Source organism: Pogonomyrmex barbatus, unplaced genomic scaffold (genome assembly GCF_055798465.1).
Source record: "Pogonomyrmex barbatus isolate J1 unplaced genomic scaffold, ASM5579846v1 scaffold6, whole genome shotgun sequence".
Classification (NCBI taxonomy): Eukaryota; Metazoa; Arthropoda; class Insecta; order Hymenoptera; family Formicidae; genus Pogonomyrmex; species Pogonomyrmex barbatus.
In genome coordinates, this window is record NW_028297160.1 from 1,294,380 (window position 1) to 1,815,281 (window position 520,902).

The 520,902-nt window shown below is 40.1% G+C and overlaps 7 protein-coding genes, 7 long non-coding RNA genes and 1 pseudogene across 25 annotated transcripts; 5 read left to right on the plus strand and 10 right to left on the minus strand.

Annotated features, from left to right (window-relative positions):
- Nucleotides 1–25,268: 25,268 nt before the first annotated feature.
- LOC105423713 (uncharacterized) lies at nt 25,269–31,909 on the minus strand (annotated as a pseudogene). Its single transcript, XR_016140654.1, has 3 exons — nt 31,277–31,909; nt 29,040–30,026; nt 25,269–26,545 (listed from the first exon to the last, which is right to left on the minus strand). The product of XR_016140654.1 is annotated as an uncharacterized LOC105423713 (transcript).
- Nucleotides 31,910–47,981: 16,072 nt separating this feature from the next.
- LOC148935075 (uncharacterized) lies at nt 47,982–50,571 on the plus strand. The gene is made up of 4 exons (XR_016140661.1): nt 47,982–48,763; nt 50,014–50,121; nt 50,184–50,218; nt 50,443–50,571. It is a non-coding gene; the product is annotated as an uncharacterized LOC148935075 (long non-coding RNA).
- A 13,206-nt stretch (nt 50,572–63,777) lies between these two features.
- On the minus strand, nt 63,778–114,272 carry LOC105423712 (uncharacterized). Its single transcript, XM_089082710.1, has 10 exons — nt 113,928–114,272; nt 113,465–113,742; nt 98,380–99,172; nt 97,801–98,091; nt 97,018–97,341; nt 96,128–96,732; nt 95,411–95,893; nt 72,363–72,554; nt 68,755–68,932; nt 63,778–64,086 (listed from the first exon to the last, which is right to left on the minus strand). The coding sequence occupies exons 3-10, from the start codon at nt 99,151–99,153 to the stop codon at nt 63,877–63,879; spliced, it is 3,057 nt and encodes a 1,018-aa protein (XP_088938836.1). The 5' UTR covers nt 99,154–99,172; nt 113,465–113,742; nt 113,928–114,272; the 3' UTR covers nt 63,778–63,876.
- Nucleotides 68,351–72,515, plus strand: LOC148935076 (uncharacterized). Its single transcript, XR_016140732.1, has 3 exons — nt 68,351–68,572; nt 68,740–68,868; nt 72,388–72,515. It is a non-coding gene; the product is annotated as an uncharacterized LOC148935076 (long non-coding RNA).
- A 167-nt stretch (nt 114,273–114,439) lies between the features above and the next one.
- tio (zinc finger domain-containing protein tiptop) lies at nt 114,440–267,141 on the plus strand. Of its 7 annotated transcripts, XM_089082705.1 has the most exons (5): nt 114,440–114,557; nt 115,135–115,819; nt 214,605–214,736; nt 256,779–257,022; nt 259,212–267,141. In XM_089082705.1, the coding sequence occupies exons 3-5, from the start codon at nt 214,670–214,672 to the stop codon at nt 262,900–262,902; spliced, it is 4,002 nt and encodes a 1,333-aa protein (XP_088938831.1). In that variant the 5' UTR covers nt 114,440–114,557; nt 115,135–115,819; nt 214,605–214,669; the 3' UTR covers nt 262,903–267,141. The 7 variants fall into 7 exon arrangements, with proteins under 7 accessions (XP_088938831.1, XP_088938834.1, XP_088938832.1 ...); XM_089082708.1 differs by lacking the exon at nt 214,605–214,736; XM_089082706.1 differs by lacking the exon at nt 114,440–114,557 and having other exon boundaries at nt 114,619–115,819.
- On the minus strand, nt 200,247–212,839 carry LOC148935077 (uncharacterized). Of its 2 annotated transcripts, XR_016140730.1 has the most exons (3): nt 207,666–212,735; nt 203,518–207,458; nt 200,247–201,897 (listed from the first exon to the last, which is right to left on the minus strand). It is a non-coding gene; the product is annotated as an uncharacterized LOC148935077 (long non-coding RNA). The 2 variants fall into 2 exon arrangements; XR_016140729.1 differs by lacking the exon at nt 200,247–201,897 and having other exon boundaries at nt 203,223–207,458; nt 207,666–212,839.
- LOC148935078 (uncharacterized) lies at nt 221,613–240,370 on the minus strand. Its single transcript, XR_016140731.1, has 2 exons — nt 240,230–240,370; nt 221,613–224,104 (listed from the first exon to the last, which is right to left on the minus strand). It is a non-coding gene; the product is annotated as an uncharacterized LOC148935078 (long non-coding RNA).
- A 4,503-nt stretch (nt 267,142–271,644) lies between the features above and the next one.
- On the minus strand, nt 271,645–330,179 carry LOC148935079 (uncharacterized). Its single transcript, XR_016140733.1, has 3 exons — nt 329,310–330,179; nt 284,179–284,333; nt 271,645–273,451 (listed from the first exon to the last, which is right to left on the minus strand). It is a non-coding gene; the product is annotated as an uncharacterized LOC148935079 (long non-coding RNA).
- A 34,953-nt stretch (nt 330,180–365,132) lies between these two features.
- Nucleotides 365,133–394,546, minus strand: LOC148935080 (uncharacterized). The gene is made up of 3 exons (XR_016140648.1): nt 394,358–394,546; nt 381,250–381,409; nt 365,133–367,619 (listed from the first exon to the last, which is right to left on the minus strand). It is a non-coding gene; the product is annotated as an uncharacterized LOC148935080 (long non-coding RNA).
- Nucleotides 394,547–400,066: 5,520 nt separating this feature from the next.
- On the minus strand, nt 400,067–401,355 carry LOC148935081 (uncharacterized). Its single transcript, XR_016140739.1, has 2 exons — nt 401,105–401,355; nt 400,067–400,728 (listed from the first exon to the last, which is right to left on the minus strand). It is a non-coding gene; the product is annotated as an uncharacterized LOC148935081 (long non-coding RNA).
- Nucleotides 401,356–457,055: 55,700 nt separating this feature from the next.
- Nucleotides 457,056–460,072, minus strand: LOC105423709 (uncharacterized). Its single transcript, XM_011633565.3, has 5 exons — nt 459,947–460,072; nt 459,372–459,458; nt 458,910–459,179; nt 458,003–458,161; nt 457,056–457,380 (listed from the first exon to the last, which is right to left on the minus strand). The coding sequence occupies exons 1-5, from the start codon at nt 460,011–460,013 to the stop codon at nt 457,232–457,234; spliced, it is 732 nt and encodes a 243-aa protein (XP_011631867.2). The 5' UTR covers nt 460,014–460,072; the 3' UTR covers nt 457,056–457,231.
- A 31,136-nt stretch (nt 460,073–491,208) lies between these two features.
- LOC105423717 (U11/U12 small nuclear ribonucleoprotein 48 kDa protein) lies at nt 491,209–493,818 on the plus strand. Of its 2 annotated transcripts, none has more exons than XM_089082465.1 (5): nt 491,209–491,545; nt 491,600–491,768; nt 491,854–491,916; nt 492,244–492,388; nt 493,052–493,818. In XM_089082465.1, exons 1-5 carry the CDS (start codon nt 491,408–491,410, stop codon nt 493,707–493,709), a joined length of 1,173 nt encoding a protein of 390 aa, XP_088938591.1. In that variant the 5' UTR covers nt 491,209–491,407; the 3' UTR covers nt 493,710–493,818. The 2 variants fall into 2 exon arrangements, with proteins under 2 accessions (XP_088938591.1, XP_088938592.1); XM_089082466.1 differs by having other exon boundaries at nt 491,211–491,539.
- Nucleotides 493,819–493,913: 95 nt separating this feature from the next.
- Nucleotides 493,914–496,308, minus strand: LOC105423708 (high choriolytic enzyme 1-like). The gene is made up of 5 exons (XM_089082467.1): nt 495,985–496,308; nt 495,721–495,873; nt 495,239–495,565; nt 495,040–495,176; nt 493,914–494,297 (listed from the first exon to the last, which is right to left on the minus strand). Exons 1-5 carry the CDS (start codon nt 496,208–496,210, stop codon nt 493,914–493,916), a joined length of 1,227 nt encoding a protein of 408 aa, XP_088938593.1. The 5' UTR covers nt 496,211–496,308.
- A 1,533-nt stretch (nt 496,309–497,841) lies between these two features.
- Nucleotides 497,842–502,744, plus strand: fu (STKc_STK36 domain-containing protein fused). Of its 3 annotated transcripts, XM_011633561.3 has the most exons (9): nt 497,842–498,212; nt 498,291–498,404; nt 498,476–498,621; nt 498,692–498,871; nt 498,966–499,110; nt 500,637–500,830; nt 500,926–502,115; nt 502,198–502,382; nt 502,460–502,744. In XM_011633561.3, the coding sequence occupies exons 1-9, from the start codon at nt 498,078–498,080 to the stop codon at nt 502,508–502,510; spliced, it is 2,340 nt and encodes a 779-aa protein (XP_011631863.2). In that variant the 5' UTR covers nt 497,842–498,077; the 3' UTR covers nt 502,511–502,744. The 3 variants fall into 3 exon arrangements, with proteins under 3 accessions (XP_011631863.2, XP_088938584.1, XP_088938585.1); XM_089082458.1 differs by lacking the exon at nt 497,842–498,212 and having other exon boundaries at nt 498,483–498,621; XM_089082459.1 differs by lacking the exon at nt 497,842–498,212 and having other exon boundaries at nt 498,492–498,621.
- A 53-nt stretch (nt 502,745–502,797) lies between these two features.
- LOC105423707 (seminal metalloprotease 1) lies at nt 502,798–504,545 on the minus strand. The gene is made up of 5 exons (XM_011633563.3): nt 504,366–504,545; nt 504,015–504,194; nt 503,402–503,704; nt 503,032–503,165; nt 502,798–502,965 (listed from the first exon to the last, which is right to left on the minus strand). The coding sequence occupies exons 1-5, from the start codon at nt 504,517–504,519 to the stop codon at nt 502,798–502,800; spliced, it is 939 nt and encodes a 312-aa protein (XP_011631865.2). The 5' UTR covers nt 504,520–504,545.
- Nucleotides 504,546–520,902: the final 16,357 nt, after the last annotated feature.

A 520,902-nucleotide genomic window follows, 5' to 3' on the forward strand; every position in this document is an offset into this window, starting at 1 on the left:
TATGACAACTTCTGATAACAGACAACGAGAAAGATTTGAATTTTCGAACAAAAGAAACTCATTGTGTATCAAACGCAAAAACTTGTTTAATTGGTTGTAAAAGAAAATTTTTAAAAAATGTTAAATTGTTTTAAATTATTTAATTTTATTATAATAAAATTTATACAGAAACATACAAAGTGTTCTAATACTAGGAACATAGTAAGATGTCGGTCAATCGGATTAAATTTTGGTATCTAATAATTATTTTTGAAGAATATGTATAAATTTAATAGGTTTTGTTTCTGCCGCTATTTACATACCATTACTTTTTTGAGCTTACGACTAGCTAAAATTAAAAGGATGTACACAGAATGTTTAAAAAATTGTGATACAATCAAGAAAGAAAGATGATTCTTCATATAAAAACAAGTCGAAAATATAGAAATTGTTTTCGTATAGCTCTGTTTTCGATTGAGTTTGAATATACGTTAAGTATGCGTTCGCTTGATTAATTACAATTTGCTTAATTCACCCAATTTGATTATTCAACGCTATTTCTATGTTTGGTTTAAAATAATTAGTTTAAAATAATGCAATAAGTTTCAATAATATATTTATTTTATTAATTGTAAAATTATTGAAAGTATCCTTTATGTTACGAACAAATTCTTGCTCGGCGAATTAAAAACACATCAACTGCTGATAATGTGTCCATAATGTGTTCTTCACTTTTTCGAACACTTATACGCTTATATATCTTTTAATTGAAGATGATTTGGATTGGCGACTTAGAATAAATTATTTTCTTAATGTGATATCGGGTAAACTATTATATTAATAAGAATTTTGATAGTATTTACGGACAAAAATGACGAGAGATAGCCAGATGTTAGGTCAAACAAATTGTCACGTACTTAATCAAATATACTTAATATCTAAAGTTGATTTTTTCAAAGAGAATTTATTATATAAAATATATAAAATATATTTATTATTTATTATATAAAAAATTTTTATTCTATATTTTTGCATCTTTATTTTCATTTACATTTTCATAGAGAAGAATTATCATCTTATTTTCGGTTGTATGATTTCGGAAATATGTATGTCATCACATCTCAATAATCAATTTAATAATATCAATTAAAAATTCTCTACAGAATATATCTTATTATGAAAAATATTTTAACTAAAAATTAATTTAATTTTATTTAAAAAATGTAATTTTTTTGAATAAGCATAAAAATTTATTCGATAAATTTATTATATATTTTGACAAATTTCTCTAAAATAAATAGTTTCAATTAAATATAATTTTATCTATGTATGACATAAATATTATCGGAAATTTATATTATCAGAGTTTGTGTTTCAGTAATCACGCGAAAATAATGATTTACGCAGAACATCCATTTAGATGATCAGACTTTTTGAAGGATCTTATTCTTCAAATCATTAAATTATTGTACATCAAATTAAATTACTTTCTTTGAAGAGTTATGTATTTTTTTTAATAAAAAAAGGTAGATATTTTTGATCTTTTTTATTCTTTTCATGAAAACGTACTCTGTTCTTTTCCTCTTAATGTAATTCGAGCACATGAGTAATAGAATTATATATCAAGAGAATTAACATTAGCTTTGCTCTTTTCTGTTGCACAAAAACATCAACTACATTAATTTGTAGGCTTGAAGACTTGCCCTGTGACATTAAAATGTTATTATAAAATTAAGAAGGGACACCAAGATGATAGGTCAAAAAGTATCTTTAGTATGTAATTGTGCTGTTCATAATTTATTTGTTAAGAATTAATTTTATAAAATGTATTAAAAAAAAAAGTTGAAAAATATTAATTTTCGACTGAGATATAACACAATAAAAAAGATGTTTTTTTAAAAATCCTCCTTCACAGTTGGTATGCTAATTTCTTTTGTAGGCATTTAAAACAAATGATTTTAAGACAAATGGTTTTAGTATCATTTTAATCTTAAATAATGTTGCGCGCTCTCTCTCTCTCTCTCTCTCTCTCTCTCTATATATATATATATATATATATATATATATATATATATGTAATTCTACTGTGGCTTTTTTAAAAATAACAATTTTTAACAAAATAACGACGATCTAAAAGTTAAAATTACAATTTTTTGGTAAAAATTTCGTCCTTTTTGACTTTAAATGAAAACGATTTAAAATATTACAAAAGCTACGATCAAATGACAAACAATATATTCTAAAATATAAAAATTGAAAGCGATAGATTCAATACTTTTTGAAAAATCCTACTAATAAGTTCAAAAAATTCAAAAAAATTGAGAAAAATTTGAGAAAAGCGTATTTAAAGTTTCAAGTTTAAATAATTTTTTGATAAAAAGTAATTTTGTTATGTACCTTAGTCTGCTATTCCAAGATCACATAATAAATTTTCTGTGGACCGGATACTCTCCTCTGTTCCATTATTTTCTGGTGCTTCACTTTTCTACTCAACCGTTTTTGAATTAGGATTTATTATCTTTTCATTCGATCTGTTCTTTCAGAATTTTTCTAGCGACATTTTCTATCCATTTTTTGTATCACAAAAGTCAACTATTATGTTGCAATAGTACTTCTTTGATATATAATATACAATTGACGAAATTGTCTTTCTGATACGATTCTATAAGTTTTTGTTAGAAAACATTTGCTAAAAACAAACAAAACATGCTTGAACAAACAAAAGAATCTTAGAGTCAAAGAGATTCATATAGATCGATGCAGATAAAAACTAATTCATTTCAAGTTCGTGTAGAGCGTTCGTGAAAAGTTCTTGTTGTACCGCTTATAGAACGACGTGTTGAAATGGCTAAACACACTCTCAGAAATATACAATAACTTTATTATTTTTTCTCAAGTCAAATTAAACAGTAGAAATATATTCTTAAGAGTTGAACTTTCAGATAAAAATAAAAATTAAAAAAAAAATCGATTTTTTGACTTGTTACTCTCTGATATCCCTCCTTAATTAATTACATTAAATGTATAAATTATTTTATATTTATAAAATATTTTAAATAAAAAAAATATTGTTTGGTTTTGCATAATTATCCGCATGTTAAAGAAATACATACTTAGATTCTATTAAAAAATAAAAAAAATTTGAGAATCTTTTTCAGAAATAAATAATAAAAGCTTAGATTTTTTACAGATTAGTAATATAACTTTTAACTTCATTTCGTATTTTTTTGAAAATATTGAAAAATGGTGGAATAACTAAATATTCTTGCAACCTCTTTCATTAGAACACCGATGGTTGACAATGATGTGGAATTTTTAATTTTTCTTAGCTGAAGTACTAAATAACATTATTAATACTGATTTTAAGAAAAATAAAATAAAAAAAAATAATAAAAAATCAAAAAGTTTATATAAGATGCAAAAACGTATTGATATATTGAAGTATTTTTTTGAATAACATTCTTATAAGAATTTCTCAAAAGTTTCTACTTAACGTTTCTACTTAACGTTTATTAGTCATATTTTAAAGTTGTATGAAACATCCATAATTAATCCATACAAGCTCCATGAGATATCTACAAAAACATCTCTAATGGAGATCTAATAAAAGTTAGAAACGTGGAACTATGGATCTGAATACATAGATTTAATAGATGTCTAATGGAGATTATATGGACCTCTAATAGAGGTTACAAACCTCCATAGTAGACATCTATTAAAAATATCCATTTCTGTTCTGTATGTATATGTACATTCCATCGAACATGACAAAAATGATAAATTTTGAAATGATAAATTTGAGAAATTTCGAATTTTGTTACAATTTGTACATTACAATACTTTTATATTTTATAATTTGCCACATTTTTGCCATATTTTTTGATTAAGATATAAATATGTTCTTTAAGGAAAGATTTATTTGATTACAATATTTATTAGAGATTTATTACAAGTTATTAAATACGCTAAATTCAATGTGGAAGAGTAAATATGTATATATCACTAATGCACCTAAAATTCGCAACCCGATGAACAGCGATGTGTCGAAAAAGAGGTATTATTCGCATAGAATAAGATTGATGAAATACAAAGAGAAAAAAAAGATTAAAAATAATTAAAACTGAAATTGAAGAATGTTTTGAAAATACAATTATTGTTATTGTTATTATTGTTAAACTTTATTTTATTAATTACTTTAGGATAAAGTCTTTTAAACGTAACAGCATTTATAATAAATTTGAAACTTAATTAATAAAATGATAAAAATTTAAAAATATAAATTAAAGACAAAGTTTGGAGCAGATTAAATGGCTGTGGCGCCCAAAAGAATAAAATTTGTATAAGTTAGAGAGATAGAGAAAACAAACTATGTAAAACAAATGTTTTCGAACATAGCTCCATATTTGTGTCTAATAATTTCTTTTTTGAATTTATATATATATATATATATAAATTCAATAGACTTTATTTTAAAGTGCTTGTTTTATATGTTTTTTGTGTTAAAATGCTTTATGCATCTTTAAGTGATTATATATTTGTACTATATAAAATATCTTTTTATTATAAATCTTGCAAGAGAGAGAGAGAGAGAGAGAGAGAGAGAGAGAGAGAGAGAGAGAGAGAGAGAGAGAGAGTAAATGGTTGTAAAAAGAGATGTTAAAATAAAATGATCAATTATCAATCTTATTAATTACATTATACAGACTGATAATGAAGTTCGCGGTCAAAGCTTTCAATCGAGAAGGAACCGATCGAGATGCACAAGCGAGCGCATCGGGCAGCAGCAATTTTTTAATGGATCCGTGGGTATTTGTCCGGGCGCGCGCGCGACTCGAAAATTCCTGATCGAGACCAGCGAGTAAATCGTACCGGGCGGACAGCCAGAATGCGCACAAAATAACAGACACTGGAGAGCAAAGTAAAATATACTGGCCGTTTGGCGGGAACACCATTCGTTATCGGCTGCGCCCACGCCGATTAATTTTCGGATGCGTGATGGCGGTAGCGTTCCTTCCGTTTCGAACGGTGATGATACATTTTATGTCTGCGCTGATATTGAGCTGGATAACTGAAAAAAAGTGGAAAAATTTCCTTCGGAATATACGACGGCCGGCTGGTGAAATACAGCCGCGAAACGCGCGATAAATCCATGCGGATCCGTCGCCGCAATTAATGATAAATATCGATTAAGTTTTTTTTTTTTTTTTTCATGAGTGAGTTCACCGATCGAGAGATGTGCTGGATCAAGCGTCGCGTTTTTAATTATTCCAGGGAGAAGAGGAAAGGGTAGTCGACGATCGATCCCCTTCGCATCACTGTTTTATATACGATCTTGTTTTTGTCGCACTGTCGATGGAATATGTATCGTCGCTTCCAAAGCTCATAAAATATTGTAAAAGCAACGTTTTATTCCAACAATTTATCACAATCCGAATGCAGATAGAAGATAATAAACTTAAACTTTATTTCGAATCGGTAATGCACATTCGGCATCGCTAGGCCAACGTGTCGACTCGCGCTGTAAAATACACGACTCGTAATTACGAGAAGTAACGGTAATCCGCGCGCGAATGGTTGGCAGATATTTATCATAAAGATTTGCCTTTGATAACCAACGATAAACCAGCCAGTTTATCGCACGCTACTAGATACTACCTATCTATTCTCTCCTTTTCTTCTCGCCTCTTTTATACGCGTATATTTTCGCGCCGTGTGGAAAAATGTTTGATATCTGGGAGGACTTAGTGCCGCGGACGTAATTATATACCTGTTAACGAATGAAATATCACCGAGTCGAGGAAAGACACTTTCTGATTTATGAGCGGGGTCTTATTTGAGAGGGTAGAACTTCGCGCGGCGCTCTGATAAGTGTCGCCGATAATATGCTAATAATGATTTGTGGTGATGGGGACTTCCGTGTTAATCTACGTAAACGCCACGAAGTCGATCCGCGCTGGGAATTTAGAGTGTTCAAACGTCGACGGGGTGAAAAATACCGCGGCGAAATCTTCATGCCGAATTGAAGTGGCTCGTTAATCATCGACGTACGATGTGCCGTCCATGCGTCTTCTTGAAGCCCTCAAAGAGATCCAATTTTACACATTTACATTATATTATATTATTCCAGTATTTTCTCACACTTTTACCTTCTTATCTTCTTATCTTCTTCATACGCCACATTGTATCCAATTTGCTTAAAAATATGTCATAAAATTAGAAACATATCGCACGTAGAAGGAAAGACATTCGGGAACACATATATTCTTTTATTATAAATAGATCCAAATTTCGGTGGATCGATACGAAAAAAAAGGAAATTTTTTTCTGGGCATTATGTATAAATAAATTACTGGGGAATATTCGTTTAAATGCCGGATAGCGTGTCCAATAAAATTTGCTATATGAAAGAGAGAATTATGCAGTGTATCAGACAAAAGAGAATCACGCTTTCGTCTGGAGGAGATGCTCCGCGTAAGTACAATATATTGAACAGGCGAACACTTTTACGATGATTCACATCGAGAGAAGGAATGCATGCACTTTTTATATGAACTGCCTATTTATTTGTACGCGCCACTCCGCCGTGCGGTATCTTCTCGTAGGTTTCATTTATTTACGAGCCTAAAGGGGGAGGACGATCTAGCCCACGCCTCGCCATATTGAGCGCATTGCTCCCTTTATTTAGATTGGCAAAGTCACGCGTACCTACTTTAAATTCGGTACAGTGACACGGGATAAAATCATCGCGATCGTTTATTACCACGCGCTTTACCAGCTGCGCGTTTGCGCGCACCTTTCGTGTCGCAGGATATTCCGATAATAATATTGTCGAAAAGACGTGACAACGAAAATGCATGTTGTTTTGCGTTTCACACTTGCACACGACGATTCTATACTGCAGTCCATTTCAATATGCATCTTGAAAATTAACGAAAAAGGTTGTGTTGTATTCTCTAGTACATATACGAGAAATTTATTGTTTTATTAATTTTATCCTAAGTTGTAATAAAGTATTATTATATAATAATAATATAATGATAATTTGTTTGATTGAGTTTCCTAAAGATTTCATAAAAAGGTACAAGTTGAGTTTTAAAATAAAATAAAGGATTGTTTTAAATTAGATGCGCAAGGCAAAATTCTGCAAAATTTTCTCTTTACTCATTACTCTTTCTTCTGTAAATAAGATATTATCTGCCACTCGTTGTGACATTTCTTGAATGTTGTAGGATTCTCCGTGACAAGAACTTGCAATGTGCTATGGATGGCCAGGTCGGCACTGTCGTGTGACAGATGCCTACTCAATGGTGTGTCTCCCCACCTACGCAGAGCACATTGCTGACACGGGCGTTTATGTCTGCATAAATTCTCATTTGAGACCCGATAATAAAGTATAGGCACGCGAGATAGGAGGGGAGACAAACACATGTTGCCCGATTCGACGAACGCGATCTGATCCATAGATCACTACGAAGCACGAGACAAGAAATCAGGCTTGGCTTGAAAGATACTTAATTCATATCTGAGCAAATCTTTAATCCATTATTTTTGTATTCTTACAAAACATGCATTAATAATAACTTGTAATCTTTATAATAAAAAGGCAAGCAGAAACGTATCATATACGCATATTGAAATAGAGAAATAAATAAAAGTATTAATATCTCTGCAAAAAAGTATATCAAGAAACAATATAGAAAATTGGGATGTGTAAAATAAAATATTATTATTTAATATACAAAGCACTCAAAAAACTTTTTAAATTCATAATACTTGATACAAACCAGTACATGTTAACAAACAACAGCTAGTAACATAGCTGGTTTCGTGGCAAACAGGATCTTGGTTGCTAAATTTTTATATGAAATAAATTCAATAATTATATCACTATATACCACTTAGTTTGTAGACTTTCAACATAGTGGTTCTATAATAATTCGATATCAAATAATTTTTGATATCGATTAAAATCCCTTTTATTTCCCTCCCTCCTTTTATTATCCCCTTTTTTATTATCCCTTTTATTATATTATTTAAGGGATTTTAATCTGGCTGAGGTGATATTTTTCGCAATATATATTTCCTGTGGGAGGGAGGGGAGGAATAATAAAAGGGATTTTCGATATCAAAAATCGATATCAAAAATTATTTGATATCGAATTTTTATAGAACCACTACGTTGAAAATCTGCTAAACTAAGTGGCACGTAGTTGGTGATATATTTATTGAATTTATTTCATATAAAAATTTAGCAACCAAGATCCTGCTTTTTAAATTTATTTACATGCGCGCGCGCGCGCGCGCGCGTGCGTGCGTGTGTGTGTGTGTGTGTGTGTGTGTGTGTGTATGTGTGGTGTGATACGTTTGTATGTACAAATACACCTTTGGTAAAAATGATTTTAATTAAAAAAATATAAGAGAGATATAAAGAAATACTGCTAAATTATATTTTTTTAAAATTTATTTATTGAGAAAATGATATGTTGCAACACCTTTCTTGTTACATTTCTCTACATTTGAGACGAGATAATATCGCATTCTTTCTTTAGAAGATATCTTAAAAAGAACAAATATTATTTAATATTACATATATGTAAATAAAATATCGTATAAATATTGATACATCTATTGTGATTATGTAAAGCGGATTATAGCAATAAAAAAGTCTACTATTCTGCGCTTTTTGCAATGATTAGAGGACAATTACCGAAATTATCATTTCACTTTGTTTTTGGACTATATTTTTTTAAACAAAAGCTAAATATGAGACTTTAGAAATGTAAATACAAACTAGAAAACGTTATCTATCAAATGATACAGCAGTTTTTATAATATCGTTTCGTATTTTGCAATAATTAACTTTTTCATAAAATAATCAAAAATAAGCATCTAAAAAATTGAGCCTCAAAATTGATACAGTAAAGAATATTGCCAGAATTCAGATAATAAAAGGCCCTACGATAAAAGAGTGATAATGAAGTAATATAAAGTACATAAAGTTAATAAAGCACATTAATTTTTCTTTTTGCTATTCTGTAAGATACACATAATAGCTGTAAGAGCAAATAATTAATCATAAAAGTTAAATTAGATTAAATTACCATGTCTTATGGTATCTGTTGGATCAATAGCTAAAAGGAAAAAATAAAAAAAATAATTTTAGAAAGCTACAAATGTATAAAATGTTTTAATATTATCAATATTATACTCACTATTAATAAAACTATAATTTGCAAAAAAATATCGTAAGAAAAAATATCGTAAGAATTTTATTATCATTTAAAAAATTTGTTTTTAGCTGATTTTATATAGACATTTTATATAGGCGCGCGAAAAATATATTAATTATGAGTTTTTATTACTTTAATCTACGTAAATCATGTTTCTATCAATATTATTAATATTTTATGTATTTATCAGTAATATTATTTCCGAAAAATAAGAGTGTCTCTTTAGAAAATCCATGTCATAATTGACGACTTTCCTCTAATAAAATGTTAATTTATAAACATCTGTAAATGATTGTGTATTCGTATGAATAGACAGCCTAATGTTACGCGCAAGATATTTGAAAGGGTGCTCCTTTATCATTTGTAGATCATATTCCCAAATCGCGTGTAACACTGGACTGTACTTTTGCGTCTGTGCACGCTCATTCTTTCTAATATTTTAAATTAATATCTCATTAATTATTGCGAAAATCGCAAATTGGTAGACTTTTTTATTTAGTAAATTTGCTTTACCTATTCACGATGAATACATTAGTAATTATGGAACATTTTGAATATATTTCTAACAAATTTAAATCTATTCTTCTTTTTTCACATAAACATATACAAACATTAAATATAAGACGAATTCACGCAGATTTCGAGATACGTATAATTAAACACACTATGTCTAGTCATGCACTTGTGTGTGCATGTTTGTGCATATACATGCAAGAAACGTTTTCATAAAATTAAGATAAAAGAAATACATTTAGCGTATCAGTTCTGCGAGAAACAACAGAGTGAACGAACGAGAATTGAGGATTGGTAAGGATCTATCGACAAAACTAGGTCTATCTGCGCATATTTATATAAGACAATGCGTCGTACACTTTATGAAAACGTTTCTTGCATGTATATGCACAAACATGCACACACTAATGCATGACCAGACACAGTGTGTTTAATTATATGCATCTCGAAATCTGCGCGAATTCATCTTATATTTAATGTTTGTGCACGTTTATATGAAAAAACAAAGGAATTCTGCGCACTGATTTGTTTTATTTATGGATTTTTTTCGTATAATGTGAAAATATGAACGATTTTATTTTCGTCTCTTTTGTCTTTTTTTCTCGAGGACTAATTTTAATTTTTTATATTTCATGTTAAAAATCAAAGGTTTACGAGCACAGATTTAAAAAGAAAGAAGTTCTTTTAACAATATCGATTTTATATACTCTTAAGATATATAATCAAATAAGATATAATTTTGGCAATTTAATTTTCAACAATATATCGAAAAATGTAATTAAACAGCAATCGCTTCATTTGCATGAATAAATAGAATACAACAAAGATAAAATTTAAATTCACCAGGATTTTATCGATTGCACTCGCAAGTTTCAATATAACGAGCTTCCTTTCGACGGGATGCTTGTTTTGCTCCAACACTCGGTTAATTATCTTTACGGGCTTCGAGAGAAGCCTTTCGCGCAACTTGCGGAATCGGGTGTACTGAGAGACGGTCATTTTTGCAGCAAGTCCTGGATAGGTGGATAGGTGGAAATGACCACTGGTTTCCCGCGGGACATGAAGGACGAGGGGGACCGAGGGAGATCAGGCCTCCAACAGTCGTATCGTCTGGCGCACTTGATGGAGTAGTCTCGCGGCTAATGTCGAGCGAAGGTGAGTACAAGCCACGACATGGACGACGAACGATGCCTGATTCATCACTTCGCCCAGTAGACGCTCGGAGTGTGCTCACGCTACTCCCAAGACGCAGACAAATCAACGTACATTCGAAAATCGGAAGAGGAAGCACTCGCGCGGCAGACCCGACCAAGTACCAATGGCCGTCAGGATCGATTGTAACTAGCATTCCCGCGAGAAGGAATCTGACTGTCCACTATATCTTTGAAGAGAATCAGACTTCGAGCGTATCGACTACAGGATTTATAACAAAATGTTTCAAATTAATATGATTTCTTTGCTCGAATTTCTTATTTAGAAATATATTAAGATACACGATCGTGGATCGCGTCAAGTGTGCACGTAAAACGGGCGAAATGGGCGAGAGGACCGTGTATTTTTACACAAGCGATTCAGTTGCGATTATCTGAGATTATCAGATCACAGAAACGGCTGAATCGATTAAATTACTCGTATATCCAATTGATAGCTTGAGTAAGAATTATAAAAAATCTTTTTATCTTTTTCTTATGTGCTTCATAGACGAAGATATTAACATGCAAAGTTGAAATGTGAAAATTTTATTTTAGGAAATGTCTCCGTGATTTCTCTCTCTCTCTCTCTCTCTCTCTCTCTCTCTCTCTCTCTCTCTCTCTCTCTCTCTCTCTCTCTCTCTCTCTCTCTCTCTCTCTCTCTCTCTCTCTCTCTCTCTCTCTCTCTCTCTCTCTCTCTCTCTCTCTCTCTCTCTCTCACACTCTTTCTCGCTCTCGCTCATTCCCTTTTGGCCTTTCATTGTTCTCTACTATTCTCTTTCATTTTTCACTTCTCTCTTGTTCTCTTTTACTCTTTCACTCCCTCTCTCTCTCTCTCTCTCTCTCTCTCTCTCTCTCTCTCTCTCTCTCTCTCTCTCTCTCTCTCTCTCTCTCTCTCTCCCCCTCCCTCTCTCCTTCTCCCTCCTTCTCCTTCGTTCTTCCTTGTTTATCTTCGCTTTCTCTTTCACACATAAATCGTAAATAACGCTATTTTGTATTTTAAGCTATTGTAAACTTTTTTGGACGCCATTTTGAAAATTTTTATTTTTAATCGTATGTACTTCAAATTCAGCATTTATATATGTCCATTTGAAACTAATATTTTGGTATAAGTATAACCTTGAAATTCCAAAAATATTTTCAAGGTCATTTTTCATTTTCATGATCTATAGACCTAGAGGATCGTGAATAACGCAATTTTGTACTTTAATTTTAAAATTTTTCTGGCGCCATTTTGAAAATTTTTATTTTTAATCGTATGAATTTCATATTCGGTATTTATATTTATTTAAAACTAACATTTTGACATTGGCATGAAATTGGACTGAAATTCTAAAAATATTTTCAAGGTCATTTTGTATTTTAATGATTTATAGACCTAGAGGATTGTATTGGGTTGTTGGAAAAATCATGACGCATTTTTAATATAGATGGCGCTAGTTCATTATTGGAAAAGAATCATTCTAGAGTCATTTGCATCTATGTTATTGCTATGTCATTTGACAGCTGACAGTTCTAGCTTTATTCTAAAAAAAATTGAGCGATTTGATTGAGTTTTGGAAATTTTATAACAAGTTGAAGATGGAAAACCAAACTGTGCATTTTTGCCATATATTACTGTTTTCGTAAAGGAAAGAACGCGCCTCAAGCTTGTGAAAAGTTGTGTAAAGTTTACGGTAACAATGCTCTACAAGAACGTGCCAACGATAGTCTCACGAAATTCTGTGCCGGTGATTTTGACTTCAATGACGCTCCTCGATTAGAGAGGCCTACCGAGGTTGATAATGACAAAATAATAAAATAAAATAAAATAAAATAAAATAAAATAAAATAAAATAAAATAAAATAAAATAAAAGATTGATCGAGTCAAACCCACGTTACACGATACGAAAGATTGCAGAAACATTGAACATCCATCATTCTAGCGTTCATGACCACCTGAAAAAACTGGGATACGTAAGCAAGCTCGATATTTGGATTCTTCATGAACTCAAAGAAGTTCATTTGACAGCACGTATAAACATCTGCGATATGCGCATTAAACATAAGGAAAAAACATAAGCAACGAACCTTGTTTGAAGCGACTGATAATGATGATGAGAAGTGGATTGTTTACAACAATGTGGTGCGCAAACAGTCTTGATCCCGATGTGATGATTCGCCTCAAACGACATCAAAAGCAAACATTCATCAAAGGAAGATTATGATCTCATTGTGATGGGATTTTAAAAGTGTCACATTTTTCGAGCTCCTATCAAGGAACCAAACAATCAATTCGAATGTGTATTGTCGGCAATTGGACAGTTTGAACAAATCCATCATCCAGAAATGTCCAGAGCTTAATCGTAAAGGAGTTGTGTTCCATCACGATAACGAGAGATCACACACAAGTTTGACTACCCGTCAAAAATTATTGGAGCTTAAATGGGATGTGTTGCTCACCATACTCGCCTGACCTTGCGCTGTCAGACTTGTTTCGCTCTTTTCAAAACTCCTTGCATGATATAACGTTTAATTCAGATGAGACTGTAAATCAACACCTTGTTCAGTTTTTCGTCGATAAAGACAAGTCTATGAACGAGAAATTATGAAACTCACTGAAAGATGGCAAAAGATTATCGAACAAAACGGACAATATATCATTGATTGATCCTTGTTTTTTATATAAATAAATGACCTTTGAAAAACATAGAAAAAATACGTCATGACTTTTCCTACAACTCAATAAATAACGCAACTTTGTACTTTAATTGTAAAATTTATCTGCCGCATTTAATTTTGAAAATTTTTATTTTTAATCGTATGAATTTTATATTCGGTATTCATATATGTTTATTTAGGACGTTTTAGCACAGATGTGACCTTGAAATTTCAAAAATGTTTTCAAATCTTATTTTAAAAGTTTGTAGACGTAAAGAATTATAAATAATGCAAATTGGTATATTAATTTTAAATTGTTTCATCACACAATAAACTTAATTGTTCATAAAACACTAACCATTGTGTCCATAAAACATTTACCAGACTAACCATTGTGTGTGTGTGTGTGTGTGTGTGTGTGTGTGTGTGTGTGTGTGTGTGTGTGTGTGTGCGTGTGCGTGTGCGTGTGTGTGTGTGCGTGTGTGTGTGTGTGTGTGTGTGTGTGTGTGTGTGTGTGTGTGTGTGTGGTGTGTAAAAACAGTTTTATGTAATGAGGCTTGCATTGCAATTATAAATTTATAAATTAGTTTACAAAATGAAAGAAAATGCGTTATATATGTAATGCGTTATATGAATATGTTATGTATAATATATATGTATATGTAATATGTATAATATATATGTATAATATATATATGTATAATATATGTATAATAAAATTACCTTTTAAAAAAGATAAAAAATAACGCCAAGTTTACGCGCTCCTTTTCGTATTTATGTAAAAGAAAGAATTTTATACAACATTTCCATCTACAAAAGTCTTTTTAATAATAAATTTCATATTGGTACAAAAGATGTGATATGAAGAACTGGCGCCAACTTCTAATTTAATAAAATAAGAAGAACATTAAACATTAAAATACATTTTTTTTGTAGTTTATTTTTATTTGAAAAGTTGTTTTATTATTTCTATAAAAACATTATATCAAAAATTGGCACAAACTTTTAATTATATAAAGTAAAAAAGAAACTTTGCAAAGATGAAAAAAAATGTTATCAATCCAAAATTAATGTCAATTTGTAGTTGCCAAAAAAAATTTTATTGAATTATTGTACTTGTGTCTATATAAAAATACAATATAAAAGAAAATCTGATGTGTAAGAAAAAAAACGACGTACAAAAACTTGACACGTCCGGGTCGCATTAAAATTACTTTTAATAATAACATTGAATTATGTGGCAGACAAATAGAAAACAGTTTAAATTAAAATTTAATATATTTTAAGATTTTTTATTTTTAAACTTATTTCTTTTTTATAATTTTTTAATATTAACTAAATAAAATTAATGAAATATATAATTAATTATTAATTAATAAAATATTTTTTACATAAATAATGCAAGAAACTTAAGAATTTACTTTGTTAGAATGTTATCCAGTATAAACGCGTTTTAATATTTATTAATATATTTTTTTTAATATTATATATTTACATACAATGTTAAAGAAAAATATATAAATAAAAATTATATAAAAAATTTATTTACAAATAATTTGAAAAGTAATATATACATTATTAATGTAAAGATAAATAGTAAGAGTGCAATATAATACAATAAGTGTATGGTATGTATAAGTGTGTGTGTACATGTTTTAATGCGGACGCGCCAAGTTTTTGTACGTTTTTTTTTTCCTTACACATCATTTTCTTTTATATTGTATTTATATTGTATATAAACACAAGTACAATAATTCAATAAAATTTTTTTGGCAACTACAAATTGACATTAATTTTTAAAGTTCTGGAAAAAAGATTTTCTGCACAAAATCATTGCAAGCGATGAAAAGTGGATTCTTTATTATAACTCTAAATGTAGAAAATCATGGGTTGACCCTGGTCAACCTTCGACATCGACGCCGAAGCCCAATATCCACGCCAAGAAAGTTTTACTCTGTATCTGATGGGATTGGAAAGGTATGTTGTATTACAAGTTGTTACAACTGGGTGAAACAATCACGGCAGACCGCTACCAACAACAATTGACCAATTTGAGCGATGCATTAGAAGAAAGGAGGCCATTTATTGGCCAAGGACGTCGTAAAGTGATCTTGCTTCATGACAATGCTCGACTACATGTTGAGAAAGCAACTCAGGACCATATCTTTGCGTTAGGCTGGGAACTTTTCTCGCACGCGGCGTATAGCCCAGACATGGCGCTTTCCGATTACTACCTATTCCGGTCGCTGCAGCATCATTTGGCTGATACACATTTCGTGAGATTTGAAGAGATACGAAAATGCATTGATGACTTTATCGCTTCGAAGCCGGTGAGCTTCTATCGTCAAGGAATTCGCAAGCTACCCGAAAGATGGCAAAAGGTCGTTGATGCAAACGGGGAATATTTCGCTGATTAATATTTTTTTGTTTGTTTTTGAATAAAGATTGAATTTTACAAAAAAAAGCTCAGAACTTTTTTGTATACCTAATATAATATACTTACTATTAAATGTGACACACGTTATATCTTCTTTTTTATTAATCAATACAACTTCACATGAAGGACATCTGTCAAAGATATATCAAATAAAAAAAATGAATGCTGCAAGAACTGTCATACAGAGACGTTCATTAGCGCCTCTTGCGACAGAAAAAGGAGAATCACGGTCAACGACGACCAGGACGTTTCTTAAATTTATCAATTTGAACTTTGCGTCACGATATCTCAATTTGTAGAACGGAGAAAAGAAAATAAAAACACTTTTCTGATATAATTTGATACTCAGCTATCGATTAAGCGTAGTTAAAACTTAATCGAGACAGTCATTGCTGAGATATGAAAATGTAGACCGAATTCATCTCGCGTAAATAAAGCCACGGGCGTCTCGCCGCCGTTCTATGCGACTTCGCTGCGCATGAATTTGGCGTCGAGACACCACTCGTATCTCTTGATTCATATGTATAAAAGCAGTTTTATGTTATAAAGTATGCGTTAGGGTTGACCTTAATTTTTAAACTAAAATCTAGTTTATAACATATAAAATAAGAAAGTGCAATGTATGTACGATGCATATATGTGTGTATATACGTATATATAGAAGCGATTTAATGTAATATGCAATATAGTGTTATTATAAGTCAGTTTATGAAATATAAAGTGTGTAAATTTTATATATACGATGAGTATGTGTGTGTGTAAAACGTATAAAAATAAAGTGATGTAATAAGCATGCGTTGAAATTAGTTTTAAAATCTATATTTTATTTGTAAAATATAAATGAAAATGCGTTACAACCAAGATCAATTTTGATTTATAAGTTATAAATATCCTTTTCTATATGTTTTCTAAACAAGATGAAGATTATTTATCTTTATTATTTCATTACATATCTAGCAACGCCAAGACTTTTGTCTTAATATTTAATATTTAATATTTAATATTTAATATTTAATATTTAATATTTAATATTTAATATTTAATATTTAATATTTAATATTTAATATTTAATATTTAATATTTAATATTTAATATTTAATATTTAATATTTAATATTTAATATTTAATATTTATTTTAATATTAAATTATTTAATATTTTTTATTTTTATTTAATTGTTTTATTTTGTATTGCTACCTCTTATATTCATTTTAATTCCTTTACAGAGATGCTATCACATAGACGCTTACAATTAGACCGATCATGTATTCGTCGCTTCGCCGCTATATGTAAAATGGCGCAATTATTTTTATTTCATTATTTTTTTGTAGAAAATTAAACCATTTATATTAAACAAACATTCTTAACTTTTATATAATAAATCACTTAAAATATTACAATCTTTCATAATATAATAATAAAATGATATAATATTTTCTTTTCACAATTATGGTAGTATTTTGAAATAATAAGTAATCACATACACTCAAATTATGTGATATATTTACAAATTACGCATACATGTTTACTAGCCAACGAAAATTTGACATCACTTTTGTCTCTTTCTATATCTATACATTAGATACTTCTACAATAGGTATAATAGATATAATAGATATAATAGATAAAATAGATATAATAGATATAACAGAAATATCTAATCTATAATCTGTGCTTTTATATTATACAAGTTCTTTTAACATGTAAATTTAAATGATATGTTAATCAGATTTTAGATAATACTCTTTCTATCAAGTATTTGTCACCATACATGTGAAGCGCATAATTGACGCCATTTTTTTACCATTTTGTAAAATGGTTTTATGTTGTATTATATACGAACGCAACGATATTATAATATCCTCTTTTTTTTTCAACCTATGATCAAATCATTCATAATTTTAAATAAATTTTAATTAAAAGAGAGAGTCGGAGAATAATGTGCCGGAATAATTCACTTTTCTTCTCGGTTTATTATATTACATTTTAAATTTTGCGTATATATTTCCGTTGTTTCTATTTTGTAAATAAAGCTAGTATTCCTCTCTCCTTCCCTCCTTCTCCGTCCCTTCCTCCTTTTCTCCTCCTTTTTTTCCCAAAACATACATACCAATAGCGATAATCATTTTTGTGTTAAAAATGAATATCAATACATCAATTCTCTTCAAATCTAATATTACTTTGGATTATATGTAAAAGGAAAAACTTTTTAAAAATATTAAAGCTGTCAAATATTTGATAAACTCAAATCTAATGAAAGTTTCAATCTAATATTTTACATATTTTACAAAAATGAAAAAAGTAATTTTATTTCTAATAGTTTTATTTGTTTACATTGCATGTATTCAAATATTTACAAAAAAATTTTTTAGATGAATAAAACTTTAAGAATTTTAATGCGTATCGTTTCTTTGTACATTTTAATTGTAGTATTACTTTTTGTGATATAATAGTATTCTCATGCGTTGAATTTATAATTTTTAAATTAAAATATTTACTTTGTTTTGCACAAATTTGAATCTGTTAACATTAATATAACGATATAAAATACAAAACAATAATAAAATTAAACAACAATTATTATGTCAAAATATATGTTCATAATAAATCATTAACTTTCTTCTTCTTCTTCTTCTTCTTTTTTTTTCTTTTTCCTCTTCTTCCTCTTTTTCCTCTTTTTTCTCTTCTTTCTCTTTTTCTCTTCTTCCTCTTCTTCCTCTTTTTCTTCTTCTTCTTCTTCTTCTTAATACAGGACAAGTTTTATTCACTTCTTTCTGCCTCTTGTGATCCTGATATCTAACTTTTGTACCATCTTTTCGGAAGTCTCCCTGATGGACGAGGATTAGCTTTATTAACTTTGACCAGGCACACCGCCGATTGTTAATATGTACTTGCATCAGAGAATAATTTTCTGCGGAAGATTGTCAAATTGTGAATTTTTGTCTTCGAGTGCGTTTCAGTTGTAAACAAAAATTAAAATCACATCCTAACGTTGAATATCAAAGTAGATCTGGTAGTGCGACAGATAGATATAACAAACTGAGAGCAAATTAAAATCAAGGAATTACAAGCTTGTGAAAAGAAAAGGACAAGAATAAGAAAAATTAAAAGGAGATTACAAAGTATTAAAATATTTATGAACTTTTTTTTCCTTTCCATTTCTGATAAAGAATATAATATTAATAACATATCTAAGTTTTGTGCACTTTCTGTCTCATTCCAAATTGTCTGTATTTTATTTTCTTTTTCTTTGAGTACGTTGCTCCGATCTCGCCCAGTACTTTGGATGCTTTATAATGCTTCGAATATTTTTTTGGTGCTCAGTCAGTTGTGAATAATATTGAATTGTAAAAACAGTAAAAATATTCTTGAAAAAAAGTGTTTGCAGTTGGAAAAACGTTTACAACGTATCTAAACATTCTACAATTCTCGAGTGTTTTAAACTTCCTCAGAGTTCCCGATTGTGTCTTTTTGTAATATTATTGTGTCTTCTATTAAAGAAACTTTAGAATTTTTCACTTCAGATATTATAGAAATTGACTTTAGTTTTGTTTCATTATCAAAATCAGTATTAATTTCAGAAAATAAAGTATCTAATTCATTAGTCTGTTCGTCAAAAATATTTATAGAAGCAACTTCATGTAAAAGATCAAGTTTATTCTCCGAATTCTTATTTGATGATTTATAAATAACAGTTATATTATATTTCTCTAGGAAATCTCTATCAATGATTATGTCAGCACGATAAATGCTATTGCTCAGAACATGGAGTTTAATTTCAGCAAGAAAATCAAGAACTAACACTAATTGTATATTCGTTAATACAGATCCACGAATATGTAAAGGCAAATTATTTAACGCTGTATGATCTTTAAAAATTTGTTCATATATTGAGGATTTAATAAGAGAAATTGGACTACCTGTATCTAATAAAGCCACTAAATTGCAAAAAATACTATTTAACTTAATTACAACTTACAACTTACAATTTTACTTAATTACAAGTGATGTATCTGTAATATTAAGTTTCTTATTAGATATATACGCAATAATGTCAGATGGACAATTTTCCGGTTTAATTTCAACAGCAGAATCTGGATTTAGAGATGAAGTTCGCGAAGAATTGTTCACTGCTCTTTCCTCTTAAGCTTGAAGCAGTCGGCTCGTATATGTCTTTTGACATGTCCGACAATAAGCGCAAACTATTTCTTTAAAAAGGTTTTTTATTTGAAAATTAGAATTTCCGTATGAATTTCCGTATCATTTCCGTGAATTCGTAGAATTCACATCGTTGTTTCTATCTGATTTTCCAAACTGCACATGAAAATTTCTTAAAGAATCACCATATGAAGCAGAAATATGATGCATCTCTTCCAGAAATTTATTCAGCGATTTGACCTGTAAAGCAATACCTTTTAAAAATTTACTGCCTATTGCATTTATAATTAATTGAATTGAGTCAATATCTGAAAGATGCAAACTTTGCATTAGAAAAAGTTTATCCATCGCATAATCTTGAAAAGATTCTTTAATATTTAAGATTCCATTTTCGAGCTTCGATTCATTGCAACATTAAAAAGAATTCTCCTTCTGAATTTATGAGTAATAGCATCTTTAAAAGCAAGTCATGTCTTATTAACAGATCTAGTACATAAATTGTACCAACGAGCAGATTTGATCAGTTTTCCAGAGGCAGTCAATAACGGAACATCATGTGAAACATGAATATACGTTCAACTTTCTGTATCCATAAATCAATGTCATCCTCTTCCAAACCTGAAAATTTTGAAATCTGTATTGGAATAAATTAACAGCTTGGGCAAGTGAAAAAGAGGCTAAAGACATATTTCTTATTCCATATGATTATACTGAAAGTTAGGAGGAAGGATTTTGGTTGGTCTTGAGGAGAAGGGATGGGGATTACAGGATCGAGGAGCAGGATAAACTTTAGGAGCTGAGTTTTCAAGATTTAAAGCAGATAATAATTGAGTATTACCTCTTGTTGTTGTCGCATTTGTTCAGATAACAAGCAGATAACTTGTGAAAGTGAAACTTCAGGTTGCTTCGCAGAGTTTGAATCATTAGCCTCAGAATTAGAAAATAAATGCAAAAGATTATTTTGATTTGCATCAGGAGAAGGAATTCTGTGGACCACATCTTTTCCGCAACTGGAATCCTTCTGATTCGAATGACGCATATCCATCAAAGAACCATTTCTTTCCAAATGCGACATTATAATATCGATGCACTCATTTCTATTATCCGACACTTTCAAACCATAATGAGCTGCTTTTGCACGAAGTTCTTCTAAAGATAAGTCTTCCAAAAGAAACCTATCCATTATTTTTCTTCACAAAGGCGGAAATTGCTCAAGGAGGATGGCAATCAAATTCAAATGCGTTGTATAAACGAGAAGGCATACAAGATAACTTTTATCTCACTTCTGAAGAAATAACTGTAGTGATCTTGTTTATTATTTAATCAATTAAGAACTGATTCTTGTATTTATCCAAATTTAGATTTATTTAATACATTGTTCGAAGAAATATTATCATGAATTTTATATTACAACGCAACATTTCGTATGATTATACAAAATCACGTCTTTTTTCAACAACTATTTATTTATAATAAATCAATAACGATAATATTATGTTGTCATGGAAAAAAGAGAAAAGCAACACGCAAAATACATTTGACATTCAAATTGAAATTCGCGCGACAAATTATATAAACATATCGATATATATCGAATAATCGATTAAGATTGAATAAAACCATCATACGAAATAAGATTATATACTCATATTTTACATAATGATAGCTATCTGAAAACTTACAATTCACTTTCTACAAGCTTCAGTTTCAGTAATATCACAATGTGCCAAACTTTGACATATGTGAATATATCAAAGAATGGAATTATCTTGCCAACAAGATTAGGAATATTGCCTAATCTTCCCCTGGCTTGATTTGTCATACAATAACCTCGGACTTTCCAAGAAAATGGTGTAGTCATGGATACAACAAATTGCCATTAAAATACATTGCTTTTCCTTGATATAAGTTATAATTTAGTTTTTTTATTTAATTGTTCAAATATCAGAAGAACAATTAATAAAAAGGACTCTATCTAATTATATATAAAAATATAGTTAATGACACATTGATATTATTAATAATTCATTATTATTCATAACTAACCAGATTGCCAATACATATCTAGAAGCTATATGCTGTAGTGGAATTAGAAGTTCATCATAATAGTTTAAAATATACAAATAATAGTTTAAAATACACATTTCATATCATAAAAAATGCAAAAAAATCTTAAATATTTGAATGTGTCAATGGATTAAAGTGGTTTCCACGAAGTGTCACTTCTTTGAACTTGAACTTAATAATTGCTATTCAATCCTCTTGATGCATATCTCTACGTTTTTAATAGAATTAAAGATATATCAAGTATACAAAATCTTACTAATTTATCTGTTTAACTGTATCAGTGCTGCGACAAAGATTTGTTGTTTCTTTGAAATTATTATATACACAGAATTTTTTTAATTTAAAAAAAAGTGTCAAACAAAAATTATGGAGTTCAAGGGACCATTATACAATATTGATTTATTTGTCGATGATGCTGTCAATATTTGTTCATAGACGTTATTTATTTTAATAAAATTTATTTTAATAAAATTATAATTTTTTGTATAGAATGCATAACTTTTTAAAAATAATTATGCTGTTTACATCGATTGACTTATCTTATTATTCTGCATTAATGTATTAAAGTATTAAAATACATTGCACGAAAAATAAATATTTTACGAGATTTTTATACAATTCAAAGTATGCTAGAATAAAGTATAATATATCTTGTCATCTTCTAATTTTTTAACAATTTTATTTTAATACTTTTATACATAATATAATTAATGATAACTTAAATATAAATAAAAAAATCATATATTATATAAAAAGTTATGATTCTATTTAAGAACATGAATAAAGAATTGAAATACTTCAATCTGTTTAAAAATTATATAAAATTTACTATTTAACTATTTAAAATAAAATTATATTAAAAATTTACACTAATATTTATTAATATTAACATCAAAATTTTTAATCGATTGATCCGTATAGTTTTTAAGAAAAAAGATAAAGTTAATGTTTTATATATAGTTATAGCAAATACATTAAAAAATGATATATCACATTACGTTACGTTTTTAAAATGATTTAATCTACACAAAAAATACAAATAGAATAAACTTTTTTTCTTGCCAAAAATTAAATCTATCCACTATGGCTACTTTTTTTATATACAAGTAAAAAGCTGGTAAAAGTACGCCTTTGTGCATAAACAACTGAGTATTCTTAATATTTGACAACGCATAATTTGATCAGGAATCACTCACTTTATTTTCAGAATGCAATATTACTAAATGATCGATAAACATGAAATAATATTAAATTTGTAATTTCTAATAATATAATTGAGAGATCGAACGAGCCCGCCAAAGGCGAAGTTCGACTCTGATATATGAAGAAGTCATTCGAAGATGATAACAAGTATAGTTGTCTGATATCTCAACGTTCAGAGTATGAAAAAATAGATGGCGCAATCTGTGGCCCCTCTGTAAAGCCCTCGCCGTTCGCGCCAGCCCCCGTCATATGTTTAGAGACTGAAGAGAGTTGTCGTTCTCAATTCTTGATGATCCTAGGCGATACCAATGAGCTACTGGTCCAGGGCCAGTAGTTATGGGATAGATAAAGGATTATCTTCAAACAAGACTTCTTCGTCTAATCAGAGCTGAACTTCGCCCGGCAGACTCATTTGACCCCTCGATTATACTACAAGTCTCGTTCTCGATCATAACAAGTGTAGATGTTTAGCGATATGACAATTCTGAGTTTCTTTTTCTTTTTTTTTTTACACTTTTTTTATACTATCTTAAAATTGCGCGTATAAATGTCTTGGACAATTGCCTCGGTTTATTATAAAACTTGTAAAAAATGTTTGCGATTGGATAGACCAACCTGCAGTGTGTCGTATCATATCTATATCGCCTTTCTGGAAGGCTGCAGACATGACAGCGTGTATTATATGCAGAAAACTGATCTATATCTATTTCTGCCTTAGTAAGGCCTCAATAAGAATTTAATCTAGTGGCCAATAGTCTGTGCACTTACAACACGGTATGGTTTTACTATCGATATTAATAATCTTGTATTATTATTATTTCTTAACTTTTTAGTATGTTCTAAATATGCTAAAATAGTTAACGCTGTACACAAACTCGGTTTTTCTCTAAAATATGAAAATCGAAGTTCTGGCCAAAAGGATTCTGATTTAGAGGTTTTTATCAGGTATCTTGATAGTTATTCCATCCGACAAACATTTTCAACGCGAATCAGTGCTAAAGTTTACAAACGATGTGCCGTCGTTAGCGCCGGCAATAAAATCACTATCTTCTCCGTTATTTTTTTGGATTTCAACTGGTTTTTTGGATTTCAACTGGCTTAGAGGCGGAAGCCCTTTCAAATATTTTAGAACCGGAATAATATCCCATGTTGAAGCATACTTGGGCTTCGACAAGTTTTTCTTATAAATACCTTTAAGAAAACATGCTATAAGTCCATCTTGTAAAATATTATGAATATGATGAAATATATAAGGAAATAAGAGTAATCGCTGATCTGGGAGTCAATCATGTAACTTTACGTGAAATTTTTCACTTTTCATTTTTCACTTTTTACTTTTCATTTTTCACACCTTAATATTTCACGTGAAACTTTTCACATACAGCGATTATGTATGTAGCTTGAATGCGTGGAAAGTGAAATCATGAAACATAATTTCATAGGTTTTATAGCTAATGAAAATTATTTTATTTTATTGATACAATATTATATACATCTTTTAATAACCAATTGTATGTATATTACGTACACTTAATCCTAACGCAGCCCTAATCTTCTCTAATTCTGAAGCATTATTAATTCCCTAGATTTCCGCCTTTCCGCCACCAAGGTACATGGCGAAAAAGTTCACGTGAAAAATTTCACATTTTCACGTTTGAGAGAGTTACATGATCTCGCAAAATCGTACATGATCGTAAGTTCACGTGAAACTTTTCACTTTTCGTCCTAGGGGAAAATTATATAATTGACCCCCCTGACATTTTACGTGAACTTTTCACATATAGCGATTATATATGTAGCTTGGATACGTAGAAAGTGAAACATAGTTTCATAAGTAATGAAAATTATAGCTAATGAAAATTATTTTATTGATACAGTATTATATACATCTTTTAATAATCAATTGTATATGTACTACATACACTTAATCCTAACGCAGCCTTAATCTTTTCTAATTCCGAAGTATATTTATTAATTCCCTAGATTTCCGCCTTTCCGTCACTAAGGTACATGGCGAAAAAGTTCACATGAAAAATTTCACATTTTCTCACGTTTGAGAGAGTTATATGATCCCCCAAAATTGTACATGATCGTAAGTTCATGTGAAACTTTTTACTTTTCACGTTTCCGTCTTAGGGGAAAAGTTACATGATCGACCCCCTGATAATGTTCAAGGTACTATAATTCATGTCTTCTTTAAATCTTTTAGTCAAAAAGGCTAAGATTATTGTAGATGTCGCACTAAACTCGAAGTTGCGTTTTTTCGCAAAATTTATTTAAATTTATAGGCTTAAGGAGGCTCTCATATTGTTTGAGTGTCGCAGGTATTATAGAGTTCAGCATAATGTCCGCTGATTCTTCTGCGACTTCTTTTAATAGAAAAGCTTCCCTGATAGTCGTGCTGCTATTAATGAAAGTTTGGTCTCTAATGGATGCTTTCTTTGTCTACAAGATAATAACAGAAGATTTTCACATGGAAAAGTAAGAGGATCTGCAGATAAGAGTGACTTAAATAGTGGAAACTACAGTTGACTGACCCACAAGGGCACTACAATTGTGATCTCCGCTTTATCTAAAAGAAATATCCGTAATGTCCGTAAGATTAACGTGAAGAAGGAAATGCATAACCTTTCTCATTTTCCCGTGATATCGCAAATGCATCCACATTTGCCGCCTGCAGATCAGAAAATCTAGAGCAAAACTTTTTGTATTTTTTATTTAATCTTGATTCGCAAAAAGGTAAAGAAGTTCTTTTCATTTTCTTAAAATACTGTGTCAGATAATTCCCATTCGGTATCAATATTAGTGATACGTGATGCTACGTCTGTCTTTATATTTTTGATCAGATGGAATATACGACGCCATAATCCAAATTTTTCTCTTTTCACACCACTACCATTTTCCGAGCTATATTGCTGAGGTAAGGAAATTTGATTCCTCCAGCTTTGTTAATATAAGCTATTGCTGTCGTGTTATTTAATCGTAATAAGACTTCGCAAGCAGACAACTTGAATGCGAAACTCATCAAGGCAAAAAAGGCCACGTTAAGTTTTAATAATTTATGGTGCTTTTTTTCCTCCTCATTTCAAAATCCATGACAGTGGGCGCCCATCCAGTTAAGGAAGAATCTGAAAATATCGCCATTTTAAATTTCTGCGTTCTAATGAGCCCCGATGACACGTTATGTTTCTACCATTCTAAGTCTTCTTTACCAATTTTGTTATATACATTCCGCCATCGAAGTCGTTATTATTAAATGTTAATGCTAGAACTTTTTCCCTCTCTAATTTCTTAACATATATTTTGCTATACCCTATCGCAGGACAAGCTGCTATTAAAACACCTAGCAATCTCGCTATTTTGCAGATCCTGTATTACTTTTCCTCGTCGGTTCAATAATTCTATAATCTGCACTTTCTTTTTATTTGTCAATTCCAAACAAAATATTCAAATTAATCTTAAAATCTAAATAATTACATTCTTGATTAGGTATTAATTAACTCTTTCAATAGTTTATAATGAAACCTAAATGAAATTCTAAAAATTTCAAGGCATAATTAATATTACTTTGACAGATCTCTTTAGATTCATGTATAAAAAGAATATCATCTAAGTATTACCGCTATTATTCCTTGCGACCTTAGATGCTTCATAACTGATTTCATCAATTTGGTAAATACATACGGGCTGGTACAAAGCCCAAAGGGGAGACAAGTAAACTGATATAGTCTATCAAGAAATTTGAATCAAAAGAATATCCAATGTTCTTTCCATATAGAAATAACATGATAAGCATCTTTCAAGCCGAAAGAGCCCATATATGAGCCCATATATGATCCCTACGATCAACAAATCTCTTGCCGATCGAATATCCTCCATTTTAAAATGTTGAGTATCTATAAGTGTCGGTCCACAATAAGTATTTAATCTTTAAGCCGTAAGAAATTGACTAATCATAGTCGAGTATTCTTTTCATATTCGATTATAATTGGTCAATTTCTTACTTCTTAAAGCTTAAATCACCTATTGTGGACCGACACTTAGGTGTACAAAAAAGTTCTGAGCTTTAGATTTCATACAACCGAAATAACAATTTAAATTTTATATATCTTCCCGCCCTTTTGCGGTTTTAAAGCGTTGACATTTGGCCTTCTAAAATGCCATATGGTTTGGCGTTTGATGCACATAACTTCAAAAATCAGTAGTGTGGCACGATGGTAATAACAAAAGAGCATATTCGATTTTCCATCCACTTCGCGTTTCATCTGAAGAAAAATGCTGCTGAAGCCACTGCAATGAGTTGTGCTGCATGTGAAGAGAACGCTGTAAGTCATACTACATGTAAAAGATGATATCAAAAATTTCGCCAAGGAGATTTCAGTCTTGAAGATGAACCGCGTGCTGGACGCCCTCAAAAGATTGAAACGGACGAATTGCAAGCACTGCTGGATATAAACTCTGCGCAAACTGAAGAGGAGCTTGCAGAACAGCTTGGCGTTACGCAGCAAAACCATTTCCGTACGTTTACATACGATGGGAAAGGTTCAGAAGGAAGGCAGATGGGTTCCGCATGAATTATCCGAAGACAACAAAAATCGTCGGCGTGACACTGCACTCACTTTGCTTTCAAAGTTCCGGAAAAAAGATTTTCTGCACAAAATCATTACAGGCGATGAAAAGTGGATTCTTTATGATAACCCTAAACGTAGAAAATCATGGGTTGATCCTGATCAACCTTCGACATCGACGCCAAAGCCTAATATCCACGCCAAGAAGATTTTGCTCTGTATCTGGTGGGATTGGAAAGATGTGTTGTATTACGAGTTGTTACAACCGGGTGAAACAATCACGGCAGACCGCTACCAATAACAATTGACCAATTTGAGCGATGCATTAGAAGAAAAGAGGCCATTTACTGGCCAAGGACTGGTCGTAAAGTGATCTTGCTTCATGACAATGCTCGATCACATGTTGCGAAAGCGACTCAGGACCACATCTTTGCGTTAGGCTGGGAACTTCTCCTGCACGCGGCGTATAGCTCAGACATGGCGCCTTCCGATTACTACTTATTCCGGTGGCTGCAGCATCATTTGGCTGATATACATTTCGTGAGATTTGAAGAGATACGAAAATGCATTGATGACTTTATCGCTTCGAAGCCGGTGAGCTTCTATCATCAAGGAATTCGCAAGCTATCTGAAAGATGGCAAAAGGTCGTTGATGCAAACGGGGAATATTTGGCTGATTAATATTTTTTTGTTTGTTTTTGAATAAAGATTGAATTTTACAAAAAAAAAGCTCAGAACTTTTTTGTACACCTAATATAAACTCAATTTTTCAATTTTTTCAAATTAAAGATGAATCTATTTGATCCATCCGATTTTTTAACAAGAAAATATGACGAAATAAACTGTCCACTAATTTCCGCACATTCCTCTATGATGTTGTTACGCAGCATCTTTTCTAACTTCAATTTCTAACTTCATTATTGTTAATTGATCCCCTGCAATATTTCTATTCATTGGAATTCTATTTTGACACGGAATTTCTCGGAATGGAATTCGATATTCTTTTAATCAATTTAGAATGTGTTTATCTGACGTAATAGCTGTCCAGTTCTACCTATATTTACGAAGGCGACTTATATTGTTATCCTCGTTATTTCCCCGATGATGATTCGTCATCCGACTGTTTAATCTCACTAATGAGTGTACCATCTTCTGATTCTTGGGTTTGAAACGAATCACATTCTTCCACTGATCCGGTCTCCGGTATCGTTGGTAATTCAGTTGCCGATATTTGACAAGTAGGTATTTAATGTTTCCCTGATTCCGTTCCATTAAAAACTTTCGTGAACTAATACCTTTTCCGGACCTTTAATGCTTTAAGCACAGGCTTTCTCTGAGGATTTTGCTTCCTTTACTTGTCAGCAAATTGTTCACCATACAGCCACTGATCAAATAGTTCATCATACAGCCACTGATCAAATTTAGCTGTATCTAAAGTCGATTTTACAGATTTATTCATCAGAAGCGTAATAAACACCCTCCTTGTCAGTGACAGCTGGTGATGCATCTCTGTTAATAATTGGCTTGTATCACAAAGATATTTTGTGAATTTCTCTTTATGCCTTCTTCGGGTACTAATTCGGTTTCTAATAGCATAGACCGCTGCTAATGCTGAAATAGCCGATCCAATAAAATTCTGTGCTTCAACGAAATATTGGTCTCTCTTAACAGCAATCTCTGTTAAGCCTTATCTTTAAATTTTAGAGGCTTCAGAAAAAAGATCTCCTTCTCTTGGATATGATTCCAAGATCGTTTTCTTATTGCTCTTTGGCAAATCTTCTCGCATCCATTTCTGCCATCTATCCTTTAATTTAGGATGAAAATTCATCTCTATTAGTTTTGAAACATCCTGATCTCCTAAAATTTTCGAGATTTCTTCTAAAACCACTTCCCTTTCAAGAGAGATATATTGCATTAATATTCACTATTGGATCTATCATTTCATTTGTTTCCAACAAATAAATACTATCAATCGTTGTTGAAATGGTATCTAACAATCTATTGTCTTTAGTTGTCAAATTTTCTTGTATAATTAGGTCTCCTGAAATATAAATATATATCCATACGATTTCGACAGGCACGGAAATACATGATATAATGGATAGCCTATATATTAATATATAATTTATAGTGAGTAACCATAACCATGATAGACCTTATATGTATGGATTGATAATATGATATGATTATGTCCGCGGGGAGTTGGAGAGAGAAATGTCTCTCTTTTTCTAAAAGTGTCCGGAAATACATTTTGCGCATGCTTGACATATACTATACATTAATGCATTTCTATTGGTATATACTTGTATGCAAGTTGAAGGAAAGTTTGAGATTATTTGTACGTTAATCGTATTTGTGGAATATCACATCATATTTCTAAAAATAATGATTCGAATATTAGATTCGCGTTGCTTAGAATTTTCAATATTTAAAGCAGGATATATATATTTGTAAATTTGTAAATGATGGAAAAGGAAAGAATAAGAAGCTTAAATAAAATAAGTATAAACAACACGAACCGCCTATTTATGTAAAACCATTTATTAGTCTCAAAACATTTATTGTTAACATATTATTGTTAATATATTATTGTTTAAAATAATTATTAAATTATTAAATAATTATTAAATAACTATCATATTTTTTCAAGAACTTGCATTTTTAAAAGGAAAATTATTCTTCTATAATTTCATTATTTAAAAAACGAGTGTATTGTGTGTCATGTATATAAAATAAAACAAAATTGGAAACAACATTAAAATCAAAATTCAAGTATGTAGCAACTATGCCATGCATGATTCATTAACTATTGTAATTTTTATTTTACTCTATTTTTTATTATTTTACAGAATTAAAAAATAAAAACTTCGATATAGAATTACATATTATTTATTTTAAAACTTTTCACAAATTAATCTGAAAGTTCTTGTTTTATCTGATGTTTTTTTACTTTTCTTATATATTTTTTATTTTATTGCATTTTTATGTTCGCCTATAAAGTCTTTCATTCTTCACTACAATATATGTATATAGTTTTTGATCATATTATATTAATCTGCCATATGCTTCGAACTCATGTGCAATACATATTTCCGGACATCTTAAAAAAAAGAAGTACCAAAAAGTATGTCTCTCTGTCTAATTTCCCGCAGACACTGTTTCTTATGCAGAAACTAGCAATTGCTAGTCCATATCTAAAGTTTATGATGAGTAATTATATATGTGTAATAACGATATATTGTATGTACCATGTGATAGCTGTTAAAAAAATTCATTACAATGTTTATTTACCTCATATGGTAATATCAAAATAGTATGGATTTTCAACGCTCGAAACTGCATATAGCATTTTCGAGTAATTTTGAAAACATATATGAGTCTTCCTTATTGCGTCACGTATTCTACGTGCTGCACTCTCTGTCGGCTTCGTATGGATTCGTATCCGACATTCGAGGATTTATATGGAATCGTCGAAGAGAGAAATCTAATATTAATAGTTTCGTATGGAAACAATTAACGAAGTGAGCATACCAGTGCTAATTTCTGGAGATCCCCCATTTGATTGGTTCGCATAGTATGGGATTCCCGCGTTTGCACCAATGATTTTATAACAGTTGTGAGGTTATCTAATTAATTTTGTATTTTATGCAGCTTTCTTTCCGTAACCTCTTGTTTCTTACCATTGTCTTTCGATTTTTCTCTTGATCTCGAATAATCCCTTTTCTTTACTTTAGACATTTTTCCCACTAACTTATTCTTATAATTCTTAGGAATTAGCAAGAACGTCCGAGATATCAAGCACAACGAAACAATATGACGGGGATGGCGCGAACGGCGAGGGCCTTAAAGAGAGGCTACAGATTGCGCCATCTATTTTTTCGCACGTGTGAGATATCGAGTATACGGACAATTACACTTGTTATCATCGAGAATGAGACTTGTAGTATAATAATATTGTTGTGCCCACGTCTTCTATGGCCGAGCAGAGTCGAGTCGCGTTTGGAGAAGGAAGCGGAGCGCTCTCTGGAGCAACGAATGCATTGTTTATGATGTTTTAGGCTAGTATTACATTTGTCGTACGACAAATTTTTCGTCTTGATTGATTGAGTTTCTAGAGCTCGAAAATTTCTCTATTCTGCAGCCAATCAATACGTTTGAAAAATTTGTCATACGGCGCATGTAATAGCATCCTTATGCCGTGACGTACGGATGTGTCCGTGATGTTCTGATTGTTTTGTTTCTTTGAATAAAGTTCTTGTTGAGTTTCGTAAAGGAGTGTTGATTATTTCCGAGCGCGGCTTTCGGATTGCGCGAGTGCGCGGTGATGCGAGTCTGCGCGAGTAGTATTAGTAATCGCCGCGGACGTAACAATATTATGATCCGAAACTAAAAATTACTACTCATTATTCTTTTACTATAATAAATCATAAAATAGCTTTTCTTATTATCAAAAGATTTTTATTTACTAATTGATGTTAATGCACAAGAATAGGCATACCCTTCTTGTTACTTGTCTTTGCAAATTATTTTCTTTAAAAAAACATTCATTCATATCAATTATAACGCTATCTGTGAATAAATCAATATATAATTATGAGTCTTTTCTATAATTTTTGTTAAATTCCTAACTTCTAAATTCTATAACTTTTGTTTGTTTTACTTTCTTCTAAAATTAAAAAAAGATATTTTAAAGAGAATTGTATAAAATGAAATATTCTGTATATATAAAGTGCACTTTATCATTACTTGTTATAAATTTTCTAGTCAAGTCAAAAACGATCTCTAATAATAATGTTCTTGCATCCATAATTATAAATTGATAAGAATAAATATATCTTTTCATCAATTAAACTTTTTGATTAATTGCAAAATTACATTTAATAGATATTTTTATAGAATGAAACCACATTTAATAAATAATTCTAAAGATATTATTTTATTTAAAAAAATTTACTATAAATTTTTTATTTAATATTTAATATTTAATTATGAAAACTTATTACGCAAAAATTGAAATATTATTGTACTTAATAATTTTCTGTATTATTTACATGAAAGATGTATTTTGAATTAATCCAAAACTCCAAAATGTAAAAAAGCATGCAAAAGTACGTAACATATATTTTATAAACCGTAGTTCAATAATTTATTAATAAATCGAAATAATATTTTTGTAGAATATCATACAATGTAGGTTTAATACCAAATTCATTGATTTATTTGGATCATATCGAATTTTGCATTAATTGTGGGGATGTTTGCACAACGAAATTTAAAAATTATTCCTAAACAAAGTTCAAGCAAGATCATCTAAATGAATTGAGTGTGAGATTTAACATGGCACTACTCGATAATCTTTTGCTTTCTCATGATGTTATCCACAGTGCAAGTTGAAATTGTGCACTGATGAATATAACATACACCATATTATTTACATTTATTTTTATTTCGAGATAATGCTATGAAATCACAATTTTTTTATTAAATCGTTAAAGGATGAAAACAATACTTATTTTGTTAACTTTTATCATATTTTAAACAATATAGTATGTGAAGTTGTCAAAGATTAAGTATCAGATCGCGCCTGAGAAACGCGCGCCAGCCCTGACCGCTACGCACATACGCGCGCTCATTCATCATTTTTAATCTAAGCCACTATAAAAACTACTCATTGCATGCAATTTTGTTAAAAGAAAAAGTTGTTTCTTAGCATAAAGAATCACGTAGTATACTCCAAATGCGGGAGTTTTAGGACACCGTGTATGTGTGTGTGTGTGTGTGTGTGTGTATATATATATATATATATATATATATATATATAAAATACATATATTATATGTGTGCGCGCACGTGTATGTATATCTTTGCATGAATGATTGATATATAATACATATAACATACATGTATATATGCAATATATTTTTTTGACATGCATATTTTTAATACTTTTTGTAGTATTATGTCTCTCTATTATTATTATATGGACCATTGTTATGCAAATAAATCATGAAAGAATAAAGCAAAACTATTTAACAATTTATGTATCTAGATAAACTTTATACATAAACTTTATACATTAATTGATATAAGCTTTTACATATTCTATTACTTCGAACTGCATACTATTATTGTTCTTAAAGTAAAGAAACGAATAAACTCCGACAAAGACGTCAACACATCTGTTCACATCTGAACACACATTCATGTACATACACATACATATATATATATATATATATATATATATATATATATATTTATGAATAAATTTTCGTGTATACTTTTTGTATCATATTAAGTATCTAAGCCTGGAAGGAGGGAGGACCGTGATGTGTTGTTCTGTCAACGTTCCAGCAACGTCCCCCCTCCCACTCCCCAGCAACAATCGTTAGGATAGTAGAGGAAATTTTAGTGGGTAGGCAAGGCTGAAAGGCTTTTCGTTTGACGTGCCCCTTACTTGAATCCCACACTCTCCGGCTCATCCACCAAGAGTCTTTGGAAGATTTCCTCCTCTTTAAACAAAAAAAAAGATATTTAAGCCTAATTCTAAAAACTCAATTAGCGATACCAATTTTGTAAATATAAACTGCAAATTTTTATATAAGGCAAATATTGATATGACTTGATAATTTTGGACATCATATTAAAATAACAAATGGTAAAAAAAATCTAAATTAAAAAAGTTTTTCTCAACTTCGACATGAATTTCATATAATGGACATGTATTAATGTATGAATTTTAATTGTGGAGAAAGATTTCCAAATATATAAAAGTTATACCTAAAGAAAGTTGATACGAAAAATAGCATTCTGTCGGTAATGCAGACAAAGCCAGCATTCCGCCACATTAAATGAAGCAGGTATTCAGCATTTCATCATATTAAATGAAGCAGGTATTCTAAATTTATATTAAATTGACCATTAGTTTAATATTATTAATGTCTATAAGCATAATATTGCAAAAATCTTATAATAATGCAAAAAAACTTTATAAAAATTGTGAAAAATATCATCTCAACCATTGATTTGAACTTGGATGTCTCTTCTTTTCGGAATGAGTCTTTACCAATTTATTAATTTATTTGCAATTTTTCGGAATAGTTTCTTTCTAAATTTGTAAAATGCTTATAGGCATCATTAATGTTAAATTAATTATCAATTTAATATTATGAATTTAAAATTACAGGTACATAAGTGTTAATACTTTTAAAACTAAAACGCAATTGAACCACATAATATTCGCAATTGAAAGAATTAGAAAATATATAAAAATTTAAACAAAACTAATTAATACGTTTCCTTACTTATCGGAAATGATCATAAAGTCTAAATCGTGTTACAGGATCTGCCACTACTCCATACAAATTTAAATTTGAATTTTCTGCCTCATTTGGCTTCGGCAATAGGTCGTTGTTGACGTTCGGGCAAGTCAGATGTTTGTAGTAAGTGTGCATAACTTTAAAATGTCCGAGCAGATAAAATTGAGTATACAATATAACCGAAGAGCGACGATAATCGAAGACTTTCGATGAGCATTTCCAGACTAAAATTATTCGGTTCTTCGGATATTTGAAATCGATTGTATATGATGTTACGGCTAAATATTTGACTTCGAAAACGTCCGAAAAAAGTTCTACTAACCCGACAAGAGCCATTCGAAAGAAAAGTTAATAAGGATTCTTCAGCAATTGTCAAAAGAACTCAAGAGTTCATCTCAGAGAACCCAAGGCTGTCTTTGAAATTGGCAAAAACATTGGGTGTGAGTGACATTACAATGCGTCGAATTGTTGAACCTATACTTCAAGTTCTATGTGATAAAAGTTTGACAAATGCTCTTCGAGGCTGCCAAGATGAACAGAATTACTTGCTGTAATTTGCTTCTGTGTTCGTTGAAAAACAAAGCTGCGGGATGCATCAAATCTTTTTCGAACAAAAAAATTTTTTCTGTCAATGCCAAGGATTGACCGGGATTGAAGGAATGACCGTTGGCTTGCCTACGATCCCCGAGATGTCCTCATAATAGCTAAGTCGAAGTTTCCACTTCCTCTCTACTTACATCCTAGGTGCCATCTCCAGTAAAGGTCACGTCATGCCGCCACATTTTGTTTCCTTTAAAATAAAGAAACAAAAAAAATCATAAAAGAAGTTTATTTACGCGTTTTAACGAGAATAGTGAAGCTGTGGATAGATACCGTGGCCACGGGGAGGTCGTACATCTTCCAGCAGGACAGCGCGTCGACATACACGAGTCAGTTCAAAACTAGCTGTCACATAATGTGGACATGTTTTGGTCCAAAAAATTTTGGCCTTCGAACAGTCCAGACTTGAATCCATTGGACTACTACGTGTGGAGCGTCATTGACGAGTAACCAACAAGTCGAGACATCCTAACATGACATCTCTGCCGCTATCGAGATGGCATTCGCCAATATGGATAAGAATGTGTTGCATTGAGCGTTTTGCTAACGCTTCAGGACGAGGATCGAAGCAGTCGAAAAAAAAAGGTTATATAGAATAATTTTACTCTAAAAGGATACCACTAGTAATGTACAAATCAAATCAAATCAAAATTACAAATGTTTTGTAATTTTTACGAATTTTGACGAATAGAATTTTTTTTAAACAAATTGTTCATTTTGTCCGGATTTTGATGCCGGACTCTGTATATTATGATTATTTACTTATTAAATTTTTATAGGATGTTCAATAAATAGTGATATTTTTCGCGTACAAGAACAAAATAAACTGAATCGACGTTCTGTATAAATTTAGTTTTAATTCAAGTTTTACAATTAATAATCAATTATTAATTAATAAAAATCATTAAATAAACGCGTATCCGGCTTGTAAATGCAAGTACGTGATATAACCGTCCAGTATTACGTATTCGCGGTTGTTAGAATTATGATGAGATATTTAGAAGTATGATTATATTATGATTATATATTGATTATATTCGCGGATGGAGCCACCGTTGAAATTCTTTTATAATCGCCATTTTTTCTAATAGATTTTTTTTTTATATGACTTTTCTATTATCTTAAATATAAAAGTATTAAGATACAATTGTGTCAAAAAGTCAACATTTTATATTTTATTTTGACATAAAATATAAAATATCTCCTAAACTATTTTAATAACCGTATTTTACAGAAAAAACTTATACAGAAAATAATACACGCGCGTACACACATGCACAACGTACACGCATACGCAGCAACAATTATTATAACTTTTATATTATACAGGGTGTTCAATAATGATCGGCATGGATTTACTCGGAAGGATGACGTTTTTGGAAGAAATTTCATACAAAAGTTGTAAGATTTAAAAGATTTATTTACTGATCTTATTAGTTTGATCTTGAATGGACATGTCAAGGTCATATAGAAGTCAACTTTGTTTTTTTAATGCTGAGTATTCAGCTGAGAACTCCGCGTTAACAGTAGCGATGTATCATCGCGGTGAAAAATAAAAGTTCATCCATGTTCATCTTTATGTAAGTAACGTGCAGCAATAAAATTTTTTATTGCGGCTATTTTCATTATTATGTTCTTAATCATGCAGATGTGACTTGCTTCGTACTTATCAAAATCGTAAAAATGGACGGCAGTTAAAATTATCTTCGGTTAAAATTATCTTCGGATCTTCGGACATTACATAGAAGCATTTTTTCCACTTCTTTCAACAACTGTCAAATGTGTATTTTCTGCCTAAACAGACTTTATTTTACGTGCCTTTTACAGCTATTTATTGACTATTAGGAAGGGAGAAGCAGCCACCCATTTTCACAAGTATTTTAAAGCTATATTAGATGTTATTTTAGTCAAATATCTCTTTATTTGCACTACTACAATAAATTTTATTGTGTCATTTCTCGCCTATGACGTCACGATTCCAATATGGCCGCGGTGACTACTCAGGAGCTTTTAATGGAAATCCTCATTTTTTTATTACATATTCTTGTAGCTGATCTCGAAAGCTATTCAAAACATTATAATAAAGTATTTTTAAAGTTAATAAGTATTTTTAAAGTATTTTTTACTTTCTGAATTATGAGGCTTGAATTTGATATGCAATTTGATATAAAACATCTTGTAAATTATTCATTTTTTGGCAACTACATTTTAATATCTTTATACACAGAATAATGAGACAAATAAATTGATGTAAAGAAAATTCTTCGTAGTTGCTAGTTTAAAAAAAAAGGAGATTTGCAATGTATGACGACATATCTTTTTTAAAAACAGTTTACGAGATATTTTATACTTTATATCAAATTGCATATCAAATTCAAGCCTCATAACTCAGAAAGTACTTATTAAAAAAATATTTTATTATAGTGTTTTGAAAAGCTTTCGAGGTCAACTACAAGAATATGTAATAAAAAATGGGGTTACTGACAATCTTAATTGCAATAGGAATCTGTGTGTTAACAATTGTGAGACATGTAAATATTTCATACGTGATGACATTTTCTCAAAGAAAAATATTTTAAAATAGAAAATATAAATATTTGATGCATTACATTTACTGGCATATTCATAAGAAACGATCCCCAGTTTGAAAATTTAATAAAATTATGAAACTTTGATGATACATAGATAATAATTTGATATGTAATACATTATTTTTATTTACTTAAATTATTTATTTTATTTTACTTTCCTTTATTTGTTCAATTCCATTTTTTATCTTTGTTTTAATAATAAAACCTTCTTTTGTTAATAAATAATAGAATTTAAACAAAATGGACTACGTTTTGAGAATTAATTTTATTCTTTTAAAATGATTAATTTCGGTTAATAAACAAGAAAAATACATGACATATCAAGATATGTTTCAAATTTTTTTAAATTTCTGAGTTTAAGTTTTTCCTTGACAATATCTTATACAGAATTTAAAAAAAAAGTATTTAGCATTTATATGGAGATAGCATACTGAATAAAAAAAATTTAATAAACATAAATGGAAATTCAATCATTGAGATATGAATCATTTTATATGTTATGATTACAATTTATTAGGACACTGAATTATTGGCTCCAAAATATTAATAAGCAAGCAAAATATAAATAAGCAAGTACAATAATGTAATTCAGTAATTCAGTCTTTTATAAAAAAGAAGATGTTAAGAAGATGTGTAAGTTGATTACTCGCATTTCTCGAAACTTTATTGTTGCTGCTCTTCCTGCTTGGTTCTCTCGCTGCGCAATTTCCTGAATAGCCGTCATTGTATTGATCTTACAGCGACGATTGTGTATTAAGAAATTAAAATATTATAATGTAACAGTAGTATAATATTAATTGATATTAATTATGTATTAGTGTAACAATGTATTATATTAATTTTTACTCTTGTGTTAAAAAAGATAAATAGTGCGCGCGTTTATAATATCTAGTATTTATAAATATTATTAAATTATGATAACTTTATATATTGTATATCTTATTTATATTTAGACATAATTTATTTTGAATTATAAGATATAACTATTCACATATATTACAAAAAATATATTCAAATTAATTTTGACTATATGCAACGCTGATTACATGTGCGTGCGTGCATGCGTGCGTGTACACTTCGTATATATATATATATATATATATATATATATATATATATATATATTACATTTATATTATGTATAGTACATTTTTTACATTCTTATATATTGTAATTCACAGTATTTTTGAAATATTGGATTGTCATGTAACATATGTGTTACTATACATATGTATCTCTTACATTTCTTATTAATTAATATATAATTAATATATAATTAATATATAATTAATATATAATTATATGTTTTTACGCGAATAATAAATTTTAAAGCATTAAATTAAAGCTGAAAAGTTCACATGTAGACATAATAAACTAAAATATATTTAAATCAACATAAATAAAGAATATGAATAATTTAATTTATTTTCATTCGTTTATGTTCAATTTACCTTTAAAATTAAAAAAAAAGTTTCGAGGGTTTATTTATTCACAATATTGCAAAATTTCAAGTTAACGCTTTCTGAATACAGAAAAGGTACTTGTGAATTGAAGACCGTAATAATGGTGCGGATGTAAACTTCGACAATTGTCACATTAATTTTGCGTTTTCAATTCTAAAATAAGTATTTTCTATTTTCGATGTTACGTTTGAAACTTAAGCTCGAAATTTTCTCAGCAGTTCACAAAATTAATATTAAATTTAAATATTGTTTAATGAAATTCGGCAAAGAAATCATCATTGTCGCGAATTCGCACATTTCCTGGCATGCCGATTTTCGCATGTAAAGAAATCAGTCGTGTTCTCCATGCGTTTTGTCGTCTAAGAGATCGGCCGATCCACGAGTCCACGGTATGTATCGAGGGGAAAGATACTGCGGGACGCAGACATCACTGATGAGCCAACCCACATCGTGTGCGACAGCGACAAACAGGACAGCACCGGGACAGGACGGGACGGAACGGAACGGAACGGGTCGGGACGGGACAGGACAGGACCGTCTCTTGCTCGGTATCAGGATTATAAATCCGGGATTTTATTCGCCCGGTATCGAGGTTTATAGTGTCCTCAGCCGACCGCGGCCGTGTGCGCTGTACCCTTTGCATACGTGTGCCTGAGTTATGTCCAACCGTCGTGCAGCAAGACGTTTGCATATCTCCGCTGCTCTACACGGTGTCGACCGGAGGGAGTGAGGCGTACGCTGGAAAGCATCCCCCTGTTCCCTCCTTCCCTCATTCCCGCCCCCGTTCGCCGCCATCTCTATGTCCATTGAATCGCCGTCGATTTCTCGACTCGGCCCGTCATTCTCTGCCTCTCTGTCCGCGAAACGAGATCTTCGTGAAAAACGTGTGGTTTATCCTGACTCTCCCAAATACTCCCCGCTCCCCTCCTTACTACTCTCCTCGAACCTCCTGTCGAGTATTAACCGGCTGTCCGGCGAATTGAATTTATCGGACGGTCCCGCTTTATCGAACGCCCCCACTTAACGTCTCGCTTAATTAGACACCGGCCGCATCGGTGTGCTTAATGACGTAGAGGACTCCCGGTGATGCCGGGTCGACCGTGGTCTCTCATGGACGAACACTCGAGAGATCAGCGATCGCAGTTTTCGCAATTCGAAGTGCAAAAAATGCATCGATCGTCCTTGTTGATTAATTGCTATTAATTCAGCGATTTTAATTTGAACAATCTTTTGTTTTTTTTTTTTAAATATTCAAACTAGATAGAATTGAAAATGACATCGAGAAAATGTTGGGTTAGATGCTGATAAAAAAAAGAAAAAACGCAATAATGTCTTTCCTCAAGAATAAATATTGAAGTACTTTTTATACAAATAAAAAAAAATATTTAGAAACTGTGATGTGTGAGGTTGCGTCTGCTTTATCCCGGTTTTATCTGTTCATGACTTTACATGACTTTAATATGATAAAATCTAAAAGTTTATTACGTATTAGACGAACGTTCAATGCATTTATTGACTACTTTCGAAACTAGTTTGACCGCGACGTAGACATTTCTGTCGTGTAATCTCCGTGAGAACGCAGCCGTGAGATCGCGTAGTCCCGCAAAAAGATGATGCCAATTCGCAGCTTCACATTCTCGTAGAGTATTTTACAATATGCCGGGTGACGAAAAAATAATACCGATTGCCTGTAAATATCGAGTCGCCGGCAGGACTGGCAGTGCTAGGAAAACGAATTCAGACACATTTTACGAGAATTGTGCGAGGATAAAGACGGAAATTATTGCATCTCGCGATGCAAGTTACTCAACAGTTATAATACGATGATTCTCGTCTACGATTCTCCAGTTCTCCTCTGTTTAATTTCACGCTTGACGTGCATCTCGTGATAAGGCCAGTCGTATCCAGCTGTAGCGGAAATATCTGAAGGAGCTTCTTAGAGTCATCAGGACACGCTACTGACACAAACAGATTAAATTCACCGCTACGTTTTATGATATAATTTTAGAGTTATAGCGAATTTTCTGTCCGAGCTTGCCGCATAGGCGTCAGCTTCGGTAACGAGCTTACCAATCCGTAACTAATTTGTGAAACGTCATCATGTATTCGCTCAATGTTTTCTTGATATGGCAAAGAGAGTCCGAGCTATTTAATTTTCCCTTGATTCTTGGTTTTTGTCAAAGTACTTGAATTCAAGTGAATGATTTACCAAAAGACGAAAAGATTTTTAGAAATCTTAATTATCTATTCTCACGCATATGACTGAACACTCGAGAGCAACGCTACGATTGACCGAGGGATTCGATCAGCGACGTATGTACTTAAAAAGACGGAAAGGAGAATCCGACTAATCGAGAATGGATTCGTGTGATTTTCTAGCGTATCGCAAACGAATCGGTCGACTCTTCGACCTCCGACTATGATGATGGTTTCGCGATTCCGAAGATAAAATAATCGGTAGCGCGAGCATACTATCGGGCGATCTTAATAAAACGGAACGATAAAGCTAAACGCCTCGTCGGCGGCATCATCGGGACGCATTACGCGGCAATCAGAGAACGATAATTTTCGCGTTACGTGACAGCGATCGGCCGGTGGCGCCTGTGATTCTCGGGGAATTCTCTCCCCCTGTTACGGAGGCATCTCTTCTCGTCCATTTGCAAGAAATAACAACCTGCGCTGATAATCAGGGACATTTGCAATGGTATTAAAATTATGAACACGCGTATACGCTATGCCGATTCCTTTGATCGTCCCTGTAGTTCTGTTACGATCGCAAACTCCAAGAAATACAATAAGATACAATAAGAGAAACGCGAACATGTATCTATATAGTATATGGACTAGGGCAATTACAGTGTTGTTTATTCAAAAAGTGTGTAGCTTCATATCATATTAATGCAATGTATTAATTTTTATATTTTAATATTCTTGTATCATTGTTTCGATAATGATATAAAATTGAATTTTTAGGAAATTTGAATTACATATGAAAGGATTCATTTTGATTATTTGTAAGTAACAAAAATACATATTATTTTATTAAAGAACATTAATAAATTAACCAATTATTATTTATAAATTTGAAAAAAAATCTAATTGGAATAAAAAAGAATTACTAATAAGACAACATTACAATCATGTTAATAATAGTGTTTTTCTTTATTATAATGTCATAATTTACGTTTATGAATTTAGAATAAAAAAATAATACCGAAACAAAATGTACTAAAAATGTATTTCGATAAACGAAGTATTTTAGTTTATTGCTACTATTATCACTGGAATTATTAAAAATTGATAATATTTAATTCTCAGATCTACAACTTTGTTCAGTCATGTTACTACTTTTTGTTCTTCTGTAAGGATTTTTCAGTTTGAAATATGTTTTATTACAATTTGCTGAGTTAGTTCAAAAGATATTTAGATATGGGCAATAGTCTTTGATAATCAAGAATCTTGTTGTGTTGAATAATAAAATTATATAAAGTAAAATGTAAAGAAGAATTGATTGTAAATTTGATTTTAAAGTGATGACACTATTTTTTTCGATATTCGTTAATATTTATTTTAATCAGCAGACTTTACGTACATACAACAACTTTATATACATATATACATACATACATACACATACACAGTATCGGTAAATAAAAAAAAATGTATTTGAAATTCTTTTGAATAATTCAATTTATCGATTGTTTCATGTATTCGAGTTTATTTATTCGCTTTGTTATATCGTGAAATTGATACTTCAACGAATTTGATATTGATGTTTGATAATCCAAAAGCGCAATCTCAGTTCTTTAATCTTCAGTCTCTCTTGTTCATCGCCATTCATATTTCTCTCAAGCTCCGCTAGAGAATTGCGTGGCTATTGAGAATTTGTGAATCAATAATAGTCTGGCAGGACACTTTCATGCATCGCACAACTCGATCTGACCAATAACTAACGTCATGAATAAAGAGGATGTGTGAAGCACATATTGCGTGTCTAAAACTATTCACTGTTAAAAAAAAAGAGAGAATCGATGATTAATACCATTGCCAATTAATACATCGAAATAACTCGTGATAAATTGTAGTCATATATGTGCGTGTAAGATATGTATATGCTTAGAGAAATTAATGCTAGCCTTATGCTATAGGGTAAATCCTTAACGTTATGAAAGCAAACGGCGGTCATACCACTTGGTGTAGGAAGAAGATAGAAAGTTTATCACGCGGAAGGGTAACGAATATCGCGCTCGCCGATAATTATTACGCTAACTTCAACTGGTAACAATAAATTATCGCGACGGTACCGGCGATTGATTACACGCCGTTAATTACTGGAACGCCAGTAAATATCGGTTGCACGACGATAAATTATCGGAGATTAGTGGCAAGTACTTCTCCGTTCTTCCTGCTCTCCCGCCACGATTCGGATTCGCGCTCGCGAGCAAATCGCGATTTTACGTCTAGAATTCTTCTCCGCTCCATCTCGTCGCGTTCACTCTTCGAGCGGAAATTCTTTCGAGGGTCGCGAAACATGAAATGGGGATGAGTCTTAGCACGCGACGCCGTGCGTCGCGACGGGGGTTGAATGATCAGCGGAGTATCGGTGACCGCTCGAGCACAAATGCATCCAAGCCGAAGGAAACGAGACTTATAGAAATAAATTCAATTGCAAGAATAATTATCGTCGCTTATCCGCGTATAAAGTAGGATATCCTACGGCAGGTTTCGTGACAGGTACCAATTACCTTCATAAATGAGAAGCATTCAATTCAATTTTCATAAATAAGGGCTATTCAAATGAGCGGGGCAAGGAAGGGCGGCAGTTCGATGGAAGGAAGAAGATGAAGAAGAAGAAGAAGAAGAAGAAGAGGCAACTGCAAAAAAGGAAGAAAAAGAAGAAGAAATGAAGGTGGAGAACGTTCATGCGGTAGCGGGGGAGAGGTACATCGAAGAAACGGTCGCGCGCAGGACGGGGGCAGAGGGTTACGGGGGAAGAGAGAATCGGTCGAAGAAGAGGAAAGTGGAGAATGGAGAAGGCGGGCTGAGCAGGGAGTTTTGGTGGCGGGGAAGTGATCTAAGCGATGCGACAGCGGGGAGTAAGCTGGATATATTGCCGCCTGAGAGCGCGCTGTTTTCAACCAATTATTTCTACTTGTGGTTGCATGACGGGTATGGGCATGGTTGCGGCGGGGTGGGTCGGGGGCGGCAGCATACGAGAAAGAGGCGAGTTAATGCCATAAATACATCAGCGTTATGGATGCCAGCAATTATATGAGCCCTGGTGAGGTGGAGCGCCTCTCGGTGTGTACACATGTAGATATACGCACATACATAGGTATGTATAATATATAATATATAATGTATCATGTGTGTACAAATGTATCTATATAGAACATGTATGTACATATATATATATATATATTCATATGTCTGTCTGTCTGCTGTCGCGCGCGCGCGCGCGCGCGCGTGTGTGTGTGTGTGTGTGTGTGTGTGTGTGTGTGTGTGTTTATATTTATATTTATATAAAGAAACATATGAGTCGGTATAGTACGCCGGTATGTATACATGTGCATAACGTAATCCTTCGGCCCTGGTTACCTCGATCTCACCTTGGTCACGACTGGTTCGGTTCTCACGTCAGATTAGATCGAATCCACCGATCGCGTCATTTTCCTCAGTCGTTCACGCCCGAATGTGCGTACATGTGACGCTCTTTCGCAATGGCACAAACGGCCAGCGCGACAATACGGTGACTTAATATAATATCATTGTATATATAAAGATATTGTCACGCTAAACGGTTTCTTTATATGAGAATATATATAAATATAATGTGACGCACACATTTTTTCCAAACTTTATTATCTGGTCAACAGATTTAAATGCCTTTCTTTAGAAAGTTATAATTGCGTTAAGTTATAATATATGAATATTATCAATCTAATGGTTCATTCTCTTACAGCGAGAGCTTATTTTCTTTGGCTAAAATTTATTATTTGAAAGTACATATTTTCACTTATTTTTTTCACATTAAAATAAATACGCCAAATTCTTCGTTAAATTACGTATGAATATTTAATGTCGCATAAATTTCATCGTATATTTTAATCGCTTCTTATACTATTTTTGTTGTATTTGTTTTTATGTATTTTATAAAAATCATTCAAGTTTTTTGACTTTCATAGACATAAGAAATGAAAACGAACGAAAACGATAAATTTGAGGAATCATATGAATCATCTGACAACTCTGAATTACTTTGAAAGTTCCGACGATACGACCCGTGTTTCGGATAAAACTAAAGAAGGTGAATTTGAAGCTATCTGTAGATAATTGAGCAGTTGAATAAATATTTTCGATGACATTGCGAGTACGAGTTTCATACCTGGGAGATGTCAAATTTCCGATCATTTCCGATCCAATGTACTCGCTAGATAAAGCGGCTGCGTCGCGACCATGGAGGATTGTGAGTCGTGCGATTTTATTTGCGACACAAATCAGAAGATTATTTCCTTTCCCTGAATTCCCGGAACGAAGTTGAGATCTAGCGTGGTCAAACCATGCCGACTGCTCCGCGGTCTTGTGAAATTGAATCGTTTCGCTCGCAGCCTTAAATTATACGTCGTCGTCGACACCCACGCGCGTTATCCGCCACCCCACTCGATATGTTCACACGCGAAGAGAGCCTCAATTCACGCGAGAGTGGATGACGAGGAGGAATAAGGGGAAGAGGAGGAGAAAAGCGCTTCCGGATTAAAACGTTTGTTTCGATGGAATTGCCTCTAGCTGCGACTCCTTTTATTACTTTATCCCAATGCCTTTAGCGCCTACCTTTCGCTCCTGTTCATACTCCTTTGATATGTATCCCGCTTTCGTTTGTAAGCATCTTCGAAGAGCAAAAGTGGCTCCATGAATCCTTGATTTTTTCCGCGCAATCATGACCATATGCTGTACTTTTTAATTATTTATATATTAATTCAAAATATGTAGTTCGCACATCATATACCATTAATGCCATTTTATTAGAAACAATATTATATACGTGTATTGTGACTAAGAAATCACTTATGTTTCATTTTACTAATTATATGGAGGAATCAAACATAACTTTCTTTGAAAATAATTTCTCTTTATACATGAAAAGTCCGTCATCTGTTAACAATTTTTTCTCAGCTTTACTTTTCTCAAAGCTAATTATGCGGATGAGAATAATTATCACGCAATAATTAACGACGTCGCTTGGAATAATATCGCAACCTGATCTGTGCCGCTCGATAAATCAACATCTCTTTCATGCATACTTTGCGCGCGAGTGATCGCAAAAATGACCGTCCGACACCGGTAACGGGACTTTCCGCGAAATGTTCTCCGTCCGCGAACGCAGCGGCGATAACTCAGCCATTATCTCGTGGGATCTCCCTCCATCGCGGTGCCGCCGCGACGCGCCATCGTGGCTCGCCGCGCTTTTGCCGGGACGTCCCATCAGTCAATCCCCGGCAGAAGTATCGGGGTCCGGTGGGCATAAATTCGCGTCTCGCCGATGCGCGTGAAACTTGGCGAGAGAGTCGTTGCGCGCGCGATTCACGTGCGAGGAACCCATATTTCTGACTCTCCGTCCATCGATGCCGTGCCTCCATCCGCGGAGGCGATTGGCCGTAGCCGCGGGTGTTCTTCTCTATTCCGTCTATCTCCCTCTCTCTTCCTGAGCCTCTTTTCTCTCCTTCAGATCCCCCTCCTCCGCTTCGCCGTCGTTACTCGGGGGGGGGGGAGGGTCCACGCCACCGCCTTCCGAGATCTCTCTTTTAATTCTCGGCTGCTCAATTAAATCAGGGCCAATTTTTTCTCTCCCCCCCCCTCTCTCTCTCTCTCTCTCTCTCTCTCTCTCTCTCTCTCTCTCTCTCTTCGCCTTGTCTTTCTCTCTTTTTCTTTCTTTCTCTTATTTCCGCACGCTCTATTTCTTGCGTATTTGAAAGGTATCGTTGCGCTTTTATGCATCTCACGGACGTGATAGCTCCCTCTCTCGGCGAGAGGTTACTATAAACCGTCTCGCGTTAGATCAACGATTCCGTGGAAGCGATTCCGTGGGCTCGTCGATAAGTGCTCTCCAATTAATGCGAAAACATTTCTTCTCTACTGCCTCGCTCACCGCAAACGGGTCACGACGATGCATCGAGAGAGGTAGGAGAATCGCGATAACGATCTCAGAAACGAGGATTTCATGATTCTGACTAACTTTCGCACGCCTTATTTCTGATAGTGAAATAAGTAGCCACCAGTATACCTGTCGGAATCTGCTTTCCGCAACATTCTGTCGTCGATTGCGCATTTATCAGAATTCTCGACTTTATTATCATCACTTTGTCGAGCATGGATTTCGAGATAAAGAATATTCGTGGAAATACTTTTAAAATTGTTGACCGCAACATTTCCGCAATATTTTCGCTCAATAATTGAATGAACGATATCATGAAAAAAGTACGATAAATTGAAGCACCGCCGCGAAGCGTGACGATCACAAACACGCCTACGAACCTTTCTCCTTCGAAATATTCCATTGCGGGATTCACGTGCGTAAAACGACACATCATCGACAAGTTGTATACCGACAGTTGACAGTGTACCCGTAAATTGCAAGGGAACGTCCATTGAGCCATGAGAGGACCCCAGCTATTAGGGCCATCGCCGGCATGCTAAATGACATCGGTGGAGAGCGCTTAGTCGGGCTAAGGATGACATAAAGTTGCGTGTACGAAAATGAATGTTTGCTGGAATTTATTATTGCCGGACCCGGCTCGTAACTCAAAGGTAGGCTGGCGTTATCTTCATCAGGGGCTGCACCAGACCCAGCCCGGCCGTAGCGCCGCGTGAGCCCTCGCGAGATGCTCGCAGCATCATTCGTATTAGGAACATTCGCGCACTCTCGCATCCCGTGCAAATACCCATGCGTCCGGGCATTAGTCTGCGTAAGCACTCGCATATATCTGCGGCTGATGCGTGTCCGTCCACCATAGTCCACCATAGTAACGTTCTTCGGCGACGTTCGTGCTTGCCGTCGAATCTTGAGGGACTACACGAAAGTATAGTTTTGCCTGTCGAATTAGTTTGAATATATGGCAACAATCCGAAGCCTCATTTGAATATTATTTGAAATTAAAGAATTTTGAATAGCTTGGATGTCTTCAGAGGTATTAACATTGTAGAAATATTTTTTCCCTTCATAACATACATGTACATGTACATTGTTTCAACTCACTGTTTTACGCAGGTATAAATAATATAATAGATATAATAACAAAAGAATTTTAAGAATTCTAAAGGTTTTTTTTTTTATAAAAGGTTGAATTTATTTTTCAGATTTTATAAACTTTATAGATAAGAGACTTTCAAGACATTCGAGATTTTCAAAATTTTTTAAAATTTGTAAATATATTCAGTTTCAAATAATTGTATATATATATATATATATATATATATATATATATATATTATATATATATATATATATATATAAACATATGATTTATGAATATTATTTGAAACTGAATAGATTTGAGTTTTGGAAAATTTTGACAATTTCGAATATCTTGGAAATCTCTTATGAGACTTTCTCTAAAAAAATCTGAAAAAGTTGAATAAATTCAAACCTTTGATATATGTGATTAAATTGTTTAAAAATTAAAAAAAAAAGAATTACTAATACATATCTGTTTAATTCGCGATTATTATATTTACAATAAACTTATAATAAAGAAAAGTAAATAATTTAAGATATAAAATTAGATAAATAATATCTAATCTTAACTACTTTTTAAATAAAAAGCTATATAATTTTTCTTTTTTCTCTCTTCAAATGTTAGCACTGTTTTCTTATTCTTACGTTAAAATTTGAGATATTAATTTAGAACATAAGTTATTTATAAAATAATATAAACGAAAATATAAGAAATCTTTTTAATGAGGCGAAATGGAATCCGCTGTGCAAAATGTGCGCCGTTAAATTATGAAAGCGTCTTGCATGTCCGACTTCTGATGTGTCGAGAGATGCTTTTCCACAGGTATTCGGGATCTGTCGATAAGCGGAAAAGATGCGAGTGGATGTGGCAGCCGCTTCGCGGAAGTGTTCTCAATATTTACGCCGCCGTTCGATCGGCCGTCAGGAGCAGGTAAGGCCAGTTGAAAATAAGAGCAGCGGAAGGCAAACTGACGTGGGAGTTATCCGCAGCAGAAGAGGAACAGACGCATCAGATGAGCAAGCCACAGGTTGGTCGATTTTCGTTGAGATGGCGCCAAGGGTACTTCGGAGGTTGATTCGAATGAATTTTCGCTTCAAGCCATCATACGACCTCTTTTTCGTCGCGTCTTTTTTTCTATGAATGTCTTATTTGAATCGATAAATCTTAGAATTCCTGCGATTTCTAACTTAGAAAAACTATTTTTGGCAGAGAACATGTATTGTAATTGTAAAAACGCATTAAATATTGTAGATTGAAGAGAAAAAAGAGAAAATATTTTATCCAAAATATTCGAAGGACGCGAAGGATATGCACGAAAGGAATACGAATACTAAAAAAAAAATGATTTACTTTACTTGAAGAAAACGAGAAACGATAATGATAGTCAACATATATATATATATATGTATGTATATTAATATATATATTAATTAATTAATAAGAAAACGAGGATTTTAAATAACTTAATCATAATTTACAATTAAATTCGAACAAAAATGAACAAGAAAATAATATAAGATTGTTTGAAACCGGCATGATTGCCAATGTAAAGACTAATTTTTCATTATAGCTGTTTTGGGAATTTTGCAAAATAGAGAAAATTTTGGTTAAGACTACATTTATGATTTATGATATTTCGATTCAACAATTAAAATCTTGACTAAAATCTCGAACATCGAGAAATCTTGATGAGATGGATATTTACCATATCTCGTAGTGAATAAGCGCGTAACTTGCGACAAGTAACATAGGCAGAAGATCGGCTCTTCGAACAATAGGGACGAGCTTCCATATGGAAGCGGCACGATACCAGAGCGAACGAGAAGACCTCGAAGCAGGGTCCAACCGAAGAAGATGCATCGAACAAGAAGAAAAGGAGGAGAAGAGAGGAGACGATGGAAGAATAGTCCGTAACAGACGAGAGGCAAGCGAGCCTGAGGAAGGCGAGAGCAAGGCACGGCAACGAGGGACAGCAGGTGCTTTGTCACCGCGCGAGTAAATCCGGCCAGTTCTGGTACCCCTCTACATAGCACTTTGCGAGTCGCGCGGCCCGCCAGCTCTCTATACGCGTGCGCGCGCGTGCTTTTGTCCGATGACGTCATTGAAATATGGTTGTCCCTTTCTTTGCGGTAGGAGCAGAGGCACGAATACAAGTGGGGAAGGGACGAAGAAAAGGACGCGGAGGCGCGGATTCCGTGCGGGGGCCCGCGCGCCGAGCCGTACGGATCTGCTTACGTACAGGCCTACGACCGGAGAAAAGAACAAGGAGAGGAGGAGCGTTTTTGTTTCCTGGTGACATTTATTTCGGCGCTAGGGAACGTCGGGGTCCGCGCTTTGCATAAGTCAGGTGTAGCCGTGTGTGAGTGCAGGCACCGTGATATAAATCCTGGCGCGAGGGGACTGCCCAGTGGCTACCTCTTCCTCCTCCATTTCTTCTTTATCAGTCCAGTGTCCTTTCCTAATCTCTCTCTCTCTCTCTCTCTCTCTCTCTCTCTCTCTCTCTCTCTCTCTCTCTCTCTCTCTCTCTCTCTCTCTCTCTCTCTCTCTCTCTCTCTCTCTCTCTCTCTCTCCTCCCTCTCCCTCTCCCTCTCCTCCCTCTCCCCCTCCCCCTCCTCCCTCTCCCCCCTCCCCTCCATCCTCTCCCCCCTCTCTCTCCATCCTCTCCCCTGCCTCTCATCTCATGTCGTTACCGCAAGATTCTCAAGCGCAGTATGGTGCACTCTATTCTGCATATAATGTGCGCAACCATTCTTTTTCATCCGTTGCTCTCTTTTGTTTCCATTCTTCTCGCTTGACCGAACTCGCTTCCTTCCACGAGCATATGTCCGGTACAACATTGATGATCCACGAGAGAATCAGTATCGTCAATTATCAACGAGCACGTATCCTTACTGGGCTTCCAAATGAACATAATCGTCTCCTGCTCTAAAAAGATTCGCTCAAGTGTACCGAAAATTAACAACTTAATAAAATATTAACAAAATGGCAAAACAAGTTCGCGCAATTATATGATTGATGTAAATGAATGTGAAATTTACGAAGTGCATTTTCGTACACCGTTTTGATCAGATCTAAACTTTTATAAATTTAAGTTTATAGAACATTGACGGATGATCTTAACATGATATAATCAATGTTTAAAATAATTTATTATGCTTTTTAAGTATGTTAGATATTATTTGCCTTCGAAAAATTGTCAAATTGTACCAGCAGCGTCATAAAATAACGCTGAAATTTAGGCGTCGCTGGGGTGGATCGAGGCCGCATGGATTTCCTAGTGAGATCGACTGTAAAGACCGATTCACGAATCGCAGTAATCTTAAATCGATATCTCGGAGTGTTTGGTAGATTTACTGGAGAACTCGTGCACGGAGCGCACATATAATCCGATAGTAACAGCCGATGGTTGATGCCGTGCCTCATCGTAACGAACGGTCGCCGCGCTACCACTGCACTCTACGTAATACGTTTCAGATAAGCTAAGAACGCAGTAACTCTCGCGTCGTAATAATTTTAACAGACGTAGGAAAAAGCCACGCCGGATTCGAGTTTTTCAAGCGCTGCCGCTTAAGAGATCGACGAGGATACAGTATTGAAGTGTTCGACATGAATAAACGAACAAAACAGATGATTGTAATTATAGCTGTTACTTGAATATTAGAGCAGATATTGAATCATTATTTATTCTCACAAGAATATATATATATGTGTAAAATTACATTCAATGGATTTAAAAAAGAATTCAAGTTAAATGAATACTCTCTATTAATATAAAGATATATATATATATATATATATATATATATATATATATATATATCTTTAAATCTAATATTTAAAATATCTTTTTTGTACAACAATAAAACATAAAATTGCGAATCAAAGACTTGCTTGCGAAAATGCATGTGTACATACGACTTTTTCTATCTTCTGAGAAGTATCTATATAATTGTTTTAGATTCATATAAATATATTCAATTGAACGTTAAATCGACTTCATCGATGTGCAATAAGATTGTCGGTTAGTCTGTTTCTTTAACGAAATCAAATTGACATCAAAACGCGCGCGTCTTGCATTTTATTCGATTGGAATATCGATCGCAAAGGATAGAGCGATAGAGAAAGAGAAAGAAAGAAATGGAAGGAGGGGAGCGTAGAGAGGCGCCTGGCTCGAAAAAAAAGAACGCGACGACGACACTTTCGGTCGCGAATAATTCAGACGGAGGAGTCGTTTAAACGTCCGAGCACGTCGCTCGACAGGTGTAGGCATCGATTAGCATAAGGTAACGACGCCAGCGAACACGTAAACACGTCTCGGCCGAGCGATCGATGGATCACGATCGCACCGATCGACCGTTTCCGGCGATCGTGATTAAAGTGGATCTTTAGGGTGCTCGACGCAACGGATCGCTTGTTCGTCGAATGAAGCGTTCCTTGAAGAACAAACGAACTTCATATATCTTTGGACGGTCTCTATCCCTTGCGCAGACCTCTCTGTGCGGGAAGTCTGGGATGACCCTGACTGTGATTAACACCCAAGGCAAGCAGAAACACGTGGTTCGCATATATACGTCGACCCGCCGAGCAAGTTCAAGGTCTTTTTTTCTTGGAGCCGATCGACAAATTTTGAGGAAATTCCACAGACATTGATCCCGCGTTCAATGCCATACGCGTTCACAAAGTGGCAGTTCAATTGTCATTGATCTACGTTGTCGCATCTTCTCGCTTTTTATTTCACGTCTCGAGTTCGTAAAGATAAACGGATTTGAAAGCAAAAAAAATAAAATTTCTGTTTTGTCCCGGCGTGGCGATAAAAATTTACCGGATTACAACACGGACGTGCGCCAGAATCGATTCTCATGTGACAGATTCAGCCGTTGGTATCGTCCCCAACCTCGAACCAGGCCAGGTGATCATATTGAATTTATGTGCTGCTCGGTATAATAGCCCATTACCGGTGCGCATTGTAATGATCGGATCGACCGATGCTAATGGGGATAGCGGGATTTTTTCAGTCTTTTTCTTTTCTTTTTCTCCTTGCGATCGTGTAGCACCGCGCGAAACCGCGCGGCTTCGCTACCGAGTTGCTGTTGATCGTCTGCCGCGACCTCCACGCGTGTAATCCACGGTAGGACGATCCTTATAAGGGCTGTCACCGTGGTTGCCTGGATAGGATAATAAGATACTACCTCCTTGCTCTTGGATCCCCTGTTCTCGGACAAGAGGCGGTGGCTGTCCCGATCGTGACCGTCCTGTCACGAGGTAACGCACATGTTGTCCGTTGTTGCCCAAGCTAGCGTCTTCCTTTTCCCCGTCCGGACTTCTCTGTGGCATGCCCGTGCGTATCCTTGGATGTTCCCGACGCCCTCCTTAAATCGCGCTCGACGGCTAACCAAGAAAGATGGACCTCTCTTGGAACTTATGCCGCACTCTCCGTTTGACAAATCGAGGATATGAGGGGAGAAAACCGGGCGTTCGCGCTGTTGCCGTGTAAACGCGCGGATTTATGTACCCCGATCACAGGATTATTTAAGGGATTATATCATTTCAAAGCGGCAGAGACACTTGATACCGGTATCTTAAGCTTGTGATATTTTGTTCTTTAGAACGCGCTAGTTATCGCGTCGCCAAGAGACCAGATCTTTTTTAAGCGCGATATAAATTGCATCGTTATGATAATTAATCAGGAGGTACTGCTCTTACGAGATAGTGGTACCAGCTCCTGTGAAACTGATGAAGTTATTATGTGCAGTAGAAAGTTCCCAGATACTTAATTGATGCTTTAGTTGTTGGCTCGCGCGTCATCGAATATAGCGGTTGACATAAAGAAAGTATGAAAAACTGGTTTCCAAGGAAGTTAATGTATACAAGTCAACCTTCCTCGTTTATAAAAGATAAGCAGCAACACATTCTCCTTCGTGTTACGTTCGTCAACGAAAAAAAGAAGACGTTTTTGTTAAAAATTGATTCTTTAGAAGCAAGCTGCCGGTGTATAACTACGATGCATACATCTAACAATAAGATGGAGTTATCACTTAAAAAGTGTCAGTAATTGTATATTACACAACGTATATTAAATTAAAATAATATTACGAACAAATTATGAATTTTATTTCAAGACCTAATCGAATAATATGTTAAAATAAATTAATTTGATAATAAATGATATCAGTTTCTATAAAAAGATTGTGAATTTGAGAATTCTTTATTCGCTCGTAACTTATTAATATAAATATATTTAATTTTAATATGTATGGTGAGTGCCTATTCCGAGATCTATCTGACAAAGCACCGATAGTCTCGAGAGCGACCTAATCCCACACGTTTACACACACACACACACACACATATATATATATATATATATATATATATATATATATATAGGTCGGCACAAGCATCGAAGTTCACGAGGATCGAACCGGGGCTCCGCAGATCGTATCTGGCGAGCGAGTTTACGTAGAAATCCGCGTTCTACCGGAGGAGAGCGAGCAGTCGAGCCAGAGCAGACCAACCTAACTTCACCGTTCTCCAGGAGTTAGACCCCTCGAACTGCTAGTATCGCACTACGAATCATTTCTCCTGAATCTTTGCCGCATACATTATCGCTTGGGCCACGGCGAAAGCTCCGCCGGTAGATCGAAGAAATAATTTTGGTTACAATTCTAGTGGAGATACTTTGATCTCCGAAAAAAAATCAATTTGACTACCAAATTATCTCATCACATTGGGAAATTTAAATTATTAATCGGGAATTAAATGTTTTAAGAATGTTTCCTGTTAATTTATAAAATATTGTTGCAAGTGTTGGAAAAAAATATCATTCCAGTTATAAGATAAGAACAAATAAAATGCAATTAAATAAAATTCATTTTATCAAAATATATTATACATCTATTATGAGTCATTGTTTAAAAAAATGCTACATTTATGGTACAACTTTTGAACATAAATTCAATAATTTTATTAGAGAGAAAGAGAGGAGAGGAGACAAGTGCATCCATTGTCGAATGACAATAATTCGATCTTTACTACCACCCACGCAGTGACTCCAACAGCCGCATACGTCACGCACAAACCGCACTCGCGCGCGCTCGGAGTTGTGGAGCGACGCTTATCCGAAACTCGATGACATTTATGGGCCCGTACGGCGTTTGCATTGGAACAAGCTGATCGGTTCATAAACTATCCGAGCCGCGATTCCTTGGTAACCACAAATCAACTCAACTGGATCGTTTGGGCCCAGTGTTTCAACGATCGGCGATATAACGCAGAGAGGACGTATCACCGGAATGTACCGATGAGTCCATGCTACCGCACCAAGACGGACGCAAGGAGACCAATGCGAGGCGAGGGGAAGCCAACGTATATCCACGTCGGTTAGGAGTCGGAATGGAAGCAGCACTCGTACCTTCGTCTTCTTCGTGGTTTCTTCCAATGAACGCGGTGTGATACACGTAACGCAACGCCCTTAAATCACCCAAACCTTTCTCTCTCTTTCTCTCTCTCTGCTTCTCTGTCCCTCCCCGACTTTCGAGAAAGACTGGCTCGAAAAAAAAAATGAATTTATAAGCCACGAGCGATCTGGCATTTCGGAGATTCTTCTCGTTTGCGATTCGGGTTCGAACGTATCGCCGTCGAACTGTGCCTTATGCCTCTTCCTAGGAGCGCCCTATCGATTTAAAGATTATGTGCGACTTCGAGCCAACTGCCGCAAAGTGTCAGATTCGGTCCTTTTTAAAAAGACACATGCATTAGTCATCCCGTCTTTAAATTTATCAATACATTTGAGATTTATTGCACGTATAAGTTAGATGTTTAAAATAAAATATATATCTGATTTCATTTTCTTTCTACGTTAGAAATATGTTTCATATATAAATCATTTTAAATATTTAAAAAAAAAAGAAAAAACATTAGATATATAAAGAAGGAAACAACATTAATTTTGCAGCGAGAAATTGTATTGAGCGTAAATTATTCGAATGATCCAATTGCGTTTAATAATAATTCTCACCGGGACCCGTGACGCAATTATTGCAGAATGCATTTCGCATGTTGCGTACATGCTTGCACGTGTGCCCCGCAATCCTGCGGATCTCCGGGATGGGCGCGCGCGCTCTCGAAAGAGGGAGGCCATATTGCGCGATCTTGATATTTACGATTGAAACAAATCGAATGTTATCAAGCATTCCGAACCGGTGATAAAGAATACAGAGCGGACGCGGAGGCATCCGGGATTCCCAGGGGAGGCGTCATCGAGAAATCCTCCTCGGTAGCGCCTCGCGCGTTAACCCCAACTCATATTCACAGCACGCCGTCATACATTGCGCCGTTGACGATTATTGGGTGACAACAAACATGTTATTACACACCCTCTAAAAATTTACGAGAATTATCGCTCGTCCCGCATTGGCGCACGCGAGATACACGTATGCATTCGAAACAGGATGTTTTCGTGACGTAAATCATTTTGTACGGAAATAAAACGACACATTATAACAAAATAAAATATTGAAACAAAACAAAATATAATACTATAAAATTTAATGCAATTGTTACAATATTTTCTTGTTTACTCTGTTTACACATTGTTTTATCGATTTAAAATCTTAAAACTTTTATTTTTTTCTTTTTTCCTTTGTACTTTTTTCTTCTCTTTTCTCTTTTCATTTTTCGTTTTTCTTTTTTCTCCTTTTCTCTTTCTTCCACTCTTTAGAAATGTATTTATTATTTAACTTGTGAAAAAGAAGAAATATTTGAAAGATGTAATAGAAAAAAATTTTACTGCGAATCTATAAATATATAACCAAAGACATTCTAATATTGTTAAAGTCCTCACACGAGATAAGAAATGTAATGAATTGTAATAAATCTCTTATTATATTAAAAATTCGGTATATTAATTGCTTCGAAAGAACAAAAAAATGTCACATATACTTGAAGTATACTTGAAGTGTTCACATAGTGTATCACATAGAAATCGATAAATAGTTTTTGCAAAATCAATTACCATGATCTTCCGCAGTTCGTCTAAGGTCGACACGCGACATTTATCCCGAGGACGTTCACCGGCACTCGATAACTCACGATTAGCGTAACACGCTCGAAACAAGATATCGTCGCCGCACACGGGAGCGCGAAGTAAAAAGTCTGGCTGTTTTGGATGCGTGGATGCGCTCTTAAATCCTCGCACGAACGACGCGAGCGGCAAAACGAGCAGAAAGCCGAGCAAGTTTGAAGAGAGAAAGAGAGAAAAGGACGAACGTGTGCGCACAGTGCGCACGCACGAATTGTGGTTTTTCAATCGGGTTTCGGCGCCTTTAATTCGTCAAGGATAACCCCTCATCCCTCCGCGCGCGCTCACGCACACGCACATATGCGATATTTGCATTCTCGGCCTAAGTGGTGAACTTGCACGCGCGCGCACGTACGACAAGCAGCAGACAGCAAGCATCGAATGTTTAATTCAAGATACGCGGGAAAGGGCCCCATGCGCAGGAATGAGAGAGAAGTGCGTGCGTGCGTACGTGTGCGAGCGTGCGCGGAAGAGAGAAGGAGAGAGGGTCGAGCGAGAGAGCGTAGGGTAGCAATTGATGGGACAGGGTGGCGCGTTTGTTGAGCTAATTACTGTAAGGCGAGGCGTTTACTCGCGCCGCTACATACAAACGGCATTAAAGGTGGTGGTCATCAATCCTCGGTAGGGACCCTTCGCCCGCCTGGCGAGTTGGCCCACCCCTCCATCCTTCGCTCTTCTCTGTGGAGAACTCTTCTCCTTGCGTTCCTCGCGTCCTCTTGAGTCGTGACATTAAGGATGCGACCAAATCAATGCGCGTTCTCCATCTGAATCAATCGCTAACTCCAACAAATGGTCACTTCGATCCAATTGTGGGATTAAAAGCCAACATACAGCACCGTATCCCAATTTTTGTGAAAGATAATATTATACAATCGTAAAGAGATAAGCCTGACACTTAAGAAACGATCCATTCGATGTTGCGCTGGCTATTCAAGCATCTGAATCCGAATTGGAATCGAAAGAAGATCTTTATAATTAATTTGATGCGCGATAGAAACGATGCCAACGATAATCATTACGTTTGCGCGGATTTGAATATCTCGCGTCACTTGATTCGATAAACGACTTTCGCGGGACATGCATAGCACTCGTTTAATTAACCGGATTCTACGATGCCTGCGAGTTCTCCTGAAGGAAGTAGGCATCGATATTTTTGACACCGAGGTAATTAATATCGTCGTTTAATTGTATAAACTGCAATAGGGAAGGATGCGCATTTATTTTGCATTTGTTTAACGCCAAGATGGATTATTATTGGCGTTATACACCCGATAGGTATGTATTGCTGTACAGGATACAAATGATGCAGCATTAATTGGCCGAGATCCGCGTTGGTCGAGTCTGTCGATTTCTATCGAGCTACATGCACTAGACTGAACGAATTAATATCCCTCCATCTCTAATTAACCGGTTTTCTTCCTTCAGTTTTGTTCAAACAGCAAGTTGTATTCGAGTGTCGCCTTACATTTAAGTATCCTAAAATAAAAATATTCAGATGCGTAAACATGTTAAATGCACATTATATAATATTATATCAGTATCGTCGAGGATATGATGAGGACAGAATCATTCATCTATTCTTTTTCCTAAATTCAAAATGCGAAGATTATGCTCTACAATCTGAAATTTCCGAACTTCGAGACTGAAGTCGGTTCGCAAGTGATTCTCGCGTGTATGTACTACGTTTCACATAAACGTATCATCAGCAGCATCATTCATTGCGTCTCCGCCTCCCGATCTCCAAACGTCGAACGATAATTTCCGAGTCCGTCTTGGAAGGACTTCATTAACCGCGCGGAACGTTGCTTCGGGGAGAGCTCGAAAACTGGTGTGTACATCATCGCGCCGGCTGATTGGTGCGGGCGCATAAGACCCCGCAGGATCTGGTCTCGCACCGCAGGCGAGTGCGCTCGCGAGGGTGTCGCGGTGTCGTGTATCGGGTGTTTCGGTCTCGGGACCGATGCGTCATCGCTCGGGCGTCGCGATATAAATAATACCATGGCTGATAATTAAGACGGCATTTCGGTTTCGGCACGGGCCGACACCCCCCGCTGCCGCCTCGCGACGCGACGCGATATCAGATTCGCATGCGTGTAGACACACGAGGCCCCGCGTCCGTGCCACGTGAGAACGTGAGATGTATCACCATAGATCCGCGACCACGACGAAATTCCCGCGAAGGGCGGAGGGTGAGTGGCGAGGACCAATGGTATCGGTAAGAGTCCTCGGGCTTTGTATCCGCCTTCTAGTGTCTCGTGGGAAAAGAAAGCAATAGGGAGGATCGGAGGATCAGGAGGGCGGGAGAAAATAAAAAAGACGCGCGGAAGAATCGCGCCATGTGCGAGGGCTCCGCCGCGATAGAAAGTATTGCGTAGATTCATCTGGATAAACCGCGGTGCGATCAATCACTTGGTGATTAACTGCGCTACCTACGGAATCGAACTCGCCCTCGTAATTTATGGCGGTTTTTCTAGATAAGATATAAGAGACGTGTCGAGGTGTGTGACACAGGTGTTCATGTAATACGTTCGTTATTGAAATAACAGGCTCGCTATACCCATAAGCGACTTCTATACGTGTACACATTTCGAACATGTGACGAGATTGTGATGGAAACGAATCAATTTTAATTTGATACACACACGTATACACGTCAGAAACTATTTTCTGCATCGAGAAAATCTTTTCTCTAAAAATGTATTTTTACCATCTTTTAATTTGTTTAATATTACGATGAGTTTCAGATTAAAATTAGTAAAAGTCCACCCTTTATAGAATAATCACATTACTTTCTATTCAATTTCACAAGGTTTTTTCGATCCTTTAATAAAAATTACTGCTTATACTTTGTATTTATTTACTTCTCTTTTTAATTACTTCATAAACTAAACATTCAAAATTAGTATAATTATGTTTGGAATAAAATGTAATATATAAATTGTAATATATAAATATATAAATTATGTCCTCTTACAAAATATAATTATGAAAGAAAAAAAAAAAGGAATTAATTTTTGTGACCAAAAGGAGACAAGGAGACAGAGTTAACTATCGCGCACGATGCTCGGATGAGCGCTATTGTGAATGCGTGGCTCCTATGCCATCGATATAACTTCCCAAGTGTAATTGAGGGAATAAAGTTCGCGAAATTTCGCGAGCTGCGACGTTGGCGTGTGGATCGTAAAGAGGATGAGCATGTCCCGGCGTAACCTGAGGCTGCGAAGGGGCTGCAGTAACGCGACGAGGACACGTCGGGAAATGAAAACGAGGGGCGTCCCGGTGCCGGCGACGTCCTACCAACCCCACGGGGAGCCGGCACGTTACATCTTCATTAAGCAGTATACCTAACCGTCCTGTCGCGCGACTTCTTAGCACTTCGCAGTCCGCGCTAATTCCACATTAACTTCTTCTTTCTACATATCGGTTTCTGCCTTCTCCGTGACGTAGTCACATAAAGATGCTCGAAGAAAATCGCAAATCGCAAATTGTTGTTTTTTTTCTACATTAACTGCGACGACTTTTTTTTAGAATTCTTTTCCTATTGTATAATTTCGTATTTTACTTCGACTGTTATTAATTTTCAATAATTTTTGTTCTTGAGATATTATTCTATTTTTAAGGAAATCAATTTGTGAGATTTCTTTTTAAGCTTAACATATTTAGCTGTTTTAGAATTAACATATAAATCTATGTTATTTTTTTTTAATGTTTTAATCAAAAGATATCAAGAATGCAGGAACTAAGTTACTTTCTTCTATTTTTATATCGATAGTGATATTTATTCTTTTCGCACAAAGAAATATCTATCCTGTTTTCCTTCTTGTTTACGCATAAATCTTTTTAGAGATAGGACCTCCCATGTGCGCGATCGAGCCGAGTGTCACTCAGCCTTTGGTTTTCATTAAATCGGATAACCTTAACAACCTCCTTTCGGCAATGGAGGAACCATTCCTCAGCGCGAGAGCAGCCTCCTTAAGGATTTGATCGCGACCCTTTGTCCGCCGAGTAACGCCCGCGAGTCTCAGGATCGTATCGATGTACCATTGAGTCCTCTCCGGCGGGTGTTGCGGAGGAAATTCCAGATCCCCGAATCACCGTAAGATCGGGACGCATCGTTATGGGTCCGCGCGCTCCTTCGTCCGCCTCTCTCGCTCCCTCGCTCGCGGGCGGTATCGGGCCGGTCCACAAGGAGGACGCGGTCGTAAATATTCGGGCGCCAAATAATGCCGGTTCCGAGCGAGAGCAAGCGACCACGACTGCCGTCCGACCCGTAATGAAGGACATCCTCGTTAATTAGTCAATAAATTATCCTTCGCGCTCACGCCCGTGGTCGGTCCTCCCGTTCACTCGCCACCGCGCCACCCGTCTCCTCTCATCTCCGGACCGTCGCCTCGAGAGGGCTGCATACTTTACGACACCTATCTCATGCGACAGCGCGATACATTTCTCACAATCAGTGGTCCTCGAAAGACGGAAAACGCATCGTCTCGCAAGACGATCTACGAGGTGGTCCGGCCGAGCGTCGTTCGGATCGCCGTCGTTTCTCGAAAGGCTCGCCGACGTCTCGCGGGAATGCGTTCTCCCTGATAGCGAGATTACGGTCAATCACGACGAAAATACATCCTCGAGCTCACGCGAACCTGTTTCGAGACGAAAAATAGTTGAGAGATAATCAGAGAGAGAGAGAGAGAGAGAGAGAGAGAGAGAGAGAGAGAGAGAGAGAGAGAGAGAGAGAGAGAGAGAGAGAGAGAGAGAGAGAGAGTCGGGCATTATAAAAAACAGTCCATGTCGCGAAAATTAAATACAAAATGCAAAAACTGACCTGTTCACAGATATATTATTGAATCTTTGCAGTAGCGACAACGGAATTGGCTCGTTTTCCGCGCACGACGGGAATCAATAAGACCAATAATATGCCAGATTGTGCAATTATCATTGAATTCTCTTGCTGATGATTGTAAACGCGCGTTCGTATTCTGGTAAAAGCATGCGTGTGTTACGGCAGCGAAATCCTTCCGTAGTGTCTCTAGCGTGGCATAATGTCATGTGCCGGCATAAAGATCCGATCCTATATGTGTCCGAGTTACATACCGTGCCACGTGACCGTACATCACTTTAACTACTTCCTGGCTCGGTACAATTCTGCCAGCTCACGCGGCCGCGAAGGATGGTGCTCATCTTTTCCGAGAAATCTCGATGAATTACACGATGTGTCGATGATAGTTTAAAATTCGAGTATATTGATGCATCTTGAATTATTTTGAGAATTATTAATGGTTAAGAATAGATATTCTTTTTTACGATATCACGCATACAACATTTACGTTTAGAAGAGAATTTATCTTTAAAAATTTACATTTAAAAGAGAAAATTTACTTTTAAGAATTTTTATGTGGAAAATAATATTGTCTTTTTTTTCTTTTTTTACATATAATCAGAAAACAAGATTTTTTAATAAGAAAAATATATGTAATCGGAAGGAAGATTAAAAAAATCGTACAAATATGTGATTTGGTATATTTATTTATTCAGTATATGTGTCTAAATCAGACTGGTTTGATAAAATTATATAAATTAAGTAAATGTCTTTTTCTCACTTTTTTTGATCAGTTTAATGCAAAAATGTTATTTGTATAATTGTTCGCATCGTTTGGTGTCGGAAAGTTTTCAGCGTGAGCTTCCAACAAGTGAGCGCGAAGTTCCTTGGCGAAATTTGTGCAAAACGGATCTTCTTTTTTCTTCTTGCAAAATTGGCATTCGTAAATCGTCTTACCAGGATGTAGATTCGTCATTAGTATATGCTTTCGGAGATTTTCCTGCGAACAGAAGGATTATTCATAATCTAAGCGGAAACAATTGATTAGATTAGCATCTCATAAGAGAGGCTGCTGACAATCGATTAAAATCCCGGTGTTTTTAACGACCGCGTAATTAATAGCCAATCAATAATCGATATTTCCATATTCTAACGGCTTTTATTAGACGAGTCAAGCACGTTTTACGAGCACACTGTTCGATGGTTTTACGCAGCCCTCCAATTCCCATTGAGTTTCTCTGAACGGTCTAGTGGCCGTTCGGGCATCGCTATTAAAATTTCATTCGAGCTCGAAGATTACGCACGCGCGCGCGTGCGCATACATACAAAGAAATCTTTCAGTGCGATCGAGCAGTGATCGAGCCTGACGCCGAGTTGAATCTCGAATCGAGTTCGCATTTGTTGGATATACCTGGATATATCTTGGTAGTGTACGACCGGGGAATCGGTTCGCCGCAACAAACCGAACGCACGCGCTCATTGGCTACGCCGTTGGCGCATTTAAAAGCGCTTTTACCCTCTCCGGGCTAAGTAGCCGGCCATAGTCGTAAACATCTTTCTACCAGGCGGGCTTATACGAGCCGCTGATGGCAACGCGGCAACATCAAATTTAATTTCTCATAAGTAAATCTTTCCGCGGGCACTGCTCCGTGACGGGCGCGCAGATTAAGCCTCGTTCACACCGCCATGGGCGGTCGCGCGAAACGGAAAGAGCGGGCATACGCTGTCACGCAAATCTGGCATGATGCCGGTTTCGTTAGGACGATCGATTCGGATTGCCACAAGTTTAATTTCCTCCCCCCGTATCGAACAACCGCGTGCTACTGTAGGCAGTCCGAGACGGAAGGATGTACGGCGCATTTACGACCGCCGTGAGTGGATGGTGACTTTACGAGCCTAATAATTTTTGGGTACCTGCAGAAGCAGCAAGAGAAGATGTTAAAGGAAGATGTTAAAGGGAGCAAAAGGATATTAGAAGAAATGTATTCTGTTTTTTAATATATTACTTGGCAATATTTGATATTGGAATATTTCAAGTTTTAACATTTTTACGACTATATGTCATATATGTATGTATTATATTAAGACTAGAATTTATCAAAAATTACGCGGTAAATAATTTTTGCCGCGTAATTTACTGTTACTAAAAAATAAATTATATAACTATAATTCTATAACTATAATTCTGTAACTATAATTCTATAACTATAATTCTGTATTTATTTTAAATTTTATGCTGGTATTTGATAAATCTGTAAAGTCATATACTAATCTGGAAGTCATATATTGTGCATATTTCAACTTTTTCTCGCACATTTTTTAAATTACTGTTAATATTAATTTTCTCTCGCAGGAAAGAGAAAAAAGTGATTAATAAAGCGATTAAAACATAAACGAATATGTGACTGATACAAAAATCATTCAGAATGGGCAAATCAATTGTATTCTCAATTATATGAATAAATTATAAATTTATAAGAAGAGAATATGAGAAGGAGAAAAATAAGGGATCTGATCTCATCTCAAATTAATCCTTTATCGAAGATCAAGATTTAATTTGTTCACTTTTTTTTTTCTTCTTTCGCTAAACATTTTATGAATAAATAAAAAGTAATCGCGTATTATGCGGTGTAATAACGTTGATATATGATTCTTTGTTAACTCAAGTCACAAGATTGCGAAATGTTATACTCAATGAAAGGTACAAAGGAACAAAATTTGTAGATAGCGGCATTCACAAGACATCGATGAGCGATGCAAAACATTGAATTGTAAAAACAGTATGATCATTTTATACAAATCTAACAGATAATTAAATAAATTTAAAGAAATGAAATTAAATAAATGTTAAAGAATGTTTATAATAGAAATAACTAGAATAATTAGAATAACTAGAGTAGAAATAAGGCATTAATTGATGAAATCAAATTATTCTCATCATATCTACAGCATAATAATAATAATGATACATATAAAACAGCTGAAACTGTTTTCTATGTAGCATTATTAATTCACAAATAATAAAATCATCAGGAAATACGATACGTTACTTCATCCTAATATTCGTTTACCACGGATTGTAGTTTATCATGATAAAAGAAGCGACTTTTCGACAACTCTCAGAAAGATGAGGGAAACAGAACTTAAGTTCCGGATTCAGCGTTAACCGATGTCGGCTCGAGAAGAGTTTACCACCCTCAACGAAAGTTTTCCAAGTGCCAGCGGTAGCGAGCCGATGAGCGAGATCCAGGGGGATGACTTCGACACGAAGGCGAAAGTGTCGGTCGACAAAAAGAGGCCTGTAACCATCCGAAGTAAATCATAGCGCGAAAGGAAGCGGGAAGGAAGAGAAAGGAGAGCGGCGCGTGTAATCTCGTCGATGCAGGGCGAGCTTTGTGCTCCTCTTGAAAAGAATCTCCTCATCAAATCGTTCCGCAATGTGCTGTTTCGCACGTTTCTTTCTTATAAAAAAATATTGTGTAAACAGCTATCGTCAAGTACGATACGAGCTCAGGAAATCTTCTTAACGGATTACATTTTTCCATCGCTAATCATATGTCATTAGCAATTTATTAATAATTTGAAATAGATCAGAAGATGCCGATTTCACAAATGTGTGAAAATTAATGTGTTTTTATATAAACGTATACACATAAACGCGCACGCATCTCTTAAAGGGAGCTTGCTAAACTCGCTTGTATCACTGACAGAGTGCAGTATTTTTCGTAAAAATTTTTCTTACAGTTTTTATAAATTTATAAATCTTTTTCTATAATTAAAATTTATGTATTAATACAGTTTTATTGCGTGGATTTTGTATCAATAATGAGAACAAGTTTTTTAAGTTAGATCTTTTTTACTATTAGCTACTTTATTATAGTGTTCAGAGCTGTCAACTTGCTCTGCACAATACGAATTTTTGGTCAATCTCGAGCTAGACATTATTAAAAAATTTAGACATGGCCAGCGAGATTGATAGCGCGCAAACTCGGCAAAACTCGATACAACAAGAAAAACAATAATCCAGTTCAAGTCGGCGAAAAGGGCCGTCTGCTCGCCGAGCGATTGAATATGATTTTTACCTGCAGATCCAACCAATCATGTTCTATTATGTTCAATCGTTTGGCGAGCCACTTTGTCAGTTTACCCGATAATACGAGACACGATAGCGAAAATGCAGAGAGCCAATAATATCCGATACAAAATTAACAGACATTTCTATCAATTTTATTAATGTATCATCCGAACGATTCTAGGCTGCATCAGGAGCTGCGCATAATTGACAACATTTTTTTTCCTCTAACGCATAACGAATTAATTAACACTCATTAATAATAAGCTCAGGAAAGATTAACATTATATTAAATATATTTTACTCGAAATATTCGAAAAATTAATAAAAGATCAGGGATTATAGGAGAAGGAGAATCAGCGTAATCAAAGAACAAGGAGATATTCAGATTATTCGTCCCATGGACACCAACACATTTAGATATTTTATAAAATAAAGTTCTGTTCACCGAATTGACTCCGCATTAATTGTCTTGATTGCTTAATACTTTAATCATACACGCTAAAATAAAACAAATGTTGTAGCTACAAAACTGGCTCGCTAAAGATAGAGCTCGCTAACCAATAGATTATATGAAGAATATTGAGTTTTTAAAATTAGGTTAACATTAGACATTTGATACGATGCAAAAAGTTTATAATACGAAAATTTGTGTATCTATGAATGTATATATATTACATGTAGATGTGAACGCTTGTCCATCGAAATTCGCTCGTCTCTCCAGCATCCCCCTTCTTTTAATATCTAATAAACTCATAAAATGTGCATATATCATACATTCAAGTAGGAATTATTTTTGATTCTTCAGTTTCCATTTTGAGGTACATCGTATCGACATAGAACACGGATTATTGTTCACTGCCTTTATATGCCTTTATCGTTGTCGAGAATGACGACAAGGAACAGCCGATAGACGCGAATGCGAATGAGAGCCACTGGAATGAGTTTATGTCGCTATATCAAAGAGACACGGAGAGCTCGTATGCGAGTCGCATCCCGACTCAAGCTTCAAAGGGCATTAGCATACCGGCCGCGCGGTATGACTGGGCGTGCGTGTGGGCATCCAGTGGGCACAATTAACTCGTTATCTTATCGCGCCTCGGCGGCGGCAGAGGCGGCGGCGCGGCCCAAACGTTAAGGTTGTACAATCTGCTTAATTTACGCTACGGAGTCCGGCACCGGCGGAACAAAAATTGGACCGCGTCGGGATCACGAGTCGCGAGTCAACCGCCGCGAGAGAACCACGCCACCGCGGTTCGAATATGAAGGCGAGCCAAGAAGCTTTGAACCCCAATGACGACCGTGTCGCGCGAGAATGCGTGTGCGTATGCGCGCGGTAGGTCTTTCGAAGGCAAACGCGCACGCATAACATACGAGCAAAGTGCACGGATGCTACTGGTTTTAGCCATACAAAGTAAGAATGTCTCGCGACCTTCGTCGCTAGAATGACGCCGCTGAAAAATCTAATCTCGAATTATGAGACAGTATGTGAGATAAAGTCCCTATCTCGCGGTCTGCGCGGCAGCGTAAAGTCACCTGAGTTTGATTATGTTCGTAATATAAAAAAATAATTATATTTAGCAGATAACAACTTACCAAAGTATTGCTGGCATAGGAACAATGTCGACACTTGTACGGTTTGGCGCCTGTATGCAGTCGCACGTGTCTCCGCAAGTTGGAGCAGAGTTTCGTCTTGAAATTGCAGCCATTGTAAGTGCAGGAATAGATTTGGATTTTCTCGGTACTCGCGGAATCCTCGTGTCGTATCCTATGCCTATGAAGAATTAATACAATCGCTTTAAAACGGAGCAATGTCAGCGGTAATCGACAATCGTAAAATCTCCGACGCTAACTCGTGCGATTTTCATGGAGGCCATCGTTGCGTGTTTCTTCCGTTAATTAGATACCCTCGGTGTTGAACCACTGACGCACGTAATTAAAGCGTAATGATAGGGATTTACGTATCCGATATACACGATTATTATGCCATTAAATGAAAATTCCCATTGGAATTGAACGGACGCGAAATTTATTGAAACCAATCGAAGCGTTTTATGAAAGTCTGATTAACGCCCGTGAGTTAATACCGGTCAACGCGGCTATTAACGCCAGATAAACTTTCCATGCTGAGGTAAAGTCGATACCGAGTACCTAATCTCGGAGATATTTCTGTTGAAGCATCATACCGGTCTCGCACATAAAGTACCCGTTACCGCGATAGCCGCAGAGAGGAATAGGTATGAGTTTGTCATCAGTAGGGAAACCAGCTAAAAGGGAGAAGCAATACCTTTTAGAATATTTCCAGTAGCAAAAGTATTAACAACATCGTACAGGTCAGTCAATTTATAGCATCAGATCATACCTGTCAGACTTTAAAATAACAGTTGCAATCAACAATTCATTAAGCCCCAACAAGTGATCTATTTACATATGCGAAGCGATATCGAGTTTTTTATCACTCTTTTAGCACGAAATGATAAAAGAGAGTGACGGAAAGTTAGTTGAAATTCGTGCACAATGCATTAGGATTCAATTTTCTAGGACAGCGGATCACGATCAACGAAGGTGAAATAATTTAAACATACTAAAAATAATCGGGGTCGTATTAGTTAATTTATTTATTAAGACTTTGACGTTTCGCGAGCCTCTCATGTTCCCCCATCCCTTTAACATCTGTGGACCAAAAATATCTTTATATAATCAGCGCGCGACAGAGAGGCGCACACACCGAAGTATATATTTTTTGAAAGGGGCACAGAGATCGCATCAGAGGTGTGTCTTCCTCATCGTTTCCCCCTCCTCTCCTCCTTCTTTCCACTGTGCTTCGCGAAGTTCATCGTCGCAGTCACGGCCCGGTGATTATGAACGATATGCGATATGCGTGCACGATATTACGAGGGAGCCGTTGGTCGCGACTACGTGTATATCAGGTTCGAGATGCGTGACACGTTTAATTAAAATCCCGTGTGATTTACTCCGCCGAGCTCAGGCGGCAGGGGGAGAAACGGAATGAGAAAGGGAGAAAAGAGAGAGGGGAGGTGAGAGAGAGAGAGAGAGAGAGAGAGGGAAAGAGAGAAAGCGAGGAATAAACGAGAGGGGCCGATATGAGAGGACGTACGCGAAAGAGGAGCGTCGATGGAGGAGAGTCCGAGCGACACACTCTGCGGCTGCGTTGAGTTCGACTCACGTAGTAAGTACTCAATTCGCGATGAAATATCGCGGCGACCATCGGCCATGCGCGGACGATCATAACGGGTTGCCCGCACTTAACCGGCTGCCGCACGCAACTTCCGCTTTCATGGTCCTCTATCTCGATCTTTCTCTCGCCGTTGCCGTCCGATCCCCCTCTCGTTCGTTTCTCTCGGCCTCTCCTCCCAACCCGCGATATTCGTACTTCTTTACTTCTCAAGAACTGTCTCGTGGAGCGGGGAAAAAGCGTGGCGTCAAACGAAGAGAAATTTATTAGGGATGCTTCCTGCGTCACAATGGTCTTAATAAGGCTTAATTTAAATACAATTTTTTTCTATCTTTTTTTTTTCTTGATTTCAAGCACATTCGTTGCTAAGAGAGGATCGATTGCGCGATTGTTGCATGATCAAGTTGAAAAAAAGATTTTTTGATCGTTAAAGTAAAACTTGTCCGGATTCTAACGAATATGAGAAAGTGATTATTATTATTTAACTTTCAATTGGCGAATTGATTTACGGGACTCTTTTATTTTATAGTGAATAAATTACTCATGCGATAATCATGTGATCACTATATTAACATTTTATATTTTCGATAAAAGGATATCAGAATAACTTAAAAACTGAAGAGTGAATCGATTATATACTTGTCATATTATCGATCATGCGCTGTCGTCTGCATCGAATTGAATTTTAACTTTTGAGATTAGATGAGCAATTGGAGATAAATATAAAGAACGCTAAAATTATAACACATTCATATTTGTTTCAGTTATTCCGTTTAATTATTCTGTATTTTACTTCTTTAAAAATTGCTGCATATACGTAGCATGTCAGGCACAGTGAAGCTGAATAGGATCAAAATACTTGGTGTCTGAATGAATCATTGAGCCGCGAATTAATTCAGATACAGATCCCGTCGTGAGAGTACGGATCTTAAAATAACCAGAGAATAAATCTAGAAGGTTGAGATAAAAGGCAGTACGAAAATTGCCGCGTATCGAGGCCATGCGCCGCGCGCACCGAGATGCAATCGGATTTTCGATAAATTACTCTTCAAATTATATCCTCCCCATTGTCTCTATCAATAATCCGCGAAGATTGATTCTTTCTACTGTCCGTGTCCTCGCAATTATGTATGCGAGGCGGCGCGCAAACGCGAGTACTTGCGTCCTCACAATTAATTCTCCGCTTCCTCGAAGGCATCGATCATACATACGCGAGCCGTGAGCCGCGCGATTAATGGCACAGGAATGCGTCGTTCCCGACGGAGACCTCAATTAAAATTAATGTCAATAATATCGGCAGTCCGAGAAGTCGTGCCACAGCGAGACGGAGCCGTGTGGATCGCACGCGAACTGAATTGTTAAAAAGACCTCGCATCTCACTACCCGCGTCATCTAACTCTGCGTTTCGGCTAAGATTATTAACGACTTCAAGTATATCGAGATTTCGTAATGTTTCAATAAAAAAATAGATATTACTACACCGTTAATATTACGCAGTGATGGGATTGTTCGTATGGGTGCATTTAACATTTCTACTACAAAATTGATATTTGGAAAGAATGAGTTTGTTAAAACATATAACATTTGGTTAGACGTAGATCTAAATAATATGGTAATAGATCAAAATAATTTGGTGGATTAAAATTTGTGCAAAATGCTTAAATACGATGCTATTATACTGCAAAAGTTTTTGATAGCAATCAATTTGTACGCGCATATAAATATTTTGATCGATAAAATTATTTTCAAATCTGTATTCCTGTAACAAATTTTTAGATTCTTCATAAAATTGCTCATTTCGTGTAAATTTATAAGATTTAAAATTTTCAGATTTGACCATTAATAATTTATGAAACGCGTTTTTCGCGCTATCTAAATCTGTACTTATATATATATATATATATATATTAGTTAGGTATAAGAATATAATGTAATCTATCTGTTACAATTTACATATATTAAACTGCAGTGAAAGCAATGAATGGTAATTCCAATAAATTATAATTACCTGCGCAATTGTGTTTTTGTTTTAGCGGCATAAGAGCAATCGGGACAGGAATACTGTTTCTCGATGTCGTCGTGGACTAATCTTCGATGAGTCTTCAGCTCAGATGCGGTACGAAGAATCGTGGGACAACCCGGAAGGCCGCACTTGTACTTCTTACCAGCGTGTCGCAGCATGTGCTGTCGAAGAGCATGTCTGTAATACATACATAACATATATTACTGCAGAAGTCACATATGAAACATATTTCTCGGATATAGTTTTCACCATTTACTAATGAATGTCATACACCACGAGTGAAAAACACAAAGAAAGAATAAAAAAACAGGTTGTTAAATATTCATTTTTTATAATTGAACTTCCTGAATAAGCGAATTAGCGAATCTTATGAGTAAAATGTCAAGAAACATAATTGAAAGTTCAATATCTTATATATCTCTATTACCTATCATTCAAAAAAATGTTTCGCTGATCCAACTAGAATTTTATTTAATGTTACAGTTAAAATGTATCACTGTTTTTTGTATCTGCTAGAAAATTATGTCGTACGTAGAATTTATAGCAGCAACATTCTAACAATATATAAAGGAAAATTTAGGTTCATATCCAACCAAATCAAACATTTTTATAAAAAGTAACTGGCTATTATCTGACTGAATATCACAGAAAGACTTTCTTGCTAGATTTAAAAAATCATTTCGACAAATTTTGTCTCTGTCATATTAATTAAATAGAAAACATATGCGATATCGCATTGCTTGCTAGTCATTTATCCATTTTAGTTAATTTTTCGTATTTAGATAACTTTCACTATAACTGCAAGATTATTTTTTTCAGTGTATTATGCCTTCTGCCATAATACGCTTTAAATAATATCAACAATTTTACTAATGCATTTTCCAAGTTCCAGAAACGTATCATTAGAGATCCGCGCGACTTTTGGAGCATCTATCGATTAGGATAACATGTTGCGAATAATGATTTCGTAATAGCGAAAGATCGCCCCTTCGCTTTCGTTATATCCAACTCGTAGTAAGACAGTACAACAGTCGCGAATGTATTTGGTACCCGTGTGATTATCGGCCGGTTCGCACGACGTACGATCCGATCACAGCTGTTGCATCTTATATCAGCCTCCGGCGCGGCCGAGCGAGAAGAAGCGGCGGGGAGAAGCAGAGAGCACGGCGCGCATCGCACTTTAAATAGTTTCTGTCAGGAGGTGACGATCTACACGGTTAGTGAACTTGCTGTGTTGCGCTAAGTGAGTCAACAAGACGTATTGAGGCCGGATCTCTAGATTTCTGCGCCGCGTTTCGTCCCGCGTACCTCGTCCGCCGCGCGTGGAATTCCCCATCCTTTAAGCGTAAGTGAGATACGAGTGCAATACGGCTGCTTTATAATTAGATGGAAGCGAACATTTCGCTCTCCGCGTCGTTCGAGGGCAATTTGAATTAGCGGAAGCCGAGCCGTGCGTGCTCGTAAAGGTGATAAACACGTGGCGGCACTTTTAATTAACGGCCGCCTCGCCATCGCGACGATAAATGTACGTCAATCTGCTTGACCACTTGATGCACTTTAAATCTAACGCGTGTCGTTAATGCAAATTATCGACGTGTTCTATCTATCGTACAAATAAACTTAGAGAAAATTAATTTATCACTTTTTTTTCTTTTTGAAAAAGAAGATTTCATACTTTCCGACATAAGCAAAATAATATTTGTGTGTCAATATAAAGGCATTAAAAATTTGTTGTTAACATAGCGTGATTCATACATGATAAAAACATGATAAAAAATCTTTTTGAAATGTCTACTTGACTAGATACAGATCATCTGAAAATAATTTCGTTAGGCTATCTAAATTATTATATAAGACATTTAAAAATGATAATACTACACAATACTACATAAATAATACCACATAAATTTTTATTTCAGCAATCCATTTAACTATCCTATATAATTATTATATCAATATTAAATATTTAATCTGAATTGTTAAATATTTTAAATATTTTAAATATTTTAATATTTTTTTTTAATATGTTAAAATTGTTCTTATTATATAGCGATTTAAAAATGTATTTTGAAAGACTGCATTATGACATTATACGTTTTCCGTGAAAACCCGAGTAAGGAAAGATACTGATTGACCAGTCATGCCTGTCATAAAAACTTAATTCGAACACGTTCATCGATGTTATCGAAATCAGCAGCAAAAATTCCGAATGTGGCGCGCAACATCTTTCATATACGTACTTCGTATATGAAAGAACAATTTTATTGTAAGATTTAAAAATTTGGCCAGATACAGATCTGAAAATTCATTTTATTAGACCATTAAGATGTTACGTAAGATATTTAAATATGAAAATATTGAAACATTTTTATATTGCAATAACTAATTTGAATATCTTATATAATTATTTTGATGATCTATCAAAATTATTTTTCAGCAAAACTATTCTTTCCTCTCTTTATTCTCCGCCCGTTGGTGGATCTCAGAAACGAACGCAACTGAAAAAAAAACGCAGTAGCAGGATGAAAGACATAGATTTTTCAAGATGATAATTGAACGATATCGAGAAGAATGCAAGAAGAAGCTACGAGGGAACGAAAAAAAAGAGAGAATGGAAAAGAAAGAAAGATCGGCGAGAAGAAGAGAAGACGAAGCTGCTGAAGAATCTGGGCCGTCCTAGAGGGAGTCGGCCTATCCAATTGGCTACACAAATGTAACGTCGAGTTTTACAATGTCAGGGATATACACGCCCCCGCACGAGGCTGCGAACGTGTCCGCAGGCTTACACCTGCGAGCGAGATAGTCTGTCTTGGAGTCGGGAATGCCTGTGCCCCTCTGCGAGAACCAACCACTGCATGTGCTTATACATTTCACTTGCGTGCAGATCAGGGGGCGACAGCTCCTGAATAAAGATACGGATCACAAAAGCATGTGATCTTACTTCGTCATCAGATTTCGAATTTCTCCAGCGAAGGTATGGCAAAAATGCATCTTGTAGTTTCCAATGTTGGCCAGGTAACGATCGGAAGACGATCGAACTGAGCCCAAATTATTAAAAAACAAATTAAAGAGGGTATTACTCGGTAGATTAGATCTTAGAAGTCTAATCTTTTTATTACTGAATTTATATAAATTCAAAATATAAATAAATAAATAAATATATAATATATATTATTTATATAAATAATATATAATAAATTCAAAACAATCACTTTATATCGCAAATCATGCACCGTTATTTTTAAACTTGAAAACGCGGCAGCTTAAAGTTAAAGTCTTTAATAAATCGGCGAAAAAAAAATTTATAAAAATTTATAAAAATTATCAAATTTATAAAAATCGATTATGTTTTACCCTCTTCCCTTCTTCTTTGGAAAATCTTTTATTGCGAAAAATATCACTTCTGCCAGGATTATTAAACCTCTAAGATTTAATCAATCGAGTAATGCCCTCTCTGATTTGTTTTTTGAAACTTGTTACTCGGCTTGTTACATTATTTATCAAATTATTAAAATTATTAGACCGAGGTAATGGGATTTTGACACAAAAATAATAAAGACGCGAAACGCATTTATCATAATGTATGATTAAACAATTTTAGCTTTTTGTTTTGTTATGTCATATTTTCAAATCCATTTTATAAAAAAAGATAAACAAAGACATGATAAAGAACGGAAATTATTTTATGGTATCACCAGTGATTTCAATGCTATTCAATACAACGATAAAAATCAAGTAATAGATTGATATAACGATTGACCATGTATATGTAATGTATACGTAAGTGAACAAATTTACGGTAAAGATACGTGGGTGAATAAAATCTCACATTTCGTTATCCATATGAAGATTCCTTAAAATATGCTCTGCGGAAACGTTAAACCCTTTCCAACGTTAAGCTGTTTGGCAACATAATGTTTGGAAGTTTATGTCCGATGGATTAAGCGTTTTCGGCTTCTTTGACTGTAAAGATATTTTGATCCTCGATTGCACTCTTCATCATGTACGACGCCAGCCCTTTTTTATTTTTTGCGGCAACTGTATTTATTATTTCAATATTTCAATATTTCAATTGTAAAATCTAAAGAAAGCAGAATCTCCAGTGTTAACAATTCATTAAGCCCAAACGTAAGACCATTGCGCGTGAAGGTAATTTTTAAACGTTCTGATTAAAAAGTGTAAAGTAGCAAATAGGAAATCACGGTAATTTCTCTTAGACATATCAGATGCATGCCTAACTAAATGCAAGCTTAAAATTGAATTTAATTGCAAATTCAAAAACTGCCAATTAGTATATTCGTTTGTATAGCACCTGTATAATCAAGTGAGAATGTTGATGTACGCTTCATGCAGTGCTCATAAAGAAGATACATAATTTAGTTAGCCATGGAAGCAGTTGTTCCTTGTTCACAGCGCATCATGTGCGCCACGAAAATAATAAAATCCTCGTTACAATAAAATCAAAGAGATTAAAGAGTTTCCTACGTAGTATGAATCGCGGTAAATCGGTTCAAGGCTCGCTTCATGAACGTCGTAATTGCGGTGAATTATGACAGCTGTGCATATCCGAAGACAAGACTTTTCCGCCGGATTGAAGTCGGTGATAAAAATCTAAAAGTGACAGCAACGCGGTAATATTTTCATATTTTCTCACATCGTGGCATCTTGAGAGATACTCCTCTCGCAATAACGTGAATTCTCGCATAGAGAAACGTGAAATATACGAAGTTCTACTTACGAACATAACGCATAAAACAAAACTTATTCTCGGCTTATCGATACGCTTATACATAGATTTTGTTGTTTGTAACCAATGATGTAAAAAAGATCTTTTATTCTCAATTAAAATTTAGCTAAAACATTTCTATTTGGCAAATAGATATATTATAATTGCACGTATATTTTTATGATATAAAGCGTGATTTTAAAAATTCATATAGCGGTACACTTATTCGATAATAATTTTTCATATTACTATTCATAAGTCTGTGGAATACTTGTGCGAAAATTTCACAATTGCAATTGAATTTCATTGGCCGTAAATGAGTGCGTGACGTCGACCCCCGTGAAAATTCAGATTGAAAAATGTACCGCAACTACCCATCAACGTAGATCGATCTCGCCCGATACTCTCGACATTTGAATTATGAGAAATCATTGAGAAATCCGCGCGCGCGAAACCGGGGGAGTGCGACCCAGCTGGAATTCTGATAGAACAATATTAATATCGGTGCCGGACGAGAGAGAGTGGAAATGAAGAAGAGGATTAAGAGTAAAAGGAAGAAAAGGGAGAGCGAGAGAGGGAGAGGAGGAACGTCTAACTCTGCGTTTTTCGGTGGAATGTCGCAGGCGTGACAAGAGGTCGTTAAGAGGAGCTCTCCGGTCGCTCGATTGGGCAAGCGGATGCGGTCACCGGCGGATGATTTAGCGCGACGTTCGCCGTCATCTCGTGAAATACGTACCGAACCGATGCCGGCGGCGATCTAGGATAGACCGCCATCTAAAAGTCTAATTCGTGTCGCCGCATGATCGCCGTTATATCCACGTCGTCGTAAGCGACGGCGATGACGCGCGGGAAACGTTTCCCGCTCGGGAGGAACTCGAAGAAACTCGTCTTGCGGCAGGCGGCCGCGATTTCCGGACGGCCTCGCAAACTGCCGCCTCCTCCTTCAGGGTCACGCGATCCCTTCGGAGGATCGAGCGCATGGTGCTGCGGCCGTTAACGGCCTGACGACTTTATAGCGCTCCGCGCGAGTTTTTAACGCTTTTTATTCCGCCCAGATCCCGCGGTTGTAAAAGCGACGACGAGCTTCAGGTTTCACTTTACTTCACGCGCCCGTTAATCGGCATTTGTGGCCGCGCTTGTACAAGCTCGTCCTCGTTGTCCTTTTCTGACGCACGGACTAATAACATCAACGGATTTACGAGATGAACCCACCGTCAAATATCTGGATAGACAATATCACGTCAGATGACTCAATTTCTTTCAAATAAAAATATTATTTTTATCAGATATATTTTCGGTATCGAATAAACTTTAAGTTTTTTTTTTTAAATAGAAGGAACTTTACTTAGACGCCAATTGACTTCATTCTTGGATTATATTATTCATTAAACATATTACGTATACGTTTTAGCTCTAGAATTAGCACTAGCGGTTAACGTTAATTAACAATATAATTAAATTCTTCGGCCAGGTTGGCATATTTATCTCATTTGTTCAAGATCCGATTTTCCTCAACATCGAAACATCGCGCGTCATTCGTGAGGAATCCGACAAGCCGACGAGCTTCTCTTCCTAATTACACAAGTCGTGTAACCGGTTTATCATCTCATATCAGAAATTAGCTCGAACAAATCTAATATATATATATATATATATACGTTCGTTGCAACCGAGGGCACGTAAGTAACTATGATGTTCCATACAAAAAACCTGAATAACATTTACGGTTTCGAATAAACGGCAATAATTTTACAATCTTCGCTTCGTCTACGTCGGTAATTCAGCTTTATGATCGCGGAACCTCATAAGGCGATTAAGATCTTCGCTCGTCGGCATTCGCACAGTATACAAGGTCTACGCAGGAACGAAAGATGATTTTTCGGAGCCTGAAGTTAACTAATTTTTGAAAATATTACTTATATTCACGTGCTTAAAAATTTTTTTATAAAATTGTTAAAATTGTTAAAAGAAAAGATAAGATTACTATCTTTAATACGCAATGCGCAATTCATTTCAAAAACTCATAAATGTTTCTGAAAATTGTTCTTGACTTTGAAACTTTATCAGTTTACATAAACAACAATAAAATATAATTTTACAATTTATTTCAATCATCGAAAGCGATAAACGTTTCGATATTTGTTGAGGGAAAATCAATAATAATAATGATAATAATAATAATAATAATAATAATAATAATAATAATAATAATAATAGTAATAATAATAATAATCGATAATAATAAAGAAAATTCAATTATTATTTAGAATAATACATCTATGATTTATAAAATTCAATGCTTTAATATTTTAATATTGTATTCCAAATAATTTAATAAACAAATTCTTTTGACAATATCTGCATTGCAATATTGTTTATTTTTTATTACAAATATAAATATAATCTACGTTGAATTAAAATATAAAAATATAAAATAAAAATATAAAAATACTATTATAATTTTATAATTATTTTCATATTATACAAAAATATAACATAAAAAAGAAAAATATTTATTAATTTACAAATAAACTCATAGATAAATCCCAATCCGCTATCATCTCTGTAGCCTACAGCCACTTCCTCTTTCATTTCTAAAACTGAATGCGACTGCGTCATGCAAATCGCAAATAAATGTGGATTTCATACTCAAAATGACGATATTAGAATCATACTTGATTTTCCTTCGGACAATTATGACCAATATACGAGACCGCGCGAATGTTGCACCGCACCAGTTGGCAAATCGCCGATCTGGAAACGTGTAATTAAACAGGAAAGCGTTGATCACCGTGCGAGAGTATTTAACGGTTGCATCTCTGAGTCAGCATCCTCGAGCGATCGGGAGAGGGAGAGCATAAAAATTGCAACATTCCTTTATTCAGTTCAACGACGAACTATGTATTGCTACTCGCATCTCTAGTATACGGCTAATAAATATAAATCTTCTTGATAGAAAGGCCGATCGGTGCGGAACAAGAGAAGGTAAGAAAAGTGAGAGGGAATGAGAGAGGAGAGAGAGAGAGAGAGAGAGAGAGAGAGAGAGAGAGAGAGAAAGGGTAAAAACAAAGAACATAAACGAAGAGAAGAAGAAACGCCGCGGTAATGCCGAAGCGAAAATTCGTATAATTAAAATCAAGTAGCTAAGTATAGCAACCTCGCTAGATTGGCTCGCCTTCGGTCGGGACTGTAGTAAACGCGAGCATATACCGCGCGAGGAAAGATAGAGTCAGGCGGGATATAGTGACGTATAAGTTAATATAGCTCTACTCGATCGCTCTGGGATGGGAATGGCAGAGAGCCGCGGCTCTCCGAAGCGATCATGTACTACGCGCGCGGAGGAGGGAAGCGGATGGGAGCGAGCAAGCACGGGCATTAATTAAAAAGGTTGCGCATTAAAATGATTTGTTTTAATTGGCTGAACGCGCTGAGGTATTTATGGCCTCGCGGTCCTTCGCTCGGTCTGTCGGTCTGCGGCCTCTACACAACGACCGAGTCGAGACTTCTTCTTCTTCTTCTCCTTCGGCCCCCTTTTTCCTCGCCCGCCCCCTTGCGGCTCTTCCTACCTTTCTGCCTCTCTCGCGTCTTCCCGGCCCGCTAAGTCCGCGCCCTAGTCCCCTCCGCCCCTGACCTCTTCGATTATCTCGAAATCGGACGATCGTTCATCCGGACCGACGCGAGAGCTAAAAGGTGATTCTCTTCTTGGCGCGCGGAGAACCGAGGGCGATTCATAAATATCCAGCCACGACAAGTGGATCTTTATTACCGCGAATGATTTATGCATGACTTCGCTGTATTGTTCAACTTCGACTCGTGTGTCACTGACGTATCTTCGCGCTTAGAACGCCGTCGTATGTTTTTTCTCCTGCTTCGCCTTCGGTCTCATCCGCAATTTCGGGACCGTTCGGGAATTGCCCGACGAAACCCGAATGACGAGATATAAATCGAAAATCTTGCGAACAGATGAGGTTGATTAGTATTCGAGTTTCTTCGGAACTGTGTTTTCGAGAAAACACACTTTTATTATACGTTTAAATTGGGCTATTATATTCATGATCCCTCGAATATCAGCTGATCGCAGTTCAAAGGGCAAATAATGTAATAAATCAGCTCTTTTTTATTATAATTTACCTTTATTTTTAACATTTTAGATCTCACGTATATTTTTTTAATCAAATTCCACTGTTTTTGTGTTAATATCAACCCGAAAAAAGATACATTTGAGCATTTTTATGTTCCATGTTGTTGATAAAGCAACGAAAATTTGTTCAATTCCCATACATATAATATATAAATAAAATAAATCAAAATATTATTTAGGTTTTGAAATTAATAAATATTTTGAAAATATAGATATAGGACAAATATAAGTAATGAAATATATAAAAATAATATAAGCGAATGAGTTACCAAGAATTTAACATAATGATGCCGTTGTCAGCGATGATTGCGAAAATCGTAAAAGAGTATGATAAAAATGATAAGATGTGATAATAAAATGTGATAATAAAAACGAGATGGACAGAGAGAGAGAGAGAGGGGGGGGGGGAGAGGAGAGAGAGAGAGAGAGAGAGAGAGAGAGAGAGAGAGAGAGAGAGAAGAGAGAAGTCACGCGTACGCTTACGGTCGTAATTCGCGCGCAACGTATTATAATCCCCCTCCGTTCACCCTCTGTAACGAGAAAGCCGAGAAAAAAAAAGCATCGATGGAATCTAATGAGCAAGGAGGCAGGATCCCGATGGCTCCACGTCGAGCTCGTACTTCGCCATGATCAAGATCAGCCCTCGACGAGAAGGGAGATACGTGAGATACGACAGAGAGGAGTATGGGAGAGGGGGGTAGAGGGGAGGTGGGGAAAGATGACGGCAGAGGAGAGAGACAAATGCAGGTGCAACCTGCACCGGTACAGGACGGACGTACGGACGTACGAGCGGACGAAGGTGGGATTGAGTTATGACAGCGTTTGCTCCAGGGGGCCGGCTCTGGACCCGGCGAAGCGGATATTCTTCTTATTCTTTATTTCTTCGTCTGCGCGGCCCCGCCGTAGGAACCGTCGGCCATGCATCACCTTCGGTTCACTCCGGTCCGGCCTCCTCTTCGGCATCGTTGCACGACCACACCGCCATCACGGCCCATCACGATCCCACCTCAGCCATCGTCCTGGCTGGAATTGTCGATTCCACCCACCTTAGCAGGTCGAGAGTGCTCGGCCAGCTCCAAGTATTTACGTTTCGTGCATCGTCCGTCTCGCCTCCTCCTCCTCCTCCTCCTCCTCCTCCTCCTCCTCCTCCTCCTCCTCCTCCTCCTCCTCCTCCTCCTCCTCCTCCTCCTCTACCGCCTCCGCCTTCTCTGTCGTATCTTTTTCTCCTTCATCTTATTCTTTTTCTTCTTTTTCGTTGTCGTCCTTTATAGTCGAATCAAACGACCTGGACGACTCTCTTCGTTAATTGCATCTCAAGTGACGCTCCGCGAAACCTTGAACTTCGGCATCTCTTTCTTTCGAGACAACAACATCACGACAATGTTTTTTCCCGATATCTTAAGACTCGACATAAGAAGCTCCAAGCAAATATAAAGTTTCAAGGAAAATTTCTTTTTCTCCATATTTGTCCACATTTATTTATCCATAATTATTTGGAAAAGAATTCATGTTGTACATTTTTTGTATATTATTAATATCTGTCACGTAGTTTTATACGTATGTTATATGCGACATATAATTTTCAAAATATGGCACTCGCAATCTCTATCTTTCATGTTAAATCTTTATATTTTTCTCTCGTTTTAAGTTCATTTTTAAACTTGACCGTGAAACTCGAGAGATATTTTTATAGTCACATCATTGTAAGCCTGTTTGACTTTTTAAAAAGTTGCCGATATCGAAATCTTGACTTGAATTTATTTTCTACCGAGAGTTTAACCAGTATGCTGATTTCGTCACCTTCGCTACCATCGCTGCCATTGCGAAACCGGTTTAATCAATGATTCACAGACGTTACTGAAATTGTATTTATATATGTTCATTTCGCACACGGTAAAATAAAACTGGAAATAGTCCAGTCCACTATGTGTAGATCACGCGATTAATTATCGATCTATGGAATTTATATAAACAAACAGATAAAAATCGTCAACTTTTAAGAATCAATGAAAAACATTTCGTTTCTTAACATCTAACAAAGTATCTTTTCATGTGCAATTTTAACTAAATCATTCCGCAAAAATACGCTGGCCATTAATCGCAACTAATCGCAATTATCTACAAAAGTGTCAGAGATATTTTCCACGTCTCAGCGAATACGGTAATGATCCTCTAATCGGGAGCAATCACAAATCACAATAAAGTCGTGTCCGCGCATGCTATTCCCCACATAAAAGTAGGTTTCATTAGCGCACACGTGACCGCGCGTCGGAATAACTCGGAATTAACGCGGGTCTCCCAATCAAAGACGGCCGGAAACAAACAAAACGGAACTTCGTTTCCCGGCGATACCCCGGGGGAGCGGTTGGTTAGCGGCCCAGGCATTGGCGCTGCTGATGCTGAAAGTCGAGGCGAGAGACCATCTTTCTCTCTCTCTTTCTCTCTCCTTCTCCTTCTCACTCCAATCTCGTCGCGTCACAAAGATTAGGGGGTTGCAGGGGGAGGAGGGGCAGTCATGGCCTAGCCGGTATGGAGACGCAAGCGGGAGAAGGTGAAACGTAGGGGTGGTTAACGCTTCGCAGTCGGGGCTCAGAATAAACAACAATATTATAACGCGAGCTTAATTGCGCCAGAGGGCTCGGTAACGGGCGCATAAATCGGAGCAGCGAGCGCGCGCTCGCGCGTGCAACCACCCTCCGAACTACCCTTATCCTGTCTTTCTCTTTCTCATTGTCTCTTGACGGTTCTCTCTCTCTCTCTCTCTCTCTCTCTCTCTCTCTTTCTTTCTCTCCTTGCTCGCTATGACTCTGGGACACGTAGCAGTCCTCCACGAACCGCCTCAGCGAAGTAGAGGATTCATTTACAATAAACATGTCCCCCGCTAATTTCGTCGGCGGAAAAGGAGGAATCTCCGGAACAGAGGAGCACCTTAAGTACGATATACGTTGACATTTCCCGCCGTCCCGCTCCGAAAGGAGGATCGCCTTCGTGAAAGGATCCCCCATCGAGCTCCCGCGATTCTCGGTCCTCTAGACTATCGATGACGATTACCGATTAAATTCGCGGTTAATTCATGTCCATATATTTATGTTTTTGACAATTTCAAAGTTTATCGATATTGTATCTTGTTTTTTTTATACTGTAATCTTGATAGCTCACAAAATTCTCAAATGTTAATGAGGAGAGATTTGTGACATAAATTTTAACAATATTCTTCCGATAATGACACACGAGACATTATAAAAAAAATAATAGAGTTTCTACAATGAAATTTTTTTTAGTGTATGTTACAATGCTTTAATATATTATATAATACTTTATCAAAATGATAAACATATATGAACAACAAAAAAGCTTAATGCAAATACAATTGTAAAGTAAATATGCAATATAAATTTTATTTTTACTATCAATCAATATTATTTCGTTTATATACATATTCCTTTGCATATTTTATTTACATAATTTACTGTACGTGCCTTTACAACGTGGCATTCTTATGAGAGGAACTTTCCGACGGTAAGCCACGTTTCGCAACCATTCCCGTGCGCCATCCGCAAGTGCGGATTCCGCGACGAAATGTCGCAGCGGTGGCCGAAAAATTTGGACGCGCGAGAAAAGCCGGCGTTACGACGCTTGTGGTTTGGCGGCATTTCAGCCGACCGTGGATAAATGTACGAACACGTACGGCAAGAGAAGACTGAAAAGGAAAGAAAGAGATAAAAAAAGAGAATGGAAAACGGAGGACTAAAATGATACGGAATGCACGCAAACAGGCCCGAATTACTGTTTCCGGAAGTCTCGATTATGCGCATAATTGTACCTCACATTCATAACTTCAGTTTAATCATGGCTGTATAACGCAGTCTGATAATAAAATATGTGCGCAAGATATAACTTAAATAAAAATTTACAAGGAGACAACTTTCATAAATAAATTTCGGAAAATATTCCACCAATGATATATGATAGGCACTATTAAATATTCCACTAATGATAGGCAAGAATATTCAAGGGAAACAAAATTAAGAATAAAAGCGGATGAATAATATTACTCTGATAAATCACCCCACGATAAGTATGATGATAATACTAATGTAAGATAATTATACAGTTAGAGGTTTTAGAATTAATGCCGGTATTACGACGATGCCACTAATTATTTTCTATATTATGCGAGCGAACTCCTCAATTAATTAGAACGTCGGCCGGTAGAAAACGGCATTTTGAATTTACGCATATCGTCGCTATTTTATTCCACTATTCCGAAATATTTTCGATTGCGCGCTCTTTTTACGATTCCCCAGGAGCCCTCGTACCCATTGTGCCCAATGGATAATCCAGCGACGGAAAGAAAGATAAAGAACTGGGTACAGCAATGCAGTTGGTGGATCGGGAAAGAAGGGAAGCGTATGGAGAAAGAGAAAAAGAGATAAAGAAGAAAAAGAGAGAGAGAGAGAGAGAGAGAGAGAGAGAGAGAGAGAGAGAGAGAGAAAGCGAAAGGGCGAAGGAAGGGAGTGTCGCACTAGTCGAGCAAAGAGAAGGGCTACGCTAGAAGGAAGAGAACGCGATGGAGAAAGGGTAGAGAGAATGAAAAGAGAAGGCGGTGTAGGAGGAAAGGAGGGGGGAGGGGGAAAGGAGGGAGATGGAGGGTGAGGGCTAGGACGGTTAGCGGCCGATGCGGCTATATGTACGCGTCCTCGACCGCAGGCCTGTTTTATTTTATGAATCGCAATATTTCATGCGACAACTGGACTCGCGGGGCGCGGCCACCACTAAACTGTCTGCATACGGGGCCGTGTGCTTACCGCGTGTGCCACACACCATATACCCCGTATACGACGCACGCACTACCACTGCCACCACTACCACAGTCTCCAGTACCGTGCCGCGTTGCGTCGCAACCGACGCATCGCGACCGACGCCACGGCATCGTCACTCGATGAGGATGGCACATGCGACACGGGTGACGTAAAAGTCTGAAAGATTTCTGAAGAATTAGGACGTCACTTATATAAACATATATTCAGATTCGGATCTAATTCAAACCTCATCTTTATTCTAATAATTTAAATAAAAGTTGTTAGATTGACCGCCACTACAATTTGTCATAGAAATATATAGAATTTATTTAAAATAAATTGTTTAGTAATATTTAACCAAGTATTTAACTTGAAAAAAAATCAATGGAATTTTATATATAAGACAAAGTTCGGAGAGAGAGAGACACACAACGTATTCAAGTACGTATGTGTGGCGCATAGTGCGTGAGGAACGAACGAGAAACGAACGACCTGGTCGATGCATCTGAATGCGACGAATGCGACGCAACAGCGTCTCATTGTTTCGCGCGCGGGAAGAGAGAAGCGTACATCTCTTCCTGCCTTTCTCTCCCTTTCCAGTTTCCACGCGAATCCTCGAGTAAGGTTCCCCTTGCGGGAATGATCGCGCATGATCCTATAAGATGCGTTAAAGTTTCTACGGGGTGATCTGTAAAGACGATATCGCGCCTCATTATAGCATTATTCGGCAAATAACACAAAAGTTAATGTATTTGAATCTGTTTAATTTTGTCAACTTATATAAAATCAATTTTGTTGTAAATGTATTAAATTAAATGCTAAATCCTGCTTATAAAATCACATATAAATATAAATAAAAAAATAACTATAGTGCCTAAATTAATATACTGTTTAAATAGCTGATTAATAAAACGAATGAAATAAACTTGAACTTTGCAAAATTATTGAACGTAATAGAACTGATTAAAGCATTGCTAATGATTCACATTATAATTATGAAGATATTACAAAGTAAGGCACAGGAAATGTTAAATATAATAATTAAACAGTTTGAATTTCAAAATCGAATGTCAAATAATTCCAATCTTACGAATTAAAGATATATTTAAAATATTTCAAATTCAAATATTTGAAATTTATTACAATTCAAATTTAATTTTTATAAAATGCATAATATTGTACAATTATTTGGAATATATATATTCCAAATAATTATACAAGTGAAATATAAAAGCAATAAATAAATAAAATAAATAATATTAAAATAAATGAAAAAATGCAAAGTAACACTTTTTATACAAATATGCATTTTCAAAGAAATAAATGGTGAATACAATATATTAACAAATATATTTTTAATATTTCTTGTGTATTACACCATATTTCGCGTTATGTGGAATTTATTAAAATAATTTCATATTTGATTTCTTCTTTTTATATTGTGTAAATTATATTAATTGTAAAAAAAAAGGAAAATATGTTATTATTGTATTAGATTTAAAATATTGTATTAGATTTAAAAATTTACCTTTTTAAAAAGAGATAAAAAAAGGTGTCAAATAGATGTACCCGATATTCTACAAATAAAACTTTTAATACAAAATTTTAATATCAAAAAAACAGCGTCAATTTACAATCATTAGTAAAGTATAATATACTTATTGTACTTGTGTGTATATTATACAATTGCACTTCTACTAAATTCTGTTATTAAATTTTAAATTGTATAAAGCAGTCTCAAGATCAAATTGTGACAAAAATTTGGCGCATCTAGATCGCATCAAAAAATGCATGTATGCACTGAATTATTGAATTATATCATATGATTTATAGCTCCCTTAATATAATAATTAAATGTATTTTAAAAAATACAATAAGAATATTTTAACAATTATAAATTGATGAATAATGAACAATTGATGAATAATTGTAAAATGATTAGTTCTTGATTAAATTTTTAAAAACACTTTTGTGTACAATGTTGAACGCTTATAAGGATGTATTTGGCATATTTTTCTTTTTTTTTTTTTTTTTTTTTTTTAAAAGAAAAGTACATTTTTATAGATATTATATTATATTAAATTTTTTTTAATACATTAAATAAATTCAAACATTTTCATATAACGCATTAAGATTAATACAGAAAGAATATAGTATCAATAAAATAAAATATCCGGCTACTTTTAGTGGCATTTATATAATAAAAATAATAAAACTTATATTCAAGATTTAAAAAATAAATTATTTTTTTTATGAACAATAATACCTTTAGATTTTTACTTAAAATTTTTTCTAGACTACATTATTTCTTTATAGTAGTATAGCAGTAGCAAAAACACTCACAGAATCACATAATTTATTAATAATAAATATGTATTATTTTGATACATATTATTTATATAATATAATTTAAATTTCAACTAAATTTTATACATAATATAAGTTAAAATATATTCCCCGGAAAGCAGACGATCCAGGTTCGATCCCTGGCTGAGATGATATTTTTCACAACATATATTTCCGGTGGGGAGGATAAAAGGGATTTTAATCGATATCAATAATATTGATTCTCGAATTATTAGACTCACTACGTTAAAAGTCTGCTAAACCAAAGCGGCACGTAGTTAGTAATTAATTGAACTTATCTTTAACAAAAGTAAAAAATTAGTTTTACATTATATTAAATTATATTATATTACACATTGTGTGACCTTTCTTTCATAACTTTTATAGTAATTTACAAACTTATAAAGCTTATAAAGCTTCGCTTCTCGAAAGACATCTGTCAAAGATCTGTCAAAAAGTGAGCACACGTGCTATTTAAAAAAAAATGCTTAGTATCAAAAGAAGGAATATCATAAAAATTTGTCTGATCCACGACAATGTGAATGTTTCTTAAAATTTATCTATTTGGACATTGCATTGCATAGATTCATAAAGCATGGGGAGGAAAAGTATAAACACTTTTCTAAAATAATTTAATCTTCAGCTATCAACTGAGCCTAGTTAGAACTCAATTGGTGCAACCGTTGCTGAAATATGAAAATATGGGCTCTGTTTATGCCGAGAGAAAGAGAGAGAGAGAGAGAGAGGGGGGGAGGGAGGGGGAGGGGGAGGGAGAGAGAGAGAGAGAGACAGACAGACAGGGAGGGGGAGGGGGGAGGGAGAGAGGGAGAGAGAGGGAGGGAGAGAGGGGAGAGAGAGAGAGAGAAAGAGGAGAGGGAGGGAGGGAGGGAGAGGGGGAGGGGGAGGGGGAGGGAGACGGAGGGAGAGGGAGGGAGAGAGGGAGAAGGGAAGGGGGGAGAGAGGGGGGGAGGTTTACATGTATATAGCACAAGACGCGTCTGCGTTCCACGCAAACTTGGCGCGAAATTACCCGTGTTATTCCCGATAAAAAGGAAAAACTCATAATAAATCTTTTATTTCGAATGAATATATACGTTTTTAACTTTTTTTATCGTCCAAATTATTCAAATTTCAGACATAACAAATTGACAATTCCAGACCACTACTTAATTCAAACTTGACATTCCTTTTTATGTCGTATTATTTTGTATTATTACAAACAGATCGATCATATAGTATGTTCAAATTTTGTATCTAAAACCTATTACAAAAATTAAATTTAAATGCTAAAATATCGCACAAAGTTATAACAACAAATCACATTTTATACAAAATTTTAATTAAAAAGTTTATATTCATTTTCTGAAATAATTAGTACATAAAAGAAGATGCGCGAATGTAACTTGTTATATATTCACTGTAGGCTCGCATATACATAACAAATTTACTATTCGAAAATATAACGTCGCACTCCGTCATGTCGTATTTTTCATGTCAGGACATCAACACATACGAGACGGCAGAGATTACGCCAATCTCACCCAGTATGCCTATCTACGCCGATGTTTACTTGACCAGGTACAGAGGTGGACGCGCCATTACTGCTACGGGAGATAAAAGATACGCGCGCACCAAGCCGCGGTCCATATATGTAAATACCTCTGGGGATCTCGCGTATACGTCGTGAGACCGTGAGTAAGAGAGGGTTGCTGAAGGTTGCGAGTCGAGGAGGAGGAGGAGAGGGAGAGGACCGAGAGGGAGGAGGACACAGGGGAAGATCCTGCGGATCCTGTCGTGGATCGTGGGACGGAAGGCGAGGAGTGAGAGGGTGGTGGGACACGGGGGTGGACGAAGGAGCGAAACGTACGGTCAGTAGCCGCGTATGTAACATACTATCTTGAATATGCGCATACATCGCGGGCCGGCCGCGTATTCCGAGAATCGGTTAGGCGATCGGTTAGGGTGCGCGGGAGCTGCCCGTCTCTCCGCGCGTAATTATCTTCTTTCTTTCTTTCTTTCTGGATTCCCCCCACGATTCGCCACCCGTAGTGCAAGTGTGGTACTCCTTTTCTGCCGTACCCTCTTCCCTCCTCCGAGTGTGGACCTCGCGGACTCCGCCATCGTCACGTTCGCCCCGACTCCTTTTATACCCCTCTCCCCCCTCCTCTCGCGCTCTTCCCTCCGCGCTGCGTCACCCTCGCATGCAGCAGCTACGCGAGCACGCGTCTTGTTCTACAGGTAACGAACCTGGCCGACGAGGAAGGGAATATCACGCTTTCGTTGGACCAGAAACGTTGAACGATCGATCGTGAAGCACCGGACGTTCTGCCGCGAGTTAATTAGATTATTCGGAACAATCGCGTCCACGTAAAGCGGCACGAAGATACGTATGAATAACAATTAAATCGTTCGTGTTAAGATCGTGACGCTAAAGTAGAAGCTTAAAGTGAGAAAAAGGAAGCCATTTAATTCACAAAAGAAAAATAATTAATGGATTTAAGACGATCGAAAATACGATAGTAAATTATTGTAAAATATATGGGTAACATAAGTAAAACATAAGAAAGAGATTTGAGCGAATTTGACTTTGTTATCTTGTATTTCTGAACCGAGATGCGGCGTCATTAATTTATCCCGCTAAGCAACTTGTCGGACAAGTTGCCGAACCAAACATTTTATCGATAACTCCGGCCGTATTTTCGCTCAGTAGGATTGCTATTTTGTCTATCTATCGCGAGATGGGATAAGTTTGATCGGTAGTGCATTAATAACTCTGCGGAAGAGGTGTGAAATGATGTACCTCGCGTCTTCTCATCTAATTCCAAAACCGAATAAATCCCGCCTTTATCCGCTATCAGAACCGATTGCAACGCTGCAAAAACTGAGTATCACATTTCTCAGTTAAATTCCATTTTTTTCGTTATTGTTCATTAGGATCAATTTGCCATTATTTCTAATTTAACAGAATGTGTGTTATCGTTACAATTAGCGTTTTTTTGTTACAGTTTCGTTTATTATTTTAATAAAAACCCAAACGGCATATATGAAACTGTCTTGGAAATGTTCCTTTTGAATATTCTTGTTGCTTTTCCACTTCTTCCTGCGAGAGGAAATAAATCGTGCAGTTAGTAGCCTGCACGTATGACATACTATCTTGAATATGCGCATACATCGTAAGACGCATGCGTATTCTAGGAATCGCTTAATGCGCGATCTGTCGCTGGGCAAGCTCGTCTTCTCGTAATTGATTTCTTCCTTTATTTTCTTCCTCTCTAAATGTCCACTCGATTCATTATAATTTTTTTTTGTCCACCGCATACCACAGCACCGATATGATTCGCGTGTTTTTAACTTTATGCGGATATTTTTGCGCATCTACATACGGCAAAATCTCGCTACGGATTTTCGAAAATCTGGCTTTTCAAAAAACTATTTTCGAATGAAAAGCGTATCACGAGCAAAAATATCCAAATTTTTTCATGTGTAATTTTTCCAAATAAATCTAACGTTGCGGCAATTATTTTAAAATATTAATTATAAAAATTTTAAATATCCGGAAAAATTTCGATTTTCAAATACTTATTAACACACTTTTATTAATAACTTAACGTTAAATGTTAGAAAAATATATTTTAAAGCACATCTCTTGTAGATTACGGAAACTATTCTACTTAGCTGTAGGAGGATCAAAATGAAAATGCAAAAGAGATGTTACTAGAGTTCTTGATGAAATTCTCGCGTAGACGTAGAATTAAGGTACGTCTTAACGATAAAGGTCAAGCAGCAGGACTTCCCAGATGTCGCCTGTACAAGGTTTTTCTCTCGCCATCACCGCTGCGACGGGTTACTCTTCCGCGAACACGCCTTCATCTTGGAGTTAAGGAACGAGCTTGCCAACTGGCCCTCGTACAAGAGATGACGCATATACTCCTTCCTGGTCGGCCCTTTTCTATTACAAGACGAAGTAGAGGCGACAAGAAGAGGTGGAGAGAGAGTTCTAATCAAGGTGGCTTGCTGGAACTTTTAACTCCTTTCGCTCGGAACGAGATGTCGAGTTCCAGGTACGTCGATCTCGCGCACCGTGCTGCAGTAAGCTAAGCTCCAAGGAAGATTATAGGGTGTCTGCATAGAGATGGTCCGAGTTTGCCGCGGAGATGATACCGGGAGCCTCTCGTCGAGATGGCGGTGGAGAGTGATTTTCGAGGATAAGCCCGAGCAGGATCATAAAATTTGTCGATTAAATAATTTGAAGGCTCGGAACTTTACAAAACTAGTTTCGACTTTCTTAAGGCATGCTACCACATAATCGCGGTCTTCGTAATGGAACGTACGAGTCACTCGGGTTATACACAAAAATGAACTTCTCCGTTAATATATATATATATATATATATATATATATATATATATATATATTAACGGAGAAGTTCATTTTTATATATATATATATATATATATATATTAATACGATACTTTAACAGCAGGACAAAAATCTTCATCGCACATATTGGTAAAGAAATTTTAATAGAAATTTTAAAAAATTGTCAAGCAGTGAAACTCAACAATACAGAATTTGTCGGTTTTCTTAAATATGACAAACGCGAATAATTCTGACGTAAGATGAACTTTCCGCATCGGGAGAAAAAAGGTACCAACTCGGTAGGAAAAAGATACCAACACGGGAGCGTGTACTAAAGGATGTCTCAAATGACGATGGTCAAACGTAATCCCTCAGAATGGTTAGAATCGCGGCATTAAGCGAAACTCTCGTGGTTCGGAGCTGCATGTCGAGACTTCTGGCTGGTCGTTCGGCTTCGGGGACGTCGGGTATGAGAATAGAACGGTGGCTGGTTGTTGAATAGGCGCCGTTACAGAAGGTAATGCGTGTACAGCGCGGACTCCGAGAAGGTGGCGGAGGCGGAGGAAAGACACCGAGAGAAGAATCGAGACGGCGGAGCCAAGGTGTTAACATTTGCTTTATAGCGGCCGCTCTACAGCCGGGCGATGGTTTAATACTTGTGTCGTACGAGCGGCACACAAACACCACCACCATCATCACGGAGCGACCGCAGAGCCGCCTCACCTGGCGCGCGTGTAAAAGAGACAGAGTATATCCGTAATCCATATATCGTAATGCGAGCCCGTTAAACACCGAAATGATCCATGCTTTAGAAGCCATGCATTATTGGTTTCCTATTGGCAACGAGTTTGTGCACGCATTGAAAAAATGAAATTACTCTTACCTAACAAATTGTTGAATTGGTGGGAAGAGCAGATCTGCGAATTCGTACTATTCGTTTCATCATCGGTATATATATATATCAAAAACAATAAGCAACATAATGAATTTATTATTTAGAAAAATTAAATTATTTTTTAGAATAAAATTTTCTTAGCAAAAATGTAACATACAATAGAAAAGAAAATGTATTTTTAAATGTCATATATTTTTCTACAAATAATGGAGTAACAAAATATTAAAGCTTATCGACTCACTGTATATTTAATTTTATGATACGTCGTGTGTTAATGCGCGTATAGACACCTCGCTCCCATATGTCGACATCGTAGAAATATACGATGTGTACCACCGCTATATAATGGAGGCCCGTTAAATAGCGAAATGACCGGCGGGTTCATACATTGCTATGAGATGTTAATACGACAACCGTTGTCGGGCCAACGAGCACGTGTCTCTTCCTTCTAACTCATTTGCTTTCTCTCTTTCTTCCTTTTCAACTCGCGTCGCCGCGCAACTTGTCTCGCTTCTTTTCTCTCGCGTTTTCGATCCGCTCTGCCTGGTCTCCTCCGCGTTGAGCCACGCTCCTTTATTTTATAGTTATGCAGCGAGGACACTTTTACTATGACCGCGCGAACATTTCGTGGTTCCGGCGCTCGCGATGAGCGCTTTTATTGCCCGAGGGCGTTTTTACCCCCGAATACGCTATCCTTTATTTATTACGGAGCGGTCATGTTGCGGAAAAAATAGTGCATGTCGAATGAAGAATAATTTCGAAATCAAAGCTAGCAATATTTCAGAGGATAAATTTATCTTGATCAATTTAAATCGATTTAATTCAAAACAGATCTTGATGAAAAGAAGATTACTTTGCTTTGCTTAAAACTACTGTATGCTACTTGTACATTCATCATTTTCGTCATTTTCATTAAACGTTTAAGATCGAAACACGATCATTTATCGTTAATTACAAATGGAAATAAGCTCTTTTTCTTTTGCGAATATGGTACGTACTTTTTACAACATAATCATCATACTCATACTGCTGTTCAATTTGCGGAATATGACATAGTATGGAAGATAGATGAAAGATTCTTCACACACACACACACACACACACACACACACACACACACACACACACACACACACACACACACACACACACACACACACACACACACACACACACACACACACACACACACACACACACACACACACACACACACACACACACACACACACACACACACACACACACACACACATACACAATAAATTACAAGTTTTTGTTAAAAATAGATATCATGCAATTCTAATAAACGAATTACTGAATTAAACTATCTATTTATCGACTTTTTCAGTAAAGATTAGAAAGATATTTATACATCTGTGTACTTAAGTAAAGATGTAAAAATACAAAATTTATAGTTCTCATTAAAAATTTTTAAAATCTAAGTATGTAATCCAAGTATATAAAAATTTTAGAAAATAATTTCTATGTATTGATTCGTATGTATTGAATCGGTATGTCTGTAAATAAAATCCGATTTTCATCTCATATATTCTAAGAGAGGTTAAGATTTAAAGAATTGAACATTGTAGTAAAAAAATATAAGTTGTGAAATATAACCAGGTATTATGACCAAGTATATAATCAGGTCTTTCGAGGTATATTAGTATATTAAAATTTTAGAACAAAAGTTAATAATTATGTCATTTATAAGAAACATTTTAGTTTGAATAATAATAATTAACAAATTGAATGATCACTTACTTTGTGTAAAAGCCTTCTTTGCACTCCAAACAAATAAAGCTTCGTCGACGACCAGTTTTATCCAGGCCTTTCGACAAAGAACTGCATATCTTCTGATGAATGATAAGATGCGATCTCCTCGAGAACGAGATTGAACACTTCATGCAAGGGAAAGGCTTTTCACCAGTATGCTGTCTGATGTGGTTTCGTAGCGATGTTTTCGTAAAGATTTTCGCACAAGTCGGACACTTATATTTCGGCAACAACTTGCTCGAGCCGGACGTTCCCTTGTCCATTTCATGAACAGCACCGGCATGGAGGGCCTCGTGAAAAATAAATTCAGCTTTGGAATCCGTTGAGAAGATGCATTCTTTGCATTCCCATTCTTTCTTCACGTTCATTTTATCATCCACGTTCGATTTGCTATTTTTGATACAATTACCCTCTCGCGTGTGCCTGGTGACATCTTGTGACAAAGCGAAAAGCGTACCACATCGAGGACATCTGATCGAAAAGATTACAAAATATATTACTACAATTATATTGCAATATCTAATATTGTAAATTGTATATAAAATTTATAAGTTAGAATATTTCAAAATGTTAAAGAAGAAATTTAGAATACTTTAAAAATATTATATAACTAAACAAATGATAGTCTTTGCCATCTTGTAGAAATAAAAGAATTTTAAAGATAATAAATAACGTTGTACAATCATCAATAATTCAATTTATTACCTGTGGCAAAGTTTTGGATGGCAATGGAGAAGATGAATCTTGTGCGCCGCGAGATTCGGTTGCTTCCGCTCGCAGTGAGGGCACTCCCGCACTGTCTCCAGCAGACCCTCCTCACTTTTACGTACTTTCACAGCTTCCTTGTGACTAGAGGTTCTCCGATGCAGAACCGCTTCTTGGGCGGTGGTGAAGTTCATCGAGCAAAAGGAACAAAAATATGGCGCCGGTCGCACGACTGTCGCGACCTCGCCCTCCTTTTTGTCCTTGACGACGTGACTAGTCAATTGATGACGTTGAAGAGCAACTAGAGACCGGAAAACTTGAGAGCAGAGCTCGCACTTGATACGCTGCTGGTACTCGTCCGATGCGGTGTAGCCCGCGTTGTGACCGGTTTCCTTGGCGTGCGATCGCAGCTGAAAGTTGTATCGAAACTGCCGATCACAACCGCCGCAGGATAACGCACATTGACGACTAATTACCACCGGCACGGTGGAGCCCTTCATCATCGATACTACGTCACGATGACTCGTACTCAGCAGGTGAGATTCCATTGTCGCGTTGTCTTCGCACCAGAAGTTACACGGATTGCATCTGCAACTACCGCCGATCTGAGAAGGAAGAAGTAGAGAAAGAGAAGTAACGAGGAATCTCTTTCGCCGAACAGCCGAACGTCCAAGTTGCGCGAGAGTCAATTACGTTCATTTTATCCGTTTCTCATTTACTATCTATTTAATGTTCGTTGAGTAATGACTCGTCGACAGGTGCAAGAATCATACGCGTGATTGTGCACAATGGATGCACATCGATGAGGACAAAAAGGCGGATATGCAGATTCTAATCTTGACCCGAAAAAATTTTTTGCGTCTCGCTTCGACTAACGAGCGGCCACTCACCTGTTCTACAGTCTTGAAGTGAAGACCGGAACGCCAATGAAGCAGGAACGTCTCCTCGGTGTTGCAGTAAAAATGACAAGGAGCGCATTGGAACGGGCTCTGTCGAACCACATTCGCTATATGCTCCAGGAGGAAGCGGCGTACACTTGGATTGCGAGGATTCACGAGGACACCTGACACACGGCAATGGTAATGGGAGAGCAAATGTTTACCCATTTGAGGCCTCCTTACACGTGTGCGGCACATTTCGCATAGGAGAATCTCCTTCTCCCGTCGACGCAGACCTTTCTTAACTTTCTTTCGCTGTGGTTCTTCTTTCATCCTCTGATAATATAAATGTGACTTAACCGGACAGTTTGCGGTAACAACATTAGAGATTTAAAGAAATTCCCTCTTCCGTTCAGAGTATTATTATTTACATTTGAAAAAATGTTTCCGGTCTCAAAGAATTAATATCAATATTTTTATATTTTATAAAAGAATGAGTAGAATTTTTTTATAAAACTCTTACGAGTTTTAAAAGTATAAAGAGGCACATAGATCCGGTCTTTCTCTTTTAATCGTAATTTTAAATCAAATATTTTTTTCGTTAGATCCAGAAAATTAAATATTTTTTTTAATCAAAAAGACATTTATAAAATAAAAATATAATTAAGACGTCTGACTAACATAATTAATAAATTCATTGGAATTATGATAATTATTATTTATTTAATAGAATAATTGATATTTAAACAAGCTAACATGTCATGTGTTAACAGGTCGTTAAAGGAGGCTTATTACCGCTGCAAGCGAAGCCTGTCTACGAGTGGACACTCTTCTGGACACTCTTGCGTGAGAATTGATACCGCGTCGTGGATGAAGACCGCCGTCGAGTTCTCTAATGCTCCTCCTGGCGTGCAAATCAGAGCGCAGATGCCTGTCGTAGACCAATCGTGAAGCGAGTTTCCTGCCGCAAGGATTGCACCAATATCCTGACTCGATATCCGTTTGTGCACCCGGTACCCATTTTCCTCGCGTGTGTCCCGGTGGCGGCTGTCCAGATGCGTTCTTACTTTCGTATTCCTCGTCCTTCTGTAACGATCGATGTCCAACTCTTAGTCCAACAAATCGTCATCACTCGCGGCTCATGAAATTATATTGCATATCAAATTCATTCAGAATAAAACGATTTTTGCATTTCTGTGATTTAAATGCATTTGTTATTTTTTTCCTTATTTATTTATTTATAACATTATACTAGAGCAACTGTTACCTAAATATTACTTTTTGAAATAAAAATGCTCATTTTCAAATTATTTATGATTTACAATACGAAATTTCTCATATTTCTAGAGGAAATTTTTTCTTTTTTCTTCTTACTTGCGATATCTCCGTAGGTCGCCATTTGCCGCCGGTATACGTCGGCGGAGGATGTTCGTGATGATCATCGTCGGGTTCCACATCCTCCTCATGCATATGCGGCATGTCCTGCGGCAAATCGTCGAGTCCGGGTTTCCATTTTCCACCGGTATGATCTCTCGGTGGACGCTCTCGATTTTCACCATCGTCCGAATCCGAATAAGAATCCTCCCCCAATTCCTCCCCCAGCATATCGTCATCGGAGTCATCGTCGTCATTCGGATACTCAAAATCGTATCTCGCCAAATCCTTATTTGCGTTATTCCCCAAAGCAAGATCGTCGAGAATGGTATCATCCAACCAACTCTGCCTTTTTCGTTCGGAGGTAGTCTGCTTGATGGACTGGATGCACAAATCCGATGGTTCGTCCAAATCGCTGACAGGTAACATGCTGTGAAGTTTATCTTTCGCGCCAGATTCGTCGCCATCCTGGACTTTTTGATACTTCTTCCTCTTGTCATCTTTCTTGAATTTTCGACTGTTATCCAATAAAGTCGGGGCTCTTCTAGTGTTTGACTTTGCACTACTTTGTAATTCCAGCGAATTGAAGAACGCGTCTGCATTTAGAATTTCGGGATAAGACACTGTCGGTGTCGACGGTGGCTCGTTAACAATTTTAACATTGGGTGGTCGGCAGCCTGATCGACGGTGTTGCACATAATTGTTAAGACCGTTAATTGTCAAGTTACATTTGATGCAAAAGTGAGTATCATCGTCTTCTTCATAGCCTTCCATTGATCGAGTTCAGATAAAACTATGATGAAAGAATATTCTATTGTGACTCAAGTTAATTCAATAATAACTATTACTCACTACTATTTTTTAATATTATTATTGCGATTTAACATGAATTTGTGAACACGTCTCGATATTGTGAATATGTCACGACTGAAATACGAAATTGTATGATATACATCTTTTAATAAATTTTTTAATAAATGTCTCTTTTATTCTAAATTACATAGAATTTTATTTAAAGATAATTCAATTGTTTTCATAAGAATTGTTTCAAAAAGACAAAATTATAATTCATAATAATATAATAATGTATTTAAAATGCTATACTACAAATGTTTATTTTATATTTTATTAAAAATTTTTAACATAATACTTGTTTTAATTTCTAAATAGCACTAAGAATCTAGTTTGAACAATTAAAATTTTTAAACATGTAATCTGAAGGAATACGTATCTAAAATAATAAAAAAATATTTATTGTGTGATTGTTCATGATAATTTTTTAATATGAGTTCTTAATGAATGTAAAGCAGTATAACCTCTTAATTATTTTTCACATTTTCCTGGCATTATCTTTAAAATATATCGCATCGTTTAAATTGATTTTAGGAAACATTAATAAAAAAAAAGAAAATACATAAAAAAGGGACTTTTTACTTATACTTTTCAAATATTATTGTATCCTGTTTCCTAATTCGACAGAGAGTAGGAATTCATTTGCTCGCGATTTCGAGCGCGTGCACCGCCACGAAGTGAATTCGGGAAACGTTTAGCCGTCATACCCCGATCACGCGTCACGCAACAACCGCGTCATGGACAGCTCGCTGAGGACAATCGCGTTAGCGAACCGCAGTGGGCAAATTGAAGGTCCGATATTCGCGCAGCAGAAGGGAAACAAGTTGACGCTTCGTACGGGCCGGGGGCAGGAAGATCGGTCGATGCCGCTTGGCCGTTATTCGGACGACGACACTTCGCCTCCCAGTCCTGACCGCCCCTCTGCATCCCCCGCCAGTCCCCCTTTTCACCGCCCTCCCCCCTTTTACCACCGGCAGCCCGTGCGCGTCCTCTGCATCACCCCCGCCCTTGTTGCGCCCTTTCTCTGTTTCCCCTTTCCGAAGTCTGTAAACCGGCAGCGATCTCGTGGCTCCGTCTCTCGTCTTATTAAGCGGAGAAAACTAGCGAATGAAATTTCCATCCGGCTCCGAAACACGCTCGTCGGTATCGTCTCGTTTCCTTCTCCTCTCCTTCTCCCCCTCTCATTCCACCGTCCCTTCCTCTTTCTTTCTTTCTGTTGATCGACTAATATCCCCGATCCCGGTTTCATCGTCGTTCGTAGTTTACCCTTGACGTGACCGAAATTCGATTTGCATACAGTCGAAAAGTTGCAAAAATGTTTCGGTTACGACATAACGAACTTAGCGCCCGAATTAACCACTCCCGATCGGATATCACGCGTAGCCGCAACAGCGGAAGGGAGCCGAACGAGTGTCCTTCGTGGATTATTCCCCCGTCGCCGATATACTTTTGAAGAGTAAATTTCAAATAAAATTCCATGGAGAATTTTTTGCAATTCGTTCTCCCGATATCAAACTGTGTAACGAAAACTGTTGAAGCAGAGCAATGTATTGTAATCTTATTATTCGTAGCAGCTGTAATATTCGATAATTTTTCCACAGGTATACCAAAAGATATCTCTTGGCATTCTACATATGTATTTTTGTATACTTTTCATGACGTTCCGTAACTACTTTGGAAGAATGCATTTGCGGATATACATGATATTTTTTCATCAAGAATAAACGCAGAATATGATTGGTCATTTACAAACACTCTCTTGTATCATAGATTAACTTTTTTAAAACATGATTCTTTAAGAAATTTAATTCTTTAAGAAATTAATTCTTCAAGTAATCTTTAATTATTATTATTTGTATATAATATAATAACTCGACAAATAATAAATATTTTATTATTTGCCGAGTTTTCGATGATGAAAGCCAAATCGTTAAAGATAACACGCCCTTAGTAGAAATGGTGGCGTCCCGCATATTCGCGTTAATTACATAACTAATGGATCGAGTGATTCGGACGTCGACCGAAAGCAAAACTACGTCCAACTCGATAAATCAAAATAAACAGGTCTTAACAAAAGACGCGTATAGCACAACGGATTAGAGATCCCTTGAAACCCGAACGATTTCGTGCAAATACATCGTATCACGTATGTAACACGTGTACGACATTAATAAGGAAGATGATTGCTCGGGAAGACGGGTATCGCGGATAAACCGAGTAGACAGATTCATGTTGAGATTTACGAGTATTTGCCGAAAAAACAAGGATAGCCGTTAATTGGGCAATGTCCGTGAACGTCGCTGAGACGCCGATATGTCAATGTAGTATCCACGATCGAGGCATCGTGCGGCACTTCCAGCTAACTGCTCGTTGTCGCCGTTGATCGAGGATCGCCGATGACTAATCCCTAATTACCGATCGCAATACGAAAAAAGGATCTGCACCTGCTTCCAACGAGAGGTACGTGTAAACGCGAAATTGCCTCTTGAAACGACCTGACGGTCTGATCGCGAAGAGAAAGACGGAAGAAATAAATAATATTTGTTGAACAAATTTAATGCGCTGTTGTTCGCAATTTTATATCAATTTAGATGTAATAATACCAATATTCCACGCGCGCAGATTTTATGTCAAAATGTTACGTAATACATTTTTTCCCGTAACTGTGTTATTTTAATCCATAAGTTCTTCTCCTCTTAAAATTTATATTTTTAGGAGAAATTTTGGAGAAGGGGAGGTAAAAATGTATATAAATAATTTGATGTTACAGGAATATCATGGTATATCTCATAGAGAAGTTTAATAGTATCGTACGTAAAATTAAGATGTAAAATTAAAAGATAAAATCTTCATACTGTAAGAAAACTAATTATATCATATAATAACGTACTACGTATTTTTAGTTGCATCTAACAGGATTTGCTAAAGTAAAAAGGCCAGCGCAATCTCCGTGGGGGACGGCATCCACCGCGCCTTCGATCATCATCGCTAATCTGGTCAGAATGATCAAGGATCCCACACCCTCCCTCGCTTTTAATACCCGCTATAATTAACAATAATCAGCGCGATCCCTCGGACACGAATGCGTCGGCCTTGCACGACCCCGTCACCGAAATTGAAGCCCGAATAGACCCCGAGTAGAAGTCGACGAAGACGAGGATGAAGACGATGGAGAGAAAGATCCTTGCGGGACTCGTCGAACGAAATTAGACGATCTCAATCCGAAGCCGTAAGCGGCCACGAGTTCCATTCCCGCAGACTCTCTTAACCTCCTTTTCATCGCTCCTCATCCCGGTTCAGGAACGATGAGATCCACCGAGTGATCGTATGAAATCGACTGAATCTCCCTAACGTAATTCTACTCGACTTGTTTGTATCCGTAAGAGCAACGACGGACGTTCCGTTCTCTTTGCTTCCAATTACAATTTCCGGCCAGCCATTTATTGTCCCGTTTCGATCTTTCGTCGTTAGAATTGGAACTCGATCGGGAAAACACGCGAAGATAGATCCTTTTCAATTTCTGATTTCGTCACATAATGCTCCTTCAATTTACATTCAATCAATGCACACATATAGCTTCGTTCGAAAAAATTTAATTCTGAATTTTTCTTACGTAATAAAATAAATAATCGATTCATTATATTGCAATTTATATTTACAATTATGCTCAATGTGATTCTAAAGTGAGAATAGCAAGAAAAAATTTCACTTTTTAATTAATAATCTCTGTAAGACTTCGACATCGCACGCGATGTATCGATAAGTTTAAATTTCCAAGTTCGTTTCCAGGCGGTGTCGACAACGAAGCGGTGTGTGTCGGACAAAGGCCCGCGTTATCGGGCGGACGGGCAGTGTCCGAGAGCTGGTTACGCCGCAAGTACCATTCAATGTTTCGTACGTTCGCTAAGAAGTGGCGAGTACACCCTTTCGACTTCGGTCGTCCGAGGCATATCAACTAGGTGACCCTTCATAGGGTCAACGGAGGACCTGGAAACCGTAGCAAGGTGAGCTCGCCGCATGCGAGCGTCCGGCGGGCCGGGGGGAAGCGGCTCCGCTTTGCCCGAGAAGGGAGATGGACCGGAGGTAGACGCAGAGGGATGCAAGGTCCGGGGAATATTGAGCCGCTCCGTTAATGTTTATAACGACGTTAGACGTTGGTGTCCCCGATGGCGCGTGTGTAGGTGCCACGGGATAGGTAGAGAGGTGGCTTCGGCCACCCTCTGCTTTACGCGCTGTCTCTTTTTCTCCTCAAGCCCACTGCTCTCGCTCTCCGATTCTCCGTGTCTTCCTCTCTCTCTCTCTCTCTCTCTCTCTCTCTTTCTCCTTCTCTCCTTCTCTTTCTCTTTCTCCTCCTCACAACGGTGGCGGCGGCGGCGGCAGCGGCGGGGGCGGCGGCAGTGGCAGCGCCGGCAGCAGGACAGGAACTGACATAAGCGCGCGAGTGTGTATGTAGAGCACGTACTCGGGGGCTCTCCAGTTCGACGGAGTAGGTGGAGGGTTGGATGGTCGTGGGGACCCCCCTGCGTCGGAGGGGGAGGGGAGGACCAGGCGGGGGGAGGCGGATGGTGGGTGAATGGGTGGTTGAAGGTGGCGGTGAAGGTAGAGGAGAGAGTGGGCTGCATTCTAGCAATGGGATGAGGGAGCCTCTGTCTAATCGATGCCGCGGCGGTGCGCGTTCGCCCCGCTGGCTATTACGCACCTTAATGTCCTTTTCCCTCGACCCCCTCCTCCTTCGCCCGCCGCCCCCGTCCGGCCAGCCACCCACTCGACGGTCCTCGCCGCGTCGTCCTCCTCCACCTTCGACGCCGCGCCGCGCGCCACCCGCCGCTATGCCGCCGTTGCCGCCGTCGTCGCTCCTTCTCGCTCCCTTATTCCGCAGCTTCTCACGGTGGCCAACGTCCTTCTCTCGCCCGTTGCCTTCCTTTCGTTCTCTCCGGCACCGAGAGAGAGGCGGCCATGACACGTGTCAATCTACCGCAGACGCCCGATCGATACCGACGGACCTCGGCGTCTCTTTCTCTTACTCTCACTCTCCCTCTCTCTTTCTCTCTTTCTCTTTCTCGGCGCTCCTCCACCTCTTCCTTCGCCCTACTGCCGACAACTGCCACCCCCCCGTCACCCTCCTTAACTTCCCTTCCCTCCCCCCTTTATCACTTCCCCGGTAGCCGCCGCGCACTCTGCAACGAACCTTCTACGAATGCTGGCGCTGTATGCTAGGCTAGCACTCAACGTCTGACCTGCTGTCTCCATCGGGATGTTCTCTATCCGGACGCCGAAGGAGCTTCAAATTCAGTCTAAATGTTTTCGAGTTTGACCAAACGGGTCTTGGTTGTCTAAATGTACGTCGCTTGGTATCCAAATGGGACGATGTATTTCGCTAGCTTGAGGGTGGAAAGAGATCTTCTCTTTCCGAGGGTGGAAAGAGATCTTCTCTTTACGCGGAGGCATTCGCCCCTTTAAGGATATCATTTAAAGATGTTCGATTCGAGGGACGTTCGGCAGCGGCCGTTGCCGAACGTCCCTCGAATCGAAGGCAAGGAATGCGACTTTCTCTGACAGATTTAATACGGTTACCCCGAAGGACACCAGATTCTAAGTTAAAAGGATGTTAGGCGGTCAGTAACTTTGCGGAACAAACTTCTTGCGTGGCCAGAACTTTCTCGTAAAGTGCACGATTATTCATAACGGCTGAAAGAAAAGAGTCACACGAAACAAGTGTTCTGCATTCTCATTGAGAGTAAGGTAGTTTCCATAGAGAGAATTCCATAGAAAGTTGTCATTTCATTAGATGTCAATTAAATAATATAAGACAATGAAGAAAAAAATCAAATAAACACTTTATGTGATACGTTATTATAAACCTGGAAGATAAAGTTATCGTAAATGCGTGAATTTCGATAACTAGTGATAAAAAATTTTTTGCAAAATATAAAAAGTAAATTTTCATAAATGTAATTTATAATCTTTTTCTTAATATGTTATGTGTATTATGTACGTTCAATATCATAATTTTATTATACATAGAGGTATATAATTAATTCTTTAGTCTCTGAAAGTGGAATTTGAAAAATATATTATATTTAAAATATTTTTATATAATAAAAATATTTTTTACTATATTTCTTGACTATGCAGATTAGATATTTTTTTCATAATTATTATCTCAAGATAATAACATTGCACCAAGTTTTATAGATGTGCATAAAATAAAAATAAATATATATAAAAATATAATGAAATAAATATAATAGCTATAGTTTTAATGGCTCTAGTGACTGCAATCAATGACATCGATTGAGTCATAAAACATTTATTTTACACCTAACGAACGCGAATGCTTATTTATAGTGGCATAGAAAGAAACAGACTATTTTAACTATGTTATAAAAAAGAGAAAAAGAGAGAGAAAAAGAGAGAGAAAAAATCTTTGTTTAATTTTAAAAAATATTGATTTGTGTGTGTGTGTGTATGTGTGTGTGTGTGTGTGTGTGTGTGTGCGCGCGCGCGCGCGCGCGTGTGTGTGTGTGTACATATACATATATATATGTGTATAAAATATAATTTAACTGCAAAAAATGTTTTTTTATAAATTTAAGAAAATTATTTAAAAAAATAGAAGAGTTCTTTAAATCCTAAGTATTCAACATTAAAATAAATTTTACGGCGTAAATTGCAAGAAACTATTAGAATTAAAAAAAAAATAAAATAATAATTAAATATACTTCAGTGTTTCTTTCATTGCATAAATTAATTCTTTTATCTCACTTAAATTGCCTTTAGTATCACAAGCGGTGTAAAAATTAAGTAGTATAAAATTAATTTTTCTTTGATACCGAAGTGTTCCTTATACAAGTAGAAGGATTAATTGCGTTAAGAGAATGTCGACGTGCATGAACGAATTACAGTGCGATAACGTTCCTTACAAAAGTGGAGAGATAAATTAACGTCTTCCATCCACACCAACAGTTCGCTTGCGTTTCTGGTACTTTACACTCGCCAAGTTCACAATATTATCGCTCGTACCACTATGAAAAATTGTACCATGTCGCATGTACGAGCTCGGATAGAGTCCGCATTGCAACCGTAACTTTTTAACGCAGACAAAAGTATGCCAGCGCTTAAACCAAGACGTAATAAAACATAAAAATAAAATCTATAAAATCATAATTAATTATAAGAATTTAATTTCCCCACAATTAATGCTGTTGATGTTTACAATTTATCTTGAATGTATCATTGATTGTAAATAGATGTTGTTAGAAAATGTTAAATGAAAAACTGCATGGATTTAAATATTTTTGAGAGAGATAAATGCGTATTAAAAAATTCTTATGAAATTTATATTTCTCAAAAGTAAAATTTCTTCTTTCTTAGAAATCTTATAAAAATAAAGTTAAAATTAATTAAGTAGCAATTTATCTTGCTTTATACAAATTTATAATATTTTAAATAAATGTGTAATAATACTATTTAAATTATTTCTTCCAAAAAATGAAAATGTTATTTTTTTATTTATTTTTTTACTTATTAATATATGCACACACGGAAAGAACAATTTTGTTGGACTATCAAAATTCGCATGTAAGGCATTTAAATAATAATAATATTGCAAAAATTTTTCATCTTCTAGTAAAAGTATATTTGAATGTCCTACGTAATAATTTTGAAAATCCAATAAAATGATTTTCAAAATTATATCAGGCCAAATTTTTAGATTTATCAGAAAAAGTGTCCTTTCTGTATATAATTTGTTACATGTAATTATTTCTAACTATTCAATATTCAATATTTAAAACCAATTGATTCGAAATATCAATCTTCAACTTTTATAAATCGAGACATTAACCCTCCCCCCCCCTTCATTTCTATCAATATAAATTAATTTCAATTTCAATTAAATTTCATCTTTTATTTTTATATAATTCTAGAAGAAGATAAAGATAAATTGAACAGAGATCAAAATTAATTTATGTTGATGGAAGTGGGGACTAAGTGTTTCATACTAAACTTTACGATTTATCATTTCTTCTACATGATATCAGTAGAAAATATCATCAAGATGAATATTAATTTCTAATTACACTTCCAATCCATAATTATGGATATAATTCATTCGATTTTCGAATCATCCATGTTATCGTCAAAAAGTCACGCGATAGACAAACTCTATCAGTGATCTAAAAAAAAGTGAGCCGTAACGAATGGACCGTGGGGGTTCATCTGCGACTTCTCCACGTCGAAATATCACGGCAATTATTTTCAAACAGGCCGCCTCCGGTCGGTCAATCTTCTCATCCGGTACTCGTAGGTATTCTAATCGTCGACTCGATCGCTCGCTCGAGCTATTTTTGAGACTACGCGAAGGTTACTTTGTTGGAAATGCGACCTCCCATTCCGTCGCATCTCGCTCCTGCCCCCCTTTCGCTCGAATTCAACGAACCTTTCTATTCTACCTCGCCCTTCTCGCTTACCGACTTTCCTTTCGACGCTCGAGAACCGAGTGCGGGATAATTCATGGAGGTCTCGGGGAAAAGGAAAAATTTGGTAGAATAGGGAAGAAGATGGAGAGAAAGAAAAGAGAGAGATATCGTGACGTTTTCTTCACACGGCGCACCGTACAGAAGAAGTCCTTGTCCTTTGCTCCCTTGCCCAATTTGCGCACGGATCCGAAAATTGCTTCTCCTGCTGAGTGATGCATTTCTAACAACTTCATGATTTCCCTATCATCTACGTCTCCCGCTGCATTTGGAGATAACAGGAAAAAAATATGCTCCACGAATTCTTCTGATAGGATCAAGAAAAATAAGAAGATAAAAATTAGCGAGGGAAAACAGTATATGTGAGACGCGATAAAAAAATAAATATAAACGCTGTAATTCTCGCGCAGATGCAATTCGATTCGGCAACAAACGGCGGCGTATTTAACGGCGGCAATCGACGTCTGTAAACTATTTCGTATATGCGATTTTTTTCCAGCCGAATTTATGGCCGCGAGAAGCGAAATGTCGATAGTAGATCTATTTTCAAGCGTGCCGTGCGTCGTGTGATATTATCCGCGATCACGCATATACCACGCATACAAACGTAATCGCCCACGCAAACGTCAGTTCGTTATTCGTTGGGCGATTCTTATTGCGCCACTGTGTTAAAATTTTTCAAACATATCAACGAGGAATTTGTCGGACGTGCCGAATGCAAAATTCCATAGCGTAAATATTCATTAGCATAAATATCGCGATAAGCGATGCAGAATCTTTGCTCTATCTACATATGTGTATTTAACTTTATTCTTATAACATAACTTTACTCTTTAATTTTATTATTAAATATATTACTTCTATTATCAACAAAATAAATCATAAAAATTTTCATTCTAAAAAAAATATAAAATAAAAAAATATATATATTAAATTAAATAAACACTTTCCTCGAAATACTTTTATGCATTTATATCTCTGAAAATATTTCTAATATAGCGTAAACTTTCGGACGAAACTGTAAATACATTCGACGATCCGCGCAAGTCTCCAGTGAGGAATTAGCAAGAGCGCAAAATTGAACGGTTGACAGAGTAAGTCTCGTCAGTAGGTACATAGTAAAACCGAATGTTACTTCGTCCTATGCTATTGTCAACCAACGTCACATCGGGATTATCGATATCCCCTATCGCTATCTGACAGATTGACGGCTTGGACTGACAGCTAACACACGTTCGCACGTTTACGCGGATTTCAACGCGCGCGGGGATCGAGGTCTAGGAGGGATTGTCGCGGTATTGTAAGATCGACGCTGCCATCGCAGATACAGCAAATAGCTCCGAGAGGAGACTTTATTTTACGAGGTGCACTTATATTTTGGTCCCACGGGGAGCTAGATGTACCGGCAAGCAAACCCCACGTACATACGCGCATACACACGTGAATCTACGCGCGATGGACTTGTGCACTGACCCACATTGTCGTTGCATAACGGGCTGCCTTTCGAAATATTCGCAAGTTTAGTGCCTCCGGGTGCGTCCACCGACGTCGGCAGCGCTCGTAAAAGGAACCCCCGCAGTCAACAGTAGGAGACACATCTAGCGTATTGCACAAGCATACGAAACCGTTTTTCGGTCATTCGTCACGTATAATTGTCAAAAAAGTTCATCTTTTCATTAATTATTCGACAAATATTTTATATATATATGTGTGTGTGTGTGTGTGCGCGCGCGCGCACACACACACGTATATAATAAGATGTTTTATATATATATATGCAAGAAAATTATTTACGTTATCTGGAAAAAATACATCTCTTAGATATGAAAATTAGATCGAAATATTGGGAACGGCGTTACATGGAAAGAATAGTTTTGTTGAAAGATCTAAAAATTGGCTAGATACAGCTCTAAAAATAATTTTGTTCAAATTGGAAATATAAAGACTAGAATAAAATAATTATAATATTATCATCATATTTAAATGTTCCAATTTCGATTCCAACAAAATTATTTTTCAAATCTATATCTTGCCAAATTTTTAAATACTTCAGCAAAACTATTCTTTCTGTGTATTTTTGTTCAATTTTATGTTTCTCACAAATTATATATATCCGTTCGTAAAGATTCTATACGCGCCGAGTTTTTGGCATTAATGATTAATTCTGTTTTTAAGAGCAGTAATATTTTAAGAGAAACGAAACGCATAATCGCGACATTAGCTGTTTTCCTTGGGGAACGCGGCCATATCGTTTTCCGCGATCCGTACTGACCGTGTACAATGCTCTGAGAGTTGCACTGGTTGGATAAAGTTTACCGTTGGTAAGACGTCGGAAGAAATATTAGCCTGGACGAAACCTTTCGCACAGAGAAAAGTTATCGTAAAGTTATGAGAGCCGTCAAACATACAAGTTAATGATTTATTGAGGAATTTATTTCATGAATCTAAGGTGACTGCGAGGTACGTACTTTCTTCGGCAAGTGGACGTTGTTGTCGGCACACTCGGCTAGCCTTTCACCTCTTTGAGCCAAATATCGCGAATGCGATATCGCGAATGAATCTTACATCACATCGCAACGTTCAGATAAGAACAGAAATTCACGTATGCTCACGATATTTTTACTATAAGTCTTAGAAAACTGAGTATCTTTGTTATTAAAAAATCAAATGTAAAAGAACATGCTTGTTTTAAATTTTAAACACTGAATAATATTAATAATTTTTTTATATATTATTTAGAAAATAATAATATAAACAAATAATTATAAGTATCGTTTTTTTTTTACAATCACATTAGTTTTTCATAATCACATATATTGTTTTATAAAAATTGTATTAAAATTGAATTTTAAGTAGTGAAATATTTTTAAAAGTATACTCAACAATAATATATTTGTAACAATCAAATTTGCTTAATTATTAGTCAATATATTGATCGTTTCATTAAAAAATAAATTCTCGCGAGCATATAAACGAAAATTTATATTTGGTCAATATACTATATCTTTGTATTTATTATTTCTGACTATTTTTCCGCAAATTTCAGTATAGTTGATTCATTTTGTAATTAAATTCGATATATATTTTAAACCAATGTCGAATTGTATAATATGCATATAAAATATAATCTCTTCGACTTTTCCGTGAAATGTTCCGTCATTGTTGCCATAATAAATAGTCCTTATAATATCCTATTTGTTGCAAGAGATATAAACTTTTTTTATTTATAAAAAAAAGGTTTAGTAATTGACATGTATCATTAGAAAATAAATCTGATATAAATTAAAAGTTATATAAAGTTACATAAATAAAAATTCAAGTCCGAAATATCCTATATAAAAAATATTTCTTCGTTCAAATCTCATTTTTAATTATTTCCAAATTTAGATAAAAATTTTTGAAAATCAAGTAATCTTATTTTAAAACCAACACATTTAAAATTTAAAAACAATCATTACAATCATTAGAAATAAAGAAAATTAATTAATACTTATACTTAATAAGTAATCTGTAAATTAATTCATTATATTTTATTATAAAATATTTTTTTATTTACAAAAGATAGTGTGAGTCAATAAAAAATATAATTTTGTGAGTCAATAAAAAATATAATTTTTAAATATACTACGAGTTAGCTTCAATTTTTTTTAGGAAATCAAGAATCAAATTATATGATACAATTTATATGTAATCATAATACTTATAATAAAATAATAGTTATGATAGTTGAGATAAGATTAAAGATATAAAGATATAATATGTCTGAAAATTATCGATATATTTCCATTACAAACAACATGTGTCTATATTACATCGTCCTCATCATCAAGATCTATTCCGAAAAAGAGCTAGTATTGCATTGCGGCAAAATACTCTCTCTTGGAACACTTCGGTCTCCGTGAAAATGAGAGCCAGGTGCCAGAATCGTAAACCAAGGTCTGCATGCGCGCTAACGAAAAGCTCATAAGTACGGCTACACTTTCTTGCTTGTGAATCCAGCAGGAAGTGTGCTAGGAAACAAAAAAGAGAGAAAAGGGCAAAGAAAAAAAAAAGGGAAAAAAAATAAAATCCTTGGCTAGTCTCGTTAATATCCAATCCACGGGGCGAATTCAGCGGAACGACAGACGACCGCCGGTAAATTGGGCGTCGGTGCACTTTTAATTGACAAAAATATTTAACGGTAATGAACGCGCGCCGAATGGAAGGAACGAAGGATAAGCTGGGAGCGTATGCCGACGGTAGCAGTAGTGGCGTCAACGACGATGACGACGACGACGACGACGACGACGACGACGACGACGACGACGACGACGACGACGACGACGACGACGACGACGACGACAACGACGACAACAGGAGAGAAACAGCACAGCGCCAGGACCACGACTAGATAGAGATGCGACGGCAAGAGCATAAACATCCTTGGCCCTCAGTGGCGGCAGTGGCGGTGGCGGCAGCGGGGGTGCAGCGCGCACGTTCCGCACTGTGGGCGTCGCCGTTCGATTCCTACCACGACGGCAAGGGTGTTCTATGACGCTATAGATCATGCGGGCTCCGCCTGGTAGGCGGAGACTGCCCGCCAGTTGGTACGGTTCATCTCGCAACACCGCCAGTGTTGCCAGCGCCTCCACCGATGCCCGCCAAAACGAGCTCTCAAACTGAGAGAGTACGGATCATCGGGTTCTTTAAAAATAATATTTTCGAGGAATCTTTTCGGAACTAAAGGGGCTTCAGGAAGACTTGGAGAGAGCAACAAATTATTAAGTGAAGAGTGTGATGAGAGGAAAGAAAGTAAATGTTCAATGAAGAACGAAGATTTTCAAGAAATTGCTCATTAAAACATGTTTTTCGTAAAAAGATGTTGAAGATTATTCAATATTATTATTGCTTTACATGATTCATATTGTGATAAATGATTTATCGATAATAATTTATCGATAATGTAATCAAATACTATATGTTATTTAATTTGCTTGATCAAAATTATAAATATAAAACTTTTGTAAGTTGTATCAAATATAATACTATACCTGAAAATATCAATTCCTGGCATAAAAAAAATCGTGAAAACTTAAGGATGATTCATCATAAATCATATATATATCAAAAGATAATGTACCATATCAATGTATCAGACATATTGTTTTTCATCATATTTGAGATAATATGAAAAAATAGTGCAATTATTGAATAGTTTACATTGTATATTTGTTAAGTCTTCGTTAATTTTTTATGTGTTAAGCAAATATGATTTTGCTCAACATATTAAAAAAATGTTTAATGCATATATTAATATAGATAGATATAATTTAATAAAAATAAGAAAAGAATTTTTAATATTAAAACTGATAATAAAAATAATGTAATAAGTTTTAATTTAATAATATTTTTCAATAGCTCACATACAGTAGAAGAAATAATTTTATATTATCTAATTTTTTATTAAACAATCATCTAATTTTTAATTTCTTATTTAAATTGGCATATTTTTTTGTATACCACAAATATATTTATTGATCCTATTATATGATGAAATGTGCATCATAATACTTATGTTGCTGCTAATTTGTCGAGAAAAGAATATTAAGCATGTACAAATCTTCAATACAACAAATTTTATAGTTTTGTAAAGCTACTGTGCATTTTGAGGTTAGATTTCGAATTATTCAGTAATATGCTCGATAACCTTACATCCCAATCTATCCCACGAATTGCACTCTTAGTTCTCTAACAAAAGATGCCGATCGAGTACTCACCTCGATCAGCAGTAGCCTCCTACACGGTTTTCCTTGCGAAAACCTCGAGAAACTCCTAGGTGTGGCTCCGTGTCGCCGTAGTGCCGTGGTTTGTTGTGCAGCAGCGCCCCTAGCGGTTGCAATCAGAACGACCACAGCTAAGCGTCGTTCTCCCCTCCCCCCTCGTGCGCCACCCTTGCGTGCCAACATAGTCGAGGACCCCGCCTCCTTTTCCGACCTCCCCTGTGCGCGCAAGTGTGCCCATAGTCCCATACGTTTATCGGCCGGGTCCTCTCGATCTAGTATATATATATATATATATATATATATATGTGTGTGTGTGTGTGTGTGTGTGTGTGTGTGTGTGTGTGTGTGTGTGTGTGTGTGTGTGTGTGTGTGTGTGTGTGTGTGTGTATAGATTCCTTTTTTTCATTCAGTATCTCGCACAGTTCGGTTCGAAAATCTTGCGAGCTGCGTGGCGAACCTGAAAAAGCGGGAACGAGGAAAATCGCGACATTGGCCGCGCGACAAGAGACGCGTGGGTGCCACGTTGCAGCGGGCAGCACATCCGTCAGCGTCTGGTGCATTCGCAGACGAGAGTGGCTGGCTTTTGCGCCGTCGCTGGCGCGGCGAAGCCCTTCGCGTTGCGTTGCGTCGCGTCGCGACGCGAGTGTATGGGTAAACCGAGAGAACGCGACAGAGGACAAGACGCACGCCTCCTTCTCCTCTTTTTCCTCCTCTCCAACGGTTTCGCTCATTCACTCGATGCACTTCGCTTGGCGGATGTCCCTTCGTCGATCCCTTTCCGCGTCCCTTCCCCGCCTCCTCGCGTCCTCACGTCGGCCGCCTCGTTCGCGGGCCGCGGACGCGATCGCGGAGGAGAAAAAGAACGAGGGCGACGGAAAGCGGGAAGGAGAGATCGAGCGGACGCGAGTGAGACTGGCAAGGAAGAGCGGGCGAGCGAGGAAACGAGAACAGGCGCGTTGGAGGAGGGAAAGAGGACTACTACTACTCCTGGGGTCCCCCCCACCACACGGCCTGCCGCCGCGACGCCAGTCCGTAGTCAGTCAGCGCTGGACCGCCGCCCGCTCGATTTCGTGATCCACGAACGACGGTAGCCATCACCTTCTCCACCTCCTCCCGCTTCTTTTCCGGATCTCTCTCTCTCTCTCTCCCTCTCTCTCTCTCTTCTTTCCTCTCTCTCTCTCTCTCTTTCTCTCTCTCTCTATCTATCTATCTATCTATCTCTATCTTTCTCTCCCGCGCATATCTTTCTTCTCTTTTCATTCGTCCGTTCTCCGCTGCCACGTTTTTTATCCTTTTTATCCATCACACGTGTTCTCTCTCACTTGTTTCATAGTTATTTGTCCGATTATATATGTACATCTCTCTTTATCTTTCTCTGTTTTTCATTTTAAGATCTTTCGATATTTACATACGTCCATACGTACACACACGGAACGCCGTGCGTGCGCCGCGAGTGAATGCGACACGTCGTCGCGAATCACGCATTGTGGAGAGATCATCGCGTGATTATCGAGATTCCCCCTTCCCCTCCTTTTGATCTATCCGCGATAGCTCTTGGCGCGATGTTCCCGATAGCGGTCGTCGAAGACGAGAGTATTGCGTACTTGGTGTGAATACGACGACCGATCGGGAAGGTGACGAGTGAGACTGATGATTGCTTGCAGAGAAAAGTGGTGAACCATCAGAGTTGGTGCACAACGGAGTAAATCGATCCAGTCCATTACGAGATCGAGAAATTACCCGCAATTTAGTGCGACAATATCGACGAAGAATGTAGTGACGATAATCCGGAAGTATTAATCAATATATCAATATATCAATATAACCATCGCTACATCGGCACAAAGTCATCAATATTGATTACTCCGAAATGGCGACACGGATATGCGGGATGAGTTTGCAGGAGTGAGAGAAAGAGAGATCCTTGGAACTTGGCGCTCCGTGATTTGACAGGTGCATCGTTGTTTCGCCTCATGCTCGGTTTCGTGTGAACATAGCCATAGATACGGTGCACAGGTGTCGCGAATCCCCCGTAAAATGATGACGATCGTGAGGATCGCGTCATCGACGACGAGCGGGTCGTCGGCGATCACGATGAGGTAGTGGTCGTCGGGACACGTGCCGGTTGGATAACCGCAAGTGTGTAAACGGAAGACGAGGCAAGACTTATCCCGAGGGAAGAGATACTTCAAGGATACTTTCTCTCGGTGTTTTTGACCGCTTGACTTTTTTGGGGACCAACCGATTGCAGTCGAAGGCGAAGAGAACTGGAGGCGACACGGATAATCGAGCACTTCCGAAGGACGCAGATGCCCCGAAGGAAACAGCACGCCCCGCAACGCATGAAATGTGAGTCAAGACAGAGTCAACGTGAGTCTTGATTTGACAGCGATGGTGGAGCGAGTAAGAAATTTGCCGATCGAGACGATGGGAAAGCGAGGAAAAAGAACGCAAAATGCAAACCTTTTCCTCCGAAATTTTTTCATTTCGATTTCAATGAGAAATAATAATTACAATATTAATAATTGTCACTGACTTTTGCAAATTGAGAAATTTGTTAATTATTTGAATTTTTATCTGAACTCGATTTCCGTCAAATTTTTCTCGCGCAGAAAAGATGCACGGAGCAATGCACGTGTGAACGAAGTTCGATCGAGAAGCCGGCGTTCCACCGTCGCTGATTCGTCGAGCGAACTCGCAGAGCCACGTGGAATACCACGTGGAATGCGACGAGATTTCGGGAATAATCGCAGAGAATTCCAGGCGCGGGATTATCCGCATTTATTTTCTCCCGACGTGATTAATTATTTTCTTCATGACATGCTTATATATATATATATATATATATATATATATATATATATAAAATGTGTGTATGTGTGTGTGTTTTGTGTGTGTGTGTGTGTGGTGTGTGTGTGATGTGTGTGTGTGTGTGTGTGTGTGTGTGTGTGTGTGTGTGTGTGTGTGTGTGTGTGTGTGTGTATGTATACGAGAATGTGTACGAAAATTCAAGCAATGTGAGACGGCAAGCACGATTGAACTGTTGTCCGATGACCGTCATCGAGCATCGATCGCCGTCACGCTGGGATAAAATTCTCGACATGCATAGCCAGCGATTTACTGCATTTCTGCAGCGCGTGTTTATGGATTAATTAAAACGAAGAAAACGTCTAGACGATCGTAAGAGAGCTTCCATAAAGTCGTAGAATGTCTTTTACTGCCAGTTTAGCGTTCACGCGTACCTCACTGCCGGAGTTCCTAAGTTACACCGCTGTCGTGTACGGTGGATATTATCGCGCAGGAAACTTTTAACGCGAGGATTAAAGAAATAGAAAATACCTGTTTCGTTGAACCAAAGCGATTTCGCATGCTGTTGCATGCTCGAAGAGCACACAAAGAGCTTTGGCACTTTGGCTAAGCGACAGCAAGATTTACCTCTTTTTCCTTTTCTTTTTATATAAAATTTACCTGAATTTTCTCATAAAAAATTGACCTTACCAGCGATAAATTAAAAAGCATTATTTTTTATTGTTGTAAACAGACGTATAGTGTCAATTGAGAGTATTTTAATGTATAGGAGGTAAAACGCCACATTTAAAATATGAGAGCAAATTTTTTAAGATATTTTTTTTAAATAAATATTATCGGCAAATTAACGATTAACGATTGATTGGGTAACAATCTACAATGAATTTATTACGAAAATTTGTGCTACGAATTTTATAAACAACATGCAAGATATATAATTTAAAAAAAAATAAATATATCGATTACGTACAATCCTTGACAATTGCTATAATTGCATTATTTTATTATATTAGATATATATATTTCTCACAGATAAATTCATATTGAGAAAGAAAGTTCAAGTATTTTGTATTTTCAAGAAAAATGTATTTAAATTATAATTTGTCTTATATATTAATTTCTTTTTAGAATTTATAAATTTTGAAGTATTTTAAATAAAATTACTTTTTTATACAAAATTGTGTTTTTATTATGCTTTTAGTATACTAGTAAATATTTAATAATAATAAATGTAAATTTACTGTGTTTCCTATATTTATTTCTACTATGTTTCTCAAACTGTCTGTTTGCATATCTGTCAATTATGACTGAATTTTTAATATTACTATTTATTAAGGTAATTAAATACATTAAGTATTTTATATGCATGTATATTATGCAATCACTGTCTATTAAAAGGTTAAAAAATTATTTATGAAATAAATAATATTTATTTCATAAATAATTTTATGAATTATTACGTGTATCAACGTAATAAAGAAAAAATTAAAATTATATAAGAATTTTTATTCAAGCATAATTTCTCTTAAAAAAGATAATTTAGTATTATAATATATTAAAGTTATAAAACACATATGTTTTAAAAGAAAGAGAATATAAATAAAAATTGCAAAATATATTTTTCTTTCAAATATATCTTCAAATATATCTTTCTTCTTATAAAGCTAACTTAAAAAATGTTTTTTTTTTAATTTAAAAAATATCGAGACACACTAATAGCTTTAATGTTTTCTATCTTGACATAATCTTTTGAAAAAAGGTCACGCACAAGATGTTTGCAATAGTTTGGATTATACATATATGTGCATATCAAAACATCTCATTAATTTTTATTTTGTAGATTATAGTGTTTTACAATTAATATGTGCATATGTAAACAATCATACAAAATTTATATGTTCAATTTAACAGTTAAAGTGGATGAAGAATCGCACGTGTAAAAGTTAAAAAAGTTTTCTCATATTAGCGCGCTTAGCGAATTTGTTGCTGGAGAAGTTGAAATATATCCATCTTCACCTCCGTTGAGTCAGGTCGAAGACAGACCGAAGGCGTGCACGCCATTTCGTTGAATCTCCCGACAGATGGGCAGAGCGACGGCGGCGGCGGCGGCGGCGGCGGCGGCGGCGGCAGCGGCGGCGAGGTCCACGTTCAGGCCGAGGCGATTTGTGCGTTTGAGGCCGCGACGCGCGCCATGCTGCCTTTCCCACGTGGGGAGTCATGAGGCGTAAACAAACTCGCCCCCGGTAGCGGAGGGACGCCATCTTGGTGAAGTTCTGCCCGGAAACATTTACAATTCACTCAACTTACCTTACCGAAACTCGGCCAAGCGCCGATAAATCTCGTGCGCGGGCGCGGCGCGCATACCCCGCGACGCGATGCCAGGGACCGCGTACCATAAATTCGCGGCAGTCCGCGGAGTTTCACTGACGTGTATGTTACAGTTTTTTTCGCCGAGTGCCGACAGTTTCCGCAAGATCAAGACGATTCACGATTCCGATGATTTTCCCCGAGATGTAAACGATTTCGATTTGTTACCGGAAACCCATTTTAAAATCTATTATCCGCTTGAGAAAGTTTATCGTAATGTAAATAGGAAGAACATTATTTAGAGAAACAAAGAGAACCATTTATTTTAATTTTTATTACAAATATAATTTTTCTGTAATATTATAAAATATTTTCGATACTCTTTTTATAAGAACACATCAAAGTATTATGTTAAAATAATGTGATTATAAAAGAAATATTTTACGATAAATATTTTATGAAAAATAGAGTCATAAAAATTATTCCGATGAAATCAGGAATCAAGAAAATTTGCAACTTGATATAAAAAGTGAAATACAAGAGTTAAAATATTTGATTATGAAGTCTGCATAATTTAATTTGATTTCGGATATAATTTCTAATTCCTATATTTCCCTCTTTTGTTAATTATTTTAACAAAAAGTCGCCGGACGAACTTATTCGGTTATCTAATTATTATTTTCCAAGTAATATACGATTGTGCAAGAAAGATATATTTCTACGAATCAATGTATTTTTTAAATTCTGATAGTTGCCAATCAACAGAGCTTATCTGTACCGGAAGCAAATGCGAATGTTTTTAGCTATGCGAAACGATAAGGCCATCAGCGAAAGTAGACGTGCGCGAGTTAAAAAAATAACAAAATATGGCCCGGTGAGCTATGACGTGGCTAATTTCTCCGTTTAATTTACGATGCTCCGGTGAAAGGATCCGTAAAACATGCTGATTCCTACAAATCGATCTGCTGGGTATCGATCGCGCGATCATGCTGCGCTCTCGATAGGCTTGGGAATTTAATTAGCAATATATTATGGAGAAACGATCATCGCCTAGCTGTATTCTTGTCTTTGGATTTATTCTATCTCGTGCAAAGCAGTTGCAGTATATCAAGAGCGGTACAAAATAACACGAGTTTCTAACTGCAATTGGAGATAAAGATGAAAATAAATGTAAAGATGAAAATAGATCATTTATTCGATTATTCACGATTATTTACATATTAGTGTTTCATAAATATTGGAAAATATTGGAAAATATTTACAATTAAAATTAAAAATACAATATTATATAAGTAATAATTTTGTTAAAAAAATAATAGTTGTATCAATTAGCTAAATGATTATAAGAAGAAATGCTTTTATACCAGATTTGCTCCATCCAAAGCTGCACCTGCGAAAAGTTATATTATATCGCTACATATTTACGTGTATTAATATTAATTTCAGTCTGTTTAAGTTATTATTAGTCTATATTTATCTATGTTTATATTTACTATGTCTATGTTTATATTTACATTTACAACTTTGCAAAGTTCCTTAAAATTAATGTCGGTTAGGTGTACCATGTTTTTAATACTTGAATTGATCTTTAAATATAATTTTCCAAATTGCTTGCCAGGTCCTGGTGAAGAAGGTATATATAGAGCATTTACTAACATTCGCATTCGATGCAACAGGTGCAGCCTCGATGCCCTCCTTCGGGCCTCCATGCCCGAAATTTGCATTACCAGTATTTCGCGTCTTCATCGGCTTGTTGCATAAAAAAGATTGGTATCCCACCGATCATTAAAAGTAATACGACAGAGAGACAAGAAAGCGTTTTTGTTAAGAGATTTTATTTTCTTTAAAGATTTTATTTTTTTCTGTCGAACACGACATCTCAATTTTAGCATTCAAGATTTCAAAGTTGTTAAGATATATAATGAAAAAGTCTCGCAGATTCTTTGGCTTTATTCCTAAAGAAGAAAACATGCTGTCACGTGTACTTATGTTCTTTTCAAATATTTTCAAGCAAGATTTACAAAATTAAAGGCGATAACTACATAATATGACATTTTTGTTACGACTTATCGTCAAGTCACGAAATCGAGATAACTAAATGAAGATGATTGATTTACCAACAGACGCGTCTCATTTATTCAATACTGAAATCCTCGGACTCCAATTATATTTAGAGTGTCTCGTCGTTGCTATTACTTTGCTCCTTCTCTTTCTTTCTATTCTTCGCAGAGGAGAAAAATCGATTTTTGACCGTTCCTGAAAAAGCAACGTCGCATCAAATTTAAGACCTGCGAGACATATCGATCCGCGAAGTGGTCGCGGAATATATCAATCTGAAATCTTGTTAGTGGTCAGACTCAAAGTTCACATCTCTTCTTTTGCAATTTTGATGAGACGCATTCCTGACTCGTAAGTGATGCGAATAAACTAGGCATTTTCGAATTAATACTTCACCTATTATATCCTGAATTGGACAACTGTCTGACAATTTTCATCATCTGTGTCTGAATTCTGGAAATTATGCAACCGCTTATATATATATATATATAAGATTATCTGTGTTTTTTTACAATGTAATTTAAAATTTTGTTGCAATCTTATTTAATTCTACATAAAATAGCCACATTTTTTTTATTTTATATTATAGCAAACATAAATTCATATTCAAGTATCGATTAATATGTATATTTCTTAAATTTCTTAAATTTGTATTAAATTCTAGTCATAATGTGAACTTTGTGTATTATATAATTTTAATTTCGTTATCTATAACTTAGATTAAATAATAACTTAAATAATAACTTAAAAAAAAGATAATAACAATTTTATATATACGAAGGTATATGCTACACTGGGTTTTATGATTATATTTTAAAGAAATATTATTAAATTGAAATTAATTCTACTAAATCTTATACGAATATAAATTATTCGGTACTTCAACGGCCTGCTGTGACGCATTATAATAAATGTGCCATAAAAATCATTAAAAAAGAATATTTTCATAAGCGATCACTCGCATAAAATTTCTATTGATCAAAATATATTTTCAGCACATTATCCGAATATATAAATGTCTCCCATATTAACTTTATAAAATGTATTTAAATGTATTTAAAAAAGATATTTTATGATATAAAACCAACATGTTTTGTAAAATGTTTTAAGTAAAATTAATAAGTCATTAACAAATATCAAAAGAAGAAAATTATGATATGTACTTTTAGTCATCAAGTTTTGCATATGTTAACTAAATGATTAGAAACATTTGGAACGCAAAGAATGATAAAAATAAACGTTTGCGTATCGCCGATACAGAATATACCAAAAATTGGCGTCGGCACGTCAGGAAATTACAGAAAGCGCAGAGAAGCCTCTCACGAAAAAGTTTTTAGCGAAAAGTTTTTCCAGTTGATTCGCGAAAAATACGTCGCTTTTCGCGTTGCGTTTATCCCCAAAACTAAACCTATGTCGTTAAAGTTTTATGGTAAAGCCAGATCGTGGAAACGCGCGTCGAATTGTGTATTCTCGTCCTTGTAAGAAGAAATTCCACCAGTGGTCCTGGTAAAAATCAACGACCCATGGCAAACGCCTATTGCGCAAAACTTTCACCTCAAACAATAGCGGCGCATTTTCAGGCCTTATGGGTCACCCTTATACCGCTGCTATAAATCCTTCAATCCAATGAATAAGCGACGCGTCGCTCGTTCGCATAAATTCTTTTTTTTTTTATGTAACTCAAAAAGGAATGATTATTCAGAACAAAATGAAAAGACCTTTTCCTTCGTAAGAAACCGATTATTTTGACTAGAATGTTTGAAGGTCTGCACACAAATGATTGAATAAGAATAACTGAATAACAAGTCTTAACAAAATCCGAATAACATAACCAAAATATTGTTGAAAAAAATAAAGTACAAATCTAAATCATAATTTCTGTCAAATTCCACACCAAATATTATTTTGGTATGAGTTTTATTTATAAATTATTTATATCATACAGAGAAAAATTTATTTTATTACTATTTATTATTTTTACAAATAAAGTTTTGATGTAAGAAATTATATGACTGCACAAATGAATGTAATTTCTAGAATATTTAAAATTTATTAATAATATTAATTATCGAATAAGTGTATAACAATCTTAGTATATTCTCACATGTAAATTTCTTTTCACATTTGATGCAATACTGGATATGGATGTTTACAAAAAATGTTTTATACGTGAAAGCAGTTTGTGAATAGAAATATGTTAGTACGTTTCAGCAAGAGAGTTAAGTGTAATTAAGGTTAACGTGTATTTATCCACTTTGCAACGGATGAAAGCTAAACAGACGGCTCCTATATGTTCAAGATATGATCAATTTTATAATACTTTCTGTGTAATTGAACGTTGTCATTAATTGTATGAAAGTCGATGGACACGTCCAACGCGATCTTCACAAAATAATCTCGCGCGATTTAATTACGGCTGTGATGTATTTTATATACCTGATGACTTCTTTTTTTTCGTTCATCGTTTTGTGATCGAGTAGATACGAAAATCGAAAATGGAAAATCGTATTGATAACACTACAGAATACGCTTATTAAATTTTATAAGGACATTTAAGTGCTAATGCTTCGAGTTTCCGTATAAAGGATATAAATTAAGGTTATTTTGATGTAAATGCACATAAATTTGATGATCAAAGTTAACATTACACCAATACAGAGAGAGATACGCATAAAATATCTCTATATAAAAATACTTTATGTACAATAAAGTGAGTGAATAATATCCATGTGATAATGAGTTGATATGCAATAACTCTGAACAAAACTGAACGTAGCGATGGACCGAGGAACGAAATAATTTTTTGCGGTAGACGAATGCCGTTAGATGCGCTCGGTTACCGTTGCAATCATACACTTTTATACACGCTGGCAGAAGCTGGTTCTCGAGAATTTTCGCGCGAATACGAGCATGAAAAAAAAAATGATGACGAATGGAAGAGCTATCATTCGGCAGAGATATTAAAGACGTATTCCGCGTGTGAAACGGTTCGACGCTTAGATTTCCGCGTTATGCCCATAGATCAAGCGCGGAGTCAGCTTTCTAATCGGCTCCCATTATTTCCGGTGATCATGATTTACACGCAATGCCGCATCGACGGGCAAGTACACCGAATGCAGCGTGTCTCGAGATAAACGAGACTTCGCTCAAGGAATCCCGCGTGTTTTTCACTTTGCAATCTTCGGCCGGCGACGATATCTCGGCAACTAACGTTTCGAATTCGCTCGCGTATGCAAATAATAAGTATGATCGATGACGGCCACTAAAGAATTCATGCGGCAGAAACAGACACTTTACAATTTTCATTGCCCCGTCACACGGAGTCGGGTCATTTGGTACATGTGCACTTAAACCGCACGTCGCATCGGTTACCGCATATCGATAAAATCTACGGAGGAGTAATTGATGGACTGATGTGTCCCAAATCGCGCGTTTATATAAATTGCTAGGCGAACTATATTCGCGGGAACAAGCGATATCCTAATTTCGAAAAAATTCAGCTTGCGCGACCTTATCAAGTGTTTAAAATACAGAACGACATTTTTTTCGTAACGACAAGAATTATATCTGCCAATAAATCTTGAGAATTTCTCGATGTGCACTGTGATCCTTATGTTCGCGCGGGTTAAAAATCATAGATATTATAGAATCTTATAGAACTGGATACTTCTGATTAAAATCAAGGTTATCGAATTGATAAAGTGAGAGAGCACTATCTTATGTCCTGTTTTTAATGATAGAGCGAGAGAGCAATATCTTTCTTTATCGTGTACTTTTGGAAAATGAAGGATAGAAGATACGATACATCTATTGTCTTTTTCCATGTAAAGAAAAAGGCGTATCCAGTAATATAAGATCTATGTTAAAAGTATTGTCGCCCTTTTGACATGATGGGACGTTATAATCGGCGATGCGAGGCGAACTGACGCTCGTCATCGTCGATATCTCCGTTCGAGACGACTCATTTAACTGACGCTTCTCGTCGCTGTCTCGCAACGAGGACTGGGGAGAGGGGGAGGAGGGGAGGACGAGCGCTTCTCGCACCCTATTTTCGAGACTCGTAAAATCCGCCGTTTTCGTATATCCGACCGATCCGTCTCCCGATTTATACCGCCGCGTCGCCCGCGCCACCACTGCCGTTGACGACGCTGACGTTGACGCTGACACCTCGCGCTTCTCCTCGCCGTTCGTCCAGCTCTCTTTCCCTCTCTTTCTTTCGCTTTAAGCTGCTCTAATAAATTAGCCGCAGAAAAAGACGGTTGCGCGCGCGCGGGCGACAGATGCCCGATGGGTGCCATAAAGGAGTTTGCTGGCGACGCTCGCGGGTGGTGGCGAGCGCACATCAAAGCACATCCGCGCGGTCTCATGCCGATCCGTACCGGCATACGCGTAGTTTTATGTTTACCGAGTGATTTGTTGCCCCTCGCCATTCGACTGACGGGTGCGTCGCGCGTTCTTCGTCAAGAGAAAACGCGCCGGAATAAATGCGCTGTTCTTATAATAGAGGCCGAGGGAATGCGCAACTTTGAATTTCTTTCAATAAACATGATAAATCAAGCAAAATAATATTCACGATCTGTTCCGGAAGTTACGTCCGACACGTTGGAAATATTCGAATCAAAGGCTGATCGACGTGACGCACGCTCCACTGCTACGCTGGCTTCCATATTTCAGCCAAATCAATAGCGAGAAATTATGATCTTTCTGTATACTAGTTTAATAATAATATAGTGCATATTATTATTATTATCACTGGTACCGTCCAATTATCTTATCATTATCTTACGATTAATTATCAAGACATGTGTTCACAGTTTAATTTTTTTACACTTCACGAAATAGAGTTTCGCGTTAATGCCGCTCGACTGAATACGGCGCGGTTTAATAATTAAGGAGCGTATTGCGCGAGCGGACTCTCCGACTTGAATGCTGGCAACGCGCGTTTTCTCGGTGATTTTAATTGCCTGTAAATAAGGAACCGAATTGCACCGCGGCTAGATTACGAGGACGCGGGAGAGACCGGAATCCGGATGTCGCGCTGCGTTCAACGCTAAAGTGACGACGATTGTGAATACGCTAAAATGTTGATCTGTTATTAGCACGCATTATGCATTGTTAGAACGCATTAATAATGTATCAGGATTGCCAGTGTTGCTATGTTATTCGCACCAAATGCATTTCATACACGAGAATTTCAATGCCAGAGCTTCAACGATTATCATGACGCATCGAATCACTCCATATTGATATTATAACACTCCAAAATGCATTATTCTTCTTACATAATACGTTATTATTATATCTAATCTTTATAATCAGATTGATTTCAGGAAATCATTGCCTTGATAGATTAAAAAGAAAGAATATTTTTCTCGATGATTTCTTTCCAGGCAATTTTATTTTTATTTTCAATAGGTAAAGAGTTACCCACCGCGCGCTACACGTCGAAAGCAAACGCTATCCACTTCTTCGGCTTCAGGCTTCAGGCTTGAGGCGAACGACTGCGTTGATCACCGGACGAGAATGCGCCGGTGCTCTCGCGTAAGAGTTGACAGGCTGCGCCACTCGAAAACGAACCACCGTTCGTTGCACGCCGGCAGAGGCACGCTTAAGTGACTTTCGGTGTTTGGCCTTTGCACGCGGCGAGAGCCTTTTGCCTTCGCGACAAGTCCCGCAGCCGGCTGCGGAAGAAGTAGATGGAAGTCAATGGTGGTGCGTTGGTTTTTCCTCTGTTTCTCTCCTCCTTTCTATTTCTGTTTCTCTACCCTCGTCGCTCTTTACTCGAGCGCGCTCCCTCCCTCCCTCTCTCTCTCTCTCTCTCTCTCTCTCTCTCTCTCTCTCTCTCTCTCTCTGTCTGTCTGTCGCGGTCTGCATGCCACCCCCCGCGCGCCGCGTACCACGTATAATTCAACGCTACCAGCAGATAGCTAAATCACAACGACAAACCGGCGGTAAATGCGCGAAACGAGATTCGCCACCCGCAAGATACGCCACGAACTAGAAAGCGACCATCCCGCGTTTCGTACCCGCGATTCGTGTTTATTATTCTCCCGGAGTTGGGCGGAATTTAAAGAACTGGATTTAAAGCCCTAAGAAAGATTTAAAATTTAAAAATAGCGCAACAGACTGAGGCAATACTGAGTGAAATGTAGTGCCATCTAGCAGTCGCTGGTAGCTCTCACGGGGAATGAGGGAAGGCTCAGTCAACATTCAAAGTCCGTCGAAGAGAGTCGTAGCAGAGAATACTCGGACAAGTTAGGATACGTCGTATCCTTTCATTTAACAGTCTTTTTTGTCAAACTAAACTTTTCGACTTTTCATTTTTATCAGTTTCTTACGAAACAGTAAAAAATAGAATTAAAAAATTTTTTTATGTAAAATCATTTCTAATACAATAAATCAAAACAGATTTTGCGAATATAATTTGCATATAAATCTCAAGAATTAAAAAAATGCATTTTACGCGAAAATAAAATTACGTGTCTAATAAAAAGAAAAGAAAAATAATGAAAAGTTTTATAAGAAGGATGCTGTCGAGTTTGCGTGATTAAAATATCCGGACACGCTACCAATAATGCACGAGACAAGGCTCGGGGATAGCGGAAGGAGTACTAGGAAGAGCACGATGATGGGAAGAGCGAAGAGGAAAGAGCTAGTTGCGGGGGCGGCGGAGACGAGAGAGAGAGAGAGAGAGAGAGACAGAGAGAGAGAGAGAGAGAGACGGCAAGCCGTCGCACGTCGGTGGCTTCCGCGGGATGAACTTTACAGTCGAGTAGACGCACAGTCAGCACGCACACCGTCCCTAAACGATAAGTCGCCGCGTCCGGCAAAGCGGATCCTGGATACCCTGCTTCCTCGACTGAGTACCTTTAGAGGGTGATTGCGTTTGACATTCGCTTCTAAACCTCGTGCGTGGAACCTCGCTTTGTATCGGATATTAATGCACGCAACATCGACTAAACGAAACTCGAAACTTTTAGGCCGATCTACTTTGATGTTTTAAAGATAAGGAAATTATTGGAGCTACGCTTCTTCTCAATCTACAGATTTGAAATGTGAAAATTCGTGAGATATTTGAAAGCGTACATTTTGCTATAATGTTTAATATATATTTAGTGTGATAATATTATAAAATAACAATGATTTATGCTTAATATTGTAGTGCAATTATTTCCGACACGAATAAAAACTTTCCCTCTCAATAATATATTAAATTTTAATTAGGATAATGCGTTTATCGTACCTTTTCGTAACATGAATAAAATTATACTTTTACGAAAATTCCATATAAATATATAAGAACTGTGTTTTTAATGCGCTTTATTAAATAAATTAATATTTATTAAATAAAAGGGAGAACCCGCACAGTTGTGAACGTAACATGTAACAGCAAACTTTAGCAGCAAGAAGACTTGAGACTGACGAGCTTACTTCCAAAACGCTTTAAATCCATATTTTTAAAAAGCGGAGATTACACGTTACAAAGCTTTCTGTAATTTACTTTTTAATTGTTTCAAACATAAAGCAGTGTCTTGCTTGATCTCCGTTTTTCAAAAGTCTAAAACAATGATATAAATATTTTTTTAAATCGCCCAGTATTCTCCAGTATTCTTAGTCCGAATCTATGAAATCATTAAGTAATTAAAAATTGACAAGAGAAATATCGGAAATTCTCGTGGAGTGGAAACTCTCATTGGTTTTCTTGTGAGGGAAAGATCCATCGACCGATATACTGGCAGAACAGCATTTTCACTGAGAAAGAGAGAAAGAGGGAGAGGGGAGGAGAAGGAAGAGAAGGGAGGCGAAGGAACGCATAACCAAAACCCGTAAACGTAAACCCCTACGGAAAGTCCAAGGGGTGAAATGCTTCGCGCGTAAAGTACTCCCCACGCACGCATGTACACTGACGCGCTGCCACATATAAGGTGTACTTGAGAATTTTCAAAATGGAATAAAAGCAACAACGCACGCGCGAGAAATAAAGTTTAATCAAATTTTTTTATCGTATATTGTTTCTTATAAAATACATTTGAAATGTTATTTTTGTTAAAAACGTACAATTTTATTTTATGGTAATAATTTCCTTATCTTTAAAACATCAAAGTAGGTCGGCCTAAAAATACAACAATAAGTCGATATATAAATTAAAGAAAAATTATTAAGTACTTTAAGTGAAATACTAATATCTTGAAAAGTCACAATTTTCGATTTGAAAGTTGAATAGAGAATAATTTAAAGAATGAATCTTATAGCGAATTTAATCACCCGCACTATATCTTTTAGTACACTAAAAGCTATCATACTTAATTAAAAACTGCTTAAAATTATTGAAATGTCAAATTACATAAACAGTTTAAATGATTATAGATATATAGATACTCAACAATAATTTAGTCATGTTATTTAGCAGAAAATATGCATTAATGATTTCACTATCAAAGAGATAATATTATGTATCGTTACTTTTAGATATTTCAGATTTCTTAGATATGCAGCAGTCTTTAATGTGCATTAATTCAATATAGTGCGGATGATCGAATTCGCTACTAGATATTTCAAAATTTTTTCCAGTACTAAAGTATAAAATTTCCAATGACTTCTTTGTCTGAATATTTGCTTAATTGATTCTTGACCGTCGCAAGAGAAATATCGCGAAAGTTGAATTTCTCATCGATATGCACCCTGAGAGATTAGTAAAATTCCGTAAGGATTGAACCTAAATAAAGAAGCGAGGCGATGGGGAGATTCAGACGAGACACGTCCATCCGCATCTCGTCTCGTCCGAGTGAACTCGATGCAACTTTTCCGACACCATGTACACGCGCGCGTGCACGACACGCGTGTCGCAGCAACATCGACGGCTGCAACATCGGCGGTCGAGCTGTTCGGCCGTGTATACGTACAATCTAGATACTGTTTCGCGGCGAGGAGGCCCCGAAGGGGAAGTAAGCAGTATCTCTCACGCGCCCCTCCGTCTCTTCGCCGCCCTCCTACGGGACGACCCACCACCCCCGCCGGCTCGCTTCTCCAGAAGCCGTTAGGCGAAAGAGGGGCGCCGCGCGGGGATGCGGGAAGGTGAGGGGAGACCTTCTCCGTCCGTCCGTCTCGTCTCGACTCGTCTCGCGTGACGGCCTCGTCAGCCGTCAGCCAAGCTCCGTCCGGATCGATACGCCTGCCACCCTTACGACCCCAACTTCCTCCACCTTCTACTGCGAAAAGCAATGCACCTACCACCCCGCTCCCGCCCCCGCCACCTCTACTTCGTCCTCCTCCTCCTCCTCCTCCTCCCTCGCACCGACGCTCTCACCTTCTCCGCGCGAGAGCCTTCTCTTCCTCGCCGCTCTTCCTCCTCTCGCTCTGGCTGCTGCCTCCTGCCAGCGCGCGCTGAGTCTAGTTGAGTCGAGTTGAGCCACCGGCCGGGTCAGAAGACGTCTGCTGCCCGGGCGAGCGACAGCTACCCCCCCGTCCCCCCGGGGACCGACCCCTCCTTACCGTCCCGAACCCCCCCCGGGTTTGGCCACCCAAACACCCCCATTTTACCACCCTCTCCTCCTCGTCCACCTTCGACCAACCGAACACCCACCGCCTTCATCCCGTAACCCCCCGCGGCCGTCCTCCACGACTCCATTCTACCGCGACGTGCCGCGAGATGGACAGCCTCGCCTCCACGTCGAATCCGCACTACACATACATACGCATACACACGCTCATACACTTTCAGAAGTACACACGCATACAATCACACGTGTATCGCGGACTCCGTCTCGTATTCCGGCTCAGTGTTGGTGAACCGCCGTCGATGTTCTCTACGACCATCTCCTCCTCCCTTCCTACGTTTACCCCTCGTCGTTTCCCTTCCTACGAACGCGCGTATCTCGAGTCCGCACTTTTCGCGAGTACTCCCTCGGTATCGAGCGGACTCTCTCCCTCTCTCTCTTTTTCTCCGACACAACGCTGTCGGAAACCATTGCCGCGTCATCGGTGCCGCGGTCCGGATGGACAATGGGTTCAACGGACTATTACGGTCGTCTACTTTTCGTGGACCGAGACATCGTTGACGCACCCTGTTTCTTCGCGGCATTGTCCTTTTTAGGACTCGCGTAAATGCGCATCTCATGAATCGCTGTCTTTTCGCGAGTACCCGGGGCAAATGATCGAGAACATCCCGTTTAATTTTTTTTTTCTTATGTTACGCACGTTTTACTTTTCTTTCGTATTTATTGGATTTTCTGTAGACATTGGATACTATCATTCGTTGCGAGAAGATGAAAAGCTGCACCTATATATGCATCATGTAAACACATATACAATATTTACTTAATATCTAAATTTTAATTTATATATGAGAAGAATATATTGCATGTAAAATTATCCCTTCTGTGAAGAAATATTTCTCATTAAAAAATAGATTTATTGTCTTTTAATTAAAAGTTAAATATGATATTATGTATTTGTTAAACTTGAAATAAGACTAAATTAAGAAACGCACGATTGTATGATCAGCACAAATGTAACTCGGATATATTAACTTTTATATTTCAGGATGAGATTCTCCTTTTTAAGCAAAGTTTAAATCAGACAATATTACATTTGAAATCCATACGTAAATTATACTACATCGCTTGTATTAAACCGTACCTCAATTAGTCTTTGCTTTCGATTAGTACCTAGCAATAGGGTAACATTTAACAATCATGAACTTTCTGCGTTTCTTTCCTTTCCTTTAAAGTCGTTTCCGAGCACGTAAAGATTTCATAAAGTGCAGTTGATAATGAAAGTATTAAATTCACATTTGCAACTGAGTTTACTTTTGATGTGGATATTATAATTCTTCATTAAACATGCGCTTCCGCGTTTTTATTACGCGGTATCATTTATGCTCAGTGAACTACTATTATTTCCAGATCCACGATCTATTTCCATACCTCTACTTGCGCTAATGTTTAAGTAATGCTCGAGGCGCATCGCATGGCGAATATAACTCGACAATGGAGAAAGATAAGTTAAGAGTGGGGGAGGGGAACGGCGGAGGGTAAATTCTTTCCTTTCTCGCCAACGGATGATCGTTGAAGAAAATACAAAAAAAAAAGGAGGAAAAAAAGGGCATATGGGTCAAAGGAATACGTAACGACTGAAAGAAGAGATGAGGGTTGATTGGTAGCACTCTAATATTCATATAGCAAAACGCGTGCGCGGCGATAATTGTTATTCTGTTCTGTAAGTTATAATTTGAAGCAACATTGCCTTCATTTACGTAAGCAATCGGTTTCGCTAAATAAAATGGTAAACATGAAATATATGAAGTACTCGCGCCGCGAGTACAATATTGTTACATTTTGATATGTCTATAGGCCTTTACCTCTTCGTTAAATGAAATTATAAACACATAACGTATCGCACGTACACGAAATGGTGTTTTATATTCAGTTTATGTACCATAAACAGTACGATTGATTGTTCGATATGTTGGACAGAGGAGAGACAAATAAAACGCTGGCAAAGTTTATTTCAATGCGTGGATGGAAAATATTTGCGAAAATATATAAAGTTGAATAGACTTTTCGCGATCGGTGCATTAAGCAAATGCGATTATTACCGCCGGCTCATAATCGCGCTAGCATTTCTCGAGACAATGTATGCGACGACACCTAGCCCTCCTCGCCAAAAGTAATTAAAATTATTCCAACTTTTTATTTTCCTTTTTCCTTTTTACTCTTGTAATATTGAAACCGCATCGTTAGGAGGCACGATTTTCTACCTTCGATTTCTTTCCTGTCGAGCACCTCTTCTGTGTAAAGACAAAGATCCCCGAGATAATGAATCATTAGTAGTCGAGAGTCAATCGAAGATTAATTAATCGTTCGGATTCGAGAGCCAATTAAAGTTTCCTCGACAACAAATCCAGCCGGTCGCAACTACTGGACGGTATAATGCGCCCCGTATAGATTCTCGCTTGTGTTTCTCACTTCATTCCTTCGTTTCCGGTTCGCGTTGGCGCGAATTCATAATGACGCCGAGCTTAATACCGGCAATTAAGATCCTTCGATCTCCAATTCCCAACATCTTTGGCGAAGATTTGCGTTTATGGTCTATGCATCAATGCCCTTTATTTTATTGATTTTATGCTGAATCGTGTCGCTATCGTGTCGCGGTTCATTAAATACGTCAATTACAAAAATAAACCAATCGATAATTTTATAAACCTTCTCAACTATTTACCTCTTCAATTATCAGCGGATATTCAATATCAATTATTACGAAGTATACGCGATCGAATTGGCTGAGAAATTGCACACACGTTATTATTTAACTTGCATTTCGTGCAAGAACAAACGGTTTAGAGATATACACCAAATTACGTCTTGCCGGCCGCTTTCCCAGGCACTGAAATATAGATAACGATAAAGGAAAAAATATCGCACGATAGCAAATTCAACATTTGACAACAATGAGTTTTGGCCACGAGCTTCGAGGAGAGAAGTCGCGATGCGACGGAGAGAGCGGAACGATCGCGGACCGGCGATTCACGCGCGGCACGAAAAGAGAGAGGCGGCGTGAAGAGTGGAGAACATATTTGGCACGCTGACAGTTCGGTGCACTTGTCGCTCTTCCTGCCAGAGAGCAAGGTGGCGGCGGCGACAGCAGCGGTGGTAGCGGCAGCGGCGACGGTGGCGGCGAGGGGAGGAGGTGGCTCGCAAACGGAGTACGTAGGAGAGGGGGAGAGGGGTTGGCGCGGACACGGCCGACGATTGACAGTGACGCGGAGCGACGTTGCGCGCTTAGCCAGCGCACGTGTAAGCGTGTCCGAGGCGTGTAACAATGACGGTCGCGCAGACACCGCCAATCAATCAGCTCATTACACCAATTCAATCGATGTCGTCGTCGACCCTGACGTCGTCGACCGACCGCTCGATAATCGTCGCGACGCGCTTGCTTCTTCTCGTATCCTCTAGTGATCCTCCTCGTTGCTTTTTGATTCGAATTTGTCGCGGATCGTCGTGTTGCGCGTTTATTTTCAAGTAAGAAACGCACAAATTGATCAACTTTTAGTCGGTCTACGTGTACGTAGTTTTGCCATCAATTTTACAGGTGACCGTACAAGTGCATATTCATTTCATGTCCCTTAACATTTTTTGTACGGTACACGTTCGTCATAAATGGAAAGAAATTGATAGTTAGCTACTCGCATTTTACATCGATTTTCATTAATATTGGGAAAAAATATTCGTTATGATCTCGATACAAATATATTCGCTAGACGTTCACAGAAAAGAGTATATTTAATGCAGGAAAAAGAACGAGAGAAAGAGAAAGAGAATGGTACGAGAAAGCGCCAATTTTTACTGATAATCGGTGGTACCTCGTTCACCAACGGTATTCCAAAAGTTGAGCAACTAAGTCCTGTCGAGATTAATAGCGTTCCCAGTCTTGAGATATAACCGACCGATCTGCGTTCCACGCTGACGCGCACGTCTAAATCTAATATTGTTTAAAAGTACCGCCAGCGCGGCGCAGCAATAAATACCTATCACCCGTTCGGTAATTAATAACCGTACCGTACCGCATTCAAAAGCCACCGAGTACAGATTCGAAACACAGTCGAAACCGGGAGAGGTCAGCTGGAACGCTCGTGTGATCCTCCGAAGCTGGGGTATCCACTTCTTCTCTCTTTTTTTTTTCCTTTCCCCGCCATGACATACGCTGAAAATTATTGCCGTCGTCCGCGCTGTCCCGTCTGCCTCCTACCCCGACCTCACCAACCCTCCCTCCCGCATGTCCCTTCTACCTCCCTCCCCACCGACCTTCTTGCGCCCCGTGGACGAGTCGGAGGCGATCCCGGCCTCCCGCGATACGGCACTGACGCCATCGTAGAGATGGGTGCCAGAGCTATCTAAGGGGTGATTTCTAATTTATGAGGCTGGGGCGATGTGATGAACAGACGTCATAAAGCATGTCGCGCCCCGCGTCTGCAGCCTGCCGTACACCCTCTCTCCCTCCCTCCCGCCCTTCCTCCGACCACCCTCTGGCTTCCCTGTCTCCTGACGCCAACGGTGCTCCTCGCCCTCGACCACCCCTGTTATCGCTGCGCCTCCGAGCTCACCCCGCTCCCCCGAACCCCCACGGCCCTCTTCCACCTTCCAGCGAAACCTTCCTCCCAACGACCGACACCCCCGTCCCGTGATTTGTGGCCTCTCGAATTCTCCTCGCGAGCTCTTCTCCTTCGCGAAACTTGAATTCCCTCCTCCTCCTCCGTTTCTCGCTTCCTCCACCGTCCGCCTCTCTTCGTCAACATTTACGTCCATCCGGAGATTCGACCGAATCCTTTCCATCGAATGAATTCTTTTTTTTCCTCGGACGGACAACGCCATACATTCTCTTTTGACGATAGCAATTCGACGCAGTGTAATAAGCGGTGAGATTTCTTGAAATAGTTTCATGATTCGCGTATGTAATTAATTAGGTTAGAAATTTATACATTGGCGTAAATTATAAATAATATTGTAAAAAAATTAATAATATAAGCTTATTAATGCCAAATCTATCAACATGATACATTTCCTTAATATATCGTAATTTACACATCTTGCAAAAATATCTTTGCAATTGTTATTTTATTCACATAATTCGTTATTACATACAATGCAATATTTGAAAACAGTTATATATATTTGCAGTCATATAATCGTTCCTCTTCGGAGAGAATATAATTGTACGATAATTGTGTAATAATTCGATTAATATCTAATTGTTCGTTAGACTTGATTAAATTTCCTTTAAAAATAACTCGACTAGAACGATTGGGAATTTTGATTTAGATCGTCCGCATTTGCAATGCGAACCAAAAAAGTATTCCGTCCTAGATATTTTTTTACGTCTCGTTGCAGAAGCTTCTATTTTTCAAGAATAGTACCTTTTCAGTAAGTGTCAGACGTCGCGCCAATTTTCACCTTAATTTCCTTCTGGTGCGCGAAATGGGATATATTTGCTGGATGACCTTAATACCCGCGTCTGGATATACCGATGTATCATTGCGCCTGTCCATCACAATTGACCTGTGATCAAGTGCTACTCAATCTTGTATATCAATGATCAGCAAGAGATCTCGCAGATATTTCTTTCCATATCTTCTACGGTATAACTATTTTTCCTCGCGTTCGAGAGAGGTTTGAACCGGATACAAGCATATTAAATCATCCATGAATTTATTATCTTAGAGCACTCTGCGACATTTTGTGAAGTAAAAATATCAATTTGACATGCTTCGTAGAAAATATTTGTAATGATTCTATAACAATATAGCAAACGGCTATTAATAAAGTAAAACTGTCAATATATATGTACCCTACAATGTTTTATAATGCAACGTAGAGGTAATATGTTACATTATATATATGCAATATTACGTACATTTTCATTATTGACTGCACCCGTTGTTCTCTTGGTATTCTTTAAAATTATCTATGAAGAAAATATATTTATAGTAAGTATAGAGCTAAATCCATCGCAGACAAGACTGTACAGCGTCCTATTATATTATCGTGAAAGGTTGCATGCATTATTTCGCAAACGATCATTGCTGACTGCCATCTAGACAGACCGCCAATAATACTCGTTCTCGATTAACAACTAACGTGGAATCAATTTGGGAAAAATCGAAGCCAGACGCGGCAACAAGATATAACAATAGTAAATTGTCATAGTTTTAGATTGAACTTAAAATTAGAATATTATATAATATACGTCATAATATAAAAAAATAATATAACCGATAAAATTAATTTGCCAGTTTAAACAATCTATTTGATAATTTATTTGCTTTGAAAATTTAAATCGACCTATATCAACATACTTTCAGTTCTCTCTTTGAAAAATTATGTTACGAATATATATTAAAATCACATTTAATATTCTCAAATTGTCCTGTTTCTGTATTTTAAAGAACGTGCCGTCTGCATTCATCGATTTGTTGGCGAAAATAGGGATACACACACGCATACATACACAAACAATAGAACTGCGCAAACCAATGGTAAAATGTAATAAGACACATACACACACACACACACACACACACATGCGCGCGCGCGCGCGCGCGCGCACACACCATACATATTATATAAATATAAGTATTCAAAGTCCTTTTTTTATAAAAAAATATTGAAAACTACAGTATTGTCTACAAAAAATGCATATTTAACATTATCAGTCTGACCATTGTTTTCTTCATGATATATACACATGTTACATCGCTCGTATATTTATAAGAAATTTGTTACCATTTCTGATAATTGCATATTGATTCCTACAAGACATTTAAACATACATATAATAAATCACGTACAACCGGTGACGTGATTTCTGGCGAAACAAGCCAAGTGGACAAATATGAAATATATTCTTTTTATAGCTCAGTTCTGCTGAAGAACAATTTTGAGTATGCATCGCATGCGTATAGATCGCATATTAAGATATGCAGAAACTGTTTACGTCTATTAAATTAGATATAGCAGAGAGGGTGATTTAATGGCGAATATATATCCTTGTTGTCCGCGTTTAACTGACGCCTACGTATCGCGTCGTGTACACATACACGGGACCTACTTCACGTTTTCAATCTGTACGAGGACGCGAATCGATGTGCGGCGCCGACAAGTCGACGAAGAAACGGAAACACGACGTAAGAGCGCAGAGCGCGGCGCGCGCCGACTTCGTCCAAGTCACGGCGCCGCACCTGGCGCGACTTTATGCCCGCGAAAATCTGCCGAGTAATCGACTCTAACATGGCCGTAACATCGTGCAAATTGTCGTGCTATACCGTGCGCCGGTGCCGGCCACTCGAGACGCGATGAAACGATCACGATCACGATCACGATCAAGATCGGGAGAGTAGGCAGGCGAGCAGGCAGGCAGGTATCATCGAAACCGAAGCAGGTAGTTGCCGACACGGCGGTGGAGAAAGAGGGAGCCGAGTGAGAAGCACCGGGAAGACGTTCCCGGAGGGTGAGGAAACGGTTTGAAACGTGCGGCGCGGCCCACGGAACCTTTGTGAAAAATCGTGTTATAACCCTAATTTAATTTTATGGCCGGCATTACGGCGGATTGTGTTGTATATCGGGGCCCAGGCATAATGGCCGTATATGGCCGCGTATAATAATGGTGAAAGAGTGAGTGAGAAGGCGGAGAGGAAGGAAAGTGCGCGAACGGACGGAGAGAGAGAGAGAGAGAGAGAGAGAGAGAGAGAGAGAGAGAGAGAGAGTCGACGATGAGGAGAGAGTACGAAAGAGGGCTAATAATCAGTTGTAACGTGAACCGTCGTAAACCGCAAAACAACGAGAATCGAAAAAGAGTGCAGAGGAGAGAGAAAAAGGAAACGCGCGACCAGACAGCAGCGGCGATTGTTGCTGCTGCAGCGGAGAGTCCGGAGGATTGTATGTTTATATTTAAAGGATTGATGGAGGAGAGAGATTGAAGAGACAGAGAAGGACGGAGGGAGAGGGAGAGGGGAGAGAGAGAGAGAGAGAGAGAGAGAGAGAGAGAGAATAATTATCTTAAAAATAAACGGAGAACGGTGAGACTTATTCGTTCACTTTTCTCCCCGGATCCTCGTTTCCACTCGCGGTTCCCTTCGATAACTAAACGTAACCACTTGGCGCCACCAATCGTAAAGCTCTCCCGCCAATCAAGTCACACTCGTCTTGTTTGGCATAACTTCCAGTTATTTACTTCTCTTTCTTGTAAGCTACGTAAATTATAATTACACACCTTGAGCACGGGATTTAAATAAGTAGACTATTTTGTCTTCCTTTTATATCTTGGCGCATGTAATAAGCTATCTATCTTTCTTTTCCTTACTGCTTTTCTCAATTTTGCTTTTATTTCAACTCGTATGAGCATCCTCATTGGAATTTTTATTCTATTCGTCAAATCCGTAGCAATAATTAAACAGCAAATTAAATTCTTAAATCCTTAATTCTACATATCATTCTATATTTTTTTATAATCGGCATAGACTTTTTTGGATTTTCAACAATAATAAATGATTATTTGTTTTTTTTTCTTATGAAGAGATAAAAATCTATTTTCAGAAAAAATTTGAATTTTATATAATTACAGTACAATTACGGTACAATTAAATAAATATGTAGTATTATGCATATAAAAAAAATAAAAAATCTATCCGTATTTCTAATTTATACTACAAAATTTCTTTCAATTTATATTTTTCTACAATTTATAATACTGTCATATCATCAAATCTTTCTATTTTTATTCTCATTATTATTTCTGCATTTTATGGCATTATTTTATGTCTGGAACATTAATCTATATTTTTCCGATTTAATTTGTTTTTGTACTTAAAGAGACACTGTGAGCATTTAAGATTGGAATATATATGTAATAAATTTTACATTTTACACTCTCTATTCTGTCTGCCGATACGCGAGAAGGCGATCAACACGTTCTTGCAAACTCTCGATTTCCAGCGCATCGATCGCGGCGACCGTGAAAACGGCCGATAAACTCGCCACTATCGCGACTTTGCGAAATATATGTTAATATATACAGTGCGTAAAGTTATCAATAAGTATATTCAATGAATGGATAGACCGTAAAAAATTAGAATAAAATAAATCGTTGCGATATAAAAATAAACATAATAATTACTGTCGTGTTTTTTTTATACAGTTAAGTTAAGTTTTTATACAAGTTAAATATGTTATATTATTAATTTGATGCGACAATATAATGAGTTGTAGCCTCATACGCGTAATAAATTGAAAAATAATTGTGATTATTTCAAAATTAAATATTGATATTAATAGACTTTATTTCACATCCATTTTAAAGTATAATAGATTTATGAGATGTTATATTACTTATAAAATTTTAATACTGGTATATTTGTGTATACATCTACGTATTATATGAATATCTAATATATATCTAATACAATTCTCATAGATCTATTTTCTTAATTAAAATAGAGAAGATAATTTGTCACTGAGTTGTAATACTACGTTGTAATACTACGTTGATTTGTAAAATGTAATTGATTACAATCATTTGTAAAATAATTAATATTTTAAAAATATTAATAATTATTATTATTATGCATAAAATATAAACTATTAATTTCACAAGAAGCAAATAAAAGAACAAATAAATTACTTATCCCGTGGTTGCACCGCCATCACCCGATGCCTGTCAGGCCTCCTTTCTCATTTCTCGTATCTTGTTCCTTCGTTGTCTTGCTCCTTCTTTATGGCACTAACGCTTACTCGCGAAAACACGGTTAATTACGATCGCGCGCATACTAATTACACCAGAATACGACGATCGCGCGGCACTTTCCGCAGTATTGCAGACGTTAATCGCACATGATGCACATTTCAGTATACCGCGAAGAATAATGCCAGAAAAAGATGCGATTACAGAAAGATATAATTTGTTTAACTGTTTAATATTACTGTATTTATTACACAATACATTTGCTTCGATATGATACGAATTGTTATATCACGATTGTTGTATAATTTTAATAATTGCTAATTTTAAAAATACGTATGTATATAATGAGAAGAGTGAGCATATTTGACACATCCCAATATAGTATGATAAATAAACATGTATTCGTTGTCGATTAAATATTTAAAGATAGATCCAGACAAGTTAACAAGGACGAACGATTCTTCTTCTTTAAAATTTTTTGACACCGCGCCGCTAAATTGCAAGTCTCTATTTGGTATATGACGAATGATTACGAACGAACATTTACAGACGTAGATAAATGTAGCGAGCTCTTTTTCTTTTGATGTATTGAAAAAAGATGTTGTATTTATCGATGTAAAAAATTTGTTTAAAAGGTTTTTTTATGACATCATCGATATATTCATTGAAGCAATTTCTCATTCGCAATCGCAATAGATTATAATTTGTCACATTTAAATTAGAAAAATATTAGATAATTTATATTATTACTTTTTTGTGTGTTTTTTTGTGTGTGTTTTTAATTTATCAAGAAATATAATTTTAATAAAAAATATGATTGAAAATATGATAATAAGTTTCTTTATTTATTAAAAGTAAGCAATGTTATTTTCCTTTCGGGACGTAACAATATTAGAGAAGAAAAAAGAGATAAATTAATTGCCGTTTTTGATAATCCAGAAAGAAGAACAATTTATTGTTCAAAATGGTTTTAATGTTGGATTTAATAATTTCATTCAAATGGAATAATTAACTTTTTTAGTTTTATGTAAAGTTAAATTGAACACTCGAATCCCCATTAAGGAAAATATAAAATAATTTTATGTAATACTACATTAGTATTTGTCCGTGCAACGGTTAAAATAGAAAGCAGATGTAGATAGATAGATAGTTAAAAATATAGAAGATAAGATCTATAATGGCTTCGGAAAGTCTTCGCCGATGACCTTCCAGCAGCCGATGGTTCGAGACCATCTTCGCATTGAAAGAAGGAAACCGTATTGCTATGAAATTACTATAATACGTCGCTCGTATCGGCGTCGAGACAAGAGAGCCGCGTATATTCCGTTATTATTATTGATCGGCTCGAACCAATATTAAAGTGGCTAGGGGGCCACTCTCTATGTTTACGCCGGTTCGCCCGAAAAACCATGAAATTACTGATAATCGGCGTAAACGGCCGCCATGCGGCAACGACGCGCCTTCAACAATAACCCCTAGCGCTATAATCGCCCTCTCTCCCTCCCTCTTCTCTCTCTCCCGTAATTCTATATACGCGCGAATGTTCATTTCCTGCCTTTCTCTAATCTTTTACTGAAAAAAGAAATGATGTTGCAGTCATAGCGAAAATTATCTAGATACGAAAATTAAAGTTAAAATGGATAAATGATTAGCAAGCAGTACGATAACACATGTTTGATATCTAATCGATATAAACATATATAATAATAGAGACAGAATTTATATTTGAACAATTTGTCAAATTTAGCAAGAAAATCTCTCTGTGACGTCCAATTAGCTAATAGTCAATCACATCTGTCAACAAAAGTCACTGTGTGATTTAGTTATGAGATTTAAATTTTCTTGCATATATTATTAGAATATTATAAGTTCTACGTACGACAGACAATTTTTTAGCAGATACAAACAGCGATATATTTTAATCGTTTAGAATTCTAATTGGATTAACAAAACATTTTTTTGAGTATTTAGTTTTAGTTTAATATACTTGAATTTTTCTTCTGACTGTTTATTTTTACACCTGTGTCTGAAACATAATTTCTAAAAATTTTAATTTCTTTATAGAAATGAGATCTGAACGTTGACACATTGTAAATTTTTTGCTTGTAATTATGGGAAGTATTGATTTCTGAAATTTGATTATTAATGCTATGAAGTTTATTTGACATGTATGTGACAAAATATGTGTCTATTCAATCGAAATAAAATCATGTTACCGCGCATAATTGTATATTCGCTTATTCGCGCCAATTTTTGTTTTCATATCGTAATAGAGAGTATTTTCTATTATATTGATTTCAATATTTCGGCTACATTCTTGAAAAAACTAGATATATTGATGTAAATCAAGAAAATGAATTATCACATTTTGAACTATATTTTTTGATTTATGAAAAATACAAGTTATTTAATTACGAATTGAGGTCAAAATGATTTCGATAAATGCAAATTTTGTTATTGTTGTAGATATTCGAAAAAAATTTTTTTATTTGCAAAAATCGATACATTAGAAAACTTTGTACTTACATAGCGCCATATTTTAAACTCGTCAAAAAAAAAAGACTTTTATCCTATAGTATACAACACAAAAATGTACCAATTTTGTAGCATGATGATTGAAAAAAACTTTGCTGCTCCGTATTTGCTCGAGTCATACAAAAGCAACATTGCGTCCTTGATCTTTACGAGAGGTCTCTTTTTCCCCGATCACGAGGGAGCGACTCAGGGAAAATAAAGTGAGGGGGCAGAAAAAGAGGCGCGAACACTACGAGAGCGGAGAGTAAGGATACGTCGTGCGTGTACACGCGTATTCCCGCGAGCGAACAAGGCGGCAGGGTCAGGCCGGGTGTAGGCAGGAGTTCGACTTCGGCTGCCGGCCGCCGTAAAAACGTCAATTAAAGTGTTTTATTTGATCCTTCGTTAGAACGTTGAAATGGAATTTTGATTTATGGCTGCACCGTTCTGTCTCTCTTACTCTTCCCCCTCTTGCCCCTCCCTCCCCCTCCTCCTCTCCCTCCCCTCTCTCGCTCTCTCTTCCTCTTCTTCCGCTCTGGCCTGCGTATATATGAGAACGAAGAGTGCGTCCGCGCGCATACGCGTAAATAAAATAAATAGGAGGCTATAATTAGTCGGCGGGTATCGGCCGACCACTCCGCCACGATCGGTATACACGACCGGTTTTGTGGGCTCGGTTAAGTTCGACAAACAAATTCCACGACTCGTTTTACGCCGATCCTCAGAAAATTTGGACCGGCGAACGAAAGCCTCGAATGTCTGACACTCGACCAGCAGAGGTATCGGCTTGAATCTCAGATCACTTGTGCTCTTTGGAGCATTTTATATCGAACCGCTATTTCTCTCGAGCGCAAAGACTACAAGAGTAAACAAAATTTTTATAGATTCTCTCATTCGAAAGCGACTATGTCATAGATAATTAAGAATAAATCACTGGAGATATTATAGAAAATGTTATTAATCATAAGTTTTGTATTTTATGATAACAGATATATAACACCACCCTAAACTTTCAAATCATTAACTGCATCTTTAATTAATATTTATACATATATTTCAGTTATATACTACTTAATATTTGAATAAAGATTTGTTTACGCAAAATATGGATACAGATTTTAAATATATAACATTAATCAGAATAAATAAGATTTTTTTATTTATCTTCATCGCCGATGTCTTTGATTTTTAATATTCTAAAACATATGAATCTATAGTTGTCGGACAACCCGAAATTTAAGTACATTTCTGAATTTATGCAGAATTTTATTTAAATAAAGAAAATCTTCAAAATGGGGTAAGGAATTCATAAAACTTAATTTTATATTGTATACTGTAGATTATTGTATAAACTTTTCGATAATTGTCATAGAAGAGTCTTTAACGCTGAAGACGACATAGCGAATATCGATCAACGTAAAGGACAACAGGTCGCGTCGCCTAAAAATCGATCGTTCCGCGTAAATTTCGCAGCATCGAGGCGTTCGCGCAAATTCCTCTATGGAATTCTTGCGCGCGTCCGTCGCGCACCGATCGATTTATTATCGCGCGAAACGGCGCGCATTCAGGAGGACCGAGGCCGGCGAAATAACACGCGCGGCGCGAGCGAATGACCGAGTTAAGTGAAGAAGAGTCGCACCAGCCGTCCCGCCAGCCGGCCGTCCGAATGTTATTGTTTATTGTAGCCGAACGACAGCTTGATTTATCATGCGAGCCGGTCACATCCATGTGTGAAATAGTGGCATAATCCCGTTGATTTGTGGCGACCATTGTTCGCATCGGCACTCCGCTGAAGGTATTTTTTCTCCGCTTTTTTTTTTTTGTTGTCGTTGTCTTTTTCGCTTTATTTCGGATTATTGTCTCTTTCTCGTCGTTCCGATGATTTCCGTTTTTCGCTCGTCGCTTCGCGAGACGCGTTTAAAGGTCGCATTAAATTGAATGCGGTCGGTTACGACTCCATCGAATGAGATCTCTCTACCAAAAGTACATAAAGATTTGTGGAAAATTTTGTTGGAATGATAAATAAATTAATGTTACGACTCGCATATAAGGAGATACTTTGTTTGGTTTGTTAAATCTTAAACGCAAAACGTGTGATGACAAATGTCTTTGTTTCTTTCTCATAAGGCATTTAATGTCTTTGAATATAAATTATCAGAATCATCACTTTATACATTGATAATCACAGTATTATGTCGAATCATCGCTAAATATCATCTTGATCTCAGACCTTTGAAACTCAAAATGTCAGCACTGCTATAAAGAATGTTCTTGTCGACTTTCTTAAATTGGTACACCTGATTAAAAGCTTTCTAGAAACCAAGAGAAGCGGTCCAGGAAAAGAGATAATTTCTTATCTTAATTTCTTAGATTATTACGAACAGATTAATCTTTTTTTATTTTTTTTTTTTAAACAAAAATTTATTTCTTTTTTTTTTTAATAAAAAGATAATTTTAAATGTTTCTTTTTTTCTTCTACTCCCGTTTTAATTTCTGACTAAATTATAAATACTTACTTTTGTCTGTTATATTTTAAATTTATTCGAAAAGAAAAACTTTGATACATGTTAATGATGTTTACATGAATGATCGAGTTTCTTTCAAATAACTTCCTATTTACAGTAAAGTTTTACATTTCATTCTTTATTTTGTTCAAACACTCTATTCTAAGTGTGAGAAGAAAAATCTAATCGATTCGGACACGTTGAACTGACGGCACTGGAAATTTCAGAGAGATGCGAGCTACGAAATAAGTGGATCGTGCGTGGGGCCTGATTCCGTCGTTTTACGAGGTGCTAAACGTGAGAGCGGTTTTCCCGCCGACAGACGCTTCCTGCTTTTTGCCATCACAGATTTTCCTTCGATTTCTTTTTTCTCAGAAAGCGTGTCGGCACTAACGGGTGTCACGATCGCGGTGGCGCTGCTTAATTTTCCAATTAGCATTCGGCACGCTGATAAATTGTCGAGATAACGTGATAATGATAGAGCGATGTCGAATAAAAGGAAATGTGCCGTTATTTCTCGATAATAGATGCCGGATATTATCGTCGCCGGGATCTCGGCCGAAGAATTTTCCCCGAGCTTAAACGCGTGAAACGCGTATGTCGCGCGTACAGTGCGTTCTCGAAGCATTTATGACGCGTGTCGAAATCGATTCAACAATTAAGAAATCTTTCGCCAGCCCCCGCACGCTTTCAACCGTTATTTTTACTTTTATCGCTTTTCTCCGTATATCTCTTTTCCTTTTCGCACGCGGGAATGTGACTGACACGCGGAAAATAATATGCGAGAAAGATCGCTCGCGATTAACGCTTTCACGGCCGAGGAAGTCGAGGAGTTTTATAAAGATAACGTGTCCGGTTTCACGATGACGCGAGGGGGAGTCAATAAACGCGGCGAATGTAGGCGTAGCATCAAACAAATTTATTGCGCGAAAGATATATAATCATCGCGTATTTATCACTGTGTGTTTGAACACTCCGTTCTCTTTGCGATGCCGAAAATATTGGAACTCACTCATGAATATGCGCATCGAGGAAAGAAAAAAGATTTGTTGGATAATATTTTTCAATTACGCATATCCAAGGTGTCGGTAATTATTTGTAGGAACGTATAGCAAGCTAAAAAATTAATTCCTTTTTTTATCATCAAATCGATAACGTATATATAATTAAGAAAAAAAGATATTTTTAAGTGTTATATTTTTAAACGCTCCCAGCAATTCGAGAGCAAAGAGAGTAACTTTATTATGTTTCAAGTAATAATTGATGTTCTAATTTGGTACGAGTGTTACTATTTAAAACCTCACGGTACACGGACGGTGAGCCGAAAAAGACCGGGTGGCAGACAATTCCGTGGGTCTTCCGAGCTTGTCGGTAAATATCTTGTTCTCTCGTAGGTAAGTAGCCGCGTGGTCATCAATAAGCCGACCTACTATGCCTCTTACGCGGACGAGTATTATGGCGCGAAACGGCGGGCGGTCCCTTCCGTTTGACGAGAGCCATTCATCCTCATCCACCTACGTTGATACCCACACATCCGGGCGGCGGTAACATGCACGCGCGCACGCGTGTTCTTCCATTGTGCATCCATCTATCACGTGTCAGAAGTAACGCGGCTTAGGTGGGTCGATCGGGGCCGAAGAGGTAGAGGCTCCGTGTATATCCTCGAAGAGCGAAGTCGCACTTGCAAACTCGTCGATCAGACCTGTCGCTAAATACGCGGGGAAACACTCGCTGGTAAGCAAATGCGAGTAAACAACGGTACGATTTATGACAGCTGCCGAAGCACGATCTCGCGATTAGATCGGTCCCTTTGACAGCTTTTATCGCATTGGAAATATTATTCCTATTTAGAACGCGGCATATGAGTTAAACATGTGAGATTGAGACATTTATGTATGTAAGTTTTCGAGAAATAACCGTAATAATATATATATTGTTATTATTAAGACTTTTTTATTATTTTACCTTTAGATATGGTAATAAATTGTTAAAGAAAAATGTAAATTAGTAAAATATCTTTTCTTAAAACGTTTTCGAAAATTTCATCGTGTTTAATTATTTGAAGATTTGACATAAATAATTAAAGGCACCTAAATTTTTCATGTACAATGTATAAGATTGTAATTGCAAAAGATCAATTTTGGTGAAGTTTTCATTCCGTACGATTTTCAATTGCGACTTTTGTTCAGTATACAACGTCTAATTCATGTTTCTGCAAACGTGGCAAAACGCATAACGCATTGCGCTACGTTAACGGGATATTCGACTTTAGTTCCCGGCGTTGTCCCTGACGCGGAAGGGCCTCTAGTGGCAGGAAACTCAGGGCCCTTTGGCGATGACCTGCCAACGGCTCGCGCATTAGCTCGACAGATAGCGGTGCCTAATCGGGCCTCATAAATTACCAAATTAATATCCCGCGTTGCCGACGCCAGGCTATCCGTCAGGTGTCAGCCACGGTGCAGATAGCAGCCGCCTCCACCTATTGCTCTCCGTCTCCCTGTACCATCCTCTAACGTCATCTTCCGCGCTTGTTACTGACGGACGGACATTCTCTTAACGAACACCCGCGACGGAGAACGACCGACGACGCCGCGAGAAGTGTGAAAATACTCTTGACCGATAGTGGAGGTAGGCATCAGCCGCGCAAAATCACACATGTTGAGAAAATTACATAACAACTTCGATATTAATAGATTTAGTTCTAATGCGCTAAGAGAGATAACTTGAAACAGAACAGCTCGACAGCTCAACATTAATGGATATTAATGTTGAGAGAAAAATATAATTTTAAAATCCATTGGTTTTGACTTTTTGATCGATTAATAGATCGATAATAATAGATCGAAAATAATAACAATTTTTAATTAAATTTAAAAAATATATATGGTATATCTATATTTGGTTTTCGTTCTTATCGCTATAAGCGGTTTAGTAATATTTCATTTTTTCCAAGAAAAAAAAATTACTTTTGCAATATTAAAATTGCAGCGTTTCTGGAAATGCTTGTGAGTTTTATGCGGACAAGTAGAGAATATTGCTCGATAAAAATATGGCTCATCGGTGAATAGCGAGCTCACGTCACGTTGACTCGAAATTAACGGCGAGAGTGGCTCCACGCCGGACCGCGAAGGCTTAAAGGTTTCTATCAATCTTAAGTTGCCGACGACAGGCCATCCGTCCAAAGCCGGTAACACACTGAAGTAGCCATCTCTCCACCTACCGCTTTATATACTATACGCTCCAACGTCATCTTCCGCCTCTGCCGGTGACGTTCAAAGTTCTTCGAGTGAGCGTTCTCCGCTACACGCATATTACGGCACCGTGACGCATGAAAGCTCCGCCGAAGTTGCGCCGCGAAAAAAAGAAAGAAAAGAAAGCAAAACTGCCGGCTCTCACTGTTTCCGATGCATCGTGCGCCCCGACATGCGAAAGATGACGGACAAATTACTCTTTCATTAATGACTCGACCTAATACTCGATATGGGACGAGCGGCATTAACAAAAGGTGCTTAAAGGCGCCTGTCAATCTCGAGACGTCGCGAACATCCGAACATCCATCAGCTTTCAGGCACACGCTGCGGTTTCTACGTATCGGAGCTGCTGCTTTCCTACAAACGCGCTCTCACATTTTCTACGGCCAGATCAATATCCAACGCTGCAACAATATACTCAATCATATCTTCTCTCATACATTCTCGTATCGGCGATTTAGTTTCGGATATCAGTCTCGAGAAAAACTTGTCCGATTATAAATTAATCCATCAGCGTCTAAATTTTATTTCTATCGTTGATATCAGTATAAATCAGTATTTCTCTCAACGCGCGTTTCCTCATTTAACCGTTAAACGGTTTCAATTTCATTTCACGTCTGTGACACGAATATGCAATAAAAATAATATTTTATCTGGAAAACTGAAGAATGAATCTGACTTTTCCAACGCGATATACCTCCCGTAAATTGCGGTATCCCGTGTGTAACTACCCTTTGCGAACGAAAGGTGCTTAAAGCACCCCGCGTCAACGTTGACGTTGACGACTGATAGAAAAAGCATCTCCAGGTTGACCAGGAAAGACACTCGCGCGTGTGCGTATGTGTGGGGACGGATGCGAGGGGACCACCCAGGGTGTCCCGGTATCCTACACAAACGTGACGGCGCTCGTAGGTATGCGAGCGAGAATACGTTGTCTCGTCAGCTCACGTTCACTCCCGGCTTCTTCCGCCTCCTCCGTCGTTATCCGTTCCGTTGGAATCGCCCACGCGTCATCGTATATAAATGCATAGAAGAGAAGCGTGATAGAAAGGTGCCCGGATAAGCGTATCTACGGGTCATTATGTCGCTCCTCCGTAACATTTAAGGTATTAGCTGTAGCTGCGCGTAAATCTTGGGACAATTTAGATGCAGCAGTGATGCGTCTAACTTGTCGTGACGCGCCACAATGTTGGATTGGCCTCCTGCAGTTAGCTCTCGAATTAATTAGATGCCGGCTAGAAATTATATTTTTATTATTATGCGTATATAATCGTGAGTAGCGAGGTGAATTATTGTTTTAAATGCACTATTACATGGAATTTTACACGAGTATATTTGGAATATTACCGCAATCGCGATATTTTATGCCGCATTAACGACGTTTGTCTGCGTCATTTATCATAGAAGGTTGTTACTTACGATAATGACAATATAAATTGACGATAATAAATTTTGTATATAACGGATAATCGGAAGATACAGGCGCTCATATTAAATTACAGCTATATTGCCGTAAGCGACAGTTTTAAATTATTCAAAGTCCTATATGTCGCTATGGGTCGTAAAACGTAACTAATTTAATTGTGTTTATCATCTAACTATGATCTATGTTTTTAATAATGATTATACTAAATCTTGCAATCGATAATTTCATAAAGCGAAACTTTCAAACTTTAAGCTAATAAAGTCAATTTTGTGAGAATTTAGTTTAGGGATCGATACTCTTGCGAGTCTATTTCGAAAGGATATTAATGTTAAATATACGATATTTAACGATTTCAATTTCATAATAATATTATTGTTTTTGCTTCGTAGATCCAGCACTTATTCATTAGCTTTTATCCTTAATTATCCTTAATTATTTTTCATTACTACTTTATAATTGTCACATTGTCATGCATGCATACTGTTCAATGATATTTACGTTACCGACAATATTTAAGAAAAAACAAACGCATCGATGATTTATTACGCTATTTTCAAAATGACCCCGTCTATCTCGACTTCTCGCGTCGAGACGCGATCATACATATATCGATGGAGGTGGCCTGACGAAATTGGTAGCGCGTTGTGGCGAAGAGGTAGTCAAAGAAGGTGGGAGGGCAAGTTAGTGGAGAACCGAAGAGGGTCGGCGCGCAGGAGAGGAGCAGACGCGCCGCGAAAGAAGGGGCAAGAACCGCTTACGAATTACGCGACGGGCAGCCAGCTACACAAACCGGCTCCGGGCTACCTCTATGCGACACGGCTGCCAATTAGCGGACTGACATCGACCTGACTGACCACCGTACACTGCCGACCAGTCGTTTCTTCGGCTCCCTCCTCGAGATTTCGCGTCCGTACCACCACCATCACCGTCATCATCACCATCTTCTCCTTCTCTCTTCTATCCTTCTCCTGTCCCGTCGTCGGCGCCCGGTATACTTTTTTTGTCGCTCCGTTTTCAAGTCCCTTTCAATTTTTCTGTCTTCATGCGTGCCCCCTCCTCGTCACCATCGCGCTGATGAGTGATCGTCGAGGTGTCGCGGCGCCTGTCGGGCCGAGGCTTTTTATGTGCGTGCCATCGGACGTGCGCGGCCTCGAAAATACGGGGCCTAATTCGGGCCCGGACTTTCCGCCTCTGGTCCGGCAGCCGACGTGACCGGACAATGGACGCGCGTGGCACTTTGAATAAACCTTTAAATACGATCTCGGCTATGAAAACGCTGGATGTGCTAGAATAGACCGCTCCGTTTTTCATTGCGGATGCATTCAGCCAGTAGTAAGTAGTAGTTGTAATATGACGATTTTGGAATTATGGAAAAAAAGTAACATTAAGGAATATTCAAAATTTTCTGTTTTTTTCGTTCTTAATTCGTTGGCATATATTTTCGATACAAGAGACACTCTTATAACGTCGCAAGTTGCCAATATTCTAGCCAATTTACACGCTCTGGGTGCTCATTAGAGCTTCCAAAAAAGTATATACATTCTTTAAATTTACTAATTAATGCACGGCCTAAGTGCTTGCGACAAAAATTATAAAGTTAATATTTTAGAACTTTAGGCCGCAGTCATTCCTTAAATATTTTCTTTTAAATGTGTGCAAAATGCAAATCTCGGGTTTATTCGCTTGAATAAATTACAATGCGCATTTTTGAGGTAGCCAACACGTATACGAAAAGAATTCAATTAAAAGTCACCCTTCAGTTCACTCCCGAATCAATGAGCGGTCAGATTGGCCTGGTCGAATAATCAGCGCTCTGCGTAATTATCGGCTGTGCTCAGTTCGCTTGGCGTCGTACGAAAATGCAATAAAAAGCGATCGCGCGTCTAATAAATTGTTTCCGGCGCGCAGAGCGAAAAGCGCTTTCGGGCTAAAATCCGCGATATCGGTAGACGACGATCTGGTCCGGATCGACGAGTTTCTCGGCAAAAGCGCGACACTTCGCGACACTGGCAAAAATGGTAATGAAGAAGATACAATCGACCGGCGTGCCGATTGTGCGTTTCGTCCAATCGATTCGGTACACCTCCGAAGCAGAACCATTTACTTTATGAATATTAACGACCTCCGGTTTTGCGAGGACCCGCGCCGCGCGAGGACACTACCGCGATAATTGTTTCCTCGCTCATTACGTCGGGCGTGAGGTATTTACGCGATTCGATCGTGCCTTCTCGCACTACAAAAAGAGGAGAAGGGAGCGCGCGCACAATGGACATAAATAAGCTTAATTCGCACAAGAGTCGCACATTTGCGTCCCTTCGGCGCAGCGCTGCGCACCTTCCGGGAACGGCCGTCAAGACGCGGTTAAGTAATTGACCGTTACATATGTAATTTACAGTGCGTACTGTCGCGGATACACACGACCATGACGCTTCGAAGACTCCCGGGACGCGCGCGTTTAAACCGTCGGATCGATGCGACTTTCGACGCGATGAGGGGATGGGGGCGGGGGCTCGATCGTGTATCGATACAACGTGCATCGCCGCGACAATAATTATTACGTACGTCAGTTGACATTATTCGCGGCTTTCTAAAAGTCCAATAAAAATTTTGTACATTTAACTTTGTACACTTCTCTTCTTTATCTTTATCTCTTTCCCCTCCCTCCCTCCTTTACTCTCTCTTTCTCTCCTAGCTTTCCTCTTCCATCAACGCTGACTTTTTTCTTTTCTGTCTGTTTTTTTTTTTTTTTTTTTTTTTTTTTTCCGACGCCGATGCAGCTGCACGCTTTTCAGTGGTGGGCCCGCGTCACGTCGCATTACGGAATGATATTTGCTAATTGAGCACGAAGATAAAACGACAACAGTGGCCGGTTAATAACCGGCCCCACCGTCCCAACTCCTCTTCGTTCCTCTGCTCTTTTCTCTTCTCTCCCTCCTCTCTCTCTCTCTCTCTCTCTCTCTCTCTCTCTCTCTCGGCTCCCGCGGGAGCGGATAATCATACCGTTGAACCACGTCGCACCTAGCTGCGACGCTTTGGGATACCACGGGGCTCGCGTCTCTGACTATCTCCGTGTTTTATCGGTTCGTTTGCTCGTGGTACACTCGTCCTGTAACTAGTTTCACGTATGAAATGCACACGATCCGTGCGCAACGCGATCATTGCGATCACAGCTCGCAATGAACACACAGATCTTGAAAGTAGACGCGGAGAAGTAGCGCGGAAATTTTTCGCACGCTAAATATTATACACACACGAAGACCGCGCGATAACTGTTTCTTTCTTTCTTCAACATGTTGATTCTTACCGTAAACAACAATGTCTGTGCAGCAAGATACATGCTTCATGATGTTCGGTCGTTCGAATCTTCGTCTCAAAAGCAATTTTATTTCTGTGAATGATTAGTTCGCAAATCGCACGTGCTGCAAAGGCACTATTATTGCGACGAAGCACGCGATAGATATCGCGATCGTATGAAACTATAAATTATTGACTTAAATGGGTCATGGATCGAACAAGACACCGAGTGTCTGCGTTAGGAACAAGTAAGCTGGCATAAAGTGAACGAAGCGGAAGTCAGCGCGCGCATCGTTATCGGCACGTCGTTTTTAATACCGCGAGCTCATCTACGCGCCGATTAATTATAATTGCTCCTTTCAGATGGTCGCGAAAGTGTGGTCGCGTCATTTGCGACTATTTCGCGCGTTTGATTTCAAAAAGGCGAACAAAAACATTACACATTTATAAAGATATGTTAGACGCGAATATTTTATTCAAGTAGATTGGTTATTAAAGTAGGATAATTTTTTATTAGTAAGTTGTTAAAAATATATACATAGTAGAATATACTGTTATTTATTTGTGTATACATGTTCATATGAATTTTATAATGAAATCACTGTTGCATAATTGTTGTTTTATAATGAAATCATTGATTCTATAATAATATCTAAAAACATTCGTCACCATTCGTTTAAACTTGAGAAACAACCCGTCACACCGATGATATTTAACTCAGAAAACGTGTCGCGAGTTACAATGCAAAATGCACAGTTTTAACCGATTAAACTTTCAGGATGCATCACGAATATGTCAATTGCGCGACGCTGAATTAATGTCGTTTTATTTAACTATGCCATACTGAAGCCGACAGACGCCGTGAGTCAGTACGGTCCTGGAATGGTAATAAAAATGAGAGAAGCGAAAAGCGTGTTGCTCGATCTGACGGTTGATGGAGACGTCTTCGTTCCAGACAGACGCCTCGGACGCTCGCGACGTTTGATCGACAGTTTCTTTCCTCCTTTCGCATGCGTCGCGCCCGATCAAGTTCTCTACTTCCACCTCTCTCCCTTCCTCCTTCCCCGTCTCTCTCTCTCTCTCTCTCTCTCTCTCTCTCTCTCTCTCTCTCTCTCTCTCTCTCTCTCTGTCTTTCTTCCGTCCCACTTTCATCCTTCTCATCCTCCTGCTTCTTCTTCTTCAGCACCTTCTCATCTCCTTCTCGCACAATCTGCAGCCTCTTCCGAAGTCCGAAGGAGGCACTTCGCGCCCCGCCGTCGTCATTCGTGTTTTTGTCGGGGCGCCTATAAATAGGTTTACCACGCAGCGCCTCTGGACCAACCGGGGCCAGCTTCCTCGCGTCACACGGTCGTCATAAGATCCAAGGTCGCGTCACCGACGGACCCGAGATCGCCCTTTGTCTCGAGCCTCATGCAGACCGCTCGAGGAGTTCGGATGACCGCGTGACGTTAATGCAATCGTTGGGTCTGATTTGCGAGCCCTTTGTGATCATAATTTGGATTTTCCGTTCTGTAGAACTTTAATTCTGCATCTTGCCTCTCTCGCGCAGGCTCCCATGGATTTACATTTTTGTAATTGACTTTTTGTACCTTTCTCATAGATAGTGGAAGTGCCTTACAGCATGATCAAACTTGGCGATTCAAACTTTGACTTTCCTGTCGAACATCAGTTGAGATATTTTTGAACTGAGCTGCACGTATGTATGATTTCCAAATAGAGTTTGTAGAGTTTCTATGGATTGATATATTTGAATTGGAAAAAGTATGCTTGAATTTTATTGAGATTCGACGATAGTAGAGATATCTCTGGATAATTATAAAAATTTATATTCTCACTCTACATCTATATTCTGACTCTAGATGAGGATTTTTTCTACTTGTAAAATAAGACAATTTATGCGTTTGCAAACTTCTGCATTTCGCTAGAAATGCCTAGAGATCTATTCCATGTCTCATTGGCAATTAACTGTACATTATAATTTCCTGCTATATTATCTATTTACTAAGTCTTATAATAATCATTACAATTCATTACACGCTTTATTATACTATTTGATTCGTGAACATTGCCGATCTTGCTGACTGACACGTTAAAGTGTATTATTAAAAATATGTTCGCTTTCTTACCTCTTATTTGTTCTATTTAACAGCTTACCACTGTTATAAGTATTCGGTACAAATCTTGCGTAACGACGAGATTGCAAAAGAACCTAACACATTGCACTTAAGAAAGAGGTCTAATGCCACAGCCGTATGATCAACTTTCTATTTTATTATTATGTCGAAATACATCTGCATACCCGCGATTTATTAGTATTTTAATAAATATCTAAGAGCAGTATAGAGCTTCTTATCAAACGTAATATAATTATGTCGTTAAACCTGGCGAAACACGTTTGAGGACTGAGAAGTAGGACAGAAATATACGAGCGATTCGCTCTCGCGCGAAGGTAAAATATTTCTCGACATCATCGTGAATGGCGAAAAATATGCCTGAGAATAACAAGTTGCGGGGGGCTTAAATACCGCGGTTATTAAGAATTGACTTTCCTAAATTTCCGACAAAATGACGGCGTTTCTATCCCGCGGTGTTATCTACCTCAATGCCATGCCGCCGTCTTTCAGCCTGTCGTGAAACGGGAACGGAGGAGGCTGCGCCTCCTGTTTCATTCAAAACCTCTTCATAGCAAAGATAGAGGAATCTCTCCTCCCACTATCTCTTTCTTCGCTGTCTCAGAAAATCAAGAATACCCGATAATCATCGGTAAATCACTTGGATTGGTGTGTGTGTGTGTGTGTGTGTGTGTGTGTGTGTGTGTGTGTGTGTGTGTGTGTGTGTGTGTGTGTGTGTGTGTGTGTGTATGTGCGCGCGCTCGCCTGTCAGAACGCACACACGCGCGCGCTCTTACCTGTGCGCATCCCACAACGTGGGTCAATCTTTATGGCGGACATAACTCGCCTGATTTCACTGGAGATTATCTCGTTATTTATTGGGAAGGTGGACACGATGTCCGCGGCTGCCCAAAAACCTCCTCTTCATCGTCCTCTTCTTTCACCTCCTCTTCATCGTTCGCCCTCGACTTGCTTATTTATATCTGAAATGCGTACATTCAGCGACAGGTAGAAGCCGATCGCCGATGATTCACGATGATGCGAAGCCGTAAAGATTATCGGCGCGGCGGCTTTCACACTCGGCCAGCGGGGAAATTCGCGCTCGCTCCAGTTTATCATAATTATTTTCAATCGCGCGTTGAAATTTTGATGGAACGATGTTTATCGCGTCTGAGACACGAAACGTCACGTGGGCTTGTTCGAGTTTCCGAGAGATTCGATGACACTTCCAGCAGAAATAACATTGCTCTCACAAATTAGGAAGTGGCATAAATGTCAGTGGCATAAATTGAAATACACAAAAAAAGGTTAAATTTAACATTCGAATTACTTTACGTATTTTTATAATGTTGAATTTAGGCAACATTATAAATGATAATTTCAATTTATATCATTGATACTTCCTAGTTTGTGAGAACAATGTTATTTTAGACTGGAAGTATCATCGAATCGGAAACCTTATCAGGCTCACATTGTTGATATTTTTAAAAATCTTGTTAACAAGATAATTTTAAGAGTATTTATCGAATACGAATGTGAATTATAGTAGTCATTGCGATACAAAAATTTTACGAAATCGTCGCGGTCGATATTTAACGTCCTCGAAACATTTAAAAAAAACGGCCATGCAGATACACTTCGCAGACGACGCACGACTTCCGTTCGTACTTAGGTAAACACCAGGCGTTAATTCTCATAACGGAAACTTCCTAAACGCGAAGTTACGCATACAGTTCTACGGGTCGCGCAGAAGCTGTACGGGGGATGAACGGTGGTGAGACGCGGCGGGAAACGGCGGGGGTGGCTTTCGCGTGTTATACGTGCCTAAGGTGCCGTTGGTATCTTGGGAAGCTTGGTGCGGGGATGCGGAGGGATGGACGAGAGTGGAGAATGCAGGCTGCACAACTTGATAATAATAAACTGAAAAAGGAGCAAAGGGCGTTATTTTAAAAGGGAAATGCAGCGCCGCATTTTTATGTCTTCGCCAGAACTTTTCATCTCCCGTGCCTGCGCTAAAAGGTATCGCGCGCGGGGGCAGCGGAGCGATCCGCGAGATGGGGGAGGCGAGAGGAGGGGGAACGACGCGGCAACGGCCAGCCGGCTCGTGGAAGACAAGATGAAGAAGAGGATGTAGGAGAGACAAGGCGAAGAGACGAGGGGACGGGGGGGCCGACAGGGGAGGCTAAAACGCGGAATGAAACGGCAGACTGCCGCTGATGAAATTCATAATTTAGATCCAATGCGCTTTCTGTACCTCGTTTAGAATACACTGCTATTTATAGTCGAAATTTTCCTTCCGCGTGATCCCGCCTCCACCCGTCTATCCTCGCGAAAGAACGCGAAGCCGTTCTCTCGCCTCCTCCCCCTCTCTCCCTCCTATCACCCTTCTTCTCGCCTTTCCTCGCAGATTTTCTCAGACAGACAACGATATGCGCCACGTGGCTTCGAAATCGTACTACGAAGAAGATAGATGTTCGTGGCTTGATATATAACGGCAAATTATCGAGATGCACGAATACATATTGGAGGACATATGGAGGGAGAAGAATGTTCTTTCTTTCGAAGAAATGCGAGACACGATGAACGATGAATAAAAAACGAGATTAATTATTGTAATTGGAATTAGGCGGGATTAAGCAAATAATAAACTTTTGCGGTGCCGATTGTTCACGCGATAAATTAATTTGCAAGATCAAATATGTAGATGCATTCGCTTAAACATGGCGTAACGCTTTCGCTTTCGTTATGGATTATTACTTAACCCCCTGGATACACGATGTATGCCATGAAACTTCGGTTGGTAAACAACGCGGTCACCCCCGCATAGGAACGAGGGCAACAGGATGAAAATGGATGCGACCGGCGAGCGTCAGCTTGCAAATTCAAAGAGGAAGCTAAAGATCGCATAGTCTCTTAGTTTAATCTATCTCTACAATATTCTTAGAAAAATATATTATTCTAAAAGTACTAGTAAAAAATACATCTTATATCTTTTAAAAAGTCACTTAACTCTTAACTTTAAAAAGTCTCTTAATTAATTCTAATTGAGTCAAATACATGTTCAAACAATTTATATATCAATTAAATAAAGATGATAAATATTGTATTTGCGTTAAAACTTCCGACATTTTTAAATTTTTACCGGCAAGTTTCTTTGATTTTTGCAAAATTTATAGACTTATACTTGTTAACTGAGAAAATCACAACAATTAAAAGGGGCACATCTCACCTTTCGAAGGATCGATAAGCAGTAGCGGGGGAATCGAGACGGCCTAATCAGCGCGATCGACACGATATGGCGGTAGGGGCACAAAAGGAAAAGTAATTGGATACGTTAACAGGCACGAGTACTCGAGTACTCGGCGGCGCTCGGTGAACGCATGACGCGCAAGGTACCCGGGCCGTAATGCACGGCTAAATAGGTGGATAGCGGGGCCATACGTTAGCCGCGGAACGTCATATTACTCCGACGTGTGACGGCTGGGTGGCACGCATCTTGAGGCACTGCCTCTTCCGTTTTATCGTCCGCTGTCGCGTTTCGCCCAGCAGTTACTCTGGCCCCTAATAGGATGTAATATTATACGGAGAGTCACGTCCACTCGAATCCGCGGGCTTTAACGGTGACTGGGCACGAAACGGCCTATACACCCGACGCCGGCTATCTGACTACGTGGCCCTCATGCCACTCTGCGCACGAGAGAGAGAGAGAGAGAGAGAGAGAGAGAGAGAGAGAGAGAGAGAGAGAGTGTGTGTGTGTGTGTGTGTGTGTGTGTGTGTGTGTGTGTGTGTGTGTGTGTGTGCGTGTGTGTGTTTTAGAGAGGGAGGAAGAGAGAAACAGAACCTCACGCTCTCCTCGAGTTTGCGTCGATACCGTGACTGAAAGGAGTCAAGATGAAAATTACGAATCGCCGCCTCAGCGTGGCCGATTAGATTTTTGCGACCGGTTTGATGGTCGGAGGTGCGCGGATGATTGCGGAGTCTGCGAACATCAAAGATGAAATGGCATGTCGCGTCGATGACTATCTCTCTGCCGGCTTTGTTCGACGATTCGAACGCGAAGGAATTAATTTTATGCAATATCTTATCTTAACGTCGCGCTGGATGTACTAGACAATATTAAAATCCAAGCTGTCGTGGTTGCAACATTTTAATAAATTATATAACATCTTCATTGTATGTATCATGTGTCAGGATAAAAATTGAGTAGTTTTAAAAATATCGTATCTCTCGTTTTGCTCAAGATAATGCTCGCGCAAATGGTTTGAAGAAGCTGATATATCATTTTTAGAAATAATTCGATATATATTACAACAGAGGCAATTTTATCCAATCAAGTAACCTTTCGAGGAAGCAAAAATCAAAAATTCAAAAAACGTAGCGATAAAACACAATGTACGCGTGTGCTCGTATTCGCGTGAAGCGATGCGTTTTTTTTCCCCTGATGGCTGTATTTTCTCGCCGGAACATTTGGTTACAATTGCCGGAGTTTAGTTACAATCGGTTTAAAACGTTGATTCACGTTAGACGACCGATACGAGCGTTGCGAGAGCGGGCGCTTAACAGGCCGGTGCTCCCCATGAAAAATCATAACAGTCCGCGGTTGCGTTCGCGGACGCTCACGCCGCACTCGCGTGCCGGCACATTAATTGGTTGCGTTCTCGCAGTATCGACCGGAATCCCGAAAGCGATCGATATGCGGCCCTATCCACCATCTACGGGCGATTACCGGGCCGACTGCTCAGTGGACTGCGCGGCCCCCCGGGGGCGGGGAAGCGAGGGAGAAGGGAAAAGAAGCATTGTAAATTGACCGTAATTGCGTTCAATGTTACGCGCGCACACGGATCAAAGTCAATTGCTCGAAGTGACGCTTGGTGCGCTCCAAGAAACCCAGCCAATTGGCTTTGCGCACTCGTGCGGTTGTCGCGAAAAATTCACGATCGGGAATTTACGATGAGAAGGAGTAGTTCGCAACGACAAAAAAAAAGATTGAGCGACGATTGATTCGCGGTTAATTTGATCGCCCTCGTATTCGATATACATATAATATATTTGTAAGTTGTGTGCATGCCATTGCCTTTCGAATTTTTTCAAGTGAGAAAAATGTTTTTATATTTTTATATTTTCAATAATTCTCTTATATGTGATATATTAAGATTAAGATTTAAAAGATATTAAGATTTAAAACATATGAAATATGATAATTTTTTAACTTATTAATTTATTTTAACTTATTGTTTAAGTTATTATTGCAATTATATTACGACGATGAATATGCAATTCCTATGAAGAAAATTGATATCGTCGAATAATTAACACATTTTTTTTTTTAATATCAGAAAGAAAAGATTTGAAACTTTTACTTTTCTTATAATTTTTAAAAAGCGTGACTATTCAATTGATTAATCATTGACGAAGTATATCGATCGATTATAACTTTGGCCGCTGATTAAGCAATTTATTCCGTAGATCGACTATGTCATATCAAATTGCAATTGGTCATGCGATTATTATATGCTAATCGATAAATTATTATTGAAAATAGAATGTTATTTATCGTTATATCTCTTTTTATATTTTAATTTTCAATTGTTTCGAAAATTTGAAGAAACACGTTTATAATAGAATCTTTTTGAGATTTAAGGATGTATACCTATATTTTTATAATTTTTATATTCATAATGAAAGAATTATGAAAAACTTAGACATTATTCTATATTTTAAAAATAATAATATACAAAGAAGTTTGATAGCGATTTAGAACCTGGAAAAATTATTTAAATAAATAATTAGAAATGTGTTCTAATGGAAATGTAATTAAAACATATAATAATAATGATAAAAATATCAATTGAAATAATAAAAATAATTTTTTATACAAATACTTTAAGTGTTCAAGATTTATGTAAAGTTTCGTTAATTTCTGCATCGCAATGAAACATGAATTGATGTACTTATATAAAAAAAAAATTGAGATTTTTATCATTATTTCTTAATTACATTTTTATTAAAGCACATTTTTTTATATAATTTTTGTCCAAAAAAAATCGGCGCAAAATTTTTTACTTTTAAATATAATCTAGAATAATCTATAATTCTTTCGTAATTTTTTTCATTGTAAAGAAAAACAGATGTAATCCTTAACTTGATGACAATCCCGTAATCATCGACTCCAAACGATAACCATCGCTTGTCGCGGAAGTGGTAGGTAGTACTTCTTACAACACGAGAGAGTCGGCCCTGAATGTCGCGCCGAGAGATAATCCGTGGAACAAGTTGAGTCGGCGTTGAGTGTACAGCCGCGACGAGTGCATACAATAAGTGTCAAATGCCACATCGACTAACGTTTCAAGCCTTGCTCGTAAGAGAAGAGAATCCCAGATCGTGTCTAAGTTTTGAAGAGGCGAGACAACGCGTCGATCAAACGCGCGATTTGTCGTATCAGCCGCATTGAAAGCTATCTTTTCTCCCGGTAGGCAGCTTACCGATCATTAGGGAGCCCGGGTGTCAAGATATCCGGTTTGTCACAGCTCGCTTGTCCCCAGGTTCCATCATATCGTCGCGTTTACATTGTTCGTAAGGTGAACATGAGATTTGCGGCGTGCCACTGCCGGAAGATGAACCTGGTCCGATGATAGCACGCTGTTGCAACGAGCAAGAACTCGAGAACTGGTTTCCGTTCGAGTGTGGACACGACTGCGAAAGCCAGCGGATCGACTAATTACCGGTGATAGTACAGGTGACGTGGACGTATATTTTCGCGTTGACGCAGGCTGCAGGCTGAAATTTAACCCTTCCTAAACGATGCCCGGCCCCGTTTATGTCGTGACAAGTATTAAACTCGATTGTTAATCGATTATTGTGCCAACCGTATCATATTTTGGAAGCGTGGGAGGTGGAGACAATTCTTTTGACAGTTTAAAATTGGTATCTATCTGCGCGTGAAGCCTATTGGCTGTTTACTGACGACGAAACGCAACACGCGCCACGAATATCCACAGAAATTAAAAACTGACGTGAACAGTAGAAGGCGATTTTAATTGTCATCAGCAGCACGCAAGGTATTTCGATAACCAAAAGGTTAAAAGTGATCGCATTTTTATCACGTGTAAAGTGATTATTTGGAAAATGTAAAAAGAGATTCGGTGAAGTAACGTCATTGTTTAATGCGTAAATCGTATTGTAGTTTGATGTGAATAAAACACTTCATTTTTAATCGACAAAGATTTACAAAAATTGTTTACAAACGGATTCGAATTATACACTATGTAGATAGAGAATAATAAATTGTGCGCTAAATATAGAATATGGATTACTTCGAAATGTCTTATGAGAGTTTATGAGAGTTAAATTACGCCAGGGCTACCGCAAGATGTTCAGGATATTACGCTTCTAGGGATCAACGCGGTACCAACGTGTCCGTTAACTATTTCCGGATAACGAGGTTTCGCAACCGATGCTTCCGCCGGTTTCCGCTCTTACGAGAACGCTGCGTCTCGCAGCGCCCTCGAATTCTCAGGGGGGAAACGAATGACAGAAGGAGAGAAGAAGAAGGAAAATTGCAGGAATGCGAAAGAAACGTGAGTCGAGCGGCAGACACACAAACGCGCATGTACACGGTGCGAATCACGCGGAATAAATTAACATGCAAATTTCGCGGCGCAACACGCCTACCGCGAACACGCTCTCGCACAGACGCGCGGTTAGACGCGATTGACCTTCTTTGCCGACGCGCCCGCGCGCGCATGTGTGTGTGTGTGTGTGTGTGCGTGCGCACTGAGAATTACCCTTTCGTCAAACGAGCTATCAATCTTGCGGTGAGACACCGATAGGTCGCCATTACGATTAAAACCACTCGCCTCGCCTCGCTGCTGTGCCCCGCCGTGCCGCGCCGCGCCTCGACAATTCCGACGAGATTGACATGTAAAAAATCACTTGGCACCTTGTACGAGTCGTGCTCGCATGATTTGCGATCACGCGGCGAGTATAGTATACTAACGAACCGATGATCAGCTAATGCGGGGCAACGCGAAAGAGATCGGCGTAATCTGGGACGGGCATATTATAACTCAATTATTCATTCGATAATGAGCCGCTGACAGTGATGCAGTCACGCGCCGCACGATCTGTTAATCCGCGAGAAGCGGTTTTTATCTGAGAGACTGTTTTCGTCGAGGATAATTAAAGCGAGACCGAGGCGTGCGCGCGCGCGCGCGCGCATGAACAATGCGCAACCGGAAATATTTTCGTACGTGCTAGAACGGGGATATCGAATGTGATGTACGAGCCGGTCCGTTGTAACGTACAACCGGCGCGGCATACAATTCGATAATATCAATTTTTTGCCACATCTGGCGAATGAAAAATTACGACGTAAATATCGAAATGTAAGATATTTGATGAAACGCTGCGAAAGCGCGCGGGAAGATGAAGACTTTGAATCGGCGTGACTCGCGTGATTTCGCGCGAGATAAGTTATACCCGCGCTCCACAAATCGTATAACTTCCGCGCGAAATCTATCGGCCTCTCGCGATTAGGTAACGGCGAGTTTTCTGAAACGATTTCTGAAGTGCAGAGGATCGCGGCGTGAATGTTAGAGTACGAGATGTCCGATAAGACATTTCCCACAAACGCCACGAGAGAAGATAAAGACTTCAAACGGCATTGTGATCGCACGGATGATAATTGCAATCGCATGACTTCTATATAAATCTACTTCCACATTGAATCGCGCAACATGCATGCCACGTGTTAACACGCATCACCATGATTCCAATCTTTCTCCTCGATCGAATAGACTTGATCGGCCAATCAATACTCCAAGTTAGAATCGCGCTGCTCGCGGCTTCGCCGATTCTATTCTGAAACCTCCATCGTTGTTACATCGTTTTGTGACTCCAGATTGAATTGCGTCGATTTTCTCATTGCGCTTAAATCTGTTCATCTGCCATGCTTCTTACTTCCTGTAGCATCCTCTTCTATGATATTTTACTAATAAGCTGTTTAACTTGTATCAATTAAGATTCCTCTTGTAAACTCACATAAGACATTTTTCATAATGTGATACGATATGGCGTGCGCAAATTATATTATATGTACGCAGCTACTTTTAAATCTCTCGTGCGATACCGTCGTTTAGACAGGACTGCATAGTCTTTTCATTCCTTTGCATTTCACAACGGTTAATCATCGCAGCAGTATTTTTTTCCCAATGCAACCTGCTAATTGCTGTTTTTCTCAGCTTCGTCGAGCGGCCGGGCCGCAGCGAGACGCTTACGAATGGCGGAAAAAACCGAGTAGGTTTTACCCACGATAAATCTCGCGACCACAGGTATAGGAGATGGATCTCGGTAGAACGAACGCGCGATAATATCCGTCGCGTCCCTTCCGCCGCTTTCTTTTCTCTTCACCCTTTCTCACCCTCACGTCGCTTTCCTTTTCCTTCATTTGCCTGATTACACGCGCGCTCGTTTCTTCATGCCTATCGCGGTGGATAGGACGAGTGGGTCCTCGAACGAAAATAAGGAGGTACGCCACGACGAAGGAGCCTACGGAGAATCGGAGAAAAGAGAGCAGTTCGAAGGAAGTAGAAAGGGTTGTGAAGATTGGGCAGGCGATAACGCTCATAATGAAAGGCATTCATTCCACTGCGAGCCCGACGGTGAGCTTGAGTGACGTGGTTGCAGACAGCTGCCTAAACCTGATCGGTCCGTACATACGTCCATCTGTCCATCCGTTCGCCGCTTCTTTTCTGCCTCTCTCTCTCTCTCTCTCTCTCTCTCTCTCTCTCTCTTTCTCTTTCTCTTTCTTATTCTCCCCCACTCTCTCTTACACATGTGATTTTTTTTATGATATCATATAACCGGCCGGACCGGCGGTAGCGGCGGTGGCGGCGGTGGCGGCGGCGGCAGCGGCGGCAGCGGCGGCGCTCCCTCTCGATCGGACCCGGAGACAATCTTCATGGTGCACGCACCTTGCAATTGGCTGATCCACGAGAAAGAATGTTTACCGTTGCACGCGGCCCGTGTGATTAGCCCGGTATAATTCGACACGACAGGACTAATTCTGCCAAATAAGCGTTGCGTCAGAATAGATCGCCGGATTTCTGTTTGTTTTCGCGCAAGCGGAAATCGGCGTCGCGACACTACGCGTGGTAATTTTTCGCGGCGCGTTGGCGCTCGCCTGACAGTCCCCATTCAAAACGGTACACAGTGGCTCGAAATTAATTAATGGTCTGAATTCTCGCAGCGATACACACGGGAAATATTAAAAATAATATTTCACTCGGAGGTACGGGAGGGCGGGCTGATACACGAGATTTTTGGCTGGCAATGACATGTATATAGGATGTATTTGCGAGGAGGAGAGAGAGAGAGAGAGAGAGAGAGAGAGAGAGAAAGGAAGGCGCGGCATCAACGTGTAATGTTCATTAATGTCTTTTGAAATCGATAATGCAATTTTACCGCATTGGTTTACCACACGCTCTCTATCTATCGTATTCGTGAGAATTATATAGTACTTTTATTGATAACATTGAACGCATCAACGAAGATTCAGAAAGCGTTTGAGATTTTATCAGGCAAAAGTTTTTTTTTTTAATGTAATTGTTGTATCTTTCAATAAAATTGTGTACTATTGTTTATAAAGATCACAGCAAGAATCAAATTTTTTTCGTTAGAAAAATTTATAACTATTTCCTAAAAAAGAGATAACTAAAAAAAAGATATCTTCGTTTCCTGTGTCTTAGACTAATGAATAAAGAAATTTTTATAGCATTAAACGCCAAAACTTTCTAGTATCGCGATTTTTTTTCACCAATTGACGATGAAAAAGCAAAGTTTCGAATTTGATATATTATTTATTGCAAAATTTAAGTCGTCGAAAGCAAATTTGGGATGCTTGCTGAATTAATGATGAGATACAAGATCTCGCACAAGAGATGACGATACAGCCGTCACTCGATACCTGCTTTCAGTTCCTAGGTGCATCTATGTGTTCCCGTGAGTGGCACACCAACACGTAAGCAACGCGAGTCGCTCTCACTCTCGTTCGCTGTTTATGTCGGTTATAAAACGTTTTACGATATTTTCATCGGGATATCCTTTTCCTCTCTTAGATACTTTCTCCGGCGTAAACGTGGCGGCCTTCTCACGCCATCGACTTAATAATTAAAACGAACCTCAAGAACTTGAAAAACGTGGATTAGCATACGTCATCATATTTGGTAATACGATCCGTCGCCTTATAAATATATATGCGATTATATTAATTTAAAAGAGTGTTTTATGGATAATAATAATGTGAAGAGACATAGGTCACGAGTAAATTTCTTGTTTCTCATTTAATTAATTTGCTAATTCAAATTTATATTAATTTGCCTAACGTAAATATTAAATAGTAACAAATATAATATCGTGTCGTTTGACATTTCGGAGTATTTGATTAAAAATAAGTCTACGAGGTAAAATAATGAGAAATATCACTTTCGACTGACATAATTCCGATAATACGAGTAAAATAATAATACAAGCAAATCTTCTAATGCTAATTTGAGTGGTAATTGCGCGATATGCTTTGCCAACCATCCGCGACAAGATAAATGCCTGGCTCGCAGCGACTAGAATTTAATAACGGCGCATTATATTCCGCGTAAACGGCGAGTTTTTGAGAGTTTCTCCCGCACGGTGCAAGATACCACGATGACGATTCCGTCATCGCGACATTTAGTTAACCCACCCACGATGTGCAACTCGTTTCTCATACCTATAATAAGCGACGGACGATAAATCTCTTGACTCCCTGGACCTCCTCGAAGTGCGCGCGGGCTTCGAAGTTCACCATGTAAGAAACGTAACGAAAGCCTCGGGAAGAATCTCCTCTCGTGGTGAGCATCTCGATGCGATCTAAACCGGATGAAACGTAACGTGACTGTCGCACGGAGCAGGAAGTCTCGGCGTTTCGAAGGCCAATGAGCTTGGAATAAATGCGTAACGCGCCTTCGCGCGGCCTCGTTCCACCTGTTCAACAGGCTTTTCCAGCCCCGTAAGTTAAAAGGGTTGCGCGCGCGAATCCGCTCGAGTCGCAATAATCTTATATACTCATATACCGCTTATATCTTATATACCGTTGCTCGTTTTATTTGCGTGTTGATATCGAGCTAGCGGTAAGACGGACATAAGGAGAGACTTGGTGTTGTAATAAATCGCTAGCGATCTCGACTTGTGCGTGTGCGTGTGGAATGAAAACAATAAGAAGACTACGTTAAATGAAAGAAAAATACGATTTATGGCATTCAATTAAAATAGTTACGTGTCTACTTGCGTCAGAACGTTGATGAAACGTTAATCTAACTGCAAAATACTAATTTTTAGATAAGCGGGGAGAAGGAGAGAACCCCTTTAATTGATCTTATTAATAATATATAGTATTTTCTCTTTGAGATTATTTGGACACTGTGATTATCGCTGAATTCAACTGCCAACAAGATTTGCCGCGACACGTCTCTCGTAGGTTTTGCAGTTTAGCAGTCGCCAGGTGGATTGACAATACCGTCCATTGATATTGAGCTCCATTCACGCGTTAACTAATGGCGAGCTCGCGTGCCATGTAATCCCGACTGGCTATAAAGAAGATACTAAAGATTCGCCGGATCGGAGAGAGTGCCGTGTAAATTTGCGAGGTTAACGCTACCATGTTACCTCAATGGACAACCTTGACTGGTGATATCAGAGGTCGCCGTTACAACGTCTTACGACGAGGCTCCCCTCTCGTTCGCTAACAACGAACATTGCTGGAAATGTTCCAGTGACTTTTTTTGCCTCTGCCTCTCGCCATCTCTCTTCTCTAGCTCTCGTTCTGGGTATCTTACCTCCTCTGCGGGTTTCTTCCTTCTTCGGCATCTTCCTCGCTGACTTCTTCGAGCTTGAGCGTGACGCTGACAGAATTACGCTCGGGTCCTGCTTCTGCTCTTCGCCGCATAGCGAAGAGTCGAACCCCTCGGTCCTCTATGGCTCGCCATAAATATCGACGGTGACGTTTGGGGAGAAAAAAGAAACTGGCGGTTGGGAACTGTAGATGACCTCCGTCTATGAAACGGGAGTCAGCCATGGCGGTCTAACTACCGTTCGTTCTTCCTGAAGCTGGAGCGGGTCTCGTCCATTACACACGTCAGAGAATCGTGGTCACCAGATGAATTTATTTATCTGTAGTGATATTGCTACCGAACGATCTTGTACTTTATACTTTTCCATATTTTGGATGATCATGGCGGTATTCTTTTTTACGTGTCTTTTTATAATAATAAAATATTTTATTTCAAAAATGTTTTCTGTAACAAAAAATCATTTATCAACAACGAATGTTCTTCTTTGTACAGTTTGAATTATCGCGCATTCTTTGGCAAAATCAAAATTTTAGAAAAATATGTCTGATATGATTGAGTGAGGATTAATATTTCTTAATTATTTGCATAAATGGAGATTATATGCAATTATAATTTTAATAATAGTTTGTTTCTTACGTATCGAGAAAGCAAACCGTCATCGTGACGTTTCAGTATACATAGTGTAAGAAGTATTCAACTTGAGCTTACTTCGTTTCGATTGAAGTGTAGCTTTGACATGGCGCCAGAAGAACTCTGTCGCGCTCGTGACACTTTTGGCGAGAAGCGTTGAGACGCTCGAAAGGTTAACCGTTGGCCAAGCCCGACGTTCCTTGCATTTGTCCAATGCATCTACGGTGACGAGATAAACGATAAGCAGCGCCATTGCGAACTTCGAGCGACGATGCTGTGATCGATAGCACAAAGAGTTATACGCGACAACGACGACAACGACGACGAGGGTTACACGATCGAGGTCGCGTCTTAATGATTCGGAGAATCAGCATGACGAGGCTATGTTCTTCGTCATGCACATTGGTTCGGTGCATTATGCACGTGGTCTGATGATGATTTAGTAAATTTCACATTTATTCGGAAAGAAAGGAAAATTACATTTATGCAAACCAGTTTACTATCATATCAGTTTAACTACGAGCGCGTCAATTTCAAAAAAATTTTCAGAAATAATATAAAATACTTAATTTTATAAAGTATTATTAATTTAATTTTTAGATAGAGCTTAGAAATATATTATGCATATAAAATACAAAATTTACAAGAATATTCGATTGGTATATTACGTCGTACTTTTACTATGCTTTAATTAAAATTGTAGACACATACATTGTTAGAGCGTTAGCAATTTTTGCATGTTGTAATTAACATTGCTGTAATCATATCTAACACTGCTCGTTCAACCTTGATACGTTGAGTTATATGTGAACAACCATCAGTATGAAATGTTTTTATACGTTAGATGAGGTAACGAATTTGCCATATGAAGTACGAATAAAATCGTCCTTGGATCGCTTTCAATACAACATAAATTCTATGCCCCATAAATCCTGGCAAATACATCGCTTGTTTTTATCGTCGCGTTTAAGATCATAACTCATGTTGTCCTAATTAGACTTTTCCACCGTCCAAAGAGACAGATTCCCGCCATGGCATGACTTCACGATAAGGTCGCGTTGTAAATTACAACATTCCGATTATCGAATGACGCACATATTGACGCTTCAACTTTCTTCATGTTCGAGTAAAACAATTTTACGGAGATAAAGATGATTTTTCCACAATCGGTTAATCTGAACGTTGGTATTTGGATAAGCAATAGCATTGAATTATTAAAATTTACCTTTTTAAAAAGAGATTAAAAAAGAGTGTCAAATAGAAATACGTTGTACAAAAAACATTTTTAGTACAAAAGATTTGATGCAGGAAATTGATGCCAATTTACAATCATCAATAAAGTGTAATATACTTGTTGTACTTGTGTGGTACAATATATAATTGCATTATTCTGTGACAGATTTTGTTATAAATTCTAAATTGTATAAAGCGGTTCAAGAATGAATTATAAAATCTTGTTATATTTGGATCGCATCAAAATATACATTTATAGTATAATGGATTAATTTAAATATTTTTATATTAAATCGAAAGAAAGAGAGAGAGAGAGAGAGAGAGAGAGAGAGAGAGAGAGAGAGAGAAAGAGAGAGAGAGAGAGAGTTAAAACTAATACGGAAAAAATATGTTTCCATTAAAATAAAATATCCAAAATAATTTTAGCGGTAATATAAATAATAATAATATATACAATAAAAATAAAAATTATATATAAAGTTTATTTTAAAAATAGAGTAATTTTTTATAAACAATAATGATTTTATAATTTGTTCAGAATTTTATGTGGAATAGATTTCCTTTATAATATAAGAAACTTCTTACAGAACATCACAAACATCACTATTATTAATAATAAATGTACTTTATATACCTTATATATTAAATGTTATTTATATAATATGATTTAAATTCCAACTATCTAATAAAGTTTAGTTAAAATTTATTTGATTTATATAAGAATTATTTATACAAAATGGATTATTTTTTTATAGAATTATAAGAATTTTCGACAAAAACATTTTAGATACAGGACAATTTAATAATATTGCGTTTCTCCCGTAATCAGTATATTCGTGTTTCGCCGTTTATTAGCTGCTGAACGAATTGATAAATCCAAAAGAAATTCTATTCTTATCAACAAATCGTCAAAAATATCAAACTAGAGAATCGGATCGGAATTATCAATAAATTCGTGGTGACGCTCAGTTTTCATTTATTATTAAACACGCTAATTTTTGTTCTTTTTTAATAAGGTTGTATTATTACTTGACATATCTTGTTTATTTTGCGTTCGCGAAGTTTATTTTGAGCGCGAGTGTTGGAACGTTTTTTCCCTTCCCCGAACACGACAATAATAATAAATATGTTCTATTATATCTTTTATTTATTTTACTTTAACGAATTTTTTAAAGTATACTATCACGTTGTAACTTCTTTCTTATAATTTATAAATTATAATCTTGTCCATTCATTTTTGCTTTTTGAAAAACATCTGTCAAAAATCTGTCAAAAAAATGAACATTGTATTATACGTACAATAAAAAAAAAATGTTTCTTAAAAAGAAAATGTTGTTCCTTCGTATCAAAAAAAGAAAATTGCGAAAATTTGTCTAATGATGGTAACATGTTTTTTTACAATTTACCTATTTGGACTTTGTATTTCGAGATTTCCGTTCATAAGACACGGAGAAGAAAATACTTTTGTAATCTAATTTAATCTTCAGCTATCGATTGAGCCTAGTTAAAATTCAATCGATGCAATCATTGTTGATGAAAATATGAACTTATCTATTTATCTGAGGAATTCATGTATATAATCACGGGCATCTTGCCGCCGTTCCGCAAATTTCACTATACATGTTCCTTGACAACATGTAAATAATTATACATGTTATATTATAATGCTTAATTATTAAAAAAAGAAAAAATGATTAAAGTAAGAGTAGAGAATATATAGTTCTTAAGAGTTCTTTTATAAGGTTACTTTATTACTTTGTACATTTTTTTTTGTACAATTATTTTATTTTAAAATTAGAATTACATATTATATACATACCCATAAAGAAATTACATATTGGCAATGTGTTATACGTATACCAATATGTAGCTCTTTTTTTCTTTTGTCAAATAATTTTGTTTACTCTTTATTAAATTAATCATAAAAATTTTTTAGGATCGAAATTATAAAATAACAAATGGAGAAAAATGAACTTTTCAGACACACTTCCAAGGACCCAATAATTACTTCAACGATGAAATAAATGATATTAAATTGCTTAATAACATTCAACTTTACTTTTCTCTTTACATTTCGTATCTGCATATTCTTGTTCGTCCATAAGAGAAGGTCGCTCGATGATCGTGGTCTCCCGTACAGTAACTCAGGTCGGTAGGCCTGCACGCGAAATACATCGTCGCTTCGGTATCGTCACTGAATAAGCGACAATTTGTATAACAATTCCCCCATGGTTTGGTGCATTGTGCCGGCATGTGAAAGTATGGAGGTAGGCATGCTGCATCCCACTATGGCAGTTCCTATTCTCCATTGGTTTTTTCTCTCTTCATCATCGAAAATCATGAGTGGGTGACGAGGCTCTGTGAATAAAGTATCGGAGCAAGACAGAAAAAGAGAGCGAGATAGAGAGAGGGGGGAGGCGAGAGAGAGCAATGACGAGAGAGAAGGAGAGAAGGAGAAAAGGCTCTTGGAGAGATCACGATCTGTGAAGCAACGGCAAAGGTCGATCCGTGCTGCACAGTGCGGCACGACGACAACGACAACGACGACGACGACGACGACGACGACGACGACGAAGAGGACGATAGGACGAACGTTTATTAGAAGCGGAGGAAGCGCCTCTGTGACAAATGGCATGGTTTCATTGTTGCACGCCGGGACCCCCGGGCCCGCACGGCAAACGGGGGCCCCTCGCGCGACGTCGTAAATCTGACCGACGCTGACGGACAGAAATCAGAACGGACGGCCGCACGCGGGTTTCACGGTTGGAACGCGGGCGAAAGGAGCAGCCGTCGCGGCGAGGAGGAGCGGAGTTACGCCGACACCGACCAAATATTTACGAGCTAGATGCAATTGGGTGAGAATCCGCGTGCCCGGCATCTGGGATCCGACGTCGGCGTATAGCCGTTGTAAAAATTTGACGGATCTCTCGCCGACGAGAGATCCGCCGCGCCGAGTGAAATATGTTTACGACATGTCATCGTTTTTTCAATCATCCGCGAGACACTTGTGGGTAAAATTATGCTGGCAGGGTGATTCGAACCATTTGAAAACTCGAGGAACGTCTCGTAAAAATCTGAAAAAATGCCTGTTGTAAAGTATTCTTTGAGGCACATTTAGTTTGTTGTTCCGAAAAATATTGTCCTAAGCAGGTATCGATAGCAATAAAATTTTCGTCAAGCTAAAATTTAACGTTGCAGACACAGAAAGATGATCTTCACGTTTACTCGTGGAAATGAAAACGAAGACAACTCTGACGCTCCTAGACAGCTCGTACGTAGGCATCGACACTTGACCTCTCCTTTATTGAAATTACACCGGTGTCAATTTCTGTTTTCGCAAATAGCTAAGACTACCCGAGACCGTTCGTAGCACGCGTGTTTAGTCCATCCATTTTTAAATCCGGAGTGTGTTCCAGTAACCTAGAAGGTAAAAAAGCACAGACGAGAAGTACGATACTAAAAGCCGAGAGGAATTAACTTCTACAAATCATTCCTGATCCATGCTTTCGAGCCGAAAGGTTAACATCAATTGCCGGCGGCTTCAGTGAAAAAATCGAATATCAATTTCCTCCCGCTGCGAGAGGAGGACGATGACTAACAGAAACCCGGGAGTAATCGAGGAGATAGAGTAGGGACTATAGAAGCAAAAGACGAAGAGAATGGAAGGTGTCTTATTGTTGAGAGTAGAGCGCACGGGGAAGAAGAATACGGAATGAGGAGGAAGAGAGGAGAAGGAGAAGGAGGCGAAGGTGAAGAAGGAGGAGAAAGAGGAGAAGGAGAAGGAGGAGGAGGAGGAGGAAAGGACACCGGTAGTGGCGAGTAGGAAAGCGTCAGGAGCGTGGCGGAAGGAAGGGGGAGTTCGTTAAGCGGCGATCGACCGCGGGTCTGTCAATCGGTTCGAAGGCCCGGAGAAACGAGGGGAGCCCAAGATGGCCGACCGGCAGCGTGTACACGGGGCCCCTGCTTCGCCAGCATCAGCGACTTAGCATAAATCACTCCCGCTCCGCTCTCCCGCTTGCTCGCGCGCGAGTCTGCCCGCTCGTTCTCTCGGCTAACAGCCTACAGAAATGTGACCGCGCCGCAAATGCGGGTCTGTCTTTGCGTCTACGTGGCTCGTTTCGCAGCTATGATCGCATTTTGCGGCTCGTTGCGGTCGCGGGGCGGCACGCGATACTGCATGCAGCCCGGTCCTTACGCTTCTTGCGCCGATACGACGCAGCCAACTCTGGATGACATTAATTAAATTTCGTCATTAAGTAATTGCTTTTGTAGGACGGATCGATCTAATTGAACAGTGGATAGTCACAGTGATAGTCATCTTTACTAACGTAGGAAAATTATGGTATATTATTCTCTCCGTTCTTTTTATATTACGAACGAGTCTTTAATCATCGATCATTGTCGATCGTTGTCTTTGTCTGGAAAGAAATTAATGCAATACTTAATGAATAAAATAAATCAACTTGAAATGATAATGATTAAGATATAAGACATATATAAAACCGGCGTATCTCGCTTTTGCGAAATTAATTACGTTCTTCCTGCAATCGGATCTGCATGTGCGTCACTCGTTGCAGTACTTTCGCAAAAAGTTCAACGGAGCATAGTTTTTAGTGTCGACTTCTCGAAGTTCGTATGAGCGATGTACGCACGTACCAATAACGCGACGCTATCCGCAAGTGATAGCAATATGCATATTATTCGCGCAATAGCCAGCGATCATAATTGCACAAGTATCGACGCCAGACTAAAAAGACAGAGAAGGAGGAAATAAACGCATCGAGAAAAGAGAGGCACAGAAAGAGAGAGAGAGAGAGAGAGAGAGAGAGAGAGAGAGAGAGAGAGAGAGGGAGAGAGTGAAAAAGTGAGCAAACCAGTCGGTCAATCAATCACGGGAATTGATCTCGGTGGCAAGTGCAGTCACGATCAGCCAACCTGAAATATGTCGGACTAAGAATTGATTTCGTAGAACGTGCACAGTCCATCGTGGTTCTTTCTCTGTCCCTCTCCTCCTCTCTCTTCACGAAGGTCCGTCCCCTTCCCCCCTCCCCTCTTGGATTCTGCAATGCCGTTGACACGCACGATCACTCGAAAGAGTGATAGGCGTTGGACGACGACGAGATGTGGAAGCGAAGAAGGAGAAGGGCGATCGTGATTTTTCGTTCTTCCGTGATGGTGAAATACTTCCTCCGGCGATTGGCTCGCTTCGCATGACTCCGATATTACGACTGCAGGAAATTCAGGAGCGGGAGGAGGGGGAAGATGGTGAAAGAGAGACATAAGGAGAGAGGGAAAGAGAGAAACGATCTGCGTGGAGAGAAGAAGGAACGAAGGAAGAAAAAGCGAGCGAGATCTGCGAGGAGGGTTGGGCGAACAGAGCAAACGGACAGGTCGCTTATTTATGGCGACCATACTTCAGATATATGAACTGGTTCCCGTCGAAAGTTCGGGACGCCGCGTCTTTCCAGTTCAAAATGTATAGAGAGGTGTCCCGCCACTCGCCTTCAAACGGGAAGATTTGCGAGGGGGTCACCCTTACTCGCTATCATACGAGCTTAATTCTGTCTTCCTACTGTCGTACCGAGGTGAACGCCGGCTCTCGGTTACTACCGGTTTTATAGCGGAACGATGGGACGGCCGAACGCCGTGAATATTTGATTACCGTAACCCCACGTCTCTCGCCGATTCACGAACCGCGATGATTTAAGCATTACTTAAAACGTTATTGTTGCGTCGCGATTTCTTATTACCACGTCAGAGTAGCGTGACTTTGAATGGCTCTTTGAATATGATATATATGTAGTATGTTGTACTTTTTGACAGAGAGAGAGAGAGAGAGAGAGAGAGAGAGAGAGAGAGAGAGAGAGAGAAAGCGGGGGGAAGGGGGGAAAGAGAGATGTATCTTGACGAATTTGAAGCTGGTTCCTTAACGAGGACTTGACAAAAGATCTTGTTGTGAGGGTTACTGTCATCGAATATTAAAAGATTTTGCCTAATAGAATTTCAAAAGAAGAGATAGATAAAACAATACACTATTTCTTGATTAATCTAATAATAAATAAATCTAATACTAATAGATTAATCTAATAATAAAATAATTACATTATATCCATTTTATTAAAAATACTCGGTTATTATTAATTATGTTATGGTAGCATTGCAAATTGTAGATAAATGTGCAACCTAATATAACACGAACGATGTAGTTCAACAATCATTCTTATAGCATGTCAGCAACACGCAAATCCGTGCGTACGACAAATCGCGCGCAGTCCCAATCGTCCTCCCCGCTTCCCTTCGTTTGAGAATCAGCGAATCTCCGCGGGATCAGGGGCACCTAGGAATCGACCCCTTTGTCCTGCGTATCCCTCGTGTGCAGCGCGACGTCGGTTAATTTTTATTTATCCTCTTCTTTAGTATATGCGGGAACCTGCAGGCCGTTTCCGATATTCGAGCGGCGTTTGGAAGAGAAGCGTTTACACGCTGGGGGTGAAGGAGAAGGAAGCGAGAGGGGGAAGGGGGGGGACGGCCGCGAAAAGGGGCGAAACGACGAGAAAGAGAAAGAGAGACAGGGGCGATGGAGTAGATAAATAGATGGATGGGCAATATTATAACTCACCGGCTGTCATCCTGTACGGCCGAGTCAGGCTGCTAATCAGACCCCGGCGCGCACTCGCCCCTCGACCGACCCTTCACGAAAAATGGATTTATTGCCGTTCGCCTCGACTTCGGCACGCTATCGAGCTCTCTGATCCATAGAATGTAACCATCGTCGTACTATTCGCGTCGGATCCTCCCTCCGGGCCGAGTCTCTTTCCCTCCTACCCTCTCGATCTTGGCCTGCCGAAAACCGAAAACCGCCTCCCGAAGCTCTTTCGATTTCAATGTGGCGGAAAACGCTAGAAACTCAAAATCAAATTTTTACACATAAGTTGTAAGAAACGAGAAAAACGATGAAATTATCAAACATTTAATTGTGCGTAAAAGCAATCGTCTTTGGAAATTCAATCGTATGTAAAAAAAGATAATAATATCACATAATTATCATATATATAAGAAGCTATATAAACATTTACATTAATTTATAAATAATATAATTGAAAGATATTCTATTTTTACTTAGATTATATAATAATGTAATGAATATTTTTATTTTATGAACATTATCTACCTTTTCATCTCTTTAAATTCTTTATTACGAATTTGGTTACAAATACATATGAAAATTTCCTATTTATTCAAAATTACAAGTTTTTATTATGCTATTGTACTCGAAGTTATGTTTTTGAGAATTTTAAATCCTTCCTAATCAAATAATTTTGTCATATTTGGAATTGTATCATCCAAAATCAATTGTTTCATGAATTTCGTTTATAAATATAAATATGGAAATGGTAATGCGCTCTTTTTCTCGCGTGCATCATCATATTGTGCCCATGGCGCGTAACGCATGGTTTTCTTCTTCCCATCACCCTTCAATGGACTTCTCATCTCACCGCGCCCGACTTGTGTGCACGTGGGTGTTCTCAGTTTCCACGAGAACGCGCCGCTTTCACCGCGGTCGATGACGATGAGAGGGTTGGATCGCGGGTAAAAGGAGGCAAGGAAACGTTCGGGGAGAGGGGGACAGTCGCGGAACGACAGGAGGAAGAATGGCGTGGAGCGGAAGGCGGCGGGGCGGAAGGAGGGGGGAGTAAGGGGTCAAGTGAGGACCAATGCATCAAGCAAACCGTGACACTCGCCTCCGCATGGCGTGCATAGATCATGCCGACCTCGTCGGTACGCGACGGGGACGACGTGAGACGGGGAGACGATCTAAGCCGTACACTGTAGAAAGAGCAAGCGAGAGAGAGAGAGAGAGAGAGAGAGAGAGAGAGAGAGAGGGGGGAGGGCAGAAAATGAGAGAGACGGACGGAGACTTCGTCTCCTACCTCTCTTGTTCCTTTCCCGCCCTTCGATCACTCTTCCGTCTTTCTCTTTCTCGTTCGCGACTGCGGCGGGAGAGCACAGATGTACGAGCCGAAGTACGAGATAGACGCGAAGAAGAGAGCAGAAGTGCCTGTGCGAGACCTCCGGTACGCGACGTGCGCGTACACGCGTGTGTGAGTGCGCGCGAGCGTTTTTTCAACGAGATTTATTACCGAACTCTTAATGCTCCGGGACAAGAGGAAGGGGGGAGCCGGCGTCCTTTTCCCGCTTCCACTTACTCCTGCCGCCGCCGCCGCCGCCGCCGCCGCCGCCGCCGCCACCGCCGTCGTCGCCGTCGTCATCGACGACGTCGTCGTCGCCGCGCCGTGTCGACAGTACTTCGTACCTTCTCCTGCCGTGCCTCCGCGCGTCTCCGCGCGTCGCTTAATCCCCAGCTGCCACGCTATTACGATTTGATTTACATTCTCGTGCTAACAAGGGTTGGGATAGGGACCGAAGGCTGAATTCGGTGGCTCTCTCGATAGGTCGCGGAAACCGGCGGACTGGACTGTCCCAGATGACGACATTGCATCGATCCAGCACAATCTTCGAATCTGACGAACGATAGCATCGATCATTTTTTTTTTCCTAGAAATTCCGATAAATCTGTAATCGTTTTTTGCGATTGCTAATCACTGTCCGTGTTAATGAAAAATTCAACTAGTATCACGCGAAATAATTCAAACTAACGGCGACTCCCGGCATGTTTAATTCGTCATAGAAAAAATTCAATAATGTAGTTGGGCAGTCGTTAGATTTTAGAAGCGACAAGGAGATCTTGTACATAGGCTCGAACAATAAACGTCTACGGCTATGAAATTTATGGCTACAAACGGCGTCATAAGCGCGAAATAAATCATTATTAAGTAAATCGTATTACTGTTTGTAAATTCCACTCTTAACCAGCCTAACTTTAATGAGATCATTATAAAGGGATTATATAATTGCGACACGACGTGCGTTTTACGCGCCGGAGCGCGCTGTAACCGTGGCGATCGCGCGAGGAGCCGGTCTCCAGAGAGATCAAGATATTCGATCAACGTTCGATCGGAAAGATAAAAATCCAAGCGGAGAAACACGAGGCTGCACTTTGTGCGGCTAAATGTTATGGGAAGCGGGAAGTCGGTTAAGTAGAAGCCGCTGCATCACTGTCAGACGGGGGAACGTTCCTACTGAATCATTTTACATGTGGGATATCAAAGAGCATCGGCACAATGAACGCGAAATATATTTGTTTCGCAAATGATGTATCTGTATTCATTTGTAAACTTAATAATTTTAGAAATGCTTGGGAAGATTCTAAAAAAAGAAAAAAACAATAATAAAACTTTCAGGAAGATTTATAAGCAGACAGGAATTCTTTAATGTGCTGTGTCTAATAGTAATTTAACGCGTTCACTTAGCGAATAATTCAACAAGTGGAAATTGAAATACTTAAAAAAACGAAATTAAAGTTTTTGCAAAAAGAAGATGGAATTTTTTATTACGCTCGCGTAAGTATAATAATGTTATGATTATTATCGACAAAATGATTAATACCGCCCTCGTATTAGTACAATATAATTTTCATCTTACCTCATAATTGTTCTCGTTGAGTAGTTATCCAAAGTTATCAAAACTTTCGCGAATGAGTTACCACGTCACTTTTACACGTCGTTTTTCTCATCTGCGTTACGCACTCGGCATTTCTACCGAATATCTTTCGAATAATCGGATGGTACGTCGATGGTACGCGTGTCGTTCCGAAGAAATCGCGGACGGCCGGACGTACGAGAAGACGCGAACGGGTGAGACGAATCGGGAAAGACTTGCGAGAAGGATTGAGGAAAAAAAAGAAAGACAGAGAGGCAGAGAGAGAGAGAGAGAGAGAGAGAGAGAGAGAGAGAGAGAGAGAAAGAGAGAGAGAGAGAAAGCTAAAAAGGAATCAGTCTCGAGACACATCACCACAGAAGACGAGAAGGGCGACTCGCGTGAGGAAGAAAGACTCTCGGGAACTCCGAAGAGTGGGATGGGGGCGTGGGTGGAATGGGCGGTGGTGGGAGACGGGTGAAACACGGCGCCCCGCTAGGACTCGCCTCGGTGGTGGGGACAGTTCAGGGCCGCGGGGAGGGAGACGACGGCACCGCGAGTAGGGGCAGACGACGCTGCGATGGAGGGGGCAGAGGTGGGGAAGATGACCGCGGAGCCGTCAGTGCGCCACGTGCTGCCGTCGCGAGTGGGTTTTCGCTTTTGCTCCGTTTCGTCGGCGGGCCATGCACGCTGTCGCGACACCGCTGTGACTCCTCTTCTCTTTTCGCGGTGAACCGATCCAGGAAAACTCGATCGGGAATCGCGGTGACCGGTGACAGTCGCGGGGTGTGCGGCGGAATCGTCGCGGCGATGCGCGTCTCCGCACGGTGACGGATGACTCGAACGGAGGAAGTAGTGACCCTGCTGAGGACCACGCAGAAAAAAAGAGTTCAGTGAGTGGTGATAGAGCTGTTGTCCCCTCCTCCCCCCCCTCTCCCGTCCCCACTGCAACTCATTTTCCTCGCCTACTTCCCTCGTTGAGTCGTGCTGCATAGCGACGAGTTGATCGCGTCGTGGAGATGACGACGTTGTGATATGGTGCCGAGAATCTCGCACCCGAGGCGCGTCCCGATGCTCGCCGTTCCAACGTCGCGTTCCTCCTGTCATAACTGCTGGACAAGGATCGGCGCGTCTGTGGTGCCGGCGGTGACGGCACGCCGGGATCGACGTATCCTGCCCGGTGGAACCACTACTTCGTGGTGAGTGTGCCGTGTGATTCATGCGTTTCCGGAGACCGCCACGGGCGACATGTCACGTTGGTTACCGGTACCGTTCGAGGAGCTAGTATTCTTGCCGAAGGCCCTGCGTGAACGCATCGGAATGTGCTCATCCGTCGAGTGCTGTCACGTACGGTCCATTTGGTCGCTGGGAAATAAATAGTGAAAAATGCGATACGTCTCTTCCGAAAAGTATAGAAACTAGAGTGTGGATTGTGTCGAGAGGCCTTAAAGGCGTTTATTATTCCAGAGCGGTGTTATTTTACATATAGTGTTTACACGTGAATAATTTCATGTTTTTTTTACAACACGCACAAATAGAAAAAAAAAGAATTTATTTTCTCAATTTTTCTCATGTGAAGAGTGAACAGTTCGCTCCGAGACGCGTGACTTGAGTTCGCGCCGTACTCGGTGAAAATCCCAAAGTGCTATGCATGAAAATTTGAATTTGTAAAATTTTAATTTCATTAAATCTCCTTTTTCTCACGACTACGTAATCGCGATGATTCCGTAGAATCCACCGCATTCCGTAGGACCCACCTTGATTCACTCTTGCGAATTTTCGCGCGTAAATAGTTGTCAGGAGATATCCTACGAGATATCTTCCCGCGCGGTTGCTTCTTATCGGAGAAAAATTTCGCGGGGAGTGCAACGCGTTCCACGGTTGTTTTATAAACAACAGAGGCAAAAAGAAATGGAAAAGAAGAAAGATCACTGGCAGCGCGGGTACGCGCGAGCGCGTGGCTAGCATAAACAAAAGTGCAGTGCGCGCAGCAGGTGGCGGGGAATCGCGTGTAATCCTCGTGCACGTCCGCGGAGAGCGCGTTGCTTCTACCCCTTTGGAAAATTAAAGTCGCGCCGCATTAACCTCGATCAAGCGTGCGCCGGCCGCGTCAAAGCGTAGTCGCGGATTAAATCGCGCCGCGCGATTCTATTTTCGCCCTCGTGCCACGATTTGGATTTTCTCTGTCGTGCACCTTGCTCCTCCGCGTCTTCGTTTATCCTACACGCGTTCGTCTTTCCTACACGTACACAGATATACACACGTATACGCGCGTACGCATGCCACACAAAATACACACATACACACACACACACACACACACACACACACACACACATTTTCTCTTTCTCTGTCTGTATATCGCCATCTCCGATTCCGGAATATCTTACAAGCTGTCAGGATAAAAACGCCATGATTTCCTATAGCGCGAGTGACACATATTAAAGCGTTCAAACCTTGTAAAATATGATATTATATCGATATGATGTGATATGCAATATGTGAGATTATCGACACGTACTCGACGGGCTAATTTCGATTTGGGTCGAATTTTGATTGGTAAAATGTCAGTGTGTGACTAGACGTCACATATGTCATAATGCATGCGACGATTAGAATGAGAATAGCGAATACTATATTTGTTATCGGGCTGGATTACGGTCGACAGGATGAAACATTAAGTGAAATTTATATCATTAGAAAAAGAAATTATTTGTGTGAATCTTATTTTTTTATTAAAAAAAAAGTGCCAGAATATTATAGTTTTATATTATAAATGTAGGGAAAATACGAATTTGTTGTTTCATTTGTTGTTTAATTTTTTGTTTAATTTGTTGTGCATATTTATATAGAATGATTGATAACGTTTATATTTTCTTAATCGTCTCTTTTTCGTCTCTATTAAAAACGATCGTTTCACGCAGTTTATTTCTTAAAAGTTTTATTCCGATTTGTTTTTAGGAGGCTTAATTATGTATCGATTTTATCAAGAAAATTTAATTTTAATTTTGAATTTTGTAAATTTTTTATCTCTTTCGTGATTAAGTATTGCCTGTAATTAAGTGATCAGACAGAGATAATGACTCTGTAATTAACTATAATTAAACTATAATTAGCTATAATTACTGCTGATTGACATCGCATGATGATCGCCTTCAAATTTATCTTCAGTTCGGCTCTCAACACCTCAACATCCTCAAACCTTTTCATCTTCAATTGTTCTTGCTTCCTACTTGCGTCAACCCGTGACACGAAGCACGCAAAAGAGAGAGGGAGAGAGAGAGAGAGAGAGAGAGAGAGAGAGAGAGAGAGAAAGAAAGAGAGAGAGAAAGAAATAGAGCGAGAGAATGAGCATGTCTGTGCGTCGCGCTGCGTGTGGTTTATCCCATATCCGCGCTAATTGTCAGTTCATCAATATCGCGCCTGAAAAATGCATTTTTGAGCGAACGCACTACGGGAGAGCGTGGAGCGTCGAGTGGACGCCTCCACCCTTTCGCCACCCGCCATGTCAGGGAGGGGGTTGAGGTGGGTTGGGCCGCTTCTTGACACGCTTTCCATCTTCGGTCTGATGGATGCGGTAAACGCTGGCGTTGACAGTGCGTTTTAATTGCGAGGTCCGCGTTACTGAAGCCATCCGAAGTGGGTCTCGGCTGACGGGATTGAAAGCGCGCGTCATCGCGACGAGAGATTTTTTTCTACCGTGCGGTGCGGTGCGGTACCGGTACCACCGGTACCACCAGTGCAAAGCGACGGATCTTTTTTTCGATCACTTCGATCACGATCCATCGCGACGTCGGGTCTTGGCGGCCTTCGATTTCGAGTCGATGGCTCGACCTGGTTCTTTCTTTTTTCCTTTCTTTTTTCACATCTTCTTTTTCTTTAACGGGAATATTTACTTTGCGCGCTTCTTTTCGCGCGAAGCAAATTACGCGCGCGCGCGCGCGCGCGCGCACGCGGAAGTTTGTGTGGCGAAAGGGACACGGCGACGTCGCGTCTTTATCGTTAACCTTATTTCGGGTCGAGAGAGCCCGCGACGCAATTAACGGGATGCATCGAATAAGGCGCGGGCAGCGCGATCGGAGAGAGAGCTGATCTGTCAATCTTATTCCATCCTTGGAGAAGTGGTGCATTAACGCGCCGAGTCCTTCGCTACCATACGATGATTCGCAATTATTCGCGTCGATACTCAACGATTATGCTTTTTCCTTTCGACTCCCTCTCGAAGTCACTCCGAATCGGACAGTCGATTTCTTTTTATTATTGCAAATGCACTGTCCAACGATCTGTATAAGGAGACACGTTTCGGAGCAATTACTGTAGTTATGTAATTTGGAAATATTGGATTACGATTTTGTCTTACGTTGCATTATCGGTTTCCTCTCGCGTTTATAGAGCACTTTGGACGTTAAGAATACTTACGATTATGCATTATAAATTCGGAGGAAACGTACGGCGAAGAAACGAAAACGAGACAACTTCCGTTTGCGTGCGTGTTATTTTAACTACTATGCTTATACGTGCGCTTGACGTTCGGATGTAAACGTGAACGCGAATTAGTTTATTATCTTAGTCCCGGACACCTGAAGAGAGAAAGAACTCCTCAGGATTGCGTAGACCGAGAGAAATGTGTTCGCATATTGCGTTCGTATTAATATAGACGCATAATTTATCGCATGCTTGATGCGCATCAGTATGAAATGAGACAGACTTTGTTGTGTTTACACAGATATCACGTTTAACAATTTATTATTTAAGAATTTTTTCGAGAGCCTTTTTAGGCAAAATTCGATGATGTTAACGTATTTCTCAATTTTTTTTTTTCATTTATTGCCTGTTAGAATAAAATTAAAATGCGTAAATAATATAATAATATAATACATTATTTAACAGTTTAGTTAAATGATTCTTGTATCACATAAACTAATGAAATTTTATAATAACGTACTGTACGAGAGAAAGCTGTGGAAAACAGCAGTTGTCATCTGACGATTTTGCTTCTTACGCCGTGGAAGCTACAAAAAATTATAGATATCGTCGCGCATATGTCTTATGGATGTGTATACATTTTTCACGTTCATCAATTGTTTTTACACTAACTCGCTGTAAACGATCCGCTTTTGCACGTCACACGCATGTGGTGGCAATTGCCGGATATTTACGAGACAATCCAATGTGACAAACATCGTACGGGACGATAAATTCCCTCGCGTGTCTCTCGTCATTAATTAAATAACAACTTTTTAACAGGCACACGCTTAAACAATTAACCAGCTTTATCGCGGTCGGATATTGGAGAGTCTAATCGACTCGCCGATTAGAACGAGAATAATCGCGTACAAATTCATAAACTCGTATATATTTTAAATACATATATGTATAAATTTACTCTCAATCGGTCATACGACTTAAAATTCGTTGACTTGCAACGAAGCGGACATGATGTCACCGGACGGCGACATTAAATCCGCCGTGTCATCGTGAGACGTTCCTGACATACGTGTGACGAATCATTATGGATTCATGGCAATCGAAGCAGTCATGCTATAAATATTGTTTATTGCATCTCGCCGATTGTCAAATTAATTCATGAAATCATTAATATAATTATTACCGTCATCCAGACGCTTTCGTCATTTCTCCGAAGTCGCAATCGTGACCGAATCGTCCGACAGATTGACATAAATCGTCTGCTCTGTCTAGAACGCGCGCGCGATAGAATGGAAATCAAGGCTAAGCCAAAACTACAACGAGCAAGGATAAAAATCAACCGATTAATTTTCTAACGCGTAAAGTTTTTGTTTCCATCAAGGCAGTTTCTTCTCGCACGTATTTCTATTTCGCATCGATCGACTCGCCCGTCCGCTGTCGTGGATTTCGACAAATTGTTGTCTAATCGCAGCACGGCTGCGATCGGCTTACGCGCGGAATGCGCAGTGAAAATTTGTCGTCGTCGTCGTAAATCCACGTCCACGTCCATAGCTGTTCCTCCGCGGAGAGTCTCGTTGCATCACGTTCGTCCGCGTCCACGATAGGGAGTGCTACGACTCTCTTGATTTATGAGTCAGTTTCGTAAGCGTAATGACGAAGAGGATTAAGATTCCGCTTTTACGTGTCGGCGGATAACGGCAGATCGAAGATAATTATCGCGTACGTTCTTTTTTCCTTCATCGTGGGACAGACTCTGCCTTGACTGCCCGTCGCCGTTATAATTTAACGCGCGACCGATCGGTAATAATACCACGGCTACAGAAATATCTGCTCTCTTGTCATCGCTCTCTCATATTTCGACGCTAATGCGGATCGCGAGGCGCATGATTGAGATGCTCGCGTTCTGGATGAATAAATGTTTTCTTCACATCCGTGCGTTACGTATTCGCGATTTTATCTAAATTTATGAAATTTGAATTTTACAAATAATATTTATTCGCTCTTTTTCGAGCCACAAAGCCACGTAAATTCTTTTTAAATTAACTTTATGAGATATGTTATATTACAAATATTGATATAAATATTTGATATAATAATTGAATTAATTTAATCTCTAATTTGTTTGTAACTCTTTGTTACATTTAATTTTTGAAATAATGAAATCTGATTCGGCAGATCTACCTTGACGCGTATAAATCGGCAGATAGCACGGTATACCCGATTCGATCAATCTGAATTGACAGATCTATTCTAGCACGTCTGACGTAACAGATCTGATCTGTCTCGAATCTAAAAAAAGGGTACTCTCTGATTTTTAAGGATACGACTCGCGTCAGAAGAAAAGAGCGTAGGAAGGACGAAGAACATGGTATATAGGAGGTTCAGAATGCGCATCCCCCTTCCTGTCCCCTTCTCTTGTAACTATTTGCTTGTCAATCGTCTATCCATCCAGGTGAATGAAGATCCGTCAGGATACCCAAGCAAGATACATCAAGCTTGTTCCCCTTATTCCTCGTGAACGGATTAATAATGGAATCGTTGTAAGCTCACCTGCCAATGTCGTCGGGTTAAAAGGTCCCTTTGATGTCCGCCCGCAGGATTTCGCGAGGCAAATGAAGGATGTTCTCCCTCGCGACAGTCATGGCATGGCATCACCAAACGTTAATGAGACACGTGTGCGAGCGAAACATGAACGAGCGGTTAATAGATATCATTAAAACTGTTCATCGCGGGAACGTGAAAAAATTGTATACGTCGCATTTAAATTGCAGGTCGATTATCGGATGCGCCTCACTCGTAGTCATTAAAGTCGCGTTAACATCGTGTACATTCATGAATATTTTACGTGTAAACAGATGCTCGTCCCAAAATTTTACACGATGAGATATTTCGTTCTGTTAATACACGCGGTTCCAAAAGTTCATGAGAGGATTTCAATGTTACACTTAACATTTCTATTTATTATTAATAAAGTGAAAAAAAAATTTATTACGTTCATACAAGTATGTTGTATACATACACAATCTTTTTTGTATATAATATATATATATATATATATATATATATATATATATACGATACATAGCTGCATCATTGCAACATTCATTGTAATTATTTTTTATATGTATTCGGTGCTTTGTGCTATATCGTAAAAATATTGTCATTTTAGATTGGCATCTTGGATGAAAATCTTAATTTGAATATATTAATGTTTAATTCACGTACAAACGCCATTGTCGTCCGTAATAATTTTCTGTGTGTGTTTCTCTTAGATGTTCGCCATTTAATTTCTACGAGTTCCTCATAGTGCATCATTAGCTCGGAACACAGTTTCCAATCGCTTCTTTTTTTCCATTCCTCCTTATATCGTATCGATGAGCTCTCCAGCGGTATTCGTTAGTGCGGGCGTGCAGCTCCTAGATAGCTAATGCGAAATGCAAAAGGGAGTAGTTTCGTCGTGTGCATGTATGCGAGTGTGTGCCGACACGTGTAGACACGCGCCTAACGAGGACGCGAGACGCGCATGTTGCGCCGCGAATGCGCGGATCCGCAAACAGACTTCGTACGCGCTGTGTGTGTACGTGTGTGTATGTGTATGTGTATACGCGCGCAAAACATAGCTGTTGTATACACACACGCGCGCGCGCGCGCGCGCACACTTACGCACATACATGTCAATAGCACACCCCCGCGATCCAGTACCGCCTATTGAAGTCCGCGATGACGGGGCCCGTCTGTCAGCAGATCAAAGCTGAAGTAAGCTCTCTTTGTGATGCTTTGCCGGGTTGGTATTTAATTATGTATGAGATCGATATTCGGGCCTTCGGGGCTCGTTGTCCCCCTCTTTCACTCGGCTTTCTCTCTCTTCCCTTCCTTCTCTCTCTTTCGCTCGCGATCTCTCCTTTCCGCTTTTCCCTCCTTCTCTCTGCGCTTTTCTCTCATCTTCTCCTCTCGGCTCGTTTTGGTCGCGATCAAACTCGAAGCTCGCCCAAGCAAATGTATATCTTTGCTACAACTTTATTATATCATGATGGCAAGGGAAGGAAAGGCATTCGCTCTTTGTAAGGATATATAGAATTCAAATCAGTGCGATAGTTTTGACTGCATTCGACGATATATCTGTATTTCGGAAAATGATAATAATTGTTTGATATTTTTTTAAATACTTGTATAGAAATCTCGTCTGTTTGTATATAAAGAATATCGAGTTTGTTGATTATTGATTATGTTTAAGCTGTTTGTTGATTATGTTTAAGCTGGTTTTACGAAGTTTGTTGATCATGAATCGTGAGATATTTACCCATCTCTCGTTTTCTCTTCTTCCAGTGAAATGTTGAATCGAGTAAATTAAAAATAAGCAACTCCTTCGAGCAGTTACTCATCAATTATCTCTATTTAGAAAACACGTGATTCTTTGGACATACAAACAGATATGAAGGAAAGGCAAAAAGTAAGGAAAGATAGAAAGATCGAGCTTGTCGATAAAATTAATTAATATTCGCATTCGTTCAGTTTGCACGTGCAGTTCAAAGCGCCGACACCGCGCAGATGTACTTTACGCGCGCATTCGCGTCTCTCGCTTCAATCGTAAAGATCTCGTAAGCGCCGGATGAATATCTGTCGAAAGGAAAGCACGCAGAAGTACCGGGAAGACGAGATTATTGCCAAAGTAAACGATCGAGACTACTAGCTGCATAAACCGGCGAAAAACCGCGCTGCGCCGCAACATTACGAAGAGCGCGCGCTTGTCGTCCATGTGATATCTTAGTATCTTCGAGGTACATCTCCTTTTAATGTTTGCTAATAAGCATAATGAAAGGTCAAGTCTTGATGATGATGATACGAGCCTTCTTTGATAGAGTCTCGTGCTTGCCAACATCCGTCGCATTTAATTAAAGAAGCGCGCTCGACTGTCGCGTTTTCTTTAGTCTTTAGTCTTTCGATTAAAATTTCTGAAAGAGACTGGTGAAAGAGACTTCAATGTGTCCCGGATTACTCTAAATCATCTCTTTTCTTAGTGACTATTAAAATAGGATTTAAAATAGGATATATTATATTATTGACAATATCGTTTATAAGTTCCTGGACATCTTTAAAAATAAAATAAAATGGTAAATTTTTCAAATTCGTGACAGATATTTTTGTTATTTTATAGAAAGAAGATTTTATTGAAAGAAGATCAAATTGTTGTAGTTATTTTGTCAAAATAAAGAAATTTCGCAAAAATGTTTTATTTTAAAGAATATATTTAATTTATGAATGATAATGTATATCCACGTAATTAAAACTTCCTTCGACAAAGGAGCGATTTGTTTCATCGCGAAGTATGTCAATGGAGAAAATTCGTAAGCGCGAGCTGCGAATAAGAAGAAAAAGGGAAAGAAAAATATTAGCCAACCACGATGGCGCTAATTTGGCGCGAGCGACGATGTTTCGATAACTCGCGCGCTTCTATCATACGGCGCGAACGCGTCACGTTCATCCCCTTCGTCCCTTCCATCGCCACACTTCTCTCCCCCCCTCCTTTCCCGCGCGTTTTTTCTGAACGAACGAATCCATTTCGCTCGATTTCCATTTTCACGCACCGATTGCACGTGTGTGCAATCGCGGCCGCGCGACGAATGGCCGCGAAAGATTATCGCTGCACTTCGAATTACGATCAATGTGTACCTTTCGATCTGACGATTCTGTTTTCGCTGCGCGTCCCAATGCCGAATGAAAAGTGCAGTCGGCTCTCACCCCGTGATAATCTGAACGAAATGGTGGCGTAGTGAGGGGAGAAGGAGAGCTAATAAAACGCTCTTGATTTACACGCGGTTTTCGCCCTCGTTGCAGTCCGATTTTTCGCTATGTTACCTCCTACTCTTTACTCCGTGGATTATCCATCTACCCGAGAGATAATCGAACCTCATGTATTAATTTCGTTTTTTAATTTTTAAGCCCCGCGCGTTAATCTTTTATCCGTGCACCAGGGAAAAAATTGATTTAAATTTCCTATCTGTTGTTTGAGACTTAATATTTATTTAATTTAATTTTGCCATGCTTCTTTTTATGACTAAATTGACCACTTCGAATCTTTTTTTATACGCCTGTAATATCAACAGAAAGGCGTAGTTTTGTAATCGAAATATTTACACTCGTGTTTTATTTCACTTCTATCCAAGATTAATAATTTATTTCCGCGCTGCGGAATACACACGCGCCTCTCTTTCTCCCCTGCGATAAATAACATTGTGAATCTCATTGTTTTCAACGGGCAGCATTTCGCCTCTTCTCCCATTGTCGTCGGGGGGTAACCGAAGGCTCGTTTTCCATTTCATACGACCCGGTTCGTTAGAGCACTCTCTCGGTCGGCGGTTGAGAGAGGATTGTATACGGGCAGAGCCCGATCTAAACGGAAAAGCAAACGCTAGAGGCGTGCTGATGATGTAGACACACGCGGCGAATGAGGCATAACGCGGCCAGGACGGGGTCGAAGTAGCAAGCGGCGAGCGCGCGTGGCGTTTTGATCATTCGCACAGAAAATTGTATTTTCGAAATCAATTAATATCCGTGCGAGTAATAATACACTGACTAATGATTGCGCAACCGTATACACCATAGGTCGGAACTGGCCTCGCCATTCCTCCCCCCCCGTCCTCCTCCTCCTCCTCTCCCCCTCCCCTCCCGCCCTCCCCTAGCTCCCCGTCGCCCTCCGGTGAGTGTACCCCGCGGTGACCCCCGGGCTACTTCCAACTGGGCTCCGCGCGCGCTTCGACTGTGATGCGCCCGCACCGGCCAAAGTGCATTTGACAATTTTTAATTATCGATAACGAGCCCGACCGCACAACCGTAGGTTCGGGCTGAAAAACAATGCGTCGACGGCTAACTGAAAAGCCGCTTTCCCCTCCCCCTTTTCTTCCTTGCCCGTGCTCCTCCTCCTCCTACTCTTCCTCTCTCTCTCTCTCTCTCTCTCTCTCTCTCTCTCTCTCTCTCTCTCTCGCGTTCTCGATAATTCAATATTAATTCTATTACTTGCCGATGATCGCGCGAATTTCCCATGTAACTTAACAGTGTTTAATTTTTATCCGTCCCCCGTGATTCGCCGTTTAGCCCGGGATGGATGCGCGATGCGTCACCGTGTGCCGCCGTGTCCAACGAGGTCCGTACCACGTCGCACGATATTTTTGCGGCGAATAATGAACAGCGTGCACGGAGGATTGTATTTCCCGCGCTTATATATATTTTAGTGCGTTTTCGCTAACAATGCGACGTGTAAGCGAGTGTAAAAAATTTTTTTATTTGCAAGGCAATTGATAATCAGAGAACTTTTAGATTATAAAATATCTACATATGTATTCGCGCAAATGAATGTGTGGCGTGGTTTTATAATAGACGCACGTTGTGAAAGAAAAATGCATCTCTTTGGTGGATTAATTAATAAATAATCACCTCGCGGTATAATTACATGCGACAGCGACATGTATTCTTATTTTGCGCTTTTGATTAACGTAACCGCGTCCGCTTTAATTATTTCTTTCATTGCGCGCAATAATGTAGTCGCGTAAACAAATGAAACGGCTGAATAAGAAAGTACGTGTACGCGATGACATAATCCGGCGCGTAATATCAGAATTATATGGTTCACGTATTTATGCATACGTATGAGGCGCGAGTATTTTATTTTAGCTGCTCTTTGAATAAGTTGGTAAGCTGCGATGTATCATATTCGTCAAACGCTCTAAAAAGAACGTTATATTTTTGTACCTGATAAACTCCAGGTATGACGGTATCCGAAAATGATTCAAACAAGTATCGCTTCCCATTGAGAGTCGTGATATCAGTCAGATAAATAATTTTCCAAGAAATTCTCGATTTCTCTCTGATATGATCCAACCAATTCAACGACGATTTACAATTATGCATAGATATTTTCCATCTACACCAAAGATCTCTCTTAGTAGAAATTATATTAGCGAAAGTGGTACTCCTTAGTTTGCAGACGAAAACAAAGACATTGTACTCTCGGAAAATTTTACTCGATATTGTATTCTTCCTTCTGATTCTATAATCTCTCTCTCTCTCTCTCTCTCTCCCTCTCTCTCTTTTCCTTCGTAATAATCACCCGAGATTAGTCTAGATGAGACAAGATTAACTGTACAACAAGCTTTTGTGTAACATTAGCTTTTTTCACAAACTTTTCCAATTGTATTATAAGAGTAGGCAATTCTTCGATTTTTTTTTAACAAATTTTAAGCCACGTATTAGATTATAATGTATGTTTATAGACAATATATATGTATAGTTTATATTCTTGTTTATAAATATATTAAGATAAATATATTAAGATTTAATACATAACTAGATTTTTTAGAATTCTAATAAAAATTATTCGGAGTATTATATATGTATTAATATTTTCTTATTATCACATCTTGTTGACAAACATATTTATAATCATTTAAATAAAACTCAATACAAAAAACATTGGCAAAATCGTCTTTAGATAATCGTCTTTGAGCCAGTTACGTACTCAATATTGAGTCAGTTGTGTGGTCAATACTAATTTAATGCTAAATCAGCACTAAGCATGGCATGATGTTATTCTTCTGGATCGAATCTATACTGACACAATAATAAGGGTCACAACGATACTATCTTACACAATATTGGGCCATTTTAGCATTTCTACATGAGGACATTCGATTAGCAAATTGCGAGCTGCGAAATGACAATTTGTATTTGTATTCGCTTTTCGCTCGCGGGTTCGGAAGTACGCGGAATTCTGGGGAAATCGACGCGCCTTACGAACACTTGGTACAAGGATACTGCGATGTGACTGCAGCGTACTGGGCGCCACATCGATCAAAGGAGCCGCCAAGTTGACGGGCTCTCGTCGTAACTTATGTGCTACACGGATATCTGCATAAAACCGGCGCCTACCATTGTCGAGTTTCCACTGGGTTCCTTTCCTCTCCTCCTCTTCCCCCCCCTCCCTCTTGTCTTCACCATGTTTTTGGGAACTAAAAAATTGCGGCCCTTCCTCTCGACGGATTTCTAGAACTCGAGTGCGCTTGCCTCTCGTATATCGTGCTCTCGTAACCGTCGTCATTGTCATCGTACTCTACATCGTACTTTACATAACGCTGTTTAACGCAGGTCTCTCCTTTGTTATTTCGACGCCTCGCATTTTAACGTCTCGCCGAATCGTTCAAGTTGTTGCCAGTCGTTCGTTCTGGCGTTCGAAATATCTAGCGTTTGAAAATAAACGTGAAATATTTGACGCACTCGCGTCAAAGCGTCACGACCGCGACGTATCACGCCGTTCGTCGAAGAAACTGTCGATTTCTCGTGCCGGCGAAACTACTTTACCGCCTTACTTCGATTAATTTGCGAAGGTAGGAGCAGTCGATGGTCATTGCAACGATTTGTCATCGCTCTTTTTCACTTACGTACAGGCTCAACCTAAGCTGACGCTGACATAAGCGTGCGCTCGATCGAACCACTTTCTTCGTCGCGGCTTTCCCGGCGGTTTATGAGCGAAAAGTTACGCAAAAGAGTCGAAAGCTCAAAAGATTTACGATATTCCATCCATACGCGCGTGAATGCATCGATATTCATCGAGGCGCAGCGTGACGCGTCATCGGGACGGACATGTTAATTAATTAACGATGGAGTTATGAGCACAGCTTAGTGGTCATCTAGTCATTTTCTACTTTCTCTCTCTCTCCTCTCTCTCTCTCTCTTCGAATTATGTCGTGCTTGCGGCACGATCAGTTTCGCACTCTCGCGGCATCGCTCAAAGTTACGGCTAATTCGTTCTCAAGAAGAGAGGGATTGCGTTCCATCGTAATAATTCCGCAGATGTCGAGAAACAGGAGAATCGACACGGTTCGTACGTGTCCTCGCAATGGACGATAAATCTATGAGCCACCTCTGCACGCGCGATCGTAGGAAAAATTCCTCCGTGAATCACTCACTAGATTACTCACATCACTGCCTTCCAGATTTTGCATGACAGAAGTGTTTCGCTATGCGAGAGCCGAGGAATTGCTTTGCCAACGCAATACTCTGCCCGTGTCTCTACGGTGACTCTGTCATAAATCATCCCCTCCTCCCTCCCCACGTTGATCCGCGCTTACGTAGGTACTTTGCGTATCCGCGTTACTTTCCTTAATTTCGTTCGACAGTCCCGCACGCCGGAAGCGACGTGGCGCTTGCGAGTTGACCGCCTTGAAATCAGGCACTCTAAATCGATTTTTCCAATCGACAAGACGTGAGTTATCACTCTTTCGCAGAAAGGCATTGTCCGCGCGCGTAATATTCGATGAGTCATGATGCGCGCGGATCCTGGTCCAATTCCGCGTGTTACGTGTACGTGCGTACGTACGTCATGTTACGTCCGAGGTGACGTGATCGACTAAGCGCACTTGGATTCTGTAATTGGTGTAAGAACAAAATTGCCGAGTAACGTTCGCACCGATTATAACGCGCCGACTCACGCGCGAAAGTATTGTTCTAAATCGAAAAGGCATACAGAGTGTTTCGTAGATATTTTTCATAGATATCATTGTGCAATTATGTAAATGCGAAACATTAAAAAAAATGTCCAATATTGTACTAGCATAATTTTTTTAATATTTCAAATTCAACGGTAAACGTTTGGAATATCGTGTCCCATTTAGCATATTTTTCTTTTGACAAAATTTTCGGAAATTTATCAAGAATTCACAAATGTTTTCGAAACATTTATATTATTTTTTAATATACAATATTCAATATGCAACATTGCTATTTTTCGATTCTTTTATTAAAAAATTTGATAATTTTGATTTAATAAAGAGCCTAATACTTACATTATTTACATGATGAAATATGGTGAAAGATTTTATTTGAATTTACATCATTCATTAGAGTCGGAACGTAGTTATATTTAAACTCAATGACGTAGATATGAAATGTGAATGTATTTTGCGCAAAACGTACATTTGATATCTTGATGCCACACCAACTGCTTTACACGTCTCAGCGTGTCTATACTGATGACTCAATCTTCGAACGTAGATTGTATCCACCTGTTCCTTATACGGAATAGATAGATATGACACGGTTTATGCACTCGTTGCGCATTGAGCGCGATAAGTGGTTCTATACTATTGATGGAATGTTGCGCGACGATGAATTACAACGTCAGTACAAAATCACATTTATCTTTTATATTGTTACGTTAGCGCTATGATGAAATATCCCGATGTGCGTTCACAAAGCATTCAGTGGAAACGTGAATAAGAGATATCGAGCTAAGAAATTGATAATCTCGAGAGAGTATAATTAATATATCCGTAATGTTTACATATTTATTATTATTAATTCATTGATAATTCAATTTGTCTCGGAGATGTGCGAGATATGCTCTGGATCGTCACGAGGTAACGCACGATACCCGCCGGTCTCAACATCGATTTATCGATTGGTTATTGACGGCAGCGTTAACGATCGCTGAAAGATCAACCGGCTCTCGGCGCATCGCATCCCGCGCGCGCGCGCGCGCGCGCGCGCGACACGTGATCATCTCGTGCAACGCCGATATGGTAATTTTGCTCATAAAACGTCGCCGAGATGCTACGGCTGCGTGTTCATTCACACTTTTCTCCGCAATGATCGTACGTGACAACGCGGCTACGCATCTCGCGCGCATTGCAGTCGCGCGAGGAAGTCACGCTGATAATACCGGATAATAATTGCGTGCGTATGTCAACGCGGTGCCAGCAGCGTAGCCCGTAGATATTTCTCTCGATCTATCTCTCTCTATCTCTCGATCTGTGTCCCTCTCGCTCTTGCTCTCTGAATGATATTCTGAGGAGAATTAGGAGATCTCATGACGACATAGTGAAATGTCTCGAGCTGGTGCGTACAGTACCATTACAGCTAAAAATTAGAGATCTCTTGCGAGAAATATTAAAATATTACGAGGAGATGGTCCATATTAAATTAAATATCTAATTTGCATAAGTTGTGTTCGAAAGAATTTGCTTTCGTCTCTTTTATCTTTCTTCGTATTGCTTATAATACAATTTGAAAACCACGTCAAAATAATTAAAAAAAGTATATAAAATACAAAATCTTGTATTGTTTGTCGTAGAGATTAGTTTACACGCATCTCTATTTGAAATAAAAAAAAAAAAAAGTTGTATGCTAATATCGTTCGACTTTCGATCGATATTAGTAAACGAGCAGTTGCAGGAGCTATTGCCTTAGCGAGAGCATGCCAGTAGTGTGCTTCCATCCGCGTGAACTGCACACGTGTAACCCGCTGCGTGTCCACACACGTATAACGGTACCGAAGTCGCGTGTAAGCTGGTGAATCACTACACGGCAATGCGACGCGACTCGACTCGACGCAACGCGACGCGACGCGACGCGACGCGACGCGACGCGACCCGACGCGGCGCGACGTGCACGTATGTGGGATGTTTCGAAGCGGGAGACGGCGGAGGCGCGTAGCGGAGTCGGTTGTCTTCCGAGGACGTGGATCACGCCGGAGCGAGACGCCGATGACGACGACGGCGACAACGACGACGTTGTCTGGGTGGAGCTGACGACGCTACGAAGCGATTGCCCTTTCCTATTGCAAGACAGGTTGTAATGGGATGGGAGGGGGGGGAGGAGAGGACCCGTGGGTTTAGGGAGAAACGCGCCAAGCACGCGCGAGCGTGGGTGCGTGCCACCTCTCTGTGCGCGACATTGAGTTATGTCTCTCTCTGTGCTCGTCCAATCCAATCGATCGCCCGATAGTTTACGATCGAATAGGATGTATGCTATTTGTATTGTAAATTGAGCCCAGTCGATGATGTAACTTCCGTTTCGACACGGAGTTTCTTTGTGAGAATTCTTCAGTCGTAGTGCTGACGTATCGATGAGTAGAAAAGTATCTGTTTTTAAACGGATTTGAATTTTTTATTACTTTTTTTCAATTTATTTGGCTCTTTTTTTTTTTTTTTTTTATAAAACGAGCATTTAAAAAATGTAAAAATTACGAGATTTAATGTGCAGATTTAAATGCAAATTTAAATATTTTGAGAATGAATTTTAAAAAAGATATATATATATATATATATATATATATATATATATATATAATTGTAACAAATGAAAATTTAATTGACTTTAAGAAAATATATATTATACATTAGAGCTGAAAATAAAAGTACAAATAGTACAATAGTAGTACAATATTTTTGAAAGTTTATTATAATACAAATTTAAAAAGTGTAATACTAAGCACTATGATTTTAATTGTACAGTGCTAATAAATTCTCATTTCTGAAATGGAGCAGATTAATATTTCAATGTAATAATGAGGGATATTTTAGTAGGTTGTGTAAAAATAGATATTACATATGTATTATACGTATGTACATAATTAGATAATTAAATCTAGATATTAGCAGAAAAATGACGCATTTTCAAATGCGTATGCATTTAACAAAACGGAACTTGTAATCTTAACTTGTAATCTTATCGGTTGGCGCAGTGTATTAAATAGAAAAATGTCACCCTGTATATTTGTGACTCGTTCTATTACGTAGTCGAACGAAAACGCGTGACCGGTCTGGCTTGATTGATTGGTTACTTTGGTGTTTGCTCTGGTTCGCCGGCACCAGGCGAGTCAGCTTCGAATTGTCACGTCGATCGATTATTTTTGACAAGGTTGATTGATAGGCGGGCAGGATCGATCGATTGACGTACATTGTACAACGCCGCGGACCTCGCCCCCGTTATTGCGTCGCCGATAATAATTCCAGGTAATATTATTGTCACCTTCAGCTCGCCTTTCTCACATAAAATGGCAACTGATGGCAGGCTGTGCGCGGTACAATGCAATCGTACACAATAAAATTACGAACGTCCGATCATTATCAAAATGCTCCGATGGATAATAATCATCGTGCGCATTTTAATTAAACGAATTATTCTTCCCTCCGTACATTAATGTAATTTCGACACCTAGCATATTTATTTACTTTTAGATACAGACGGAATGATCTATTGTCATTCTTACAACGAGCACTAAAGTGTGACTAACAACAGTGTGATTGAAATCAAATTTAAGTATAAGAACATACGATACTATGAAATCTTTAAAATCTCGTACATATATATATTATATTTTCAAAACGAAAAGAATGGAATAACTTTCTTTTATTTAGAAAGAACAACCGGTAAGAAGAATCGGTAGTACAAAGTTGGAGTAATTTAGCGCAATAATGTTATAATAGTAATTTTATATTTTAACGCAAGATGAGAGAAGATGTGCCAATCATTCGCAGCTGGATTTTTATTCAGCATTAAGCAATCGCGATCCGAGTGGTATGTTTCATCACACACTAAGCGTAACGTCAGGCCGGTATAAATTAATCACCTACAATTAAGATGATTCGCCGCATTCTGTTCAAGTATTAAAAGAACTGACGCGCAGCATCTATAAATCTTCATCGCGTTGCGGCACAACGACGCTTTTGTCTCGAATTTTTTCCCAAACGGCGAATTCTTGGGACGCGAGAGAACGATCGCTCGAATTTACGGCGCGGCGCACCGATGGTCGATCGCTCCGGTGCGGCTTCGGAGCGATCGACTCATCGACCGTGTAACCCAATTCCTCGAACGACGAGAGACCCCGCCGTCGTCTTGAGGCCTCGTCACGAGGTGCCATTCGTCATAATTTTATCGATTACCCCGTCGGATAGCCGACGACCGACCGGTCTATGCATCGGACCGGTATGATCGATTCCGCGTCGACTTCGCGAGTACGATTCCAATTAACCCGCTTCCACGCATCGGTGATCAGATACGATCCGTGGATTTCATAATTTCGAGTGTAACCGACGTGCGCTACTATCAATAATTGTAATCGATCTCGCGCGCTATTTTGACGTATGTACGAGAGAGACGACTGGTAAATTTCCACGCGATTTTCCTAGGATATAATGGCGTAGGAGGAAATATCCGGGCGATGTGATGCGATGCGATGCGATGTGGCTAGGAATGACAACGAGTCTGAGAAACTGCATAGTTATTACTTTCCAGTGGGGCTTATTTTCTATGCAGATTTGCGGTTGTCATCAGGCGCACATGATTTATTATTTCATTGTGCATTCCCACCAGCGTAAATTACTTGCATAATGCTATTTATCACGTAATAAACCGTCATCGATGACGTTTTTACTAATGGCAGATCCGAGGAGGAATCTTCCTTTTCCTCCGCCTGCGCGATTGTATCTGTTTAAACAATCGAGTTGCTGAGTAAGTGGCAAAAATTCTCTCCCCTTCATTTTCCCGTGTAACTTAGATCCTTGCTGGGAACAGTTGGGGCGCCTAAATCATTTCTGCTCACCGACCCCAACGGCTAGACCGTTAACTACCGGCTGCTTCTAACGATCAACGATTGCTCGACATTGATATAACGGATCGCGGACGGAAAGACCGTCCACGACGGCGCATTGATAATAACAACAATAAAAGCAGTCGTCAACGATTGGCTTCGAAGGAACGGTGAGGGGGCAGAGGAGGTGACGTGTCTCCTCCCGGAGGCACATTTCTCATTAATATAAACGTCGTCGTATATTACATGCCACCTATTCTTCCATCCTGTTTGAAACTCGTTCGGCGCAACTGAACCGATTGCATCGAGACGATCGGCCCATTCGCGTCTCTCGTTCGCTTCGAGTGAGTGAGTGAGTGAGTGAGAGTGAGAGAGAGAGAGAGAGAGAGAGAGAGAGAGAGAGAGAGAAAGAGGGGGGAGAGAGGTAGAGAGACTCGCGTGAGTCCGACTCTCGATCGCTTTCCTTCGTGGCCGGCCGGGTAGTCAATTCGAACCGCAGAATTCATTAATAACGCGATCACCGGACCGACCATATATCGCGTCGCAGGCGGGGAGGGGGGAGGGGAGGGACACGTATTGCGTCGCTGCGCCGATGGCAGCTGATGAAGTGTGGCCGCGCCAGTAACCCGTGCATCTGCATGTAAGAGCCGGATTGATGCGGCTGCGCGTGCGATCGAAGGACGACAGTTTGGCGCGATCATCACCGCCCGAGGAGACGTCCGCTCGCCCCGATCTCGCGCTAATTATTTCTGATTTAACACTGCGGGCATACGGTGGGAGCAGGTGTCCGCGTAACTTGAAAATTATCCTTTCCTCTCTCTTTCTCTCCTTTGTATATTGCACAAAAACTTTCCAGCTTCCGAGAATGAGAGAGAGAGAGAGAGAGAGAGAGAGAGAGAGAGAGAGAGAGAGAGAGAGAATATGGAATATTTGTTGGATACGAGTCAGCGATTATTACGCTTAATATTGCTGTGATCGACAGTTGAGAGTTAAAAGATTTCGATTAGACTAGCATTAGACGTAGATTTTTTAATATCGATATCCGGATCTCGTTAGAAATCGTGTAACGTTTAAAAGTTTATACTCACGCCGCTCTCTAAGATGCGATGCAATAGACGCTGTTCCGTAACGGGACAGATTCATGGGATCGCGCGCGTAAAAAAAGAAAAAGAGGAGAAGAGGAAAAGAAAAAGGAGAATCGACGTAAGACGCGGCGTGCGCAAATCCGAGTTTCGCGTGTGCGAAATCTGACGTACGCGCGGCGCAAAGGAGGGAAGAAGGAAGGAGCGATCTCTCGCGCATCTCGGGTACCTGTCGATACGCATTATGAAAGTTTCAAGAGCTAAGAGAGCGAGCGGCCTCTTTCGCGTTTAGCTACACGCGGCGGATATAAAAAGACCTCTTTGCCGACGATGCATTACATAATGCGCGCGCGCCCGTTCATAACCGTCGCCGCTTAAGTATGAATGGAGGAGAGAAGCCTATGCCCGGCTCTCGCGCCCACTTCCACTATATATCGGTCGTACGCCAGCGTAACCGAGCGCCGATCTTGACCTGCCTCAAATCATGTAAATTCTAATCCGTCCGTATGTATGCACGCGTCACGCATACACGTATAAACGAATACGGGCTCGCACGGGCGGACGTATTTTCAATAATTAAAATATTAATGAGTAACACCGACACACACCTGCCGCGCCTGGCCGCCAGTTAATTATTGATAGCCGATCCGCGTATTACTTCGCGTTAACAATTAACGATGTACAACCGGGAAAACAATTTATTTACGCGCGGATCTCATGAAAAATTCATCCGGCGCCAATAATCCCGCGTTCGTGATCGAGCGCCACGCAAGCTCGATTTTTGTCTGAATTCAGGTCTGAATTTATTATCGCGCGTACTTATGCCGCATAAATGTTGTATCGTATCCGGCACATTATTTATAGCGTTATTTTAAGTTCGATAACTTGGACAGAGCGATGAATACATTTCAAAATGTTAAAACGAGTTTTCTATATTAGAATTATATGCATTGTGTGCACATAATAAACTGAGACTTGACCGATTGAATTATTAGAACTTTATGTTTGTTTACTTTTTTTTTTGTTACTAATATATTAGTTCAGCTATTAAAAAAACGCTATTTTCCTTTATTATTATTACATATACTAAAATTATGAAAGAAAGTATTACATATTTCGAATTCGAAAGTAGCCTGTAGAAGTTTTAATCGCTCATCTATGATGCTTGCAACTTGAAATTCTGTAACAATGCGCCTCTTTTCTTCTTCTTGCTGAAGGTGGGCGACCTGTTTAACTTGCAAAAGAAATGTCTAAGAGGCTCAGGTGCAAGTATTCTGCGATGCAACGTCCGGCTTGGGAGATCGAGTTGCCTGATGTCTTCTCAAATACCTGGGGAAACTTAAAACGGCTAAGCCGCTGACTTTTCGTCCCCGATGTTACTACCTTCTTCACGTATATCATTTCGCCTTTATTTACAGATTTTCAAGAAGTGACCATATCCAAGTCTCATTTCTGATTGTGATTCATGATTCTTTTTTTCGTTCTTCTGTAGTCATGAACAGTTCGACATACCGTTGAAAATATAAAAGTTTTTCTTATATTCCTTTTTTTTTACATTCCTTTTAAAGTGGATGAGGATAAAGGATTGTTATTAGGTAATTAACGCCTAATGAACTTTGAGCTTATAAGCAAGCAATTTCACTGACGATTGACGCGTGTTATTATTGTTTTATTCTTGCACCGCGGGAGGATTCTCGAAAGCGATTCACCGAAGAAGCGGAATCGAAGATACGATCGATCTTGCTACACAGATGAATCACTGGAGTGTGACTCTGCAACAAAATGAGAGACCTCATCTGAGGAAGGTCACGAGCAATTTGAACTTTTTCTTTTTTTCTGCTGATTTAACTCTAAATTCTTGATATTAAATTTACAGTACTGTACTGTACTGTATTGCACAATTAAGAAATTTTTAATATAAAGTTTAATATAAAACAAATATTTTCAATATAAAAATATAAAAAATAATCATTAAATAAGAAACATTTGGAGTAAAATGTGATAGATAGATAGATGAATAGATAGGGAAAGAGAAAAAGAGCGAGATAGCGTAATAAAAATAAAAAACTTTTATCTATACATAAAACTCTTACATGCAAGCGATCTTTTACTCTATTACGGATTTTGTCCAAAAAGAAATAAGAAATTTATGTTAAATCAAGGCTAATCTAATGATTAAATGTGTTTTTGATATCGAGCAATCTTGATCTTAATTTCTTGATTTAATCTTCTCATCGAGGAATGCTTCGGAGATAGTAGGAGATATCTAAATAAATTGAAGAACCGAGTTTCGATGCGACCGCGCTATTTATATTACGTATCGTAATCGTTATCGTAATATGATTCACGCGCTCTTTTGTAGGAAAAAAATCACTTCCGCCGTTTGCCACATAAAATCGCCTGTCCCGTAATAAGTTTTGTTTCTACGAGCGATTTCTTCATAAGTCGGAGTAATCTCCGGATTAGTATACACGCGTGCGTGTTTAATAGCGACTGACTGGCGTGTATGAGCCGCGGCAGCCTTTTGCCGTTAATGCCTAACAGAATTCATTACTCGTTAAACATGCGGCGCATCACGAATTACTGTCGGCGTCGGTCTAAGGACGCCGCTTCTCTTTTTTCCCCTTCTTTCTTTCGCTGATGAACGCTGGAAACGCCGACGCGAAATTGCGATAGATATTATACTCGACCTCGTCGAGATATCTTGGCGTTTGGAACCGAACAACAGTCAATGGCCTATCGACGGAAGCTGTCGGGCGAACGGCCGCCCAAGTGTCGAAACGTAAAATGTCGTCTGAAAAAAAAAACCTCTGAGGGCCTTTCGAACTGCCCACTCGTAAGAGAATCCGCTATTACATTTGAATAGACGGTTGCACTAACTTACGCGTGCAAGGCGGACAGCTGTAAATGCGATTTAACGGTAAACGGAATGTCCTGCGAGTGCACTTGCTCATAATTATGGGTACGTGTTCCTCACCTTTACCACGTATCACATCTTATTCATTGCTAATGATACGAACGACTAACATTAGTATACAAGCGAATAACATTGATATAGCGAATAACAAGAAAATTTAGATATCATACTTCTTGACAATTGTTATCAGCAAATAATTATTTTATTACTGATGCTATCTACATATTTAGATATAAATTGTACATAACTAATAAAAATTGAATTATTTTGGAAAATTGAAATCTAAGATCTAAAGTTAATAGATAAGAACATCTTGTCTTTTAATTATTTTAATTTTTTATTATTTTTATTTTTGAAAGGAATTTTTAAATTTATCAAAGTATTCAACAGTTATTTATTTCTATGATTTAGTATCTTGTCACTTGTTATTTAGCTCGATATATAAATTATTGCAAATTTTTTTGTAAGAGCACACCTGCAAATTACAAGTTGCGATCTTTCTCGCAGATAAATGACGATCTGCTCTCTCGAAGAAGATCGTCATCGCGACGTAAGTTCGTTGTCTTTGACGAAGTAAAAGTTTCTTGATTTATGAACGTGATTTCCATCCGAAGAGAGTCTTGCCCTGACGGCTCAGTGACCAACCAAGGTCTTGACGTCCCCGTGGTTCTACAGGATTGACAGCTGCAGAGAGTCATCCTCTACGTCGTCATCGTCATCGTGGTATGACGATGATTGGCCGAACGTGCATTTGTTCCGTGACGCAGCAGGGGCGATCGCAAGGTTCGCGCAGTCATATGGACGCCTGTTTGCGTGGCTGTATTTGTGAAGGGCCGATAGGGGCGGCACTATGCATCAACCACCGTCTCCTTTTGTTGTATCTGACTCGAAAAGCGAAGAACTATAAATAACCTTTCCTCGAAGTTTTGCCGAAAAATCAGGGATCTATTCGACTACGGTTTCGATTTCCTTTTTCCTTTTTCTTTTCGCGAAGGAAGATCATTTTTGTGAAGTGTAAGAATATTAGGAAAAATTAGACGAAAGAAAATACTCTTGCAATATATTTGAACAATTTTTATCGTTTCTCATAAATTGCATCTTTGATGACAAAGATGCAATTATCTATATCACAATTTTGCACAATTATGCAAGCGTATTAAACGAGCAATCGGTTTACCGACATTTAAGCGCCACAAACTTCGAAAATTCAATTTTCCTGAGTCGTACTGTCGCGACGAATAACTCGCGATAAATATCCTCGACATCGTCTCATCGTTTTATGAGATGAAGTTTGCGCATAGCGACATAGCGTGTGTACCTTATACCTGAAGCGTTGCTTCGTCACTGGCCTTTAGACCCGCCGATGCGCGAGAGGGAAAGAAAGAGAGCGCCCGAGGAGGAGTATCCGCAACGGCAGGAATAATAAATAATAAAGGTATAGGTACGGGAGATTGATGGCTGCACCATGACTGACGTTCCATCCATCACCTCTTCGCTCTCCTCACGAAGGATTGACCGGATACCTTCGCTGCACGTCCCCCTCGTCTCCCTACTTCTTTCTTCCTCCGGTCTCCTCTTCTCGACTCGTCGCCGCGCCGCTCTGCCGCTCGCTATTATCGCGCTCGTTCTTATTACCCAGGCTGCCCCTGCCCAAGCTCAGCCGAGAAAGACTACCTACCGCGATTTCAACTTTCCTCGAGTTCGAACTACGATGACTACGCCATTTCCGAATCCTCTTATTTGGCGTCCACCCATTAAGGATCCCCTGGGAGCACCGACATTATGATTCCTAATTCCCAAGCGTTTCAGAAGGAGATTCGTTTTTATTACCCTCCGTTCTCCTACCGTGATCCTACCTGCCAATATCTACTCGAAACGGGAATCAGGCTGACGCGATATCTCACGCGATATGTCGAGCGATGTTAAATGAATTTCTTCTAATAAAAGGTATAGGTTTAATCGCGATCACGTCGTTCTCTCTCTCTCTCTCTCTCTCTCTCCGCATCATCTGGCATTGGCTGTATTTTATATCGAGAAAAGAGACGCGGCTCATCTATGTCAGCTTCTAGTTAAGAGAACCTTGACGTTTTCGATTCCCGATATTTCGCGCCGCTCATCTCTCTCCTCGCGACCCTTCATTAAGCGGCTATCTGTCCACTTTAGAGCACCCGGGACGTCATCGGCACTCGTTCCAGGAGGTTTGCGGAAGGTATTCGGGAAAGATTCCGGCGCGATCCCCGACGGGGCGGATCGGACCGCCGGCCGACTAATCCGTCCCCTTCGGCGTATGGTGAGTGGCCTGGACGGATCAATCGGAAGGCCGGTATAAGTTTCCGCCGTTGTGGTTCAGCGGTACCGAGGTTAGCTGTCGCGGTCAGTTTCGAATTGCGGCGATGTCAGTGACAGCTGTGCTCGAGGGCCACGTATTGAACTCACGTCCAGTTACGCTCCTTTATACCTACTTACCTTGCTCTCTTCTGTCCTTCCCTCTTCCTCCCTCTTCCTCTTTCTCTTTCGGTCTCTCGCTTTCCGTTCTCTCATCCCAATTGCCCCTTCTCGCGCGAGCTACTCCCCCCCTCTCTCTCTCTCTCTCCCCTCCCCCTTTTCTATCCCCTTTCTCTCACTTGGTTCCTTCCATCTCGATTTCTTCGTCTCGTCCGATCTTCCATCGTGGCCACAACCGACCAGTCAAATAATCGTCCACGTAATGGGACACGCGCACAGAATCGAGCCAACCGGTAATAATAAGGTCGAGGGCAGCCTATCCAAGCCCATCTACTGCGATTAGGACGTACCACGAGACTCTGCAATCACCAGGACGCGCCGGGCATCTTATCCTTCTCCCCCCTCCTCCTCCTCCACCTCCATCTTCTTCTCCTCCATTTCGTCGGCTTTACGCGCGACGATTAGGTATCGTTCTGATCAGTGACCACAAGGAAGGAACCTACTCGCACGTGTTATTAGCAGCACTTTCGACCGATTCTATTCTGGAGTAATGATCGCGGGATCGTAAATTATACTCGATACTAGCATACGTGATTTTGCAGCTAATTATTACGGAGGACCTGCTGCTGAAATTTTATGCGCTGCTGTCTGGGAACATAAGCCGTGTTTATCGTAGATGACTTGTCAAACTCGAGTTGTATTTATTAAAATAAAAATAGAAATCGATTTCATATGTTTCTAATAAACGGTATTGATATTTACGAAGTACAATGTTGAGAGGGAAATATCGCTAAAGCCTTATTTATAGTCTCTTTACAATTAACAGTGACAAGTTATATAGAATTTCATAATATCCTAATCCTTTCATTTCTTTTTGCTGGCAAATAGAAATTTCGATTTGGTTTCTACTTCGTGACGTAGACGAAGACGGTTACTCGTTACTCGCGACCCTCGCCGCTTGAGAAGCGCTTGACTTTTGAGAGGAGAAGAAGAACGATAATGGTCTTAACCCTCGGTGCTCTTACCTCGTAGAAGCTCCTTGACCCCAAGAAGATACGTACCTTACTCTCGAAATCGTGAAAGGATCTTTCAGGCACTCGATCCGCGCCGCGACGGGATCCTCGAAAAGGTGGGTTCGGCTTCTTTAATTAGCGCACTTGCCCCCTCACGGGATGATACCGAGACTCTCTTCCTCCTGAGGGCATTCTAGAGTTGAGGAAACCTGGAAAGTAGAAGACTTTCCCGACTGGCACGTTCTCGGTTGCCATCGCGAGGAATACGGAGAAAAGGATCGCGCCGCCCGGAAGTAGGGGTACGAAGAGGGATCCCGGTGCATGTCGGAGGGCTGTTTTACTTCCCAATTACTCGAAACACTCGGCTATCAGCGCCGAGTATTAAAGGGGCTTCCTTCCTCTGTGACCTTCGTATCTTTCTCGCATACACACACGTCCCCATCTTTTACCTGTCTCCCCTTCTGTTTCTTTCTGCAAAGACTCAGTAATACTTTGAAGATTTCTCCTCGTCTGACGTGAACTTTTCGCGTAGGCGAATGTGCGTGCGCGCACTCATCGTCGACGTAGACGCCGAGAAGTCGGGATAACGACGGCGGCAGGCGCGAGCGCGATATTACACGGGGGTCGACGATGCTCCAGGATTGGTACCGTTGACGGTCGTTATGCGGGACGCGGCTGGGGAGGTGGAACGTCGGGACGCTTCGGGACGGCTACCTAGGGACGCTTCAGCGCAACGAGCGCCTTATCTTCGCTATACCTTTACCAGCGAAACGCAGCGGACCTATCTGGCCCGGTTGTTACGACTTCGTCCCCTCACTCACCCTCTCCCCCGTCTCTGTTTTATTCAACGCAACGGGATGGAACATCCAAATAAACTGCTCGCGCGGATATAATTATCAGCCAGCGAATACATCCTTATTTTTCCTACCAGTGACTGATTTTGTTGTCCCTTGTACTTCTGTTCATGGAATAAGAATTATAGTTAGAATAGCTGGAATGTAATTGTTACTTATAAAATGTACGAATAATTGATGATTTTATATTATAAACTTTTCTTCGTATTTGAAAAATTAAAAAAGTTTACAAATTTATTACTATCTTTTTTCTTCTTATTGCTAGTAATACAAGTGTTTCTCTTTTGTTGAAAGTTGACTATAAAACTTACCTCCACAATCAATGATTAACATATATTATTAATCGTATTAAATTGCCGTTGACTGCCGCATGCATGTTTCACCTGCTGATCGTATGGCTTCTTCGTTTCGATATCCAAACTTTTTCTATGCTTGAATTAGCATATGCGATCACAGATCTCTTCCTCGATTATCTTGCTTGAAATATTTCCGAGAGGAAACATAGGAGAAGATATATAATGATGAGATATACAAATTATCTACATGTACGTTAAATTGGTGTACAGTTAATAATATGCAGATATGTTTATCATTAATGTCAAATTAAAAAAACTCCAATTAAGATCTATAAATTAGATATGCGATAATCATATATTGCAACTTGATATATGTTAAGAAAATTATTCGATGGCAAGATACGTATTATTAACTCAAGTTACATTTTATTAAGAGACATGTGGCATATATAATCATCCATTCTACTTTGGTCATTCTGTCAATGTTTTATGTAATCGTCTTCCTTATTCTCTCTGGTGTAACGCGAGCTAGCATAAATTGTAATGTTTCAGTGTCCGTATCTGACTTGTAACTTGATTTCTACAAAGCCTTTATAAATCGTGCTAAACTTTGCGAGAAGGAATGCCCACATATCACTTACTATATTACCCGAAAATCTAAGTTTCCCTGGAAACCTGATCCGCGTTGGTGGGCCAAGTCTATAGCTCGCGGTGTATCAATTTATCACGATACAATCGTCTTATCTTCGTCAATCAAGGCTCGTCTGATCCATGACGGAAGCCATGTTACCATATAGTACAGTAGTTAATATACCCTGTCAGTATTATTGTCTGTGATATGAATATTCGTCTCTCTGTCTCTCTGTTGATTCTGTTCGATTCTGCTTCGTCTACACTAAGCATCAGCTCAACATCAATCCATCTCTCAGGAGCTGAGATGGCAACATTTGATACTTGGTTTTAGGTCGCGATGAGCGACGACGACGATGGCGCGTCGTTCTTTGCGATGAAGCGACGGAGGACAACCGACGACGTCCAATAAGACGGGAAAGGGAAAGAGAAAGAGAGAAAGAGAACTTGACGATTTATAATCGGTGACGAATGGGCGCGATCGCGGAGAGTTCTCGTCTCTTACCCGGCGTTTTATAAATGTCGCGTAGCAATAAAGACGCTGGATGGATTAGTCGCGGACTTGGCGTGCCGAGGCAGCGGTTTCTATTCTGGTGGATTGAAACCAGGCACGCGCGTCCAATGAATCAATTGGATGCCATCCGCCGCACCGGATCTTCACTATTTCCCCTGCATCCCGCGCCTTTGATCTGCCGGACACCCTTAACGCAACGGCGACGATGCTGTGACGTTCGCAATGAACTGTTCTGAATTTACGAATTTCTTGTCGTTCCTTTTTCATTGTTTCGAGATCGCGCTTAACGCCCGATAACATCAAGAAGCGTCACGAGCACCGAACGTTCCGCTATTTTGGGGCCATCCCTCGCACTTATGTTTTCATTTTTGTTCTTTATTGGAGACAACTCGCGTTTTTCATGTCTTTCTTTCTTTTGTCTTTGTACAAAATATGAAATATAAAAAAAAAATATAAAAATTTAAAGATTTGATAAAAATAACAACGATGCACCTCATCGTAGCAAGTTGCGTACGAGAACTAGTGGAGCTTTTAAGAATTAGGATCATAATAGCCAGTAAATATTCTGATTTATATATATATATATATATATATATATAAATTTTTTTAAAAACTATATATTGTAAAGAAAACTGTTTATTTTATATATCTGACATATTCATACCCGATTATTTTTTGGAATTCCCAGAAATTGTGAATTTTTAACTCTGAAAAGTCACTCCATCGAGCTTTGCATTTGTGAATAAACATAAGAGTAATCAATTTTTCAATCTGGAAGATTGTAAAATTTTTGTTTCTTTATTATTGTCTTTATTATTGTTAGTTGCGACATTTAGAATTGCACGCGTGCGTTCACGTTCGCCGAATCTGGTCTTCGCACAAGTCCTATGTAGAATCTTGGACCTTGGAGGTGTTCACGTCTTCCTGGAGCGTCCGTTGCTCTTTTTCCACAGCGATGGTGTGACGCGAACACGGCGTATCCCCCGTAATGTTCTCAGAATTCACGTACGCGTCATAAATAGTGCCCTACTCGCACTCCACCGTCTTTCGGTCTTTCTCTTCTTCGGCTTCTCGCAGGGACCGATTTTCCAATATTCCGAACTGCACTGATTCCATCTGGGGTCCCTCCGAATCGCCTCCGACGTCGCTATTTTCCCTCCTCTCCTCCTACGCTGCTTCGTCGAGTCTCATGTATCGATCGTCGCGTGTATATGAGTTCTTTTTACGTTTTCATGCTGCCTTACGTTGCCGCGGGTCGCGAATATTACACAGATGTGACAATAATAAGTAACGCGACAGTATTCCTGACTATACTGCCAAAGACGCGGTGCTGATATTTTTGATAAATTCCAGCCTGTTATTAAACTATTCACAAGTCAGTCTTCAATTTATCGTCGACGAGCCTTTAATAAACTATTCTTCGTGGCATCGATAGTCAATAGGCCATGGCACAATCGTATATTTTATATCCTGTGTCTACACGAATTTCTGCGCTTGCCAATTTTCAATATACCTTCGTAGAAATAGCTCCAACTTGACGGTAACGCTCAAATCTAAAATTTATCGACTTGTAATAATATCTGCTTATGATAAATTATACGCTTTAAGTAGGTGAACCTAATTCTCGCGTCGATCTGTATATTCATTTGCAGTTGATTATTCTTCCATGTCGAACGCGACAGCGCGGAGTCGGCTCTTTCAAGAAGACCCACTCGAGATATCCCTCCGTCAAACGAATCCATTCCGTTGAATGGAATTGGCGCCAAGCATTTTACGAGCATGCGCGCGCAAGTCGGCATGGGACTGTTGTGCGTCGACCTTTACCTAACAACCCTCCCATCGTAGCCACCTCGCTTCCTCCTCGCTGCAACCACCGCGGCAGCCGCCCCCGTCGCCAACCCTGACCTGATTTATGAGATTCTGGAAGCGTCTACTCCACCGACGCGCGTATTCGGTCCGTCTCTCTCTTCTCTCTCTCTCTCTCTCTCTCTCTCTCTCTCTCTCTCTCTCTCTCTCTCTCTCTCGTCCCTCTCGTCTCTCTCACCCTCGACCTCTATCCCCTTCTACCCTCGTAACGTAGACAGCTGGCTAGTGTTTCCACGAGCGCACGTACACGGAGACGCTCTCTCGCACGTGGAGCAGAGCAAGTGGAATTCTCGCTGCGTTCCGTTCATTTCCGCCTCTTTGTACGCGCGCTCGCGAAAAGCCAAGACTTATTTCGCACTCGTATCTCGCGATGTATGTGTCGAAGGCGGCGCTCTAATTAGTCGAGTGACAGGCCTTCGATTGCGCATATTAGATACGGTTGTCCCGGCGTCTTATCAATTCGTGTTAGTCAAAACGTGCCGTGCGTACTTGCCTCTCAGCCGGCAAACCGTCGCACCTTTCATTCTCCCACATTTACAAAGCTCCGTCATTTTCTCTCGATTCTGTTTTGACAATCGGAAAATTTCTTGAATCGATACATATAGAAGCTCGTAGGGCATTTTTAGAACGGTTGCTACAGTATTAACGTAATGCAATTTGTTGGAGAATGCGCTGCATGGCGCTCATTGTTTGGCACGATGAGGCGGCGCACATAATCTATTTCACATTTGTAAAAACATTTGCGTCTTTGCAAACTAAAGCATAAACTTCGAACCAACTCGCGTTAGCTTTGACGCAATTAAAGCGACGTCGAGTCCGAATGGATTTTTTACCACGGAAAATTAAACTTGCTCTTTCGATGGCGTCATTCACTGAGTAAAGAAAAATTCCATGGCGATGAAAAATCCAATTTTTAGAACAATCCCCCTCGCGCGCTGGCACGCTGACGTTTAGCAGGAATCTCTTCGTCAACAAGTAAATTTTCTTTACCCCGGGAAGAAAAAAATTCGAGCGAGGGTTGGGTGTCACACAAAAGCCGAGTGATTTGTGACGTTCGCCATTCTTTTGACCGTGCGGCAAGGTTCGCCCTCTCTACATCCCCCTCTTCTTTCCCCGTTCTCGTCCCTTCTCTTCTTCGCCGTCTTGCTCGTAGATATGGCCGAGTAATATACGAGCCCTGCATCTGTTCCCCGAGTGACGCAACGTCCCGCCATAGATCACACCCAGGCTTTTAGAGAGTGAAGGCTGTTAAGGAGAGCGCGCACGAGAGAGAGAGAGAGAGAGAGAGAGAGAGAGAGAGAGAGAGAGAACGGCCGGAGAAAGGAGATAGGGCGAGACGCCGCTAGGAGAGAAGAAAGAGAGGGCGAGAATGAGATTGAGGGAGGAAGAGGGAGGGAAAGAGTGACAGGGTGACGTACTGTTACTGTTAAACTCGCCTGCACGTAAAGAAGAGCATGAGTGCGGCTGCCTCTCCAGCGTGTCGTGGCACGAAGGGGGCTGAGGGGGATGAGGCAGAAGTGGTTGCTGGCAGAAGACCATGGAAGGTGGACGGAGATGTCGGTGTGTTGTAAAGGGAGCGGGCTTGGATCGTGGGTCAGAGAGACGAATGTAGTGTTTCTAAAAACGTGCACTTAGTTGGAAGTCATTAACGCGATCGTACTGACGTATTTTCAATTGATCGCTCTTATGAAGAGACACGTTAAAACGCTTCACCGACTTAGATGGCTATTCTATCTCCAAATATATGACGGAATATATCCGATTGAATAGTTACATTTTTTGCACTATGTATGTTGCTAAATATTTTTAAAATTTAATGTGAGAAATATATCACTATGAAGGAAAATAAAAAAATATATGAATTATTTGTCATGTCCTTAATATTAATAGATTATGAAATAAACGTAATTATAATATTATTATTATATATATCTACAATTAGGAAATCTTGTATCTGCTTCATTTTTACTTTGAAGATATTTACATTTTTAAAGTTCATGTGTTTTTTAATTCACAAACTTCAATCACAACTGTTCTTTTTTTGACATCCGTCGATAAAAACGAAGATCTTAAGATATATATCTTAAGATATATATTCTTAAGATATATATCTTAAGATATATATTCTTAAAATATATCTATAGAGAGATATATATATATATATATATGTACAACGTATCCAATTGTAGCTTTCACTGCAAGACTATTTTCGTATGCTTAAAGGATCGTTGAGGTAATTATGCAAAAAAAGATATTATCCAATAATTTTTTAAAATATTAAAGTTGATTTTGTAATCAAACCGAGGACTGATTAATGTAATAAAAGCAAAATTCGCTTGCCTGCGTTACATAACAAGCGAATAATCCAGAGGAGGCAAATAACCCGCTCGATTCGCATCTCATTGTTGAAAGAATATTATGATAAATCAGTATATACCGGTTGTGAGAGCGATATATCGTTTGAATATGGGTTAAGGAATTCTCTTGGCTCGTGAAGGATCGAAGGTGGGCGTAGAGGGTAGCAAGGGCTTTAAGAAGGAGGAGGGAAAGGAAGGGGAAGGGGGGGGGACAGAAAAGTGAAGCGGGGCGACGGTGGCACGATACAGTACGCCCCTGGCGCACCGACGTAGAAACCATTGAGGCGAGATATACGAGCGAGAGTTTGTTTGCGCTTATGGCCTACGTCTGGAAAAGGGAAGGTACATAGGAGAGGAAGGGGGAGACGGGGAGTTGGCGTTTTATCGGGGCACCCTTATGCCTATTATACCTTCGCGCCCCGCTCCGTCACGCCGTGCAGAAACCCCGCGCTAACCTGCCCCCCCCCTTCCCCACCCCCTCTTTCTCCAGTCCCCGTTCGGCAACCCCCCGACTGGGTGACGCGGCGTGCGAATTAAAACGCCTCATAAATATCTGAAACAAAGGCGGCCGCTTTCGAGGGCGTACGCCGGAAAGATATACGGCTGGTTACGATGGTCGGTACTGGGTGGTTAAGGGTGGAGGGGGCGGCGAAGGGCGAGTGAGCTGCGACGCGATCCTAGGTTTTGGCACCCTTCGTAAAAACCCGTCGAGTAGGGTGGCTCTCCACCTCCCAGAGAATCACAAGAGCGTCGCGTCGATTGGGAAACTCGCCATGAAAAAGTGTGGATTTTCTTAGAAGCTATCAGCGTTTGCTGAACGATATATCACTCATTCAATATCAGCTGTCTTAAAAGTTGCATGTTTTTTTTTCGTGTCATATATATATTCCAAAAGTTAAACTAAGAAAAATGGTGGTTATAATATTCAAGCGTCGATAGCTTTTTAATAATAATCAAAAATTACAATGATTTCAAATTTTGAAAATGTTTTTACAATGTAGCTTGTTGTTTAAACTTTATTTGTGTTGATATACATCACAGAACGATTACGAGAAAACAGAGGAAAATTATGACGACATGAGAATTTATGATGTTTCGGACTGACAGGAAATGATATTTTTTTATGACCTGAAATCTGGACAACACTACTTGGAATAAGATTTATTGACATATATTGTTTTGAAAATGTATAAACCTGAAATTTGACAGCATAACATTCCTCTGAGTTTCAAAATACCCGTAACGGGATGCTACAGAATTGATTGACTTATAGCTGGCCTTACATCGGTTAGACATCATTTAGCCGCTTTATCCTGAACGATCGTATATCTTCTTTCTATTTTATTTTGCATTGTGTCTCTACAAAAGAAAGTTGTCCGGGAAATTTCTGGAAATTTGAGCGACACTTGACATTAACGACGACTATAGCTGTAGACTGACCCTCCGAAAAAGCGTTGCTCGCAGAAAACTAACAGTCATCGAGACATCGCGTAGCGATCACGTTATTAGTCTCACGTGAGCTTTAAGCACTAGCATATTCGGTTTGATTGTTTGAGATTTTGATTGTTTTATCTTGTTTTCTTTTAGGTAAGTAGTGGTCTCCAATCGTTTGAAAAGCGAGCGGCTCGGAGCCGCCGCACAGGACGGGAGATATGCGCAGCAAGCAGCAGCCCAGGCCTTCTTTCCGATGGCCTCAGCAGCGCGGTGATAACCTTACCGGTAAATATCCATATGTAACATCTCACGCACGCACGCACGCACGCACTTCGTTCTTTATTTTGCATCCTGCACTTTCTCACATCCCGATAAGATACCGCTTCTCTTCGCGTGCCGCGTAGCGGTATACCGTTCGTTCGGAAAAGAAGCGAGATCGATCGGCGATTAACCGATATTGCACTCGTAGCCACTTGGAGATATTAGTTTCTAGATGGTTCTTTGCTTGTTTTCGCGAAACGCACGGTTTTATAATTTGTACAATTGTCGAAAATTAACTCGGACTTTTTTTTCGTCTGCTCCTCTTTCTTTGATACACTTCAGTTATTGGTTGTCTAAATGAAACATGCTGAATCATATACATGTTTGTACATTTTGAATACGTGTGAATACTCGATGTAATTGTGAACATTTTTTTGCGAATAAAGGTAACGTAACTACGGAATCCAGATATCTCGGGAATCACGGATGAGTTCGTTCAATATTGGAAATACTAGAAAACGTGTACTTATTGCGACTCATTAATCGATTATCGCTGACGGACCGGTCTGGTTTAGTCGAATATTTACAATTGTTACAAGCGAATAACAGAGCAAAAGCAATCGATAACGTGCGATAGGGATCGATAAGTGCGACCAAGTGTTATAAACGACATTCTGGATGAACAGGTATCGACTGAGGTTTGTGCTCGTATGTCCTTCGACCGGACTATCCTTCATGATTATGATGTTCTTAAGTAACATTCGAGCTATTACCTTGAAAGAACTCAGTAAATCATGATTTCTGTCTCTCATTTTCCTCTCGATTTATGTCTCCGCATCAGAACTCGGTGTCGTTTCTTGGAAACGACGTGTGGCATTTATTCCCGCATTCCCGGCCGAAGTACATGATTAATTAATATCGATTAAGTTAAAAAAAAATATAAAAATCATAATACAAGTATTGAAGATATACAACGTAATATTCTCAAATTGTTGACACGACTTTCAACTCGGATTCGCATTGTACAAATGACATTTGATCGTACGACGGTCGTTACATTCCACTACTATATACTATGGATACTATATACTATGGAAAGTAAACTTCATTGCGGAATCCACAAATTTACATTTGCAATTTATTCATGGTTGTTAAAAAGTCAACGATTTACACCTTGTTGATTCTGCCGAATGACACGCACACGACATATACGTTTATAATCATGATCCCTTCATCATCTCGTACCTTAGCATGCAGATTTATTTTACATGATTACAAAGAATAAGTAGTTTCTAAAAAGTATATCGGTGCAGCTGCTATATCATGTCAATCATGATAAATATCTGCTAACATATCCTCTTTCTTTTCTTTTTGTATTAGACTCGTGAGTCTGACGGAAGATTTACCGGAAGGATTTTGTTTCCTTTTTTCTTACTTCATAAAATAAAGATAATTAGGGAGATGAGAAATCCTGATACATTATATGCAACGAATGCATCTTATCATAAACAAATATACATATAAAACAATGATGAATTTGAAATGATGAATTACGAATAATATTGAGCGTGATGAATAGCCGATTATATGTGAGAAGCAAAATGAAATTTTTCCTACGATAACAAAATAAAGTATATAGAAAAATATAATAAATTAATATTCTAACTTGGTATTTCTTTATGCGAAGAAGATGATAATATATATATTTACCATATATACACTTGCAAGTATGAACGGAGAGATTGAAAAATTTATATCTATTATTCATATCTATTTATTAATAATATGGAATAGTATGGGATTTTAATCGATATCGATATATTTGATTATCAAATTGCTACAATATATATATATATTTAGCAATCAAAATCCTGCTTGCCAAAGAATTGACTATGACCCTATTTGTTTATTAATAATATGTGTAAATCTCGGTAAAAATAAACAATGGAATGGATATATATATATATATAATGGATATATATATATATATATATATATATATATATAATATATTCAAATAATTTTTTACTACCAACCACGTGCTATTATTTTTAACAGACTTACAACGCAGCGGTTCTGTAGCAATTTGATAATCAAATATATCGATATCGATTAAAATCCCATATTATTATTCCATATTATTAATAAATAGATATGAATAATAGATATAAATTTTTCAATCTCTCCGTTCATACTTGCACAGTTTTGATCGCGTAAATGTACGTTTACACATACGTTTCATTGGCAATATCAGTACTGATGGAAAAGCACAAATATAGCAAGCGGAATAACGAGCTCGAATTCAACGGGCGTTATGCGAGTTGAAGAACAGGGCAAACAGAGCAACTGGTTGGACTCTTTTCACTTGCAGATCCGTAACTCATACGTACGTATGCGCGACGCTGTGCGAAAGTCGCTGTTGGCTTTACAACGCCAGAATTCCTGCGATGGAAAAGTAATTAGTGAGACAGGAGAAACTAATAAATCGAACGATAAATCGAAAGCGGTATTGGGTAACCCGATCGCTCAAAGGCAAAGACAATCCAAACTCAGCAACTGGTTGACTCGTCTCACTTGCAAATCCAACGTGACGCCGTAACTCATTACGTCGCCTGAACGTCGTCTTGAAATGGAGCCGCAAAGCGACAACTAGACGACTTTTCTGATCTATCTGAAGCGCGTAATCAGTTCCTATTCCTCGGGTCGGGCAAATCTTGCCGGAAATCCATGTATTATTGTGAGTTTACAGCGAATAATGTTCATATATATTGTTAAGAATTGCGTGTTCTTTTCAAATTAAATTCTTTGATAGAAAAAAAGTTGAGATATCAATATCAAATATTTGAAAACCTTTAAAAAATATATATAAAAAAATATATATAAAATTTTATAAAAAATAAGTATATAATCAAATATTTAAATAAATAACAGATATATGTGTGTGTGTGTGTGTGTGTGTGTGTGTGTGTGTGTGTGTGTGTGTATCTGTTATTTATTCAAATATTTAATTATATATTCATTTTTCATACTAATATACTTTGACGATGAATTTAATTTATGTGATGTTGCTGCAGGAATATTAACGCTTATTAACATTTTCAATTATTGTTATCCGAAACATACATGTATCTAAATACATAATAGGAAGCGGAAACGCTTATTCTCTCTAAATCAATCACCGAAGCTCTCTCTGGTCCGCTCTCGCTGGTCTGTCATTCTTCTATGTCGTCCAATTAATTATTTATGACACGATATTGTATGTTAAATAAATTTCGCATCTATAATAAATTTACATTAAAAGTTTGCACGGAATACGTCACGAATCGTCCACGTGGAGACTCCTTATGTTTTTTGTAAAGAATTTTGGCGTCAGTTGAAGAGAGATAGAATTCTCGGTTATTTTCGTTTTATTTATACGAGATACATATCTATAAGACATATCTCATTCGCAATAAAGCATTCGGTAGTGCATACTTTTCGCTTTACGATCCACTATGTTGCGTTTGGTGTATTTGTTGCTGACTCTGCAGAAGTTCGACGTCTTTGGACGTCGCCAGATTCGAAGAGATTTAGTTGCAACAGTGTCTTCGAAAGTTGGTCGACTTCCTTTGCCGGATATAATCTCAACTAATGTACCTCGTAGTTGGACTCTTTGTAAATGCAGCTCACGAAGAAATTCTCTGCGGACGAACTTCGTAAAGGGATTCTCTTCGCATTCGCTTTTGAGAAGGATGTTCGCCGTAGATTTTCGCTTAACAAAAATATCGTTGTCTTTGCGTTCGCGATGATAATCGGTCAGCGGGGATACAACTGAAGAAGTATTTGCGTGTCGTCGGAACTTCGCAGGCAATTAAGAATAAATCACAACCCGAATGAAATTTCCGTAGTGGACGTAGCGTTAATTGAAATTCACAAATTCGAGAAACGATAATAATCGCATGGCTTCGTGGCGCTTATACATTATTGCGCAATACATTTCGTACTACGATACTTAATTTTTTAAATGAAGTACATTCTTTATCCCTTATCCCCCGAGCAAAATAACATTCGTACGAAATTATGTTTGAGAGGATATATAATAATAATAATAATAATAATAATAATAATAATAATATAATAACTTTATATATTACATATGTTATATATGTTTTTGAGAATAACAGCTTTTAACTTTCTCCGATCAAATTGCGACTGATATTATTTTTGCCGCGATGTGTTCTCCTTCTTGTCTTTTTATTTCCCATTCCCGGCTCGATCTGATATTATAATTATTTCGCGCCTGTTCCGAGCAACGCTTTTAACGAACGCGTCGAACGCGATGTATTTAGAATAATAATAAGTTTCGCGAAATAAGTATTTTAAAATGAAACGGGCGCCGAAGAATTTACGAGGCATATCAGTTTCCTTCGGATCGCCCTCGAGGCGCCCCGGTGCGTACGTATTTAATGGTTAATAATTTCGTGGATGCCCACCGTCGTAAAAACGCGTTTCGCGGTAGAAAATTAACGTTTCGCTTTAATCAGCGAAATACATCAAGAGGTACTTGAAAAGATTCGGCCGTGTATCCCGTGGTCGAGATACAACGGTCGTCGGAGACGGCAATAAATATCGTGCGAAACACGTCATCGTAGTAGCTTCGAGTAAAAATTACAAGGGCACGATCGGCCGGTAACAGCGCCGGTCTCATTCTAGATATATCATGACGACCTGTCGCGCGCGCGCGCGCGCGCATACATATCCTCGTCCGCATCCGCGTTCTAGCGGTAACGATGCAGATGCACCTGCCTATCGTATCGTGTGTGGGCACGGGCACGCTTTGCGTAGGTACGCGCATGCAATGGCTCCGTGAAAATTAGCGGCGTAGCCCAGGATTTATTGCCGCGTGTGCTCTCGCCTGGCTCTCATCGCCTCGGAAAAAAAAATATATGGCAGCCGTGTTCATCGCTCGATTATGGTACATTTACCGAGCGCGGAAATTCCTCTTTGCTATCGCACTGCGACCGATTGGGGTTATCAGTCATCAGCTCGGTGCCGGAATACGAGCCTTTTTCCTGCTAGCTTTCGGCAGAAAAAAAAAATTTGCGAGGTCCCGTAATACTTGGGGAAGAGATCGCTTTATCTATTATTTAATATTTTCCAGAACACGCAATGGTTCAAATTGATTTTTTTTTATACAATGTCATAATAATTAACAATTATTTTTCACGAACACACTCATATTAAGAGTAATGATATCTCTGATAATAATGTATATATACATTATATACATTATTATATATATATATATATTTTTTCTTTTAACTATTATATATTTATATCTTTTTGAATTTTCTGTAATGATAATCTTGAAATTTTATAAAAATTCTAACCGTACTATTTTTTCTCGTTTGTCACAAAATAATGACGACTTGTTTAATACTGCATTTCACGACAAATCAAGATAAATATCATCATTTAACATCGAATTTTTATTTGATAGTTAGGAAAATGCAATTTAATTCTTTTTTTCATATCGCATTGAGTAAAGATAAATTAACATGAAACCACTGCTAAGGTTTTCTCGGGAAATCGCTGTCAATCCGGAGTACGATAATTTATATTTCCGTTGATGTAAATCTTCCTACTTGACAGCTGCGGGCCCAACGTAAGCATATCCAAGTGGTGCAGCCGCGCTTTCACTTTACAGAAGGCCCATTAATTCTAATTTCGTGTCATTGATGGTGATTTTACTCCTCGCCGTTTCATATTTTTCATGAATGCCAGTTTCAACTAACCTACGTTTTACCAGTTTATCATCAGCATATTAATGTTTTATCTCGATCAATAAATTTGCCAAAGACACATACGACTTTTTCTATGAAACTGTAATTCCTACTACGAGTCATAATGTTGGATTCTGCATAATTAATTTAAAAAATACTAAATGGATTTTTTTCTAATCAACTATTCCTCATGATTCATCTTAATCATACCATTTGACAATTATCATTAATTTTAATAAAGATAATTTATCTTTTTTGTTTTTTATATATATATATATATATATATATATATCTGTAAAGATATTTTATTACAGGGAAACAAGGAAATTCAGATTAGTAATTACGAGAAAGATGGGAAACATTACTGTTTGACAAGTTCGTAATGAGATCGCAAGAGACGTGCACATCGAAAACGGGGGCGGGGGGGAGAGGGGGGAAGTACGAGGCGTGCGTGCGACAAACGAAAGACAACCTTCCCGTGTCACCCTCGGCCGGCGATCGTCTCTCGCTGGGCGATAACCCGCGCGGACGACGTGACAAGTGAAATTCTGTATCCACGAGAACCGGTCGGCGGGGGATATCGGCGCGCGCGTCTAAATGAACCGTTGTGCCTTCTGCTTTGATTTCAAAGAGGACCCCTAACAGCCGAGGAATATTCATTTAAATATCTGTCAATACTCGGGAACGCCCGACGCGGTCCGTCGCCCATCCTGGGGATGGACTTATGTGCCCCGACGTGGCTCTCCGTGTCCTTCCCTGTGCACGTGCACACGCGCACACGCGACGCCGAGGTCTGATCTCTGTCGCAGGTACTCGCAATCCACTTTTATAAACTGACTATCCGCGAACATCCCTCGATTCAGCGTCTGCATCATTCGACTTTCCCGCCAAGGGAATTTTATGTGTACAGACGCGGCAAACTTTCAACCGCATTCGCAAAGTTATACACGTTATTGACTGCATAATGATATCTTGTAGAAAAATAAAATGAAATAAAATAAAATTGCATAAATGTTCTAATTATTTATTATGAAATATATAGATATGAGATTAGTGTCGTGTAACTATTTAATTATTGTTTTACTGTTGAGTTACATATATAGTCGATTACTGTTGTGTTTTAATAGATATTGCAGCCTTCTTTCTTTCGCTCGTTTCTTTATTTTCCGCGACATATGATCGTGGTCGTATTAGATAGATATAGGTACAGACATTATTTTGTATGTGAACTATTATTATCTTATAGTAGCGGGATATATATATTCGATCAAGTGTGTCATGTACATAGATCATATTGCATGCTTGAGCTTCATGTTTCGCTCCATATTTTACAATTCAAACCTGAGATCGTTGATGCGTCATGCTAAAGATTAAATCTCGATTTGGAAATACTTGACATTAATCATCATTGCATATTTAAAAGTATTTTATATTTATATAAATCGTCCACTTATTTACTCGTGAAGAATTCTCGTGTGTGTTTAACTTACTACTTACGCAAAGTAACAATTATATTTTCCATTGATTAACACGTAGCAATTTTTCGGCTGTAAAATATACCATTTCGCCGTCAATGGCATTCCAAGGCGAAAAGAAATTGTCAGTTTAAATCTATACGCGTGGACAGATAGATATTAAAGCCAGGAGGAGGAAGACGGGAGAAGGAGGAGGTGGCGAGGATGGGTGTGAAGTGACTGGGTGAAAAGGTGATTTCGCACGACAGGAAGCAGCTTCTTGGCGGGTAGGTGGGTGGACCAGGATGGTTAGCATCCTGGCCAGAGGTGGATGGGGGACGGCCAGAAGCACTTTGCGTGCGTCATTTAAGAGAAGCTTAATGCCGCCGTAAAACGCGCTAACGGCCGACTCTCGTCGCCCCGCCGTCCTCCAAAGGGGCGCCCGTCGTTCTTCCGCTTCTGAACCCCGAAGTGGCGCGCTCACGATCGCGCCTCTTTATCGCGCTTTCGAACTGGTCGTTCTTGCCGGCCGAATAGCACAGCAAGGGGGAGGTCTTTGCGGCGATGCTGCAAACGGTGTGTTCATCGAGGTAATGTTATTTCACCATTACTCTCGCCCGTGCAGGATTTTATACCGGGATTTGCGAACGACGTACGCGTAAGGAGGAGGCGTATAACTTTTGCATGTTGCGAAACGAGAAACGAGACTAAACTAAAAAGATATTTATACGATATGTATAATCGAGGTCTGTAATTGAATAATAGCAAGTCAGCATTATTTCCCACATGCCACATGCCCATACAATCCCACTCGTATGATCATCGATCTACTATTAGACGCATTTGCGATCGATCGAGAACTTGTTCAATCAACAGTACGTAATAATATTTATTTAACCGTTTGTAGGTATATCTTTTGCACGAAACAAGCTTATAAAGCGATTCATATGTCATGATATTCGTGCTCTTACCCGTGTATACATAATCAGACTTTTATTGGAATATTCAATGTACGTATTCAGATTTTTACTGCAATACTTAAAGTGCTATTTTACATAATCATTATAATGCGATTAACGATGATTGGTCGGCTGTCTTTCGTTGTAACTTGTGTGTACCCGTTTTCATACGCTACAACTACTTTTCTCATTGGCTTTCTGTGTTTTATGGTGGCCATAAAATGTCGCATGAATTTTTATTATTATTACCGGCGAAGAAAACGATCCTCTTTTCGCGCGGTAACATCCGTCGTTTGCCGCGTGACATCTTCGATTATAACATAGAAAGTCGAATCTCGTTAGCTGTCGCTGATGATATAGCATGACTATATGTCAGTATGGACATACGCAAAAAAGATACAATCCGCCGTACAGATTATTCCACAATCACACATATGCGATTATATTGCACTCTTTCTCTCATTGCTCAACTTTTCAACTTTAATCGACCCGATTTCATTATTGACGCCATTACGACGCCTAGTACGACCATGTTACAATTGCATCTTTTATTATTCAAATCGTGTTTCTAGTTCTGTGATTTACGTATGATTCTTGCTTTATCTAGGAATATATTAATTTTTTATAAAATTATATTTGTATATTTGTGTATTTAGAATATCTTCTAAAACTGGAATGTATACAAAAAAATATTTATATTTAACTAAATATTACTTGTTCCAAATATTTCAAAAGTTTGTAAATCTATTATAAGCTCATCATAAGCATCAAATTTATTCAGAATATATTTTGCATCTTAGCAAAAAGAAATAAAGAATATCTAAAAAAAAAAGGAAAAATAAGAAATAAATTAAACTAAAAAAAAAAAACAATTTTTTTTATCGAATATTCGGCGAAGAGAAACTTATATGAAATATTAAAAGTGAGAAATAGTATATCGCTACGACGGAGATAATAGATCCAATGATACATCAAGGTAACGTCAGCCCAGGAAATGAAGCGGCACGCAGCGGTAGGGCACGGTTTCGGAAGAAAAGCGGCAAGGACGAAGCGGGATTCTCCCCCGAGGGTGACATCCGCCGCGTTGCGACCCTCGTTACAGTTGCTACAGCTCCGGTAGCCAGCGAACATTTTAATCCGGCCGACCGACGTCACTCTACCGCCTCGAATAATCAGCCCGAAATTTGTCGCAAACGCAGGCAGGCAGGCCGCAAAGCCTGCAACAAAAGAATAAGATATTAGTCGGCCGCGCGGCTGCTGCTGGTCGACGAGAGAGATGGTTGGCGGTGCAGTGCGGTTTATCCGCACAGGGTTGGTTCGACGGGGGGTTATTGCGAGGCGGACTGACGGCAGGGTGGTCCCGCGCTCGACTCGCTTCTCTCCCGCTTCGCTCTCGCACTCGACTCGAGTGCGTAATTAGGCCGCGCATCCAAGGAACTGGCTGTCCTCGTGCTTTAATCGCCGCGCCGGCGATCGCTTAGATCGGATCGCGATCTCCCTCGCGGCGGCTGATTGATTAACAACGTCATCTCCCGGCAAGCGCACCCGACACACGGTGCGGCGCGACAGTGATATATCGTTCATTTATTCGAACATAATGATCTTGTGTTTAATGCGAAATCACACAATGTCCGTGAGCGACACGCTCTTATTGCTTAATATGCGCATCGGGAATTAGTCTTCGGCAGAAATTAATGTGCGAACGATTTGTAAGTAAACCCCCGTTGCGTGCCGACAGTTCATTGCCAAGTGTCTGCTTTCGCGTGCGCTTATTTTATGCAAGACGCAAATTCGCGAATTGATATATTCCGAGTACCTTCTCGCGATCCCGACACGCCTGCGTCGGCCGCGCGTTTCCCTAATAGAGGCTGACAAACTGAGGAGGAGCCCACCATTGTAGAAATTACGTTGTAGAATTGCGAAATCGACCGGTTAATAATACGCGAGAAAAGCTAAACATCGAAACGATTAACTGCGAGCCGAGAAACGGGACGAGGCGAAGAGAGCCGTCGTGCCGCCACGCTCGAGCGAGCGTACAACGCGCGATGGGAAAATCGCGATTTATGCCGGCGGGCACACACAAAAATCGGGCCGAACGTGCGCGACTTTTCACGCACGATTGATTCTCTCATCCCGCGGGTACAATGAAACGTCATAGCGCGCCGTTATGCGTCGTATGTCGGAAAGTCCCTGTCGAAAGTTCAGGATAAATTATCGTGATGACTTTACGACCGGGCGCACTATTACCGGGAAAGTTATTTGGTTTTCGCGGGGAGTTCGCGCGGTGACCTAGTTTCGACCTAGTATCTAATGGATCACTGCGATTTCGTTTCCGATAAATACGGTAAATACGTATAATACGCGCGATTTTTCGTTTTCATTACGCTATTACGAGACAAAGATTATTCGCGCGCGGTTAAGAAAAAACAAAACTCTCGTGGAGGGAGGAACTCGAGGATGTGCGATGCGATGACGGGCGCAAATATCGAGCGAAAATATCCCAATGATTTCACGGGGTGCTCGATAATACCCCGAAACACTTTTTACTTTTCGTCGAGTAAGTATGTACGATTGTAAGTGCCGACAACTCATGTGCATACGCATCGACAGAACATTCACTTATCATCGCTTCATCTGACACGATGCAAGCGCTCGAGCGAGCAGCACAGTCGAGCAGAATCGGTCGCTGCCACTCGAAAAGCCAATGCTGCACTCTGACGGACTGGCAAGGCCACATTCGTACATCGCGCGCGTTGCAAGATTGGGAAATTTATCGAGGACACTTTCATCATCGTCGTTTTCTTCAGCGCAAGAGAAAGCAAGATCCTCGTCGAGAACGATTTATGCAGGAGATACGTTCGACCATCGCGTTATACCCTCCTGTATAACAAAGTAGACTATCGATAAAGGATGATGTTGAGAGTAGACGTGCATTATTGATAATTTTGCGTTTGCGTTTTATCTCGATTTTTTATCTCGTTTGCAATGTCACTCGAGAGAGAGAGAGAGAGAGAGAGAGAGGGGGGGGGGAGGGAAGTCGAGATTTTATGTAACGTCAGTTTCAATAACTCGACCTGTGCGAAAATAGCTTGGCGTTGACTTTGAAAAAGAAGGACTCGTAATAAAAGCGGCAAGTTTTAATTTTAACGTCCGTAGGGTTATTGCCCCGGCGATCGCTTATTTTAATCATTTTCTTAGGCACGGGGTTCCGTAAACATTTTTAATACGTCGCGTAAGGCTATCCTGCGCGCGCGAGGAACGTGTAATATCTCTCGGCTGCGCGCCGTGGCCAGGAAGTGTGTGCACACGTCTGCGTTCTATATAGATAAAAACGAAGAGCGAGAGAGGGTTTGCTCTCGCGCGCGGTGGACTCGGGAACGGCGGGATGCTTGTCGAGCGCGGCTGGTTGCGCGCATCACGGTAGTGGACGCGTATATCAGCATCGCGTCTTCAACGTCACGACGTTCCAACTCGGCCTTGTCAGTCCATCCGCCGCATCCGACGGCTGTGCTCCTTGAGTGGCAGCGATTCATTCCGCTCTCTTATACCGCTCGTCTCGCTCTTCGCGCGGCGTGACAGGCGATGTGAGCGCGCCGGGAGAGAAGGATGCACGTGCAATATGTGTGCGACCAGTTATATCTCTCGTGTGCGTCACACGTGAGACGCACGGCACGGCACGGCACGGCACGGCACGGCACGGCACGGCACGGCCGGTTGACGTCGTCGATGAATTTTCGGGGTGACAGTATGCAATTCCGTCGCGCGTTCCTCGCCTCTAAATTAGCGCGCGATGGCGGATACATCGCAACGATTTACATTCCTCGGCCCACGTCCAGGCCGCGTCTTCGTCGCTGCATCGCGGCGCGATGAAACAATGCCTCCTTGAATGACGTTGATGCATTCCGCCCCGCTCTGTGCCACCGTGGCAGACTAAACAAATCAAAGCGTATCTTTCACTGTCTTCCTACATCTTTCCTCGTCTAGTTTATGTGCGAAGAAGCGTTTTACTTAATCGTTTATCGCTAAATTGGTACGCCATTGTAGATGTTGGAAATAATTTATATTCATCGCTCACACACAATCAAGTTGTGTTTTTCACCCATAGTCTATTGTTTTATATTGTTGTAGCAAATTTTAAGACGCAAATGGACTTTTTTTAGAATCTCATTTAATTTTTTACATTTTGTTTTACATTTTTTAACTAATATAATTTAATATAATTTGTTTTACATTTTTTAACTAATATAATTTAAATATAATTTTTCCACTATTTCTTGATCGTACATGGACTTTCGTTATCGATTTATGAACTATGTACTAAGTGCAAAAAGGCAAATCAAATAATATTTTCTACCACAGTCTAGAAGGAAATGATTTCTACAAATAAATTCCTTTTATATCTATTTAAGAAATCAATCAATCATCTTACAAATTGCTAATATATGAGTAGCTGATGAATTAAATGTTGACGCATTTAAATCCATCAAATAAAATACGTTGAATTTTTTTACGAACATGCAAACAGTATTATTCTTAACAATTGAGTTATGCCGCCTTACACCACTATAATCTTCAGCCCTCCTACAACACATTTTCTACATTTCATGCCTTAGTGGTTTCGGATCAGAGATCATTGAATGAAGGATATAGCTATTTTACTTTTCCGGCTCGCTCTATCTTGCGTGTCCCGCACACATTGCACGTGCGCCATACCCTCTTGCCGCTAGCTTAATTATAATACCGTGATATTTATTGCCAGACGTATCGTTTATTTCTGTCGACGGTCGTAGGAGGACCGGGTGAACACGGCGATCGCGTGAAAGCGACGGCACGAGCTTCGTGGATCAGCCAATTGAGCCTTGTATCCTTGCATTTGCGACTGCGCGTATGCCTATTTCTAAAAGGTCGTCACTTTGTATCGACGCATTCATGAGGATTTATTTATCTTTTATAATTCTCCAAATTTTTTATTTATATCATTTATTTCAACTGACTGCAAAAGTGCAAGCTGTCATTACGTCAATATTGATAATATAATCTTGTAAAAAAAAATTATCATCTCTTAAGGGCTTAATGGAAAATTTTGGAAATCTCAAAATTATTCTGCAAGTTTTTTCACGCTTACATTCGAAACCAAACTCGATTAATCAGTGATTTGTTTCAGGAAAGAAATATATCTTTTTTTACGATGCCACGTTTTACGTCATAACTTTTTGAACATGTAGCACGCGTACTCATGCATAATTGCATTTCCATTTACGTTTGCATTATCTACGAGTTTAATTCCCGCTCGCGCGTTTGTCGCGGTGCATATTAATTCTATAAAACTGTCGTGTTTTAAGAGAAACAGCCGCAAAATAAATATTACCGATGATGATCTCTTCGGAGGAACTGAGAACGAGATTTTTTTTTTTTTTTGAGATCGTGGCAGGCAGTTAAGCGTGACGTTAATTAGGATAAAAACAGAATTATGTTCTTCGATGATGGGTTTATACGATATACACGTGGTAATGCTTTAGACCGGGGATTTTAAATTGTATATGGTTGGCTCATTACATTAGCAATGTGATTTCCGTGTGTATCTATGCGTTTATTACATGCGCTTTATTACGTATATCTATGTATTTATTGCACGCGGTACATCGTTCCATGTTGCGCTCTATGAAACACGTATTCCTAAACTTTAAAAAATTTTTTTTTCATTTATCCTATCGTATTGAATTGGAACTCCTTACCTCGATATATGTGACATTCTGTGCGTCTTCACCTCTCTATAAGCTGTATATTTACTTATCTTCATTCCAATTTCACTTGTAATAAATAGTTTGTATTTTCTTGCTCGAGGAATCCGACAATCCTGTCACGTAGAAAGAGCAAAAGTAATTAACTTCTTAAAATTCCTGTACAAATATCAGCGTCTTTATTCCACTCGAGATGGATCGGACATGACGCAATTCTACTTGTACATTCACAACTGATAGCTTATCAATTTCGTTGTGGCGAACATGATTACAGTACTGATCGGCGATTCTCAGAGAAATCCCCTCGATCCCCTCAAACAGTCACCCTTATAAATTCGTTATCGTGGATCACTATATTGTCTTGAAGGAGAGGATATTTAGAGAAGGCGATCGGCGACGAGTCGTCGAGAAAGACGCGGGGACGACTCGAGTGGTTGAGCGATGCCGGGTCGTTCCGGCGGGCGCCCGGGTTAATAACGGACCACACTCTTCTCCAGACGAGGGAGAAAAATTCATCGGTGTTTCAGGGCCGTTCGTGGTGAGGGTCCTCCGTGCGGAAAGTTGAGAGAGCGTGAGGATAGCTTCGGCACTTTACGCTTTTATCTCACGAACGTTAAAAAGGAATCACGCGCTTTCTCATCTCAGCCGCGGTACGCGGCTTTAAAAAATTGACTCCTTTTTTGAATAAAATTGTTCATCGGTGGTCTTTGCTCTTGCGAGAAAAGCACGATGTATATACTTTGTTGCCTTCCATGCGAGTCCATCCCTGAAAGTAGAAGAGCCAGATTGAGGAAGACGCGCGATCGCAATCCTCGGCGTACAGGCCATGGCATTCGTGTGTCCTGGCTGGATTTATGCGAGGCCGCGTGATAAGGACGACTCGGATAATACGGTCCTCCTCCGCTTGCCAGCGGGCGTTCCACCCTCATTTTTAATTCCCCACGGGACAGCCGATTTCGTTAGATCTTATCGCGCCACTGGCGATTCCAGGTGAGCTCAGTGAAAAGAAGGCACAATGGGGTCCCCGCACTTGCCGCCGAAAGTGCGCAGGTGGTACCCTCACGCCGGAGGACTCATGGCATTTGTCCTTGTAAGACGGTGGGAGTTATCGAGTCCACGCTAATGTCAAGAGGTGACGCGAGCCACCGTTTCTCATTTCCTCTTTCTCTCTCTCTTTTTTTTTTTTTTTTTTTTTTTTTTTTTTTTTTAAGTCATAAACCATCGCTTTTAAACTCCAACGTGACTACGGCGTGCAGCATGGGTCATCGTACTCGATTCCCGATTCTATAAATAATAAGCTTACCAAGCTGCGGAGCTTCGCGTTAATGTTACAAATGAGAGACTTACGTCGTACACGTCAGACTAACGTGTCCGTGCGAAGATGGAAAGGAGATCCTCAACGTCGATCATTATTATGGAGCTAAGCTCATAATGGTTTACGGTGTTTTACATTGATACGCGCTCGCGCGCAATGGCTCAAACGTTGCATATATGCGAAGGGATGCCGAACTCACCGTTACTCGTTGTAGCGATCCCTAAAGAATTACTATCTAGCTCGTGTCAGCCATGAATCATCTCGTGAACGTAACGTGAATTAATTGCGCTCGCCACGCGATGCATCGGCGCAGTTCTTTCATTCATTGTAATTAGGAAAATTGCGACAGTATCGCTCTGACCTATCCATCGCGATGCGATTTTCTGAGCCACTAGCCACACAGGCAAGCGTTATGCGCTCGGTCAATCGCGCTCGGTCAATCGCGCTCGGCATTAATTATTCCGATTATATGCAGTCTGGCTATGTCTGTCGGGATCAATCGATGCAATCGAGCTCGCGGGGAGAGAGAAAGAAGCATCGGATCGAAGAGAAGACGCTCTCTCGCTTCTTCGCTCTTGCTGTAAGTGTCGCGTCGTGTCGCAATTAACATCCTCGTCGAGACGACCTCGATCCGTCCCGATGCACCTGGCTTTCGTCTCGCGCCAGAGCAACAGACGACGACGACGACGACGACGATTCCAAAGTGAGAGACTGAAATTAATATTCGGAAATGGACCACTGGGACCGAAGTTACCTAGCTGTCAGCCTCTCGTTACCAACTCGTGTATAATTCCTGACGACTTATTTTATTTCCTTCTGCCGCGCGCCTCCTCCCTCTCCTTTGCCTTTCACGTAATACGTGACTCGCAAGAGAGAAAATAGTAAGCGGAACCAGGAGGATACGGCGACGCGCAAAATATCACGATTTTCGAGTCGGAATTTCAGGGAGATCGCCGAATCGTCGACGACAGCGTCATTGTTTTGTTCGGTGAAACACGCCAGCCGAATTGTCGACGTACTAACGAGTATTGCATGACGGGGATCTATCGGATTTTACACGTGCGACCCGTTTCACATCCACGCCTTTCTCACATAGCGGGTTGGTTGCGTTGTCCGTCCGCGGCGGCGCACGCAAGCGGAGCGACTTTGCGGATATAAATCCTGATCTCTCTCGTCGCGACAGCCGCGTCAGGCCGGAGTGACGTCGGAGCGAAAGGTTTCTCCCAGGATTGCGATGGTCTCCGATTTCGTTTCCTCCTTCCCTCCCCCCTCCGCTTCCCCCTCCCCCCTGACGGTCTCTCCGACCGCCGCGTATTCTTTTTCAATTTCTGGAAAGAAGGGAAAAAAGGCGATACGTACGTATGCTTGGGGAAGAACAATAAATGTTACGGGTCGTGCGTTGCGGAACCAGCGCCGGCGATAAATCACGTTAGCCGCGTGCTTAAATCAACGTCTAAATTCTCTTTTAAGTCACACGCTGTACGTTTTATAAAAGAGCATTATTGATCGCTCCTTCCTTGTAACTCATGTACACGTCGCTCTGAGATACGTGCGTACGTACTTTCTCCGTTTCTTATCTCCTCTTTATCACTGCATCTGCCTCTCATTACTATTCCATGAGCATTTATTATTATCCTGTCGCTCCTATTTACATTTCGCCTACTCTACGTACTCTATCTCGCTTCGGCGGATTGGATTGCATCGTAAAGTCAGTACTTAATCCGCATCTCTCGTTTTAGAACGGCGCCCCATAAAGAGCTTTAACATTGGCACCGTCTCGCGAAAACAATTCTTATAAAATTTTTATTTTTCACTCGATGCGAAGATTATAATATTGGCCTCTTGAGAATTATGGTATGATATATCAGGAAGCGGCAAGCAAAAAGTATAACGACGTAGACTACAGATTTTAATTTTGTTTCAAATGATATATTTACTTGAGTCTTCTCAAAATTTAGTTAGTGAATCATAAATGTTAAAAAACTTTAGCCAAGGAAAATAATAATATTTGCTTTTATATCGGTGAAGACTCGTAAAAATATTGAATGTTTATCACCTACGTTAATATAATCGAGATTAAAACGTTTTGAAATTTTTTTAGACGCGTGCTCGTTTTACGCCTTTACTAAGGAGACGGACGGATATTTCATCCGTGAAAACGGGCGGCATTTAATACAAGCCAGTGTGTCTTGCATTAGCGGAGGTGCGGAGACGAGCGGAGACGAAGAAGGAAAAGGAACGGCGGGAAGACGTGAGAGTTGAGGGCGAAGTGGACCGTTCGTTCTGTCCATCACGTTGCCAGCGTCAGATTATCGTTCTGACACTTTCCGAGTTACTCCGGCCACGCCGCTGCGCCCGCGTCTCCCGACTATTCCCTGGTAGACGAAGATCGCTGCCGCTTCTTCCACCTCGTCATCTTCTCTCTGTCCACCGCGGAGAGACGGACTTTCAACCGACGTCCGACCACTTGAACAAAACTCGGAAGCGGGGAAGAGGGAAGGAGGGTGATGGAAGAGGAGATGGAGGCGGGGGCACGTTTGAAGTCCGGTCTACTCGTTTGACCGGTGTCGATCAAATTTCCGAGGGCGAGATCATTCAAGGTCGTCGTCGACGAGATCGAGACAAAGCTCCTCCCTCCCTCCCTCCCTCCCTCCCGCCCTCTTCATAGCCTGTACCGTCTCTGAACGCGGCTCTTTTTTTTTTTTATTCTTTTCCCTTCTTGTCTCGTCCTCTCGCGTTCCGCGCCTCATCCATCTCAGAAGCGCCCGCGTTAATTCCGAAGTCGATCCGAAAGGAGGATGTGTTCGACGTTGCGACGCGAACCAGGAGCTCGCGGATTATAGCGAGTTTCGTACGCGTTAATGTCGAACGGACGTGCCGGGGGCGACGGGGAGAGGGCATCTTGCACGGCTTGTCCGATACGCGCGATACCCGATCTGTCCGACATGAACGCGCATTGTCATAATTATATATAACGAAAGAAATATCGGATATACATTCATCGGGCGTGCTGATAAATTTTTAATTGAAAATCGTACGCACAGTTGGGAATTTAAAACGAAATCTATTTTCGCGTATGCGCTCGCGCGCCTGCCTTTTGGCGTGCTACTGTGCTGCAGTAAAAGCACGGGAAAGAGGAGAAATTTAATTCTGTCGGTTTATCGGTTGTCGATACATTTTTCGAGACGCATTAAAAGGCACTAGCTGCACAAGCCCGACGAATTATTCGCGATGAGCAACCGTCTCATCGTTGCGAGAGAGAGGTTGCATACGCGGCAGCACGCGTGTGACCCCCAGCCACGCGCGTCATTCAATTAATAATTCAATCATCGTTCTCGATTGGATTACCTTTTGGGCGGAAAAAATAAAAAAAAAAAGAGAGAGGGAATGGGAGGGGGCAACCGGCAGAGTGTGACGCCCGGGGCGAAACGCAGCGAGAGACTGTCATTACGCGCAATGGCCCATGCATTTATCAAATTATTTTGGTTTTGTATCGACCTATCGATCGGAGGTCGATGGGAGGAAAAAAAATTTATCGACGATAAAATTCCGGATTTGCACGACGCATCGGTAATATGGAGTCCGTCAAAGCCTTTGAATCAACATTTAACAGAAAGATCCGCCTGGTCGCACCATCGAATGTGGATGATCTAGTAAAAATTAGGGGACGAGGGGAAAAATTCTATACAAGTGTAATTAATATTTACAATCAAATTTTTACATTATTATGATTTTAATTCCTCTTCTTTTCGCGTACTCGAAATTTTTATTAAAAGGAAAAGTAAATTTTCGAAAGTGTGATCTATTTGCGAGACGATACGCGTCTGTCTAGTTTGTGATCTTTTTCGTTGTCGTAAGTAATTTTGAGACGCGTTTTGCGATAGCAAGTCATAGGACACGACTCATACGGGTTTGTGAGCACGCCGAAAAAATACTCGCGAATACAATCCGCTGCTAATTATTGACCGCTAACCAATACAAGGGACGCGCTCGTTACGCTCCTATTATTAGGTAATGCGAAAGTGTTACCGTCCCGCGTATTAAAATGCAAACACTACGTTCGGTATGGACGGTTTAATGCCCCGTTCGGTTTGAACGCGTTGGCCAGGTAATTAAATTGAATGAAATTACGGACGATTAATGGCCCGGACACGCTCCCGTGACTCATGCGCGAAATCACGAAGTCCCTGACAAAAAGTGTTTCGTGCAATGCCATTTGATTGTCCACGATCATACAATTGCTCGTAATAAAATGAAAAATTTCATCTTGTGCATGCTCAGATATTTTCATATAGATTATATTGTATAACCCGTTTATGTGAAATTATATTTCTAATCCCGCTTCTCTATTTCTTCGTGCGCGTTTATCACATTATAAAATTGCAGAAAATTGCTTTATAATTCTCCATAAGTAATTTCACACTTTTACATTGAAATATTATAAATTATCGAAATAAAGCTTTAACTCATAGATTTTTATTCTTTTCAATATATTTCTCTAATATCAATAAATACTATATGTATGAATATGTAACGATATACGATATTAATATCATATTATATGCACGCATAATAAATGTAACATAAAAACTGCTCGACAGTAACATGCGATTCGCAAACATCCAGCATACATTTGACTAGGCGACACGCGAGAACGCATTATATTTTTATTATATATATATCGTAAAATTATAATTACATTGCACGAGGCACGAGGCGTTTCGCCCCTATCCGAGATGCACCATTATCGCGAAATACTGCAGATGCATCTACACACACGGTCGCATTCCTGGACATTAGCATTGCCACGTAGCATGCACGTATACATGACATAGCCCTTGTGTGTAGGTTAATGCTGGTACTCGTGAGAGTGGTGCGACATTCCCCTGATGAAGTTGAGCCGCGACGTGTAATAAGGGTCGCGAAAGGCAAGGTGGGGGGGAGACGAGCCGACGGACGGACGCTGGTAAAAGGTGGGGTTGGATGAAGTCAGGGACGGATCGGTCCTCGCGGTCGCTTCCGGAAAAATCTATGCTTCCGAGATGTATAGTGCCATTCTTCTATCTCTCTATTCGAAATCTACTTGCTACTTGCTAAATCGTAAATATCTTTGACCTATCGTTCTTTCTGAATATCTGGAAAGTTCAGGATTGCTTTTAATGAGCAACATATATTAATATAGTAAGAAAAATAAGACTGACTTTGCTCCCTCTTCCCGTTCCGTAAGCAATTGAGGAACAGATATCGAATCTCCGAATTCGCGAACACGCGAGATACGCCTGAGTCCGAAAAAGACCCTACGCCCCTGGATGTGGTTGACACGCGGGGTGGACCTGTCGAGGAGGAGGGTTGAGGCTGGAAGCGGACGTGACACGGTCGTCTTGTGACCCATACCCTACCACCGACACCACTCCTTCCCCGTCTTCTCCTGACCCCTTCTCGCTGACGTCCACCCCCGGTCCACATGCCACGACGGCGACCGACCGCCGCTAGAGTCCAGCTCTATTGTTGTTATTATTAAAGGGGGTCGCTGGGGGCGGGCGGGGGGGGGGGTGGCTGCCGGTCGGGTGAGAGGGACGATGACGGAAAGGAAGGCGGCGTCTGCAGGTGACAGATGAAACAGCCGACCTCTCGCTCGCTCCCGTTTCAGATCTCGGTCGTTCTCTCTTCGCCTCCGTCGAATATACACACGCGCACGCACATACACCTACACATATATGCCCGCGTGCACGCAACCGAGGCGGCCGGGGCTTTCTCTCTTTCGTTACTGCAAACTCACGTTCACCCTTCACGTACCACACCCCTTGCCATGTCGGACCTTCGGATCGTCGTCGTCCAGCTTCCTTCAAACTGTCGGGCTGAAACGTTTCGACACTGTCTTCGACGGATGCTTTAATCGATCCTTTAAGCAATCACTTTGAACTCTTTCTCTCTCTTCCTCCCTCTCTCTCCCTCTCTCTCCCTCTCTCTCCCCCTTTCCCTCTCTTTCCATTCTTTTATCGCTTTTTTCTCTTCTTTTTCAATTCGTTCTTGTTCTTTTCTTCTCACCGGCACAATGCGCCACTTTTGTTGTCCCTTTAAACTGGAAAAATTCTTTCTTCGCCTTTGCAGCGAGAAATTATCAACAATTACACGGACTGTGTTTTTAATAAAAACGATTAAAATGTAATACGTATAATGCTTTATATTAAATTAGAGTAAACTCGTTTTCTTATATAAAATAGTCTTGAAAAATGTATACTAACTAAAAACATATATTTATAACAAACAGACGAGTTATTCAGATTCGTTCACAAATGAGAGTGTGTTACGGAATCTCATTATCAATCCGCCGGCGAAAGCAATTTGATAGCGTGTCTTACGTACAACAAGCCTTTCATCGACAAGCATGATCTTAGGATAAACCGTGCCAAGCTCGCTTTCAAAGCCCGGCCCCGTTCATCCATTCGAGGTTTACGTCTATATTACGTACCTCGATTGTGCGTTACGGAGATTAGCGCGAACTCTGCCGCGTTACATGTAGGATATTCAGTATCTGTTCCCGTCTGCGAATGTACGTCCTTCGTTACGGATGACTGGCAGAGAAGTGATTCTGACGTCCATTGAGACGCCAGTCGGGAATTACGTGCACGTATTGGCTCGACGTCCTCGTAACCGCCGAGAGCTGAAGTTAGTTCGCGTTTTGTCCGCATTTATGTGATCGAGGCAGTCAGTCGCGCGTCAATTTGCCGCCACCGAGTTCTCCGCGCTCTTCCTCCCCTTCTCCCCCCCCCTCTCTCTCTCTCTCTCTCTCTCTCTCTCTCTCACTCAATCTTTTTCCTTTTCTCTCTTTCTCGATTCCATTGGCGTCTGTTCACGCCGTTGTCGTCGTCGGCGTCCGTTGTTCGGTCGAATCCGGAGAAACACGAAGAATTGGAGAGAAGACAGGACAAGATAGGGAGACTTCGCACTCCACCGAGATTAGTTTTATCGCGGTTCGCGTCCTTCCCTCGTTCCCGGACGATCCGCTGAAGTGGACACTCCGGAAAACGCGAGGAATGTATGTCTCCTCGTCCACCCGGTGAAGGAGGGACAGCGTAGTTACATACATATGTCCTCCAAGCCGAATTCTCTCCTCTGGCTTTTCCCCGCTTTACTCTCGAATAACTCGGCGTCACCACCGGCATCACCACCCTCGTAATCACACCCGCCGCGCTTCAACGTTCCTCGTCTTTTCCTTCTCTCTTCTGCCCAACGTCGTACGTGCCGGGGTCCTCCAGGGATCCACCGGAAACAAAACCAATAAACCGCTGCAGAACGATATTCTGAAGTCCCGTGGACGGACTGACTCCTTTCCGAAGTCCAATGGCTCGTGTCGTGGAACCCTCCCGTCGCGCGTTGACACCTCGCCGTCCCTCCCTCTCTGGATCTTGCTCCACACGGAGTTCAAGACAAAATCCTCCTGCCCGGATGGTTCCACTCGTTGAATATGCAATGAAGTTTACGGGTGCGGTTTCATTCGTCCGTCTGTCCGTCAGCTTGCTCGCGCGACGCACCTACGCTCTTTCGAGGAATACTTTCGAGAAGCAACAGATATCGTTCATCGATCCTTTCGAAAAACATCCTTTCGTTCCGTCTTAAAATTCTTACACTCTGAATAGGAATTTCACCATGATTATCTATATTTACTTTCCCATACTTTTACATAATTTTATTTCGAGTGTAAGTATATCAAGTGTGAACACTCATTTTTCCCGTTACTTTGCATTATAATGAAAAGAATTTCTATCTAAACTGTCGAAAAACTTAACGTTTTAATAAACTTCAATTATAATATTTACATATGTAATCACACTTATCACTTTTTAAAGATAAATTTTGATATTGAAACAATTTTCTAACCAAATAATGTTACGTAATATTCTTTCAATTATCATAACTCTATTATCAACTTTATTATCAATTATTTGTTGATAAATAATGATGGTCTTAACACATTTCGTTTTGGCAACTAACAACTTGGTTTTGGCGGACTAGTTTCGGCCGTTAATCAGTCTCTACAATGCTGCGGTGGTTCTCGAGCGACCGAGTGCGCACAATGGTTCTTTGGAAGCAATCTAGGTTGGGTCCTGCAAAGCCATCAGCCGATTTTCGAGGGTCCGTCTATGTCCACCCGTCCGTCCGAGGAGACGTCGGTGGACGCCCAGGCGTCGTCGCCGCTCACGGCATTGATCTGTCGGACGGCAGTCTTGATATCGACGGTGGGGAGGGTCCGGAAAGGCGGCTAGGAGGGTGCCTACTCCTACAGACTGCCACCTCTCCCCCTCCGCACCCTCTCGGACAACGCAAGTGTAGATGTATATTGTACGTGGCTCTCGCTTCCATACCTATCAAGCTCGATCGGCGAGAGGGGCAGAACGTCTAGAGTTGTTGAAGTGGGGGTGGGTGGCGAAAGTGAGCATTGAAAAGGACGGGTCGAGAAGGAGAGGACGAAGAACGCTCGTGTCCAGTCGTCATGCCGAGAGACAGCGACTCGTCACCCCGCGTCCGAGAGACTGATTACATCTTTTCCTGCTCTCTCGTTCTTCTCTTTCCTTCTTCTTCTTCTTCTTCTTCTCTTCTCCGTCGGGACACTCGTCTTTCCCTCTCGCCGTCTCCGTTCCGGTGCCGATGCTCCCACAGCGCGAGAGAAGAGACGTTAATCGAAGCAAATTGAACACACCGCGGTTTTGAACGCTCAATTAAGTTCCCCCTTGACGTTTCCACCCTTTTGCGAGGTGAACTACACGCGCACCCTGCATTTCAATGTAGTTCATTGTAGTGTGCAACGGCACGTAAATGCTTCGTGTGAAGTTTTGAAATTTTGCGAGCATCCGAGATAAGCGAATTTATGTGATACGATGTGCTCTAATCTTTCTCAATGAATAGTTCTTTTCGAGGATGGTGAAGATACATCCTTTCCGAGAGAAAAAAACTAACGGGCTGTTAATGACAGCCCTCGGTTTATTGTCTTGGACGAAATTCTACGAACCCAACGAGAAATCGTTATTGCCCCACAAATTGTAAATGGAAGTTGTTTTTGCAAAACCTGTATAAGTAAGCTGCGGGGTCGAATTAAGTTCCGAATTTTGCTTTATTATCCTATAATTATGAATAACCGCAATTTAGAACGCCCGGCGCGTTGTTGGAATTAGAGTGAAGAAATTTACTACGAATCCCGCGAAGGCCAACGAACGAGATTTCTAAATTATTTTACTAGGAAAAAAAAATTGTCGCGATTGCTCGTTCTTCTTTGTAATTATTCGTCATTCTTTAAAGTAGTTATCTACTTTATGTTTCCAATGATAAAAACAAAATGAATCAGAGGGGAGGAACGGACAGGAGGCAATTCGTTGCGTACGTGAACGAAGGAACCGCTTGAAGAAGAGGGGTTCTGAAGTTCGGGTTAGGTTGGTTGGCTGACCCGGTTGACAATCGATTGACGGCTGTCGCCAAGACCTCCACCCTTGCCTCTTTCTGTTTCGACGACCGTGTTGAACCCTTCGCGTCACCTCCCTTCGCATAGAACCTGTCTGGTCCGACAGGTCGAATAAGTCCCACTAATTATTCTCTTCCATGGGAACAGGAAATCGAGCCGTCCGATAATTAGCTACGTTCCATATTTCATAGCGCTAATTTCTAATTCATTATCATTTTTATCCGTTCTACCTTATTGAATTGATGCCACGTGGGTTAGAGGGTGCATACTGACGTGGCATATGGCAAGCAGATGATGTCCAATTTATGTTGACGATTATTACTGTGTCCATTAATTTAAATGTTAGGATAGTAACGGCGCTACGGACGAGAATGTCTTGCGAAAAAATACGCATCCAGTTGTCACGATGGACAAGTCTTTGCAACGGCAATAAGATAATATCACGGAAATATAGAATCGTGGAGTTTTGTCTGGTTAATATTGGGGGAAAGATACTTTTCTCTCTATGCGGCGAATACAGTACAATACATTTCCCTCGTTCTATCTCCGATCCTGAATTTAATTAAGGAGTTGCCAATGGCCGCCGATAAATTATAGCTCCACCCATACCCCCGACGCAGCCGTCGAAGTGCGAGAGGCTCGATGACGAGGGTGGCGAAGATGGGAAGGCAGTCGTGAAGTAGCGCCGCGAGGTGTAAAGCAAGACTGCAGCGCGGGGTGAGTGCGTTGAACGAGAAAATGTACAACGAACGACCATCTCTCGTAGTAGTGGTGCGGGATGGGTATATAGGATATCTACACGAATGCATAATACGAAGCCGGTACGAACACTAGCTCGCTGGTGCACTCGCGGGTATACACACGCGACTTCCACTGCGGGCCTTTCGTCCTGAGGAAGGTTTGCGGAGGCGGTGGGGTGGGTGTGTAACGGGCTGCGCTGGATATTATTTGCCGAGGACAGTGACAAACGCCCGTCAACGTCACTTCCACTCGCACCCTCAGCTTTCCACCACTACCGCTGCCACCGCTGCCGCTCCGTCACCCGCGTGCCTTCCACCGCTAGTTCTGCCTCCTCCTCCTCCTCCACCTCCTTCACTCCCACCTCCGTCGTTCCTCTCAGGAGCCAGAAACGTGACGAGCATATCTAGCTCTGGACCAACTCGTCATCTCTGCCAGCCATCAGAAGGCGCCTCTGGTGACTGCGATGGCACCACTACTACGGCAGCAACGACACTACCAACACTTCCACCAACGTCGACTCTCGCACTCACGCTACGGTACGTGAAATCGAAGAAGGTGAGAGGTGATATGGAGAGGCGCGGGTGGAAGGTCGGTACGGGAGGAAGAGAAGGAAGAGGAGGAGGAGGAGGCTTGACGTATCGCGGCCTCACGTCATCCCGTCTTACTCGACGCTGTCCGTCAGAACTTCTGCTGCACGGAGAATATACGAGCGCTTCTCCGCGATTTTGCTCCCGTGAAAAATCGTTATTGCTTGAGTCCTCCGAGATGACGACCCTCCCGTGGTTTCTACACTCGAATTTTCGGACAATCTTTTTCTACTTATCGCTTTATCAAATAATCTGCACCAACCTATCCTATTCGAGCGTTCGCTCGCTTTTTCTCGCTGCGGCAACGTGCAAATAACTCAATCGTAACTTAAAAATAAATTTCATCGACTATAAAAGCTAATGTTGTATTATATGTCTGTTCATGCAAATTATATAATTAAAAAGTTTTAAATTACATAATTTATTAGATAAATTACATAATTACATAATTTATCATGTTTTTTTTCCTATTGTGTGTTTCTTAAATATATAAATTCAAATAATTTTTATGAAATTAGCATTCTATTTTTTTATAGAATTTTAATAGAGTTAATAGATATCTGTAACTTTTTTCAAAAAAGTTTTAAAGTTATGATACAATTCGACAAGATTTCTATCGTTAAATAAATTAAGTAGATAACTGGCGCGGGTAAATTTAGGATTTGCAACATTATTTCTCACGAGAGTAAATTCTTTACAGGTGAGAAATATATTAGCAAATGTTAATTGCATAGTAGAAGTCGCAGGTGTTCGTGTGCGCCTCTAACCACGTTAGCCCGCATCGTTCATTATCTTACCTTCGACACAGGCAAGTAATATCGTATTCCAGCAAACTGGAAGTATAATATAACTAGACGAATGCTCTAGTTGGCCGCGCGCAAGGAGAGTGGGGTTGGTTACGCAGAAGGGTGCACGCTTCAGTACCGAGACACACGGGCCAGGGGGGGCGGTCGGAGGTTCGAGGGGAGGGGAGGGGGTGTAAGGGGGGAGGATGAGGAGGAGGAGGAAGTAGGATCGTACGGAGGGGGAAGGAGTCAGGGGCGTAGGTAGTCATTATGTGGAGGGAGGTGACGTCACTGACGGTGACGGATGGCTACACGTCAGGCAAGTATAAACCCCATGGTACCCAATAAATTATTGCAACTATAAATTACTTCTGTGCTCACGATATAATGCTACGGCTACTGCGGCGGACGTTGTGTGCGTAGGACGTCGTACGTGCGGACATGTGTGCGTGCGTGCGTGTGTGCGTGCGTTATGTGGATTTGCGTGCCGGTCCACTGTGTACGTACGGTCGTGACGATACGCGACGGTGGGGCGAGCAAACAAAGGTGGTACGATGCCAGACTAACTAGGCTCGGTATGGACATAGGTAACCCCATATACAGGACTTTCTTTCTTCCCCCCCCCCCCCCTCCCTCCTCGGTGCTCTCTTTCGCTCTTTCTCTCCGTTTCTCTCGGTCCCTTTCGTGCGGTGAACGCGCGCAAACGGGCTCCTCGATTTACGAACGTTTCTGACCACCATATCCCGCTGCACCGACGTTTTTATTCGCGTTATGGGAATATACGCTAAGCCGACGAAAGCGAGAAGTCCGCGGGATTTACGGGAGCGTTAGCGCGCAAAAAGCTTTTTCTGCGATATCGATGATTCTGGACGGAACGTTTCGTTGCCAAGGAAACAAGCGAAAATAGCGGCGTGATTATTTAAAGATATAGCGATATCCCAAATCTCGATGCGAGTGTCCAAAACGCGATTCAATAATAGCTTTTTAATTAAACCGATTGACCTGTTTGACCTGATTGCCACCTAATTAGCATCACCTTTGTTTCTAATCGAACGATCGATTTCTTTACATTCGAAATTAAATCATCGCATTAATGTTTCAATATCATTTGCTTATGATTATATTTAGTTGACTGAATTAAGATTCTTAATATCTACGATTCGGAAATGTCTGTAAAACGATTTTTAATGTCTTCTGTGTCTCTTGATGTACTCAAGAAGATGATAAATCCGGATTTCGCGGTATATATAGCGAGAGTTTTAGAGTTTAGAGTGCATTCCTAGATCTTTCCGGGCGGAATCGTTTTTCGCGCGTTTCCAGAACGTTCAGGGCCCCGGGTCGCGATGGAAACCACCGGGGTAACATAATCCTGATACGTAATAAATATCGCCACGTCGGTCTCGTTCGACAGTATTGGTGCGTCTGTCTCTCATCTGGATGCCTTTGGGGGCTAGGAAAAGAGGCAGAGCGGGATTCAGCGGGGCCCGGGGAGTGGATATTATGGGCGAGCGAGTGAGTTATACGCCTTGCCGCATGTGTGTCGCATAAATCTGTTCCAACCTCGGTCCCGGCCCCCTTACGACTACGCTGGAACTGCTCTGGCTTCGAGCGACGGAGAACTGAGTGACTGACTGACTGCCACCTCCTCTCCACCTCCTCTGGCCATCACCTCCTTTCGTCCTCTGCCTTTCGTCCTCTGCCGCGTATTTCCCTCAGCGAACTCTACTCCTCTAACTTCCCCCGACATTTCCAACTGCACATACTGCCGAATGCCGGGCGCATTGGGGGTAGGGGGTGCACGCAGTTCGTTTAGTTTAAAATACGTGTTACACGGTGCGCCGGCGGTATTTGAGAAACAGGAAAAACGTAGTGATATATATCCTTCCTATTTTTCACATTTAACTGCAATATGCTACAACAGAAGAATTTTTAGACAATTACCATTCAAATGCATTATTAATAAGCGAAGCACTCGGTACTTGAAGATTTGAAACGTATATTGATTATATATATATATATACATATATATATATATATATATATATATATATATATATAATCTTACTATAATTTTTTATAAATCTTGCTATATGATACGATTATATCGTAAATTAAATTTCTGATGCTAAAAATCTTATTTTAATTTAGGAAACTAAATGTTACAAATCTATTATGAACACAATTGAGTTTTGATAAAAGTATATGATATTAATGGTCCGATGACAAGTTTTACAACAATAACTCTGCCGTCGCGGCAAATTTTAGGCCGCTTTCCTCGTCACCGTTTGAACTGTGATTCATCGGACAGGCCATCGGGATGATAGTTGGTAGCGCTTCGTAAATCGCAGTCCGCGGCATATTAGTAGGGCTATATTTAGGCGGCTGTCCACTGATGAAGTGGTACTACCCCAAGTCCTCCGCGATGCAAGAAGGTAACTTATAGACTTCGAGGGACATGGTGTACGGTGTAAATAACTCTCGCACGGTTGCGGAAAGCAGGCGAAGCGGAAAAACGATATAATATACACGACAATGCCAAAAATTAAACGGGCGTCGTAACTTTAAAATATCCAGTTTATGTACAAGTGATATCCGCGCTCTTCGGCCGCACGAAGACGTCGGGTGCTCGACGTTCTCGAGAGGATGACAAAAGTACAATGCGCTCCCTGTGCAACGATGATATTCCATTCGAAGGAGAGTCGTTTGTGCGCGCGCGCGCGCACACACACACACACACACACACGCACGCGCGCACACACACACACACACACACACACACACACACACACACACACACACACACACACACAAGAAGACTAAAAATAATCGCTGTCGCTATTAGAAACGCGTGTATAAAATGCCGCTTGGGTTACGAGATACTAAGTGCGAGTTAAGGCGCGAGTTATTTGCGTTGGGGAATCGAAGCTTGTCGTTGGACGTGAATTAACTGAGGTCGACCGCGTGAGAGAGAGGAAGATTGAGAGATGCACCTGCCGTTTGCATCACCCATCCGTTACTCGAACGACAAGAACGCTTCTCTAATTTCCATTCACACCAATCCGTAACGGAGCTGTACGTGAGGAATCTTAGGAATTGATGCGTATAAATTATATAACGAGTATGCGCGCGCGTTAATTAACATTCCGCTTTGGCTAGCGATTGAGGCGCGATAAGAGGCGCGATAACCGGACAGCTCAGACGGCGATCCTAAAATCCCAACTGCTCTCTGGCAGCGATCGCGAGAACTTTGCGATAATTCTCCTTCTTCGATTTGACGCGGTCGTGAGAAAACGCTCAAACAACATCTGCCTCCGTACGCGTTTATGTGCAACACGTCGCTACGAAATCGTTCGCGAGCCGCGTTTCCAAGCGAGAGCGACGTCAAGGCGAAGCGAACGCGGCGAGAGCGACGTTCGGGGCGCAAGAACGATTCGGTCGCGGCGGGAAGATAAAGTTAAGGAGAACGAAAGAGAGACGAGAAGACGAACGGCGGACAGACGGCACGGCAGAGAGAAGGAGAGAAGATCGAGAGGCGCACCTGTCCTTCTGTACATCAGCCGTCCGTCATCCGCGCGACAGATCGACTCTGTCGGTGCGCCGCCGCGTCGTTCTCCACCTTCTCCAACCGCTCGCCGAGCACTCGCGCGGAGTACCACGTGGCATCGCACTTATTTATGTTGACACAATATTTATTAGGACGGATCGGTGAGTCGGCCGTTCGCTCATTCGCGCGGCTCGTCAGCCTATTTCGGGACTGCCTTCCCTCTTTCTTGCCCGCGCGCTCCGACACGTCGACGACGACGACGACGACGACGACGACGACGGAGTTGTCGGCCGTTTCACGAGAGACACATCCACTCTTTTTTAGGATTAAGATGCGAACTGGTCATGCGTCTTATTTTCTTCCTGTCCGTCAAGACGCGCCTGATGCGCTGCCACTCGCTTCGCCAATTGCATCCCGCCGTTGAACGTTCGTCACGGAAGTTTTTATTTCGGACCGTGACGGCGATCGGACAGGCACATCGTTGATCTACATATATCTTATATTATACTTTCCAACTGCGTGATTGCTGCGTTTTAATGTCCTTGCCAAAATGAAGTGATACTCTCCGTGTGAATTTTTGTCGTCTCTCCATCCCGTCAAGAAGATTATTATTTACTTATATAAGATTTTGTAATATCTGTGCGATGTTTTAACATAAATACATGAAATGCATACATATTTATTGAATATTTTCTGATCAGAAATTGTCAATAATTCATATCAATTATTTTATTATTAGGACATTAATTTTAAAAGAAGTTAAATATTATTTAAATGTTTTGCAGTGCCAGCATACGATATTTCGTATGCGCACATTTTCTTATTTTCCTTCTAATTCTGCAACATTAATGGATTTTAATGTAAATTTAATGAATCGGTGAAAATGAAATTCGTGCAATGAGAGCACGAATTGTTTTTGTGCGACAAATCAAAGAGAAGCCATACGGTTTCGGTTACAATTCGTCCTTTGTATTTCCGGAAAGAAGTGAATATTCGTGGTTCGCGCTACTTCGCGAGAGGATATGACAGGGGCTGTGTAAACGCGGCGATAACCGGACGGATCGACACCAGCTGCTCTATGTTTGTTGCCGGTTCTATAAATAGGCCAGTCGGCCCTTTCTCCACCTCGCGCTCGCGCTCGCGCTCCGCGCCCACCACCTCGCCGCCACCTTCATGCTCTTTCTCTTCCTCGCGATGCTTGAGAGATGTTACTTCGCTGACAATTATTGTTGTCACGGCCTCCGCTCCGGCAGTCGGTAACAGGACTGACACTTCGAAAGGCAGCGTGACGGAAAGCGCAAGAAAGAGCGGCGGAGGGCGAGAAGGCGCCGAGCGGCATGACAGGGAGACAGAGAGAAAGAGAGAAAGAGGAGACGAGGAGCGAGGGACGAAGAGGAAGAGGAGGCGGATGACGAACGAGGGGGGAGGAGAAGAGTGACGGATATCGTGATGAAGGCGTCCTCCTGTCACCTTCCTCCCACCCCCCCCGTTCTTCGTGGCATCGTACCGCACTTGCACGGCTTCTCTCTCCGGGCCACGTCCGGTTCAAGACTGTCAGAATTGCGCGCGAAGGGCCAGTGGACGAAAGAAAAAAACCGAATCCATGAAATCCTATATCTTTCGTAATATCGCTTCTTACAGCTGCGCAGATCGTATTCGAAACTGCTGCGAAATCGATTTAATGAAATTAATCGACGGTCGACGACTAAAAACAATCGACAAGATTAATATTATTCCAAAAAATCAATTTTTAACATTTTTATTAAACATCAGTTTCCCCTTATTAGCGACTTATTATTTCTAAGAAAGTCTTACTTTTTTTTCTTTAGAATCAGAAATATTCTAAGAAATTGAGAATAGAAGTAAAGGTAGAAATAAAAGTCTTTTACCAAGACACAATCGCTCGACTTTTTTCCATATCTTGGAAAGTCAAGTGATTATTGTCGTAATTATGTAACAATGTAACGCCAACTTTTATGTATTAGCTCGTAAAATGACAGAAATTAATCCTCAAAGATCCAAATTATCTTATCCATGGCCAGAAACCGGGGATATTTCGAGCTTGGAAAAATCCGTTAATTTCCGTTCCCGATGGATAATATATCATGATAAGCCACGCGACGTCGAGTCGACGTTCTGTGCCGCCGTTAAGGGTTAAAGAGAGAAATAAGCGTGTCGCGATCCTCCAGTTCGGGATATTAATCGCGCTCCTCACCGATCCCGACTTTCGCCTAATGCAAAACGCCGTGGGGACGGATGCTACTAACGAAGAGCGAAACGAGTTCGCGGATTTCGCCTTCCTGAGCAGCGGGAGCAGCGACGCATCGATCATCACTGTCGCCTGTTGCGCGATTGGACGGACGGACGGACGGTCGGTCGGTCTTACCGGACGTGCACACCGTCCATCCATCATTCAGTCGTCGTACCTGCATCAACGGACGCATCTTCGGCGCCTCCGTGTGCGCACGGGCATTAATACCATTCCCCGAAGAACGCGCGAGACGATTAGCCCGATCGGTCTGCTATATTTCGGGCCGCGTCGTAAATTATTTCGCGCGGCCGCATTAAATTTATCGCGCGGCGATGCCCGAGACCAGTTTCGAGACGAACGAGTGCCACTTAACTCTGGCGACTTTTATTTGCGATCGAGACGCGATTGACGTGAGAGATCGGGATTTCTCGTCTCTTTAAATTCGCAAGCAGTCGCAGACAGTGCGGTTATTTCGAAAATTAATTTTATGCTTCGACTTCATTATAAATATATTTTTCTCGAAGGAGGAAACGGAGGGGGGAACAATATTCATCACGTTTGATCGAATGGCGATATACGTCCACGTATAGAACTAAAAATAAGAGATCATAAAACGCTTAACTCATATCCGTTTTTATCTATCTATATTTGAACGTGACAAAATTTTAGAAATTCGAAGAGTCTCTAAAATTCATTAAATTCTATAAATTACTGAGATTATACTTGGTTAAGCTTTACATTAAAATGTTAACGTAACTATTTTTGCGTAATCTTTGCGTTATCTTGCGTAATCCATCTCGCAAAAGTAACAAGATGATTACTGTTCAAATATTTTATCCAGTGAACAACAGGCAAACGCATCTTCAAGTTATTTGAGTAATTGACAATACGTGTAATAGTGCGTCTCTCGTGTTATTTTCACGAACTATGCCACGGAGTCTAAGAATAGTCAGTGGACTTTGCGAGTTCGCATTGTATACACTGATTTGTGGACACTTTTAATCGTTACACTTGCGAAAGAGAGAGAGAGAGAGAGAGACGCCATGAAGATTAACGTTTCGGAGAAGGCGACGAGGAGGAAACGTAGACTGACAACGTCGAAAAATATCTTTTACCAGGCAAGTTATTCGCCGTATGTCGGGCAGATCTCTCTCTCTCTCTCTCCCCTTCCCTCTCCCCTCTCCCGGCATACAATATACACTGTGCAAAGACTGTCACTAAAATATGAACGTTAATAACTCGTACACGCGTTCGAGCGGCAGCGAGCGGCATTGCCTTGCCAAAACGCCAACCTTTTTTTCGCGAGACACGGCTCTCGCGCGTCGCCGGAGAGACCTTCTGTCCATCACTCACCTTCAAGCCCAAATGTCTTTGCTCGGTTATCCCCCCCCCCCCGCCGCTCGTTCGTGCCTCTTCCCTTCGTCGAATCGCTCACTCTCGTCCCGAATCTCCACGGATGTTTCTAACGCGTCGCTACTGCGACGTTGGCGCGACGTCTAATCGCCCGCGGACAATCCGCGCGTCCGCGCCAGAACGAATTAATACACGAATCGAGCCGCGCAAATTGGATTAGCGCGCGCCGGGAGAGCGAACGTGTTGAAGGAGTGGATTTTATTTGGATGGAATTTCGTGGAATTTCGCTGAATTGCGCAGTAGCGATGAAAGCGGCTTCGTCGATGACTCTGTTATTAATTTTTCCGTGATGGAATCAGGAAGTGAAATTAATTCTGAGCAGAATTAACATTATTTATGTAGAACGTACATCTATTATATAGCAGATTATATCTTTCCTATGCCTAATATCAAATTTGCGTTTACTCGTCCATTAAGGTGAACTAATTGCCGTTGTGCGTATATTCGCGCTATTACTATCATTAACGGTAAATTAAAAAGCATCGTGATAGTGGGAAAATTATTATAGCTGAGTTAGTTATCTTAATAGAACTTTAGACAATGATAATTTTAATTTTTCTTGAAATTACTTGTGTTATTTATGGATTTCTGTTGCACACAGTTTACATGTGAATGTTTTTGATCAAATCGAGATATGTCGATGTCACCGATAAAATTATATACGGAAGTGTTAATCTCGCAAATGTTAATTAGCCATTACGCCATAATCGTCAATAGTAAATTACGAGTTATTAATGGACAGCCTATCGACGGCGTGGATCAATGAAAGGATCGACTTTAATTTAACAGTTTATGTGCGCGATGCACACGTAGAATAACGTGCTATCATCCAACGCGCGCGCGCGCGATGTAGCGCGGGAATGATCGCCAACAGGGTGATAAAGTCCTCACGATCGGCCTCTACGATAAATAATCACTCGGTGTGCGATGTTTTTCACCCCCGCCGCGGTAATTTATTGCCACGCGTGAACGCGCGCGGTTAGGCGAGCTCTATATCGTTGCGGTAGCATTGCTTCTTATCCATCGTACGGATAATATTATTATCACGAGATTGATAAACGCGCTCTTGCCAAGCAACGATAAGATCTGTATGTTTGTACGTAGCTGGCTCTTTCTTATTCGGAATGCCGAAAAATATTGTGTCGCATAAGCCGTACGACAAGCCAAAGGGATGCCGAATGTATCTTAATAAATTACGGCGCAAGTCGGCTGAATGATTACCAACCATCGGAAAACGACAATCAAAGCTACCGAGATTTTCGTCTAGAGACTATTGTTTGAGACTAGCTTTGGTTCATGACGAGCACCAGTCGAATCAATGGATACCAGTCGAAGTCGCGCATAGGCAGCCGTCCTATAGACGTCAGATTTCGTAGCTCCCGATCGAACGAAATGAAAAGCGCGAACGAAGCTCCGTGGATTGCGGCGCGTAATATTCGCGGTAGTTCGCGCGATTTTGTTACGAGGCAGCACGACAATTTCGCAGCGGAAACACCGGCCCCGGAAATCCAAGATCTTCGGTATTTCAAGGCGGACGCATGAGAGAGAGCGAGAAAGAGAGAGTGAAGAGGGGGGGGGAGGGGGAGGAAGAAGTACGGGGAAAGATTTTGAGTACACATAGAGAAGGCGACGGCGGCAGCAGGGAAAAGCAATCGGGCGACGCGGATTCGGGGTTTTCACAGCCCTTGTCGATCGCGCGAGATTGAACGAGGCGTGTCCAAGTGCCGCGACTTCGGAATATCCGTGGAAAATTGAAGGAGAACATGCTCCATGCGGATTCCGCTTCCAACGAACCTTGCAGCGTGTCATTGCTTTCGTCGATCGCTTTTTAAACGTTTAACCGATGGCAGAGGCATTCCATATACACGTTTAATGTATGTGACAGATTGACTCGAAGCTTCATTTGATTAAACGCTCACACATTTCCGAATGAGTAATTTGAACTGAAACTTGTATATATTTACGTAGGAGTTAAGTTTTATCCAGCTAAAAAGAACTGAGCTTTTTCAAAAGTACTTTTTTCAAAATGAATATCTGTGTGTTGTGATAAATTACTTTTTAAAATAATTTTTATAATGTCAAGAAAAAAATATCCTATATATTTATCTTTATCGTTTTCTATTTGCGTTTCTAATGGATACGGAATATCAATATCATCAGCAATTTCTTTTGATGAGCCGTCTCGGGAATTATACATATAGATGTAGGATTTGATCGGAGAACGTCGTTTACGATGACGCGAGTAGCAGCAATGGAACGCAGCAATGGTTCGTAGTAGAGGGGGAAATTCGACAGACTGATGGAGTGAGTGTTGACTTAGGATAACAGTCGCCTCATCAGTCAATCAGTCAGGTAGACAACGGTAGGAAGGTACTCCGTCTTCGGTTGGAGCCTGTCGTCTTGTTCTGTTCACGTCGTCCTAAAGAACACCTAAGTGAGTCACGAATCTGACCACCTGACATTCAAGGGACTTAAGATCGAGGGCCAAAATAAAAACGAAAAAAAAAAAAAAGAAAGATAATAAGACGAGTCTGAGAGGATCGAATGCTAAAAAAGTCTGTCTGTGGTCTCCAGTACCAAGTGTATTGATCTAATTCTTCGGATGTTTCTTGATGCATTTAACAGCGATATGTCGAGAGAACAGTTAGCAGTTTAATATTCGAAATAAGAATATAAATTTTTCCGGCATTTTAAATTAAAATTGTAACTTTTCTATTGAAATGAATTCACAGCGGATAATAGTGTTTAATTTGATCTTCCTTCTTGCGATATCTTCAAATACTGAATAAATTAAGAATTGAATAAATTGAATAAGTATAAATTGAATAAGTTGAATAAATTAAGAATTAAATATAGCAGTAATTTCCAATAATGTTATTAAATATTAAGTCGAAGAAAATTATACCAATTAACCAATTGATCAATTGATCATTATCCTATTTTTATCACAAAAACTGTTATTCATTTTATTTGCAACGATACTTCAAATGTATGTTATTCTAAGAATATCTTATGATCGTCTTTGCTCTCAAACTCTCGAAACAAGAGTGATATTCTTCTGGGCTCGGAGCGCGACCCTCCCAATCGATCTGAAAAATCTGGATCATCACTTGAGGAAGTCGTAAATCAACGTCTTGTATCTCTCGAATACGGATTGAGTATGAGGCTTTCAAAGCCGGTTGCTCCGTGAGGAGGAGGAATCGCAGGGTGTACGCGGGAGGGAGGCAAGCGAAAGAGACACGGAAAGAAGGACAGAAGGCACGCGCGAGGGAGAGAGGAAGAGGCGCGCGGAGGAAGGAGAAAACGGATTCATCCGTCAGTCACTCTCTGGCAGACCGCGAGAGAATCACAATGCGAGGCCTCCCTCTTCTCGCCGTCCCTCTTCGTCCTTCTGTCCGCCCGTCCGTTCGTCCGTCTGTCTGCCTGTCCATCCGTTCGTCTCTTCGTCTGCCTCCTGTCACTCTCCCCGCCAGCCTTCCGACGGTTCTCGCATCAGAAATTCATCTCCTCTCCTGTCCTCCTCCGGGTTCTCCTTTTGTTCCTTCCCTGCCGCCACAGCCGCCGGCTTGTTATTATGTACTGTTTTATTGCCAGGACGTTGCTAAAGTTCGACCCGGTTACTTGCCCCGGCGTGGCGTCATTGCCGCCGAGAGAGAGGGAGAGAGGGAGAGAGAGAGAGAGAGAGAGAGAGAGAGACCCGCGCCTCCCCGGGATATTCGCCGAGATAACCGTGCGCGAGTAGTACTACTTATCAAAGATCCGTCTCAGAAGGCGTCCCAGCAACTTCGCTCGGCCGTCCCGACGTGAAAGAGACGAGAAATTAACTTCGTGCACTGTGAAGCCCCGTACGGCTCTCGCGGAGAAATCTTTTCTGATGTACGCAGCTCTACATTTCTAACACGGTGGTTATGTAATTACCGGTATCCACCGACGGCCTGTCCGACAATGAGAAACAGAGTAAAGCCCGGCGGATGCTTATGCCTGCAGTAGCTCCCACACGGTGATTATAAACGCCTAGTATGTTGTATCGTTAAAAGTAAAGTAATTTTCGAGGAAAGGTTCTTTGTGTTTGATATATCTCTCACATTTCGTTCGGATTTCAGAGCGATTAATTTATATTGATATTCCGCGGAAGAGTGCGTTAAAAATAATTTTTTTTGCTAATAACTTTTTTAGTACTTATTATTTTATTGACTTATACTTATTATTTCATGATATGATGTATTATCATATGTTTTAATGTTATACGAAATTTTTTTTAATTGTAATTTTAACCTCTGGTTTTAATCTTGATTTGTGAGCCTGTAAGACGTATTTACACAATTTTCGGTTATCTCACGTCGCTTTTAGAGCTGCCGCTATGCATATCAGGTTTCTTACAAACAATTAAACAGACACCTTGCATTATAAATTTTCTTACTGGATGAACGTTCGGCGTAGATGCTAATTACAAGCAAACCTAACTGATTTAGCTCGTTGATTGCACGTAAATCACTAAAGTACACAAGCTGACATTAGTGCGGATGCCTATGCACGCTAAAATTTACGCCTTACTCACGACCGCAATTTATGAACATGCACTAAAGGATCCTTGTCTTAACACCTTATTTTTCGTTCTGCCATTTGTAAGGCTTACCGCGTTTCATCTCGGCGACTCGTTCCGCCTTCATACGTCTAAGAGTGACAAATCGTTTTCCAGAAGAATGGCCTCAAAAGAACACGTTCAAAAATTGACGGAAAATAATCAGTTTCAGTCTTCGTTTTAAAAGATGTATTACATTATATTATATTATATTATACATATTACATCACATTGCAGAAGATTGTGTAAGAAATAAATATCTCAGATTGCAACTAAATTTAGGGAAAATCTCTAACTAAATGATCTTTTGATGCTTGGATACATATTACTAAATAGATTAAATTAAGATTTCTTATAAGATACGGCAGAATATAAACAATATTCATTGCAAATTTTGTATCGCCGTTTGTGAAATATTAATATATTGTTTTTTTTTTATTTGCAATAATGAAATTTATGTATAAAAATGATTAATTCTTCTATCGATTAACGATATTAATTTAATTAGGCTAAAGTCAATATAATTATATCTTGCATTCTCGAAGCTTTACTGTATAGAGAATCTGTGAATTTATCAGCAATTAGCAATAGCTCTACACGAATAGCGAGCGTGACTGAATCGGTTGTTCGGCTTACGACCAGATCGTCCTTACGACTCAGCTCATAGGATAAATAGCTAATACCTTCGTGGTACCAATACCAGTTAGCTCTTGGTGCATCACCAACATGTGTACGCCAATATATGCAGGTGTCTGCTATCTATATCCGTAATTCGTGCAGGCAAAGAGAGGCACGACAAAGGAGCGAGGGGGCACATAGGGAACGCGCAACGACACACATTTATAAAAGAGAGAGAAAGAGAGGGAAAGGGGAGCGAGAGAAGGCGCGGAAAAAATCAGGCAGGGATCGTAACGGTCTTGCAAGCGGATGCTTCGCCGATAACGCTAATTATTGTTCTGGACCGGGAGTCGTAGGCGGGCTATTGGCGCAGAATCATTGCCATCGTAGATAGCACGGACCCGCTCTCTCTCTCCGCATAGCACGGGCCGCTAATACGCCGCGCTTCTTTTCTAACGTGAGGAGGTTCGAGTGAGTCAAGTACAGGAGGAGCCGGATATCGGCCGGTAGCATCTCGCCGAGTGTCGAGACTCGGCCGCTTTTAAGCTCGGTACGCCACGCTCCTCCGAGTTGCCGAGGCGTATCTTACCGGCGGGCTACGTCCGGGATGCGCTACCCGGTGCGGTCCTTGTTAGCGGCCTGCCAATAGCCCTGCACGAACTCCTCGCTCGTGCAGAGCATTTGCATCCTACTGAGCCCGACATCGATGTCCGATCGATCCCGATTGCCGAGTGGAATACTTTCGATTCGCGGAATCCTCGGTGATCCTCGTCATTACGATTGGTATTCTACCAAATTATCAAAGTCGCATGACTTCGGAATACAATCTGAGTACGTTTTACTTCTTTCAAAAAGATTAAACGCATCTCGGAGAAAATTGACTACGCAATAAGAGTGTCGCCGAAGTTGCCGAAGAACGTTTATAAAAATGATTCTTCCGGTATAACATGTCACACACCTGTGCGTGTAATCGAGGTACTATCTGCTTCCAGGAGCCCTGTTAAAGTCTCTGGTTACAGATGAAAATGTATGATGGTAACAGTTACGATTGAAATTTCAAAATGGTATCACATCGAATTTTTTTTTTTTTAAATAAAAGTGGTAGGAATAGATAGGGAGAGATAGAAGTGAAGGGCACGCAAATGTTAGCTAGATACTACGGATTCGCGACAAGAATCCGAAGGGGGCCTCCCGGAAGGGTAGAAGACGGACCGCGTTCACATAGCGGGCGGGGCTGTCCGCCGGTGGTCCGCCCGCTCGGTTTCTCGACTTCTTGCATTCCCCTCTTCGATACGCGCCTGGATCCGAGCGATCCTCCGAGAGGTCCTCCTTTTATCTCCTCTCGTCGTCGCCTCGTCGTTCTCTCCTTGGCCGTGCACCTTCTCGCCGTCCTACGGCTAGTCCCGACCGGATCGGCCGGCCAGTCGCTTCCATCGAATGGTCCGCGCCGGGGTACCGGGAGAATCGCTCCCGGTAGAGAGACAATGGACAATGGGGACATAAATCTGCGTAATTAGTTGCTGATGCACCCGCGGATCAATGTGCGATCTCCTTTCTCTCCCTCTTCCGTGGCCTGTCCGCGAACAAACGATCGTTTGGTTGGTCACTCGGCAAAGTAGGACGGTGCTCCTGGTTGTCCCCACCCTCTATGAGGGGAGGTATGCTGACCACCTTCCGCTCTCGCCCTGCTCTTGCGCTTGGCTTGGCGATTGCTCGCAACCGAGGACACGGCACTCCCTTCTTCAGAGAGGATGTCGGGAGCAAGATGGCGAACAGAAGAATTCGCGTTAGAATTGGGTATTTACGTCCGAGTCTATCAAACGTAGCTTATTTGATTGTCGTGATTAACACGCAGTTTAATGTTATTATAGATACGAGAATTTCGGAACATCCAAATAAAATTTATGCGACGTGATTCCTCCCTTCGCAATTATTTATTAATCTTAGATCAGGTCATGTTCTCTGCACAATCACAGCACGACAGCTCCCCGTCGTTCATTACTAAGGGTTCAAATGGAAACGATTTGATTAAAACTCATAATGCAGATGATGGAACTCCTTGTCCCATCACACAATACCTCGTCGTCGTCGTCGACGACGACGTATCCGACATAGTTCGCATTTTCTCTTTCTTCCTCTCCTTCTTGGACGTCGCATTCGTCGTCGTCGTCGTCGTCGTCGTCGTCGTCGTCGTCGTCGTCGTCGTCGTCGCTGTCGTCGCGAAAGGCTGATAAATGAACCGATAGTGCCATTGTGTTACTCGCCATCTAAACCTTTATATCACTCCTAGGTACTTAGCTTCGTCATTTCTCAGTATCTCCACTCCTAGGTCGTACGTTCTTCTCTGCTCTTCTATCAAGATACAGTGTGGGTGACAGAAGGATTTGATTCGCGTCCTACATCAACGATCTTCCTGTAGAAAAAGCGATACATGATGTCGTCAACTGATACGTATTCGCGTTTGATTTCTTTGACTTCTAAATTACTTGATAATACATAAGTACGTCCTGCAATACAAGTTTGCTCGCTTGTCACACGAGATTATACGGACAGGGAGTATTTTCCTCTCCGCAAAGATAGAGTCATATATCGTATTTTTCACGTCCAACGACTTATCGGCAAGCGTAATAGAAAATTCGCCGATGGGTCAATAAGATATCTGGATTGCCAATGCAACATAACTACTATTCCGTTATACAAATGACAAAAAGTATCAACAAAATGTATATCGTATAGACATTTAATAGAAATGTAATAGCACGCCGTTATTTCAGAAAACGTGGCATGTTATGGAATAATCCTTTTAAATTACGATTGGTAATAGCTACTAATCCACTTCTTCGACGAATGATTTCAGGGGAGGACGGCGTCGAAGGCTCTGCGCCCGGTACGGACCTCCAAGGTGAGGAGGGCGATTGCGTCGACGAGGATGGTCCTATTAGCCCCAGCGAGAGGGGCTGCGCGCCCGCTGCGAAAGAGGACGAGGATGCCGAAAGAACGGACGAAGAAGACGACGAAGAGGCATCGCCACCTACGCCTCCGCCTTCCGCCACCTCAAGGTTAAATCCGGCTATTCTGCGAGACACGGGACCTCCAGACAGGTGAATTTTGCATCTGTATAATTTTCTGCCTATTTATGACCCGCGACGTTTCGTCTATATAATTGTTCTGTCTTAATGATTACCGAGAAAAACAGTCACAAGACCGCACGAACAAAACAGGTGCTCGTGTTTTCCTAGAATAGATTGGCAAATGTTGATAGAGATAATTATTGAAACTTGAAAGACCTGATTATAAAGAAGAAACTAAGAAATGTACTGATATATGATAATGACCAGAAACATCACTCGTGTAAGCTTAAACGTGTTGCAACGAGTAATAGCAACTTTTATTCGCACTTTCTCAGTAGCAATTTATCCGTATCAATTTTCTTTGGTCATCCTCATTACATTCGTCAGTCGCGCATGTTTCTACACACACACACACACGTGCCTATATACATGCACACGTGTCTCTGCACGCCCGACACGTGGATATTACGTCCGCGAAGAAAGAGATACACGACGTCAAACATTTCCATAACCTGTGCGAGGCAAGCGACCCATGCAAATCAGCTGCGCGGATAGCCGCGCGCGAGTGACGCTTCGGCGCAAATCACCTATGGCGGTCGTAGAAGCGACGCGTAATGGTGGGCATAAAGTCGGAGGCACGTATCTAAATTTCGCCCGACGTTGTCTGCCGGCGACTCATTAGTCGATGCTTTATCCGGGCGCGGAGACTCTTTATAATAAAGCGTCTAAATCATCGCGAGCCGCGCCGACGCGACAAGCGCGCGAGCTTTTTGATGTTCGCCGTCGTCGGGCGCCCCTCGTGTGTACACGAGGCACGTCGTTGTTTTAAGAGCAACAAATCGTCACGGTGCCTCTCGCGTAAATACGTGTATGCGCGAAGTAAGCGTCGGGCGGCGAGGGTTAAGTGGTAACGGAGCGAGGCGGACGGGCGGGGACGGACGGGCGAGGCCCCGGATAGGGATAAATAAGCCGGTGTCGGAGTTGATATCGGTGTCTGCCGCGCGCGACGTCACACGGCTAATAGAGATAGGCACGTGTTACACATCGTCCCACACCGACGATGCCCCACTAGCAGGCGCTGCCTCCTAACCGGGGGCGGCAGTGGCGCTCCCGCTCCCCCGCACACCCGCGCCGTCCCGCCAGCCCCCAAAAACTTCCCCTGCATGCGTGGCAGCGATCCCCTTTCATCTCGCGGCACGCATTCGGCATTCAGTCAGGAACAGTCAGTTACGAGCGAGCCGTCGACAGGCCTGGAACGTAGCCGCGCGCTGCGTCGCACCGCGCGCATCGCGTCGAGGCTTACAAAACCATTACGACGACCGCGCTGGCTCTAATCGTTCCGGCCACGTGCTCCCTTCCGACAGTCGATCCTCGCGCGCGTTGATGACGTTGCGACAGGTATCGATCGCTCCTGCGGCACACTCGGCGACTTCGACCAATCCGCACGGTTTTTGTCGCGAGCTGGATGACTAACGTTCATCGCCAGAGTGTGCAATTAATTGTAATCTGTCCGCGAACGGAGAGCACCGTTAATTCACGTTACGTCGTATATGCGCGGTACCGCACAAGCGAAGAAATACTTTAGCCGATGTGAACAGGCGTATTCTCAGCTCGACGAGTAACTCATCTTTTAGCAAAGTGTATTTTTGTTTTCGATATTGATAACACGCGGTAATAATCTATCGTATTCCGTTGTATAATACGTTCGTCGCGTACGCGCTTACATGATACGTTTGTGTGTTGTGCGCATTTCGCATGTGCGCATAAGCGTTAGCAACGACAGACGTTTTCATGCGTGAATTATCCATCGCTGTTACCATCGTTGCAACACGCTAACGTCCCTAGGCTCTATTTATCACGCGAGTCTTTTTTCCGTTTACATCTACCGATGATCCGTCGTTCCCATCATACACAGTATGGCGAAAGCTGTTTGCGTAGTAATTTCTATGGCGGACGCTTATGAAATATTAACGTCACGGCGTCACCTGCGTTGTGTAGCGGTGCTCGCGGATCGGTTACAAGAAAATTATCGCGCGATTATCATGATTAATGACCACTGCCCGACTGCGAGTCTCACTGAACGCGTATCTTTACTTGTCAAGGTCCGATAAGATTCGTTTCATCCATCATAGCCACTTCGAATCCTAAAGAGATCTCGAAGAGGGGTACGCGCGTCCGTACTCCAAAATTATAGCGCTCGGTATCGTTTGCAATTTCAGGGAGCCAATGAGTCCGCGCTGTCCCTCGAGAGATTCTCGGGAATCGTCCGGTCCAGCGACCGGAAGTCCCCCACCACCTGCTACCAGGAGCAGCGCGAGCCCAGTCAGTCCAAGTAGTATTGTGCCTCTTGGAACTCACTCCCTGCTACCATCTCATCCTGCAGCGGTCATGGCGGCGTATCTGCAACAGACTCATCAGCGCCTGCTCCTCGGCCATTCGCCCTTGTCGCGTGGTTCGGTGTCGCCACTGGTTTCCTCCTCGTGCTCGCCGCCAGCCGCCACCCCCGGTCTCTTAGTGTCGCCTACCAGCGTCGGAGAGATCTCACCGTCGGCAACACCCTTGCCGGCTGTATTGGACTTTAGCACGAGGAAAACATCCTCGACTGAGGAGGACGAGGAAGAACAAATATTAAATCTCAGTAAACCACCTACACCGTCCTCCTCGACGGAAACGAACAATGGTCCGTTGGATCTTTCGGTACCCAGCAGAAAACGACCCGGCCCAGAAGACTCGCCGCCACCTCCGCCACGCAAGTCATCGAGACTGGCTTCCACGACGAGTTCCACGAGTCATCAGGAAACGGCGTCGCCAGGAGTCACGCCATCCAGCTTCAGTAGGCCACCCGTGGTGTCTCCATGGACATCTCCGGTAGTGGCCTCGCACTTCCCATACTTTGCCGCAGCGGTAGCGGCAGCGGCTACTAGTCAGCAGCAGCTTTCGCCGAAAAGTACTGGCGGAGTGGTGGATCATCATCAGCTTTGGAACGGAAAGATGAAACCGCCAGCCGCGCTGGAGAAGCCGTATCAACCTAGCGAGGCTACGAAGGCGCTTGAAAAGATGAGCGAACTGAGCAAGCTGGGTGGCGAGGATCTCTTCAGATCGTCTTCCGGAGGAAGTGGTGCTGCCTCAACGGGATCCAATGCACCGGCGACAACATCTAGCAGTCGTCATAGCGCCTGGCAATCCCACTGGTTGAATAAAGGTGCCGATCAAGCGAAAGACGTTCTAAAATGCGTATGGTGCAAACAGAGCTTCCCGACTTTAGCCGCGATGACGACGCACATGAAGGAGGCGAAACACTGTGGTGTTAACATGCCGGTACCGCCACCGGCTCCAGGAATTCATTCACAGCAGACGACGATGCCAAGCATACCACCGCCTCAACAGCCGCCTCATCAACCACAAACCTCTACCGGCAATACCGGTAGCAACAATTCGGCCACACCCAGCAGTAAACAAAGTCCATCCGATTTGAATTTATTAATCAAGGAAACAATGCCACTGCCGCGAAAGCTCGTACGAGGCCAAGATGTCTGGTTAGGCAAAGGAGCCGAGCAAACGCGACAAATTTTGAAATGCATGTGGTGCGGACAAAGTTTCCGCTCGCTAGCCGAGATGACTTCGCATATGCAGCAAACGCAACATTATACGAACATTATTTCTCAAGAACAGATAATATCCTGGAAGTCGTCGGACGAGAGCAAGGGCACTAACGCTACCGGCACTGCTGGAAGTGGCGGAAGTGTCACTGGAAGTGGAGGGGGCGGCGCGGGAGTACAACCAGGCGGAGGACCTCACGGAAACAATGGTGGTCCTGGTGCTGGCGCCACAAGCAGTCACGTTAGCGCTGTACTGACCTGCAAAGTTTGCGATCAAGCGTTCAGCTCTCTGAAGGAGTTGAGCAACCACATGGTAAAGAATTCGCATTACAAGGAGCACATAATGCGCTCGATCACCGAGACTGGTGGACGTCGGCGGCAGACGCGAGAGAAGCGGAAAAAGTCACTGCCTGTAAGAAAATTGTTGGAACTAGAACGCGCGCAAAACGAATTCAAAAATGGCGACGCCGCGGCTGGACTGACCCACACTCTTGGCAAGCATGCCGGCAGAATTACGTGCGAAAAATGCGGCGAGAAGATAGAGACTCCACTTTTTGTCGAACATATACGTCAATGTATCGGCGCGGGCACGGTGGGCGTCAATCAGCGGAACTTCCTGAAGAATGCGCTCATGTCCAATCATTTGTCCGCGACGTTACCGCCAACCGAGAGCGGACGTAAGAGCGTCAACGAGGAAACGTCTTCGATATCGTCGAGGCATCATCGGTCTCCATCCTCGGCCAGCGACGCGACTACACCGGGAAAAGATACTCCTACACCGACAACCACGGAGACTACCGCTCCGATAGGTACCTCGCCGTCGGTTTTGAACGCAATAGAAAAACTCATCGAGAAGAGTTTTGATTCTCGCGTGAGACACGGCACGCCCGGCCTGCATCACGCTCAGCCCGGCGGCGCGCCGATGGGTACAAGTATCCTCAAGCGATTGGGCATCGACGAGAGCGTAGATTACACGAAACCTCTGGTGGATCCGCAAACAATGAATCTACTTCGATCTTATCAACAGCAACACCAGCAGCAACATTACAATGCCAATGCCGCGGCGAGGAGAGAGCGAAGCGGCAGCGAGTCCAGTTCGATATCGGAACGAGGAAGCGGCAGGACGGATACTATGACACCAGAAAGACGCATGGATCTATCTAACGCGAGCCATGAAAGACACTCTTTGCCTCATCATCATCGCGTCACTCCCGAGAAGCAGGCCGCTCCGTTAGTTCCTAGTCGCCATCATCAAACTACGGAGGAATCCGGTGACGAGGAATCATCTACCGTGGTAGTAAAGAAAGAACCGAGAGATGAGGAGACGGAGGAGCGAGGCGCGAACGAGGAGGAGCAACAGTCGCAGTCGACGAGGGAGGTATTCGTGAAAAAGGAGATAGTGGACGACTGCAGGGACGAGGAGGATCAGAGTTCCTACAATCACCGACGAAGCAGCCTCCACGAGACGCCGGAGGATGGACGAGAGGTTCTGTCACCTCGAATGAATCCGCCTACTCCCCGACCGACCAGCCAGGTGGAACAGGTCGCGCGTAGTCCCTGTAGGAACAGCACGAGCAGTCCTACCAGCAGCGACCGATCTGTCACGCCACGGGGTACACCTGACACTAAGGCATCCAGTAGCCTCGGAGCGCTCTCCTCCATGTTTGACAGCTTATCCGGCGGTGGCGGTGGTGGCGGAGGCAGCAATGTCGACTCGCAAGGACGCAAAACGAGCAGCCATCCTCTCGCGGCGCTGCAAAAATTATGCGATAAGACGGAAACGCGAGGTCCCAGTGCCAGCGGTGCCTCGAGATCCGGGGGTGGTTCCACAAGTAGCACCATCGGTTCGAGCAGCGGTAGCACAGTAGGAGTGACCGGTCCGGGTCCTGGACCAACACCAGGTGCCATCTTGGCTTTTAGCTGGGCATGCAACGATGCCGTGGTTACCGCAGATTCAATAATGAAGTGCGCATTTTGCGATACGCCCTTCATTTCGAAAGGCGCGTACAGGCATCATTTGTCCAAGATGCACTTTGTCAAAGATGGCGTCATCCCGGATCCATTGACCATCGGCAGATCGGCAGCAGCGGCCGCAGCTGTGGCGGCCGCGGCGGCATCCCAGGGCACTTCCGGTGGGCCGAGTCGCAATTCCTCGTCGCCGCCGACGTCGCAGCGCAACAAGTCGCCGCCGCTTCCGCAAGCGAACGGTAGCCCGTCGCAGTCAGCGGCCTCACCCCTCGAGGAGAGTCCGCACTCCAAATTTCTCAAGTATACGGAGCTGGCAAAGCAATTGTCCAGCAAGTACGTATAGTCCGAGCCCCGTAAGTAGCGGTGCCATTTGTACATAAATGTATCTATACTGTAACGACTGTAAAACTAGCGATATGGTTGAAAATTTTCATCCCCTTCTCCGCGAACACCGCCGCGCCGAATGACGTCGTCGGCGCATTTGACGTCTTCGGGTTTATGCTTAAAGAGGCTGTGTCGTGGCTATATCGGTAACGTCAAAGAAATCTTCGTGCAAACAAATGAAAAATAATTTCTCATAATTAAAACATAATTGCATTAAATTACATTCTATTGCATATATTATTGCCGTAAAACAAGATGGATCAAATTATAATATTTGTAGTTTTGATCATTAATTTTCTTGTGATTGTACGATATATAATATATATCGTACACAACATATTTATGGATGAAGGATTGAAACTAATATACATTAATTAGAATAAAATTAAGTTAGGTAAAATTATATCAAAATTTAGTATAACTTCAAATGAGCAGAACTTTGCGGAAAATTGTCGTATTTGAAAGTTTTCTTTGCATTTTTAAAGATAAAATTTGTTTAAAGAATTAATCATCGTGTTTCGTGAATCTACCTTTCCTTCATCCCTCCACTTTTTAACAAGTAAGGACGTTTCGCAAAAAATTGCATGAGTTGATGTATTATACGGAGCAGAATGAACTTTTTCGCAAATATCATGGTAATCATCGTAAAATTTGGATTTTTTTTTTACAAATTAAAGAAGAAAGAAAAATTCGTACCATTTTTTTCGCGAAGTTATAGCATGTCAAAGTTACCCATGAATTTTTGCTTGGTAAAGGAGTTTGCGTACGTCGCATTCAAAATTGTGTATTGCTATAGTATTGTTATTTTTGTATGTTGTCCGAACGATAACAGTATTAGTAAGTAGTGCGCTTAATAAGTTAAAATGCAATCTGATTTATCAACCATAATTAGAGCCTGCACATTATATGCTACAGCGTCTACGAGAGATTATTCGAAAACGAGGCGAGAATAAAAATCGCCTCCGCGAAAAAGAATCGTACGAACTTTTTTAAGTTTGTGAGAAAATTTTATGGTTACTATGATATTTGCATAAAAAGTTCATTCTGTTCCATACAATATGTCAAATCATGCAATTTTTGAGAGACAAAACACGTCTTTACTTTTTAAAAAATGGAAGGATAAGGGAAAGATAAATTCAAACGAAGACTAATGTTCTTTAAAGTACAGATTTTACTTTTGAAAATGCAAAAAACTTTCAAATACAATAATTTTTCGCGGAATTTTGCTTACTTGAAGATTTTATGCTAAATGTTGATCCAATTTTATCTATACGTTAATTTTGTTGACCAGTGTAAATCCGCTGAGTTTTGATTTCGATGTCATAAGAATGCAAGAGCGATTTTTGTATTTAAATGAATAATGGAAATATGATAAAATATCTTTTTCGCGCGTTTATACACTGAAAATTGTACTTATCGTATGATTATATATTTCAACTCTTATGATAAATTTCTTCTTGTGATGATTCTACATTTATTAATTTGATAAAAAAATAAAAAATATAAATAATATGTTAACAATTGTGCTACGGGGATTAATCTTTAACTAAAAAAAAAAATTGACAAGAGATCTATATCACATATATTTCTTATATTTCATTAGAAATATTATAAAATTGTTTATTAGTTTTATTGATTACAAATAGTTAACAATACAAATAGAATTATTAAAAATTTATTTCATTATAATTAGTATTTCAATTACTTTTTAGTTCGCATGCAAACAAAATATAGAAAATCAAAATTGACGTTTCGAGATGGGGATAAAAAGTTCCGCGTAATTTGAAGATTTGTCCAGAAATGAGCTTCGCCACCGCACTCTTTCAGCCTAAATGTGGATATCTCCGTCGAAAAGACTTTGTCGTTGCGACGATATTATTATAGTAAGAGATTTCGTTCATTCGCAGAATAAATGCAAACGCAACGCAACGCAACACGCAATGCGACTCCTTTTCCGTTTTTTGGCGATCGTTTTAGTCTGTCATCGAGGACGCATCTTATCATTCCTGGGTTGGTGGCACGATTAGCGTGTGTAAGACCCTTCAAAAACTCTACATTGGAGAGGGGCCTCAAATTCCGTTTTATATACATCTGTCTCATATTGTTTTCTTTTATACTGATTCCCCTCTTCTTTTCCGATTTACTACATTTTTAGTCGTTACGAGAAGATTATGCTCTAGAATAGACCTGCGCGCGTAATTGTTTGGAACGTTTCCTTCTCGTTATAGGATATCACGTGCGACACGTGAGAAACATCGCGAGAGAATTTTTCCGCTTCTCGCAACTTTTCTCAATCACAATCGAATATATGTCCAAGGTAGGACGCGCGCAACTTTATACAATCGACATTTCCGTGTCGTTAAGATTTTTCCGCAGTACACGTTTCGCCTTCCGTTTTTTCGTATCACTTTCCTTCCATCGCTATGAGAATTAACGAATTGTACCAGTGACTCTTACTTTCTTTCGTGCCCAAGGAACGTTAGAGGATGTGACGAAGATGTGGGTGTTGAACGAGCGTTAATTAAATTGTGATGCCACCATATCTCGCGGCACTGCTGAGTCATGGGGCTCGGCACGCGGCCAAGTTTGTGATTTTATAAATACTTAAGGACGTTTACGACGTGAGATGAGCAAGATTGCGACGAGACAAAGGAAACAGCAAAAATTGCATTAGAGCAAGGAGAAATGAAGAGATGGAGAAAGAGAGGGGTAAAGACGAAGACGGAAAACGAGAAAAAGAGAAAGCTTACCTATCATCTGTCGTAAAATCGTCAGCATGTATACCTCTAGATCGTAAGGCCGTAGTTTATTAGCGTATAGGATAGGCTAGGGTTCGACCCTGTATAGGAATCTCTTTGTTGATACTTATTATTACGAAAAAAATCGGTGAGTTTGCTCGCGGGGACGGACGAGAGCCGTCTCGAAGAGTGTTACGACTGCTACGAATCGAAGGTATGGAGATACACGAGCGAGTGTAAAAGCGACAAGAACCGAGGGATGCGGAGACGCGCGGAGGTGCAATAGCGAGGCTCGCGATTAATTGAATAAGTACACGCGAGTCGAAATGCATGCGTGAAACAGAATGGAGAGAGAGAGAGAGAGAGAGTGTGTGTGTGTGTGTGTGCGAGAGAGAGAGAGAGAGAGAGAGAGAGAGAGAGGGGGAGAACAAGAGAAAGAAAGAAAATGAAAGACATGTGAAAGAAAGAACGTTGTCGAAGAACACATATTTTTTCGACACAAATGCGTACATGTAGACCATTGTAAATTTTCTTTGTTCAAATAATATTTATTGCGTCGTGAGCGAGCTAACGCGTCATTTTACGTGTAAAATATTGTCATTATTATCACTCGAATTATCGCGACTACTGTGTATATTGATTATATAATTACGATTATTATATTACGATGATGCGTGGCATAGTGAGTGTAGTGATAAATGCGGAGCATAGGGCGCGAGTGCAGACAGAGATATGAATATTACGATTATAAGAATAAGAGAGAACGAAAGAGCACATGTATGAGAAAGAGAGAGAGAGAGAGAGAGAGAGAGAGAGTGTGTGTGTGTGTGTGTGTGTGTGTGGTGTGAAAGGGAGAGAAGTGAGGAATAGAAAGATAGAATGACAGCTGGGGAAAAGAAAGAATGCTTCCGAGAGATTGAGAGACTAGAAGCAGACCGGAAAGATGGAGCAGCTGTATGCGGCCCTCAACAACGAAGGCCGGAAAAGAAACGGAACATAACTTGTATACGTATTTCTTGTAAACTCTAATTCTTCCATCGCGGACTTTAAAAGTATTTATCGACATAATAATAATATTAATATTATATTGTAATTATATACGACTGCTGAGAGTGTGAAGAACGTAACGCGAGACGATTACGTGGCTGCGACGTACATACACGCATACACACACACACACACACACACACACACACACGTACACACACGCACGCACACGTACACATGTGAGAAACATGTATTCACCGTCGCAGCAACACTCGAGAAAAGAAACAGCCAGCCGTGCGAATGATACGCTCGAAACGTACCTACCTACTTACAAACACGCAACCACAAAGATATGCATCATGTATACGCGACTCTTGAAACCATTTTACCAGATTTGTCATTATTTAATTATTTCGGTTGTATTTTAAAATGCAATTAAAGCTCAAATAAATATATATGTTATAAACTAAAAATGTATGTACGTGTTTCGTGTATCTACTTCCTTCCTACCATCCAAACGAAGTTTCAGCAATAATAATCTCAGAATTTAATGAGAGGTATTCACCGTGAACGATATCGTATCTTTCCGGAGATGTTTCATGGAAATGAGATATCATTAATTTTCCTACAAAAACGAATCTTTTACGTCATGGTATAATCATTAACTTGAATTCGCGCAATGCTTTTTTGTAGAAATCAAGAGAAGCATGAATTGCAAGTAGCAGACTCTCCGATCAAGAAGCTGAAAAAACAATTATTCGAACACGACTTGCAACCGATCATTCGACTAAATGTTTTACATATTTCAGGAAACTAGCGCCGTAATGAATCTTGATTAATTCTTATTAATCTACGCGTATGGAATGTGAAAGAGAGAGAGAGAGAGAGAGAGAGAGAGAGTACCATAGGTAAGTGTCAATTGAAAACAATTTGTCACTATGGCGTGTCCCTAAGTAAACAACTGACAGTTCGATCGTTAAGTGTCTAACTAATAACGCGGTTTCGCGTTATCGACGCGCGATCGTTAAGCGTGAAACTACTTTTCGCTTTCTTTCGACAGATGCCTGCATTAATTAGAAATACCGGTATCCGTCTGCATTCGCTTCGCGCGCGGCTTATCTCCTCACCTTCTCACGGCGAAATGGCACTCAAATTTACGTCCGTGAACGTCAGACAGGGACAGGGAGAAAGAAAGAGATAGAGATAGATAGATAGATAGATAGATAGATAGAGAGAGAGAGAGAGAGAGAGAGAGAGAGAGAGAGAGAGAGAGAGAGAAGAGAGAGACAGAGTCCTTAATATAGCGGAGTCCGGAGTGCACGCTCGCTAATTCGGTGCCATACAATACCACATCGAATGTATCCGCATCAGTATCAAACTCACCCCCGCGTACGTTAGCCACAAAGAATAGACATGGTCGGCGGATAAACTAGATAAACCGGTGACTCTGTATACCACATTACGAGCGCACGATTTCGCTTATCAGCCGGGAGACGTTCGCGAGATATCATCTCCCTCAAGGCCGCCGCTCGCCTTCGGACCCTCCGTTGAATCCAACGAATTCCCCGTGATCATCCCACTCGTCCGTCCCCTCTCTCTCGCTTCCTCCTCGCCCCAACTCTCCTCCTCACCCACACTGGCCGTATTCGCGCGTTCTTTACCTCCTCCTTTTTTTTTTCGCCATTTGCGGTGCATAATGACGACTTCGAGTCGCCGGATGGTGGTCGCCCAGCCAGCAAATCACGGTGAAGGTCGGTCCGATGAAAAAGCCGAAGGGAGAACGGGCGACAGAGGGGGACATCGCGCGAGAGACAGGGGCAAGGAAGTGGGAGGAAAGGTGAGTAGAGGAGCTGCAGAAACCGGTCGGCCACTACTCGTCTCCTCTTCATAAGAGATACGCCGCATGCCGCAGATACGCGGATACTTTTATTTTAACCGTAATGCGCTAATGAATTGATACAGCGCCGAGCAGCTGCCCCCTCGTTCCCCGCGCGACCGCTCGTTACGTTACTTTGCTCCTCGCTTATTCCGCAAGGGAGGATCGGTGGCTGTGATGCCGTCGCCGGAACGATCTCTCCAAGCTATTCTCGATTCGACTACGCCACTAACGAACGATTAGTATTGGAATGAAGAAATTCTTTCCAAGTATGCGGAGCACATTTTCAGAACTCTCACAGCTCTCTGATTTCCGCTTAAGTGCAAGCGCCGATCTGACGTGATTTCTCTGATATATCATGAGATAAATTTTAATTACATTTAAATAATATATACAGCTAATACATATAACAAAATATAATGTAAGAGTATAATAAAGATAGTGAAGATACAGAAGAAAAGAAGTTTGAAATATCGAGATGGAATTCTAATGTTTTCTAAGAGATGTAAACATTTTTAATATGTACTGACATAATTTATATTAAACACACATAAAGTCCGAAAGATACATAGTGTAACCCACAAAATTGAATATTTCATTTTCACAGGTCAGAGTTTTATATTTTTATCTTCTTATTATGAAATATGATATATATAATTGCAAACTGCCGTGAGTCATCAATGTTCATAAAATTAAGTAAGAAATTCACGATTAAGGATCGACTACGAAATATACGGTCCAAATTCGAAGGTAAGCTCGTCACGAGCTCAATAGCGGAGGAAATCGTAAAGGAGGATTTGTGAAGGGCGAAAAAGGGAGTCGATGAGGCCAGTGAAATCCGAGAGGAGGACGGAGTCCAAGACGGATGGGTAACGGTAACGATAAAGAATTTAAATCTTGCTCTATCTTAGCGAACGCCCAATAAATCCTCGATAAGACTTGATTCCACGAGTCGGGCTATTAAAGCCGCCGCGCAAACGCCTGATTGCCGGAAGTCGCCCGTTACGTACAGTCAACGGAGCATAATTATTCAAGCATAATGATCGCGAGTTCGTCGATCCGAAAGAAAGTGACCGAATGATCTCGCACGAGCGCTAAAACGTTGCGTCCGATAATGCGCTCCCAACGGAAAGAACGACGGTTATCGTCGCGCGCGCAATTGCGCGCGAAGATAGCCACGATATATATTGTAACAAAAACCGTCGATCGAGCGTACATACACGCTCTTGGTAATCGCCAGTGCATTCAATTCGAATCGGTGCATCGCCTCTGATTTCCCTATCTAAATCGTCGGGTGCATCAGCCGGCGCATCAATTGGACGACGTTATCGTAAACATAGAGCGTACATATACGCCCGATCGGCGTTCGGATTCGATCGACCATTCGAATAATAATTACGAAGCAGTCGACCTCTTCGGTCTTCGAAGCGGGCGGGGGAAGAGAGAGAGGGAGAGAGAGGGAGAGAGAGAGAGAGAGAGAGAGAGAGAGAGAGAGAGAGAGAAGAGAGGAGGGGATAAGTCGTCGATTCAGGACGAAAACGATCAAGTTCCGTGCGCGCATAAGGAAAAGGGTGAAAAGAGAGACGAGAGACGGAGCGAAAGACAGAAAGATAGGAAGGAGGGAAGAGAGGAAGAAGAGAGGGATGAAAAGAAGGGCGGGAGGATAACTGATGAAGAGAGAGAAAGAGGGAGAAAAGAGAGCTTATGGACCTTACCTACCTATTGCCCGGGGCTGGTAATGAATTCGTCTAATGGGTCGTAAAGAATGCGATCTTATGGAGCGAAGAGGATAAAATAAAACATCGCCGGAGAGGCTACCGATTCTCGAACGGCCCTTAAACTAACCCTCGTCTTAAAGAAACGAGCTCTCATTCCTCCCAACAGTATTTAAACGCTACCGTCGATACACACATCTTCGCATCGATAAAGACTGTTGTAATGTAAGGAGGACTCTCGTCATCGATGATGAGCGAAATCTTGTGATGGAGCAACATCGATACAGATACATACAAAATGGCAATATTGCCTCAATCCTACAGTTAAGACAGTGAAAATGTATACATTCATATTCATAATAGCATTTCCGGTATTGCATTAAACGGGTATTCGTAGATATGAGATGAAAAATGTAGAGATCTCCTAAGAGCTTACTATATAAAATTATCATGACAACACCACTATCAGGAGTCCGTTGACGATATCGAAATCGGTAATTCTTCGGCGATTGGCCCGCCGATGAACTCGCGCAGGTCCTCTTTCTTCCTCTTTCGCCGGGGTCTGGATTCATTCTTCTTCCTTTTACCGATATCCTCGACCATTCCTGCGCGATCTCCCTCTCCGCTCGCCATCTCATCCTCGTAGCACAATCCGCGACCGCGTAAGCGCAGTTCGTCTTGAACACGTCTCGACGTTTCTGTTCTTTATGTGCACCACGCCAAGAGCTATGGGGATCCCTAGTTACTATCTATACCGTCGGTGTGACTTCTCTTTCCCTCACTCTTTCCCGCCGTGTTCACAAGTACCATCGCCGTTGCCGATTCCCATGTTCCCTTTCCGCCACCGATGGGTATATATGGGTACCGGATATCCATCGAAGTCCAACGAAGTCCCCTCCTCCGTTCCTTTACCCGTTCTCTGCCTCGGCACACTCCCCCCCCACACACGCGCGCGCGCACGCGCACCACACACACACACACACACACACACACACACACACACACACACACACACACACACATACATAGAGACACATAGATACGCGTGCTTATGTACACACATATACGTAGATATACGCATGCTCTCTTTCTTTCTCTCCACAGTAGTCGACGGTCCCTCCCTGAGCATTCGCGATGTTCGAAAGCGAGAGCAGAGGCATTAGAGAGCCACCAAAAACCAGGAGAGATCCGGCGATAGCCCAAGATTTGTAGCGGTCGCGACCGGCCGATAACCAGCGCGCTGGTTGTCCGTGTGCGAAGGACTATTCGTTCCATACCCACTTCATGCCCGGCCACGTCGATGACATCGAGGCTTAATCCTCGCCTAGTGGTCATCCTATAATACGTAGTTATGTCGCAATCGACGACTATCTGCAACCGCTCGTGCGCCCAGTTCGAATTTCCAGCCCTGACCCTTAAGAACGTAAAAAAAAAAATAGGAGGCACAGAAAATACTGGAAAACAAAATTATGTATTTTTTTTTTTATATATTTCATTCTACTTTTCTGTTGTTTGCTTATTTTTGTTCTAGCTTTGAATAACTACTTTTACTAGAATTATCATTTAACGCGTGAAATAAATTCAAATCAATTTTTCTAAAATATTTAATATAAAAAATAAATACAATATTCCTCCAATAGGAATATCGTGTTACATGTGATGAAAATTTATAAGGGAATTACGGAAGTTGTCTTCGACTGTGTCTCGATATCGAGCAACGCGTCGAAATTCGCCACACCGATACCACAAAATTCACGGAAGGCACTGGCCGCCGATCCGATTTCAAGGATGGCGGAGGGAAGAAGACCCAGGTGTTTTTTCGACGGGTACGTCCTTCGAGGTGGCTGCGCGCAAGGATTTTAATCCTGTTACTACGTGACTCCGGCGGCGGATGATGAAGATGTCAGTTGGCCGAGAGCGCGTGGGAGAGCCAGCTGGATATGCCGCGCCTGGCCGGTGGGTGTTCGCACTCTCGTCGTTCTCGTGCGTTCTGTGCACCAAGTTTCTACCCGTCTTCTCATTCCTTCTTCTTCCCTGTCCTCCGCCCGCTGTCTTTTATCTCTCTCTCTCTCTCTCTCTCTCTCTCTCTCTCTCTCTCTCTCTCTCTCTCTCTCTCTCTCTCTCTCTCTCTCTCTCTCTCTCTCTCTCTCTCTCTCTCTCCTATCCCTTCATTTCTATCTCTCGGCTCTCTGCCTTTTTTGTTTCTCCGTTCCCCCCTCATCTCGTTCCAATTTAGTTTCGTAAGATACGCGCGATCTGTACATCTACTTTACGACGGTCGCACGTGCATACTAAGAGGGCCCCCGCAAAAAGAAGTTGCGCTTAAGGGTAAGGCGCGCCTGATCAGGTAAGCTACTATCTGAGTAAGACGCGACTGCCTCGTTACATTTGTTCTTCACTTTACACAAGCCCCGTGTACCGTGAACAACAGGCTTAAGTTCATGTCGCAATAATAAAAATTCCGCAACGACGCACACACCGCGGAATCGTGCGTGGCATTTGCATTTCAGATTAGCGAACTTTATGTCGCCCGTTGCTGCGGTTGCCTCTTCGTCATATATACAGAATACGAGTCGCGATCGATCGACTGATTTGACCGAAAATTTCGCCAGAAAAGCTCCCGCTTGTTGCTCCTGAGTGAAATAAAATTGCGGAGCTCAGCACGCCGTGCACAAGGCCAATCTCGATTTGTCCACAACGTGGCGAAGTACGAATGTTACAGATCGAAAGAAATTTATGATTAAACAAAATATGAAATATTGTACATCATTTTCTGAAAATAAAAAGAAAACGTAATGGAGCCGGACTGAGTCTTTTGTTTGGGGCACACGATAAAATCGTCTTCGAATTATTGCGTGAAAAAAAAATCGATCAAAAAAAAAAAATTACGAAGATTTTGTGAGCAGTGATTAACGATGCTTTACATTTTACGCCTGTCGGTGCGTCGCCTCGTCAGATATTCGGGTTAACATAACATCGTAAAATACCTCGACGTAAGCATAGCAACACCACACGACGAGCACTTTGCGCGATATCCGCGCGTGAGGTACGCGCTTTCTACATCAACCGTCAGATCGAAAATCGCGGCGGGATTGCTGTAAATAAATAGCTGGCTGACGACCTCACAACTCCTCTTCGTTAAACATTTGCGTTGGCACTGGCGCAGAATTCATCGCGAATGCCTCGTCGAACCTGTAAGAATCGTGATAAAATAAACGATGCGTGTAACAAGAAATGTAACACTATAATTTCCAATTACTATACATTACGAAATTATATTATACAATCATTAAAAAAAATCTATTGTATTAATTTCACTATTTTGCCGTACTTTCCTATTTATTGAAAAATTTTATTTATCATAACGGATATAAACTCAATATAGCGGATACAATAAAAGCATATAAAATTGAACATAACTCAATTGTTAGGAATATTCTTCCTTGCTGACAATATTTTTAAACAGTTATGTATTCATAAGCCTTGCTAATATAATACAGAACACTGTAATATAAATAAAAGTTCATGTGCAGCATATAATAAACACGAATATAATAAACACGAGGAACAAATGTATGCGCGCATGTATATCGCATAAGATTACTACTGTGTGCAACTGAAACTCGCGATCCCGTGGAAAGGACGTAAACTTTACCTTTCGTGACATTCGTAAGAATATCCGCGATAAAATTTGCCGAGTGTATTAATTGCGGAGATATAATCTATATTCGAATACCTGGTTCACACGGCGCGCGACTGAAAACCCCCTTAAAACCTGATCTGAAATTATTAAAGTGGTACATTAACTCTTATCTAAAAAAAAACACCAGAGAACTGGATCTAAGACAGTTCGCGGCGTGTGCGGAGGTGGGCGATAAATACATCTCGAAAATCTTTTCGTGCCCTTACCTAACTGCATACAAATGCGCATAAAGTAGAGAGCTCGCGCAATCGATGACTCGTGCTAACGATCTCTTTTCGAGGAAAGGGGAAAACGGGTGGTCAAGATCCAACGGCGTCACGCACGCGGAGGAAGAGAGAGAGAGAGAGAGAGAGAGAGAGAGAGAGAGAACCAAGTGGAAACGGGACTGGTTAAACAAAGATGTCATTGCCATCAAATGAATGAAACGAGATCCGCCATTCGTTGCCGACGATCGGGGCCGCCCTGGCAAGCGTATATCATTTGACTCATCTTTCTTCTTCTCATTTTCTCCCTATCCTTTCTCTCTCTCTCTCTCCTTCTCTAAATTCATAACAGATCTGATTCGAAAAGTACGCAAGGGCAAACTATTATCTTCCGGCGTGGCTCCTGCGCATCGTTGAGATCGCGGTACGTCAAAACTGGTGCAATCTTACCGCGAAGGTCGTCGCGAACGCGACGACCTCATTATAAGAGACTGTTCGTCGGCAGAGTCGAACAGCGGGGATGACGGGGGGAGGGGGGGGTTAGAAGGGGGCGGGCAAAGGGGCGAGAATCTGTCAGGGCTGCCGCACTCGGGCACAGATTTACAAGGCTGACGCTGTTTTACGATCCCACAAAGTGCCGCTCGCTCGCTGAGCACCCGCGCATTACACACAGACACAGACACACGCACACAGACACACGCACACACACGTATGTTTTGCTCGCATGTGCACGTGTAGGTACCAGCACGCGCGCGCGCGCGAGTACAGATGCACGAAGGGCACGTTCGCGACCGCGGTTTGTACGAGTGCAGGCTTATAAACACGTCATTCTATCGCCTCGCCAATTCTCTCTCTCTATTATTCAGAACTTCGCGATATATCAGCGCCGCTTCGCGTCTAATAAGATTTGACCACGAATTATCGATTTTGTCGGGCGATTTGCTTCACGGTTTTCCCCTCCCTCGTCACTGATACGCGATCATGCAAAAATGTATGGACGCACTCACATACAACTGAATTATAATCTAGTATCTTCTTCCTGGTTTATAGCATTCTCCAGATCGTGAAGCGGAGGAATCTGGAGAACACGTTGCATATCGGCCTGTAAACATCAGGCCTGTTGCAATCGAAATTATAGATAGGCAGTGTCATACTCGAACTCGTGTACGAATTATTCACGAGACAGAATTACGCCGGCTCGTTGTAAACAGTAATTTATATTTTGCGAAAATAGATTTCGTGACGCTGTTTGTGAAATGCAAGTTACGATCCGACGTAATAAATCGCGAGCGTTTAAACGACATATTTTGCGATTATTCGCAAATTCGTACGTCCATTGCGAATTGCGTATTGGCAAATTATTTATTTTATTATATGGACGTAGCTAAATGATAAGCCGAACATCCATTATAATGAGCCCGTTACCTGGCTCGCCTTTGACGTCAAATTTTTCACGAATTATCTTCCGCCGTAGTCATCGTGACAAATAACACGGTTGATCGCGAAAGAGCCGCATGATTTACGGCCTGGGAGCACAGCGGCAATCTTTGTAGTCATCTGAAATAACATCTCGAAAGCAGCTTCTGATTACCGAGCATGTTTTATCGAGTTCCCTACTTACGAACTTAGACGATAAGCTAATGTCGAGTCTAACGACCACTTACGCATATCAAATAATTCTCTTTTACGAATCAAATATGCTCATTTCCAAAATGAGTAAAACCGCGGAGATCAATGTCCTTCGCAATGTCCTCTCAGTCTTGTTGTTTTTTTCCTTTACATCAGAGTCCATATAAAATTAATCTTTACAATATATTATAAGTATGTTACGTACTTTGCGCAATAAATAATATTCCTTTTATTTATAAGGTACGCTTCTCTCCGGAGACCTTCATTCGCGCTTAAGCCGAACGAACAAAATTGAGGCTCGTTTAGAGATGTACATCTCGACGCACTTAATTCACGGATTTGCTCACCGCACACATCCAGTTTTCGCGAGAGTAATGCTTAACGAACGTGTCCGATGACAAGTGGAAGCCGAGATAGCGCGGGAAAGCGCCGCAAATTGTAAATGTAAATTACTTCCGGCTAACATCTATACCTCCCCCCTTTTTTCTTACCATGAAGTATATCCCCGAAGAGCAATGTTCACACGGTCAGAAGTTATCAATCCTCGGGAGGCATGCTGCGATTTTTGCACGCACGGCCGTCCCTCGAAGGAATATAGAGCTGGCTTTGTGGATTCGTTATCAAGAGAAGGAGACAGAGGTCCCTATCGAGCCCGCAGGTGTCAGGACGGTGTTTTATTGCGGTGTAATCGAGCCGACGGAGAGACGCCGGAAATGGTCGTAGATAGTCGACGGCACAGGAAGCAGTTATGGGACCTCACACGACGCGACTGTCGAATATCTGCCATGGTTTTCTATTAAGTTGACAACGTTACGCTATAAAATCTCAAATGTCGTATTTCACGACGATGGTTAATGTGTTTTTTTTTTTTTCAGTTTCAATGACAAATGGCAATATAATCGTGTCTCCCGAGTAGGCAAGAAACTCATTACGTAATATATGAATAAAGAAATACCAAAACGTAATTAATAGTTTACAAGAAATATATTTTTGCATAAAGAAGATGAAATTGAAGAAATAATTCTGACTTCTCAACATCCACGAGGGGATATAAAAAAATATAAATTTAAATATGTGTTTACGTCTCGTGAATAAATAAAACAGTATTTCATATTTATGACCATGTGTTATTCCTATAAAATCTATGAAGCTGATGTTTATACAATTTACCTTACGCACGACTAGTAACGATTCTCACAGACAAGAAAATCAAGTCACAGAGAAAACGGACATCCATCCGACGCGCCTAAGTTATTACTCGATAACTTGTTTATACGCATACCAATGTGAGGCGAGGGGCGCGCGTGCGGGTACCGCACTTTACTTTAATCGATACACGCGCACACGCTCGATATTAATCCGATCGATTAAATCAATTACGGGAAACGTTACTGGATTTAGTGCTAGACCGAACGCCCGACGGGACAAGTTGCTCGAATAAATTAACTGGATATAATCGTCGGACCGTTAGCCGTAGGCGTATAAATAATATCGACAATATTCTCTCTTCTACAAGCGCCATATGATAAAGCGCGCGTCCTCCGTGGCATTAGGACTTTGTGTGCACCATATGTATAATTTCGAATATTCCAGCGAACTTCGTAACGCGAACGTTTAGCGCGAGGCAATTAACATTGGTAGAGACTAACGAACACCTGATGTCTTTACATTCCAATATTTAATAGTAGATAAGGATATAATCGAATATAATATCTATGCTCTTCGTATTCGAAATATCTCATTTAAATTTCTCATGATATTTTACATATCTAACTGACATATTTCATCCCTAAAGAGTATAATTTATAAAACATATTTATGAAAAAGATCTACTTTTATGTTCATTATCTTGTCATGTCATTATCTTAAATAATGTTTTGGAAAATCGCAGCTCGTGTTTTTAAATTAAAATTTTTTATTATTTTTATTTTTTCATTACCTTTTTATTATTTATTTTTTTTCATTTTATTATTTCTTTTTATTTCAATATATTTAAAAAATTATTACAATATATTTAAAAAATTTTAAATATTATATAATAGTTTCTCTTTCAAGCAAATTTTATATGTCTAAAGTTTGCAGCTAGAATTTAGCGGCAATAGAAAAATTAAGATGTCCTATATTATAATTTTGATAAAGATTTCATATTTTAGCGATAACTTTAGCAATCGCGAATTTTATATCTATATCGAATAATTATATGATTTTGTAATGCATGAAAAGAATGATCTAATCATATCAAGAAGACTAAAAAGGAAAAACAGAGAAACGGACATTCTGTCGAGTCAGCAACTGACTGGAGAGACGCGATAGCATAACAGGAGCGATTCTATATGAGCAAGAGAGAGAAAGAGAAAGAGAACGAAGAAGGCTACTATTTCGCAGTTTCTTATAAATATTCATTCCCCCTTGCCGATGAATCAGGGAGCCCCATCCTCGCACTCCAGGCGGTAAGTCGCGTTAAGAGCGCTAACGAGCGACCCCTCCAACTGAGCAAGAGAGAGAGAGAGAGAGAGAGAGAGAGAGAGAGAGAGAGAGAGAGAGAGAGAGAGTTTCGCTTTTCTCACTCTTCTTAACTCTCATTGCCGCCGCTGAAGAGAGAAAGAAGCAATGAGAGTACGATGGAAAGAGAAAGAGAAACGACGGAGGGAATAAGATGGTCCTCCCGCGCCTCCTCCTCGAGCAATTCCGCGCGACGCGCTGAGTTGTGCGAATTTGTTTAATTAGAAGTTAGGCCGGCGATACATTAGCAATGTAAATACCCCCTTCACCTTCTTCCCTTCCTCTTCCACCATCGCCACCACCACCACCACCACCACCACCACCACCACCACCACCACCACCATCATCACCGTCTTCCTCATCTTGCCCTCAACTCGTCCGCCGATCTCCTTCTTTGTCGACTGCGAGACCGACAATCTCACTCACCCCCGGCGAAGGCGAGTCGGCGTTTCGTCTGCTGCCGCGGACATACCCGTGATTTAACGTTTCTGTTTTGACTCCGCTCTACGTTGGTTCCGCGTACGTTAGTGTGTACGCGCGTAGCAACGTCGAGAGCAACGGGCGCAGTCGCGAATGGTATAGCTACGTACGGAACCGTTATTATAATAATGATTTATGACGTTTATATCGTCTTAGTGATATAAATTCAAAGTTTGTTGCGACCGACGGCGCCCCGACACCGGTATACCAGATATACACGTATACACGTGCAGGTATATGTCCGGCTCTACGTTCCACGAGAATACCTGTGCGTGTGTGTAGTCCCTCGTATGTAACGCCTCGTACGTGCCGAAGCGCGGCCGGCAATTGAAGGCTCTGGAGGATCCGAGCTCGAATGTGTTAGAAACTTGGATGCTGAGCGTACGATAGCCCGTACAACAAACCGTAGTCGACACGATATATGGTCGAGAACGAACAATGGACAAGAATGTTCGCTTAATTCCATGAAACTGTCGAAACTTCGGGAAATTAATTTTATCAAATATGATTTTGGAAAAATTATTAATCTCATTTTCTTACCTAAAACTTTATTGCGTATAACTCGAACTATCGTACATACATATATATTACAACAATTACACGTGTAATCTATTCTATTTTGCAATCTGTGAAAGTAAATATATTTTTATATTTAAGTACGTCATATTCCTTTTTTTTTTTTCATTTTCTAACCATTCTTTTAGCCTTCGAAATATCGCCAAGTTCATCCGATTTCTAGTTTTTACCTATAAAAATAAAAATAATTTATTAATTAGCCAGGCTATTAGTCGGATCTAGTCTAACTTAAGCTCCTGCTAAATTGAGAGCCGCGAGGCCATGGATGTGCGGAAGGAGTAGGCATCATTCCGGCCCCGAGCGTCATCTAATTATGTTTTACGCGAGACAGTGTAATAACTTCCAAGGCTGCCTCCGTTTCTTGCTAGCCAACGTGGCGGGCTCATACACGCGATGAGATTTTCCTCGGCGATTCGAAGGCGAAGCAAAGTGCCGCGGCATAGCTCTCGGAGGCGAGCCACTTTTTGCAAAAGAGTCTATCCGCAAAGAACAACAGTAACGTCCACGGCGACCAATTTCCTTTTTCCGATGTCTCATTCGGAAGAAAATATCCCGCGGCATAACTAAGACCACGCGCTCGCAGCGTGAAAGCTTCCCGTTAAACTAATCGTCGTTTTTGCAATAAAACTCACAGTAAAACTCAATCGACTATATCGGAGACAAATTTCATTTATTCCAACGCCTCGGATCTTCGCCTCCTTTTTTTGCATTATATACATCGAGAGACACGCATTTGCTCTAGAGTATCTCGTAAATAGTATGTCTACCAGGAACGTACTATCATACGTATATTATTATAAGAAGTCACTCATCTTTACCGGATTATTACGGATTAAAGATTCGAGAAAGAGAGTGACAAAAGTCATGGCATGTGTGAACTTTCTCAGGATTAAGTATACATTATAGCCGCGGAGGGGCAAGTTTGTAAACGAGCGCGATTAAGCATGCGCGAAGATAATTTGGAAAAAAGCTAAGAGCACGAAGCGTGAACATGTTAGCTGTTGTGACGGGACACGTCGTGCTGCAGCAGCCACCAATTATGCTAAACACCCTTCCTATCCTAAAGCAGGAATATCCTTATGTCGAAAGTGGTTTCCTGTGTCTGGAAACTGGTTCTCAAAGTTACAACTCGATATTCGAGCTCTTTCAAACATATCTCGATATCCTTTCTTATCCTCATAAAATCAAGATATCTAATTATGGTTAATTGCTGCACTACTGCGAACTGAGCTCATCATCGGAATAATTGCGCATTGCGCAATACAGAATATAAAAAACGGCATAATTATGCGATATAGACTTTTTTGTATAATCTCTCTTTTATCCTCTTAATATATACTTTATATCAATAACAATAATTTTATATCGTAATATTACGTATCTATGTATACAAATTAATTCAATAATTACAATAAATAAAAATATATTCTAAAATGTTAAAAAATTCTAAAATAAAAAGAGAAAAAAAAAGGATCCGTAATGTAATGATAAAGTTATAATAACGAATTGTTTCAATCTCGTAAAGTATTAATCTCGTTACCTCGACATGTGTGATGAATCTTTTGCGCGTCTGATTGTCTCGTCGATTCAGACACGTTCCATGATGAACAAGTCCCGTCGTAAAATCGACGATTATGTCGAAATATTGCAGACTCGACATGCGGTGGCTGCGCTGCCATGGAACGGGATATCTGCACGCGCGTCATCGCGAGACAGGACATTAAGGAACATTAATATTTTGGCCGGCGGAGCACATTGGCGACTGCCCAAATGTCCTGACGGCGCCTCGGCGCTGATCAGGTGCCGGCAGATTACGGAGGGCGACGCAATCATCCGTGCGTCGACTGTCGATGTTGCGTCTATTACGCCGGAGGAAGGACGTGCGGCGCGAAAGAAAACTAATCGCGGTGCAGGAAGAGTCGAAAAAGGGGACGAAGAGATCGACCGCGGCGGCGGCGGCGGCACGACGGAACGACGACGTGGTGTCGGCGGCGAACGCGGCAAGTCCTCCCCTCATTGGTTCGCCCGAGATTAACACTCATAACTCATTCGGGACACGGAGTCGTGCGTCACTCCTAGCTATGCTATAATTGCCGACATAAATCAATCGCCCGATGAGATCATAAACCCGGGGCGATACAGTGCGCCAACAGATCCATATAACGCCAAGTGCAGGGCTGCATGTTAAATGTCAATTGATGTCGGCCTGACGTATCGGATTATACTGCAAATGCCGCTGCGAGATGACGCGATGAACAGTCGCAAAATTCGACGTCGACATTTCTAAAACCACGCCTTCGTCGGCGCGGTCCTAATTTTTAAATATAACGCCGCCACTTTCAGACGCTCCTGAAATAAAACGTTGGCGAGTCTTTTCTTTTTTATACGCGATACCGACGCGTTCCTACAGATACGCGCGAAGCACGATTTAAAGCGCGCGTCCCGCACGCTGCATCGAAATTTTATTCGTTTAACAGCATTTTACTCCTTTTCTCGGTCGCTTATTTCATCGCGCGTGTCGTTTGCAGAGTATCTTAACGCCGACGCTAACCGCTCATCACGCGTCCTCATATTTCACCTAATGCACCGTCATCTTCCATTCGCCGGGCTTGCACCTCGCCATCAACAAACTCGGTCGGCCGTTATTATCGTAAAAAGCCAATACGCACCTACGCTACGTACACAACGACGAGGCGAAGGTGAAAGAGATCTTACTCGACGCGCGATTCAACGAAGCGATGCAGGTAAATAACTCCTGTACATTACGCCGGCCGCTCAATGGGAGATGATTGGCCCAATTACAGGCAGCGTAGCAGAAAATGAGGGCTTCTCTACATGGTTCCACACACCCGAGGATACTACCGCTATCAGCCGCCATTGGCGGAGGTGACTCTCTCGCCGGTCTCCTCGAATACGAGTCCCTCGCGATCGAATCCTGATGGGGTCGTCCAGGTTCGCCTTAGATGACCAAGCGATGATTGCTCACGTCACTTCCCCGTTTACCGATAAGATCGCACCTTATGAGTCAAACTCACCCACCGATCCTCGCACTCTCTCTCTCTCTCTCTCTCTCTCTCTCTCTCTCTCTCTCTCTCTCTCCTCTCCCTCTCTTTTTTCTCTTTTTCTCCAACCATCTCTTTCGCTCTCCCTCGTCATCTTTCTCCAGGTTCCAGACTTGTATCCGCGCGGGAACATGTGCCGATCGCGCAGCCTCCAGGGAATTCAATAACTGTAGATCATCTCGATCACGAGTTAACGCCGTGCCGCGCGCGCACAGTCATTTTACGAGCGCCTCGATATCTCTCGTATATATGTATATATATATATATATATATATACGGGCAAGGGCCCCTTCATCTCTCCCAGGTGAAACGAACGATCGCTCATTCCCCGCTGATTGGGATTCCGAAAATTACGATGCCGTGCCGCGATCATCTCTTAAGATCTCCTCGCGGAATCCCATCGTAAAGGTCGAAGAAAAGTGCCGAGATTAAGCGTGACAAATGTACACGGTGGGCGATTACGTTGTTTAACGAAGCCCTGGCGTGGCAGAGGAGGCTCGTTGAGAAAAAGACTCGTCGATGTATCAATAACGTTGTACATTGGATCACGTAGATAATATTTAATGGCACCGACTCGATACAATGTTGCTTTCGAGACAGCGAACTTTCTACTTGCTATATTAATTAATTCCTCACCAATTCAGTTTCTTACTTCGATACTATATGTTGAATTGCAAAATAGCGATAATAATGAACGAAATACAATGTTTAATTAAGGAACGCTTATGCTAGACATTACTTATCTCCATACAGTCTAACATTTGGCGATAGTTGTTCGTTTATAGTAGAAATAAATTTCAGACTCCAATATAGTTTAATCCTTTATTGTTAAATATTTTACTTAGTCAGAGATTCACGCATTTGTTATAGAATAAAGACGGTCTAGTTTAGATAAATCGTATTACCAGGCGATATTATTTATTCGCCGCAATATAACTGATATATTAATAATATAAATGTTCCCCAGTTCCCACACGGTTGAAATTACCAATATTAGGATCGGTTTCATTTCCTGTATGTATAATCACGTAAATCAAATACATTATACCACGTTGGTTCAATATGGGAGAGTCTAGATGCGAAATGAGTTAGCATTTCGTTATTCGTCTCTCCTCCATATCTCACCTCGCATTCGTTCGGTGTACCTTCGATCCTAGAATAGCGTAGCTATATGCGCGCGGCGACGGTAGCGGCGGCGGCGGCGGCGGCGGCGGCGGCGGTGGCGGTGGTGGCGGTTGCGTGGCCCGTTCGCGAGGTCTAAATATTGAGACGGTGTTTATTTAGCGGGGAGATATATGATATGACGCGGACAATATAATGCATTGTATTCAAATACGGGAGCTCGGGAATCGTGACCGGGAGCAACCGCGGCAAGGAGCAGTCTCTCCACCATCACCATCACCTGCGGCACCACCACCATCATCGTTGGCCATCGCCGGCGTCGTCGCCGTCAAGCCCCGTCCCGACCTCCTACCCCACCCATATAAATAATATGGTCCCGCGGTCGAATTCTTTTCGGGATTAGACTCGCGGCCGCGGAACAAACGCGGCCAGCAGCCCCGTCGTTGTCGTCTTTTCCTTTTCTCCCCTTCTTCCTCCTCTTCCTTCTCCTTCTCGTCGAATTGCAAGGGTGCGCACTTACGTATGTACCACGCTTGCAAAGCGAGCAAGCGTGCCGGAACCGTATATACGGTAGGTAATGGCAAGCAGAAGAGTGGGGGAAGGGGGGAGGGGGGAGGGGGACGTACCTGTGCGACTACGTACCTGCGTGACAGAGAGTCCGCGCGTACGTTACCGGTTATCTGCGATCCATATCAAATGCGACCGAGGTCCTTCCACTGCGTTCCACGTAGCGCGCAGTACGTAGTCCTCCTTCGATGTCCTCCGTTCCCTCCGCCGCCGGTATCTCGCCGTCTCCCCTGCAACAGGATAGAAATCCTTTCGTTCGAGTCTCCTTCTACTACGACCTTCTCGCATAATGTATCCACAAGCGGATCCTTTTTCAATCGGTACTCGGTGCTCTACACTTGAACTACACAGGAAAATTCTCGTATGGCGCATCGCCAAAGTCCCAATTTTAAAGAACGTCATGAACAAATCATGATATTTGTCTTCTGCTGAAGAGTTGATTTAAAACTGATGGCACAAAATTATGTAACTTTTTATATTTTTAAATTTAAAAATTTTTTTTATAAGATAGTCTTGTGAAAATTATATGGATATTTTAAGTGTTTGATATTAGTGTTTCTCTGTTAAATACTAATACGTTTTATTTTTTAAATTACAATTTTCTTGTTTTATTGATAAACAGATGATGCACGCCATTGCTATTGACAATTTGAGAAAGATGTTGAAGTGTATTTAAAATGCACTCCCTTACTTCCTTCGATGCAAGCACAAAACGTTTAGGAATGACGTCACAATCGAAACGCCGCTATCTACGATCCGAAGATGACGTCCAGGGATGGACGTCGGTGGTCTTTCTAAGCGATTGGGTGGGCTGCATTACGACTCGCACGCATACACACGCATACACGTGCATTACGATCAGTATGCGCGGGCACACGGCGACGAAGATGACGAGGTCTTCCGTGATGACGACGTGCGTCGCGTGGCCCGCCTTGTCTCCTCTCATTTTCGAGTTCCCGGCGGATAAATATGTAATGTCCGTTTCCTGATTCATCGGTGTGCGTGTTATTACTGGACGCTTCTCGGAGGTCGGCGTGACAAACAATCTACCGGATGTCATAAACTCGGATGATTATTAATGCCATCTTGCATCAGTCAAATTTTATAAGCCACGTTTCTTTTACGCCTGACGTCTGAAAGTACCATTCTATTGATACGTGCAAATTCCATTGTTTTTTCTAATAATAAAATAGCCAAGTGCCATATTACACTTTTCAGTAAATACATATCTTGAATTGTCGGAAGAATTTTATCAAAAATATTACGTTTGCAGTATTATAAATAAATGCTGATATAACGGCGAAACCGCAACGATTATTTGCAGACTTGGAACACTGCACTCATTAAATGCAGAAGCGCTGTAGATAAGCTCGTAGATAAGACCGATCGATCGGTGACATCCCGTCTATGCTTCGCGTCTTCTCGAAAAATTCTGAAATCTACCGAGTGCTCAGTCGCAGCGGCAACTTCTCGGCCACTCATCCTCGTAAGTTTCTGGAGGTGACGGGTGGCCGTAAGAGGAAGATGGCGTCCGACAAGACGTAATATCGTTCCCATCGTCGACTCACTCACAGCGTCGTCCATCCCGCATCGTTCTCCGCCGCTGGCTCTCCCGCTGGTCCCCTTCCGCCACCTCATATATCCTTTGTTTCTCGATACTTTCGTCGAGCAGTTTGTTATTGCCCGATGTAGACTAGATACGTGCGCGAAGCGGACCGGACGAGTCGGGGCGAGTAAGCAGCAAGAGAGAAATGAACGAGAGGATGAACGAGGGATAAACGCGGAAGATTAGGCGGCGAAGAGAGGAGAAGCGCGAGAAAAGCGGAACACAGAAAGAACGGTGAGTGTACTGACACAAGCCGGTAGCTACCGAGCTGCTCAAACTAACAAACTCGAACTATATCTCGAACTCGAGGGAGCGCGAACGCGGGGGATGACGAGACGAGGGCTTCGGGGTGGCGCGAGGCGCGCGGGGCTGGCATGGTAGAATGAGAGAAACGGAGAATTCAGGACAAAGTTTCGTCATTGCGAAATGACACGAGTGGTCTTTATAGCGGCAACGCCGGCTGAGAGAGACGCCTCCGCCCTGTCGGCGTCCTCCTCTTTCTTTCCCTGTGTATTGACAAAAGTGTCGGTCGGCTTCTCCGCCTCTCGTAGTTTCGTCGCGCCATTCCCCGATATTACCGCCCCGTCGTCGAGGCCCTCGGCGCGGGGGTAGGAGGAGGGTGATTGCGACGAAATCATTGCGAGGAATAGAAGAGGTGCCGCAGTTGGGAAACTCATAAGACGTAAAACCGCCTTACCGACGTAGAAGGCGACAACGGCGGCGACTGCGAAGGAGGACGTCAGCAGCTCCTCTAATCGAGAAGGGGGAGGAAAAAAGAGGGTGGAAGAACGGAGCGTCGTCGCGCCCCGCGACGACTGCCGCGTCGGAGAAATTCCCGGACGAATCGCGGGAATTATCACCTTGCCATCGCAAGGATCTACGCCGATCGATGTCTATTTATTTCCTACGCGCTTCGAATCAACGAGACAAAGTTTCCGCTTCGCGATTACCGAATCGATACCGAAAATTTTTGGATAAATGGATTATTAATTGCTTTGGCTTGGCATACAAAGCATTGCAATAAATTGAAATACTAATTTCTTTATATTAATAAAAACATGTTTTGAACTTATGTGTGTATGTAGATATATGCGCATGTCATTCCTTTCTGATAAATCTGCCCCGATTTTATTTGCATCTATACATACGCAATTGGCGGGTAACGTTTTTAATGAAATCTCCACATGGATTCTTCGGTCTGCATTCGTATAGCACATTAAATGTTAAATGTAGCCATTTAGCTTCTAACGCACGATAACGTCGAGTGTAATCTTTGTATTAGGAAAATAAAATTCGGGATCAAACGGCCGCGTTAAAACGTTGAGTGCGATGGTTAAATACGGCACGCGGTTACGGAGACTACTTTATCTCTGAAATTTTGCACTTACTAAAACAAATTGCGCGCTAATGTCTGCGAGCACTCAGCGGCAGAATTGGATCAATTAATATCGTTAACTCGCAACGCACTTCAGCGGCTTCCCGTCCCGGCGATGATAACGATAAGAAGGGAACGAAGCGCGGTAGGGACAGAGCGACGGTGTCGGCAGCGGCTTCGCCAAAAAGAGCACAAGCGTCCAATCGCAATCTATCAGAAGAGACTAGTGACACTTTCGATCGGGTGTCAGCCAACTTCTCTCCCATCACTTTGACGCTCATCTGCTGCGCCCGCGCCCCGTCTCGTCTCGCCACGGGCCTCCTCGTCCCTCGGGTCCGTGGAGTCTGCGCTAGTCAACTCTACGATGATAAAGCAAATAGATAATGTCCGAACTTTAATTAAAACCGGACGGCTGAGTGACATATTTGATTACCCGAGAATTTAATTAATCGCCTCGCGGACCTACCCCGACGCGACAGGGACGCATGAGAGCGGAGGGAGGAGGAGTTATCCGATAAGTCGCGGATTTGTATTGCAAAATTATCATCTCGCTGTTCTCTTTTTCCCCCCCCCTCTTTTTTTCGTTCCCGCGTTCATTCTCGCTCCTGGAACGGGTCGGCACGACTAATGAGAGGCTAATTAGTCGTGTGAAATTATTCGCATTCACGGCTACGATAAGCACCAACACTCGCGCACACGTACACATACGACTGTCCAGCCCACTGAAAATAGCATTTCGTTTCCTTTACTTCCTCGCGTCCCGTTTTCCCACCCTTTCGATCGGGCACGAGAAGCTACTTCAAGCACGATTATCATTTTTATTGTCATTCCCCGCGCTGTCGGCGCGGAAGAGCCGAGCTGCCGAGCACGTTGTTGACAACGGCAGTTACTTTATATTTAATTAATAGCTGATGCTCCGGACTGGTACCAAGGCTGAACTTTTATCCGAGAAACGAACTCTGCACATAAAACGCTAAGGTACGAAAGAGAAGTAAAGAAGTAAAAAAATGGCGAAGATAATTACTGTCTCGCATTCGATGATACGTAGTACGTGATAAAGCGAATTTTTAATAACGCTATCAGACATGTTCGCTTATACCTCAGTTGGTAGGTAATTAAAAACGCATAACGCGTGGTGAAAGTTGCCTCACCTCGCTTTTTACATCTTCGATTGCTCCCGCTTACGCGAATTTTTCGTTCGTGAAACAGCAGAATAGTATTTCTACACTCTAGCATGTAATGAGACTAATGAAAATATTCTTCGTCCAAATATTCGCGATGTAACTATAATAATGGACATTTCCCTTAAAATAGACGCTTTATTTCATATATTTCCGGAAGATTAAAATAATATCTAGATTAATATCATTTCTGCTTTTATAGCGACACGTGGAAAAGGAAAGTCCACATCCGGCTGCGTGCGCGATGGTGATCATGAATTTTATGGCTCACTGTCGATTTCACGCGAGGAAATCTCAAGGTTACAGGGGATCGTTCCGGTAAGGTCACGCGTGCTGTATCCCGCCGTAGATCCAAAGAGTCATTGCCGCGCGCACGCGTGAGTGACTCACGGGCGTGCATGGAGCCGCTATATAAAGCTTCCGGATACTGTGCGAGGCCCTTCGGCGGGTCGTTAAAGGAGAAAAAGCTACGTTCACGTGTCTAATAGATTTCGCGGCGTTATTATTTCATTGCGCATGCAGCACGAGAGCTGGCCAATAATGTCTAGCCTTTAGTTCCCCTGAATCGACTGGGCGAATGGTCATCGAACGAATTGGATTGCGCAGATTCCGGCAGCTTTTCTATATTCTGTCTGCCTGTGCGAGACCACCTGTCTCGAGAGCTTCCTCCTTCGCCGTACGGATTAGGAGATTACACGCCCCATGGAGCATCGATGCGTGTCTACTGCATTTAATTGCGAAATATTAGCGTTGCGATGCTTCAATTCATAGGATCTTTTTTATAATTCAAGAATTTTGTATTCGTATATTTCGATGTTACGTAAAAAGAGAATTAGAAATAAATTGTATCGAGATTGTAAAATGTTTTTTATATATAAAGTATAATCGGAGATTACGTTTGAAGATTACGCTTTTTCCTTCTTGAATCTGAACTGCTTCCAAATTCTTTGCAAATCGATTCGGCTTTTTTATCCAATTCATTTTTTTAAGTAATTTCCATTCCCCATGAGAGAACGAGAACATATTTTAACATATCTTTTTCTTACGCATACACGCACAATGCTACCGCGCCGCCTTAGTTCGACATAGACAAATTGACGCATTATTCGCATCGGATGCCCGGAGGCTCGCGGCAAAGTGATCAGCTGGATCCCTAAATTAACGCGGATCTGCGTATCCATCGGGCGCCGTCAAAGCGAATCGTGGTGCTGGGATCGTTAGCCGCGGCACGACACGCCGGTGATTTACATTAATGATTCACCGGACAGGTAGGAAGAAAGCGAGAGGGTTACGAGGCGTCGTTTCACATGGCGCATATTACGTACCCCGAGGAAAAAGGATGCCGTGTGAGAGCTCCCGCGAGAGCGCGGCCAAGTCGGTCGGCTAATCACGTAAAATAATTACGTTTTGTTTTGGCGGCGGTGGCGGTTGCGGTGGCTGCTGCGGCGGCGGCTATACGATGGTGGCCGCGGTCTCTGATGGACATCGGCCCGTCACGCGAGGCATGTCTACGCTCACGTGCGCACGTTAAGACGCACGTCGAGAATCGGAAGGAGAGGACGAACGAAGGCGATTGAGAACGCAGGAGAGAAAGGGTTGCGCAAAAAGAGCCGGAGACCAGGGAGGGAAGACACCGAGGTATCGTACGCGCGCGGAGTGTCGGTGATGGGACGGCGAAGGAAGCTGAAAAAGGCGAGCTCTCTCTGGCTGTGGAGTTCTTGCGGCGAGCCACACAAGAAGAAGCGGAGGTAAATCCCCATCAACGCTCGTCACGCCGGCTCAAAATACCGGCGCTCGCAATATTCATGACCGTATCGTCCACAGGCGAGACGGCCACGCAGAAGAACGTGCGTCTCAAAGATTCACTCGTTCTCATGATACGCGACAAAGAGATACATATGTTATGATACATTTTTTTTTTTTTGAAGCAATACTATACGATACATCGCAAGTAAACTTATGTAGGTGCTACTTTCCCCGATGTTGACAAAACTCACGAAAGCTCTGATTCACCGTCATAGATTAGTGGAAGCTAGTCAATGTTGGCAGATTCAGTTTGAAAGCGTAGTGATTGTTAAATCCATAATCTCGAGCAACAATCGCAGCGGAGTCCTGCGCGCTTTGTGACCTCGTTTACGATCCCGAGTTCGCGCGCGTCGATCGGTCGAAGAAAGGAGAGAGGGCGGGAAAGAAGAAGGTGATAGACGCACGAGCAAGAATCAGACACGGGACAGAAGAAGACGAAGAAGGAGAAGGATCGCCGTCAGGCTTTCAGCGCCGGGCTTCGCCAGGGCGTGCTGATCGTAAATATCGCGTGGCGCATCAGATATTTCGGAGGGAGCGACCGAGAGTTATGGCGGCCAGTCGACCAGACGAAGCACACAGAGTCATAGGTAGGGGGAAGGAGAAAGATACGGTGGGAATGAGCAGAGGCAGAGGAGAGAAGCAGAGAGAGAAAGAGAGAGAAAGAGAGAAAGAGAGATCTACTCTAGCGTAGTACGGCGGTAAGACCGATGGCGGGAAGGAGAGAAAGAGACACGTGGGACGAAGAAGGACGATGGCAGCTTCGGTATAGCATAACTTCAGGTATATCCAGTGCCAGTAAATTATACGCAAAGTGTACGCGGGGGCCCTCTCCACCCCGCCCCGGAGCGGCATCGACCCCTCCTCCCCCGTTTCAGTCTCCATCCTTTTCGTCCTTCTCCATCTCCTCCCCGCCACTTCCCACCCTCGACACCCCAGAGGCCGCGCCTGCCTCACGTACATCATTATGATTGATCGCTTCACCTTACTTTGTAATTAAAACTAGTTGCCATTGTGCCCAGCTCCGTGTGCTCGTTCGCCCGCTTCGCGTCTCTCTTTCCCACCCTCTCACTCCCCCCCCCCCCTCTCTCTCTCTCTCTCTCTCTGTCTGTCTGTCTCTGTCTATCTCTGTCTATCTCGCTCTCGTTCACATTTACATACACAGCGGCGAACCAGGAGCAACGGTGGCAGTGTGCACCCACCACCAGCTATCGTGCAACCAGTCAGCCAGCCAGCCAGTCAACCAGCCAGCCAGCCAGCCAGCCAGCCAGAGCAACGACAGCAGCGAACCAGCAACGACGTCGGTCCTTCGTCGTCACAAGGAACAGAAGCGGGAACGGGGAACGTTGCATCGCTTGCTGCCACGACGACACCGCGAGACTAACAGTTATCGTGGAGCGGACCCCCACCGTCGAGATCCACAACGATCCTGTCGCTCTCCCTTTTCCTCTCTGCCGCTTCAGCACCGGAGCATGATAGCTCGCCGCGCGTTCCCGAGTCCTCTCCGCTTACCCCTGTCATCTACCCTACCCTTCTTCCCCTTCCCCCCTCAACCCGGACCAAGTCACCACCGCCACAATCCGGTGAGCGCACCCCTGTCTCTTCCCGGGAGCCATGCGTCATAGTTATCTATGCTTTTTGCAACGGAGACTGATTTAGAGCCGTCTAAGGACCCCGGCCCTACGAAAATTAAATAATTGCTAATTTATGACGTGGATCGAGCCACTCGCACCCCGAGACACCGGCACAGGCTCGTCCCGCGTGTACGACGCGGCGCGTGATTCCTTGAGCAAGTAGAGTTTTTCAGTTTCTAGAAAACAAATGCGAAAGGGATACGTTCAACAAATAGGAAGAATAGGGTGCAAAAAGAGTGAATTCGATCTTTCTCGGATTTAATTGTCTCGAGCAATTAGTCGAGAGGCTGCAGCAGAGGCACGCGACTCTCTTCCGCAATTAGACTTGAAAATGTTGGAAAAAGTTTTGTCTCTCTTGATGTTTGATATTAAAAGACACAGCGAATAAAACACTTCGGCAAATCTTCAAGAACCGCAAGATTTCGAGAGAATGATTTCCCTTTTTATTCTTCGAAAATAATAAAAACAATAATATTCTATGCCGTTTAAAATTTTTAATGGCTTTTATGTAAAGATTCCAGCTCGTGCTGGATTCACGAAGAAGTATTAAGTATTTAAATTTGCAGTAACACGTGACGAGAGATGGACAGACGTTTGACGCTCGCTGCCTCGTCCGATGGCGAATTTCGTGTGTCTCGTTGCGATATAAAATTAGATTCAGAGCCGTTTAATAAAAGATGACTGAGAGAGGCCAGAAGCAACAAAACGCTCGCTAGCGCGCTAGCATGCAACGAGGCAACGAAGCCACGACGAATTAACGGGCGCGTAATTATGAAGCGCGACGCCGAGATCGCAAGATTCGTCAAACGACGTGGAATGCCAGACGCATGTTGACGCTCCTCCGCGCTCGCGTTCACGGTATGCAAATTAATGGTGACGCGCTTTAATTCGGCAATAAATAGGGGTCACCCTTGCAGCGGCCATCAGACCATCGCTCTTACCCTGCTCCTTTTTGTCTTGCAACATGGGAAAGCTTCAGATTTATTTGACGCGTTTCGACAATATTTATAGGTCCGGTTCGCTCTGGCCGTGCACATGCGACGTCGGCGCGACTTAACGAAACCTCTCTTTTCTGTTTCGTCCCTCTCCTTCTCAATTTCTTCTCGCTTTCCTCTCTCATCCTTTCCGTTGTACTCCATCATAGTCTTTTCGCCTCTCTCACTTCGTTTCCTTCTCTCCTTCTTCCTTATCTGCCACGGAGTCTGCCACGAGAACACGGTTTAAGTGTCTCCTGCGGTAACCCAGTTATGTTTCTGCATCGAGTTTCGTTATAACATGGGGCATAATCCCTTTTTAATTTTTTGCATCTACCGCTAGAGTACATGTACATGCAACATATGCAAAGATTAAGTATTCCATTTCATCCGTCTGTTAAATAATCAATATTTTAATGCAAGAACTTAACATGTATGTTCGTATGTTTATTTAATACAAGAGACTTATAATGTAATGTTCAATTATCAATTACAAGTAATGTTATATTGTTCGAGATAATGATGACGCATTGAATGTATAGCTTCAGTTCGCAATGCCTCTATTAGACGAATATGATCGTACCCGAGTAGTCGGTTAATCCGCAGAAAAAGGAAGATTAAAAAAAAAAAGCTATGAAATTTATCGCTCAAAAGAAAAGGGGGCCACGGATATAAATCTCAGGTATTATAATGGGATCTGTCTATTATTAAAGAATGAGTGATTTAAGGGAGGGGTGGAGCTCTCGACTAAGCTGCACTGTCGAAGTGGGTGGGTAGAGAAAGGATCGTGAATTTGATCGGCAATTCACACACAAGCATATATCCTTCTCCTTCTCTTCGATACTTCGTTACCAACATATTTCAACCCTTACCACTTGATTGCCGTATATCTATATATTCCTCATATATTGCCGTATATAAATAAAAATCTCGTATGTAAGGTTAACCGAGATAATTAAGAGAGAATTGAAAAGCGATTAAGTATTGCAGGCTCATCTAATTTTCACTGTCAATCTTAATCAAATTTAGTTTCGTTTTTCTATATGCACAGACATATTAATAATTTCCAGAGACATTTTATTTTAACGATATTAGTCTCCAATTTTTATGAAATTAAAAGAAAATTTGTTACGCAATCAGGCTTACAACTTTTTATCTTCATACTGGGATAACGTTAGATCTTCCGTAATCAGTATGTATACATTAAATTATGCATCCTTTTCGTTCGGACACTTGATGGCGCTGTTAATAGGGGTTAATTATTTTGTATTTATCGCTATTCAATTATTCTTCGTTAAGTACCACTCAAGGTTCCCTTCCCTCGAGCAGCTTTGCGGAAGTTGGATCGTGCCTGCTGGAACGACGACCGTTCGAAACCGCCCTAACGTATAATTCCCAGTTACCAGGGAAGTATCTTATCTGTCTTCGGTAAGATAGTACCGGAAACTACGTACCCTCGCCCGACAGTAATTCCAGAACGTCGTAGGCACGTAGAACAGCGAGCTACAAGAGTCCTAGATCGATCTTAATATCGATCCTCCAGATATTTTTCGCGATGGCGCATTACTTAGCTGCTCGCACACTCGCTGACCGATCATTGTAGAACGATAAAATATTTTAGAATATAAAAAATATCAATATTTAAAAAATTTTGTCTTATAAAAACAAAATTTTGATGTGTTACCTTTGATTCAATGTGCCTTGTTGATACGAGTAAAAAAAATACGATCAGCTTTGTTACACCGTGATGAAACGGTTATTTGAATATTTTGAATCCAATCAGTAATTCTTTCAAATGTTGCTATTGTCAAATTTCATCGCGACACAAATATATATTTTTTAGGACAATGCTCTCTATTATTATCGCAAGCATTGTCGACTTTGACTATATCTATAATTCCGCATTCTTTTAATATATTTATACAAATTAATAATTATTCCATCTTTTTAATGACCTACTATGCATAAACCTACATACATTTAACGGACTTGCGAATTTTGCAAGATTAACGAGAATAAGAGAAACAATAAAGACTAAAGTTTTCGCAGTCGAATTTCGACGTGATTGTGATATTGAAACAATCGTATGAAAAAGGCAGCACCTTCTTGGCCCTGTCGGTGCGTCCATCCGTGGTCCGTGGGTCCCGCCAGGATATTTACGACTGACCGACTCATTGGCGCTGCGAGTTGAGCGAACGGTCGCCACAAATCACGCCGAGAAAGCCGGCCTTTCTCTGCTCTGGGAAACGCCTGGCATTTCTCTCTGCCGGGGATAACTTTGACTTATTGGTGACAACGGGGAAGAGAGACAGAATGAGAAAGTTAGGGCGCGAGCGAAAGGATGAAAAGGAGACGGGAGATGTAGTATACCGCCAGTCCAATGGAAAAAAGACGCGTGCGAGAGTGAAGAGCGAGATGAGAGAAAGATAGACAGAGCGACAGAGAGAAAGAGAGGGAGAGCAACGATGCGGAGAAGTGTCGGGAGAAACGATCCCTCGGGGGTGGCAGCCAAGTGGGAGAGGGACAGAGAGAGGGAGGGGGGGGGGAGAGCGTAGCGTCGCAGAGGGTAGCTCGCGTCTGAATGTCAGCTGCTGCCAATAAATAATGTCGTACATTGACGTACGGCCGGCAACTAATCATCCATCGTGCGGCCAAATCAGCTGGTGATTTTTCACGCGTCACGGCGCGCCGCGCGTGTGAATCGTGCCGCGGGATTACGCGCCGCGTGCAATCGCTCTCCTCCGAGACCGACGGCGGAGGCTACAGCGCGTTTGAAAAAACACAATAGTAGCTTCCGTCCGACACGCGTGTGAAGCATTACTTTTATATCGGGGATTTTGTATGGCAATTATTTATTTCCTACTTTCTTATAGAGTTTATCGACGCGCGCTACCCTGACACCTAAATAAAATGCTGTTCGCGAGACTATTTAACAAAATACACGTGCATCTTACAAGAGAAGAGCAATTCTTACAATTTAAAATTAAAGTAGAGTAAAATCATCAATATCTCGGTCTCTAGATATCTGCCCAGTTTGCCAAAATAAAGTATCAGGATTTGTTTCCGCCCCTTCGTTCCTTCCGCGTTGAGAAAAGTTTCGACGTTGGAACGTAAATTTCCCCGATTTCAACACCGCAATGATGTTTGGAGATCGACCTCGCGATATCGGTCGGTGGGCGACTGGTCACGAGACGATACGCGGAGAATCGTTTCTGGGGTTCGGCGATGCTCGCACTGGTTGGATGTCGCTGTCGCATAAATCACGGGCGGTATCTTCTGGCGCGGCGGTTCGCTCATCACGCCGAAGTTCTTGTCGCGCCTTAATAACGCGCTCGGGCGTCTCACCCGCGCCTCCGCACTCTCTCACCGATTCTCTCTTCCACCCTGGCCTTCCTCCCCTTCCCCCCCATCATCGTCAGAGCGTACCTTTCTCTCGTCCTCTTCTCTCGAAACGAACGGACCGCCTCTTCTTCCGCCTGCGAGACGGCACCGACCGCGCGGCACGACTCCACGCTTCGCTACAAATCCTGATTATATTCTGCAAGTGACGTTATACCGTAAGGGTGCGATGGCGTGTTGAAGTCTGGTTTTTGTTTCCCTCCGTGTCGTTCTCTACCACCCGCGTCTTACCCCACCAGCCGCCCGGTCTCCTCTTCGCCCTTCCACGTCAACCGCAACCGACCTTCTCCTCGTCCCTCCGCGCGAAGGTAGTAGCGTTGCTCTTCCAGCGGCGTCTCTCTACCACCGTCTCCCCCTCCTCCCCCTCCCCCTCCTCCTCATCCTCCTCCTCCTCCTTCTCCTCCTCCTCTTCCTCCTCCTCCTCCTCCTCCTCCTCCTCCTCCTCCTCCTCTTTCTCCCGGTTTTACCTTCCAGCTTCGACATCCTCATCCTCGTTCCTCTTCCTCCCCTTCTCTATACGCCGCGGCGGCAGCAACTACCCTCACGAAACCGGATGGAGGCTCCTCTCATCTTTACCCGGGCGACTGACAGCCTGGACCACGTAAATCAATTTTCAATTACGGCTCTGGGATACGTATAGGAGGCAGGCGGGCAGGCACAAGCAAGGCAAGGCAGGTTGGTGGTCGGTTGGGTAGGTGCCCGTGCAGTCGACCGAGGAAGAGGAAAGTCGACGGACGAAGAGGGAGTCTGCCGCCTCTCTGTATAAAGCACGTACTACTACGGGGGAGAGAGGTAGACGGTACGAAGAAGCAGAGGGTTAGAGAGGGAAGAACAAGGCTGTGCAAGAGGTGGTGGAAAGAAGAGGGCAAGAGAAAACGAGATAAAGAGAACGAACGCGAGAAAGCGAGAGAAAGAGGGAAGAGAATAAGGGAAAGAGAAAGAGAGAGAGAGAGAGAGAGAGAAAGAGAGAAAACCAACGTGGCTCGGTGGGTACGTACGTATTATTATACTTCGCTACAGTCATATTTATAAATCAGCGATATAGCACGACGAGCGGAGACGTGGAGGGATGGAATTTATAGCTTCGTTCTCTTTCCTCTACTGCCAGTTTCTGCCCCTCTTGACTGGCGACCCACCCCCCTTCGCCTTCTTCATTCCTCCGCTCATTCTACGAACTACCCCTTCCGATATACCCCCGCCCCTTCTTCTCCCCTATACGCTACTCCCGTCTCCCGTTGTCCTTCTTTCTCTTATGTTCCTCGTACTCTCCTTATTCCACGACTCCCTCGCTCTCGGTAGCCTCTCTCGGCGGAGAGTGCGCGGGCATACAAACTGCCAAGCCGGTACGTATGAGCTTAGGTCGACATTTTCCCTCCTCTCTTTGGCAATAAATCTGCGAGTCTTTTGAGCCGACGGCACGGTCCGGGGAGAGAGAGAGAGAGAGAGAGAGAGAGAGAGAGAGAGAGAGAGAGAGAGAGAGAGAGAATGAAATGGGAGGAGGTGAAGAACAGGGAGGGTTTCCAGAGCGCGGCTCGCCGCTCCTGGGGTGCCAGAGGTCGCTCTCTTGTTCTCTCCCTTCCTCTCTCTATCTCTCTCACTCGCTCTGGCTCTCTCTTCCGACCCTCGCGCGGACGGGCATTCTCCCTCTCTCGCGTCACGAGAATGTATATAATTAGCAGCATTGTACTTCCTCGGACAGATTTACGGGTCGTATCGCTACCGCGGCTGCATGCATAAGCGCGTTAAATAAGTATTTATCCGCCCCGTGGGGTACGGCGATGCCCGAGGTATCCGCCTGATGGATTTGCCGCTCGAACGCCCGAAACTGCATTAAACGCGTCCCTACCAACCGCGAGCTATCCTTCCCCCTCCCCCTCTCATCTTCCCCCGCACCCCTCCTCGGTCAGGGTGAAAGAGGAGAGATGCAAAAGTCGAGACACAAGTTTACGTTAATGTCTACCGCCCGTGTGGAACGGGATCACGGCCGTATATATCGTTGCGGAAATTCGATTTTAAAAACTCAGTTACTCTCAACGTGGATTGCCAAGGACTATTCGTTGCGCTTCTCGGTTAGTCGCCCGCGGAGGGAATACGCCGTCTGCGTATCGAGACAAATACTACGTTACCGTGGGCGAACGACGAATCGCGAAGTGCAGCGGAACATTCCGCGTTACGACGGGAACGTTTACATATTTATAACGCCGAACCGAGTGGCGTTCCGCAACATGCATAAATTATGCAAATGCGCCAAATGAACATCCGCGAATAAAGCGCGGCCGAGCTAAAAAAAAGAGACAGGAAGAAAAGAAACTCGTATCGACCGTCGTAAGGCGATGAAAGCCGAACGAAGGGGTGGAGAAGAAAATAGTGTGGCACGGAGAGAGGACTCGTTTGTTCCGGAAGGAAGGTGAAGGTGTTAAAAAAATGAATAAGAAAAAAGAAGAGAGAGAGAGAGAGAGAGAGAGAGAGAGAGAGAGAGAGAGAGAGAGAGAGAAAGAAAAAGGGAAAGATTAGGATTTTGATAGCGCAATACGTTTTAGCAAACGAAGGGTGTCGCCGACGTGTCGGAGAGGCGCAAAAAAATTCTATAACGCTGAAAAAAAAAAAAGCGCGGGACGAAGATGGACATCCGCCTCTCGGAAGCTGGCCACGTCACCGCCGTCCGGTGACGGTTCGCAGTTTGTAGCGTCGGGCACGGCGGCAGTAGCCCCGGCTGCGCTCTTCCATCGACGCCCGATCGAACCATTTATCACCCGTGAGAGCGAGAACGCGCCGTTGTCGCGCGCGCGTGCAGTCAGCGCGTATAACGCGGTTGGGCCACACACAACGGACGAATAAGCGAGAGCGCGCGAGAGCGCACTTCCAGCCATTCGGTGAACGGGCCGATCGTGGGTATAATGCGCACACACACACACACACACACACACACACACACACACACACGCGCGCGCGCGCGCGCGCGCGTTTGCACGTGTAAATGTACACACGTGTACGTGTGTATATGTCGCCGCCCCACACGGCCGGGACTTCCGTCAAGTTTCAAAGGGTTGACGGATGATCGCCACGGGACGGAAAGACGACGAGTCCGGATCCATCATATTTTCTACGTCCCACTGTTGGTCTACCCTTCCCTATCCATTGCTGTGATCAAGCGCGAACCCAGCTACCGCGCGCGTTGCCAGAACCCGCACCACAACCCGGTTTCAAGTTTTTCCAGGAATTATAAGCGCTCAGAGGCAAATTGCTGTTCTTTTTTTGTCTGCGTGAAAATTCGTTTTACAGTATTAAATAATAAAATTTATTTGCGATCGTTTTTATTTTTTTTCAATAGTTAAAAATTGTACATAGAATTATACATAGAATTATGTAACATCAAATTACATTTAGATAATAAAAAAAATATGAAGAAAAAGACAAATTCCTTTCAATTTTCATTTGATCTCTGGCCGTGAATGATTAAAAGTCTATAAGCATAAGTGTAAATTTACACAGATTGTGAACTTAATAAAAAAGGAAATAAATAATTATTTAAAAAGTTATATGCCATCTGATATTTATATTAATTCCAGTAACGCATATTACAACGCAATAAATATACATATAATATACATATACTTGAATATATTTATTTTATCAATAATAATATTTTCGAAACTGTGCTTTTTACGATAAAGATTTATATTAGACAATTTCATTTAAAAGAGAAAATATTTCTATAAATTAGAGAATGGTATATAGATCGGATGCACCTATGTAACTATACGCGAATTTACTAATTAATCTAATTAATTAGGAGGAACGATTGTTCATCGTTATTTAATTAACTAATCAATTCCAGTAGTGCCCTGACTGAATCGGGAAACCATAATGATGCTATAACCAAGCTCGCCAAAGGTACAATTATTATGTGTTCAATAATAATAGTTACTGTATTATTTTGAAACCGATAATCGAGTGGCAAAGGGAAAAGGTATTTGCGAAAGAAACATCTTTAAAACGGTTAAAATATAGTAGTTATCCAGTAATAATTCTAATTCATATATGCTTATAACTTAACACTTGTTACGTCCTCGCTTGCACGTGCTTGCTTTTTTTCAAAGAACTCGCAACAAAACCACTTATTGTACTTTCGAATTACATTGCGTGCGAGTAGTTTTGGCCGCGAAGTTGGACTCTTGTTAAGACATAAATGCTCTTTCCCGACTAGCGCACGTTGTCCTGGAAATAATTTTCCGAATTGGCAGCATTCCAGAATCGGTAAGCCGGCAATAGGCATCCTCTCAGGATCTACTAGTGAATTCGCAGCTCCGCGCCGGCAATATATTATACCTTTATCGGCGTAAATTCCAATGATCAATTCTATTTTCGGACGTTGGGAGAGATATTAAAACGAGCCTCGATGACGACCGGTCGATATATTAACTCGTCGAACACACGGACGAGAGTGAATTAAAGAAGAAGAAACGTACACTCGCGCGTACATTCGGAAATGTAGCGCAATGAAAATGCATCGCGCGTTCGCAGAGGATCGGACTTTATAGTAGTTTAGTGGCTACCGGAAATGGAACAGTCGATCGTGCTCGTCCGCAACATTCCACCCGGACAGCGCGTCGACTCCGGATCAATCTCATAATTTCGGCGACAAAGTCGTCCGGGAACGCAGAGAAGATACAAGGAAGCGCGCGACGGCAGCGGCGACGGCGGTGGCGGCGGTGGGACGAGAGAGAGAGAGAGAGAGAGAGAGAGAGAGAGAGAGAGAGAAAGAGCTGATAGGGTAGATACATCGCGGGATAACGGCGACTATCGAGGAGAGCATAGCGTATTTCCACCGTTCCCTCGTCCGGCGGGTTCAGCGGAGAGGGAGGGTTCGGGGGTTCTCCATCGGTTTGTCTCATTTCCGGGATCCAATCTCTCGGCTCGGTGCCGGGCCAACCTGCACCAGCCTCGCCATCCACGAACCGTTCGCTCGTACAATCCTATCCCCTGCCGCCACCGCCACCGTCACTGCTACTCCGTCGACCCCTTTCCCTCCGATAGCGACCGAGGGCTGCCGGCACGCCGCCACCCAACGGCACTTTAGAACTGCTCCCTTAGCCCTCTCTCTTTCCCCATGTGTATAGGTATTCTCTCCGCTCGAGATACGTTCTATCCTTTACCCCAAGCCTAATGTGCGCGCTGGAATCGGGCAAGAAGGGAAGGGAGAAGGAGAGAAACGCCGTCGGAGACGGGGTGAATGAGGGAGTGCGCGAGAGGAAGAGAGAGGTGACTTTATCTCGTGGCGCCCAACAAGGCGACTCTCGCGTTTCAGGACGAGCGCCAAGTGTATCGCCGCGAGTTTATGCGAGCTGAACTGCAACGGATCGAGCAGGATCTGCGCGAAGGACGAACCGGAGAGGAGCGGGAAAAGAGGATTGCAGGAACGGAAGATTGAGAGAGAGGGAGAGAGAGGAGGGAAGAGAGAGAGAGAGAGAAAGGCAGCGGAGTCGAGTCGATCCAAGTCGACTGGAGTCGAGTCGAGTCGAGTCGAGTCGAGTCAGGCTCCATCCCAGTTGTCGTGCGAGGGAAACTTTGTCCATTTTCATCCCGTGGGGATCCGTCCACCGGCGCTATCTCCGCCGACGCTGGAGAATTTTGCGCGCGATCGTGACGAAGACAACGACGTCGAAGGATAATTCCGCGTCGTAAAGAACCGCGGCACCGACGCCCGGCGCCATCGTCGCGGGAAAGCCTTCGAAATAATGAACACGCCGACCAAATAGACGAAATGGCCGGGGGAATCCCGAGAGAGAAAGTATCAAGATATAATAGATTCTTCGAGAACCCAAGACCGAGATTATGAAGAGAGATAGTTGCGTCGAAAGATGAAGATTGGCTGACGATTACTCGCCAGCGGCTAACGCTAACGTCTGTAAATTCTTGCGGTTCAACATTTTTAAAATCATGAATGAGACTCCAATTTACAACCATTACGTGTGACAGCTAAACGACCTCGTACAACTGTCCGAAGATCATATAAATTAATGAAGGAAGTTTAATTAAACGAACGGTAAATCACGTCAGCATACAAGATGTCAATGATAATTAGGATAACGATAATTCTATGCAATTTGACGTATTAAAAGACGCCTTATTCACAATATTTCAATGTTTTCTTAAATTTATATATTATTTATTTGATGGTGATATGATACGATGATAATTTACAACGATGAAGTCTGCGGTGGAAGCGAAGTATTTATTTTTTTTTTTTTATGCAAGTTTTTGTGAGCTCGTCACGATACGCAAATGTCAGCAAGCAAGCAGCGGATTCAATGGACCGGCAGCTCCGTTAAAATCGATGAATTACGAGACAACGCATTAGTGCAGTCCGCACGATACTAATCAGCGAAATTTCCGTGCGATAAATAAACGAATGAAAGCGCGTAACCAGATACGCGCGCGGTAATGTCGATGGAAACGCCGGCCCTCGTAAATCGACAGATTTTTCAGTAAAAAGGGAAAAACAAATAAATGAACAAAGAACGAAAATCAAAACCTGGGACACACCAGTAACGATTGCGCCGGGATATGTATATGAGGGCAGCGGCTTATTGGTGGTTTGCAGGTGAATTCGCTCGTAAATATGTATGTGTAATATTGATTCGACATAGACGCATAAAGATAGACTAAAGTGGATTTGAGCATGGAACCGTAATTTCTGTAAATATTATGTTTGCGTTCGGTGCGCTGCCCGCACGCAAGTCCGGCAAAAATCAGTTTTTAATTTGCATTGGAATTTTATAATAATTTTATGTACGCGTGTCCGATAACTTTTCTCGATATTCATTGAACGTTTCGTCGAACAAAGAGACCAAATGAGACAGATATTTTCCATTCTCCCATTCAAGTTGTACATATCATGCGTTGTTTAAAAGTATGAAAAGACTAGATTAACCAAAAAAAAAATCGAGAAATAATTATTGTAGAATAATTAAAAATACAGTCTACGTAAACAATTGTTATAAACGAACGTTGCAACATTGCTTAGAAATTCGTTTCTTACAAAATGTGACTTGTAATTGGTGACGAGGAAGGCGATGACATCACGCGACAAAGATGCAATCGCAACGGCGGCAACATCCTGGGCGACCAAAGAGACAAAGATTTATCGCCATAAATGAGAAGAAGGGATAAGATCCAACGGGTAAATGAAGAGTCGCAAGGCGTCAGGTTTGAGACCCTCTCGCGTTGTTATTTCTAAAACATCAACCGCGGCAGATGTTAGCTGGGATAGGATCCGAGTAATGAAGACGCAAATGCGATTACGGTGGGAGATTTTGAGGACCAAACGGACAAGAGAGGTTGGACGGCGGAGAGTCGGAGAAGGACAGGCGAAAGGATCAAGTGACGAAGAACAACAGAGGGGATACGAGCAAGGAGGTCGTCGCACAGCTGGCATGCCGAATGTAATGTAACGAGGCGCTGCCCTTATCTCTTTGCTATTATCTCCGCTCGTTTTCATCGCTCTGACTACGGCCGGCGCGGCGCGGCGCGGCGCGGCGCAGTGCGGCGCGGCGCGTCTCGTCTCCTGACTGGGAGATATACAAAGTATTATGTAGGCACTTACGGTATCGCACCGCGGGACGGGTGCACAACAATACGAGCTGGAATACGTCCCGTCATCCTACGACGACGGTGCGAGAATCGCTCGTGCGTGACCACGAGCACTGGGTTCTCCAATGGGATCGAGTCGCACGACTGTCCGTCTCTCCTCCGTCTCTTCCGTGTCTCTCCCGCGTGTTTCGTGACTTCGTCCTGACGCGGAGAACCCGAGGGCTCGGATCTCGGCACGGATATATGACGAATGCGAAAAGAACTTATTGTCCCGTCGACCCGTTCAGCCCCGACGTCGTCCGTCGCGCGGGCCACGCGAGCACGTCAAGGAAGATGCACGTCGCTTCCGGGAGCGACATGAACCGCCGCGACATGCCGTGGCAGGTCTTCCGCGACTCGCGGTACCTTCTACATGATGGTCGGACGCGAATAGTTTGCAATAGGGGATTCCGAGTATTTGTTGCGGTTCAAGCTAATCGATGGGAGAAAACGTGAGGAGAAAATAATGACTTCGCGGAATCAATTATGGTTCTATTCCGTAAACTGCTGTACGAATATTATCTCCTCAATTTAATTATATAATCTCTCTCTTTTTATCTATCCGATTTCGGTATTATTATACAAAAATTTCAGTCCATCTATCAGTCCGATAAACGTGTTTTCTTAATAAACGTAGTGCAATAGTTTTCTTTGATATTGCAAATCAAAGAAATTTTCTCAGACTATACCTTTAACAATATCTTTAACATATAGCTTACACATTTGTAAATATATTCCGTAAGAGGGAAAGGGACTTTTTTATTATAAAAAAAATTCAGAATTCGTTATTAGCATTTCTTAGTGACTAATTCTTTAAACAAACGAGGTTATTCCGAGTATCATTGAGTCTCGGTCATCGTTTGCGAGAAAAGAACCTATTGTCAGTCATGCAACCTTATTGCTGGTGAACGACGGGTTACCTATGGTCCTTCGATTGTTCTCCAAAATGAAACGTATTGATTACCCGCGCTCAATGAGCAGCGAGCTCTCCTATCAGTCGACGCATCTGCCTCACTTGGTTCCTTTCTTCGTTCGATGACGACGATGACTCGTCGTCTTTTGACAGAAAAAAAAAGAGGGGCGAACAGAAGAGAGGGGGAGAGGAGAATGATATCCTCGTCTCGAATGGTCCGTCCGCCCTTGATGTCGCCGCGATGAACGGAACGATCGACGGGGAATAATCATGCACCGATGATCCTGAATGCCTCCGATGACAATGAGGCGTCGACCCGACTCGATCACAACTCGTTTATGTCCGCATTATCGATTTCAGAAAGGTCGACAAAAGATTCTTAATTATGATACCGTAGATACGCGTCATAAACATCACACTATCGTTGCTCTGCCATCTACACGCGGTAATTGCAAGAATGGAACGAGTTATGGAAAGTAATGCGAGGCACTTTGTGTCGAGCTTTACGGTTGTAATAAATAGACATTGCGTGACAACTAAATTAAAATTGTTTCTTGGGATAAGATTCCTTTTTACATTAGAGAATGAATTAAAAGGAGCGATTTTTTTCTTTCTTCTCCTCTTAAATGTTGAAACTTCTCCACTTAAATAGATTTTAAATAATTTATAAAGTCGGCAATTGATATAAAATTGTAAAGCGGGATATACAGCTGCACGTGTGTCTAATCAGAAGCTTTATATAGACAAACAGGTGGACGAGCGAAAAAGAGTTAATTCGTCAGTCACTTCGTATTTTAGTGCGGAGTGCAGCAACTGGATCGAATAGACGAATCGCGGGGCTATTAGAGCGTCTGCCGTGAGGACGGGCTGAAGGATTGCTTCGACAGAGCGATTACAGTGGTCGACGTGTTCGAATGGAAAAAAAGGGGGAGAAAGAAAGAAAAAAAAAAATCAGCGATACCAAACAACGGGTCGAGTCTACGTAGAGAGGCTGCCGGTGGGGTCGCGTTTTTCCGGGGTGAACTAATAGACTCCCGCCCGTTCGCTGAACTCTGCGTGCACCCTCTCTCACCCACTCTTCCTCTTCCTCTTCCTCTCTGTCTCTTCCTCTCTCTTTCTCTCCTTCTCGCTTTTTCTGCCTTCCTCGCGCTCACGCTCAAATAAAAGTTTGCCGTGACCCACCATCACGACACCTGTTGAACCGTTGGCCAGAGCTGGTTTTCCGGCCAAAAAAATCGGCAATTAGCGTATGAAGCCTGTCCATCAAGGTTGGCTGAAAAAGAGTTACGACGACAAAGGGAAAAAGAGGGAGGAGACGACGAGCGCGAGAGCGAGAAGGAAAGGAGTGTCGGAAGGACGAAGCGCGCGAGACTGAAAGCCGTTCATCGAGATCCGATCGCTCGTTCATGTCGACGCGCGTGTCCCATAAGTCAAAAAAATATTTGACTGCCGGCGAAGTAGACCGTACGTATAAATTTGCCCCGCACGATATTTACGTGCTATCCGTTTATGCATGAATGAAGAATGACATTACGGGCTTGATAATTCATCGCGACCCAGTATAATCCTTAACGGTACGTTGCTGCTGCGCGAAATACCTTGACATCGAGGACACGGAAAACGTACAAAAAAGCAAAACAATAATCGGAATACGCGAATAAAATGTAGAAACCAGTCGAACATAAATCGCTAGACGGAGAAAAAACGAACGAGTGAGCTATTGAAAGTACGATAATACGAGTACGATAAATGTCACAAGAGGGATTATCGCAAACTATAGAGAAAATAAAAAAAAAAAAAAAAAAAAAAACACCTTCGGCTCTGGTAAGGGTTTTTAAATCGCAGTTAAACAGGAAGCGTTCGAGAGAGATAACAGCCGACAGTCGTTGCGAAACTGCAACGACGCGGTATATTCGACGAGCAGTAAATTCGCGAGCGTCCGCAATTTGGCGCGATCTATAGACACCGCTATCTGCATAAGGGACACTGCAGACTCTGATTATGCATTCGGTCGGCGCGTAAGAGCGAGTGGAAGGGAAGGGCCGACGGTGATTGACGGTTGACAGGATTGACTGACGGGCAGACGCGACCCAAAGGGTTGACGAATGGCTCTCGGTGGCCAAGCGAGCTTTCTAGCCGCAACTCGGTCCAGCGGTCCAGCAGGAAATGCATCACGATCCGCGTCAGGTGCACGTCGATCTCCCATTGTACACACCGGCCGTGTCGTTATCTGTTTATCGCAAGTGTCCACGCTGGATCACGCAATTCCCAACCATTTCGCGTTTACCCGCAACGCGCAGATACAGACGCGCGCGATACTTGTTCCGTGTTTATTTTACTGACCGATTGCACCGGTAACCAAACAACGTACGTATGGGGCACAATAAAACAATCTATCGAACTGATCGCCTAGCATGAAAAAAACATTGTTTTTTAAATATCTCAATACGTCAGATATCTCATGCGCGTACGATGTTCATAGAAATTTTTATTTCATCTCGAAGATGATAAGGGTTTCGACTTTTGGAATAAAAACAATAGAATATGATTATTATTCACAAGAGCTGTTCAAAGTATAATAATAATAATAATATCGTAGAATTTTAAACGTAGAATTGAAAACGTTTAGCGATATATGATTTGTGTTAATTTAATCAAAACCTGAAAACAAGGTCGCGTAAAATTGTGCGACGATATATTTCATAATTTCTTTCAACGTGTAGCAGCCATTTTTATGCAGCGTTACACAGTTCACTACTTTGCGAGTGATACTTGAGACGATTATACGTGCCGGAATTACAAGTAGTATCGATCTTTCGGTCGAATGGTCTTCGACGTACGAATATCTATTCGCCGAGCAACGTGAGAGAACCAATCGTCGTAGCCTCGACGGCGATTCGCCAAGAACGGAGGTCGAAATGGAAATTTACGAGGCAGATTCCAGGATAAATGCTGCAGCGTACCGAACAGCTTTTAGGGCAATGGGTCGTGCGTTCTTTCGGAGTGGGAATCGGTCGTGCCCGCATTTTACGATTAACGTAGTATTCTTTCGACTCCTCCGATGTGTTCCTTTTCTCGCGGACTCTATAATAGCCCAGGCTGCCACTACATATCGCGCAAAATAAGTACATATGTACCCTTCGTTTTTCCATTGCCGCAATTTCAGGACACCACTGTGCAAAGGTCAAATGTCGTGCGTGATCGATGGAACGAGCCGTTTAGCAGAGTGCCATATTATTTCGTCACGTCGGAGAGCAGAAGCTTCCGTATTTCATTCCTCCACTCGTGTCGTAACTTTGCTTGTTTTCCACAGTTATACCATCGGCACTCGGTTACATCGTAAGATGAATGCTTGATCTAAATCAGTAGCCGAAATGCGGAACCATGTACCATATTTAATTCGTTTCGCGAGAAAACATGCGGTAAATATTCCATTCGGTAAATTTTACATTTTGATAACAATCTTATATATTATATAAAATCAATATTGGAGATTATATAAAATTGGCTGCTATATTTATACAACTTGGTATTTCATATTTTTGCGCGATATACTTATATTCGGAATATATATGTTGCGTAAAGCAGTAATTTTACAAACATGTTTTAAATTTCGCAATACGATAAAAGGTTGTCCCTGACAAACGTGAAATTTAATGGTTAAACGTGAAATTTTATAATTCGGCAGTCACTTTTTCGACACTCACTCGCTAACATTTGATTCGCGCTCTTCAATTGTCATCGTGCGGCTTCTCGTGCGTTGTCCTTTCATAAGCCTTTTCGAAGAATCATAAGGCGCGGCAGTATCTCGCGAAGGCTCGTCCTAAGAAACACGGCGCGTTCACGTCCCGCGTACGTGTTTACTCGTGCGTGTGCACGAGCGACAGCAAAGGATCCATCCACTCCTTCCGCGACCCTTTCGTATTTCCCAACTACCCCGGGATCTGCGGCGCGCCGGAAGACGAGGGGCGCAACGGGGCCGCACGGGGCGGTATGTTTATTGCTCGAAGCTATCTCTTCTGGCGAGGGTGGCTGCCGCGTCACACAGGGTCATTTTCATAATTCGGCCGTTCGTATTCTCCGCGACCGCGCGGCCCGAATCGAACAACAGCGCGCGGCGGAGGCCGCGAGAACGCTTCTCGTTCTCGAACTTCTCTCTCTCTCTCTCTCTCTCTCTCTCTCTCTCTCTCTCTCTCTCTCTCCTCCTTCTCTCTCATCGCCAGTCTTCCTCTTCCCCTTTTTCTCCACCCACCTCTTCACCCTTCGTCTCCACCTTTTCAGACCTTCGCCTCTCTCTGGTTGACTACCTATCCACCAGCCCGCCTCTCCCTTCGGCACCTACAAGCCTCCCTATCGTTATCTAGTGCTGTCTTGATGCAACACTTTTCTTCTTCTTCTTCCTCTTAGCTCTTTGTCCTTTTCCTCGCGCTGTTTTTACCGCCCGTTCTGCACTTCTCCTATCTCTCGCCTGAATTCCTTCCCTCTCTCTCGTATCATTGCAATTGTCCCTCGGTCTTTCTGTGTAGCTGCTATAACCCCGCGTCCCGGTGTATGGCCTCTCGTATTGATGCGACACCTTTCTTCTATGCCACCCTTCCCTCTTTCTAAACTCGCGAACCTTCGCGCTTCTCTCCTTTCCCAACCTGTTCATACTTTGACACTGCGGTTGGCAAATTTGGGATATTCTGCGACGTGGATATCTCTCTTCTTCTTTTCAGTTTCAATTCGTTCGCGCGACCGACAAGGAGGCAAAGGAACGAAGTGGGAGAAGTAAGAACTGGCTCTCAGCATGGCATCAGTGTCTCCGCTGATCTATTGCTCCCTGTATACTGGATCGATGCGGACCAATCAACCGCTACCAGTCGACCATGTCGTCCCCGATGACCGGAAGAAGAAACGCCTCTTCAATTCTTCGAGCATGGGAGTTTTGTCTTCAAGCCCTCCAATATTTGACGCTTTCGGTCGCGACTTGTTTCACGTTTTACGACTGAAGTTGGATGATTTACGCCATTGTCGTCTATATTTTGATCTAATTCTTTTTTTTTTATTTCTGCCATTGCCGACATGAGAGATAACAGGAAAGGATTAAACGCGGCATGCAATAAGTGCGAAGTTTCGAGTACGTATATGTTAGAAATATCTGCCGTACTTAGGAAGTTTCTTTGTTTTCGTCGACGGGAAACCTGTTTGGAATTCGATACAGCAATCGAATTCTTTATATCTTTCGAGCAATGCCTTTAACCCGCGGTGTATCACGTCATGAATTTTGTCTCGTGAAAGGACTTCATAAAATTCTGAGAAATTCGTTTAATCGATAATTTGTTACTTCGTTGAATCGGAATATTTATAATATTATTATGATGTAATCGATATAAACGAATATCATTTGTGTAGTTGGAATGGTAAGTGATCCTCGATTTCCATTAGTCCAATAAAACAACATATATATTTTTAAAATTTTGTTTTTAAATTTAATTTTGTTTTTAGTGTTTTAACTTCACTATATAAAGTCAATTAGATAATTCTGAATTACAATACAATTCATGAAAATAAAAAAAGTAATGGAAATTGTTCCAAAACTAATTGAAATTTTTGTACTTTGGTATGATATCGCGAACAAAGTCTTTGTATTACTTTAACGAAAAATTTGATTCTTACTTGAACATTCACTAGCTGTATTTATTTTCGCGTGTGAAAATTATATAATGCAATTAATACAATAAATAAGATTTTTTAGCACACACCCAAGCGTAAAAGTGTGTATTTTCATATTGCAAATGGTCTAAGCGAATTCCCCCGTATAAAAAGGGCGACACGCGTAATCAGTTTCGCTTCTCGCCAAGTCGATAAACAATTCCATCGCGGTAATTCCGAGCTTTTTTCCGCACCGCAGGGAGAACCTGCAACACCTCTGAGTCATACACGTGGCGAGATTATCCGTTCGCGCCCTCTCTATATGACGTACTTAGCAGGTGTGACGTGAGATACGACGTTGTCGTAAGTAACGACTGCGTTCACGCTGAAGAGAAGTTAACGGTCGCGCGAGACTCGCCGGCCTTCATCGACGATCTCTCTGTAGACGCGAGTTTGCATCGTCGCACCTGTGGAGAGAAACTTCGCACGGAGAGAGACTTTGACAGGAAAATACAAATCAATTTGTTATATACGCCGAGACGTTCCGCAAATTATATAATTATCCGCAATTTCGTCGTAGTCCACTTGATAATTTATTAATTTTCTCCCATTGCATTTGCGCGTGCATACATTTTGTTTCAACATTTTATGCAATTCGATACTACGATGTTTCACGTTGAAAGAATTTTTATAAAGGTTATATCAAGTCAAACTTTTAACTTGACTTGTGTCTATATTTAGCTCAGAGACATCCCCTCCTCTGTCTCTTTCTTGCTCCGGTCTCTAATGCATATTAGGGGCAGCATCCGATACAAATGACGCAGACATTCAAAGTTACAAGAGTTCGCGACTTAAAAGAGAAGGAGAAAGAAAGAGAGATGGAGATAGAACGGAAGAGCGCGAAAGACCCTAGCGCTATATTAACCCTAATGGCTCGCGTGGATATAAAGCACATCCCGCGCATATACTAACTCGTTATTATTGCCGCATAAATAACGCGATAATCCTGCCGTGGCGATGGAAGTACGAGGGTTCGGCTGAAGCTCTACGGAAGCTGCCTTCGTAGCAACCCCTGTCGACGGCAACGAACCAGCCAGTAGGAACGAAGGATTTTGCAGAATGATACTCGACTCTCTCTCAGTCGGAAAGGCTGACTAGCTTAACGAACTTCGATATTACGTGCTATGATCTTCACCTGTACACTGACGCGCGTATATGGGAGCTGTATGCATTAAACGCAACATGGTTCTCTTCTGCAGAGATGAAGCGCAATAGCAACCGCTATTATCCTCTTTGACTGTTGACTTGATGATCTTTTCTCAGTGAGCATAACGTGATTAATAAAGTTATTTATATAGCGTCAGATATTTCGTAAAATTTCAGCAATTTCAGATTAAATTTTAGATTCAAGTGTCTTTCGATTATAGATTCTCTTTTTTTCTCAAAAGGAATATCTATACTATATATAATCAATAAATGATGTGCACGTCATCGATAAAACCGTGATTATCGGTATAACGAGTTAAAAGCGTCTGGAGTGCTTTCGTCCGTTAGAATAATTATGGCGACGAAATTCGCGATTGCACATCGGAGAGAAAGTCAGGCCCGCGCTTTAAGCTTTCGCGGCGTTTTCTTGATATCGCTACAATAAAAGCCAAGTCGGACGTTGGGGCAAAGACAGTGAGCAAATGGGAAGGAAGCAGGTAGGGAGAAGGAAGGAAACGAAACGTGAAGAGACGAGATAGAGAGTGAAAGAGAGAGAGGGAGAGAAAGAGAGGATGCTTCGTCGAGGGATGCTGGAGGGTTTGCTAGAGGCTCTGCCTTAGCTGGCAGGGCGTGCGTCAATAAGCGTCCATCAGCCGTAATGGCAGTGAGCGCCACCTCGGATGCATTTAGATGGCTGTTTAGCCCCGGTTGTCTCGGTGTGGCCTGAAATCTCCTCCCCCCACAACCCCTCGCCGCTGCCAGTCGAGTCTCGACTGTTGTACAACCCCGTAAGATTCAACGTCGTCGCCACCACTCAGACTCCATCTTTTGTAACCAAGGCTGGGAGGCGCACCCGAGTAATTAGACAGTCCGGTACCATTTTTTTTACTGGTCCTTTTAATTAATTTGTATAAATTCTCGAGAAAAGACATTCCGCACCTCGGCCTACCTGCGCTCTTACGGCGAGATCTTCGTTTTTGACCACAAACCGACGAAATGTTCTGCTTTAGATTCGCAGAACTTGCGAGACGAAGAAGAGATCAATTTTCGCTTTTAATACTGTAATAAGAAGCAAATGTTATAATTATCAAGACGTCTTAATTTAAAAAAAAATAGATTTGTTTTAAATTGTCATTTTTATTTCATGTTACAATGCTAAATAACTACAAGAAGAGAATTTTTATTAAAATCTATACTTTAAATAATTTTGCCAGTTTTAGTATGAACACGTTAGTTTTTTTAGACAAATCATCAAAACATCGTAGACGATTTTGATGAAAAAACAATGATTTAACGCGCTCTTAAAATTCAGAATTTAAAGTATTTTTCACATCAGAAACTCAAGCGCGTTAAAGTTTATAGCGCAGTCCGTGCCGTCTGAATTTGAATACCATTCGCTCGCTTATTTGGCACCTCCCCGGCTTTTTTCACTTCTATTTACAACCCGCGGTTTTATGCCGAACAGCCAAACAGCGATCATTCCATCCGCCTCCGTAATCTAGCATCGTTCCAAGTACGACAAATACGACAATCCACGCCTGCCCGCTCGCCTGCCTGCCACAGGGAACGAACTCAGTCCGCTATCTGGTCCTTGTATATACCAGCGTGTTTTGAATGGTTCTCTTTTTCGTTCATATGTCAACGTGCTGTATATCGTCGAACCCGATGGAACGTCCAGGCCGCTGCAATCGTCTTCCCTGCCTACACTCGCAATCAGAATGGTCGTAAAGTAGATATCGCGAACCGCCGAAAAACCGTCCCGAAAGCGAGAATTTGGCCCCGCCGCCCGCCCGCCCCGGTGTATGCTTTTGCACACGCGGTATATGCAAAAAAGCCGGTCGGGAGAGCTGCAGAATCGCCGCCGAGCTCGGGGCTCGAGGATTAAGGACATTATTAACGGGCGTACCGTGGACCGACATACTTACGTCCGCTCGGAATGCCCTGCGATAAATACAGCGGCGGCTGCTGAGCGAAGAGCGAGAGGGATCGAGGGGGCGGGGGAGGGGGGGGGGGAGTTGGATACAGGGAAGAAGGGGGTTGGCGTTTAAATAAAATCAGCATTTTATGTTACGAGGGCCGTTCTTCGATCGAGGCGGAGCACGCCCGCGTACACGCTACGCTAGCCGCAACAACGACCGTCCGTCTGTCCAGCCGACGACCGACGCGCTTAATGGTAATGATCCCTAGTCCGAACCTAATGGTATTTACATTTACTACGAGTCAACGGCCGATTTAGGAGAGTAGATGAAAATACAATTATAAATCACGTCGGACGAAAGGGGCAGTCACGGACCGTAAAGAAGGAATGAGAACCGACGACGGGTGAGAGACATTGTCGTTCTCGTTTTTTTCTCTTATCTCACTCGCCCCTTCTCTCTCTCTTTCTCTCTCTCTCTCTCTCTCTCTCTCTCTCTCTTTCCCCCCCTCTCTTCCTCCCTCTCTCCGGGCTTTCGCCCGATGAGAAGAAAGGAGGACACACCGCGATAAGAGCCCAAGCTAATGAATGCTGACGCGTTGCACCGATCCCGCAGTCACCAAAAAGAAGTTCGCCGGCCCCACGGAGTTGCGGGGCCGTATGTACCACTCCGAGGCTCGGTCCGGTGTAACTCGAAGTAAATGTGAGCCATAATGTATGCCGTTGACGGGGCCGCCCTGTTGGACGACCGCGCCGACACTAAACAATCTGATGGACCGCGATATCCTGCCACCGACGCGTCATCGGGACGAATCTACCACGAGCCCGGCGAAAATTGCTCTCGTAGGAGACACGGCCGTGTTGTTGTAGATTAGCGCGTGTCCGTGCATTTTTAGACTTGTCGGCAGTTCGCAATTAAATAGGAATTTAACGAACGGTATAAACAGGTCTCCCGGTTTGACAGCCGCTGAATAGACCGTCCGAGATAACGGAGAGACGAGATAATGTCGGGGCAATCGGGAATTTCTCCCATGAGCTAATTCAGAATTATCGTAATCGTTGGTGGAACATTTATGAAGCGATCCGTGGCGCGAAACCAAGGACGACCTCTATCGAAGGACACAGGACTTTTCTAGTTTTCCTCCGCGCATCCTCGAGCCTCCCCGTGCCGTTGGAAGGAGACGCAGTAAAATTTTCATCCTCCAACCTCGATATCGATACTTGAAATATACAGGCGTGTGTAGTCGACCACGCCATAGCTACGAAATATTAGACAAGAGGTCCGCGGCTTGGGAAGGTATCGGATGGGCAGTGCCCAGGTTGGATACAACAAAGTTGTGGCTGCAGCGATGATTTAGTCCCGGCCTTAATGGAGCTATAAATACTAGCTTTTCGATAGCGGAGGATGAGGATACCTGGGTCCCGTCCTGTACGATACTCGGCAGGATCGTAGGTCTGGATTTTGCGGTTGCTTCGCAGATTAGGAAGTAGCCCAACGACGACCTCGAAATTCGTGAACGATTATCTGTTTCGCGCGAGGTAACTGCGCATATGCGTTAATACCCTGAGCTATTTATTATTTACGGAAAATAAATACGGAATGTAAATTTCCGTTATATCCTCGTTCTCATCAAATTACGATATTATCTATCTTAACCATTAATAATTGGCTCAAATATATACAAGCAGCCCAAACGGTATTACATAATATTCAGACTTAAAAATTTTAAGTTTTTCAAATTACATCTTTTTCACAATTATGATCATATTTGTAAATTGATTTACCGAAAAAGTTTTAATTTTATATATAATAAGTATCTTTAAAATAAAATTCGTCTCGTAATGTAATGTTGCAGAAAACTAGGCCAGTTGTAATTCGAAAGGACATTTTTTTATCGTAAATGGCGTTCGTAACTATTTGAAAAGATCCTGCAAGCGAAGCTTGGCTGCCTCGTCAAGCGCAAACATTTTGCACTTATCTCAGCGGCCGTAAATATTGCTCATAGAATATTACGGGGCCATAGATCTCACCCTGTGTCATCCTCACCCTCACGCGGTGGCGGTATTCGAGCCTTTATCGAATAAACGACCTGCATAATCACCATCCCTTCTTTCTCGCAATCGCTCTTCTTCTCATCGATCTCCTTCCCGCTCTTCTCTTCATTTATTCGCAATATCGCGCGCACGCAGACTCCCGATAGAAATCTGAATATTAATTTTCTATTGTTACAGATCTGAAGTCTCGTAAAAATTTCAAACTACATTTCGTATCTGTTAAACCTGTTGTATCGCATGTCAAAAGAAATGTAAAAATTATTTTTTTCACAGTTTTCATCTTGAGTCTAGAACAATTTTCAGCATGAGACTTGCATATAAAACAATTTTAGAAATTCCCATAATTATGATTGATTAATTTTCAACTTACCAAATATTCAAAGTGTTTAGATATGGGCTGAATCTCTCGCAGTAAAGGAAGGACAGAAGAAACAAGTAAAAGAGGGTGGCGAGCTAGAGAGAAGCAATTAATGGAGAGATTAAAAAGTCGAGGAAGCCGAGTATCCGGAGTCGTCGAGTACACGACGCCCGGATAGTCGTATCCCGCGTGTAGCTATGGTACGTATATGTACGCGTGTATGTGTGTGCGTCTACGGGAGAGTAAGGGCGAGAAAAGATGCTGCACGGTAATTAATGGTAGAGAGTTTGTCACAAATCACATGGCCCGTCCTATAACTCACCGAGCTGACGTATATTTAAATAGAGTCCGATAGACCGTCCGAGACTTGCTTCGTGGTACTCTATGGGACATGCGTCTATTTCTATGACATCAAGTAGGATACGTTTGACGAAAAACGAGATTCGGCTTTATATCAAGTTTATAGTCGTAGTATTTTACTACCATCACTGATATTAAAAGTAGGAAATAATCGTTTCTCTTTGCGATAATAAAAAAGCTATTTCTTTATATATATCGTCTTTATATATCGTGTATTTACGTCGTCTTCTTTAAAATTATAATATTTATAATTATATATATAGAAAAATTGTCGGGCATTCGCGCTTGAAAGAATCTTTAAATTGATAAAAAAAAAAAAATAGTTCGCGAGTGAAAAGATCCTTTACTTTTACTTTTACTTTTTCTTAATCCGTTTTATGCGCGTATATTGGGTTAAGTTAATCTTATCAAAAAGCATCGCAAACGCGGCTTCGCGTCCCTTTAAGTTTATCTGCTTTTAGTACATTGCCATGTAGAACCGCGCGAGGAATAAAGGTTTTAATATACGGTAAAACTGCGGAGTTCTGCTCGCGGACAGTTAACGACAAAATTCCTCATCGACAGTTCAACGATTCCAAAGTCGGCGGTAAATAATCGCCATACGAGCGCGTAACATGCCGATATCCGCCTCGAGGCTGGTCCGTGAATTTACAATAATGGAAATTACACGGTCGAGTACTTTGCATAAATTTCTCGCGAGACTGCGGGGTTATACTTTTGACAATGTAAGATATTGGCCGCGATAAGTACGACTTATCCGTGATTGCGCCGTACTGTGAAGCAACGCGACATGAAACGTCCCTGATTACGAACTAAGGACCACCGAGACACTTCATATTTTAGAACCGCGGGATGTTCGCGCGCTGTTTAGATACGGGATTCGCCCATCTCGCGGCGCGGAGATAGCGCGTGCATTGATATTGAATATATTTCGCGTGTGTTAGATACCACTACGATATTAATGTTTATTGCTACCGGTATCCCTGCCGCGCGGACCGTAAATTAACTATTCCCGAAGCAGAAAGAACGACGAGGATCCTGAACGACGGCAATGGATTTCGAAGCGATCGATTAAAACGATGTGTTTATGGCGCGAGAGAGATGCCTATGTACGCGTGTACCACGAAATGACGATGACTCCCATGAAAGTGGTGCTCGATAACCTCTTGGGAAAATATTCGAAAGATTGTTATTTGTCATCTCGAACAACGACATGTATAACAGTGAATGTACGAGCACGGCTTCAAAGAGCTGCAATATTAGTGGAATTTAATTTATTCCATACATCCATGAAACCCGATGGTATGATCTGGTTTGAAGCGTATGACGAATTGAGTTACTCTATGAGAGAGAGAAAAAGTGCAATGCAAACGGTAGGTATGACTCTGGCGATTGTTCGCAGCTACTTGTCGCTTACGCTATTATGGCCGGACCATGCATAATACAGCCATAGCGTTGCGATAAATCGACTAGGCACAAAAGTGATTGTAATAGAACTTACAGGAAACAGCTGTTACAATGCATGTCGTTAGGTAGTACCGTCGCTTTACGATCGCTGCGAGCTAAGTAGTTTGTTATTCTTAGACTACAAGCCCGAGTAATAAACAACAGCGATAATTGTGATAAAATCTACTTTATCGCTCGCATTAAAGGTACACGGTAATGCCACGATTACAACTTACACACACGCGGTTATCTTTGATCTGGGACTGAATCATTTAAGACGGGCCGGGATGTGGACCTACGATGCAACGAGCTTAAGCGATAAAACGAATTTTCGAGTGACCGACAGTGACACGCGTTTTAGATTAATTGCCGAGCCATCTGATTAAATTTCTTTCAGGGAATACGTCTAGAAAGAAATCTTTATTTACTACTTTTTCACCTACGGCATAAATTTAAATTACTACACCACACACAATATTAAAAAAAAATTACAAAAATTACTATAACGCTGATATTAGTTAATACAAATATTATATGTATAAACTCAAATTTAAATCATTCTAACGTAATCATTGTCGATGTCATTCCTGCTGTGAGAAATCTGCGATAAGCCTGGGCGTTTCCGCGAGTCTTCGTGCTCGATGAGGCGTTCGCGAGCACATATTTTCGGCGTCAGACATGATAACCTCTATAGACAATAGAGGGATAAGTCTAAAGTGAAAGAGAGAGAGAGAGAGAGAGAGAGAGAGAGAGAGAGAGAGAGAGAGAGAGAGAGAGAGAGAGAGAGAGAGAAGAGACGCTCTGTAAGCGGGCGGACGCCAGATAACGCGGTACCGTCCGACACACATCCATCTCGCACGGTCTGTAATTATCCACGTCCAGGCGAAATAATATACGAGTGTGAGAAAGAGAGAAAGAGAGGGGGAGAGTGGGCAGTATATACGTACGCGCAGGAATTGCGCCACAGCCACAAAGTCTTATACCTCAGCCGGTGAAGGCGCTTGCTGTGATCCTCCCTACGCGGTGGAGGATCACATAAATCCAGAGGCGGTAGCCTACCCCTACTTCGATCTCTTCCTATTACCTTTGCCGTGGAAACACTTCGCTGTAACCAGTCGGCTCGCGCGCTCGGCCTTGCCTCAAAGATATTAGGTTCCTATCTCAGATTCTCGATAAATTTAATTTCTAAAAATTCTACACTTCATTAAATTACGCGAAAGAGAAAACATAATCAGTATATATTTTTTTTAAATACATGACAAAATTATCAGGATATTTGCTATTGATTCTAAATTATCTTTAAAAAAGTTAAAATTAGTATACGTTTTAATATCGATAAAATGTAATATTTTTGTTATACAATAATGAATTTTTACAGAGATTAATAAGATGTATGTTCTGAAAAAGTTGTATATGTATATACGATTTGGAAAAGCTTATCGATTTATAATTTTCCTCGTCACTATATGAAATAAGTATAACAATATCTCTAAAAAGTAACAAGTAAAAATAGCTTTAAGGATTCAAAGTTGTCAAAAATCCTACTAAAAAAGAATTCAATTAAAAGGCTATATTAAAACGATATGCATATCGTAGTAATGTAATCAGTATTCTCTGACGTCAATAGCAATTTGCATCCATTCGATCACTCCAGTCATCTCATCGGGGATACGTTCGTTGTATCACGGCGCGCAAAGCTGCGGTAATTCCAGCAATTACGGATTTTCCTGATGATTGTCACCGTTAATTTCCCAACGACAAAGAGTAACACGTCGTTATCGTTTCATCATCGAATACACCGGAATTGCAATAAGCGTGGGACTGTTTCTAGGATTAACGGTGACGTCGCGTCGCGTCGTCGGGCCTTAAAAAAATCGTGAAGTATGCAGAGGATCCGGCATTCTCTCGGGGCGAAATGGTGGAAGACGAGCTCTCGGACGGGCTCGATCAACGATCAATCGTGAAATGGCCGCGATTATTTCACGTCAGTTTAATTAGCACGCGGCGGTACGCCCGCGATAAAACTCGACGGAGAGAAGCAGCTAGGCGGCACTTATCTCACGGGAATCTGATTTATGGCGAGTGACCATCGCGCACACGCGAACACGCCACATATATACGAGCATGATAGGATGTGACAACGAAACGAATGTCAGCCTGTGGTCGTGCGTGTGCGGAGGTAGGGATCATCGATGCATTATAGGAGTATAAGCGAGGAGCAAGGTTCGGGAAACAGTCAAAGAATGAGAGAGGAAGACAGTATTTCGATTGCGGGACACCATCTTCAATCAAAAAGTGATGCTTGAAAATCAGGGGGGAAACAGGTGAAACTCCCGGTCGCTGACCTGTCACCTCGTCACCACCTTTGCCAAGCCGAGACTCATTCTCGAACCTCGAACGTATTCCGCGTTCGTTCGCCGATCAGCCGACAAAGCATCGCTACAGTTCGAACGTCATGAGTTCGCGGTTGGATAATAAAAGGACGACAAAGGAAGGCAAACACTCGCGAGGCTCGCGGCGATCGAGGCCATTCGTGAGCGAGTGCGCATTGACGGCAGGGCTCTCGTTGAAAGAATGATCACGGCGACGTCCGTACGGATAAAGAGCCTTTCAGAAATAAGTAATCTTGATCGTCAGTCTATCATTTATCAATGCGACTGAATCGCAACAATGGCCATAACTTGCCTTGCGATTACGTTTCTAAACTAAATCGTTATAGCGTCACGAGGCTCGAGAGAGTGTCTTGCAATAGTGTCTCGTTGTTATTGTTCGCGACAAACTTTGAAAGACAATCATGTTATTTAAGATAATCTAAATAAAACGTAATAACGTTTCTATTATAAGTTCAATAAATTCAAGAAACTATTAAACGGAAATCTTTTATCCCAATTTTCCCATCATTCGATCCTAAAATAGCAGAATTAGAAATTAGTGTATTGTAAAATTACATTATTTAAATAATTATTTTACAATAATCGAACGGCTTATCACCACGTGATGTCGATTGAACACAAATTTGTGATCTTGAAATCTTTCACAATCCTCGTCCTATCATCTTCCTGCTCGCGCCATCTCTTAGGCTGTCTGTAAACTAAAGGAATCCTTCGCGATGTAAAGAGATGCAATATAAGAAGAAAAATATATCTGAATGCTCTTTCTCGCGATACGATTTCCTCAATTGACCGTCATTGAGATTCGAAGGACGCGCAGCCGATGAAGCGCTCCCGCAGTCATCGGGAAACAATAAAAAAAAAAAAGCGGCGCATTATCCACGCGAGGCTTAATGGTATCTCAAGTTCTTCCGCGATGATTTATATCCCGCGTGTATTTCGTCATTAATTGTCACATCTTGGGAAACTGGCCGGTCTCATGGCCGATCCCCCGTCGCTGATAACGCGCGCATGCAAGCGCGGTTAATCTCGTTAACAATGGCGTTTGACGCGGACAAACCGATAAAATTAGCATTCGACAAGACGGCGTTGCTTAACGAATGATTAATTCGCCTACGTAATATCGTGCCCTCTCTCCATCCGCCGTCGTTCCTCCCCGCGCGTTGCGTCCTCCCCACTCATTCTTAGATCGCGTTCGCCGGACCATTGACATACGACACAATCGAATCCGTTCCAATATTACGCGAACAAACTGGTTTTCGCGGTTGAGCCGACAGACTCCTACGATCCGCCGTTCAGTCGGCGATTGTTTGTACCCGTTCTCTCTATGCTGTACATAATGGCCGCGATTCGCGAGGTCTCGACCCTATCCACTTACGCTTCCATTGTAATACACAAATGCACGGGTCGCGATCTTAAGCTCTCCCCCCCCTCCTCTTCTATTGAACGTACTGTCCCCCGTAGGTTCTCGAAGAATTAGGGTCAGCGATCACCCACTTGTTGCCCCTTAATTCTTTTTTCTCTTACAATCCCGACTAGGCCGGCTACTCACGCACAGTCGATTTTATGCCTTCTTACATTTCTTATCTGGATAATATACAGATTCTTTTTAATTATTTCACATTTTTCAGATATTGTTATAATGGCCTCTAATCATGTCAACAAAATGAATAAAGATAACTTTATAAGTTTCAAGTTATTTCAATAAATATATTTTTTATCGTACTAGTTTGATGTTTCATCATTTTAATTATTACACATCTTTATAAACCTCTGGTTAAGCCTTATACTATTCATGTTATCCGCAGAATGTTATTATTATGTTATTAATGATTACATCTAGCTTGTTAACAATTTAATTATATGTTACTGCATATTTAACTAGGCAGTCTCTGTATCTAAAAATTCTCATTCATGAGCTTAGTTACACTCGTAAGGAATTTTTTCCGTTAGTCTAATGTAACGTCAGCTTGCTTGACGTAATAAAGTGATCTATCCACCTCGATCCCCCCAGGGGATGAAACGATCACCGTGGAAGAAGATCGAGCAAGATCGTGCCAGGCCATGTACCCGGGTCTTTCGCTCGTTCTCTTCTTACGTCAGCCCCTCTTCCTCGCCCTCTCTCCCTTTCTTTCTCGCTGACTGAGACGTCAACCCCCACCCTTCGACCTCTCGGCACGTAACCTTCCTACCTACTGCATCTACCTACCCTACCAAACTACCGATCCTCCAGAAAGAAGAGGGAAGGCAATTTGTCGGTTCGGACGATGCGTATCTTACGCAGCGCCTCCGTCTATGGTCTACGTAATGTGCTCTCATTTTTCATCCTCATACGCCTTTTCAGTCGAACAGTGAATGAAAATAATCGCGCGTCGCAACAGTAAACTTCTATCGTTGAAGAACAGCGAGATCCTGCAGTTCCGAGATACTTGAATTTGTCTTATTATCTTATAATGTCTTGATGTCTATCAGAACGCGAAAGAGTAATAAAATTCGGCGTGTTGTTTGAAATAAGTATCGTTGGATAAGTTCAAAGATGAAAAAATAATTTTTTTTTTTAATACAGAGATGAATGTAAGTATTAATGCGGTAGTTGTTTTGCAAAGTATTTACTTGTTTATTTCATTAGTGTTTTTAATTTAAAGTATTAAACAGAAAAAAGTCATAAATATAAGATCAGATAAATGTAGAAATTAATATAATAAGATATATATGGAAGAAAATGCATACCAAATCTTTCAGTAAGTAATATTAAATTAAAATATTAATTCGATAATGAAATATTAATTCGATAAGATTGAATGAAATAATTGAAGAGGAAGTCTTCGACTGAGAAAGATTGTAGATAGCAAAGAATGAAAGAAAGATAAAAAAAAGAGAAAGTCAAGACGAGTCAAGATTGTGACGCGGTTACAAATAGCAGTGACTATAAAAGCAGAGGTTAAACCTAGCGATGCGGCATTCTGTTATGGCGGCATGTTAATCCTCGACTATCCGCGTCATGACGGAACGGACACCCGAAGGGATCTCTTCGAGTGAGTTCTCCATTGAGCGATCCTTGGCGCGATGCGGCGCGGCGCGGCGCGGCGCGGCGCGACGCGACGCGACGCGACGCGACGCGACGTCTCGAGGTGCGCACTCGAGGGACCTTGAATCCACCGGCAGTGATTTGCCAAAAAAGAAGAGGTCTTCTCCGCGCGCGAGAGAAAATGGGGAGAGGGAGAGGGAGAAAAAGAAAGAAGGAGAGGGAGGAAAAAAGGGAAGAAGACGAGATAGGAAGAAACGATGCTTGTCAAACGCGACCGCGGACACCGGTGCGCCGCGGATATAATAAAGATGGCGATATAGGAGTCATAATGTAGTGGTGTGCTTGCGATGCACCGGCGCACATTCCGACGCTCCCACTAGAGAGAGAGAGAGAGAGAGAGAAAGGAGAGAAGAGAAGACGCGCGAGAGGATCGGATACGACAAGACGGGGAGCAGCGGGGCGGTGTCGGAGAAGGCAGCGTCGTCCTCGTCAGCCTCTCACTCACGCGCTCGGGGCCCCGAGACAAGCCCTTACTAATGGAGGAAATAAATTTCGGATTAAATCGTAGCCCGGCTACTTTATAAGGCTGCTTGCTCTCGCCCGGATGGCGAGGTGAGGTGCATGTGTGACGCCATGGGCCTCTCCTGACATCCATGAACGGTCCACCATGTTCGTCGAACGGCCACCCGTCCCCTCCTACCTCGTCCCTTCTTTCGTTCTCCCTCCGTTTTCTTCTTTACTCTCCTTTCCACCCTGCCTCGCCAGTTCGTCGCCGCTATGGCTTCGTCCATGTGTCTTTCCTTTCTCTCTTTCGTTTCTCTACTCTCGCGTCTTCTCTGATCCTCCGTCTGTTACCGTTCCCCTCGCGCTCCGATGCGCACATAGATGAACGATCAACGTCCATGTGAAATGGAATACTCGCGTGTTGCTCCTGAACACGTGTACGTGCGCGATAATACGAGAGAGTGTGGCGGAAAAAGAAGGTGGTGGTATAAGAAGAGGAGGAGGAGGAGGGGGAGGAGAAGATGCAGGACGAGAAGGAGGTGGGGTACCGAAAGGGGGAAAGTGGTTAGTGGGGGAGGATGCCGGGACGGGGAGGGGAACGGGGGGGGGACGAACGGAGGGGACAGGAGGGACCACGCTGCGCTGTCCTCCATAAATCTATCAGCCGCGGTTGTATAAATACGACTCAATGAGGCGGCCGTGAATCACCCTGACGTGCTTCATAAGTCCCGGGAGTTTATTAAACCGGCGGGCATTTCTCATGTCGGGGGATAAGATCAATACGGCCGCGCGCGGCCACGGTTGCCCCTAACCTCCGCGGGGTCCCTCCCTCGTCCCTCGACGTCTCCCTCCCCCTCCCACCCCTCCATCTCCTCGGACTTGTCCAGTCTCACGGACCTAAATAATAAGGTAAATAATAGGAAATAATCGCCAGCTATCGCGTGAGCACGCCGCGGGACTCTGCCTCTCCGACGTGGTAACGTTCACTTTATTCCGAGACACGGCCGGGCTAGGGGGCACGTTTCTCATAGCCAGAGAGGGGGGCAGGCCCCACCGCGATATCGCATTCCTCCGCATTATCGTGTCGCGATTGCATTAAACTCGCACCAACTCGCGTGCTGTGTCGTGATTGTTTCGAGAGCAACGACAGGGGGGGGGGGGGAGGCGGGAGAGGAGGAAACGCGCTTACACATCGAGCTTTAAAGTCTCATTTCGAAGGTGGCAGCCGAGGAATTCGGTCCTCGTGACAGCACACAGGCGAACGGACGCGAAAATTGAGAGCGAGAGGGCCTGTCGCGCGAGCGAGCCGCGCAATTCCAAACGCATAAATCCCAATTGACGCGTGCCTCGGTAACGAGGATATAACATACGGGCGTTCTTCGAAAGACATCCAGTCTTACGAGCGATGCAGAAGTTCGGCCTTACAACGTTTAACCATTTCCCTTCTCGCGATAGTACATATATGTTACAAGTTGCACAAGTTTGCGTAATTGCTTCTTCCAAAAATAATCTTTTCAAGGAAAACGATTTTATTCGCCTTGAGCTTCATATCCAGAGTCCATATATTTTACCTCGGCCTTGTCGTTTGAGTACTTTTTTGTTAAATTCTTCAAGCGTGAAGCATCCGTAAATAGTTATGTCTTTTGAGAATGAAATTTCATTATACATGTACTCGCAGCATAACTCTATTTTTGCGCGACTCGCATGCGATGTACAGATATTTCTAATTGCTACGTAGCGTTGGCCGAGATCGAACGGCTTAAGGCGGGCTGCGTAGAGAGACAAATGGCCGGTGGAAGACTCAGGAAAACAAGAGGCTATGTAGGTGATGGCGCGGGTCGGAGACTATATTCCTTACCCGGAATTGAGGGTTTAATTCGAATCGCTGCACGGAATCGCGCCCTCCTTTCGATGGTAACGCGGTCTTTAATTAGAGACCGATAAATTCTGACTCGGTAACCTCCCCTTTCCTCGGGACGTCAGCCTCTTTCTCTCTCCTCTATTTCTTTCAATCCCCGAAGACGCGAGAGTGTCCGGTCGGTTAGCCGTGGAACGCTGGAGCTGAGGAAGCGTGACGGCGCGATTCACCTTCGCTGCTCCAATTTCCCCGGTTGCGTTTTTCTCCCGATAATTTTGATCACGAAACGAGCGAAACGAACGTGCTTCGCGCTCGTTTGCGCGCTCGCATAATATAGATGCGTTCGTTGTGGGCGTCGCGCTGCACGTTCGTATACAGTTGTTTCGGCGTCCGATTATCTACTCGGCAGCATCGGCAAAGTTGTGATTTAGTATTTTCCACGCCGTTAATTTATTGCCAAGCCTACCACGTTACGGTTAAACATAGTTCATTACCGCGAGCTGTAATTAAAGCATATAATAACGAGTCGTAACCCTCGAGGCCTCCGCTCTTGTAAATCTTGTGGCCGACCGCGCTCACTCGCCAGCCCTCACCTCGAGCGCCCTACTTTGAAATCCACGAAGAAGGTAGGAAGACAAAGTTGGATCTGTTGAATCGAAAAGAGAGAGAGAGAGAGAGAGAGAGAGAGAGAGAGAGAGAGAAAGGGCGAGGAAGAATAAAGAAAGAGAGAAATCGTAAAAAAACTCGAGTAAAAAAGCGCAAAGAAGGAAGTTAGCAAGCTCGTTGAAAATAAATTAATGAACTCCTAATCAAAATGATCGTTCCATTTCCTTTACCTTTTTACTTACATACGACGTGTTGAAGTTTCTGAACATCGAATAATCGCGCGTGCCGCTCGCGTTATTCATTTTAATCCCATTTTTACGGTACAACATTTTATTATAACAAGAAGCAAATTAATTTTACACGAATTATATAGGATTAAACAAAAGGAATGCCGGCATACAATTTGTTGACTCATATTTAAATTTCTAAATTTTATTATGTATCCTGCACAAAAAACAGTTTTTCGTATATTCTTTGGAATTTGAAATAGCTGTAAAAAAATTTTGTTTCTTGAAACTTTTTAATTGATTATCATAAAATTCTGATGGTAAATTCTTCGATAAAAATCCGAATTTGCATTGCATTAGTGCGGAGAACTTTAATTCCTCCACTAATAATAATAATAATAACAATAACAATAATAATAATAAAATAATTATTACCTCCCTAAATAGCCAAGCGTTATAATTCCATCATGACCGACTCAACATTTTCCATTTATTTAGAGCAAAAAATGAGATAATCGCTCACGTAAATAGAATATGCGTAAACGCACGAGCATCCTCGATACGCATCCCGCAACGCCATACACGGAGATGCAGAAAATCGCTAGTTGGTTGATTTACCTCCGTCCTCTGGGGCTTTAACGCGATTCGTGCTATCCATGGATGAACACGCTGCGACGTGTTGGCACGAAAGGCGGGGGGGATGTCTGGGATGGTGGCTGGGTTCGGAAGGAGGATGAGGAGTAGATGGAGGTTGAATGTTTCTTCTAGGAGCCCGCCGCGCGATTTATGGAGCGAAGTGACGGGAGGTGTTTATTGTGCAGCATCTGTTACGTTACTCTGGCTCTGCAGACCCCCCCCCCCCTCGCACTCCCCGGCCCTACTCTCCCTCTTGCTGCCACTCTTTCTCGCTCTCCTTCTCTTCCGCCGCCGGTTTTCTTTCTCCTTCCGCCTCTCGCTCGCTCACTCGCTCACTCGTTCGCTCGCTCGCTCGTTCGTTCGTTCGCTCACTCGTTCGTTCCCCAAGCTCTCGCAGGTTCACGCCAGCCCGCCGTCATACATACAACAGACGCCCTCGATTTATAGTTTTGAATTAGATGGAAGTAAAGGAAAGGTCGCTGGTTGCCGTTGCGTAAATTTCAACAACGCCGAGCTTTCGACCTCTCGTCTCTACCCTCTCGCCACCTCCCTCTGGATTCTCCCAGGTCGGTCCTGCTCTCGCTCGCCACCTCTGGGTTTTCGCGCTTTCGATCCGCCGCGCCGCATGAATTCGCGCGACAATTGAAAAAGCTAATTGTCTTCGCTTAATTAAAATCCAGTCGTTATCTCGCGAATGCGTTTAATCATGCGTATCACGTGCGAGAGTGCGCCACGTTTAAAATTTCGCTTGTACCGAGCGGCGGTCGTACAGAGATGCAGCCTAGATAAAAACATAATTATGAAACGTAGGAAGGATACACGGCGTAACCGCGAGCCATCTTCCGATCGACAGCAACCGCACCGAAAAGTAAAGGCGTAAATCTGCCCGGAGTAGCGACGTAGGAAAACAAGTTGTCACCGTCGGCTCCCACTTCCTTTATCTCGACAGCGAATAAGTTTTTATTGGATGCGCGAGTGTGTCGCGTCGTATCGAGATTAGCGGCGACGTCGCCAGGCGTGAAGCCCTCAGATTTCTCAGCTGCTTGGACTTTTGATACGTCAAACTCATCTCCGCCGCATACTGAACGAACGACACGTAAAGCTTTATGCGGATATTGCTTATTGTCATCAATTACAACTGAAGAAATTGCCGAATATTGAATCCGATAGCGACCGTTACAGATTTATGATAATTACCGACATGAATCGATCATAGATTAAAAAGATCATAGCATTTTTTTTCTTGCAAACGCGATGTAATCAAAGTCGTTTTTAATTCAAAAACGGGGTATACATTTGTTGCACTGAAAATTCGTTTGACTATCAAAGAGAAAAAAGCCGAACGGAGATTCATAGAAATATTTCCGCGAATACGCGCACGGCAACCGTTTCACGGCACGCGATATGCACCACTTGACACGAGTACTACATTGTTCCATTACAGTTTTATCATGTCGCAATACCATCCATTTACGTTAACACTTAGCGCTATAAAAATTAATTATATCGATGTTATAGTCGATTGACTATCAAGTGAGAGTCGTGTCGTGTTTCTACGCAACATAAATACATATGACTAATTCTCTATTTCAATCGATACCAATTGTCGCACGCTCGTCGCACCACATATTAAAAAGGATCGCATTCACGCATGTCGGCGTAGCTCAAAATTGGATGCTATAATTAGCGATTTTCGATAATTGGTCGTCCCGGCAAGAATATTCGAGATCTTAATACCAGCGAACAAAGACGAACCACTTGGACGAGGATCTCTTGCCGCTTTGTCTCTGTCGCACTTTTGCGAAACACTAATTGGTCGTCAAGACGCAAGAAGGCATTTCAGAAAGATGCAACGCGGCGAGCGCGTTTTCGTCGGTCGTTCATTAACGTGAGAAAAGGTAATGCGGATTGACATCGGAGACGCATACCGGCGCGAGTTACGCGGACATCGCGATCCCGCGGGGCCGTAAACGCATCGTCGGGATGCACTTAAGGCGTATCACGACACGGACCGACTACCTCGTCGACCGCCCAATGGATTTCAACGGGGATAATATCCTGTCATCGTCATAACCGACCTCAGCATCCGCGAATACGAGTCTTGCGTCGCCGATTTAATCTGTGTGACGGATGCCCATAAACGCAAAGTTACGTCAATAATCTTCTTTTACGACGATGCGAGTGGAATCGATCTATTCGGATATTGGACGTGCACGTAGAATTTATAACTTCTGTACATAGGTTTCCGAAGACACACATATGGGGAGGGGGGGAAGAGGGCATTTTCGAGTTAGAAATCTCTTCTCTCATCGTTGATAATTATATCAACAAATATCGGATAATTTAATGTTCAATGATTATGTCAATAATGATATAACTGAATCCTCATTGTGTCTTATTTCTATTAAATATCAGTTTTCTTCGGCGGAACATATTTTAACAAAAATACTCGATATATATTCTCACCAATTATTAGACTGCCGAATTAATCGACAAAGATCGCAAATGCCGTGGTGGACGAGCGGATGTCCGATCGCTGCCACGCCCGCGACGTCCGAATTGGCGACCGGCACTTCAGAATCGGGAGCAGTGAGATCGCTCGGTCGCCGGTCGCTCTTTGCAACCTCGCGGCGACGTCAAGTGCAGGCGACGGCATGACGTCAGCCGCGCGACAGTCAACAAAGACCGGCGCGAGAACTACCGTGTCAGAAGTGGTGGAGAACACAAGGGGTGAAGGAGGGAGGGAGGGAGGGGGGGGGGGAAGTGGAAGGGAGAAGGAAGGGGAGAGACGGAGGAGAGGACAAGCTCGTCGAAGTCCGCGTTTCGTACGAGCAGCGTTCGTACGATCGCACGAGCAGCGCGGCGCGTAGAAACGGCGACGAAGCGGGGGGGGGGGGGTTGCGAGGAGTACGAGAGGCCGGGAGGGACGCAAGGGGCCGAGACTTGCCAGGGAGAGACGTGTCACTCACTCACTCCGTGTCACTTACACAAACAGACGTACATCACGGGCAGGCAGGCAGCTAGCTACGTGTTCCCTTTTATGTTCCCACACGCGCGCTCGCATAAACCTGTCAGTCTCGTGTCACGTGCAGCGCAGTCATTCACTGTCGCCGGCAGCGTACCGGCACTCACGACCGTCCTGCTGCCGGCGGTTGAGAGAGAGAGCAACCCCTCTCCCCCCCCCCCCTCCTCCTTGTACCGCCTCTCGCCTCTTGTCCTGATAAATAAGAGTGCGGCGAGTAAGGAGCATGTTCCTAGAAATTCTGACCGAGTTCGAACGACGAGGTCGGCTCGAGCGCCTCGACGACCATTGGAGAGCTGGAGAGTACGATTTCAAGAAATGCATAAATAAGCGTTTTAGCAGAACGCTCCTTGAATGCTCGACAGATACGTGGAACGAGTTATATCTCATTCTGGTATTTTTATGCACTTGATAATTTTGATTATGTTTGTCGTATCGATACATGTCATACGAATCAATACACGAATAACGATTAATAACACTATGATACGTGTAACACACATCGTTACGCAGAAAGATAAGCGTAAGATATTATATATTAAAAGAGATAGAAGCGATAAATGAAGCGATAAAAATATCACGTCAAGATCGAATGGAGTGAAAGTGCATATTAGAATATATATATATAGGAAAATAATTCGAATCAATTAAAAGTTCAATATTGGAAGTTGAGAGACATGTAAGTTATCGCTCTTAAAAAATAATCTCTATCTTAATCGATCAATTTTAGAGTTTCTCCTGTTAGGCGGAACTAGTTCTAATATGATGTTTATAGTGAGTCGCGACTACAGGCGGCAATAAATTCACATTGAATCCAGTTTAACTGGTTGACAGACGTACGTAATCGTATCGTTTAAATCTAGCCATGTATTTATTAGCGATATTACAATTCCCATGGAAACATCGTATAAGTCAGAATCGGTATCAGCGTAATTTACTACATCTGCAAATGACAATTTAACATTTCCTTCAAATCAGCATAACGAACAGCGATTATTTGCGAACGTTATTAATCACATCCACGATAGATTGCACAATTTTTATCATAGAGCAGCCGATAGTTTTACGATAGGAGCTTGTTAGATTAGCGCGCAGGCAAGCGAAAAAAAAAATAAGTGACGCAAGATTGTACAAATTCATCTCGTTAATTGAGATTTGCAAATAAAACGCGTGGAGAGTTTCGTAGGAGAGAAATGTTAATTGACGATCGCAAATGATGCATAAAAAATGGAGAATACGTCAAAAGAACAGCAATGGAACCGGTGACGAAGGGGAAGGTTCTGATAATTTCGCCACGTAAGTCAGATCGCGGATTACACGTATATCAAGCTCGTCCACGAGCGAACAGCGCGGAGCCCTCGAGGTTTTATGAGATATGAAAATGAGGACGGCCGTAATAAAAGTGATGTAGGAGGCTCCTCAGAGTCGTTCCTGAAGGCGCCACGAGTCACTCGTCAGGTTTATGCGGAGACGTCCATCATCCCCGTGACGTACTTCATTGCCTCCTGGGCAAACTCGGGCTCTCTGGCTCTGTACGTCCCGCCGCGCACCCCTCTTCTCTCCCTTTGCTCTCTCCCGCTGCCGCCCTCCTCTTCGCCCTTCCAACGAACGGTCTCGCACGATCTCGCCCGCTCGGAGATCCCCGACTTTTCTCTTTTTGATAGATTCTAGTTCCGTTTTATACGAGCTTCCTCTCGCCTTCGTGACTTTTTCCCTTTGCGAAATCTACGACCCCGCGCCGAAAGCGCTGGCTGCAATGTTCGCGCATTGTAACGTCTTCGCGTTGCGTCATCGCGAGCTACGTGGAGTTATCTTGAAAATTTCTTCCGATGTCACGTGAATTTCTCGTCCGTTTCTCAAGAAAAAAGAAATTACCAGCGAACGAGTTTCGATTTTAGATACTTCCAAACATGTATGATCCCTAGCTGATCCAAATTGGTTTCGATCCGCAAGACGGCCGAGTTCAGAAAATAAATTCGAAGTGAGAGTTAAAGAACGATATCTGGAGAGAAACATGCAATGCGGATATAGGTTCCCTCCGTTTTCGGAAGTGGCGGGATACGTGGGTCGGGCTCGCATGTCCTCGAGGCTCGCCGCCGCGTTGCGACGTCCACCCTCGATGAAGCCCGGGGCCGAATCCCCGGTGATCTACGATTTTATTCGCCGATATACCATTCGGCCTTATCTTAAGGTAGAAACCTTTTTTACACCAGCGGTCCAGGCTACCTTGAACGACAGGATCTCGATGGTATCCGCCGCGAGTCGACAATCGTAAATACACGTTATCGACGACGGGTTATGAACGTATCTTGGGCCGCGAAAAAAAGGGCCTCGCGACGTCAGAGTGGTTACATACGATCGCGCTGTATCGATAAACCAAAATGAAACGAGTCCGCGGCAACAAATTAAGCGGACCAGCGCAGCAACGTTGATTCGCGCGGTCCCCGAATGACTCATGGCTGACTATAATTACGCGGGTACCTGGCGGCTCCGAGCGTATTAATCGTAAATTCGCGCGACTTACGAGCGTTTGACGGCGCGCCGATCGGGCCGTTTCTCTCTCCCGGGGCGTAGGTGGGAATGTATTTTTACGAGCTCCTCGCGGGCTCCTCCGTCCGGGGAGAAATGTCGCCTCGAAACTAACCGAGGTGATTCGACGATCGTAATTCAGCATCGAACTGTGACATTTTGCAAATCTGCATCGATAGGCTGGCGGCTGTTTGTCGTGTCCGAGCACTAAGTTACGACTTTATTCGATTGCGAACGGCGACGACGACTCGAGGAATCCGTATCCGCGCCGGAGTGCGAGGTCGTCGTACTTTATGGATCGTGCGTTCTCGGATACCCGGGATCGACGCGCCATCAGCCGTGATTTCGTCGACTGACGGCTATAATTCTGAGTGATCTACGTTCCCGCCGGGCTACGACACGTATCAAGGACTCCGGCGAACGTGTCGTCTTTTCTTTCTTCTTTTTTTTTTATGGTCACGAACGTCGATAATTTGAATACAGTATCGCGCTGAGAGATCGGTGGTGACGCCGATCTCGAAATCCGGCTAGCGCGAAATTAGCATTTACGACTCGCGAATAAACATCAGCGAGCTAAATGAATTGTCGCAGCTTTCGGACGTCGATCGACCAGACTCGAAAGTCAGACAGTAAAAATAGATAGAAGGAGAAAGCAGAAGTCATCCACGTATTCGTATTTCATTCTGTTTGATTGAAAATTTATTACGTTACTCATATAGCTGAATCTGCGAAAACAAATAAACGTTTATATTTGTCAAAAAAAAAAAAAAATAGGTCATATTTTATCGGACGCATTTAGAAACGCGCAAAACTAATCTCATTATATAATTAATTATAATCGTTATTAAATAGAAAGAAAGATATATGAAAGATATATCAAATTTTATATTAAAAAATTGCTTATTGACGGATGCACGTATTTAGCCTACGTTATGATGTTCGATCGCTAGTTTTATCTCATTCTTTGTTAGTCGGACGCGCCGTTTCTGTAAATAGCGGATTCGATTCTCGCGAGGGTAGAAATCGAATTTTTACACGTCTCGTTGGCGTTCCTTCTACCCCTCGACACTGGCGCGGGACGACCCTTCGTTTTTCTCGCCGCGGCAACACGGAAAAGTGAAATATTCCCGTGTAAAACACGATCCTCGAACGTACGCGAACACGAGGGAGTGCGATGGAGAGTCTAACGTAGCGAGAGAGGGAGAGAGAGAGAGAGAGAAAGCGTATCGGGGACAAACTCGGTTACGAAGAGGATTCTCGGCTGCAGGAAGGAGGCAGCAAGGATGAGGGAGGCCGGAGAAGAAACGTGGGCGCAGATAAATCGGTTTTGCCGCCGTGAGAGGCGGTTCGCGCGAACGTGTCTCCATTAAGGCAGGCAGAACTCGCGTTGATCTCTCGACGAGAACCCGTTGCCGCAGCCTCTCGTCCCGTTGTTCTGGTGTGGATGAGGCTTTAAGCGAGGTAGAAAAGAAAGAGAGCAAAACTATTTGCAGGAGTGGACGCGCGAGGTGACTGTTTGATGGACAGCCGAGGCACTGACCCGAGAAAGTTCTTGTTTCTCTCCCTCCTCCCCCCTCCTCTCTCTCTCTCTCTCTCTCTCTCTCTCTCTCTTTCTGCTCTCCATTTTCACTCTCTCAAGCTCTGCATTCTCCTCTCCTCTATCCTTCCTCTTTCTAGAATTTTACTACATAGGTATTCCGTTGAACGTGACTGCTTTAAAGCGTACAGAGAGATATTTCAAACGGAAACTGTTTTAATGCCTAGCCGCACGACATCCCGACAGAACTCGGAGTTTCTTTCGATCTTCTCACTATTAGTTTTTGCTTTAACGTGTGTATTGCTTAATATTTGTTATTTGCACCGCTTGGTACGTTGTTTTAATATAAAGATAAATTCTATTGCTGAAATACATTCTTTATACTGTATAACATCGCACGTTTGGCGTTACATAATTTATTGTAAAATGTAGATGATTATTATCGAAAATATCTCGTTTATTCGAGAATATCCTATCGTATTTTCTACTGCAAGAGCAATGCATATTAAAAATCTGTTTTCTAGAAATATTCTGTTTACATCTTTTTAATATGCTACAAAAAACATATCCCACAATTTCCTGTTACTTCAGCGAATCGTAAACTCGCTTCTACATCTCCAACTCCAACGCTAACTACTCACACAAGACGAATATCGTCCGAGCAATATCAATTAAGTATTAACTAGATAAAATCTTCATCCTGCGCCTGCGACGAGAGAAGCGTCGCCGTGGTAGGGCGTCATCACGGAGAGACGCATCATGACACACTTAGTGGACTCGTGTCTTCCAACACGGTGGCCCCGAGGAGATCTCCACTCGGAGACATTTACTGACAGAAGAGGAGAACTTGAAGAGAGAGAAGAGAAAAAAGGGGAGCCGAAGAGAGAGAGAGAGAGAGAGAGAGAGACGGGTGCGCTATTTTTGCACGGGCGCTAAGAAGCCATCCCTCTCAACCCTCCCCTCGCTTCCCTCCGGTCGCTGTCGCGTTACTTCTTCGTGAGGAGCGAAACCCGTTGCTCCTCGACAGGTGACAGCCCGAAATACGACAGTTCGATGTGGTCACTTGTCTCTCAGTCGCATCGTAAAATAAAACGTTCCTGCAGAAGCAGTAGTAAGAGGTGGAGGAGAAGGAAGAGAAGGAGGAGGAAGAAAAGGAGGAGAAGGAGGAGGACGAGGACGAGGAGGTGCGGGAAGGGAAACGAAGAGGAGGGTTCGCACAGTGGGATGCCGCGAATGCTCTCGCATCGACTACCTTCCCGCGCTTCATCGTATCGGAGTCTGTTCCCGCCCGGTCCTTCCCTCCTTGTTCACCCGACGCATTCTCACCGCCCTCCTCCTCTTCTTTATCTCTCTTTACGGACTTATTCCGTCTTTCCCTCGCCGCGCCCGATATATTTACCGCCTCGTGTCGCCGAGTGGATCTTGTTTGTATCACACCGCTACTTCTACGGGCCCGCTTGCCGTTCGCCCTCCAAAACTGTCTCGCCGCCACGATTTATGTTTCCTCCGACCCAGCGGCGGATTGATCCCTTTTTGTTGTCGGATGTATACGTGTGCGGCGGCGCCTCCTTCTCTCTCCCAACCCCCAACTCCTCTTCGCTCCCCGCACGCTCGGGCGCGAGCACAGATCTCCCGCACACGACTGACTATCCCCGCTCGTCACGCAGTCGACGGCCTTCTTCGCGTCCCGAGTCCCTTTGCTTCGCCTTCTTTCGAGACTTCTTTTCAACGGTTCTGTCACCCTCTCCCGCGCCCGTTCGCTCTTTTCTTCCTTTGACGGCGCTTTATAGACTCGTGACTTCCGTATCGCGTGCGAGAGATTTACGCGCGAGCGCTCCTGGACGGACGATTGAGCATTACGACTTCTTGATGCCCGGAAGCTTTTACATCGACGACCATGATGGACAGATAATTTATAAGTTGATTTTTGCATGTGGCATTTTTTTCTGTTTTCTCTTAAGATAAATATTTCATTAATTTTTATTCTATATATATATATATATATATATATATATATATATATATATATTTTTTTTTATCTCCTTATTTTCCAAAAATTCTATCAAATATCGAAATTTCTTGCAGAATATATATATATGTATATTTGCAGTTTTTAAAAATCTATTAATAGTCCACATTGGTCGCTAAATATAATCGTTGGCGGTTTTATTTGGCACGCGCCTTGGCAAGAACCGAGAATTAATTACACGCGGCGGTCATTCAGCCTGCCGTCTCATTTCCGATTACCGCGTTTTTTCCAGCATCCGCCTAATTTTCACGGCCGCATACCGTGAGGATATACACAGGTTCGTGAACTTTTTTTCCAGTTCGTGTCACACGCGACGGGGACGAGCGCACGAATCCGACAAAACCACCTTAAGGCCGGCGGGAGTGTTTCGCCGCAGAGAAACGATGGGCAGAAGAGGAAGTGAGGATGGAGGAAGAGCGAAAGGTGGCGACGCGAGAGGAGGGAGTGAGAAAGCTGGAAGCGCATTTGTAAATGCGGCACGTTCGGCTTTTAAACCTATCTGCATGACACGCAGGCAGGCCTGCACTTTCGAGTTACGATCTCGCGCACGGGATTTCGATAAATGCTAAACGTGAACACGTGAGCTTTCTCGTCGGGGCACACTTTATTGCCGGAGCGACCGAGGCGACTCCCCCTTGCAAACAACCACCGACACCACAGCACCGCGCAACCCACCATCACCATCGTCGTCCGTTGCCTGCATACGCGCGAGATACATAAAATACGCGCGTATGCATTACCGACACACACACACACACACACACACACACACACGCGCGCGCGCGCGCGCGCGCGCGGCAGCAGACACATAGACATGTACATCCATAGAAAGACACAGGGAGACCGGGCGATATCCCTCTCTCGCGCGTGCAAATGCGCAGAGGCAAACGGGTCGAGGAATTTTTCAGGCTGACTGACGAGGCGAGATCCTCGTTACTCGAGTACCATTGTAAGGTTCAGGGCATATACGTGCCCTTCCGCGAACCCACGTCCACCTCGACACACGTGCAACGTGCCGCGCCTTGTCGGCTGCACCTGCATCCGCGCCCACGGACACGTACGCGCTTTGTTTTGATCTACGTCGACGAGCAACGCGCGGCGTTCCAGTATCCACGACTAAATATATTCATATCCGATCTTCTCGCTTTAAGATGCGCACGCGTTTAATAAAATAAGTGTCCGGCAGAAAATGTTTCTAAATTTGTCGGCCGTTCGTGAATTTGTGCTTATATTTTTCGAAATTTTGAAATATTACTCAAACTACGAGAACAATATCGCATCTTCACGGCTTCACGAGTTTAAGTTTAACCAGACAGAATTTAAATTTTTCGCGACAACACGGATGTTTTATCTGATGCAAATATTACTTATAACATAGGGCAGAAATTTTTTAGTTATTTTCAACCACTCTGGGACATTATCAAATAAGAACTAGCCATAAATATACGTCCAGATGAAAGGTGTGCTTTCGCGGCATGTCAACATTCTAATTTCAGCATCGTGATAAATAAAGACTTCTCGATTACCACTCGTACTTCTGTCATCGCGGATACGAGCACTCTTGCGGCTATCTCCACTCGAGCTTCTGTCCCTTTGCCGTAACTTGACAACGACAGAATTACTGTTGTGTAACGTCATAAACGTCGAGGATCTCGGAACAAGATGCGTTCGCGGGTATGCGAAAAAGACGAAAAGGACGCGAATACGAGGGAGAGAAAGACCGGGAAATGCAGGCCAAGTGGCAATAACTGTCCGTAGCTGCATCTGCTCAGAAGTCATTTGCAAACATCGCGAACGACGTAAATCAATCGCGGGCGCAGTTGTCACGAGTTTTCGCGCGCCGCGGGCAGATTAATTCTCGCTTTGATACGCAACCTTTCGGAGAAAGATGAATGCCGACTCTTTGAAACGCTCTTGATTTCCTCCGCCTTTGACTGAATTGTTGCTCGTAAATTAATTCACGGACTACCTGTCGGAGATACAATCTCCGATTATACGGTTATATTTTCTATCCGCCGTATGAGATAAAAATTAGTTAAAGAGGATCAAATATATCTATCCAAGTTAATGCTAAATTTTCTTGAATTCTTGAAATATCAAAGATGATTCGGTATGTGCTTCTATTCTATATTAATCGATTTTAAATCAAAATTTATATATTCTTTCATAAACGGAATTTATCTTTGTTGATAAACATTACAATTACGAATAGAAATTTCAAAGAAAAGATATGATCCTTTGTTATAAAATATTTTTCACTATATGAAATATCGTTAGCAATGTAATCGGGCATTTCGAGTGAAGCGAATAACTTGACGAGTCGGCTTGACGCAAGCTAAAGGAAGCAAACGAATCCGATCGGAAAACAATTTCCAAACAGAAGGGGCGGGATTGCATCGGGGAACGCATCGGCGAGATAAAGAGAAGACTTAATTTTCTTCAAGAGCATATCGATTCGGTCTATGCCGGGACCAATGACCTTGGATATCGTCGGACGCATTTCCGCGGCCAGAGAAAAAGAGCTATTGTAAAGTACCTCGGAGCTTTATTATAGTACACGTTATTCCGTTTCACGGGGCATTCCGTTGCTGACGTGCACGACCTGATGGCGATTCAATTTATGATAATGAACCCCGGAATTTATGGCCGTCTTATAATAGAGATACGCGATGATGCGAGATGGTGCCCGGTGTAAATTTAGAATTTCGCCTCCGCGTGCCTGCGGTCCATCCGTCCATCCGTACGTCCATTAAGTCTGCTCTTTTCCTTCGATGGATGGGTGCAACGCCACGGCTGACGTCAGTGTGCATTCGCTCGGCAAATTTGCGTCTCGCATTCCTCCGTACAAGGTCGCTCTCGGAAAGCGCGTCTACCCGCCACGTAAGATGATAGCTCGTAAACGCGTCTGATACCGTGATATATTTTATCCCGAGAGATTATTATTAAATGCGCGCGCCGCATGTCGAGACGGATTCGTTTTCGTGGTGCGAAAACTCTCGTGTGCGTCTCGTTGAGCGACTCACACGCGAGGCGGCTGTCAATAAAAATGCGATTTATTTCGCGCACAATATTAACTATCCTTATTAACTCCTTGCTTCGCGTCGTGGAACGTCTTCTATATCCGCGTCGTGGAACATCATTTGTCTGTCAATTTAACCCTGTAATTTTCGTGATTTACGACAGGAACGATAATATCTTTAAGACGGGAGATTTTATTTAGATTAAGTAACGATGCGTGTGCGCGCGCGTGCGCGCGAAAACAATTCAATACATGAATCGCCTTAACACTTTCCGGCGCATATTGTCCGAAAGTAAAACTTGCACAAACTTCCGCGCTCCAGATGCGAGATGTACATATGTAAAAACTTAAACGACACGTAGAATATGCATTAACGAAGGTAATTTTTCCTACGTATATTATATAACTACGTACATTTATGTATGTATACATCAAATGTATAAATCATTTCTCCTCTGTTGCTTTTTCTTAGTATTTAAGCCTTTCTTTCGCTCGAACATGAAAGTGCAAAGAAGACAGAATGAACAGGCCATTAATTCTGAACGACAGCACGTCTGGTTCGGTTGAAAAAATTCGCCAGCGGTACACGTTCAGGCGTTGCCCAGGTATTTTCTCTACGTGATCGACGCCGACGATGCCACCGCCATAAAAAGCGGCTATGCCGGCCGGCGTTCTCTTTCGGATCGTTCGCGCCGGGCCATCGATATTTAGAGGACGCTCCCGCGGCGGCCTCTTTATCCGATAGCAGTAAAATCGTATTCCAAACCGACCGTAAAGCTGGAGGACATCGTCGAGTTCGAGAATGCGGGGGTGGCGAATGGATACGCGGGAGAGGGGTAGACGGCGTACATTCGGTTTGCAAGACACGTTGCAGGGTTGACCCAACCCCTTCCGCACCCCCGTCGGTCAGCACGCTCCCTCTCTCTCTCTCTCTCTCTCTCTCTCTCTCTCTCTCTCTCTCTCTCTCTCTCTCTCTCTCTCTCTCTCTCTCTCTCTCTCTCTCTCTCTCTCTCTCTTCCTTTCCCCTTTCTCCCTCTTTTTCTTTCTCTTATCATGTCCACCAGTCCCTCTCTCTTTCGTTCTCCTTTCTCACGCGCGCGCGATCCTTCTGTCTCTTTCTCGCTTCCACTCTCTCTCTCTCTCTCTCTCTCTCTCTCTCTCTCTCTCTCTCTCTCTCTCTCTCTCTCTCTCTCTCTCTCGCCCTTTCTGCAACGGCGACCCCCTCAGGGCTGCCCGTTACTTTAACATCAACAACAATCTCCACCGGCGAGCGCCGTTATTCCGTTAGTGTCTTAGTGGCAGCGCGGAACCGGCGGCACCAATACACTGGTAGACGGGGTTGTCAGTGGTGTGTGCGCGCGGAGTTCGAGTGGACTCTCTCTTCTCCCTCTTCTCTTCCTCCTCCTCCTCCTCCTCTTTCTTCGTCGTCGTCCATCCCGTCGTTTCTCCGTCCCTCTTTTCCCATGGGCGCTCGCTCGCTACTCGTCTTCCTTCTCTTTGTCGCTCATCCCACTCTCACCCCCTTTCCACCGACGAGCAGCCTTTCTGTCTTGCTCGGCCACGGTCCACTCTCCGGCCAGTAATTAAACAGCCACGAGGCGGGCAAATTGAATCAGTCGAAGAGACAAGGGAGCGTCGACGCAGAGGTGACGGCCAACTAGCCGCAACTATGGTGTCTATAGTGAAGGGGCCATCGCGGCGTTCTCGCGTGGGTATAGGTGCGAGACCGAAGCCGGACCGAACGAGGGGCAAAATGCGGGGAGACGGGATGGAGGAGGGGGATCGCCTAGCTTACAGGGGCTAGGTGGACGGATACATCCTGGTCTGGAAGCCACCCACTCCATCGAGAGCCCGGGGAGAGTTCGGGCTATGGACCGCCGCCGCCCATCGCGTCGTCCTTCCACCGGCGTCGTTGCCTGACGATGTTGCATTAACTCCCCGTCCTCTCTAAGTGCTAAGTTTACCCCAAGATTGCATAATGCTCGGTCTGCGTGTGGACGAGCATGTCGGCGATATCCACGAACGCGCGGAGATGTTCGATTACACGCGCGTATGCGTAAACGCGCCGATTCCGCGTTGCGTGCCATCGGCGTTACGACTCGTTTGATAGGCCCGTACGTCAAAATGATACGCTACAAAATGATGGATCGTTATTGATAACGGCCAATCCTTCTGGGAGGTAAGTTTCTTGCTCCGACGTGCAAGATGCGGAATATATTTCGTGACCGTAGCGATAAAACGAGGACGAAATTTAAGTTAAAAGCCATCTCGCAACTTCTCTTTTTCTCCAAGGAATGTGGATACGATTACACGTGCGCGACATAATTTTTTTTAAACTGCTTTTAATTAAACGCTGCTCTACCTATTGTTTAACGACAATTATTCACGAATCGATAACGTATGTCGTATATATTTAGAACAGATATATGAATCTCGCTGAGATAACATGGCATTTTATAAAGCGATAATACGTAACATTGAAAAAAGCTTAATCGGAGTCTTAAACGGAAGTTAAGTCATACTAAAGTTTTACTTCCGGAAAAATGGTGTGCGCGAGGAAGAATCTAAATACCGTGGAAGCTCCATAACCGCGGCGAGGCGCCATTCTCCGGGATTCATCGAAGGCACCCTTCGTTACGACCACGGTGGTATAATGAAAATATAACAGTTCCTATGCCGCGGAGTTCGTCTGGCAGCCTTCTGGCGCATCAACCTGACACATAAACTCTTATTATGCTATACGTTACCGGGCGGGGGCGCTAATGGAGCCACAAGTCAGCCAGGTATCGTGGCGAGCACCTTGCCGCTGCACCCGTCTACTTATTTTATATTTAAGCGCCGTAAAGAAGGAGCTACTTACCGGACGAAAGGGATATTTAATAATAAATTTTCGTGCGCCGACTCCGACCATCACGAGCACCGTCGAGCGTTTACCAGCGACGCGAGCGACGACCTTGATCCTAATTTTCCCCTTGTCGCTTCGTAGTTGCGTCGTGCGTAAACGGCGATAATCGGGGCGGTCGTATAGCGTGGTCGGATAAAATTCATCTCGACGCAATTCAAGTTTTTTTCCGAGAGCGTACTATGGCAGGCAATAACAATATAAATATTTCAACGCTCGCGCGCGCGCGGGCGTCCGGCCCTATATCCCCGGCAAATGAGCGTCGCGCACACATTCATAGCCCAGATCAAGTTTGCCGAGGGAAAATTTGACGACACGACGAGCCTCGCAACGATCGACGAAACCGTCGACGATTTAACCGTCGTCGAGTTCGCACGCGCGGGCTCCCTCGTGCGCGTGAAATCGATAATCGCGAACGAAAACGTATCCATAAATTCCGCGACGCGGCCCGTGTACGGCTGTATGAAAATTACAAAGCTATTAATTATGACCGCGATAAATTAAGCAGCCGTGGGGCCATTATAGAGCGCGAGCCCCGGTGAATTGTTGGTAAACTTGGTCCAAGTACGCAACACGAGCGTTGGTAGTGCTCTCTCGGCCCAACGCGGCTCACCAGGCATATAATAATGGTTGGTTAGAATGCTAATATATGTCCGGACTGTGGTGGCACCGGGGGACCTTGCATCATCGGAGGACCCAACTGGGCACTCGCCCGTTCCTGGCCGGACACCGTATAATCTACACCCCGAGACGTTATTACTCCCCGAGACACTAAAACCACGTCGATGGAGCGGGGGTAACGCCGCCTCCGCCACCGGCGAGCTTCGCCCGCTGTCGAAGGACCAAAGCTGTTCGCTCCTTCCGGCCACCTTGGTACCGGCCACCTTCGAGCCACTTTCCAAGTCCCGTGAGGCTAATTGCTGAGAACCCGAATCCGACTACCTCATAGATTCGCCCCCACGCTCGCCCGAACGATCGAGCAAACTTGAGAGAAATTGCGCCGGCGAATTTATAGCGGACTATCAACGGCGAATGTGATAGAAATATAGGACGACCGTGATCAAGCTTTTTCCGTGATTGTTGGCGCTCGATACCGTAACCGATGACCAGCAGTCGCATTTCAAAGAGCGACCCTTAAATCTCGATTCCTTGATCCGTTGATCCGTCGTGGATACGTGTTCCTGAGCTTGATCGCCTCGAGGTCGAAACTTACTTGACCAGTAGTAGTGGTAGCGGACACTGGACAGACATTTGGAACTGGCATGAGACTCAACCGCTAGATATGGCGAGCGGAAGGTTGTAGAGGGCAGAGACGGGGAGGAATGACGGGTCTCGGGCAAGAAGGAGATTTCCTTGCTGTCCCGTCCACATGCTCGATTCAGTTCACCGTCGAGTGGCGAAGTAAGGAAGTGTAGGTTGCGGTGGTGGTCGAGAGGGCCGACACAATGCCCACCCTGCCGGGGGCCACGTCAGCTCGAGAGCACTGACCAGGACCTGGCTTTGTACCCGAAGATGTTCTAAGAAGAACTCGCAAACAACCGTCATCTCGCCGAGCTTCTTCCTCGTATACGCGACGTACGGTCTTCCTAATAACTGACGCCTTTATGAGATCGCGGTAATTAATTAATCCACGTAAATAATCAAATAAAAAATTTCTTAAACAATTTTCTTTATTAAATTAAGTTGTTAAATTCATTATTAAATTTCTTATTAAATTTTTTTATTATTAATGTAATGCATTTCGAGAAATTATATTATCTCGGTATCTCATTACATAAATGCAGATTCCATTGTACATTTTTATTCCTTGCGTCTGAGTGCGGGATTTAAACGGCTATCGTTTAAAGCTGACTTTGTGTTGTATTGGACGAGACGTTCACCCGAAATACATGTTGCGTGCAGAGGCGAGACGCGGTACCAGGCATACCGGCTTTACACGGGGGACGACAGGACGCATAATATAACGGACGTGCATAAATCCACGTGCCAGTCAACAATGTGCATAAATACTAGCCCCTTGTAACGTGGTCCCTGCGGGCGGATAGCCGGAGTGGGTGGAGAAGGGGACTTGGTGCCAGGGGTGGTTGCCGACTCGCCGGAGGGACGGTTTAGGGGAGAGTTGAGGTCGCGGCGGAGACTCGTGCAACAACTATGTGGTGTCGCAGTTCCTCACTCCGGAGGGACAGCCCTGTGGTTATGCTCGTCAGTGCGCGCGCGTTGCCGGGAGATACCTCGAAGCGTTCGCTTCGGCCGGCCCAGGGTGTATCGAATGAAATTTCGAGTAGCTCGATCGAGAGCCGACTCGTAACGTCGACTTCTCATGGGACGTATAAACTTCGATAATTCTCGGCGCGCTGTTATCCCGGACTCGTTGCAAAGTAATAACGACGAAGGTTCCGCGGTACTTTCCAAAGAAGCAATAAGGGAAGGGCCGTTTAAGTAACAGAGTAACCAAGAGAGATGAAAAGAAGGTTGGAGATAGGGAAAGCGCAGAGTAAGAGAAAGGGATAGAGAGACGGTAAGAGAGACGGAAAAATTCCGAGGATCTTGTCGTACTCTCCGAAGGTGCGCCCGCGTCCGTAAATACATATATACGTTTCAATCTCCGGCGTAATCCCGGACGGGCGACGGTATTAGAAAAGTTTTTCCTGCTACTACATCACAACGCTTGCTTAGCCGGCTTACGCGTGCCACTGTGTTCCGCTACATTCCTTCTCGCAGCCGCGTTGCTCGAAGTGAAACGAGGCGGACCACCGGTCCGCCGATCGCCGACGAAAAATCAGAAACTACGGGCGATGTCGATACGTAACTCCGGATTTTTCCGCGTATACGGATGCTTCCGCGGTCGGAGGCGACGCTATCTTCCCTCCCCCTCCCCCACTCAGAGGCCAGGAGGTAAAGGGCACTAGGGACCGGGACACCGGTTTCGCAATCTTATCCGGCCAGTACCGTCCCGTTATCCTCCTGTGTGTACACCAGCTAGAGCAGATACGGGGTGACCTACCCTTTCCATCTACGTTCCCTTTGCTATCTCTCGCCGTCCTTCGTCACCATCGTCCTCTTTCTCGCTCTCACGCCAACTCTTTCCGGGGGATTCGTTCCGTCCGCGCTATCCGGGTGTGTCCCGCCGACTTCTCCTCGTGAACACCATCCTCGTAAATACTTGAGCCGATACCCGAGGATATCGGCTAATATTCTAAGAGACATCGTATCGTGCTCGCCCCTACCGCGAGGCTGGACCACCCCTCTCCCCACGTCTCGCTGCCCCCTTCCCACCCTTGCCAGTCGGATCGACCGCCACTGCCAACAACGACTGTACAATATTTATATTATCCCAACAGGACACTCTCGGGTAACACGGACATGATTGCAATCCCGTTCATATATCTTCAGCTATACGGCCGCGCGCGACTCTACACCACGCTGGGGACATATCAAAACCGGCGGCCACCTTGCAACCAGAGCAACGGGAGCACGGACGACGCCATCATAATATTTTCAGATAAACCTACGATTCCGTCTCTTTCCTATCCTTCTCGTTTCGTGGCCATTCACGGCCGACTCCAATACGCCGCGCTACGTTTCACTCCTGGACGACGCGTAATGCCTTCCGAGCAAATTGATTGAGCACTGCTTGAAGCTTCTCCCCGGGAATTTCTTGTTCCGTTTCATAACGCGTTGCCAATATAAACAGGAAGAAACGGCCGAGCGATATTTATACTTGATGTAATATTGCAAACGGAAGCAGAAGAGGTACGAAAGAGAGAGACGGAGACGTAGCGAAAGTTTAACGCGCTATGTATTTAGCTCGTGTATAGGAATTTCTAATTTTCTTTTTCTAATGAAAATGGAATTGAATTAATATTTCAATATTATTCTTCAAAAATCATAATACGAAACAAAAGATAGGGAGTCGCAAAGAATATTAATTATAAAGCACGAAATAAAAAAGTGAAGGATACAAAATAAACGATCGATATCTATACGCATAAAAAATACATCGGAAATTGTAAGAATGTCAAAATTAATCCAACGTGAACGCTTCTCTCAAGGATCGATGAGGAAACGAAGGCTGTTTTCAATTGATGGGAGGCCAAGTCGACAACGAAGAATACCTTTGCGTTAGCGAGATCGGAAAGGGGTGAGAGATCGGGCGGAGAAAAGGGGTGGTAAATGAGGCGGAGCCAATCGTTTCATTGCATCAATAGTCGTAGCGAAGTTATACCAACTTTCTTGATAAATCCCGCTTACTTTGCGCCATAACATAACTTTACAGAATCGGAACCACGGCCATGGAAGAATTGCGATTTGTAACTTTAGATGAGGTCCCCCGCTACCGACCGCCTTCCTTCCCGTTCCTCCTTACTCCTCGACTGTATTACCCCGTTCCGTTCGTATCGGCGTGCTATCCTGATACAGGAATTTTCCTACGAGCGTTCTTTCCGCCGGATTTCGACGGAAAGTCCTCTGGGATTCTTGCCGGTTACGATCGTCTTAATTCCTCGATCTCCGAATACGTCTAACGGATTCATAGCCCGTGGACAAATGCGGGGAGCATACATATATGGGAAAGGGGGAGGGAGCGACATAAACTTCTGGAGTACGGGAGCGTGGCCTTCTGACGATTTGCATACAATGCATCTTCGATACTGAATTGTGCAGATATTCCATGGAGGACATCTTTAAATCTCGAACCATTAAATACCGAAATTCGCATTTTTCTCATCAATCGACGAAAATTAAATTAATATTTTATTTTATAAGAGGTTGTTTGCGATAAAGCGATTCAATCGCGCACGCTTAATGTGTGTTATTTATATTTTAAAAGAAGAAATTCGCTTTTGACGCAACATTTGCGAGAGAATTGCAAACTTACTACTTTCTACATTCGATCTAAAAGAACATCCATGTTCACAGTTGAGTTAGCGTTAAGTCGGATTAAAAACAGTTGGACAGAACGAGATGTCCCCTTCTTGACAGGCGTGCACACTGGCTGGCCGTTCGGACGGACCGGCGCTGATCTTTCTGGAATTCCGTTTTACGGATTTCCATTCTGTGACGTTCGCTACCGCGAAGAGGGCTTTTGGCAAATTGGCATTCTTCTTTCGACCGGGACGACGTTGGATGCGAGCGAGCGGGTTTGACGTTCGCCAGTTCCTTTGAGCGCGAGATCGGGGGTATCCGAGTGAAGTGATCTCCGGCTGCCACGGTCGGCTCTATCCCGTCTATCTCACTTCTTCCCGCGCTTTGCACCCTCCTTCCTCCTTGTTCTCCCTTTATCGCCTATCCCTTTCTCATCTCGCTCAGGCGGGCTCTTCCAGCAACGTTCACGGTGGCATTGTACGCGACTAATTAGTCGAAGCGCGAGATCGAGGAGTGAACGGCTTTAATTAACATTCCTGGCTCGCTCACCGCCGCCACCTTCTCGGAAGGGCAAATTGAAGGCTGTAAATGTCGGGAGAATCGCTCGAACCGAGGCGATGGTCCTCCGCACCCTCACGCTCACCCCGAAATTAGACTTTCCGCTCCGGATTTGTGCGCGGCTCTAATTTTTCGTTTGATAGTTAAACCAGGAGACAAAGAGAGAGAGAATCTTTTATAAAGCTCTCGAGGTATGGCATTGTACTTAGAATTGTTTCGAATAACTGCCATTGTTTCATTACCTGATAGTATATGCTAGAGAGGGTGACTTTATGAGCCGTAGCTCGGATTAATTCTAATAACATTGTTTTACTATAGTTTTTAATTTAAAATTAAAATAAAATCTTGACGTATATTATAATAATGTAATAAAATTCTTAACGTTACACAAATTTATTTGCAGATGTAGCCTTAATATTTTTAAGAATACTTAAGCATTATATTCACTGAGAATTTTTATTAATATAAATTCAGTAGAGATGTTTAAATTTGTTTTCTTGTTATATAAATTATATCAATCTTAACGATACAATTGAAAACGATATACAATTTTACGAATACATTTTACAATTTTTAGAACTAGATTGCGAGGTAAATATTAGATGTACGCTTAGATATCATATTTAACATCGGGGAGTTATGTTATCGAGGTGGATCGTGCACGTTGTGCAATTTTGATCATTAATCGCCGTCGATGGATCGCGTCGAATGCGGAAGGTTAATTTTCCGCGAATAATTGGGATCTGGTTGATCGATCTATCCCCCCTCCGAGAAGGTGGCGAAACGGCGTCTAAGTCATCCCATTCGTCTTCGGTAAGATACTCGGCAGAGGAGATCATCGATTCCGGTAGCGGGGCTAAGGAAAATTAAATGATGCAGACCCCTGTTGAAGGAGAGTTATTTGTCACGGTCGTTGAGGGAGTCCTCCCGCTTCCTCCTGCTAGCCAGAGGGTGGAGGTAGTTCTCTTCGCTCTTACCTCTACCTACGGCGCTTCCTCGTCCCTTTTCCTACGTTGCTGAGAATCCCGCTGTTTAACCTAACCGAACCGCTATTTGTAACGAGTCTATTACATTGAATGCGAAACGAGAGCGCGAACTTCGACCGGAATTCGTCGCTGAGTTACCGAACAAGTCGGGGTGAGTCTTTTGCAGTCTGCAGCCTGTGTTGAGAAAGTAGCGAATTAATTTCTCGCATCTCAATTCCATGTCATGTAATAATATTGTAACGTTGATCGCTAACAAGTAGAGATCTCATTTCTATATGTTTCATTGATATTATTCAAAACAATATTATACTAACAAAAATAAAATATATACTTTACTAATCTTACTAATTTTTTATCACTGAAATTATTTTTTATTTGTAATACGATTCAAATTAATGCGATAGAATTATCAACGTTTATCTATTTGAAAGTTCTTATACTTGAAAGCAATTTGGAAGTTTTTCTTCTTTGATGTTTCTTTCGGTGATTCTTCTTTGAACTGTGTCTTATATTTTTATGAAAAGAGCCGACTTATTTTTCGCAATTTTAATTGAATAAGTAATTAAGACATTAATTAGAAATAAAAATTTATTTTAATGTATATTTGTTTCGAATTTTTCTTTAATAACTTTTTAAAAGTTCCACTACCATAGTTTTCTAAGTGTGACAATGTAGCGATACGGTATACAATATATAACATGTTGGAAAATTCGACAATAAAAATTCTGCGAAAACGAATGCGAAATCAAGCGCGGTTTTACGATAATGTCGGTGTCGTGGGGTGACGATCGAGAGGGGCAGCTGTGGATGCGCAAAAGTGGAGCGCCCGACGTGCCAGCACACCGATAAACAACGTTGCATCGAGTGAGCGTATCCCTACGCTCTTCTACCCGATTCCTCTCCCCTTCCTATCTGACGCGAATATAAATTCACAACACTTGCAAATAACTGCCGCGCGTTGCAGGATCGACGCGACGATCCCTCCGAGCAGGCGCTATCTTCTCTTCTTTTCGCTTTATGTTCGCATGACCAGACATTGAGTGGCCTTTTATTAGTAGTGTTCAATTAGTAGTGTTCAATTGAATTAATGCATGTTAATTTTATTAGGAATTACTTGCACATATTACATTTGTATGTAATATGTTTTATATTTAGATGTAAATATATTTTGATGAATATCAAAATATATTTAAATTATGTATGAATTATATAATAATTTATGATAAGCTTACCGTTTGACTAATGGAATTAATAAAATTAAATTTTTTGTAAAAAATACTACGAATCATTTTTAAAAGATTATTATTTTATTAACTGTATAAAAATTGTGTTATTTAAAATATACATTTTAAATATTACAGCAAATTTTTAGTATACTCTGAATATAAGACGGTGTTGAAAGCTCTCAAAATTGTATATATAATCTTTTTATCTCAGCTTGGAATTATCAAAATACATCTACATTGTTCCTTACGCCAATGAATCTCACAAGTATCATCAAGCGTCGGAAGAATTATTAACCATGGGTCGCTCTTCATTCCACAACGTTACGACATTAACAGTTTTCGTTCTCCGGCTTTCCACCCTCCCTCACACAACATCACGCTCCTCGCCCGGCATTCTACCCCTATATCTCCTTTCTCTTTCTCCGTAGGGGGTACAGAGCGGCGAGTCGAAACCGGAGCGTATAGAAAGGGAGGGGGTGGGTTTGCCCGTCCCGACCCCCGCGCGATAACTTTTTCCTTCTCCGCTTGTACCGTGCTCGAATTTATGCCGGACGGAGAATTAATGCGTGACAGATTTGTAGTTATTACGAGGAGGAGGCGGAGGCGGGATGGAAAGAGTAGGAAGACGAGTGGCCTAGCCTCACTCAGCCCGAGGGAACGAGCCGCGGCGAGCGAGACGGAGAAACAAGAAACCGAAGACGGAGAAGGATGACGATAAGGGATGGTAGCGAGAGAACGAACGCGGGGAGAGCAAAGGGGTCAGACGGGAGGAGATGCAGAGAGAGAGAGAGAGAGAGAGAGAGGGAGAGAGAGAGAGACAGACAAAGAGGGCGGCGGAGGCGCACGAAGGTTTCGCAGGGCATCGGAGGCATGGCCGGGCAAGGCAGTGAGGCATTCGGGCAGCGATGGCGGCGGAAGTGAGCCCATTACTTATTATAACTGCCTGGCGAGCGAGCGAAGCGAGCGAGGAGCGCCTGTCAGGCATCCATCATCGCGACGAATGGCCTCGCTGCCAATAACATCCGCCGTCATCGCCAACTTTTCGCGGCCTTGCCTGCTGCTTGCCTCGCGCTGCCGCTACTGCCGCCGTTTACCACCCTCGACCTGTCGCTTTTACCCTCTTCATAGTCGCTGCCGCCGCCACCACCGCCGCCACCACCGCCTCCGCTACTTGTTTGTATTAATTTCCTCGCGGAAGTAACATCGAGTGAGAGAAGACTCCTGCCATCAGTGCAGAGTGAAAGTCAGAGAGCGATCTCCGTCTATTTCCGCGAAGCTTTCTTAATGGAAAAGCCGGCATGATCGATGTTAATCACACGCGACACGAATGCAGCACGTTGTCGTTACGCGCAAGCATCATTCACATTTTATTCACGCCTCATCCAAGATTTATTAATAAATGATTCAAGGAGCCTTTATTGATTCAATTAATTTTTTTATTTTTGATTAGTCGTAACTGATAAAAAAACTCACAGAAATTTGTGAAATAATGAATAAAAACTCTTTCGAAATTAGAAATTCAATGTAAGATGATTAAAAAGCCTTTTATTTTTGTCCTGATATACGTATAATTAAAATTTTACGATAAAACAGTCGGCAAGTAAGAATTATTCTTTAATTATTTATTGAAAATTATACTAGACATCTTTGCCGACACTTGACATTTAATTAGATTAGGAATAAAAGAATTTAACACATTTAAAAAACTCTGTAAATTAATTCCTGCTCTTTATTGAAATGAAAATTAAGATATTTAATTCCACGGAAATGAATTCCGTTTATACAACTAATTAATAACTTTTTATTAAGAGAGAGAAAGAATAACGATCATAACGTGTCTTTATTATCCAACTATAGAGCAGTCTCATGAAGAAATGGCGATAGCGACGAGACAAGGGAAGCGATACGTATTAGAAACAATATTATACGCTTCGCCCTGAAGAAATAATTCAAAGAACGATCACGATTAAGAGGATAAGAAACGCTCGCACGACGCGGCACGATCGTTGCCTCGATAATCGACGGTTTTAAACGAGCAATGGCTATCGCGCGACTCGTCTTTGATACGTAGCGACGTAACGAGTACTGGCCTTCGGCGCTTCGCGAAGTATGTAATGTAGGTATCGAGTGTTATGAGCGGAGGTATACGTAACACGTAAAGTAATACCTTTATCCCGAGCACACGCGCGCGTGTCTGTGTGCGCCATTGCGTACGTATGTGTTATACGCCACGTAGTATAGGAAGTCGCTTTATGTCAGAGATCGATACTCATAAAATGTTTCGGCACGGTTAGGTGCTCCTTCTTGCTCTTCCTGCCTCCCCTACTCTCCCTCGGCCGATTCTCTTTCTTCCTCCTTTTCGCTTCACTGTCTCTATCTATTCATCTGCCTTCCCCTTTTCCTATCCTTTCGGTATCTTCAACGAGAGAGGGCCGTATCGCCGACGTATTTACGATCGTCGTAAGCCTCGATCGTAAGGTTCACCGTGGATGTCGATATCGAGCCTGCTCTCTCTCTCTATCTCTCTCTTTCTCTCTTCCTATCTCTTTTCTTCATGCACCCCCCTTCCCGCACCTCTCTCCTTTCTTTCTATCCTTTCTATTCTATCGTGGTCGTTTCTGATCGTTGCGCGCAGAGAGAAACCAAAGCCGCGCGATAATTCCCGGTTGTCAGATATTTGTCACGATTGTTTCTTTAACTGTGTACGTTTATGTCCCCATCATATGTTACGTGTGTAATTTCGACATAAATTTCTATGCAACTTGCACGGAAAAAGACAATGTGATACATTTAATTCTCTATAGATTATTACTCAGAAATTGCACAGCAATGTTAATATTCAAATATCGTTTTAACAATTCGCTTTCTATTTCTCTCTAATTCTATGTTATTAATATGTTGTTTCGAAAGATTGATTTTTGATCGCAACTTCGACATTTTCAAGCTTAACGATTGATCGTGTCAAATATATTAATATGACAAATTATATCTAATTCTGTTAAGCAATATTCCTACATATAGTCCATTGCAATACGTTTTAGGGGAACCATAGGAACACATGGATGATCCAGCAACGCATATCCACCGCCGGTCAGTTAGGCTGGGCATATGGCAGGTCGTATCTATGTAGCCAGGCAGACAGCTGGAGTGACTCATGGCGGATTACAGTGATTGCTTGTTTATGGTCATTAACATCCTCGTGGTCCCATAACTACCCCGCATGGCGTCCCATCCCATCAGCAGGCCCTACCGTACGTGCTAGACTATATGCTTATGTATATGTGTTCGCAGGTACGTCGGATGCAGCCTGTACATCGGCACGCGCATATGTACGTCAAAGAGGAAGAGAGAGACAGAAAGAGAAGAAGAGAGAGAGAGAGAGAGAGAGAGAGAGAGAGAGAGAGAGAGAGAGAGAGAGAGAGAGAGAGAGAGAGAGAGCGAGAGAGATAGACGGGAAACAAGAACGTAGATTGATGTGTGAAATAATATATAAATAAATATATAAATTTTTTTTAATAATATATAAATTTTATATCCGTTTAACTTATTTAGTAGTCTTCACGGGTTTAAAATAATAATAATAGTTTATAGTTATTATAGTTATGTACCAAAGTTTGAACAAAACTTGAAACTTACTTAAACTGTATTAAAAAAGAGAATAAAAATATGATACGCATTAATTAATATTAAAACAGTATTTAATTAAAATGTTGATTACGCGCAAATTTTTTAATGAATCATCTTCTCTTTTCACTTCTCTGTTAGAATAGAAGAATTTTATCTAACATATTTTATGATGACAATGTTAAAAATATTATACGGAAAGATGAATTTTCAGATTATAAATTTGATATAATGATGTGAATGAATTTCACGACACTCGTCTCGGCATCGCGTTTACCGTGCGTGTTTTACAAAAATGGCGAACGAATCGTACAGAGAGAGAGAGAGAGAGACGATACGTGATGACATTACTGAAAAACGATGTTTCGTCGGTGCGGACGAGGTAAATGGAGATTCTCGCCAATTCACGTAGCATTAATCGTCCTTGTCTTACAAAAACGACAGGCGCGGAGAGACGATTCGTTCCGCAGTGAACCAGGAAGAAAAAAAAAAACGACATTTCGGCGCCTCGCGAACAAGAGGAGAGACTCGTGTGCTGCCGGCAATTCGCCACGAGACATAGTGCGCGCGAACCGCATTCGAGGCAATTGCGAGTTTCGACCGGCGAGTCGTGCGATTCCACGCGCGAGCGGGCGCGGGCGGGTGTTTAGCGCGGGCTGATTGATGGAAACGGGTCCTCCTAGAGCAACTGCTGCCCACCAACGGCAATTATACCCGCTACACGCACTGTATCGTCCCCGACACATAGATCGCCCGTGCTCGTTCGGCTCGGCTCGGTGGCCAGCAACACTAATACGACCCTGGGACGCGTAACTCGCGCCACCCCGCAACACCGACATCGGCCATCGATACCGTCAACCGACGCCCGCCGCCGCCGCCGCCGCCGCCGCTGCCGCCGCCGCCGCCACTGCCCTGCCGCCACCCCTTGATTGCCTCATTGGATCGCATTATGTCGGCGCCATTATCATAATTCAGGGATTTTTCACGGACGTCCCGCAGAGCACGGGCTTTGGCTCGAAGCCCGATTGCCCGCAGAGAGACACGCGTCGATCGATCGGACTCGGCAAACCGATACCGATCTTTGAATTTTTGTACGGCCTCCTCAAGGCGATCTTATTAACCGGCCTCGTAAAACCATAATTGATATAATTATATAGAGTAAAGATTATATATGCGAATAAAAGATTTAAAATGCGAACATCTCTTTCTTTCCTTTCCTCTTGTCACGTTCAACCAGCGGCACAGAATAATAAGCTCGGTAAATCAAGAATAAAATCTGATAAGAAGGGACACTTGGAGAATATCGAATAAGAGGATGCCGGGGCAAAAACGCGGGAGCGTATCGTAAAACGGGGGGCACTGCCGCGCGCGACCAATAAGGGCGCTTCTAATAAAACATAACTACCAAGGAGTCATGGTCCGTACGACGTTATGGATTGGGACGTCGACCTCAGTGTTCCGCGACGTCAACCGTAGTTACGTTCACACAGACGGGCGTGAGGACACACATGCACACGCATGTTCGAGCGCGCGCACACGTGCAGACGCGAGGGGTAACGCGGTATAATATGATAATAACGCCCACCACGCGGGTAGATAGGTATAATTGTCGAGCATAACTCAGGGCGGAGCGACCTGGACGTCGGTGATGTACGCCTCGGTAAAGCGGCTCCGGGACTACGGCGCACCGGACTCCCACGGGTTACGACGTGGCCCGCGGGGGGATTGGGGGTTGCTTGTCTCGGGAAGGGGAGAGGTTGCAGCTTTCCTTAATTTATTGATATAATCAGCTCAGCTTTGTTAAACACGCATAATAAGGCTGCCAGGGGTGGCGTGAATAATCCGGCGACGCCCGATGAAAGTAATCTTAATTGGTCTACGAACGCGCGCGTCACGCGGAGCCACGTCTAAGCTCACGGCAAAGGATCCGCGGAGACAACGAGACGACGGGACTTTGCTTTTAACTTGAATTAAACACCACGCCAATTACGCTCGGTTTGCGCTAACGATACCCGGCGCCGCGCCGCGCCGTTTGCATCGGATGGATTTGGAGTACGCGATTTTCCGCATCGCGGAGCCCGCCACTCGATTTCGTATTGCGAACGGTAAATTTGCGCCGTGAAGGCGACGAACGTTATCCCTGGGACAATCTATTATCGCCGATTATTACGTCATCTGAGATAAAACAAATAAAACCTAATTTTTGATGTTTGAAATAGAAATAATTTTATCATTTCTGAGATGATTATAGGAATTATCATGTAGAATCTACAAACAAAATAATATGTCGAAAATGATGTTATCATTACAAAGCTGTTATGTTAAAAAGATTATTATTTACATAATCGCATTATCGTGTACTTTCAGTATTAATTAAATAATCGTTGATTTATAATTTCATATTTGTCATCCAGAAGTATTCCACATATTTTAAACCTGTAAATCTTTAATTTACACCAAAAAACATCGTGGACAATATCGTTTCGCGTCTATCGTCGCGAAACAAAATTATTAGAATGAAATCGTAAAGGCGATTTATGGTTTTTCGGGGAAGAGACCGAAATTCGGCGGATATTTCCCGATTGGCGATGCAGGGACAAACTATACGGGTAACGACGCGACGGGCCAAAAATCGAAATAACGGGCTTGTCGAAGTGCGAGGTGATGCGGAGCGTCGAAACATCAATCTCGCAAAACTTTTTCGAGAACTGTGCTCCGCGATGATGCGCGGTGACAGGCCGCGCAGAGGTTTAGGAAACGATCGCGTACGGTCAATGCGTCGGGGGAGGGGAGGGGGGGCGTGCGACGCCGCTGGCACCGCCGAGGGTACACGTGGGACGAGGCAGAGGTAATCACTTGGTGATGTAGTTCCTGCGAAGAGCGGTGGAGAGAGGGTACGCGACGAGAGCGGGTAAGCGGGCAAGGGGAGAGGAGTGGAGGGGTTGAAACGGTATACGGCCTGCATCGCGGTGCACACGACCACAGTGCCGCACCGAGTGCGAGTATTAGAGCGATTGACTGCCGGACGTAACCCGTACGTGCCGGCCGGTAACACGTGTAACATACTGCCGCCATGTATCTCCCTCTACCGTTCACGTGTTTATGTGGAATCGGGGTCGGTCGCCATCGCTGCGCGTTCACACATCTGAAAGACGAGCCGCACATTTTTGCCCTCCACAAATCGTCACCAGGCCGCTATTGCAGCTAGGGCGAAAGTGAAATTGCGATACTTTCGAACACGGCTCGTTATTTCGTCAATGAATATAAAAGAATTTTGATTGTTTATCGAGGCGTTTCACAAGGCTACAGATTGTTACAAAAGCAGTGTCAATAATAATCTATCTAAACCAATTTTTTTGTCTTTATAATATTTATATTTTTAAATATTTATATTACTAAAATTACTAAGATGTTTCAATTTCTAAGTAATTTTAATGTTCAAAACAACACTGTGCATAATAGATGTACGCATTTTATAAAAGATAACGATACAATAATGGGCGCCAATGACGAGCCGTATATCTTGTCGATAATTTAAAGTTTAAGTAATAAAAAGTGTTGGGCCATTAAAACATGAAGTAACTACCCCGAGAAACATGGCGCGGTCACATTTTTCGCAATGGAAATCGCGGATAGCCGAAACGAGCGAAACAACGAATCAACCCACGCGACCTCCGCGAAATCGCGCGCGTTACGAAACAAAGCTCGCTCGATCATGAAATACTGCTCGTGCCCTGGTCGCGTCCGGAGCGCACGACGGTGGAGGGAGGGGGGGAGAGAGAGAGAGAGAGAGAGAGAGAGAGAGAGAGAGAGGGGCGGGGTAGTTTAACGTAGGTAGGTAGGTGGTTTATAGTGATGCGACAAAAATGTAAATGCGATATCGTCCAGGATTCTGCGGTATAAATCTCGCGTTAATGTGTGGGGCGAACGACGTGGCGCTGACTACAGAAACGAGTCAGAGAGAAAGAGAGTGTGGAGACAGCGTGGTAAAAAGTGAAAGAGAGAAAGGAAGAGATAACGAGAGAAGACCGACGCGAGACGGAAGGGAGAAGAGAGAGACGCGAGAGAAAGAGATGAAAAGAGATTCCGTCGTAGCGTTCATTAGGAATCCCTCTGTCTCCCTCAGCGCCACCCTCGTGTACCGAATCAGAGCAGGGGAGGGAACGAGAGAACGACAGAGAGGGAGGGAGAGCGAGCGAGAGAGACGGAACGAGAAGAGCTCGGTGACAGAGTGAGAAGGAGAGGGTGGAAGAGCGAGGGTGCCGCGATAGATCACGCGGGCGGCAGCGCTCCTTCGAAAAACATCCATAAAACGCAGTAGGGCGGACTCAGCGACAATAAACTCTACATATAAATCTTGTCCTCTGACGCCGTGATACGCTGATGGCGAGCACGATAATCTCCGAGAATGCGGGTCCCTCTTCTTCCCCTTCCTCCACCTTCTTCTTCTTCTCCTTCTTCTTTCTCCTTCCCATTCCGTCCACTCTTTGCTCCCTCGCAGCGCCACCGACCGTTCCACGCAGTCTTTCACCTTGGACATTTCTTCGTCGCGTACGCACCACCGTATCGTGGATTGCATTTGCATTGCCAAAAGGGTGGCCAAGTTCACGCACGTCGACGGTCCGATTTAACGAAAAATTCGTACATACCAAAGATATGTACGAGACTTGCGCAAGCGTCAAAAAAGACATAGGAACGTGTATTAATAATTTGTCAATTCGTCAATTCAGATATTGCGATTTACGCAGATGAAACTTGACGCGATTCAAGATATGTCGGTATGTCGAACCGATTGTCGTCACGCCACGACCGTGAGAAGAACAAAAGAGACGCGATTAATCTCGTTTTGCCGCGCGGAGTCGAAATCGAAGTCGTTTAGGCCGAAGAAGCGTGGCTCCGTTACCCCCGTGGATGTAGCCTGGAATTAAAGTCTCAGCCCCGACCGCCCTTCTCTATCATTCCCGACGCCGCCCTCCGCGCCCGCCGCCGCCGCCGCCGCCGCTGCCGCCGCCGCCGATCCACGGCATCCCTTCGCCTCTACGCCACGTCTCGCCGTATCTTCGACCGTAATTCACAGCCCCATGCCTGCTTGCCGCTCCCTAAATGCTTCTAACTCCTATTCCTTCGGCGGGATCGAACAATGGCGCGTGAAATTTCAACTTTGAGCCTGCTTCCTCACCCTCCTCGCCACCTGGCCCCAACCGCCCGGGGAAGGGGAGGGAGGCGCCCCCTCTTACTGCAGGCAGTCGCGCGATCTCTCGCGTAATTTAATTATTCACTCGAGAGCCGAACTCGGCGGATCTTGGCCGACTACCATTCGCTGGCTTTTCTTGCGTTCTCCGGCGGCGTTAACTCGTCTGCAGGATCCCGATCCCGCGTTCACCATCTCTCGCGAGCCGGTCAGGGAGCGAAAGAGCGGGAGGGGGAGGGATGAAGAGAAAAGGAAGACGGGGAAGTAAGGGATACCGAAAAAGTGTACGGAGAAACGAGCCAGACACTTCCCTCTCTGCGTCTGATATCTTCTCTCACCCGGCACCGCGTCACGTAAATCTTCCTTGCCGCACGGCGCGCTGCTGCTGTTTAGTTGCAAGAACGATTCCTCCACCAACGCCAGAAACAGATAAACCGACGAGCGTTGCGCGAAATGAATCATTACTTTTTATCGGAGCGGGGCGAAGCGTTGTTATACCGACGGTAATTAGCAAGCTCGCTCGGGCGCGCAGTGACGCTGAAATTCGCGTTGAATCGGCGAGCGTGGAGAGACGCTCCTATGCTTTTATGGGAAAAGAATGTGACGAGGGTAGTCCGGGAGATATCGCCCCCGAAGAGAGATAGAGAGAGAAAGAGAGACATGGCGAGGCGGCGAATCGTGAAGGGAAGTCCCGCAAATATCTTTTACATTGGCTACTTTCCATAGAAACGTTGTAAATTCGCGAACTTTGGCAACTCCCTCCAGCGGAATTTTAGATCGTGTTAACGATCGAACTTGCGTGCCTTTATTACTCAGACATTTGACATACGACTTCGAAGAGAGTCACGGGAACTTTGCAGAAGATTAAGCCGCTCCGAGTCAAACATCCAGTCAGAATTTCACTGTTGTGGTTTGATTGGTACATTTTATGCTCAAGAGTTTCATTTAATTTTTGATGCATTGCCAGATTATTTAATGCTATTTAAAATTACTTGCGTTACAAACCTATAATTTGTAAACGCTTATTTGATATCAAAATAAATAATTGAATTGAGCACAAAAGCAGGATCTTAGTGCTAAGTATTGTATTATAATAATAAGAAAAAAATATTAAAAAATATGCAAATGTAGTTTCAACTTTACATTAGCTCATCTTCACTGCGATAATAAGTTAAAATAATAAAAATCTATAAGAAATACATTGTTTTGTCGGTAGAAATAGCGTTAAAATATAAAAAAAAATGGAAATAAATATAGAATCTCAGAAAATTTATACGATTAGAATTCATGTTGGGTGCAGTTTTCATTGTTTATTTAATTGAACGCAATCGTGTCAATAATGTCAGATTGTGATTGTCAAAAACTTTAAATCCGCTGCATACGCATGCATCTCACATTGATATTGTCAATTATTAATCCAGATAAAGAATAAGGCAAGGTCATTTCTTTCCAATTGTTCTTTCATTTCAATTGTTTTCCTACAATTAATGTTAGATGTTATCGATGAATAACGATATTTTGAAATTATAAGAATTATAAGAAACACGATTTCCATTGACAAATTTTAAATAGTTTTGTATATTTTGTGCATTTAATATTCCGTTAATCTGTCAAATTTGTCTCTTGACACGCATCGGCACCACCACCGTTTTCGCATGCGACGTGTTAATCTCGCGCCGGCAGCACCGTTTTGAGATCCCGTCGATAATCGACTCGGCGTCGGCGGTTAAGACAAGATGGATTTGTCACGCATCGCTGTCGTTTAGTCGATAAAGTGACGAGAGTCAGCCGGCGGTACAAGGTGCTAACTAGACAGAGCGGCACTCAATTATTACCGTCAGACCTCGTGTAGTTTAACTCATCCACCCCATTCCGGCGAGCCCTCCTCCCCACCTGCCCTCAACTAAACACTTTACGAGCAGCTTGCCTACACGTCGCGCGCGATCAGTGTCGTCCTTGCAACGCCTCTTATCGAAAATGGCAGCCCGTTAACGGCGTACACGTAGTCAGGTATATCTCGCGCTCTCTCGCACACCCGCGTGCACATAGGTGCCAACTAAGGCATCGCTTCCACGACGCATCGTCGCGAGGATATGGTATTGACCATGGACGATGGGATCGATGATTAACGCGCGAAATGCGCCAACGATTCGCTTGAAAGAACATCGACGATTGTCAATTCCGTTTAACCGACGGAAGAAGAGAATACGCATAAGAAAATGGATCAGGATTGGGAAGTAACGCGTTACTTGTACATTATTGTTGCAGTTACTTTTTTTTTTTTTGATAACGGACTGATAATGGCGTTATCTTTTTTTTTTAAGTAACGATAACGTAGTTACGTTTTTTTTTTCAGTAACGATAACGAATTTATTTTTATATCACTACTTTTCATATTTTGAATCTATTTATGATATAATGTTTGTATATTCAGTCTTCGATCGATATTCATAGTCTGTTGTTATATTTAAGACCATCTTAAAAATAGCTTATCGCAAATAAATCGCAAAAACAGACTTTATATAAATATCTTTAAAAAATTTTTAAGTAGAATATTGTGTGAATAAAAAGAAAGAGTAAATTGGTTATATTTATGAATTTAATTAAAAACCACAATCTATTTGCGTTTTGAATATTTTAAAATTTTTTAAAATTTTTTGTCTCGTAAATTTGAAATAAAAAATTTGTTTTTACATTGATAGTTCAGTAAAAAGTACAATAAAAATTGATTTTTTAATTGATTCAATCTGACACGTTTTAGTATTAACAGAAAAAATAAAAGTATTTTAGGTAACAATAATGAACTACTTTTCAGAATTAGTAATTGGTAACGTTAATTAATTACTTTTTTGAATCGGTAACGAATTACTTTACCAACTCTGAAAATAGCTACGCTGATGTTTACTAAATTATAATTATACAACATATCGTATAGCGAAGAGACTCATTATTTCAAATGTAAAAAATCATTTGTATACTTCTATCTTGTGCAACGGTGATGAAGTGATGAAATTGGTAATAATATATAAAAAAAAATATTGTCTATAAATATTGTCTATATGTACACGTTTTATCCGAGGCATGAGGAACGAAAGAAAAAGACAGAAAGAAAAAGGGAGGGGAAAGAACTTGAGTTTAACTTATCCTTTGATTCTATTTGCCTGAGGCTATGATTAGAAGCGTAACCATGAGATATGTATCCGCGGGCATTCCGTTGCCGCCGAAGGAAATTCTTGAACGGGAGAACCATAAGAATCTGTCGAACTACTTGGTAGTCATTCTTTTCGGCTGTATATCCCATTCTTCTCTTGGCAAGCACGCACAGGGACATGAATGTATCTCGGGCATTTCTCGCGCGGTAGGTGGCACAATGCGAAACAAATTTGTTGCCAGCACGCCGGATGATGTAACGCCGCGAAGATTTCTCTAAGGAATTCGCAGCAATGCTTGCATTCGTCGATTCGTATGGGGGAGGAGAAGTCTCTCCATACTGGCGGAAGTCTCCCGATACGCGCCGTTCATCGCGGGATCATGCAAGGAAAATTGGATGTGGAACTCCCGTCGAGATCGGTTCGAACCTTCCTCCGGAATTTCATCGGCTATACAGGAAGATTCACGTAACTCACGCTTTTTATCGGAAGTTTAACTCGATAAGCTAATGGAAACTCTGTTGGTGCTTTAGAAAATATAACGAATAACAGATCGAGAACGCAGACGCGCGTGATCGAGATACCTATCACTCTCTTCAATCTTAGAAACCTTATTATTTTTAAGAGACTTATTAAATTAGATTATTAAACTAGATTATTAAATTAAGTACAAATCTATGTGTATGTGCCATAAGGTGAATAACAGGTTCGCGATAGCGCAATAAAAAAATTCCAACGATACAAATTATTCGGATATCCGAAAAATAACACAAAATTGTTTGTTCAAATTGTACTTTAAATTTAGTCAATTCAAAATAGATCCCTTGTGTTCTATCTATGTATGCTTTTACGATGTTTAATAATACATTAATAGCTACTGAACATTTGTTGCAAAAACTTAGTACGCGCGCACAAATACGTGCTATTCCGAATTCGCGATATTTACGACGACGACAAATTCTTTTACCCTGCGCGCTCTCTATACATTTAAATTTAATCCCTTCTGAAATTTAATTCTTCGAAAACACGCGCGTAGCGTACATTCTGTTACGCCTCTTCGCTCGGTGGCAATTACCGCCAGCCGTGCTTTTGGTCCTACGACGTACGTTGCCGGTTGCCTCGAGACAACGAGACAATCAATAAACAACACGTGTAGATAACAATCGTGGGATAGAGACCCTCTATTTTCCGGGATGGCCACTGTAATTGCCGTACGTGTTTCGGCGAGCTTCACTTCGTCCATGCTTTTCAGTCCGCGCGAGATCGGATATACGAAAAGCGTATGCGAATATCTCGAATTAGCAATTTTTCCGCCGAAGTAGCAGTTAGTATTGTATTGCTGCATCGATACATACAAATATTGATTAAGAATATAATACACGAATATTATTTTAATGTATATAATGTAAATATGTATATAAATATGTAAATATGTAATTGATTAATTATTTAATAAAAAATTCTTTAATCTACAATAAAATATTTTTTTTCATCGGATATCGCTTTAATCAACATAAAATTAAATTAAGATAGATAGGCTATGGAAGATAAATTTGGAGCGGATGAAATAAAAGAATAAAATAATTAAGATACAATAGCTCGTTTTCTCTTTAAATACATTAGTTGAAATGTATGAGATTGTTTTTTTTATACATAGAATATCTTAAAACTGGCGATATAAAAGAAAAGAGAGAATAATTCTACATATAAAAATAAATCTAAGACGTAGAATAAAACTTTGTATAAAGTTTCGTTTCCCCTCTCAAAAAAAAAAATAACTAAATATTCGGTAAGTATGCATTTAATATATGTTTGTAGTTATAAACATTATGGATATTAAAAGGATAAACAATATAAAATAAGACTATGTTTATTTTCTAAGAATTTTATTTTATTATGTTAAAAATTATTGCCCATTTTGTCACATATATGTAATTAGAATTAGAAGATAACGCGTTATTTGTAATATCGTTGTCACTATAGTTATTTTACTTTAGTAATAGTGCTACTTTTTCCTATTTGTAATTATAATAGTAATATAGTTACATATTTTCAATAATGGTAATGGTAACGAATTTACTTTTACCTTTTTGTATCATTATGTTCAAGATTTATAGTTTTGACTTGAAACTGATATGTACCGGTGTGATACTTTATATTCCTTACTTTGCAGTTTCTCATAGTGCGATGCTTAATCACAGAGATGAGTTTAAGATCTTTAAAGATATTTAACTTGTGTCATTCAATATATTGTTTATTATTTAAAAGTATATCATTACTATTACTGTAAGAGATTATTTTTAACTACATTAATTTTAATATACGAAATACAACACGAAATACATATAACTATATGTAACATATATATATATATATATATATATATTGCTTAAAAATATATTATTATAAAATAATATAATTATAAAAAAATATAAAAATATATATAAGAATATGTATAAAATTATATATATATATATATACATATATCTATATATATAATTTTACATATTCTTATATATATTTCTATATTTTTTATAATTATATTATTTTATAATAATATATTTTTAAGCAATAAATAGGATATAAAGATTGACGTGTATCAAAAATTTCTAGCAATCGCAAAACAATGATCGTAGAATCAAATATGAAAAGGCATCTATTATTAAAGTAACGAATAGGAAAAATAATTGTGTATCGTCAATTCTTGAATACTAATGGCCTAGTTTACACCAATCACTTGATACGCGTATCAAGTATTATATTCGTACTAAATTGATTTAGTATGACGTAAACGATAGTGTATTAAATTGATACGATACGTATCATCAAGGCGTATCAAAATAGTACATGTATTCAGCATATTCGTAGTGCTGTAAACACTTGCGTATCAAGTAATAGGCGATTTGGGTTTTCTCAGATTTTCTTTAAAGTATAGACGAGTTTTTTAATTCATCAATTAATAAATCGCATTATGCGTAAATGCAACTTTATAAAAGCAGCATTTGCGTATCTCTCTCACTATAGCCAGAAGACAACAGGTTTAGCCAAAAGAGTTAGTAGGTTAGTAGGAAGATACATTATTTGATGTACTTTATTCGAATCTTATTTGTTCTATTTGTTCGCTCTATTTACTTCATGTCACTCGGTGACATGAAGTAAACATACTAGATTTAATGCTTAATGCGTACCATTTTGATTCGCGTATTAAAATTTGCGTACGGTATAAACTAGGTCAATATGTATCAATTTTAAATTCAAAACTTGAATAGTATTGTTTTACATGTATAAACATTTTCAAAAACACGTCTCTGTCGGCACATCGGTTTCTCTTGAAAATTAATAAAAAGAATTTGATTTAATAAAAAAATTTAATAAAAAATTTTGATTTAACGAATTTACATTTATGTGCCTAGATTTATGTGATCTCTGTAGTTTCTTGTATTTTAAAAATGAATTTAATCCTGAAATAATTATATCATTATTTTAAAATACAAAATCGAAACCGTAAAGAAAAAAGTATATATTTCGTTATCTTTATAAAAATATTAAAATTTCTTTATATACATTAAATAAATAATTGTATTGAATAGCACTTGAAAATATTCTTTTTCAAATCTTTTTTTATTGTTTCTATTAATATTCTAACAAAAACATTTCAAATGTAACTTTTTTACGTTTTTTAACTAGATCTTGTCTTAACAAATCTATAAATTAAAAAAGTAACGGGACAAATTGTACGAATGGAGCTATGAAGAAATATTTCGTGGATGATCGAATAAGCGTAGACAAGATAAGGCGAAAATGGCGTCTTTTCCTCTTTTCGATAAACCTACTTCTGAACTCCTAATAAAAACTACAGCAAGCCGCCATAAAATAACGGGCCTCCTTCGACAAAGAAACAACGTGTATTGCCAGTGGCAGTATTCTGGCTGTTCGGTGGAACACCGAAGAACGTGCACGCGGTCTCTACGACGAGGGTAAGAGATTTCTTCCCCGATGGGGATCGGGTACGGGTAAGTCGGGACGGAGGGAACAAGAGCGAAGCCCGAGAATAAAGAGTGCGCGGATTAAGAATGCTTCCTCGGAGACGAGTTATAGTCGCTTCCTTCCCGTAGTTGGAATTAATCGGCCATTCCGGAGGCGATGCATTAACAGAGACAGAGGGCGCGCTACCTTTCTCCGCCCGACCCTCGTCGCCGCCACCCCTTCGGGAGTCGAATGACTCCTTTTATTCCAGGCTCATTCACTTCGATACCCGCGATCGTTGACAATAAAACTTCCATCCTGGCGTACGGGTGCTTCGATTGTCGAAGAGGTTTGCTGAATCGTTATTTATTCATCGACACGCTCGGCTTGTAACGCTTGCTATGTATATACCGGTACCCAGGGATTAAATCTAAATTCACATGGACGCCATCGACGTCTCAACTAGCAAAATTGAAGTTTCGAAAGACTGCGCTCTGGTTCCATATCGGGCAACGTAATCGATAAGCCATATTTCTGTTTGAGCGAGAAGTCATATTTCTATTTGTACTTGACGTTAATTTATAGTACTACTCATACAATTATTACAAATTTTTAAATTACATCTATAATAAATTTCTAAAGTAACTATATGTATTATTCGAATACATGGCATTGTACGAATGCAAATTAATAAAAATAAAATGTTGATGTTTTGATAAAGCATGGAGCAATGCAGTCCATCATTCGATTAATTCGCAGTGAATCACATTTAATACGTCGATATTCAAAAAGATTTATACTTATTTTCTAGAACTTTACTACTTAACTCTTCTACTTAATATACGTTCTCATTACACATGATCAAAAAATATTAAAAAAAGTAAAAAAAATATCTTTGCTCAGTCTTTCTTATGTGTGTAAGAGAGTTTCCTCTAGGATTAATATAACAAAAATATAAAAGCGCAGGGCGCATTCGCTCGTTAAGACTCGCTAAGGGAGGGCGGGTTGTTAGAGGATGCCGAGGCTTGCGATACAAAATTTTGATACGTGCTGTGCATTCTGCCTCTATCTCATACGCCCTCATTGCGCCGACGAAATCGCGTAAACGTGTGCTGTCTGTAGGCGGTTAGCGTAGAGAGCGCAGTTGGTAGTTGGAGGCTACGGGAGGAACGGCGGGAAGAGGGGGCGGATCGCATGCAAATATACCGAGGAAACCTCGAAACTTAGCGCTGGCTAATTACAATCTTGACTTCACCCCTGAGCTTCATAACGGATAACGGTGCCCGCCGTGCCTGCCTTACCAACTTTTTGGCTTATTGTCCTTACGTACTGGCCACTAGGGATATCTAATCCACTCGCACCTCCCTGAGTACACACCCGGCGAAGGCCCCGCGATCCTAAACCAGCGACTTTTGTTCGGTAGCTACTTTCCGCCTCGTGTATAATTCCTAATTCGCACGACGAATACCTCTCTCTTTCTCTCTCCCTTCCTCTCTCGCCAATCCCACTTCGGCAACGAAAGAAGCGAAATTTGTACTAGATTCTCGACTGATTTTAAAATTCACCGCTGTCTTCCACTGCTATATTCCACTTTGGAAGATAACGTGACTTTATGACTTATCTACAAAAATCTCTCGTTTAATATAATCTTACGAATATACATGTAGCTAGAGGAATCACCGTATTAACCGCCGAGTCATTCACAGTCAAGTTTTGATGGGGGGGAAGCTTCAATTTAATCTTCTTTCGATCTTCGGCATGAATATGAAATTTAATATAATACAATCTTATTTGCATTTAGTTGCCTAGAAATTGTCAGATAATTGTTTTTGATACAAATGAATCACGCGCGGTCATTAGTTCGGTTTTCTCGAAAGAAATTCACATTATTTCACGAAAACCAGTGACGCTTTGGTTGAGTCGGATTCGGGACTTTTGCGAAATCCATGGAAGAAGTTTCCATAGTGGCGCTTGCGCGACTTCGAGTAGCTTCTGTCCAAGAGAAGACGAGACAGGAGGCTGACGGGACAGGCGGTCCACTTAAAATCGATACCAGAGTGCAGCCGTCTCCGTGGGGTGCAATTCCCATGCAAATGAATTGCACCAACACTGGCTCTGCGCAGCGAGAGGGATTGATTTTTCCAAAGTCTCGTGGCACTGCGTCGTGAACCCTGTCTGGTAAATAAGACTTCGGTTAGATCAAAAATAGACGTATTTCATGCTACAACGTTGACCGAATCATAAAATAATTAGAAATAATTTTCAATAAACAAAGTTTTGCACATATGGTAAAATCGGAAAATATAACAAACATTATTTTATATCACAAATGCTACACACAAAATAATACTAACAATTATTTTCTCTCTGTCTTTCTCTCCCTTCTCTCTCCAAAAATTATTAACAAATTGAACGCAAAGCACTATTTTTAATCGTTTTATATTGTTTATTATTTTATATTTATGAAAAACTAAAAATTCAATAATTTATTGACTAATGAATATATTTCATTCTGTTAAAATATTAAAAAAAATATTATTTGATTTTGAAGCATATTACGATTTATCTTTTAAAGTTTTTTTCAAATTAGTATAATTCATAAAGAGTGCAAAATTATTAGTTAAATCTATAAAATTAGATACAACCATTTGGAAATGTAAAAATATTTTAGAAAACACGAATGCGGAAAAAGTACAGGAATTAATCACATAAATAATAAATCGTTAGAACAGAGAACGCTGTCCAATTAAGTATCGCTCATTAATATTACTTAGATTCAGAATTTCTAATCGAGATATCGCACTCGATGGATACAAGAAACTTGTCGTCCCGTGTCACTATTTGATCGGTAATATTGATTATATTTACGATGTTTTCCGGGCAATCAATATTCTTGACAGTATGTATAAATATCTTCAAATTTGATTTGTGAAAAGATGGCTATTAATGAGTGGCTGTATCTCACGTATGCAATATTGCATGTGTAAATGTAAAGGTGAATCCGGATTTATTTCAGACATTTAAAATGTCCAATTAAGAATATCATATCATACATATTACGATATAATATTTGTTAATGCGGAATATTTTTTTTAAATTTCATTTTTAAATTCCATTCATAATTGGGTTTGAAAGAAGAGCTTCACGTTTTTTTTAATAAGTAATCGTTCTAGATTTTTGTGTTCTTTTTTTCGAAGTTACGCTGTAACATCCGATAATGATGAAACTCATGAACTCCCTTCTTGCATACTAAAGCTAGTAATACATTATCACTAAAATACATTAGTTACGTAAAATATACCAACCTAGAATTCATTAAATACGAATACGCGAAATACAACACAGAGCAATCTATATGGCGATGTGTATCAACAACGATCATTTAATGGATAAATAGTACAAGGCGTCGGTAATAATTAACCGGCGTATCACGAGGGGCCCGTACGTGTGCATAAGCGCCGTACACGTGGGCGCATGTTTACGCGGATTCGCTGCGCGACCAGGGTCGCTTATGGTGCCCGCCGCGTCGTTTCGCACCTCTCGGCGCACTTGGCGCATCAAGAGGGAAGAGAGGCGGATCGCCATTATTATTCCGAGTGATGATTATACGCGCAACCACGGCTGTACTAATTATCCGGGTCATGATGGATCGCTTCCGTACGGAAGGCATGCACCCGAACAATACTTAGTTATTTCCATTAAGGGTCCGATGCAGAGATCGTAACACTGACGCGTAACAATAATTAATCACTCGCGTATTAGCGGCCAAGGTTCGTTTAAGCCGGGACAAGCGTTTCGAGATTAGGTGAGCGCAACCGACGCCTGCGTCGGAACTGAACTTCCGGCTCTCGACACTTGGCTGCCGCGCGATTACTTTGGCTTTTCAGGGGAAAAAGTGGGAAACCCTCGCGCGGCCGGTGTCTCTTAAATGTGCACGCAAAATGAATATTGTATTATCACGTGGATTAAAGTTGCGCATTAACTACATTGTTGATTTTAATTCATTAAGCGTATTTCATTAATTTTTTAAACAAAACTATTGGTTTCAAATTTCTATGAAATATGTAGATTTATTTAAAATATTAACTTTAAGGAGACACATAGTATATTTTCAAAAATATATAATATAAAAAAATATGATTTAAGAGAGAGAGAGAGAGAGAGAGAGAGGAGGGAAGGAAGAAGGAGCAAAGGAGGGAGAAAAATCATATAATCACTATAAGCGGAGTAAAAAAATAATACATTTTCTATAATTTGCTGTGTCATGTCCGTGTAATGCATAATAAAATTTCTGTGTTTACGGAGAACAATGAAAAATCTATATCCTTTAATCAAGTTTGCTACGCAGGCGCTCTTAAAAAATACACGCGATAGAAAATATGAACATTTCCCAGAATGGTTCGCGAGCGGGACATAATATAATTCCATTATGTAATTTCGCATGTTGTATTATTCCTACCGCATGCACGATGTTAACTGAATGTTCCGTGTCAATGTGTTTACACTGCCCGCGGCTATAGTTACAATGTAAATGCTCTGTCCAGAATGTATACCGTTTCGCGATTCACATTCGAGAACATCTCACTGAGCGAATGCACCCTTCCAACCGAATCACGTTTGCTGTTAATTACTGCATTTATATAGCGAATACGTAATTTATATTATATAGCACGTGTTCGATAAATCTTCAAGTGTTCGGCATCACCTTCTATTATGCTAAAACCATGCTTGCGGCACAAAAAAAGTAAGTGGCTGTCTGATCCTAATAATGAAACGCGCATGGCAATTAACAGACGGAGATAAGATAACGCTGTTGCGAAGCGAAAACTCGAATAAAGGTCTGAACGTATTATCAGTTGCGTTTGCATGGTCTAAATGCATTTAGCCTTTAGCTGCTAGAAATCTTGTACTTGCATTTGCTAATACGATCCACTTAGTTAAGACTGTCGAATAAAAGCAATGTTATTTATGCAAAATGAATTCTATTCCTTCTAAAGAAATTCTATTGAAAGTATAAACTGCACTTAGTCTAAGTACAATACATATATCGCTTGTAAATGCTTTATATATATATATATGTGTGTGTGTGTGTGTGTGTGTGTGTGTGTGTGTGTGTGTGTGTGTGTGTGTGTGTGTGTGTGTGTGTGTGCATACGTGTTTATGTGAATTATAATTTCTACGTTAAAATACATAATCATTATAAAACTAAACTTAATAAAAAATTAGCTTAGATACGCAGTTAATTTTTTTAAAACATTATTAAAAAGGTAAGCCTTTTCTTTAAAATATAAATCATAATTTTTATATAAGCAATTTTCCATTTGTCAACAATATATAAATAGTCTTTGATATTCGTAATTAATGTCAGAATAGAATTAATCAAATTTCTAATTGTTTAATTAATCGGTAATCAATATAAACTAATGCAGAAAAGTTCCTATTGCGACGCATAATTTCTCGCAATCTAAGTTTAATGTCGTAGGAAAATAGAGAAAATGCATTTTCACGTTCACGAGAGAAAATTATGACCACGTTATTGTTATTTCTACCGGTAGCAAGGACCGAGATCAAGACGCATAAATCAGTCACCGTGACATCGTGGAGCAAGACACATGTCGTGCGCTAATGCGAGATAGCTTAGCCAAGTAAACACCGCGAAATTCTAAGAAGAACATAGTTACGTCACTGTAATGTCTTCTCCTATTTGCAAATTATTTCTATCATTCCGGTATCACACCGGTACACGAAAAAGCTGAAACAGCTTTGGGTCTCAAAAGTTGTTTATTAAAAGTTGTATATTGAATCATCGATGAAAAATTCAAGTGCTATTTATATTACAGAAATAATTAGGACAAAAAATTATATATATATATATATTGAAAGTAGCATATTCTAAATATCAAATATTAGATCTATATTAAAATAACTTTGAGAATATATTCACTCAACCAGATAGAATCATCGAGTGCAATTAAAACGATCGGCTCCACGATTAGTTTTTTGGTCAACGTAAGTCCCAGTTATCCCCGAAGCAGCGTAGCCAAAAGAGTTCCGGCTTATAATCATTCGCAGTGAAAAAAGAGGATTCGTATATCTTTCGATCTTCGCGGTTCTCCTAATTTATAGACGGACCAGTTCTCGGATCCATAAATTGAACGGCGGGGCATCGTATGTGTGTGGGATGGGCGAGAAGAGCGAAAGAAAAGAGGAGGGGACAAGAGCGAAATGACGTTTTTACGACAAGCTCGCCTGCGTAAACGAGCGAATCGAACTCCTCCCTCGCCTCCGCTTTGATCTGTCATCCTCGTCGTCGTGCGATGAGACAAGCTCGCCGTCAGCATCAACCGGCCGACGTGCGGGCTCCGTCGGGCCAATTTATGATAATGAATCCGGAGATTTATCGCCGGCTTCTCGCTACGACGAGATATTAAGCGAGCCAGCGCAAAATTAGAATTGGCGCAAGCGAGTCACGTCGCCACTCTCTCGCTCGTCTCCGTGGCGTCGTCGCCTTTGCGACGACGTCTTCGTTACATATTCGCCGAATATTCATCATCAGAAGATTCGCGGGGCCGCGAATTCAGCCCGAATTAGTTTTCTGATACGCGTCAAATATTCGCAAAATACGTCAGAGATTTTCGCGCGTTTCGGAAAAAAAGATATAGATTTAATTTATGACGTAATGGTCAAACAAATATAACATTTTATGAATGTCTTGGCTCATTGATGTTAATATTAAATAAGTTTCCGCACTAAATGAAAGCAGAAAATAAAAAATGTACTAATAAATATATTCTCAAAATGTTATATCGCAGTTCTTCACACTGGTTATATGTGTATCTGAAAGACACGTGAGTCGAATATATATATATATATATATATATATATATGAAAATAATATATAAACGTACTCGAAATGTGTTAATAAAAAAACTTAATCGTTTTTTAACATGTCTGACTAAGTTAATTATTATTAGCTTAAAAAATGTCTTTACGCTTCAGTTTGTACTTCATTCTACATTCTTCTCAAATTACATCGCAATTGATCGCAGAGTTCGCATATTTTTTATGCGTTTCCGTGTACATGCAATAATTGAAACTCCTAATTGAGCGACTGGAATGACCGCACTGGAACCGAGCTGGACGAGTCGTTGAACGTAAATGAAGAAACGGTAAGAAGCGGCGGTGCACGTGCATGTGCGCACGTGCGCGCCGCGTGTGAGTCGCGGCCGAAATTTTCTTGCGCTGCGAGGAAGGAGCAGCGCGACGGCAATGCATTAACCGAACCGTCGTGCCGTGAGTTCGGCTCTACGCTAATGAAACGTAGCAGAAATATCTCGGTCGTTTAATTAGAAGCAATAAACGGAAGGAGTTCAATTGCCTGGTGTATCCGTACAAGCTCACCGTTCCCGAGTCGTTTCACCCATCTACAGCGAATACTACTACTCGACTCCTGCCCGTCGACCTTCCTCGCGATTCACCCTCGTCCTCCTCCATGAGGCGCCTCACACCATTACCATCGTAAGAGACCACCTCGGTACTTCTCCTTTCCTGCCTATACTTTCTGCCTTCTGGCTCACTCCTCCCCCCCCCTCCCCCTTTTCTCTTCTCTTCCGCCTCCACTCGCTCTTTCTCTCTCGTTTCTTCTTCCTCTTTTTTCCTCGACTTTTGAGCGTTCGCACACAGACTTCTCTATAATTCCGATACCAGTTCCAATATTTAATGCTCGGTTTCTTCCTTTACCGCGAAACACCTCGGCGAGGGTGGCTGGTCCCCGGAGGAGAAGGGCGGCCGGCAAAGAGCGCAGAATGAGCCCTAGGCTCCAGCGACGTTCGATAAGTACGCGCTACCGCGATTAAGCTTTCATGAGTAAGCCGGCCGAGATCGTGGAGAGTACCGTTCATCCGATATGCACAGACAACTGTGTGACGAGACTCCGTTACGGGACCCCAAAGACCCGCCACCGCTTCGCTCACTGGGAAGGGAAACGCGGTCTTGCTATGCGTTAGACGACCGCAGAGCCCGAATATCTTGTCGACGCGTCTCACAGACTCGAGCTCTATCGAAGATAAATTATCGCTTGTGGGAATATTATTTCGTCGAGCAACATATTCCTGCGCCACTGATTGCATTTTTATGGATGAACGAGCGATATGGGCTCGTTACGTTAGTAAAATAGAAAATCGACGATCTTTTCGTCGAGATATGTCGCTTTAATGAAAAAAAAAACGATCGATGCATCTTGATTGCATTGCATTGCAATACCATGTCAATACCAATTTGTGGAACTAACGAAAGACTTTGCGTCAATAGTTATTATCAACTGTTCATATAGATTATTCGTCTTTAACGAAACATAGAAACGCAAGATTAAAAGATTTTTAATCTTGCTGTGAACGAAAGTTTAGAAATGATTTATTGACTTTATTATAATTAAATTCAAAAAGATAGATACTCAAGCTTTTGCCCGATCGTATATGCTCCGAATCTCTATTGTCTATGACATATTGATCTACAAATATATGTATTGTATAATTATTTGTATACATCGGCAGTACAGACGTTCTTTCTATTATTTATCTGGTTATTGCAATAAATATTACCACATGTGTGTTAATGGTAAAGGATAAGATAAAACAGAAGATTCAACTTCCTCCTAGTTGAGATAACCTAGTTGAGATTTTTCGCAATAAAAATTTCTTACATTTTTAGTTATGATCAGAATATTATTAGAGGAATTAGACATGTCGTTCGACTGCTATATTTTTCGAATTCGTAAATAAACGGCCTGTAGTTGCAAAATTTAGAAAATTTAGAAATGATTTATTGAATTTATTTAATTAAATTTAAAAAAAGTAGCTCCAGATCTTATCCGATTGTATACGCTACGAATTTCTATTGTCTCTATGACACATCTAGATTTATTTAAAAAATTCTTTTTAAAAGAATGTATATATGTATAAATTATTTTACTGCTCTTTAAAAAAAACTTAGGAACAAAACTCGAAAATATTATTAAAGTAAATTATATACCAATTTATGTTAAAATCAAACGCGATGTTGTTGCGATGGATGGAAACAGTTGGACGGTGGAATATGGTGTCAAAAAGTGAGGGGGATCGTGACGAACGCAGTGCATAATCAAATAACGAAGCAACGTGCGGTTTTATGGCCTGGCCGGAGGTGTATGTGTCGCGCGACGTGTGCGATACGGCGCTTGAAACACATGCGATGTACGAAAATGCGAGTTTAATAAAAGAACGAATGTCACGGTTACACGCGACGGGTTAACGACTGAATTAACACACCCCACACAGTGGATAGAATAAAAAAATCTGGTAGTATAGTTGCGTTGTTCTTTAACGTGGCAAGTGACAGATCTACAGTAGAGAGATGTAGAGAGTAAAGTAGAGGGGACAACTTTAATCTTGAAACTGAAACAAACAGAGCATAAACGTTGTACTCAATTTATAAAATTAATCACAATTAGATTTGCATTATTTCAATAATGTTATCCGATTTGGTATAAAAAAAAAAAATTGAATTTTTACCAAAGTAAAGCGGACAACGTTACTGCTCGCCATTGCTAAATAATACAAACGTATATGCATCCGCAGCTTCTGCAAAATAAAAGCTTCTCTACATTTTTTTAGGATTAATAACAGAGTAGATACTGCACGCAGTCCTCTTTCTCGCGCACGCACATGTGAGAGAGGACCGTTTGCCGGTCGACACGTCCTCTCGCCGTTTTTGTACACGCGGGTCGCTTTTTAGTCTCTGCCGCGAAGGTGGCAGGATGGCATAACGGCGATAGTCTGGCCGGTACATTAGCAGCAGGTTTAATTACAAGACCGAAGTGGTGGTAGCAATAGCGGCGGCAGCTTGGAACGGAGTGCTCGCGAATACTCGTCCCGTCCGGTGCTATATTGATTCCCGAGATTGTCCAGTTGCAAGGGGAAAAGAGCGGAAAAGGTGGTGCTCTCGAGTGTGTGACCTGACAACTGACTGAGAGTTGTCGAGAATTGCGAGAAGGTGCAAGAGCTTGCGCTTGGCTCGCGAGACACGTTCATTGTCTCCTCTCCTCGTGATCATCCTTTCCTTCATGATCATTAATTGCTTCACATTTTGCTGGTATAGACAGTGGCCTCAAATCGGTGCCAAGCGGCGAGTTAAATCGTAGAGAGAAATTAAGAAATTGCCAAGATTATTTCATACGCTTTGCTATAGTTTTTCCACATTTGACAATTTTCTATTCAATAATTTAAATGCAATAAAAACTCTAGAAATTATTCATATTCATATAGATACAAACTGAGCGAACAATAATTTGTAATTATTACTCTCTTTAAAGTTAAAGTGCTATTATTATTATTATTATTAATTAGAAGAGACACATTACACATGGTATGTAAAATTTTTATACGCGAACATATATTATGTCTAGTGCATGTTCAAATTAGCAAGCATCTTAGATTAGATAGCATCTTAGATTAGAATAAATATCAGCGCGGTCTTACAACACTCTCAAAAACTATCTCGTACATACAATGGATACCGGTACCGTCCTTCAACAACCGGTAGCGAGGTAGGTCGACGCATCGCGTATATACTTCGCCGTTCCTTCCATGCGTTATCATTGTCCACGACCGGTTGTCCTTTTCGCGCTCTGCCGATTCCTCCGCGCGCCTTTTTCCCTTCGGCCGAAAAATAAATAATCGTGGCGGCGGCCAATGTAACGGGGAATTTACGAGCGTAGATTCGGAGCAGAAAGACAAGACGCATCCTATGAATAATGGAACGCCGGTGGCTCATTATACGGGTGAAGGGTCAAGGGCAGTTTTATATGTGAAAACATGGACGGCCTGGAGACCGAGTGGTCGGTAGGACCATCGCTCGCTGTTCAGTCCGCGCCGCAAAAGCTCCTCAAGAGCTCTTTCCGCGAAGAGAAAGACACTGGCATCCGTAGTACTCGGCTTGCCCTGTCAGGCTCATAAATATCTACCGATACGCTCGATGCTAATCCGAATACAGATATGTGCCTTCGTTTTGTCCCTTACCGATTAGTATATATAAGCGATGTTAAACAAAAGCCGCGTTCTTGTATCGATTAGATCATTTTTTACATAGGAATGATGAATATTCTTTTTTTCGAAATCAAATCAATTTCAATATATAATCTCAATGATTTGGTGCGGCACGTTTATTGGTAGTCAAAGTTTAAAAAAGTTATAGCAGTAATTTAAACGTAATAAATAAATTATAAGATTTTAATATTCTAATATAAATAACAAACAAAAAAAATTGATCGAAACATTTAAGATTTATTAAAAGAAATTTTTTTAAAATAATGTTTGAGTCTTTTTTAATGCGCTTTGCTCTTATTTATTTTATTCTTTATTTGTTGTTTATATTAGCAATTTGAAATAAAACTTGCACTTTATATTATAGACGTTCTGTGCAAAGTTCCATCTTAATTCTAATAAATATATTAAAAAAGAAAAAGAAAAAACTTTTTTCTAAAATTAAAAAATTAAAAGACTTACGCTTATAATAATTCTAAAATCTGCAAATCTCTAGAAGATAATAAAGATATGAAAAAAAGATAAAGATATGAAAACTGATTAAATAATACAGTTTTCTTTGCGCTATCTAGATTATTTCCCTTATTATCTATCCAAACGTATTTCACCCTCGAGTGTGTCGCAATGAGCATGAAGATCATGGTGTTGCTACGACTTGAGGATTGCGCCATCGATCTCGTAGAGTCATGTCGCGGAATCACCCGAGTTCAGGTTTCGTGGAAAGGTGGCGAGTACTTCCTCTCGCGAGACGATAGAGGGACAGGGAGGGGGGGGGGAACGATAGTAGCAGCACCGTCATGAGCCGGTATAATTAAGGTAGAAGAGATCCGAGCGAGAGGCAAGGGTCTAAGGGTAGCTAGGCAGGAGAAAGAGAGGGTGGGAGGGGGAGAGAGAGAGAGAGAGAGAGAGAGAGAGAGAGAGAGAGAGAAGTGCCCTAGATCACCGGACGTCTAGCAGCGGAGCTGTGAGCGCAGATAAGGACCGCCACGGCGACGGCCAAGATGGACGGTCGACCGGTCTCAGCACTAGTCGGGCTCTCTCCGCTCCGCTACCACGTCGCTACCAAGCGAGCATCTCCTCCGCCTGCCGCCCCCTGGTCTCCAGAAGCTTCCTGGGGATCCTTATTTATACGCCGTCGGCCCAGACTAACGCCCATTGTCCCATTTCACCCCCGAGGTAATCTGCCGGACGCAAATCTAAGGCCCTGATCCTGCGGGCTACCACGAAAATCTATGACGCCTTTAATTTACACGCACACCACACCCCCGTCTCTTGCCGCCACTGCTTTCTCTGCCTCGAGTCGCGACAAGTGGGGCCTTGCTCGGTCTCTTATGTGCGATGTCGAAGACTAACGAAGACACTCTCGAGCATCATCGGGCGAGCTCCGTCCTTGACCGATCGAGCATAATAATCGTTAAGCTCCAGTAAGAGAGGAGAGCTGTTTTAATATGTCATTTTAAAAATTAATGACTGCAATATAATGTATCCTTTGAGTAGACGTAGATGTAATTAAAATATTTTCTAAAAAAGCGATGATTATAATTTCTTATATTTATTACAATTTTTCAAAAACTATTGGTAGCATAAAAATAATAAAAAAAAACAGTAATAAATATTTAAAAGCGCAAAAAATATATATAAATTATGCAGCAAGAAAGAGAGAGAGAGAGAGAAACGAGAGAGAAAGAGAGATATTGAAATAACGTAAATTACATTAAGGACTATTAATTAATATGTAGCACGTGTCGTGTTTGATTACTCAAAATATTTTACAACAACCCTTCATGTCTTTACATCGACCGCAAATATTGAACTTTCCTAAGCACACGAACAGACATGACGATGCGATCCACAGAGACGAGAGTGATGGAAGATGGGGGTGTTGCGAGTGTGCGTGTGGAGGGAGGCGGATTGGGCAATGTTCCTTCCAAAATCGAGGTAGCGCGCCGGGGCGATGGTCTGGGTCAAATATTAACGTCGGGCCCGATAATTGCGAAGTAGATTGTAGGAAGGGCGGGCTTCGCAGCCGCGCGATCGGGCGAACCCGGAGTCCTCGTGCCTGATAGCATCTCGCCCTCTCCATAAATATGTCGCAGTGAGCTTAACCCCCTTGCCTATCTGCGAGGCACGAAGTAGGGGAGGCATTAATGTCAAACCGAGACGCGAGTTATGGCTCCCCCGTCAATTCCCAATGAATTCAACGTTTTCGGCAGGGAATCGATGCGTTCCGACGAGCGGCCGAACAGTCTCGCTCGCCAAATCGCACGCCATTTTTTACAGTTTTCGTCGTTTGCAAAATGCGCGACGCGTTGCCACCCTCTGTTGTCGAATGATCGATTCCATCCTGTGAAAAGCCCGTCGTTTCGTGACAACGGTAGGAATTGTATTAGGTAGATGATACATTTTTATGTTACAAACGGAAAAAATATGACGCTATAACGCTATTTCTAATCATTTCCATAGAATGATATGGATTTTTAAACACGTATTTGGAATGTTATTCATTTTTATATCGAGTGACTGAAGAAAGGGAATAAAAGAAGATACAAAGAGAAATTATTCTAAAACATTGATTTCAAATAATTTTCATTTATTTAATAAATTATTCAGACTTCACACACGCATATATATATATATATATATATATATATATATATACATAGTTATTTTCTTTATTACACACACACACACACATATATATATATATATATATATATATATATATATAAAATCGTAAAATAATTTAAATTATTATATAAAAATTATATAAAATACAACATAAAATTAAAAATAATATCATTAGATAACAGAAAGTTTGAAAATTCAAAATCGAATGTGTGAATAATATTGCATTATATGTGATAATATTGCATGCTGCTCATATCGTTACGTACATTATTGTTAAAATAGACAATACTTGCAAGTAACGATCGGAAATACGAGAGCTTAAATTTTTTTGTTTCTGCACACAAGTTGTCGATGGCGATCATCGATCATCGTGTCGTCGTACCGATGTGGTACTCGAAGACGTATCTTGTGTTTGTGAAACGAGGAAAAGACCGATTGATGTTCGCCGTTCGACAGTGATGGAACGCGACATCGTTTCTTGACACAAGCGAACGCCCAATGATTTGATCGTTATAATTACACATTGATAATATAAAGATACCAAAGTAGATATTATGGTAATTTTGTAATCTTATAAAAATCAAATAATTCTACCACATCCTACATTAAAAAGAATAAACTATTGTCGGGAAGAAATCTTATCACTTAATGTCAACGTTTTATCGCAAGTATTATAACGTTGCAAAGGATGACTGGCTTTCCAAAGTATCTTATCTTCGAGAAAACCTTTTGCGCACCCTTAAAAGATCGTATGGCGTCATAGCTGCAAAAAATGCGTCTTTGGCGATGTCTTGAGTAACGATATGGTTACGATACCGGAGCTTCGATGCCGTCGAGGAGGATCCGGCCTTTTGTGAGCCGATCGATGGTCGAAAGAGAAGCAACTTTGCGGCTTTCATGCAGGATCATGCGAGCCAAGTGCGATTTCGCGGCGACTTCTCGTAGGTGATACAAATAACGCAATCAGTATGCAGGGGGTTCATGCATATTTCAGAGGGGGTTACGACGGTGGCTGCCGCTAAGAAGGGTTTATGACGGGGGTTGATCCGAGGATCCCCATCAAACCGCACGAGTCTGAATATCGAGGCGAGGCCGGGGGCAGAGGCAGACCTCTTAACTCCTGCAAACTCATTACAATAAATCAAGCTTTGTTCTTCGACCGAGCGAGGGCTGGCTAAATTCTGCGGGTGCTAACCCTTCTGCCCGTCCTACCTTCATCCTCGTGTCGTCTGCGCAGCACTCGTCTGTTACTTGACTTTCAGTGTTCGCCACGTTTGTTTCTTGGATTCGTATAATGATTGCATTTATCATGCTTTACAGGGAGCAACGATTATGATAGCATAGCGAAGCAAGATGAACTATTCATCGCTGTTAGTACGAAAAAATTACATATTTATTTCAGAAATATATGTGGCTTATTTGTTTGATTATTAATGATGTCAAAATATTCAAATATTTATATATAGTATGTTCTATTTAATTTATAAATCTGGATCTCGAATAACACACACACACACACACACACACACACACACACACACACACACACACACACACACACACACACCATGTATGTTGTTTATAGTAATATTACCGCTTCTTATTGATGTGAGAGAAATCTTTGCAATATTTTTGTCACTCATAACAAACATTACTTCCAGATTAAATTATTTTTCTTTTAATATATTATTATAATAGATATTATATTATTATAATAGATAGATATAATACTAGCATTGAAACATAAAAAATAATTTCTTATCTAATATATTAAAGAAAAGAATTAATTGCAACCATTTAAGTGTTTTACCAATATTTATGAAAAGTTCATAAAAATGTAATTTTAGTGATTAAAAACATACTTAGCAAATCAACTACTTTAAATTTTTGATTCGGCCATTATGTGATGTTAAACTCTATTTTTTTTTGCTTCAATTCAAATATAAGAAACTTTTATTAGTAAAAAGTATCACAGCATCATATTATATCATATTTATCAGCGTAAAACATTTAATCTGAATATATTTAATCTGAAAAGATACAGTTGAACATACTTAAAACTGTGAGTTTATATACAGAGAGGAGGGAACATCACTGACCTTGTAGTAGGATCGCAACTTGGATTTGTACGAGAGATACAAAGGGATATCAGGCAGATGTTGCATTCTGCGGAGCTCCACGTGCTACAAGCGTCGACATTGACTAATGATGGCGTGGCGAAGGGGGCGAAGGGGGTGCCGGAGGGCCAGACAGCGCGCCCTGGAACAGAAAATTCACCCAAGTTCACGCGACCTGTTGCACCCCCTAGCTCACCGTTTAACCTATAACCTGCCCGCCAAACATGGGTTTAACCTTGCCTTATCGCGTTATCGAAGTACTCGGACTAGCCGTCGCGCCTGCCAGTCGATGTTTACTTTCTTTCTTACAACTCGCGACTTTCATTGCGAATGTCAACCGACTTTCTCTCGTAAAGGATATGCATTGCTTTATTGCCAGTAAAGTTAGACTATCTTGTCATACTCAGATTTCGACTTACTGTAAATACATATATAAAAGTACAAGATTTTTTCTGTATACAACAAAACGTAATTAACGTTTCGATATATTTTTTATACATTTTTATAATATCGCGAATTAAATCTTTTAAAATGCTATATTGCTATATTAATGAAACAGACATTCTCTAGTCAAAAAACTCTAAATGATGAGGTAGACGAATATTATGAAGATCATAGAGTCAGAGATCGTAGATCAGAGATCATAGCGTTTCGTCGTTATATTCGTCATCTTGTGTCATTGTGCAAACATTGTGTTACATGTAATTTTTTCGTCGGATTATTTTCCGATCAACTTATCTTAAGGAAGTGGCAAAAATCTTAAAACTGGCTTCCTCAGTGTACCTTCCATCTAAACCAATTTGCTGCAAACTCGTTCGGCGAGATTCCCCTCTCTTACCGCACCAATGACAGTGCGTGTCGGCACGCGAGAGAGGAGGGACTGAAGCTACAGCCGTGGATGGAGGTGCTAATTACTGCACTTTCCTCGGACCTGTACCCGCTTATTATTCAGACCGAATCAATCTGCGTGCGTGCGTGCGCGCGAGCGCGCGCCACGATCACGAGCGGGGGGGGGGGGCGCGCATCGAGCGAAAAGCAAATTAAATTCGGCGGCCACGTTAACGCGATTACACGAACGGGGCCCCGGCAAAAATATCAATCGCACGTGTAATCCCGCTTAACGAGTGTACCTTTTAATTAATCACCATTTTCAATATTTCACCGTCGCCGTGAGCGAGCGCGCGTATGCGTGCGCGACGTGTACGCGCGAGCGCGTATGATTTAACACCGGCAGCACTGGTATATATGCATTCTCTTCCTGAACGGCGCGAAATATCGCCGCGGCATTATGCGTATATTATCGCGGGCACGCACCTCGTGATTGAATGGCCCGCGCACGCGTGTGTGCGTTGCGCAGGCTGCGTGAACGTGTCGCGGCTGCACGCTGTGACTCTTAAGCCATGCTTATCTGCACAATGAGAATTTCAATTTGTTCCCGATGTAGAATTTATGTGAAAACTTTAACGAGATCTAGTCCGCGCTGCGATACCCTCGTCGATTTCCTTTCTGTTTTTTTTTTTTTCTTTTCTTTTCTTTTCCTCTCCGACGCGATTTATACGTCGCGATCGACAGGTCTTAAAGAATTTTTACAATGGCACGTTGCGCAATGCTATTATGCTTGTGCACACGCACAGCACGTTCCCTCCAGGTTTGTCCCGAAAGTATTATTAACAAGTTTATGCCGTCGCATAAATCGTCGAGTAAAGTAGTCGCGCTATACATCACGAGATTAGGAACATAACGTGAATACGTATAATCTCTCATTTGCCATTTTTTAAGAAATTATGACGGGATTAAGTGCCACTCTCCGATATTTTCATACTTGTTTCCGTCATGTACTTAACGAGAAACTGGGGAATCACTATTTACCTTACGTCCCTCGCGAAACCTTGTAGATCGTCGATATTGCATTTGCGGATTTAATCGCGATCTTAAATTTTTGTGATACGCGGCGCGATTGGCCTTTTATCAAAGTAAGATATCAATTCATAGCGCAATCCTTGGACACGAGACACGCCTCCTACGTGCCCTTCCTTATTGGCCATCCTTCTTACCTCGAGATTCATTCTACCAATTATCGCGGTCCTGTTCTACATGAAGAAATCAATCTCTTGGACATGCAACCTATTTCTAGAATTAAGTTCAAAATGCTTATTTAGCTATTCTATAACTTGACCGAATATGTTCCAATTTTTGTAAAATATAAGTGTAAAATCAATAGGTTTTTTTTTTTTTTTTTTCAAAATAATATTCATTCTCATTTATCCTTGTTGTAAAATATAATTTAAAATGCTATAATATGCTTTTGAGTTATTATCTACAAATATATTGCACCTTTCTTTCTTTTTAGATTTTAATAAAAAAAAAACTAAATAATTTATTTTTATCAGTTTTTCAGTAATTATTGTCAATATAAAGGTGTACTACACTCAAAAAATAAGTAATTCTTACTATTCAATAAGTTATTCTAACACTATATTTTATCGGGAAATATTCGAGAAACAAGTTGTCAAACAGTCAGTGTAAATAATAATCTGTTAAAAATCGGTATTAATAAAATATATCAATGTGCTATTTAAAATATATTTTGGTGATCGATATTATCAAAGAATACGAGCTAGAGATTTCATGAAAAGTGCGCAGCAAACGAAAACACCTTTTTTATCCACATCGTTCGGCGAGTAATCAAAATTAAGCATACGAATAAGGTGACTCTCAAGAGATAATCACTTCTATTCAAGTACTTAAACTGACTCAGCTGTGTCAAAGCGATTCCGCCGCGGAACAAGAGGAAACGGGGTTGAAACGGGGTTGAAACGTTTTAAAAGCGAGCCGCTGAGTTCGCCGGTTGATGAATATTCATGCCGCTATATAATAACATTTTTGAGCCACTGTTTAGCTAATCCTCCGGACTCATTTATCGTGGGAGGCAAGGACAGCTATAATTCTTGAAAACGCTCCAACGGCGTTACTATTATTATTATGCGAATAAATACCCCGGGATTAAGTGCGATGGGGAAACGCCGGGGCGCTTGTGCGGCCGTTGCATTTTATGGAAACAAACGTAAAGTAGTTGCCGCGCGCGATTTATAGTTGTAGCTCAGGTTCGGTGTTGTTGCTGACGATTAACGACCACGGCAGCAGCGGCGTGGGATCTTCGATTAAAACAAAGAAACAATTTGCAGACAGGGCGGGAAAAGATGTCCGTCGACGAACGCGCGCGATCGTAAAGTCGCTCGACAGATTAGAACAGCGCGATCGTGCAATCCGATTTCGGGGATATATATAATTGCTGATACGTTTTGGCAAATTTGCTCTTGGACTTTGGAATCAGAATGGCTGGTGGTTATTAGAGTGCCTAATAATGCATTATCGGCTATTACGCGCTATACTCGGTATTGTCAGCTCAGTTAACAGACTGATACTATCGGCGGCATCGCGGCGGCATGGCGGCGCTGCGGAACAGCACCTCCATGCACGTTTTTACCGTGTCATTTATGCCGGGGCTCGCGGTTATAATCGAATTTATTTGCGAGCCCGTTTTTGTAACCGAGCCAATAACTGCGAGCGACTCTCCTCCCCGGTGAAAGAAAGACAGAACGTTTTCGCATGCGACCTCTTGTTCATGACCGGATTTGGATAGGATCTTGGCAAATGGCGAATTCTTTCCTTGCGCCATTATCGCAAACCTTGGAGCTAATCCGTTTCTTGGTTTCATTACCGAGAGCGAACGCATCGGAAAGTCGCCAGCAAACTCCGCTCCGGAGCAAAGCGGTAACCAACCGGCATACCGAAGCTCTTTAGCTGCCCCCCCCTCTCTCTCTCTCTCTCTCTCTCTCTCTCTTCCCCCTGCCCCTGCTCCCTTGCATCTTTTCTCTCCGTTCGCGAGCACATATACGTGTACATGCGTACACCAAGAAACAAAGGGCGCGTCTCTTCGTTTAATGCTACCGCAGTCAGGCCTCGGAGAGATTATAATAATCTCGGTTTACGTAGCGTCTCTCGAGCTGGTTAATTTGAGGAGGAAACTTCCGTCCGTAGGATCCGCGAGTCTCGTGCCTTCTCCTCCTCTTCCACATTTCCTTCCACCCTTCTCCCCCCTCCCCCCCCCCCCTCCGTCTCTTTCTCGTCCACCCTCTGTTTCCGTCGCTCTTATCCCTAATTCGTAATTACAGTCGCTTTAATCTCCCGTAAACTCTCGCAAAATTCGAAACTATCTAAGTCACAGATGCGATCGTAAAAATGCCACGTTGATCGAAACAGTTTAGACGAAATCTCTCTAGTTTCTAGAAGGAATCTTTCTGAAAATGTTAAAATGAGCCACTAAAATGCTTTTCCCTTTATCACAGAAGTTTGATTTCGAATTAGATTTGTACGCGAGTCACGTTCCATCTGCGAGATATATTTGATCTTTGTAATATAAGAGATAATTTAATAGATGCTGGTAAGAAGATACGTGCACATTAAAAATTAAATATTTTCTATCAAAAAGAATATATTAGAAAAGAAGGTCTTCGTGATTTTTAATAATGAATTAAATTCACTCAAATAGCGCATTCGGTTCAATTCTTATTTGCTGTTCTTTAACTAGACGCAAAAAATAAATTGTCACGTGGGAGACGACTCTTGCCTGCTCCTCTGAAATTCTTCGCTCTATTTCGCATCTATTTTCATCGAAGGTCCATTTAATTTAGTCTGATTATTTGTTACGACCGTCCATTGATTGAATCCACTTTAACGACTGCAAAGACGAACAGAAGGCATTTACCCGTAAAAGAATTGCGATTAAGCACAAAGCCTCGAGTCGCTAAGGATTGGGATGGACGAGGCAAGGATGGGGAGGGGGAGAATTGGTCGCTTCACGAGAGGACGGTTCCTCCAAGTCGTCTTTCACGAGGATTTTCGACGAGGTCTCCCCTCGCTTTTAAATCATGAACGCCCTCATAATTTCCGTGGAGTCAAACAAAAGACGCGTAAACAATGGCCACGGAAAGGATGAGAGCCGTCGGTGTCAAAGGAAGCGCCGCTTAAAAGTTTAATTCGCTAATTGAACCCGCGGCGTAGTCGCAGCGCCGACAATAACTGCGCAAATAAACTTGCGAGTACTTTCAATCCGTTTTTCCTGTCAAAGGAAATGCGCGCGCGGTAGGCGCTGCAATTTCGTTTCAGCCCGGACGGACACGAAGGGGCGCGACCTTTCCCTCCTCCGTCTCCACTCTCCCCTCTCCCCCTCCTCCTTGTCTTGTCGACGAGAGTTCGAGCGAGAGAGGATAAATAAATTAGTAACTCGTTGCCTATTCTCCCGCTGACGGCGCGCGCCCGTTCACGTTGCCCTGGAATGAAAAGTACATGCAAAGTTCGAGCGGCACCGTGAAACGAGCTTGTCCCTCCTCTTTCATTTCTTTCGGCTGCACTTCCGGGCGCGTCGAAATTATTTGCGTATAGCGTCCGAGCCGCAGCGCATCGTCGTCTGTGCATGAGGATTTATATCCGAGTTTATCCGATTATGCGCACTCGATCGTATTTTCACGCGGTCGCGTCCACGCATATACGCGTTTTATCAAATTTGATCCGTAGAGCCTTTCAGAGAGGCCACGCGTACTTTAATAACGATAACCGCGCACAGCCGCGCAAAGTTTACAACGAGGGTGCTTATTTTATTCCATACATACGTATTCGCGATTATTGTACATTATTTCATTTTTACGTGGTTTTATCACGTTCATCGATCGCCCGCCTGCTTTAATGCGTATTACCGTTCATTCTACTTTTATCATGGCTATTTATTTTCTGATTTATCTCATCCATTTGCGCTTTCAATCACGCATTATTTTATTTCCGCAAAGTCCGTTCCATTTTTCGCGATTCGGTCATCGTCAATCATTTATTTCCGCTTCATATCTATTGTCATATTTCATTCCAGCGATTTATTTTAATAAACTGCCACGATAAAGCTACAAAAATTTATTCCGAACGTAATTTGTTGACGGCCATTCATCCGCCCTACGTCGAAGTCGAATCACTTACGGAAACAAATGTAAATGGATGTATATATAATTTCTACGGCAGAGAGCGACCAACGTTTCATCATCGTTCGCGTTCAGCGATGCCGTTGCCGCTGATGTTGATAGCGACTCGTACAGCGAATCGTAATTCGGGATTGCACAGAGTATTCGCTGATTCCTGCCGTTTGTCCGTGGTATATATCCCGAAACGCGCGGCGAAATGCCCGGAACTCTCGCCCGTCATCGGGAGAACTTTGCAAACAAAGGCAACGCTTCGTTTCTATATCTTCCGCGGAAGAACTTCCTACGATATATTTCACCCGAGAGTCGTTACGTTCGTACTCGGGTTCTTGACGAGCTGAACGACGACGACGCTACTCGTTCGGCGCTACTCCGTTCGTTGCGTCATCGAGGAAGAAGAAGAAGAAGAAGAAGAAGAAGAAGAAGAAAGGAAGGAAGGATCGGCGGAAAACGGAGAACGATCGGCGAATACGATGCATCCCGTCGGTCGTACGCGCGTATCTACTTAGGTACCACCGCGAGGAACGTTATCAGGAAAGTTTTGGAATTTCAAATCGGCCATCCGGAGCGTTGGTCCCCCATTCCTATCCCCGGATCCTCGCCCCCTCTCTCGGTCGTTGCCTCCCCCGATCCCGGTTTCACGTAATTTTCGTGTTTTTCCTCTCTTCGCCGGAGAGGGAAAATGTCGTCGGGCTTTGACGCGAAACTCCCGGAGGAAAACGTACGCGGATCCGCGAGGATATTCTGGCGACGGGATAAGACTCCGGCGGCATCTTTCGGTCCATTGGTCCGACAGAATGATGTAGATTCGTCGTCGTGTAAGCTCCGTACACGTCGCAAGCGCGTCGCGACGGAGGCAACCGGTGCCGCCATTCCGCGCGGCCATTCCTTCCGCGAGATGACAGACGATGATTTGCGGCCGGTCTCGGCCGCGAGCAGTTTCCTGATTTTTATGTAAGAGGACGAGAAGATGGCGCCCGGAGACTCAGGACCCAGACGATCGTAAATTAAGCCCACATCGCGTTTCAGAATGCGTGTGACACGAATCCGTGTGCCGATACACGCGTCTCGCGGTTGTCTGAGTGACGCCTCGGTTTCGTAACGACGACATTTTTTAAACTGCCGCACCTGTCTGCCATTTGTACAGCGACGGAATGCGCGAATAGTTCGTGTGGCTACGTAAGGAAAAGGATTCTATAATTATTTCAAGATAATACATAGATATTTGGTTCTAATTCGTTAGCTTAGTAAATGTAAAAAAATATAAAATATAAATAAAAGTTATAAATTAATGTCGGAATTATTGGGCAGAAAATACAGATTTGTATTATCTTTTCTGAAAGTTGCGTAAAATGTGTATTGACTTGAAAATTGAAAAATAAACGCAATTTAACCAGAAAATGAGAGAGGGCAATAACTATGCGCTTCTAAAATCGATAATATCAAATGTGTATGTAATAAACATCAATTAATGATCGGTATGTATGAGGAATAAATTTCGAGACAGCGCAAAGTGGGTCGTACGGCCATCCGGAGCGTTTTTTAAGAATTAAAGTAACTCGGTCCATTCTTTTCGCGACGGATAGGTCGTGACGAAAAGCGGGTCGCGTGTATATTTATACGCTTCTAAAAATCGCTGCAGTAGCGATAGAATAATGAGTGACAGCTGAAACATTGGTGCTGCTGCATATTGCAACGCCGATTCCGATTCGAAGTACTAACGTTTCCGTTGGTCGAGGCGACAAGGATTTTATACTCACGCGGAACGGAATCGGTTAACACGCAGATGCGGGCGTTTCACCTTCTCGCGAAAGAAATCTTCCGCGATCGGCTGGCCACGACCGATGGCGACACCGCTCTCTTGCACACGTATAATGAATCAGATCCCTGTTTCCGAAATTGTTCCATGCAACGGTACCCCGATACATCATGCAACACGTTGCGTCCCTCTAACGGAGCGACGCAACGGCAACGGCAAGAGTTGAAGTCAAGTTTAAGCTGCCGTCGCAAGGCGACGCAACCGAGAGAAGTTACGCGGCTGAGGTGATATGTGTCAAGTCCACAATACTCGGGCGGGGACTCGACTAAGTAAATGTTATTTCCGCCGGTGCATAATTGTGACTCCGTCGAGAAACGCCGTGACGTTAATGTTAAGGACGACGGGGAGCTTGGCACGAGACGGAAGACGCTGTTTCGCCGACGCCTATGTCGGCGGGGCGAGGGAGGGGGGGGGGGGAAAGGGAGACGAGTAGTGAAAAACGGGCTGCGCGAAACGAGCGAGTTACACACGGATGATGGTGCCGGGCCCCGGATAATTAATCGCCCGCAGAGCCGCATTTGTCCCGGTAATGAACACGAATCGTGAAGCATGTTGTCCCGAATTTCGTTAGGTCTTAATATAGCGCAGCCTGACATTTCTAGAACGAACGGGGAAACTTTATTACATCCGGTTTATGCTACGCGCGTGTGCCCGAGCGACCGAGTGATACTCGTTATTAAACTGATCGATTATCGGTTACCGTCAAGATAAGATATGATGTATCACGATTAAATATTTCTCCCATTGACGAAATAGGCGCGACCGCAATCGGCGCCGATTGTAAGAATACGTTAATTATTTTCCAACGGGATAAGTAATTTCCAAGCGTCGCGTGGAAATGGAGAGCGGACGGGCGAGGCGGGGACGGGAGGGTTTGTTTAGACCGACGAGAGGAGTAGTACGTAATCATCCGCAGATGAAAGAGCTGTCGGAGTGTGTCGAGGCGAACGAAAGGCAGCACAACAGAGCCACTCTGTGCTTTGCCTCGAACCGTGGTCTTCCCCCTTTCTACCTCAAACCCCCGAGGGCCTATCCTCTCCGCGCGCGCGTTTCCCTCCTCCCCCCTCCTTACCGTCCCTTTAAATTAACCGATCAATCGGGCCACACCAACATTTCCTCCGACATCAAACACGCGTCGCTTTGTGATAATTAATCGTCAGTCTTCGAATGGCGCTACCAAGCGGCGGTTATTGGCAGTCTGATGAAATTTTTGCGCGGAGGAAATGGCGACCAAAAGGAAAGCGGACGCGGGAGCGGCGGGAAAGAATACTTTTTGACGTCAAAGGGTCGAAGAACGTTCCGCAGGATTTCACCGGTGCGCCGCCGTGCGCGAGCGCGAGCACGCTCACGTATTACCGGGTAAATCAAAGGTCGAGACCATTCGCCTTGAGGGCTCAAAATACTTTTGATCTCGCATTACCGTATTATTAATTCAACGAGCGTGACATGGGAATTAAAGAGCAGACAGTCTCCGTGCACATACGCGGATCTTATCGGTATCGTCGCGCTCCGTATAATCGAAATCGGAGATCAAAGCGCGCTTCGGTTTCCTTCCCTCCCCCTCCCACGGCTTTCTTTCCTTTCTTTCTTTTGCCCCGCCGCGCCGCCGCGCGCGTTGCGTTGCGAGCTCGCGTACAAGAAGTCGTTACGTACGTGTTCATCAATTACGCGATATTACGCGTAATCATGCGGCCAACTCCGACGAAGGAAATCGGAGAAACGCGGCGGAAAGAAAGAGAGATGTGCACGCCGAGCTAGGCATCTCTCTGGGCGTCTTTACGCCGAGGAGCGCTCGGGTCGCGAAAAGTTGTTCCGCGAACAATTACAGGTACGGATACCTTGCGAGATCTGAGAAGGAATGACGTCTGTTTAGGAGTGGCGCGAGGAGAGAGAGAGAGAGAGTCGTACTCGCGCGCGACGCTCTAATTATTCAACAACATACGACTCACCGGAGGTCCGCATACAAGGTATCTCGCTAATAATAGCTGTCCGGCTCGCGGTTTACGTGGCTGGAGTCCCCATAGTTAAGAGGTTCGTGTAATCCCTCTGTGAAAGCTCACCCTTCTATACGACGCGAAGTCAGGGGGTGACACCAACGTACGACGTAACGGGGCGGGTACGTACCTTCGCGGCACTTCAAACGGAATCGTCAAAGGTTCATCGAGTAAGAGTAATGTAATTCCCTTGTTACTGTATATCCGATCCACGGCCACCAGTCTATTGCACGGTATCCGCTTCTGAGCAGCGGGGCATTGTCTCAAACCGCACGCTTCCCATCTCCGCGCGACAGCATTGAATTACGCCGCATGCTGCTCTTTCTTTGTCGCGTGGCGTAACGTCGCCGTGGCCTCGCTTCAATGAAGCTTTCACGCGCTGTTTCTGTTTCTGTGTGTATTATTGCGATAAACGAATGTCCTGCAATCGAGATTCCGCACCGTCTATCTAGTTCGTTCATTATCAAGCTACGATAAATAAACCGTTTCCTCATTCCAAATGTGCGATAATGAGTATATAATAAGTCATTTCAGAGTTTTTATGTCACGTTAAAATGGTCCACGTTATAGCTTGAATTATTATTAACTGTGTTTCTCAAATGCAATAATAAGCAAGTATAACTCTTGCTGCAAAAAGAGAAAACTATTTCACTTATCTCAAAATTCTCGAGATTTTTTTTTACATCAAACTGTGTCTGCGAATGATATATAATTTAAGATACTGAAAGTTAACGATTTCATGAATTTCGTTCATCTTCTCGCAGGACACGGTCCATTATTTTTATTCGGCGAAAACAGAAAAGTCCTGAAATCTTCCACGTGCAATTGAAGATTCTTTCCCGCGTGCCCGAGGATAACCACTAGGGCACCCATATATACATGTTTATTATTTAATAAAAACGTTATTGTGGTGAGCGAGGAGACACGGATCGTGCAATAACAGCGCCGCGGAGTAAGATTGGCGTCGAATCCGGCGAAGAGCAGGACAAACAGACGGACGCAGATATTGGGTTTGTCTCCTCCTACGCCCTCCCGAGGATCGTTGTCCTTCTACTCTTTCGTTTCGCCGCGATCCCTCGTGTGAACAAATCCGTGTGCTGCGTATGTGTACGTGCACGAGAGCGCGGAATTATCTATATCCACCCCCGTGTTCGTGGCTCCAGATGGCAGCAGTGGCCATTGCTGCGGAAACCGCTGAAAGTCATCGACGTACGACGATGCAACGAGCTTGTACTACGCCTATGTGTGGACGAAAGCTATATGGCCAGAAGGACATTGTGTTCGCATGGGGCGGAGAAGGACGAGGGAACGAGGTTATATCGGCGCGGAGGAGTGTGTCAAGCGCAGCCATCCCCCCGCTCCGCACAGGTCTCCGGCTATAACGTAATTCGCGCGGGCGGGACAATATATTATTTTAATGTTTTAATATCGTGTCGGTGTGGTCGTTCGGACAACGCGGTGTCTGCGTTTGGGATGTCCATGCGCTCTCCGACTCGTCGTCATCGTCGCCGATCACAGATTCGGAACCGATAATACCGCAATCCTGCCTCCCGTTCGTGTTCTCGCGTCCCCTCGGTACTTTTTCGCAAGTAGCTCACTAACAAGTGCGAAGGGGAGTCTATTTCATTCTTTTTATATAAATGTACCACGTAATAATATATTTATGACGACGCTAATACTGGTATACTTTCTACATTAATAAATCTTCGTCAAAATAGAATTGTATAATGACTAAATCGGTAACGATGCCGAATAATGGAATGCGATAAAAAATACAACGTAAAGAGAAAAGAAATATCTAGTTGGCAAGAATTTGAAAGAAAAATTTTGCTGCACAATCAAACGCGAAACACGTATATTACAACGTAAAATATGAAATAAAATTTAACCTGAAACCCGTTTGTGTGTCAAAAACGTATCAAGTATAAGCCAAGTGAAATTAAAAATCGAGAATGCGCAATCGGGAATGCGGATTTTGTTCACCTCATCGGATTCGCTAATACGCTGCGTCAACTGTAAATCTCGGGCGAAGAAGATTCCCGCGCTCTCGCAACGACACACATAGCCGGGACGCACGGTGGTGTTTGCATCGCGGTACTGCGTGTTCTGGCGAAAGAAAAAGCTCGCGCACCGTCGCATTGTGCTCTCGCGGCTCCTGGTTCGCGGACGATTTAACATGGGGGCGATAACGACCGGGATAAATCAGCGCCCGTCCGAACGAGGCGCGGCCCGAAATCAATAATAATGGGCAGGAGCCATTAGTAAAATTAATAAATTATGCCACACATTATGTGCGCATTGTGAGTCGCGCGCTAGCTCGTCGGGGTAATACGTCGTAAATCATATTAGTGAATAATCCGCATCACCATAACCAGCCGCACGGGCAGCCGTTGCGTTTTGCCGTTGCGACGACAAAAGTGGTATTAACCGCTCGTTCGCCGTTAACGTTCTTCGCGTTCCTCATAATCATTGCGTAATTGCGGAGTTCTAGGCAATGCTATCAAGATCTAAGAATATATCCTCTTTTGGTAGTAAAGTCTTCGTTTCTTCGGGACGATCGGAAAAAGAAAATGATTACGAAAATCTTCCGATTTGATATCTGTCAAAAGTATCTATCGCAGAAAATGAAAAAATGTCCAATTTTTTTCAACGAATTTCGTCCGAATTTCGTAGAGAAAATGCCAGATTATCTATAAAATATTTCAATGGTTCTCTACATAGATATATCTCGGTTAATTTTCGTGAATCTATAAGAGACACAAGACCCTAGCAAAAATATCGGAAATCACGGTGTATAATCAAACCTTAGCAAAATCTTATCTTAATAAAATATCTCCTACAAACATTTAAGGGGAGAACCTGAATGCGAAAAACGCAGATCTAGACTTGCGAATCAGAATTGAATGGATGACGGTGTGCGCGTAGAAGAATCTTACATCACCCACCAACACACCACCGCACCGGTGCGAGAATTGTCGAAAGGTTTGCACGATAGAAATCGGGCCGCAGTTCTTTTCCTCGCTCGTATTAGCGAGCGGAGTAGCCGGTTACCGGTTGGAGCTAGGTATCTATCGACGAGCGCATAGCTTCCTATTAGCGGGGCACTTCATACGGACGAGATCCTGGGCTCTCGCTTGGCTTCGCCTCACCTCGCCTCGCCTCGTCTCGCCTCATCCTCGCCTCGCCTCGCCTCGCCTCGCCTCACCCTCGCCCGTGGGCGATATCGTATAAATGTGTCGTTAATTACTTACCCCGCGGCCGCGACACCGCCGTTCTCCTCCATCGGTGTTCCTCCCCTTCCACGCTCGCCACATCCCTTCTGCTCTACAGACGCGTCACCTCCACCGACTGCCTTCCGACTGCACCATCTACGTCCCTCTTTCTCTCACCTGCTCCCTCCTCTGTTCCCCCATCTCTCTCTTGCTCTCACGTCATCCCTCGATCGCGCTTCTTCTCTCCTCGTGCCGTCTCCTCTTCTGTCTCCCCCCCCCCTCCTCCTCCTCCTCCTCCTCCTCCTCATCCTCCGGCACGTTATGGCGCCGCGTGTTAAGGAAACTAATGTTTATTTGAAAAACTAATTGAACGGGACTCTCGCGTCTACAGCCGGCAATTAAACGAGATTACTGCAGTAGCGCTCGAGCCCCCGGGGGGATTAGATAGCACAGTAAGATATGGAACGCGTAATGTTTAACTACGGCTGCCGGCAGCCCTCTGAAGCGCCGCCAATAATTAATTGTTAGCTCGATACTGCCGCGGCGAAACCCGACCGATATCAAAAAGCTGGAATAACCACGGCGAGACAGTCGAGCGGCTCTTTCCCTTTACGCTTCTCTTCCTTTTTCGCGTTCTCCTCTTCCTCCGTGTCGTTTGGATTTCTTCGTTCTTTTCGCTTTGATCATGACGCACGATATCCGCGAAGAAGAATGAAATACGCGCGTGCTCGAGCATCTTAAAATTGAATGCAATTTAAGTACGTATTTTGCATCAGATCGCTTATTATGTAAAATCTTTGTCTTGTGGAAAATAAATTCTTTGTGAAAAGGTATAATATATCTGTATGAAAATATACCATTGAAAATATTATTGAATGTTTAAACTAGTCAGAAATAAAAACTTTGTATTCATCAAAAAATATTCATTAACCGGTTTTATATTAACAATTATTTATACAAAATTTAATAAGTTAAAAGGATAATTAAATAAAATTTGAAGTAATAATCAAATTTCACCGTAAATATCAAAATTCAATTATTTTTTAAATAATAATCCAAATTATTTATTAATTCTTAAATTTGTAAAATAAGGCAAATCTATTTTCGTCATTGTGTCGAACGCGAATCTCGTGCAATCAATACAATTGTTGAAATTATTTTTCATCTTATGCTTTAGCAGCTTTAATAAAAAGAATAACGACGTAGAGTCATTCTTTTAAGAATGTAAACATAAAACGAGCCGTCGCGCATTAAGCCTTCGTTTCGCGAATCGTCGTGATGTCGTGTCGCAACTCGATACACAAGGACGTGTCTCTCTCTCTCTCTCTCTGGCCCTCGCTCGAATAACGATACGCTCTCACGTACGATACCGGTTATCTAAGCGACTTGTGCCGCATCGCTGTCTCTGTTCCTCACCGAACCGAGCATACAATCGAGCGCCTCTCTTCGAGCTATCTCCCTCTTCTCCCATGTTCTTCCTCCTCCTCCCCTCTTTCTCATCCTCTCTCTTTCTCTCTTTCCCTTTCGGTCTTTCATTTCTCTCCCTCTCCGAGGACTCTACTCATTTCGCAGGCGGCATTAAGTGCGACGTTGGGATATATGTGGATGAGAATCATATAGTATACACCAACCCCCCGCGCGCGAGCGCGCCCGCTCATGTGTATACGTATGTGTCACGTGTGCGCCTTCCATGCGGTGTGCTTGGGCCTCGGGGACGTACTGCTGTCCCAGCAACCCTGTCTCGCCCTCGACCACTACACATGCCATTACACACCCACATCCTGGACAGATCGTCCGTCTCTCTCTCTCTCTCTCTCTCTCGACCGTCGCGACACTTTCCTCTGGCTCGCTCGCTCGCTCGCTTCGTTTCCCTCGCTCGTGCCGTTGCAGTATACACGAGCGGAATGAGTGTAGGGATACACCGCTCTTGCCGGAGCTGCTCTTGGACCCGCATCCCCTGCCGCCCACCCCTCCAACGTTTCCCCCCGCCCCGGCGGGTTATACCGACAATATATTTAGGAAGCATGTAGGTTAGCTATCCCGTCTGCCGGGCCATCCTCTGGCGCAGTATCGTCCTCTTCCGTACCCCCAGAAGCGACCCCGCAACCCACCCAGGGGCCGGCGGCTGCCGATACTTGCTTGCTACAGATTAATGCAACATCGTAACGCGATAGTGTCCGCTCGCCGAGCCGCAACCAGGACTCACACCATCTCCACTTGCCAGCCCGCTCCGCGCACCACCGGAGAGCTGCCTCTGTGCTATAACCCACGAAACGCCAACCCCGGCAAGTTCGTAACTTATAATTATTATCTGGCTACCTCGTGCTCGACTATGACATCATCCACAACGGGAGACGAATACGATACTTCCGTGCTCCTGACTACCATCCCGACTGTGCCACCATCGATAAAAGCATGCCGTCCGGAACGAATCACAGACCACGACTTCCGATTAGCGTGTCGAGGATGATGAATAAAATCAAAGCGTAAGAAAAACACAGTTTTACGAATTATCTGAATTCCGTTAAATGCAGTTTATTATTAATAATATGTAATATTCTCGGAAAACCAGTTTTGTGTTTATGCATAATTTTATATAGCAATTTAAAGAGTATCCTTCAGATAAAAGAAAGCTTCCATCAGAAAGCTCGTTCAACTTAATCGCTCCACGGTGGATTTCCGATCGCGTTGATGGGATTGGTATTTCCGTCGTAAAATAAGTATTATATTTCACGCAACATCGAATCTCGGTTTCCCTCCCTTCCCCTCTGCCCCCCACCTATCCTTCTTGTGCACGAACGTAGTCAGATTCTCGGGCTGATCTCCATCTTTTTTTCTCTTTTATTCTCGGCCACCCTGCACCCCCGTTAGAAGAGGGTCACCATTATCGCCAACCCCAACAAATTCACGGGAAGTAAAAGGGAGTTCATTGCATATGTGCGGCCAAGTCGTTCAGGGGTGCGAAAGGTCCATCCAGGAGATAGGCTGCCGCGATAACGGTCGTATAAAGTAGAAGGAGACTTAAAGATGCCCGGCTATCTAGCAGATAGGACTGCGCAGACTCATTTCAGAAAACAGGAAGGGATGCGTCGTGCCGCAATACGAATTTAATTTTCGGGGCGCGCATAGTTATCGTATGTTTCTGCGACTCTTGCAGCTTCTATTTTGCCGTCGTTACGACGATCGTGGGGAACATACATTACAAGATGCACTTTGGGAATGTAACTGGGAATGTAAAACCGGGCATTCTGTAATTGTGCAAATAGTGTCACATCCATTTAAAATCACTTACTTTAAAATCACTTACTAAAATCATTTACTTTTTTTTCATGCGACAATAACCTCTAACTCTCTTGTAATTGTGTGTATAATGTGTAATATAAAATATTTAAAAAGTACTTAAGCATCTCAAGATTCAGCCTCGATCGAAGATGCCTATATTTGTGTCTAAATTCTTGTGTCTAAATATAAAAATAATTTCAAATATATAATACATCTTATCATACGTTGTCCCTACAATTACATAAATAGAGTTAGATATCAATTCTTAAATATGATTAAAAGCTGATTTAGATTATCAGTATTATATCCAGTATCATATACTAAGAAATGAGGACGTCGCTTTTCATTTTCTAGTGGTATACGTAGGGGCTGACTTATGTGCGTCTTTACTACTGTTAACACATACCGCGCCAGTTCGGAAATAATTATTTTTTCTCTTTCCGCACGGCTTCGTTTCTCCGCCTTATCGAGACCGTCGTATCGACGTCGAAGGGTTGTTACATCGAATCCGACGGGGCCGTCACTCAACCCTCTCACTCGTCTCGACACCGGAGCCTGACGAGGTAGCATCGAGCTAACGTCGTTACTTTATCGATTGCATTTTGCAGACGAGACCAAGCCTGAGAGATGTACAATCGAGAAAGTCCATAACATTCGAATCATCGAGCGCGATTTCATTTTCAAAATATCTACAAACAAACGGCACATTCTTCGAGATATTTTTAAAATTCATGCGAAAAACCTATTCTCAAATTTCTTGATTTTATTCAACATTGCCCTTGATACGGCGATCACGCGATAAAAATAAGTTACCTTATCCACCCACGTAACTCCATTATCTCCAAATCGGTACGTTCCGGAAGCTTTCTAAGGAGAAAAACTCAATAGCGGCACTTTCAAAGCAACTATACAACTTGATGCGGGCTTGAAAGTAGCAAATGCACATTTGCCATTGAGTCAAGATTATGTATATACAATCGTCATATAGCATTTTTATATTTTTCTTAGGACACATGAAATCAATCTTTTTTAAATACTAAATTATATATATATATATATATATATATATATATATATATATATATATATATAGATATATAAGAATCCTTAAATAGATTCGACATATTACTTGTGTTTTTTGACTTTATCGACATATTTTGTAACAATATTGTCCAGTCCATATATAAGACAAAACAGATTTTCGTATTTGTAATATGTTTTAAATGTTTACAGCATTACGGAAAATAGAAATGTATCGCCAATATTCTAGTCCAAATCAACATGTTCAATGTGAATATAGTAGGATAACATCAGGGTCAGACAAATTTTGCGTAAATTGACTTAGTACTTGACCGTAACTTTGCCAGTATCTTTTCTCTATTCTCGCATCTTTTCTCTTAACTTAAACTTGATTCCTCGTCGATGAAGAGTGTTGTAGTAGTTGAAAGCGTTGTCGGTGCCGAAAGCGCGATATTTCGGGCGTAAAACATCGGCAAACACGATGGCGTTACGTAGGTGCCCACCTAACTGGCGTGCCAACGGCAGTGATAACGAATGGAAGCCACTCATTGGCCCGCGATTTATAATCCCTCGCATAGAGTACGCGTGTATGTGCTTGCGTACGAACGAGTGAACGGTCGCGTAAGTGTAGGAAAGAGAGAGAATGAGAGGTGGAGAGAGAGAGAGAGAGAGAGAGAGAGAGAGAGAGAGAGAGAGAGAGAGAGAGAGAGAGAGAGAGAAGAGAGAGAGAGACGGAGACCTATCTCTCCCTCTCTCCATCCGCAGGTGGAGATACGCTCGCGCCAACATCGACATTACATTCCACATTAACCAAATTATGATTTAAGGTCTCGCATTGTCGGCGTGCCGATTGTTCACATCCAAATAGTCCTCATTCAGGGCCCGATATAAATTATAATATGCGAGCAATTACGTTGATGCGCATAGTGGTGCACGTGGAACTTCGACGTGGCGCGAGAAAGGGCGGCGGCGATGACGGGGGAGTAGTGGAAGCGGGATACGTTGGTAATTTATTATTCGCCGTTACTGCTCGAGCGTTGCTCGTTGATGTCGTGAAAGGGGGAAACGAGAGACGCGAGAATTTGCTTGATAGCGCGCGGCAGAAATTGAATAGCCCTGTTTATTCTCGCGCTCGATTCGCTTCGTTTCGAGGATCGCCCTTTCGTGACGTAAGAAATTGTCGTACAGATTAACGTCATGTATCAAACTTTAAAACGAATTTCAATTGTTCGATAGATAGATTGGATAGCGAAAATGTTATTTCCATCAAGGAACTATTATTTTGATTATTGCTAATATCAATAATATTGTATCAAAGATTCTTAATAAAATTATTGAACTGCATATGCATAAAAGTTAATCTCAATTGTATGTTCAATTGTAATAATTTTATTTCAATAATCGTTTACTTCCTTTTAATATAATCAAATGATTTTTTTACGGTGATGTAAATTTTGAATATATTCTGTGTTTAAACTCCTGAAATCCTTTTGACATCTTTTTCTTTATTACATGGAGAAAATAATAACTTGCGCAAAATGCGAATAGTCTGAAACATTCAGAGAATGCTGAATCCTCGTCCTCGGGATTTTCCGATACGGCCGTAACACGTTCCTATGACCACTGACCGCTTGTGATTACTACGTCGAACGTCGGTCGCACGGAGATAGGCGGCAAAATCTTCACCGTCCAATCCGCAGCGAGCGTACAGTGCAAGGGATCACGAGAGCCTGGGCAGCAATAAAAGTGATGTACGGGTCCGTGTTCGCCGCGTCGGCCGTTCGCCGAAGACGACCGGAATCACCCGTCAGGTTTACGTCCCTGACGTTCATCATTCGGCTGACAGGCTTCATTGCCCGGTAGCCGTGGAAGAGACCGTTTTCCCCGCCGTCTGTCCCCGTTCTGACCTCGAACGTCTCCCACATCCCCCGAAGTGGCGCCATCGTCCGATAAACGGGCTTTCTTGCGATGATCTACGAGTCCCAGTTCGAAGACAACTCGCTTGCTTCTTCCTTCGAGGAATTGTAAGCGCGCAGTCGATGCCCACAGTCTTAATCTCCACTTGAAATTGCGATCTGAATAACGGCTCTATCCGTTCTTCTGTAGCCCTGCTCTCAGAATTTTGACTTTTTCACATTAATAAATCGTTAAGAAATATGAAAGATTACAATCCCAAAAAGCTATCGCTTCGTTTTATCTATAATGTATTTTTGTATTTTTCATACAAAAATAGTTGGAAAATCTAAATGTTTTGTCTATATCGCAATTTTATTTAACTATTAAACTCCACATATAAATAATTTTCACATGTCGAAATTTACAACATTCTTATCTAATTCTTACTGTGTACATACACATCATTTCTCTACTAGAGAGATTTGCTTAAACCGCGCAAAACAAATATATAGCGATAATAAGCGTCCGTTAACGGTATTCCGGCATACAGTTGCAAATATCGTATGTCACAGGCCTAAGAATATTTACCTTTGGGACTCGACTCAATTCATCGAATTTCCATGGAACACGCGCGAACGCCATTTCCATTCTCGTCGGTGAAACGTAGACCGAGTCGAAGTATTGCCCGTCCGACCGTAGATCCTCGCGCGATCGTTTAACCATCCCCCTTTCGTAGTCTCGTTCTGTAATTAGTGAAAGTAGGCAGGGATGAGGAAAAAAAACCTAGAAAAAAGCAGCGTAGGGATGTACGAGGAGTGGGAGGGGGATGAGGTGGCCGGTTGTTAGGCGGAGGAGGAGGTAGTGGCCGGAGGTGGTAGGGTGGCGGTATAGAAGGGTAGCCATAAAAGTTTATGCTCTCCATATGTTGTAATATAGTCGGTAGCAAGCGGCAGGGCGCGGGGATCGGTAAAATATGCGGGCAATAAGTATGGATTGTTATTAACACGGGGCGCGCGGTGTCCGCCGCGTTTCTGAATCCATTACCTCCGCATGGCGGCTGAAATACCGGCCGATATATCCGACCTGGTGTGTACATCGCCACACCGATGAGAGAAAGAGAGGAGGAGAGAAAGAGAAAGAGAGAGAGAGAGAGAGAGAGAGAGAGAGAGAGAGGAAGAGGAGAATGAGAGGTGGTTGAGATGGAGAGGGAGGGGGGGGGCAAAGAGAGGCAGGGAGAGGATCCGGAGAGCGTATGAATGGATTAGCAGCTACGCGGCGGGCGCGGTGCGGCTGAAATTACGATCGGATTTCACGTACCGTACACCCAAACCGTACACGTACGTACGTACGTACGTACGTATGTCCTGGAGGTGAGATACGAAAAAAAAGAGAGAGAAAGAGAAGCCGGAGTGTTTTCATTTCCGGTCGGGGCTTATTAAACATTGCGCGTATACCCGATATGACCGACCGATCGTGACCTCCCCTCGTTACGATCGAGGACTGATACTCTCCGCGTATGTCCATTCGTACTATCATCCTCCCTTGTGCCACGAAATCCTTGTCCAATCAATCAGAAAGTTAGGAGATTTCTCTTCGTCCGTCATCGGTTCAAAATTGCTCAAAAAAGAATCTTTTATATCTCTCTAATATATCTCAATTAAAAACGCTAATCACAGATTTAACTATCGTGACAATAAATATAATATTGAAAACATCATTTTCTCAATAATATATACGTAGTGATATTTTTAATCAACATTACGTCAATTTCTTGCCGATCTCGAGAGTGTCTGTCTTAATTTCTGCTGCCTTTTTCATGGCAACACTTCACGACCGTCTGTAAGAGCGTAATCCTTTGCTTGCGGGCCCTCCCTTTCCGGACTCTTAAAATGAGAAGACAAATAATCGCGGTGGAACGAGTGCGGCAGGCGACTGATGGGTCTGGCGTGGTTCTAACTAGACGCAATCAAGCGAGGAGCCGGAGTTTGCGGCCGGTTACGAGAGGTGGAGAGGAATGAAGACTAACAGCGCGTCGCTCGGAGGCTAACCAGAAGTAATGCTACCTCGGATCAATCTCCCTGGACCGGAATCCAAAGCCGGGGCCAAAACCTCCACCTATCCCTGCGGACAAGTTGGATCTTCCACGTCTCAACGAATCCCGATTTCTGCGTAGAAAACGTATCTTGTTAACATCTGAATCCTATTCCCGTCCGGCAATTCTCGTATATTTCCAATGACGTTCATATCAAGTTTAACGAAAGTTAAAAAAGGGGATATCTTATGCATTTTACAGTTTCAACGATCAATAGTATTTTTGATCTGATAGTTCGTAAATTTTAAATATAGTTTTTCTATACATCATACAGATTATATTTAACTACATAAATATATTATTATCGGGCTTGTTCTATTAATGTAGAGTTAATTTCTCTTATCTGGGGCAGATTAGTTAGCAGAAGAAGTAATAATCAATTTGAGGATCTGATTATCGCAAATGTACGTTACATTTCACGAATACTTGGGTCACAATTTAGAATTTTATCAGCGAAGGGGAAGGAGAACACGCGAGAAGATGCGATAGGGAGAAGAGTGAGAGAGACAGACAAGCTGCGAGCGGATTAGAAAGATTTCGTTGGGGATTTCTGTCGGGGATAGCTGCCGGCGCTGGATTCTTTTATTCTAAGTGTGAATTCCTCACTCGCGGAATTTCCCCGCTCTCCCCTTTTCTTTCTCGTATACGTGCAGATGTACACACACACACACACACACACACACACACACACACGCGCGCGCACATGGACAAGCGTGCACGCGCACGTATACGTGCGCTTGTCAGCGACGACGGAGCCGGAAACGGCGTGTCGGATGAGACGGAGTTAACTCAGGTTGATTTACCCCGGCGGTGGCGCGGCGCTCCAGACACGTAGCGCCAGATTTAGTGAGACGTCGTGACGCCACGACGGATACATAGATATCTTCCAGGAGCGTACACCTTCACCCTCTTGCACCGTCCAGGCGCTGTCTGCCGCGACGCGAACCCCCTCCCCTCCCTCGCTCTTTCTCTCTCTTCCTTTCTCACCACTGCTCCGCGATCCTCTCCGGTTGTCCCTGCGTCACCCTCCCTTCCCTCTCCCTTACGTTCTTCCCGCAAACGGGAAGTAGCCCGCTCACATAAATTAGGAGGACGACATCTCGAGAGCGCAGAAGGATAGAGCGCGAATAATAGCAGAAGAAAGAGAAAAGGGAAGATGTATACATAGATGACGGGAAAAGAACGGCGGATATCGTGTGTTTAACAATGTTCAATGATCCCGAAAGATTTGTAACAGTTCCCATTTCAGTTTTAATCAATGCTATTTTGAAAGTTGCAAAATTATAGGTGTACATGTATGTTGTAAACGATCATGAATAAGGAAATCTCGTGAAATAAACCCGTTGACACCCATTAAAATTTAATAAAGAAATCGCGATTTAATAATCGTAGTTTATTTTCCCTTTAATGTCAAATTGTGTCTAAAATCAATCATTAGTCGCATTATCTCAGTTGAGTATGCACGAAATAAAAAGTCTGTATTTAATATCGTCGGGGGGTATGCGTTTGACGGTCGGCCAGACACGAGCGGTGCGAATAGACGGGATGCGATGTATCGAAGGCACACGCCGGTATAATAATAAAGGTCCGGCCCATTGCGATCACCTGTTCATTTCGAACAGCGTACAGCGGACGCGCGGTGCCGCGCGACGCGGTCGGATCGGTCGGGGTATTTATCGCTATCCGAAATACATTCATTTTCATTTCGGACATTACGCGCAGGTAGGAGGAGAGGGCGACTGACGCGGGGGAGTGATCGGCACGGGGATCCGAGGCGGGAGACACCACCGGCAGCGGCAGGGTATTACCAAGAGCCAATGATATAGTGACTATTACCGTCACTACATACCCGAGCACAGAGTGATGGCGGGTGACTGCGTGCCTCGATAGCGCTAAGCCTCGGGGCAGTAAAATACATTGGTCCGGTGGCTGTGATCCGGCCGTATCAATGCTGCTCGGCCGTTATGTGTGACCCGCCACCCTCCAACGGACCTACCATCACCCGCGCCCCTTCCCGCGTCTCGACTCCCAATCTCCTCTCTCCCGCCCGAACCATCCCGTCCATCGTCGCCACCCTCTTTTGGACCGTCCACCCTACGGCCCTGTGCGATGCCTCAATACGACCGCGTTATACGGCATGTCACTTTGTGATGTATCGGCATGCCATCTCTAGAGTAAGATAGAAGATGGTGGTAGAGAAAAGTGAAAGAGAGAGAGAAAAAGAGAGAGGGAGAGGGGGGAATAACTGAGGTTACAACGGAAATTGTCGATTTTATTAGTAGTCACAATGATTTCATATATAGCACTAATCGTGAGTATCTTGCCTGGCGAAAATCCAGTATTTGATCTTTCATATCGTACAGAGGAGTTTCTTTCAGTGAAAAAGATGACGCTATAGTCAGCCAGAAGATGGTAAGACAATTTTGACAAAATTAGATAAAGATACAACATTAATCAAATGATGTATTTAATTATCAATAATATTTTTTAATTAATAAAACATTATACATTTTGTACATCTGATTTAATAATTAACATCCTATAATTTTATGTATAATTTTGTATTTTATTATTTTAATTATATTATCAATATAACTGTAAAACTTCATACAATCGCAAAAAATACAAACGCAAAAAAAATATTAATCATGTGAGCTCGTGATAGGATTAAAGTAGGATTATTATTATATTGTGATAATATAAAAAAACATATTAAATCATAGACGTTATAAAAATGTTGGCTCCATATTGTTGGCTTCTTGACTGAAAAAATTACTTAAATGTATTATCGATGTTAGAATAGTATTATAATATCACTTTCGGCTATTTGATAAGTTTATTTTTTTTTCTTTCTTTTTTGCTTTGTTTCCGGAAATTTAATTTTGCCAGTTGCAACTTTTTCTTATTAGACATAGGCAATATAACGAGGTGTCCAAGAAGAAGGCGAGCGAAATCATCAGGTGTCGTTCCAGTTGCGCGTAGGATCATAGGATGACAGCGATGTGACGGCTCGCCGTGGTACGTGCGAACGGAAAAGCGTAATGCGGATGGGCTAAAAAGAACGAGGGTGGTTGGCACCATCCATCGAAACGTCCGGGACTCGATTCGCGGGATCACCGTTAAGACACCGCAGGGAAAACGTGCGGCTGAGTGAGCGCTGCCGCCTGCACCGGTAAGAAAAATTAATCGTATTCTTCTCCGGGCAAATCCAGGCCCCTTTATCCATGGCAGCGCGAATACCCTGTCGTTTGTCAGGTATAGTGAATTAATGATGATTGCTACTCGGCTCAAGCCGAATGAGTCCCACGCTCGCCCGCCCTCCCGCCGTCATCCCGCGGCCGTCCGCCCTTTCATACCCACCGTACGCAACCCCACTCGTTTACTTTAATGCAATCATTAACGGGACGCGGCTACATCGTTCTTCCCTGCTTTTTCTCCCCGGTCGCTGAAACGTGTTTCCATTTTTCCGCACGCGCTCAGCCCGAAACGTGCAAGAAACGCGCGAGCTTTCGTGAGACAACCGAATGCGTGATCCAACCGATCTTCTAACGGATCAATGCTTTGATGGGGCAATTAATTCGTAGACTATTCGCGTTCAAACATATCTCTTCTTCCGGGCTTGAGAAAACTAATTAATTTATTATTAGCGTCTAAATTCAAAGCAAGACCTCGGGATTCCAGATATTGTTCTCTTTATGCTTAGTTTGTAGGTGAAATCGTACCAAATCGTAATAATAATTTTAGCTGGCAATTAAAGATTTGTGTAACAATTTCCTTTGCAATCAAGAAAAAGATATTTTACCAGAAAAATATTAAAAACTCTCGTTAAATGCACTTCTTATTCTAAGAAATCTAGAAATAAAAATATGATGAAAAAGCAAAAGTTTAAACTTTTCATTGAATGTTTTGTAAATGATCTAAATATTATGTAAATTATTATTTATGCAGTTACAGCTTACAACATTATAAGTGCCATTTTGTAATAGAATGATACAACCTTGATAAAAATATCGAGTGTGTGTGTCTATTAAATGTAACAGCCTGGTTGAGCTCATATTGAGCCACGCACTCCTTGCGAACCGACTGCTGCTTATCTAGCGGCGTTTGCCTAGGGATAATGGACCTGACAAGCATAATTTCGCGTACCCTCGTGCCTCGACCGCTGTCATAAGCGTACTCGACGGTATTAAGTCGGGTGTTAAGGCGCGGAGAGAGTTCGCCCAGCGTGGACGGCTCAAAGGTTTCCCTTCCGTTTCTCGGTGGTCCAGCATGCGCGATTAGATCGTCAACTGCGGGATAATTAAGGAAGACGGTCGGACGAAAATCCCCTTCTCGCCCTCTCGCAATGCCACCCCACCGGTCGCATGCATATTTAACGAGTTGGCGAGGCCGCGGGCGTGGAAGACGCTCTTCTTCCTTTAGCTCTCGTGGCACACCGGACCGCTCCTCCGTCCGGAAATTGCTGAAGTTTCTCACACTCACAGAGCGACAAGAAGGAAACCGAAAGAGGCGGCGACGGCCGTCCGAGACGGCCTGGACGACTAGAATCAAACTACCGTGCCTCGTTACGGAACGGTTTCGCTTTGTGTAACTCACCAAAATGCAGCAGCGGGGAAGTTAAGAAAGGAAGGAAAGCTCGCGGGCATGAGATCAATCGGTTACGTTACGCCGAGATCACGAATCTAAGGAATAATACAGTCTAGATCTTTTATCGCATCAGAGCTGTGTTTAGCCACAGGCATTTTACACAAATTATTTTAAAAGTTCCACAAAAAAATATTAAATAATGAATTAGAATTACATAAAATCATCTCTTCCATTCTGGTTCTTTTAAGTAAAAGTTTCTTGTATGCTAATGTATATAGATATGTAAACTTAAAAAATTATTTGGTGAAGAAAGAGAGAGAGAGAGAGAGAGAGAGAGAGAGAGAGAGAGAAAGAGAAAAACATCCAAATTTGAAAATGTCCGAAACTAATATGGCTGCGAATACAAATAGCAGAAAGGCCGTAAACGATGTGCAGAGCATTACGAGTAAAACCGGCTACAATTATATCAATACCAGGTGGATGTAGGATCAAAAGTGGTGCGCGATAAGCAATTATTAACTATACCCGGCAACAGCGATTAAGCCCTTTCCGCATCAGACGAGTAAAAGCGTTCTGTTATCGACACAGTCTCGCGTCATCGCGCAAACGATGATTATTTGTTTCGACTGCGGCGACGAATGTATTTGTCAGCGCGTGCTTCGTGAAACCACGCATTTGCCTCAAGGGCGTCATCGTTCACCAGAAACCCCGCGTTACGTGGCTCCCTTGAATGAGAGAGGGTGAGAGAGCGAGAGCGCGCGCGCCCGCCCGCGGGAGGAAGGAGAGCCAGGCTTGTTCGCATCCGAGCCGGTGGGTAGACACCCACACCAGGATGAAACCACTTCATCGCCGTTTAAGGCAGATAAGCAGCAGCTATCCGTAACCTCTCTTCAGCTGCGAGGAGACCTGGCTTCCTCGGCGGCGCCTCGGAAACTCGAAGTGAAAATTTGCGAGACGTTTATACATGCCGGTGCTGGAAATAATTGCTCTACCCTTTTAGAATTCCCGTGAATCACTTTTCGCATACGTAACGTATAATTTTCTCACTTTAAAAATTTACATCACGCGATATATATTGTTTAATGATTTTAGAAATGTGGTGAATTGAACGAGTTGTATTGCACAAGGAAACTTAGAGTTCGCTCGGTATAAATTAAAGAAATGATACGTTTTCTCTAAAGAAAAATTAAACAGAGACAAATATTTTATATAACGAGATTACAGAAAAACATTATTATTTTGTTCGTAATCATTATCACGATTATCATATCACAAAGTATTATTATCGCACAATTTAAAATTATCAAATAAAAAGTTTTAATTTTTGAATAATTAATTTTAATTTGCCAAGATTCAATTTATTATAAAAAATTAATATTACTAATTTCTGTGTATTTTACAAATTGATTAATTTAATAAAATAAATCTGAATGAATAAATAAATAAAGATTAATAATTAAATATTAGATTACAATTACCTTCTCAGCTGTATTAAATTGAGAAATCGTTCAGCGAATATATCATTATTCAGAGCTAGATCTTTTGAATAATTTTGAATCTTGATATTCTCTCAAGTTCCAACCAAAATTATTCACGTGTAAATAGTTGAAATAACATAAGCTATTCCAAGAGTCATAAATATGTGCGATCGTGTAACGGAACTGACAGTGAAGCTTCCGTTCGCAAGAAGTGGCCGTAAAGCGAGCGACAAAAACGCGACAGCGCAGAAAACATTGAAGGAACTAGGAAGTGACTGCTAATTGCCGTGCAGCTGCAATGCTATCTGCACTCCCTATTTGTCGGGTCGACCCGTCGAGCTTATTTTATCATCATAAAAAAACTTGTGGAACTTTAGCTGTGTGCGATATTCATCTACCGCACTCACTTCCGGTTCTCCATCCTTATCAATGTTTATTCCAAGGAATGCAATTTTACGGGTATTTAAGAATCTCAAGTGATGCCATTATTCCTCCTCGTGCCATACGTAAAAGCGTGAGAAAGTTTTGAACAGTTAGAGTTCCTTTTATGAAAAGTCTAAACAGATAGACATATCGTTGTTTAATATCTGTGTAGAATTTAAGAACTTTGTACAATTGATAATTAAACGCGCAAATGTCCATTTTCATTTCTTCTCAAATCGAAATCGTAATTTATTCTCTTATATCGTCAAGAAAATCGCAAAACGAATTGCACATGCACGTCATATCCGATTAGAAGTCCGGTGACTTGGGGTGCAGTCTCGAGTGGAATCTACGACGAGTCTATCCATTGTTCTACGTATCGGCAAGCGGCGCATGATCAATGTTGGTGAACTATTCGGCGCGATCTGCACGTTGGAGGACTTATGCTGATGTCGACCGTTCGTTCTCCAGTGCAGACGCGGCCGCGAAAGCACCACTCCTCGAACAATCGCTCTAAGATTCTATGCCCGCGGAATGGCCGTTAATTTATACCGAATTACGAGCCAAGCCCCTATTATCGAGTGCGGCATGTGAATCGAAAGTTTGGCGCCTGTCGAAACTTCGACGAGTTTCTGATCCCTGTTCCGCTCTTTACTAACTCGCGCATTGTCCCGCAATCGTCATTATTTAGCATCAAACCTGCATTTCATCATCGCCGAGTGCAATATTAATACTCTCTAAGACAATGAATATTAAGTATTAATATAATATGTATTTTTCGATAAACGTGATTTCAATATTATGCACAAATTTCCTTTATCCTTTCCTTATATCTTTGTTCAAAAGAAATTTTATTTGAAGAAATATGCTGAAATAAATACTGAAATAATAACGCTAAAAACAAGTTAGTATACTAGTAAATTTTTGTTAATTTTTCTGTGTTTGGTATTATTAAATATTTTTTTTTACTTTATTTCTATCATTAAATCAACGAAAATTTCAATAGAAAAACCACACAACGCTTACAAATCTTTATGGTGCATTGAATAAAATGTCTTGAATTAAATCGAGAAAATATATATCAATGTACAAACACACTGCATATAATCAATCGAAAAACGTTCTCTATTGTAATCGTACTCATCTGCGTAGATATTTATTTTCCTCGATGTTTGTCGGATGTCCAATCTCTAGATAAATTATCCCTTTCATTTTCCATACGCCGAATGATCAGTGAGCGAAAACGCGATTCTTAACGGTCCTCCAGATAATACCGTAGATTCCGCTATTCCGTTGCAATAAACAGGCCACCGTTAATAGGACGAGCACGCAGGCTGCGTGGGAGTTTGGGAGCGAGGCTCGCACATTCGTAGTGCCACCGCGCTGGTAAAATAGTAACAGCAGATGGTACAGCAGGGATGAAACCGGCGAAGAGGTGCGAAGAGAGAGGTTGGTACGCGGGGAGGGTCGGCGGCTGGCTCGGTGGCGAGGCGAAGCAAGTTGTATCTCACAGATCTGTCGCGTGATTAAGCTTATTAAACGCTTAACTCACGGTGGGCTGGTTCTGCTCTCTGTCTCACTCCCCTCGCCCCGCGCGTTTCATTTGCCCCGGCGTCTCTCGCACCGCAAGCTCACCTTCCCCCCTCCCACCCCTCCCCTCCCCCTCGCCAGCCGCGGAGTACCGTCCCTATCTCCGTTCCTCTCGTCGTCCGCTAACCATAGTTTTGCAGGGCTGGTGTCGAGCGGACTCACGGGGATGCGGGAAGGAGGCGGCGATGGGTGCAAGGATGATAGAAACTAAGAGAGGAGGGCCCGCAGGTCGGCGAGCGACGAGGTCGAGGGAGAGGCAAAACTGCCAGCAGCCCTGCACACCAAATCATTGTTATTACGGAATATTACGCGGCTGTATCAGCCGTGCAGACTCCGTGGCCAATAAAGTGCGGTTACGTCCCTAATATGGTGAATCTCAATTTTCAACGCCCGTTCGCCGTGAGACGCCGAAGGCTCCGCATCCCCCTGCCTTGCAGAGACAAGATTGAGAGACAAGATGACGGAAAGGTGGGTGACGGCGCAAGGGATGGAAGGGGTGGAAGGGTCGCATCGTCGCGGATGCAATCGCAGATTGAGCTTGCGGCCGGACGCAAACCGCAATGCTCGTTGCGAAATTAATCCACGCGGTTCGTTATTACAGCAGTTTACATCGGCCGCGCTTTTGTTGCTGAGCGCATCGAAACACGCCGAACAATTCTTCTTTGTTAATGGCGTCTGTTTACGATATAAAACTGTTTGTCCGCGATAATGGCCGTCGCAATGCGTACCGATAATTATTTCGAATTACGAAATCGCAGAATGGGCTTTTACATGGAATTACGGAGCGCAATCATTCCCGCGTGCATGAACGTCGATCGTGGGATGGCCGCGTTCCGATTATTTTGCCGGCCGATTCATCGCGCCGACCGCTAATGGGGAAACAAAATCGCACCTTTGATTACAATGGAGTCTGTTAATGCGCACGCACGGCGAAGAGTTTTGTTGTGGTTGGCCGATGAGAAAAATATGTCCAATTAAAATACGTCTGATATACAAGTGACAAATGAGGAATGTTCGGATGAATTAAAATTGGGATAGACGTTTCGTTATATCTTGGATAAAAGCTCACAATAATATAAATAAAAGGAACGTATAAATAGAGAATTACGATAAGCCGGGCGAGTGAATAATAGGGATGCGATAGAGACTGAGATACGTCGATTTTCGCTGATTCTTTGCCTCGGTATCACACGATGGTAAAAACTCTAGCGTTTTCCAAATGACATGTACCAGATTCGTGCGGAGATAATCTCCCGTTTTACGCTCTACAATTCTCGTTTCCGGATTCGCATATCACGACGCGACGTTCGCACGGATGTAGCCGTTCCTCTCATTGCGAAGGTCGGACGTGACCCAGCCATCGTAAAATTCGGCCGCCACTGCAGCGCCGGATTTTCTGCGGAATATAACGCCGATTAGCCGTGCCGTCGCTCGATAAAATAATTTATCGAATATATTTCAATTTCACGCGTATTATGCCGCCCCGAAAGAGTAATTCAATGGAAAATATAAATATTCATTTGCGGGGATTTAAAGCGAACCATTCCGCTCTGTCTCTCTTTCCCCGCCTCCCTCAGCATCCCCCTGCCCCCTTCCGCGCTCTCTTTCTCTCACTGCTCATCCACTCTCCACTGACCACTCTCCGTCCTCCTTCTTTCCCCCCGTACTCTCCCCCTTTCTCTCTCTTTTATCCCGCTCTCACTCACTGATCATCCCTCTCTCGAACGACCGATGATTTATACCGGCAAAATAATAATTTAATTTCACCGCAGTTGGGCACGATACAAAATTGCACGACAAAAATAATAAATAAATTTTGCACTGGCCGCTGATGTCGATTTCAGCCCGCTACCGCGCCCACGCCGGTCCCCCCTTTCGCGGTCCCCGCCGCTCACTCACACCTGTGCGCACCGGTCACAGAGCATTTTTATACACGCCTTGTTTTTTTTTATTGCCAAAAATACCCGTAGGGTACCGACGGCTCGGTGTGAATGTGCGCGGGTCAGTGTCGATTACACGGATACGCAGGTTAGTAATACATTCCGTACATACAATGGCAAGCTCGAAAAGCTCACTATGTCGTGTAAAACGCGAAATCGCGGTTTCCCAAATAAACTCGGCCGAATAAACCCGTGCAGTCGCATTTTTTTCGCGTTATAAAGGAGGCTGACGCGCGCGAATTTTGGATTGGCGTTAAAAGAGCTGCTTCCCAGATTGCATGATTTTCCAAACACGTCCGTCTGATTTAATTAACGAGGATCGGCAATTTGTATGTAATTCAATGAATTTATAATCATTAGATTACTCTTCAAATCTAATCCGAATAGCACTCGCATTGTAAATCCTCGTAATAAAAATTGTTATTATATTATTGCATAAGCATAATTATTGACGCTTCAAAGAAAATAAATGAAACTTATTGAGTTTAAGTAATAAACTATTCAGAAACAAAATGATTGAATGTAACGTAAAACTTAAAGAAATTATTGCATTTGAAGAGAGGAAAAATGAAAATAAATCAAATGTAATTCCAAACAGAACCAGAGTAAAATTCTTTTAAAAAATTCTTTTAAAAAAATCATGTAAAAATTACTTGTCAAGTAAATTTGTGATCTGGAAACAAAGGATATCGCATTTTCCTCTCGTGTAAATAGACTCTAGGTAATATTCGAAGTCGCAAAATTCTGACGATGCCTCGAATCACGAACATAAGTGGTCTTCGGTATCGAGGCCAGCGACACCGCGGAGTGTTCCCATGTGCGTGAAATGGTTTTGTGGGGCCCGGCACGATGTACTATCTCGGGCGCAGCACTAATGGTCGCTGAACAAACATTCATTACAGGCCCCCCTAGCACGGGGCAGAAGCTGCGGCGACGGCGATGGCGACGATGCCGACGATAGCGATGGTGGTAGTGCCACTCGTTGACGGTAGTGGTGATGGTAGTGGTGGTGGTGGTGATAGTGGTGGTGGTGGTGGTAGTGATGGTAGTGGTGGTGGCAATATTGTTATCTTAGATTTATAGATGTAACGGATGGCGGACACTACCCGCTGTGTGTGCGAGCACGGGTTCGGACATTAAACGCGGTACCGTCATAGCGGCCGTTTTACCACCCTTTGAAAACTCTCCATCTCCGTAGAAAACCGCCGCGTGCGCTGCCGACGCTGCGACATCATCGAAAAGCTGAACTCAGAGTACTCTTGTTCTGACAGCTTTCAACAGAAATACGTGTAATGTCATTGGATCAGGTTTCAACTGTCAGAGATGCAGAACATTGTATGCATTGTCAGTTTAGAAATACATAAATTATATGCGTAACCTGACATGTATATGTAACTTATGTTATAAATTATTTAAAAAATATAAAAAATATAGCTGTATCGAGTAAAAATATTTTCTACGTATTATATATCATAATAATATTGCTTGAATTATTACTGTTCTCTTCATCTTGTAAAATAACATCATAAATAACTTGGTCGAATTATCAAAAGAATCGCCGAATATTTGTGTACATTCAAATATGATATCCTCAAAAATGATGGAAATTACGCGAGTCTAATCTAACATTTCGAATTCCGTTACTCCGTAACGATAAAAGCGCATGTGATTCCCAACTCATCGTTCGGATGAGATGCCTTTTCGGCATCTTCGTTCTCGATGGAGAACACCGGCTCGTCGACGACCAGCCGGACGACCCCGAAGCCGCGGTATCTGAGACACTTGACGCCATTAGCGGCTCCAAACTGCTCCTCGCGCAGTTAAAGTGATTTGCGACTATCCGTAGCCAGAAACCAGCTCTCCGCCCCCTTGGTTCGCCCGCCCCCTGCCTCGTCCCGTCTCGCTCATGCAGATCTCCTCTTTCTCCCTTTTGCCACCGGCGAACCAACTCGTCGCTCTTCCTTCTGCACTGTCGTCGGCTTCCACCGGCGAACCCTGAACCGCACCAGCCACCTCGCCGCCCTTCCAGGATTACCGGGGAGACCAATTATTATTCCCACGGCGAACAATGGCACGACGACTCGAAAACGACGCTTCCGCCTCGAAATATCGGTTCCCTCTTTCGCCGGGGCTCTTTGTCCGCGCGGCGAGTATTCTCGCCTGCCCCCTTTTGCATTTTTCGGCGATAAATATGCGCATGCGACGTCGAGAATCCGCGCGCGGCCACGGGAGCGATATCTCTCAGGAGCGCAAACAGAAAACTCTTAGTGGCCGTCGTCGTGTCCCGGGTCTATAATACTGTTGAAATACCGTTGAAATATACGGGCGGTTCGCCCTCTGTTGCGAATGTGATCGATAATCGAAGCCGCGACGCGCGACGCGAAGGAGACCGATATTCTTTGCGTGTCGCGATATCGCCCCTTCTCGTCTCCTGACCCGACCCGGTATTTCCGCGACCTGCTCTACCGCCACTTTTATTAACCCTTTTTAATGCATATTAACTAGTCTCGAGCTCAGCAAAAATTAATGGAAGAATTACAGTGGGCCGAGGGTCGCGGGCGTTTGCGTTGGCGGTGGAGTGACGAGGGGAGGGGTCGGAACGACCCCCGGGTGCGCGAGAGAACGCGTTCGGGAATATCACCGTTAGCACTTCCTATTAGCGAGGTTCTTCATTGGCGCGACCGGCCGCCGCAGCCCTCTCGCAAACGATATCGTATAAACGTGTCGTTAATTACTTACACCGTGCCCGCGAGAGCTTCCTACTCTCTCCTGCGAAATGTTCCCCCCCCCCCCCTCCCCCGGTTCTGCTTCCTTCATTCTCATCCTCCCGAGCTACGATCTGCTCGCAACCTCTCTCGTCATGGTGTTACGACACCACGTGCTAAAGAAACAAACGTTTATTAGAACAAAAAAAAAAAAAGATGACAATTGCACGCCGACGACGTTCCTCTCTCATACGAACGCGCGCCGCTATTACTTCTATGCCAGTTAAAGAGGATTATTCCGGCGAATAGTCGGACAGGAAGATGGCCAACCACGACGTCATTTTGCACGATCCTCCCCAGTTTCTCCGGCCAGAGCGAGAGATTCGCCGTTCAATAACGCTCGATCGCACACGGATTATATCGTTCGCCCTCGATCGATTTTTCGTCGGTGTCCTTTCGACGGGAGCGGCGTTCGAGGGTATCGAGGGTTGACTACTCGATCAGTCGACATAATTGGAACAGGCATAAGTGTATGTTTATTGCGCCGGCTCGTAAAATTATGTAGTTTAATTTGACAAATTGGCGATTATGATTAATGAGCATCGGCCGCTAGTTAACGGGACGGTTCCCGTCTCCCGTTTCGTTCGTTATCATCCTGCCAACCAATTATCCGAAATTTGACGATGTGGACGGCGGTTGTCGTCTGCGTGCCGCGATAGTGGTCGCCCGGCTAGCGGAAACTGCGATCAGAATGCCGCCCGAAAGAATTAATATCGTCGATGATAATTATTCGTACATAACATGCGCACGGGGAAATGAGTGAGCTTCAATGATATTACTTGTGAAAGAGATTGTCAATTCGTATAAATAACATTAATATAAAATGTAAAAAAATGTGTAAAAGAAGAAACTGATCTATTTTGCTTCAGATGCATTCTTGTTGTATAATTCGCAAATCTTTTCAAGATTAAGTCTAAACTAAATTGAAAAGAGTTTCTTATTAGCTTTTATTAAATTATATATATTCTGTGTAATTAAAAATGCTAGTTTGCTATACACTTTGTTGCACATTTTTATCTTTCGAAATGAACTATAAATATATATAAATCTGTCTAGTCTACACTACATATCTTCTGAGCATCGACTGAGAAGATTACCACTCTGACCTTGCTTGTCGCTACACCAACTTACGAGATCATAAAAGACCAATCGGGCACGGCCATCACTTTTTTACCAATGGATAAGCGAGCTTCCGTAAAACGAGTTGACAAATGAAAGGAGCCTTAATGCGGAAAACGCGCGTTTTTAGTATGATGCGTTTAAGAGTGCCTACACACAAATCGCCGGTACTATGTTCCACGGAGTGAGGCGCATAGCGAGTCGACGTGATTGATAGTGGTTTGATTCAGTCAGCGGAGTCCGCGAGCACGCCCGCATTTTCCGGCTGATGTGCGGATCATTTATCATCTCCGGCGGAGATCCCGAGGAGATCGTTCTTTTTCTTTCGCGCTTTTCCCTTAACTTTCAGGTCGCGTCCTCATTGCGGCATTAAGCGGTCCGTCGTTGACAGGTTAACTGCTGATCTCAAAAAATGACTAGGAAAATAAAAAAAAAAAAAGAGCTGGTTTCGCCTTTGCTTCGAACTGAAAGTACGTTTTACGCTCCTGTCCTATTTTTGTCCTCGTGAAGAATCGTCGCGAGTCCGATACCGATTCCGGGACGCCCCGCGTGCCCGGTCTGCGGAGTCATGGAGAAGTGTAGCGTAGCCGCACTAAAATTTCAGCTAAATAACTACGCGTGACGCAGGGCGCTTAAGCGCCGAAATGAACGGGCGCTATTAACGATTAAAAACAAAAAAGGGGCAGCGACAGAACGAAAAGAGAGAAAGGAGCAACAAGGAAGCGGTAGAAAAAGGCGAAATATGAGCGCAGTTAATAACACTTTGCGGGAAATAATACTGCGAGAAAGGCCGCTTACCGTGACAAATAACGGCTTTCTCTCTCTCTCTCTCTCTCTCTCTCTCTCTCTCTCTCTCTCTCTCTTCCTTCTCTTCTGCTCTCCCTGCATACTCTCTGCCGCGCCTTCACCCCTTTGTTGCCCCTTGTGTGGTGTACACCCCTATCCCTTCTCCATTCACACTCCGGCTCTGCGAATCGTTTACATTCCCCATGCATTTTTCCGCGACCCTCCATGTGCACGCACTCGAGATGCGTAAACGCAGCTGGTCAATTCCAGCACTCGAATCAATGGACGTGCCAGAGAAGAAGAATCAGGCTGTTGTCACAGGTACCATATCTCGTTTAAATTGATACGGTCATCTATTGAGAATATATCATGATGTAAACATCTCTCCATGTCCTTTTATTTCGTTGAACGAAAACGTTGTAACTAAATTAATTTCTATCCATAAACATAATTGAACGTTAACACAATTTTCATTTAAGGCTTAATACTTTTTGATCAGAATATTGAAAGATGAAAGCCTCCAATAAATAACGGCTTTCTATAAGAATTTCTTTGATAAAAAAAAAAAAAAAAACCTTCTCTAAATTTATCACAGAATTTGAAAGGGTATTCAGTTTCCAAACAACTTGTACACAAAGGATTCCGTAGAATTTAAGAAACTTCCCAATAAAATGAAATATATTGTATGATATCTAATATCGCGTATCGTGAAATATTTGCTTCTGCCTCGTGGTCGCATTTATTCGTTTGTGATGATTGGGTCACACTCGAACGCGACGTAACGCACGGCGGAAATATCGCTCTGGAAATCCGGGTCGGCCAGCTCTCGTCGCGCCGCTCGATTTTGCCTTATCACTGTGGATTTATTTGTTTCCTCCTTTTTTCCCGCTCTCCATCGAACCTCATTAGGTCGTTCGGCACTGTCGACGCGATAACAACGTCACCCGGCGTTCAGCACGCGCCCGTCAGCGCTCGAAACATTCACAGTTGACAGATGTCACGTGCTGGCCCGCGTCAGGCCTGTCACCTGTCAACCACCGGTCCGGACGAATTACGCGCTACAACGAGCATGTGTTACGTCTCGAATAATGCGCGGAAAATTTCAGTGAACTATCATTATATCGGCCGATACCATGCTCGTGTATGTACCTTTGACAGAAAGCTGATGGACAAGCGGAGAGACAGAATACAGTTCCATCGACCAAAGTTTACGTGCGACTCGGCGCGCGCGCGAGAGATAAAACAATAAAAAAATACATATCTATATACATATATATATATATATATATATATATATACGTATGTATGTATAGATATATATATTGCCCGTCGGCGCCCACCAATAATTTTCTATAAAACGTCCGCGTGCGAGCCGAATACTTCCTCGCATCGAATGCACACGCGAGAGAACCGATTATACATTACAGTGTTTAAACCCGCGTGTTAACATGCAAAGAGATAAATCCTATCAAGACAATTCCGCTAACTCATTCCGTTTTGTAAACTGCCCCGTAATTTAGGTGCGCACTTAATTGACTTTCGCTATGATTTTTATCGTGAATTCGAAAATAAAAGGCACCGATGCGTGAAGTAGGGAAATGACAGAAGCCAAACAGATTAATTGAATTAAACTTTAGAAGCGTATTTTTTAAACCAAAGTCAAGTTTCTTGTACAACAACTAGAATCAAAGAAGTAATTATTTAGTAGATTTATTTTATGTTGAAAAATAAAGAACTTAATTGAATTAAATTTAAAGGATTTAAAATCACATAGATTCTATTTTAAATGGAATTCCATGTTTTATCATGCTTAGCAGTTGCAACTGTAGATATCAAGTATAAATATCTCTGATTATCGTCAGGCTTGCAAAATCCAAAAGACGTGCGATTGGTAGCGGGAAGAAAGAAGAAATGACAAACGTTTGTGCGCTGTAGGACATGGCAAACGAGCGACGCCGCCGAAGAAGGTGCCGGGGCAAACAATTTCAAACACCCGGCAACGAACATTACAACGCGATATTACGTGGGATGAAATAATCCAGCCGGCTTCCGCCTCGTGAACAGGAGTAAACGAGGCTCCCGTGCTAATTGCCGCGAAAAGGGTTAACGCCGCTCGCTCCCCGTCGGCTCTCTCCAGCTGGATATCGCCATCCATATTTAATTAGCCGGCTGCGAGTGTTCTTCTTCCCCAGCGAAACGCCCGTGCAGAAGGGATTGGAGGGAGACGGAAAAATCATTACGGTTCAGTCCGAGGTCAATCTAGCCATTTTCGTGCCAGAGAACTCGGAGGCTGTAAGCTTTTTGATCTTCGACGGAAATAGCCGGACGGACAGCTATTCGTTACTCGTTTTATCATCAATGTTGCATTGCAAAATACAGAATACGACGTGCCGTGATATATACGCAGATGTTTCGCGTGTGTTCGACGATGACTTGTAGAAGAGGTTGCGTACACGTGTCTCCGCGCGATTATCGATTTAAAAGCGATTCCTCGATTCCTTCGCCCTCCTTTTGTCTCGCCACGTCCCGTTGCGCCGCTCGCCGCTTCTCCTACCCTTCCCACGTAGTCTTGGATCGGCGATTTATTCGTATCGTCGCCATATCCGAAGCATTATTTCAAAAGGAGTGTCCACACGCCTAGGCGAATCGAGGTAGCGGTGGAGGAGGAGGAGGAGGAGGAGGAGGACGAGGATGGAGACGAAGGCTGTTTCGCGGGTGGAAAAATATTTCTCACGGCGTTTGCGAGCCCGCCCACTTCGGACTTCTCCCATTCTTCCCTTCGTTCTCTTCCACCCTTTCAGGGAACGTTCTCCACCGATGCTTGCGCTTTTCCTGACTTTATTTCACTGGGAAAAATTATCGTCGCGCTCGCGCGCGCTCTTTCCGGCTTTACTGGAATATGTGTGCGTATCTACGCGCATCCGCAGGTGAGTACATACATGTGAGTATGCGTATATATGTGTATGTGTGTATGTGTGAACGACGCAAGAACAATGGCACTGAATTGGCGTCTAACCGGTGAGCAATAGGTGCGTCCCTTTCGTACGAATAAAGGCGCGCCCGTTAATTAATGGCGCCGATAAATCAGCACCCGGAATAATACCCAAGGAGACAACAGGAATAGTTTATAAAGCGGCTGCGGACCGCCGATGCCTTTGCCGCTCGCGCGACGCGCACGGCGACGTCTCCCCGATTGACCTCCATCCGGACGTAAAATAAGAAGAGGTCGCACCCACGCGCGCGCTCGGTGGCTCTCCCCAGAACAGAAGAAACTGTCCGTCTTTATCTGGCTTAGATTAGATCTGCCTGAGATATTTAGCCTTTCCATTTATCTTGATCTACTCTGGAACGGCAAACAGAAAATAAGATGCTTCCGAATTAATGATGTCTACTACGTTCATATCTATTCCTGTTAATCTGATTGTATTTCTACAATATGTATTATTCTGTTCATTCGATCCGACCAGATTTTGAATATTTTAAAACACTTTTACTACATGTATGTGTATATATATATATATATATATATATATATATATATATATATATATATATATTGCCTATACTTTCTTTCGAAGTTTGTCTATTGCTCGTTATGCAATATATCGTTTTTAATGTATAATAATTTACTTTTAATTTATTAATAATTCACACGTAATTATATATAAGTTAAAAAATTATAATATTATTAAAAGCGAAATCTTAGAAGCAAAATATAAAATACTAATCGGTTCTATAGAAAGTCGCAACTTGTATGATATCCGCGGTCATGGCATGTGGATATAGGCTGCACCTCACGGAAGTCGATAAAGAATTATTTGTATCAGATACGACGTCGGTCTTCTGGTTGACGTAACGTTAAAAAAAAGTCCATGGCGATTCTTCAAGGCCCGATATATAGACCGCGCGCGCTGCCGACGTCGTCCTTTTTTCCTGATCTTGACAATTTCATCGGACCCGCGTCGCTCGGCCCAATAATTGAGTTCTTTGTAGCTACGTCTCGCGCGAGTTGTTGCATCTAGGTTATAGGAACTGTCCGGCTGCAAGACACAGAGAGACAGATTAACGGATTATTGTTAGGCCGATAAAACGATCGGCCAAGTAATATCGACGCATCGCCGTCGACCCCGTCAATTCAACCACGTCGTGCAAATTAACTCGTAAAGTTTCAATACGATCGAACACGCGTAAACGAGGCGGAGCATTATCGCGGGGGTAGCGAGATGAGATGAGAATTGATATCGTTGTGGCCTATGTGGCGGGTTTACGCTTTTTTCACGACCTTCGCTTCCTTCCAACCCCTCATCTAATTCACTCCTCGGGGCCCGCTTTTCGATGGTGGGTAGAATCGCGCGCCACGGCGGGCGAATTTATCTTAAACGCAAAGTGAACCGAACGCGCGGCGGCCTTTGATATACGGTCGCGTAATGTCTATATTTTTATTATTTACGGACCGCGAGATAAGTGAGAGCCTCCTCCTGCCCCGATCCGTACCCCCCGTTCCCTCTGCCAGCAGCCAAGCAGCAGGCGGGGCGTGTATGGTAGCAGCGTGATAGAGTCCACGGGGCAAGAAACGTGGGCATTCATTTTGCAAGCTCGACACACATTGGTAACCTCTCAGCCCGAAGCTACCCTCTCTCTCTCTCTCTCTTTCTCTCCCTCTCTCTCTAGGGCTCTGTCCTCTCTGTCTCCCATTTCTGCCGCGGTCCTCTCCTTCTACCCCTTCCCATGGATCCCACCACCGCCGCCACCGCTGCTGCCATTGTATCGAAATATCACGCGCCTATAAATCACCGTGAGCACCGCATATTATACCTCCGAACTATTCGCGAGGGGTGGCGGCAGCGGCGGCTCTCGATGGGCGGATGGGGTGGTACGGGGCCGGCGCTCGATCGAAACTGACGCGACGTCGATTATTTTATTTCCCTCCGCAGAGCCGCCGGGTTCAGCCAACAGATGGAAATCAAACACGCGGGTCTGTCGCGCGATTCGCTCGTCGGATAGTCATAACTCGTGATGAGAAACAGGGATGCCGAGTAAGCAAACTTTTTTTCAAGCATGCTACTAGTCATTCTTTCACACTGCAAGATCAATGAATTGTACATATATTCGAAATAATTCTTAATATTTATGAAAATATAATATTTAGTAAAAATAATTATCCGGATAAAACAATGCGTCAGGTTTGACGCAATAGATATAGAAGAAAATAAGCAATATTAAAAATATTTTTCACGATTATACAGTTCCTGTATGATTCGCGTTGTAATTTATATACTGTAATCTACATTGCACAAAAATTTTAGAATCGTATTAAAAATGTTTTGTATACCACGCGTGAAAAATTGTAACATTTATCAAGCATTTAAACTGAAATTTATACAAGACAAATGCAATAAAAATCTTATTAATATAACCTTAAACCTTATTATAGACTAATCAGTTTTATTTTAATAAAAGATACCGTTTCCTTGTTCTCATTTACAGCGGATAAGCTATATGAAAGATTTATTGGGCACTTTAACAACTCGTAAATATTAAGCAAATCAAGCCTGTTAACGTTCGTTTAAGTCTTTTCCTCCCTTTCGTGGCCATAATCTTGTAGCGAGTTTCTGTTTCGCGAGAGAAAACGCATTTCCCAAGATAATCGGTCGCGCTATCGAAACCGCCCGGTGTCCCAGGCTAAGATTTATAAGGATAGTTTATTGTTATTCCACCCCACTTGGTTTTATGGGTCTTTTCGATGCGCGCCGTAAGGACGCGTAGTGGGAAAGGGGGTGAGTCTGATCCACGGTGGTCGAAGGGGCGAACGTCGTCCAGTTTCTTTCGGAGCTTTCCTCCTCGAAGCTTAAACGCCCCCCCCCCCCCTCTGTAGCATCACAGGGTTGCCAGTCGCGCGGTGATAGGGACGAAGACCGCTTGCTCGAAGAGAAAGGACGGGAAAAGCCAAATGGTACCGATAAAGGCTATTCGGAAGGGAGGATGCCATATATCTTTTTAATTAGCGCGAGTTATAAATTAAGATGTCCGCGTACATTATTGCGATACCACGGGCGAATGATAGAAAAACGTAAGTGGCATTTCACCGAATTCTATTCTTAAAATCACATAATCTCAGATTCTTTTAAAAATTATTAAAAATAACAGTATGATAATAATATATATTAATTATCCTTTTTTTTGTAAAAAGCAGAAATTTTTTACTCTTAAATAGTTTTTCAACGAAAATAATGAGAAAAAATTGCATCTCTCTTTCTCAGATGTCTTTATCAACGAAATAAAATCTATCCTAATATGAAATGTATATTTCATGATGCAAATGTTATTATTGCAAAGCAAAACATTATAATGTTACTTCAATAACTTCAGTAATTTTTACTAAGTCATCTTGTTTGAGTTTAATCCAACAAATCGATCTCTCAACAGGTTGTGCGACGCGCTATTACATTTAAACTTATGTAGCGAACTTATTTCTTTGTTAGCCGTGCATTTTAATTAATTCTGTCTTTGCAATTCGTCATCTTCACGTACCTAAAAAATTATTTAAATCTTTATTGATCAAGCGTAGCGTTGAAAAAAGCAACGCAATAACGGCGCTCGTTCGACCGCTGTTTCCGCATTAAAAAAATTGGCAAAGTGGAAGTACAAATCATCGAGCGACTACCGGTCATTCGGAAATGTTGGAGTAGCCGAAAGAGGATGGGGACAGGCGAGTGGGGTTGAACAGGGGCGAGGAAGGGTGGTGAGCATTTGCAGTAACAAAATGCGAAGCGCTGCACGCGTTAATTCCCGTCCATAAAAGCCATCGACAAATCAAACCTTCGACGTGATTCACTGCCGGCATAAATACAACTAGATCAGCGTGTGTACGAGGAACGTGGTATGAGCGATGGGTCGACAGGCGTTTGCACCCCCAACCCCGTCCACCACCTCCTCGCGCTGCAGTCGCAGTCGCCGTCGCCGCCAATGGCGCGAGCCATCCTCAAACAACGCGGCAGCCCTCAAAATATTATGTCCTAATTTCTATATAAATCTATTATCGATAAATTATTACGGCGTTGTATTGAAAACATTTATACGTGCAATGTAAATAAACTTTTATCAGCATGACTCTTCCTAAACATTAATTTTAGTAATTTTGCATCACAAAGTATATTTCATCTGAAAATTAATTTAATTATAAAGGCAAACTTGTATAACTTAGAAACAACGAAAAATGAGTAGCATTTATTTATAATATTTATCATTTGTTATTATATTAAAAATTTGTAGTACGTGTAAGTAGTATTTAATGAAAAAGATTTGAAATATTATTATATTACGTATTTAATATGGCACATAAGAAACATTTTGTAAGACTATTGCAAAAAATGTTTGATGCATAATATTTCACTGTAGAAGATTCGTATTAAAGATAAAGGATGGGAGATAGCGGGATAAAGGCGGAGATACGAGTCTTTCTTTAAAATACGCGCTTTCGAGAACGTTTACTCGCCGCAGCGCGCGCCCGAATGTCTCTGAAATATATTGCATTATCGTTGTCCTGTTTATGCACGCTTTTAAGGACGCGCGCTTTTAAGCGCGTTTTAATTCACGCGCACGCTTTGAGAAAGCGTTGGTAACGCCCTCAATTGAAATTGTTAAGCTCCCCGCGTTCCTAATTCAAGCAAGCGGATAAGGAAGGTACGTGGGCCGCGATAGCATCGACAATGTGGAGCGTAATTATTCGGGAAAGATGGCACTTTGCTCGGCATTTTGTCGCCTTGGACCCCTAATGGCCGGTGGTTGATAACAAGGTTTACGGGCCAGACAACGCTGTCCACTGAGAGATGTTGACAGCGGCTTTCAACCTTCCTACACCGAGGCTAGCTCAATCCGATCACGAGGAACACGTTGGAATTACTTGACTTTACGAAGCCTGCCCGTGCAAATCCGCACGTCGGTCCACGGAATCAAAAGTATCAGCTTGATGCATTAGCAAGAATTTCCTTGTTGTAGAATAAAGCAGAGCACATTTTACATTTATAGGAATTCCAAGAAAAGATTACGGAAACCGTAATAAATACACTGTGTAGGATAAACCAGTTAATGTTGCATAGTTTTGTACATTTGTGATTTTTTACAATTAAAAGAAACATTATATAAAAATTTTGTTATTAAATATGTATCAACATAATTAGTAAAATACTGTACACATCTTATAACGATAAATATTTTTAAAAAGTTTTTAATTTATTTTATCCAAAGTTGTCAATAATTCAACTAACAAGCGTGTTAAAAATATTTATTTCACAATTCGTGAAAAAATTCACAAAATAAAATTAATATTTGTACGATATACGCGTGATGACATTTCCAATTATTGATTGTAATTCTCTCGATAGTCATACAAATTATGACCTTAAATTTTCGGGGAAAATGAGTAATAATCGGAATACAACGGTGATCGGATTAATAATGGTCAGCTTATATTTAAATTCTTTAAACAAAATACATCGCACTGCCGAACAGCTTATCACATTTTTCAACAGTCTAGTTTTATTCGGCAAAAAGCGTATTGCACGACTGTTGCAATGAAAAATTAATTCATTTACTCTTAAATTTGATCATCCATGTTTTTATCGTTTTAATATCAAGTTTCATCATACATTCAAGTCTCATTCTTTCCTTAAACATAGAAACTTCCACGAATGTTATCATCTATATTTGTACATTCATCGCGTATGATTGACATTGATGTTCGCAATTTTCCATATTTAAATATTGACAAAATGCTTAGTCAGAATAAGAAAATTTAGATAATTCTTTAAATCTTCTGGTGCAAAACTCAAGTGCAATTTCTAATTATTAGTATATATATATTTTTCATATTGAAATTTACTATAAATATTATCAAACAGTATTTACAAAAATAAATGTTATCCATTCGCGGTAAAATGACAATGGCAAAAACAACCGGGGACCATTTTAAAATTATTAACACACATGCAAAATCGAAAGTACACAATGTTATCCACTAAACTGGGATATGTGCAGGAAGAATGGGTGTATTCATAGAAAGTTTAAGGAGTAACGTCGACGCTCGCAGCCGACTGGTTTTGCGGGTAGGAAAATTAGAATGTGTCCCGGTTATTACGGGCGGCCGCGAAGAATTAGCATACAGTAGCGAGCGCGTATACGTGGTCAGACGTGTTGCGCGACACAAGAAGAAGGCTTTCGTGCTAATCCCTAGTGTGGCACTAAATGAGGTGGTGGATTTGTTGGAAAGAGCTTATACTTACCCGAGGGGGCAGAGAGAATACGCAGGAACCGCGGGAAATATGACTAGAACAGAGAAAGAGAGGCAGAGAGAGAGAGAGAGAGAGAGAGAGAGGGGGGGGACGCGTGATGGTGGCTTCTCGTGAAACTCCGAAGCTCGTATCCACACGTGGGCTAAACAACAATAGGATGATCCAGCCGGGATTACGCGATCCGACGAGGGAAAGGCTCATGGTATCGTTGTTACTGCTTTTCCGGTGTTACGATATCTGGTGCATGGTTTAATAATCGCACGTCTGGCAAGACGTTTCGGTGGCGATCGCGTTGGAAAGCTACGAGTTACTGTTTCGAGTATTACGAGTATCTGCCTGCCGAAATCTGAATCGTCGAGAAACAGTTTAAAAATAATTTCGATAGCAACAGAATGCAAATAATTATAATGATATATGGCATTTGTGTGATAATCGATAACGTAAGAAATCGTTTATAAAAAAGGTGTCAATTTGAGTTAATGTTCTTAGTACGTATTTTGCATTGTGTGATGTATGTATTTGATCTTTAAATTTACACTAAATATCATTATTTTTTTATACTGCAAAAATAAGAGTAAATCTAATCGATAATATTTTCAATTAATTATAACGTTAACAAATTCCGACTTCTCAACGTAGTCAATTGTACAAACATAATTAATTTTTTTCTACTTGAAGAATTATATATTTCTTCCAACACGAGCACCACTCCAACTTTCAATTTAAAGATAAGAAACGCACATTTTAAATACATGTGTGAACGCGGCTCTGTTTTACAATCGGAATCGCGTCAGTGAAACAGTTAGTCGAACGAAGCGTTACGAAACGTTTCCGCGATTTCGAGGTGAAGCCACACGCATGACCGAGCGGCTGGTGGAGGCGCCGGGCGATTTAGTAGTCGACGTTATACCGGTAATAGATACAGAGGGAGACAGAGAGACGAAGAGCGGGTAGGAAAGGACGGGAGTGTGGAACAGAGAGAACGGAGCCGAGCGTGGAGGTAGGTACACAGTGAGAGAGCCGGGTGGTGACGTTGACTAATGATGGTGGTGAGAGAACACACTCCAGTCTAACCCGACCTGTTGCACCCCCAATAAACCCCGTCAAACGACGTGCCGCTAAATAGAATCGCGCCGCGTCTTTCGACCCCCTGACTGATTCACTCTGACACTCCGGAACGCGAATCTGCACTTCGAAACTGGGGCAGAAGATATTCTAGCGGGCTGATTAAAATTTAGGTCGCGTTCTTCCCGGGACGTCGAATCCACGTTAAGGACGGAGAAAACTTTCTTTAACGCCTACTCGAATGTATCTTACGCTTTTCTTACCATTCGTTCATCGAAGGAACATGAGCAAGAAATATATCAGCTTAAAAGGAGAAACGTACTGATAAACTGTCTTTTCCCATTTTTTATATTATATTTAATTTAATATTTTCTTGGTATACTTATTATATTTGAAAAATGTTTGTGTATATTATTATTATTTATACTTTTATGTATTTTATTACGTAATAAAGATAATTTTTCCTAGTTTATGTAATAAACTTAAATATAAAGTAATACAAAATTTTTTAAATTAGGAAGCAAGAATATGTACTTAGAATATGTACTTTATGTTATTAAGTAAATAAGGAAGAAATTAAATTCTACATTAAATATTTATTAAATAAATTAATAATTAAAGTTATTAAAAAGTAATAATTATATAAAACAACAAGATTTATTGAGAGAATTTATTATAATTATTTTGTTCTATATTTGTAAAATTTAACTTACAAAAATCTTATAACTTCTTGTGATGAATAATTCAACTCATTTATTGAAACAAACGTTAATTTTATAATCAGTCTTTCAATATAGCTTTTTAATATGATCTAACATCACGCACATCCGATGATGCTAGAGCATTATATATACTTGTCATACACTTTCTTTCACTCCCGAGCAACAAGACTGATGGCTTTTCGAGCAGCCGTGAGTTCACAGCATCCGTGGAATCGTGACGAGTGTCACGATAACCTCTCGGCATCCTCGATTCCCTTTTTCCTTCTCGCAAAAGCTAGAAGGGAGGAGGGGGGGGGGGGGGAGGGGGGATAGACGCGGCGAGTGCTTGTCGCAAGACGAGCGAGCGCGGTGACGTGGAAAATTGTCCGATTATTCGCGGTTAGATAAAGAGCTTCTTCGGGGGTGGCAGCGGGCTTGCGACGAGAAAGAGGAGAAGACAGGGGACGCGAGGGAGCGTCGACGGCATCGGGCTGGTTCGTGACATCCCCGTGTGCCGGGAGTGGCGGTCGCAGTCGGTGCTGGAAGGTCGTACCGGATGAAAAGCCGAGTCGACGGACTCTCATTCTGGAAGGCCTGGACGCACCCTCAAGCACCCTCCAACGCGGATTCAATCCCGGAGATCCACGAAATAATCATCCGGTGCTAGTTCATCCCTTCGCTTGCAGGAGTCTCTTGCGAATGGTTCCGTCCACCGTCTGGCCAGAACGAGACGTCTGTCGCTCTTTCTTCCCTTTCTTCCACACTAATACCACGTCCTTCAACTCCTCTTTCTCTCTCGTTCACTCTCTCTTATTCGTTTGCTCCTTTCTCTTATTATCCGCGTAGAACTTGTCAATTCTGAGATAAAACGACGATATCGAGCGCACGGATTGCATTGTCGGCTTCGTCTGGATCTTGCGCGAAGGACATTGGTACTTCTTGTTCTTGATATCGCATGTCCGAATCTTAAGTAGTGTCGGGCATTGTCCGACTTCCGATTTTCACCGCGAGTGTAATCGGCCGTTAATTGTATATTCGGAAAATTAGGAGCAAATGGTAATTGGTTGGTTATTAACGATACGAATCCACTGGTTTCCCAAAAAGACATTTCGATCCGATTCATACCTAAACAATTAATTGCGCAAAATTTAATTGCGCTTACATGAACGCTGAATATAACGCAACAATCTAATTAACTCTAATCTAATTAAAATCCGCACTATTAGAATTCCACCTCACTGACGCCGACAATTGCCAATGAGAAAGACATACCGACTCCCAAAGAGAGTCAAAGGGAACGCTAGTAATAGCAAACACATATTCTCCACACAGGTTCAGCACCACCGTTACAGGCTGCCATAATCCGAATCCAAATAACGTCGAATAAATATTCCTCGGCTCTTCGATGACTTCGATACTCCCCGGACATCATTTCCCTGGTTCGCATTCAAAGAGAAGGGAATTCCGATGTAGATACGGAAAACGTAAAGGGAATACCGGAGTCGCCCTGGAGATCCTTTCGCTTGCACAGTTCTTAAAAAGGTCGTCCTCCACGATCCCGGTCCCTGCACGAGGCATCCCTCCACGCCGTGCTTTCCTCCGCGAATTTTCACGAGGCCACCGTGTTCGATTCTACGAGCGCCGGGGGAACGGCGTTACGGTACGCGATGCGCATTTCGAATCGCCACGCCACGCTCGTCGTCCTGCCGCGCCGCCGCCGCGCCGCGCCGCGCCACGCCGGTCGGCTTCATGTACTTACTTGCCAGGTACGTGTACTACCTTGTTTACCACGCGGTCTTACACACCCTCCTTGCCGCATGGCGCCATTGTTCTGAAAATCAAGAAATGTGTCACCGGCAGCGAGGGTAAAAAGCTCGGGAGCCGGGAGTCGTCGTGGCGTTGTCAGGCCCAGGAGAACGTTACTCTCCTTTCTTCGCTCCCCCTTTCTCATTCACCCTCTCCCTTTCTCCCTCCTCATTCTCTCTCTCTCTCTCTCTCTCTTGCTCTTGCTCACTCCTCGTCTCTTCTCTTATTCTCTCTCTCTCTCTCTCTCTCTCTCTCTCTCTCTCTCTCTCTCTCTCTCTCTCTCTCATCCGCCCGCGCATCCGACCGGAGGAACCCGTGCCCGGTTAACGTTTGAACGGTAAATTATCTTGAAGACTTAAGCCCGCGTTAGTCTAATACCGAAATCCCAGATACTCGTCCTCCTTGGAATCTTAATTTCGCACCGCGCTCCCTCGACCGCACATCGCAATATTATCCCCGCTTTGGACTTCCGGTCTGTTTCCATCGAGGATCCACGCATTTGTGCATCCTGCTCCGAAAGTCTCATGACGTTCTACTATTGACGTCTACTATAAAACTTTCGAGAGAAAATGAAGAAGATAAGAATGAAATTTAAATACTGAAAGACTATATATATAACTTCAAGAATTTAATTCTTGATTTTCGTATTGTCTTATGCAATTCGTATCTCTACATAGAAAAAAAATAAAGGTAAATGATATTAAATCATCAAGATAAATATTCTCATAAAACACATAAATGATGAACAACATGTACATAACTCAAATATTTCACCATAATTTACTGTTAATTGCATTTAAAAATGCATATTAAAATATATAATTGAAATTTGAATCCTGTTTGTATTTAATAACAATGTTTATACAAATAAATCTACACAGGAAAAAAATTAGTCTTAAATTAAGATTATATATTCTCATATATAAGCAAGAATATTATAATTTTCTTAGAAAAATTTTACTCTTGATTTGATTGAATTTGTATTGATGCGAATATTACTTTGGCTCAACTGATGATTAAAAAAATTTGAAGAAGAAAATATGAATCTATATGAAGATTATAATATTCTTGCGAATATATAAGAATATATTTATACTTGCATCAATGCAAATTCAATCAAATCAAGACTAAAATTTTTCTAAGAAGATTATATTTTTGCTTATACATGAGAATATATAGCCTTGATTTAAGATTATTAATTTTTTTTGTGCAGACGTAAACATTATTATTAGATACAAACAGGATTCAAATTTCAATTACGTATTTTAATATGTATTTTTAAATGCAATTAATAATAAATTATGATGAAATGCTTGAATCATGTATATTTTGCACATATATTCCTTATGTATTTTAAAAATCCGAATGTGATTTCGAATTTACTGCGATGAATCCGTGACGAATGTTTAGTTCATTTCCGTGATAATAACGAAAATTTCATTGTCCACTAAAAGTGGTATAAGCTTCGCATTGTCGTCATTCGCGCTGCAAAACCGCTGCAGCGAGAAGGTGCAGACGGCCGTACGATAAGAAGCTGCTTCTTCAACGGATAGGAAATCCGTGCCTTCGTTAAGCTCCTACATGTATATGTATATACAAGGAGATGGGAGATTCGCGCTAGCGCATAACATTATAGGTAGAATGCTGCTAGCGGGTTAGTCGTTATTAGTCGAAATGCTAGCTGAAAGTGGTTAAAGCAGGCGATTCGTATGCCGGTCGGTCCTTCCATCTCGTGGAATCGCGCGTTTCTGTCAGTCACAATGGCCGAGCGAGATTGCTCCCGCGGGAGAGCACGATGCCGCCTAATCAGAAATTAAATCTTAACCTTAATTCCTCCTGAAACGGGCGAGCTCTCACGCTAAAAGAATTCTCGATCGATCTCGTCGAGAATCACGAAGATCGCGGGTCCGTGTTTCTCTCCTCTCGAAATTTCTCCGCACGAACTTAGACGGATATTCCGCGACTTTGGAATTTCGCCGAATCGAGATACGGAAATGGGAATTGCGACGCGTAATAGTATTATCGCAGAAATAAATCTGCAAATGTACCACGAATATTAAAGTAATGTATCCATAAATTAACGTATGTTTAATATTTCTTACTTAATGCGTTTAAGTATGTGTGATAAATGTGCACTGAATATGCACAATAAATTCGGCACAATAATAGTACATATAGGATTAAAAATTGTTCTTAGATCATCTTAATTTATTCATTTTAATGAATCAAAATATTCTAGTTATCTACAATATTTTTATATGATTAATGCGCGATACATATATCTGCATGTTTATCTAATACAATTTTCACAGATTATTATCTCTTAAACTAAAATAAAGTATAATTTATCACTCACTGATGCGATGCGTTGAAGCGAAGACTTTATTGCAAACAATAAATTTATTTTAAAATAACGCTCAAAACCATTAACTTCTTCAGAAATAAATTTTTTAAATTAGAAAAAGTATTTAAATGTTTGTTTAGTTATATTTTATTAAATTTAAAATCATAGAGAAAAATTAAATAAAAACGGACCAAATTTTTAAATAAATAGTTAAAAGTACTGTAATAAATATTAATTTGCTATATTATTTTCTCTTTGTCAGAAATATTAAACGAAATGTATATATGTACGCTAATGTGCCTGAAGGGATAAATACATAAAAATAAGTACATATATCTATAATAATTATAAATTTATAGCGCTTTATAGATAACAAATAAAATAATAAATATTTTTATCCTATAATCGCTGCCTCGTCTCTTGATGCCTTTTTGAGTCTTTTCGTTCTCTCTTATCAGAACATTAGAACATTAGAATATTATGTAACATTAGTATATCGTAGTCTTTGTAACACTCACGATATTAATTGTATACAATGCGCATTTTATTACATAACAAAAAAATTACATAAAAAAGAATGATCCGCTTGATGTTCAGAATATTTTATAAATTAGCGCAATGGATAAAATCTGAATAAATCTGAAATGACACTGGATTTTAAGTTATAAAAACGTTACATCTATGCTATATATATATATATATATATATATATATATATATGCTATTAATAAGTAAGTTTTCTTTTGTGTGTGTGTGTGTGTGTGTGTGTGTGTGTGTGTGTGTGTGTGTGGTGTGTGTGTGTGTGTGTGTGTGTGTGTGTGTAGTGATTTACGACGATATTATTTATTCGACAACGCTCAAATCTAATATATATATTTTTTACATTTTATTTTGAAATCCCACAAATTTCAATAAAACTAATTTTGCAGATCGACATATGAAATTATTGAATAATGTAATCTAAATACTAAAAAAAAAATGCGCGTTTATCAATAACATATGCATTTTGCAAGACATATCCACTTAAAATGTTCTTGTTGTGCCCGTCGGCACAAGGGGAGATTCTGATCTAAAGAGAAGGCCATAGGCAAACATTTCATTACACTTTTTGATAGATAAATCGTTTATTCAAAAGAATACTTGTTATTCAATCTTTTGATTTAGATCTTGACGCAACTTGAATTGTTCGGCATTACTTATATGACGGACGCTACTGGCTTATTAGAATTATTCACGTGAGCCGAATGAGCTAATTAATCTAGGCGAGCCGATTAAACTAAGTGAACGGCCTTATTCACTTTTATTTCCTTTTTATCAATCCGCGTGCTTGTGCATGCGATTATGCGGCCTCGGCGTGTCCTCGTGTCGAAACGCTATTTTGACTCGGTCGACGTTTCGACACGGTGTTATCGCGTGTCAGCATCCTTATCGCATTGCACATGAATTCATTGCAATCGGCAAGGGCACGCATTGTGCCTTTAGTTAAATTTATTTTAATATTACATTTTATAAATATCGAGTTAGCCAGAATTCTTGGGATCTGGCTGGTCAGCGGTATGACGGCAATATAGGTTTTACGTAACTTTGATTGCGATACCCGCAACCAACCGCAACATTATATCCTGAATACTTATAATACTTTTAGATAATCCAATGCATCTTAATTCAAGTTTATTGATTGGATGATATCACATAGTATTAATAAAATCGTTATAACGTCATTTTATGCAATTTTTCATTTATTAATCGAATGCTGTGGCTGAAGAAATAATGAAATTGTGACGTGCTTAATTCGTGTTAGACATAATTGTAATTAATCGTAATTTAATATTTTAATATCTGCTCAGCACAGTTTGTATTTTGATAATCTATAAAATTTTCTGCCAAGATTCGTATGTTGCGTTAATTTACAAAAAATCGTGAATTTTTTTAGCCGATTATAGCTTTATACAATTATACTTCTAGCTTGTTATTTATTTATCATAAAATCAGCATTATATGTAAATCTTAGAAATGCTGTGTCATGCGATCACTTTATTTCAGTGATTACTGCGTAATGATGGTAATTAACTATGATTTAAATATTATGCTATAGATGTGCGATTAAAAAATCAGAAAGATATCCAAGCGATGGCAACACAATTATACAATAGAATAACTAATTATTTATTATTTTATTACATTAATATGTATACGTTATACATAAATATAAGTGAAATGAAAAGTATCTTTTATTTATTTAATCAAATTTTTGTGATGAAAGATACGCTATCCATCAATACTTATTAAATTTATTAATTAATATTTACTTTCATAAAATATTAATTTTATTCTATGATAGTTTATCAGAATTCAATAAATTTCTTGATTACTTACCTTTTTCTAGAGAACCTCTAAATATCGGACAAAGACTAAATTTCAAAATCTGTTTTCATACGATCGGCAACGTTACGATTGGCAAACATACGGCCGCGGGTTGAGTTGATTTCGCGAATCTCGCGAGCGAGCGCTCAAGTTATTGGTAATCCGCGCAAGAGGATTCACATTCGATTTTATTTCACGGTTTCCTTTATGCGAAAGACGTAGGATTTCTATTAGCTTTGTGCCCTGGTTAGATTGAATAGCCGCAGGCTTCTGCTGGCATACGCTCGCGACTCCTGTTTCATTTACAAATGTATTTCCCTCTCAGACGGAACTTTCAATTTAGCCGGATGCTTCCTACGGATGGCAGGGAATGCGTAGGCGGGGGCCCTTCCATACACACGATTCGTCTGCTTAGAAGGTAGCTTCCCTCTCCAGAAACAAGTCGAAACGACAAACGAACTGCCCTCTATGATCGGTCGTTTTGTATACATACGTATTTCCTATTCTACGAACAGATTTATTTGTGGTCAGGCGGTAATTGTTTTCGAGAATGCGTAAAATTGAAATTTCTATTGTGGATCGCTTTATAAAAACTTTATATTACCGATATTTGGAATGATATAATAAAAATATTGATTATAACATTTAATTGCTTTATTATACAGACCATGAATTTTATCTTAATTGATGTCTCTTTAGCTTTTTTATTGTAATATGCAAATGTAACATTATTCCATTATTATATTTATTATAATTAATAAAAGATATAATTTATAATGCGACTTTTAAATAAATTGTAATTATAATTGTAATTGTCCGTCTTTTTCCATCACTTTAATATCAGAAAAAGAAAATATATATACATATATAACAGTAAATTTATTTTCACAAATTTATTTTTTCTTATATGAATATAATTTTCTTGTAGATTTTCCATGTAGAAATGAACATTGCGCGTTAAAGATACGCGATAAATCGGGCAATCGGGGATGCGTATTCGTATCCAACCAAATTCACAATTTCGATTCACTCGATGCTTGGTACACTCGAGGAGACACTGAAAAAGTTTGCAGCATCGTCGGTCGGTGGGATGGTTTCACGAGAGACCGGCGCCGAGTTCCACTGAAAACTGCGTGGCAAGTCCGTCAATTATGAAAGGACCTTTAATAATGAAAGTAGCGGAAGGAGTTCCCTCGGGCGGCATCACCATCTTTCATGCTTACTGCTTAACAGCCAGCGTCTGCAGGCACCGTTTTGTCTGCCGCGGTACGCCCCCTTCCTACGACACTTTCAGTTTGCATCGACCCTTTCTTCGCGTTAACTCACCCTTGTTCTGCCACCGTTGTGATATCGGGTACTTAGTAACTCGCACCGTCATTGCGAATCAGTTTTCGCGAAATCATATCAACGCATCTATATAAAAAAATGATCAAATCAGAGGATAACCTGACTGATCTGCTAAGTGTTAATTGAATTAAACTGTTTTATTAATTTTATGATATTACATAATGTACAATAATAACAAACAAACATATTGATGAACTAATTAAATTATATCTGTAATGTGACATTTATTGAATATATCAAAATCATTTTACAGCAATAAAATATATCGCAATAAAGATTCTGACTTGAGCATCTTTAATACACGATATGCAGAGATCCTTTAATAAATCCTTTAATACGCGTCCGCTGTTCACGGCATTCTCTCCAACCTTCTTCCACCGAGGCGTTTCCTCCTACTTTTGTAAAAAATGAAAATCACGCACGTCGGGGAAATATTCGCAAATGTACGCGCGATGGCCGGCTCGGACCTTTTTTCCGACTGCCTGTTTTCGTAAATCCTCGGTTAATGTTCCCTTCAGCGCGCGACGACACTCGAGACAGCCACGCGGAATGCGTGGCTTCTGCGGCGTCATCATGGGGTAAGCTCCTAGGCATCTGTCCCACGTGGCCCACGAGAAATTTACCGTGCGTAAAAAGGGGAGGGTTACAAAAGATCCGGCGGAGTATGATTGTGAAGAAAGCAGTTAAAGGCAGACGGTGTATTTCACTAAATAAATCTACGCAGCAGATTAATCTCTTCGTTAATGCATCACCATTTTTTTGGATGCAATATTTATACTTACAATGTGATTTAATTCTTCTTCTTCTCTATTATTATTACTTATTGTTTCAAATGATTAATAATTTTTATTTTATATGTATTTTTATCAATTGATTCGTCTGATATTATCAATTAATTACATAAACAGTTTAGTAAATTTTTAATATTAAGGAGAAACACTCTTATCTCGAAACAATTATTTATTATAAAATATTATTATCGGAACATAGCAATAATATAGCACTTTATATAAAATGTTTTTAAGGAGTAGTTAGAGGTAATATAAGGGATGATAGGTCTGAATTATGTCCGAAACATGAAATATTCAAGTTCAATGCTCGATTGAACTTCGATGACGGCGACCAAAAGTAAGAAACATCGCAGTAAAGCCCCGGATCCCGCTCGCTTCCCGTTTCACAACGGGAGCATCCAATATAAACGGGGGGGGGGGGGGGGGAGGGAAACAGGGGAAAGCCGCGGAACGTTTAATTATTTGCGCTATCGCACCAAAGACGGACGATAATCAGATATCGGCAGGGAGTGTCGCGCGCGAATAACTCCGCTTGTGCAAACTCGCCCCTGTGCCATGGGTGCTCGCCCATCCCCGCGCGTCCATAGTCGCTTCGTTGGTTCAGTATATATATATATATATATATATATATATATAGATATATATATAATATGTGTGTGCGTGTGTGCGTGCGTGTATGCGCGCGCGCGCGCGCGCGTGTGTGTGTATTATATATATCAAGTCAATAATTAACACCAGTTACAACTTGTGGGAATAGTAACGGCGTTTATGCTCCCGGGGACGTCGTATTTCAGGGAAATGTGCTCGTGCCGTCGCGCTGTACCGGTCCGTAGGAGCACCACGAGGATTTGTCGCTTAGCGGAGGAGGGAGAGAGGTGGTGGCAGAAGAGGGTGCGAGTTCGAGGCGTAGGTGGTTGTTTGAGAGCATGGAGAGGTAGCGAGATCTCCCCCTTTCTCTCCCCCCCCCCTCTCTCACTCTCTCTCTTTCTCGCTAACTCTCACCGTGCAGTGGAACGAGTACGGGACGGAAGGGGTAAGGTGGCGCGAAACGCTTCTGCTACGGTTAGGTCGCCGGTACCAGATGAACAGATACGGGAATATGGGCGGTGGAAATATAGATTTAGGCTAGAGACCGCCGATGTTCTCCTCATTCCTCCCCTTCGTTGGCGTTATATCTCTCGGTTTCTCTCTTTCACTCTTTCATCCTGCCCGCGCCCGAATGTTCTCCGTTTACACTGCGAGAAGCAACCGTAACACGCGCGCGCACGCGCCTTTTCGTCTCTCGACGTGTGTGTGCACGTACATGTGTATACGCGTGCAGATAGCGAATCCGTGGTCTCGACCGCCTAAGTCCTCAGGTTTACGGCGATTACGATTTCGCAGACGATCTTACACCCCCGCGCGCGACTCGACGTTGGTTGTTCGTATGTTTGGCTTGAGTTTCGGGTTTGCGCGCCGCCACGGTTTCCGAGGCGGTAGAGGAAGAGACGGAAGACGGCGGGTGAGACGGAGGGAGGGAGGGAGGGAGAGAATTGGGCGCAGAGGGTGGCGGCAGGAGCCGGAGGTGATTTACTGCCGGCTTACGGGAGTGTGAGACGACGCCACGACGCTGGATCGCCTATGAACGGGTTAATGGAGCGAGCGGGCCACGCCACCCAACGAGCACGGCTAACGAAGAGGGCCTCCTCTCCTCAAACCCCCTCACCTGACCCAGCCCTCCGCTTCCCCGTCTTCTTGGTTAACTCGCACCCTCACCGCCGACGGCCGCTCCTAATCACTAATGATAACAATATTACCGGCGAAAACCGAGCTAAGACCGAGCCGGGACGTCAGAGGCTGATTTAGTGCTACCCTTAGGAACACCGATCGCGCGCCGCGTCGCACACCGTCGCGAATAACCGACGCCGTTAATCGACTGAGTTTATCAGTGCGGGGTTAGCGTCTGTTAAATCGTTAACTGTTATAACTGGCCTTGAAGGAGCAAATTTTAAAGAAAGAAGAACATTATAAATTATCTTGACTCTAGAGAAATAAATTTTGCAATACAAACGGTGCGATAGCATCTAGGAGTTTCTGTACTAATATTACAATAAAAAATAATTATCAAAATATCATACAATTTTATTTCAAACTTGATCTCACTTAGAATCGTAGTCTTATCTTAGTCTTAGAATATTTCTGTAAATCTTATTTCTATTCATATTTCTAAATAAATAAATGATTTTAAAATTTTTTTAAAAATAAAAGAACGTACATCAACAAATTTAAAATATGCGCTTCAGTCATATTTATGTTCTTTAAATTATATTTCTTAAAGTTAGCTGAATGAACAAATATCTGTGAAAGATGCGCACAGATTTTGTCTAGATTCAATTGGCTCACCTAAAACTTTTGTGACATCAAACATTTTTAATGGCAAAATATAGTTAAATTACAACTTCTATAAAATAAAAAACTTTACATTTAATACATTGGTGTTCTCGTGCAACGAGTTAACATTCATGATATATCGCTCGCTTTAGCGTGCTGGATAATTAATAAAGAATCAGAATGTTGTATTTATGACCGTTTTATCGTTATATCGTCGCGATACTCAGACTTATCTCGACCTTGCGAGCAAACGTATCGCTCCAGTTTTTAACATGTCGCTCGATAGACAACAAGACCACCGGTTTAGCGGACTAAGGGGGGATCGTAGTCGTAAAAGGGTTTCAGGCCGCTGGAGACGTTACACCACGCCGTTAGGTAGGGATGAAACAGTTTGTGCTAAATCAGAGCGCTGGTCGTTAGAGAAGATATAGGGGCTAATTAAAATAAATCTTAGAAAGGAGTAATTATACGTGTATTAGCTGGCCCCGGTAGAACGGACGTGATGGACGACGCAGCAGCAGATGTACCCAAACGGCTCTTCATTCCTACATTTTCCTTATTGCTGGACGGACACGTTGCACCCACTACGTTCTGTCCGCGCCGTCCTCCCACGCCCATCCCTCGGATTAACCCCTGTGTCTCGCAAACGGCATAAACGGCGGCCGGCTTGTACGCGAGAATCGCGCGAAATTATTTCTGCCAAAATCAATTCGTCGAAATATCCTCCGCTCGCTGCCTTTTGAGCTCACGGACAATTAGAGTTTAGCCCGCAAGCCCAATTAGTGCCTGATCAAAGTAACATTTATCCACGGCTCTTTACTTCCGTTCTCATTAAGCTCATCAGTGCATCGGATGGGCACGTGTTCATGGCGCGATATTAATTTACCTTTGAAAGCTATCGAACAGGCGCGATTCGCAAATTCGAGCGACGACTCGCCAAAATTCCCAATAAAATAACCCAACTTCGACCGCCACCCCCTCCGCCCCCCGCCGCCCGGACGCGCCGTCCTGCACGGCCAATCCCGCCTACCTCTGTGTCCCTCTCCCTCTGTGTGCCAGGAATCAGTGAACTCATTATTACGATAAACTCGTATACATATTTATCGCGATGCATTATTACTCTTTCGCCGACGGTCCAGCGCGGTCATCGATTGTGAATTTCATTTGGCGACTTAATGTACCGAATAGTAATGCCGTGCCGTGGTACTTTTCATTAACGCGCACGCTGTTTACGGCAATAAGCCCAATTAAAAGCGTTGTCGACGTAAACGTTAAATCAACGGCGTTATCGCGATGTGCGAACTCAAGCGGCGAAATATCGTTTCGCGCTTCTTTGCAGTCGGAGAGAGAAGGACGTGAAAAGGAGTGAAATTGGGCAAATAAGGTGTATGAGTATGCGCGCGAAAATGGAGCTGCAAAAAAATAATTCAATAGCTCGAGCCTTCGTAGCCTATCGTATCCAAAGTTTGCCAAACGTGAGTTAATCCTTTGTGCTTTTATGAGCGATATCTAGCGTTTCTTTTCGAGATTTTCTTCCTGCCATCCGGTGAAAGGAATACGAATACATTTAAAAACAGATTATCCAAGTTATTAGATGTATACAAAATTTACAATCAAGTCGAGATAACGTCAAAAGTACGTATCTACACAAAGATTTAAAACGTTGCTTTTTATTTTCTTTCTAACAGTTTTCGTGCTTATAAAGTAACTCTGATAAATAGCTTCAAACACAACTGTACTAGCCGTAGCTATCGTTCGTACTTATATTCGAGTTTGCGCTATGAAGTTTACATTATCTTTTATTTATTGCATCAGTGATACAATATGGGTTGTGCTTCTTCCCGGTGTTTATCGAAATAATGCTTTAGCTTGCGTTCGGTCCGGTCAGCACCAGCTGTAGCGCTCATTGCCTCTAATATCAATAAATTTGCAGGTGCGTTGCGCAAATGGCTAGGCACAGTGCGTGCATCAGTACAAACGAGTTTAATTCGGCCGAAAACATATGTGTAATTACATAGTCCTTCCTAATGCGATAAAGATTGGCTTCCTAACAATCACCATTAAAATGCGAGTTAAGTTATGGCTGGTCGTGATTTGTCTAAAATTCACAAGGATTCCGCAACAACAACAATAACAATAATGATAATATACCTTATAATATGCCATAAAATTAACGCCTGAAGCATTATTTCGTTTTGCTCCTGTTTTGATGTCGATCCAAACGCATTGATATCCCTTTGAGTTGATATAATATCCACATTATCATCATTATTATTATTAGTATTTACGTCACTCAGAGAACTGCTGTTGTCATACTGTTTTGTAACATTCATAATTTATTAAACAAGTTGTGACATACTGTATCATCGATATTTGTCAAAGAGCGAAACAGCTTAAAAGCTCCGCTATAGATATATTTTACATTATATTATTTTTATTCCTGTATAGTGAATTTCGTATACAGAACGCTACACATGTATCATATTTGATTTAAGTACTTTAATGTTTTAATACAGCAATTTTTGATAAATATAAAAAGAAAGAATTGTCATATTTTAATTTTCAAAAAATGAAAATAACGTTCTATAAATCTACAGGATAATTTCATTTAATTACGACGAAAAATGTAGACATGATTTGTACGATTACGTCTGGTTAGGTCTAATGCATCTTGCGTACAATAACGTCCGTCTACAGCAAGTTGACGTTACGCCAGAACCTCACATTCGCTCTCATCTCGACGGTTTCTCCTCTCCGCAAAAGGAACTCTCCTAATCAGGTCTGACTCCGTCCCTCTACAAACTCTTGTCTCTGTCGTCGCGTTCGCGGACGTAACGGTGAACATGTCGTGGCGTTAATGTCGATACGATGACGCGTGTGTGCTGCACGAGCGAGCGACCAGGACACGTGCGTCGAATGGCCGGCGAGCAGCTCGGCGCAGGCGGGCATTAATGCCCGCCGGACAAACGAGAGAGGAGAGGCAAAGGGGTCAGAGCGAACGAGCAAGGGTAGGTACAGTAGCGCGGGGGCGGCGGACGGTAAAGAGGAGAAAGATAGACCGGCGGATCGGGGGGCGCGAGCGAGAAAGAGCGAAGGGGATGCGTGGAGGCGCGGGGGACGTTATTGTTATCTTAGATTTATAGTCATAACGGATGGTACTACCTCGCTAGCCAGCAACCCCGAGCGGTCTTATAATCACCCTCCTCCTACACCTCTTCCACCTACGCCCTCCCTCGTCTCCCTGCATCCTCGACCATCCAGCCGACCCCCTCCGCCTCCCCCCTTCCCGGAGTCGAGCTCGCCCTCGCGTAGCGCTCCAGCCGCAGTTTAAGTGATTTGCGACGCGGTGGAGCCGCCATGCAGATCCTTTTGCCTGTAGCCACCCCTCCCCCTGCGCACTTCTGTCCCCCGAACGCCGCTACCTCGACGACCCTCCGTAGAGAGCGATGCCGCGGGTAAAACGGGCACAGCTAACCACCTCCTCCCCCTTCTCGCGCCCGCCGCCTCCGCGAGGGATTAAGTTCGCCGCGGACGGCACGAGGGGAGGCGAACGGTGTCCGTCGCTGGGCTGCCCCCAAATTATTATACATTGAGCAATAACGCGAAAGTAGTCGCCCAGTTCCGTGGGTGTCGTCTAGATGAACGAGTTCTCGCCCGATGCGGCCACCAAGTTCCGCGGATTGCAAATGCTCGACCCGTCCTTGCGAGAGTCTCCCTCGTGAATTCGAACAGAATTGGATGTAACATCCCTTTGCTCGCTTTACGCGTAACGATACCGTCGTAAATTGTCGCGCGAATCTCACCAGGATAAGCTTGTATCGCTCATATAAAGATCACTTCGATCGTTAACCCTTTTGTACCAGCATTGTTCGTGATGCACGTATTTTCTTCTCATTTATACATTATATTTATAGACATTATATTTTATACTTATATTGAAAATAATTAACATTTATTTCTTTATTTTGATGAATATATTTTGAATTGCGTAATTCTTATTATAGAACTACTCCAAAAAATTTAAATCCAATTTAGTTAAGTTTTGATAAATGCGGATGAATCTAAAGTTAAAAATAATATATTTTTATTAACAAATCATTTTTGTAAAAAATATTTTTATAAAGGAGATTTATGATTAATATCTATGTTAAAAATGGCCAAAGTTCACCTCATCATTGAAATTAAAAATATCTCAAATTTATAAATTTTATATTTTTATAATGACATATAAAACGCGATATAATATGAGATATTAAAAGTCGTATTAAACGCTTGCATTCAAAAATTTAAAATTAAACTTTTAAACGAGCATCACGAACAAATTCGGCGAAAATCTCTTTATAAAATTTTATAATTTTATTTTGCATACGCGCTGTACCAAGGGAAATGCGATAAATAATTGCGTGCAAAATCTCCAATCACATATTCAGCACCAACAAATGATAATGAACTCGACAACACCGATCATTTCCGTGTTAGGAAGCCATTTAGCAGTTTAAACCCTCAGGGCGCGCGAACGAAGGGAGGAGAGAGCGTTTCACTTGGAAATTCCGATATTTCGAGACGAGGGTGACGCGGAAAGCTGGGGTGCAGGGACGCCCCCGGAATGAACTGTTGTGACGAGCACGTAGGTCTGCGGATGGAGCCAATCAAGGAACCTCATAGTCAGCGGGTTTAACCCGTGCCGTCGGTTGTTACCCTGACTCCAACCGTCTGCTTCGTGACTCTTCGATCTCGAGGAAAAAAACGACCATCGGAACTCAAGGACGCTTCTTGTCACGCCTCAGAAGATACGAAGAATTAAAAGTAAACTGCAAGATGATGTGACTTCTGAGTTAGTTTTTCGAGTCTCTAATTGCAAAGGAAATATGAAAGTGATTAACATTTTATTGCTTTTTATTAAAGTTATCGTAAACATTTGAATAATGTATATAATATTTTAGGTTCTAATATCTTGATTTTTAAAAGTGGAGATTAAATTGGACTTGTATATATAGGATTCTAGTGATCAATTAAAGATAATGTCTTTCTTAAGAGATTTTTTTATTTAAGAAAAAAAAACATAGTAGGAAATAAAGAGAAAATATGTGAAGAATATTGTAATGTATTTCAATATTAGGTAATTATATCTAGATTGAAATTTTGTATATTTTTACATAATTGTAAACACTTTTTTATACTTTTTTACACTTTAAATAAATTCTATTTAATTTTATTGAAACAAAAATTTTCAGATACACTCTACATATTTACTCTATTTGTTAAAAATTCAAATTGTTATTTAAAAACGTTAGGCCAAATTATGAGTATTTTATTTTATCAATACATATTTTATCAATACAAATTGTTCCTTTTTCAAGAAACGAATGACGAAAGAAACCACGGAGTCGGAGGCAGGATGTCGATCAAATTTCCTCTCCTTGGAATGTCCAGTGGTTCGACAAAGGAACTTCTAGTTCGGAAGAAACGAGCACAAGCAGAATGGTAGAACGACTCTTCCCCGATTCTTCCCCCCCCCCGTCCCCCTCATCCTTCCTCTCCGGGAGAAAGAAAGTAACCGCGAACGCGCGCGCTCCTTAGGAACAGCAAAGAAAATCGCAGTAGCAAGCGGATGGGCGAAAGAGGAGTAGACGGGGGAGAGGTTTGGGTCTGGGGGGTGCTTGGACCGAGACGCGACGACCCGGTTAGGACGATAAGGGATCCCGTGGAGCTTGATGGAATTCCATAGATCCACGTCGGCGTCGAGACAGAGTCGGCTAAGCAGCCATTTAAATGCAACCGATGTGTCTCGGGGAGCTATTACATCTGATGGACGGTTATTGACGCGCACTGGCTTATACCGAGCAGCAGCGGCAGCACCAACCCCCGTCCCCCCAATCCCCTTTGGCTACCCCGTATCTAGGCGAACTGCGCGCACAAGAGAGAGAGAGAGAGAGAGAGAGAGAGAGAGAGAGAGAGAGAGAGAGAGAGAGAGAGTGTGTGAAGGGGGAGGAAGAGAAGAGAAGGAAAGAGATGCAGGGATGGAGAGAAGGGACGAACGAACACGGAACGTAGGAGAGAGAAAGGGAGGGCACCAACCAACCCCCACGGGGGCTGAGTTCAGCTCACCGTACAAGCGGCGAACCGTCAGTGTATGTGTCCGCTTTGTGGTAGGCGGCGGGGGTGGAAACGTGGGTGGCGAACCGCCGCGACACATCGTCAACTGTCCGATGGAAACTGTTGTTGCGCGAGGGCGCACGTCGACCGGTCTCCGGGAATACGAACGATCGAATTACCCCCGTCCTCGTCTTCGTCTTACGATCTCAGGTCAAAAGCCCGCCCACTACGATCTCGCGTTCTTGAGGCACGAAGAAACTGACATTCACGCATTTTTTCGATCCATCCGTGCCCAACGGACAATCTGCCGATTGATCAAAGAATAGAATAAACCGTATTTTCCAGACGATTGTTAGCCGTTCAGTTTTACGAGCCTCCAAGTAATACTTGCCACCAATCACTCTTACAGTTAAATAGATATGTGGATCATTAGATCACTAAATCACATCTCTGTTCAATTTTATATTTTTCTGTAACAAAATACAAAATGTATTATCGTTTCATGAATTGCAACTAAAAATTCTTGTAACTAAAGATTCTATTTTCTTCATGATAATTAAATATTGAAGACAATATTGAAGACAAGTTAACATAATATGCAGAGAGTTGTCACTTGATATTGGTAAAAAAATACGAACCACTATATTACTAGTTCTGCTCAAGAACTCTCCAAGCCTCTTCAGAAGCAAAGAACGCCTGCTTCCGTTTTCTCAAAATCCATTCTCTTTAGAAATTCCACAACTTCTTTACTGCATTTGAACTTTTTATTCTAAAACTAAATTAAATCAAAAGTTATAATTAATTTCAATTAATCGCCATAATGTACACATTATATTTCTTGATATTTTTTTAAATTAAATACACTGACATGCAGATTTAACGACGTGACTTAATTGAATGTTTGAACCGCCAAATTAATGTCGCAAATCTATAACAGTGATTGTAATTAATGCGTTACGTAAATTGTTTCATCAAATATTTCTCACTCCTCCTGACAAAAATAAGTTCTACTGAAATCTCTTCTATCCATACGACATCGTGGCGAATCGTTGTCGCAACTGTTACGAAATCGCAATCGCCCGATGTCGAGAAGACTCGGGGTTGGCCAGGGAATACGAATGATCGAATTACCAGACCGAGACTCACATCTCATGAAAAGGCAAGGAAAATCCTCTGCACTACCTTGTCTGAAATCGTCCAAATGAAAGTTCAATATTTTATCTCTTTTACTACATATCTACGAATCTCTTCCATCCAAGTTAATTACGTGCATTAACTAATTTAAAATCCGTTTCTTTAGCAATCTAAGAGAAACTTTTGTAATCTTAATTTACTTAATAAGAAATGCATTTTCGCACAAAACATATTTTTTTATGATATATCTATGTTTTCTGTCTTCTTTTCCATACATTTTTAAGATTAGTGAAAATATATTAAAAAATTACTTTCCGATTCGAATCTTAAATGAAACTACTGGAGAAATAAAAAATGAATTGGGAAATGAAGATGATGATGAGATGCGGCGGAATTAATTAAAAGATGTTGGCATAAGTAGACGCTAAAAGCGTTCTAAGGAGTAGCGCTCGTAACAGTCGCATGTGCAAAGGGAAGGCATAAATTGAAGCCCCGTATACACGTGTACGCTTTTTACCGATTTGTCGCCGAGACTGTAAACTCGTGCAGACGCCGTGCTCGCGGAAGAACCGGCGCGGTCGCATTACATACGGTCCTGTTTACCCCGACTTTGCGAATTTATGTCTCGTTACAGAACGTCATTCCCAGCAGAAACGATAAAATAAATTCGAAGAGGAGATTTCTTGCAGATTGCCGCTCGTGCATCCACAGAGTTCGCCGAAGTCTCTCGCAAATCTGCCGAGCGTACCTCGCGCATTCGAGTTGCTCCACGGAGAAGGGAACGGAGGAAACAGGGGTAGATGCGAAGGAAGAACGGGCCAGGACGAGAGAGAGAGAGAGAGGGGGGGGGAGAGAGGACTGGAAGGAGAGAGAATTTATTTGAATATCTCGGGTAATCTCGGTACGAAGCATGCACCGCCGGAATGATATCTAGTCTTCATGCAACGGAGATGCGGCGGTACGGTAAGGGCAGAAGCGGAAGGGGAGGGGAGACTCTCTTTATATTTATTAGAAATTAGCCTGGTACTTGCATTCATTGCAGCTGCGTGTATCCGGCGGTGCGGTGCGCTTATGCTTCGGTTTACCGGCGGACATATACGACGCGGGGATATGTTTCGGGGGATCTTTACTGCACTGATGCTCGGCGCAAAGAGAGCACGACGAAGAGAGACTCCCTTTCGCTTCCTTTTATACGAGCGTCACGGTAACGCGGCACCGAGAATCGGTCTAGAGATCGTTAAGAAGCGCATAAGTGATCTCTCGAAATCGGCGAAATCGTCGGACGATTTTCACATTAATCCGTATTATTGGACGGTAATCCAGGTCAGATTTGATTACGAGGAACGGAAGAGGCGGGAGGCTCAATCAAAACTGGCTTTTAACCGCAATTTGCTTTTAATTTGCTACTTCTGTGACGTCTATATCAGAGATATGCGTATTATTTTTCATAGCAAGATGATTACAGAAATTCTAAAAGTATAGACTTTTAATATAAATTATACTAAAATACAAATATAACGTAAACGAAGTAAAAAGTATGCTGATGACATAATTTTATTACAACTATTATTTGACGTATGTATATGCAAACAAGTAAGAATGTTAAATCTTAGAACTTATGTTTTATTCTTTGACATTTACAACTCCAGTGACAAGGGATGACGTGATTTTGCGTCGAAATTGCCAGAAAGGTAATTCTCGTTCTGGAAATTTAGCGCGCGCCGCCGTCCACAGTTTTCATCGACACACAGAGGGGAAACTTCCAAGCGATGTCCTCTTCGATCGGGAAATCCCCGAAGGACGTAACGGCAAGACTCTTAATCCTTAATACTCGCGGCGGGGAACGATGCCAAGGGGTGAGGGCAACCGCGAGGGGTTGCGCTGGTGTGGCGTAGGGAAGCGTGATATTATCGTCGCAGAAATATTACTCAGAAAATTGCCGGCGTGACTCCGTCCAGCCTCGTTAATTACCGCGAATTACCCATAATTATAAGGACTGTAAAAGTTTTTACTATCGTCGTGGGGCAAGCCGCGAGGGGCCGTGATGCAGAGCCTCAGTGGGCCCACCTTGTCTGCGAATTCGCCGAGGTGTATCCTACGCGATTCCGCGTCCTCTCCACCTCTTCGTTCTTAAGGTGCATCCACTTTCCCCCAAACGCCGGTATGAAATCCGCCTAATGAGACATTTCGCTAATAAAAGTTTCCCGTCCTCCCGGCGGCCAGCCGTGCGCGACCGTCTGATCTGCGATCTTCGCAGCTCTATTGCCATAAGATATTTCAATGACAATAATTCTTCGTATGGTGTGTGTGTGTGTGTGTGTGTGTGTGTGTGTGTGTGTGTATATCTGACACTTTTTTCCACTATAATATTTCACTACTTACATGCAAGATTATTCTTAGAATTTTGCAAAAAAATCTACATCAATTACGTCAGATAAAATTTTCAAATACTAATTATACTTCTTGAATATAAATTATTTGATTTTATTTAATTATACACAGTAGTTTTTTTTTATAAAAAGTCATTAATACAGCTAACGATAATATAATGACGAATTACCAATTTCTCTTGGAATATAAATGTCAAATTATATCGTATTTAAATCCAATAATCAAGCTGTAATTATAAAAATTTAGAATTTTAAGTCAGAATTTTTGACAACGCAAATATGATTTTATAAATTCTGAAATAATAATTTATAGGATATATTGATTTTCAAGTCACATGTTGAATATAATTAAAATATTATTGACTATACATTTCTAGTAGAGTTTAGAGCGCGAGTGAGTGTGCAAGGGAACATTACCTCACAAGTCGATGGACTTGATGAAATTTCATTATGTGAGAAACAGTGCGAGTAATCGCCACTCCTGTCGTTCAAGTTTAGGACTGATACGTACAGATCACATCACCGTTACAATGGACCTTAACACCCATCAGTCAATACGAATGCACTCGTTCGTCCTTGATAAACGGACGTGCACGCTTTATGGGCCACCTGTTGCACGTACGCGCGTCTCCTCGTCGAACTTTTAGACTTGCATCCAGATGAAAGAAAGGGCGCATCGGCTACCGTCGGTTAAATCGTTCTTAGATGAATCTTTTTATTCATCAGGGAATAGCACTCATTTATCTCGAAAGCATTTAAACTCAGGAAAAGGTATTTACGGTATAGGTCGTAGCGGTATTTACAATTAATTATGTTTAAATCAATCTTTAATTAAAGTTAAAATGCGCCAGCTATTAATTACTATATGGTAATCTAATTATAATATTAGGATTTTTAAATTTATTCCCCTTTGTAAGTTATGAAATATTTAAAACATTGACTGATGTATGATTTTATAGCAAATTTAATAAGAAATAGAAATATAGGACTTATATCTTAAAAATTCCATAAAAAGCTACGATTTATATAATTTATAAAGATTCTTATTAAATAATTTTGCTACATATTTTGTTTACATTTGTATCTAACATCATAACGTGATTAAACATGAAAGCTCGAAATGCTCAGCGACGACACGGCAAACACCATGCTTACTAACGAGATTGTCGTCGTCGTCGTCGTCGTCGTCGTCGTCGTCGTCGTCGTCGTCGTCGTCGTCGTCGTCGTCGTCGTCGTCGTCGTCGTCGTCGTCGTCGTCGTCGTCGTCGTCGTCGTCGTCGTCGTCGTCGTCGCCGCTCCCCGTGGAAACACCTTTATCTGGTGGTCGAAACGGCCGTTTCCGGTATCAGGGAACGACGAAACTCACGGGCCGAACTCACCGGGGCACTCCGGCCGCCACAAATCACTGGCAATCTTGATTTACTTGTGTTTGCCCATTGGCTCGGTATCACTTCTGCAGTAGTAAGTGTAATATACTCGGTTCGAGAGAGCGCGCCGAGCGCCTAAGCAACCCTGCAAGCACCCCCGGTTTACCATTAGGAAGCGCGAGATTAGGTACTCCCAAGCGCTGTTGGAGCACCGATACTATCATGCGCGCATACACACGTGCACACACGCACACGCAGAGGCAAGAACGCACGTACGTACACTCGCCTGCTCGCGTTCGCGTTTCTCCACATGCACAAGGCTGAGCCCCGCGCGCCAACCCCCAACGTTAGACTTCAGGAAATCCCGAATAAAGCCCGTTGCCCGTACGCCTCGATACCTACGCTTGGGATTTCTGAGGGACAGGATTCGAGACTTCCGCTATTATGACTCCTCGGAAATGTTCTTGGATCGTATAGACTTTACTCGTCTGGCGTTTATCTTTAGCAGCGTACGATTTTGTTCTTACACAAGATTATTATTTGCTATATTTTCGAAAGGCTAATTCAACGATGTATATGTTTTATATATATATATATATATATATATATATATATATATATATATAATTTTACTTATTTATATATTTATTATTTGTATATAATGTATATAAAAATTTCATTTATTTTTTATTTATACTAGACATTAACGAAACATTAACGCTGCGCGCGCGCTATTTATCTTTTTCAACACGAGAGCAAAAATTAATATAATACTATTATACTGTTACACTATAATATTTTTAACTTCTTGATACACAATTGTCAAAACACAATTGTCCTTTGTGAGATCTTTACAATGACAGCTATTCGCAAAGTTAACGCAGCGAGAGAATCAATGAGCATCGCCGAAAAGCGGCAACAATAAACTTCGAGATATAAAAAAATAATAAACTTCGAAAGATGCGAGTAATCGATGTTATGCCTTTTTTCTGAGAAAGGACAATAATACACAGAGAGATACTCTTTGCGTCATTAAATATGTTTTTCTTATAAACAAGTATCATGTTTTCAGATATTCAGAACAATGTAATAAAGAAATAGACAACTCTGTATATAATTTCTACAAATTACTGACTGTCAATATTACATTAGAATTACTTCCTCTTTCGTGCTATATAATGTGTGTGTGTGTGTGTGTGTGTGTGTGTGTGTGCGTGTGCGTGTGTAAAACAATATTAATTTTAATTGACAATCATTTTGTGATTAGCAATTCGGAGTTAATATTTCTTATAAGCCGATTATTATAAATCTCACAAGTTAATTTATTATTGACATCAGCCATGTAAACTAAACAAGTAAACAAGAGCACATTTGCTGTAATAATGTTCATACGTATAGCCAAAATACGAAATATGGCACATTGTATGTGGAACCATTCGATGTTGAAAAAAAAATCTGAATAGCCTCCATCTCATAGAATCAATCGTAAAGAGTGAAGCAGCCGACGAAATGATTCAACCTCTGATAATCCCGGATAGTTAACGCGGGCGCGGACAACGCGAACTTTCGCAACTGCGTGACCTCTCCATCGCGCATCGGCGAAAGCACCGCTGAACAAATATGGAGTGACCGCCGTTACCGGCGGATGGAGGCGCGGTTTTAACACGGCTCGTGCATTTCCCTAATGATTTACAAGCATTATTGGGTATTAATTTCAATCTACGCAGGAGCGAGGGATAGAATGGCGCGTGATGCGGCTCGACGCGGACAGAGAGAGAAGGAGGGAAGGACGACACGAGTGGGGCCCCCGAGGGGACGGCGGCGGGGATCCACCGGGGGGGAGGGGGGGGAGGACAGGTCGACGCCGCACGTCGCGGGCTACAAATCAACCGTTCTGAACAAATTATGAATGATATATTCGTTGCGCCCGCTTGATATATGCATATCTCTCGTCGGTGCCTCCAAGCCGCGCGCGCGGTCGTGGCACTGCAGCTTTGGAAAATCCGACCGTACTTTGCATACAAACGCGAGCGCGCCCGGCCGTGCGCGCATTAAAAAACCATATCCCCTGTATAAGCGCCTTCTCGACGCGACGTGTCCGATTCGACGCGTTTCATCGTGAAAATCAGCGGCGCGCGATCGCCGATACACACCCGACCATCGACCGGTCGGTCGGACATTTAGTTCGGTTCGCGGTTCCGCGGTGCCTCGTAGCGTCGTTATTCTTTCATCGCTCGCTTTCGCATATTCGCCGCGTATTGTTTCGCCGCGAAGAAGAGTGCCGCGAACTGAAAAGTGCGCTTGATTTACTGCGCTTGCGATGCCACCCCACCGCGCCTATGGAAAAAAATGTTTTTCACGCAAAATAAATAGGGGGGGGGGGGGAAAGAGCGAGAGAGGAAATATATTTTTCAAAACTCGTCGATATGTCACGTTAATATGAAACAATTTTCTCGAGTTTCGTAATATAAAAGCTGAAACCTTATTCATATATGATACAATAAACAAGATGTACTTTTGCAAAATATATTTTTGAGCATGGAACGAATCGGTTAGCAATTATGGTACGCCTGTTTGCATCTCGTAATATCACTTTCAACTTTGTTAAAAACCGAGATTTTTTATCTTTTACAGAAATAACATGATATTTATTATCACAAATATTTTACTTACATTCAAAGTTTTACTTTAATTACATAATAAATTTTAATTGGGTATATTTCGCATAACACATTTTGTAATAAAACTCTACCTTTAAATATAAAAATATACGAGATTTAACTTCTCATAAACAAAATGAAAATATTTTTTAATATTCCGTAAATGTTTCAACATTTGAACAATAAGTTATAAGTTTCGCGATTTTGGTAATTATTTTTAAGTCTTAACTCTTTTCTTTTGCCTTCAATTTATGTTAAAACATAGATTTAGGATAGTATTTTCGATTTTTGTTGAAACAGAAGATAAAGAGCGAGAGCGAGAGAGAGAGAGAGAGAGAGAGAGAGAGAGAGAGAGAGAGAGAGAGGAGAGGAAAGTAGGAGGAGGAAGAGGGCGGAAGGAGAGAGAGAAAGAGAGGAAGAGAGAGAGAGAAATTTATAATCCCTTTTAAATGCCTCGCTGGAGGCAGGCTTTCAAGAATTATGTTAAGTGCTTTGACGCATTGTCCCCGTTGGTACAGAATTACTAGGCTTTTATACGCGTACGGCTTTATAACGCGACCGTTACAGCATTAAAATGTTTATTTACGCTAGCGTAGCTTACATAGCCCCGTTAATGGGTTTGCGCATTTCCAAATCACATCGCCATATCCGCGACCCCGATGTGTTTTTCTGTATTCGGAAACATTACGAGACCGACAAAGTGGAAATGTTCGGGGTAGCACCGCCGGCGGCGTATACCGCGCCGAATTTGTACATAACGCGCGCAATAACTTGCCGCTATAAAAGCCATCGACAAATCAAATTTTGACGTGATTCACTGGCCGGCATAAATTCCAGGATCCAGCCAGGAGAGACGGCGGTGACACGGACATGTGTTCGTCCTCTCGTTCTCTCTTTCTCGCCCCGTCTCGCTCCCTCCCTTTTTCGGTTTATCTCTCTCTCTCTATCTCTTTCTCCCTCGCACCGTCGTTCTCCCCCTCCCTTTTTTTCTCCCTCGCACCCGTGACGCGCGGCTATTTATCGTTTTATACACCCGACGGGCAAGTTTTGCTGCCATTGCACGCGCGCACACCGTCCGCGATTATCTCGTCCGCGCGTCGATGCGGACTTTTTTCTTCGCTAATTAGGACGAATGCGGACTTGCGTTTCCATCAGAGTCGTTTATTCCTCTCTCTTTCTCTCTCTCTCTCTCTCTCTCTCTCTCTCTCTCTCTCTCTCTCTCTCACCATTCTCTCTACATCTCTGATAATTAAAAACCAACGACTTCTGAAGGTAAGAAGCCCCTTAGCAATAGCCTTCGCCTCGTCCTTTCGTCCGTTTCTTGTATAAGCACCCGCGGCGAAATTTGCAATTCGAGATACTATGCTCGAGAACCAAGAAGGAACCAGTCTTAAGTCGCGACGCGCGTACAAAGGCTCACGTTGGCTCTTTGAGTACTTCATTCGAGAGAATAACGAAGAGGCGGCAAAAATATTTTGCCCGATGTGCGGGACAATTGAGGAATATTTCTGCATCTCGTGATTTTTCCGGTACAGGTGTCATTTCCTTTGTAATAAGTAAAATGAAATTAGTTAGAGATATTGACATAAAAAACGTACAACAAAACCTACACTTTTACTAGAAGGTATAATTCAAATTGCATTAGAAAACATGGTGCCATGAAATTGAGAAAAACATTTTTAAATTAGTACTACGATGGACCGGGGAGATGTACATTGAAATTATATTTATATTTATATTTATATTAGTTAACGTCTAATCTAATAAATGTTATAATATGGCGGAAATTTTACAGAAACGGCTACGAATAAAAAAATTACAAAAAATTACACTATATATTTTCGACTGCATAAAATATCTACAATCTTCATGTAGTCCCGAAAAGCTTAATTTAGTTAGAATACAAAGGTTTATCGTCTACATAAAACAATATGTCTGCAATAAATTGTTTGTTAACCGGCGATTCTGGAAAATGCATAGTACCGATCTATCAAAAGTCCCACATCGTTACGCGGTGATGTTAACAATTCACACACGGTTAGTGCATCCGCAACCTTTTGTCACCGAGTGCGCAGCCATGTTTTACAACCGAGTGTGCCATTTCCGGGCGAAACCGCGACGGTGTCCGTGCCGGATAAAAAATTCAGATCAACGTGCCGATTCTGCATCAATTATCAGATGAGTATCGAAAATCTCAGTTCACCGTCGCCACAGTTTTGTAAACAAGAAATTGCCTTTGCCCGGAATCCACAGAAATCCCCGCTCTCTTGACACCGATCATTAAACGTCCATGGCGGTAAGCCTTTTTGTCGCGGAGATTTTCCAGTTGCTTCTCCAGTTGCCGTTAAGAGTTTAATCGTTATCCGCGACGTCTTTAACGGCAATGACTTCATGCCACTCGACCTTTGCGTTTCTCGCACGCGTCCACTTCGAAACGACTACATCCTTACAAGAATACCCTATCAAGAGTCTGACGTAACATTCTAACCCCTTCATTCTCTCTCTCTCTCTCTCTCTCTCTCTCTCTCTCTCTCTCTCTCTCTCTCTCTCTCTCTCTCTCTCTCTCCTTTCTCTCCCTCCTCTCTCTCTCTCTCTCTCTCTCTCTCTCTCTCTCTCATTTACTCTCTATCGCACAGCAGAATTGAACGTTTGTAAGAGACGTTGCAGTCGCGAAGGAGATATGCAATACCGACCTACATTTGCTCTCATTCTCGTATACAATCGATTCTTCTTTCGAACCGTCTTCTCTCTGTTGAACGACGGAGAAAACCGAGCGGAATTTATCGGGCGTTTCATTGTAATGTGGCAGATAGAACCGTGTTTGAGATGACGAAAATGTTTTTAGCAGATAATATTGATAATGTGAGATTCAATATCATTGTGGATTAATAAAAATATTATCTCATTCTATATATAAATGTTTTAGTACAAATTTGATTAGATTAAGAGAAAGAGGAAAATATAAATATAATTAAAGATAAATATAATAAAAGATATTAATATAAATTTTCTTGTTTTGGAATAAAGACGTATAACTTTTAAACAAAATTTGAATTAATTGTACTATTCATATTCTTCATCGATTATTTTCGAAAAGTGGTAATTGTCCATATAAAATTTATCTCAATTTATTATAAATAAAGAAATAAATAAATATATATAATAAATAAATAAATAAATATATAAATATATATATATATAAATATATATATTATATATAATATATATATATATGTATATATATTTTTATAATAACTGTTTATTTATATATATTGTTGATTTGAAAATATTTGTGCTAAATATATATATATATATATTGGTTTTTTAATTGACTAGATACTTGTGACCAAAGCTACAAAATTTTGTTCGCTGAATCATAGATTTATTTACTGATGCATGAAAAAAAGCGAAATTTAGCCGGTTGTGCACTATAAGTGAATTCAAAATAATAGACTCAAGATGCTTAGCACGGTCTTTCCTAAAAGTTTATATTTTATTATGAATATTCTTAGAAAACTTAGAAAGAATTTTCTAATGCGAAACAATTCTTCTCGCATTATTGATAAAGCGTATTTTATTTTTCTCCTTCTGATTTTTGTTCGCAGCAAATTCCGTTGTTTTTTATTTCTTCTTTAGATTGTGGTATTTTACTATCATCACACACAAGTACTATGTCTATTTTTCCGACTCCGAAGATATAGTAACAAAGATTTCAATATATATGGAACAAGGAGTTATATTCAAAGAAGATTTCAATTTTCTATTACAATTAAAAAATTAAGAATTGTTTGATATATGTTGGAATATAAGAGTATGTTGAACAAGTAAAGTATTATGTGACTTTTCTTTTTATGATTAAATAAACCTTACGAAAAGAAGAAAGTACGACGAATAGATATGATTAATACATGCGTATTCATCTTTATGGCATTTCTTATAAAGATGTAATTTGATATTCTTTTTATCTTCAAATATAATCATAGTTTTTTTAAGTTAAAAAAAGAAATTGGTAAAATAAATAATTTAGTGACATGTTATGCATTCATACGTAAAAATATATCTTCTCATTCATTTTTTTCTGTTTATATCATACAATATATAATATATAAAGTTTTAAAGTTGCTTTTTATATAAATTAGATTTTATATTACTTAAGACAGCTACTATGTTTTGTTAATATTTCTTAATATATAATAAATTCATATCAATTTTATGGAAATAGCTCTGAAAAGGAAACTTTTGAGAAAAAAGTATTGGCAATGCTAGTGAACCATGGATCCCATTCTTTGACTGCTATTGGCAACAACACTCGATATAACGATGGCCAATACTCGTTTACAAAAGTTAAGACAAGATTATCTAGAAATAAAAATTGACATATAAAAATATATTTTATATGTATGTGTACATATATAGTATATATAACATATAGGAAAAAATAAACATATTATTATATAAATATATTATTATATTAATATATTACTTATGTATCAGTTTTATATTATAATCTTATATTTGCAAAAAATAGTAAAATAGAAATAATAAGAATTAAAATTTTAACAAATTTTGTGAAGTAATAAATTTCTAACTTTTTCCTTTTTTAATTAGTAATTGATTTAATTTCATTATTATAATACGCATTATTATAATACGCACATAATGGCATAAAAATTCTTATAAATTTATTTCCTACAATTTAAAGACTTTTAAATAAATTTTTTTGCAAAAAATGAAATTTCAATTTATCAATTTATCAATTACAAATATTTTTTATTAGCGTATCTTACTCTAATTTCTAAAAATTTTTTTAATCAATTATGTACATAAGTTATTAATTTTTACTTAATTAATTATTTTAATAAATTTTCATAAAAATATCCTAATTTATATATTTTAAATAATTTATGTCTTTAATCAGATAATGCAGGCGTATAAAATAGCAAAAGAATTATGATATAGTTAAAATTATTATAGTACTTACTAAGCTCTTTATTACCATCGAACAAATCGTCGGATTGTACTTTGAGTTTTTGAAGTGAGGGAACTGCACGAAAAGATTCTACAATCCATGTATCATTTACTACATGCCCTATTAAATCCCATGGACCTGAGACATCTTCCGCAGTCACATTATAATAACCTGTTACATAAATTATAATGTAAATAATGTTAATGTTTTTTTTAAAAATAATAATAATTTAATAAAACAACAATTATGTAATCTTTTTAAGAAAATCATAATTATAAAATAATAACTATTAAATTTATAGTGTAAAAAAAATGATTGTACACACACACGCGCGCGCGCACAATTGTGTGTGTGTGTGTGTGTGTGTGTGTGTGTGTGTGTGTGTGTGTGTGTGTGTGTGTGTGTGTGTGTATACAATCATTTTTTCTACACTATAAAATTAATAGTTATTATTTTATAATTTGGATATATATAATGTATATTATGATAAATTTACGATAAATATAATAGTCATTTTAATTAACTTATAATGAATATGTAACAAAATTCAAGTTTTATTAAATCTTTTTAGGAAATGTGCTCTGTTTTTTTTGTCATTTGTGTGCACTTAGTTTGGGTGCTTTTCATTTAGTCGATATAAATCGTTTCGTCCTTGTTACTACTCGAATATCCTTGTTATTCCTTATAATTTGAATGCCAAGAAAAATTGATTAACGTTTGTGTCAATTTAGATTTTTAAATAAAAAGCATCCTTTTATGTATTATTAATTAATTTAGTTAATTTTTTATGGTAAATATAAATATGTTTACCATGAAAAAAAGAATATATATACATATATATATATTCTTTTTTTCATGGTAAACATACAATTTACATGTAAATATGTAAATATGTAAATATGTAAATTTATTACTATACCTCCACCACTAAGTACGAATGAACTTAAAGTACCCCTCGCTTTTACAAAACCCGACGCATATAACTTTGGTACATATACATCAATTTCTAAACGGAAAACATCGTCATCAAGAAAGTGCGCTCTTATATCAGAAAAACGAGCTTCTGCTAAACCAGAGCCACTAACATTTGTGAAAATTATTTCTGCATGTATCTCGCCTGTATCAATTGAAACTTTGACATATTTGTAAAATAATGGATCTAAAGTCGGAAAGCCTATTTCTGGAATTCCTGCCAGTGAATAAATTAATGTCAATACTTACATTTTAAAATAATTTGATTACTTATATGATATTACTTTTCTATACTATCTATATTTCTGTATCTTAATTTTCTATACTTATGTATCTTAATCTTCTTATTTTAAACAAAATTTTAACTTTAATAAATTTATGAAATTTTTATATATTTCAAAAAGAACACCTTTAGTAAATCGTGGCCATGCCTCTTCTAAAGCATGTTTTAAACAAGTGGAATAATTAGCTGAGTCTCGCTTGCAGGTAATTAGATCTGAGTAAAAATAGAAATAGAATAAAATTAAGTAATAGTAAAAGTTAAAATTTATAGATTGTAAAGAAAAAATATAATATAACATATAATATACAAAATAATCATTTTTTGCAGAATATACACGTAGTGTCAAATGCTCATATTACGATAAAAAATGATTCCTTTTTATTCTTTTTTTAAATGTATAAATAATGTTTCATAGTTTATTTTTACAATGTTTACCACTCATGATAAGAATATGATAAAACTATTCGCTAAGAAAAATACGAAAGTAAACATACAAGAAAAAAATAATGAATTATAATAAATAAATTAATAAAGATTGATATTTTTCTTATTTGAAATAATTATTATGTTTCTATTTTATGTAATTTGATATTTTGATTATGTATAATGAACTGTTTACCTGTGTAAAATAAACGGTAGCGATATTAAAATTTGGCACAGATATACAATAATATTATTAAAAATTTTTTAAAAAAACTTACGAAGCGTAGGGCTTGCTGATAATCCGAATGTTATAACACTGAATATACTTAGTATGTAAAACAACATTTTTATCTCGATGTATATTTGCAATTATCAGAGTTCAATCAGAGGAACGCTTTATATAATCTTAACTCTCAAGGTCTTTGCAATATTATAAAACCGGATAACATGCATAAATGCAAATATAAAACTGATAAAAAAGAGAATTAAGCTTTAAGAACTAAGCTAGTTTAATGATGGAAAATATATCATACTTTTATGACTCTTCCGAAAAAAGTATATAGATAACTTGTTTATTTAGAAATATGTCACCTTAAAGAGAAATTGTAAATACAGTTCTTAGAATATGCAGTATGAAAAATCTTAAGAAGTTTATATAAATAATTTCTATACTAAATAATTTCATGTACTACATTGTTAGCATAAAACAGAAAATAATAATTAATTTTTTTGTACAATTTTATTTTATACATATTCTGCGATAAAAATTTGTTGAGTAATTTATGTATTAACAAAAACAAAATATGATTTTTCACACACATATATACATGAATATGATTCCGTATAAATTATTATCATTTTTATGAAAAGAACTGTAAATTTTGACAATCAAGAAGCAACTTATACAGGTCAAATTTATTAAATTTAAATATAATTTTTGTGTGATTTATGATATTATATTTTTAATCTTTATTGTTATATATTTGTCAAAAAATAAAATATAAATAATAAATATAATAAGAAATAAAAATTTTTTCTAGCTTGTATAAATTACGTAAATTCTAGAATTACAATCATAATGAGGATCATTAAAAACATGAATCAGAGAGGAAAAAAAGAGGATCATTAAACATGTGAATGAGAGGAACAAAAAAAAAGGTTAAAGAGTTCAAATACTACTTCATCATTTTTTTATTACGTAAACATATAAAATATTGAAAGATGATACATTAACTTCTTACGTTTTTGTTTCATATGTAGTAATCTTTGATTGATGATGAAGATAATATAATTTCTAAGTATTTGTTTTTTACTTTTTACATTATTTTTTGAAATTATGATTTGTCTTCATAAATTCTCTAATTTTTTAAATATTATTCTGAAATTACAATCTGCTTTTATGAATTATTTAAATTATTTAGAAATACTGTAAATGAGAGAAAAATAATTTTGTTCTAGAATTAATATTTAAAATTATCTTCATTTCAATCAAATTATCTTTTATTTTATTTAAAAATGATAATTAAAAAATTTATGCTAAAATTTTAGAAACATATTTCATCTCTTATGTTTACAAAGCTGAATATATTTCTGTTTCACAAGAAATTTGGCACTTTTAACGTATAATAAATATATTAATTTTATGGAAGTATTTTTGAAAAGCAAACTTTCAAAAAGAGAAAAAGTTAGCCTTATCACTAGCCATATGTTCCAAATGTTCCAAATATCAACTGTTTATGGTAACCTTACTCGATATAATGGTGATTAATATTCGTCAATACTTATAAATGACAAAACAAGATATAAGATCCTTTAACTATTAACATTCAATTTTCTGTAATAATAAACGTTTATTCAATATTTTAAAACATTAAAAAAATCATTATGATATTATGTGTGAAAAATGGAGAAAGAAAATAACATTACATATTTGCAAGTAGCAACATCTTTCTCAGAATGACATCAATTGTTCTAATTCCGGGGTAATTAATAATCAATTGCATGAGGGTAACTTTGGAACCGACCGAAGGCTAGCAGCGTTCGGGAGCTTTGGGAAGAGACGGGAGTTCCCGAATTGCTTTCCACTACGCCGCATTATTTACGACGGTGCAGGCCGCGTGACCAAAATTCCATCAGTTATCCATGAAACGAGTACCTAACAGGAGGACCTAACGGCCATTGTCGCGTCCATAATTTTCGCTCGTCGTCGTTCAGTCGCCACGACGACAGCGACGACGACAAGCGTTCGTTCGCGAAGCGAGGAAAACTTTCGTAACGGGAACGAGGCGTTCCACGCAAAGATCCCGCACGTATTCATCCCGCGACCCCGAGGTGAACTTATCACGTGGCATCGACGACCCCGCGGGCATTATAGGAATACAGCCGGCGTGCCCGATGAGGGTGAGTCGTTTGATTCCGAGCTGCCAAGTTTACGAGCCGGCCGTGACGCAGTCGCGCAAACTGCGCCGCTGCTCCGTCACAGACGCACACGTGTGCGGCATGCACGCGCGTGGTTTCGCTCGCTCGCATAATCTAGACGTAAAACGCTATGCGACCGGAGGAGACGGCGGCGTGGCGCGGCGCGACGCGACGCGACGCGACGCGACGAAACCCTCCACGAGTGATACACGCGCACACGTTCGACGTCTATGCGTCCGTACGAGGGAAAGCACACGCCCGCGATTATAACGTCACATACCGGTTATAAGGTATACAAGCCGACGCCCGGAGGCTGGCTGCTAGGTAGCGACGGGGGTGGAGGCGCACGTCGAGCGGCAGAAACGGCGGCAGCGGCGGAGGAAAGAGATGCCGTAGGAAGCGACGGAAGGTGGCAGGGACGGGGAGGCGGAGGCGGAGGTCGAGACTCGCAAACGTGGAGGGAGGACGGAATGTTCGGATTATCACGAGAACCCCGTGGAATCCGTGGCACCGCGGGGACGGAAAACGGGGCCGGCAGATAAGAACCATAGCCGGTGTGTCACGTACCGCTTTGAGTGTGATGGTCGTCGTTCTCCCCCCATCCTCCTCACGTTCCCGGCCACCCTCCGCGCGCCTCCGCGCGCGTGCCCTTACACGTTTCCACCCTCTCGGTCGTCTCGATCTCTTGGCTTTTCTCGTTCGGCTCCTCTCGCGCTGAATCTCTCTCGCGCGCGCAATATACAAAACCTCCCCATCGCCGTCGACCTGATCCGCGCCAACTTCCCCCGTTAAGTATCCTCGCCCGCACGAGAGTTCAATTCTTGCCACGCGGTTCTTAGTTCTTTCTCGAGGATTTTTGGTATGCTTTAGATGTTACCGTTACGAATACTCGAGGCTCACAATCAATTTTGAAGATTCCGTCGTGTTGCTTTAGGATTCGTAATTATCACGCAGTGTGACGACTCATTACTTCCAGAAAGGACCATCTTGGAAGATGGTTTTTGTTTCTGCTAAAGGCTTACAGATACTCTTGCGGAACAGGACTCGCAGCCTTCGTTTCTACAGCGATTTTCATTCGAAAATTCCGCCCTACTCTTCTTGAAATTCTGAGCGAAGTCAGCGACGCGGAACTCGTTCCCTTGGATTGCACGACTTAGCGAGCGGTAAGGTCCCCGAAGAATTGTTGAAGAAAATCCTGCGTTGTATCTCGAAATGTACCATTGTTTGCGATCAGTTTCTATATCTCGAGAACATTTACACCGAAAGTTTCTGTTAAGTACCCATCTACCCAACCGTTCCTCGCAAAGTTCTTCTTATGAGACGTCGTGATCCACGTCGTATCGTCCTGACCCCCCGCAAGTTTTTTACTCGAAGACAACTGAAGATATCTTAATACTATTCTAGAGACTTTTCTACGCTAAGCACTTTTTCATACACAAATATCTTCCGCTTCAAATTCAGATGAAACTAAATTGACTAAATAATTTACCAATCAATCAAGTGACTGTCTCTAATCTCTACTAATATTTTCCATCCCGCTCTTTGTATAATTTTCATTTTATCTGGCATTTTGCAGGTGATATATTTTCGCACAATGGGAAATTCTATGTTATCAAAGATACCGATTACATCAACTGCAGAAAGAATCCTACTTCTCATGCAACTTTAGACACTAATAATATCCAAAGTTGTTAAAAATCGGGGGGGAGGGGGAAACGATGAAAATAAGATATTCTTTCGGGATGGATGGCCCTAAAACTGGGTTAAAAAGCCATGACCTCGTGACTAGAGCACCCGCCGCGTCGTAACTCAGCTTCGTTAACTCGGGACACCGTGGAAGGAGCGAGGAAGCGCGCAAGGGTTATGGCACTCGAGATAGCAAGGCAAAGCGTAGGTAGAACGGGGAAAGCAATCAGAACTTGGGCCATTGCTAGATATTACGTAGACGTGAGAGATGTCTCCTCAATCATATTAATTGCCGAGATAACCGCTGCTTCGACGGCGCCCACCGCCCTTAGTTCCTATTCCATCCCTTCCTTACACACCTATCCGCATCTCGAGACATACATATATCCGAGATTTTCTCATATACATTTTTATATATGCTAAGTCTTATAATAAACATATTCGATTAAGATTATACATAGCGCTGCAAAACTTTCATTATATGACGTTTGAAATAATATATCGCGAAGGTAATGACTAAAAAAATGATACGGAGCGAATTTATATAAAACACAATTTGCTACATATAGTTAATTGTTTGTAAATATATTTTTTATTATTTTTTAAAATAAATAGTATCTTAACGCGTTATCATCAATATATTTTTCAATGTAGTTTTGTACTTTTAATAATTCAAAATTTATCTCCAGTCTTTTAATTATTAAGATAATATTAATAATTGCTCAATTTATTCGCAAAATAATTAATTTATATAATAAGGAAAAATATATGTTTAAATAAAAAATTTTTTAGTTAAATATAAGAATGTAAGAAATAATGTGGAAAAAATGTATATGCAAATGTAATAAGTTTTAAATATAGGAATAGTATAATATTTAAAACGACGATTCAAGATTTAAAACAGTAACAAAAAGTTGAGGTAACCTGAACAGGAGAATAAATATCGTTTCCAATAGATTTTCTTGAGGGGGAAAAAAATAGCTTCGCTAGTAACAAGGCGTTCCTCAATATTCAAAGTTTTCGTGCCGGAAGAGGAATCACTGACGTATGCAACAGGTATTGCTTTCCTCTTTTGCGCCTCGATAACGACTGCTGACTCTTCACGGCAAGTCTGAGTGCCATCATCGCGAAAGATACGCGATCTCACCAGTTTCACCCTATCTTTCACCCTCCTTTTCAAATTTCGCGGTATCTCTGTGCGAATTTTCTTCGCACAGCGATAAAATGGTAAGCATCGTTTTCCGGCAAGGAATCAGTCATTCGCAATAAAAATAAATATGTATATGTACGAGAGATTGTCATGTTACACATATTTAGATATAATTATCATTTTTTTTTTATATTAAAAAAATGTTTTGACATATTATAATATCCTAAAATTAAGACTCGCTTTTAACGGTAATTTTAATTAAAGAAGAAATTTCTTATCAAATATATTAGCAACTATTCACTTATTACAATATACGTTCTGAAATATCATCAAGTTAGACCGATATCGCACATTTTTAATTACTTTTACGCCTTCGTACTTAAACTGCCCGAGCTCCTATCTCATAAACGACGATAGTAAATTTCAACGATTAGCATACACACTGCGGAAGTGTAGGCTACACGTTCCTTCCGCGTACTTACGGTCGTCCGTAGCATGTAAATGTTGCTACGTGGCTGGCAGACAGCGACTCAGCGTATATAAAACAAACCAACCGACTCTTCTCAGGACGGACGAGTTTGCCCTGAGCAGCCCTGATTCAGCTCGACGGTGGTGTAGCCTTATGTCAACAGATAATGCGGTTCCGCTAATCATTCACGAAAGTAAATGCACGTTCGGAAAGCTTTTCTTGGCTTCGCAACACATGACGTTAAGTATCGCATCGAATGGCAATATCAATACATCTCTCTCCTTACGAATAAATTAACGAGAATTAACTCGAAATTTTAATAATGTCATTGCGTGTACACTGCATGCTCGAACATTAATATATGCATTTGTTGTTATGTCGTTTGGAAAGTTGCTAGACTAAAATAGCCTGTAAGTAAAATGTAGTGCAATATGGATTATTATATTGTTATATATTATTATATATATTTATTAAATTATTAATAAATATTATCATAAGCATTTTCAAACAAGTTTAAAGAAAAAACTCATTTTTCAGCGTTTTATTTCATATAATGAAAATTAAATGATAATCCCCTTCAACTTAAAAAAAAAAAAAAAAAACAACTATAATTTAATCGAGAACTCTATAGTTAAACGTACATTCTATGCGATCTGTATAAAAAGATGAAGTTAAACACAAGATTAATCTGGCTGTAATTTTGTTAAGAGAGGCAACAGCTTTTTTGTCTACGTCACATATTTTCCTCACGTAAAAAAAGAAAATAGAGGATATGAGAAGTCCCCCTGTCCGTTATCTGCGAACGGGCATCGTATTACCGATCGTTCCCCATAAAATACAAGATCGGAATCACGGGGCGCACACGGGGAAGGTGGTACTGCAGTAATGCCGGAAAATATCCGCGTTTTATTAGGTCGATCGGCCGGGGATAATCGGCGACAATCAAGTTTCACGGCGGTGATTGGCCGCGCATAGTCCGATGCCAAATGCAGCTGCATATGCATGACGCAATCTCATATCCACATCCGCACCCCTGTGTGGTGGAGGCAGCACATGGCGAGGAGACGCGCGATAGATAGAAAAGGGGTGAAGAGGGAGGGAGGTTGCACGGGGGTCGAGGGGGGATTGCATCGAGCACGCAGCGGGCGGGGGGGGGGGGGAGAGGGTGGCTTCGATTCCCACCGCGGTGTGTCATTACTCGTCATTATCCACCTATCAAATCGCTCAGCAATAACTATCTGACCGTTGCTGTTACACACTCCCAGTCCCTCTCCGCACCGCCGTCCCTTCATTTCTCTCCCCCTCTCTTCGTCGCTCGTCCCACGCCATGAGCCTGGCTTACTAGCAATCAAAGCGTCTCCATTTCTGAACCACTACTGGATGACTGCGTTGGCAACCACTGTTCAAGGCTGATCACCGAAATTCCATATCCACTGATCCGCTCGAACGAAAATGTGGCACGATACTAATGCCTGATTAATTTCTGTCGGATTAATAATGTGCGACCGTCCGTTTGGCCCCGTTCGTTTTACTAGCGTTTAATAACTCTTCTTGTCCGATGTTGATTGTCTGAACTGTAATACGCGGTTTAAACCAATTTTACGTATAAATGACATTCTTCTTTCATACGCAACAAGTAAAATTCAGAAAAATTTTCATTTATACAACAAAAATTTTCATTTATAACAAGAACTACAGAAGATTATTTTACATTGTGTTTTGAATAAATTAAATCTTAGAGAATCTTAACAGATGAGAATTTAAATTAGAAGACTATTCAATTAACAATTACTCACGTAACATATCTATGTTGATATTGATATTTATAGAAAAAAACACAATTGTAGGAGTGTGCATCACATCTTACATCATCAAGGATTTAATTCACAAGAATTATATTCATTTGTAGTTCTGATGTAATTATTTTAATACAGGAATTAATGTAAAATTTGAAAGAAAATTTTACAGTAAGATTATTTATGCAGAAGCAGTTCTTTTTCATTTTGGTGTTTGAGATTCAGTAAATTTTTTTTCGCATCGTTTTATACATTTCGTTAGTACATAAATTAACGACTGTGTGCGGCCGGTACGTTTCCACGAATCGGTGAAGGTGTGGAAAATTAATACCGGTAGTGCGGTAACTGTGTAGCCGCACTTGAAAACGAACTGAAACAACCGTAAAAACGTCTCGATGAACGTTTCCTGGTTTCCTGAAAAAAGCGGCGACGCGCTGGTATTTTTTTTGCAATGTGCTGAAATTCGAGGAAGTCCTAACATGTATTATGTCGCCATTTACGCTGGCAATGAGATTTGCAGGCACATGCTGTAATGAAAATTTTAAGGAATAACAAAAATTTAAAAAAACGCGGTTAATTGAAGACAAACAAAATTAAATAATTTTCGAGAACTAAAGAACAATGAAAATAATAAAAAATGTTGCTTACAATATTTTCTTTTATCTTTTATCTTTTATCTTTTCTGATTATCTTAATTTTTTGATCTCTTTTATTCTCATCTCATGAAAGCTATTATCTTTGTAATTCTTTCTGAAATATAATAAAATATTTTATTGTAATGTCATTTATTATATATTATATATCGTTTTTTTGTTAAATTATATCAAAATTGAAATATTTCTAACATATTTAGTAATTATTGATATAATTTAAATACTATTAACCAAGGATTGAAAATATTATTTTTATTGACTTAATTTGCTTGATTTAAACGATCTAATTATAACTTTAATTCGGACAAAAAATTTATCAAAATTCATCACATCTATAAATTTCTTTATTCATCTGTTTCATAACAATAATAAATTGGTCGTAAGGTTAAGACAAATAGTAAATTTTGTATCATCGATAAATTTCTTAGAAATGCGCAAGTAAGATCACGAAAAAGTAAAGGCCGAGATTTCCGGACGTAGGTGCACGCCCGGATGTTATTGGCAGCAGAGTGGAGCCATTAGTTGCAATGATGGATGCCTGACAGGAATGCTAGCGTCCTACCCTAGCGGCAGTTATAGTAAGTAATGGCTTCACTCTGTGCCCTGAGAAAGCCTTCGCCGTCGTACTACTACCCCCTTCACGCCGCCCTCGGCTCACCGCCCAGTAATAACAACAAATCTTGCCTATATTAATTCCCTGACGGACATAACTCTCGGTATATGGACGGTAACTCGGGAAAAATTGCGCGATGAAAACGTCGCCTCGACGAAATACGGGGTCTCGTATTACGTACGCACTTAGAACAACCAGTCACCCCGTCGCGCGCGTTTACCACCCCCCCCGCGCGCCCTTTCACTACACCGGGGAAAATGTCTCGACGCCTGCCAGTACGCATTAACCTTCCAGCACTTGCATAGAAGATGATGTCATTTAATATTATATTTAGAGAGTATATCATATATTATTTATGAGAGAGAGAGAGAGAGAGAGAGAGAGAGAGAGAGAGAAAGAGCGCTATTCAAATTGCTTTGAATATATGCAAATCTTTTTAGAGAAATTATTTTTGTGTTTATTTTGTCTTATTGTTATAAACATGAAAATACTAAAACAATTAAAATTTTATTTAGAATAAAAGAATAACTGATACTGATACTGATCATATTTTTTCTATAAATTGTGAACTAATCATACAACTGTAAATATTTCAATATAATTAGTACCCTTTTCTTCAGTTTTCTTAGATATTACTTCTCAATCAAGTTGTTTTACTCTCATTTATTATTTCTTTTATTTTATTAGCTTAAAATCGAACCTGCAATATTCCTTGGATTTTTTTTCATATTTCAAATATATAATAATCCTACTATATACATGTGACATAGAATAAATTATTATTAATTTTTCTATAATAAAGGCTAATACTAATAAAGGCTCGAACTAAAGAGGTCGACTGGGATTTAAATGAAATCTATACTATTTTGTTTAATATAAATAATTATGAAGAATTACAAAAAATTTTTCTGTTAAATGTTTTCTATAAGTCTTCTTTTTAATTATAGGCTTCTAAGATATTTCTTAAGTTTTTAAGAGATTTAAGATATTAAAATAAGATGTCAAATTTTAACTTTTGGTCGACGTGACATATTCCATGAATGATGGATTCTAAACAAATAAAATTTAAAATATAAACTCAACACTCAACAATCCATAGATAAAATGTTATACAAAATGTAATATGAGATACAACATGCTATGCTTAGCCAAAAATCAAACTTTGATCTAAGATATTATGAATATCTAATTTTTAATCCAGAAAATTGTTGAAATAGATGTATTTATTCAATGTGTGTTTATGTTACGTATATTTATTCAATCAATTTATATTTTAATTTTTATTTTTGTTTAGCATCAGTCATTTATATTGTCACATGTTGAATTTGATCAAAAATGAAAATTTCATCTCAGATGTCTTAGGAATCTGCCACTCGAAAAAATTTTTTTTAATTTTTTATAATTTACGTTGAATAAAAAATAGCATAAATATATATACATATATATATATATATATATATATATATATATATACATACATACATCAATCAATCATTTGGAATCAAGTCTTTGTAAATTTTATCAACATGTCCTGCTAAAAATTTTGATATTTTGAAAAGACCTTAAAAAAGCATTATTATATAAATATTATAATTACAATAGCATAAAAAATTTTATGACAGCAAATGATTATTTATAATAAATTTCTAATGAATAAAAACATGCAAAATAAATATTACTCACGTTGTTAATGCCAATGCTAATAACTGTAATTAGAACCAGTAAATCGGTGCAAATTATTTGATACAAATGTCCCTCTTGCACTAAATCAGCCGCATCTTCGGCTTTTGGATTTCGAATTGTCACGCAGCTATTCCGCGCCCAATTTTCTCACCGCCTAATCGCGCGTTCTCCAGCTGCGTGCTCGACACCCGGACAGTTTAGGAAGCGCGACCAATTATTGTTAGGATAATCTGCCGCGAGCCTGCTGGGACTGTTTAAATTAGAGGGTGGAGGTGCCGTTGCAAACATCATTGCACGTATAGGCCATGCCGGACTACCTAACCGATGAAGTGGGAGGGCGACGGAATACCCTCTCCCAATCCCCTCCTCCCCGGCGGCCCCTTCGCGCTGAGCGTCCATCCCCCCCTTACCCTTCCCCCCCTCCCTCTCTCCTCCCCTAAATCATTGATTGTTGCATTATCTGTTATTGGCAATGCAATTAACCCCTTACGGTAAAACAACGTTAGCTCGCTCGCGCCGCAACGTTCAGGCCGCGAGTGTAACTGCGAGCGAGTGTGGTGCAACACAGACTGCGGGCGCATCGCGTGCTAACGCGCGTTGCTCGGGCCTATTCGCGGCGTGCGCGAGCGAACGAGCGAGAGGGTGAATTGATTTGTTGCACGCGAGCTCCCAGTTCGTCCCGCTATTCGTCTCGTTCCCTCTCGCTAGGCCCTCTCTCCGCACCCTCGCGCGTTACCTTGCACACTCAACCCTTGCACACTCTCTCCGTCCCTCCAACTCTCGCCCTCTCTTTCTGTCTTTAATGTACATCCCAGTGTCCAAATCCCGAGACCCGAATCCGCGACAGGATTAAACGCAGCCCACCTCACAAATGCCGACCCTTCGATACAACGACTGTTTCTATGTCTCTCCCTCTCTCTCTCCCTCTCTCTCTCTCTCTCTCTCTCTCTCTTTCTCTCTCTCTCTCTCCCTCCCTCTCTCTCTCTCTCTCTCTCTCTCTCTCTCTCTCTCTCTCTCTCTCTCTCTCTCTCTCTCTCTCTCTAGCTCTTTCTATCCTTCTTGCCTGATCCAACGATTCAATAGTACTTTCCCTGTTTCACGTGATCTCTCTCTCTCTCTCTCTCTCTCTCTCTCTCTCTCTCTCTCTCTCTCTCTCTCTCTCTCTCTCTTCACCTAACGCAAGTCCCAAATTCATCGGTACATTCTCTATCGGCGCATCCGCTTTCCCTCCCCGCAACACACACCGCCCCGTGCGTTATTCCGCGTATATGATCAGGTGCAATTACAATCAGGTTAATAATTGTTACTGCCGCTACCGGCGCGTCCTGTGCGCGAAGGGGTGGCCGGGGAAACCGGTGACCAACACCGCACGCTTCGTTAGGCGCCCTGCGCCTATTACGCCCTGCCAAAGGACGGAAGAAGGGCGGCTATCGCCTACCATACGTTTGCAACTCGGGATATCGAGTTTTTGGTCACAGCGATTATGCCGCGCATGATTCCGCGATCGATTAAATTAATATTCGGTCGAGCTTTTGTGCTCACGATAAAACTTAACCGTGCGTATGTATGCCTGCGCGCGCGTTCAAACGATTGAAAAATCGTTCCGTTCAAAATTATACATGTTTTTTCACGTTTATAACGGTTTCAGTGATGTATAAAATAAAATAAATTCTTGACGTATTTAATAAAAAGCCCTCGTTAAAATATCACAGAATAAAATAATGATGCGGGAATAATGATGGTATTATGGTACTTTTAATCATCAGTAATAAAATGTAGAAATAAAAGATAATATTACACCGTTTACATTTTCCATACGTCGTATAAAATTGTTTGGTCTGCGTACGATATTGTACGTATCAAAATTTCTATATACCATCCGAACGGCTCGACCAATGGCAACTAACGAGGTAAAGACTCTCACAAAAGCGAGACTCAATCAGATAAGTGGTTTCGCTGGAATCGTGCACTAAAGCGTGAAAATCGTTCTTCTCGGAAATTTGCTGAGAAGCCGTTGAGAGATCCAATTCGATTTTATTTGCAGCAGTCGCGACTGATACATTTTTTGCTACGATACGGTGAAAAACAGTAGTTACTCTCAATGTAGCAAAGATAACTTTAAACCGCATACACACACACACACACACACACACACACACACACACACACACACACACACACACACACACACACACACACACACACAATTTATACAAGAAATATAAATCCAAATATTTTCTTTAATCTAATAATAATATAGAAATTAATAAATTTGTTGTAAAATGCCATTGAAATATGAAAATTTAACTTTAGTTTTCAAGTTTTCAATATTACAAAGTCAATATCTGGAAATGTGAGTAATCAAATAATGAAAATATCTGAAATACTAGATAATTGAGATTGCGGCCTAATGAAAAAGCGTTATTCAGACAGGGCAAGTAAAAAAATGTTACATGTTCTGAAATTTATGCATCTCTCACAAACGTTCTGGTTGTCTAAACTTTTTCAACATCCGTCTACACCTGCGATTTTTATAAAGTTCTAGTTGGATGTAAATTTATACGGTTGTGACGGTTAAACCATTGCACTCTTGCATTTCTCGACACATAAATCTCTGCTTTTTTCTTGTCCTCGTTCTCTTCTTCATTAACGTGTTATCAGTTGTTCGTAGTATAGAATCACAAAACAAAACATTTTTGAGTATTATATGTCAAAACTTGCGATTTTCTTTTGTTATAAAATATTTGTTAAAATCATCAAAATTTTATTCATGAATCATAAACATGGATATACTTCATTAAATACTTCATTAAACATGTAATAAACAGATACATTTTTAAATATATTTATAGAAAATATTTTTAGTAAATAATTTTAAAAATAATTGTTTCTTCTAAAATCAAGATATCAAATTTATTACTTTTCTTAATTTAACGTTTACACATTATTATGACATTTTAATGAACAAAAAATGGAAAATAAAGTCAAGAATACACTTTTTAAACATCAAGAAATTTCTATTTTTCATTTCTTTCAAATCAATGTTTAAAATGGGCATTTAAATATCTTACATGTTCACTGGGAATAAGACGTAAAATGGGTAAAATCATCCTACCATGATCTTTGTAGCTGAGTGTCGATAACCTGATGTTCTCGATGGCAAACATCGAGAATCTCGGCCAGTCTGCCGCGATCCTACATTACAATTCGTGCGATAAGTTAATGCCGGCGGCATTCGCGAAATGTTCACCGCTAACTCCGTGATCCTCGCTACGTCGCGGCCGGAATGTACACGAGGCGCATTGCCTGTAGTATAAACGGTAAAGCGCGTAATATTCCTTGACGTCGTGCTTTGGGAATAGACGCGAGGAGGATGCGGAACTTGCGGGGGAATTAGCGGAGTAGCGAGAGGGAGCGACGGTGGCGACGGGCAGAGGGTGGCCGCGGCCCGTGAAGACCGGCTTAAGGCGTGTTGAATCATAACGAGGACTTATGCCGAAAGCCTCCGACAAGAAGCCGCACGGGCTCACTCTCTCTCTCTCTCTCTTTATCTCTCGTCTCTCGCTGCCTCTCTCTCTCTCTCTCTCTCTCTCTCTCTCTCTCTATATCCCTGTTTCTCTCTCTGCGTTCGCCACCGTGCCAACCGCCATACACCCTCCGCTGCCCGACCATCCCCTTTGTTCTGTGACCTCTCTGCGTCTACCCTCGTCGTCTCGCCACCTGCATCGGTTAAGAACGCGGCTGCGAAACAACGGGACGGCATTACGAAACGACGCTGCTCCATATTCATATTACCGTCGTTCGACGACAAAGTAAGAAGAAAAAAAGAGCAAGTCGTTTTGTCGGAGATGGGAAAGAGTAAGAGGGAGGGAGAACGAAACCCGCGCGGCGAACTCGCATAGATTCTATCGACTTTCCAGTCCGATCGACGAAGGTGTTTTACTCGTTAAGCGAATCGAGAACCCATAGACGAACGTTATCATTGCGGGATTAGAGATGCTTACGCGCGAATTCGAGATACCTTGAGAATCGCGCAAACGGCGTGCAACGAAGGGGTGCGGGATGTCGTCCAAGGTTGGGATCTCATAATCGTAGAATACGATCGGCGGTCATATGTGCGGCGTTAAGGCTCGCCCCCGTTCGTATCGGGCCGCTTCTTTACGCGCATTTTAATGCTCGCGCGGATAATTGGACCAGCGTATTGTTAGCTACTTCCATTAGGAAACATCTTATTGGCCTTAAGGCGCTTATTACTGCTCTTAATTGCGTGAACGCGCGCTCTTACCCTTATTAACTGTCGACGACGGGTATATCCTAATAGGGCGCGGCGTTATAACCGGGGATAATGCGTTTTCCGCGTAGGTCTTTCCGCGCGCGCTCGTTTCTTTTTTCTCCCGTACGCGCGATATCCTATCGCGCAAATGGCGATAACGTACGATATCTTCCTTACTTGCGCGTTACCACTTCCAGAATGAGACCGCTCGAGTGCGTGGTGTGCGTTTCCCAACGTACCACCCGCGCATTCAAGTCTGGTGCAAGGTGGATTTAATCGCTCGCTCTTTAATTCAAGAATATGGCAAGGTGCAAATAGTCGGACTTGAGTATATATTAACAGATGGTTACGTTATCCATCTTTATCAGTGCATAAAATTTCCTTAGACTTTATCTATCTTTTAAAGAAAATTTTTGTCGCAATAATAGCATAAAAATTGTACAATAAAATTCTTATTTAATATTCTGGAAGATATTTAGTATAATTTTAACAAAAAAAGTATTTTTAACATTTCTAAAACAAAAGAGAATTGTCAAAGAACAACAAATTTACATTGATTGCTAATGTACTTTACTACAAATATTATTTCGGCAATACCTACATAATTCTTATAGTAGAAATTAATCAAATAATTCATAAACAGAGCAAAGAAAATCACTTTACTGGAATTTATTTTTATTTTTATTCGTATTTGAGATGAGTAATAGTTTTCCTATATAACAACGATTATCTCGGTCCATAATTAATAGTATTAATGCAAATCTAAGCTCCTAGAAGAGCAGAAGTTCACGCTTGATAAGTTTCGCGTATCACGATAGATAAATAATACCGAAGTAGGTCGTTGTTGTCTGGGACATTGCCAGAAATGCGACGTTCCGTGTATATTGCGTCACAGCGGGGAAGGAAACGAGAGAAAAGGTGGGATCGTTAGACCGCATCCATCCGTCGAATCTCGACGGATAGGACGGAGAACGACGGCGGGGAATGACCGGAGGAGCCCGGGGGGGGTGGTTGCAGTCGCTCGGATATACGGAGAGGTTCCGGACTGGTTTCGACTCCGGGCTCGTCGGGTTGTATGTACCAAGGGGGTATCCATTAGGGACAGAAGTATTCGCGCGCGAGATATATCGACGTCGCCCCGGAGGATTTATCGTGACAGCGGCGCTTGAAGGGATTGTAAATCCCCGTTTGAGGATCGCTGATACCAAGTTTTATGTGGGACATTAGTTGGGTGGGGCGTGGCTGAATGGTGCGGAGTCGAGAATAGCGCTAGAGAGACGAAGAGACGCAGAGGGGCACAGGAGGGGCACAGGAGAGGACGGAGGGGGAGAGGAGGCTTTCGACCGTAGAAGAAAGAGGGCGAAGGGAAAGGGAGAAAGAGAGCTGCCTGGGCGCAATAAATTAGCCCGAAATGAAAGACAAATCGCCTCCGAGCTGTCCGCCCGTTCGCCCGACGTGATAGAAGCTGCTATGCTGCTGCCTCCACCGCCTCCGCTCCTTCTCCGTCTCCGTCTCCGTGTCTCGCTTTGCTTCCTTCTGTCCGTCTCGCTCACTTTCTCCTACTCTCGGGTATGTCCGATTTGATTCTCTATCTTTCTTTCTCTCTCTTTTTCGCGTTCTACACCTTCGCTCGTTCTGGACTAGTCCCCGAGGGGGTGAGAAAAGAGACCGAGCTCGTCAGGTTTCCTCTCATTTCCTCTTTCTTTCTTTCGCCGTTATTTTGTCTTCTTATTCCGCCCCTTTCTTTCGGCCTTACCGCCGACCACCTTGATGGACGCCTGTCGATCCACCAGGGACCTACCTCGCTGCCCACCGATCGACTTTGTCCACGTCATGAGAATTCGCACGACGTTGATCTTCTTCTTTCGCCAGATAGTTGCCTGGCAGGTGCCCCATTTTGTTGATTTGGAGGTTGTGTTTTTTTCCATTCTTCAATTTTTTTTTCTATTCTTCAATTTTTTTGCCATCATACCAATGTTTTTTTCTATTCTTCAATTTTTTTGCCATCATACTGTTTATATGTCGTATGATTTTCTTCAAGATATCGATGTTTGCGAGATCAATCGCTCAAAAATCTGCATTGGCACGTGTGATAACGTCTTATTTCTTTTTCTCTCATCCTTAAAAAAAAAGAATCATTTAAGTGAAATTTTAATATTTCTGAAATCGAAAGAAGGTTGATAAAATATTAGAAAGTTTTACACATTAAATCTATCTAAACACTAAAATATTTAAACGAAGTAAAGCAAAAATGTACAGAAATGCAATCAGATTAAAGCAACATTTTTCAGCTTTTGTTATATTAATATTGACATAATAAATCTTAGAAATAGATATTAGTGATAAAGAAAAAGTTTTAATTTTCCTAACAAATGATATGGATTTGCTGAATATCAAAATATCGATGATATAATAGATATTACGTTGAAGGATGAGTTTTGAAACGACGATAATAAATAGATTACAGACCATGCACCCCTAGTCGCAAATGCAATTATCACTAAATTGCCTGTGTAACTGAGTTATATCACTTTACCCTGTATGGCTTCATATAATATCTCAAAATTTTCTCTGACGCACATACGGACTTTATAGAATTATTTTAAAATCGTTTTAAAATTGTTTTAAAATTATTTTGGTCATACACATTTAATTTTAAATATAAATCGTGAGAAACACTGAAATTGGCATAATTTTAATGAAATTAGGTATCGATAAATACACACGCAAAAATAATTTTTTGTTTATTCGTAATATTAGAACCAATTTAATATTTCGATATACCTGTAATAATATCAAAAATTATAATTCATAAAAATTATAATTATAATTATAAAATTGATTCATTGTTATATGCGGCATTAAAATTCTTTAAGATTAAGGATACCGAAGGGAAACCCAACAAGATTATTATTCAGTTTCTCCAAGTTAAGTTCCAGATGTGCTTACAATGCTATACAATGAGAGTATGATCTATACGACAAAGGGAGTAAACGAGAAAGCAGACGCAAACGCGAGCCTCGCGGCGTCCGTCTTTAGTAACTGACATCTCGTCTACAAAGGCTAAGGACGTCAATTAATTAGTCGGGTAGCTCCCGTTGCGAACTAGAGAGAATAAGAAGATTCGGCAGGAAGCTTCCCAAACTCTCTCTCACTCTCTCTCTCTCTCTCTCTCTCTCTCTCTCTCTCTCTCTCTCTCTCTCTCTCTCTCTCTCTCTCTCTCTCTCTCTCTCTCTCTCTCTCTCTCTCTCTCTCTCTCTCTCTCTATCTCTCTCTCCCTCCCTCCCCCCCCCTCTCTCTCTCCCCTTTCTCAAAAATAATAATTTTACTATTTCTGAAAATTACGTACATTTTGTTGAAAAAAAAAAAAATAAATAAAATTGCATTATACGACAAATTCGTATAAATTTCAGAGAGCATACTATTTTTATCGCAACATCAAATTACAAATCGCGGTCTCGTGGCATGCCGGTAGAATAGAGAAACGGGCGAAAGAAGGATAAAAGTGGAAGAGTCAAAGACGGGGATGGATCAAGTACGCTTCGAGAATTGCGGGAGCGACAGATACGGTTATCGTCCTGCAATACAATCAGCGAAGTTTCCACGGATGGCAGGCAATAAAGCTTTATGTATATTACAAGGTCCATGCAACGATACTGCTCGTACGTGAGCCTTTCATCAAAGCGTTCCTCTTTGCTCGATCTTTTTTCAGACAAGGAGAAAGAAACTCTGCCGAGCAAAATGGATTGAATAAAACTACAACGTGTGTTTTTCTCTCCCGTGGAAACTTCAAAAACCTCTCTAATATATTTTCGCGTATCGACACAAATCGACAAACTATTCCAATATGGATTCCAATATAGAAACCTATAACTAAATTTTCAATTTCTATCTTAAATATGCAGTATACATTATGCCGTATATTTTATGCTTGACCAAACAGAAATGTCTATACCTCGTTCTGGCTTCGTTGTACAAAGGTACAACGTACAAACACGCCGAGTTCGGAATCGTATAGTCAATTGAAATCACGAGGGAATACAGATTTGCTATTCATACAGATTACATCATGTCCATCAACAGCATGTCCGATTTGACGATTTTGCCGTGGCGGATAAAAAAAGGCCGGTCGACGCGCCGGCTCGCGTTAAAAATGCAAATTCTCCGGCGTAAACGAGGCGCGCTAATTTTACAAAAAGCTCATCCCCGCCGTTCGGCCTGAAGGCTGCCGACAGAATAACTCATAGGGCCGGTACCAGCACCAGCAGGACGGTCACTGTTGGCGAGTGTCTGTGGCGAAATGAACGTTTTAATTCCCCTCCATAAAAGCCAACGACAAATCAAACGACTTTGACATGATTAACTGGCGGGCATAAATATCGGTATCAATGCACGTGCACGTGCAATGACGCGTCGCGCCATGTCCGTGACTGTCTCTCTCTCTCTCTCTCTCTCTTTCTCTCTCTCTCTCTCTCTCTCTCTCTCTCTCTCTCTCTCTCTCTCTCTCTCTCTCTCTCTCTCTCTCTCTCTCTCTCTCTCTCTCTCTCTCTCTCTCTCTCTCTCTTCTCTCTCCCTCTCTCCATCTCTCTCCGTCGTTCGCGTTCCCTCCTGCTTTAACCCTTCTCTCCCTCTTACCACCCTCGCGTTCACCCTTTTCCCCTCTGGCTCGATGCGTTGCATTTTCTCCTTTTCGTGCCTCGTCGAGCAAAAACAACCGCACCGGCGCGCCGTGCGCAGATGCCTGGATATTAAATATACAATGAATTAGCGTGCGCGTTGCCTGCCATTAAGAGGAAAAGAGAAAAAGAAAGAAAGAAAAAATGGTGAAAGAGGAGGAGGATGTATATACGCGGCCAGAGCGCGCGAGATCGAATGCAAGGGCGATTGTATGCAAATGCGAGCCATGAGTTCGATCAAGGTCCGACGTTTCCACTTCGAGAAGGGGAGGGGGGGATGATACGTACCATCGTATCATGTGGCGATACTCCCCCGTCTTGGTCTTATTTATGCGCCGAGTTATTCCAACATCGGGCAAACGTGAGAAAAGAATAGTTTATGCGACGGGGATAGCGCATAACGGTAGTTAATTGGCGTCTCGCGAGCGTAAAAATACGTTTCTTCAACATCTTCTGCATTTTTGTCACGTGGCATCTCACGGAATCGATTTCGAGTGTATCGATACTTCGAGTATACAAATTGTCAGATTGATTTCCATTAATGAACTTGATACAGTTAGCAAATGTGTGTTTTTTGGAAGAAATTAATTTTTTAATTATATTTATAACTTCTCATATTAAATTTATTGTGATTATCATATCAGTTAATATAATTTTATATTTAATTCCAAACAATTCTTTTTTATATAATTTGACACGTACATTAAAAAGATTTCTCATCAGTTATTCGTCCTTTGAAAAACAATCAAGATTTCAAGATTTATAATACATAAAACTTTTCATACTTTAGAGAATTGTTTGTTATGCTTAAATTATTTTTATAAAATTAATATTACACAATAATAGTTATACGATATATACAAGCTAATTAAACATAGAAAATTATAATAGTAATAAAAAAGCAGCGTATAATTTTACAATCTCAAATTGTCGAATAATGTTTACGATATAATATATTTTTTTTCTCTTATTTTCGCGCAATTGCAATATCGTCTGCATCGTCGCGACATCTTGGTATATAATCTAGAAACCACGTGTAACAGGGTACAAATCGATGGTACCATTTGCTAAGCACAATTTGAGACAGAATTTAATTATTAAAGTTCGACAGATATTAAAAAAGATCGCTTTTCCTTGCATTTGCAAAAACCTTAGTCTGACCTAATTTAAATATTAGATAGAATTTAAAGATAAATGTGAAATACTTTGCAGTAGAATTTTTGTTTGTTCTTAGATGACAAATGAAGAAAAGGACACGTGTAAATAATGTCTCTCTTTTATAACTGCGTACCTAGTTAATTGCGCATTCCTAAACGTCATGTAAGGGAGTTTAAAGGGATCCTTGGGAAGTTTAAAAAGTTTCCGGTGGGTGTACGTAAGAAACTAGGTTACTGCAACAGGTGGGTACTAAAGTAAATATACGCACATTACGTCCACTCCTTAGAAATGCATCTTTATGCGATTTGATCCTTCAGATGATTAATAATTAATTTACAATGCGCGGCGCCTCGATGAGCAATAGATTAAGGAATAATCGTATTAGCTGACAGTTACGAATAAATTTCCAAAATAATTCACAAAATTTAAACATATTATATTTCTAAATATAATAATTTTCTGCTTGTATTAAATTATTTTACTTTAACTTTTTGTAGAATTTTAATAATTCATTAAGTATCTATATTCTGCCTACGACACTGGTTTCTAGATTAAAACATCAATTCTTAATGACATCAAGCATCGGTAATTTTGGCGTAATAAACAATTAAAAGAGTTTTCCGCAAAATAACTTTCACGAATACAAACAATTAATACATTTCTCAGCTTTTATTTGATTTCATGTAAATTTTATTTTAATAATCTCAATTTAAAAGGCCACATTATCAAATTATAGATTAAAAGTTATTTAAAAAAATTAGATTCAAATTTTAACAAAAAAAAAAAAAAAAAAGAAAACAGCAATCGTCGAATCAATAAATGGAAGGAAGCGCAATAACTCTGGAACGTTTTGCGATTCGTATCGTACCGTATAAATTATATAAATGTGCGATATATCACTGATTATATCAGACCCATCACGCATAAAGAGTCAGAAGTCGTCTTCCGCGCGGAAAGTTGTTTAATAGAAAGGCACTATCGCGATAGAATAAGGACGATTATGCAAAACTTTGGGATCCGTTCGGCGAGCGTAATTCGAAGACATAAATTAACCGGGCGAGGCATTATCAATCTGTATTGCTACAATTTATGACTGCTAATTAAAGGGTTTAGGGAGAGAATCGCCGTTTTGATTTGCACGCTTCTGCCACCCTATGGAGCGAGCGAACTTTAAACGACAAACGGGTCTCATTAAGATATGAAGCGGCCCGAGTACGGCTTCCACGATTCGTCTCGTACTCGTGTCGCGCATATCACGCGTGCACACGTACACGCACGAGAAACACACACACACACACACACACACACACACACACACACACACACACACACACACACACACACACACACACACACAATAGTCACGAAGAGAGAAAAGGAAGAAGTCGACCGTTAATCGTTTCGAATCGGTTGTTAGAATCCGCTCTATCGCGACCACATGTACTCGTCATCGCGAAATATCGGTCGTAAATTAACGAAAGAATGATTGGCAGGAACGACGAGATTAGTTCGGCGGGGGATTAAACGGGCGATTGGGACGACCGATTTTGAATTAACCGGCTGACCTTTTAACGCACGTATGGTATGGCGAGCCGCCGATCGATGAAATATGCACGCTCGAGAGATGCTGGGATATAAAATACAAGACGGCGATAAAGCGCGGGGGAACAATTGATTGTTATTCTTCCCGGACGGTGAATACGTCAGGCGAGAAAACGAGCGTGGCCGCGGACTAATCAAAGAGCCGCGCGTATCGAATCTGTCGGAACGCGAAGGCGTCGAGGCGGCTTCAAGCGTTGCCTGCTCGCCCTGACCGGGACCGTTCATCACGCATTCGTTGCGTATTGTATCGCGCGCGACAATCACGCGTATAATTCACTCGCGCTGGACGCGGAATTACGCCGCGCGACAACGCGTTTGTTTCGACCGATAGCCTATCCAAGGCATTGACGGCTACGAGACGTTGATACACTTGATTTAAGCCGCCCCCGGATGGCACGGCCATTCGTCAAATATTCCACCGGCGTAAATGATCCGCATTTAATCTCCTGCAGCACGGTTGACGGCGACGAGATTACCTTTTTCTCTACTATTTTCAGACTTTGCGTTTAATTGATCAAAAATTTGCGGCTAAATCAGATTAAAAAACGAAGAGACCGCCTAGCTTGAAAGTTTTTAAAAAACAAACATAATAATAATAATAATAAGGAGCGTAGAAGCTAACGTAGATTCCAAGTGCGACCGGTATTTAATAAGTAACCAAGATATTTAAAAAATATAAAAAAATATATAATAAAAGTTTTGACCTCAAATTAGGTCATTTTCAATATTGCACACGTGATATTATAAATTATTTGGGAATAGATTTACAAAAATAAACATGATATGTCTAAATATTTTATTTGTGCAAATTTATTTCTAATTAATTAACAATATCTCGTACGCAATACTGAAGATGACCTAAAATCGAACGTTTATTATCTATATTTTTTATATTTTTTATATTTTAGTCTACTTATTAAATACTATTTGCACTTAGAATCTACGTTAGTTTCTTATTATTATTTTTTAAATAAGATTATTTTGTCATAATATTTTATTGTAATATGCTTTGCTTTACGTAAGTATTATCATGATTAGCATAGATATTCTCATTGAATGGTAATGTAATTTTTACATTAACAAACTTCCATGTAAAATTGAGGCAAATCTTTTTATGTTAAGTTATATATTACAAAGGATATAGTTTTTATCTTTTAAACCGTATATTCATTTATCAAAGATAAACATAGCACGAATATAAATATATTTATTTAGCAAATCTTGCTTTTGTCATATTCAATTGTGGAATTATCACGTTGATATGAATTATTACATTGTCATACGCGTCATATGATCTATACGATGCATTACCTATCTCGGTTTGACAAGTATTGGGCGAGTGGTCGCATTTAGATATGCACTGTAAGCTGCTAATGCACCAGATAAACATTCAACAAATGTTTAGAGACGGTTTGCCGAATATTGCAACACGAATCAAATAATTTGCATTCGATAAATGCGAATGTCCTGATGCTGATGTATTGTTACATACAGTTATCAATATTGATCAATATTTAGTAATTGAACGCGTCGTTTGGGTGTAATAAATATGTTATTATATGAAGATTCGGCGTGCGATTCATAAATGAAGATGTAAATGGACATAACGTTTATAATATTTTAAGATATTTAATGATTAATGTTACAGCAATATTAATTAAAATACGGCTGTCTCAGATCATCTTTCAATTTGTCGACTTTGTTATCAAATGTTTGTCGGATAACACAATTAACACAACATTAACTTGAAAAGTGTATTAGTTGCAGGAATTCTTTTTAAATATTTAATAATTAATTCAATAATTAATTTTAAAATTTAATTATGTTTGTAATTAAATGAGTATGCTTTCGTCCGAAAAGAGAGGGTGGTTTTCCGTAACGAAAAACGATTCTTGTTGAAACCATAAATCTAGAAAGCACGTAACGCTACAACAAATCGCAATGGAAAGCTTTCGCATCAATGTGCGAATCGGATAGGGCTAAGAAGAATAGGCCGAAGGAAGGGAACTTCGCCATTTCGTTGTAAGTCGTCATTAACAAATACTTAGGATGCACGAGGCGGATGGAAAGTAGATGACACGATGTACTCGCACCTGCGTGCACCATTAAAACGCACTATTAAATATTAACGGAGACCTTTATGAGGCCGTGATACGCTCAACGGCTCGTAGCTAATGTCAATATCTTTTCCTCGAACAACGCTGAGGAACTCGAAATAGCTCCCGTTCATTGACGTGAACTTCCGACACCTTCCTTGAAGCCGTCCATAAGATCCGGTTCGCTCTTGCAAATACATAAGATAAATACGACCTGCGAAAATTAATCTTTCAGTCACGAACGTTGATTATTCAAAGCATTCATTATTTAAAATGTAATCGCCCAAAATCGAAGATTTAATCTCTTTGTACAATAAATATGATTAAATCGACAAGACATTTTATTAAAATCAACTTAATTAAGTTCAGACGAAATAAATATTTAATCGAAAATAGGCAAGATATCTTCTCACAGACTTTCCAGAATGAAAATTTGTCGGAACTGTCTGTTTTGTATTAACCGAATTCAGTGAATAAAGTTTAACGAATCCGTACGCACTATCAATCCGCGAAAGAATTTGCTGCAAACGCGATTCTCTTCAAGATACGAGTACATCACGCGACGTTACGGAATCCACGATATCAGGCGCCTTAACGAAGAGAATGTAAAAGTTTTAACACATTTCACGCGGACATCGTGGTAAATAAAATTGAACAATCCTTCCAATCTGCCCTAGATTTTTATTACTCGCGGAAACTTCGGAGCCCTCCTTTCCCTCCCTCTCACCCCTTCTCACGAACTTCGGAAATCTCTTTGGAGAGGCGGGAAGAGAGCGCGAGTGAGAGTGGCCCTGTGTGTGCGGAAACTCGTCGGGAAAAGTCATTCCGTCCGTTTCTCCGCGGTGGTAAGAGAGCCGAGCCGAGCCGAGCCGAGCCACGCGTTGTCCCCGTGATGCCGACGGGGTGCGAAAGGGAAAAAGTCCGCCTCCCTCTCTCCACGCGATATAAGCCACCGGCGGCTCTCCGTATCGTTCGATAAGCCTCGAGCCCTCGGCGGATTCGGTGTGGGCTTCCACACGGCACAAAGGCCTAATTACCCATAAATTCGCTGATTTACGGCGGTCTAGAAATGTAAATATGAAATATGAAAATGAGGACGGCGGTAATAAAAGTGATGTACGGGGCTCCGTAGGGTCGTTCATGAAGGCGTCCATCATCGTGCTTGACGGGCTTCTTTGTCTGGTAGCGGCAGTCGAGAGCCATTTCGCTCTCTCGCCTCTCGCCTCCCTCCCTCCCTCCCACCCGTTTCCCCGCGACTCTCTTCCGCGATTCTCTTCACCTCGCTCTCTCTCTCTCTTTCCTACTCTCTCTCGCTTGCCTACTCAACCCGTCCCTCCCCCTAACCCCTTTCCCTCCCTCTCCCCCTCCACCGCTCTGCTTTCTCATCGGAGATGTCGACGGGAACATCCGCCCGATTCGCACGCGAATTTGGTTCTCTCACGGCGAGAAGGCACTTTGTCTTGTCTTTTGTAGCTGTCGTTTTGATTCACGGCAGCTAGTGATTCTTCTTTTCTTCTCGGCCGAAGTCGGGAATACTTGCGGCCGCGACGGATTTATCGACGCGAAAATTGTTACGGCTCTATTTACTGTCTCTAATTAATGTACCTAAGCCAAAAAATGATCACTTTTAGTGAGAGAGTAGAGTTAGATTTAGAGTTTTTAGGAGAAAGCATATTATCAAATGAACTCTCTTGCAGTAACCAATCAATGAAAACTATAATAAAAATACATGAGATCTGTATTCTTAAATACATAACTATAATTTAGTCTCGCAGAAAAATAGAATAGAAATTCTTTATTTTGTATCATTACTCTCCCTTTATTATTTACAAAAAAATTTTAAAGTGATGCGTGTTATTGCAATCCGATTGAAATTGTTAAACTATTTTCATCAAATGATAATTCAAGAAAGAGAATTATACGTTTGCGATGGCGATTTTTAATGAACACTTTTCTGAACATTGGAATGCTACATGAATCGAATCCGGTTCGAATGCGCATTTGAGTCGTTGATAGTGTTTGTTAGCAAGTACGTTTCTCTGCATAATTTGATTTTAATTAAGGCCGATGAAACGTTGTTGACTGGAAACAACGTTTCATGAATTCATCTGGATTGTAACGTTTGCATATTATTTGCTCGATTTCATTTTTGCTTTGATTCTTTTATGCCATTTACTAAAAGCAAACAATCTTTCCGAATATTTTCGAAAACTGTTATACAAATAATAAAGGAAATAACAAATAAAATAGTGAATTTTTTATTAAGCACAATAAATAAGTGTTTAGAATTTGTAAGAATCTTTTAATTAAACTACCTAAAGGCTTTAAAATTCACACACTGACGGCTTATTTACACATAAAAACACAAGCCACAAACAAAAATGTTAAGATTAAAACGCAAAAGCAATTATCAATAATTATTATATATTAATTCGTTTATTAATTAATAACGAATAATAATTTTTTATAATTTTAATTTATTAAGAAAATAACTGATAATATCAATGATATCATGTTATATAATACACTAATAAACAAATTACCGATTGTTGTATGTTAATTAAAAGCACCTTTAAATCCTTGAAAGAATTATAATTATTAGAAATTATATCATGCATTTTATATGTTATCGCATAACATTGAGATATTTTTATTTTGATTAAAACGCTACTATATATATATATATATATATATATATATATATATAATATATATAATAACTTATATAAGAAATAATTACTTAAATATTTTATTAAATTATTTTTTATTAAATGTTTTAATTTTTGATTTAGTTACTCTTAAATTTTTTTGTCCAAATGTCTATTAAATTAACTTTGAACTACTACGTCATAAATCCGTCGTAAATCGTTAAAAGTAATGGCATATAGTTCACGATATAAACAAAAATTAAATTAATCTCAAATTTATATATGTAAATTCAATAAAAGAAAAATTATTAGATTTCTAAGATCACCGAGTTCGTCGAGAGTTGCCCTCTTATTTTCCAATTATTTGATACAGTTTGGCATATTACATTGTATTGTTCGTTATTTACATCGATTGAAAAGAACTGTTGTTCTAAATTCATCAGGTTATTACATTAAATATTATCACAACGATCGAATAAGATACTTACCTGGTAAATGGATGATCCAAGTTTGATTTCTGACGGAGGTGATATTTCTCGCAATAACGAGATACCGAGGTACGTTGGGTCCACGATAGCAAATCCCTTTTACCACCGAAGATGGAAGAAAGAAGCTCGCAAGGCTCAAAATGAAGAATGAAGAAAAAAAAAAGAACGGATCTTTGCGGCGGTTCACAACTTCGAGGAGGGCGCAAGATTGCGACCTGGAATACGGCGCTCGGTATTCGTGGCAACTCGGGGTGGAGCAGAAAGCGTCGAGTGTCCTGGAGTCCTTCGCCAGAGAAGAAAAGTAAGATCTTTTCTGCGGAAAAATTTCTTGAAATTTCTTAAAATTGTTGAGACGACTATTTCGAGGGAGACAATGTCACGACCGAGCGATAATCTGCTCGTCGTTGCCCCCCCCCCCCTCCCCCCCTCCACCGAGTATTGATTTACAAGAAGAAGATTTCCCTATCGGTGCGGTGATTATTTGTGCGGACTTTGATCGTGATAGAGATGCGAAGAAGCTGCTTAAAATATGCATTTTTTAAATGCTTTCTGTTTACGGTTTTTATTAATAAAGTTCACTTTTTTTATTAAACGATCTTGTTATTTTCGCGAGAGAGCACAAGTGAATTTATGCGAGTATCTACCGCGAGTGCGACAATAATTTCAAAAAATTTGACTTGTTTAAAATTCGAATAATAAATCACAAATACATATAGTAACTTAAAATTTTTAGATATTTTATAAAACATATTTAATTACGTCGTTAACTTTGTTTTGATCTCTTTTTGACTTATTAATACGATTGAATATTTTAATAAATATTTAATAAGACATATTAAATAACAAATAATTAATTTTGTCATTATAAATTCCATCTTTAAAATAATTCGGATCGATGAAATTATTTATAATATATTTATAATTAATTAATTCCAGAGATTATTAATTCCAGAGATGAGCAATTAATGACACAAATGAACTTTGAAATTTCAATCACATTTCACTTTTACTTTTAAAGATGCGTAAAAAATCATGAATGCACGCCTTACAATCGTCAGATCGCAACACACATATAAGATAGAACTTGCTTTATTTTATTCGCATAAATTATAACTGATTATTATCACCAATCCATTAGCAATGGCGGAGAATTTCCGTGTGCAGTAAATATTTAGATCTTTGACATTGCAAAAATGATCAACCAAACTTTGCCTTCGGATATCTCAAAATCCAACACTAATTGTATCTACAATATTGTCCAATAATATTTTTGATACATCACATATCACATGTTTATTTTAACATAATATTTATTTAACGCTTAAAATCATAATTCAAATACTAAATGAATAATTCCTATAACTATTATAACAATCATAACAATCATAATATCAGTTATAGCAATTTAACTACAATCAATTATTGTATTTTATTTTGCGTAAGAAGTACATTAGAAATAAGAAAAATTCTATTATCTAATCTAAATATAGAAATGATTGATTATGAATCAAAAAATGATTGCGATTATTGATCATCACTAATTATTATTATCTTCTATTTTTATTAACTTACACACATAATCTTATACAACACAACTCATAATATTAATTAATATTAATTTTGCATTGTTAATAAAATGAGTACAAGCAGTGAGTACAGATAATTAGAAAATGATCGCAATCATTGCTAATTATTATAAGAATAGTATAAATGTGCAACAGTTCAACGTAAATGTATGTGCAATATAAATAAACTTGATACGATTGTATTATTGGACACAATATTTATATGTCAGTAAGACGAACGTACGACAGATTTGTCAAATAAATTCCGTTCGATCATAGTATTGTTGAAACACAGTACATTGCGTCAATAGTGTAAATTCTATGCGACCATAGTATTATATCCATGTGATAGATTTTTTTATATATATGGATTAAAATGTAGTGTTTATGCATGATATTAAATTACGTAGTGTTTATATAGTAAAAAATAATATTTATACTTGAATATTTAAAAATAAATACTGTTTTTTACTGAAATAATTTGACATTATGCATAAATACCACACATTTTAATTCATACATATAAAATATTTATCATACAGATATAATACATCCAAAACTCATTCACTGATATAAATATAGTATAGTATAATAATGGTATATAGTATAATAATGGTTTAGAATTTTGGTATAAATAAAAGAAATACACGATTTTTATCGTATAATAGTATATTTATAAGTTTAAGTTATAACAAATAATGTTTTTTAAATATTTTTAACAAACGCTGTCTGGTATAAATATAATACGACATAAAGCCAATAAACACAAATAAATTTATAAATACGTATATAATATACATATAAGTTTGTGAACGTGTTATATTGATTATACCATTTATTTAATATCTTTCTTATCGTATAATATTTATGAGTTTTAATATATTTTTTATATCAATCTGTGTGTTTATTAAGTACAATCACATAGAATTTACATTCGCTATTGCGTGTTGCAATATACTGGGACTCTAGCTACGAAAAACTACGATCGTATGGAGGTTACTTGACAAATCTGTCGTTTTTTGAGAGATTTTTGCTAGATCATTGCCAATATATTGCATCGATAGCGAATGTTTATATATCACATTCTTTGTTTTATATATATAAATCTAGTGCGATTTTAATATCAGTGAACGTAATATGTGTGTGTCTGTGTGTGTGTGTCTGTCTCTCTCTCTCTCTCTCTCTCTCTCTCTCTCTCTCTCTCTCTCTCTCTCTCTCTCTCTCTCTCTCTCTCTCTCTCTCTCTCTCTCTCTCTCTCTCTCTCTCTCTCTCTCTCTCTCTGTGTGTGTGTGTGTGTGTGTGTGTGTGTGTGTGTGTGTGTGTGTGTGTGTGTGTGTGTGTGTGCACAATCGCATTAAGTTTATTTACTATTACATTTATATTATTAATGTTATATTTGTTATATTTTTATCTTATTCTTTGATATATTCATTTAACGGATTTCTCACTAGACATAGAAGGCAAGCGCGATACGATTAGAATAATTTGAATCTTTAACATGTTATATTTGATAAAGAGTTACAGTCAATCTCACTTTTTTTTTAAAAGAATGTAACAATGAATTTGTCATGATCTCGAAAAGTATATTCACCGAAATTATATGGTTTTGAAACATAGAATCAATAAAATGATCAATAAAATGATGCTGAATGATGCACTAATTGCAAATATCCGTATTAATTGATGTATATATCTCGATAAGCGCTCGTTATTTCAATCAACGCTTGATAATAAAAATTCTTATTCATTGTACATTTTTAATGAACAAAATTCACAACTGCGAAGTTGCAAAATGCTCATATTCTCCATCCAAATTTATATCCTTTATCATGATGACTAAGTCTTAATGTGTACTATATCAAAATTTAGATAATTTGAAATATAAATATTATATATTTTATATTTTATTAACAATTTGACGCTTTTTGACCAACTATAGCAATCAATCGAGATTTAATCGATGGTCTTTATAAGCTGCGTTCCATTTAAGCGCACAACACTTATTTATTTTTTTTATTTATTTCTTATTTATTTCTTTTTTTTTTAAATTAGTAAATAACAAAGATAAAATTATTCTGAAAGCATTGCAAGCGTTAAGTCCCATACAACATAGACTTTCAAAGGATGTGTTAAAGATGCCTAGAGGACATCCTATGGAAGGATATCCTAAGATAATGTTTCTGAAACATTCCTCGGATAAAGTGTGCTGTATGAGGTAAAACGCAGTCATAAAAATTCGAATAGATGTGAAAAGATCTTCATGTGGAAGATGTAAGGAGATGCCGTTTTAATTACGCATTTAAATTTTAAGCATGGGGAATGCAATTTCTGATTAATCGCAACGCGAATACGAATTTAAAAGTTAAAATTATGGATACTTGTTCATAAAAAAATAGTTGTTTACAGCATTTTATATAACTATGCAACATCACGTGTTTGATTTTCCCGATCACATAAGATTTTTTTAGAGTAAATATTAGAATATTAACTGTAAATATTGATTTGATCGTAGAATAAAGCAAAAATTTATAACGTGTTAGTTCGAATAATTACTAATAGATGTCTCTATCTGTATGATATTCAGCGGAGCAAGTTTACGTCTGCGCGCGAATAATCTAACCTCAAACTGATATAATTTACTTTTTCCAGCTTTATATATAAGCGAATTATTATCAAAAAGTGTATTGTCATTCAATACCTGGATACATTTAATATTAATTTAAATTTTTTTATAAAAAAGAGTTAACTAAGGAATCAAAATCAATATGTTAAAAAATATAAATGAGTCTCGTAAGCAACAATTGGAAGAGTTGGAAAGTTTTACTAATGCAATCAATGAAAAAATCACCAATATCGTTGAAACTCTAGGTTGGACAGTGGAAAGCGTGACGAACATGGTAAATATAATGAGAAAATATTTTGGTATATTCTTTTCAATGAAATTATGTTTTATATAGGACAAGGAGTATCTTACATGTCCGTATGACCCATCTCATCGATTAACAGAGAAATCCCTTAATGATCATCTTGCTTCTTGCCAATGGAAAGCTGAAGGTTATGGAAAACTGGATGTCCCATTATCGGAACCATTTTTCCCAACGGATTCACCATTATGTATAAAGATTGGTAAGTACATTCTTCTAGGATAAGAATTTCTGCAAAAAGAAGATTATCTAATATCTTATGTTTATGTATAAAATATGTATTATAGATAAGCAACTGCAAGAACAAATTCTCAAGAAGGCCAAAGAACAGAATCCAGCAATGCAAATTGGTTAGTAAAAACTTAACAATTATGTGCATTCTTGTATTTTTTAAATGACAATAGAATTTTTTACAGCAAGTTGTGATTGTTATACTTGGTGCAGAATCAATATATCCTTTTACATATTTTTTTATTGGATATTTCATAACTATATATTATATAAGATATATTATATTTGTAATCTAACAATTCATATAATTTTCCTATCTGCTATATATAATTAAAAATAATTATATATCTACAATTTATAAAAATTAAAAAAATAGCTTTTGTTATATATTAATTGTTTTACAATTTTATAATTTTGAAAAATGTGAATTCTTAACACCATAATAGGTATGGGTGAGCGGTTAGTACCGCGTACGTCTGATAGGATTGTCATAGATTTTACTAGAGATGAAAGGAAAGCGATATATGACTATGTCATCGCTAATACTGCAAAGCCAAACATTGGAGAGGATATCACAAACATTAATAATTTGTGAGTTTGATAGACTAATATTTATAGAAAATATATTTATGATGGGCACAATAAAATATAGTTAAATAGAAACTTATTTAACAAATAAAAATATGTCGGAATTGTAGAATAAAATTTGTTCATATAATATTTTATGTTCGAGGTAATCAAATTTGAAAATTATCGAGTATACATTTAATTTTTGACTTAATAGATTTTATTACATGCAATTATGTTAATAATGTTATGAATGATTTACAACATATTTTAATTATATTTATTAATAAATTATTTGTAGGAATTGTTGCTCTCTCATGTTATATACAAATTATTAATAAATTAAAGAAATAATGTATTTTGAATATTTAGTTCGAATATACAATTCTCTCTTAGCTGGAAAAAATTTTTAATATCTGATAAATTTTAAATTCGATAATGTAATTTCTAAAACGATTACATTATATGTAAACATTTTATTCTATATTTCCAACTGATTTTTGCATGAATAATTGCATGAATAAATTTTGCATGATATTTGCATGAATAAATTTTGCATTGAATAATTTTTTGTTTGGTTATCTCTATCCTGGTTTATGGGGTTGTGTATAATATATACTAATATATTATTATCTATATTACATATATATTTTTTAAAATTTTAAACATTGCTATATCTGTTTTTAGTGAACCACAGAAAGAAGATAAAGAATTATCTTTTCTCGAATTATTAATACAAGAGCGTAACTTGAAAAGACGCAGAGCAAAGCATAAAGGCGTTCATACAAACAAAAAATCTCATGTCGAAGTGCTTAGAGAAGTAATTAGTCAACAAATGGAGGTATACCTAGATTATATTTCTGGAAAGGACAATTCTGAACATGTTACAGATGTTCAAAATATCCAAACAGATGAATTAAGTTATGAAACAATGCAAAATAGAACTGATCATTTATATAAAGTATTTCATACTTCATCACGAAACCATGATGATTATAATTCTGGAGAAAAGAACGATTATTATAAGAAAAAAAGAAGTAATCAAAAGAGAAAACATTCAGAAGAAAGAAATTATCATCAATCCAGAGATCGAGACAAACGGGAAAGATATTCAGATGAAATCGACAGAAAGCATAGACATGAACATAAAAAGTCGCGTTCAAAAGAGCGAAAATCACATAAAAAAGATAAACATCGGAACAAAGACAAACATAACGATAAATATAAAAATAAAGATAAATATGAAAAGAAACATAAATCTCGAGACCGCAATAAATCATCAGAGAGACATGCAAAGCATAATGATCATAAACGAAAAGAAAAAAATAGTATTGACAAATTATAGATTAATTATAAGAAAATTATTTATTTATGGATTTCATGTAAAATTGATTATAATTATGATTGTAATACAAATCTAATATTAAAATTCATTTTTTATAAAATATTATAAATATATTTTTCATTAGCATCAATTAAATTCATTTTATTTTGCTAAAATTTATTTTGGCAAAGTAAAAATTTTATTTTGCCAAATATAATTGATTATTCATTTCTTACGCAAATAAAAGGGAAAATTTATGTATGGATATATTGGATTTAGAGGTATAGGATGATAATTGGGCTGTACAGAATACATAGATTTGTAAAAAGTTGTTTGAAGTTCATTCATTGATCTTATTAGATCAATATACTTGTCTAAATTATGTGGTATTGAATTATGTATAATGATAAATGGAGTTTGTGATTTCACTTTTGGTTCAGTGATAATTTTATTTTGTTGCGGCAAGCTTCTACGCGTAGACTTGAATTTCACTAAATAGCGTTTTTTTTTAGTATTCACTTTGATGGTACTGCAATTATAAGAAATTAGTAATTTTAATGTATCATGATATGATAAATGACTTCTTTGGCCAATCTCCACATAAGGTGTCTGTAAAAAATAAATTTTATTATCAATTTAATCAATAAAATTGTTTAATACTAATAAGAGATACTACCTAATTGTTACACATTTCCAAGTTTTATGAAACTTGCGCTAGTAAAAATATTTTCAAAGTAAAAAAATAATATCAATTTTGATTACATTTGTCAATATTAAGGTCGTCAAAAACTATAAAAATATGAACATCCCCTTTCTCCTCAAACAGCAAACCGCAACTTATTATATATTATTTAATTATATTTTAATTATGAATGAGTATAACTATTGTTGTAAAGTTATGTGACCCAATTTGGAAAAGATAGTGATGAATAGTCATGAATAATAGATAAATAGAAATATCAACTTTTTTATGTTAAATGTAAATAAAAATATTCTGATGTTATTGTTGTAAATACCCGCTATTATTAACAAAAAAATATCCAAATTATAAAACATCTAACAGATCGTATTTAATAAACAGTGCGGATTATCTGATAGGCACTATTAATATTTTCATATTGTTTTTAACTTTAATATTGATAATTGTTGAAATTGATATTATTATTTTTAATTATAAGAATATTTTTATTAGTGCAAAATGTTTTTTAGTAAAATTGACATGTAAGAATTATGTAGTGTTTTTTGATTAAATATAATCAATAAGATCAAAAAATTTAAGTCATCAAAAGTTTATTTCTTTTTTTTTTTGAATCGTGAATTATTATCTTTGATATTTAAAAATTTATATTACCCTAGGTATTATCGTAGGAAGTGACTTATCAGTAGAAAACGCCGTCATCGAATAGTGCATTACACTGTCATAGTCGTACGGTAATCCATAATCAGTTACGATGCTATTATTTAATATATGGAAATTGAATGTAACTTCTGAAAAGATCGTTGTCAATTTTTTTTCAGTTTGGTATTAATTTATATGCTGCATTAATTACCCTTTCTTATATTTTCCCATATTATAGTGATATATTTGTCGCGATCTGGTCTCATATGCTCATGATATACACCTAGGGTGTGCATTATCTCATGCATCGAATGGCCAACCGTTCGGAAACATGCGTTTACATCTAGATTTAGCGTAGTATATCCGTATGCATTACGTCCTAAATCGGAGAAGCAACCTTTTTGATGGCCTGTGATATTGATCCAATTATTTGCTGGTAGGTTTTCATATTTTTTAATACGTATGAATTTGATACAAGTCCTCGACATTATAGTATGTAACGCATCTTTCAGCATAGCTAATTTCGACGGCTCGTTTACTAAAACGGATAAGATCCTTAAATATCAGTAATTTAAATAGTTCTTGAATATGATTTGATTTTTAATAGAATATATATGTAAATGCTTTATCTCCAAATTTATCTTGATTGTATAGATCAGATATTTTGACTTAAATTGCTGAGAAACATCTCACCTATGGACGAATCAACGTAGTAATTCACTATACCATTGGGCCATAATAAAGTTTTATCCGCCGTAATGGTTTTTCTCGATTTCGACGACAAATGTATATCTCCTTCTCGTTTTATACCTTCTTCAGGATTATCATATTGTGACCACGAATTAACTGCCAATACATAAAATATCGAGGTATTTTTTAAATGATTTTTTATTTCTACTTCTTCTACTTTTTGTTCTTCAAGCATAATCAGTGAATGAACTTTATTTCTTCACTCACGTCTATAACTAATGGATATCCCAGAAGAAGTCTTTCTTGAAGTCTTTCTTAGTAATTTCGATATCGGTGGTGGTTCTGTCTTATTTTTCCAAGGATTTATAAGTTGCGTCGGATATGCATTAATATTTGTAATAAGCCAGTTACTTAATAATAAAAGCACTACTAACGAGAATAAGCCACAAAGGCATCGAACTTTCTGCATCTTTCTTCGGCAAACTACAAACATGAACTGAATTGCATTAAAACTGATCCGATATAAAATACGATTAATGTATTAGAATTCTTCTTGTTGGTGATCCAGTGGTTCATGAGTAGCGTGTTCAAGACAACTTGGTGAGTAGATTAAATTGGGGAACCATTGTTAGAAAATGGATTATTAGAGTCAGTTGCAATTGCTAGTAAAACTTTGATCAATTAAGTCATATCGCTATACAACTTTTATTGCAATGGTTTCGATCCTTAAAAAATTAAATTCAAATAGTATGTTTATATCGCGTATTAATATTGTGAGGATTACGTTTGTAAAAAATAATCCCTTAAATCTTAGAAATATTTTTATGTATCTTACACTGAAAAAAATGCTATTGAATCAACAGCATGGTCTAACAATATTTTGAAAATAATTTTGTTAATTCAATGACATTATTAATGGAACAATGTGTAAAACAATATCATGCTCTTGTTTTAAAGATCTTTGTTTCATTAATAATGTCATTGAATTAATAAAATTATTTCCAATTAGACTAATGCTGTTGATTCAATAGCATTTTTTTTTTCAGTGTAGATTTAATTGTGTATATAAAGATAATAATCCTAGATCAATTTTTGTTATATCGATTTATTAATTTACAAACAAGAATATGTTTTATCAGAAGAAAAGTTACGGTACACTGCGTGTAATAAAGGTGCTATTCCATTACGATTCTATTTTTTATTTTTATCAACTTTTTAATACCGTATAATTAATTTGTAACGGTGATAGGGATTATAGTATAGAAACTAACAAGCAAAAACAAGTGTGTCTTATTGGAAAAAATTCTTCTAATACAAATCAAGTGTCATACATAAAGTGTTTATGATGTATATTTTTTAAATCAGTTTTATTTTTATAGAAAAAAATTTATTCAAAAATTTATTCTAAAAGAATTGAATTAAGATATAAAAAGAAATAAAAGAATTGAATAAAAGAATAAAAGAATTGAAGTAAAATTTAAGAATAAGAAATAAAAAATGATTTCCAATTTCATACAAATATGTGATATATTTTTTATTTTTTATTTTTTTAATTATAACGACACTTGTTATTGTCATATTAATTAGTATTAAAAAAATAGTGACATATTTTTTTATAGATAAAAAATTTTTGTACAGATATTGATTAATAATTGATTAATAATTATATAATTATTGATTAATAATTATATAATTATTATCTATATTTATTATAATAATGTGTTTTATTTCAATTCTATATAAAAAGATAATATTTTCTGATATAAAATTAAAATGAAAAATATTTTTGAAGTAATACAATATAATACAATATAAAGCAATACAATATAATATAAATTTTAACTTTTATATTGATATTCCAAAAACAAATGTTAAATAACAACAATGTAGAAATGTAATATTTATAATTAATATTTATTTCTTACAATTAAAATTATTTTCTAAAATTATCTAAATAATCCTGTGATAGAAATTAAAATCGATTAATTAAAAAAAGTTTGAGAGAAATGTTGGCTATATATTTTAATATCTTAGGAATATTTTTTTTCGTTATATTTCTTCATTATCATCAAATATTCTACTGTTTTGAGTTACTACTTCTTACTTCAATCAGAATATTCGCTAAGAGGGCGCTAGTGTATAGTGAATTTCTTTATGTTGTTTATTATATCTCGCAGACTTAGCAATCAAGTTTCATTTCGTTTTTATTTATGTTTTTGCTGTAGCTAATTGATACATTTATATTTTTAATTATATATTTAATTCATGCAATCTCAATACGTCGTGGGATTGTGTTGCACGTGGATATTGTGTCAGTACAAAAAGCACATTTTTTGACATTTGTTTTCAATATCAATAAAATGAAGAAATACGAAAGTTTCAAAATGAAGAAATATGAGATTTTAAAGCATATTGGAGAAGGATCTTTTGGACAGGTGTACAAAGCTAGGAAGCGTTCAGATGGTGAAGTTGTGGCTTTTAAAATGATAAGAAAGGTATAGCAACTTTGAAATAAGAGAGATAAATAACATCTTAGTTTACGAGTAATGCATTGAAATGTTTTTACCTTATAGTGTGGCAGATCGTACAAGGAACTCAAAAGTCTGCGTCAAGAATGCGAGATTCAACGTTACTTGCAGCATCCAAATATCGTACAAATGATAGATTCATTTGAAACAGAAAATGAGGTATGTCAGATCTAAACAGAAATATGTAAATAAAATATATTTCTAGATATTCTGTAGAATATCTGATCTAGATCGTAGTTGTAACAGAATACGCAGACAAGGAATTATATGATATACTAGCCAAAGAAGGTAGATTATCTGAAGAAAGGGCACAAGTAATAGCCTGTGATCTCGTATCTGCACTTTATTATTTGCATTCAAATCGAGTGATGCACAGGTTTGTATTTAATTATAGAGACAAAACAATATATGATACAATTAATATAATGATTATGTTTCGTTATTAGAGATCTTAAGCCACAGAATGTCCTTTTGGAAGCAAATGGTATAGCTAAGTTATGCGACTTTGGATTTGCTCGTAGTATGAGTACTGGTACTCATGTGCTTACGTCAATCAAAGGCACACCACTATATATGGCACCAGAACTTATAGAGGAATATCCATATGATCATAATGCTGATTTGTGGTATGTGAATAGAACCATATAATTTATTTCATATAAACAATCTTTATAATTTACTTATGTTAGAAATATATTTTATAATTAATTTTATTTTTAGGTCTTTAGGCTGTATTGTTTATGAATTAGTAGTTGGTGCTCCTCCATTTCAAACTAATTCAATATTACATCTGGTCAAATTGATTAGATTTGAAGCAATAAAATGGCCAGATTTTATTTCGCCAATTTGCAAAAGTTTCTTACAGGTAATTTATCCAGATATATCTTATTTATCTAAATATTTATTATACATATTAAGACTTCTGTAATTGTATTATATATGTGTAGATTTTATCTCTTTTCCTATTCTTGTTGTATCAGGAAAAAGTAACTTTCTGAAAGGTTCTCATAAACTTTTTTATTTTTTATTAAGAATTGCCATTTACACAAGTTTAAAATTAGTAGAAGTTAGTTAGTTTGTTAAAGTATAAAGACAATCCCCTTTTTATCTCATGTATATTTCATGTTTTCTCATTAATGTTGTATATAAAATTAATTGTAATAATTGTGATCCTTATATTGGTTAAATTGGTAAACTATTAAAAACAAGATTATCTAGAACATAGAAGTTACATAAATAAAAATACAACTTGGATTTCAATTATTACGATTATAGAATTAACTTAGAACACGATTTTGATTGAGATAATGCTATAATACTTAACGAAGAAAGAATCTTAAATGAATACCTGATTTCTGAAATGATCCATATACGCAAACAAAAGCATGGCTTGAACGTGCAGAATAATATGAAATTATTTAATTCTACTTCGATTGATTTAGTTACTTTAAGAATACATGCTTCCTTTTTTTTAGATAAATTTGTTCTTGTAGGAATTGTTATTTTTATTTCTCTGTCATTCAATATATTTTCAAAGTTTTTATTACCAAAAATTTATATATATATACATATATATATATATATATATATATATATATGTTTCCAATTATCTAATTACTAATAATTATAAGTTTTAATCATTTTATAATAATTTACTGTCTTTCATAGTTATAATGCGTTTAAGTCAGAATTTTGCTTTTTTTTTATTCCATTACAATTAGATTCTATATAATGAATTTGGACAATAACTTATATATAATTGACAAATTTCATTATTCTTATATACTTCACATTGTTTTACTTGTATACTTCACATTTGTATACTTCATTTTGACTACACAATTTACAGATTACTAATATTTATCTCCTCTTTTTAATTTTTTAATTTTAATTTTTAATCTTTAATTTTTTTAATTTATTGTATTCTTTAATTTATATTAAATAATTTATATAAAATTAAGGCTATGTATTAATTCGATTTTTTATCAAAAAAGATACAAAAATATGATTGAGAATCAAAAATTACTACTTTACTCTATATTATTATTAAATATGTATAAAAATTTACACATATACATATATATATAATCTTGGCTTATTAGTATTATTGTAATTTACTGGTTTTATTTATATGATATTTTTATAATATTTAAAATTTTTTTATATTTAATACTTTTTAAATCGATATTTATATATTAACAAGTTTATTATCATTCCTTTTTGTATACCTTTATACAATTTAGTATTTAAAAGTATTTGTATTTTATTCTAAATAAAAAATGTATTAAATTTAACTTATGGATAGATTAGATAATAGTACATTATCAATTATCATTAATTTGTAAAGGGATATTAAATATGTTATTTAAGCAATTATAATTTCAATTTCAGGGTTTGCTTCAAAAAGATCCTTCTCAGCGATTAACATGGCCTGCACTTCTTGAACATCCATTTGTCAAGGATCGAATTATAATAGTAGCTGGTGCTGTACCTACTCCATTCACAAATCCATTATCTGCGAGTCAAGCAAGAGCAAAGCAGCAACAATTACAGAGCTTAGCGATGCGTACTGCAAATCAAACTAAGTAATATTAATATTTATTATATTAATTCTTTTGAAAAAATTATTTGTTAATATATGTTAATATACGTTCTATATAATCAATATTTTCTTATGCAGAGTTGTGGAGAAAGCAATAAAAAAACTACAAGAGCAGGAGAGAAGACATTATGAATATCGACAACGAACGTGTATCTCACAACCCGGTTATCTGATATCTCCTGCTTATTGTCATCATATGATAAATCATTGTCAAGCATTACGGCGAAGCGAACCAAGTGGCACTGATTCCAGCGCTAGTATTGATGTCCTCTTAGGAAATCTTAGTCTCAGAGCATCCCTGAAAAGTGATCTTTTAGCTGCAGATCATGTTTTATGTCAGAGCGACTGTCCACATAGTACAAACATGCAACACAACTTTCCAATATTAAATGATCATTTGAAACCTGTTCAAACGCAAACGGACGATTCTTTACGACCGTTGAATAAGGAAATGTATCATACTAATGCTCAAGGTGATGGAATCAATGTAGGTCAACAGATTGAAAAATCTTCACATATTGATCAAATTATGCATGGCGATGGTGATTGCAAGCAAAGTTGCTTGAGCATTGATTACGAACAGGAATTTGGTGAGAGAAACTTGACTGAAAAACACGCAAGATTGCCAGATTGGGATCCGAGAGCAGTGGAAAGGCCCATTGAAAATGAAGAATGGATTGTATTTTTACAAAGGTCAATGGAAGAAGTTATGGAGGGTGAGATTGACTCATTGTTGCAACAGAATTGCGTTTCAGTATTTGTTTCTCCTTTGCGAAATCCGGCGGCCGGTTGTCGAGTTGTCGAATATGTAACTTGTTTATTATCATTACCATTTACCGTGTCAATAAGTAAAGAGAATCTCAAAAAGATCGAACAAGTTTATTTAGATGTGAGAGTAGTACCAAATCTCGTTTACGCCATAAAATTATTAATGTCGGAACGTTCCGATAACGAATTAAATACAATAAATACAGTCAACGTGGAAACAAGATCAGCATCTTCTTTATCCGCCGATGAGCTTCAAGCACTCGAATGTGCTATGCTAATTCTTTGTAGATTGATTTATATTGAAGATCAATTTCTCATGCAATTTTGTGATGCCATTTATATCGTAAATGGAATGCTACTTTTACAGCAACTACTAACTTTGGAAAAAAGAAAGGCAAGAGTCGTGGCAGATCTTGTTGCAATCTTAAATAACGTTCTGCGATCTCAACCTGAAAACGCTGAGCTTGTAGAACAAGTTGTGCTGCGTACAAAAACTCCTGGTGAGCTGATTATAAATTATTTTCTGCTTTATATCATAATTTTAATGAATTTGTATACTTGAAATCATATTTTTTTATGAAGGAGCTTCGGTGGAACAGTTGAACAAACTTCTTAATCATCGACAAGCTGTTTTACGAGCAAGGACATGTACTATGATTAGATTGTTGGGTAGATTTTGTTGTAGAGCTTTACAACAGATCTGGAATAAGTCATTAAGGGATCTTATGGAAAGTTTAATTGAGGACGAAGACGAGCATGTCCGACATGTAAGTTAGTCTTGAATGAGCTAACATATTATTTTTACATACAAACTTTTTATAATGTATCATAAATGTTATTTTAGGCAGCAAAAGATGCTATAAATGAATTGAAACAATTAACATATTATAATTAGGAAAACTTCAAGTGTCTTAAGTATCTTAGAATGAAATAAGCATATCATTATGATTTTCATATACAGTGCTATTAAGCTTGATAAATCTTACGATGCCTTAAAATAAAGTTCTTTATTTTTGGACAAACTGATAATTATACTTAAGAAATATTTGTGATATTTTTATAAATTGTACTAAAATAATAAATGTATTTTAATTTAAAAGCATGAAAATATACAGATACTTTGCAGACAGATATATGTACGCTTTATTATATCTTCTAAAATCTGATTGTTTGAAAGTAAATTTAATCGAATATCCATCCTATAGAAATCTCTTCGAAAGAACCTTCGGAAGAATTACCATCACTTCCTTCTGGTTTACGATCATCACATTGCTCTTTATACATTGCTTGCACCTTGGCCACATCCTTTTCGCTGAGTCCGTCTCGCTGACCAAGTTTTACCTTCTCTTTCTGCGAAGTAGCATAAACATTGAAAGCAAACCGAAATCAATATTACAAGTGCCGCGCAATTATTACCTTCGGCGTAATAGTAGGTTCTCCATTCCTGGAGAACGCGTGGGAGCTGTAGTGCATGACACTTTTGTAATCATAGCCGACACCATAATCGGTAACAGTGCGATTATCATACTTATTGAAGTTATGCTCCTTACCTGAAAAAAAGTTTATAAAAATTTTATTTATGCATTATGCGAGAACATCTGTTCTAAAATCAGTTGACACCGTTTTGTCTTGGATACGAAAGTAGTCAAGTGGCATTCAAGATCTCTTTAAATCTATGCTCTATCTCCATGAAAAACATAAATAAATACACGATCTTATGAAGAAACGCGAAATCAATATAAATGATATGAAATGAGTTTAACAAACACGCTATTATTGATTGTACCCAATTTAATATTTTCCCAATGTATGGTGACCCACTCGTCTCGATCCGTGGCGCTCTGCTGATGGTAAAAGCCTAAGGCATGCATGAGCTCGTGCACGACAACACCATGATGAACGCATCCCGGATTCTGTAGATTCAATACCTGTCCATGACCGTGACGACCCACCAAGGACCAGCATCCGGACTTTTTCGCTTGTATTGTCACGTAATCGTCGTCGGTATCTTTGTAAGATCGAAAACGCAAGCAAGTTTTTTCATGGTACTCTTGCATAGCTCCTTTGATTAATTCGATTTGATCTCTGTCTATAAATGATAATTAATAATTATTACAAAAAATTGAAATAAATTAAAAATCGGTTTTTAAATGTAAGTATATGTATAATGAATTACTGACAATCGATTTCAACAACATAATTTAACATTAATCTGAATTTAAATAATTTCTTATCTTTTTCCGTTTCTGTAAAAAGATAACGATGTAATCTATCTAATAAAATATAAATTGAATAAAATCGACTGTAAATTTGTATTTAATGGAATTTGTTATATTAATTAGTGATACTTATAGTGATACTATTTGTTATCGTTATATAAAATAAGATAAAAAAATCACCAAAATCATCTTCTTGTATAAAATAGGGGACGATACCGCCGGGCCATCGTGCTGTAGCGTCTAGAAGACCGTTCTTCCCTGATGGACTATCTGGATGGACCATTATATCACCTTCATGTAAACCGCTCAGTTCCCAAACATTTTGTAGATCATTTGGATTCCAAGATTTTATGTTACTGGCTGTAAGAAAAAAAAAAAAAGAATAATAACAACTGATTTTTTATACGAAGTGCTCTTTAGCAATTGCGAGTGAAACGATATCATCGAGTCGAGGATTTTTATTTCAATTGCTCAAAACTTTAAGTAATTACAAATCCGTCAAAATTGCAAGTGTTCCAGAAATTTGATTACCAATTTCATCGTGATTGTAACCATCATCAAAAATTCCATTGAATCGTGGCTCAGGCGGTATAGGATGACCATGGGAACCACGATGACTTTTGAGTGGCAATTCCAAGCTGACATTGATCATTACGAACAATAAGATTATTCGCATCGGAGCCATTGTCTTCTTTTGTTCTGAACTAGAGCACCACTTACTCTGACACTGCAAGGTAGCGTTCCTTTCCTTATATACGAAACCCTTATCCATCACAGCACGCTCGCTAGCGGAACTTTTTTAAACACCAGATATGCAAATACAGAATTTATCTCAGGGGGTTTGTGATGTAAAAAACGTTTAATTCCAGAATGTGACATCTTTCTTCGGTTTTTCTTCAATTTAGTCTCTTCCTGTACTGTATTAATGTTATCTTCTGAAAGTTAATCAGCAATAGCAGTTATTATTGTCATGTTTTACTCGTGCTGCTTGTTGCTTCAAAAATTATTTAGGTCAAAAATACAAATTATAATCGCGGACATAGTCTGAATATAAATCGCGCTTATCTTCCTGCTGACTGTTGCGACCCAAAAACGCTAGAAAATAGGTCCCATGACAAACTCCAATAGAATTATCACTACATTATTATTGTAGCGTCGAGACGATACATTTACATTAAGGAAGCTATGTATGTACATGAGGCAAATACAAATTAAGTATTATCACATTAATTATTTTGTTACATACAAAAATTTTAACATATCTTTTCTTATACTTTTCTCATATTTATATAATATTTATATAATATATATAAATGTAAATATATATAAATATATATATATATTTACATAAAAAAAAATATATATATATATATATTTTTTTTTTCATTTAATGTTAAATATTTCGAATATAGTAAAAATTTGAATGAATAATTCTCATGGAAACATTTTATAATTGATTTAATACCTAAATACATATTGTAATAAACAGTAATGTGATACTGTAATAAATATTAGATAACAATTAATTTTTTTAAGAAAGCATTCTTTTAGAATAATTTTCATAAAAAGAAATTAATCTTAACAATTTTTAAAAATATACAAATAGTTTTAGCTTTTATTGCATCCAAATTTTCTGTACTGACTTTTACTCTTCGCATAGATACATCTGTTTAGAATATTCTTCATCTCTGACTTGATTACGAAAAATATAGTATGATGTTTCTTCTTTGATTCGCGCGCGCGAATCGAGAGGATTATTTATCGCCGTTCTGAAAACGAGCAGCACGGCAGATTCGATGAAGCAGCGCCGAGAAGAAGGCGCCTGATCGGATCTCCGGCATCCCGACGCCTCGAGGCGACGACGTCTACGGATGTGGGTCAAAATGATTCGGTAGCCGGCCGCGTAATTCAGTACATCGGTATATTATCTCCGAATCGTTCTGTACCTTTCCCTCCGGACCCCTCTGTCTCCGCCGGCGTCCGGGACCTGTCTCAGGCCCAACCGAGGCGAGAAAAAAGGCATGCAATTATAACAGCGTGAAATTAACGGTAGCGACTTTGTACTCGCGTACATCAAATGCCGATTCACAAAAACAACGTTGGTAATTGATCACGTAGATACACGTAGACATACACACCTAATAGCCACACTACATCACAAGGTAGAATTAAAGAATTAAAAGAGAATTAAAGTGTTAAATATGTTGTATGAAAAAATGAAGAATATATATTACATACACACACACACGTATGTATATACAATATGTATAATATTTTGGCTCTATTTTGAGTAGATAATTATGAAAAATTAAATACTATTTACATGAATGCTGTCTCTATGAATAATTTATATTCAGATCACAATCATCAGTTTCAATTTAAAAAATTATTAATTTGAATTTGAAGAATTGTTGTTGAAAAAAATATTATTAATTCTCTTCATTATTGCTAGTGAGAAATAAAATTTGAACTTGAATAATATTATATTTATTGTCACACATTACCATACTCAATTTAATAACATTTAATAATATTTTTTTTATTTTTGATTCTATTATATTGGATTCTAAACCTTATTTATCATTAAAAGATAAATCTTTACAGTTTGAAATCAGATTCATTGAATATTAAATATAAAGCAAATATTCGTACGTGCACTTTTTATTCTTCATTTTTATTAGTTGTTTTAAAAATCTTCTAAGTATTTTACTATTAAATTGTTTTTTAAATTTATTTGGTCTTTTTTGACAATGATTTTGTTTTAAAAAGAAATTAAATATATACTGGCAATGTATTATATACCAATTTATAGCTTTTTACATTTTGTCAAAATAATTTGACTATCTTTTACATTTAAATTATAAAAATCCCTTTCGGATTGAAACTATTCTTATAGAAATTTAATACTGATGAACTAATGATTACTTATTTTGAATGTTAAAATCAATGTTGTTAATAATTCCTAGTTATAAACTCAGTTATACAACTCATAATAATCACATGTATTTCAGTGTTTAAAATTACTGATAAAATATTATCTTACAATTCATATAAATATATACTGATGTAAAATACTGTATTAATACTACGCAAAGCAGTACACTGAATTACTATGAAATCAATTGTCTCAAGTAATACAATATAGATTGCTCAACTATTTTTATAAAAATCTCAATGTTTTGTCAATTATTTTTTCTATATGTAAATAGTTTAAAACTCAATATCTTATTCATACTTTCTTTCAAAAATAAAAATAGTAGCTTAGAAAACAGGTAGCAATTTTTGAATTTACACAAATGCAAATATCTCAGAACTAAAAGTAATAATCTTGAAATACAAAAACTGTTATTTTCAATTAAAATATTTTTAATATATCATAAATATTTTTATAATTCTATATATCAGTAGTTTAAAATTATCAATATCTCTCGTATTTGTATTTATACTTCCTTTTAAAAATAGTGACTATTTAGAAATATAATAGGCAGTAATTTTCGAATTTACGTAAATGCAAATATCTCTAAACTAAACTAAACTAAACTAAACTAAAAAAATAATGGTTTTGAAATATAAAAATTGTTGTTTTCAATTCAGGTATTTTTAGCATAATATATATTCAATTTTACTTTTTAATGAAAAGAGTTAGCTAAAATCTTAGATGGTATCATGTCATCTAAAACATAATCAAAAGATGTTTACATTTTTATAAAAATATTTTTTAGCAAGAGAAAAGCCGATGAAAAAATAAATAATAACTGATAGATATCCGACAGCTAATTATCTTATAATCTTATTCATATAATAAAAAATAACTTAATGTAGACATTTTTTAGGATATGTTAACTTTTAGGATATGTTTCAGTTATCCTTTCAATTGTCTTTAATATTTTTTAGATATATTTTCATTGTCTTAATTAATAATTAATTATCTAATTAATAATTGTGCTATCAATATAATTCTACTATCAAAATAATATTTAATTTTTATGTTATTATTTACTTCTATCTTAGAACTTCCCATTAAGAAAGATTCTACATTTGGGTGGAACCTCATTTTGAGGCTCATCTTCAAAAAATCATTTTATTAGAAATTATAAATTATAAATTATTTTATTAGAATAACTATCTCTTATTCTATCGTATCCTTTTATTCTATCTAGTTTTATTCTTCTATAGTTTTTATTTACAAAAAATAGAACGTCGCATCTATCAAGCTGCGATGTCATATGCTACTACTTACGGATGAATGAAAGATATTTCTTTTATTTTATCTTTTTAATAAAATAAAAAGGTATTTAGACTTTTCGCTTTATAAAAGGCAACTATAAAAAACTGACGAAAAGATTCCTTCTTTAATTTTTCGACAAAATTAAAAGATATCTTATAGACAACTTCGTTTTGCCGAAGAAACAACATAAAAAAGATATCTATAAGTAAAGTATAATTTTTCATGGTACCTTTCTCTTAGCTTGAAAAGAAATATTATATGCTATTTTTTTTTTAAAAGTATATTATATGTACTTTATTGCAAAAAAGCTAGAAATTTTGATTCGCTTTTAAAATTTGACTCGTATTTTTTTAAAATACTTTGAAAATTGCTTTTTTTCTAAGAATCACTTGTAAGAAAATAATCTATAAAAATGATTCTCTAATTTCTTTAAAAGAAAAATATGCCGAAAATTTTTTTCCAACAGAACATTATATTTCTTTAGAGAAATTTAAGATTAAGAATTATCTTAAGATTTAGACAACACAAAGTCCAAAATTGAAATATAAGACGTTTTAAGGACATCTTTGCGAAAGATATCCAAGGAATATCTTAAAAATATCCTAATTTTGAATTTTATATTGTCTGGATATTAATAAATTTATAATATTTAAGTATATTAGCAATATTTTAATAATTATTTGACCAGTGCTTAATTATTGGTGGAATACAATTAGTAAAATGTTATTAATAATATTTAGAAATATTTATTTATTAATAATAAGAAAGAAATATTTATTATATAACAATATTTAGAAATTTGAGAATTTAATTAATAGCAAGAAATTTATAATGACTAAACATTAATATTTAGTTAATAGTTTTTTAGTAATTTTTGATTAGTTTTATATTAAAATGGTATTAATAAAAAAAATTGTTATCCATCCAAGTACTAATCTAAAAAAAAATGTTTCTTAGTTTCTAAGCTTGAACAAAAATTAATATGTATTGAAATGACGTTACACGATTGATTTCATGTAAATATATGAACAAATTTATTAAGCCTTATTATATTATAAACCTCCAAAAATTCCAAAAATTTCAACTTAATTATCAATTTTAATATCAATTTTTTTATTAAATTTCTCTGAGATATAGACATTCGCTGAGAAAAACAAGTATTTTTGATACTTTTTTCTAAAATTAAAAGAAAAGAAGAGCTTTAATACACAATGTAATACACAACACATTACTAGTAAATAATAATAATAATAATGTTTTTTTTTAACAAGATTATTTTCAGAAAAAAACTGAATAAACTCATAAGATATATGTCATATGCATATGCATATGTCACATGCATATTATATTTTATTTTTGATAATTCTATTTTGTTTATTTCTAATAATTCTTGTCGTTCTTATTCACCTACATGTAGAAAGCAAATGAAAAATAATGCTAGATATTTTAAAACCATCAGAGTAATCAATTTCCATTTGTGTATATTTCCAAAGCGTATTTTCTTCGTCTTGTCTTTTTCTTCCGTACATTTCACAAATGCGAGACAAAATTGTCCAATGATTTACAATAATAAGATGTTATTATAAGCTAATATCGCTAGATCTTAAAAGCTATATATCTTTTAGAGTATTACAAAAATTTCTACTGATGTCTTGGGTTGTACACTTCCAAAGTGAATTTTAATTTTGATCTTCTTACAATCGGCTTTTGTGAACTTTCTAAAAGTTCGTTAGATAAAAGCTCCGCTTTAATACGCGAATACATAAGAACCTAACGCAGAGTTGCGGCCGAAAATTTTTTAGGTAGGATATTGAAGGCAAGGCCAATGACCGTTCCAGATTCGTTAGTTCGTCCTAAATTCTAACCGGAATTCTTTGAAACGCCGCAAGAATGATTCTTTCACATTCGTTACGGGGCGCTCACGTTTTATGAGCATCTAACGATAGGAATTTTATTGGTTCTTGTTTTCTTTTCTACTTCTTCTCGCGAATGTTTCTTCCTTGCAAATAAGATTATCGGATGTTTTTTTCTCTTTGTCCTAAGTCTATTATGTTTTAAAAGTTTCTTTTCGCAAGACATTATTTTCTGCAAAAACCCTCAAGGAAAAGAAACCTTTGGTTGGTTTACTCGTGTGCCAAGGTATTAATCTAGACGTTACAATGTCTAAAATTGAAATATAAAATGTCAAAGACGTGTTTTATGTTTTTATATTGATTACAGATGTTTATTAAAGATGTTTTTATCAATTAGAATCTATCGGGAAAGCTTAATATATTGTAGAGAATATAAGAAATATATTTAATTAGCTAATTAATTAGAAAGTATTTCAAAATGGTATACTATCAATATCGTAATAAAAATTGTATAAGAAAAGCGTTTATAATATTATGATAATCAGAGATTTATAGTAGAATTTGAATTTTTATGTTTCGACTTCTTATCCTTCGATTTTATAATGTCTGACTTAACATCTAGATTATCATCTTGGTTAGCGCGTAAACTAATTAAAGGATTTTACATTTAAAAATTTTCGCGGATAATTATTTTATAAGATTTCATTGATCAGATCATTCCTGAAATCTCACTCATTGATTTTATTACAGTTTTTCTTGTCAGAAAAGAAGACACAGTTAATCCAAAGATAGATTAATTCAATAGATGGTGTTTCTTGACAGTTGTGACTTTTATTTAAAAAATTAGATATATCTCATTGGATATATCTCAATTGAATATATTTATAACATCTCCGACATAATGTGTCGACCACATTTCACGAAGTCACGAAGAACACAAGTATGCTTTGAAATCTTTTGTACATTATTTTTTTCAAATAATGATTAAACAAGTCAAAATAAAATAAAATATTGATAATATTATATTATATTGATATCTAATTGAAATTATCTTTGTTGCTAAAAAATTTCATGCATCTAGATGTTAAATATGGAAATTTAGTTATCACAGATTCTTGCTGTAACTAATTCTTTTTCTATAAAAATACAAGTTCTTATTCATCGACTATACATTTTTGTTAAGATTTAATAAAGTTTATAGTAAATCTAGTGTGAAGCTGATGAGGAATCTTAATGAAGCCATGATTACCGTGATGCGTGATTACATGATTGATTACGAGCCTAGGATTATCTTGAAAGAACTTGATAAAAATTTGAAGTCAATATAATCAGGAGACAAAATTTCTATCTCCCAATTTTCACATATTGATTGAGATTATTCTCGATTTAAATAATATTTGGAGACAATTGTTGACAATCTAATAATTATTGAGATGCAAATAATTTTTTTCGATTTCTCGATATTAGCTGGAACTTTTTCTCTACTTTTTATTTTGATGAAAACAATAAAATACCTCCGTATTTTACTTGCATATTAATAATATTTTTGGCGCGCCTATACTCAGCTGAAATTTCTCTGTAATATTTATGAAAAATACCTTTTTTTATTTATTTTATCGCAATTCATTACATAATGAAAAATATGTTTTATTAAAAGACTAAGTTTAAATCTGTTCGTCTTTTCAGAAATTATTTACTTTTTTCAATGTTGCAGTGATCTCGAATAAAACATCATTATCAATAATGGAGGATAAAAGAAAAGGTATTAAAATTCTGTCTCCTTAAATAGCATGCTCTTTTTCTCGTTAAAATTTGAGAAGGAAAATTTTATTTCAAATAAATCTAAAGTATCTAAAAAATATTTAAAGCTAACTAAAGTTAGTAAACACTTCTTTATATTTTCGAGGATTATTAAAATTTATTATAGTGGCGTTAGTATTGTAGACTTATTTTTTGTCAAATAATGTAAAGCGAGCAAACAATGCCACAAAAGAATCGTAACAACGTAAGGGTCAGAATATTCGTGTAGGTGCATACGAATTTCGAGAATATCACGCAGCACGACATCGTTGTATTATTGTCGGGCTCATTGTGTGGGACGATTCAGCTTTGCGTATGCGGCAAGTGACTTGTCTAACGAGCGGTTAAGTCAGGCGAATGCCTGGTGGCGCAAGAAATGTGAGAGATTTCTAACGATCGTCGATCGCATTAGCAGTTCCTTGCTCCCAGCGCACGAGCTTGGCCAAGGCAATAGCCACTTAACGATCGTTCGCCGCGCGCGAAATCTCTCGCGAAACGTGCACGTGCTACTCCACGTGGTCGCGGGTCAACGAACCGTGGTTTCTCCTTCCCGACGTGGGAGCACTCGGCGTGCTTTTACCCCGTGCCATTTCTAATATGCTCGATGACGTGAATGCATGACACGAGACACGGTTTCTGGCAAGACAAACGTAATGACGCTACCGAACTCCCCTCTCCTCCCTCCTCCCCCCCCCGTCGAACAAAACCCCCTTAAAGATCATATGTCGAATACCATAAATAAACTGTACGATTAATTGAGTAGTCAGGAAAATGAGATATAATCTTATATTCATTTGTACTTAGGCTAGAAGTATTTACGAGTCTTCGACTGTAACAGACTACTATTTTATTTGCCATATTTTTTTTCCAGCATTACACAAACATATCCTTCGCAATTCGTCACGAAATGTCATGATTATTAGCATTTATCGAATTTAAAGATGATTCCATATGTGATTGTAGTATGTGATTGTAGATCATATTTGACTTCTATAAAAAATGTTATCGTCCACTCATCGAAGTTACTGTGTACGTAACCGGTCTTTATATCGTGGGGAAGTTCTTCTCGTGAAGTTTCACTTGTACAACATTCATTTAGTACTTCTTTTTCGTTTTTCTTTTTTTTTTTGCGAAAGTTTCGGCTTGCTTGAATTATGCCGGTTTAACAACATAAGTATATGTTTCATCTTTGTACCAGCAAAATAAAAGTGACTCTTTCTTAAGAAATGATAAAGATAGCAGAAATACGCAACATTAACATTATGACTTATGCGATCAACATACATTTTTTATTTTAATATAATTGTCTTTTATTTATCAATATATATTTCGTTCATATGTACCGTTTATGCTAAGTTTGGAAAAATTTAAGAAATTTATCTTTCATAAATCATTTATATGTAATTTAAATAAATAAATAAAAATATGAAAGATACATTTCAAATTATTTAATTATCAAATTATTATTATTATTATCAAATTATTTTTATAACATCAATATCTTAATCATTAGATTATATTTTTTAGAACGTGTTACGCCGAATTTCTACGCTGATAGATACGGAAGCAATATTTTCTGTTATTCTGACAACTTTCATGTGGTGATTCTATTATATCCATTGTCAAATGTCCTGATAAATGTGAAAGATAGAAATCTGAGATACAGCATGGAAACGTGGTGTAAAGGTGAGATGGAGATATTTTTAGGTGCAACAGTTAACCTCTTTATTCATCTTTACGATTTTCGACAGGCGTATTATTTCGACAACATAATTTCCTTTTTTCTTTTCAGGTCTGATTGCCAAATTAAGTAATGACTCTAAACAAGAGGCGGTATCAATTATTTGTCGATCAATCATTTAACGTCTATCCAACGCATTTCTATCGAACAATAGCTAGCGAAGTAGATTTATAAAATTGAAAATCTCCATATAAAAATTAGGCTTCCTACAAGAAATAAATTATTTACTTATTATTTACTTATTCAGTATCTTCAATTCAGACAGTGATCCATTGATTGATATACAGCATAAAAATATTTTTTTGATAAAATAAATATACAATGATACAAAAAGAATAAAAATTTTTAAAATATCAATTAAATTTCCACAAGAAATTTTTAGTAATATATAAAAATATTTTGCAAAATTTTTTTTGCAGTATCTTAATTGATATTTATGAACATAGTTTTCGATTATTATGTTTTAAAGATTGCAAATAAACGACAATTAAATTAGTTAACAAATAAATTACATATTTTCTTGAATTTTTAAAATAAATTTAGAAATTAAAAAATTAATAAGTGCTAAAAATCCTGCTTGACCGTAAATGTTTTATTTTTTAATACTAGTCGTATATACTGAAAAAAATAAAAATCAAAATGGATTTAATAGTTTCAAGTTTTTTTGTTCGCAAAGAAGTTGTCAAATTCTAAACAAAATATTTATAACAATAAACATATATGAACAGAACTAATAAAAAAAATATTTCATTTTTCAATGAAATAAATCGAAAAATTTAATGATACCTTTTCTTTTTAACTTGAAACAAAAAATAGTCGAATAATCCTAATTACAAATTGATTTTTGCGCATTCCTCAGTTATAATCGATTTGTTTAAAGAAATATTTAATTATTATAAATTGGCATGAAAAATATTTATATTTATTTTATATTCTATTCTAATAACTGCTACATCTGCTTATTTAATTTGTGCATGTTTACAATTTATCAATTTATAAATTATATATTCGTTTTAATCTCAAAGTTGTAGCTAATGCAACTGCAATGAATGTTGTTATGAGATTCCGATATATACTTAATAATTAATCATCTGCGGTCATTACGATCGTGTCGTAAATGCGAATGCGAGCGGAAACGGCACTTATAATTTTACGTTTCCTATAATCATTGTTTGTCGATTTCGGCAAATGGTACCACCTTGTTGATCTCCTCGGTGGTCTCCAGGCACAGATGAAAGCTGAAATCATAAATGCGCTGATACCTGCGACGGGCTTGGTTCTGGGTCCCTCATGAACCACTGACCCACTGGAACCACTCCGGACCATCGGGATTAACAATGTATTTCGGTAGTGAATAAACTTGGCACAAACGTACTCGGTTCATCGACCTGCTCGCCATCTTTCTCTCTTTCTTTTTACGTTCTCCTCCTTTGCGTTTCGCCCCCGTTCGTTCTTTGCCTCCCTCTTTCTCTTTCTCTTTTTTTTTTCTCTCGCCCCCCTGCCGAGTCCTTTCTATCCCTCCTCTCATGGTCGCCAATGGTGCCCGCGGCTTTTAATGCGATCATATCCGCTATCGAGATGGACGATCATATTCATCGTTTCGCTACGTGTATTCGCTCCGCCATCGTTGAAGAACAAGAAGCAAGTCAACCGAATTGACTCGCAAGCTGATTTTATCATGAATATTGGATAATAATCGTAACATAATTCTCGATCAAGAATCGTACTAGACATGATCTATATCTCAGTTTCATTAATTCATTCCTTAATCGTGAGATATAAATATAAGTCTACTTTTTTTAAAAAGTCGGTAAACGTATAATATCTTACGAAAACTTGTAAAAGTACAAAGGAAATTTCAAGTTTGAGAGACAAGTGTTCAAGAGATGTCAGCCTTCATTATAATTGTATTATATAGCTCCTACTGATTCATTGCAGTCATCTTAAATTAAAATGTTAGAAGCGAGAAAAATTAATAAAATAAAAATAAAATTAACGAATGAATTAATTAAAAAATATAATTATGAAATTCATAAAAATAGAAATGTTTTTTGATAAAATAGCGTTTGCAATCGATAAAACAAACTTGTAAAATGAAGCTCTTTTTTGCTCCAATCAATAAATAATTATATATATATTTAGAAATAAATTGTAATTCTATCTTTAATTAGACGAGTAATTAAAAATAGAGCTATAATTCATTTCTAAATTTATGATTATTTATTTTTTAATAGGTGATTATTTATTGATTAAGGAAATGAGTGGAGAGTTATCCAATATATTTTACAAGTTTATTCCATCGAGTACGATTGTTATTTTAACAAAAAACGTTTTTATTTTAATTTTTTACAAGTTTTTACAATTTTTTTACAAGTCATTTTCATTATGTGTTTTCCTCTTCTTCATGATTCAAAATGACTATAGTCAACAGAAGCTGTAATCGCATCATATATTAATGCTACGAAAGTGTATAATCCTTTTTTTTATTTTGATAACAGTTGAATAAACAAAATATTAACACATTAGGCATTGCTTAATAATGAATTTTTGGCATATAGAATTTCTAATAATTTAAATGCATTTTTCGTCCCCTTAAATTTTTAACTGAGAGTTTAATTGTCTTATGCTCGATTCTACCAACGTAGATTTATTTTAATCTTGATTTATCTTACTCTTCATCTTTTTTTAATTCTTACTTAACCAGAGATACATTAATCTACGTTGATAGAATCATGCATTAGGCCCATTTTCACAATATACGATAACCAAAAGATTAAATTAACTATTAACTTGAAAATTAATTAATATACACTTTTTTGTGACCTTATGATTAAATAAACTAAAGATTGTATGTATATATATGTGTAAGTTTCAGTTTATCTAATTATGAGCTTATGAAAATCTGTAATTTTCTGTATTAATTAATTTTCAAGTTATAATTAACCTAACCTTTTGGTTAATTCATATATTATGAAAAGGGCCCCTTAGGGGGAGACCAATATTTAATGACAAATATTAAGAACAAACAGGTACAATGCGTTTCGTATTAGCCCAACGAGAGGAGGAGGTGGATGTTAATACTTCGCGAGCACGTGGCCGAGATGGGCCGTTATCTAGCGGACCGCGTGAGGCCCTCCACTTTGTGGAACGGCCCGAGAGATCATCACGGCATTAAACCTTCCTTCTTTCCTTCTCCTCTTTGCTCACGGTTCTCTTTACCTCCGTTTTACGTGTCTTCTTCCCTCCTGTCCTATCATCCTATCATCCTCTCTCTCCTTCTCCCTCTCTCTCTCTCTCTCTCTCTCTCTCTCTCTCTCTCTCTCTCTCTCTTCACTTCTCATCCTTCTCATCTAGCTCTTGTCCTCTCTCGCTCATTCGAGCAACAAGCTTCGCGTTCTCGAGTCGGTCATGCACCTGTGAGAGTGAAAGTGTCCTCCGTTCTGCGCCGCGCGTTCCTCCCCCCGCGTTCATCAAACCACCACCTTCGACGACCACTACCTTCCGCGACACCTTCGACGACGCACACTGTCCATCCTCCACCACACGTGATCGCCAAGCTCTTCGACCAACGTGACAGGCAACTCGTCCCGTCGCCTGTCACGTCAGTCCCTCAAGCAGCGAGATAATTTCTTTCCGTGGATTTCTTCTTTTTACGAAACGAGGAACGGTCTCGCCCGCGGCAAACTTTTCCGATTGTGAATGATTACCCTTTAAGATTACTTGTTTCAGCTCATTGTAATTTGTTCAAAAAATTTATTTATATATTGCGCCATGTGTCTATGATTCAAGTTCTATCTGGATTTATAAATTGCGCAATTAATACTTTTGTTAGTAAATAATCTTCTTTCATAAATACTTTAGTGCTAGTTTTTATACGTAGTCACGATAAAATTATGTAACTTTATGCGAAAAAAGGGAAACTTATGAAATAATGATGAAATAATGATTTTAAAATTATATACATTTAATGCATTATTACATATTTCTATCTTTTTTATATAATCTATTTGTTCAAAATGCTGATATATACATATACCAAAAGTAAAGAAATGGGCAAATAATGAACTTGTTTAATTAATATCAACATTACTGAATCTAGATACATTAAATTAAAAATAAATTTACATATATTGGCAAACATCGGGTTAGTTTTTTAAAACGCTATAATTATGCAAAAAATTATAATCATAAATTTCCATTTAATGCGCGATGTATTAATTAAAAAGCTGGAGTCATCGTGAGTTAATTCATCGTCACTGATCGCAAAGAAATGATGAATCAATTAACTCTCATTTTTTCACAACGTTATCTTTCTTCTAGGCTTGATCATTTGTGACTTGTAGAACCTTTCAAAGGATATTTTGGAAGAAGGAAGTTTTTTTTCTTCCAATAACTGTAAAACTTGTCTTAATGCATGATTTTTTTAGACTTCTTTTTTTCTTCTTGCAATAGCAGTATCATTCACTAACGGGTTAGAGAATATTTATCGCATAAATTTCGTTCTCTCCAAAGATACTGCTAGGCAATAAAAGACATGAAAATTTTGAAAAATGAATTTAACTAGAAACATATTATTTTAGCAATATATATTATTTTTTCCTATTGCGAATATTTAAACAATTAATATAAAAAAACCATCTATAAAACGTATTCTATAAAAACATATTAAGATATTAAAATATTATAATTATTAAGATATTACATATATTACATATAAATAATTCAGAATGTTAAAAAAATATTATATTACTTCGATAAAAAACATGCAATGTTTCTGATTAAAATATTGTTTCCAATTTTTTTATAATATAGCTTTACATAATATAGCTTTTACGTTATATGTAAAAATATTTTGCAGTAAATTTTGCAGTAAAGTAGTTTCTATAAATATCACTCTTTCAAATCTCTAAAAATGCTATATTAAATATATAGCCAGACAGATATGAATTTAAAAATTCGTTTGGTTTTTTCACAATAATCTTAGAAAAATTATTTTAAAAAAATTACATATAATAATATATTAATTTTTAATTCTTGGTTTTTTCTATCAAAATGATTTTTATTTAAATTAATCGTAAAAATGTTTTAGGAATGAAATTATATGAAATGTCAAGTTGAGGAAAATGATTATTTCAGATATAATTTTTAATTTGACTGTAGATTCCAAAACAACAAAGACGATTCTCTCTGTTTGTATAAGCATAAATGAGGAGAATTCTATTGTTGAATGGCCGAAAAAAATCATTCAACTGAAAAGAAAGCATGTGCCGAAAATTCATTTATTTATTTTTCTCAACTTTACATCACATAGTTTCTTAAAAATTTTTACAATTAATTTATATAAAAAAATGGATAAATTATTTTGATAAAAAAAAGAATTATAAATTCGTATATAATTGTTGACAATATGTATAATTCTTTTGAAGATAAAATTATTGCCAAAAAACCGAAATAATTTGTCCAAATCAAAGACTTTATATCGACTTATATCGACTTTATATTTTTCTAAGTTAAACAATATAAAATTAAACTGTGAGAGTATTCATTAATTAGTTTATTCGATTTTTTTGGCAATAATTTGGTTATAGTATATTTCAAATTAAAGAGAAAGAAAATATAAAAACCTCTATCTCGATCTCTACCTCTCGACCTCTATCCGATCTATTCCGCGATAGATCGGATGGCCACAAGGCAATAAATCTTCGATTGGCCATTCATTATCATAAATTCGCATTAGAAATTTCGTTAATAGACAATATCACGAGACCCGCATGCCAATGAGTCGGGAAAGCTTCAACTTTCGAGTACGTCGACCCCTGATGACCCGAAGCAATCGGCCAAACGTCTCGCTCATCCTTTCTACTGAGATCCAAATCATGATTTTATAAAGTTGTGCAAAATTGTATTTTTTAAAGTATTTTCGATGGTTAAACTGAGACGTAGCGAACATTGACTATAACTTACATTTTACAAACTGTAAATTAATATCAGAATCTATCTCGTGAAATAAAGTTTAGAATAAAATAATAAGCAACATATTTTTTATACGCCCATAAGTCAATTTGTTTCTATTCACATTTGTCTTTATCTTCCAAAAAATTATCTCAAAAACTAAATAAAAATCCTATTAATCAATCAATTAATCATTCAAGTAATTACATATTAATACTTGATATTTTACATATATAATATTATATATATATATAAATGTAATATACATATAAGTTAATAAAGAAATGTATATATATATATATATATATATATATGTATAATCAAATATGTGTGCAAATAATGTTATTCAACCATTAGACCATTCAACACATTTTTTTCAAGCTCTCTCAATTGTATATGATGCAGTTGAATGCAGCGTACAGTTAAATTAAATTCTCTGTGCGTCTTTTTTTTGTCTTGACAATGTGTCTGACCATGAAAAATTGATTTCTTTTCATTTTCTTTTTATTCCGCTTTTTTCTTGCCGTTTACTTCTTGCCACTCAATCCAATCTGCAATTTTGAGCATCGCTGCTTTCGACAATCCGGTATTCTTTCACGGTCGATTTCACGCGTTCGTCGCACCTCTCGATTCGAGATTCAAGATTCCAGATGGCACAATGGAGAAACTTTCTTTCCGTGGTTAATATGTGCTGTATCCTATACAAAAATGTTTTTAAATTATTGAAATACATCTTTCACAAGACATTATCCATGATCATCTTACATCTTCTTCTATTCTTTATATTTTTTTACACACACACACACACACGAGTAGTTTTAACCCTTACTATTAACTTAATGAATAGTTAAATAGTTAAATTATGTAACTATCGCAAAAATGCGATATTGTTTCTATCTATAAAAAAGCAATTTTAAGTAAAATTTTATTTATTAAAAGCTTGTTTTATTTTCACATAAATTATAAATTCGCAAACGCATTTCAAAAGCTGTCGACTTTTTGCACGTTATGACTCAGCTGCCGAACTAATCAATACAGTATTCACAGATAAAACTAGCTAAGGCCCGATTGCACTAACGTTATTTTGGCTTTAAACGAAACTTAAATATGTATCTGTTTTTTTTTTCTAAATAAATAAAAGCAGATATATATTTAAGTCTCGCTTAAAGCCAAAATAATGTTCATGAAATCGTGCCTAAGGGAATTAATATTTTCCAAAATGCGGACACTTAAGCGCAAGAAAGTCTAACAAAAGTCGCTCTCGCAGATGTTTTCATAACGTCGCGAGAAAACGGCATATAAATGGGGTGCACACAACGGTTGCAGCCGCGGCGGCTGGTAGCGTTGCGTGGCTTCGCGAGGAGGAGGGGGGGGGGGGGGTAGTCCGAGTGCGTCGCGCGCGCGTTTTGGGTGTCGTAACACAATTTTATAATTCTGCCGCGCTGCTTTGCCTACCGTGGGGTCAGGTCGACGACCGACCCGCTGTGTTCCAAA

Excerpts from the sequence above, each read along its gene's own strand:
- LOC105423712 (XM_089082710.1), bottom strand. The coding sequence starts at position 99,153 with ATGGAAGGCTATGAAGAAGACGATGATACTCACTTTTGCATCAAATGT. Across the intron at positions 95,894-96,127 it reads CATCCAAAACTTTGCCACAG|ATGTCCTCGATGTGGTACGC; the intron begins GTAATAAATTGA and ends CTTTTCGATCAG. Across the intron at positions 64,087-68,754 it reads CCTATGCCAGCAATACTTTG|GAAAATCTCCGAAAGCATAT; the intron begins GTAAGTTGTTAT and ends TTCTGTTCGCAG.
- tio (XM_089082704.1), top strand. The coding sequence starts at position 240,605 with ATGGCACCACTACTACGGCAGCAACGACACTACCAACACTTCCACCAA. Across the intron at positions 240,678-256,778 it reads ACTCTCGCACTCACGCTACG|GGGAGGACGGCGTCGAAGGC; the intron begins GTACGTGAAATC and ends GAATGATTTCAG. Across the intron at positions 257,023-259,211 it reads GACACGGGACCTCCAGACAG|GGAGCCAATGAGTCCGCGCT; the intron begins GTGAATTTTGCA and ends TTGCAATTTCAG.
- LOC105423709 (XM_011633565.3), bottom strand. The coding sequence starts at position 460,013 with ATGTTGTTTTACATACTAAGTATATTCAGTGTTATAACATTCGGATTA. Across the intron at positions 459,459-459,946 it reads ATCAGCAAGCCCTACGCTTC|ATCTAATTACCTGCAAGCGA; the intron begins GTAAGTTTTTTT and ends ATTTTTACTCAG. Across the intron at positions 458,162-458,909 it reads ATTCGTACTTAGTGGTGGAG|GTTATTATAATGTGACTGCG; the intron begins GTATAGTAATAA and ends TTTATGTAACAG.
- LOC105423717 (XM_089082465.1), top strand. The coding sequence starts at position 491,408 with ATGTTAAAAAATATAAATGAGTCTCGTAAGCAACAATTGGAAGAGTTG. Across the intron at positions 491,769-491,853 it reads ACCATTATGTATAAAGATTG|ATAAGCAACTGCAAGAACAA; the intron begins GTAAGTACATTC and ends TATGTATTATAG. Across the intron at positions 492,389-493,051 it reads ATCACAAACATTAATAATTT|TGAACCACAGAAAGAAGATA; the intron begins GTGAGTTTGATA and ends ATCTGTTTTTAG.
- LOC105423708 (XM_089082467.1), bottom strand. The coding sequence starts at position 496,210 with ATGTTTGTAGTTTGCCGAAGAAAGATGCAGAAAGTTCGATGCCTTTGT. Across the intron at positions 495,874-495,984 it reads GATATCCATTAGTTATAGAC|TTAATTCGTGGTCACAATAT; the intron begins GTGAGTGAAGAA and ends ATGTATTGGCAG. Across the intron at positions 495,566-495,720 it reads CTACGTTGATTCGTCCATAG|TAAACGAGCCGTCGAAATTA; the intron begins GTGAGATGTTTC and ends TATCCGTTTTAG.
- fu (XM_011633561.3), top strand. The coding sequence starts at position 498,078 with ATGAAGAAATACGAAAGTTTCAAAATGAAGAAATATGAGATTTTAAAG. Across the intron at positions 498,213-498,290 it reads CTTTTAAAATGATAAGAAAG|TGTGGCAGATCGTACAAGGA; the intron begins GTATAGCAACTT and ends TTTACCTTATAG. Across the intron at positions 499,111-500,636 it reads TTTGCAAAAGTTTCTTACAG|GGTTTGCTTCAAAAAGATCC; the intron begins GTAATTTATCCA and ends TTTCAATTTCAG.
- LOC105423707 (XM_011633563.3), bottom strand. The coding sequence starts at position 504,519 with ATGGCTCCGATGCGAATAATCTTATTGTTCGTAATGATCAATGTCAGC. Across the intron at positions 503,705-504,014 it reads TATACAAGAAGATGATTTTG|ACAGAGATCAAATCGAATTA; the intron begins GTGATTTTTTTA and ends TATCATTTATAG. Across the intron at positions 502,966-503,031 it reads AACCTACTATTACGCCGAAG|AAAGAGAAGGTAAAACTTGG; the intron begins GTAATAATTGCG and ends GCTACTTCGCAG.